This window comes from Podarcis vaucheri, assembly GCF_965113315.1.
Source record: "Podarcis vaucheri genome assembly, chromosome: 5".
In the NCBI taxonomy this organism is placed as follows: Eukaryota; Metazoa; Chordata; class Lepidosauria; order Squamata; family Lacertidae; genus Podarcis; species Podarcis vaucheri.
Genome location: NC_138763.1, coordinates 16,156,640 through 16,573,696, shown reverse-complemented (window position 1 = coordinate 16,573,696; position 417,057 = coordinate 16,156,640). Strand labels below are relative to the sequence as shown.

General features: G+C 44.7%; 4 protein-coding genes and 2 long non-coding RNA genes across 17 annotated transcripts; 1 reads left to right on the top strand and 5 right to left on the bottom strand.

Annotated features, from left to right (window-relative positions):
• Positions 1-21,825: 21,825 nt before the first annotated feature.
• LOC309533667 lies at positions 21,826-22,538 on the bottom strand. The gene is made up of 2 exons (XR_014220397.1): positions 22,494-22,538; positions 21,826-22,451 (listed from the first exon to the last, which is right to left on the bottom strand). It is a non-coding gene; the product is annotated as an uncharacterized lncRNA (long non-coding RNA).
• A 3,022-nt stretch (positions 22,539-25,560) lies between these two features.
• Positions 25,561-30,156, bottom strand: RPL22L1 (ribosomal protein L22 like 1). Its single transcript, XM_082225178.1, has 4 exons — positions 30,037-30,156; positions 28,284-28,376; positions 27,159-27,280; positions 25,561-25,896 (listed from the first exon to the last, which is right to left on the bottom strand). The coding sequence occupies exons 1-4, from the start codon at positions 30,043-30,045 to the stop codon at positions 25,752-25,754; spliced, it is 369 nt and encodes a 122-aa protein (XP_082081304.1). The 5' UTR covers positions 30,046-30,156; the 3' UTR covers positions 25,561-25,751.
• A 1,040-nt stretch (positions 30,157-31,196) lies between these two features.
• On the bottom strand, positions 31,197-41,082 carry EIF5A2 (eukaryotic translation initiation factor 5A2). 2 transcript variants are annotated; one of them, XM_082223765.1, is made up of 5 exons: positions 40,893-41,082; positions 38,034-38,223; positions 36,603-36,707; positions 35,315-35,446; positions 31,197-34,250 (listed from the first exon to the last, which is right to left on the bottom strand). In XM_082223765.1, exons 2-5 carry the CDS (start codon positions 38,196-38,198, stop codon positions 34,191-34,193), a joined length of 462 nt encoding a protein of 153 aa, XP_082079891.1. In that variant the 5' UTR covers positions 38,199-38,223; positions 40,893-41,082; the 3' UTR covers positions 31,197-34,190. The 2 variants fall into 2 exon arrangements, with proteins under 2 accessions (XP_082079891.1, XP_082079892.1); XM_082223766.1 differs by lacking the exon at positions 40,893-41,082 and adding an exon at positions 40,383-40,764.
• Positions 41,083-59,409: 18,327 nt separating this feature from the next.
• Positions 59,410-85,553, bottom strand: SLC2A2 (solute carrier family 2 member 2). Of its 3 annotated transcripts, none has more exons than XM_082224309.1 (11): positions 85,448-85,553; positions 73,481-73,576; positions 72,454-72,629; positions 70,626-70,750; positions 69,280-69,395; positions 67,923-68,085; positions 65,764-65,954; positions 65,390-65,494; positions 62,460-62,561; positions 61,193-61,396; positions 59,410-59,717 (listed from the first exon to the last, which is right to left on the bottom strand). In XM_082224309.1, exons 1-11 carry the CDS (start codon positions 85,478-85,480, stop codon positions 59,514-59,516), a joined length of 1,515 nt encoding a protein of 504 aa, XP_082080435.1. In that variant the 5' UTR covers positions 85,481-85,553; the 3' UTR covers positions 59,410-59,513. The 3 variants fall into 3 exon arrangements, with proteins under 3 accessions (XP_082080435.1, XP_082080434.1, XP_082080436.1); XM_082224308.1 differs by lacking the exon at positions 85,448-85,553 and adding an exon at positions 81,465-81,626; XM_082224310.1 differs by lacking the exon at positions 85,448-85,553 and adding an exon at positions 76,814-76,905.
• Positions 85,554-103,488: 17,935 nt separating this feature from the next.
• Positions 103,489-392,559, bottom strand: TNIK (TRAF2 and NCK interacting kinase). 7 transcript variants are annotated; one of them, XM_082223878.1, is made up of 32 exons: positions 391,891-392,556; positions 343,838-343,903; positions 237,514-237,570; positions 233,704-233,829; positions 222,576-222,686; positions 214,563-214,653; positions 213,142-213,272; positions 204,366-204,420; positions 202,972-203,050; positions 194,666-194,841; positions 191,199-191,265; positions 188,815-189,019; positions 169,249-169,359; positions 166,592-166,678; positions 164,016-164,219; positions 151,408-151,572; positions 148,049-148,288; positions 142,825-142,931; positions 139,364-139,527; positions 138,870-138,967; positions 131,510-131,694; positions 128,802-128,928; positions 124,839-125,003; positions 121,691-121,805; positions 119,950-120,120; positions 118,611-118,754; positions 117,487-117,621; positions 114,354-114,454; positions 111,073-111,222; positions 110,575-110,734; positions 110,174-110,313; positions 103,489-109,912 (listed from the first exon to the last, which is right to left on the bottom strand). In XM_082223878.1, the coding sequence occupies exons 1-32, from the start codon at positions 391,945-391,947 to the stop codon at positions 109,829-109,831; spliced, it is 4,074 nt and encodes a 1,357-aa protein (XP_082080004.1). In that variant the 5' UTR covers positions 391,948-392,556; the 3' UTR covers positions 103,489-109,828. The 7 variants fall into 7 exon arrangements, 6 of the variants coding, with proteins under 6 accessions (XP_082080004.1, XP_082080005.1, XP_082080008.1 ...); XM_082223879.1 differs by having other exon boundaries at positions 169,249-169,356; XM_082223882.1 differs by lacking the exon at positions 148,049-148,288.
• Positions 205,869-222,560, top strand: LOC309533339. 3 transcript variants are annotated; one of them, XR_014220136.1, is made up of 5 exons: positions 206,429-207,039; positions 212,595-212,739; positions 216,908-216,959; positions 217,992-218,130; positions 221,524-222,560. It is a non-coding gene; the product is annotated as an uncharacterized lncRNA (long non-coding RNA). The 3 variants fall into 3 exon arrangements; XR_014220138.1 differs by lacking the exons at positions 206,429-207,039; positions 221,524-222,560 and adding an exon at positions 205,869-205,969 and having other exon boundaries at positions 217,992-218,741; XR_014220137.1 differs by lacking the exon at positions 221,524-222,560 and having other exon boundaries at positions 217,992-218,752.
• Positions 392,560-417,057: the final 24,498 nt, after the last annotated feature.

The following is a 417,057-nucleotide window of genomic DNA, read 5'->3' as shown; positions in this document are numbered from 1 at the left end:
CCCCCTTAACTTACAGGACCCAGGGTTCTTTGGAGCATTGGGTGTGCTTTGAATGTGTTGATCTGCCCTAATTTTGTGTTCTGCCACATACCCCACGGCAGCCATTTTGTGACAGGTGCCTCCAGCACTTTCTCAAACGTCAACATGTGCCCACTGTTCCAAAAAGGTTCGCCATGCCTGAAACAGAGGAATGTCCTCAATAGAGCAGAACACAAGGCAATCCTAACTGATAGGCCTTGACCAAGACGCTTGGATAGGGGTCATCCTAGTGGCATAGGATGGGGGGCACAGGGGTGGTTGCGCCGGGCACAAAATTGTCAGGGGGTGCAAAATTTCAGCACCCAGTGCTGCCTCAACACAGCTGCATGCTTCCATCAATGGGCTCCAATGGAACAATGGAACGTATCTTTTTTTCTTATCTCTGTGGCTGCAATCTCCTGGGTGATGCAGATGCCAGTAGACAGTTGAATGTGCATGCATACTCTGTCCCGGGCACTGGCAACCCATGCTATGTCACTGGGTCATCCCCATTCCTGTTACCAGAAATCGACCGACTGGGAAAGGAACGGCACTTGAACGCAATCGCCACACATGGTGGTAATTGCCAAATTTGCAGTCATGCCATGTGCCCCCCCTATTTAATTATAGGCATGGTGGGCAGTGCTCAGTGGGAACAAGGAGTATGGGGAAGAGAGAGTTAACCCTTCCATTCACTTTGATCACAGCAAAAACCATCCTCCATGCGGCTGTTAGGCTTGGGGAGAGGCCCCATTGGCTCCTTTTGCTGCATGGGGGTGCAGGGAGGGTCAAACCTGTCCTCTCTTTGTGCTGCCCCCCACCCCCCAAAGACTCTCCATGTCTGTAATTAAATAAAGAGGGGAAATGTGAAGATTGCAAAAGTGAAATAATTAGCATCATGTGCAGCTGAGTTCTCTATAAGAAGAGGCATGCTTTGTGCATAGAAGCTTCCAATTTAACCCCTTGGCATCTTCAGTGAAGAAGATCATGTAGCAAATGATGGGAGAGAGGAACTCAGCCTTAGCTCCAGGAGAGCTGCAGCCCATCAGAGTAGACAATAATGGGCTGGTTCGATGGGAAAACAGTCTGGCTTGATATATTGCAGCTTCCTATGTACCAGAAGTGTTGGGACTTTATACGTGCAGAGCTTGTGTTCTGCCAGTGAGCTATGATTCTTCTCCAAAGCAGTATAAAGGTGCCTGCCAATAGATAGCTCTGCTGGCAGTGAATCAATATCAATCAGTTTTAATTGTATATAGCCAAAGGCCTTTACAAGGGGCGACAGAGAATAAAAGAAAACATCTAAAATCATACACGTAACCTGTAGCAGTTTACAACTTAAAAGAAATTTACAAAATTAAGACTTAAGACTGTAGTGCATTCACATAGCTGGAACGGAGCTTCTTGGCTGCCAGTGCGAATTTGGCTACCTGGTGTGTAATATACAGATGTTCATCTGCTAGGAGTTTCACTGTCACTTCCTGTGCGAATCAACCTGGAAGCCAATCAAGAATTGGCAATATAAATTTTCCTCTGGGCGTCGCATACAGGGGGGAAATCAGCAGGTAGTGTGTGAGGTCCTCTTACCTGATTGCATCCATGTCTACATTTGCGATCCGTATGGGCAATTCCCCAGTATCTCTCCTCTAAATATGCCAGGGGCATCTGTTGAAATCTTAGTTCTACAAAGGCCCTGCGTAGTGATGGGAAGGTCAGTGTCTCAAGGTAAGGGGGCCTTGAGTGATGGGTCTTAATTTGGGGGTACCAAGTAGAGTAGCAGGCACCAATGATGGATGCTCTGTCTTGGTTGGCATCCTGATCAAAAATCCAGTTTCTAACGTCATGTGGACTAAGGGCTATGTAGTTCTCCATTCGGAGATTATAAGACGTAATCTTATCTTGGCACTTTTGTGCCCAGCCCCCTGTCCTTAGTTTCTCTAACCAGCAGAGCTTAGTAAGAGTTTGATCCTCGAAGGCATTTAGCCTGCACCCATATCTCAGATAGGCTAGGTCCATTCTGGCTGCTAGCAAGGGAAGGCCCAACTCAGCTCTGGGGTGGGCTGCCAGCGTCCCACAGGGAAGCCCCAAAATCTGCCTCATAAATTTATTTCGTAGGACCTCTGTTTCAGATTTGACACTAGTTTCACATATCTCAGCCCCATAGAGCATTTGGGCAATGATTTCAGAGCTAAAGATCTTAATAGCTGAGTTGAATAACTGTCCACCCTTTGAATGGAAGAACCTATATAGCTGCCCAGTAGAACAGCCAGATATTAGCTCAGTTGCTTCCAGATGGGGTTTCCACAATGACTTCCCAATGATAAGTAATCCTAGATACTTGCTCAAGGTTGTGGCTGTCTAGAGTCCACCTGGACTTGGTAGTCCTCTTCTGAGTCAAGAAACCAGCTTTGCGTGCAGCAGAGACTTTTACCATTGGGATTGGAGAAAAGGCAGGGAGGGAGGCCAACACTAGGTGGAGCCAGAGCCAATGACAGAGTCAGCTGATTCTGGTTTCCCCCCCATCGTCCTACCTGCTGACTTTGACAAAGGCAATGCTCAGACTATTGTATGAGGATGTTGGCCGCTTTGAGACTCCTTCGGGTAGTGATAAAGCGGGATATCAAATCCAAACTCCTCCTCCACCACCACCTGGGTTCCTGGGATAAGGAAGCAATGGCTGAGTTCTGGAAAACTTGCCACTTGCCTTTTTGGCTTTGGTCCCATTAAAGCAATGGCACCACTGTGGGTTTTGGATTCTTCGCCCGCCCCCTTTTATGACCTAGCATAACTTCCTTTGCATCCTATAAAGCAATTGGTCTTTAACTTAGCATCCTTAGCTTCCCAAGTACTTCAGTGCCCAATCTGATTGGTCTCAAGGGAAGGCGAGGCGTGCTGGAAGAAGTGGGATATAACGTCGCTAAGCAACAACGAGCCACGCGGCTTCCGCCAACATGTTTTATTCCACAATCCCTTCCTTCTGTAGCCGCATCCTTTCCCTAGCAACATCTGAACACATATAGAATATCAATTGGAACAATCAGCTTTTGGGGAACATTACAAATAAACCGGGAGGTACTAGCAGCAATTACTTTCCGGTCTGGTTTTAGAGTCTTTTCATGCATACAGGGCTGCATTCTCAAAATCATTTAACACAGATTAGGTAAATTAGGTAATAATCTCAAGGTAAATTGTTCCATGTTAGTTTACCTGTTATACCAAGGATTCCAATGGGGCTTGATTTTGTATGTAGCATACTCATGCATAAGGAATGGGGGATGAATTTTATTTAGTTTGCATTTGAAAGGAGCAACTTACCTAATTTGCAATTTCTGAAGCAGCGAGCAAACCACAACACAGACATTCTTTGAAAGGATGGCCATTGAACCACTTCCAGATTCGGCGGCCCAAGTAATAAGTACGAAAATGCATATATTGGGATAAATTGTGCATAAGAATGCATATGGAGTACATATATAAAAACAGAAACAAGAAGTACATTAGAGGAAATTGCTTTGCAAAAAAAAGTGTATATTCAGCAAATTTGCATACAAAATTGTGAAAATTGTGAGAAATTAGTGCTAAAAGGGTAGAAGGAAAATGGAGATAATACAACAAACGATCAAACTTTTGCATTTGAAACTCCCTGGTGACAGACCTAAGACATTAAAACTTCCTCACCACTGCTAAAATGGCGTGCCAGCTTTTTTATGGAGCCTCATCCAGGATTAAGGGATTGGGAGGTGTTAGGGCCAATGGGGATGGCTGTGGTGTTCAAGAGTTTCAGCAGGAATCTTTTCTGGCCCTACCTGGAGATGCCAGGGATTGAACCTGGGACCTTGTAATACTTTCCATAGATGCAGTGGGAGGGTTTGCTGCCAAGACCGATCAGTGGGAAACTGAAATATACTCGGAGTCGAGTGTGGATTTCATGCTCTTTATTCAGCTCATAGTAGTGGGGAGGAGTGAAAGTCCCCCCCAAATATCTGCTTTATATACATTATTTACACAATAGGCCGCATGTGATTGGCTAATTCTGGGATTCTCCTGTAGGCCAATCAGGTGGAGGGAACCTGATTGGCCTCCTGCGGACCAATCATACTGCTGCATTGTTCTAGGACCAATCAGATTGCTGCATTCTGGACCCTATTGTTCTAGGACCAATCAGACTGCTGCCTTTTGGATCCTATTGTTCTAGGACCAATCAGACTGCTGCCTTTTGGATCCTGTTCAACTCAGTACATAACAGAAATGTTAATGTGGATTTGTAAAAATGTTACAACTGCATGAACTTGCATGTGGGTGTGAGTGTCACTCAGTCACACACACTTGCATACACACAAACAGACACCCCTTCCCTATCACTCTCCCTCTCCCCCCTGAGCTCAGCTGCAGCTAACAGGGAAAATATATCTTAGTTTGTGGGAAATGTGCTAAGCTAAAGAGCTGTATTGTTCACATCTGGAATGCACCTGCACAATTAACTTTCCCTCATAATTTTATGCTTCTTTCTGATTTAATTATTGCTAAATTAGGCCGTGGATTTATTTTTATTTCTTTGGTGTGGCAAAACAGAAGATGTAGGTTTACCCAGCTGCCTGCAGGAAACTTTAATGATCCCTTCTAGGAATATTCCAATTACAGGCTTGAACGTGCAAATGTTACTCGAGGGAAAGTGCTAAGTTTCCTTCAGCTGGTAAAACTACACGAAAGAAGAAGAAGCTAAAAAGGAGTATTGGGACGAAACCTCTGCAAGGAATGATGCATAGAATCATAGAATCATAGAATCATAGAGTTGGAAGAGACCACAAGGGCCACCGAGTCCAACCCCCTGCCAAGCAGGAAACACCATCAGAGCACTCCTGACATATGGTTGTCAAGCCTCTGCTTAAAGACCTCCAAAGTAGGAGACTCCACCACACTCCTTGGCAGCAAATTCCACTGTCGAACAGCTCTTACTGTCAGGAAGTTCTTCCTAATGTTTAGGTGGAATCTTCTTTCTTGTAGTTTGGATCCATTGCTCCGTGTCCGCTTCTCTGGAGCAGCAGAAAACAACCTTTCTCCCTCCTCTATGTGACATCCTTTTATATATTTGAACATGGCTATCATATCACCCCTTAACCTCCTCTTCTCCAGGCTAAACATGCCCAGCTCCCTTAGCCGTTCCTCATAAGGCATCGTTTACAGGCCTTTGACCATTTTGGTTGCCCTCCTCTGGACACGTTCCAGTTTGTCAGTGTCCTTCTTGAACTGTGGTGCCCAGAACTGGACACAGTACTCCAGGTGAGGTCTGACCAGAGCAGAATACAGTGGCACTATTACTTCCCTTGATCTAGATGCTATACTCCTATTGATGCAGCCCAGAATTGCATTGGCTTTTTTAGCTGCCGCGTCACACTGTTGGCTCATGTCAAGTTTGTGGTCAACCAAAACTCCTAGATCCTTTTCACATGTACTGCTCTCAAGCCAGGTGTCACCCATCTTGTATTTGTGCCTCTCATTTTTTTTGCCCAAGTGCAATACTTTACATTTCTCCCTGTTAAAATTCATCTTGTTTGTTTTTGCCCAGTTCTCTAATCTGTCAAGGTCGTTTTGAAGTGTGATCCTGTCCTCTGGGGTGTTAGCCACCCCTCCCAGTTTGGTGTCATCTGCAAATTTGATCAGGATGCCCTTGAGTCCATCATCCAAGTCGTTGATAAAGATGTTGAATAAGACCGGGCCCAAGACAGAACCCTGTGGCACCCCACTAGTCACTCTTCTCCAGGATGAAGAGGAACCATTGATGAGCACCCTTTGGGTTCGGTCAGTCAGCCAGTTACAAATCCACTGAGTGGTAGCATAGTCAAGACCGCATTTTACCAGCTTCTTTACAAGAATATCATGGGGCACCTTGTCAAATGCCTTGCTGAAATCAAGGTAGGCTACATCCACTGCGTTCCCTTCATCTACCAGGCTTGTAATTCTGTCAAAAAATGAGATCAGGTTAGTCTGATGTGACTTATTTTTCAGAAATCCATGCTGACTATTGGTGATCACAGCATTCCTTTCTAGGTGCTCACAGACTGCTTAATGATCTGCTCCAGAATCTTCCCTGGTATTGATGTCAGACTGACTGGGCGGTAATTATTTGGGTCCTCTCTTTCCCCCTTTTTGAAAATAGGGACAACATTTGCCCTCCTCCAGTCTGCCGGGACTTCGCCTGTTCTCCAGGAATTCTCAAAGATGACTGCCAGTGGTTCTGAGATCACATCTGCCAGTTCTTTTAATACTCTTGGATGCAGTTCATCTGGCCCTGGAGACTTGAATACATCTAAACTAGCCAAGTATTCTTGTACTATCTCCTTAGTTATTCTGGGCTGTGTTTCCTTTGCTGAATCATTTGCTCCAAATTCTTCAGGTCGGGCATTGTTTTCTTTATCGGAGAAGACTGAGGCAAAGAAGGCATTGAGGAGTTCAGCCCTTTCTGTGTCCCCTGTTTGCATTTCACCATCTTCTCCTCTGAGTGACCCCACTGTTTCTTTGTTCTTCCTTTTGCTACGAACATACCCATAAAAGCCTTTTTTGTTGCTTTTAACCTCTCTAGCAAGCCTGAGTTCATTCTGTGCTTTAGCTTTTCTGACTTTGTGTCTACACGTGCTGGCTATTTGTTTGAATTCCTCTTTGGTGGTTTCCCCCCTTTTCCATTTTTTGTACACATCCTTTTTAAATCTTAACTCAGTTAAAAGTTCTTTAGATAGCCACCCTGGCTTCTTTAAGCACCTACCATGTTTCCGTCTCATTGGTATTGCCTGACGTTGTGCTTTTACTATCTCCCTCTTAACAAACTCCCAGCCATCATGAACTCCCTTTCCTTTTAGTATTACTGTCCATGGGATCTCACCCAGCACTTCCCTAAGTTTAATGAAGTCGGCTTTCTTAAAGTCAAGAAATTGAGTCCTAGTATGCTTGGCTGCTCCTTTCCGCTGTATAGTAAACTTCAGAAGAGCATGATCACTCGCGCCTAATGATCCTTCCACTTCTACCCCACTAACCAGGTCATCAACATTGGTTAGGACCAGATCTAAAATGGATGTTCCTCTTGTTGCTTCTCCCACTTTCTGGACAATGAAGTTGTCTGCAAGGCCAGTGAGGAATCTGTTTGACCTTATGCTCTTGGCTGAGTTGCTCTTGCAAAGGATATTGTTTTCTGGTTGTTTTCTGTATTATTATTATTCCAGTTACAGATAGGTAGCCGTGTTGGTCTGCCATAGTCAAAATAAAAAAATTCCTTCCAGTAGCACCTTAAAGACCAACTAAGTTAGTTCTTGGTATGAGCTTTCGTGTGCATGCACACTTCTTCAGATACACTGCAGTAGCTTGGAGCAACAGTTAAATAAAACTTAAGCTGATGAATTTGTACAGGGACTGTGACTTTAGGGGACACTGGTTCAATTTTGAAGCTGTGGTGTTACAGTGGTACCTCGGGTTAAGAACTTAATTCGTTCCGGAGGTCCATTCTTAACCTGAAACTGTTCTTAACCTGAGGTACCACTTTAGCTAATGGGACCTCCCGCTGCCGCTGCACGATTTCTGTTCTCATCCTGAGGTAAAGTTCTTAACCCGAGGTAATATTTCTGGGTTAGCGGCGTCTGTAACCTGAAGCATCTGTAACCTGAGGTACCACTGTATTAGGATTGGGAGAATCTGTCTATATTGGTTAATTTCAGTTTCTCATTTTTCCAGTGTTCAATTCTCCACATTTGCATGTCATAGAATCATAGAACTGTATAGTCAGAAGGGGAACCAAGGGTCATCTAGTTTAACCCCCTGCAGTGCAGTTATCTCTGCTAAAGCATCCATGGCCATTCAATCTCTGCTTAAAAACCTCCAAGGAAGGAGAGTCCACAACCTCCGGAGGGAGACCATTTCACTGTCGAACAGCTCCTACTGTCAGAAAGTTATTCCTGATGTTTAGTCAGAATCTCCTTTCTTGCAATTTGAAGCCATTAGTTCAGCTCCTACCCTCCAAAGCAGAAGCAAACAAGCTTATTCGCTCTTCCATGTGACAGCCATCAGTTTGTGATTTTATTTTTAAAAGTCGTCAATCCACCAGTATCTTAGTGAACTTTGCTCCTAATATTTTTGTAGGCAACTCTCCCTAATGTACACAGGGTTGCAAAGCAATTCACTCTAATATCATGCATTTTGGGGTGTTATTCTCACTAATATATGCACTATATACAGACCCTGCACTAGTATATGTATTTAATGTACAATTTATGTGGCTGGAAAACTGCATAGCAACATGGGGAGGACTGCGGATTTTGGAGAATGATTGTGTTTTGGTTTGGTTTGGAATATGCAGATTAGCTAGGTTTGCCTTTAAATATCAGCTGAATCAAATTTCTCTCATATCCCGAGTTTCTATATTTAGTGACAGTAATAAATAAATGCTTAAATATGTCCTTTTGGGTTCAATGTATTATACAAAGAACTAAGACTGCAATCTAATAGTGAACAGAAGATATTTTTGAAAAAAATGTAAGTTATCTTATGCTTCCTTAAAAACCTTGTTAGTGACTCTTCTGAGATGCTTGTAATATACCAAAAGATTTAAATTTGAACAATTGATTTAAAAATATGATTTAATAACTACAGGTGCTTAAATTAGTGATTTCCTGTCCCAACTAAAGAAGAATGGCAACTTAAACTGATAGAATATGTGCAACTTGTGGACCTAACACATAGAATAAAAGAACAAGAAGAACATAGGTTTAAAGAAGATTGGAAAATGTTTATTGAATATATGGAGGGAAATTGTGTTTATTTGAAAATGTGGGCAGCATTAAGATAAATTCAACAGTGTAAATAAGTTTTGGTGGGTGTAATAATGGAATACCGAATGGTTTAGTTTATACAAAATATGCAGGGATTTATGTTATGCAAAATGAACCATGGAAAGAGAAGAAGGGAAGTCATTGAAATTTTAAGGTTCTTTAAATGAATATACTAAAAAGTAAAACAGAAAATTCAATAGGAAATTATGGGGCAGGCGGAATTAAAATAGTGATTTCCAGGGCAGTAACTGTGTTAGTCTGCTGCAGCAAAAATAACAGAGTGCCTTGCACACCTTAAAGCCTGGACCTTAGTGGTGGCAGCCTCTTCCCCTCCTTGCCCGCTCTCCAGCAGCTGCTATAAGTTGCTCAAAGGAGGAGGCCAGCCATGGCAGCTGTAATAAATGAAAATCCACCCTTATTCCCTTATGGAGGACACAAGAGCCCTTATAGAGTCCTTTGTAGGTTCTCCATCGGTCAGAGAAAAGAACAGAGGCCAACCAGAGAATATTGAGAAGCAAAGCAGCTCGTAAGCCTGATCTTTATTAAACTGTTGCAACGGGGTGCTCCCCTCACACATAGGAGAGAGGAGGAGGACCCCGAGCCATGCGTGCAAGCCCTTACATATACATTTTAAATTACCCGCCCTGGAGTCCAAGATCACCCCCAGAAACATCATACATACATCACAGAAGGGGTGTAGCCGAAGACCACCCCTCAGATACATCGTACCTACATCACAGAAAGGACGGTCTACAGCAGAAATCTGAGTGCGTTGTTTATCTCCTGTCATTGTTTACCTCCTGTCTGGCAGATTACCTGTTAATGCTTACTTGATTGGATACCCTGGGGAGCCTGGCCAGTCTTTTGTAGTGACAAATACTTAGTTCCTGAGCCAGGTCACAGGCTCACCCTATTCATACACAGACATACCCTTAAGACAGGTTTTGTGAATGAAAAGACAATGGGGAGGCTTTTCCATTTTCCTTTGGCCTTGCAGAGAAAACATTTGGTCAGTTTGGGAGCCAAAATGGCTCCGGGACTGCCCTCCTGTGCTGCCTCAGACATGTGGCCCACACATTAATGCATGTTTTTGCCTAGCAAATCCATGAACATTTATTATATAAATATAAGACCTTATTTTTTTATTTCACAGCCATTGAGAGGCAATGGGGGGTTCCACTGCTGCTGTCACTGCCGCTGGGCAAGCGACAGCTCCCCCTCCCCCTAGGTTCAGCGCAGGCAGGAGAAATAGGGACATCCTGGGGTCAAATCAGAAACCGGGATGGCTTTTGTAATTCTGGGACTGTCCCTGGAAAACTGGAATACTTGGAGGGTATGAGACTTTAGTTTAGAAGGTGTTTGCCCCCAGGCTACTCAAAGTCACCAGCTGCCAAGAGTAGGTACAAAATTAAATCTCGGTTGGCAAGTCAAAGTTCCTCGTGCCCGGCACTGTTTTCAGCTGGTTTCAGGAAACGCCAAAGTACAGCCTGTGCTTGCCTGCTGGTGTTTATCTCTGAACTGCCCACAACTGCCATTGTGTATCATTTTCTTCCTCAGTTCTCAGAACATAATTACTGAGGCTATTTTGAAAGAGAGATACTGAAGGCAAGGAGGGCTCTTTTGGGGACGGGCCGTCCTTTGCAGAGCAAAGCTTTCATTAGCATCTTTGCTGCGGCCTGCTTTTTGTTTAAATGTTTACTTTTGTCATTTCTTAGGCCTTCGTCAACAGGTCTTCTCTATGACCCAGATCCAAAGTGTGCACCTGCACTCCACACAGATCTAGGGCGTGACTGACATTATCCAGAAAAAACTAGTTATTGGATCTCTGGTGTGGCGTTAAAGAGGTGCATCTTAGGCCATCAGCTTACACTTTTGGAATAATTTGTTCGAGAGAAACACTTATTTACTCTTTGAATGAGTGGGTGCCTTCCCTCCTCTCACAGAGCTCTTCCCTGCTGCTGTTTAATTAACTTTGTCATTTGTCGGTTTTGTGGGTTTTTTTCAGGCTGTGTTTTTAATACTCCTTTGTACTTGTGATAATTTTAATAAATAATAATATTTTTTTTTTATACCCCGCTCTTCCCGGTTCAAAAACTGGGCTCAGGGCGGCTAACAACAAATTTAAAACACTTAACTGTAAAAGCAGCATAAAAGACAGTATAAAAACACGAATAACAATAAAATTCAAAGTTCAGAAATCAATTTAGGGGAAATCTATCTAATAAGCATTAGATCATCACCAGGGCTAGCTGGCTGAATTAGTCCTACTTGGGCCAGCGAGGAGGCCAGGGGAGAATTAACTGTGGGGTCTCAGAGTGGGTAATCTTCATAAAAGGGGAGGGGGAGGAAAGAGAAGGAAAATAAAAGATCAGGCTGAATTAAAATTAAAGGCCAGGTGGAATAGCTCTGTCTTACAGGCCCGACGGAAGGAGGTTAAATCCTGAAGGGCCCTAGTCTCATGGGACAGAGCATTCCACCAGATCGGAGCCATCACCGAAAAGGCCCTGGCCCTGGTGGAGGATAATCTGACTTCCTTAGGGCCCAGGACCTCTAAACTATGGTTATTCATGGACTTTAAGGTCCTCTGCAGGGCATACCAGGAGAGGCGGTCCCATAAATATTGAAGGACCACACAAGCAGATATGTGTGCCCCCCTTCAATATGAGGGCCATTCGGTGAAGGGTAGATTACTATTACATATGAACCAAAGAGGACGCGGGTGGCGCTGTGGGTAAAAGACTCAGTGCCTAGGGCTTGCCGATCGAAAGGTCGGCGGTTCGAATCCCCGCGGCGGGGTGCGCTCCCGCTGCTCGGTCCCAGCGCCTGCCAACCTAGCAGTTCGAAAGCACCCCCGGGTGCAAGTAGATAAATAGGTACCGCTTACCAGCGGGAAGGTAAACGGCGTTCCGTGTGCTGCGCTGGCTCGCCAGATGCAGCGTTGTCACGCTGGCCACGTGACCCGGAAGTGTCTCCGGACAGCGCTGGCCCCCGGCCTATAGATGTGAGATGGGCGCACAAACCCCAGAGTCTGTCAAGACTGGCCCGTTCGGGCAGGGGTACCTTTACCTTTACCTTTATGAACCAAAGAAGAGTGGAGGATTCCATCTGGCTGAGGTCTCTCTTCCTACCGGACTCTCTTCTCCAACAGCTCTGGATCTTTTGAATGGCCTAATCTAGAGCAACCCAGGGCTGTCAACATCTGACTTGGCTGAAGCCCAGATCCCCACCCCCTCCTGCAAATCAACCAAATTCATGTTGGGAGTCAGACCTTGGCTGAATCCAGGGCACAGACTTAGACACCACTCATTGTGGAAGCACACAAGCCCTCAATCAAAATCTCCCTGCATGCAAGGGAGGACACATACACACAACCTCCCCTCCTCAGCTGATCTGTGGCCCTGGGTTATTAATCTGGAGCTGGAGATAGTTCTTTCCAAATCTGGGCTCAGACATGGCCACCCACAGCCTGTCCCCAGGCTGTCTGTCTTGAGTAAACAGGGATGGAGGTTTGTGATCCTGCTTTCCGCAGGCTTAAACCGCTCTCATGCCCAAACCATTTGCACTACAGTCGAGCGATTACGATCAACTGGCCAACGACAACAACTCTCTCTTCTGACCGCTGAGTTCACAAACTTTTGCTATGGACCCTCTCCCCGCCTGCCCCAACCCTATATATATTCGCAGGAGAAACCCAACCGCTTCCAAGCGCCGCCGTTTCCTTTCACAAGGCTAATTGCTGGCAACCTAATTGTATATATTATGTTGTCAATGGCGGGTGCTTGGATAAATAAAATAAACACTGTTTCCCTTGCCCCTGACTCATGCTGGAAAGGAGGGACTTTTAACGAATGTAAGCTGGGCTAATTGTGCTAATCAAGAGTGACTCATTTGATAAGCCTTGTTAATCTTCCAAAACCAACTCCAAGGGCTGTGTGTAGGGGTGAGCAAATAATGGTGTTGCATTAATGTTCTGTCTAGAGCTGCCCAGAGAAGAAACAGCCTCCTGACCCTCTGTACTGAAACCAAGCCCTGGTGCTCATCTGGTTCCAATTCTGCTATTTGTGCACCTTGTTGTATTTATTATTGGATTCCTGGCTTCTTCTCCTTGCTTTGTATATACCAGGCATTTATGAGAAATCACTGATCCACTTGTTATCATTGGCACCTGGCGCCTTTTAAGATCAGGCGGCGCTGCAGGAATACTGAGAAAGTCAATGCGATTTTGGAGATACACGCTGGCTAGGATTTGCATGTAGTGGTCCAGACCTAATTCCTCCCTCCCTCCCCGCAAGCCCTCCTGGAAAAAAAAACAAGTTCAATTTATTTATAAGATGCTGTATATTCCTTCTCGACTGAAAACTGATAGCAGAACTGGCTTGGGGAAGATCAACCGCCCTAAAGAATTCAATTTCACTTTTTTTTCACCATTCATCTCTGCCTATTAAATGAACTGCTGGTAATAAAATCTTTGACCTCTAGGCCTGCAGGTTGCATTTAGCCAGTAGAGATAGGCTGCTGCGAATAACATTCATCAATGCCTATTGGGCCTTCACATCAGTGTTGGGACTATAGCTGAGGGATAAAACATGCACTTTGCAAGCAGAAGGTCCCAGCTTCTAGGATTCTGGTCCCCTTCAACTCTACAATTCTATGCTTCTAGGTGAGTGGTCCAAACAGCAAAAGCTCACGAGTCAAGCCAAGCAGAAGGCAGATTTGCCCACTTTGGACCTGACCCTTCACCTTAATTTTGTTCCTGCTCTTCAGAGACACTGAAAAAGTCCACTCCACCTCATTGTGGGGAGGAGTTGTGGTGGACTGCGTGGCCACCCACTCACCTCCGGGGCGGGGGACGAAGTTCTGCGTTGCCCAGGGGATCCTGCCCACGTCAACGACCAGCCAGCCAATCCGCTGGCTGGTGGGGGCGTGGCCGGGACCATTTAAGCAGAGGCGTGAGCCGGAGGGCTTCCTCTTGGCTCGCTGCTTCTATCTCCCGCCCTCCCTCCCTATTTTGCAGGTTTTCTTCATTGGCTTTGCTATGGCCCTTGGTTGGCCACCACTGAGGGACCTGGTAGGAATTTTTCCACCTAGCAAAATTGGCATGGAGCCATTTGGTTTTTGCCTACCCTGAAGCAATCACCACAACTTTGTAAGGTTTTGCGATTAGGCATTGTTTGACCTTATGACGGGGGAGGTGAGGTGTGGCCATCACCTGCCCCTCCAAGCTTAAGGGTATTCCGTTAAAGGAATCTGGGGTGTGGGTGGATCTTGTCTGAAGCCCAGGGCGGGGCTAGGACCATGACATGACCCCATCGGGAACACCTGGGAGAGCTCGAGTTGGTCTTCATCGATGGGGCTCCCCCTTCTGGTGGTTTACCCTTACCAGACTCCCTGCGCAACGGGCAGGAGTCAGATATAGTCAGGTCCATTCAATGCCTAAGCCAATACTGCTCACATTCTGTAATCAATAAAGTTGTGGCCAAAATTTGCCCAATAACATTAAGCTAATATTTGTGTCCTGTGTGCTTATTCTTCAACGAGGGGTGTTGCGGGGTCTTGACACGCAAGAGACCCAAACCCTGAAATCAGTGAGATCTAGGAGCCTTATTCCTGAAGATGAGCCTCAACAGTCAGCCTGAATTGTCCTCCTTAGACAGGGGGTTAACTTGATTTCATTGGAATCATAGAATTGAAGAGTTTGAAGGGATGCTGAAAATCATCTAGTCCAACCCCCTGCAGTGCAGGAATATGCATCTGTCCTATGCAGGGATCGAACCTGCAACCTTGGCGTTATCAGCACCATGCTCTAACCAACGGAGCTACCCAGCGCATATTTTATCACACCAGGCTCATTCTCCTTGCGAACAAGAATTTGCATTGTGTTCCTTGCAGAATGGAAGTACACGTCCCCTGAGCCTCACAGACAACGATGACTCCGATAGCTTTTGCAAATGAAATCATTCGCATGCACAAAAAGTACGCCATGCCGAGCCGTCAAAATGCCAGGGGATAACAATACGGCATTTAAAAGAATGGGCTGTATTCAATATAGATGGTGGTCTTTCTTTTCCTTGCAAGGTATGTGTCAGACAACTGCAGTTGTATGCCAAAATAATCTTCAGTAATTTAAAGATACTGCTCCACCTACTGGAGGAAACACTTCTTTGCTCTTTGGTGGGATCCTCCAGACAGCCAATTTACTGAGCAGTCATCCAGATCTGCTTGCAGAACGTTTTGCCTGCAGAACGTTTAACTCGCTCTATGCGGGGCTGCCCTTGAAACTGTCCCAGAATCTCCAGCAGGTGCAGAATGCTGCAGCGAGGCTCCTCACGGGGTCCCTGCCATGGGAGTATATTCACCCTGTGCTTTACCAGCTGCACTGGCTCCCAGTGGAGTATAGGGTCAGGTTTAAGGTGCTGGTTTGGACCTTTAAAGCCCTCTGTGGCCTAGGACCCTCGTAAGACAGAGCTATTCCGCCTGGCCTTCAACTTGAATTAGCCTGATCCTCTATTCCCTTTTCCCCTTTCCTCCTCTATGAAGAAACCCTTTCTGGGCCCCCACATTTAAATTCTACCCTGGTCTCCTTGCTAGCCCTAGTAGGACCAACTTGGCCAGTTAGCCCTGGTGATCATATGATGTCTACTGACTGGGTCCCCCCCCCCACGCAAAAAAAAATGACCCCTGAATTTTAGAATTTTATCGATATTGATGCTGCATTTTATGTTGTGTTTTATGCTGTTTTTAAGTCGCATTTTAATCAATGCTTTATATTTGCTGTTAGCGCCCTGAGCCCGGTTTTTAAACCAGGAAGGGCAGGGTATAAATAATTATTATTATTATTATTATTATTATTATTATTATTATTATTATTATTATAGTGGTACCTTGGGTTAAGAACTTAATTTGTTCTGGAGGTCCATTCTTAACCTGAAACTGTTCTTAACCTGAAGCACCACTTTAGCTAATGGGGCCTCCTGCTGCCGCCGTGCCACCACCGCATGGTTTCTGTTCTCATCCTGAAGCAAAGTTCTTAACTCGAGGTACTATTTCTGGGTTAGTGGAGTCTGTAACCTGAAGCGTCTGTAACCCGAGGTACCACTGTATTATTATTATTATTATTATTATTATTATTATTATTATTATTCAGAGGTTTGATGTGAGCATTTGCAACTGATGGCGTTTGTAGGTTATATGGCAATGAGCATTCATCTAGAGGCAGCAAAATTTGCAACAGGAAGTGGAAGAATTCAGTGATGGAGACGGGGCTTGGGCACCCACAAGAGCTGCACAAAACACCTCTGAGGGCTGCATGTGTCCCATGGGTTGCAGTTGCATGTGTGTGGGCTGGGGAGTAAGCTCAGTGGGATTTACTTTGGAGCAAAGTCAGTGGGATTTACTTTGGAGCAAACATGCACATTGAGTCACGGCATCTTATTTTAGTCTGCATTAATTTTGTATCTTGAGAATGTTGAGCATTTGCTGGGGTGAATGTAACAGAAGAATGCAGAAAGAATAGTCTGGTAAGGCTGGTGGTAGAAAGATTACAGGAACTTTAGGGTTATTTACCCCTGGCAGACAAAGCTATTCTGTGTACAAAGCTGCATATTCTGACCAGCATCAGTTTACAAAGAAGTTGGTCGACAGTTACTGATCATTAGCATTTTCCTCCTGCTCTTCAGCCAGAACCCCCCCCCCCCCAGCACAGTGCACATGGATTCAGTAACTGTCTCTTACCTGCCATCCGGCAATCCTAAAAGACACAGCACAAAAGGAAAAGGGATTGGGAGGGAGAAGGAAAGGAGCAAAATTTTTCTTCGTCCATGTTAATGACCAACAAGAATGGAAAGATTTCAAGAAGAAGAAAAGTTACAGTATGACACACGGCTGCACCATAAATTAGCAAAAAGGCATTGTTGTTATATTAGGACAATAGCGATGGCCACCAACTAGGGTGGCTTCAGTAGAGGGTTAGTTAGACTAATTTATGGGGAATGTGGCTATCGGTGGCAGAATGCCTCTGAATGCCAGTTTCTGGGAATTGTAAGGGCAGAGAGTGCTCTTGTCCTGTCTTCGGGCTTCCCGTAGGCATGTGGTTGACTGCCGTGAGAACACAGTGCTGGACTAATTTTCCCACTGGCCTGATCCCAGTAACACACTACTTATGTTCTTATGATACTGTCATTTTTGTTTTAGATCCTTTTCCTGCTGGTCCTTCGTATGAAATCCACTGCCTTTTCACAGCTGTAAAATTCAGCAAGCAAGCAAACAAAAGGAACATTAATGCAGCGGGGAGGAAACCATTTGGTTAAACAACAGTCATTCCCCCCCCCTTTTGTTTCCATTACAATCCAGTTGTTGATTTTTAGTTTTCGTTTTAATCATCATCATTCACCTGCTGGCACTGACGTTTCGTTCAAGCATGTGAAAAGCTGAGGAAGCCACTGAACAAAGCAGGCTTAAAAAACACACACACACACACACACACACACACACACACACACACACACACACCAACAACGACCCCCCCCCCAAACCACTGCCTTATCAGTCAGCAAAAAAGAACAGGACTCAGGAAACAATCAAAGCTTCCTTTAAAAACTATCAGTTTGGAAACATCAAGGTCAACAAAGGAGGGCATTGGCCGTTTCGCAGCGAGTCCTATCAGCACAACGGCAACACTGTGTGTAGGCCTCTTGTTTTCGGAGCTTTTGAGTTACGATAAACTGTGTTACACGTGGGCTAAACAAACGTTGCCTGACTAGCAGGCCATACACTCTGGAGAACAAAGGGGGCATTGTCTGCCTTGCTCCAGGGGTGCCATGCTTAATCAGAGTCTTTGCCTTGTGTTGGCTTGGTTTCAAGCACATATTGTAGCTGAATATCCAAAAAGGAGTGAGGGGGAGAGATTAAAAATAATATCACTCATTTCTCAATATTGCATACAAAGGAAAATGAGCTGGATATTTCATCCACTAGCAGTGCCGTTTGCTTATTCTTCCCCAAGGGATGTAAAGGGCAACACAACTTCTTGGGGAGGGTCATAGCTCAGTGGTAAAGCATCCATCTTGTATGCAGAAGGTCTCGGGTTCATTCCCTGACATTTCCTGGTAGGGTTGGAAATGTAGCCAATTTGAAAGCCTAGAGAGCCTTTGCCAGTTAGAGTAAGAAATTAAGAACTAGATGGACCAATGGTTTGACTCAGTATATGGCAATTTCCTGTGTCCCCAGCCCTTGCCATTAGTCTCTGTCCCTAGTGTGAGAGTTGTTAGGTAAAGGGACCCCTGACTGTTAGGTCCAGTTGTGACCGACTCTGGGATTGCGGCGCTCATCTCGCTTTATTGGCCAAGGGAGCTGGCATATAGCTTCCAGGTCATGTGGCCAGCATGACTGGCGAACCAGAGCAGCGCACAGAAATGCCGTTTACCTTTCTGCCAGAGCAGTACCTATTTATCTACTTGCACTTTGACGTGCTTTCGAACTGCTAAATTGGCAGGAGCCGGGACCAAGCAACAGGAGCTCACCCCACTGCGGGGATTCGAACTGCCAACCTTCTGATTGGCAAGCCCTAGGCTCTGTGGTTTAACCCACAGCGCCACCCGCGTCCCTTGTGAGAGTTGTTAGGGGAACCCTATTCCCCTCACAGAGGGTTCCCTGAGAGAAAGGGATTGGTTGCGAAACCACTCTGAGAGTTGTACCCTCCAACATTTCTCCGATGAAAATAGGGACGTCCTATTCCATAATAATAATTATTTTATTATTTATACCCCTCCCATCTGACTGGGTTGCCCCAGCTACTCTGGGTGGCTTCCAATATATATAAAAACATAATAAAACATTAAACATTAAAAAAATCCACTTCCCTATAGTACACAGGGCTGCCTTCAGATGTCTTGGGTGCGATGGTGGCCTTAGAATTCTGAGTTCTTCTGAATGTGAGTCAGTTAGGAAATGGCATCTCAGTGGATTGGGAGCCAGATGCAAAAATTGGCACCGTGGCATAATGGATTCAGGGGGCAGAGGAAGGGATGTGTGGGCCGCCCCGAGTGTCACCACTGAGGGGGGTGACAAAATGCGGGGTGCCACTCACTGCAGGGCCTGCAGCGCCCCCGAGCCACACTTCTCTCCCGGGTGAGACATGGTGGCTTGGGGGCGTGCAGGCTCCGTGCTGCCCAAATAGTCTGCCCGCTGCCTCCCCTCCAGTTGGAGGGAGGAGAGGGAGGAGTCAGGCAGACTCTGGAGGCCCCACGGTGCACCCCACCTCTATGGTGGATGCTGGGATGCGCCCCACCCCGATCTGGATGCTGGGATGGCTCTACCATCAAGGCACAGCCCCACTTTGAAACCACAAAAAGCAAAACCTCTTTGAAACTACTTTAAGAGGTCTGGAAAAACACAAGAATAGACAAGTGCTGCTAGATAGGTCAAAGGCCCATGTAGTTCAGTATCCTGTTCTCACAGTGGCCTGCCAGATTGTCAAGCCAATATAGCCAGAATAAAAATCTCCCCTGCCCAGATCCTGCCTGCAGCCATGTGCAATTTCCAAAAACACCTCATCAGGAGGGAAACTGTCAACCAATCTGGCACCTGACTTTGCAAGCGCCTTCTGCCAGATTCTTTGTCACTGCAGCTGTCAATGCAGCCTGTTTTACACTGCAGGGAACGCATTTAATTTCATCTGCCTGACACCTCCCACGCTACTTCTTAAGACTGTTACAAACTGCACTTCTGGGCTCCAACATCACACCTGGTTTTCCTCCTCACACCTCCACCTGCCAGCCTGTTTTTTTAAATTAACAGGGTGGTGCTCTTATCTAACAATAGACCAGAGGTGGGGAATCTTTTACAGACCAAGGGCCACATCCTCTTCTGGTCAGCCTACAATTGGTCCCTTCCAATGTTATGATCCCATCCCATGCTATGTGAAAGTCATGGCTAAATTGTGTCCCATTGATTTCAGTGGGACCTAAGTTCAGCTGCTTAGTCCATATTCAATTCAATGTGCATAGCATCACTTAGTTCAGCTGGTCCTATGGGGTGGGGGCTGGCTCCCATTCTTTAGATGAGAATCTGTGATACATCATTTACTCCGGTTGGCGGGGGGCCCTCCTGCTAATTCTCAGTGGAGCCCCAAACATCTGCCCCAAAAGTCTTGCACTAGGTGCTCTTTTGGTTTAACATACTGCTGGATGATGGGGATCCAGAATAGCTGGAAGGAGGCCCTTTACACAGTGCACAGTTGAACTATGGAACTCACTGCCACAAGATGCAGTGGTGGATGCCAACTTGGATGGCTTTAGAAAGGGATGGGATAAATTCATGGCTACTAGTCATGATGTCCTATAGGACCAGAGGCAGTGTACCTGAATAGCAGTTGCTGAGGATCATGCTATAACACTCAAATCCTGCATGCAGACTTCCCATAGGCAACTGGTTAAACCCTCTATCCTGAGTAAGGTTACCAGATTTTTTCCAGTGAATCCGGGGACACATTTCAACTTCAATTGGTTTTGTATGGGGACTGATTTGTAAATCTGGGGACTGTCCCCAGCAAAGGGGATGTCTGGTAACCTTAGCCTAGAGAGCTCTGGATTAGATGGGGCTTTTGGTCTAACTAATCCAGCAGGGTCCTTCTTACATTCTTAACTGGAAGAAGAGCTTTGAAGAACTCAGAAGCTCACTTTCAACTTCTGTTTGCCCTTCAAAAGGCTATACGGTAGCTTTTGCAATGAATAATGAGCCGCCCATTAACCAAGTTGTGTGGGGCAATACTCAGACCCAGATGGCTCTTGGGGGGGGGGTGGCGGCACAAAAAGTGTTAAGACACCAGCTTGTTTGCCTGAGATGTTCATTTACATTCCCTTCTAAAGCTGCACGCTCTGCCGAATTATTATGATGGTGCAATACAGCCAGCTAGTGGCGAAGACTGTTAGCAGCCCATTGAACCGATATTTTAAACCGGCAATATAAATTCACTGGAGTGTACATAAAAACAGTGCTAAAGACTACGTGGATGTTCAGGTCTATTAAAGAGATTATTGGGAGAGGCGAGTTCCCGAACGGAACAGCCAGTCTTTTTATAATCACGGACTAGCCATACATTATATTTGAATAGTAAGTCAGTCACTGGAGACTTGAGAGCCATCTGGCGGATGAGGATCAAAAATCTGCCTGGGAGGTGGGGAACCTGTGGCCCTCCAGATGTTGTTGAACTACAATTCAGGATGTACCTTTGGGTAACGTAACTTTCGGGTTGCGAACACAGCAAACCTGGAAGTGTATACTTCCGGGTTTTGCTGTGTGTGCGTGCGCAGAAGCGCTCTGCACACATGCGCAGAAGCACTTGATTGTGCCATGCGTGTGCACAGAAGCAGCGCCTCTAGATGCGGACTTTCGGGGTATGTACGGACCCCCAAAATGAATTAAGTTCATATCCGGAGGGTCCACTGTATCTGACTTTTAGAAGACATCTGAAGGCAACCCTGTTTAGGCAAGTTTTTAATGTTTGATGTTTTATCGTGTTTTTAATAATCTGTTGAAAGCTGCCCAGAGTGACCGAGGAAACGCAGCCAGATGGGCGGTGTACAAGTAATACAGTGGTACCTCGGGTTACATACACTTCACGTTACAGACTCCGCTAACCCAGAAATAGTACCTCGGGTTAAGAACTTTGCTTCAGGATGAGAGCAGAAATTGTGCAGCAGCGGAAGGCCCCATTAGCTAAAGTGGTGCTTCAGGTTAAGAACAGTTTCAGGTTAAGAACGGACCTCCAGAACGAATTAAGTACGTAACTAGAGGTACCACTGTAAATTATTATTATTATTAGCCAACCTAGCACCATCTAGCTGCTTTGGACTACAACACCCATCAGCCCCAGAGAGCACTGGGGTGTCCACTACAGATGTGAGTTGTAGTCCAAAACATATTGAAGGCACCAGGTTGACAAGGTCAGGCAACTATTGTTTTATGTTCCTACAGCTTAAAAAAACACATCTTCTCATTTTTAACATTGTTGCTGGAATTGTATTATTATTATTGCTTTCTTTTGTTTGCAAATCATCTTTAAAGTTGAAACAGTAAGATCATCAGGGTTTGAAGGCATGCAACGCTGCAACCTTGCTGAAGTCACACAGGTCTGGTCAGTGCTGCGAAGGGAAGCCATCTGAGAGCAACACATATCTCACCTTGAGTTATTGAAGAAAGGCTGGATACAAGTAGAAAGGCTGACATCCACCTAGGTCATGCTTCAGCTTGACCCACATAAATCAATTGACTTAAAACTTGCCTATTGAATTCAATGGGTCTACTCATGAGTGTGATGAACGCTGATTATCACCCATAATGAATAATCACGAATGCAAACGGCCGTCTTGCAGATAGCCACTCACTTTTGAAAGTATGGTTACCAAAAATTACAAATAGGACTTGCATAAAATTATTCCATCAATGCTCTTGCTATATGCATGGTGCTCTCTGGAGGGAGGGGAAAGGCAGAATAAATCACTTGCATAACCATTGTAGGGAACTGACCTTTGGCCAAACATAATAGCAGAACTGAAAGACTAAGACTTTTCTTCTGAAATTAGTTTCTGATTTAACTGCCTTAACCAGATTATTCCAAACCAGCTATTATTGGCTGAAGTCATTCTACACAGGAGACTCTGCAACCACTAAATATATATAGAGAGCGCAATCTAGAAACTGCTTAAATAGCTTCAGGTTAAGAATAGCTTCAGGTTAAGAACGGGCCTCTGAGGTATCACTGTATAATGGACTGGTCAGTCACAGAGATTACAGGAATATGGCCATTAAGTATAAATATATGACTGTGTTATGTATTAATAATAATAATAAATTTTATTTATACCCCGCCCTCCCCAGCCGAAGCTGGGCTCAGGGCAGCTAACAACAATCAAAATAATCCAGCATTCTAAAAACCTTTCATTATAAAAATTAATTAAAATCAAATTTATGGCAACCCTTAAGCAAAATTCTGTGCAGATTGCCAGAGGAGGGGGTCAGGCTGCACACTGACCAAAGGCCTAGTGGAACAGCTCTGTCTTACAGGCCCTGCGGAAAGATGTCAGGTCCCGCAGGGCCCTAGTCTCTTGTGACAGTGTTCCACCAGATTGGAGCCGCGGCCGAGAAAGCCCTGGCTCTAGTTGAGGCCAGCCTAACCTCTCTGTGGCCTGGGATCTTCAGGATGTTTTTATTTGCAGACCGTAAGTTCTTCTGTGGGACATACCAGGAGAGGCGGTCCCGTAAGTACGAGGGTCCTAGGCCGTATAGGGCTTTAAAGGTTAAAACCAGCACCTTAAACCTGATCCTGTACGCCACCGGGAGCCAGTGCAGCTGGTATAATACCGGATGAATGTGATCTCGCAGCGAAGACCCCATAAGGAGTCTTGCTGCAGCATTCTGCACCCGCTGGAGTTTCTGGGTCAATCTCAAGGGCAGCCCCACGTAGAGCGAGTTACAATAATCCAGTCTGGAGGTGACCGTCGCATGGATCAGTGGCTAGGTCAGGGCGAAAGAGATAAGGAGCCAACTGCTTAGCTTGGCGGAGATGAAAAAATGCCGCCTTTGTTATAGCTGTAATCTGCGCCTCAATAGAGAGGGAGGTATCGAAGATTACACCCAAACTCTTAACAGACGATGCTGGCACTAATTGCACCCCCGCAAGAGATGGGAGTTGCCCCCTCAATCCCATATCGCCCCGTCCCAGCCAGAGGACCTCTGTCTTCGAAGGATTTAACTTCAACCGACTCCCACATCTGGTCAGTGTGTCTGGGGCCAGAGTCAGGATGGCCATCCATCATCAGATAGAGTTGGGTGTCATCGGCATACTGATGGCAACCCAGCCCAAAACTCTGGACAAGCTGGGCGAGGGGGCATATAAAGATGTTAAAAAGCATCGGGGAGAGAATCGCACCCTGAGGCACTCCACACACCAAGGAGTGGCGCGATGACAATTCCCCCCCAAGCGCCACCCCCTGTCCCGACCAGAGAGAAATGAGCGCAGCCATTGAAGGACTGTGCCCTGGATCCCCACATCGGCAAGGCGGTGGTCCAGGAGTTCGTGATCGACCATGTCGAAGGCTGTTGACAGGCCTAGAAGAATCAGCAGCCCCAACCCGCTGCCTGCGGAGACCATCTGTTAGGGCGACCAGAGCCGTCTCGGTCCCATGACCAGCGCGGAAGCCAGACTGGAATGGATCCAGAGCCGATGTTTCATCCAGAAACCTACCAAGCTGTTCAGCAACCGCTCTCTCAATCACCTTACCCAGGAACGGAAGATTCGAAACCGAGCAGTAATTAGATAGATCTAAGGGATCTAATGATGTTTTCTTTAAGAGCGGGCGCACCACTGCCTCCTTCAGTTCCCCTGGGAATATCCCGGTGCCAAGGGACAAATTGATATCACCCAGGGGGGCCCGCACCTCGTCTGGACACGCTCTACTCAGCCAAGACGGGCACGGGTCAAGAGGACAGGTGGTGGGCTTTCCAGCTCGGAGGAGTCTGTCCACATCAGCTGGGGATATCCGGTCAAAGTGGTCCAATACTGGACCCAAGGACAGTCGAGGGGCCTCCAGTTCCTTTATTGTATCCAAATTGGCAGGGAGGTCATGGCGGAGCAACAGGACCTTCTCCGCAAGAAAGCTCGCAAATGCCTCACAGCTGTGTGTCATATTCTTTAAATTTGGCTATCCTTCAAGGGACGCTAAAGACCTAATTATGCTAAATAATTGTGCTGGGCGAGAGCTAGCGGAGGCAATGGAGGCCGAGAAGTAGGACTTCTTAGCGGCCTTCACTGCCATCTCGTAGGTTTTCATAAAAACCCTATAAGATGTTCTTGAGGCTCCGTCACGGGCACCCCGCCATACTCGCACTAGCCGTCTGAGGTCCCACTTCATTTTCCAAAGCTCCTCGGTAAACCAGGGAGCCCGGGTTCTGCGAGGTCGCAGAGGGCGCCTAGGTGCAATCTCATTGATGGCTGCTAGGAGCTGGATATTCCAGCCCTCAACAAGCTCAGTCAATGAGTCAGCAGGGGGAGCAAGGTCCCACAAGGCCTGACGGAATCTATCAGGGTCCATCAGCCTCTGCAGGTGAGCCCAAATTGGCTTGCCACCTAAGCAGGGTGGGGGTGGAAAATCAATCCTGGCTTTCAGAGTGTAGTGATCAGACCATGGCACCTTCATTGAAGGAGACATGATCACATCTATACCGACACCAAAGATCAAATCCAGCGTGTGGCCTGCTTGATGTGTGGGGCCCGAAACAAACTGGGAGAGCCCTAGTGTCGCCATGGAAGACACCAGGTCCAGAGCCTGTGAGGAGGGAGTGGCATCAGCATGGATGTTGAAGTCCCCCAATACCAATAGGTTAGGGAACTCAAAGGCCCAGCCGGCCACCGCCTCCAATAGGCCTGACAGGGTGGCTGCTGGTGCGCTAGGTGGCCAGTACACCAGCCAGACAGCCAAGCTCACCTCGGAGCCCCACACTAGGCCAACCCATTCAATGCCGGGGATCGATGGCGATGGAAGAGCCCTGAAAGAACAATCTTCCCGGATTAATAATGCCACCCCCCCCCCCGGCCCACAGCCCGCAACTGGTGGAGGACGGAGAAACCCGGGGGTGCCATATCTCATAAGGTAACAGTTTCCCCTTCGCACACCCAGGTCAACCCCCATGAGGTAGGCAAAACCTCATGTCATGTCCACAAGAGAACTGCAGATTATAATTTATCAGGAGGCTCCTTTAATGAAACTTTTGAAACACAACAAATCCCAGGTGCCCACAGCAATCTATAAGTAAAGTCAGTGTACAATTTTTCTTTGGTAATAAATGATTTCATTCTCATAAATAGATGATTCATGTGTACACGCTGTGCAGCAGGGAAGACAATGCTCCACATAAAAGTTTATTCTACTCCTCGGCTTCAGACCCTTCGTCATCATGGCTGATCTGGAAATAACGCAGTTCGTAGGTCTCCTTGTCAGACGCAACCACGCGCAGCCAGTCACGGAGATTGTTCTTCTTGAGATACTTCTTTGTGAGATACTTAAGGTACCTTTAACACAAAAGGCCAAGTGATTTTAAGCGTATGATGTAATTTGATCACAAGCGTTTACAAAGACGTGATACATGACAGCAGTCGATGACTGCCAAAAGCAACAATGATTATTTGTTGAGCAGCTGACCCTCAAGACATAGCCCGTCTAGCAGAACACCTAAGTCTGCAATTCTATAGACAAGGGAGAATTTTTAATGGTGCCCAATGGGGATTACTTCTGAATAGACATGTATAGGGAACTGAACTCAGAACCAGAAAGTTCCCAGTTGAAATTTGTTGTTTGTTGTGAACTCACTGAATGGACTTAGGCAAGCCACTATTGTTATCTGCCCCATTTACAACCAGGAGGTCAAGCAGACTCACCTTACAAGATTGTTGAAAGGCTGAGAATTATATGAAAAAATCTGAATCTATGAGGTGCTATATAAATACTATTACATGTGATGAAATGAATCTCCGTATTAATGCAATCTATCTTAAAAGATGAACTTAATTCACCAAAGAATGAGGGCCATAGCTCAGAGAATCTGCCCCCTATACAGAAGGTCTTAAGTTCAACCCTCAGCATCTCTAGATAGGGCTGGGAGAGCTTCCATCTCTGAAACCCTGGAGTGCTGCTGCCATCAGCCTAGACCAGGCAAAGTCTGTTTGAGAGCCTAATTTGGCCCCTGTGGCAGCTTATTGCTTGGGGTTACATCCCAAAAAGCTCAACAACTTTGGTTGGTCCTCAAGCATCAAATCTGGCCCTCTTTGAAAAAAGGTAAATGGTCTGACTTGGTATGGGACAGTTTAATATGATCCTGAGTGACCAATTGAGTAGGCAAAAACTAGGCCACTCCAGGAATTGCCAAAATATTGCACTGCTCTCCCACAAAAAACAACAACCTAAGAACACATATTTGGAAATCAAGTGAAATCCATTAGCTTCCTTTCAAATATATACTAGTTAAGAAATCAACTGTAGGAAGATGGGGCAAATTAAACAGCCCAACTTCACCTTCCGGTTCTCTTTCAAAAGCTGATATTCCAGAACAGAACTGAGAATAGTCTTCAGGTGTCAAGTGTGCGTTTGGCACAGAAACACATGCTAAAGACACGAGATAATGAACAGCTTCAAATGCTACTACTTCAGGTTAGCTTAACTGGGGAATTTCAACTAAAGCCACATTTTAAATTGGTTTAAATTCTTGCTACGTGTCCTGAGGTTTGGAGCTAAAATCAGAAAGAAAAGCCCACCACACAAAATAAAGAACACCCACCTTTTTGAGAACTGCCTTTCAGATGTCACTGTGATTTTGTTTTTAAAGCGTTCAATATGAACTACATTTCCCAAGTTTCCAGTTTTTCCATTGACCTTAACTTTTTCCTTCAGGAACTGTTCCTAAAACAAAAAAATACAACACTAGGGAATGGTGCCCTAGATGTGGAACTAGGGAAGTGACCCTAGCCAGACAATCCATTATTACAGTCACAAAATACAAATAAATCATGCAAGAATCAAGAAAAATGAATAAAATATTCCTACTAATGTACCGTATTTTTCGCCCTATAGGACGCACTTTTTCCTCTCCAAAAATGAAGGGGAAATGTGTGTGCATCCTATGGGGAGAATGCAGGCTTTCGCTGAAGCCTGGAGAGCGAGAGGGGTCAGTGCGCACCAACCCCTCTCGCTCTCCAGGCTTCAGGAAGCTATCCACTGGCACCCAGAAGCTTGGGGCGCGCTGAGCTCAGCACGCCCCAAGCTTTGGGCTTCGCGCAGCGCTCCGCTAGCCATGGGAGAGCTGCGCGAAGTCACGCGGCTCTCCCACGGCTAGCAGCCTGTTCTGGGGAAGCTCAGGCTTCCCCCGCCCCAGCCCCGCACCTGGGGGGGAAATAATTCCCCCCCCCTTTATTTCCCCCCCAAAAAGCTAGGTGAGTCCTATGGGGCGAAAAATACGGTAATTCATAACATACAATATCTGTCTCTCTATATATATTTATTTTAAGATACCAAAACATTGGTACGATACATAGTCATTTAGTATGGAATCCATCTGGATTATGATTAAGATAGTCACTAAGCCAAGCTAAATAATTATCCCATCCAGGTCTGTAACTCCAAACCTCCCTGCACAAGCAAAGGTAATTGCAGGCAGTAAGAATTAAAACAGGATGTGATTAATTGGCTGGGAATGATTTACAGTTGTAGGAGTCAAGTTCTTACCCATAGGCTGATTTGACTAAAGGGCAACTATTTATCATGAATTTTATTACAAACACACATAGACTTAATTTCCTTTAAAAGAAACCTCAAGCATTTGAATTTTTTAGCTTCCTTCCTTAAGTTTCAATGTATGCTGCCATTTAAACATGACCAAAGAAGTGTGAACAGCAGCACTACTTACAAAATTTCCTGAATCAAATATTCCATCTTCTACAGGATGGGTGAGGTCAAGGCTATACTTGCAAGTTGATTTTTTCAGTTTCTTGTCCTTTTGCTAAAAGAAAACCAAACATGCCCCTGAAGTTAGTATTTATTTTATGATCCTTATCTTCGATCAGTATAGTCAAGAGGAAATATATACCTCATGTATCAGACATGCCTTAATATATTTATCTACTTAACCAATATTCTTTATCCAGTAACTTTCATTTAACACAGAAAATATATTAGCAATCAAAATTTCATCACCTACCCTCACGACGGTGCAAGCCAAGCACAAGAATTAACAGCTCTTTAATAGCTAACTTTGTTTTCCTCTCAAAGGGCTAGGGACAACTTTTTTTGTTACCCTATTTTAGACTAAATTAACGGAGGACCTTGCGCCAAACAAACAAGAGCAGTTTCTGCCACGAGCACCAACTAGAATCCAAAGGGCCCATATCCAGGACCTGTGAGGTGGCAGAATCTGTCCAATCAGGGCAGTCAAGTGGTTAGAATGCTAGACTAGAATATGGGAGATTAAGGTCAACCCCTCACTCAGCCATGAAGCTAACTAGGTGACCTTGGGCCAGTAACTACCTCTTCGCCTAACCTACCTTTGAGTGTTCTTGTGGGGATTCAATGAAAGGAAGAACGATGTACAGCACCTTGAATTTTTGCTAATTAAACACTGTGGTCTTTTAAATAGAGGAGGGGGGGGAATTTGGTTACGTTACTATGTATTTTTGTGTTTTCATATTGTAAACCACCTTGTGATCCTCCGATGAAAGGTTTATAGAAATTGAATAAATAATAATAACCCTGGGGGGGGGGTGGACTTAAGTGCTATGGAAGATTAAGTGTCATTCCTTCATTTGTGGCTATCATAGCATTGGGCTCCCCCTCCTTTCTTCTGATGTATACCTAATGTTAAGATGTACAGTGGGACCTCAGGTTACAGACGCTTCAGACTCCGCTAACCCAGAAATAGTACCTCAGGTTAAGAACTTTGCTTCAGGATGAGAACAGAAATTGCGCAGTGGCAGCTCCCATTAGCTAAAGTGGTACCTCAGGTAAAGAGCGGACCTCCAGAACAAGTTCTTACTGAGGTACCACGGTATACCTAAAGTTAAGTGGTGGTTATACACAAGATGCAGAACTGGGGACACTCATCATTTACTATTGCCAGTTGACATTTAATTTATCCACAGGGTTTTCAAGATTTCCCATGTCCCTTTATGTATGTCCTATGCATTTTTGCTGGAGCAGCAAACTTGAGTGACCTTCAGATGTTGCTGGACTCCCAGGCAGTGTGGCCAATCATCAAGAATGACCTCAAATTGCAATCTAGCAACATGTCCCTTTGCGTGAGAGCATTACGAAACCCATCCCCGAAAAGCACGACGTGAATGAGGTACTTTAGAAAATTGGCAATGAGCGAAGAGAGTTCTTCACAAGAGTCCTCCAGACCTTATTTCGCATTATGTACGTGATCTTGCAAAACGTGTGTGGCGCCCATGAACTCAGGGTGCCAAACACGACAGGCAATCCTACTGAATGCAACGGGCTTACTCCCAGGTAAGGGGGGGTTTCGGGTCACAGCTACACAGCAGCCTCCCAGCAGCCCTGCAAGGTTTACTAGCGTGTCGGAAAGGAGCAGGGAAGTCTTCCTGCCCTCCTTTAACCCACCCGCAGCGCGTGTCTCCCGCCACAGCCCGCCCGGCTCAGAAACTCACCGGCGCCATCTTGGCCAGGCAATGGAGAAAGGGAGGGCGGAAGCATCGCGGCCGCGCTTTTATAGATATCCGCGCCGTGACGCAATGACGTGAAGCGTGGACCACGCTCGAGGGATAAAGTAAGAGAGTTGACGCTCGGATCAGACATAATACTTCCGGGTGCCACGCGCCCGCTCGTTTCCGGTAACGTGCGCACACCGGAAGCTGGCTGGTACAGATTCCGGCCGGCAGGTCCTGGTGTCTCGGCGCTTCTTTATTTTGGGGTTTTTTCAAGTTTAATCAATAGAATTAAGAAACCCAAGGAGCGCGAGGAAGAACCGACCGGAAACAGCTTCCCAGGGCAATAGACAGGGGGCATACGCAGCCCCGGGTGGAGAGGCCTGGGACTGGAGTCCTTCTGAATGCCGAGCGAGGCTCTACCTCCGAGCGACACCTCTTCCCAAGGTTCCCTACAATCGCTGTAGGATTTTTGGAACCCGTAGTCTGTTATGAGTGTGGAAATGCCACAAGGCTCCACCACACACACACTGCATTTTTATGCAGACAAGCTATTCTTGGAAAAGCCCTTCCCAATTAGAGAAGTACTATTTAGGGTTGCCATATTTCAAACAATGAAAACCCGGATTTTTTTAATTTTTCAATTAACAAATCAAAACCAAATTAAATTAACACAATTATTTTAAAAAGGTTTCCTGCTTAGGATTCTCCTGGATATTTTGACTGATTTCCACCGTGAAACTATTCTGGATGTATAACGACCCCAAATACTAGCTGGCCAAAAATCTCTTTGCCCACCTTTGAAGTAACAGTGGACTACATTACAGGGGTTCAAGAAGCCCCTTCCAACCCCAAACCTCTCCCCTCTTCGCAATGCAGCAGATATTAACAATCAGTTCTAGCTTTTGGGTGTCAGGTCCTCCCCAAACCTTGTTTTACAATGGAAGAAATATTGGGCACCTTCGTGCTGTTCAAGCAAATGTATTTGCTCAGGTCAGTTTTTATTGGGCAATCTACAGCAGCCTTTTCAAGTGAGATTGTGATCAATGATGTATGCTTAATAAGGAAACTACAGTAGGGTCACGTCCTTATAGAATTCATAATCTGTGGAAGTGCATATACAAGGCATTTATTAGCAGTTGTAGGGAAAAAAGTCAAAAGAGTAGCACTTAGGTTCAAACTTTATTCTCATTGTGATCCAAATCATAATTCAAACTTTTCAATAAAACAGTCGTTAAAAGCCAAGAACTCTTAACACATGAATACGCTATTACAGAAATACAGAAAAAATACAAACCTTTCAAGTTTTGCTTTTAAAGTCAAAAGTCACTCCTGTACAATGAACACTGCATCCATTTGCTAGCCAGTAGGTATATTGCATACTTGTCTGAGCTACCGTATGTGGCAAATACAAAAACCCCTTCTCCCCACACGTTGTTTACAATTATATGTTAATGTAACAGTCACTGATCATGAGCATTCACTACAAGACCTAGATAAAACAATGTAAATAAAAGCCACAGAGATCATTGTCTGAGTTGTACTGTGGAAATGTGAGTATAATGTATGAGAGTCATATGCTTTACACAGAATAAAATGTTTAAGCACAGCTTGTTCTATGAAAGTTTCCAGACACAGCCAACATTTCCATACTTAAAGCTTACTGCAGTCAAACATGTCATCTAGTCACTAGAATAGCTTGGTCACAATGTTTGACTGTGTTAGACTAAGGTTCAATGTACTAGAACTCTACTTGCATCATAGGCATGCTATAAATTTATGGAATACAAAACCCTGTAAGACTTTCAAGCAGCTTTGTTAAAATAATCAACTTAAGCTCTTTCAATTCTTCACAAGAGCAGCCCTGAGAAGAGTATATTCAAGTCATGGCTCAACTAGCAGTGGTTTTGTTGAACAAAGACACAACAACACATCAAGAGGTAAAGTTGGGTTTTAAAAAAGAAGTTCCTAACATCTGAGGCAAGAGAACCTACAGCACACTGAACAAAACATCAATGGACCCAAACAAGAAAGCTTGCACCATTACAGAACAGCAGCAGGACTGAGTTGCTCATATCAACAGCCTTAATTTTGGCTTACAGCTTGTTAGAAGAGCTTCCACCTGCTCCAACTAAATACAGTTCCAACTATGAAGTAAAAACCATTTAAAAGTGAATTTAGAGAAACATGATTACCCTGAAATAGCTTAAAGAACCTGAAAGATACAGTATTAAGCTTTTATTAGCAAAGTTAGTTTATTGTAAACCTGGTGGGTTTGTAGAGACTGCTCTCTACTAATGAAATGGCTTTGCTATTGTCTTATTGTAAATACTGTAGTTTTTACTGGTGAAATGACATTGCAAAACCTGTATGCAAAAGAGTGCCATACAGATCTACTTAGCAGATTCCCCCCCATCTAGTCTAGATATTCTGTGGTTCCAGATTGCTAAAAGTCAAGTTGAAATTAAGACAGTATGTTTTCCGAAGTATAAGAGGGCACTTCAGTAACACATTTCCAAAAGCCACCTGCCTCTACACATTTTAGTTGCATACGTCCTTAAGATGATGCAAGCAGTTAAGATGTTAGTAGGACTCTTCAGATACTATGACACCAGTTTACTTCTCAAAACTGTTCACATTCATGACTAATGATACTAGCTGAGTCCATGTTTCAAACTGGGACTTCTCATTCAAACCATGACTATTGAGAATCAACTATCTAGGAACACTCACATGATTAGACTAAATATGCTAAAATCCTTCAGCTTTCCAGTAGCCCTAGATCTTGAAATATGTAGTTATTTACTACCACATCAAGACTGTGCTTGTTCGAGTGTTTATTGCCAAATCAATCTGTGTTGTGCCCCTTTTCTGCATAGATACTTATAATATAGAGCCTACCACTAGACCCTGATGCAGTTCATTTACACCTGTTGTCTAACTAACTTCACTGATTAAAGGGCAACCATATTCCTAATTGAAGCTCAAAATCCTGTTTCCTATGCACACAAAAAGCTGCCAGTAATGAACTAAGCACGTTTTAAGAACCCAGTCACTAGTTCAAGTTAGTCAGTTGCTACCAATATTTAAGGCAAATTTAAGTTAAGTTGGTGTCCCGCAAAATGCTAATGAAGCAGAAGCATGATCTTACAAAGTTGAAGGTCACGTAGACAAATTGTCTATTAGCGATTAGGCATTTGCCTGTTCAGTGTAATCAAGTCTTGTACAAGTAGATCGTGAGTCAGTGTGACCCTTTAACACAGCACTGAAGTTCTTGTACTTGATAGAGCACTCTGTCATAGTTCTTTTTGGGACTGTACAACCCATGACCTAATTTCAGTTGCGTGAAACCAGGCTCATATTAAGCCTTTATACAAGCTAGTATGTGCACTTTTGATCCATTAATAAAAAGTCAAAAAGTCTATTTGTGCTACAAAACTAAAGAGTTAAAATCAAAAACAAATATGCCTAATACTGAAACACTTGAGGCATTCCCTTCTTTTAAACTAGAAGAGTGGCTGAACTCCATGTTGAAATCAAAGGCCTCTAGTGAATCTCCTCTCCCTCCCTCCCACCCCAAGCTTTTGTGCACTATTAACCAGAGTATGAAAGCATCCAATATTCTGGATGTTTGCATCACAGGCAAATGGTGACATGTTAAGAGTGAGCCAGCCAGCAAGACTACAGATATAAGTTTGTTGTACATGGCCATCAGCACTGGCATTTTGATCACATGAGTTCCCTTGTCTCCAGCTCAATGACTATTCACAGTTCAGTGCAAGCCACATTTCACCATATTTTAAGATAAAAGTGGTTATTCGCATTTGTTTAAAATGTTGTATTTAAACACTATTCTTACTTAAACCCAAACTTAGTACTACCTTGGTATTGGCACTGCTATACAGTCTCATTCGAGCAAAGCATACTAGTTAATACCTCATGATCTAAAATGACAGTTTTGACTGCCTTGCCATTCCTGTAAGCACTTGAACTTCAGCAATTTTAATATTGCCAAATGGCTTGCAACATTAGCCAGCACTATTTTCAAACAAAGACACGAGGTTGCTAGTGAAGGTTATAGCTTTGGTGATAATTAGAACTAAAATAAGAAATCTGCAGTTGCTGAGATATGAGCAGCTGCTCAAATCCAGATGGTCCTATTTGCAAGGTTTTATGGCTACAGCACATTCTTCACTCATTGCACACATGACTGATACCTAAAGGAGAGAGAAAAAGCATTATTAGGATACACAAAACAGCTATTACATTTACAACAAGTGTTGTGATGGCAATAGTTCTAGCACCTGTATTCCAATTTTAGTCAACCTCCCAGCAAAAAGCTAATCAAAAAGCACATAATTAAGCTAATCTAACATAACAGTAGCTTGAGTTCAGCTGAAAAATAGGAAGGAGTATTTATAATAAAGACAAGCTGAGGAATGTAATATTAACTTATCCTGATCATCTAAGTTTAGGAGGACACTGATATCATTTCCATGTAATTATTTTGGCACTAGGTTTTTTACAAAATGAGACAGTGGTTCCCAATTGGAGGTCTGCATAACCTATCCAGGGGGGTCCATGGCTCATCAACTCCTCGGGACATCTCATTTTTTTTAGGGCTATGCTCTTGGTGTAGGAGTGTGGTCCAGAAGACGCACACCACAGTTGAGCTGGGACATTTTGGGGGGTATGGTGTCACCATTGACGTAACAAATATTACATTTTCAAAAGTAGGGGGACCATGGCTTGGCTTTTGAAAAACAGGCAGTCTACAGTACTTAGCTACTTAGGAACCACTAGATTTACATGTTGGTTTTTAATAAAAAAATTCCTTCCAGTAGCACCTTAAAGACCAACTAAGTTAGTTCTTGGTATGAGCTTTCGTGTGCATGCACACTTCTTCAGTATGTTGGTTTTTGTTACTAGTGTGATGCCAAAGCTTCCCATGGCCGATACGTTCTGCTTTTAAGGTATAATGTATTTCTATTTTAAATGTGTTGCAAGTTGCTTGGAGACCTTCAGTTAGTAAGCAATTAAAAAGTATAATAAATAATATGAACAAAGAAAAAAACAACTGCAATTACAAGAGATAAGCCACTTATTATTTCAGAATAGAAAACTAATTCCACTTTATCCCCCTTTCTTTTCTCCCCATTAAAATAAGGCCCAGGAAGTTATTTTAGATCAACCGTTAGCAGCAATAAAGTACTTTCAAGGTAACTTGGGTGTCAAAAGAAAAATAAAACCCCAGACTTTTTCAAACCTATGAGATTTTTACCTGGAAATCTTCGCCTGCATTATATTTCCCCTCTATTTCTTTGCCTAGTTCACCTTCTGGCACCTTCAGATCCTCACGAACCTCACCACTTTCTGTCAGCAAAGAGAGATATCCATCCTGTATACAGATCAGCTGCAAGAAATTAACAATCCCAATTCAATTTTATTCATAATTGAATGAAGTTCAGTCAAAAGTATTGGCATATGGGTGTTGCTTTCTGAACTTAGCATTTTGCTTCTGATTGCTATAGACCAGTGGTTTTCAAAACTTTTTTCTCTGGACCACACTTTCAGAATAAAAATGTATAAAACAATGTGAATGAGAATATGAATCGTTCACATATTATATTTATTGACTGTCCTGGAATCTTTCTGCCACACTTGCCATTGTCTCCTGCTATATCAATGTGGCACAACACACCATTTGAGAACCACTACTACAGAAGAACAACCTTGCACATTTCTAATACACAGAACTCAGTTTCAACCGTTTTTAGCTCAGGATCTATTCAGTGTGAATCATAGCTTTAGTCACTAAAGGGATAAAGCTAAAAATGCTGTATTCAGTAGCACTTTCTAGCAAAAGCAGCTTTGAAACTGAAAAATATAGTAAGATGATCTAAAACTGCCAAGTAATTTTATATGTGGCTCCTAATATTGCTATTGGCAGATGTTCTGCAAATGTAATTTGCTTCAAATATTCCTGAATATTTTATAGCAAAGCCTATTTAAGAAATTCCTACCATATTAACCCAGCATGAGATATTTCATAGTACTGCAAAGTACCTGAAGATAGTTCCTCTAACATACACTATGCTTTGTATTTAAACATATACATCAAAGCAAGGAACTGCACAACAAAATTGCACAAATTTTTTAGTCTGACAGAAACAATTCATCTTAGTCTGGACACAAGGGGAATATTTAGGGCCACTTGTTTTATTAAGTGTATGTGTATCCCATATTTTCTATTAGCATGTTCAAGGTGGCCCCCATCCTACAAAATCAATTCATAATGATGATTAGATGGCATTTGTAATAATCTCTCCACTCCCTCTAATAATGGCATTTTATGTTGTCCAGTGGTTGCACCAAGGGTTAAGTATTTGACTGGAAATGAAATGTCAGAGGCACGAGATTACTAAACCCAGCTCATTTTGATGGGTCCTTTGGAAGGCTAAGTAATTTAAGGCGTGGAATTTTAATTAAGTAAGCATAGTTTTATCATAGGACATCAGGCTATGCCCAGAAGGGACTTTCTATTTGTATAGATTAAAATGTAGACTTACTTGATAATCATTCCTCTTGATGTTAGGAACATCCATGTTGTGAGTGGAAGGACAAATATCTTCATATTTTTTGCCAGTGAACACATCAATGCCAACTAGGTGGACCTAGGAGAATGTTCATGCACATATATTTAGGCTACCAAGAACAGTATGTTCCAAGAACAAAGTTTGGGGTAGGTGGGGGGAGATAGAAAGCAGTGTGCATCACCCAGAGACTAAAGCTGGAACAGTTCTCTAAAGAAAAGCCACATATAATGATACTCAAATTTCAGTCTATCGTTGACTAGAACAAGACAGTGAAACACATGGCATGAATCCTGCATGCGACCCTCAAAGCCGTTTTTGGCAGCCCTCAGCAACATTTGACCCAAAACCAGTTAAGGAGGCACTGAGCTTTGGGAAGAGTTGTCTCCACATAACTACAACTCCCATCGTCCCAGGTAGCAGGACCAGTGGTCAGGTATGATGGGAGTTGTTGTCCAACAACATCTGGGGACCCAAGGTTGAGAAAGGCTGGGCTAGCCTATACAGTACAGCATCTTACTTCAGGAGAGAAAAGTCATGAATGATTTACCCATCTCCTCAAATAGCTTAGAATTCTGAGACATATAGTTTTCTGTAACCAAAAGTTAATGACTAAACAACAACAACAACAAACCAAAAGTTAGCATTTAAATTGATGTTTGGATGTAACTTCTATGCTAACTGCCTAGATTCAAGTCACCTATGCATGCCCATCACCTTTAAGAATCCTTCTACCAAGGAGATATCTTACTGAAGAACTATCAATATCATATTTGCTTATGGCGACAGTTCTGAACTTAATCATGTGCTTAGATACAAATTACACAAGCTCCAAAAGAGAGGCTTGAGTAACTCAAGCTACCTCAATTTTCTGACTTAAATTCACAAGCTTAATCCTGGCATGTTCCAAACCTGGGAGGACCATGTTGTGCTGCAGATCTGTACTGATTCCCTTCTCACCCTCACCATCGGATTCCCTCCATTTGTGATGCAAAACTAGAGAGGAGCATATGAGCTTCCAGGATGTTTGTAATCCTCCAAACCATGATTTGGAGAATAAGAATGCAATGTCTGAATTGAACCAGTGTACCACTTGGAATCAGATACACAATTCAGACAAGGGTATTTAGAGAGGTTGCAAATTTACTAAAAAACAGTCTGCACTATATTGGGGGACTCATTTTCCATGTTCTCCCCTAGCAGAGAATGCCACCCAAGTCAGAAACCTTATACTAGGACAGCCAGCTAGACTTGCATAACAAGAAAAGGACAGATAGTGGCAAATTAAGTAAGACTGGGCAAATCAGATGTTAATGTTTAATATCAGTAAAACTAATATTCATTGAAGAGCAATGTTGGCATACCAGAACAAAAGTAAAACTCAAGACAGCTCTACCAAGCAATTACCTTTGCATGACCATGCTTGCCAGTCTTTGAAGTTGACATTTCTACAATCTTGCAGGGACGTCCCTTCAGCACCACAAAGCCATTTTTGCGGAGTGCAGAACACTGCATAGGGTAGGTGGCAGAAGCACCAGCATCTCCAGTGGTAAAATCAACTTCATCAGCCATAGTATGTAGTGTGTTCTGGCAAATACTATAAAATTTAAAAATAAATCCCGTTATTTCATGCATCAGTTACATAATAAAGTATTTGTATCTTTAATAGAGTTATAAATAGATATGCAGATGAACACAAATCTCTCACTTATATACCATACTTCGAATATAATGAACCATGTTACATAAAGTACTATACTCAGTCCAGCACTGAACATATCAACAATCTCCACCTTCACTGCAAGTACGACAGCTTTGTGAAATGGAATAGCTGTCCCCTGTGGTCACTGAGTACACATCCTAAAAATGCTAGCTCAAGACTGCAATATGGGATGGGAAGGGCAATATTTTACTCTCAGGGGTCCCAACTGCCATGTTATGGCTCAGCCAGGGCACGGAGAGAGTAGGAAGAGAAAAGTTGCAAGAGAAAATGGTAGCAAGGAATGTAAAATTACAATTACAAGATTTATAAGAAATGCAAATTTTACAAGATTTATAAACTGGAACAATAGATTTATAAATTTGGTTTCTGAAGCTGTGGAATAGAATTTTGGGGGATTATAGAAGATTAAGTGCTACTGTCTCACACTTGACTCAAACATGAACAGTATTTTGCTGCCAAATGCCAGCTCCTATTTGGTGAGAGCTAAGGCTCTGTGGGTTAAACCAGAGAGCCTAGGGCTTGCCGATCAGAAGGTCGGCGGTTTGAATCCCCACGACGGTGAGCTCCTGTTGCTCAGTCCCTGCTCCTGCCAACCTAGCCGTTCGAAAGCATGAAGTGCAAGTAGGTAAATAGGAACCGCTCTGGCGGGAAGGTAAATGGTGTTTCTGTGCGCTGCTCTGGTTCACCAGAAGCGGCTTAAACATGCTGGCCACATGACCTGGAAGCTGTACGCCGGCTCCCTTGGCCAATAAAGCGAGATGAGCACCGCAACCCCAGAGTCATCCGCAACTGGACCTAATGGTCAGGGGTCCCTTTACCCTTACACACCACAGCAATTAAAACTGTAACATGTTTTCCAAACAGTCTGATTGTATGGTGAGGTATACAACTGAGCAATTACCAGCGAATGGGGCTTCTTATTACAGGATGGTTGCAGCAGCATGAAGAATCCCATCTCTCAGAAGTGCCTTTTTGGCAACAACTACAGCCATTTCATGATATTACAATCACAGCAGTTACCCTCAAGCCAGAAATGAAATGCATGAGGAGAGGTGATGTGAAAGAGCAAAGGGATAACTAATATAGGGTGCTTACAGTAGGCATTTTGTGGTGGTTCACAATTCTGGCAGCCAAAGCAAGTCTACTTATCATTTAGTGATCTCAGGAAGCTGTTTCATCACTGTCTAAAAGCTGTAAGGGTGTACCATGACTGGTAGGGAATGCAGCAGATAGGCGTTAAGCAGCTGAAGCAAAAGCAGCTGGGGCTGCTGCATCACTAAAACTCTCACAAGAGAATGGAATTTGAACAGATACAGAGCTTATTTTACCCTGCATGACAAACGGGATTGCTCTCAGGAAGAGTTTGTGAGCATCTTAAAGGTATCTGGGTACCCACTATTGCTCAACAGAGGGGGATGGTGTGCAAGGTATGGGAAGATTTGACTAGACGACCTTTGGACAGAGCCTACACATCAATTCTTAAGAGGAAAAAGGAAGCTTAGTAGGTGTGCACTCTCTTACTCTTTCACACACACATTGAGCACACAGGGCCACGTTTTGACCTACCCAGCCACCAAAAGCGGAAACCAATGTGGGAAACCAATGGCCAAATGAACTCCTCTACCTGTTAAACCCCCAAAACACATTCCAAAATCCGCAATAGGGCAGTATCTTTATTAGGGCGTTTTCTCATCTTGGTTAGACCTAATGGAGACGGCCCCAGACTTGGCATCCACAGTCACGTACGGACTCGCTGTTAAAACCGTGTTTATGGAAGACAATGTTACTCAGCTACGAGTGATCGCCAAAGACGACGACTACTATGAATTCTAGCCGTTTTCTTGGGGACCAACATGGCTGCCTTTCCTTCTTGGGTAATTCTAAACACTCGTGACCAAGAAGCGAAAAGGCCATCATGGGTGGAGAAGCTGCGACCCCCCCTCCCGATATTCTTTGGACTCAGAACAGCTCCTAACCAGGTTGGTCGGGGAGGGGTGTGTGATACGAGGTGGTGTGGGCCCAACGCTATCTACCTGGCTATCCTGCACGGCAAAGGGGTTGGGATGGATGACCCCTGGGGACCCCATCCGACTCTACAGAGGGCACCGCAGCTTCCCCGCGGCAATCACCGTTATTATGCGGGGCGGGGGGGGGCAGTCAGCAGGCAAATTTAAACATGGCTTTCCTCACAGAGCGGGTAATGAGAGAAACAGAGCTGAGGAAACGATCCGCTGGCCTGGGAAATTCAAGCCCCCGCCCCCCGGTTCCTCCATCTCCTCAGCCCCGAGTCCCCCCAGCTCCCGCGAAGGGAGGCGCCCCGCATGGCCGCCTCGTGGGAAGAGCAGGCGGCGCCGGGGAGAAGCCTGAGGGGAAGGCGCCGGCCGCCTCGGAGCCGGCTCTGCACCAGACCAGTCCGGCCCGGTTCGCCGTTGGCCTGAGAGGATTCCAAGCGGCCCGCCAACGGCTCCAACGGCTGAGCGGAGGGACTAAGCCGGGGGGGGGAGGGGGCGCCGCACGCACCCGCGTCAGGAGCCAGCACTTACCTCCCACGGCGCAGGGAAAGACTGGAAGAGCGTCGCAGCAACGCGCACGCGCAGAGCAGCCGTAAAGGGAGGCAGGGAGGCGTGGGGGTGGAGAAAAGGAGGGAGGGGGAGCGAGAGAGAGCGGGAAGGGGAGGGGGGAATCCCCCTAGGCGTGAAGGGAGCGCGCGCCGTACGTTCCAAATTTAAAGGAGGGGGGAAGAAAATCCTCTCAGCCCCGCCCACATCGGTACAGGTTATCCTCCTTCGCCATTGGCCGCTTTATCGCCCAACCCCCGCAAGGCGCGAGCGCGGACCTGCGCGCCGGTCTCTACGCCACGTGACAGCTTTTGCCTCCAGGCCGGCGCCGCCCCCGCCTCCCTCCACATCCTGGACGTCTACACTTTTACGGCGTCTGTGATCGTCATCTGCCTGCGCCAACTCGCGGCTGAGCCAGGACTTTTCGTACACGTGTGGGCGCTTCGTAGCATGTGCTCGGCTTTGCCCGGAAGCGGTACGGAAAGCGGCTTGGATCAGAAAGCCTGGGCTCTTGCCGGGCGCAGCATTGTGTTGAAGCGGGCTGGTAGTTAGTGGATTGGGAGAGCAGCAACACCCCATCTTTTTTTCATACGAAAATGGTTAGGGGGTGGTTAAGAAGCTTTGTGTAGTGTCAGTAGGTTGGCACAAACCATGACGTTTGGGGACATTAATCTAGCTCAGGGGTCTTAATAGTGTTAGAAAAACACTCCACTATGTTATGTAATTTTGTTACTATGTTATATATTTTTGTGTTTTTATATTCTAAACTGCTCTGTGATCCTCGGATGAAGAGCGGCAGAGAAATTTAATAATAGTTATCCACGCTGCACCAACTCTTGGGTCAGAGGTAGAGTGCCAACTTGAATAAAATAATGCATAATCGATCACAAGGCACCATTTGAATAGCAGTGCCCATAAACTTTGTGGGTGCCTGGCTAGAGGCCGCCTCTGCTTGAACGGATTCCACTAGGACAAGGACTTTGGCCGTTGATTCTGGGATTAACCAACTCCATTGTAAACCGTCGGCAGAAAGTGGGCTGGTGTTTCTTTTTCAATTAACTCTATAAAATTAGGCTAAAAGCGTTACAGAACATATCCACAAGTTAATCACTTATAAGAACTGGTGCCTAAGCTTGCTCCTTCCCCCCCTATCCTATTTTCCTTGTGTGCCATGCCTTTCATAAAACCTTTAGGGCAGGGACTCCCTTACTATTTATTGTTGCAAGCCATGCTTGGAGTGTGAGTCGACTAAAGAGCAGGCTAAACATGCTTTAAACAGATAAAACTTAACATCTCTCTATCTCAGTACTCAAAAGAAATATAGTGGTTACTTACAGTGGTACCCCGCAAGACGAATGCCTCGCAAGACGGAAAACCCGCAAGACGAAAGGGTTTTCTGTTTTGGAGGCACTTCGCAAGACGAATTTCCCTATGGGCTTGCTTCGCAAGACGAAAGCCCATAGGGAAATCTCCGGGGACCTGTTTTAAATGCTGCTGGTGGGGAGCAAAGCCTTTCCCCCCCTCCGGCCTTCAGAAGAGGTCCAGGAAGGCCGGCGGGGGCCAAAAGGCTTTGCTCCCCACCGCCAGCATTTTAAAAGCAGTCCGGCATAGCAGGGAAGCGCTTCCCGCTATCGCGGACGGCTTTTGAAGGCAGGCGGGGGGAGCAAAGACTTTCGCCCCCCGCCGGCCTTCAGAAGGCCAGCGGGGGGCGAAAGTCTTTGCTCCCCCCTGCCTGCCTTCCCGGGAGAGCGGAGAAAGGCAGCGCCTTTCTCCGCTGTCGCCGACGGCTTTTGAAGGCAGGCGGGGGGGGAGACCTCTTCTGAAGGCCGGCGGGGGGCGAAAGTCTTTGCTCCCCCCTGCCTGCCTTCCCGGGAGAGTGGAGAAAGGCAGCGCCTTTCTCCGCTGTCCCCGACGGCTTTTGAAGGCAGGCGGGGGGGCTGAGACTTTCGCCCCCCGCCCGCCTTCAGAAGAGGTCCTGGACCTCTTCTGAAGGCTGGCGGGGGGCAAAGTCTTTGTCCCCCCTGCCTGCCTTCCCAGGGGCTTTTAAATCGCCCCGGACAGCGGAGAAGTCCTCCGCTGTCCCGGGGTTTTTTAAAATGCTGGGGGTGGGAAGAAAAGCCCTTGTCCCCCCCCCCAGCCTTCAGAAGAGGTCGGGGACAGACTGTCCCCGGACCTGGTCTGAAGGCGGTTTCCCTAGGGATGCATTAATTGATTTTCAATGCATTCCTATGGGAAACCGTGCATCGCAAGACGAAAAACTCGCAAGACGAAGAGACTTGCGGAACGAATTAATTTCGTCTTGCGAGGCACCACTGTAATTTGCACAGGTGCTTAGCTTGCCTGTCTGCTTAAGTGTTTACCTCGCACAACAGGCTCCCTCAGAAGTCTGTCTTATACCCCTTGTTGGCTCCCCCAATTACTCCTGCAATCAGTTAGATTAGGAAGGTCTCCATTTAAAAAACCAAGGGGGTGTGAGTCAAGTGCTGGGCTGCACCAGGCTCCACTGAGTTGAAACTTAAAAGGGGAATTTAGGTCAGTGAAGCCCACTGGGAATGTTGATTGTCTTTTCTCCTCAGGGGGATGGCAGACAATGAGTGGTGAAGAAGAAGGTAATGTGGACAGTGAGCCCCTTGGGTAATGCAAGAGTCTGACTCACTGTACATTTGATGTTTTTATGGATCTTTTGTTGATTTTATTCTTGTAGCTATATCCTTGCTTATAGTTTTATGACAGTGCAGTTTATAAGTTCATGACAAATAAATAGTTGCTGAACTATAAGTTTTCTTGACCATTGGCTATCCTGTTTAGGGCTGGTGGGAACTGTGGTGCAAAACATCTGGAGAGCCACAGGTTCCCCAGCCCTGACTTCCAAGCCACATTTTAAGCCTGAAATAAGCCTAGGTCCTAGGATATGTGTGCAGAGGACTCCAGCTCCTTAAGGCACTCTTCCCCAACCTTGTGACCTCTAAGATGTCTTGGAGCTCAGCTTCATCATTTCAGAAGGAACACCAGGCTGGAAAAGGCTGCTATAGTTGCATCCTGCATTACAGATCCTGACATGAGCTAGTCCATAGAATAGATGATTTCCAAGTTCCTTCCTATGATTGTAGGGCTGCATACACACCATATATTAAAAGCAGGAATTCCCCCACCCCCCAGAGAGAGAATCCTGGGAAGTGCAATTTGTCAAGCTCTATTATAGGTAAAATACAGTTTTTTTGCTTCAAATGTGCTTGTAAGTGTGTGGTGTACAGTGATACCTCGGGTTAAGTACTTAATTCGTTCCAGAGGTCCATTCTTAACCTGAAACTGTTCTTAACCTGAAGCACCACTTTAGCTAATGGGGCCTTCCGCCGCCAGAGCACAATTTCTGTTCTCATCCTGAAGCAGAGTTCTTAACCCGAGGTACTATTTCTGGGTTAGCGGAGTCTGTAACCTGAAGCGTCTGTAACCTGAAGCGTATGTAACACGAGGTACCACTGTATATGCAGTCTCAATCTGTTTAGGACTGCAGGCGGATTTGCACAGCTGTGCTGGGACCCTAACAACTCTAGGGGTACTGTATTTCTAAAAGTATTGAAGCTTTCCATTGAGGAACATTACCTGAGAGCTTTTCCTATTACATGCATGTCACATTTATGAGTCCTCTTAAAAGAACCTTAATTCTTTTCAAAAGGGAAATTCATTAGTGATTAGAGCAAACAAAAAAAAGGTTTCCCAACTTCATAGTTTGCTCAAAACCTGCTGGAAACTGAAGTGAATTAAACCCCTCAGAGGAGCTGGTTTGCAGTTGCCAGAATTACAATCTTGTGGGTGGGGGCGTGTATTTCACGATTTCCTTCAGCAGATGGTGCTGGTGATTTTGAAACAACAGAGAAGGTCGTTTAGAACTGAAAATGCAAAGTAATTGAGGCAATAACCTTTTATTTCAGCCAACTAATGTTCAGCAGTGCTGGATGTAAGCAAGTAGTTTGTCCAGATGCTTAATTAGATTACAAAACAAGCCATTCAAACTTCACAAAAGCCTCAAAGGGACAGTGAAATGAAAAATGTCTGTTCCACTTCAAAATACAGAAATTAATGGTTGGAATCTTGGGTTTTCTGCCACTAGTTCAGCAGTTCAACACCCTGGGAAAAAGCAAAACAAAATCTAACCAAGGCTGCATAAAAATGACTTTTTATTCTAGAATCTGAATATTTTGAGAACTGAGTACTTGCTTTTTCTATGTAGCCCCTTTCACTAGTCTTAATACCTGGGAGGGCCTATTAAGAAGGAGACAGTGGGTTATTTAGGGCTTTAAAGACTAAAGTGTGTACCTTAAATTAGACCCAGAAACTAATTAGCAACCAGTGCAGCTGTTTTAAAATGGGTTATATGAGATCTGGAGGGAACCCCAGCCAGTACTCTGGCTGCTGCCATTTCCAAGTCATTTTCAAGGGCAGCCCCACAAAGAGCACATTGCAGTAATGCAATCTGGAAGTTGGAAATATGGAGCACAGCAGCCAAGTTGTCTCTGTCAGAAAGAGACCGTAGCTGGTGAACCAGCTAGAGCTGGAAAAAGGGCACTCTTAGCCTCTGAGACTGCCTGAGCCTTCCATGACAATGTTGAATCCAGGAGCAATCCCATGTATTAATCTGAGGAAGGACTACAGCTTAGTGGTACAGCATCTGCTTTCTATGTGGAAGGTCCCAGGTCCAATCAGCACCATCTCCAGGTAGAGATGGGAAAGACTGTCTGAAGCACTGGGAGATTGCTACCAGTCAGTGTAGACAACACTGAACTAGATGGACAAATGGTCTGACTAGGCAGAAGACAGCTTCTCATTGTTAAAAGTTTGCAGGGGGGACCCCTCCTAAACCCAAGAAATTAATGAATGTCAGGATCTAGCTAATATTGGAGGTAAGGAAGGGGAAATGCAAGCTACAGAACGGTGCCAGACAGAGAATCCCTGGGCTGGCTTATGCAAACCAGCCTGGCTGGTCTGGTTGAATGCAGTCCATTATAAAACAATGGCTGGGCATTTACACATTAGAGAAGGTCCTCAGGTCTGTGCAAAACGGGTTGCCAATGTGTCAGGGAGGGGTGTAAGGTGACAGGAAAAGGTGTTGTTTTTCAGGCAGCTGGGAAGAAGGAGGAGAACAAAGCCCATTCCTCAAAAATACTGTATTTTTTGCTCTATAAGACTCACTTTTTCCCTCCTAAAAAGTAAGGAGAACTGTGTGTGCGTCTTATGGAGCGAATGCAGGCTGCGCAGCTATCCCAGAAGCCAGAACAGCAAGAGGGATTGCTGTTTTCACTGCGCAGTAATCCCTCTTGCTGTTCTGGCTTCTGAGATTCAGAATATTTTTTTTCTTGTTTTCCTCCTCCAAAAACGAGGTGCGTCTTGTGGTCTGGTGCGTCTTATAGAGCGAAAAATACGGTAATAATAATAGTAATAATTATAATTTATTATTTATGCCCCACCCATCTGGCTGGGTTTCCCCAGTCACTCTGGGTGGCTTCCAACAGAATATTAAAATACAATAACCTATTAAACATTAAAAGCTTCCCTAAACAGGCCTGCCTTCAGATGTCTTCTAAAAGTCTGGTAGTTGTTGTTCTCTTTGACATCTGGTGGGAGGGCGTTCCACAGGGAGGGCGCCACTACCGAGAAGGCCCTCTGACTGGTTCCCTGTAACTTGGCTTCTCGCAGTGAGGGAACCACCAGAAGGCCCTCGGTGCTGGACCTCAGTATCCGGGCAGAACGATGGGGGTGGAGACGCTCCTTCAGGTATACTGGGCCGAGGCCATTTAGGGCTTTAAAGGTCAGCACCAACACTTTGAATTGTGCTCGGAAACGTACTGGGAGCCAATGTAGGTCTTTCAAGACCGTTGTTATATGGTCTCAGCGGCCGCTCCCAGTCACCAGTCTAGCTGCCACATTCTGGATTAGTTGTAACTTCCAGGTCACCTTCAAAGGTAGCCCCACATAGAGTGCATTGCAGTAGTCCAAGCGAGAGATAACTGGAGCATGCACCACTCTGGTGAGACAGTCTGCAGGCAGGTAGGGTCTCAGCCTGCGTACCAGATGGAGCTGATAAACAGCTGCCCTGGACACAGAATTGACGTGCGCCTCCATGGACAGCTGTGAGTCCAAAATGACTCCCAGGCTGTGCACCTGGTCCTTCAGGGGCACAGTTACCCCATTCAGGACCAGGGAGTCCTCCATACCCGCCCGTCTCCTGTCCCCCCAAAACAGTACTTCTGTCTTGTCAGGATTCAACATCAATCTGTTAGCCGCCATCCATCCTGCTGGAGGAGGCTGTGTTAAGATACTGGGGGCCGTGACTGACTGCTACATTGGACCCAAGCGTACAGAAGCTATGAGAGGAGTAATGGGAGGCACCCTTGGGGTATAATGTTCTACATCCCCTCCACTGCACACTTCCAGGTGTAAATAAGTGTTAATGAACCATATTTCTTAAGGACACCAGCCTCCGCCGCGCCTCAATCTTCCAGTGTGGTGTAGTGGTTAAGAGTGGTAGATTCGTAATCTGGGGAACCGGGTTCGTGTCTCCGCTTCTCCATATGCAGCTGCTGGGTGACCTTGGGCTAGTCACACTTCTTTGAAGCCTCTCAGCCCCACTCACCTCACAGAGTGTTTGTTGTGGGGGAGGAATGGAAAGGAGATTGTTAGCCGCTTTGAGACTCTTTTGGGTAGTGATAAAGTGGGATATCAAATCTAAACTCTTCTTCAAACAGAAACACAAGCCGGGAACCCCTGAATCTCCTCACACTGCTTGTGGAGATTGTTGTGGCGTGTAACACGTGTAGACAACATTGAATAAGATGGGCAACTGGTCCGGCTAGGCAGAAGGCAGCTTCCTCTGTTCCTAATGTGTCACAGTGGGGCCATGAAGCCTGCTAATTATTTGTTAAAATCTCACTATCGGCTGCCATGGTGCTTGCAGCAATACAAGCACATCCATTTAATGTATCCTGTGATAAAGACCCTGCCAGTTTAATCACCACTGGGCAACACAGATCAGAGCAGTGTATAGAAACAGCTCTAAACAATGGAGTATTGGTGAGTATTGTTGTGGGGAGAAAAAAAATCCATCCAAATAGCATCTGTGGGCAGACTTATTCACAGCCCTTCACAGCTGTGGATGGCTTGTTTTGCTAGGCTAAATTCCCCATTGTGAGTCAGAAGGCCCTTTCTTTGCTTCCTGCAGTTTATCTGCTGAGCATGATAAAGAAATCAATTTTACTTTAGCATTTTAAATGGTCCATTGCTGCTGTCTAAACCAGGTTTTCTTTAATGAGCATCTATCTGTCTTCTTAGGTCTCAGGCATGATGTGATTTAGATTCTCATTTGCACTTAAGTGCTTCTTTTTTGCTATTTGTAACTTAGAGCCAGCCTTATTATACTCCTCCTTTAACTAACAGCCTTCGCTCCACACCCAGACATTATGAAACACCATATTTATACCCAAACCAAGGGGTACAAACCTGTGGCTCTCCAAATGTTGCTGAACTTGTTGTTGAGTTGTGTCTGACTCTTTGTGACCCCATGGACCAGAGCATGCCAGGCACTCCTGTCTTCCACCGCCTCCCACCATAGCTGTCAACGTTTTCCTTTTTTTTAAGGGAAATCCCCTTATTCCGAATAGGAAAAGGGAAAAGTTGACAGCTATGCCTCACCTTTTAATGAGGGTGAAAGAGGAGAGCGCAAAATATGGTCTGAAAATCAACATCAAAAAAACGAAGATCATGGCCACTGGGCCCATCACCTCCTGGCAAATAGAAGGGGAAGAAATGGAGGCAGTGAGAGATTTTACTTTCTTGGGCTCCATGATCAGTGCAGATGGTGACAGCAGTCACGAAATTAAAAGACGCCTGCTCCTTGGGAGAAAGGCGATGGCAAACCTAGACAACATCTTAAAAAGCAGAGACATCACCTTGCCAACAAAGGTCCGTATAGTAAAAGCCATGGTTTTCCCAGTAGTGATGTATGGAAGTGAGAGCTGGACCATAAAGAAGGCTGATCGCCGAAGAATTGATGCTTTTGAATTATGGTGCTGGAGGAGACTCTTGAGAGTCCCATGGACTGCAAGAAGATCAAACCTCTCCATTCTGAAGGAAATCAGCCCTGAGCGCTCACTGGAAGGACAGATCGTGAAGCTGAGGCTCCAATACTTTGGCCACCTCATGAGAAGAGAAGACTCCCTGGAAAAGACCCTGATGTTGGGAAAGATGGAGGGCACAAGGAGAAGGGGACGACAGAGAATGAGATGGTTGGGTGGTGTTCTTGAAGCTACCAGCATGAGTTTGATCAAACTGCGGGAGGCAGTGGAGGACAGAAGTGCCTGGCGTGCTCTGGTCCATGGGGTCACGAAGAGTCGGACACGACTAAACGACTAAACAACAACAACAATGCCTCCCACACACCCTATAAGCCCCAGTCAGCATGCTCCGTGCTCAGGAAGATGGAAGAAACATCCAGAGAGTCATGGAACAATTTGAAATGTGTTTACCAGAGTAACTGAGGGGGCAGATGCCAGCCAGAAGTGTCTTCCAGTTCTTCCACAGCAACTTGGTTTACCTCTCCATTCAGTGGGGGGGGGGATTGAAACGGGTTCAGTTGTTCACATACAGAAAATAATTATGTAGGCTTTACATCCATATGTTCCCTCCATATGTTGTTGGGACTACAGTTTTCAGCATCCTTGACCACAATGGCTGGGTCTGAGGGAAACTGAGTTTTTGGAGGGTGTTGTGCTTGGGGGGGGGGGGAGTGCTCTGGCTTTTTGAGAAGGGAAGAGAGCTCAGAAGTGCCGTGACTTTTTGCCTTCTCTGCTTTGCTGCCCATGGTGGAGCTTTTTTGAAATGAGGGAGAAGAAGATGGAGCAAGCTTGTTTTCTCCTGCTGCAGAGGATAAGACATGAACCAATGGATTCAAGTTACCGTATTTTTTGCTCTATAAGACTCACTTTTTTCCTCCTAAAAAGTAAGGGGAAATGTGTGTGCGTCTTATGGAGTGAATGCAGGCTGCACAGCTATCCCAGAAGGCAGAACAGCAAGAGGGATTGCTGCTTTCACTGCTCAGCGATCCCTCTTGCTGTTCTGGCTTCTGAGATTCAGAATATTTTTTTTCTTGTTTTCCTCCTCCAAAAACTAGGTGCGTCTTGTGGTCTGGTGCGTCTTATAGAGCGGAAAATACGGTACAAGAAAGGAGATTCTGACTAAAAACCAAGAAGAACTTTCTGATAGTAAGAACTGTTCAACAGTAGAACGGTCTGTCTCGGATCCTTGGAGGATTTTAAGCAGAGGTTGGGTGGCCATCTTCTTTTTTTGTTTTTTTTTTGTTTTTAAATTTTTTAAAAGTTTTTATTGTTAAAATAATTCATACACATATAATACAAATATACAAGCATACAAACATACATTTCATACAATCCTTAAAAGTGTTCAAACATACTTACACTCAATCCCACAGATAATTCCTTTTCCCATCACCATCCACCACCCCTCACCCCACCTTTGTGTTAGACTTCCAATCTACTCAATTGCAATTTCTTTCCACTTCTATTACTTTCTTTTACACACCTTTAACCTAATTTCATACTTCTTTTTCTTTTACACATTGTTATCCATCTTATTTAGTATTTCAGTATTTGAAACGGAACTTGTTTATTCTAATAGGAGTTCTGATTTTTCAATATGATTTTGCAAGTATCTTTTAAACACCTTCCAGTCCCTATCTATCTTCTCTTTTGAGATCCTTCCAATTTCTCCCATTGTTTTGGATATATTGTAGTACTCCAATAATTTGGCAAGCCACTCTATTTTTGTCGGTACAATACCACTTTTCCAGTTTTTCGCAATCAATAGCCTTGCGGCTACTGTTGCGTATAAATATAAGGTCTTCTTCCTTTAGGCTTCCTGGTACTATTCCCAATAAAAAACCTTCTGGTGTTTTCCTAAATGAATAACTGAACATTTTTTTCATTTCATTATATATTGTTTCCCAAAATTGTTTGATGTTTGAACAATTCCACCATATATGTATCATAGTACCTTTTCCAGTGTTGCATCGTCAGCAGACATTGCTACAATTTTTATTTATTTTTGCTATTCTTTCAGGTGTTAAATACCATCTATGTTGTATTTTGAGGTAATTTTCTTTCAATATGTAACACATAGTGAATTTCATATCTTCTTTCCACAATTTTTCCCATTGTTCAAACATAATATTTTCCCCAATATCTTGCGCCCATTTAATCATTGATGATTTAATCAATTCATCCTTTTTATTTTTTGATTTTTCTTGTATTAAGTATTTATACAAGTATTTATGTATTTATTTTGATATTTCTTTTTCAAATCCTAACTTTTTGTCTTTCGCTAATCTATACTTAATTTGAATATATTGGAACCAATCACTAATATGAGCTTTAATTTCTGTATAATCCTTTAATTCCAATTCTCCGTTTTCTTCCTTTAATACAATTTTATAGGTAGCCCAATTTTCTTTCATATTTAATTTTTTCACTGCAACAATTTCTGCCGGCGATGCGGGTGGCCATCTTCTTTTTGAACGTAGGAGAAGTTCAAACTCCTTCAACCTATAGTAACTAGTAACGTGCATGAGGTTACTCAGGAAACTAGGAATGCCTCCCCCCCACAAAAAAATGAGGTCCCCAAATTATCACCTTAAGTGTTTCTGCTTCATTTTTGGTTCAGTTTCTCCCCCAGCTATTCTGTCACAAGACAGTTTCCAGGCTGAAAGGGATAATGAAAAACAGCATGTAGTGGGGCAGAAAAACCCCTAATGGAAAATGATAATGGGATCACATGGCCAGCGTTCCCTGCATTAGGACGCCGAGCTCATTTTGAAAAGGACAGAGCGCGTGTGAACTTGTCAACAATTCATCAGATGCAACGGGGGGGGGGGGAACCCTCCTGAGAGCTGTAATTTGGGCACTTTAGGAAAACACCATCAAAGCCATGCTGACAAGAGGCTTTTTAGTAAACTTGTTAATTATAATACATTATTAGCTAACCCTACTCCGGGAAAATTGTTTGAATGTTAAGCTAAAGTATTAGCCATTTAGCTAATATGTGCAGCTTGGTCTCTGGGACTGTCTTAGTGATTAGTAAGTTAGTCAAAGTATACCGTTGAGAGACCCAAAACGACGGTCATATCATCTGTATCCCAGGAACAAATTTTAGCTGGGAACTTCATTGAGCGGACAGAGATAAAGTCCAGGCGTTTTAATTGCCAGATGGGAGTGGTGGAAAGCTGTAGTTAACATGTTGCTTTGCTGAATCTGTGCAAACCTAGGGATTGGAGACTTTTAAACACTAAACTTAACAAAATTATGTCCACAGTAGCTTGGCCTAATGAACTCCATTCACCCTTGCAAAAACTCTTCTGAGCACGCAGAGGGTTAAAACAACAAAAAAGATAAGAGAGTGCCTATACCTTTGATCCTGCAACTCCAAATTAAGGGTAACCATATTCATTTATTCAGTTATAGCTTGCCCTTCCTTCGGGGAGCTTGGGACAACATGCGCGGTTCTCTTACCTGCTGCTTTATCTTTACAACAACTCTGTGAGGCAGGTTAGGTCAATTAGACAGTGACTGGCCAACATCCCTTCACCCACCCGAGAAAGCTGAGTGAGGATTTGAACCCAGTTCTCTTGATGCCAACGCTCTAACCACTACACCATGCTGGCACTCTTTGCAAGAGCCTTTGTCTCTGGAGCAAAATCCACCGTGTCTGGGAAGGGTTTGTATCTTATAACACGTTAGGGCTGCAATATTTGCTTCGTTAATCAGTTAATAAATCAAGAGCCTTTAGACTGATGGAAAAGCTATGCCTGATTAACCTGGCAATGCATGTTAAAAAATGTGTATACACTAACGGTTGGCTTCTTCTAAATCCTACATGTTTTCTCCAAGGAATTCAGAGCGAAATTCACAACAATCGGGGCTGGAGCCAGGTTTGATGGGGTCTTGGGGAAGATTCCTTCTGGTGGAACATCCTCCCCTCACACCCAGCACTTCCCTGATGGTCCATGGAAGCTTACCAAGCAGTGGCGTAGGGTGGGTTGCCAGTGCCCAGGGCTGTGCCGAGGGGGTTGGTGAGAGAAAAATAAACGAAGTACACATTCAACTGCCTAAGGGCGTCTTGTGTCACCCAGGAGATGACAGCCGCAGAGATAAGAAGAGTCATTCTGTTTTCTAGAGAGGTCACTTCCTGGTTTGCATGGGGAAGCCATTTTCAATGGAGCAGAAGCACACAGCTGTGCTGAGGCAACACTGGGTGCTATGCCTGGGGCAACTGCCCCTCTGCCTCCCATGCCAAGCCACCATTACCAAGGATGAGTGTTGAGCAGCAAGGGAAATGAGCTACAGCATTGAAAGCAGTGCAGCTCAAGCTGCCCAGTGAACCCAGTCCAGTGAAGCAGGGGGTGGAGACTGGATCTGGCTGGTGTGAACCCAAACCCCATCACACACACACACACACACACACACACACAGCTTTTGGCCAAGTCACATATTGACCTTACCCCACAACCTGGCAGCGCCAATGATTCTGTGCTGCACCCTCAAAGTTGGGTGGCCATGTGTCCTACTTTGCAGAGGACAGGCCTCTATATGAAGGGCTGCCCGGTCCAACGGTAACCCTAGGAAGGGAGAGCGGAAGTGCCTTCAGGTTAAGAACATAAAAGCCTGGCTGGATTAGGCCAAAGACTTATCTAGTCCAGCACCCTGTTTTCACAGTGGCTGGTCAGATAGCCATTTAAAGCTCCTAAGCAGGAGCTGAGCACAATTGTACTCTGCTCTCTTGAGGTTTCCAGCAACTGGCATTCAAAAGCATGTTGCCTCCGGCAGTGGAGGCCAAACATAGACGTTGTGGCTTGTAGCCATGGCTAGCCTCATTCTCCATGAAGCCCCCATCAACACTTAGTACTTGGACCTCAGACCAAGCAGGCACCCTTGTCACCTGGTCAGAATCTTTCCCAGTATGGCAAGATGTCTCCACCACACCACCCTGCAATCCTAGTCTGGATCTGTATTGGATTTGGAATTGTTTATATATGCAGTTGTTCCAGTTTGGTTTATATTAAATTGTTCCCATGTGAGCCGATTGGATCCATCACGGCTCATTTGATTAAACAACTATCAAGCGACAGCTCTGGTTTATTTTATGCATTAAAAAGAATAAATATTAGCCTATTGATTGCTGGTGCTTTTTGCTGCTGCTGCTGCTGTTTTCAGTTTGATAATTTGGGCTTTTATGGTTGGTTGCTTTTCTCTTTATAAGCTGCTTTGAACAACTCCTTTGCAGGTGGAAAAAGAGGAGTACAAATTTTTAAATTGGTAAGATGGAAAAAAAAATACAGGTTAAATAGATAAACACTGTTAAGGCTGAGGATGCTTTTTCTTATTTGGTCAATGAATATCTAATTTGTTGTGGGAGGCTCTGATTTTTCTTGAGGGGAATTGCCTTTTCCCAGACATCAAACCACAATGTAACAACAACAACAAGCCCCACACCACCTTGTTATAAGGATAAAGTGTATGCCATCTTGAACACCTTGGACAAATGATGGGATATAACAAATGAAATTAAATTATATATCCCCCCTCAGAGCCTTTCATCACTGCAAGTGATATGTGGAATATTTGTGTGCATGTCACACTTTGAGCAGTGAGCAGGACACTAGTTGGTTGAGGAGACATACCTGAAAGTCCCAGGAAGCTCTGAAGTCTAGTAACTTGGGCTGCAGAGGCACCACACTGGTCCAGAAACAGACATCAGTTCTGGACCTACTTGCCAAAGTTGACAGCATATCGGGGTAGACAATGTGTAGCTGAGGCTCAACGAAACAGAAAATTCCCGGCCATTTAGATACCTTCACTTAGATGTGGCAGAGCCTGTGAAAGTTGCTAGGTCAGGAGTGGCTATAAGTTTGGCTCCAGGCCTTGCGGGAGCAAGTTTTCTACTTCAGAGGTTCTACTGCTCCAGCCCAACCTTGCCTGCTCCTCACCTGCATCCTTGGTACCCCAAGAATTTCATCCTTCCTGTGTCGGACCCTCCCCTCTGCTCGGTGTTGGGACAAGACGGTGAAATATAGTGATTTTAGCATGTTGGTTTTATGAGGCGGCTTACATGGCATCTGGTCACAAACAGACTGCATGCTGCTGCTTATTTTTGCAAATGATAAAAACATCAGTTATCTACAATGAAGAGCCAAGATATATGTAAAAACACACATAAAAATACTTTAATGGTCAATAGTATTTAAACAGTTATTTTATTTACAAAGCACCTCAGTGTCTCTGGCTGCCTTGTCTCACTAACCTTTTAGCGTTCGGGAGTGTCAACAAGCATATTGATAGGGGTAATCCAGCTGACATTGTGTACTTAGATTTTCAAAAGGCTTTCAGTAAAATCCCTCACCAAAGATCCTGAGTAAGCGTAACAGTCCTGGGATAAGAGTCTGCTTATGGATTAGTAGCTGCTAAAAGCATAGGGAGCAGAGTGTACAGGCAGCAACTGTTTTAGGTGCATCTGATATGTGCACGACTGTGTAAGTGTGCATCGCGCTGAGCTCGGAAGTGACCCAAAAAGTCACAAAAAGCAGAGGAACGAGGCAGAACAGGGTGTTTGCAAGCTTTTAAAATGGTGTTTCAAATATACGCAGTTTCACTTAAACGTGTGGGGACTTGGAACGCAGCCGCCACATGAATTGGGAGTTGCCTGTCCCGACAAATGGGCAGTTCTCACTGTCCATTCGTTGGTCCAAGGCTTGCCATTGGGACCTGTTCTTTTTTAACTTGTTCATAAACGATCCAGAATTAGGAGTGATCAGAGAGCTTGTCAAGTTTGCTGAAGATAGCAAATTGTTCAGGGTGGTGAGAGAGAGGTTGCAAGGAGCTCTAAAAAGGGATTCCCTCCAAAGTGGGTAAGTTGGTGTTAATTAAAATGACAAATGTGATTCAGTGTAAGCAAGTGCAAAGTGATGCACACTAGGGGCAAAAAACCTCCCCAATAACTTCACATATATGGTAATGCAGACTGAATGGGTCATGTGACCTTGGTGTCATAAGTGTGTTGCTCAAGGAAGATGTTGACTCAGGCGAAGGACACACTACGGATCATTAGGAAAGGGATTGGAAATAGAACTGCCAGGATCATAATGCCTTTGTTCAAATCTGTGGTGCGATTGCACTTGGAATACCGTGTACACTTCTGGTCATCTTGCCTCAAAAAACGATATTGAAGAGGTTCTGAAAAGGGCAACTGGAATGATCAAGCAACTTCCTGCTGAGGAAAGGTTATAACATTCAGAGCTTTTGGGTTCAGGAAAAAAATGGCAAGGGAGGACACGGTGGAGGTATACATGGCGCGAAGAAAGTGGATAGAGGGATGTTTTTTGTCTTCCCCCATAATTCCCAAATCCATAATCATCCAATGGAGTTAAGCATTGGAAGATTCAGGACAGACAAAAGGAGTTGCGGCGCTCATCTTGCTCTATAGGCCGAGGGAGCCGGCATACAACTTCCGGGTCATGTGGCCAGATGACTAAACCGCTTCTGGCAAACCAGAGCAGCGCACGGAAACATTGTTTACCTTCTTGTCGGAGCGGTACCTATTTATCTACTTGCACTTTGAAGTGCTTTCGAACTGCTAGGTTGGCAGGAGCAAAGACCGAGCAACAGGAGCTCACCCCGTTGCGGGGGTTCGAACCGCCGACCTTCTGATCGGCAAGCCCTAGGCTCTGTGGTTTAACCCACAGTGCCAGGCTGTGGTAATATTGCATTTCAAGGTGCTAGTTTCAGCACTTAAGTAAGTTTTGAGTTGCCAACCTTTACAGTAGTGGTACATGGTTTAAACCAACGGTGCTAATGGAGCGTTGCTCTGAGGGTAGTATTGTGATTCAGATGAGCAACATATTTCACAAAACAAGTAGTTTCAGTAGCAGATGTGGAAAACAGTGCCCTCAACAATTTTGCAATGTGTCTAAAATTTGAGGACTTTCTAATTTTCATTTTCAAATGTAAAATTTCTTGACTTTCTGAAAATCTGATATCTGGGTTCCAAAAACTGTTGTTGCCCACATCTTGCTCTAAAGAAAATGGCAGTGATATTTTGAGCTTGCAAATTATCACAGTGTTACCTCCATATCCCTCTTTGTATTTTGCCATACTGTATATACAAACCCTTCCTTTTTGGTAGAATTAAAGGCTGCACCGGATGACCTGCTTATTGAGCATCCATCCTGATTCGTTTGCAAAAAGCGTTTGCAGAGGTTAGATTATATCCCATCTTTACTGAACATCTGTTCTGATTTCTTTACAAGATGGTTATACGATAATGAGCATTTGTCCTGCATGTATCCCAGTTGCTTGCGAAATGTTTGTACTTCTTCCCATTAGTCACCAGTTCACCTCCCAGTGCATTTCCCAGCCACTTTCCAAACCACAAATTGTCATACTGTCATTACACAGTAGAGCAACAGAGCACTTTAATATACTCGAATTGCACAAGCCTAAAGTTCTGGTATGTGCAATGAAGTGGCAGCTTGCTCCTCTTCAGACCCTGATATACAGGTTGTTCCCAGTTAACCTGTTTATTGAGCATTCAACCCAATTTGTCTGTGGAGAGATTAAATGAAGTTAGCTACTTAACGAGCATTCACCCTGATTTGTTTGAAGAAAGATTAGACTCTATTGCATCAAAGCAAGAGTTTCCCGTGCTTTCCCACTCGTTTTCCTGCCACTTTCCTTACTGCGAAATGTTCAATCTTTGGAGGAAGTGGTCTTATTGTATAACAGTTGCAAATCAACTTTTCATTGCACACCTTAAATTTGCTGAGATGTGATTGATTCAATTGCAAAAAAAAAAAAATCAACATTCTGGAAGCCCCCTCCCAGAGGCTGCTCATAGCTGCTCTCGGGTACCTTTCTGCCTGCTTATATCTGTGCATGGAAGGAGATCAGACCTCTGCTTTTAAAATTACTTGTTTTTTTTTAAAAAAAAACTTGTATATTTTAGATTTTTAAAATGTCAGATCCAATGAAAAGGTATCTTTCATTTGCTCAGGGCTGAGGTAGCCTTGATTTCCTAAACCAGGCACCCCCAAACTCGGCCTTCCAGATGTTTTGGGACTACAACTCCCATCATCCCTAGCTAACAGGACCAGTGGTCAGGGATGATGGGAATTGTAGTCCCAAACCAGCTGGAGGGCTGAGTTTGGGGGTGCCTGCCCTAAACTGAAGTAGAGAACCTTTGGTGCTCCAGATATTGCTGAACTACAACTCCAGTCAGTCCTAGCCAGCATGGCCAATGGTCAGGAATGTCTGTACACCAACATCACTGTCAGGAAACATGAGATTTTCCCCCATGGAGCTCTGTTGCTTTAGAAATCCAAAAAACAGCAAACAGGAGCTATTAATGTCAAAGGAGGCCAGTCAGAATCCTGGGTAATATGCTACCAAGCACCAATACTCTTCTGCCTTGCAGAAGGTAAGAAATACTAATAAAGAAAGACTGGCAGAAGTACTTTTAAGTCAGTCCTTCTATTACTGATTTCTTCATCTGGTCATAGGGACCAAGCCAACTTGTACTTGCTGCCAGTTAGTTTCCTGTTTCAGTTTAAAGTGATGATGGCTAACTTAAATTCCTAGCAAATGAGGAAACTAACCATGAGCTAAGTCAATAGTGGCTGTACTGCTGAACTGACCAAATGCCTTCCACCAGCAGTACGTTGGTGATCTTTGTAATGGCAAAATGTCCCATTTCTGAGAATGAATGGCCACACAGAAGCACACCTGTTGCATGTTCTGTGCTGCCTCACCACCTCTCTGCAAGGGATGGGCAAATCTGTCCATTTCAGTTTCTCATGTTTCCAGTCCTCAATTCAGTTCTCCACATTTCCACACCAGTTTGCGTTTAACAAAAGGAAAAGGTCCCGAAAATTCACCAGCGTTTTCATGCAAATTTCTCCTAATTATGTTTGTATGCCGTTTTGCCTAATCCCGCATTTTTGCAAAACAATTCCCCCTGCCAAGCCTTGCATTTTCAGTGTAAATTTCACCAATATTTACTTCTCTACACACATTTTACCCTAGTTAGATGCATTTTTGGTACGTGTTACTCGGCTGAAGAACAGCATTGCAAAATTCGGTGACGAGTGAATTTTGAGTTTCAGGTTGCACTTTGTTTTGCAAAGTGTGAATTGGGAAAATTCGTTTTTACGTGAGAAACGAATTGAGTTCCTCACCACCTTTACATTCTGGTTCTCCAGGGCAACCCAGCACCAACCACATAACAAATTGTCTGGGGCACAGATCCCTGCCTAGCTACCTCCTCCGCCTCTTTGGCACAACAGCTTTTGGACTTTGCAACTCTGCATTAGACGAACTCCTAAAGTAGTGGGAGAAAGAGACACAGCTCTGCAAAAGACATCCAGCCAAAGCCACAGAACAGACTCAACCTATCAAGATCACTTCCCATTTTTTTTAACGTTTTAAATAAATGCTTCCTCCAGAATGTATCCCGGCAGCATGTTCTTTCCATTCTTCCTTCTTGCAGGGATAGGCACTATGCCTCGGAGGTGCCTCCCAGACGCTCCATTTCGGTGGCTGTTCTGGGCCCTTGGCCCCCGCCTTTGCCTCGGCGACGGAACTCTTCTGCAATTTCCTCAAAGGACTTGCCTTTGGTTTCTGGCACTTTGTAATAAACGAACACAATGAAGAGGACGAGCAGGCCAGCAAAGATCAGAAACACATATGGTCCGCAGATGTTCTGTGACGGGCAAGAGAGAAAGAGAAGACCAGTTAGTAGCATTCTCTCACCCACGTTGCCAGCAACGTGGATCAGCCAAAACAACCTGCCATTCTTCAATTGTATTTCTCTAAGACTTGTCCCACAATGGACGTCATACATGACATCAGATGCAGGGTAGGTAAGGATGCATCTGTAAAGGAACAACTGAATGCCTTAAAAGCACTCCCAGTTGTTCTTTTACGAGGGCTTCTTGGGTTTGGCCCCTTTCAAATTAGGCACCGAATGCAAGCCCCACCGGATTGGCTTCACGTGGACACTCCCAACTGGTGCAAAATCCCTGCCCAAAGTGGACTTTGCATTTGGCTGTGATCAGCACTGCTAAGTGCAAACTCTGCTGGAATCAGAAGCTCTCTGGAGTTGGTTTCAAACCCCACTCAGATCAGCTACGTTTATTTCCTTCCACAGCTGCTGATCATGTTTATATTCTGTCTTTCCTCCCAGGTCGGCACACGTTATTCATTTCCTCCTTTTATACTCACTACAACCTTGTGAAGGAGGCTTTTCATAATAACTTTTTACACCATAGATGGAAGGTTATATATACCCTCGTCGCCTGTACTGGAAACACTTATCATCCTAGGACCCTGTACTTCCTTTGCAAGCGAGAATTGAACAACAGGGATGGAAACCCTCCAGTTTTGCCAGGCTTGAACTGTGAAGGGAGCTTGGGAGACGAACCCAAGTTAAGTGATCTCTTGAGTTCACCCAGTTAGGATGGGCAAAATCTACTTGAGCCAGCGCCTCTATCTGAGAACGATGAGGAGCAACGCCTGCATGCTGAACAAGCGAGTGCATGGCAAGCAAGCAAGCAGTGTAACTCTCTTCAGGGCTGGCTTGGGGCTTCTGTGGGGACCTGGGAGCCTGAAGACATTTAGACTGGGGGAGGAAGCCTCTTATGGTGGTCTTTTTCTAGCTTAAACCTACATAGGGGCCAAAGCAAGGAGAGGGCACTGGGGGCTGATTGGGAGGCCCCCAGGGGCCATATCTAGCTCATGGGCTGCCAGTTGCCCACCACACAGTGTCCAGCTGGGCCAGAATTAGTTCATACTTTGTCTGATCTGTCCAGGTCTTCCTGAAGACACGGGGAAGACAGTGGAACAGTGATGGGTCCCCAAGCCAGGTACTGGCCTGAGCCTTGTCATCCGCTAGCATTGGTCATGGCACCCCTCTTTATTAGCCTATGACATTTTTGTCAACATATTGGCCATTCTCTGTGTGCCCTTGCAGCATCAGTGCAGAAGGGATCCATGGGACATCGCTGCAAAGCCTGGAAATTTATTCCCAACCCCTCTCATTTGTCACTCTAGATTGGTAGCCTGTTCTGTTCCCTACTTTGAATTCTAAATGTATGGGACCCCCCCCCTTTTAAAAAAAGAAAAGAAAAGAAAGAAAAATCTTGTTCGGCTGTCTCCATCACAACGCAGTTTGCTTACAGCGACATATGGGAAGAACATTCCAATGCAGAAGTTAGTGAACCAGTTGCTGAAGCCGGCCATTGCGACGGCAGCTGGGCGGGGGCCTTGGCTGAATAGCTCGGCCACAATAAACCAGGGAATTGGTCCTGGCCCGATCTCAAAGAAACTGACAAAGAGGAAGACGGAAACCAGGCTGATGTAGCTCATCCATTCGATTTTGGGCTAAAAAGCAAAGCAAAGCAGAACCGTGTTAACAGCATTAGAAGATACATTCCCTGAGCGTCTGTCTTAATGCATCTGTCTTTAGTTGCTCTCAGTAGACAAGTCCCCTGACATTTTTTTTTAAATGTATTTTTATTAAAGATTTTCTTGGTTTACAAAAGTATGTGCAATGTCTCTCTCTCGTATTTTTTCCCCATGTAAAATTTTTTACAAATCAGTTTCATTTGTTGAGGCATTAGGAAGAAAAGGGGGGAAGAGGTGGAGGGGGGAAAGATGGGTGGGGGTGGGGTCGGGTGGCAATGTTTCTATTTTACTTAATATATGTGGGGTTTGGTGTCAGCGTCGCTTGTGCAGGTTCTCTGCTGTTTCTTTGGTGGTGAGAGAAGTTGGGGTTGGCCTAGGGTGTGGTTGTTCATTTGTGGTTGGCTGTAGTGGTCTTTGTTTTCATGTGTGAGTGGGGGTGTGTGTGTGTTTTGCATCAGGTTAGCCATATTTATTTGTATGCTGTTGGTGGATTTTTGTCATTGTCTTGTTGGGCTGTGTATGTGATAAAGGGGTGCCATACTGGGGTGAGGGCGTCTTCTTCTATTTGTCCCCATGTCAGTTTCAGTTTATTGGTTAAGTTTTCTAGTAAGGCGTCCCCTGACATTAATGGAGGGACAGACAACCAAAATACAGTAGGTATAGTCCTCAGGACATGGTGAAGCCTCACTGTGGGCTTCAGTCCCGACACCTACCTTTGGCTAATATTCTTATTGTTTGCTTTTTCCCCACCTAGAGAATGTCTAAAGCCTCAAACACCAAGAAGTGCAAATGCAACGATGGCTCCACCAACTGGCAGAAAACGGTATTACCCCCTCAAACAACAATTGAAAGTGGACCACAGGTGTGATTTATTGCAGGTGTGAGGCCAATGTGTGGCCAATGGCCAGGGATTATGGCAGTTGTAGTTGAGCAACATCCTTAGGCCCAAAGGCTTCCCACACCTGTGCTATTGGATGTTCAAACTCAGCTGGCAGTGGCATAAATCCCCTCTGAGGACCCTCGCAAAGGGGAGCCTTACCTGCAGGACAAGCCCAATAGTCATGGTTGTTGCGCACACCATCATGCCAGCGAGGCCAGCTATGAAGAGCGAACGCCTCCCTGCTTTCTCCACCAGGAAAACCTGTTGGGTGTAGAACGGCAAAAGTTCAGTTAGCCCATCATCGTTTTGACTTTAAATTGGCAACCAGACTCAGCTCCTCGCAGGCCTGTATCCACACTGTCCCCAAACAAAACCTGAATTTGCAGGTGGACAACCAGTCACCGGTGGGAAGAACCCTTTCCCCTTATCCAATCACATCGGTGGTGCTGGTGCATCTTAAGGGGGTTTGAGCAGAGTTTCATCTGAATGACCCGCTTGGTATATTTAACTCCTGCCTAGAGGCACCCGTAAGTCTCCCGTGATTGCTCTCATCCTAAAGATATGACCAGTTGCAGGATTGGGGAGCACGCGTAGGAATTATGGGAAGGTGATGTATACCGAAGTCTGACCATTGGTCCATATAGCTTGGGTGTGGGGAACCAACTAGCACGGTTTATGACCAGAGATTATGGGAGTCAGACTTCAAGAACACCTGGAGGGTCAAAGTTCCCCTAAACCTGATCTAGCACCTTATTTTATACAGTGACTGCCAACAGCTGCCCAGGGTAAAGGTGGCCGACTGTTGATTTTGATTCCTCAAATTTATCCCAATATACACATTTTTGTATGCAAATATTATGCATGTTAACATTTTAAGTAATATAGGCATTTCTACAAACATTTTGCCCTGGTACGTGCATTTTTGTACAAATTACTTGTCTGAAGAACAGCACTACTAAACTAAGAACTCGGCTACATTAGTCAAGAAACAGCGTTTTGAATGCATTATAAACATGCAACACCAGATGGTACCAAAGAGCAAAAAAATTCTAAGCAATTTTCCATAGTGTTTTTGTTTTTGTTTTTGTTGTTATAATGATTTAATCTCTCACTTATTTATAGTGTTGGTTTTTTTCCTCTGTGTGTAGATCCACCCTAAGAGAAATGCTGATTTCAAAGGATGGCTGCGTATTGTTTCAGAAAGTGTGAATTACATAGGTTCGCCCAAATGCAACCTGAAATGAATTCCTCCTGCATCTCTAGTCTACGGTTTCAGGCAGGGATCATTCCCAGCCCTACCTGAAGAAGCTGGGGATTGAATTTAGGACCTTCTGCAATTGCTCTGCCACTGAGCTGCATCCCTTTCTGACAACATGGGATGGTATATCTGTATGCATATCCCTTTTCTAGCCCTCCAACTGGCCTGGTGCCCCAGTACACTTTGTTCGGATTGCTCTTTCTGCTACTTTGGTGGACAAGGTCCAAGCAAGTGGTTATTATGTCTAGCAGGCCTGTTGATCTGGATCGCCCGCTGTTGACTTTTTGATAAATGTCAGGTAATATTTAAAGTATCACGGTCAAAAGAAGAAAAGAGCAAACACAAGCAGAGAGGGAAGCCGTGCAGGACATCTATCCCAGACGTCAAATGAAAGACAGGATTTAAAAAAATTTGCCATCGGCGAAAGACAGTTAAGGGTCTGAAAATAATGAACTTGTTTTTAAATGTTTTTTTTCTTTTTTAAAGTTTGGGATTTTTGCAATTTTGTCACTTTTTGTTTTTTTTATTTGGAATTTTCTTCTTTCTTCTTTTTTACATGGTGGGAAGGGGATTCTTTGTATTTTCTTTCGTTGCTATTTTCTCTGTTTTCTCTTTTTGTAACATTTTGAAAATTTTAATAAAAATATATATATATAAAATTGCCACCGGCACCATAGATTAATCGACCGCTGCCCAACTAACTGAACAGAATAGTTTTGTTTTTATACTACCTGAGGACCTTTCCATCAGTTTGGTTAAGAAGTTGGGTTTTTTCCTTGCTTCTCCTCATACCTACGGGACCGCCTCTTCTGGTATGTCCCGCAAAGGAACTTACGGTCTTCAGACAAAAACATCCTGAAGGTCCCAGGCCACAGAGAGGTTAGGCTGGCCTCAACTAGAGCCAGGGCTTTTTCGGCTGTGGCTCCAATCTGGTGGAACGCTCTGTCACAAGAGACTAGGGCCCTGCGGGACTTGACATCTTTCCGCAGGGCCTGCAAGACGGAGCTGTTCCGCCAGGCCTTTGGTCAGGGCACAGCCTGACTCCCTCCTTTGGCAATCTTCACAGAACTTTAGCCTAATGGTTACCATCAATTTGAGTTGAATTAATTTTAATGAAATGATTTTAGAATGTTGTATTATTTTATTGTTGTTAGCCGCCCTGAGCCCGGCTTCGGCTGGGGAGGGCGGGATATAAATAAGATGTATTATTAGTATTGTTATTGTTATTATTATTGCCCCATCCTAACCAGGTTAACGCAGACGCAATGCCTACTGATTTCAGCAAAGGTTGTGTAAGTGCTCAGGATTGCAGTCATTGTCCTGCCTAACTAGCTTCAAACACTTTGCATGCAGAACATTCTAGGTTTGATTTCTGGCATCGCCAGGTAAGCCTGGAAAAAACTGCTGCCGGAAGGTATGGAGAACTCCTGCCAGTCAGTGTAATATGGAGCCAGAGGGAAGGATGGTCTGCCTAAGGCAGCTAAGGCCAGCTGGACAATGTCCCATCTTCATATACTAAGGAAGTACTTCCTCCCAAACATTCCTTGCATGCTCTCAAATCTAGGCCTTCCTAGATATTTGCCAACGTTCTAGGTCTGAGCTGAGACCCTCACCCTCCCAACACTGTGCACTACATTTATTTATTTTTAAAAGCCAATAAGAGTTTCATTTTTGTTAGGCAAAAAGCAGCACACCACTGTTGCACTGACAAAATGGTGCCAGTTGTGCACTACAACCCCACCTAGTGACAGAATACGGTATTACCCCTCATGTAACTATTTGAAAAAGAACCACACAGGTAATTCAGTAATTACGGCTGGGCAAGACTTACGGCGACAACAGTGAAGACGGTGTTCACAAATCCCACGCCTATGGTCGCATAAACAGGCTGGCTGATGCGGGCAGTGTTAAAAATATCGGTGGAGTAGTAGAAAATCTAACAAAGCAGAAAGGAGAAAACGGTTTAGAGGCACCAATGGCTCTCCTCTCACTGCGCTAGACAAATCAACACGGAAAGCATTTCCCTAGCGTTCCAGGGTGTCAGCGGCACAAATTAGTTTTCTGCTGTATTTACAATAATGCATATTGACAATCTATTGAGACCAAGAGCAAGATCTTTCACAAACTTGCATCAAAGCTACAGCGCTGTTTGATTAGCTGCTTAAATATCTTTAGTTGCCAGGATCCATCACTAGGTGAACTCACAGCATTAATTCCCGAAAACTGCTGGGTGATATGGACCCCGATGGCCACCAGGAATGGCTGCCTGTAGAGAGGGGAGGTGATGAGCTGCCAAATGGAGACAGGCTTCTCTTTGGAGGCTTCTTCCTTCTCTTTCTCCATCTCCTCAAGCTCTTTGTCAGGGGAGTAGTTTTCTCCTCTCAGCCGTTGCAAGCCTAGGGAAGGAAAGGGATTGTGGGTTCCATCTTTGACAAGAAATGGCCCGTGGAAGTAAAATTACCAGTATGGTGCTGCAGGAGAGAAGTGTTGTCCACAACAGACCAACACAGCCACCCTTCTGGGAAATTATCTGAGAAAACATGTGACGTTCCATGAGCCTATTTGTAACAAATATTCAATAGGTTCTAAAGGTGAGGACTATGCAGACTTTGCAGCTGTTTGCGGCAGTTGGGGCTGATACCCGTTGGGAGTGGTAGGGTTGAAAGCAAAGCGTCTTATGTGTAGATGGAGCCAGAACCAATGACTGAACAACAAGAAGAAGAGTTTGGATTTGATATCCTGCTTTATCACTACCCTAAGGAGTCTCAAAGCGGCTGACATTCTCCTTTCCCTTCCTCCCCCACAACAAACACTCTGTGAGGTGAGTGGGGCTGAGAGACTTCAGAAAAGTGTGGCTAGCCCAAGGTCATCCAGCAGCTGCATGTGGAGGAGCGGGGAATCAAACCTGGTTCACCAGATTACGAGTCTACCACTCTTAACCACACCACACTGGAGCCAGCCAATTCTGGTTCTCTCCCCCATGCTCCCCCCTACTGAATTCTGCAGTGGCAGCACTGAGACACTAAGGGGGAGGAAGCTGGCAGCCCATGCCACCCTCTGGATGTAAGATAGAAGGCTGGCTGAGTGCAGACTGAGGGCAGCAGTGCCCCTAATGAGCCAGCTTCTACTGCATCCCTGTCTTCAAGAGAAGGCCTTCAATGCCTCAGCTGTCTCTTCCCCATTTAATCCATAGAAACATAGAAATGTCAGCATGGGGATATTGACAAGTCTGGAACAAATGACGTTTTGCACCTTCGTAATTACAGAAAGCAGGGAAGGGTTTGTCAGTTTGCATTTCTTAGTGCAGAAAGTACTGCTCTGATGTGTAGAGATCTTTCCTACTCTAATTAATTCACGAGGGTTCTGGAAGCTTCTCTGTGTGAAAGAAGCAAGCAGAAGGTTCATGATGTTTGGGTTATACCTTCAGAGAAGCTGAGTACAGCTGGCTTAAACTGGTTCTGTTATCTCTTCAGTGAAAGTCATGCTGACTATAATAATAGGCCAGAAGGAGCCAGGGTTTCACTTTCTCCTTCTATCTCTTTTCCTTCTGGTGTGGTGGTCTGCACATAGTGTTAAGGTTTAGACTTATTATAAGTTATTGTAAGTTCAAGTTAAGTCTGCTGCAACTGGATCTCTTACAGACAGATTTATGACCATTATGCTCATTTGCCTTCAGTAGCAGTAGCTCTGCTGGATGAAATATTAATTGCCTCTGGTCTATGTTTTGGGAATCCTGCAACGTGTTTAAGTTTTTACTCTGCTAACTATACATTGGAGTTTTGCTCTGGCTCAATATTGAGTAGAATTCAATGACAGGGCTGTAGTGCAGTGATAACAGTACTTGCTTAAATACAGAAGGTGCTCTCCTCACTTATTGTGAGGAGAGTGAAGCCTCAGAAAGTTAAGGACCATAATTCAGCTGTGGAACTTCTGCTTGGCATGTTGAAGGTCTCAGATTTGATACCCAACAAAGGAGTCAACTCCTAGGGGTTGAGGTCCCTTTGCCCTCCAATAAAATATTTGAGGGGGCCACCCCTCCGAGTTGATGGGCATTGCCATTCAAATGGTGTGTGCGCCCCACATCTTGTCACTGATGATGTGGGGCGAGGCTTATCTGCCCCCCCTATTTTATTCAAATTGGCAACCCTGATGCCCAACATTGCCACTTAGGGCTAGAGGAAACTCAGTAGACAGCAGCTTGCTCTCCCTCCCTTTCTCACCAAAGCCAGGCCCCATCTTAGAGGGGAAATAAATTGCCATCGCCACCCCATCCCTGAAATGGATCACAATGTGCCAGTGAGACGTGAGGACCAGGGGACTGATGTAGACTGGCAGAGAAAAGTATCCCCTGGAGATAACCTTACTTTTTTTGGCTTCTTCTTGTTTTGAAGCTTTAATGTACAAGTACCGGGGGCTCTCTGGGCAACCAAAGAGCAAGAAGATCTGGAGCACAGCAGCAATGCCAGAGAGAGCGAGGAGCAATGGCCAGGTGGAATCATTTCCTAGCAAGACATCCAGGCCAAGAACCTAAGGGAGGGGGGGGAAATGGACCAGTGTTTTTCATTGCTGCGTTTTTGAAATAAAGAAAAGAGTTATTTGTGTCCAATACTTACTTATGATGAATGTGTCATTTACTTAGAATTGTTTTGAGATATTCTTCAAATGGAAATCTTGGTGACATCACTGCTAGGCACCTCACCAGTCCCTCCCACAGTTCCCAGTGCTGATTTGAATGCCCAAGAGAGAGGGTGGGGCAGTCGGGCAGATATGTCTCTTGATTTCTAAAAAAATTACTGGAAGCTTTGTAGCCATTTGCCCCAGCGCATTTCTTTCTAAAGGGATAGACTTTGCTTTTCAGAGATGATGTCATTATTACAATGGAAAACACTGCATGTCCCAAATGGACTTTGGACCACCAAGCCCCAGAGCGCCCCCTCATGGACAAAATCAAATCAACAACCTTCTTGGTATTAAATCTTAGGCACCTATTTTGTCCTGTGAGCAAAATGGCTCTCTTAGAAAACCCTGCTGCATCATGGGAATGGTTCAGCAATACAGATTTGCCCTTGGCAGAGCTTTGTAAATTAAGCGTCAGTTCTGCACACCATACAAAGGGCTCCCATGCTGTCCTGCCGTGCAATCACGTGGAGAAAGATAATGTATGAACCATCTTATCACAGATCTAGCCGGCAGCAATTTCTGTGATCTCAGCAGCATTGCAAACAGGGAAGGGTTTCGTCCCTGAGTCTGGAAAAACCAATATAACCCCCCAACCCTAAGACCTGGTGACATAGGCAGCTGTTTGTGCTTTCAGGTTTGCTTTAAAACTGTGCTAGCCAGAAATTCTCTTGCACGTAATGGTAAGAGCTAGATCAGATCTGAAACATCAGATAAAACAAAGAACTAAAAGATGGAGAAAAGTTTGCTTTTGTTCTTATTATGTATTTTGTGTTTTTTTAATATTGTGTTTTTATGTTGGGAACCACCCTGAAAACTATTGTTGGGTCCTCTGAGACCCCACACTATGAATGAAATCTACAAATTCAACAAGGTTTTGTGAACCGCCCTGAGATCTATGGATATATGGCAGTATATAAATTTTAATCACCATCATCATCACCATCTCATTAAGGGGCTTATGGCTGTCCCATTTAGCACTTGACTTGCACAAACATAAATTTGTTCCATGATCAATTTGTCCTCTGTTCGTTTGGTACACACCTGGCTGATGAGGATGCCGATAACGACAGCAAGCTGGTTCATTGATCCCAGAGCCCCTCGAAGAGCGACAGGGGCAATCTCTCCAACATACAGTGGAACAAGTCCGGAGGAGAGCCCTGGGCAAAACATGGAGATGAATCAACCATCGAATCCATCCTGCTGCTGGTGCGCTCCAGATCTTCCAGTCTACAACTTCCATCAGGCCCAGCCAGCAAGGCTCATGGTCAAGGGATGACGGGAGCTGCTGCCCAAAATATCTAGAAGGCACCAGGTTGAGGAAGGCTAAATCATGCCAACTTTTTAAAATATATATTCTTTTATTGAAAGATAAAAAGTGACACACACACACCATTGTAAGTGCACCGAATAAAATAAGACATGAATAATTGTATGTGTGTGTGTGGGAGAGAGAGAGAGAGAGAGAGAGAGAGAGAGAGAGAGAGAGAGAGAGAAAGAAAGAAAGAAAGAAAGAAAGAAAGAAAGAAAGAAAGAAAGAACACCCATATACAATACAAAAAACAACTCCAGAACTTTTAAACATCACAAGATTGCTATTGTAGTTAACCTAATAAAGTGTTTATAAAAACAAATTTCAAATACCGTTTTAGAATGTTTGGAACAAATATTCCAATTTACTAACCAGATGAATAAGTTTCCCTGCTGTCTTAAGAAGGTCTTAAGGCAGAGGTTGTCAATGGCTCCCTTGAGCAACTACCTTCATTCTGTGGCACCCTTGTGGGGCCCAGGAGCCCAGTAATGTCACCCCTTGCCTGCAGAGCTGGCAGCCTCTCCCCCTTGTGGAGTGTGCCCTCAGCCTCCTCTCTTCTCCCCTCTCCTTGGCAGTCCTCTGGGCAGCCGCAGCTGCTGCCCCTGATCTCTGAGCTGCCCCCTCTGCCCCAAAAGAGAGGTCCGTCCTCACACGGCCCACAGGGGCCTAGGAAGCACCCCCTGGCCAGCTCAAGAGGCACCATTCTCTTGGTGAGCTGTGCATGCCTCCAGGAGGCAGTGACACAAGAGGGCATCAGAAGAGGGAGGAAAGGGAAGACGGACAGAGGCCGGTGTTGCCCATGGCAGCCCTGACCATCATTCAAGGCACCCCAGGGTCCCACAGCACACTGGTTAAAAACCACTGTCTTGATGAATTGAATTAGTGCTTGGATAACATGAATTGGTGGAGCCAACAGCAGACGGAGACCGTATTCCCAAAAGATCAGGGCTTCTTTCCCTTCACCCTTCCCTCTGATTCTCCATTTCCTGCCACTTTGCATGCTGACCCCGACTCCAAGCAAACCATCAGGGAAACTCAGAAAGAAGCAATCCCCTGTTTGGATCCCACCTTGACTTACCACCATGCAGCCCAGTCAGTACTCTTCCAATGATGATGAAAATGTGGGAGGGGCCAAATTTCGCAATGGCCAAAAAGAGATTCCCAGAGACTGCAAAAATGTTTACCAGCAGCATCGCTCTAACTCTGCAGTGAGGAAGGGAAGCAAGGAGTCAACGTTTGTGCAAAAGAAAGAGCCAAGTTCAGCTGCATTTGCCCACTGGTGATTCGAGAGTATCCACACAACGTGAGGTCTTTCCACAGCAGATCGAAAGCTAGAGGTCAGCTAAGGGCCCTGACTGTGAGACAATATGGACACTGGACATTTTAACCCCTGAACATAGGATGCTATTGAAACATGCCGTTCTAATGTTGAGAACTCCCGTTTCTTCTGTAAAGTGTACTGACATTAACCCCATAAAGGTAAAGGTAAAGGGACCCCTGACCATTAGGTCCAGTCGTGACCGACTCTGGGGTTGTGGCGCTCATCTCGCTTTATTGGCCGAGGGAGCCGGCGTACAGCTTCTGGGTCATGTGGCCAGCATGACTAAGCCACTTCTGGCGAACCAGAGCAGCGCACGGAAACGCCGTTTACCTTCTCGCCGGAGTGGTACCTATTCATCTACTTGCATTTTGAACTGCTAGGTTGGCAGAAGCAGGGACCGAGCAATGGTAGCTCACCCCGTCATGGGGATTCGAACCGCCAACCTTCTGATTGGCAAGTCCTAGGCTCTGTGGTTTAACCCACAGCGCCACCCTTGGGGCATTAACCCCATGCTATGGTGTTAAAATGTGCTGTGCTGTGCTGTGCCACTGATCTAGATTTCTGGCCAGGTGGTTGTCACTGGTGGAGGTAGAAGGAAAGACACAATGCATATATTGCCTTATTTTTATGATGGCGAGCTATGTCCCCAAAAGTTGTCCCAGGTCACTGCAATCTTCAGGGGAGGCCAGGCTGTACATGTGGACTCACTGCAGAGGAGTGTGTCCTCTCAACAGCTGCACCTACCCTGTGGAATAACCTCTCAGCATCTGCTTTACGTTCAGAAGTGTCCTTGGCTCAATTCCCACCATCTCCAGGTAGGGAACCTGGAGAGCAGCTGCCAGCCAGAGCAGACAGTACCGGAGCAATTAGTCTGACTCTGCAATAAGGCAACTTCCTGTGCTCCTTTGTGTGAAATTAAGTGCATACCACTGGACGTTTCTTTCTGACCATCTTTTGCTGGTTTCGGTGTTGATTTGGCCATCTTGTCTGTTTGGCTCTGGTTTCTAAATTTGGATTTGAATTACTTTATTTTTACCATTTGAGATTTCTCCCAGAAACTTCTAATAAGTGAATGGATAAATAGCTAATTATTCTGTAAATAAATAAAATATACATAAGACATCACTACAAGGAACACATGTTACTTCACATTATGGAGGGAGAGAATGAAAACCTGAAACCAGGATTCCATTCTCCCTTCCCATGTTGCTCATAGTGTGTTGTTTCACCCTATGTAAGTCTGTGGAACACAATTCTGTGTTATTCTGCTCTTAATAGAAGCATTTTCTTGATCCTGTGGGTTTTATTACCACAGTGCTATTTTTCTAGAAAAAGAGGTGCCAGAACTCACCATGAACACCTCCCTTGTTCTCTTAGAACGGCAAAGGCGCCCACCTGAAAGGTGCCAGAACTGAGTTCCGGAAAGTTCCAGCTGAAAAAAACCACTGCCTGCATGAGTACTTGGTTTTGATTTGTGTATCAATGATGTTCCCTCACATGCCAGTGAGAACCATCTCCACAGCCCATGTTGCGTAAGTTTTGTTTCCCCTTTTTCCTGGCCGCTTGTGAAACCAGAATTCCTCACCTTGGCATCTTTTCACCAATCCAGCCAACAGTGAAGGAGGAAATCATCCCACCCACAGCAAATACAGAAACAGAGGTGGACCAGAGCATCAGGACGGTGGGGTTTTTAAGGATGTCATCTGTCCCGTTTCCAGACGATGCAATATTCAGCACTTTACCATAGTGGAGCATGATGATCTATAATGATGATACAAGTGCAATATTTACTAAAGATCCAAAACTTCTTGCATGAAAAAGAACATGAGCTTACAATGTCTGGGTTCAAGAACTGAAGAAAATATTGGTTTACACAAAGTGGAATTGTTGGGTGTTAGTCTGGAGTGGATGTTTTGAACAACTTTCTACATATAGCTGACAGACAAAGACAGAAGTTCTCTCATTTTTTTTGTCTTTCCTTTTTCCTTCGTTCCTTTCTTTTCTTCTTCTTATCTTCTTCTTCCTTTTGGTTTGTGTTTTTATTTAGATTAGCTTTTTATATTGGATAAAAAGATATTGGACATTTGATACTAATCTTTGTATACCCCCCAACTTTATCTAATTAATAGATAAATGACAAAGTACCGTATTTTTTGCTCTATAAGACTCACTTTTTCCCTCCTAAAAAGTAAGGGGAAATGTGTGTGCGTCTTATGGAGTGAATGCAGGCTGCGCAGCTATCCCAGAAGCCAGAACAGCAAGAGGGATTGCTGCTTTCACTGCGCAGTGATCCCTCTTGCTGTTCTAGCTTCTGAGATTCAGAATATTTTTTTTCTTGTTTTCCTCCTCCAAAAACTAGGTGCGTCTTGTGGTCTGGTGCGTTTTATAGAGCGAAAAATACAGTATATTAGTAATTTCGTTGGCCCTACACTGCCCACAGATCGATCCTTTGGGATCCTAGGGGCTATTCATGTGATGTTAAAGCTGGATTTGGCTGGCACCAAGTGTAGACTCACCAGGAAACTGCAGTCAGTCCTGCCTCTCTGATACACACAGGACCAATGATCAAATATGGCAAACCAAATCAAAACAAAAGAATCACATTTACTCGCCTGTTGTGGAGCATTGATGACTCCAATGCAGTACCCATATTGGAAAAAGCCAAGGACTGCAGAGAAGACGGCTAAAAACAGGGTCCCTGTGACATCCTAGGAAAGGGGTAACAAACGAAGGCACAGAGTCACTTTTTATCCTTAAGTTTCTGGACTGAGGACTAGATCTGGCATGCATTATATTCCAACCTTTCATTTCAAGTCAATCCAAAAACCATAAAAGGCAGTACGAGGAAAGCAGAGCTGGGGGACCTGTGGCGCTGCATTGGACTACAACTCGCATCAGCCTCTTGCCAGCACAGTCATTGGTCAGGGATGATGGGGGCCATTGTCTAACGATTGGAGGACCACAGTTTTCCCAGCCCTGGAACAAAGCACCTGAAAACAGATTGTCTCCAACAATAAGGCAAGCACGAGGGTTAAGCATTGCCATGATGCTATTGGCATTAATGATATGTGGTGGTTCACAAATCCGAGTTTCCTGCTTGCTACAAACTGAGCATCACATTGACCTTTCACTGCTGTGAAACCTGATGCAATTCCTTCCCGTTCCAAATGTGTGGTTTGGCTAAAGGGAAAATTCACATGGCCGCAATAATATGCCAAATTGTGGGTTAATAAAACCAGATGCAGCAGCTGGCGGCATGCTAACGTGACGGTTTTGAGTCAGTATCCCACTGAAAGAGCACACCTTTTATTCTACTCCTCTGCATAGGCAGGGTGGGGGGCAAAACCAGGATTATGTTCTTAGGTCACCTCATAGTGGGGCAGATTTACTGACCATGGCAGGGCTGCGCCACTCCCCCCACTATGTTTAACTTCTCTACAAATGACCTGAATATCACTATATCGACACACCAGAATTGTTAGCTGAAAGGTAAATACAGTGGTACCTCGGGTTACATACGCTTCAGGTTACATACGCTTCAGGTTACAGACTCTGCTAACCCAAAAATAGTACCTCAGGTTAAGAACTTTGCTTCAGGATGAGAACAGAAATTGTGCTCCGGTGGTGCAGTGGCAGCAGGAGGCCCCATTAGCTAAAGTGGTGCTTCAGGTTAAGAACAGTTTCAGGTTAAGAACGGACTTCCGGAACAAATTAAGTACTTAACCTGAGGTACTTTTTAAAGTGGAGATTCTCCTATCCCAGTCTGCATTGGAATTGAAATTCTGTTTGTGTTATGTAATTGTTTTCATATATGTTTCTGTTGCTGATGCTTTCATAGCTAATTTGCTTTGATATGTTTCATGGGATGCAATTTGTAAATGAAAGGGAATGTACAAACAAATGATCCCATTTATAAAGCACATTTTTAAAATGTTCAAACCACCTCACATATATGATCTCAATAACCTGCACTTATTCCATAGCTGGACTTGACAGCTCTTTTGGCGTTTCATATATAATGAGCCTGAGAAATGGCAAGTCTTATGACTTCATAGGAGAGCCAGTGTGATGTAGTCATTGGATTGTTGGGAGTAGGACCCAAGAGACTTGGCCATGAAACTCACTGGGTAACCAGGCACTGCCTCTAAGCCTAGCCTACCTCACAGGGCTGTTGTGGGCAGTAAATGAGGCAGGGGAGAACCATGTATGCCATTTTGAGGAGGACCGGCCCACCCAGGAGGCAAAGTGAGCCATCCACCTCAGGCAGCAGGAGCCAGAGGGGTGGCAGATCCTGATGTAGATCTTTAGTCTCCCCTTGTTCCTGATGTTAATCTTCACTCACCCCTTCTTCCCTGGCAGGGAGGGGGCGCCATTTTGTAGTTTGGCCTCAAGTGCCAAAATATATTGGGCCGGCCCTGACTTTGAGCTACTCCTTCTTCCCTCTTCCTTCCTACTTCTGACACGTGTCATAGCCAGGGTTTCACCTCCTTTCATCCAAACTGAGAAACTGTGGTTTAATTTTGGGCCTGGATGTGAACCCAAAAGGGTAGTGGCAACCCGTACCCTGGAAACATTTCGCAAAACAATGAACAAGCTCTCAGATCTCCAGAACTCTTGCATCCTAAGTAGACTGCTGGAAAACTTGACATTTGCTCACTACTTTGTAACATTTGCTGCCCATGCATGGAACAAATGCCCCAGCAGAGCCAATCTGGCACTCCTGCTGATGTTTTTACACCACACTGGCCTCCCTGCTGAACAACAACAACAACAACAACAACAACTTATTATTTATACCCCGCAACAACAACAACAATTTATTATTTACACCCTGCCCATCTGGCTGGGTTTCCCCAGCCACTCTGGGAGGCTTCTAACAAAATATTAAAAATACAATAAAACATCAGACATTAAAAACTTCCCTAAAGAGGGCTGCCTTCTGATGTCTTCTAAAAGGCAGATAGTTTTTTATTTCCTTGACATCTGATGGGAGGGTGTTCCACAGGGCGGGCGCCGCTGCCAAGAAGGCCCTCTGCCAGGTTCCCTGTACCCTCACTTCTCGCAGCGAGGGAACCGCCAGAAGGCCCTCGGCGCTGGACCTCAGTGTCCCACCTGAACGATGGGGGTGGAGACGCTCCTTCAGGTATACTGGGCCGAGGCCATTTAGGGCTTTAAAGGTCAGCACCAACACTTTGAATTGTGCTCAGAATTGGGAGCCAATGTAGGTCTTTCAGGATCTGTGTTATATGGTCTTGGCGACCGCCCCCAGTCACCAGTCTAGCTGCCGCATTCTGGATTAGCTGTAGTTTCCAGGTCACCTTCAAAGGTAGCCCCATGTAGAGCGCATTGCAGTAGTCCAAGCGGCAGATAACCAGAGCATGCACTACTCTTGCGAGACAGTCCACAGACAGGTAGGGTCTCAGCCTGTGTACCAGGTGGAGCTGGTAGACAGCTGCCCTGGACACAGCATTGACCTGCGCCTCCATGGACAGCTGTGAGTCCAAAATGACTCCCAGGCTGCATACCTGGTCCTTCAGGGGCACAGTTACCCCATTCAGGACCAGGGAATCCCCCCCCACACACACACCCTGTCTTCCCAAAACAGTACTTCTGTCTTGTCAGGATTCAACCTCAATCTGTTAGCCGCCATCCATCCTCCAACCGCCTCCAGACACTCACACAGGACCTTCACCGCCTTCACTGCTACATTACCATCTCCCCCTTTTCTCCCTTCCAGTAAGTAGCAGCGAAGGACTCAGCTTTCAGGAGGCCAGGTGAGTGTCGCTGAAACTCATAACTCTACTGGCCATTATGGACAGAGTTCAGGCACACAAATATATTTTACTTAGCACAGGGGAAAAACCAATTTCCAGAAAGCATATATTACAAGAGATTAGCTTGAGAAGGCCCTAACTATACTACAAATCAATAATTTTTTTTTATACCTGTGAAACGGCCATCCTTCGACCGTTGGGAGGCCTCCCAACAGAAACATGGCAACTACGGACTGTTAAGGGCTGAGAATTCTCTGCTTCCTGCATCACAGAGCAATACTCTCCAAGGTTCCATGACATGAGGGAACAACTATGCATCTTCCCTCTGCCCTGATTACCAGGAACAGCCCCTAATCCATTTATTTCCAAGTGAGATTTGGGGTTTTATTTATTTTTTTGGTGTGAAATGTTTCCTCCAGATTTTGGTTCCCTCCTTGGGTCTCCAGAAGTGCCTTCCTCAAAAATGAAGGGAGAAGAACCCGGGTGTTTTTAAAGCTCCTTTCAAAACTATAGCCTTCCCAAGACAAATTAACAACAACAACAAGAAATTTTATTTACATCCCGCCCTCTCCGGCCAAAGCTGAGCTCAGAGCGGCTAACATCATACAAGTAAGACAATGTATAAAAACAAGCGACCAGTAAATTAAGATACACCCCACAATTAATTCAAACAAATTAAAATTAAAACTGGACAAGTGGCAATTTAATAACCAATATACTATTCCATTAAAAACAAAGGCTGAAACAGACAATTCCAATCGCAATAAAACAACCCGTTCATAAAATCCAACAAATCTCATGCACATTTACTCAGACATAACCCCGTTGTGCTCAGTGGAGCTTATTCTCAGAAACGTCTGTAGCCTTAGGGTGGGTATAGTAATCTTTGCTCACAAAGATGGCAGGTTGGGCACATTTTATTGAGGTGCAGAAACAAGCATATAGGGAGGTCCAGATTAAAAGCAACACCAGCCCCTGCAGTATTGTCCCCATCCCCAACCAGCTTCTGCCCAGAAAGCCTCGCAGCAACTCTGCAAAACATACAGTTCCAATCACAATAAAAAAACCAGGTCATAAAATTCAATTCACCGCATGTAGTGCAAGACTATGCACATTTACTAAAAGTAATCCCCACGTGTTCAACGGGGCTACTCCCAGACAAGTCTGATGAGGGCAGTTCACTTAGCCTGGGTATAGTGATTTCCGCTCACTTATGAAGATACAGGCTGCGCAGATATTACTGGGGTGCTGAAGCAAAGTACACAGGCAGGTCCAGATTAATGGCAACATCTGTCCCCAACCAGCATCTGCTAAGAAACCTTTACAGGAACTTTGCAAATCAAAATCAAACACCTTTGCCCCCTGCCCGCCACAACACACAGGTGCAATGTTCCAGGACTGCCAGCCCAACTTGTCAGAGGTAACATCCTGCACTGATCCCCCTCCATGACGCATGTGTCCTTGTGGATGACCAAACCACACCACCAGGGACTCAGGCTACATTAGTAAAGAAACAACAATTTGAATGCGCTATAAACATGTAACACCAGATGGCACCAGAGGGCAGGAAATTTTTATACACGGTTTCCCATAGGGTCCTCCCCCCTTTTTTGTAACGATCTAATTGCTAACTTATATATAGCATTTTTCCCCTGTGTGTAGATCCACCCCCAAACTAGCCCAAGACATTTTGTTGTCAGAGATAGAGGTACAACTTGTGACCCCATCTCACACAAATCAATGTCCGTAATGGGACCCAGTACCAGATCAGTTGTTTTAGCCCTTGAGGCAGAAATTTCCACAGTCAGCCATAATGCAATAGTAATAAATGGAAAGACAAAAACAAAAACAAAAATGCTATCCTTTAATGACATCTAAACATGGAGTGAAATCTGATTCAGTTGCATTTAAGGGTTACAGTTGTATCTTGGTTTAATCTGTTCCGGGAGTCTGTTTGACTACCGGAGCAGTTTGAAAACCAAGGCGTGGCTTCCAATTGGCTGAAGGGACGTCCTGCAGCGAATCAGAAGCCGGGGAAGCCGTGCCAGACATTCGACTTCCGAAAATTATTTGAAAACCAGAACAATCACTTCTGGTTTTCTATCATTTGGGAGCCGAAATGTTTGTGTTCAAAGGCATTCAGTTCCGAGGTTCCACTGTATTTTATCTGACACACCCTTTCTGAAATAAAATGCAAACTGAAACACAGCCCTCCTTCCAAAGAGTTATCCTGATTTTGCAATGCAGCTTTCTAATCAAGTAATGTGTACAAAAATACATATACTAGCGTTACATGTGCATGTAAGTGCATATATGAATTTAAATAACATGCAAACGGGTATTATGCTAGGAGGAAATTGCATTGCAAAAATGCGTAAATTACACTGAAATACTTTCTGCAAGGACTGAAAAACCAAATTCACAATCTGATGTGGAAGTGTGGTATTGGGTAGAAACTGAATCTGGACATCTTCGCCCAGTGAGAGAAAGGAAAACTGGCTGTAAAAAGAAGAGCACGTGGGAAGCCGCACAAAAGGAGGTAAGCAAGATTTTTGGCTCACATCTGTGTCAACGTTTATTTTCTTTTTTGCCTCCCTTTTGCTGACATGCCCCACAGCTCACGGATGCCCTCCTGTTCTACTACACATCAGTCCCCAACATACACCGTCATGTAGGTAGACACATCAGCCCAGACACTCAAAATAAGAAAACCAACCCTCTCTAAAACTCTGTGTATAGTGGCTGGGTGTCACAGGCCTGGTTTGAGGACAGTTTTCGTAACTGGAATGACAAATGATGATTGGCTGGAGTTGGGGAGAGGAAGGCTTCAAAACATTGAACAACAAAAGATTCTCTCTCTCTCCCTCATAACATTAGAACTCTTAGACATTCGAAGAAGCTGACTGTTGGAAGACTGGGGACAGATAAAATATTGTACTTCTTCACACAATGCGTAGTCAAACTATGGAACTCGCTCCTTCGCAGTCCAAATCCTCCACAAAGCGACTATTAGTTCCATGAGGAAAAAATATATTATCCCCTTTCCCCGTGATACTAATAGCAATTTAGAGGGGATTAAGATTGGACGCTGAGGAAAGCACAAAAGGCCCCACCTCCCATTGTTATTCACTGAGCCAGTCAAGTTCTGAGCACAGGACAGCTACAAAAATGTCTGGAGATCCAGCCACTGCTCCAACACAAAGCTGGGGAAGCTGCGTCCCTCCAGATGTTACAAGACTACAACTCCCATCAGCCTCAGCCAGCACAGCCAGTGGTCACGGATGAGGGGAGCTGTAATTCAACGACATCTGGAGGGTCACAGGCTCCCCATCTTACATCATGGCGTCTCTTCCCACAATAGTGACAATTACTGTCCAGTTTCCCAGCTCCATAATCCCAATATGATTATGTGTCCAAGTTTGCATGGAGCTTTTAAAGGGGGGGGGGATATACACAATCTGTACTGTTTTTGGGGAACAGGGGGTGGTTGGGTGTGGAGGACTCCCTGGTCCTGAATGGGGTAACTGTGCCCCTGAAGGACCAAGTGCGCAGCCTGGGAGTCATTTTGGACTCACAGCTGTCCATGGAGGTGCAGGTCAATTCTGTATCCAGGGCAGCTGTCTACCAACTCCATCTGGTACGCAGGCTGAGACCCTACCTGCCCACAGACTGTCCCGGCAGAGTGGTGCATGCTCTAGTTATCTGCCACTTCGACTACTGCAATGCGCTCTACGTGGGGCTACCTTTGAAGGTAACTTGGAAACTACAATTAATCCAGAATGGGGCAGCTAGACTGGTGACTGGGAGCGGCTGCCGAGACCATATAACACCGATCCTGAAAGACCTACACTGGCTCCCAGTACGTTCCTGAGCACAATTCAAAGGGTTGGTGCTGACCTTTAAAGCCCTAAACGGCCTTGGTCCTGTATACCTGGGGCTACCTTTGAAGGTAACTTGGAAACTACAATTAATCCAGAATGGGGCAGCTAGGCTGGTGACTGGGAGTGGCTGCCGAGACCATATAACACCGATCCTGAAAGACCTACACTGGCTCGCAGTACGTTCCTGAACACAATTCAAAGGGTTGGTGCTGACCTTTAAAGCCCTAAACGGCCTTGGTCCTGCATATCTGAAGGAGCGTCTCCACCCCCATCATTCAGCCGGTACACTGAGGTCCAGCGCCGAGGGCCTTCTGGCGGTTCCCTCACTGCGAGAAGCCAAGTTACAGAGAACCAGGCAGAGGGCCTTCTTGGTAGTGGTGCCCGCCTTGTGGAACGCCCTCCCATCAGTTGTCAAGGAAATAAACAACTATCTGACTTTTAGAAGACATCTGAAGGCAGCCCTGTTTAGGGAAGTTTTTAATGTTTGATGTTTTATCACTTTATTATTATTATGAATATTATTCCATTGCTAGCTAACCTGACCTCTCAACAGCTGAGCCACTGCTGCATACCAGAATGAAGACGGGGAGAGGTAAGATGGTGGGGACATTGGCATGGTGCAAACGCACCAGTGGACCCAGACAGGTGTGCACCATGCCAATTTGGGCTACCCTGGCCTTCCTACCACATTGTCCCTCCTCATTGTCCCTCCAGGTGAGGGCTGCCAACCCCACCTGCTGCTACTGCAGAATCTCATAACTCTACTGGCCATCACAAATAGAGTTCAGGCAGACAATTTGGCCTGAGAGGATGGGAGAGAGAGCTTGAATATCTTTTAGTTAGCACAGCAAAAATCCATTTCCAGAAAGCACATATCGCAAGAGATAAAAATGAGATTGAGAAGGTTCTAGCTATACTACAAATCAATTAAAGTTTTATACCTGTGAAACGGCCATCCTTCCACTGTTGGGAGGATTCCCAACGGAATCACCGCAGCTACAGGTTGGTAAGAGCTGAGAATTCTCTGCCTCTTTCATCACAAAATAATACTTCCCAAGGTTCCATAAGACAAAGGAACAGTTACCCATCTCCAACTGCCCTGCATACCAGGAACAGCCCCATATTGCCCTCAAATAATAATAATAATAATAATAGGTTGGTTTTTTTCCAGGGTGAAGAATTTTATTCTCCATTTTTTGGTTTCTGCTCTGGATTTCTAGAAGTACCCCCCCCCCAAAAAAAAAAACACCCCTCAGGTATTTCTAAGCTCTTTTCAGGACTATAACTTTCTCAAGCCACCTCATTTTAAGAACCAATATACAACTCCATTAAAAACAAACACTAAACATACAGTTCCAACCAGAGTAAAACAGTGAGTTCATAAAATTCAGTTAACGGAATGCACATTTACTCGGAAGCAACCTACAAGGTGTTCAATGGTGCTTACTCCAAGAAACGTCTGCATAGGACTGTAGCCTTAGCATGGATGTAGCCCTTTTCCTCACAGTGAAACAAGTGTGGCAGATATTACTGGGTTGCAAAACAAGTACACAGGGAGGTCCAGATTAAGAGCAGCACCAGATCCTGCGGTACCATCTACATCACAACATCATCATCATTTCTTCTTATTTTTTAAATTTGTATACCACCCTCCACCCAACGATCACAGGGTGGTTCATGGCATAAAATTACAAAATGAGAACACGAAATATGTCCCCTGCTCCCAACAAATGTCTTCCCAGAAATCCTTCATGTGCGTATGTGTGTGTGTGTGTACGCGCACACACACACACACAATGTCTTGAGGTGCATTTCATGACAACAGAGGATGAAAACTGCTGTAGACAACCTCCCGCACTGACTCTCAGGAGTTATGCATCCTTATGAATGACCAAGTCAGAGCAGAAAGGCACAATACAATTTGGGTCCAATTCAACTTGAGTTTATTCTTTATTTTATTGTTGTTAGCCGCCCTGAGCCCGGCTTCGGCTGGGGAGGGCGGGATATAAATAAAATTTATTATTACACCCAATGAAATTAATGAAGATTCCCAACTTCATTTCATTCATTACAATGGCTGTACTCTGAATTAAACTTACATGGCAGGTCACCACTTGTTCAAGATTGAGTTGAGACTTGTGAACTCGCCAGAAGCCTGGGAATCACTGCCCGTGATATCTTTATTGGCTCAAGTTTGTATGCGATGATTTGCGCTTTTTTAAAAAAACTTTTTATCTTGGAAATAGTAAAAACAGAAGAATCCTATCATGCGAACCAGCCCCAAGAGTCAAACTATATGTTACCTCCCACACCTACCCAGCAGACAGGTGGGTGGCGCCACCCCACCTATCAGTCACCTGATGTCATGACGGCACCAGCTGACTGACACCTGCCAAAGTTCACATTAGGTCACGGTAACTGTTGAGGTTTTGGCAATTTTCTTTGAAGGCACGCTTTGAAGGCCCTGGAAACGTGCCTTCAAAGGGCTTCCCTGTCACAAACAACCAGCTGATTGATTTTTCTGTGCAGGTGGAAATGCTCGTAAAAGTAGAGCATTTCCCTCTCTGCAGAGAAAGCAGCTTGTATCTAAAGTGCGAGAGGAAGCCCTTTGAGTACAAGCCATTGACCTCAGCTGATCCTCAGTCCTTGCAATGAGCCCTGTGCTGTGCTTTGAAGACCCAACAATCACCTGCCCCACCACTTAGGTCAGGCGTGCATAATGTCAGGTGTCAGGCAGGTGGGTTTAACTGAGCATATGGGCTGGAAGTCCCCCCCTTCCCCCAAGGAGGAGATCCATGACTGGATGCCCCCCACCGCAATAAAGAGTTGATCAAAGCAACAGCTCTGGGATAGAGGGTGTTTATCGCTTCATCACTGTACCGTTTCCCTGGTAGAGCAGTAGAGACTTAGGTCTCCAGCTGGACTACAGTTCCCATCATCCCTGACCACTGGTCCTGCTAGTTAAGGATGATGGGATTTGTAGTCCAAAAACAGCTGGAGACCAAAGTTTGGTAAACACTGCTGTAAAGCCAGCCCACAGAAGCTGCTATTAGTCACACAAGGAAAGAAATATATTGGGTTGTAGTCAACTAAGTTTTATTCAGAGTAGAACCATTAAAAGGAATGAGCACTGACCAAGTTAGGTCTATTAATTTCAGTGGCTCTACCCTAAGTACAACTTAATTGTATACCACCCATTATATCCCCCATTGTGGGACTAATATCAATTCGGAGGGGGTTAAGATTGAGAAAATCTGACAGCCAGTGTGGCATAGGGGTTAGCGTTCTGGGAGAGGACTTGAGAGACAGGAGTTCTAAACCCCTGCTCAGCCAGGAAACTCACTGAGTAATTTTGGGCCAGTCACAGTCTCTCAGCCTAACCTACCTCACAGAGCTGTTGTGAGGATAAAACAGGGAGGAAGTTAGGATCACATATGCCACCTTGAGCTCCTTTGCAGAAACATGGGGTGTAAATGTAAATAAATGAATAAATAAGACATTGAGGCAAGCAGAAAAGACACCCAGTCAAGTTCTGACCGACTGGCAACTACTTTGAAGTAAAAACAAAAAATGTCTGGGGGAACCAGTTATAGCTGTAACACAGAGCTGAGGAACATGTCATAGTTCGAGATGTCATAGGACTACAGCTCCTATCAGGCTCAGCCAGCACAGCCAGTGAGCAAGGCTGATGGGAGTTGTAGTCCAACAACATCTTGAGGGCTGGAAGTTCTCCAGCTCTGCCTCACACGTGGTTTGGGGTTGTTGTCTGAAATCTTTATCCTGGCCTTTGGCACCTAAGATGTGTTTTCAGGAAGAAGAAGAGTTTGGACTTGATATCCCGCCTTTCACTCCCTGTAAGGAGTCTCAAAGCGGCTAACATTCTCCTTTCCCTTCCTCCCCCACAACAAACACTCTGTGAGGTGAGTGGGGCTGAGAGACTTCAGAGAAGTGTGACCAGCCCATGGTCACCCAGCAGCTGCATGTGGAGGAGCGGAGACGCGAACCCGGTTCCCCAGATTACGAGTCTTAACCACTACACCACATTGGCTCTCTCAGGGTCTCTCAGGTTTTCAGGGTCCACCCTATTCTTGCAAATGTAATGTGTTTTAACTTCTGTAGTTTTGAAATTGTTGTGGCCTGCCATAGGACCTGTTGGAGAAAGGTGGGTCATAGTAATAACAACAATAATAAAAAATATTGACTCTCTTCCGCTACGCAATTCTAGGATCTAGGCTGAAGGCTGTTCATTGATAGGGAACATATTCAATCCAATTGAAGAAGCAAGAGGGCTGGTACAGTTTACTATTTCTCTACAAAATAGAAGTGTTTAGAATGTCGTTCACTGGCTCAACCAAACAAACATCACGTTTCATATTTGCTAAACAGAGGAAACGTGCAACGCAGAATGAAAAAAAGTTGTCATGAAAAGAGTATGCTTGATATGCATCAAATTCACCAGAGCAGCCCTTTGTGTAAAATCTATTGACAGCATGTTTTATCCGTGAGAGATTCAGAATAAGACACAATCCATGATTTCCTCTGTTTTGTAGCTTTCAATCTTAAGTGACGAAAATAAGAGATTCCTTGCTATTCTTGACATTTCCCCTTGCAGTTACAAAAACCACCTTTCCCCTCTTCTTCCCATTTCATTATTTGCCATTTCTTCCATAATAAAGGTGTCATTAGCTAATTCAGATACGGGGGACATGAATTCCCATTTCGAAGTCTGGGGAAGTATCATAGGGACATAGGGAGCCGTCTTACACCGAGTCAGAACATTGGTCCATGTTGCTAAGTCCTGTCTACACTGACTGACAGAGGCTCTCTAGGGTGCCAGGCAAGGATCTCGTAGGCACACCTGGAGATGCTGAGATGCTCTACCACTGAGCTACCAGCCCTTGCGCGATATTGAAATCAGTGTTACCTTCATTAGTCCGTCCTTCGGTTTCTTTCCCATCGCCTCCGTCTTCCTCGATTGATCCAGGTAACCCAAAAAAGCTTGGGCTGGTCACTTGCCAAAAGGAAGGCATGCAACAGAATGGCCCCCTCACCTCGACTTGAGCTTGTCACATAGAGAACTGTGTAAAGATAGCCATTCTTAGGACGTTTATAACCCCTCAGAGGGAGGAGGAGGAGGAGGGAAACTTGGAAAGAGGCGATGTGGGGAGGGCTGTGGGGAAAGCTTATTTGTGGCCAGGGAGGATAGAATTAATCAACTTGAATGTTAATGAAAAACCCAAGCACTCCTTAGTGTTTACCTTCTTTTCCCCGGCTGTTAAAATAGGAAAAGTGCAAAGGGCACGGGGACTGCACATCGATAAGCCCACCTAAGTGGGCTGGAATGCTCATTTGCGAGTGTGTCGCACTCTAGACATTCATTCAGAGACAAGGAATTAGAGAGACAAGACGGGTTCTTTATTTCAGAGCTATGCAGATTCTGTTTTTCTGTTCACAAGGAACACCCAAAGTGGCTCGTGACTGCCACAATTAACCAAGGTAAAGGTAAAGGGACCCCTGACCATTAGGTCCAGTCGTGACCGACTCTGGGGTTGTGGCACTCATCTCACTTTATTGGCTGAGGGAGCTGGTGTACAGCTTCCGGGTCATGTGGCCAGCATGACTAAGCCGCTTCTGGCGAACCAGAGCAGTGCACGGAAACGCTGTTTACCTTCCCGCTGGAGCAGTACCTATTTATCTACTTGCACTTTGATGTGCTTTTGAACTGCTAGGTTGGCAGGAGTAGGGACCGAGCAACGGGAGCTCACACCGTCGCAGGGATTCAAACCGCCGACCTTCTCATCAGCAAGCCCTAGGCTCTGTGGTTTAACCCACAGCGCCACCCGTGTCCCACAATTAACCAAAGGACACGTTAAATGCGGGGGTGCCAATCTGAATAAAATATGGGGTGGGGCACGTAAGCCCCACCTGCAAAATCACGCATATGATGCGGTGCATGCACATCATTTGAATGGCAATGCCAATCAACTGGCCCCCTCAAATATTTTATAGGGGGGGGGAATGAAAACCCCTCGGTCCCTAGGAGTGGGCTCCTATGGTTAAATGACAAGTCAACATAAGCTGGCAGGAACATACCAGGGGTCTCCACAACAGAAAAGGTTCTGCAGGGAGGGGGACATGCCAGGGAAGATGGTTCTATATTAATAAAATGATAATTTGTTATCCAGCCAGACTTTTGCGGTATGCAGGCATTCAGCTTATACAGAACTCCTAACCGGACTGAATGGAATACAACTGCATGTGTAGCTAAGAACTGGCTACCACAGCATTTTGCCTAACAAGTCAAAAAAGCGGGTATAATCTTACACAAAGAGATATCGATCCAATCAAAATAGCACTTTAATAACTCTGTATTCCAAAAACTGCTGGAGTGCAGAGTTAATAAGGTATTATGGCCAGGGTAATTAAGAATATGTCTCTCAAAATGCATCCTGTATAGAATCATGGTTTTGTAGAGCTAGAAGGGTCCCTGAGGATCATCTAGTCCAGCCCCTGTAAGGGGATCGAACCTGCTTGGCATTATCAGCACCACACTCTAACCAACTGAGCTAGCTAGAAATGCTACGAACCTCGGCTTGGGAAAACTGCTGCTATCTTACCTGAGGGTAGGTCCCACCGAACTCAGCAGAGCTTACATCTGAGTAGACATGCAGAGGCTTGCACTACCAGCGTCAAAAAATGTACCTGCTCCATGAGCCAAACCCATTTATTACGAAGTCCAGTCTCTGGCTAAGTCCATAGTGCACTCTAATAAATTTAATAGAAGATCAAATATTTATGGTTAACACCACCCGATGAAGATAATCTCTGCTTGATAACACTCTTCCCAAGTCAGGGAGCAATCCTACCCACAAGAAGCAGGCTTAAAGAAAGGCGGTGTAAATTACCATATTCTTTTCTCTATAAGACTCACTTTTTCCCTCCTAAAAAGTAAGGGGAAATGTGTGTGCGTCTTATGGAGCGAATGCAGGCTACGCAGCTATCCCAGAAGCCAGAACAGCAAGAGGGATTGCTCCTTTCACTGCGCAGCGATCCCTCTTGCTGTTCTGGCTTCTGAGATTCAGAATATTTTTTTTCTTGTTTTCCTCCTCCAAAAACTAGGTGCGTCTTGTGGTCTGGTGTGCCTTATAGAGTGAAAAATACGGTAACATGTATAAACATTACAGCAGACCCAAACCCCATTCCTCAGTGGGGTGGCTGCCATCTGCTCTGCCTAAGCCTGGCAGAGGGAAAACAAGCCTTTAAAACAGGGTTCTTTGGTCTTTGTGCCAGGTTTCCAGGTCACACGAATGAACTGAACGGGCTTAGGATTCAACCTGAGTCCCCCTTCTGTGGTCCTTCCCCTGCTGCCACCCCAGAGCATCTCCTCTGAATGAATCAAACTGGGCTTGGATTAGCCAGCTTTGGCTTGGCTATGGCTGAGCTCCAGCTGAGCTGGGAAGAGCATTCTACAAATGCTAAACTAGGTGAGGGTAGCCATTGGTTCTGAACCCTCGGTGAGTTAGGGACTTCTCCTGCATGTGAAGAATCCAGTGGATTGAGTGGATGAGACCAACAGTAGGTCCAACGGTCAAGAAGGCGATATCTGCATGTGCTGTAGAGAGAAGTGAGGGGCAGATGGGGCTCGTCCACCTGGGAAGCCCACCTAGGAGATGGAAAACTCTGGCTCTAAACCTCCGCTGCCATGTGGGGCATCTTCGGGAGAAGAAAAAGCTAAGGAGTAAAACTTACACAGATCCAGAGTGGAGTCCCTAAGATGGTTGGATGGAGCCTTGTATGCCTCCTTCCAGCGACACCTGCAGCCAAGCTGTTGCCAAACGTGCTGTTCCGCTTTCCGTGGCTCAGTCACCTCAATCCTGGCTGGGATGGAGGAAATATGCTGGTGTATCTTCAGCCAAGCCAAGGATGGGGAGTTACAGTGATGACGGGGGTGGCGCGGGGACGTGAGTGGCGCTGTGGGTTAAACCACAGAGCCTAGGACTTGCCAATCAGAAGGTCGGCGGTTCGATTCCCTGCAACGGGGTGAGCTCCCGTTGCTCGGTCCCTGCTCCTGCCAACCTAGCAGTTCGAAAGCACATTAAAGTGCAAGTAGATAAATAGGTACCACTCCGGTGGGAAGGTAAACGGCGTTTCCGTGCGCTGCTCTGGTTCGCCAGAAGTGGCTTAGTCATGCCGGCCACATGACCTGGAAGCTGTACGCCGGCTCCCTCGGCTAATAAAGCGAGATGAGCGCCGCAACCCCAGAGTTGGTCATGACTGGACCTAATGGGGTCCCTTTACCTTTACCTTAACCTGGTTGCACTGTGAGCCTTCCAGCTCAGCCGTAGATCTGTTGGATCCTAGCCCCACTCACCTTGCCGAATCTCAGTTTAGGATTGCGTCCTTAGTCATTTTCATTAATTCCAGTGGGTCTTCTCTGAGTAAAAGTTAGTAGAGGACCACATGTGGCTTGCAGAAACAGTTATCCTATTTTACAAATGTATTCGAGATGCGTAGAACTACGATGTCTAACTGCAGTGGCCGTATTAATACATATTAAATCTATATAACTCTATCACTGTGAACAGCATTCAGAATTCTTTTTAGTGCTTTCCCAGTGCACCTTCTTTTTACAGGAATCACAGGAAGACACTGTTTTCCTATCAGCTCATCCACTCTTGTTTTCTTGTCTGGGGACACGATTAATCTTTGCAGTACACAATTAGTTACAGGCAATGAGCTTGACTTGGCTCTTCTAGGTCATTAGCACTGATCTGGTCTGGTCTGGCTGGCAGCAGTTTCATTGGTCTCCACCGGCACGATCAAGAATTTTCCACTTTTTGTCTCAGTGACTGGTCATCATGATGAAACACGGCAAGCTTCAGAGAACGCTCCATCTTCCAACCACCTTTCTTAATGGGATATTGAATCTGTGTTGGCTCTGTCCTTTCGAGGAAGTCTCACATGAGTCAAAGATGATGGAGAAGATACAGGATGGATGCCCATACAATAAACATTTCTCTCTTTTTTGAATGGGACATCCACACTGTCCAACCAATGCTGCCTGTCAGGCACTTTCCGCATGGCAAAGAATGTGCTTGGCTAAAGACTAATCTTTGCTCTGGTTGCAAGTAAAACTTTAACCTGCAGAGAAAAATTCACTCCTCCAGTTATGCCAACTGATTTTCCTGGTGCAAAGGAGTTTTTGTCAAAGGGATTAGGATGTTCCATTGCAGGATAATCCTGGGAGGGCTCTCTCAACAGTGGCGTAGCGTGGGTTGTCAGCACCCGGGGCAAGGCAAGTAATTTGCGCCCCCTAACCCGTAGATTTGCGCCCCCTAACCCTAACCCCCAGATGTTGCGCCCGGTGCGGCCAGCCCCCCTGCACCCCCCACGCTACGCCACTGTCTCTCAAGGACTCTCGACACTGGGGTTTTTGGGGCTGTATATTCTGCAACCCGTCACCAGTGTCATAATAGCGCATTAGTGGCGGATTTATACTGTGCTGTCCACACGTTGTTCCACTTCACCCATTGTTCTCTGATGCCCCCCCCCCATGTTATTGCATTAATGCTGCCTGGAGGGGCACTCTTGCAACAAAAGCCAGAACAATAAAATAAAATAAACCGGAACATTTGGGATACAAGAGTTACAGGATTTCAAGCAGTAAAATGCATCGACTGGAAACAAAACAATATGTCCACCCTGAAACTTTTGCAGGCACAAATTGTATTGAAAGTGGAATCGTGTATAAGAACCACCATGATGGGCACAAATAATCGAGAAGAGGAATGTCTGGAGGTGCCCCCAGAACTATGTCCTACCAAGTTCAGTGGCACTTACTCCCAAGTAAGTTTACTTAAAACAGCAGCCTCAGGGCCAAACTGGATATTTTTGGGGAAATCATAAATAAAATAAGTTACCCATGAACGTAAACAAGTCAAACACAGCATGCATCAGAGGCTTGTGCAACAATAGATGCTGTTTTTGTTATTTTACCCACAAGAACATATAAGAAGAGGCTGTTAGATCTAGCCCAACATCCTGTTCTCATGCGGCAACCAGATGCCCATAGGAAGCACACAAACAGGACCCGAGTGCTAGAGCACCTTTCCTAAGGTCCAAGAAAAATATTATTATTATTATATATCTATTTATACACCAGTATGTTATAAATTCTTCTGCAAGGGCCAAACTATCCAAGAGAGCCAGGAAAGTGAATAGTGAGGATGTCTGTTGAACCTCTACTTCAAGAGTGTTCCAGAGCATACACAGGATCAGTGACACCAAATTCCCAACTTCTGGTTGAGGTCAGTTGGGCCTCTGTAAAATGGGGGACAACTTGCAGCACTCTTCCAGATAATCTCAGTGATTGGACTGGGATATAATGGATCCAGCAGTCCTTAAGGCATCCTTGCCCCACATTGTGGAGTTAGGAGTGTCCACTGCCATGCGTATCTGTGGGCAGGAGATCTTTGGTGGGGACCCAACTTGAAGCTGACATCTACTTGACCCAACTTGAAGCTATAACCTCATAGATTTAATTTTGAACGACAAATGACAGGAGACCCAACCTGGTGCCTTCCCAGTGTTTTGAACTATGACTCCCATCAACCCCATCCAGCATGGGACTTGGGAGTCCAAAACAGTGCTCCCCTGGATCACATGGTATGTAAGAAGATAGGCATTCCGACTCAGCCAGCTGAGATGCTCCTCCTCAAGATGATCCTTGAAAGAACCTGCGATCGCAACTCATTCAGCATCTGGTCTAAATCACTTTACTCCTAAAGAGATGTGGCCAACGTTCTGCAGATTGCTTCTTGTCTCCAGTTGACTAGTTTTAGTATTGGTTGGGCACATGCCAGGTCTTTGTGGTATTGACATTCAGTGTAAAGTCACATTCACATTCTGTACATTCTCAAATGCGTATCTTTGAGCCTCATCGGACAACCACCATTTGATTAGAGTGAACCATTGTTGGAGTTTGCTCCACATTAACCCGATAGCAGAAGGTATAATGGGGTGACTGTTTGCAGCTTTGATTAATCATTCATCTACAAAGACTTGCCTACAGAGTAGTGATAGAATTCAGGCTTCTTCCATCGGGAAATATTCATTACACATTGCAGGCTTTAACATATAGAAACCCGACCATCGCTTACAGACTTGGGCATTTCATTATTCAGCTGAGATGCCCTTGTCCAGCTGTTGGGAAGATGGACATTTGCTTGGAGTCTGTAGAACCTAAACAACACCCAGCTTTTCATCACTGGGGGTCTTTCATGGTTTGGCCTGGAAATGCCAGGAACTGAACTGAACCTGGGAGATTTCGCATGCCTGTTATGTGCTCACCCGCTGAGTTGAGGGAGAAGGTCCATGTTTTGATGGTGGTTCTCCATTCCAGCTTCTTTACTTCCCTTTTCAGAAATTAGTTGAAGCCGTTCACTTCTGCAAGAAGAGACCACATGTTGCCTGTAATATGTACTGACAGGTATTTAACTAGTTAATAATATTAGTTTAGGGACGCGGGTGGCGCTGTGGGTTAAAGCCTCAGCGCCTAGGGCTTGCCGATCGAAAGGTCGGTGGTTCGAATCCCCGCGGCGGGGTGCGCTCCCGCTGCTCGGTCCCAGCGCCTGCCAACCTAGCAGTTCGAAAGCACCCCCGGGTGCAAGTAGATAAATAGGTACCGCTTACCAGCGGGAAGGTAAACGGCGTTCCGTGTGCTGCGCTGGCTCGCCAGATGCAGCTTGTCACGCTGGCCACGTGACCCAGAAGTGTCTCCGGACAGCGCTGGCCCCCGGCCTATAGATGTGAGATGGGCGCACAAACCCCAGAGTCTGTCAAGACTGGCCCGTTCGGGCAGGGGTACCTTTACCTTTACCTAATATTAGTTTATTACTGTATTAGATGCTGCAGAGGAAAACTGAGATTGCACCCAGCCGCTACTGGATGTGGACTGCACAGCCAAAGTTTACAGCACAAAATCAAATTAATAGCTTTGATGGCCTTGAGGTGGACTTCATTATTAGCACAAATATTAACTTGGCACGAAAGCTTGTGATTCAATCTGTACTTGCGATTGGAATTTGATCGCCTTAAATGAGCTCTCTCATCTGCTGATTATTAATTCTTGCTACAGTCGGGAAACTACAAGCAATAAACTCGGCTGGATCTGCATGGCCAGGCAGGAGCAGTATTTTTTAACTGAGACATGCACTGGGCACAAAGCTCAGGAAGCGGCAATGTTAGAGGCTTCTTTTGACTATCGAGTTTTTAGCGCAGCCATCTTCCCTTGAAATTGCACTTTACACAAACTCCTCCTGCCATCATTGCTTACCTGGAACAGTCTATGTTTCCTAGGAACTGACTGCAGGAAGAGTGCCTTATTTTTTGGAGGTAGGGTTCTTGAAGGTGCATTTTTTTTGAAAAAAGTATTAGTTTACATGCACGGATAGAGACACTACAGTTCTTCAGGCTTCACATGCATGCCTCTAGATGTTCTCTAGATGTTAAAACTCTGACTGGGAAGGTGGCTGGATCCGGACTCTGGAGTGTAGATGAATGTCAATGCACACACAAAAACGCCACGTAATCAGAGTTGAATGGGAATCAGAAGTGGATTTAGGAGAGGGTGACAAGGTTTGTCTGCTCAGGGTCCTGAGCTGAGAGGGTACCTCAAGGAGCACTGCAATGATAATGTAGAATGGAAGGCAAGAATCCCCTGCCCAGAATTTTGGTGTTGCACAGAGTGCTGCTGAAATTTAAAAGCCCAAAGTACACCATGATGGGAATTTCATGGCCATGTCCTCCAGTTTCCTATTCAGGATCCATAATGCAGGATGGAACTATCACATTCCTGAGGCAGTCGGTGCCATTGTTGAACATCTCCGATTCTTTGGCTTAATGCCATGGCTCAGGCAGTGAGTGGTGCTCCTGATGGGGCTCAGATCATGGCAGTGCTGAGGTACCTGCACTGGCTGCTTATCAGCTACTGACCCGGTTTGAATGTTCTGCTACTTCCATAGGTAAAGGTAAAGGGACCCCTGACTATTTGGTCCAGTCGTGACTGACTTTGGGGTTGTGGCGCTCATTCGCTTTATTGGCCGAGGGAGCCGGCAAAGCCCTAAATAACTCTGGACAAGGTTACCATCTTTCTCTTCATTGCCCAATAAGGGCACTACGATCAGCTAATGGAACCTGGTTAGTTTCCTTGTGGCCTGATGATTACTTACTGTGGTAACGCAGAGTTGAGCTTTATCACTGGTGACACCAGTGCTGTTGTTGCTTAGGCCATCCTTCAGAAACACAAGAGATGCCATCAGCATTGGCGTTCTGTCGGCTCCTGCTTAGGCAAGCATTCCCCTGAACTGAATTCTGGTTTTAATGTTTTAACTTTGTTTCCACTGTTTTAATTGCATATTTCAATTAGATATGTTTTAATATTACTGTGCATTTTAATAATGGTTTGGTTTTATAGTTCTTAGAAGCAATCTTGACACGTAAGTGGTATACTCATTGGCTGGTGATACTGCAAGCCGATCTCTTCTAATTGCTACCCAAAATCTGAATCTGTGCAGTTCCCAGCCACTGGTTCTACTGCCCTCTGGAGCATGAGAGACCATATCTGCTGCATCTTTGGGATGGCAGCCCTCCAGTTATTTAATGGCTGCTATCCTGTCTCCCTTCTCTGCTCTGGGCTAAACATACCCAGCTCTATCCACCATTCCTCATAGGCAGGAATGACAAATGCGTCATTTTGGTTTCTCTTAGTTACTCATTTGCTTCAAGCTTATGTTCCGCCCTCCACATTTCCCCATCAGTTTGGAAGGGTCAAGCAGGAGATGATACAAAGCACTTCTGCCAGAGGCTCTTGAATAGGAATGGGGGGGTGCACCCCCTAAATAAGAGGGTTCACAAAGCCTCCAGAGCAGATGGGAGGAGGACATGGGGAGCACACTGGGAGGAGGGGGAGTAAAGGCAATGATCCTGGCACTGAAGTGATGCTTGCTTAGTGCTGTCTTGGCTACCCGCAGAAAGCTACAGCTGCATCTACTCAAAATAAATGTATTGATTAAAAGGCATCACTTATATTGGCTTATAATCACTTATATTGTGACACGGGTGGCGCCGTGGGTTAAACCACAGAGCCTAGGGCTTGCCGATCAGAAGGTTGGCTGTTTGAATCCCCGCAATGGGGTGAGCTCCCATTGCTCGGTCCCTGCTCCTGCCAACCTAGCAGTTCGAAAGCACATCAAATGCAAGTAGATCAATAGGTACCGCTCTGGCGGGAAGGTAAATGGTGTTTCCGTGCATTGCTCTGGTTCGCCAGAAGCGCCTTAGTCATGCTGGCCACATGACCCGGAAGCTGTACACTGGCTCCCTCGGCCAGTAAAGTGAGATGAGTGCCGCAACCCCAGAGTCGGTCACGACTGGACCTAATGGTCAGGGGTCCTTTTGCCTTTATAATGGCACCAGAGATGGTCTCACAAGGGTTTCCTGCCCACAGCAGTTGTTCAATGTCCTTTCCAAGAAACACCCTCCAGGGTGTCCTTTCCAGGAGATGTTGGGGGCACAGTTTTCAAACTGCAATTAGCCAAACAAATATCCTTAACTATTCTCCCAAGTCCCTGTTCATTATTCAGCTTGCATTGCTAATCCCCACTGTGCCAAAGGGATTGGGCCACCCCGGAATCAGACAATGCTGAGTGCCGGCTGTTCAATGTAGTGCTGTACTTTTCTTCCTCTCTTGCAAAAGATCTCTGTCAGATGGTTCTCTCCTATCCTTCACGTACCTGCCTATTGACTTTCTCTCCCCTCTCCTCCACTACCCACCATCTCCCTTGAGGAATTATGGCTTGGCTGCCAGAAGATTAATTTGCTGCAAGATTTTTGGACTTTGGGTCCCCTTTAAGCTGCACAACAGCATCCCAGAGCACGTCCCCAGATAAGGACTTTGAAATATTATCTGCCTTGTGCAAGATGTTGTCGGGAAGATTTTCGGCGAATGTCCCCCTTGTGACTCAGCGATGGCTTTCGTGTGGCTCCATCGGTGTTTCAAAAATGGCATGAATCAATAGTCATGTGCATTCAGCTGCCTTCATTCGTGGAGTTTCCCTCAGCGCATTAAGGACAGGCCATATTGTCAGATGTCATCGCCATGCTCTTATTTCAGCAGGGATTGGTATGCATGCACTCCTCTTCAGATAGGATTCATCCAGAGCAGCAGCAGGGAACCTCCAGGCCAAATTAGGTCTGGCAGGCTTCCCCATTTGGCCCATGAGGCTGATTCAGCCATGCCCACCCACCTTGCACCCGGTGATCCACTCTTAGATAATTGTCTGTGAATCGACCACACAATTTTGGCCAAGGCAGGTAGCATTTCATGTACATTTAAGCCACATTTTGATAGGCTGTCTTAAACCCCACATGGAGTGTGGAGAGGGACATGTTGCAAAGGCTCCACATGGGTAGCCAGATGTGGTCTTTGCAGTATCATTCAAGTCGTACCGCTTTGTCCCACCCTGAAATATGCTGGCATTTTGTTATACAGGCAGCTTGCGTTCCGAGGCATCATGCGCATGAGCTAGATGTGTATCAGCCCGTTGCGTTCTGGGCCCCGCCCCCTTCTGGTGCCGAAAACTGCGCATGTGTTAGTGGTTGCACACATGCCGAATGTGCGCAAATGGAGAGTTTCCTGTACTGGGGCAGCAAGGGGCAGTAAACTCCATGAAAAACTCTAAGAGGAAAAATATATAGCGGTCAGTGACCTCTGACTCTACTATACTTACGGAAATAACAAACAGACTGTACCGTAAGGCTTAAATGGAACCTTAGTAGAATCAGGGGCTGATTCCCCATAAAAGCAAATATTCTGTCCCTTTGTAGTATAGGTTGCCCATTGTTATTATCAGAACACGGGTTCAGGTCAACTGATAAAAGGGCCTTACGGAGTAAATCCAAACTCCCTACCCCCTTTTCTTTTTATTGATTCTTAGGATTGAAGCTTTTGTCATTTGCAGTAAACATTCTCAGTCCATTTACAAGGCTGGGATATTTCAGGACCAGTGTAATTAATTATTTCCCACCTTCTTATGGAGCAATGGTGGTGTTAGGCTGCTTCCCATTTGCTCCTAAGAGCAGGAAAACACCAGTCAGTCAAAATATTTCTTCACTGGGGTGTGCAGATCAGACACTGGGTCTTTTTTGGGACAGTTGTGCTGCACTTATTTACAATATTGGGCCAGGGAGCCTTTTTGGAACGCAGTCTCAAATAAGAGAAGTCCTTCTTGGAAATTGTTTTCTTCTGCAAAAGAGTTCTCAGCTCCCACTCCAAAGAAGGAGCTCAGACCCAGGACCGAACAGAGGGAGTCAGGCCTATGGCAGCCTATATAAGAAGTCGCCAAATGCAAAATATCCTATGACGGCATAAATTTCCTGCCCTCTTTTGCGTCTATCTCCCCATAGATGTAAGCTGAGGGCTTATTTGTGCTATGGTGATTGAGGGCTCACCCACATTTCCACTTGCTTGCCACTCTCCCCAAGGGAAACCTGATCTTTGGCACCGAATTGGAGTCGGCTGGTTTTTCCTTGGATTGATTGTGCTTGTTCTGATTTGGGGCTAGAGAGTGGGTTTTCCAGGAAGAAAGTGGCAGCAGGCCTAGTAAGCATGGGAGGAGCTGGCTCGGACCCTGTGAGAGGCTACAGCAATAACCAAGACAAAGGGTACTACTGATGGCAGCATATTTTGCCTCTGTTGCAGGAATTTATGTATAGGCTGGGGGGGTTGCCCCTCCAGCAGATATCATGCACGTGCAGCCCACTACCAAAACCAGCACAATCACTTTTGTGACTTGTGATTTGTCCCCACATAACACTTCATCGCAGTTTCTTCCTATCTATTCAAAGGGCCTTTGCTGCACGATACCAAATGTAAGAATTCACTGATAAATGTATCTAGGTACTGCCTCACTGGAAAACTTCAGAAATTCATATAGACATGTGAGCTCAGCTACTCAGCAGCTCCTCTGCCTAAGTGATAATCCCTGGCATCCTGATACCTGAGTGCCAGACAGGTAGCCATTCCAGAAATAACAAACCCAGATGAAGACAAAAGGGTGTGGTTAACTTGGCTGGGAAACAGGGAAATGTAAATATATATTTTTGTTACACTTGATGGGCGTCTGGTGGAGGGTAAGGGGAACTATGGGGCAGGGTCCAGGATGCTCAGATTACTGCCACCAGACCTCCCCTTTTATGATGTAACTGTGATGTATAAGTGATGTAGTTTGGGGGGGGTGTAACATGGGGATTAGCAGCTAATAAAAGTTTGGGTTCTCTTTTGTTTGGGGCTTCCATCTTGTTCCACCTTGTGGCAGGTGGGAGTCCTGTCGCGACAGTCTTCAATAAAGACCAAGCTGTTTTGCTCTGGTATTCCTGGCTGGTGTCCTTGTTTTTTTGTCCAAGGGAGCCCTCAGATTTCTCTGTTAACATCTCCCGCATGCTTCTAAGTTCCACAAGCAGGTCACAAGTGGGGTACATGACGGGTGTGTGGGTGTGTGTTGAATCCAGTCCTTCCCCATCCTAGCCTGACCTTAACCGCTTACACCACTGGCTTCAGAAGCTAAATACCTTCGAATCTGATACTACCAATTTTATTTTATTTTTTACATTTCAGATGCTAGAAGAGGGGAGAGGCGAAACAAATTCCCCAAATATAGCACCATTTAACAAAGCGAAAAGGGGGAAAGAAAGATAAAGAGCCCCTTCCCACTACTAAAGACGTTAATTGCATCTAGCGCTCTGCTTTGCAACCGGGAAACCTAAATTAACTGTGTGAAGCGTGGTATTTTTAGAGCATGTCCCCACTTGCTGTGAAGAAAACTGCTGCTATCAGGTGTTGCTTCATGCTGCAGAAGAGAAAATAGCATTGTCTTCTTCCACCGGAATATGTTCCACAACTGTAAGAGAAACCAAGCCCCCCCCCATTCCCCGCCCAGGGTTTGTATTTTGGGTATGTCACTAGGACAGGGGCCCTGCTTTTCATGATATCAGTGTGCAGTAGTGTCTCTCTCCTATTGGATTTCGGAGGCCTTCCATTGTTGCGTCTTCTTCCCATGCCTTCCTGGGAGTGATGGTGGCATGAGAAGTAACCACAGTGCAGCTTCTGCCCGTGTGGCATTTGAAGGGGCCTACAGTTTGCTCCGAGGGACACGGGTGGTTCAGTGGGTTAAACCAGAGCCTAGGACTTGCTGATCAGAAGGTCGGCGGTTCGAATCCCCGCGACAGGGTGAGCTCCCGTTGCTTGGTCCCTGCTCCTGCCAACCTAGCAGTTCGAAAGCACGTCGAAGTGCAAGTAGATAAATAGGTACCACTCTGGCAGGAAGGTAAATGGCGTTTCCATGCGCTGCTCTGGTTTGCCAGAAGCGGCTTACTCATGCTGGCCACATGACCCGGAAGCTGTATGCCGGCTCCCTCAGCCAATAATAATAAAAATAATTTTTATTTATACCCCGCCCTTCCCAGCCAAGGCCGGGCTCAGAGCGGCTTACAAGCAATAATAAAAACAAGTTAAATGATTACAAGTTAAAAACAAAATTAACTCTGTCTTACAGGCTCTGCGGAAAGAAATCAGATTCTGCAGGGCCCTGGTCTCATGAGGCAGAGCGTTCCACCAGACCGGAGCCAGAGTTGAAAAGGCCCTGGCTCTGGTTGAAGCCAATCTAACTTCCTTAGGGCCCAGGACCACTAGGGTGTTGCTATTTTTGGACCTTGAGGCTCTCCGTGGGGCATACCAGGAGAGGCGGTCCCGTAGGTACGAGGGTCCTAGGCCGTGAAGGGCTTTAAAGGTCAAAAGCAGCACCTTAAATCTGACCCTGTACTCCACCGGGAGCCAATGCAGCTTGAAAAGCACTGGGTGAATATGCTCCCATGGCAGAGACCCCATGAGGAGCCTCGCTGCAGCATTCTGCACCCGCTGGAGTTTCTGGGACAGCTTCAAGGGCAGCCCCACGTAGAACGAATTACAGTAGTCAAGCCTGGAGATGACCATCGCATGGATCACTGTGGTCAGGTCGGGGCGGGAAAGGTAAGGGACCAACTGCTTGATGCGGCGAAGGTGGAAAAATGTCGCCTTGGCTGTTGTTGTGACCTGCGCCTCCATGGAAAGGGAGGCATCAAGGATTACACCCAAACTCTTAACGGAAGGTAATGGCACTAATTGGGCCCCCACAAGAGAAGGGAGTTGGTCCCTCATCCCCATGCCATCCCGACCCAGCCATAGGACCTCTGTCATCGAAGGATTTAGTTTAAATCGGCTCCCACGAAACCATCCAGCCACAGCTTCCAAGCATCCGGTCAGTGTGTTCGGGGCCGAGTCGGTGTGGCCATCCATCAGCAGATAGAGCTGAGTGTCATCAGCATATTGGTGACAACCGAGCCCAAAGCTCTGGATAATCTGGGCAAGGGGGCGCATAAAGATGTTTAAAAGCATTGGGGAGAGGATTGCGCCCTGCGGCACTCCACACACCAAGGAGTGGCGCAACGACATTTCCCTCCCTAGTGCCACCCTCTGTCCCTGACCAGAGATAAAAGAGCACAGCCAGTTACGGGCTATGCCCTGTATCCCAACATCTGCGAGACGGTGGTCCAGAAGATCATGATCGACCATGTCAAAGGCTGCTGACAAATCTAAAAGGATCACCAGTCCTGACCCGCCTTGATCCAACTGTCTATGGAGATCGTTTGTTAGGGCAACCAGAGCCGTCTCAGTCCCAAAACCAGGATGGAAACCGGACTGAAATGGATCTAAAGCCGATGTTTCCTCTAGAAACCTACCAAGCTGTTCAGCAACCGCTCTCTCAATTACCTTACCCAGATATGGAAGATTTGAAACCGGGCAGTAATTGGATAGGTCTAAGGGATCTAATGAGTTTTCTTTAAGAGTGGATATACCACTGCTTCCTTCAGTTCCCCTGGGAATGTCCCCGTGTCAAGAGACAAATTGATAATTTCAACCAGGGGAGTCCGCGCAACATCTGGACACTCCCTAATCAGCCAAGACGGGCACGGATCAAGGAGGCAGGTGGTGGGCTTACCAACTTGGAGGAATCTATCCACATCAGCAGGGAGTATTCGATCGAAATGGTCCAGCACTGGACCTGAAGTCAGTCGAGGGGCCTCCAGTTCAGTCACTGTATTTAAATTGGCAGGGAGGTCAATGAAGTGAGATGAGCACCATAACCCCAGAGTCGGTCATGACTGGACCTAATGGTCAGGGGTCCCTTTACCTTTTTACAGCTTGCTCCAATGAACAGACGGGAACCTGTTAGTCCTGCATAGTTTATGATGGATCGAATTCACTTGCCTAGCCTAGGGTTAAAGCTTGCGAACTGTACCTGCGCCAACAAAGTTCTCCCCCACAATGTACAAACCACAGGCTAACGCCTGTGGATTACTATTGCTTTTATTTTGAATTACATATGGGGATCCACCATAATATTTCGGTGGTTAGCGCTGGATAGTTTCTCAGGAAAGCTCGTCTGTGCTCTCACTGATAAGCCCCTGATCAGCTTCTAAGCAAGCGAGGATGCTCAGAAACACAGCTTGAAAACCCTTTAATGGAAAGCATCTAAACAGCCACCTAAGCTCCTCAGCCCCTCAGCCTCCCCTTATGTTAGATAAGACAAGAGATGATTTGGGGGGCAATGAGATTACCGTCCGAATTGTGCAGACATTGCGTGCTTCCTATTTTTGTCGTACTCCCTCCGGTTTGCCATATAGCCGCAGTTCCATTATTCACATAATTGCAGATCATCTTGTCATTCCTAAAACCGTAATGGGAATAAGGACGTTATCATAACTCATGATAATCCAAAGGAAAAGCAAACCATGCGTATGGGTGCACGTGGGTGTATCTCTGTAAAATCTTGTCCTGTGAGCTACTCTTGTGGATCTTGCCGGAATCATAAAGCATGGTGTAAATTAAACGTTCCTTAAGGCAGGGGCAATGGAAAGCTGGCCTCTGCCCTTCCTTAAATGGCAGTGGTTGCCCCTCCCCCGCCGACGGCACCAGCAGCAATGGCTGACCCTTGGGAGAGGCATTTTGGGCTTTCCCTTAGCTGCTGAGAGTTGATGTTCCTGTGCAGCAACGGCGGTGCTGAAAGCAACAATGCAATTCCTGTTGTTTCAACTGGAAAAGGGCGATAGTTTTGTGGCCCAGCAGCTCCTTTGCACGCAGAAGGTTCCAGCTTCAGTCCCTGGCATCTTCAGGTAAGGTTGGGAGAGGCCGGTCTGAAATCTTGGAGCGCTGCTGCCAGTCAGGGTAGACAGCACTGCGCTAAATGGACTAATGGCCCGACTTTGTATAATGCATCTCCCTATGTAGCTTGCATGGCGAGTCGATCCCCAGTTGCCGCTGCCTTTGAGCCACATGCTCTGCTTGGTAAAACGACTGTCAACACCCCAAACTACATTACCTATGGTATGATGGGTGCTGCAATAGCCCCTACTCCTGCTCCACATTATTGGATTGTGGGGAAAGAGAAACTCCAACCCAACCCCATGTGCTCACTGCGTATGGCCATGTGGAAGTTCCTACCTGTGTATAGCAGTCCCCATCACGATTGCCCAGACTTCATAGAGGGCTCACCAGCGGGAATGTTGGAGACAGAGAGTTGCTTGAAGAGCCTGTTGGCACCTGTCCCCCCCTGGAGGGACACAGGTTCCCTTGCATGGCAAAGAGATAAAAGGGAAGATGGTACAGTTCTACTGAGGAGCTCCTAACAGGCAGTTCTAGTCTACTTTGTCATGCCAAGGAGAGAGAGAGGATGTTAACCCTGACTGCCCATTCTCTCAATTTAGCCTGTGAGATGATACAAGTGACTCATGTAATGGGCAAGTCTGAGTCTCCATTAGCGATGGTTTCTCTCGGGGCTCGTCTACTCTTCCACTGGTCTTATGCCTAGAAAGCATGGGTCCAGGGTTTCCTGCTTGCCTTGTGCTTCTTTCTAGGCATGGGTCTGAGCGGATTCCCCCTTGCTCCGCTTCTTTCCCAGGGAAAACCCACTCTTTAGGGATGAATCGGAGCAAATGTAAATCCAGAGAAAACCCAAATTGCTGTTTGCTCCAACTGAGTGCTAAAGAGCAGTTTTCCCGGGGGGAAGCAGCAGGAGGAGAGAAAGTGGATGAGCCACAGGTTTCTCATTTTTCCAATCTTATGTTCAGTTCTCCAGACTTCCACATCATTGTGGATCCCCCCCCAAAAAAAGTCCCCATGAAAATTTGTCAGCATTTGAGTGCAAATTAACTCCTAATACACTTCTTTCATATGCCAAACACATTTTTTGCCAATTCAATGCACCCTGTACGCTATTTTCACTAACCTATACATTTTTGTATACAGTGGTACCTCGGGTTACAAACACTTCAGGTTACAGACTCCGCTAACCTGGAAGTATTATCTCGGGTTAAGAACTTTACCTCAGGGTGAGAACAGAAATCATGTGGTGGCAGTGGGAGGCCCCATTAACTAAAGTGGTACCTCAGGTTAAGAACGGTTTCAGATTAAGAACGGACCTCTGGAACGAATTAAGTTTGTAACCAGGGGTACCACTGTACATTGCTTGAATGGAGAATTGCATTGAAAAAATTTAAAGAGTGAATTTTGAAGAACGACTGCTTTTAGTTTTGCGTGTTGTTTCCGGAAGACAGAATTAGAGAGGTTTGGCTTTTACGTGGAAACGGAATCGAGTTTCTCCCCATCCCTGCTCTCTGTATCACAAAGTTACGACTTTTGCAAGCGGAACACAGAAAAAGAACATTTAAGCTTCTGTTCTCCTCAGAGAAATTCTACAAATTGTATAAAAACAGATGGTTGCGAACAACCTAAAGGTTCCCATCAAAAGTTATTTAAAATGGTGTATTTGAAACTCACCAATTAAGGAAAGAAAGAAATATATAACAGGCAGGCGATTCAAGTTTTCAACATAATTTAATAAGAAGCTTCCGGTTTAAAAGGTAACCACAGCAAAGACATAAAAGAGCTGGTGGCAGCTGCCATTAGCCATGAAGCTTGTTCTTACTCATCCTACCAGTCCCCAGCAGTTACAAGTAGTGGCTTGACTGAGTTGGAAATGTTATTGCTCAATTTGATGTACTGAATAGATGTGGGTCCCCCCCCATGTGGTCCTCTCATTACAGCAGTAGGAAGAAACACAAGGAGCATATAGGGAACAGAAGAAGCCAGCTAAAGAGGCAGTAGTTTAAAACTGACCCAAGTCAAAGAGTTTTTGCCCAGGCGTTGTAGCTTCATTGGTTGGCCCTTATTTTGCATGGCAAGTTGTGAAAGGCCAATGGTGTTTTGGGGGAGAAAAAGAAGGGTTTCAAGCCTTAAGACATTCCCATAGGAGCGATCTATCCATGGCTCTTGGTGCTCAGAAAAAAGATATCCTCAAGTCTCAAAATGTCAAGGAACCTTGGACTGCTGTAAGTCAATATGCTACCAGGCCAAACCTAAGGTGTTGCTGTTTGCAGATAAAGCCCTAAAGAATTTGGGAATAGCCTACCTCGAAGATTGCCTTTCTCCATACACCCCAGACCATTCTTTGAAATCTGCTGGAGAAGCCTTGCTAACTGTCCGCCGTGGCAGCCACAAGGAGCAGTAAGGCCTATATTGTGGAATGCAGTGCTTTTTTCCAGGGGGTACTGAAAGGTACATTGTTTTTTGTTGTAAAAAAGTGTGACACTTACTGTTAACAACTTCCTGGTCAGTCCTGGCACCTATTTTTCTAGGAAAAACCCACTGGTGGAATGCATTGCATTTGTGTATTAGACAGCAATCCCGTGTTCAGCTTTAGATGCCAGCTTATTATAATTTTTTACACAAGCTTACCCGGACACGTGACCCAAATTTTATGTTCTTCTGATCTTTGCCTTTTTATGTTTTTAACATTCGATTTTATGTGCACAGCTTTGAAAAGATTTCTTTCCCTTTGGTGCTACAGAAATTTATGCATTAATAATTAAAATAAGTTAAGTTGATCATGAACAAGAAAAGGACAGATCACTCAGAGCACTTTCTCTGAAAGCATCTCATTTTGACCAGTAACTGCCATGTTGTTGTTGTTGCTGTTATTGTTGTTACCAAGATAGATGATGCATTGTTCTGGACTAGTAAGATGTGAGAGGCTTCTGATACTTCACTAGTAACTCTTGGTTTGAAATGTGCATAAAAGCTTGGGCATACTGCCAAACTCTGCTCTATCAGTTTAACTAAGGTATAGAATTGCCTCCAGAAAAAAAACAACAAATCAAAACTTGAAGGATCCCCTTACCCCATACATGCCCACTAGACAGCTTTGATCTGCACATCTGGTACTTTGATAAGTGTCACATAATGTTTGATTTGCACTTACAAGGGATCAATGTTTCTGATATGCTATGGAATTTCCTGTTCACTGATGTTATTAGGCAGGTGCCTGTTTCTGGCACCCCCTAAAAACATGTTTGTTAGGGCAAGCCTATCCAAACATGTGATTTTGACATGTTTTTTTATGTATTTATTTGCTTACTTACATTTTGAACAACTTGCTTTTAGCATCCGATTTAATAGGTATTTTAAATGCATATCTCATATTGTTTCATGTACACCACTTAAAAGGTTTTGATGACTAAGCGGCATACAAATCTTGAACTATATCACGCTGTAGTGGCAAATGTCTCTTGGGTTCCCACCACCACCACCTTTGCAGGTTTAAGTGTCTAGTTTATGGACACACCTGGCTTTTGTCAATTCCGAGGTTCTTGTGCTAAAACGTATCTAGAACTCTGTGTAGAGCACTGACGTGTGGAGGGAGATCAGGAGGCCTCTGACAATGCACGTTCCCACCATTTCAGTGGCCAGCTATGGCCCTCTGATCTCCAACCATCTTGCAAAGGTCTGAAAGGGAGCTTGGTCTACTTCATGCAACTCCTGCCCCAAGTGCAGGTGGTTCCCCCTTCAGACCTTGGTCTAGAGGGGCACAGTCAACACATGGCGCTGCTCCCCTTCTGTGCGTTCATGACTGCAGGGAAAATAAGGAGTGGATTGTTCAAGGGATTGTGAGGCACTCCAAAGTGAGTGAATGGGCAGTAAACTGGACAATATGATTCAGTGTCACCAAATGTAAAGGTAAAGGTAAAGGGACCCCTGAACATTAGGTCCAGTCGCCGACGACTCTGGGGTTTCGGCGCTCATCTCGCTTTATTGGCCGAGGGAGCCGGCGTACAGCTTCCAGGTCATGTGGCCAGCATGACTAAGCTGCTTCTGGCGAACCAGAGCAGTGCATGGAAACGCCATTTAACTTCCTGTCAGAGTGGTACCTATTTATCTACTTGCACTTTGACGTGCTTTCGAACTGCTAGGTTGGCAGGAGCAGGGACAGAGCAACGGGAGCTCACTCCGTCACGGGGATTCGAACCGCCGACCTTCTGATTGGCAAGCCCTAGGCTCTGTGGTTTAACCCACAGCGCCATCCGTGTCCCACACCAAATGTAGATCGGGGGCAAAACGAAGCCTAACTCCACACACACACTAATGGGGAAAAGAACTGAAAATTAAACTGACACTATCATAAGGCTGTGAAATAAATTGATTGTGTCAGCACAGCTGTGTACAGTTCTGCATGCCTAGCCTCTAAAAAGATACTGCACCTCCAACGGGGTTCAGAAAAGGGCAAGCCAAATGATCAAGGATTACATGATAAAAGACGCACAAAACATTGGTGAGAATATTCCAGTGGAAGTCTGGGAATACCTCTGGAAAACAATGGACTACGTGGAAATGGCAAAGGTGAGAGCAAGAGAAGAGATCAAGTGATGAATTTCACATGGAAGAATGAGACCCTTATTTGGACAATTTGGAAAATATCACGTTAAATGGAATTGCGGGCAGGACTGAAATATGAGCTGCGGAAGAAAAATAATTCTAATTGTAATGAAGGATTTGTGGAATAGATAAAAGCATAATGCAGCATAAAAGGTTGAGAATAAAAACACCATGGAAGAAGGGCGGGGAGTCAACTTTTAAAAGTGTATTAAATTTGATGCTAAGTTTGATGTCAGTTTGTTAAACAAAATGGTGAAATTCAATAAAAAATTTAATTGGCAAAAAACACACATAGATTTTCATTGTCAACGACAGTAAGAGAAAATTGTTATGAATTGATGGGCAGATGGTACATGACCTGTCAGAATACAAAGGATTAATACGAATTACTCACTGGGATACTAGAAATGTGGAAAGAACTAGAATATTTTCTTTCATATGTGCTGGGAGTAGGAACTGGAGAAAAAAGACTGGTCAAAGTTCAGAGCCCAAATAATTAAACTCTCAAATAATTAAACTGTCACCCGGTTGTGTTCTTGTTAATCTATGTAAAGGAGTCAGTAAGATGGCAACATAAACAATTATGTGCCCAGTGTTGCAATTCTCTGCACTAGCCTTCTGGTGGGGTCTACATAAATCCCAGTGTTGTGAACAGAATCAACTAATATTCAGCCATCAATTCATTTGGTAAAAGCTTTATCAGGAGGGAAGGTGCTGAAAATAGGCCACTTGCGTTGCAAGAGCAGCAAGCGAGACCACGGGATGAACGCTTGTCTGTGTTGGAAGGAAAGGCTTTGAAAAAACAATGGGGTCAAAGTGTATTGTTTGAGGTTACTCATTTTCATTATGCATAGATTACGCTTATTAAGTTAGCTAATGGAAATATTTACTTAGACTGTAAATCAGTAATTTGTTGTTTAGAGGTTAATGTAAGAGGGCTGCAGATTCCAAAGGCAAAAATAAAAATCCAGTTGGTTGCATCAAACTAGGTTTTACGCGGAGCAGACCCACTGAAATTAATGGACTGACGTTAGCCACGTCTATTAAATTTAATGGGTCTACTCTGTGTAGGAACAGTTTTGGAGACAACTCTTAATTATTACCCCTTTTGTGAATGTAGTGGGGAGCAAGTGGCTGGAACCAGCTTTGCGGCCTCACCCCTGGGCTTGAAACAAAAAACGACATCTTTCTACAAAGATGGATGCCAATGATTCTCCCTGCCCCATTTCTTTTTGGGGAGAGCCACCAAACACAAGGAGATCTTAAAGGGAAATTGGTGTAAGAAGCAAGATAAGGGTGCACTGTTCAAGCAGGCAGACTTGGATAGTTGCATCATAGCAAGACTCCAACTGGGCTCAACTCCTACAGAGAAGCAAACTTAGCCTGATACACCAGTGTATCATTAAGTAGTGAGGTAGGGCATGGGGTAGGGGACCAATGTGGGCTCCCTTCAGGTTGAACACACAAAGAAGGAAGATTGTGGCAAGCCAGCCGGGATCATGTCTCCATGTTGAGGCTGTACACACAGCCCCTGGGATTGGCACAGTTATAGCGACTCTTTCTGAGCCACTGTGATTGGGCGAATTATGGCGGCTTCCGTAACATGGCTCTAGTTCATGTCAGCCGTACATTGGCATGATTCTAACCCTATTACAAATCTGCTGGCAGCCAACGCATATTGTGGCCATTGGCGGTATCAATTGGCCTGTACAACAGGAACTGTGGAACCACTGAAGGAAAAACTGGAAGAAGGCAGCGTGAGAGTCCTTTTCTGCTTTTTTAAAGAGGCCTGAACTGGCCAAACACTGCTAATTACTTAAGACACTGTTCTTGTTTAATACTTTGAAGCTGGCCAGTCAAACTCCCTGGGTGTCTGCTGGAGCTAATGAGGAAAAGCTAATTGAAACAAAAATAAAATGAGGTAGGTTAAAAACAGCAACACAGATCCAATTATGTTACATCCATAGACTAATGGGGAATCCATGCTTGGCGATAGTAGAAATGTTGCACATAACTTCCTTAAAACTGGAAATAATTCAAACAAAGCATATAAGGACACAGGTTAACCCCAACTAAATACATACATCTGCACACATATTGGTGTTCACTATATAGGTGGGCAGCAAAGAGGGATGGGCAGAAATATGAATCTAAGTGTCAGGTTCTAGGCCAACAAAACTGTCCTTCCAATCTGCTATCTCTCACTTTTGCAATGTTCCTATTCTTTGCACCATGGGATGAAGATCTCATGAAGTTTTTTTCATATTTGGAAAACAGGACACCATCAGACAAGGAAGTGGGCGAATGTCCATCAACAATTGGGGCTTCCGTCTTCCAAAGGATTAAATGCTGTTGGCTCCTGGAGATTTTCATGAAGGGAAAAAACACACACCAGTATCTACAAGGATCATCCCCGCCCCTTCCCCGAAAAGCAAAGTACAACTGTACAGAGTAGGTTGGACCTAGGCTCAATGCATTCAAGTTGGATGCAGTTAGGTACACTTTCCAGTCAATCTTCAGAATCTTGCTCTAGTTCAATTCGTTTCTCAACCTGCAATTTTATTGTGAGACTTTCCATATTACAGCTTTAGAGGAAGGCAAGAAAATGCTAAGGCCAAAGTTGGGAATGATTGCCAAGGATGGCACTGCTTTTTCTCTCAATGAGCACCATTATATGAAGATCCATACTGAAGTATAGATTGACAGGTTGACAAGAAAAATATACTTGTACCTTGACTGTATAATAATCTAAGGCTAGTCGGTTAGCCATTTAGAATAGATTTCCCAAAAGGAAGGGTTCGGGGGGGGGGAGATCTAATTCATTCTCTCGTTTGAAATTTGTCGACCTGTTTGCAAAACTAACACAGAAATGTTGGAAAAGGCAAAAGGTTTTACAAAAGTTAACCATCTCTATGGTTAAAGCCTCCCAACACAAAGATAAAATGATACATTTATTGTGCTGTCTCTCACCAGTTTTAATTGGTAACCTTACAACATACTATATATTTGATGCTAGCAGGCAGACAAAATTAAAAACAGAGACTCCGCTTGACACTTAGATCTGTCCCCATTTGTACAAATAGAGGGACAAGGAAAATGTTTAAAAAACAAAATGAAATTGTGTGACCCACAGCTCTATCACAGTTTCAGCTGAAGACTTCCAAGAGATTTATTCTGCTAAACCTCTTGCGCATTTGTCCATCTCTGCCCAAATACAGTGTTGCATTCTTGTGACCTTGAGTAAACCTCCATTCCTAAACCACAACAAGAAAGGTGTGTCGTATTCTTGGAGCGTGTCTGCGTGAGTGCGAGTGTGTTCACAGAAGGAAGCAACGTGTTCCACAATTATCTTCTTCACCTGCCTCTACAGTGTTAGTCCACACGTTCCAATGCTCTTCAAACTTAAAAAAATCTTGGTGTCAAAGTCAGCACCCGAGGGCCCTTTTGTTACCAGTTCATCATGGAATTTCTGTTGAGTGTCATGAAAAAAACTTGACTACTTCCTCCAGATCTCACCGAGGCGAAAAATACCTGTTTGGGAAGGAAATATCCTCATCTATTAAACTGTAAAATCATCATACGAACTTGTAAATGGGGTGTATTTAATTTCCTCATTCAGTCACACATTTTGCTTATTTGTTATGTCATATCTTATCTTGGTTTTTTTGTCTCAGAGTAGGTGTTAAAAACATTATTAATGGCTTGACCACATTGCTTTTACAAGGGGCATCAAATGCTCTCCCATCAGTTGTTTCCAGATCATTCTCTGCGCAGCTCTGAGAGCAGACCTACCTTATCGTTTCTTTCACATAGAAATTTTAACCGCTGAGCACGCTTGTGCATGAATACTCCGTCCAAATGCCCAGTCTCCACCGATCGTATCTCAATCGCTTTCTCGCCCCAGCCCATTATTTGATTGGAGTGGATGTAGGCTGAAATAAAACAAAAAAATGGCAACCCATTCTTACTGAAAACATTTGGGCCAAGGCAGCTTTTACCATGTGCCACACCTGGCAGGAAGTTACCATGTCTAAAAGATTATGTCCTAAGGCTGGAGGTTCAAGCCACAGATGGTTTCATCACAGGAAACACAGAGGACTACATTATCTAGAAAAATAGCCAACTGCAGCTTAGGATTCTCACTTCACACTGAATTTATTGACAGCTAAGGAGAAGAGGAAGAACTGACATACCCACTGAAGTGGGCATTTCTCCCCACTGGAGTACCACGTCTTTCGTTATGCGTCCATAGGTATTAACGTACACTCCTTCGTCCTCATAGCACACAAGCATCTCCATTCCATCCGTTTTGGGCAAGATGACAATGGCGTGAGGTGTGATATTGCCCTGAATCTGCGTACAGAACAGAACCCCCCAAAATCAGCATTAAATCAAGTTTACAGGACAACAAAGAAAGACCAGCTCTCTTCAGCATTTGCCAACTTCTCCCAGAAAACTGTCAAACCAACGTTTGCTACCAACCCATAAACAGATTTAGCCCATACAACATGCGGGTTCCTGGACAACTCATGGCAAAGCAGCCTTCTCCTCAGCAATGTGAGAAACTCACCAAATTACGCATTACGGTGTGCCCACCAAAAAGGAAATTTAACAAGGAACCTATTTCAATAGACATTATACATACTGTATAATCAAGTTTGCAGAGCACCACCACGCTGCCTCAGACTCACATGAGATGGTATATAGATATCATATGAATTCCCCGAATCCACATCGATAACATGGAAACCAGTGTGCGATCCAAAGATGACTTTTAACCTCTGACCTTCTTCTACTGTGAGGTCAACAAGCAATGGTTTGTGCTGGAGATCTGCAAAAGACTTTTAAAAAACCCCCAGTCAATTTTGTGGTATGGGGGGGGGGGAATGAAATAAATGCACAGCATGCTATGGTAAGAACAAGAGTTTTTTATATTTGCTGTTTAAAAATGTGTCCTCGTTGCTTTTGCTGTCTATGTTATCTTTCACACATTTTGGGAATTTGATTTAGCTCTTCACCTGTTGGTATTTTACAAGAAGATGAAAAGTGTCAGTGGAATGTTTGGCTTTTTAATTTTTAAGCAGCAGGAACTACATTTCCCAAGTGCACCTGAGGGCTTTTGTCCTGGTACGCTCTTACGCAATGCACAAAGCACCAGGCGGGATTAGAAGTGAGAGACTTCCTTCTCCTTGTGGCTGTACCACTCCAATTGTTGGTGCTACCAGCCCAGCTTATGAATGGAATTTGAAAGGGGTGGCGGTGATTGCAAGGACGGCTAGGAGAGGGATAATCCAGGAATTGTTCCCTGATTTTGAATTTAATTCAAGTTTCAAAGAATTCAAGATTTGTAAAGCTCACCTCTTCTTTGAGATGGACATTAGAACCCCCTGAATCTTGCATCCAAACCCTGGATTAACCCTTTCTGTCAGCATGCCTATTTCAGTAGAATTATTTTTATATTTGCATTTAATTTTTTTTAAAAAAAGTTAGGAAGCATCAGGGCTGGAACCCAACACATAGTAAAACAGGGTTAAATCTGATTGCAATTGTGGTGAAGCTTGTGACCAGGAGCTTGCGACTGAGACTTGTAAACAGGGGCGACTGCGAATGACCAGTGGAGGAAACTGAAGAGTGAGGTTGTGTCTTTGGGATTAAGGCTGGTTGGTTGTCTGAGCTGTTGTGGTTTGTGGCTGTGTGCTCTGGTAGAGCACATGGTCTGAGGGGGAGGTACTACTGCTGAGAGGAAGGAAGGCTGAATGAGGAAGTGACTTGGGGGAGAAGTTAGCAGCCAGCGGCAATTCTATTTAGCTGACTGCAGCCTCTGGAAACTCATGACCAAGACTTGCAAACAGGGGCATTTGCGAGGACAATTTGAGAAGAAGGCCCGGAGTGCTATCTCACTGTGTACACAAAACCAAGAGACACTGAGGATGAGGGAGCTTCTTCAGGGAACTGTAACTCTGTGCCATGTTTATCTTCCTGCCTGAGAATGAACAAAACTACACCAGCAGGAAGTGCAAGCTGGCTGTCTTGCTGGAAGAGAAGGTACATCAATTTGAGGCACACCTATCCAAGCTATCAGGCAAGATGAGGAATTTCTCGCTAGAGCAGAATGGACTGTCCTGAACAGAGTGATGTAGGGAGGGGGGTGTCACTAGGGAGGAGGAGGAAGATCACCCATTGCAGGAGACGAACCCCTGGAAGAACGTGACACACAGAAGCAGGACTGTCAGGAGCCATGCTGTGTCACTGAAGCTGCAAAATTGATTCCATGCCCTCACCTTGGACACCGATTCTGGGCCAGAGGAACAAGGACAGCGGTTGCAAACCTCCGAACACACAGAGATGGCTGTGGGAGGTACAGCGTTCAGAACGATATCTGTCACTCCCGGAGGAGGAAGAGATATGTGGTGATGACAGCTGACAGAGGTAGCTGTGTGTGGAGGTAACAGGATGTCCCAGGAGGTATGCTGTCTCCCAGGTGTAAAATTTCACATTATGACACAGAAGTTGCCAAGTCTTATAAAACCCACTGACCACAACCCCTTCCTTCTGATTCATGTGGGTTGGGTGCAACAATACTGCCAGACACAGCATTCAACATATAGCAAGGGACTATGAGACTCTGTGTAGGAAGATGAAGGGCCTTGGGGCACAGGTGGCTTTTTCATCACTCGCTTCTGTTGAAGGTTGTGGCCCGGGAAGAGAGAGGAAAATACTGGAAGTAAACCACTGGCTGTGCATCAGGAAAGGTTTGGCTTCTTGGACCATGGTGTCCGTTTCCTTAAGGAAAGACTTTTGGTAAGAGATGGGTTGCATCTCACAGCGGCTGGCAAAAATGTGTTTGCTAAGTGTCTTACAAAGTTGATCTGGAGATTACACTAAATCATGAGGGCAGGGAGAAAACAATACTGATGACAAAAGAGCACGCAGCAGTGGGGCTTATAGCTTCATTGATGCACAGGAAACTGAGGTGGTGCTCCAGAAGCCTGCTAAAGGGCAGGAAACTACAAGAAGGAAGCAACTGGAGGGAACGATTTGTGGTTTCATTTCTCTCTGCACAAATGCAGAGTATGGGAAACAAGCAAGATGAGCTGGAGATTTTAGTACAGGATGGCAAATATGACCTGGTAGGCATTACTGAAACCTGGTGGGGTGAGACTCATGACTGGAATGTAGAAATTACATCTGGGTGCCACAATTTAAGAAGGATATTGACAAGATGGAACATGTGCAGAGGTGACCAAGATGATCAAGGGTCTGGAAACCAAGCCTTGACGATAGCCATCTTCAAATATCTAAAGGGCTGTCACATGGAAGATGGAACAAGCTTGTTTTCTCCTACTCCGGACAACAGGAACTGAACCAATGGCATTCAAGTTACAAGAAAGGAGATTCCGTCTAAATACCAGGAAGAACTTTCTGAGAGAAAGCTGTTTTGATAGTGGAATGGACTCCCTCTGAGGTTTTTAAGCAGAGGTTGGATGGCCATCTGTCATGGATGCTTTAGTTGAGATTCCTCATAGACTTGTAGGCCCATTGGCAGGACAGGCCCACCTGGTGGTCAGGGTAGATTGCATCACACAGTGGCTCTAGTCCAGCCTTCCCCAACCTGGAGCTTTCTAGATGTTTTCAACTGCAACTTTCATAAGCCCCAGCCCTCTATGCTGATAGGAGTTGTCGTCCCAAACTTCTAGCGGGCACCAGGATGTTGTTGTTCTATAAACACATCTGAACTGGTTCCTAACCATCTGTGGTCTTTGTGAATATGCTGGTATGTCTAACATGGGAATGAGAACCAGCTCTAATAATTTTGCAGAGGTTTGCCACACAGAGAGATATAGGTTAAGTTCCTTGTCATGCCACAGATGAATAGATAACAGAAGTGAATGACAGATTTTCTTATCTGTGATAAAAAACATGAACAAATGTATGAATAATGCTAATATTTTTGTAACAACACAAAACATACCTTAAATGCCATAAACTTGTGATATGGTTTAGGAGCCCAAGCATATATCTCTACAGCATTCTTTAAGGCAATCACCAAGAACTTGATTCTCTCATATTTCACTAAAATTGAAATAAAACTAAATTTTTAAAACATCCAATTCACTCAAGACAAAACCGAATGATTTAATCTTAAGGGAGAGCTGCTGAAACCATATTGTGAGTGGAAGTATTATTGTCTTTAAGAACAGGCCAAATGGCAAATTCCCCTGATAGTTTGGACTCATTTGAGGTTCTTCACAGTTCTGGATGGTGCTTTCTAGCTACAGGGGCAGCCATCTTGTGTTTGCTTGCATGTATGTGACACAGCATGGCTGCCACACCACCACTGCAGCAAATTAAAGATGGTGGCACTCATGCTTCCAATTACGACAGTAGTTCGGAAGAGACTCACCACCACCAACGCAAGTGCAGGTATTTTGGAAAGAGCATGCGTGTCTGGGAGGAAACTAACCTCACAGGATTTGAGATGAATAATATGGCAATGTGACCCTTCCCTACTATCCTTGTAATAAATAAATGAATAAATAAATATTTTAAGCTAGGACTGTGATACTTCAAAACTTTCTTTAAATGCCAAGTTGAAAATATAGTATTTGTTAAGTAAAATTTATTAATCATCTACATATAAAAGAGGACATTTGATTCAAATTTTGATCTACCAGATTTTAGCCAGCTAAGCCAAAAGGAAAATGATTGCATGGTATGTTTTTCTTTCTTAAGCATTAAAACTTTTGCAATGTTCCGTTTTCACAGCTATTCTCTAGCACTTTTCAACAAAGAACAATTAATCAAGAAGCATAACCTCAATAACTTAATTGTGTTGAGTGAATATACATAAAATTAAAGACTTCAAGTAATATTTTGAAATGTAATCATTTAGGACCGTGGCAATAAATACACCCTTATTTGCCATCCAATACCAGGAAAAATAATTTATTTCACTGCTGGATCACAGGGGGTTTCATACCGTTACTGGAGCACACTGGCTACTACCCAGCTTTTGATATGATATAGCTGACATTTGTGCAAATTCTTGTTCTGGTACTAAAAGCATATGGGAGTCTTATATTAGTTATGTCCACTGGGAAACATTAGGCACAAAACTGCCGCATATATAAGGTGAATATAGTAATTCATACATGAACACTTGGTGACTGGCTGCTGAATATACAAAGTGATTGGCTTGAAAAGCTTTGCCTTTCAGATGATGTGAAGCAATACAAAGCTCTAGCTGGTGGTTGACTTTCTTGGCTTATTCACACGTGCTAAGAGCCAGCTAGTGCTGGACTCAGCAAGTGAGAAATTTGTATGTGTGAGCCATTCAATTGAACTTCATTTAATTAGATGCTTTCCCTTCAATATACATTTTTTTCACTGCAGCTGGTTTAAGCCTGGAAAAACCTACTAGTTTTGAAACTAAAGTTCTTAGAAAACAACTGTTAGTGGAGTCACTCTTAATTTAAAAAGGTAAAGGGACCCCGGACCATTAGGTCCAGTCATGACCGACTCTGGGGTTGCGGCACTCATCTCGCTTTATTGGCTGAGGGAGCCGGCGTACAGCTTCCGGGTCATGTGGCCAGCATGACTAAGCCGCTTCTGGCGAACCAGAGCAGCGCACGGAAACGCCGTTTACCTTCCCGCTGGAGCAGTACCTATTTATCTACTTGCACTTTGACGTGCTTTTGAACTGCTAGGTTGGCAGGAGCAGGGACCAAGCAATGGGAGGTCACCCCGTCGTGGGGATTCGAACCGCCGACCTTCTGATCGGCAAGCCCTAGGCTCTGTGGTTTAACCCACAGTGCCACCTGCATCCCACTCTTGATTTTGGGCTCCCCCAAATCTAGTTGTGTTATACATGAGGGAGATGGTTTCTGAACATCTAGAAGAAAACGAACCACTGGTTTATTAGCTTTTTGAATGATATTGCACTTTAGTCCTATTCAGACATTAACTGTATACAGCCTAGGAGTAGCGGGAAAGATGGATGATCCCTGCTCATCCCATTGTTGGCCCCACTTCACATCTGTGTATCGGACGTCACACTGCAGCAAAAGTCCACGAATGACCACCAGTCCAATGCTCAGAGATTGAGGTGAGATATAATAACTATCTTCAAATATTTAATATTAATACAGCGGTACCTCGGGTTAAGTACTTAATTTGTTCCGGAGGTCCATACTTAATCTGAAACTGTTCTTAACCTAAAGCACCACTTTAGCTAATGGGGCCTCCTGCTGCCACCGCGCCACTGGAGCCCAATTTCTGTTCTTATCCTGAAGCAAAATTCTTAACCTGAAGCACTATTTGTGCGTTAGGGGAGTGTGTAACCTGAAGCGTATGTAACCTGAGGTACCACTGTAAAGGGCTGTCACATGGAGGATGGAGCAAGTTTGTTTTCTCCTGCTCCAAAGGCCAGGACCTGAACCAAAGGATTCAGGTTACAAGAAAGAAGATTCCGACTAAACACCAGGAAGAACTTTCTGACCATAAGAGCTGTTGAACATTGGAACAGACTCCCAGGAGAGGTGGACTCTCCTTCCATGGAGGGTTTTAAGCAGAGGTTGGATGGCCATCTGTCATGTATGATCTAGTTGAGATTCCTGCATTGAAGGGAACTGGACAAGATACTTACAGAGGTCCCTTCTAACTCTAAAATTCTGTGATTTTAGATGTATGCCCAATCCATGCAATATTCATAAAAAATCAGAGGGGGTGAACTTGTGGACCACATTAATATATGCTGGGGCCTGTTCCACTATCAAATAAGCCCAGGGATGGTTAGACAACACCATACCTCCCACTCCGAGCATAGTTAAAGTCATGCTTAGGCATAACTATTTTCTCCATGGTTGATTTAGTGCCACAGAAAGGTATCAAAGAAAAGAGGCATCAAGCATTTTATGCAATATTCACTGTTGTTGACTGTGCAACGAAGGCTGACTCTTTACACCTCACTCTGCCTGTGGGAATAGCAGGAATCAGCACAAGGATATTCAGAGTCCCCAAGCGCCTTTGACCAGCAGGCATGCCTAGCATTAAGAGAGCTTCCTGCTAGTGTGATACTGCACTTATGCATATGGTCTTGTTCTTACCAACTTTGTAATGTATGCAGCCTTCCAAATCTCCTACAGTGATCCAGCCTTGCTTCTTTTCTACTTCAGGATCATTGTGTAATATTCTGTTTCTCAACCATGAAAGATAATAAACTCGTAGCTTGTTCTTCTTTCCTGTTGAAACATGGAACCGATAAAGATACAATCCATCATTGGATCAACTTGGATGCTAATACACAGGGCTTTTATGCCATTTATCCTATCCATACATTGTCTGGTGCCAGCTTGTCTATTGCATTCTTTTCTGTTGAGGAAAGCTAATTTTGGAAATATTAATTGGAACTTTAATCTTGCACCTAAACCAAAGCCATATGAATGAAGCTAATTTCTGCATGCGTTCCTGTTGTCTTCCTATATGCTAAAATGTCTTATAATTGAGCTCATCGGTATTATTGTTAACTGTCTGTCTGGAGGTAAGGCCTTTCAGATGGAAAGATGGGTTTTAAAAAGAGAAATCTGTGTTAGGTGAAGCATGAAAACATATGTAAGCATGCCAACCTCTGTTGGCTGAAAATTACAGACAACTATAAAGAATAATATTGCTGTAAAAATATGTTTAAGTAATTGCCGTAACTGAGCACTAAAAGTCAGTGCGCTTAGGGTGTTAAAAAAAATAGGTTTAGATGACGACAAGGAAGAAGGCCTTTTCTGTTGTGGCTCCGTTTATGGAATACTCTTTTCACTGAGGTCTGCTGGGCACCAGGTTAAAAAAACCCAAACATTTCCCCCAGGCTTTGGGTGAACTATGAATATGTTGTTTTGCTATTAGCATGCTGCTAAAGCTTTCTGCTGCTGTTACTGGGGGTGGCGGTGTTTGTATATTTTTGTGGCTTGCAAGCGTTTTTGTGTGAATGTATCTATATTATGATGCATTTTTACATAACTTTGTTTTTAAACAAATAACTAACAAGTTTAATAAATAAAAAAATGAGGGTGGTATTCAACAAAATAATTGCATGAGCAGAACAAATTTCATTTGCACAGTGGGACCTTCCTTCTTCTCCTCCCCCTGTGTGTGCCCTGCACCATCCCCTGCACTTAGAGACTGGGCTGTCAGAAACCAATAGCAAAATGAAAACGCTGACGCAGGCTCACAGCTATACCTGAGATTGTTACAAGGACATTGAGTCCTTCTAGCACGTCCATCTGTTGGAACCGCCTCCTGTTGATCAGGTTGTACACCTTCCCTTGCCCGCTGCGGTCCAACAGCATGAGCCCGTTCTCTGTTCCCACCAGTAAGTTCACACCTGCACGATGAGCAAGCAGAGGAAGCGGATGAAATTAAGGAGAATGGAGAAATTGTTAGTTAACATTAAAAGGAATAAACCAAGGGCTCCCAATGAAGGTTGGAAACCTCCCACATGTTGAAGGGATGAGGGATTATGTGGGCTAGCCCTTTCTTTTGCCAATGACAAGCCCAGCAGCCATGCTCCCCCACTGTGTTTGTGCTCAGAGAGTTTTAGATGGTGATGGAACAGACCTCCTTCACGGGGTTGGGGCCTTGACAGGTTCACTGGTAGAGGAGATCTATTGGCACTTATGACACACTCTTAACATTCAGAAGGTGGGAGACATAGTCACCGAAGTGGGATAGGTCTTGCCTGCAAAGCCCTGTGAACCCCTCCCCACATGGGGCTATTTGAACCCCCTCCTTACCTCTGACTTCACTTACTCACAATGATTCCTTGCTATCCAGGGAATCAGGCTCCCATCTGCTCTTGCCAACACCATAAAAACACTGGTCCAAGGCACAGATTCCCATAGATCATAATTATTTCTGGACAGCAAAGCCACCAACAAATCACAGAGCACATCTGCATAGAAAGAGGTGACCTGTGACTTGATGGTGGTTTTGAGGGATCTCTTGTGGAAACTGTGAGGATCCATAAGAATCTGGGCCTCGGAGTCATGCTTCTGCACTATAGCAGTGCTGGAAAACACCCAATCTGAGTTTTTTTTAATGATTCAGTCAATGGAGCAGATGGTAGATGTGATTTGATTTGGGGGGGGGGATGTCCCCATTCTCATTCTCTCTCTCTTCTCCTGCAGTACCCCAGATGTCTCCCCTTTCCCTCCTATGCTCTCAGGTGCCTATCTGAGCCTTCAAAAGCACAGGGAGATAGAAAGGAGCTATACTTTTTCAGCTTCCTTCATCAGCTCTCTGTACTTTTCAAGTGGGCAGTAAGTGGGGGTGGTGTTGAGGCTTCAAGAACACCAAAGGAAGTCTTCAAGAGTGCCACTGAATCCACAGGTGCCATGATAGCAACCCCAGGGAAAAGGTGTCTAGAGTTGCTATTTAGCACCCTACCTTGAGTAGAGAATGTTTTGCTTCTACCCCCTCAGCTCCTGGTATTATGCCAAAGCCTTGCTTAAAAAACAACAAAATAAATCTTAACATGCAGGCGGCATTTCTGCTATTCAATGAGATAATTAACAGATTACCCCACAGAGCAGCACAAAGGATTTCAGAATTGAAGCGCTTCTTGTACTTTCGGATCTCTGGTGTGTCACTGTGAGGACGAATGTTGGTGGGATTCACATTTACTACAGAAATTTTCCTTGCTTCATTAAGTTTGGCCTGTTCTTGCCTCAGCAGCTCGCTGGTAAATAATGCTGGAAAGGAAAACATGCAGAAACAGCTTTACTGAATATATAATGGGGATTTTATCAGCTACTAAGGGCCAATACATGTGTTTCTTTAGCTCTGCGGGAGCTGCTTCCTGTGGCTTTCCCCCATATCTCTCTGATAACATATACAGATAGAGGAATTGTTACTGATAAACTCAGTTCAACTGGAATTCTGCACAGGCCTCAAGACTGTGTTGACTTTGGCTTCTGTCTGCACAATGAATGCAGCACCACTGCAAGGAGTCAAAGGAAACTACAGTACTTCGAACTAAGTATCCGCCCAGCAGAGAACTCAAGCTATGTATCACTGGTTCCTGCCAAATATCCTGTACAGAGCTGCTGCACAGCCTGTTGCAAAAGGTTTGTGAAACCTGCTCGGATCTGTGAACCTGATGCCACAGTTAGCACAGCCTTGGCAGGGGGGCTTGAGGAGCACCATAAAGTTTCAACCTCAAGACGTGAACAGGATACTCATGGTGGTGAGGCCAACTATGTGCCATCCTGATTTCTTCTTACCACTTCTCTCAGGGTAAAGGTAAAGGGACCCCTGACCGTTAGGTCCAGTAGTGACCGACTCTGGGGTTGCGGCGCTCATCTCGCTTTATTAGCCGAGGGAGACGGTGTACAGCTTCTGGGTCATGTGGCCAGCATGACTAAGCCGCTTCTGGCGAACCAGAGTAGCACACAGAAACACTGTTTACCTTCCCGCCAGAGTGGTACCTATTTATCTACTTGCACTTTGACGTGCTTTCGAACTGCTAGGTTGGCAGAAGCAGGGACCGAGCAACAGAAGTTCACCCCGTCACGGGGATTCAAACCTCTGACCTTCTGATTGGCAAGTCCTAGGCTCTGTGGTTTAACCCACAGTGCCACCTGCGTCCCTTCTCTCTCAGGGTACCTGTATGTTATTTCATGTTTTCAAATTTTAGACTGAAAACTCAAGTGAGATTGTGTGAATTCAAATGAGATTTGAGGTAATCTCGCAGAGTCTTGCACATATAGGGAGGAGGAGTTCAATGTAGGGTTAAGATTATGTTCTGCTACTGCAAGCATGACTACTTCACTGATGGAACCATCTCCCCTTTCCATCCCCACTGTTTTGGGGATGCCCTAATCCTTCAAGGTGGATTTGTGGGTGGTAGTGGGTATACAGGGTCGGAGAGGGGTAGCCTTTGAGCTGGGGGGGGGATACTTGTACTGCCCCCTCTAGTAGAATGGGGTAGTTGAATCTGGCCCACAGAGTCTCCATGCACTAAGGGTACTTTGGCTTGTAGCAGCCACAGTAAAATTCAGTGCATGCTGGCATGTTGCCCACAACTTTCCAGTGACTCATTCATGCTGGGAAAACACTGGAGATTTGAGCACGTCTCCTAAATACTCTCGAAGGGATGTTTTGCTATGGTGCTATAGAAGCTGTAAGCTGTTATGAACACTTGCCGGGCCAGCATGTGCAGGATTTTTCAAATGCTCTTTCCTAGAGCTGACACTTGCCTAAGTATATGCTAACAGGACCGAGTGTCTCACACCCCAAGCATTTCCCATTGCCTTTCCCTACCTGTGGCAGACGATTCCTCATCATCGTCCTCATCTTCATCTGTAGGGGAGGTCTGATATACTCTGGTATCCACAAATGGAGTGAAAGATGCTTTTGTGCTACTTCCCATTCCATACTATCCAGTGAGAAATAAATATATTATTTAACCAGAAGAAGGTAATAATAAGGTTTTAGTCTTCACACCAACACAAATAATACATTCAAAGCACAAGTGTTGTAGTCCAGTGGCAGAATGGGTGGCATCTGCATGTATGCAGGTATAAAAGACCAATTCTTTAGCTAGTACTCATGCCTTATCCCTAAAATGACTCCGCAGTAGGCAGAAACTGGCTTTAATGACTGGTGTAGATGCAAAGGTAACAATCAATTTAAATTAGCATAACTTTGTTGTGATACGGAACGGAAGGGGGGGGCTCCTTTCCCCCTTCCTTCTAGGAACATCCGAGGCCCCGCTTATTCCTATGGCCCCGCTTTAGCCAATCACAGCCATGCATTCGTCCTGCAGAAGCTAGCTCAGGGAGCTCCTGCACGCCTCATTTCACCCCTGACAAGCTGCTGACGGCCCCCCACGGCGAGAACAGTGGATCCGAAACCAGGGACCTCCTGTTACAATGTATCCATTCTGTTTCTGCTTTTGCCCTATAGTACAGAATGGGTTTGAAATCATTGAAATCTTTAGAAATTGATATAAAATCAACCGTAACTCCGATTTCTTCGCTCTCAGTGTCATTCAACTCAGTTCCCCGTGGACTCCATGATGCTATCCCTACTTCCATAATCCCCGAAGCGGCAGGTCACGTACGCAGGAACTTCTTAATTCGCCAAACCTTCCCTCTAGGCAATATTAGGTGGCAGACTATGCATATCTCTGACCCATTGTCTTGCCACCACCGGTACTCAATAAATGTGTATCTATGTATATTTCCCGCTCCGCATATCCCCCCTCCCTCATCCGAAAATGCTAATTAATGTAATCCCACCTTTTCATAATGTATTCATGACGTGTAAAGTATATTCATGATGTAACTTGTGAAACCCAACCTTCCCATAATGTATTCGTGACGTTTCATGCACTGTATTCTGGGATATGGAGGGAAATTTCGAAAGTTCATGTCACCCCTTTCTCTGGGTTCAATCTCGCCTTGAACCTGTTGCGCAATAAACTTGGATCTTCTGCAGTTTGCTCCTGCGTCCGGCTGAGCTCATTTTCTTCCGCAGGGACCCACGGACTTAGTCCGATGAGCTGGGTGGCAGAGTAACCCCGCACCCAGATTTTAGCCGTAACAGTTGCTAAGTACAACAGAGCTGGATTTGATTAGAAGGAAATCCAGAATAATGAACTACTAATATTTACATCTCCCCCCCCCCTTTGAGAATCTTCTGCTATGTTAGCATCCAAAAGCAAAGGCAAATCTTTACTTCTTGACAGCTGTAAGCCCTATGGTGTAAAAGAAGGATTTCCTCCACGACGTGGCACTTGTTTTTCTGCTGTGGTATTTACCCAAGCAATGTTATAGTTATGACTTCTGTTGTTTTTGTTTTAACTATTTATTAGTGCTTTTGCCTTGCATTTTTATCTTGTGATAAAAGGTCGGTATATAAATCTAATAAATCATCATCATCATCATAGAAAGAAGCCAGAAAAATGGGGAGGGGGAGCCCCACCTTCCATCATCACTATTCTATGCCTTTTCCTTTTATTTCAAAAGCCACCCAAGTCTGTGATCCAGGTTGAGTGCTGGAGCCAGGCAGCTGTCACCCTAGATAACTGCCTAGCCTCCCTGCTGTAAAGAGATAACCAGCCTCATGAAAGAACCTCCTTCTCTTTCAATGTACACATAAGGTAGAAGTTTTTTGAGGGCACCACTTGGGCTTCCAGGAAAAGCGAGCACTATCTCTTAACTGGGGAAGAAAAGGATTGCATTAATGAGTTCACGAGTGAACGTTTAGCAGAATATTTAGACCTCCTGAGGTTTTATTAACGAGATAGATGTGCTGACTTCCAAACTCTGGTGATGCAATGCCTCAATTGCCATCTCACAATCTGTAAACAGGCCTGCATAAATTACATGCAGATTTATTCTGCTGCTTTTAGCTACGGGGAAGGGCAACACAAGGAGTTATGTAGGTAAAGCTCACTGAGTTTGTCTTTGGGCTTCGGGGAGATTTAATAATAGGCATTGCCAACCCACTTTTTAGAATATATGTGCAACCATTTCTTCCCTTTTGTTAAGGGCCAGAAACCTGCTCTTTGAAAAATAAAACAAAAGTCATGATGTTCATGAAAAAGAATCCTGCTCTCCTATGGTTCTGCAACAACCCTGTGTGGCTTTAAGAAATTGAGAGGAATCACACTAATTCAGGATGCCTTCCAGATACTGATTTTCTCCAATTATTATTCTGCTTAATGCCGGCGTGCCAGACACCTGTCGGCTGTGCTGATCACCATATGGATAGAAGTCAGTCCAAACACACTAGCATGACCAGCACTGGAGGAGAAGAGCAGATTGTGCAAAGACAATAGAAACCCAGGAATCTGCCTCATACTGAATAAGACCTTTGGTCCATCTAGCTCTGTATTGTCTACACCAGGGGTTCCCAAACTTGGGTCTCCAGCTGTTTTTGGACTACAACTCCCATCATTCACGGCCACTGGTCCTGCTAGCTGGAGGTGATGGCAGTTGTAGTCCAAAAACAGCTGGAGTCCCAAGTTTGAGAAACCCTGGTCTACACTGGCTTGGGTTCTCCTGGATTTCAGACTGGGGGCATTCCCAGGTTTACCTGCAGATGCCACACATTGAGCCTGAACCTTCTGCATGCCAAGCAGTTGCTCTACTGCTGAGCCATGGTGCCTCCCTGACAACAGGTGCCTTTTGTATGCAAACTACTTCCTGTTTCGCTTCTGACTTTTGCAGCTAAGGGAAGCTTTTACCCAGAAATGCCCTTACTTGTTTGCCACCATTTTCAACAGCTGATGGATTACAACAGAAATTCAACATCATGTATATAATCATAAACACAGAATGATAGCCAAGAAGCGGAGAGGAGATCCAAGATAAATCTTGATAGCAAGATGTTAATATTTCTGCAAAGCAAAGTTGGAGAAAGGGAGCATGTCCTGAGCCCAGAGGACCCTGCTGCTACCTACTTCTGCCACCGAGTCCATCTCCTGACCATGGGTGGAGGCTCGGCCCAGACCCTCAGTCGGTGTGCCGGCAGGTGAGTGGCTCTGCTGCACCAAATCTGGAAGATTGACATGGCCGGCAAAGCCATTGCTGGCTGTGTGGCCAGAGCGCTTTTTGTCCCCAGAAGTCTGCAGAGACATAAGTTATAAAGAAGAGAGGAGAGTGTGTGAGAGAGAAACCCCAAGAGTAACATATTAACTCACGTAGCCAAGCAAGCACGGGCACAAGCCCTTGGCTTGGCTGTCCTCTTGACCCGCGGACTCAGCAAGCAGCTATGTATCTCCACTGAAGAAATTTAGAGAGAATGAAACACAGAGCACATTTGGAAGGAGAGGGCATCCTTGTTCATCAGCAGAAGAATGGTTATTGATAGTTAAGACCACAAGGCTAAACAGCACATCTGAGCCCCTTCTGTACTATTTATATGACAGGTGAATGCTATCAAAAGGGGGACAGAATGAAGATATTTTATTGCTTTTATATTTGAGCCAGATGCTTTGCAGCATCCACCTGCAGGAGTGCACAACATCTTGGTCTTTCATGAAGTTCTCACTTAAATGTTGTTTGCATTATCACAGATTTAACAGTTTTTAAAGGTATTTTAAAGACCCACAAACTAAATGGTGCGGAGATGGGATGACCTGCAACCTCTACACAAGTTGCTGTGCATGTAGTTGCTCTATCTGTACAATCACAGCAGCTTGAAAAAGGGCCATGCCGTATGGGGACTAACCACATGTTGCCACATGCAGAGCTTTCCATGTGATCTTCACTTACAGCCCTAAACTACATGCTCCCACAGGCAGCTGAAAGGGGGACTGCTGTATGCCTGAACTGGGCCACAGACCTTTTAAAGGAAAAGCTGGTCTATGTCTTGCTTGTGAAGAACGGCTTCCTGTTTCTGTAAAACGGTGCTCTACAGAATCATGGTAGAAGTACTGAATTTGGTATGTCACGGGAGGCATGAGTGCAAGAGCCCATGGCCTGTTCCTCAGATCATTAAGGCAGGATTTTCAATATGTGCAAACCAACCCAATGGCTGAATGTGCATTGTTAGCATGCTCTTGGCTGCAGGGACAGGGCCAATTAGAAGCTGGGTTTCCATCTACCACACTGAAAACATGTGTAATTATTGAGACAGGATTACATCAATTAGCATTATTTTAATAACTGCCATGGTGTTACGTGACCTTTGGTGGTTTCCATTTTGTGCCTGTATCTAGGTTATGCCTAAGCAGGTTGCCTGTGTCTCCCCACTGACACCTACTTTGAAGCAGAAACACAGATGTTACCTTCTGGCATGGCCATCGGGGGACAGATATGTGGCATGTGCCCACTTTGCAAGCCCCACATTGCAGTATTCTGACGTCACGAGAGCCAGGAGCCACTTTTCCACCTTGTGCCCTTTTCAAATGGGCTACAGTAAGTTTATGTCACTCAAGGCAGCAGCGAACAGCCTCGGCTTTTCCCCCTGCACGACTTAACAGATCTTTTTGTCCTGACAGGCACGCAAAGCTCGCATTAGCATCAGCGAGAGCTATGTGTCTCCACGGAGAACAGAAAATCCTCTTCCATCCGCAACTTGGGAAATGCTTTATAATCTAGCAAAAAACAACCAACCTCACTTTGTTCCCTCTTCTGGTCTCTGCCTTTGCAGGCAGCTGACAAAACAGACTGACTTGTCTCCATTGCAAAAGTCACCCCAGATGCTTCTTTTGCTGAATTACAAGCCTGGCAGAAATTGTCAGCAACCTGCTGTTTATGTCTAATGTGTCACCTATTAAGGGCAGGCCCAAGCAGGGTAATGTACCTGAAAGAGATTACCCCAGGCTCCACAAGCAGCATCTGCACAATTCTTGACACTCTCAACTTAATCAAGTGGCAAAGAATGATTTATATTCAAAAACTGCAAACACCTTGCATGGCACTCATCACAGCTTGTTTCTTAAGGTCTATCAGGTTTAAGGTCACTTACAGACTCTTTCACAAACAAGGAGTGCATTAATTAGGCATGAATCCACTTTTCCACACTCCAAACAATGGCTTAGGGTCATGTCCAGTGCAGTGCTAAATCAGGGGTCCGTCAGCTCAAGGATTTCTGCTACGGCAATAGAACTTTCTCCCCCTCTCCCCCTCTCCTCCTCCTGTGCACATCCTAAATCTGTTCTAGGGTGTCTGCTCTGGAGCCGGTTTGAGGAAGGTGCAGGGTGCTCACAGGGGAGGAGATAGGGTGGTATCTTGTTGCGCTAGCAGTAATTGAGTTACTGGAATGCCACCCTCAGATCCTAAGCAGGCTTTTGCTGGCAAGAGTATCCCAAGCAGAGTTCTGCAAATAGAATCATAGAGTTGCAGTGTCGAAAGGGACCTTGAGGAACCTGTAGTCCTACCCCCTGCAATCCAGTAACTGGATGAGGCAGAGGCAACTTCCAACAACCCCTTTGTGTCCTTGGAAAATCTGCTCCGAAGGGTTGGGACATGATACAAAAGATGTGCCTGGCTGAAAGGAAAGAACAGGGAGGGAAGCTGCAGGAAGGAGGAGGGCTCAATTCCCTTCCTCCATGCAGCCTATTTATTCCTTAAAACTGGACCTCCCCATCCCTTTTCCTACAGAACTACAGCAGATTCTCCTTTAAACACATGGATCTGCTGCTGTCACAAATACCTTGGCCCTTTGTCTATGACTGTGGCTAAAGACACATTTACACTTCAGGGAGAAAAACCAGCCACAGTTGTTTCGGTATCCTAGACAGGGTTCTGTCCCACCCCATCAAGTTCATGGGATCTGCCATTAATCTCCCAGCCTTTCAGGTCCTTGTGCATTGTACTTTTCTTCCTCCCCTTCTTGACCTCTGCAGGTCATGTGGCCTGACTGCTGTAGTGCTTCAGCCTCTGGACATCTCCTTAGCCTATTTTATGGAATGTATTACGCATTTCCTGGTCAGCTGTAATTGACTGGGGAGCAATATTAGCCATTATTACCTAAGCTCAGTGGGATCACACCCTGATAGCAATTGAACCCACTGTGGAAGAATCACAGCTAGCTGGCTATGAAATTACCAACCTATCCTTTCCAAAGACTTTTAGTGAATTTTCATCTTCTTTTGTTTTCTTACAGCGTGCCTCGTACAATCTAACCTCCTGTCATTCATAGCAAGGTTATTCTCCAGCAACAGGTTTACTTCACCCCACTCTGCAATGTGGCATTGCTATCAATGGCCAACACTGGTAAAGCACAGGAGACATGCTGTGCTACCTATTCAGGAGGAGGCTGAATAGGAAGGTTTATTTGCTCCTGGCAGATTTAGATTTGGGCTGTGACTCTCAACAAAATATTATGGGTTTTGCTCCCCACTGCCTTGCCCCATAACCACAAGATATTTCACTGGAATTCATCCATGTGCATAGGTGCAAATGTTTCCCGAAATAAAACAAAAGTCCCATTTATTGGCCTCTGGATTGACTTTATAAGAGTCTTTCTCCCCCCCCCCCCCGAATACAAGCCATGACATCACAATTAGGGTGTTCAGACAAAGAGCTACAATTAAACTAAAGCAATTGGAAATCTTCAGCAGATGGCTGAAGGGGGAATTATTATGGAAGTGAATGGGCTAGGTTTCAAACTCACTTCTACCGGTGTAAATCTTTGTGTAAATCCTTTGGTTTGGGAGTTTTTTCTTGCTTTAGGCCAGGATGGAAGAATATCAGAATCCAGACACAACCTGGCTGCATCCTACAGTATTCATTGCTGTTTGCAGTTTGGAGAAACATCTTTTGTTTAGGTGTTGTAATTATATTAATCAGCTGCTAACAGGCATTGTTTAATCAATCACTTTGTGCTTAGAATACACAGAGCAATGATTATTCATAGCTTATAAAGACAAAATCTCTCAAAGATGTTTCACAGGAAATAGTTGCCACCCACTTACCTCCCTTATCATTAAAGTCCCTTCTCTGGAAATGCTGCTAAACGTATCTGTATGGGGTGGTTCTAGAACGTGGCTTGACACCATTCCTAGGTTGTAGGCCTCGTTGTTTCCCGGCATTCCTGTTGGGCTGCAAAATATAAACAGTAGGTATTTGCAGGATTTTTTAATCTTAAGGCAATCATGAATCCAACATATATGAAAATCCAGAACAAGTTATAGGTTCCTTTATCAGAGGCCAGGTTTTTACAGTAATTCATACTCTAAGGCAGCAATTAAAAATGATTACTGAAAATGGCAAGGCAACATCCAGTTTTCCCCATTTTCTCCTTATAAATGGAGAAGGAAACACAGACAAGACTACCGTGCGTGTGGCCCCTGCACCTTCATGGCATGCACATGATATTGCCAAGTGGGAAGGGGCAAATGCAGAACCTCACAATGTCACCCTACAAATTTCCATTATGGGAAATGGAGGGAGGAAACTGGATGGGCGCTGGTTTTGATGGCATCCCTCTGATTTGTATCATGCCTTGTGCCAACCTAAAGGCTAGAGCACATGGGGTGATTGTGATAACAGAGAGAGGCTGCCGAAAACTACTGCCCTGTGTTGAAGCAATGTCTGCTTGGCTTGTACCATTTTCAAGGATTCACAGCGTCATTTACTCCACCATACTGTGGATTTCCTCTTGCAGACCATCAGTAGCTAGAAATATGGGGCAGGGGTTGGGAGACTCAGAGGATGTGCGAGACTCACAGGCAGATAGTACCTGACACAAGGAGGTAGTTTTCTCACGGCAACTAATCTTGTCCAGGGCATTTTTGTTTTTGATGGCCACCGAGGACAACAAGAGCAAGCCTCTCAGCAGTATCTGAAGATGTCAAGTTGTAGAGATGAGACTGAGTCCTTCTAGGACCACAGCTTCAGTGCACACAAGCCAGGGCACAATATGACATTACAACATGGCATATTTTAAACCACATTAAGCTAAACAAGACACAAAATATCTGCCCAAACATTACCCATATACATATGGATGGCCAACAAAAATAAGCAGCAGCTGCTTATTTATGCCTGAAGGCAGAGACTGACCTAGATAATATAGAAATATAGATCAGAGAATGTTCTAATAAAAGTCCAGATACGCAGCTGTTAGCACCGTTTAGTTTGTCAGTCTTTAAAATACTGGGAAACTGGGATAATGCAAAGAACATTTAAATGAGAACTTCATGAAAGACTAAGGTGTTGTCTGCAAAGTGACACCATTGTATATTTATGAGAACTTCAGAAAATCCCAGAGACTTTCCTAGCTCTCAGGGCTCTTTCACACATGAAGCTTCTGTCTTATCTGTACACTGAGATATGTGAAGAAGATAAACTGAGTCCCAGAGCTTTGTCTGCTTCCAAGTAATGAGTGTGGGATCCTCTAAGTGGTGGCTCCTATATGTGTGAGGAGCAGGTGTTGGACAAAACAATGTTGGCACCAGCTGAACCTTGGGGGAAACGACATCCCACAGCTGAGGAGCCACCACCAAGAAGGTTCCACCCTGAGCTAAAACACCAGGCTTCCCTGAGAGATCTTAAGGCCTGGGGAGGACAATGCTGAGAGGCACTCCTTCAGATAACTGAGTTCTGTTGTCCAGGTATTTGTATCTAAGCATCAAAACCTTAAATGTGGCTTCAGAGCATATAGACAGCCAGTCAGAAATAGTGTTATATGGCTCCAAACAGCCGAACCAGTCAACACTCTGGCCATTGCATTTTGTGTAAGCTGCAGCCTCCAAATCATCTTCAAGGGCAGCCCCACACAGAGCTTATTGCACTAATCTAACTCCATAACGCAGAGTCTGTAGAGCCTAGGCCAGTGTTTTCCCAACCTTGGGTCTCCAGCTGTTTTTGGACTACAACTCCCACCACCCCTAGCTAGCAAGACCAGTGGTGAGGGATGATGGGAAATGTAGTCCAAAAACAGCTGGAGACCCAAGGTTGGGATACACAGGCCTAGATTACTGTAGCCAGGCTGACACTATACAGGAATGCCTGTAGCTCATGAACCAGCCAAAGCTGAAAAATAGGTACCCTGTGTTACTGATGCCACAGGTCACCAGCGACAAAGCTGGATCTAGTAGTCTCTTCAAGCTACACACTTGGTTCTTTGGGGGAGTGCAACACCATCCAGAACCAGCCTCCTCTCTGTTCCCAGACACAAGAACCACTACCCAACACCACCTTTTGCCTATGTTTTTCATAGGTCTCTGACTCTATCAATGTGAACTCAGACTGTATTATCCTTCAACTGGAGTGAGCTGCTGGCAAGCCAGGATGGCTGGGGACTGTATCCAGCTGTTTCCCCAAGCACAAAAAGCTGCAATCACAATTAAGGACCACACATCATCTGCCAAAAATAGCATCCTCGCATCAAGGCTTCCTCTTCTTCCCAGCAATGCCCAGGATCAAGTCTCCTAATGTTGTGAGGTCATTACATTATACATTTCCTCTACCCTTCATCCAACTGATGTACAGCAGGAACAGACAATTGAAACATGACAGTGCGATGGCATGGGGTGAGTGATCCTACACATTATGGGGAGGGACCTGACCTGGGGGGGCAGCTGCTGTCAAAGATGCACAGTGTGTCGTTCCACCCACCCGCAGCTCCAAATAAACAGTGTTAATTATAATGGTGTTATCTTCACAAAATGTGCCTTACATAAGCCTTGGAATGTCACTGACAGGCACGGTCCCATCTTGCGTTTCACTCTCGCCATCCTCCTCTTCCTCTTCGCTGCTTTCAGACTCCTCGCTGGAGGAGGAATAGTCCGTAACTTTCTTCAAAGGCCGGTTGGTTTCTTCAATACGCAGCTCCCTCAGTTCTTTCGCTAAGGCCGTCAGATCCTACATGGAAAGGGGAACGAGGGGAACTTGAGGTGAGTTTCGTCAACAACTTATTGGGCTGCAGAAAAGCTGCACATATCTGACTGAAAGCTTTAACTACACAGAGCACAAGCAACCAAAAAACACTAATTTTTTATAGTAGTCTTCTTACAAACATAGACCAACATAAGACAACATAGCATGTAGCTTTTGTGAAAACAAATGCTGGCTCTATGCTTGTTGAAAACTCAACAGCAAACTTGCTGGTTTTATTTGACCACATAGGTGTGTGTACATATCTGTTTGTAGGCTTCTACGTACAGACACAGCACAGTTACATTTGTTGAAAACAAATGGAGTTCAGTCACGATCATAGTAAACTGGAAAACATGATCACCTTTGGAGGCCATTTATTGTCATGTACCTTAAGTCACGTGAACAGGAGCTTCACATTGTGTGTTTCCAGCTCACAATGCCCGACAGGGGAAGGGAAAACCATATGATAGCCTTGATTCACACAGAACGCTGCACTAACTGATACCGTTATGGGGGGGGCGGGGTGTACGTGTGTGAAATTTTGCCATTGGTTTGGCAAACTGTTTATTGCTGCTGCAGAATGGAGCACCCAAACCAATGGGTTCAAACTGCAATAAAGAGGACTTCAACTAATCTTTAGGAAGAACTTCTTGGGGATACAAGTTGTGATGGCCTTGGAAGGGGGTGGGCTTTCGTTCATTAGGGTGTAAGCTGGGCTACTGCAGTAGTGGATTTCCTTCATCTGTGGAGGATTGGAGTAGACAACCCTTTGAGATTCCTTTCAATTCTTGGGTTCTGATAAAGCAGGTGATATCAAAGAGAGGAGGAACTGGTGACAACGGCAGTGAAGAGGTGACGTTCCACTGGGGAAAGAGAGCTCACTAAGTATATCTCTTTATAGATTGGCATCATATCTACGCCATATTTTTCAAACACATGGTTTCTTCCAAAGAATCCTGGGAACTGCAGTTTACCCCTCCCAGAGCTAATTCCCATCACCCTTCAACTACAGTTCCCAGGATACTTTGGGAGAAGGCATGTTCTTTTAAAGGTTTGTTGTGGATGTGACTGTAAGATTGTGAGAAAATTTTAAGAGTTAACAATGGGGGGGGAGAGTAAATACAGAAGGCCTCCACTCCTGCTGTTTGCCTATATCAAAGTACTTTGAGTTATTGCTGACAGAGATGTAGAGACAGGTCAAACAAGATTGATGTATAACGTGATTTATGCACGGGACTTGAGTGAAACAATGCCACAAAAGACCTCCACAGCTCCAGGAGATAGAGAGCATGGATGAATTCACTAAGACCCGCACAAGTTGACACATACCCTGCACACACACACACACACACACACACATAGCAGCCACAGTAAATGTGGAAATACCACATTTGGAAAGTTACGGGTGGCAGCAGGGGAACAACCAGGAAACTTAAAAAACAAACACAAAGAGCTTTCAGTTTACTATGACACTGACAAAACCTTTGACAGTATTATCTCAAGACAAAGGGCACTGCAAGCACCATATAGAAGAAGGAGACTTCTTGTAATCTTACATGCTTTTATAGCAATGCAGGGGGAAGCAGTAGAGGCAAAAAATAAAAAGCATGAGAGCTCCAATTAGAATGGGTTAGAAGAGTTTATTGCATTAGGCATGCACATTATGAACAAAGCAACTGCAGTCGTTAGTCTTACCATTTCTCCCTATATTAGTGACCGAGGGAGCCATCAGCGCATTTGGTCAGAGATACAAGGGTTAGGGAGAAAGAAACTCATTGAAAAAAAAGGCTATTTCCACATTTTTTTTGCTGTTTTTGGTCTTATGGCCATATTCTCTCTTTGTCATACGTCCCAATTTCCCCAATTTTACCTCTGATTAAGGGATAATGAGCCCTGAAACATGCAGTAGATGCCTTCCTTCATCTTTTTTTTTAAGCATTGCTTCCATCATAAGAAGTGAAACTGAGGCAAGACTAACTTACCTTTCCTCTGCTCTTTCCAGGTATGGCCTGCACTTTAAACCTCTGTGTCCAAGTGCCCCCCCCCCCTTTAGCTCCAGAGCTTTCCTCGTGAAAATCCGCTCTTTAAAGTCAGAGCAAACAGCAATGCACGGAAAACCTGAATTGATGTTTGCTCCGACTGAATACTAAAGAGTGGGTTTAAAACGTGGACGTGTGCCTGGAAAGAGTGGGGCAAAAGATTAGTGTGGATAAGCCCTAAAATATCCCGTTCCAATGCAGCCGCAACTGGCTTTACTCAGAACTCAATGGCCACTTTGTAAATGACAGGCATATAGTACTTGTGCCATAAAGGCGCAGGGAGAGAGCAACATCTTTGTCTCTATTTGCAGAACGTCAAAGTCGATGGCATCTTTCAATTTAGTTGAGGGCGCATGTCACTCTACTTTCGGTAAAAGCTACGGAACATACTTTGATCAGTTGAATTTAACATACGGCTAGAAACTTAACATGTAGGAAACTTTATGAGTTACTAAAGGAAGGTTAAGATAACCTAAGATTCAATACAGCAAAATCAGCCCCTGGCTTGTTACAAAGAACAATCATTACAAATCTTACGGCATCTCCTTGAAAGCAAGGTATCTCAAAGAACGACAAGATGCATTCTTCATCCGAAACCCTAACCAATTAAAATCACTTTGTGCAGATGAATCAACGAAAGTTTCAATTGATGCATTTACTTATTAAAGCCTGTAGCCCTAAGTCAATATTCCACAGGAAGAGGTGTACTTTGCAGGCAATGGAAAGCTTGGGTAGACTGTCAAACTCGAAGCAACAGTGATATCGAAGGGAAAAGCAGGTCAATATATTTTTAATTCTGCACAGATTAAATCTTATCATCATTACAGTCATCCTAAAGTGGTGCTTAATTAAGGTTTATCCGCAGTATAATCTCATCACAGCTGATAAGCCAGTTTACCCTTTTCTTTAAAGGCATGTTTATTTTGTTCTGCAGAACAAGACCATGGGCTTATCCAAACTTACCTTCTGCCCCACTCTTTCTGGCACAGGTCTGAGCTCTGAAACTACATGACTGAGCACGTCCCCCCCCCCCCCCCGTTGCTTTCCTTGCAAAAACCCGCTCTTTAGCACTCAGTTGGAGCAAACAATTCAGGTTTTCCATGGATTGCTGTTTGCTCGGATTGAGCTTTAAAGAGTGAGTTTTCATGAGAAAAGCTTGGAGCAAAAAGAAAAAGAAAAAGAAAAAGGTGCTTAGACATGGAGCGTTAAAGCATGGAAAGAGTGGAGGAAAGGAAAATGTGGATAAGCCCCATGATTTACTGTGTCAGTGCAGAGATGTGGCACATGTCTTACTTACAAAGGAACCCCCTACACTGAAGAAGAAGAAGAAGAAGAAGAAGAGTTTGGATTTGATATCCCGCCTTTCACTCCCTTTAAGGAGTCTCAAAGCGGCTCACATTCTCCTTTCCCTTCCTCCCCCACAACAAACACTCTGTGAGGTGAGTGGGGCTGAGAGACTTCAGAGAAGTGTGACTGGCCCAAGGTCACCCAGCAGCTGCATGTGGAGGAGCGGAGACGCGAACCCGGTTCCTCAGATTACGAGACTACCACTCTTAACCACTACACCACACTGGAGGAGAGTTTGTGATGCTGAGAGGTGCCTGCTGAATCAGAAACTCTGAGACTGTTCTGGGTCTAAAGAATGAAGGTGTATCGTGGGACAATTTCCACTGCAACAAGAGAAATGGCCTTCACACTATTTGTATGGTGAGGATGTGAGGCCTGATGTTCAACGAACCCTATCAAGTTAACAGTATTGTAATGCTGTACTGTATGCTTACATGTCACCTTCAACCAAACATGAGTGACATGAATGAGGCTGAATCAGTGTCACTGTAGACATTAGCATATTATTCAAAGTGGCTTTTTTTTTTGTATCCCTGAGCAGCAAGAATGCCAGTGAAATGTTTCCATCAGGCTCCCTCAGTTGTTGCTTTGCCATTCTAAACTATTAATATTTTTTAATTAGGAGAAATTATTTATTATTTGTTGTGACAAATGGGGAATAAGATATTTACTACTAAAAAACTACTGGGAAAAGACTGAATGAACAAACTATCCCTGATCTAATCCAAACACTGCTGACTGACAGTTGTTCAAAGACTGTAATCACAGATAAGTGTCTAATAGATTTTGCTTCTACACTCCAAATGAAAAGCTTAGAATACCCCCCCCCCCCATTCCATTTTAAAGAGTAGAGAATGTGGGATTTTAAGAGCTTGTTTCCACTGCCAACGAACTCTGTGATTAAAACCTGGCCAAATCGAAGCAAATATTTTCATTACTGCCAGATCAATTTCTTTGGTTTTAATTGTTTTCAGTTTTTTTGTTCCTAAGATGAAAAGAAGGCCTAATTAAGATTCAGGCAGCAAGAACACATTTATAATATATAGTTCAATAATTAGTGACTCATTCATTTCAGCTGGATCATTTCCAATTACCTAAAGTAGTGCATTGTACTGCTTTTAAAACATTTATCTCCTCAACACCCCTAACTCCAAAACTAAGACTGGAAAATGGGCTTAGGTGTTTTCAAGCTATTATGGTTCAGCTGTAGAAAGAATGGCTTCGCTACAACTGCTCACAAATTATCAGAGAGAGAGAGAGAGAGAGAGAGAGAGAGAGAGAAAGAAAGAAAGAAAGAAAGAAAGAAAGAGACTCAAAGTGAAAATACCTAATTTCACCGGCTTCTAGACTTCCAGAGGTACATGAAAATAACTAGAATTATCTACAGTGTAAGGCAGGGCTTTCCAACCCAATGCCCCCAGGTGCAATGGTGTTTGGCTTTTCACTGGTGCTCCTGGGCAGGCACTCCAGATCCTGAGCTTTCTTTATCTATTTTGAAGGAAGACTCTAGCCCTCCTAGAAAGAAAGTTATGGGGCTAAACAGGCCTTCTAAGCGATTTCTGTGAAATGAGAGTGAGTGTGGTCTCTTGGTATATTTTTCCTGGTACTGAGGAATGCTCCTTCCTGGTATTAGACATCAACAACATCAGTGTAAAATCCATATTGTGTGATTTTCAAAATTAGGACCATCAGAACATAGGTGACTTTCCAAGGACAGATGGCAGTAGAAGTTCCCCTCATTTCAGCATGCGCTGCTAGGATGGACCTGAATATGAGTAGGTATTTTTCAGTGGCACCTGTTCCTGGAGTGTGTGTGTGTGTGTACACCACATGACTTGAAACTTCCTTTTACAACTACACTGCTTGGTACTAATGGATGAAACCAAAGCTGGGTAAATTGCCAGAGTTCATTATAGTTAATTACCATTACGAATCTGGCCCAGAATAACACATGAATAAAACTAACTAATGGTTACAGTCATGAAGAATTATTTCAAATTTATATGAAAAACAACTCACCCTGCATTATTGAATCAAAATTTGTGGGAGCACACATACAGTATTTGCAATCCCAAGGGGAAAGCAAGTGAGGGGGAAGGGGAACCCAGAGCAGAAAAAGTCCACCTGTTCCACGGCTCCATCCTCATTTTCAAAAGGGGCTGCCATAGTGGTGTCACATACCTCGCTATGTAACACTGAGTTACTTGGGGTGTGCCAGGGTCCAATATTTTAAGCTGTACCAACTTAAAATGTTGAGATTGCACCCTGAACATCTGGGGCACAGATCCCCTTTTCTTTGATTGCACACATGAATAGTGGTTTTGCAAAGATGGAGAGTTACTTTTCTGGTGAGAGAAAGGATTTCATAGAGCCCAACCCAAAGTAAAATAGAAGTTTTACACCTAGGCTACACCCCACCCTTCTTTTTCCTGAGCAGCTTTCTATTTCTATATAAAATCTTTCATCTGGAATCATGATTGCAGTATCACCTTTTTGAATGTCAGCAACCAAGAAAATATGGTTTGATGTTAAGCTCTAACTAGTCACCCCTGCAAAGGCATGACCAACTAAGAAAAGATATCACTAACCTCATCTATTGCTTTCTTATAGCTCTGGGAGTAAGGGAAGATTAATCAGCATCAGAGGAAACAGATCAGGACAGGAAAATGCCAGAGGAAAGGCAAGCAGGTTAGAAATAAAATCAAAATTGTTAGCTCAGTGCTGTGAAGTGTGAAAAGGAAAAAACACACATCAACAAAACAGCAGATACACGTTCATAAGAGGCTAAATGGAAATTCCTCCCATGCCCTCTGCCAGTATAGAAATACAAATAGTCGAACACAAAACTAAACCAGGGGCAAGCACTCTGGATAGGTTTGCTGTGTGCTTTTGTGAAGTTTGCAATAAAAATTATTGTAACTAGACACTACCAAGTTAGGGCCGGCATTCTTAGGGCATGTGAGGCAGCTAGGTGGACTTTGAAGAAAGACATCCTTGTGACACTTCCCCATGCCTGCCATTGGTCAGAAATTGGGATATTGATTTAACTATCTTGCCTGGCTGATGTGGACGAATGGCCTGGGATTGCCTGCCATTATGTGTTTCTGCCCCTTCTGCCCCTGAAACAACCCCATCACTATCTTGCCTAAAGTTTAGACCCTTGAATGGGAGCAGCTTCAGCCTTCTGCTTCTCCACACCGTTCCTTGAGAGTACATCTTTTTATCTTGCACTCTCTGAAATGGGCAGCATCATTTTGCACAGGTGAGCCCAGCAATGACCTGTCTGGATTTCTGGCTTTCCTTCTTTAAAACCAATGACCTTTTAACAGCATCATGCACCTTCCTTGGTCTTCTAAATACTAAATCAGTCTGGCTCTTGACAAACACAGGAACCATTAGCACGTGCTTGCAGACTGCACCATGTCATGTCTTCTCTATCAGATTAACCTTGAGACTAAAACGTCCTTCAAAGGTATTAACTCCACTAAGAAGTATGACTTCATACAAATAGCCCCAGCCACTGATATGCACCATGTTTTCAGTTATTCCTATGCTGAAGGTTTTTACCGAACTGGGGAAAACTCAAACCACCCTTTCTCTAAATAGTCCTGTCTTCTACAGTCTCTTCTTACACTCAAAACTGAACTGGGGTCAGTGGGGAGATGAGCAGCGGCATTTGACTCTTTTTTGACTCGTTCTCAAAAGATTGTGGCCTGAAGGAAAAACTCCACTTCCATTGGCAAAAGTCTATCACAAAACACATTTAAAACTCACAGCAGGTCGGCTTGGTCGCGTCATGTCCTTGCTGTCTTCCTGTTTTATCTTAGCTGGCTCGTGCGGGAGGATGGGGGAAACTTCAGGCTTGGCATTTCCTGGGCAAAGAGCAAAGAAGGCACAAATTGGATTAATGGCCTTCCTACCCCCATACCTCTCACCAATGAGAACAGCTTTACTTCCAGGTAGCTGATTCCTTCTCTATTTGCTTCAGGATCCACTGAAAAGCTCTCTCGGGAGGAACTGATCCTGCACCATGCAAATCACGAGACTTTCAAAGCAGGTCTATGCCAGTGCTAGGGACAGAGATGTTCACAGTTGAGACGGAAACATGGTTTTGTGTTGTTTTACAATGTTTGTTTCGTTTCACAAGATGCCAGTCCGATGGGTAGAGTGTTGGACTTGGCAGAATGCAAAAGGAAGGAAGGAAGGAAGGAAGGAAGGAAGGAAGGAAGGAAGGAAGGAAGGAAGGAAGGAAGGAAGACATGTCTTACCTCTGACTCTGTTACGTTCACTAGAACCAGCTTGGGACCCAGGTTGGGAGCCTGCTTGGGAACTGGGCTGTGAGCTGGGGGTGCTTGAGCTGGAAGAGCTGCCGCTGCTTGTCCTCTGTAAGGGGTTTTCTATTATAGGCTCTGTTCTCCGTAGGTCAGGGTTACTAGAGAGGAGAAGGATTGGGTGTCACTCTTCATGTGTCTTTTAGGAAGTGTTTTGTGAAGTGAAGCGAGTAGAAATTAGGTGCCGTGGCATCATTTTTGTTTAGGCAAGCCTATCCAGACATAGAGAAGCTACATGTTTTATTTCTTTTTAGCTAGTGTAGATTTTAATGTTTTAAAAAATAAACTTAATGACTTTTTCTAACATTTTTATGAACCACTTTTAGAGGGTTTTGGTTTTTTTAACCATCAAGTGGTGTACGTACACACACACACACACACACACACACACACCCTTCTCTAACTCATACATGGATGTCTCCTTTGTCCTCAATCAGGAGTATTTTCATACATCACTACAAATAACTTTTTGACCAGGTTTTGTAGACAAAATCTTGGGCACTCCTTATGCTAAACCTTGGAATCTCAGAGGCAGAGGACTGAGAGGGCCTGCACATGACACCGCGTTGATGTCCAGATGTTGTGCAGGGGACCTTCTGAACATTGAGGGGGCCTGGAACCTTAAAAAAAAAAGATGGGGGGCACAGTGCCTCGTCCCCCAGGAGCTGGCACCCTTGGGCACAGGTGATAAGCAAACCTGACACCTTCCTAACTCAAGAAAAAACCTCCTGCTCAGTTCAGATGTGAGATTAGAAGCTTTCTCTTCCGATTTTAAATCATTGCAGTTCCCTGTTGGATCGAAACTTGGATCATGATTTGTTCACTAAATACAGTTTAAACGCATCATATAGCACAGGGAAGCTTTTGATCTCCTCTTTGCAGGTGTGAATAAGGAAGAGAAGGGAGGGAACAAGCCTGAGGCATGTTGCAGCTTGCTCACATGGTTAGGAAACTACAGTTTTCTGTTTCATCTGAATCAGGCCTACAAATCTCTGCTGGTTAACCACTATGACTTCTAGCAAGGCATTCTGGGAATTATTGCTTTGTGAAGTTGCTGAGAATATTGCTAAGAAAGCCTTGAATATTCTTGTTGGGGGGGGGCTGCATATGTTAAATAAGCATAACAGCAACACAGACATGACCTTCCTATGACATGCAAGAGAGGATTAGCAAACGGCACATCATAATAAAGCATACATCACTGATAACCATTTGATTTACTTATATTATGGCGCAAACCATTGCATATGTACATGTCTCCTACAGTTACACACATCGCTTGGGGACAGGGAAGACAGATGGCATAATCCAAAATGACTTTCATTTACAGTACTGAAAACACAACAAAAAATTAAGTAAACCAGCTAGCTGCAGGTTAATTCTTTCATTCCAAAACATTTCTTCTTTAGCAGCTGCAAATACGACAGTGGATGATAGCTGCTGGACTCCTATTCCCTGATGTTAGTGGTTTTATATCTTAGCTTATTTCAAGCTGCAGGCAGGCTGATATTCAACACTTCATTTGCCAGCTATACAATAACTCTTGTTCTGGCTCCCTCCTGAAGAGAAACAGTGCTTTGGCACACATTACATTTCACGCCTTGGCAGCCGCACCAAGAGGTAACTGCTGGGTTTATCTTGAGATAGCTGCAAGCCTACAGGCACTTCCAGGTGGACTATTTTACAACTGTCAGAGGCACTGAATTGCAGGAGACTGTGCTAATACTCATTTTGATTTGCTGCTAGTCCAAACCTCCCTATCTGGGCTGGGATAGCCTAACTTCTTTTGTCTATTACAGATAGGTAGCCGTGTTGGTCTGCCATAGTCAAAATAAAAAAAATCCTTCCAGTAGCACCTTAAAGACCAACTAAGTTAGTTCTTGGTATGAGCTTTCGTGTGCATGCACACTTCTTCAGATACACTGAAACAGAACTTGCCAGATCCTTCTATATAGTGAGAAGGTGGGGAGGGGTATTACTCAGAAGGGTGGTGGGAATGGGAGATTGGCAGATAGCTGAGATGAGCCTGTTGATGACTCTTAACGACTGTAATAGGTCTTACAGGAAAAGGCAAGGGGTGAGAAGGTGAGAAATGGCTTAGTCATGTATAATGAGATAAGAATCCAATGTCTCTGTTCAGACCAGGTCTCTCCATGGTTTTAAGTTTGGTAATGAGTTGCAATTCAGCAGCTTCTCTTTCCAGTCTATTTCTGAAATTCCTTTGTAGTAAAACAGCTACTTTGAGATCTTGTATAGAATGTCCTGGGAGATTGAAGTGTTCTCCTACTGGTTTCTCTTTTGTCTATGCTATTGTAACATCTAGGTTAGATCACGTTTGTTATACATGGGGCTGCCTCTGGTTTAGAAAGTTCAGCTGGTGCAGAATTTAGCGTTTAGGGTGCTCTCTGGGGCAACACAGTTTGTGCATATATTGCCAATTTTGGCCTGACTGCACTGGCTGCCAATTAGTTTCTGGGCCCAATTCAAAGTGCTGCTTTTGACCTATAAACCCTTAAACGGCTCAAGAACTCAATACTTCAGGGACTGCCTCTCCCCATATGAACTCCCCCTGACCCACGGACATCATCTTAGGCCCTTCTTCATGTGCCTTCTCTGTGAGAAATCCAGAGGAAGGAAACACGAGAACGAGCCTTTTCTGTGGTGGCTCCACCTTTATGAAATACTCTTCCTTGGGAGGCTCTCATTACATGTCTTTAGGCACCAGACAAAAACATTCCTCTTCTCCCAGGCCTTTGGCTAATTAAACAATCAATGGCCTTTTAAACTTTGTGTGTGGGGGGCGATTGTTTTTGTTTGATGTCATGGTCTGCATTGTTGTGTGTTTTTATATTGTAAACCACCCTGTGATGTTCGGATGAAGGACAATAATAGAATTGTAAATAAATAAATAAATAAATAAATAAATAAATAAATCAGAATCAGTAGAGGAGACACAGGCTGAACCAGCAACTATAGCATTAATTAAGTCTTTGTGTACCTTTGTGTACCTTCAAACCTTGTCCTTGATACATCCTTCAGCCATCCCCCCAGTTTCTACTTTATCATTACAGTTGCTGGGGGAAGGTGCCTACCTCTCAACAACAGTTTGAGATAACTCATTTATTTGAGGTAATAGCACAGAAATGAGAAGAAAGTGGAAAGAAAAAGCACATAAGAGGTAAATGTGGGTACAAGACTATTGTTCCCTTCATTCTCTCTTTGTGTATGTGCATATGGATAGAAAAGGTGGTACTTATAAATACAAAATTTTAGATATGCAGATGCCTCTGTTATGCTATACATAATTCAGTAAACTTGGGAGATAGGGAGATTCCTCTGATTCTATGCTTGTGTTCTGAAGTCGACAGGGGGAGCTTTTCCTTCTTGGTTGGCATTACCTTGCCCTTATTGGCTGTGATCCTAGTCGAGGTCCTAGTGCATTACCATTCCCTGGAGAGTTCTTCCGAGCTAATGCAGGTGAGATGGAAGTAGTTCGCTGAGGCACCTATAAGATGACACAAACATAAATGCTATTGAGGCTGTGCTCTTACAATCAGGCCCACAGTTCACACCAGCAAACTGGGAAAGACCAGAGCTTTGGTAAAGTCTGCAAGCATGAAGGGTTGTTGTTGTTTTTTTTAAAAAATATCACCCCAAAATAGAAAATATTTTTAAATAAAGCAATTACAAACAACACCCAGCACTTTCAAAGGCTAAAATATGGGAGATATTTTAACTGAGTTGAGGACAGTTCATTCCCTGCAGCAGTAAACGCTGACTTTCTTTCTTCTGTGCATTGTTACGTTAGCTATTTACACATTAGAAAGGAAGCCTGGATTAGGGATATCTAGATTGGCCTTACCTGTTGCAGAAGTCAAGTGGAACAGTACTGGGCAGTGGAACAGCACCCCTTCGTAAAACTTGTTTGTTGCTGCTTTGCACACACACACACACACACACACACACACACACACACAGCAGCTATGAACAGAGGTGTGCACATGCGTGTATCTGTACTACAGGCATTTGGGGGGGAGGGGTTAATTGGGTTATTGCTTTTGGTTTGATATTATATGTTGTGGTCTTGTTGTGAACCACCCTGAGACTACCTCTGGGTATAAAGGTAAAGGGACCCCTGACCATTAGGTCCAGTCATGACCGACTCTGGGGTTGCAGCGCTCATCTCGCTTTATTGGCCAAGGGAGCTGGTGTACAGCTTCCGGTCATGTGGCCAGCATGACTAAGCCGCTTCTGGCAAACCAGAGCAGCACACGGAAATGCCGTTTACCTTCCCACCAGAGTGGTACCTATTTATCTACTTGAACTTTGACATGCTTTCGAACTGCTAGGTTGGCAGGAGCAGGGACTGAGCTCACCCCGTCGTGGGGATTCAAACCGCCAACCTTCCGATCGGCAAGTCCTAGGCTCTATGGTTTAACCCACAGCGCCACCCACGTCCTTCCTCCGGGTATAGGGTGGTGTATAATAATCATCATCACCATACCCCCCCAAAGAATAGGAAAAAATAGGAAGGAGTCAGACCATTTGTTTATCTAGCTTTGTACTGTCTGCAATGACTAACACTACCTGACACTACCTGGAGATGCCGGAGAACTATAATTCCCAGGATTATTTTTTTTTGGGGGGGGGGAGCCACATTGCAACTTGTGGCATGCCTCCATCTCCTTTGGCAAAGCACTTGTCTAGAGGGAAGATGGGAGTATACCGTACTTCAGGCAGCACAAAATTGTTTCCTTTGGTGTATGCCCGTTGGCCTTTATGTGGAAGCTTGCGGGTGAAGAACCGAACCCGACAAAAATTCAACACAGCATTCCTCAACGTGTAAGGAGCCATGGTGATGGGTGGGGCAATATTATTGTCTGCCCTTCCACAATTTCTAGCATCCATCCAAATGAATGAAAGCAGAGATTCTCAGAAATCCAGATCCTGCCTGGCAGCCCATATAGGTTGCTGACTTCTGGTAGTGAAAATAAAATTCAGGTATCCTCCTAGGTAAGTTAAATACCTGGGATTGGAGCATAGTCCAGATGATTTCCCAGCCTGCTATGGATCCTGGAAGTTTGCTGTCCAGGAGGAATTCAAAAACAGACCAACAGAAGCATAACTCGCCTTCTTAGGCTCGCAAGCGCTGCCCCCTACTGGTGCATGTTCGACTATTGGCAACACCTTGAAAATTATTTAATTGTCTTAAGGAAAAACAGTCTGAGGGAAACTCTTGTTCTTCTCGCTTTTCTGTTCATTCTGTTTTACATGGAAGATATTGCAATGCCCATTAAATGCTGCCCCACTGCATCAAGTTCATTTAGTTCATAGATTTATCCATGACCTTTTGCATGCAAAGCACTGAGCTTCCTCCTTTTCCAAGACAACCAGAAAGTGGTGACTTTAGCACTGCCCTTGGCGAAAAACCCCCATGTTTTTAGACCTTGGAGTTGACTGTATTAATTGCATGCTGTCGCATGGCAAATTTATATATATATATACATTTAATTTCTCTCTCTTGAAAACTTGTTATGTATTGCGGCTCAAACAAGAAATGCATCTGAACTGGACTCCATGAGGAATGACGACAGTATTGTTTTATGGTCAGCTCACCTCTGAGTTTACAGAAATTGCCTCGTCACATGTACCACTGCTTCAAATGCAATCAAACTACTTGATGCAAAGCACTTCTGTGTAGGAACAGCCATGTGTTCCAGATTCACATATACAACAACCGCTGCTAAAAAGCTATGACCGCTCTTCAAGTACCAAATGCCTGGGTGAACAAAAATGTTTTCACTATACCAGGTAAGGGAATTCAGTGCTGCTGTGGGTGACAGTTCCCACTGATAGCAGAGCCACCAGCAGGGCCTCCCCTGCCAAGCTTAAGGTCAGGTAAGTCGGCACAGGGATGGCAATTGTTTTAAGTCCCTGACCCCCAAGCCGTTGGTTGATTCATTAATTTCATGAAATTATAAACTGCTTCACAGTCTGAGACCATCAGCGTGTGTGAACGGAGTAAAAATATGGTAAATAAAAATAATGCAAATTCTAAAAAACCATTAAAACCATTTGTACAGATGCACAATTAATATTGTGGAAATGACAAAGTCACACATAAGCCTTCTTAAATATAATTCTGGCTGCTAAGTCATTCCAGAGGGCTGGAGCTGCAATACTAAAAGCCATTTCTAGTACAAGCTAAGAACACCTCTGGGGCATATGGTACTCTCAGCAGTGCCCCATGTGAGGAGGGCAGGGATATATGGGGCAAAGCAGTTCCTTAGGTAACCTGGCACTACTTTGTTTACACTAGTGCTAACAACTTGAATTGGGCCTGGTTGCTCACAGATAATTCAATGCTATTTATCCATATAGACTAACTAAGATGCAACATTTACATTTTAATAATTTGGGAAGAATTTTGTAATCAACCGCAGACTGAAATTCAAATCTACCAACTAAGGCATTATAGGCTGACATCATAAATCACTTTGTTGTCTACAAACTTTTCTTATCATCAGTGCAAATTGTTGCTTTGGTGCATTTACATCTTAGGGAAATTACAGCCAATGTCACCACATCACATGAATTAGCTAGATCTTTTCTTTTTCGTAACCACATGATCTGAGGCAAAGGGCTGAATCAGCACAGAAGAAGCTTTTAACAGCCATGTTGTAATACATCCAAAAAAACTGAAAGACGATTAGAAACAAGGTAAGTGCATTACTATATTGGAAAAGAGGCTGCAATCCTATACCCACTTACCTGAGAGAAAGCCTCACTGAACTCAATGGGACTTATACGTATGGGATTGCACTGTTAATTAAAGAGCTACTGCCATCACATCATTAAGGTATAAAACTTCTGGAACCCTTACAGAACACTCCACCGGGTATTGATTACATCTGGATACATGACGTCAACCTAGAAAGCCTAAAGATTTGATCCAGTATGGCAAGTTTTATGCTTCTAACAGAAGCCAAGATAGAGAGGCGATGATTTATTCTGATTTCAGTAAAGGACCTTTGTCATATTATTTAACAGTGTTTTCCATATATGCCAGAGAAGAGTGGCCAACACTTCTAATTTGTTGATGCAGTGCATATTCTCACATTTGTCTTGTTGGTTGATGCTATAGCCTGGGGCGCTACATCCAAGACTCACAAAATTAGTCCATAATACTGGGGGGTCTGGTGCAAGGGTATAAAATCTGCACCAGTGCCAAGACTTGGAATTATACCTCACTGATGTTTGCTTGTGCCCTGGCATGAAAGTGTATAAAAGGGCCCAAGTCATATAATCCCTGAGGGCCATTTCAACAATGCTAGGGGAGGTGGCACCATCAAAGGTCTCCACTCTTTCTACAGTTGCGAGAAGCCTCTTGTGTAACAACCTATTTTAGGCAGAGTATCACAGGATACTCTTTGTCTACCCAATGGCTAATATGTACTAGTAGATCTGACTAGTCTCCAACTTCTTCTCTGTGAAATTTTAAAGTCTCTGTAGAATTGTAGAGTTGGAAGGGACCACGAAGGGCTGTCTAGTCCAACCCCCCACAGTGCAGGAATCTTTTGCTCAATGTGGGGCTTGAACCCAGAGAGTCTCATGCTCTACTGACTGAGCTAACTTTCTGTTAAGTAGATTTTTTTGCAGGAGTACAGAACTTGCTTGGGACAATTACTAGGGGGAGGGGTAAAGGTAAAGGGACCCCTGACCATTAGGTCCAGTCGTGACCGACTCTGGGGTTGCAGCGCTCATCTCGCTTTATTGGCCGAGGGAGCTGGCGTACAGTTTCCGGGTCATGTGGCCAGCATGACTAAGCCACTTCTTGCAAACCAGAGCAGCACACGGAAACACCGTTTACTTTCCTGCCAGAGCGGTACCTATTTATCTACTTGCACTTTGACGTGCTTTCGAACTGCTAGCTTGGCAGGTGCTGGGACTTAGCAACGGGAGCTCACCCCATCACGAGGATTCGAACTGCCGACTTTCTGATCAGCAAGTCCTAGGCTCTGCGTCCCAGGGGGAGGGGGGGAGGGACCCAAATTCTTTACCTTTTGTGCTGGCTCACTTAGCTGCGATGGAGGCCATGGCAGGGATAATGTTAGGCCCACTCTGATCTATAAGTAAGGGCCAGTTAACATTTTACATGGCAGATGGATTTCTCTAAATGTGCAGTGGACCTGCACCAGGAAGATATGGCCTACCAGGGAATACAGTCAACTGTCGTATTCCAGGTCATGCTAATATCCACCCATTTGCTAGAGCACTGCCTGATCTGACTGACTGTAGGTTCCAAATGTTTCAGGCACAGGTCTTCTGCGCATCTGATATCTGACCCTTTTAAGTGGAGATGCCAACGACCGAGCCTAGAAACTTCTGCACTCAAAGCATGTGTTCAGTCAGAAAGCTACACTCCCTTCCCACCAGAGCCCCTGTTGCATGCTCTCTAGAATTTAGGGGACATGCCTGCCCAGATCCGTACACATTGTGGGAGGCACCAGTGCTGATGAACCCCCAATAAAGTGTGAAAAATAAGGCCTAATGCGCCATTGCAGAGGAACTGAGCTACACTCTACTCCACACCTTGCAAGTTAGCAGTGACCTCATTTTTACCTTTGGTGGAATGTCTTCCTCCTGTCGTAACCAAGAACTTCGGTCAAACTTTTCAACACGAGGGGGGAGAGGAGGGTTTTCGGAGGTGGGGTCCGAGTTCTGCCTTGGCATCTCAGTGCGGTGAGAGGTCACCGTCAGAGCCTCCTGAAACCCAGCCATTCCCTTTGTGGGCTGTTCATGCAGTGACTGAGAGGCTGGCAAGGAAGGTCCTTGGGATTTCACACTGACCAGATGTGGAATCTATGCACCAAGTTAAAACAAAACCATCAGTAGGGAAAAATAAATAAATGTAATTTTGTGTTTTTAAAAAATGACTAGTTGCAAAGCAATTTTTCTTTTTCTTTTTCTTTTAAAAAAACTTTGTTCCACATTTATTTTGGTTTGCTTTTCTTTTTTTTTTAAATTCCATTCAAAAATGTAATAAGAAGATTCAAAGTTTACAATATTAAGCAGAATGAGGTCAGGAAATGCCAAATATGAGATTCCTCATGTAGCCTTAATTCTACCCCTCTCTACATATAATTGTTATGATATAATTGTTAACTATATGATCATGTGTTATTTGTGAAATGGTTTAAGAAAATACATGAGATTTTTTTCAAAAAAAAGAGAAAGGTTTTTGCAGGCATATCCAAAAACATAATGGAGACCTGATTTTCCCCAGGCTTTTATGTATTGGTGCAGCAGTGCAGTGATTGGTTTGGTGTGACATTTTAGCTTCATGTTTCAAAGAAAAATGCAAAGAAGAAGTGGCTGTTTTCAGGAGTTTCAGGCTCTGATGAGCTGCCAAAAATTGTTAGCTTTTATTGCATTGCCACTGCTATGTGGTATATATCTATAAAGAATTGTTATAAACCATGTATAGAGACTTATTTGCAGGGCTGGTGCTCCTCTGTTTTTAGTTGCACTGAGTTGCCAAAAGAAAGGAAGAAAGACAGGGAAGAGAAGGAGAAGGAAGGAAGGAAGGAAGGAAGGAAGGAAGGAAGGAAGGAGCAAGCTACAAATGTGTATTTTTACGCTGTGGAAGTGAATTGGCTTCCAAAGCATAAGTAAAGTAGACTCTATGTTAAACCAAGTACAATCTGCTTCTCTGGAAGATTGAGGGCTCTGCATTTAGAAATACTTTAGGATGGATCCAGATTTAGTGATGCATACAGTAGACCAGTAGGTCAAACACCTTTTCACCCCAGGGAATACTTGAAAATTGTTGAGAGCCTTGAAGGACCACTTAATGATTTTTGTGCCTGCTGTTAGTAGTTGTAATGTATAGTGCCAATGCTGTATGATTTTGAATTACATTTCTATCACCATGCAATGGATCAACTGAACGAAGCTTGTGTATCACTTGCAGCCTACGAAACACAGGTAATTCTACTCATTTCAGTGGTCTCTTCTGAACATGATGGCATCTACCCACTTTACTAATCCAACCCATGTTATATGCCTCCTCTAAGATGTGCATAAATATACTACATTTACAGAAGCATAGGGGTTTATTTAGGGCAAGAGGGCTAGAGTACTGGGGTGGGGGTCCCTCAGCATTACCTCATCAGCTTTTAAAAGGGAACTTGACTCCTGCAAAATTATTGTTAAGATGGATGGTTTTAAATGACATGCATGAATGAAAAGAAAGCTGGAGGTGGGGGAGAGAAGCAATTATGGTAAAATTTTGCTCGCTACCAGATACTTTTTGTTTCAGCATAGTTGGAGGAAAAGGTCCCAACTGAGACAGAAAGGTTGCCATACTGGAGCAGACCAATGTTTCATATACAATCTTTCACTTTTCTCTCATGGAAGATGCCACCTGATAACTCCAAAATGAAGAAAAATGTTTTATCATGTGTATCGTACTTTTCTTTGGAGAATTGAGAGAAATTTACATGGTAGGTTTGGCAGGCAGGTGCCCGTCCAGATTGAAACCTGCTTTGACAACGTAACAGTGCAATGTTTGTTATCAATGGAACAAAGGAGGAAGAGGGATGATCTGGAACGGAACTGGTGATCAGGTTATGAATGGAACCATGAGAATGCAAATATTCTACTTCTTTACTCCCAAGTTCAGATATTCGGCTACTGTTAATTTAGCATACTCTGAAAGCTGAGTTGCTACATTTGACAGGGACTTGTTGCAGATCTTGTCCCTCTGATGAGTGTTTCCTAAGACGCACGTCTCATTCATTGGGAAAGGTACATTAGAAGCAACTTAGCTATGCACCTAAATATATATAACATGCAAACACGTCCTTGATTGATAGTTCTATGAGGTTTGGAGAAAGCAACATAAACAATACAGGGCTTGCTTACCCTAGAACCACTCAGCAGTGGCTGTTTGTTTTTCATCAGGCAATTTGCAGATAGGCAGTAGAGTCTCTATTAATAAAATCATCTGATCCGAATACATCATGCACCTCCCCCATGGACCACATATATAGCACTACTGCCCCACATCAGTGTAAGACTATTAAAATAGCCCTCTTAAAATAGTGCAAGACAATTAAAATAGCCTTTCTGAGGTGCGTTTATTCGTTACTTGACCAATGGTCCCATCCAAGGCAAGATCTGGAGCAGGCTTGACACTTACATTCTCCCCATCCTACCCTATATTTCCTTAAGGTGGTAATAAATGTACTGCTTGTTTGAATGTATGTATGTGTGATCACCCTAACCTTGGAAGACAGAGTCTGCTCCTCCCACATCCCAACCCAAATGGTTAACACAATGGCCTGGCTCATAAGTCAAAGGAAGCCAAATTACGGCTCACTGGGATCACACAAACATGCTGGTTTGTTCTTGGCTTCAGAACACGGTTAAGGAGGAGAGCACTTGACCATGACCCCACATTTGCATGACATACCAAGCCTAACACTGGTTTAGCTGCCATGCTGCACTGGGCTAAAAGGACCAGGTAGGAAGAAAACAGCTGTGATCTGCTCCCTGGGAGGCAGCACTTTTGCATGTTCAGGCTAAGTCATGGTTAAGCATTATGCGCAAACGAGGCCAATGTGTGTTGGCCCTCAAAATAATTTGGGCATTCTAAACTACATGCATGCATGCTAGTATTGCATCTCACCATGTGCAAGGAAGTATTTTCAAAAGTGGGGCTGAAATAGGATGTGTTGACTGGGACGTGTCTCTGCATTTACAAGATTAGTTCAGCCTGCCCAAATAAACTGAACTAAGGCTGTGATACTGTCATCACAGCGTTGCCACAGTCAGCATATTGAATATGATTGCATGAAACACATATTTGGCAGATGAAACACATTTAGGCAGTACATTACCTTGAATGAGGACCATGTGTCGTATGTTATTTGCATATGACCAGAAGAAGAAAATGAGACTCCACTGAGTCACTGTACCTGTGGATCCACTGGTCTGAGCATGGGCGGCGTCCGAGCAGGCTGCACCCCACTAATACTAAAGGACTCTGATCGAGGAGGCAGGTTTGGATCTGATATCCTGTTGGCCACCTTGTGAGGCATTGCTGGAGAACTCTGCCGGTTGAGCCTGGAACGTTCCTCCACCTAAAGCAAGGGGGGAAAGGAGCTGTGATCTCAAGTTACCTGAATGCACGGCCTATAATACACCTAGAGCCTGTACAGCCATTTTGTCAGCTCAAATTTCCAACCAGCCATTCTGAAACATCAGGGATACCCCAACAATTAATGTTTGAACACAGATTCTTTGCTACTGCAGAGGACTTTCATATCAGTAAAAAGAACATGCTACAACAAGCTTTGTTCAGCTAATACATTTCACTTAGCGGTCAGACAGTGAAGTGGTGTTTGCAGATGTCTAGATCTACCTGCTGCATTCAAAGAACTCACTGAATTGAGGAAAGGGTAGTTTTCAAATGGGCAGCACTGGGTGGGAATCAGCAGGGAGAGCTAAGCAAAATTCAAAAACAAAAACTCAAGCCATTGAACAAAATAGAAATCAGATGAAGGAGAGAAAAGGGAAGACATGTGAAATGAAAGAATGGTAATGTACAAGAACAGATTAGGCGAGAGGTTCTAAAACACAGAAGATGAAATGGCTGGATGTGGGAAAGATGCCAATGGAAGGCAGGCCTAGAGACAGGGCCTCCTAGGGGGTGGGCCTGATGGACCAGGCAGGCTCAATCAGTCGGTCAGGTGGGGGAGTACAGAGCCTGGGCATGCAACAGATCTCCCGTGCTGTTGCCCCCCGTGACTAATGTTCAGTGTCAAACTCATTCTTGCACAGCTCATCTCACTCATGGTAAAAGAAGTCAACTGAGTATAAAACAAAAGCCAGGCATCACGATTGATCAGTGCGGAATTATTCCTTTAAAACAGACAACCGACACCTTGTATACCGTTACAATTTAAAATATGCTTCTTTATGACAAGCAACATTGCACTCTTAACTCTGTACTGTGACACAAGGCAGTAAAAAGAAACCAATCTCCCACTAAAAAGCTGAAAGAATAGACATCTAACAACTATGAGGAAAATGTGTAAAGATTGTGGGTGTGTAGATGCGATGGGAAAGGAAGGTGTGTGAAGAATACTGTGTACTTTATCTAACAATTTGTAAACATGGATTTTGGTGTATAAGTAATGAATGGCTTGCAGCTCATTACTTGGACACCACAATCAAGGCTTACAAATGATCAACAAACCATAAATTTTGCCTAATGAAATGTGAGGTTACTACTTCAAGTTTATCAAGCAATGGTATCATATCTCACATATGCAATCAAGAAAAGTATGGTTAATAGAAATAGCATAATTGCTCTTACTTCCAAGCTATTTCCCCGGGCATCAGTTGTCCTAGTAAACAACTGTTTTCATTTTTCTTTATGGAAAGTATTTTTAGATGTTTGAAAACTGGCACCCTATTCATTTCTCCTCAATCTTGTTTTTGCTTACCACAAAAACATATCTCATGTACATTTCTGCTTTTCCAAATATGAAAGTCCTTTTTTTCCATTTCACAATGAACACAAAGAAAGGTAATAGCTACAGCATGTAGGTTCCCCAGAGCCTACAATGAATGGGATCAGTTTTCATCCATTTACTCCAAAATGAATGCAGTTTTGATCCAAATTGACTTTTGGGATATATATATATATATATATATATGCTTTCGTAGATTTTCACGGGTACAGGAATGCAGGTTTTGGTGTCTTCGGGTGTCTTCCCGTGTAAGAGTCGGGGTGTCTGGGCGACGTTTCGACGAGGTCTCACTCGTCATCTTCAGGCTGGAGCTTTCGGCTTCTTGTTACTGTAACAAGTAACAAGAAGCCGAAAGCTCCAGCCTGAAGATGACGAGTGAGACCTCGTCGAAACGTCGCCCAGACACCCCGACTCTTACACGGGAAGACACCCGAAGACACCAAAACCTATATATATATATATATATATATATATATATATATATATATCTACGAAAGCATATATATATATATATATATATATGGAATGTTGTGATACCAATTTATATTCTACTCACATATTCTTAAAAAAATGGCTGTACAGGCTTCATACAGATTCCAACTCGCCTCCAGAAAGCAGCCCATCAAACCCTGCCCAAGCAGACTGCTGACATTTCTACAGCTCCAGGAGATTATAAATCAGAGGCAGGAAAATGCATTTTTACGCCATATTACAATAGCAGTGATCACGGATTGCGGTCATTTGCAAAATCTGAACCGTAGTGTTCAAAAAATCTCCTAGTGTGGCTCCGGCCATAGCAAAATGAGCAAGCCCCACAGAAACAGGAGCAGGTTGTTGACAGGGAGGGCATGCAAAGGGCGGAGAATACCAGGCTCCTCCCAGGGATGAGCTCTTTGGTTTTGGCGATTCCAAAGACTGTACAGAGAGGGTACAGCATAGGCAGCATAATGAAACCAACAGACAACGTACAGGTCACTGCTATGACCTCTGCTTTTGGTTTCGGAAAGGCAAGGGCAGCGGTAAGAGTGCATAGCCAGAAGGTAACGTTGGCAAATGAAAGCTTAGAGCCAAAATTTCCAAACTGTGTGCCAGGGTGTACTAGAAAACTGCTGGTGGGCCAAGAGAATCAGAATTAAAAGACTCAAGCTTTTATGAGCCTGAAGCACCTGCCTGCAAAAGGAGGCTGCCTAATGAATCTCTGTATGAATTGCTGCTCTGGCTTTGCCTCCTACCATCCAGCTCCGGCTGATCAGACAATTGCTTCAATACAGGTATCTGGGAACTTCTGGTGAAAGGTTCCGATAACTGCTCATGCAGGCCAAATAATGTATGGTAGGGTAGGAGCACCAGAAGCTGCCTTATACCCAGTCAAACCATTGGTCCATCTGGCTCACTGGTATACAGTGATAGGCCGAGGCTCTTCAGGATTTCAGGAGTGAGTCTTTGCCTACCTGGAAATACCAGGGATTGAATCTGGAACCTTCTGCATGCAAAATGAGCTCTGGGCCTTTTCCAACATGTAAAGATGCAGCAGAATGATTTGACCTCAGAGGAGGCAGGTCCTGAACAGAGACTCACACAGAAGCACAAGGTGGTAGGCGCTCCAGAGGACAAGGAGTTCTTACATCGTAAAAGTAAGACTTCAGTTTTATGTCAGAAAATAAGTGGGATTCTGTTTGGGAAATGCTGGCTTAGAGGCGATAGAACCCAGTGACCACAACCTGCATTCCGAGAGCAGTCTTACCTCTCCTGATACCACAAATGACAAAACAAATGCTTTAAGTGAGATTTCAAAAAGTGACACAATATGGCAGCAAGAGAAGGCAATGTGCTTGTCTGCAAAATCCAGTGATGACGCTTGATTAAAAGATATTATGTTGACATAGAAACCTCAAGAAAGCGAATCATTTCAGACAAAATCTAATTCCAGATCTGAGTCAAACGCAAACAATCACATCAAGTGTTTAATTTCAAGAAGGCTCGTATCTTTATATGCAAATTTACACCATCACCAAGCGGATGCTTACCAAGCTTCTTCGGTTTTCTTATTACAGTTGTGCTACAAAGAGATTCTCAAAATAGCAAAAACAAACACTAGATAAACTTTAGGTGGAATGACTGTTAGTTGGCTATATTTAAACAACCTGACTACATTCAAGAGAGAGAATAGTTTCTGAACAGAGTTCTGTTGATTCTTTGGCTGCCCCCAAGATACTGAGATGACTTCTCAAAAAAAAAAAAAAGGGGGGGGAAGGGGGAGGGGACACCTGAGCGGGGAAGATTCTCTTACAAAAAATCCTCTTACACAACACAAAACCTGGAGCAGCAGTTAAAAGAAGGGACTGACAAGCTGATCAGAAAGGGATTGGTTGCTTGTTTCAGAGTTGTGATGAAAAGAAGTCTAAAGGTAATTTGACAAGGAATAAAAAGATCCCCCACTGTCTCCTCTGAAAGGACCTCTCCCCTCCACAGAAGGCTAAGCCACTACAGTGACGTGTGTACCCCCCCTTGCTAAATTAAGCCTGCAGTCTTCGATACTGGCTGCCTCTCATTGACCCAGCAGGGAGAATTAAATTATCCAATTATAAAAAGCACTTTCACACATTTTACGTACAAACTACCATGCCAATATATTACATCAGGGCATAATTTTAGTGGTTTTACAAAGCAATAAATGCCCCGGGTAAATATTTTATTTGGCCCTCTGTAGTTCTGTTCTTTACGATGCTTCTTGCTTGCCGTCCTCCGAATGACCGTGAAGTAGTCGATAGAGTTGGCCAAATATTTGGGAACTTCTGGTTTGTCCTCTGCTCCCAGAGTAAGTGTAGAGTGCATTCTGGGACAGGCTCCAATAACTCCACATGGGGGCCAAATCATCTTTGGCAGCAAACTACCACAGGACAACAGGATTAAAATAACCTTTGCTTTGGATGTCATCATTGAATGCTCACGACCACTTTGTTGTGAAATGAGCTTGATCTGGAAGAGCAGTCTACGTAACTGAATCAGTTGTGGCTTTCAAGAAGATCAGCTTAATGTTAAGAAGCTAGGTATGGAGTAGTTCCTCCCCCCAAAAGGTTTAACAAGGGCATCTGGGGGTAGGAATTGTCACCTACAGCATTTGGCAATCCAAAAAAGATACAGTACTGCATTGTAAATCAGCTATGATGGGTTATCTAGGGTTAGTCTGTCAGCATTTTAAGGCTACTCAGCAGCAGCACATGGAAATGAGGCAAGTTGGGAGACAGAATAAGAAACGGTATGTTTTCAGAACAAAGATGCATCTGCATAAATATTGGGATGACGTCTAGCGGGTGACAGCATTATTTCAATAGGTCTCCAAGGAATTTCAGGAAACATGCCTACATTCAAGTCTAGACCATAGATGACCAGACTAAAACCTGTCTCCTGAAGGAATGTGCGGGATGTGCAGCGGACTAAGGAGGCAATGCAAATAATCCAAAAAGTGGAGTATGAGATGCACTTGTATTACCCTTCAACTATTTTAACCGATAGTATTTCCACAACCTGGCAAGTGAACAGACACCTGAGTCTTCTGCTTAGTAGATCTGTTTCACAAGAAAGTTATTGATGTGTCTTCAAGTCTAAAGTTCAGATTCCATCAATGGAATGCTTCCCTGATAGTTTCATATGGTCCTGAATGCACTTAGAAGTAACTGAAATCAATGGGAGTTATTTCCATGTAAATGGATTTAAGATCAGGTGGTATTAAGAGTAAACAGATAAAGGTAAAAAGGTAAAGGACCCCTGGACGGTTAAGTCCAGTAAAAGGTGACTATGGGGTGTGACGCTCATCTCGCTTCAGGCTGAGGGGGCCGGCGTTTGTCCACAGACAGCTTTCCGGGTCATGTGGCCAGCATGACTAAACCGCTTCTGGGGCAACGGAATATTGTGACAGAAGCCAAAGCGCACGGAAACGCCGTTTGCCGTATTAAAAGATTACCGCTGCCCCAGCAGCTTATATGCTTTGCAAAGTTTTCCACGTTTATAAAAATAACTCTTAGGCAAACAGCTGAACAAACCACACTTTGCAGTAAGATGAGTTTAGCCTTTATTTATGCTCTAATCAGTCTCAGGTGCAGTGGTAATACAGGAAGAGGCTTCTCAAGTCCACCACTCTCACGAACTGGTGGAAACCATTTCACAATCACAATAAAAAGTTCAAAAGTGTAAAAGGCAACCACATTTTGAAAGTAATTTTAAAACATATTTGATTCTCCTTCTCAATCAGTATTTCATCACAATTTGAGCACGCAGGTAATATTAAGCAATCCCCACTCCTTAGCCATGGATTCCTGCAACATTATGTTCCCTGAATCACATGCCATCACTCCAAAAGGGGCATTTTGGATGCTGGACTTTTTTCCGTGACACCTGATATCGCAGCCTGCCACAAGCACCCAGATCAGGAGGTAGCGATTAGCTTTGGATAGTGAGAGAGATGCACTGTGCCTCTCTCATTTTTCGAGACTTCAGCCATCTGCTATCTTGGCCAGGAAGATGGAGCTTTTCCCCCTTGGAGGAGGGAGTAGCAGGCAGTGTAGCTGAGGGAGGGAAACTGCCTCCTTGCAAGTGCTTCTCTCAAATGCTTGAAAAGTCCCTCAAAGGTTTTTCAGCATTCGAAAGGAATGGTCACTGATTTTCAAGTGAGCACCCATCACTATTTTCAAATTTTATAATTATACTTTTTTATTTTATTTTAGATATTGTACTTAAACCAAGTGAGCAAAAATAAGCAAGGGATCCTTTGGATCCTGATCTAGGCCAGGATCAAAAGAACTCTACAATAAGTTCTGAATATCCAGAAGTGGTTTTGTGTATTGCTAGATACATTGCATAGCAAACTACTTTTGAAACTCAAAACTCTTTTAAAAAAATATTGTGCATGTAACACTAAGCCATGGTTTACTTGATTGTTCACCTTAAGTGCAGTTTACAAACCAGAACAAACCAAACTCATAAGCCATGGTTTGTTGGCAGTTTTAAAACCTTGGTTTACATTAACTACAGCTGAGCATTAGAGAGAGAGAAGGGCTTTGTGTTTGTGTCTGTTTCTCTACTGTTCCAAGAAAAAAAAGGGGGGGCAATTACTATGTTAAAAAAGCAAATAGGAAAAGATATGTGGATTTATATGTGGAAAACTGGATTGAAACAATCACCTAAAATGATAGCATATAATCATATGGTAGTTATACTGAGGTATAATATCATACAGAAAATTTAAAATATTATTATTATTATTATTATTAATTGAATTTATATACCGCCCTATACCCGGAGGTCTCATGGCAGTTCACAAAAAAGATATGAGCATACAGACAGTAAGGGTGTGGCAGGATGCCAAAGATGAACTTAATTTTGGAAATAAGTTCTTGAGATTATTAGAAATACACCACTTACTCAATTACAGTTATAGAAAAGAAGAGGTTAGTATTCCCCATGATAAAGATGGAAGATCTCCTAGTGGCTTGTAATACATGCACATGATTAAGGCACTGCCACATAATTTGTGTCCTTTAATCAGTTTGGGAAGAAGCCATAGCATAGGTAAAATGTTTCAAAGGTAGAAACATCCAGGTTCAATTCCTGGCATGTTGAAGCGAATCAGCAAGCAGGTAATAGGGAAGATCTGTACCAGAGATCCTGGGGGGCTGCTGCCAGATAGAAAATATAATACTGGGATAAATGGACATACTGTCTGATCAGGCAACTTCTGGTATGCCTTATTTCTACTAGACTCATTTATGGCCTGGATACCTAAAAGAACTATAAGGTCCCAAATAGAAGCTATATTTCATTTATTTATTTCCAACAGCTAAATTCTGAGTAGCAAGGAAACGAGCCTATCAAGAACACGTTTCAGTCAATTAAACTGGCCTCCATGTTTTTTGTCAGTATATGTATTAAAAATCTTTTTTAAAAGAATCAGCTACAGATATTCAAAGGGAGGAGCTTTTTAATCAAACAAAATGCTTTTAATTGATTTACCTAACCCATTAATTGACTTGACTTTGCAGCTGTCAGTTTCGCAAAATAATTCCAAAGACTTATGAGGCCCAGGGAGTCACCAGAAGTTGTATAAACAAAGCAAAGCAACACCCAGTTCCCTGGCTCGATACAATTTGCTTCCACCACGGCACCAGCCCCTGAGCAAGCCCCAGCTTATATAATGGCAAGAGCCTATTGGCAATGGTGAGAGAAATCACTCACCAGCTCATTTTAGTGACGCTGCCTAGCATATCTCAAGTCAGGTGTGCTCGAAGACAGAGATATGTAGTTATGAACATGCACACCCAGAGTCTGCTTTGCATGAGATACCCGAGAAGGAGGTTTGGAAGACCAACAGGAGGAATTAGAAGATGAACCCAGAGGCATCTGCAAAGTGATGCCAGAAGAAGAATTACCCTGGCAAGATTTAGAAGACTGAATCAGATCCGAGTTGGAAGAAAATGAAAGGGAATTTAAAGATGCTGAGCGAGAGCTAGAAGACAAAGATGCCAAGTTGGGTACATTCAGATGAGAAGTTTGTGGACAAAGATCCAGAGAGGGAGCAAGAAGCTCTTCCATGCTTCGCCCTATTCTTTCCCTCTGCATCTGCACATGATGGACCCCAGTGGGAAGCTGGCGATGTTCTAAGAGGCTCTCCAAAGATGCATGGTGTTTCTTCTTCTCATCAGCTTGTATCTTCATCCTTCTCAAGAGGCATGCCGGGCTAGAAGCACTCAGATCTAGGTTATCACGTGTTGCCGAGATATTGCATAATGATGGAACACTCCTCGAAGAGGTAATGACACTTGGGTGTAGATGAGAATGGAGTTGCTTCCTCTCCTTGTCCACATTGTGTTCTTGGAAATTCATTCTGATTTTATAGGGAGGCAGTGGTGGCTTACCTCCTTCTTGAAGGTGGGGAGAAGACACACTCTTGACCTCCAATCTCATTTGCCTCTCAGGACTGCACCCATGCGACCGAGACCCTTTGGGGGATTTCATGCCATTTTCCCCCAACTGCTCATGAAAACCAAGACTTGTTTTGGGGTTTATAAAGGTGGGTCTATTCTTTAGCTCTTCTTGTGGACTTGGCATGGAGATCTTAATAACAGGCACCCAGAGTGTTTGCTTAGCAGAGTCCGGAAAGTCCTTTCTGTGAGGATCTAATGCTCGTTGGTTTTGTCTACCACGAGGTTTAACAGTAAGGGGCTTAGAGTTGGATTGTGAAGCAACACCTCTGTCAGTAATGTAAGTCACCCATTGTTGGGGCACGAAACTGTGGTTCTGCTTAGCTGGAATAACTGGTGGGTTATTAAAAGCTCGCTGATGTACCTGGGAAAGCAGGATTACAGAAATATTAAAACACATATTTTTGGTTAATCGCACGAGCATATAATTATTGGCAAATGTCCTTCACCATGATTGGCTTCTAACAAAAGAAGTACCAGGGCCCCTGCCTGCTTGGAAAGTTCAGCTCCAATCCAGGGTTGCATGGAAGCTAGTTGCTCTAACTCACAGATGAGAGAAGGTCACTCAGAACATGCCCAGCATTCTTCAGCAAGGCTGATTTTGCAGAGAATGCATAATAACTACCTGAATGGAACACATCAAGGGGCCGTCTTGTTCAGCATCCCATTTCTAACAGTGGGCAGTCAAATGCTTTTGGGAACTTCTCAAGGAGAGCATGAAGGCACCAGCTCTCTCCCATTGGCCCCCTCCACCTAGCAACCAGAATTCAGTGGGACCTTCACTCTGAATGTGGAAGTGCCATTAAGCTAGTATGGACCTGTCTTCCATAAATTGCTCTAATCCCATTTTAAAAGCTAGCTATGCCAATGGCCATCACACTGTCTCATGCAGCAGTGAACCTGCCTAGTTAGTTAAGTATTTTCTTTTGTCTGCCCAATCAATTCCATTGCATGATGCTGAACTCCAGAGTTAAGAGAGAGTGAAAACAGTCTCTCTATCCAATCCCTCTAAGCATTCATAATTGTATAAAGCTCCATCACACCCTGCTTAGTCCCCTTTTCCCCCTCAACTAAAAAGCCTCCAAAGTAGCTAACATAGTGCCCGCTGGATTTTGTTGGGCTCCAACTCTCATTAGCCCCAGGCAGCGAGGCCAGTAGTCAGGGATGCTAGAACATGTAATCCATGTTGGCTACTGCTGAGATATTCTCACCCCCCATAAGCAAATTGCTCTAACATTTCAGTCATTGTGGTTGCCCTTTCTATACCTTTTACAGTTATCTGTCTGACTATCGTCAGTTGCTATGAGGGCCATGCGGGTGCAAAAATGCTGCAAGCATTTCACAAGTCATTTCATTAAAAATCAATTAAATTCAACAGTATGCTCTGCTTCCTGCTCAGGATTTCCAGGAACCCTCCTTCTTCTCTTCCCTTCCTCTAGGTATGAAAATGACTAGTATAGAAGCTGTTGTCACTTGGTCTAGTCAATTTCAGTGCTCCTTGACTGACAGAGGAGAAAGAGAAACACCCCCCCCCATTAGAAATGACAAAAAAGGCATTTGGATTTTGAGTCTCCTTCCCTCAACACTCCTCCATTACATCTGCAGGGCAATCAAATGCAGCTGCTAGGTGAGGGCTACTTCCACGAGGAAGTTGCTCCCATTGCACACAAAACTATGCAATGCGGGTGTTTCCACCCGTGAACAAAGCTCCCCACTCCTAGTCCCATTTAGCACACATTCCCACAGCCACAAGGGCAAGAAATCTGCTTTTCAGATAAGAAGAAATGAAAATGATCATGGCGATTTTCAGGAATCTAAATTCTACATCATAAAACAGAGCTGTGTATAGGACACTCCTGCAAATGGAGAGTCTGCAACAGACAAGAAGCTTTTGAAGTGATAGCAATTACCATACTCTAGTGATACCCGAGATCTCCTTTTGAACGGGCAATACCTTCTTTCAGGGCAACCGTGTTGTGTGGGGGGATGCTAGTTTCTTATTCAGCAGCTGGCACAGTTACGGCAGAGATAAGAGCAGGCTGTTCATGACCTTGACCCATCAGCAGGCATCATCAGTAATAAGCCACAAAAACAAACTGGGGCCGGTGTTCAGAGCTTTGTCCTCTTTTTTCAAGTCCCCCTCCCCCCGCTTCTCGCCTTAGCAAGTTAACAAATAAGCAGCCGTCAAGACAAATTACATGCAACAGGGTCACAGGAGAAGATGAACCGGCTCGTGAAGCACGACGTGCAGAGAAAGACTTTCATACAGAACTGTGGCCAATCAGGCAATAAATAGAAATGGATGGCACCCATAGCATGATGAAAGAGCTGCTGATATGCTAGGCCAGAAGGCAGCTTCCTAACATGGTCTAGGCCGGTGGTTTTCAAACTGTGTTCTGGGGGATCCTGAGCTCTTCAACATGAAGATCGGTAACAGAGAGCAGCTTCCTAGAAAGACTGTTTGCCCGCCATGGACTTGAATTATCCAGCAACATCCTGCCACAAGGACGCAGAGTGCGTTCAACAGCACCCTCTCTCTGTTCATGTCAGGCAGTGGTTGAGATCCATCAGACATGGACAATATCCATGCACATGAACTGAGCATGCACCTTGGAACGAAACTAAGAGATTTCTGCAATGTGCTGAGGTTTTTGCGGCAGATGTGGAAATGTTGCTCAGAGCGTGAATATATGTGGAAAGGGCTCCCTAACGTACAAAGTTTGAAAGCCACTGATCTAGGTTCAGTTCCTGTGCATTACAGCAGAAACCACCCCACCCCCACCCCGTAAGTACCTTTTGGGGTGGGTCTCAAAACACAATACCTACAGTACCACCTGTGGGGGATCAGCCAGGATGACACTGTGGGACCTATAGACAATGGTGTTGGACAGGCAAATTGGATGCCCAATACACACACACACACACACACACACACACACACACACACTTCTTTTTTCTCCCCCCTCCCCGCTCAAGGCTAAGATCTATTTTATTTTTCTATGGCGTCTATAGATTATGTGAGGGTGTACCTGGGGAATCTTTGGAATGCTGTGGGTAGAAAATGGGAGCAACTGTGCACTTCTTAAAACAAAATGAGAGGCTGATGGCAAACTCATCCCGAATTAACTTCATCAGAGAACTGACGCTGGTCACCATTAATACCGGAGATAGGCCAAAAGGACCCTCCGGACTACTTCCTCTGAGAAATGGATTTGCACAACGGTGGCATTCAGAGAGGTGTTCATGAGGGTTGCTGCACAGTTGCGCAGTTTCGCTCCTCACACAATTCATTATAGCACAAGCCTGAGGCCTCATTCATCTGACATGAGAATCTCAAATCCACTTAGTGGAGTCATTTTTTCTACCATAAGCTGATGTCAGTGTGTCTTCTGTGGGCTCCATTCATGAACGCTAGACTTATGTACTAAAGCCCCTTCAAGCTGTATGTAACAAGGCTTTTATCTAAGCACTCTTGAGTAACGATAGCAAAGTAGAGGGGAGAATGGTGGAACCATTCCTCAGAACGGATTCCAAGCAAATCTCCACAACTAGGACTTTACCTCATGCTGAATATGCAACTGTCTAACACAGGTATTAAAAGGGTTGCATATATATATTTTTTACAGTATTTATTATATAGTATTTCTACTACAGCTATACCAAACATTGTCCAGTTTTAATTTTCAAATAAAAACCAGCAATTTCAATAGGGCAGATATTTACTTGAAACAATAGTGCAAACAGTCTCCTTTCATTTCTCCTCACTGCTGATGCTTCTTGCTCCCTAGATTAGTCATATGGATGAATCAGGGATCATGCCATCATATAACAACACCATGTGGCCAATCAGATTTGGGTCTGTGATGACATCAGAGGGCAAATGAATGCAATGCAGGTGAAGTAGCAGTTTTGAATAATCAGCTTTAAAAGGGGGGAAGGGGTTTTTTTGTTGTTTGTTTGTTTGGCAGCACTGAAAATATTTGCAAAACACTGTAAATGTCTTTGGCTCCGCTGATTTTTTTCTTCCTACCCCAGGGAAAGGTGCAAAACAGAAAACACGGCCATTCCTACCTCCTTTGCCCACGCTGGCTTCTCACTGGCATTTAGCCCTTCCTTGTAATGGTAAAGGGGCTTCTTCTCTGCTGGTCTCTGGTCCTGCCTCTGCTGTTGCTGCTGCTGTTGTTGCAGGGAGACCAGGTAATCCCGCTCCTGTTGCAACTGCCGCTGTAGCCTCTCTGCCTGCCGCTGCTCTTCCAATTGCTTGCGCTTATATTCCTACCAAGACATGTGAGCCAAACAAATATTTAGAAGCAGCATGGCAGCTTGAAAAGTACACAGCCAGTATGGTGTTGAGGGAAATAACAAAAGGCAGACACAGATACATATCAAGTGGAAACTTAAGCCCAAATAGCAAGGATGTAGTAATCCTAAGAGACCAAATGGACCCTGGGTCTTGCAGATGTTGAAGCAGGGTTCTCCATCAAATGTGACAACTTTGGGGGAAGCGGGGTATACTCACAAAACCATCACATTTTGTTGGGAAATTATGACACTCTGAAACAAGTGTGGAAGTGGTTTAAGCTTGTAGTCTAAGCATGCCTCCTAAATCATGCATATTTGGTATCTGGATGGTACCACTGGGTTATCTGAAAATTAGCTTGCATGCTCGCACTGCATGCCCAGAGAAAAGTCTGGAAAACCCGTTACTGAGGCAGTGTATTTCTTTCTAAATAGTTTATTTTAAACTTGCTGCTTTGCTCAGTTAGTGGTCCAATTTGTAATTTTATAGCCTGGAAGTTCTGTCCCTCCTGTGGTTATGAAACTGATGGAGGGAAACATTATTTATGCAATGAAGGGTTTGCATATGCCAGTCTTTCCCAACCTATTGCCTTGCAGATGTTGAACTCAAACTCCCATCAGTCCCTGCTAAATGGCCTATGGTTTGAGATGATGCGAGCTGTGGACCAACACATCTGGCGAGCTCTAGGTTGGGGAATGTCTAGCATATGTTGTCCAGTCGTATAAATTAATGGATCTATTGGGAAGAGGGAAACAAGCCATGACCTCTCCAACAGCACTGATAAATATAATACTGTTTTTTAAAAGAAAAATGAAAAGAATAACAATTCACATCCAAAATAAAGACAAGATATAAATTTAGCTTAAGTGGCAGGGTGCGGAGAGTAAAGGGAAGAGTATATATGCAGGAAATTCAGCAAATAAACCATGTCAAAACTGTAAACAGCATGAAAAAGCAGTGCAAAAATGTTTCTGTCAGGAATGTAAAGCTAAGCAGCCTGCAACTGAAATATGCCGTCGAATCCTATAAAACCAAGAAGAGATTACAGGGAGCAAGTACGTTTCAGTTAGATTGTATTCCAGCACACAGTGCCAGTAGCTTTCAATTAATAGCTTTGCAATAAACACAGCAGAGGCCTGTTCCTTCCATGAAAATGAAGGATGTTCTAGAAGCGGACTGAGCAGAGGAAAAGACGTGCACAGCAATGGCTGCTCCATTTATTGGCGGAAAGGCAACGAAAACATTCAGAGCGTGGCAGTGCTTGCATTCAAAGAAGAAACCATTGCCGCACGCTATCCTTAGCACAGCAGAGAGTTGGACAATTCTCTTGCCAGGTGATGGGAGTGAACCTGGGTAGGAGTTGGCAAAATAATTCTTGAACGACACTCTCCACACTCACATTGGCCTAGACGTTTAGGACTGCCACCTAAAATTGTTCTTTTAATCAAGAACTACTTTGATTCTGGGCCTTTTGGTTTTGTAACTTCAAGCCTGGTCACTGGTAGTCCACCTGCCCTTCAATACTGCAACTCAGGGAGAAGACACATGCTTTCCTATGAACAAGGGTGTCCTAGAAGCAGTAGATGGAATACTGCATTTCAGACTATATGTGCTTAATCCTCATTTCAGACTATATATGTTTAATCCTTAATCTGGCCAGCTCTAGATAGCAGGTGACTATTACTATAAAAAATTAAACAGTCCGTTGGTTATTAAACGGTATGTTGGTGCAAATATCAAGGAAAAAATTTCCTTTCCCTCCTTGCTGTGGGTGTAATCAATCTAAATTAACTCCCCTAGAGATGCTAGTAGCTGCAGATCCTTGCCTGTTTATTTTCTTTTCTGTAGCTACCAGCAGCCAGGAGTGGATTTGGATTGGGGCTGTGGCATGGAGAGGGGAAGGGGCTAACCTCTCCCAATGTCATGCCTCTGATCCAAATGGTTCCTGCCCTAGAAGCTGCTTTTAAGAAGAAGTAAAATACACTAATAGAGCTGAGCATGAAGCTCTGAAGTAACATCTAGTTAGGGCTTAGGATATTTATCTCTTTTTAACAAGAAAAGCCAAATAAAATGGCTTCCTGGGCTAGAGCCAACCCTCGGACTACCAGCTGGCCATTCCATTACTGTATGCTCCCCAAAACATTTGAATGTGTTGGGAATTTAATAAATATTACAAATGCCAATGCTTGAACAAATTAAGGTACTCAGATTTATAATGTACAGGAGAAGAGATGGCAACCCTATAAGTCTGAAGGCCCAGTTACACATTTGGCTAATAACATGCAGTCTCATTATACACAGAAAGGGCTGGCCAAAGGATGCGACAGGGATCCTGACTCCCCATTACCAGAAGTAGAGCTTGCTCCTGCAGTAATTGCTGCTGCAGGATCTCTAACTGCCTCTGTTCTTCCTCTAACTGTCGCCTGATGTATTCCTGGGTGCGCAGCAGGGAGCAGAAAAAAAGGAGAGAAAAAGAAAGAGCCGTAATTTCAAAGAGAAAGAAGTGGCCACATGTTGAAATTTGAAGAAAGAACCGCAGAAACATTAAGGAGAGGAACCAAAGGGAATGCAGTGTTATTGTGATGTAAAGCATTTGGATGAGCACCATACAACTTTGAAAAAACTGCTGCTGAGATACCACAAAGTAGACGGCATAGTAACATTCAGGGCTGCCTGTATGTTATGTATAAAATAAGGAAGGCAATTTCTGTGCCACAGTTACCCAAATTCTGTAAAAAGAGGTAGGGATAAATCATCTGATAAACTGAACAGAAATGCAAACCACCACTGGTGAAAAGCTCTTTAAACAAATCTGATCAGATGTTGTTCAACCAATTTGAGAACAAGCATTCTACTCAGACTTGCTATTTTTTAAAAGCAGGGATGGCGCATGGACCACCAGCTGATGCTGAACTAAAACTCCCATCATCCCTGATCATAGGCCAGGCTGGCTGTGACTGATGGACGTGCAGTTCAGCAACATCTGGAGGGTCACAGGTTAGCTGACTTGGCTACCTCCAAGCTTGATTCAAGTACCCAATTCCTGCACCAAGAAAAGCTGAAATATGTCTATAAAGGTGCAACTTTTCATTTTGTGTTGTTTATCTGGGTGCTGCTCGTCATCATGGCGTTGTGGGTAGGAAAATGATGGCTGTAAGATTTTTCCTTAAAGAGACCATACAGCCTCTGGTCTTGAAATTTTGTTTAGAAGGCACTTCAACCCCGTCTTCATGCCAGATGGGCTGAAAACATACTTCTCTTTTTGAAAACGAAGTTGAAAGCTGAGATTTAATATAATCATCAGTTTCAATATTAATAAATTCCTTCTTTATTTTCTGTATTTTGTTTACTTAATATGTTTAAATAAATAAATAAATAAATAAATATCGTTATCCTCCAAAGAGCATAATGTGTTCTACAACACACAGTAAAACAAATATAAACAAAATCTTAACATCATAAAATTCAAATCATCTTACATTAACTCATTCTGAATGTTGCAGCTCTCCCTAAATTCTGACACTGGCCAAAAAATGCAGGATGCAGACCACCTTGCCCGTTTACTAACAGACTGTACTCACAGATAATGATAAACCATGGTTTATCTTGATGAGCATGAGCTGGAGCAATTCCTGGGCTGGCACACACCAGCAGCAGTTGGTGTGGTGGGCAAGAGCCATGGTGCTGCCCTCCCAATATCACCATCATGGCAGCTTGCCAGGGCAGCACTTGGGTAGGACAAAGTAGCAGTGAGGTCAGAGCTGTGTGAATGCACTGATGGAGTCCATCTTCTACTGCCATTAGTACACCTGTACACTCCTAACTTTGCTACCACCTTGCCCAACACCAGCTGCAGGTAAGCTGCAGTGATGTCTGTATCAGGAAAGAGGTTCCACGCCTGGCACACTCCCCACTATCTATCATGACCACAAAGAGTTTGGCACCTTTTGCTTCCATTTTGGAGTAAGCACAGCTTGCCATTTTATCCAAATTAACTGTGGTACATCTTAATTGTGTTTTGTTTGAAACAAGCCAGCTGCAAACCATGGGTTGTGAAGGTGGCTCGTTTCAAACGAACCATAGTTAAGATTAACAAGTTTAGCTCAGGGTGTAACACTAAACAGTAGTTAATCAAACATGAAAGCAAAATCTGGCGTTCTCCTCTCTGTGGTCATGCTGGAAGAGGAGAGTGTGTGAGCCTGAGACTCACTGTAGCACATTCCAGTAATGATAAACTGAAGAGTCCATTATAGCTACCTGAGTCAATTCTAAACATATTCCCCACTGAAAGCTAAAAGCATCCAGAGACAAATCACCAACTTTTTTTTTCTTTTTTTTTTGCAGAGAGGAAGTGGTTGTGAGAAGAAGATATCCAGCCTTATTGCATTAGTTAGTGAGCTGGCGAGTCACATAATGGACAGGAATCAACATAGAACAAGTGACTGAGAGTTTGGCAGTGAAAGCAACAGAGCACACAAGTGTAATGAATGAAACACGGTTTCTCAAATTTCCAAGGGCAGAGTCACTAAGCCACTTTAATGCTTATTTTGAATCAGCGGTGACTCTGCAATGCCAGCTGGAAGTGAAAGTGAAGACGTTGGAAACGAATGTCTGAGCAAGCCATCACATGTACAGATCCCAGCAGACTGTGCAGGTGCTGGTAATGTTTTTTTACAAAGCACCTGCAAGGGTTCACTCAGGTGAGATTGGCACTGGAGGTGAAGCACTCAAATGGCAACTCCATCATTTACACCTTTATTTGAACCATATCAAAGAACAACATTAGATTCGTAGGGGGATGCAGGCATGGTGTTTTAAGGGTACACCTAAAAATGCAATGATGATCAGAAGAATGTGCTCGATGACAACACATATGCCAGGGAACTGCATGTAACAGCAGCTTGATATTGGGCGAATGCACAGGGACAAAACTGGGTTCCAACCTTGGAAATCAGCAGGCTCATCCATTAAAAGCAGATTCATCCTGGACAAGATGCGGGTTACCTGCTCATGCTCAGCACGCCTCCTCTCCTCTTCTCGGCGCATTTGCTCCTCATAATGCCGTCGCTGCTCCCTCTCTTGCTGTTTCCTTAATTCCTTCTCCCTCCTTTGCTGCTGTAGAAATGTGGGAGGGGGCGGAGGCAGGGGAGGAACAAAACAAAAAGAAAAAAGGAGGAAAAAGGGCAAAAGCTTAAATTGTTTGCCGGTACAAATATAAGATCTCAGGGGAACAAGCAGCACACCAGATCAGGAAGCGGTCTCACAAGGTAATTTGGCCCATGGCTATACAATGTCAGAGGCACCAACATGCCACGATTTCCCCAGCAAACCCACCTATTCTGTCTAATGCGGTGAAAAGATACATCATGCCACCCTGTTGCAGAGAACCAGAGGGACTAAACCACACCAGCTGCTGAACAGATGTAAAGGTAATGAAACAGTCCTGTATGCCATTAAGCCTAGACACAGAGCAAATTCAGTAAGCGTGGAACAATTTGGGTGCAGATGTCACCGCTGGGCCACCCACTGTCAGAAGACCCTTATGACACAACTTGCTTTTTAGTAATTATTATTATGTATTTATTTATACCCCACCTTTCCCCCCATATGGGACTCAAACTACAGTCAAACCTTGGCTCCTGAACTGCTTAGTTGCCAAACAGATCAGCTCCCGAACACTGCAAACCTGGATGTAAATGTTCCGGTTTCCAAACCTTTTTTGAAAGCTGAACGACCAACGCAGCTTCTGCTTGAGTGTAGGAAGCTCCTGCAGCCAATCAGAAGCCGTGCCTTGGTTTTTGAACCATTTCAGGAATCGAACAGACTCCCGAAACAGATTAAGTTCAAGAACCATGGCACCACTGTATATGCATATATAACATCTGTTTCAAACATACAAGTTTGTTAAGTGTGACTGAAACAGATTTGCTCTGTGTTGGGTGTCACCCAGTACTACTTGGACCAAAGCTAACAACATCTTTGCTGAATTATACTGAAAGTCGTGTTTAATTCCGCATCTTGTTTCCCAAACTGGCCAACGAGATGCTTTTCGGAAACTCACAGGCAGGACACAAAGGCATTCTCACCAGCATCTGGTATCTGAACCAGCATGCTGACTCTGAACCTGGAGATTCCATCACAGCTCATAGACATAGATAGATTTTAAATAGCATGAAAGGGGCATTGGAGCAAGTATAACCCTGTTTTCTGTGGTTGTAAGTTTTTAAAATGGTTTTAAACTGCTTTTTAAATTGTTGGGCCCTGGGACCCATAGGTGGAGGGCATGTAAAAAATAAAATAAACAACAACAACGCCCTCTGAAAAGAATAATACTGTACACAGAACAAAGAATCCATTTTTTAAAAAATTCTTTCATCATTTTTTCAACATAAACATCAACTGCAAAAGACACAAACAACAAAAACCATAATAACAATAGTAACACAATTTGACAATTCAGATTTGAATACATTGATATACCTATGACTACACCTTTTTTAACAATAGTTTCCCACCTCTCTCTCCTCCCCCTACTTCCCACCACTATCCGCCTTATCGCTTAAATATTTGTTCCAGATTTCTTCATATTTATCCATTCTTATTTTGCATTGACATGCAATTCGTTCATATGTAGCTAATCTGTCCATATTATCAATCCATGTGCTCAATGGAATCTTTTTGCGGCTCTTCCAATTCATCAAAACAAGTTTTTTTTTGCTTCTAATATAGCACAGTACATCCAATCTTTTTGACCCCTTGATATTTCCCACGTTTCCGGAATATAATTTAGAATTAAATTCAGTTCCCCTAAATAACAATTTCTTTTTATTACTCTTGCTATAAATATCCTCACCAATTTCAAGGAACATTTCTTGACCATTTCTATCAAATTCCAATGAGCATACATATACAGGTAAAACTATCTGACTTTGAGAAGACATTGGAAGGCAGCCCTGTTTAGGGAAGTTTTTAAGGATTGATGATGTTTTTATTATATTTTTAGATATCTTGTAACCCACCCAGAGTGGCTGGGGAAACCCAGCCAGATGGGCAGGGTATAAATAACATAAATGTTGTTGTTGTTGTTGTTGTTGTTGTTGTTAAAACAGGTCGCATAGCTCAGCTCTTTGAGGAAAAGTGACTGGGTTATAGCACATAATTTTGCACCATCACATGGCCTGAGAGAAAGCTAACATATTGGAGTGATAAAAAGCTGAAGAATTGTGTTTACATCGAACGCAGGGAATCAGGACTCGCTTGGTAGAGAGATGCCTGGGTTCAGCACAAAAGGAGACTTTTGCACAAGAAACTCTTTGCAGCCAACTTCCACACTAGACATTTACTGTGGAATAGCCATACTTTGACAACTCATTTTTTAATAGGACATATGCATAACATTGGTAATTATTATTCTCCTAATGCGGATGGAGGGTCTAGGGCTACTGAATTCGTGACGGAAGAGGACAGGTTCAAACTAGGGAGTTCAGTCTCTTAGCTACACCACGTCAGCTCTTTAAAGCCGCCAATACTTTTTTAAAAGTAAGCCATACTAATTCCAATACTGATTTACGTTGTTAAATGCATAGATGGCTGTATTCTAACATATGCATGCGAGGGACCAAAGGCAGACATATGGTATCTCCAATTTCCCTTTCAGCAGCAGGAAGGGGCACTGAGGCCCAGCTGGGCAGAGCCTATTCCCCATGCAGCTGTCTGGATTGGGTCCCAAATATTTTTCCCGGGCAGCCAAATGGGCTGCACATAAAATAATCAGGAGTGGTGAAGATTTACCGTATTTTTTGCTCTATAAGACTCACCTTTTCCCTCCTAAAAAGTAAGGGGAAATGTGTGTGCGTCTTATGGAGCGAATGCAGGCTGCGCAGCTATCCCAGAAGCCAGAACAGCAAGAGGGATCTCTGCTTTCACTGCGCAGCAATCCCTCTTGCTGTTCTGGTTTCTGAGATTCAGAATATTTTTTTTCTTGTTTTCCTCCTCCAAAAACTAGGTGCGTCTTGTGGTCTGGTGCGTCTTATAGAGCGAAAAATACGGTATAACAGGGGAGAGTGACCCATTTCTTATAGTGTTGCTACAATGCGATTTCAAGACCCTGCACAGAATTCGGAGCTTTCACCAAACCATGTTCATTTTCTCAGGGAAAGAAAAGGCGGCTGGTCCAGTCATTTGAAAGTCAAGCTGCTATTTTGTACGCTAGCAACCTCTTTGCGGGGAAATCAATACAGTCTCATAATTACATGCCACTTGGGTCCACGGTGCAAAGCATACTCAGTATTGATTGCAGCCATGGATGAGATGTGTCTACAATTGGGCCTGTGTGTCTTGAAAGAGAAATGAAGATGTGCAAAATCCTTCATTAGTAGTGGCATTAAGCAGTCTGGCAAACATCAGAAACACAGAGCTGGCTGGCTGGCTTTCACTGCATGCCATTTTACCTAAAAATGTATTACGCCAACCATATTTTGATCGTGTTTTCACCGCTCCGCTGTTGAGCATTTCACTGGTTTTCTATTGCGATGCTCACCCTTCACTTTGAAGAATTTACTGCCCTTCTAGCAAAATCTGCACCATTACTACATGGTTTTGCTGGGGTTCGCACAAAGCTACACTTTTGTTGTGAAGATAGCGCTGCAACATTCTGACCTTCAGTGTGGCACTTCATGAGCCCACAGTTCATGTCATTTTTAAAGAAAACTAAACGTTGCAAAGAGGAGCAAGCTATCTGTTCCATCCCTTTCTTACTGTCCTGCTATTTCGTTAACCTTTCAGTTTATTGATTTACTATTTGCTCAGCAGCTATATACTTCATCCACTGTGCAAAGCCAGGCTCTTGCCTTATATTTTGAGTGCTGAAGATTAAACAAGGTTACCCCAGTTTGATCCATGAAGGAAGAGCATGGTGTGCCACTACAGGTAAGCATTTTAAGGGAATTACCCCAGTTTTCTCATCATGCAGAAAAGCCCTAAAATGTAAGGCGTCTCTTTGCAGGGACAGTGCCCAGGAGAAGCTCAATTCTTGCCCAGACTCTGCCCACACTATCCTGATTAAAAGCAAGAGAAACTGGTAAGAATAGCAAGAAGCCCATCTAGTCCAGCGTCCTTGTCTCACAGTGGGACAGCCAGATGCTTATGAGAAGCTATCAAGCAGCAGTATGAGTGCAACAGCATTCTAGCCTCCTACAATCTCCATGCTGCCTCAGACAATGGAGGTAAGAACTTGAAGATTGCCAGACTTCCACAACACTGCAGTACAGGTATCTCAGCCAGGTAGTATTCACAATCTCTGCTCATTCTCATTTAGCTCTTTGCCACCGCCTAATAGGCTATAGTTCAGTGGCAGAGCACAAGGTCTATGAACAGAAGGTCTCAGGTCCTGGTATTCCCACTTAAAAAAGGTCTGGTAGCAGATGATCTTAGAGACCCAGGGTAGGGAACTTCTGGCTACAACTACGGGGACAGGGTGGGGTGGGGAAGGTGGGTCTCTGGAGAGCTGCTGCCAGTCAGAACAGGCAATTCTGGGCTACACAGACAAATAATCTGACCTGGCCTTTCTACCTTTGGGCCCTGCTTACCTTTTGTGCAGTTTATCTAATTATGATGAGAAAGAGAAAAGAACCCGCAGGAGTATTTAGGTACATATCCCAAGAGAGCAAATGTTTTTTCTGACTCTATGGAAGGGAGCCATATTGCAATAGTGTTCTATTATTATTATTATTATTATTATTATTATTATTATTATTATTCACATGGACCAAATGTGATCCCATGTGCAATTAATATAGATATGTCATTTTATCTGCTTTTATATATTTATAAAAAACTTTCAACCCCACCATCACCACAGCCTCTGTATAAACAAGCTATGTTCTGCAGGCACTATGACACACTGGCCACCAGACAGCAGTAGTTGTGGAAACACAGAAGCAGAGAGACAGATGCCAGGGCTTTACAGGGTTATCTCTGCCAATGAGTCTCTGGGATCATCCACACTTGCATTTGTCCAGCGATTTCTAGGCATGGGTCCGAGAGGTTTTTCTTTTGCCCTGCTGCTTTCGCTGGGAAAACCTGTGGTTTACTGCTGAATCAGAACAAATGTCCATCTGGTTTTCTGGTTATTAATGGTGCAAGTGCAGAGGGTAGTCGACTATTAAGGTGTATGCTATTAAATGAGAATTGCTCAATTTTTTTGCTCATCTTTTATTATGTTTTTAGATATGCTGTAAGCCACCCAGAGTGGCTGGGAAGCCCAGCCAGATGGGCAGGGTATGAATAAAATCTTCTTCTTCTTCTTCTTCTTCTTCTTCTTCTTCTTCTTCTTCTTCAACATCCTTGAATTGCAGTATTTCCCCGCTTTTGCTCTGCCTGTCCTCTTTCTGCATTGCTACCTTCAACCCTCTATTGTAATTGCTGCTGTAATTTCCTTGCAAAGGGAAATTCCTTCTGGATGCAACCCTTCCTTATCGGTAACAATTCCACTGTCACATTGACAATGGTTGTATCCCCCTTCCCTAACTAAACACCATGCTGACGGTTCAAGAAACACGATTTCCAGAGGGACTTATCTGAGGCCTTCGTCAGTCAGTGATAACATAGGAATTTGCCTTATACTGAGTTAGATCACTGGTCCTCTGGTGTTGTCTATAATGTCTGTCATTAGGTTTCCAGGGTTTCACAGGACAACTTTTTTCCATCCCTACCTGGAGCTGGCAGGAATGAATCCTTCTTTCTCCCCCTCCCCCATCCAAAAAAAATACAAAATCAAACAACAACAAAGAGTTACATCGTAATTACTGTCAGAAGGTAAAATGCTCTAAACACTTTTTCCTTTTTTTACATATAGGTAGGTAAGCGTATATTTAAGATCCATTAGCATCCTGGAAATTTCCATTATACTTCATCAACTTAATCTCTTTTCTATAATCTGATGAAAAGCTTTGATAGTGTTAAATACGTCCCTGATTTGTATATGAGATAAAATCTTGCCACGCTTTAAGAAAAATCAAATATATTGGCTTTACTTTTAACTAACTTAAGTTAGTATGTCAATTTTTCTGCCATGCCGATTTGCCACAGCTCATTGTTCCAAGAACTCAGTGTCTCAAGGACTCTGCAGTTTTTCCATTTTTATTACCCTGCAACCATCAACATAGTATTATTAGTTCCTGAGATGTCGCTTTCCCATTTTGCCCCTCCCAAATTGTAAAAGAGCTTATAACGGTGTAACATAATATAGTGTGGTGATATGTAATGTTTGCTATTTTTACAAATATTGTATTCCAAGACTGCAATGCAGATGGTTGTAGCGACTCTCCAGGGTTTCAGACAGGTGTCCCTCTCAGCCCTACCTGGAAATGCCATAAAGTGAACGTGGGATCTCCTGAATAAAACACACATGCTCTAGCACTGACCTATGACTCTTGCCCTAAAGAGCAAGTATCTCTTTGGAACACAAGGGTTTCCTGTTTCATGGGAACTTGAGTAAGCAGCCCTGCCTGAGCTTTGGCCTGTCTTCCAATTCTGGTCTTCCTCTTCTTTTCAGATTTGTGGCTTATTTTACAGTCCTGCCCCCTGATATGCCTTCTGATCCCTGACTCTAGGTTCCCAGCTCCTGAATCACTCTAGAATGCTGCCCATGGCCTAGCTTTGACACCAAACCTCCGTGACATGTCTGGCTGTGCTCCCAGAGGCCGAGGGCACATATAAATTCAAAACAGTATCATGCCACTTCAAACAGTCATGGCTTATCCCAAAGAATCCTGGGAATGGCAGTTTATTATGGGTGCTGAGAACTGTTTGCACACCTCCTATGCCCCTCACAGAGCTGCAATTCCCAGAGCTACATAAAACGGGGGATTACAATCCACTGTGGGAATTGTAGCACTACCTGCCAGTGTTTACTGGTTTATTTATAAAGTGGTATCAGCAGAAAAGCACAGCAAAGCCAGCGATCAGGTTTCCAGCTCTCTACCATCTGTTCAGGTCACAGGGTGATCTGAAAAGCTTTAGAAACTCAAGAATATTCCGAAATCGCTGTCCTTAGCTGTTCGGCAAACTGCAGATGCATTTCCAGAGGGTTCCACGCACAGTGTTTATCCTTTCCTGCTTAATAGCACATCTGCAGCATAAAATATAAATAAAGTCTTTGGCCTTTTCAAAATGCTAAAGCCAATTTCGATATGCTCGTCTAGCGTGAAAGATCAGGACCAAACACTTCCCTCCCAAGCTAGTACGGCAGTCACGCGTCAGGTCACATCAGACTGACTGTTAACCAAAGTAATGGCTAATTTTTTTCCAGGACTTAAAAAAGAATTAGCTCTGTGGCTTCACTGGCTGCTTGGGTTCTGCAACTGGCAAGGGATGACCCCTGAAGATTACGGCTGTTGTGTAAACTGGATTACAAGCAGAAAAGAATCGGCGTAAACATGAAATACTACTGCAACCAAAACTGGGGGTAGAAATTGGAAATTCGTGGCTAAATTCACGTTCCGTGGATGACTATCATATGTAACTGATCAAAAGGCTGATCCACTTGCTAGTTTCATACACACAACCCTACCTCCCCTTTATTTCTGAGCTTGTTGATTTGTGGTTACAGTTGTATTGCATGTCTATGGCCATTTCTATGAGAGGGAATAGACATATAAACACAGGCACACTGTAAACATACACATGCATGCAAATACATACAAATGCATACACTTCTCCTTTCACATTCATCAGTGATAGCCATTTCCATTGAGATGGAATTATTTTATCTTCCCGAGATAACTGAGAAGTGCTTGTCCTCTCCCACCACAATTTCCGAGTTAAAACTCGTGACACAGAAGACAGATCTGCACCAAACATTTCAAACACATCCACTGCACATTTAAAGCAGATGCCCCCCCCTCAAAAAATCGTGGGAACTGTAGCTCTCTGAGGGTGAAACTACCATTCTTCCTGAACTTTCTAGCATCTCCTGTCTCAATTTTTCTCCTTTGTGTCTCTGTGAAAACAATGTCCTGATTTCCCTTGGTTTTCCTGGGCCTACCGGGTTATGTTCACAGAACACAGCTCTATTATACATTGGAAGCAAGACCACCAATTCATTATCAGGTTTGTTTATCCAACTTCACAGGTGATGCTTCAGGACAAGGTCTCTTTACCCCTCCAAAACCATTTCACTTTCTTCTCCAAGCCACAAAGTGAGCTTCTTTCTACCACGTTTGCAATGACAGGCCTTAAATATTGATGAGGGATGCCATTTGAAGCCACAAGCCTCCAGGGCGCTGCTAAAAAGGAATTCTAATGAGCAGCAGTTCAGTGGTAAGCTAGACTCCCTTGGGAACTGTAAAATTAACCGAGCCATACAAGTTAGAATTACTAAGGGAGACTTAGTAGCCCTCAGTAGCCGCGGTTTGGAAAAATTAATCCAATGGCTCCCAACACATGCTGTCCTCAAACCATCCCCATCAAAATTCTCTCGCTGAGGTTACTGGATCTTTCTCCACCATCAGCTGCTTGGAGATCATGCTTGGGTTGGTGTAGCACCATCATTATGGAACTCCTTGTGCCAGATGCCACTCCACATCCCTCTTGCCTTTAGGAAACTGGTTGGGGAAAAACAATTTTATCCTAGAGAGTTTTTAAGGGGATGGACTCAGCACTGTTCAATTATTTACTAAAATACTCTAGCCCACCTTTCCATTTCTATAGGTCCCTCAAGGCTGCTAACAATCATGCCATCAATTATAATAGAATAAAACACAGATTAAATATGAGTTATTACCATGAACTACACAAAAGTCAGAAAAAAATTATAGTGCAATTCAACAGGAGCAACAGCAAAACCAAACAAGACCACATCGTAAGATCTCATCAATAACCAGGTTCCACCTAGGTCAAAAGCGCAATGTAAAAAGATCATCTTCTTCTGCCATTGAAAGAGAGGGAGCCAATGCGATTCTCCATGGCAAAGAACTTACATTGTGCCCCCACCATTACAACTCAGGAGCTGGTGAGGAACCAAGCATGATCTCCACTGGAGAGACAAGCTTGCCTGTGGGTTGTTCTGATCACAGTTTTGACAATGATTTAATTTTTTTGTTTGACAGTGTAACACAACAACTTTTAAACTTTTTGAAGAACTTGTCCACCATTCCATTCATTTTATACTAGTAATCCTGTGTTGATTTGGGAACCACACCTGAGCAAGGATATGCTGCAATCTGCTGTAACAATGCGTTGAAGGTAGATTTATACACTGCTTTTCCAAGAAGCAACATCACAGTCAGCCTATTTTAGCATACCAGGCTCAAGTTGCTATGTCATCTTGGACTATTAATACATCTTTTCAAATCTTCCCATTTCGAGACGACCCACTTCTATCTAGACCACAAGTATAGTGCAAACTCCCTAGGACTCACTCTGGAGAAAATGGAAAAACTGGGTTGTGTAAATTCACTAAAGCGACTCCATCTGAATTTAACCCTGCTCATAGGTTAATTATCCCCCTGCAAAGAGAACCCCTCCAATTAAGATTGAGCATTTTGTTTCCCAACAGAATTGCTTTTTAAACTTTAATTAAGGCTTTGGCTTTAGCAAGAGCTAAATCCTTTTAAAAATTAATAATCTAGAATTGTATATCTGTTTGACACCAAGGGATTGATCCTGTCATTAAGAAATACTCATTATGCAAGTTCCAGAAGGTGCATTCTAATCAGGCTGCTGTGAAATTTGCATCTGAACACATATTTACATATGAATACATGTGCGACCCAATTCCATTTTGGGCTCTGAACAGTTCCCTGTCCCCAAGAGAAATGTATTTGATGTCAAGCAGTGTGCCCTCACCAATATTATTCAGGCAACTTCCAGGGATCCCAGTTATTTCACCCCCTGGGCCAACAGCACAAGCTTTACGATTCTAGTTACATAAAAGCACACCACAGTGTGCTCTTCACCTCTCTTAAGAGAGGCACTGCTGTGTAATAGTCTGAGCAGGGATAGCCAACTTAAGTGTCCCCCAGCCAGCATGGCCAATGGCCAGAGATGAAGGGAGCTGTAGCCCAACAACACCTGGAGGGCCTATCCCTGGGTTAGAGGGCTGAGCTTACAGCAGCGCGACTCAGATTCAAACTTCCCACCAGACACAAAGTTTTCTGGGTGACCAGAGCACAATCTCTGGACATAGCCCACATACAAGGCTGATGGGAGGATAAAGAGAGGACACCCACACTATGTGTGCATCCTGAACTCCTGGATTTGAAGAGTTTGCATTTGATATCCCGCTTTATCACTACCCTAAGGAGTCTCCAAGCGGTTAACAATCCCCTTTCCCCTTCCTCCCTCATAACAAACACTCTGTGAGGTGAGTGAGGCTGAGAGACTTCAGAGAAGTGTGACTAGCCCAAGGTCACCCAGCAGCTGCATGTGGAGGAGCAGGGAATCAAACCCAGTTCACCAGATTACGAGTCCACTGCTGTTAACCACTATACCACACTGGCTCCCTCTTGGAAGGAATAGCAGAATAAAAATGTGATAAGTAAATAAAGCCGGTAATGAATGCAGAGTCTTGGATGGTTTATATGGGGAGAGGGGGTCCTTGAGGTAAAGGAATCGTCTGCTGAAATCATCTGTCCTTTACTGCTGCCACATAGAGCAGAATACCACCACAAAAAAGATCCAGAAGCTGTTTACAGCATCCTTCAAAAGTGAGTTGCAATGTGGAGGGCTCTGTTCAAAACAAAATCTCATGGAATCTGCTTTGGCCATTCTTGTGTCTGGGCTTAAACTAGACACAGTATAAATGAAGATCAGAGTAGACATAGAGAAAGCTCTGTAAAACAGCAGAAAGGCAAGATCGGGGAGACAACCTGATAGTAAGGAGGGCTTTATCAATCTGTCTACCAAGAAAAGCAGCAGACAATGGCAACAAGCAGCAGCAGCAAGAAGGAACTGCAATCTGGTGAACTGGGAATCTTCTTATGGGGTCAGATGGTGGGGCTTGCACAATATGGCGCCCTCATGAAAATACTACCTCTCGCCAAGGCTACCCTGGGCATAGCTCTGCTGAGATCTTCATGGGCGTATGTAATGGCCTGAGAGCAGACTCTAGCAAAGCCTGCGTATCCTATCCATCATTGCTCAGGCTGCCAGCTTTAATTAGTCTGTTAGATTAATTGTGTGGAAGAAGCAATTTCAGTCTTGGAGTCTGAGAGTTAAAGGCACATTTGACTGTTTGGAGAATATTCTGGTTTCAATGTGTTACTGTAATGGAAAGGAACGCATTACTGATTTGCCTTATCTTGCAACAGTGAGAGGCTGCTTTTGTTTCTTAAACTGTAAGCTTGCTAAAAATAAAAAAGATACCTGATGAGGTATCTTTTGGTAATATTCAAATATCTTCAAATTAAGCAGATTAATTGACTAAGAGGCAGATGATTACGCAACCAATTGCTTAATAATTCAATGTATAAATCTGATCAGTATTCTTGAAGGGTTAAGGAAGGGTCATAGTTGAGTAGCAGAGCCTATACAGTGGTACCTTGGTTTGCAACCGTTTTGGATTACAACAGTTTTGAACTACAACCACATCAAACCCGGAAGTGCATGCCCCTTTTTTTGGGATTACAACCCATTTTTTAGGGGGGGGGGAGGCCCCATTGGCCAAAGTGTGCCTTAGGTTACAACCTGTTTTGGTTTACAACCAGACCTCCGGAACGGATTATGGTTGTAAACCAAGGTACCACTGTAATCTGCATGTGCAGAAGCACTGTTTGCCCACATCTCCATGTAGGGAGAGACTCCTATCTGAAACCCTGGAGGTCTTGCCAGCCAGTGTACATGACACTGAGTTATGTGGCCCAAGGATGCTCCTTCCTGTATGCTTTCCAAATGGGACTGAAGTCACTTTTGCACTACTTGAGTGCAAAGAAGCATATATTGCTTCCCTGCTCCCATCATGGAGAGATGATCTCAGGCACCAAAGGCTGATGTTCTCAGCAGGGCCAGCTCAACACATTTTGGCACCTGAGGCAAGCCACAAGATGGTGCTCCCCACCCCGCCCCCACCAGGGAAGAAGAGCTGAGTGAAGCTATCCACATCAGGAACAAGCAGAGAATAAAGATCTACATCAGGAGCAAGGGTAGGAAGAGACCAGCAGCTCCTCCTGTTTGCAAAGAGGCCACTGGGGGTGGGGGCTGCCAAGGAGGTGGCAGATTCGCCTTCCAAGGAGCTTGTGGCTCCCAGTACGTTTCCGAACACAATTCAAAGTGCTGGTGTTGACCTTTAAAGCCCTAAACGGCCTTGGTCCAGTATACCTGAAGGAGCGTCTCCACCCCCATTGTTCAGCCCAGACACTGAGGTCCAGCTCTGAAGGCCTTCTGGCGGTTCCCTCACTGCGAGAAGCCAAGTTACAGGGAACCAGGCAGAGGGCCTTCTCGGTAGTGGCGCCTGCCCTGTGGAACGCCCTCCCAGCAGATGTCAAAGAGAACAACAACTACCAGACTTTTAGAAGACATCTGAAGGCAGCCCTGTTTAGGGAAGCTTTTAATGTTTGATGTATCATAGTATTTTAATATTCTTTTGGAAGCCACCCAGAGTGGCTGGGGAAACCCAGCCAGATGGGCGGGGTATAAATAATAAATTATTATTATTATTATTATTATTATTATTATTATTATTACTTGTCGCAGCTGTCACTGGCACCACAGCAGTGGCCAATACATTCCTTGGAGGCTGGATCTGCTGCCCATGTGGATCCGGCTGCCTGAGGCAGTCAACTCACTTTGCGTAAAGGGTCGCCGGCGCTGACTCTCACAAACAATAAAACAGAGAAAGAACTGAATAGGCAACAGCTTCAATCATTCACTGCAGAAGTTCATGGAAACAACGGAGCTGTTTCCAGCTCCTCCCCTGCTAGCACTGGGACGTCTCCTGCCTCTCTGGAACCATGTTTGCCGTTTTAATGCACCTTTCATTATAGAACTAATGGGGTATGGGCTGCCTGTACATCAGTGATATGCAATTCCCCACTGAGATGTTAACTAATGCAGTAAATCATACCAATGGAGAGGAGTAAGTGTTTATAGCAACATAAGGCTGCAGCATTAGGAAACGGAATATGGCAATGAGCAAAAGAAAATATAATCTGACTTTTTAAAAACAAAATCACTAAATCACTAAACAATCACTAAAAAAATCAGTGCATGGATACTCAATTCCTTGCATAGAACTATATAGATAGTTGAACCCAAGAAATTTAAGTCAGTTTCCATAAATCTTATTTCCACATATTCTTAGTACGATTTTCAAAACTATTTGGGGGGGACCAAGCTAAAAAACTGGGAACAAGCATTTCCAAACCTTTTGGTAAAAGACCTCAAAACTATTACATTTTTTTGGTACTGGTTTGCTGCTGTTTTCCTAAAATACCTTCCTTTTTTGTACTAAGTTGAGTTCTGCAGTCACTATCTGTTTAAAAATAGCACTCCTTCCTAGTAACAATGAGGCAGAGACAGTAAATTTGGTTCCATGGGAGACAATGAAGCCAAACACATCTAATTCAGAAGGAGGGCAGTGTTGAGTTAGGTGTGTTTGTCCTCAGAGACACCAAATCTGTTCAACTACATGGACACATCATGGGAGTTAAAATAAGATAGAGGTGGCACCATCACTAAGTAGGCCCTGTTTTTCCTTACTGTGCAAATGAAGCAGGACTTCAGATGTGGAAGGGTGTGTGTGTGTGTGTGTGTGTGTGTGTGTGTGTAGGATAGCATTTAGTCATAGGAAAGAAATAGTCCACTAAATGGGCTAGCCAGTTTTAGCTCAACCTAATTTACTTTATACTGCATAGATTGTTAAACTGTGACCTGAGGATTATCAGTGGTCTCTTGAGTACTTCCAGAGAGTTGCCAAGATCAATGTAGAAATAACATTTGAGGAGGGGTGTGGGGGTTGGAAACCTTGAATGCTGACCTTTTCTTTGAGATAGTCATCATATGCTGAAAAAGCAACCCATTTTACAATTAATATATTAAAATGTAAGCATAAAGAGGTTTTTCCTTCAGAAATGGAGGGGAAATCCTCAAAGGAATTCTCTGCTGTGTGCATCCTTCCTTCACGCACACATATTAGATTTGTTGGAACGTAGCCATAGACCAGTGCATAGTTTTCTATTTCAAAAGTCTTTCCACTAGGAAATAACTTCTCTTCCTTCAGGCTTCCCTTTTTTCAGTCCTCTACAATTCTCTCTGCACTTGCTCAGTTCCAGTCCTTCCTATCTTGCACGCTACAAACGTGAAATCTGCAAGCACTCCTTCATCATCCACCCTGGAAGAGCTGCTCTTGTGAAAATTATTTACTACTTACAGAGCTTTCAGACAACTGCAACCAGACTGTCAAATTATTCATCTGACTATGACCCTTTCACTGTCATGCTCAAATTCAGCCTCTTTAGAAAACCACCAGCTTCCTGGAGGAGTCATTTGCTGATGCTAAAAACACCAGCTGAAAGGGCAAGATATACTACCGGATGCTAAGCCAGCAACTTTGGGTCTGGATGGCTTTTTGCTTCTCTACAACAAATTCATGGGAGCTGGGGAATATATATGAGCAAGACACATGATAATGTTGCTTAGAGACCTTAAGCCACGAAGATGTACCAGTGGCCCTTCAGATATTGCTGGACTACAACTCCTATCAGTCCCATCCATTGGTCATGCTGGCTGTGGCTGATGTGAGTTCAGAGGCTAACAACACCTGAGGGCCACGGACCACTTTTCCATGGATGATGCCTCAAGTGAAGCACTCTTATGCATTGCCAGCTTAGCATGGAACCAATCCACCCCATTCTTCTGCTGACTGCACTGCCTGCTGGAAGACGACAACAGGTTTTATCACCAGCTGTGAGCATCAGGATATTGGCTCCCTCCATGACTTTATTAAGGGGTAACTTATCACATTAGGAAGCAGCCTGCACTCTTTGGAAGCAGAGTTTGAGACAGCTCTCTCAGGCTTTCTAGAAGCATGGAGCCAGATGATATAAAGCACGGGGGTGGGAGATAACTAGTTTTAAAAAATGCTGTAATCAAGCTTTTCCAGGCACACCAAACTCTTTATCAGTTTTAAGTCATCAGAGGTTTCCTATTATATGTAAACAACGAGCACCTGAAAGCTGGTGACCAGAAGCTTTATATTTATTCCCTAACAAATTTTATTTATTTAGACACTCACAGATCCTTGGTGAAGTCACCTGACTGTGACGGTCAGCATCCAGTTCCACCTGTTCAAAAAGCAGGGGAATGTTTTTGCTCTATCCAGCCTGGTAGTAAACTTGTATGGGAATTGAAGACGACTAGTTCATAAGGTATAGTCTTGAGAAGCATTTTGGTCAGCTAAAGCTTGGCAGCCAGCCCACCTAAGCCTCAAGACAAAGCAGAGGAGAAGGTGATAGGGAAGAAATGGCACCAAATGGTAAATCCAGATTTTGCCTTGAGCATAGTCAGTTCCAGTTCTCCTGAGAGTCCACTCTTTGCAGCCCAGATGCTTGATATGGTGCTATGGCCAAACTCAAGGAATTCTCCTTGTAGGACAACCTGCAAATGTCACAGAGCAACAGCCTGTTTTGAGGGACAAGGAGGAAGGCCAGGGGGTTCCATGAGCCTCGGGCAAAATAGAATTGCAGTCTTCCCTTCCTAACCCAGGTAGCCCCTTTCTGGAATCAGAAGCGGCCACTGAGACCAAGCAAGCACAGGTGCCTAAAGGTGCAGCCTCAGTCAGCTGCTAGAAGCCAAACAGCTCACCTGAGAAACAAGGATTCCTTGCAAGTAGAGCAAATACGCAAGCAGCATGGATGGCTTGCAGCTGTGCTGTGGGTGGGGCTTTGAAAACTCAGGTTTAAAAGCCTTGCTTCTCAGGTTGCCCCTGTGTTTAGACTTCTTGAAGTCCTCGACTTGGACTTCAATCCTCTGTAATGATGTGATTCTGGAACTGCCCCTGTTAAGTCTCCGCAGTTGACCTCCGCCTGAATACCACCTGAAGCCGGACATGGCTTGCCTGTCACCAGCCACCAAGTGATGCATGGACAGTAGGCAACAGGTATTCGTGACCCTCAGCAAGAAAGCGTCTAGACAGTGCTCCCATTCACTAGTTGGGGAAAGAATAATACTTACACAACAATATGTTGTGGCATGATTGCATAAAAGCTGCCATATACCATAAAAGGGCTTCCTTGAGGAAAGCAATCTGAATTCTTTGTAAGGAATGAGCAATGGCTGTGCATTTATCGCAATATAAACAGCTTTAAGGTGCTATGGTTCTGGGCTAGGTAACAATTTGATTTGCTAAAATTCAGCATGAATCGTTTTTAGGGTGTCTGCAACAATTTTCAATACCGAGAAGGCATAAGCCAGGGTGTCCATCCAGAAATGATTATTGTGATCTACCGGGCTGGTCTGAACTAGAAAGCCCTCATTTAAAGCACACCTGAAACTCACAAAGCCCTCTATCTGCTGTCTCCCTACTTGAAGCTTGGATTAATCTGGTGCTGTTTGACATTTAGAATTCAAAAGCGGTGCATTGCCTGAGAAGGAAGCTGTGAAAGCAGCCGCTTTGGGTGACTTTTCCAATCATCTGGAGCATAAGCATTAATTTCCCAGCATCATGCACAGACCACATTGTTTTGGATTTTTTCTTTCAGTGCCGCAGGCAAAGACGCTCACGCCAGCTGCTTCCAGCTTGGAGGTAAAGGAAGCAAAGGAAAGCTACAGAAACCCAGGACAGTGGTGGAATGTAGTCTGCAGACTGCCAGTTGCCAACCCTACTTTAAGCCATGGGTGGGGAGAATATGAGGGTAAGATGTGTGGCGCTCTCAGGGGTATAAGGAGCCTCAGGCCCCATCAAGCAAGCTAGAGTGCCCACAGCTCCATAAGTCCCCTATAATGACCAAGAAATTGTTAAGCAGAAGGCCATGAAGCTCACAAATGAAAACCTCTTGGGGGAAGACAGGCAGAGAAAGGCTATTATTATTTGCTTCAGCATAAAAGAGCATTTGACTACGTGAGAGCCAGCCAGCGCTGTGTTACTACAAGACGGCAGCTAATCCCATCTCCTCTTCCATCCCCTGGTTGTTCCGGATCGCCTGCTCTTTTTTTGGAGGCAGAATCATCCAATTGCAATGACAGGACCAGATTCCTTGTAGAAGATCAGAGCTGCATAAACCCTATCATCCCGAGGCCCACTTTTACATATATTTTTCCTCACTCCAGAAGGCCATATCACTACATTTGCTATGGGAAAGCGTTTCTCCATTTTAACTCGCTGTTTTCTTCTTACCCCATTTGCTGTGCGGCCTGCAACACATTATCTCTTTTCTCTTTGCACTACTGTGGGTCAATATTTGAAAGTATTAATTTTAAAAATTTATATCCTGCCTATTTGCTGAGGAACTCAAGGCAGCTAGCACAATGCAAGTCACAATACAGCACAACCCCCCCCCCAACATTTTAAACTATAAAAACAATCCTCAGATTAAACCCCATAACAAAGAGTGATAGAAAAAACCTGTGACATCGCAGGTTCAGGTTCATATTTTAAATGCTGTGTCAAACACTTCCTGCATCCAGAAGGCCAGTATAGCTGGCAAAGGAGGTCTTATAAAATTTATTGCCAACTGCGACCTCCTTGATCTTAACCCTGAAGGCCTTGTAACCCTGTAAGCAAGTACATTTGGGGTTTCTGACTCCTTAGTGGCTAGGCAATATTACACTAAACTGTAGAGTTTCAAAACTGGCCAGAACATCACATTCTTTTTTTTAAAAAAAAGGCGTTGTAAAACATTTGTTTTTACACAAGCATTTATCAATATTTCCCAAATACATCCTGTGGGAAAGTGGTCCTGTGTGCGATTTTTATTTTTATTTTTTTTAAAAAAAACACCACTGTATTGTATACGACTTTTTAATTGGTGGTTCTGGCTGATCACGGTTCATGTTTTAAAGAATGGTAAGAAACAATACCAAGTTTCAAGGATCTTTAAGCAAGGCTTTTCTGAATTAGCAAATTGTTTTGTGTTTCTCAAGACAACTGATTTTAACTCTTTCATTGCATGGATGATGGTTTTATTTTTATTGCAGGGATTGTTGCTTTCTGTGGTTGTTTGTAAGCTGGTCTGAGAGACTTGGATAAAAAACAGATTTATTTATTTTTTAAATGAACCGCATCCAAGTTCTCCTGAGTTTCAAAATGGAATATGGGGTCCTGCACCAAGGGGCTACCTACTGTGAACAGAAAGCTGAAGACCCATGAGTGAATGGGAAATGTTGTGTATTATTGTAGGTCATGGTCAACATCATGGCAATACAAAGTAGTATGTGAAACAGCCCTCATATATTTACCAGGCTGAACAGTGCTGCTGTCTTGAGATATGCTTTGCCTTCTCTTTTTAGCCCTGAATAATAGCAGCCACGGAAAAGAACTATTCACTTTTCCTCAAGTAGCACAAAATCAGCTGCTTGAAATTCTTTCACGTTTAAATTACTCGCCTCAGGCTCCATTGTTCATTGCCTAGAAACCCAGAGAACAAAAGGCGACTTTGACCGAATATAATGGGCGAAATGACTGGTTCCATGAAACAGGAAAGCCCATTTGTTCGAAGTCTTTGTCCAGTGACCTCTTGGCACAGATAGCTAATTGTCTTTTTTTTTAATGGGATGGGATGACTTCAATATGAGTGGCTATGAGGACATCACAAAGGTAACCACAAATGGGCCACTCTTTGTCAGAATGTCCTTCACTCAAGAGAACAAAGAGCTCACTTGATTCAGTTAAAGAGGCCTAATTTACAAGCAAGTGGGACAGACAGTATTCTCTGTGCAGGCTTTATTAGACTGGGAATGATATGGAAATAAAGAGTACTGTGGCTAGATAGTAATGGGATGGACTGAAACATGGTCCATGTTAAATACTTAGAATTCATGGATGGTGTTCAATTTATGTGTGGTATTTACTCAGAGTAGAGCCATTGAAATGAATGGACCTGACTTAGTCATGTCCATTCATTTCAGTGTGTCTACGCTGAGTAATACTTGGATGGATATTGGGGCCACTGCTGCTGTGTCTCTGCTTCAGTCTTCCTGCATTGCCAAAAGCACTGGGCTTGAGCAGCTGAATTTGTGGCTATGGCAGCCATATTAATTTTTCCCTGATGCCTGTGAATTGTTTATGAACCTTATAAATTACAGCCCAGATAGTTACAGTACGGCTGCCACAGCTTAAAATATAAACTTCTAGAGCCATCATGAAGATAAATACAAGCTCTTGCCCTTTATTAAATTGCATCCAACTTGTGGCATGCCTGCTACTTCCTCACCATCTGCTGCAGCACCTATGCATCTATATGGTCCTTCCTTTGCTATTCTAAGCTCAGAACTTAGCTTGTTTGTTTGTGCGGATACATAAAATTTACTAGCATCCAACAGCTGAGAACACATATTTGTCGACTTCCCTGCCATTACCCAAAAAGAAAGCCTTTGAGGCCTTTTAGAAAGCCCTACATGCAAAGGCGCGTTTAGTACCTCTTCCAACCTCCGCCTCTGTTCTTTCTGTTCCTCGATCCTCTTCTGCCGCTCTGCCAACAACTGCCGCTTGTGTTCCTCGTTCTCACGTTGCTGCTGCTCCAGCTGTTGCCGACGAAGGGCTTCTGAGCGCTCCTTGTTTGCGAGCTGAAGCCTCAGAAAGTCCCGTCTTAATGTTGACTCTCCAGGAAGGTTTAGGATAGAGCTTCACAGGGAAAGACAAAGGCATGTCATTCCAGGGGCACATCAGCATTCAACAACACTGGTGGTTCTTGAACTGTTTGAATCAACTACTAACAGAGGTTCTTGAATGGCAGAAATCCGCCTCCCGCCATCTCTAGGACTCAACCCCACAATATAAAATCAATCTACTGTGAATGACCATCTTGGCTTTAAGTAAGCAAAGGGGAAATAACCCCTTCTTCTCTAAGGGAACAGCCGCAGGCTCTGCTCAGCAGTAAATCACTAAACCAACTTTACCAAAACAACCATCCTGATGTTTCATTTCCACCATTTTATTCCCCAAGGAAATTTTGTGTCTGAAATACAAAACACGGAGAGTCAGGCCCAGGACCGGTATGAGGAGCAGACCGCGATGTCGGCTTCACTCACTGGTATATCGCTGGTGAAACTGCCACCGCTCCTGAGTCCCTCTGCTAGCAGCATCCGCTGGAGGGAGTAAAGAGTTCCTTCCTCCAGCAGCGCTGCTAGCAGAGGGACTCAGGAGCAGTGGCAGTTTCACCAGTGATATACCAGTGAGTGAAACCGCCATCGCACTCTCCCCTCATATGATGCAGAGGGAGGAACAAGCTCCCGGTACAGTTTGTTCCTCCCTCTGCATCTTTAAACTGCTCAGATGAGGAGTGTGCAACTGCCCTTACCTAAGCTGAGTAGTTAAAGGAGCCGCACTGCCTCCCATGAGCCATGGGGGGGGGCCTCAGTGAAACTGCTCAGCTGAGGGGAGTGCGAAGGAGCCCCGATGCTCTGCCTAGTCACCTGTGAGCAGGAGGAACACTGGGGCTGTCTCAGCTAGGGAGGGGGAACCTTCCCCCTCCCCAGCTGAGCTGCACAAGCAAGCTGTGTTGTCCCAGCCTGCGAACATCTGGGTGAAACTGCCTCAGTTCCTGAGGTGAGAGCTGGGGCAGTTCCCCCAGGTGCTGCCTCGTGGGCAGAGGCCATTGCAGCTTGTTTTTTCAACATTGCGGTATATCACCAAGCCGCGATGTTTGGCTGGTGATACATCAGGCTGTTGGAAAGCTGGTATCGCCCAGCCCTACCAAGCACAGTATCATGTAGCGGAAGCAGGAGTGTGAGAAACAGGGGCAAATTTAAGTCTGCCAGGGCAGTAGTAACTGGCTCCTGTGAGGTGTTCAGTAGCTCACTTTTAAACACAAACTCCTAAAACACTGTCAGTTAATTTGGAGAATATTCTGAGAACCCTGTACTTCCACAGCTGTGTCACACACTTTACAGAGACTGACATCCTCTTATTTATATCTGTATAGCCACAACTGCAGTTCAGATGGTCAAGGCTCCCTACCCTATGCGCAGTCCTAAGCCCAGGTTCTGTAAGTGGTGGAATCAAGCGATAACACTTTTCCTGGAATGTACCGCTTTAGACAGTAATTCGCATAGTTGAGTGCTTCCATGCAAAAATCTTTCTCACAAGTAGAAAGCTAGCGTATCAGACAGTAAAGGATTCAGACCAGTCTTTCATGGCATGAAGTTTGTATGAAACTTTTCCAGGGAGCAACACTGGAATTCACAAGCCTCCACACGTAGGCTTAAGTGGTACAGTCCAGAAATTGCTTTACTGCTTAACTTCTAAATGGGACCAGACAGATGTGCTCCAGTATCCTCTGTAGATTATTTTCAGGGAGGTTACATCGCACTGGATGTTTATGGAGCATTCGTTCTGATTTGTTTGCGCGGTGGTTATGCATGCCACCATGTAGAGCAATTGCTATCTAGTACTTTTCCCAATCATTTTTCTTACAACAAAAGTCCATTTTTTTCAGGGGGAGGGAGCAGGTTTGCTGTGCAAGAGTGCCAAATCCACTTTAACCGCACAACCTGAACGTGCTTGTATGCGACTGAATCCCACCCTCAAACTGGCAGCAATCTTGAAGCACCTCTAGGTTCTTAGCATGCCCAGATGTTTGTTGGTATAGCAGACCTGAGTCAGGAATAGGAGGAATGAGAGTCAAGAGGAAGGAATCGCTTTCAAGCAGTAATCTAATTTTAGGGAGAGCTGCCCACTCTGCCACAATTTTTGAGGGCAATGTATCTTCTCTGTCTCTTCCCACTCTAGCCCTACACAACTTTCTATTAAACTCCACTGGTCTTAAGCACACAGAGTCAGAAAAGAACAATTTATTCATTACCTGGGTTCTCCAGAGTCGTTTTCTTCCTCTTCCTCTTCACTTCCACTATATTCGTATTCAGTCTCATCTAGGAACATAATTGAATGTCAGCATCCTTTACAGAAATCATTCATTTTTTTTCCTGCTAGATGAAGGCCCCTGGGCTCTGGTGTGAGAACAGAAAACTTTTTCATTTTAACTTGTGGCACTGAGGGGCGGGGAATCAATATGGTTTAAAAAATTGGCTTCACACCTCACAACCTACCCACAAGTTTGTATTTTACCAAAGATAAAAAAAAACCTTGCTAAGAAGATTGCATTCAAAACATTCCACCTTCCATGATCATACTCAACCTGTTCAGTTGAGTATGCAGACCAAAGGAATATACTGAATTCAAACTCTTGAGGCAAGTTAAGGGCTGAGATCCTTCTTACGTTTTTCATGCTGACCCCTGACTATGTATTGAAATGACCAGCTGCATAAAGTTAATGGGAAACCCCATCATTTGGGCCTGAAATACACACAAAATCCATCCTGCTATAACTAGGAATCATGGGAAAACCCCAACTATATGTATACTGACTATACCTATGACATCTTAATAGCCTATAAGGAACAGGACTGAAATAAGATGTAATGTGACTTGAAACTTCGTTATGGATGCAAAGGGTTCTGGGTTCAATCACCAATAAATAATAATACTTTACATTTATTATTATTTATTACACATCACATATATTATCTTACTGATATCTTCACAGCAATCCTGTTAAGGAAAGATGTCTGGTAGTGGGGCTGGTAAAGGGATTCGTGCAATATGCTGAATACTTGTAGCTAACTGAAGGAGTCAGTAATATGGGGCTTGCCGGATTAACACAGTATAAAGCAGTTTCTTATGACCATAATACAGTAGCACCTTGGCTTACGTTACCATTGGGCAACGTTAATTTCGAGTTGCGAAAGTGGCAAACCCAGAAGTGTTTCGCCGCACGCACATACACAGAAGAAGAAGAAGAAGAAGAAGAAGAAGAAGAAGAAGGAGGGGAGGAGGAGGAGGAGGAGGAGGAGGAAGAGTTTGGACTTGATATCCCACCTTACACTCCCTTTAAGGAGTCTCAAAGCGGCTAACGATCTCCTTTCCCTTCCTCCCCCACAACAAACACTCTGTAAGGTGAGTGAGGCTGAGAGACTTCAGAGAAGTATGACTAGCCCAAGGTCACTCACCAGCTGCATGTGGAGGAGCAGGGAAGCGAACCTGGTTCACCAGATTACAAGTCCACCGCTCTGAACCACTACATCTTGCGCAGAAGTAGTCCCTCCGGTTGCGGAAACCTTGGGATCCGACCAGAGCTCTGGAATGGATTCTGTCCGCAACCGGAGGTACCACTCTTTAACACTGACATTTCCTTCTAGCCAGTCTACATAAAAGGTCTGTTAAGATGTTATCCTGCATTTCCTATGACACTGGAAAGGAAGCCAAATGCAGAATATAATGGCAAACAAAATCAATGGGGGAATGAGCTGCATTTATTAAATTACTTGTCATTCTAGGGTATAACCTCCATTTTCAAGACAAAACACATCCTAACACTATACTAGAATCTGCTTTTAATTGAGTTGATAAAATGACCTACAACAGGTATACAGGGGCTGGGGGCAGCCTGCTTTTCTTCACTGCCCCCCAGCAGCTTTTGTTTTTAGAATACTACAGGAGGAGGGGATGCTATGATTTGACAAAAGCTGGAGTAAGTCAGGGGTTGAGGCTTGTGAATTTCTTTAAGGACCCCTATCCTTTCCCCCATAACTTCAGCCCTAATATGCTTGCACCTAAAAAATTAATAATGATGAAATGGCAAAGCCAAAGAAATATTGCCCCAGTTCACAGTTTAAAACAAGCCATGGTTTAATGTGAAAGAACAGCATGTCAGAGCACAACGCTCATATATTGCTAGGCCAATCCTCCCTGCTTCTGCTGTGCCACAGACAAAGCAAATCAGTGTTTGGCTCGTTCAGACCACATGACAAGCCAGATTGTTGCTTGCTCTGTCTGCAGTGCAGCAGGACCAGGGAAGGAGCATGCTTCTTGTTCACATTAATCCATAGTTTGTTTTAAGCTGTGGTTTAATATGACATGTGAACCAGGCCAGTGATGTGTTAATTCAAAATATTTTATAGAACTTCTTACTGGCATCATAGAAAATCAATAAATTCACATTTTGAAGTTAGTAGGTTGGAAATGCATTAATTGAGCAAGTTTCTTCTGCAAATAGCTCCTCATTTTATGAGCCCATTCAATCAGCATTCAATCAGTATCAAATCTATTCTTTGAGAAAGCCCAAGCCATTAATAAATATTATTGCATTAAACAGTACGGCGTAACAAATCTGGCAGCTCGTTCTGTTTCTGTTTGCTTCTCTGAAATATTCAGAGTGCTTTTGCAATGCAATATAACATAACAAATTACCAGATAATTTCATGGCTTGTCCACATGAACTTAAAAAGATAGCCTACATTTTAGCATGTGTCTCCATTGCTGTTTAAATATACTGTTGTGTTTAAATCCCTACTGCCTTAAACATGAAGTAGAAAATACCCTGGCCTGGTTGAAACCCCAAAAAAATCAATGCAGTTGTGTCCGCTTAAACCTGGACAGGTGGCAGCCCAAGCTGTATCTCCCTAGGTAAAGGTAAAGGTAAAGGTACCCCTGCCCGAACGGGCCAGTCTTGACAGACTCTGGGGTTTGTGCGCCCATCTCACATCTATAGGCCGGGGGCCAGCGCTGTCCGGAGACACTTCCGGGTCACGTGGCCAGCGTGACAAAGCTGCATCTGGCGAGCCAGCGCAGCACACGGAACGCCGTTTACCTTCCCGCTGGTAAGCGGTCCCTATTTATCTACTTGCACCCGGGGGTGCTTTCGAACTGCTAGGTTGGCAGGCGCTGGGACCGGGTAGCGGGAGCGCACCCCGCCGCGGGGATTCGAACCGCCGACCTTTCGATCGGCAAGCCCTAGGCGCTGAGGCTTTTACCCACAGCGCCACCCGCGTCCCACTGTTCCTCAATGACCACAGAGTATTTATTTGCTGCTGAGGAAATGTGTAGGTGCCTTTTTCATCTCTCATTGGTCCTAGGGGAGTATGCATCTTCTCTTATCTTCTATTACATTTGGGAATCCCTCCATTCTCTCTTCCATTAATGTATCTCCGAACTCTTTATTTTTGTTAATTCCATGGAAGGGCTCATTTTCATCTGAAATACCAAATTTCAGCGGTAACATCTGTTAAGGATGACCCTGAAGAAAACAAACTGAACATGGTCGGAGTGCCCAGAGTGCTGGGATACACCTCATTTTCTCATGTTTCTTCGTCTTCCATATGGGAAATGTGAAAAATCTGTTATCAACAGAAATAGGCAACCACTTTTATGGACCAACACAATGATCTTCTCATTTCCAAAAGCTTAGGTTCTGGAATAACCTTCTCTGCTTACCTTTCTCTCCACGTTTTTTCTTAGTCCTGTCAATATGGTCCTTGAGCTGGATGCGAACCTGCCTTTCATTAGGCTGGTCTCGAATGAATGGATGCTTCATCAACTGTTCGGTGGTTGGCCTCTGGCCATGATTCTTTACCAGGCAGCTTTCAATGAAGGACTGGAACTTTTTTGACCTACCCAAATTGGATAATTTGGGGGGAGGGAAGAAAACATGCAGATAAAGGTATAGGTAACAAGATAAAGGCAAGGTTTGTGATGACCGCAGACAGTGGTATAGCTACGTAAGCTTAGACCCTGGATTTAACAGTCTTATCAAGGGTCCCCTTTAGATGTTTTACTTCAGGGCACATAAATGGTTCAGAGGACACATTGGAATCATTAAGAATAGAAATCACGGTGAATTTAGATAATCTAATTGCACATAACTGCATACTAAAGATTCAGGGCAAATCTCTTGCCATCTACACTTTCAAGTTTTATCGTTTCCCACAGAAGCTAGTATTCACACAGGCATACTGCCTCTGGATTGGGGGTTGCATGGAACTATTGTGACCAGAAACCATATCAACCATCTCAAGCCCTGCAATTGGCAGGTGAGGCCTTGTCAGCAGCTCCCAGCTGCTGCACTACCTGGTTGCCATTGACCTATGATTGGGCCTTCTCAGTGGTGGGTCCTCACTTGTGGTAATGCCCTCCCTGGTGGGGTTCATCTGTCTCCTTCATTATTGGCTTTCAAGAGGTATTTTAAAACTTTCCAATTAACCCAGGTATTTGATGGTAGGAAGATACTGTTCCTGAAATAATTGTGCAAAAGAATATGATTGTTTTAAACTGTTTATAGATTTTTTCTGATGACATTGCTTTAAGTTTGTGTTTATTGCCCTGGGTTCCTTGGAGAGGGAAAGGGGATATAAACTGAATTATTATAAATAATACTAATACTGCTAATAACAATAATGAATATACTTGTCTTCCACAAATAAAATTTCAGATCTCTCTCTCAGTAAAATCAGTTACTTTTTGGAAATGTTATTTCTTAGAATACTTTTAGGCTGTTGTTCTCATTCTTTCCCCTGAAATCATGCAAATTCTACCCAACCAAATCTTACGAAATTCTTAGAATTCATTGCTCAGCATCTTATTCTTTTATCAAACATTCCGAGAATCAATTTTACCCTGTTATAAAACATAAATGACTACTGGGGATTCACAATAAAGGAAGATTCTGATGGACTACGATGCAGCATGCAGTTTTGGTAAACAAGAATATTAGCTTAAATTAATGCTTCAAACTGGCAGATATGACCGAAACTGTACTGCAGGATGAAACAATAAGTGTTATCTTCTAAAGCTGTCAGGTTTACAGTTCCTGCTTATCTAAATACGCTCATTAGGATAAGAAAGAAAGTACTTCTGAATTCAGGAACAGATTAAACAAGCAATGAGGAGGTGCCCACTCCTCACTGAAAAGACCAGTTTTGCTGGCACACTCCTCAGGTGGAAAAGAACAGACAGATTTTAATCAACAGGTTGGTACACATGTGTGTTGGATGCCTGCACTAATGAGCATCTACCTGCATGTGTGAATGTACACACCAAAGAGCAGAGCTTACTCCTCACATTACCTGAAGGCAGTTGACAAATTACCATATTTTTCCATGTATACAATGATGCAAAAAATTGGGTGTCATCTTATACACGGATATTGAATGCAGAGGGATATTGAGTGCAGTTAATAGCAGCAGCAAGCAGGAGATTGACAGCGGCGATTGGGCGGGTGATTGGTGGTTGCAGCAAGGCCTGCTGGCGATTGGCTATGGCAGGCGATTGGCGGCTGCGGCAAGTGGGCTGTTGGTGGCGGCGAGTGGGCAGACAATTGGTGGCTGCGGCAAGGTGTGCGATCGGCAGTGGCTGTGGCAAGCTATCGGCAGTGGTGGGCAGGCAGGTGAGCGATTGGCAGAAGTGACCTCTCCCACCCTCCCAAAAGCTAAACAACTTAATTTCAGGTTAAAAAAAATAGGGGTCATCTTATACATGACGTCTTATACATGGAAAAATATGGTAAGCTCTACATATTCATGTAGAGAAATGGAGATGCTCATGTATTTGAGAAACAAATGAAAGCTTAAATTCTCTAGTCAGTCACCTGCATTGGCTGCCATATATGGGTACAACTGGGTGAAAGGACGGGGTACTAATGTAATGATGTCATATCTCAGGCATTTAAAAAATAAGTAGTATATTATAGCATTTCCTGTCCCCCCCAAACAATACAAAAATATTCCAACAGCCTCTTTCTTCAGCACTATATTACAAGGGAGATGTTGGTGTGGCATGCATGGGTGGAGAGAGACGCAATTCAATGGTACTCAAGGATGTTCACTCAATACATGGTTAGGGCTTTAAATGAACTGACCAGGGCAACTGTAATGTTTTCCACTGTAATGTGTTATGTGTTAAATCCTGCTTCAATCTATGGAAGTCAGGCAGGATTTATGAGCAGGTTCTGGCCTTTCTCCAAGGCCTATGCTTAAACTGAATTGCAAAAGTCTATAAATTTTGGGTGGTGATCACCTCCCAACTTTTCATCTACCGCTACATTTTGGAAGTAGGAGGCTGACCTTAATCCCTAACACTGTTTCCTCAACAGGAAGTAACCCTGCACTAAACGTAAGGATTGCCTGTCACTTTTTTTACTGCATTTCTCTAAGCAGTATTTAAAGATAATGTTAAAAAGGTTTAAAGGCGCCTCAATGACCACTGTGTTTTTCAACTTCCTGGACGTAGGGCAGCCAAACTCCTCTGTAGTCAAGCTACTTTTCTCACAATGTCTATATCATTAGTACCTAATGCTCCATTAAACTTTATGACAACTGAGAACCTACAATATTTCTCCCTTAATTTGTCTGTGCACACACCATATATTTAAAGCGCATTTAAAGGGCATGACTTCCTCCAAGGAATTCTGGGAACTATAGGTTGTTGAGGGTCCAGGGAACTGTAGCGATAAACAACAGTTCCCAGGATTTTGGGGGCGAAGTCATCTACTTTAAATGTATGGTATGCAGACAGCCCTAAATTACCAAGATGGTAAACCTGTGATTTATAGGTGGCAAACAGATATTCACACACAAATGAGCAAGAAAATCCTTTGATCAAACGATCTGGACCTCCTAAGAAAGAAAGAGAGAAGATCTGACCAATGTTTAAGTCACAATGTTTGTTTCTGTAATTATACATAGTGCTCACTCTTTCCTTTGTGCTAGATGTCTGGGTTTAAACAATATTGCTGTATTTCACAATGGGAGTTTTACCAGACCTATATGATCATCCCCTTTTAGTCAGTAGATGGCTCTCTTTATCCTAAAAACTTTAGGTACCCCTGTGGCCAGAGGCATTCTTTACCCTGAGGGATTCTTTACAACTTTCTTGCCATGCCTCCCCCAATACCCTGTGAGCTACATTTTTTTGGCCTTACTTGTAGGCCTCTTAATCTATGCAAATCATTCAGACAGAAGTTAATGGAGTTTGGAAACTTCAGGCTAAGTGAAACTACTAACCCCTTTGGGTTTGTAAACATAACACTTTTCAGTTCCTATTTTTAAAAATATATAATTCTAAAGGCTAACAAAAACATCCAGGAGATGAAATATATGTCTACTGCATGGCCAACATTTGATGATTCCTGCCTTGCTAACCCTTATCAAAATATTTATACAGGGGGATGTTTGGGTTTATTGTGTCCTCCCTAAAAGAGGGCACGTGTTGCGGTGAGACCTGGAAACTGACCTCCTGTGTTGTGGGTGGGTTGGCTTGGTTGGTCAAAACCCCCGATTGGTAGGTCCCTCAATGTTGGGTTCAATCTGGCCAATGAGGCACAGTTTAAACAAATCAAGGGACCTATCTATACCCATCTTCCTCTTTCGGCTTGTGCATTCAGAACAAGCTAATAGCATGTCCTCTGTGCAGCCGAGAGACTTACCTTTGACGGATCGTCTTGGTGATATCCTTCCATTATTCTTCCCCTTTTTATTAATGCTTTCTTTATTGTTTCCATTTTGAGTTGTCCTCCCCCCACCCTTCTTTCTACTTCCCTTCTTTCTAGCTCTCCAGCCCCTGAAAGCTCCTGGTTGCGGAGCTTGCTGCTGCCCATTGATCTCTGCCCACTCGGCTCCCCTTGCAGTGGCTGGTGTCCCTGTAATTTGGCTGCAGCTGCAGCTTTGCAGTTTTTTAGCTAACGTGACTTTGGACAATTTGCGATTGTCGCTCTCTGGGCGCTTTCGTTCAGTGCTTTGAGTAGTTTTGCTGCATTGAGAGTTCCCTCTCAGTTTCAATACTGATTTCTGTGTGCTCCTTTTGAGTAAAGGCTGGTTGGGTATTGTCTAAGGGCAGTCAAGCGATCCAGCGTAAGTTGAGGGGTCGGTCCTGAACGCAGTGACTGAGACGGACCTCTAATCACCCTCTTAGAAGGGAGAGCAGGACTGGGATTCCTTTTAATAGGCATCTTGATCCCTTCCTTACCGGGTGGGGGGGTATTAAATAAACGTTCGCACAATACCAATGGGACCCAGGCCGACTAAGATGGCGCTACCACCAAAACAAAATGGCGCTCCTGCCAAAACTAGGAAGCAACGAAACTTCCCTTGCAAAACTTTTATTCCGCAAGTACAAATCTGCTGCACAAATGGGATGGCAGTGCTGGAGACAAACAGGAGGACTAAGACTTTGAAGCCCTACTTACTATCTGAACAATTAAAGAGCATATCAGAAAGAAGAAGAGAGGGTATGTCTTAAACTCAAAGGGCACTGTGGGAGAAACAGGGAAAAGATTTGCTTGCACTCTGGGGGGAAACAACCATAATGATAAACAGTTCCAAATTATTCAAAAATGTAGATACCATCAGAACATCAAGAGACGATCTATTGCTATTTGACTACAAACATGACAGGCAAAAGCTGTCCAAGAGGCACAATTTTAGCTTGTATAATCTGCTTGCATAAAACAAACATTTTGTGCAAAATCTGCAGGGCCCAAGCATGCACAGCTCAGTCTGTTTTAATCACCAATTTTACAAGATACTTTTATAAGGTATTTATTTTTCAGTAAATACCAATTGGTTATGAACTGACTGCTTGTTAATGTTTAAGGGATGTAAAAATTGTATGGATATAGCTGTGCAGTAGCTGATGGTGAACCCCAGCTGCCACCAAGTTGGATTTTAAACATTCTTGTGTATTGCATGTGATTAATAGCTTCTGCTTTACTCATGCTTTCCTATCTATAATAGATATATTCCTGAGTGCACAGAGGAAAAAATTAACTACAGACACCAATTTGCCAAACGTTCAGCTGCAAAATTATAATGCGACAGACAAATTATTGTTATAGACTCAAATAAAGGGAAGAAATTCAATACTTCATAGGACAGTAGGTATATATATCTGTTACAAAACCAGGCTGATCCTAGCCCATTGTGTTAGCAAAAAACAACAACACTGGGTCACAGAGCTCACTCATGGCATATATATATATATACACACATATATATATGGAACTGTAGTTTATTAATGGTGCTGGGAATTGTAGCTCTGTGAGGCATAAACTACAGCCCCAGGATTATTTGTGTGTGTGTGTGTGTGTGTGTGTGTGTGTGTGTATGCTTTAAATGGACTGTGTTCATGCAGCCATCATCATAGGGTGGCTGTTAAGATTTTAAAGAAGAGGAAATGATGAAAGCTACCTTGGGCTTCTTGGAATAAAGGTGGAACGATGATGTTGATGACATGTGCATGCATGGAAGAATAGGGAATGGAGAGTCTGCATACTGCAAGGACCCTGGGGAGCACTGTGGATTGTGCATGGATACATGCTGCATCTCCCCACCCAAACAATTACAGACTCCCTGAGCAACAATGTACTACAAAGAGTGAAACTAGGCTTTATTTCATGTGGGATAATGACCCAGTTTGGCATCCCCCATGTCTGTTGGTGTACACACAGATACAAACTGGGAGCATCAATAGTGCCCTTCTGGAGGTTTCACCCGGGATAGAAACCCTGGCTAGCTGCCTGCCCCCCACCCCAGTAGCTACAACTCTGCCTTAATAGACCCTTAGTCACAGTTCCATCATTTGATTTCCTTCTGATTTCACCGCACCCTGTCAACCATGTATCTGCAATTCGGGATGACAGCTGGTGCATCTGATGATCAGAACTTAAGCCACAATAAATGTGTTAAGAGTTGTATCAGATGAAGTCTTCTCATTCGCACCAGGGCTTTCACTTGTGCAATGGCATTTCCCATCCATCGTCCCACCCTGTGAACTCCATCCCCAAATCTTTTATGGGGAATGCCCCAAGCCTCTGGAGCAGGTTTTGGGGTACAGGTGGTAATAGCAGGGGGAGGTGAAATTCCATTGCACAAGCAGAAATCCTTGCACTAACAGGATTACGTCACTGGATACAACCCTTGGTCTTTAAGATGCCATAAAACACTGTCGTTTTTACTACAAAAGAGACTAACAAGGCTTTCCCCCTGGAGATCAAGGAGTGCAGGGCTTGATTAAATCATGTATTGACAGCTGATAGTAAAAATGGGAAAGAGCCCAGATTCAAGGGGGGAAATGCCTGCAAAGCGTTACGAGATCCTTGAACGAAAGCCACCCCTAATAGCATGCAACCCACTTGCTGGGGCTTACTAAGAACTGATTCACAAGAAAACAACTACGGCGAGAATAAAGGAATAAAAATTGTTCCACAGCACACTGAGGAAATGCTAGCACTTAATGAAACGAAATCACTGTTTCGCCCTGATTATAGGCTGACTGCGAGTTATAAAACAATCTGCTGCTTTTAAGCAAATGAAAGCCATTTGAAAGCAGGTGCAGAGATGCAAAGACAAGAACTGAGCGGAGCGTTTTTCTCCTTGGCGTTCCCTCTGCTCCCACCTCCCGTTTGCAGCAGCAGGTGAGACTCCAAATCCTCCACTACTTATCAGTGGATTTCACTGGCTTAACTTCTTCATCTTCAGCCCCCAAGGGGTTTTGCGGCCAACATATCATTTTTCTCCATATTTAACAAGATATCTCCATCTACAGTGCTTTAGAGTCAGACACCCTCACATGCTATAGGCAGGCTGGTCTAAACCCACTTAAGACCACTTCTCCTTGGACTCTGGAACCACAGAGTCCAGAAGGGAACTGCTGATCTCTCGGACTCTGAACAAACAGAGTTTAAACACTGCTTTCCTCTGTGAATGTAAGCCTTGCTAAAAACCAGAAGGCTGACAGATGGCAGGATCCTCAGCATGCTCTGCTTTCATTGATGTAGAAGGGGAGGCTCACCACCCAACACTTAATCACACGGTTCCCATTGTTCTTCCATCCCAGAGCTCTCTCTCAGAGCCAAAATAGACATGACACTGAGCATATGATTGGCCATGAGTACTTTGCTTTTGTCTACTAAAATAGCAGTTGGAGTGGGGTGGGATGCTCATCTAGACTGGGATCAAGGGGGGGGATGGGGGGGAGGAAAAGGAGGTCTCTTTGGTCTTACTAAAGTTTTTTGTTTAGTTCTTTCTGAGGAGTATTTGTATATTTTAATATATGCACAAGGATTCCAAATGTTTTTGAAGATAATGTGATGACCTTTTCCCTTTCTGCTGATGTTCTAATGCTATTAGTTTTGCCTTTATTATATTGTATAAATTGTTTCAATAGCATTACACTATCTAAAACTTCATTGCTGTTATCTGTAGTGTCCTTGAAGATGGAATCTGATGTAAAACTTATTGAATTAATACAGTCTTTGTTGTTCTGTACCCTTAGGATTTCATCTTCCGCAGTCTTTTTTCTTCTGAAAAAGTACTGGCCTAGCTCAGGGACAGGGAACCTTTGACCTTTCCAGATGATGCTGCCCTCCAACACCCATCAGCACCGGCCAATGGGCAAGGATGATGGGATTTGTAGTCATTTGTAGACTGCAAATCCCATAATCCCTGACCTGTTGGCTGGTGCTGATGGGCTATAGATTTCCCACCCCTAACATATAGAATTCAGCCCATACCTTTGACAAGCAAATGATTGCAATTTGAAAAACCTGTCATCCCCACCGAAGTTGTCCAATTTCTGCACACACATTTTACCATCCGTTTTTAATAAGGACCAAATCAATCACACCTCATTTCTTGCAGAGGTGGATTTTGTCTTGTTTTTGCAGTGCCTGGAACATAAATAAAATACAATGGCCCCTTACAGCATGCAAATCAAGCTCATATGTGGAGAGCGGTAGGCGGCACACTCACCATTTCTTTGATTTCAACCTGGGGGCTGGGTTCCGAGGAATGAGGAATAAAGCTCTCATGGGATGCATGTCACAAAGGGCTGGGGAAAAAACCCCAAAATAGAAGGCATCAGGTACAGTACAAAACATAATGGAATACAGTACATAGAACATTCTACCGAAGACATTCAGTGCCTTATTGAAATCCTTTTGGTGTTCTCTCTACAACCACATGAGGCACAGGAAGCTGAACCTGTTGAGTTTGTCAATGGGCTTGAACGCCTGCTCTGCTCTCCCAGGGAGAACACACTGCTATGCGTGACTCCTAGCCAAACTATAGTGGCACCTCCGGATGCTGCACCCCCCTGCAATCCCTACACAGATCTGGCTGGCACAAGGCACAAAATCACAGCTCGCCCCTATACACGAAGCCAAGCCAGAGCACAACTAAATGCAGCACAGCCATCTTCTCAGAAAAACTCTTCACAAGTTCAAGAGGTCAAGACACGAAAGCTTTAGCAACTAATCTACACTTAATGACCCACCCAGTGATATTCAGAATATCACTCATGAAATCACCCAAGATATCCCTCAAGTAATTAAGGAACAAAAGAAGAAAAGGCACACTAATCTAGGAACTTCCTCTCTGCCCAGAACGTTGGAGGCTATACACCACACCCCTCCACAGTATTTATAGGAACTCAAACACCAGACTCTGCTCTGTTCCAGTAACAAGAAGCCGAAAGCACCAGCCTGAAGATGACGAGTGAGACCTCGTCGAAACGTCGCCCAGACACCCCGACTCTTACACGGGAAGACACCCGAAGACACCAAAACCTGCATATATATATATATATATATATATGCGCCTGCCTTTCTCCCAAAGGAGCTCAGGATGGCAAACAGTTCTGTGATTAAGTAAAATAAAACATTTAAAATAGGTTAGAAACATCTAAAAACAAAAAAGCATTTTAAACAAATTTAAAGCCATATTAAATAAATAAATAAAGCGAATACTTTGAAAAATACTTAGAATCATAGAGTTGGAAGGGACCCTGAAGGGAATATGTAACTGTCCCATACGGGGATCAAACAATTTTTTTATTTTTTATTTTGACTGCGTCAGACCAACACAGCTACCTACCTGAATCTAGAATCAAGTTACGACACACCTTTGTGTTGTAGGCTAAGCCTCCTTCCCACTACGGTGGCCAGCGGCACTGATTCCAATCCCTGTCTTAGATAAATATAGAATCCAGTCCTATGAATCCCATATCTATCTCATTTCAACACTCTACTTGGTGATCGCCTATATACAACTTATCAACGCAGGACTGGACATGCTGATAGCGCATAATGAACCTTAACAAGCAGCAATCCAAGTTATGATAAAGTGTGAAATTGGGTTGTACTCACGAGGAGCTCCTTCTGCCATCTCGATGGCTGTTATCCCCAAAGACCACAAATCACTCTGAAAGAAACAATCACAAAAACACCCTTTAAGAAATGCACATTAGCTGAACCTGTAGCAAATTGGAAATTGTCTGATGGAGCTACTGCTAGGCCAGAACAAGTTCTTGGCTAACTTAATGCTCAAAGTTTGATCTGCACTGTCTAAATTAAGTACCTGATCTCCTAAGCTTAGAAGATTTAGGCCTTTCAGACACCAATTTTTATGTTCCTCCCACTGTTAGAGCTGAAGAGTTATGGGGAGGGCGCCACAGACTGGGAAGGGGGGGGTCACAATTGCTATGAAGCTATGTAATCCAATGTGATCCTCTTTCAATAACAAAGGAATAACTCTTTGAAATGTAAAAACCCAAACAGGCTGTCAGTTAATCTTCCTGCAAAGGCAAGAGGCAATTACGAGCAGGAAAGGGTTCAGAAAAGAGCAGCCAAAATTATTTACGGATTGGAGCACCTGCCCCATGAGAAAGGCTAATGAATCTGGGGTTCTATTTTATTTCAAAAAAGTATATTCCACTTTTTAAAAATAATAACAATCCCAAAGCAGGGCATGTGAAACACACACACACGTTCAGATGCATATTTTACTTCAGATATACAGAAAGGCAGAGAAAATTGATGTCGAGGAATCTGTAAGCAATTTATTGAAGAACTGGCCACTAAACAGATGTTGGCCCAGTCCAGACATAATGTTCTTGGTCTAATAAAGCCTGTTTTTATTATACTGAGAATGCATGTTTGGGGCTACACCCCAACTCCTCTGCTCCTTCCTCCCCTCTCTCTTGCACCATAATTTAATATTTCCAGGGCTTCTTAAACCACACTGTCCCATTAATCCCAACCAGGAAACTATGCTTTAAATCTTGAACTATAAACCGGGATACGAATCCTCCTGGCTTCATAATAGTTTCACCGTCTGGATGTAAATGGAAAGTTTGGTTTAAGAAACCCCAGAACTGTTGAACTGTAAGCGCACAAGAGAAGGAAAGAGGAAATGTGTGGGACGCATTCTAACAAATCATGGCAGAAAGGTTAGCAATGTGGCACCCGCCAGAACCGCCTAAGGTGCTCACAAAATATCTCAGTATATGTCTCCTCAAAAATCCACAATGCACTAAAGACTGTTTGTGCTTCCTGCTCAGTTCCTGACTGGTTTGGCTTATCCTACATTGAACATGCCCCCTCAGACATGCCCACATTTCAATGGATGCCAGGAATAGACACCCAACCTCCTTTATGTTCTGAACAGAGGAGAGATGATGAGAGCTTCTCTCTGTGAGCAATGGGGTGAATGATGTTAAGTGGCTTTTTTCCTACTGATTTTTTTTTTTTTGGGGGGGTGGATGACTGCCTACACCTTTTTCGTGGTCCTGTCTCTTTTTCTGCTCTTCCGGACGTGGCAGCCATTTTGTGTTACACCGTGGCCCTCAGAGCGGCCCTTTCGTGACGGACAAACTGCATCACACCCTCAAAATTCTGTATGTGTCCGCTGGCCCCCTGAAATATACTCGGAGTCAAGAGTGGATTGCATGCTCTTTATTCAGCTCATAGTGGTGAGGAGGAATGGAAGTTCCCCCAGAATGTCTGCTTTATATACATTATTTACATAACGGGTCCCACATGATTGGCTAATTCTGGGATTCTCCTGTAGGCCAACCAGGTTGCGGATTCACCTCCACCTAGAGCTGGATTGGGTGGCTCCTGTGGACCAATCAGACTGCTGCATTTTGGATCCTATTCAACTCAGTACATAACACCCCAAAAAAAGTTGCAGATCCCTGGATTATTACTTCTGAACTGGTTAACATAATCTCTAAGAAAATGAGAATTAAAAACTAATGCTAAATGTATCGAGACTATAAGCAACCGAAAAAATATCCCTTTTGGCGTAGTTCTTTTCTCTTTATTCCTTTTCTGGCTAATCTGTCATAGGAACATAGGAAGCTCCTTTATGGTGCCAGACCATTGGGCCATTAGCTCCGTGTTGTTGACATTGATTGGCAGCGGCTCACCAGGATTTCGCAGGGGTCTTTCCCAGCCCTACCTAGAGATGCCAGGGATTGACAGCGAACGCTCTCTTTTGTAACTGGCTTTTCTAACTGCTCTTAACAGACTTTAACTGCCTTGGAATGCTCCTGTCAATCGCAAGCAGTTCACTGCCAATGCTAGGGCATTACACATCCACCCCAAGTCATTTTTCGATGAGAAATTAAACGACTGACGTTTTTAAGATAACTGCAGTCAAGGATGGCGTGGTGCAAAAAACGAAATATCAAGAATTGGAATTTCTTAGTATTTAAAGAATTGCCATAAGCTAGGCAGTTTGCTAGACTACAAAATGAGAGGGCAGAACTCTTATTTAGATAAATAAGCCCGAAGTGTAGGCATTTAAAAGAATAGAAGATAGTCCAACATTTCTAGATAATCAGTTGAAGAAAAGTCTCAGCTGAAAGTGTAAAAATGTATTTTTTTAAGTACTTCCAACTGTGGTCAGATATACTTTTTCTTTCCCTTTCATCTATCCCCCTTTTAAATTATTTCACTTCTCCCACACGCCTTTGCTGGCCTTTTTACACCAATGAATCTCCTTCCCGAACCTTGTTAGCACTACGTTTACACAGAGGTAATACCGTAAAATGTCCCACAGACCAGCTGTAAATTCGTTTTGCCTGTGTGGCAAGAGACATGCATATCGGATAAAATCAAATGCAGAATTACAATAATGTTTCCATCAGTGCAAGGATTTCTGATTGTGCAACAGAACACCTCTCCTTCCCCCACATCTGTTCTAAGGGTTCCTCCAATTCCCAGAGCCTAATTCGGGAGGGTACAGGGCATATGTGGGGGGAAAGTCCCACTGCACAAGTGGAAATCCTTGCACGGATGGGACTCCTTAGTAGGATATGTCCTACAGAATCTACTTTTTACTAGATGTTGACAAAATTCCACCAGGTGCCAATCATAAATCCTGAAATGGGATGGTAGTCACCAAATCGTTTCCACTGACCTTTGCAATCCATGGAACAGGTTTGGTTGTTGTTGTTTAGTCATTTAGTTGTGTCCGACTCTTCGTGACCCCATGGACCAGAGCACGCCAGGCACTCCTGCCTTCCACTGCCTCCCGCACTTTGGTCAAACTCATGCTGGTAGCTTCGAGAACACTGTCCAACCATCTCGTTCTCTGTCGTCCCTTTCTCCTTGTGCCCTCCATCTTTCCCAACATCAGGGTCTTTTCCAGGGAGTCTTCTCTTCTCATGAGGTGGCCAAAGTCTTGGAGCCTCAGCTTCAGGATCTGTCCTTCCAGTGAGCACTCAGGGCTGATTTCCTTCAGAATGGAGAGGTTTGATCTTCTTGCAGTCCATGGGACTCTCAAGAGTCTCCTCCAGCACCATAATTCAAAAGCATCCATTCTTCGGCGATCAGCCTTCTTTATGGTCCAGCTCTCACTTCCATACATCACTACTGGGAAAACCATGGCTTTTACTATACGGACCTTTGTTGGCAAGGTGATGTCTCTGCTTTTTAAGATGCTGTCTAGGTTTTTGACTACAGGTTTGGTAGTCACCCTAAAAGCAGGGAATGGCTGGAACTCAGTGGTAGAGCACCTGCTTTGCATGGAGAAGGTCACCGGTTCAATCCGTAGCATCTCCAGGTAAGAGAGGGAATATCCTCTGTCTGAAACTGTGGAGAACTCTGCTGCCAGTCAGTGTAGACAATACCAAGCTAAATGGCCCAACAGTCTGACACTTCCCTATGTTCCTAAGTCACACTACGCGGATCAGTAATCACGTCCCGCATTTGACAAAACAACACAAGAAACAATTAGGTTTCCAGTTGGCTTTTAACAGTTAGGATTACGTGGTAATTAAGGTTTAAATAAAACGAGGCAGAAGTTTTCTCTTAAAAAGGGGCTAACACATCTGTATTATCTTTTTTCCCTGCCAAGAAGAAATGAACTGCTATCTTCTTCTGCTTCTGAATAAATTTAGAAGCTTTCTGAAAAGATAAGTAAGTAATGGCAGACAGAAGAGAAAAACAAAACTATTACAAAGCGGCTTTTGTATATCTCCTCCATCACATGAAGTGTTTTCGCGTGGTATTAACTGTATTATTCGGCAGATTATGAAGCCAGCTCTGTTTGGCTAAAGAAACCAGAGGCATTTCTGTCCAGTATATGTAGACTTTGGAATTTCCTCTTTGTAGCCAGTCACCAGAGGTTTTGTGTTTATTATCTTAAGCCAAAGTATGACAGGATCCAATCTGTATGCCTTTTTTGATGACAATTTACTTTGTTTGAAAAAGAAGGATGGCAGCTGCATTAATATGAAGCAGTTGCATTAATCGTATTGGACTATTTTTTTTTATTCAAAGTTATAACAAAACATATTTTCCAAAAACATATCCTTATTCCCCATTTTTCCTCCCCCACCTCCCACAAAACCCATCCCCCCACCCCCGACTTCCCTCAGTTCCAGTCTTTGGTTTCTCCAATAATGCTATTTTCTGCATGTTACAGAGTTGTATAGATCCTCGAACTGTTTAGCTAATTATTATCAGTAAAAAATTGTGGATGTTTATTCAAAACCTGCCAAGGAGTCCAGTTCACTTTGTTGCATCTTCAAATACTTTGTGAAAGGTTCCCATTCATCCTTAAAGTCACAGTTATCCTTGTCCCGTAGCTTATGTGTCAATTTTGCCAGTTCTGAATAATCCATCAATTTTTCTTGCCATGATTCTTTAGTTGGGATTTCTTCAGTCTTCCATCCTTGTGCTACCAGAACTCTCTCGGCCGTTGTCGCATACATGGAGATGTTTTTCAATTGGATTATTATGCCCAATAAGTTATATCTCAAGTGTATCCTATGACAACAAATTATGAAAACTACCTAAAATTAAACATCTACGTATATGAAGCTTATTTGAACGTTAGGGACAAAAGGACCATACTGACCTCATCCTGTGTTAACAAATTCTAACATATATCAAGTGCCATATTTCCACCAAGAAAGAAATGATAGGTTTCTCAAATCCAGCCACAGACTTAATAGAACTTTGGCTGGCATCAAGTGAAGACCCACAATTGATACCCAATGAAGTAAGTCTCCCCACAATTCCCATACTATGGTTTATTTTCCCAATATGAAAATCATAACTATGGGAATCATGCGCACCTTCCGATGACATGCCCATGGAGCTGGGTGGACACTGCCTCAACTATTATTCCCCAAACTAGCAAAGCTGAAACAGTCCTATAATTGTTACGGTCTTCTGGATCCAAGGAAGTGCTTTGTTTCCAAGCAAGGGTCAGAACACTTCGTCTTTCAACCAGGGAGGCATCAGCACTTCCTGCTTTGATGCACTGGTGCATTTACAGCATCTTGTTAATCAAATTAGCTGGGCTACATATGTTAATATAAGGCAAAAGGGACAGGAGTTTAATGTCAACCCTGCTCCAGCCAAGATGAGGTCTAAAATGAGCTTCTCCAAGCTGTGCTTGATCATATTCAGCCTGAGTTTCTCTCTATCTGCATGCAAGTCATTTTTCTTGCAGCTTATCTCATGGGAAACTTGTTCAACTGCTTGGCGAGAGGGCACCTAGAGGGAGGGATGGGTGAATCTATCAGTCTCAGGGTGTCTCTGTTTCTCATTTTTCCAATCCGAAGTTCAGTTCTGCACATTACCATGTCAGCTTGCAATTTTTTTTAGAAAAGTCCTCCTAAATATCCATCAGTATTCTTGTGCTTGTCTTTCATAATATACACATCTGTATGCAATTTTGCATAAAATACCGGTACTCATTTTTTGCAAAGTGATTTCCCTTAATGTAATGCCTTTTATTGTATGTTATTTTTCACTTACATATGCATTTTTATGAACACTTTAACCAAGTACATGCATTTTTGTGCATGTTCATTGGCTGGAAAACTACACTGCAAAATTCAGAGAAGTGTAAATGTAAAAGGACGGCTGTGCTGCAGTCAAAGTATTGTTTCAGGAAGTGCAAATTATGTGGGTTTGCCTTTAAATGTGAACTGCAACAAATTTCTACTGTCCTTACCTGGGAGCAACAGTGTCAAGAAATTGGGACAGGGCTCTTCATCCCACTGGTTAAGTGGCAAAGTGACCAGAAAACCTGTAAACACAGTCAACTCTACTGATTCTAGGATGGGATGTTGAAGCTCTTGGTGATGTCAAGTGCTTCCAGTTCCCTCCTTCTCAAACACTGGCAAGGCAGGCAAAAGTACACTGCTGTGCTTGAGAAAAGAGGAAATTATTAAACTCACGCTTCTTCTTTTGCTCTCTTCCTCTGTTTCAGCAGTATTGTTGCTTTCCATGAGCCTAAAATTCACACTGTCCATTCCCTATCTATGTATAACCTTTCTCCCTTGCTTCTCCCTATCATTGAAGCTCTGCCTTCTGGTACCCATCTGGCTCCTTCTGTTGGTCTATTTTAAATGTCTGATAAAAAACCTCAGCTCAGCCTGGTATTCTGAAACAGAACTCCTGGCTGGTGATTTTCCTCCATTCCTCTTCCCTTCTTTATCTAGCTACTTACATAGATCGTAAGCCTAAAGGCAAGGCCTGCATCTCCTGCCCCTCCCCTTCTTCTTCTTCTTCTTCTTCTTCTTCTTCTTCTTCTTCTTCTTCTTCTTCTTTAAACACTGTGCTCACACCCTATTCTGGAAGTAATAATTATTTTTAAAAGGACCTGAGAAAAGGTGTCTAGCCCTGCACTGCTGGCTTGGGTCCAGAAGGATCTGGCACGAAGCCTGAAATCCAGAATTTTAATGACAAATCCCTAATGAATATCAAGTTCACTTTCCAGTGACTGACTGCCTTATGGATTGCTCATCTCTCCAGATTTTTTTCAGAATAGAAAATTTAACAAGGAATCAATCTGGCGCTGGCAAAGCAGTCTGCCTTCACTGACAAGCTTTTGACAGGCTTCACTCACTCAGAAAACTGCCTCTGTTGTCTGCCTGTAAGTGAACAAGTTTATGAGAGGGTGATTTCAACCAGAGATTTTAGACACCAGCTGCTTAGGAAAAGTGGGTGGCCTCTGGCCCTCTTCAAAACAGCAGAACCATGGAAATCAGCATTCAATGCATCTGCATATTTTCAATGCATTTTAGCTGCTGATTAAATAATTGTGCATCCTAACATTACCTTTCCTCCAAACAGCTTGGGGGGGGCATGCATGCCCCTCCTTTTTTATTCTCACAACAAGCCTGAAAAGTACCGTATTTTTCGCCCTATAGGACGCACCGGCCCATAGGATGCACCTAACTTTTTTGGGGGGGGAAATAAAGGGGGGAAAATTATTTCTGCCCCAGCCCGAGCTTCCCCCGACCCCAGCCCCCAGAACATGCAGCTCTCCGCAAGCGTGGGAGCCCAGCGCCGGGCTCCCACAGCTTGCGGAGAGCTGCGCGAAGCTAAGCCTGGGCACGCTGCGCCTCCGCGCTGTCCCCCGAGCTTGCAGGGCTGGCGGCAGGGAGAAGCAGGCTTCTCCCCGCCGCCAGCCTCCAAACCATGTCAGGAGACAGTGGCATGGCGCGTTGCGCCTCCCTGCTGTCCCCCGAGCTTGCGGGGCTGGCGGAAGGGAGAAGCATGCTTCTCCCCGCCGCCAGCCTCCAAACCAGGTAGGGGGACAGTGGGATGGCGGCGTTCCGCCTCCCCGCTGTCCCCCAAGCTTGAGGGGCTGGCGGTGGGGCTCTCCTGAAGCCTGGAGAGCGAGAGGGGTCGGTGCGCACCGACCCCTCTTGCTCTCCAGGCTTCAGGGAAAGCCTGCATTCGCCCCATAGGACGCACACACATTTCCCCTTCATTTTTGGAGGGGAATAAGTGCGTCCTATAGGGCGAAAAATACGGCAGATGGTGACATTTAAGATCTGCTTTTCTCCCCCCACTCCCACCCCCAAAATAAAAGCAGCCAGGCTTCCTTCACAAGCCAAGAGACTAAGGGCTGTGTGTGCATGCACATTAGTTTTAGGGTTTCACGTCTGCCATTTGAAACCTACCTTGGGAATCATTTGATCAAAAAGAGGGGTGTAAATCTTCAAATTAAATACATACAATATTGTTTAAATGCATGGATAATGTCACACGTAGTCTGGCCCTGAAATGTTGCACTTCTCTGAACTGACCATTAATTTAATTTGCACACCGTGTTTTCATTAGGAACGTTTTCTCAGGATTGGCTGGGTGAGATTCAAACCAGGATTCCTTGGCTTGTGCAGTGATGCCCTTCGGGGCGAGCCATGGATGCAGGAGCAAGAATGGGCAGCATAGCCTTTTGAGTCCAAGTATGCTGCATCCCACCCAGGTAGGTCATGTGTTAGACCTAGGTTTTTATAAATGCTTCTGGGTTAAGCCTGGGGCTTTGCTCGGATCAACAACCAGGTTCTAGCCTTGCTTACACAGCTCTGTCATCTTGCTCCAGGTACCTGCCTGCCACCTAGGTCTGCTCTCTTGCCTATCTTCTCTGCTTTCCAGTCTGCCAACTTCCTTAACAGCTTTCCTGCCTTCATTCTGGTTTTAACTTCCCTTCAGATAGTCTTCCCTATAATAGCTTCTAGGCTGATCCACCTGTGGAACTTCCTCAGAACATCATTCAACTCCAGTCTCAATCCTGCAGGACTGGAACTTCCTCTCCCCCTGCGCAAAACGACTACGATTCAGCATTAGCAACCAAGGATATATTAGGCAACATCATCTTTTAAGATACCTTGAAGTCGTAAGTGGCATCAGGGTTTTCGTCACAGGCTATAACCTCGGGGGCCATCCAGTATGGAGTTCCGATGAACGTATTTCTTCTGCCAACTGTTCTGTCAAGCTGAGCACTGACTCCGAAATCCACTGGGAATCAAAGCAACGACAACAGGAGAGCTTTAATGAGGCATAAACATGGCTTGATTTGTGAGAGGCAATGAAAGGACATACAAGTCATGTTAAATGACAAGAGGATGGTGCCCCCTGCCATGAACTAGGCAAAGTTCATGGGGAGCGCCATTCATTTTGAAGATCAGAGCATTCCCTTCCTTTAAAAAGGACTGGAGCCCAAGGAAAGTTCAACCCACAGAATGTTCTCCCCTGTATTCAGTGGGTTTTGGACTCAAGTCATTGCGGGCCACTTGCTTGAGAGTTGATCTTCAAGCTGAGATTTCTGAGAACAAGGCGCTACCTTTGTTGTGGGCTCATAAGGGCTCCACATCTATCTTCAGAAGAGCTCATATCTAGAGCTAAGGCTTGGCCCAACACAATCAGGAAAAATGTCCACTCAGACACTGCTTAGTCCCCAGTGCTGCTCTGAGTGTTCCAGTGTTCCTAAACCAGCAACCTACAGGCACTAATCACCTTTTAGCCAAATATCTAAACGGTGTCACTTTACTTTTAAGTGATTTTCATGGTGAGCTCTTTCAGCTGTACAGCACAAGTGAGTTGGACTAGACCGGCAAAAGGAATGCCGCTAGCCTCTCCCAATTATTTCCCACTCCTGCTTCTCCCTAGCCACATCCCCTCAAGGACCAGCTGAAACCGAGGTCTCGAGCTCGTTAAACAAGCGGATCTTTGTAGCCAGAGTTGTTTACATGCTGATCCCCTGCCCAAGTCCACATAGTTCCTCGGGGACTTGAAAAGAAGGACAGTTGATTTGCATGGAAATGATTTGCAGGGCTGGAGAGTAGGAAAGTGTTTCTAAGAGAGACAGGGACAGCTGCGAGGGATTAATAGCCATCTTGAGTGGGGTTTTAAAAAAAGAAAAAGCTAAACCTTGACCACTGATATCCCTAGCCAGAATCTCTTCATTTTACAAATTCTTAGCAGAAGCTGCCAATTATTTTTTTCCAGGGTTTACTCTGTGACCGTTAAGAAACTTATAATAAGGGAAGTCACAGTTTTTAGCTCTCATCGCCTGCTTATGGTTCCACATGGTTCTGCATTCCAAAATGCGATCATGGCATGCAGATTCCTGGACCTTCTTTTCAAATTCCTTACAGGCCAGTCCTTAGCTCTACTTAGAGGAGCTCTTGACTTTGGTATTAACAACCGAGTCCTGCTAAGGTGAGGACCAGCTAAGTCTTTTCAGAAAAGCCTGATTCCACGCTTCCCTGCAATTTCCCACTGGTTGGGAGGTGTGGGAATTCTCACCTAGTTTAACTTCTGCGTTTTCTGTCAGCAAAACGTTTTGTCCTTTAATATCTCGATGGATTACTTTATGTTGGTGGAGATGGCTTAAACCCTAGAGGAGTCAAAAAAAGAGAAAGTCATCATTACGTTTCAACTTTCTTTTAGCCATCCATCGACAGCTGGGGTCAAACGCAACCCTACAAGACAAGGGGGTGGGGAAATATCACATTAGGGGATGGAGTTGAAGTGGTCCCCCAAAATGCCATTTAGTTATTTGTTACTTTTCATGTCTACAGGTGCTTTGCCATTAACCTTACCTTCTCTCTCTCTCTCTCTCTCTCTCTCTCTCTCTCCAGAGATTTTTAAGCTCCCTTGAATTGTCTGGGAGCAGCTTCAGTCAGCTATCAGTCAGACCACCCTATTTTCCCAGAGTGCATCAGCTGGAATAATGTTGCATCATGACATACCATTAGTTCCAGACAGTGCTTTTTTCCTTAAAAAATGTTCAGGGGTACTCCCATTTTCCTACTCATATTGAAATACTGCCCCTCAATGAGGCCAAACTTATTAACGAAATGCTTAGGGGTATGCGTACCCCTGTGTCCCTCCTCCCAAAAGTACTGGTTCCAGATACAGTGGTACCTCGGGTTAAGTACTTAATTCGTTCCGGAGGTGCATTCTTAACCTGAAACTGTTCTTAACCTGAAGCACCACTTTAGCTAATGGGGCCTCCTACTGCCGCCACACGAACCGGAGCCCGATTTCTGTTCTTATCCTGAAGCAAAGTTCTTAACCTGAAGCACTATTTCTGGGTTAGCAGAGTCTGTAACCTGAAGCGTATGTAACCTGAAGCGTATGTAACCCGAGGTACCACTGTACACTGCTTGCAGGGGAGGCAAAATGGGGTGGGAGATGGGTAACTGTTTCTAGCCACACACCAAATCATTTTAAACTTCCATTGTTTCTATGGGGGGAAATGCAACCAAATTTTAGCTATTTTTCAAGGAAGCCACTCGTGATCCTAACAACAAACACTTGCTTCTTCTTGCTAGTTTCAGTATCAATAAACTGCAATTCCAGATTCTATGATGTATCGATGAAATAAACGCTCAGGGAAGTGAGGAGAAACCTGCCACAGCCACACAAATTACTACGTAGCTTGAACGCGACCCTAATCTAATCATAGCTCATATTAAAAGCTTGTCTTGAGAGCTAGAAGTTACTAGCTTGCCTTTGTACCTTTTTATTAGGTCATTAATTCTTCTCATTTTTCGTAGGCTCCATTTTTATTTCACACATCCACGTTGGAGGGTTTAAAAAATAATATCCACCTAAATTGCAATTCTAGTAAAGTATGGTTTGCTTTCATGGCTATATACATATCTACTTTAGATTTCACATTGGCATTCATATGTTCAAAATGAAAAAATATTTTCACTGTCTACTTGCAGCATTTATGAGTCGTTTTATTCGTATTTCACCAGGGCTGCATTTTTGAAAAATAGGGATGCAGAAATCTGGCTGTGCTGGTACCTAAGAGGTTTCCCTGTAATTTATTCTCTGGATTCTAGGGTTAAATTTGTGCTCTTTAACAGCATGTAAGCCTACGAGGACACCTTATAAAAAAATCAGAACACTGGTCTGTCTAAGCCAGGGGTCAGCAAACTTTTCCAGTAGGGGGCCGGTCCACTGTCCTTCACACCTTGTGGGGGGCCGGACTATATTTTGAAAAAAAAGAAATGAATGAATTCCTATGCCCCACAAATAACCCAGAGATGCATTTTAAATAAAAGCACACATTCTACACATGTAAAAACACGCTGATTCCCAGACTGTTCACAGGCAGGATTTAGAAGGCAATTGGGCCGCATCTGACCCCCGGGCCTTAGGTTGCCTAACCATGGACTAGAGAACCCTTGTGGTCCCTTCCAACTCAATGATTCTGTGATTCTCCAGGTCTACCTCTGCCTGTTCTGGCTTACAGCAGCTTTGCAAGGTTTCAGTCCGAGACCTTTGCTATTCCCACTTGGGACCTCATATAGCCATACATACATGCCCCTTGAACACGCAACAAATGGCAATTTGGGTTTTCTGCAAAATGTAGTTTGCTCCGATTCAGCAGTAAAGAGCGGGTTTTCATGGGGAAAGATCTGGAGCAAAAAAAAAGAGTGTGTGCTTGGACACAGGGCTTTAAAACACTGACCGTGCCTGGAAAGTGAGTAGGAAAAGGGGGATAAGCCCTAAGCTTTTCAGTCTTGGCTCCTTATGAAGTACATATATGGTATGAGCTGATTCAAGGTATAGGTACGTTGCATGGGTTGTTTGCTGTTTTGCAAACCATTTCTTTTTAAGGTTTTGTTTTGAAGAGGCCTGTAAAGGCTCTGCATTTTCTTCAGGGACAATTACAAATAGAACAAGGTAAGAAGGCCCCAAATTCTCCTTATTAGTATATAAGATTTAACTGCACTGCCTCTTAACTCTGAAGAATGCTGGTTGGGAATATTTACTGTATTCCTAGATTGCACGACGCTATTTGTACAAGCCTTCTGCTGATTTGGAGTGAGGAGGGGATGAAAACTTTTTTTCTACACAAATGTTCTCAAATTAACTTCTCTTGGGATCCAAGCCTCACTGGGGGATTCCTCCTCCCCCCAAGCAGTCCCCACACCCCAGCTGACATTGTTCACAAGCTCTCTGCAACCTCTGAGAGAGGCTTTTCGGGCTACAGGTGGTGACAAGGAGAAGATGCGAGAAGAAAACTCTGTCAGCTTCCTTGAGCTTCCTTGGTTCTTAGGATCCAAGTCACTTGTGCTTAAATTGAGGCCAGAACTGATAAATATACAAAGGAGAGGTAGAGTACACACTCTCGCAAACACAAAGTGTCCTGGGTGGGGAGATAAGGCACAAAGCTGTGAAAAGAATGAATTTAATCAACAATATTGATTAAGCGAGCCAGTCTCTTAAAGAGAATTCAGGGTCCCTAAACTGCTGGAAGCTGGCAATAAATACAGCATTTAATGTTTTGTGGTGTCAGAGGGTGAAAGGTGTGAAATTCGTTGTAAGGTGCCAAGGGTAATTCTTTTGGAGGGAAACAGTTAATTGTTTGTTATTTTATTTTATTTTATTTATTTATATTACATATTATTATATTATATTATATTATATTATATTATATTATATTATAACAACAATATTACCCACAAGGGAAAAACAACCACCTCCCTTTTTAAGAAGATTTGTCTTTTTGTTCACTTTGTTTATAGCAGCGGTCATTACATGTTGCACCAAAGAGCTGCACCTTTCGGTTTGATATCCAGGAGGCAGCGGAGGCTAGGTTTTCATGCCACTCATTCCTTGGTAACCTCCTGTTTCAATTACTGCAATGCATACATCTGTAAAGATGGCCAAGAGGCATTTAATTCTCCCATATATTTCTCCCCGTTTCCTCAGATCCAAGAAAGATGCCATAGACCATCATTCAAATCAGATGAGATTTGCTAGGGTGAGGGACAGGACCTTCTTCGTGAAGGCCCAACCCGCACTGTGGAACTCTTTGCCAAGGGATGCTCCTCACATCATCTCCCTAAAAGTATTTGGCCAGACATCATTTAAATTCTTTTGGCAAGAGGCGTTCACCACTGCTCTTCTCTTTTGATTATTTAATTTGACTGTCTGTTTTAATGCTGAATCATGTAAATGAGATGAATGTAACACCCGGTTTTTGCATCATGCCCTGTCCTGTTTTAGGTCAGAGTTTGTGCTGCCGCTGTTTACCTATTTGGGTTTTATATCCATTGTTGTAGCGGAGCATTATGCCATGCCTTAGTTGCCATGCATCATTTTGACCAAGAGGAGGTTCAAAAATATTATAGATTTAAGGAATAATAAATAATAGACAGAATCACTTGTGATTTTCCCTCAGGAAAACCATCTCTATGGTCCATTCAAGATGGAGTCTCCTGAAGCACTATCACTGGTGGTCATAAACAAACAGGAAGGAGAGATATCAATCTCTCACCCAACCTCTTTCTCTCTCTGTGGCACTCTTGGTTTATGAACAGACTGTAATTTATATCCTCAGAGTCCTGCGCGGTCAGAAACCTGATCCTGTCCTGCTGATTTCAGTTATCTAAATCTGTGTAAGACAAGAGTGACTGTTATCTGAGAGCAGCTTTGTTCCTTTTGCCCAGGGATCGCATCCACAAGGGGGGATACCCTTCACACTGACTGCATAATCTTAATCTGCATAATCTGCATAATCTTAATCTGCATAATCTGCATAATCTTAATCTGCATAATAATCTTAATCTGCATAATAATATACCCCTCCCCACCTTCTCACTATATAGAAGGATCTGGCAACTTCTGTTTCAGTGTATCTGAAGAAGTGTGCATGCACACGAAAGCTCATACCAAGAACTAACTTAGTTGGTCTTTAAGGTGCTACTGCCATTTTGACTATGGCAAACCAACACGGCTACCTATCTGTAACTGCATAATCTTCTGACGGCCTTCACAACTTGAAACCCAGCTTCCGGCTTCTGTTACAGGCTTTCTGACATGCCTGGCGGGTCGCAGTCTGTGCAGGCCTAGCCTAGCTGAGCCCCCTGCATAACCCGGGACCACCATGGGTTGAAAGAACGTAGTACATTCTATTAAATGGTGGGATTTTTGCCAACAGAATCCCAGGCCCTATGGTAAAAGTAACACATGCACTGGGTTTGGAACACATGCAAAGCTAAGATTCAATGGCTTGGCCTCAACTAAAAAAGGTAAAGGTAAAGGTACCCCTGCCCATACGGGCCAGTCGTGTCCGACTCTGGGGTTGCGTGCTCATCTCGCTCAAGAGGCCGGGAGCCAGCGCCGTCCGAAGACACTTCCGGGTCACGTGGCCAGCGTGACGAAGCTGCTCTGGCGAGGCGGCACCAGCATAGCACACGGAAACGCCGTTACCTTCCCGCTATAAAGCGGTACCTATTTATCCACTTGCACTTGGGGGTGCTTTCGAACTGCTAGGTGGGCAGGAGCTGGGACTGAACAACGGGAGCTCACCCTGCTGTGGGGATTCGAACCGCCGACCATGCGATCGGCAAGTCCTAGGCACTGAGGTTTTACCCACAGCGCCACCCGCGTCCCTTTGGCCTCAACTACCCAATTATAATAATAATTTATTATTTATACCCCGCCCATCTGGCTGGGTTTCCCCAGCCACTCCAGGCGGCTCCCAACAGAATAATAATAATAATAATAATAATAATAATAATAATAATGTGATAAAACATCAAAAATTTAAAACTTCACTAATCAGGGTGTCTTCTAAAAGTCAGATAGTTGATTCATTTCCTTGACATCTGATGGAAGGGGGTTCCACAGGGCGGGCACCACCATCGAGAAGGCCCTCTGCCCGGTTCCCTGTAACCTCACTTCTCTCAAGGAGGGAACCGCCAGAAGGCCCTTGGAGCTAGACCTCAGTGGCTGGGCTGAATGATAGGAGTGGAGACGCTCCTTCAGGTATACTGGGCTGAGTCTGTTTAGAATGTCAGCACCAACATGTTGAATTGTGCTTGGAAATGTACTGGGAGCCAATGTAGGTCTTTCAGTACCGGTGTTATATGGTCTCGGCAGCCCACTCCCGGTTACCAGTCTAGCTGCCGCATTTTGGATTAGTTGTAGTTTCCAGGTCACCTTCAAAGGTATGGTGAGAATGTCAAGAAGCACCCTTTGGGTTTATATGCTCCTCTCTTTGATCCCCTTTTCGATGAGCATTCCACATTCCCTCTCTGTTCCGGAGAGAGCTATGGCTTAGAATAACCTTGCATCACATTTTCACTTAACTGTAATTAGCAAACAAACCCACTTCTGATCATGGCTTTAAATTGTTTCTTGGTGCTAATTACCGTTTAGCGAATATGTTGGTGCAGATGCAAACCTAACTGTAGTCACAATCAGAACAGAAAAAGGAATGAGGGATGTTACTGTGATACTTCATGTATAGGGGGAAGAAAGTCCACATGGGGCTTCCCAAACTTTGGTTCAGAGGCAGAATATAGTTATGTAATAAGTCATAAGATCAGGTAATTTCCCTGTGCATCACACTGAGGCTTTGCAAACTGTGGGAGCTGCTGATTCAAAACAGAAGTCACTTTACACATTATTATGGTGACACACATCCCCAGATGCCTGCATTATCAGCCGACTGAAAAGATGGAGTTAGCTCATCTTTCGACATCCAAAAGATGAGGCACTGGTGGAATGGTCCAACAGTCAGAACATGACTCACTGCTTGCGGACTATTTTAGGAAACTGACTTTCCAAGCTTGTAAATTTAAATCCTAGCCTGGGTAACTGTGGCTTCCTGAGACAGAAATGAGAAAAGTCAGTACAATAGCTGATTAGCCGCAACGTCACTTGCCTTTCCTATCAAGTTGCTAAAGGACTGCAGCTGGGGGTGTTTACTGTAAATGAGCAAGTGCTTTGTCACCACCAGATACCAAGTGCCATTTGGGGAGTGTTTAGATCCCATTTTCATTTTCAGGGTGAACATTTCACTGCTTCCTCTTTCGTACTACTGACTTAACCCTCTATGGAGCTAAAAGCATATTAGAAGCATCCACATTTGAGTCACGCGGATCACTCATGCACTCACGTGAAGCATTTTAGTGTTTTGCTAGCTTGAGACTGCTAAGCATCTTTGACTGTGTTTTCATTATTGCTGATCTCACATGATGTTGTCCTTGCAGAGTTGGGGCATTACCTGATTGATCTAACTGCAATGTGAAAACACTATGTAGATTAGGTGGATAAGGACTAAGTAACCTTTGGGCGGCAGCTGCTGTCTTCAAGGGTAAAGGAGTCCCAAGCTCTAGAAGGAATTATTACAGTGAAGAGTTTCAACTTGCTATTTTAATAGCACAACTCTCCCCATGCTGGTGTTTATCTGCTTAACATGAATTGTGCCTTGGTTTGATTTGACTTTAAACAGGTTTGCTCCTTGGAGAGGGTTCCACCGCAAGACCTAGCCTGAGGACCACTTCAACCCATAGGTTATGTTCACACATAATGCTAATGGACCTAGGAATGTGGTGATGAAGGCAAATCACCCCAAACATCACCACACATGACCAAGTGCAACTGTGATTGACTAGGGATGTATAATGCAGTATTTTTATTTAACAGATTTCCCACAGGAAGAGGAAAGCTGGATTATAAATGTAATTTTGATGACTCCATTGTCACACTGATGGTATGAAAAACCCACATATATGAACAGCACAACTTCCACAATAAACTGCCATTTGAAATGCCCTAAAAATGCATTTTCTCTTTCCCCACATTTTTCTAAAAAGAAATTGAATATAATTTAGACACACCTTTGTTCCTATTAATGTTAAAAAGGGATTTTTTTCCCTATGAAAGAAAGAACAGGCTTAAAAGTTGAGGGAGAAAGAAAGGCAATTGACCCTCACTCATTCATTATACATCATATCTAAGTGACTATGAATTATTTATACCTACAGGCACCTACAAACTTCTCTTATGACTATCCACAAAACCTCAGGAGCCATCTTCCAGATTATGTCTCTTTTCTAAGCATTAAAAACCAGAGCAGAGACTTGGCACAGGCAGAATGTTGGTTCCATGCAAACTATGGTTTGCAAATCAGGAACTAGCTTTGGGATTCTGTGCTCTCCCTGTTCCTCGTTCGCTTTTCCAGGGCAGGTTCCCACTCCTTGCTGGAACCATAGCTTAGTGTTACATCCTCACAGAAACCTTGCTTAACACTAACCAAGACTGCTGTCTTAAACCAAATATGAAATTATCAGTACAGAGGTGACGCTAAACAACGGTTAAGTCTGTGAGTGAAAAGGGAAGAGCGGTAATTTGCTAGAGAGAGTCAGCAAGCATTCCCAATCCTGGCTCATGGTTTGCAAACCACTGCTTGATCGGAAGTAGCATTGCATTCACACTGGATCTAGGCAACATTTGCTGTCAATGACAGGCTGAAAGGCGGTTAAGCCCATTTTGGTCACGTACCCGTAAAATCTCCCTGCAGATGTAGGCAATCCACTCCTCCTTCAAAGTGTTCCCTTTTGTGTTCTTGATCAGATCAGTGACAGAGCCAGCACCACAAAACTCCATCACCAGCTGGCAAAGGAAACAAAAGTGCAATTATTATAATTAAACAGAAAGCATCCTCCGGGTTGCAATAACCCAGTGGAACACACTGCAGTTGGCAACAGGCAACACTGCTGAAAGAGAAAAGCAATCATTAAGTAATGGCAATCTTTCCACTTTCAAGTTTCCCTTGGCCTGGGAGGTTTGAAAATCTGGAAGAATACAAACAGGGTGTCAGAACCGCCTTCTTGAGAAAAAGGGTATCTTTACTGGTTATATAATTTCTGCAACATTTTGGAGCACGCTGCACACTATACAATGCCAGTCTCATCCATCCCCCGCAACTTCAGGAGGTAGCAGATAATACATATCCCCATTTAACAGATCAGGAACTGAAGCTGAAAGATAGGAACACTCAGCTCTCCCGTAGAGTTAATGATTCACAATGGATTTGAATACAGATCTCTGAGATCTAATAGTTTCTATAAAAGCTTTAGAAACCAGCAGGGGTCAATGTCATTCCTTCCTTCTGTGTACATGTGAGAGCGCGAAGGAAGGTTGAGTTTTCTCTAAGGAAGAAAGAAGAATGATGTGTGGAGTATGAACAATCACATCAAGATCTAGAAGTAAGTTCCTGTTTCAGATTCATTCTTATGCAAAAACTAAATTTAGTCTCCATTAGGAAGCCATGGGGTCACGAAGAGTTGAACACGACTAAACAACAACAACAACAACAGAAGCACCTGTGGCTCCTTGCAAAACACCTCCTAAGAAGAAGGATAATTGGCCCCTTCCTTCCTGTATTTTCACTGATAGGCCAAGGATATGTTTGTTTGAACTGACTTTGGGCTGCAATTTTGTCTGGCCTTGGATTCTGATTTTCAACAACGGGTTTTGACTTAAACGTTGTTGTAGGTCACTTTGAGACACCTTTCTTGAAAACTGGCATACTTCTTTTAAAAGACATAGCTGTATAAATCTATGCTTTCCCACCAGCCAGTCGGAAAACAGGAATTTCTGAAACTTTGCTCCAGATGCACAAGACAATCCTTTATCGAACATTCCGACTGCAAAGACACAAGTATGCAACTCCTAGGCTATGCAAAATAAGGGGCCACAGTATATTCAAGTGGCAGGCTGTGTGCATACACCTAATGATGTAATCCGACCCACAGTTACGTGGGAGCAAGTCTCATTGAACTCCGTGGGGCTTACTTCTGAATAGATATGTATAGGATTGCACCGTAAATGAATGCCCTATTTCACTTTTTAAGAAGGCCAACAGTTATCATACATACACGACTCTCATCTTATGCTGAAGCTATGTTCCAGGGATAGAGTGTAAAGCTGAAATAGTGTATAGTCAAAACAACCCTTTAAAAACTGGGAAATGACCTGTAAAAAATCACACAGGCTCTCCCAAGGCTACTCACACTCTCTCCCTGCACCCCTGAGCACTCTCCAGGGCCGGATTTCGATGAAGAGAGGCCCTCGGCTACTCCACTTGTGGGCCCCTCCCAATCCCCCACCCTCACAACTAGGAAAAAATGGAAGAGTGCTAGAAACAAAATTGAGTGAAGCCAAGGGTGACAATGGGTATTAAAAATTTTGAAATTCACCATTTTCTCCTCTAAAGGACTTAAGATGTTATTGTTAAATACCATGGTGATTTTAAAAAAAATGCATAAATGTTAAAATTAACGCTAAAAAACTTCTGCAATAACTGAACTTTGTAAACCTTTTGTGGAATAAGCATTACTTTTTAGGAAAATGAAATTGTTCTTTAAAAAACACCCTTGAATTTACAAATTATATTGCCTGGGAAGTGTAAACAATATGATCATGATTACCTGACAGTGTGGCACTTTTAGAATCTACTTTATGTTCTCATTAAACAGTCAGTTTTAAAATACGTACTAAGAAGTAAACTACAACCATCAAATAAAGGCTACAATTTTTTCCCCTAGCCTTCCTCATAGCAAAAAGAATCCAAAACGTCGTCAAAATTTGTCTAAGTTTGTCACTTTCAAAAGGCAATTGGAGCAATTGGGCCAAACTGGACCCTGCAGGCCGCTTCTAAGGGGGCCCCTGCAGCAAGGCAATCTAGATGGATTTTATTTATATCTCCAAGATTTGCAAAATTTCAAAAAATAAAAAATAAAAAATAAATCAAGCATTGCAGAAAAATTTCAAGTTGTGCCCCAGAGTTTAAAACTGGGCCCCACTGGCTGGCCCTGAGTCTCACAGTTGCTGGGCCCGAGTTGCCCTGCCCTCACATGATCTTGGGTTTGCAATTTGGGGAGAGGGGAGACTGCAAGCTGGGGGTGGGTGGGCTGGGGAGGCCCCCTAGATTTAGAGGCCCTAGGCTTCAGTCTACTTAGCCTATACAGGAATCTGGCCCTGGCACTCCCCCAAGGTGAGCGCAATGGCAGGTGAGATTGCTGGTGTTTGACTTGCAGACACACGCACACACACACACACACACCGCTGCAGCCAAGCAAGTTAAATGTGTGTAAGTTGCAAGCCAACAGTATGTGTCCATGTCTATGTCTATATCCCTTCACAATTACAGAAGTAGCCTTACCTTTACCTAAACGCAATGATGAATGAAACTGCCAGCCCTGGACAAATTGCTCAGGTGATTTAGTTAACAGACTGTCCTTTCAGAACATAATACAGGCTTAATGTGGTATCACACCTAACTTGAATAATATAATTTAATAGAATAAAGGCAATACGATCTGTAAGAGCAAGACAGAACTGTTTAATCTTGTAGAACTCCCTCCAGCAATATTTCTGACCGTTCTCAAATTCCCATTTTGCTTCCAACCTGCTCCAAACAGAAGAGCTACTTTTACACATTTCTTGTAGGTGCCGATGCTGTGGTTGCTGCCAAAGCACAGCAGAAAGGTGTGCAAATTCTGCCCACAGGGTTTGGGAATACTGTTTGTTTACAAGAGCATGGAAGCGATGTTCCTTGGGAACGGGCTTGCAGCCAGAATGCTGAACTTTGAATAACTGGGATGCATAGCTCCACCTCATGCTAGTTTGTATTTGTAAATGTAAAATTAAATTAATGTTAACTCACTCCAATTATAGATGTTTTAAGTGCTAGCATGAACATCACTTTTTCTGTTTTAAATTAAAGTGCTTTTTCATGTATAGAGATGGTCCTACAGATTCTGATGCACAGCTGGGGCACAAATTATTCATTATCCATGTGGCTCCAGAATGTCATCAGTAACATATAGCTACAATACTTCCATTGATCAGCTGGAGAACACAGCAATTTCATTAGGGCCACTGACATTGGATAGAACCCATGCGTCCATTGGGGTAGAGCACATGTTTGACCCAGCCTGTATACTAATAACAAACTCATTCTGCAAGTGTAGACCCTTACATAGCCAAAATGGAGCGACCACTCACAAGGAGGAGGAGTCAACAGGCTCAAAGGAACTCAAAATTTGCAGAAGTACCAAAAAACATTGGGTTATATTCAACTGAGTCGTATTCAGAGTAGACCCACTGGAATTAATAAACTCAAATTAGTCATGTCATGTCTATTAACTTCAGTGGATCTACTCTGCATAGGATTAGCAGGGAATACTACCCTGTTATTTTATTCACTGTATTTTATTACCGTGCATTAGCAATAATCTTTGTGTACAATTTTTAATTTTCTTTTTAAAAAAACTTTTGGGGGAGGGGGAAACCTAAGCATGGGGGGGGGAGGGGAAACCCAAAATCAGACAACTGAGGAATAACTAAGATCAGTAGCTATGGAATTCTGGCTGACTCTTGGGTGGGTGAAACAGCGAAAAGAAGTACAGACGGTGACCTTTCTGTACGCAAGCAACTGACACACAACCGCCGATGCCTGGGTCCTTTTTTACCCGGAAAAGCAGAACGGGGCAGGCCTATGCATGTTCCACCAACATGTGGGGGGCCAAGAATGGAACTCCCATGCAAAATGGTCAACGCCTGTATCATGGCAGAGGATATGAACAGGAGAAGTCTATCACGCAGCATTCTGTTGCAGTTCTATTGATATGCTACAACGTGATGGAAAGCAATGTGATAACAAGCATGGAAAACAATGCCGTGTTAGTCACAAATGGACCGCACTTACAAATCACAACCTGGTATGTCCAGCTCTAATGATCCCCCAAAGATTTTTCTAAAGTATGGGCAAGTTCAGGCAAATGCTGAACCACATGCAGGAATAGCTGCCCTCATTCAAAGCCCCTGAGAAATGGCTCATGAGGACTTCAAGGGAATAGAAAATTGCCCTGTGATTATGAACTTGCCTTATGTAAACTGCTGGTAATCTGTTTTATTGAGCCAACAAACCCAAACAGCCTGCAACACCAAGTGATGAAAACTTTGAAAGAAAAAACAAACCAACTCAGGTTTTTGTGTGTGCCCATGTATAACAATACACAAGCTTATCTGTCTGGAGCACCCCAGCATGGAAAGAATTTTAAATACTGACCATTTGTCTTTAAAGGAAATTTGTCTTCTTATTTCAGGCCAAAAGAGACAGGGAGCATGTCCCTTTATGTACACACGGTTCATAATTAAAAACTGATGAAAAATGAAGATCACATTCCATGACACATTGCAATCATGAAATATTAAAGAGACAGGACCAAACAATATTAGCGAGATCCAGTTCATCCATTAATTTGAAGGATTGTCTCAATGGTAGTGCCAGCTCACTTCTCTCAAGCCTCCATAACTGCCTGCCCTTGATTTTTCTCTCCTCAAGATTAAATTTTTAACAATATGCACCTGAAGCAACCTGTTGGCTTGGTGTATTGGAAGCTTCTAAATATATAACAGAAGCATCCCAGAAATTAAAAGTAGTCAGTTAAACATACAAGGGTTTCTCGTCACTCTGTTTTTTGGTGCTCCTCTAAAGATCCAGAACATACAGAAGGGGATTATTATTTTCATTATTATATCTGTTTATGTCCCTGTTATCTCAAAACAGTTTACATAAAAAATAAATCACAGAACACAACAAAAATAGCAGCAGTAAAACATCAATAATGAAGCCATAAAAATTGGTACCATAATACAATGTGCACTCAAGGTTTAAAAAACATAGCCGTCAAAAGCTAGGGGGGAAATCCACAAAAATATTCTGTTGAAGCATGAATTTTCTCAACTATTATTATTAAATATCCAGCCCTAGCAGGTTTTGTCACTGACAGAGATGGTGGAATATTGATTCAAAGAGGCTGCCATCTCAATAGGACACTACTGTAAGCACTTGTTGCTAAAAAAGAGGCATTTCCAGTTAGCAGTGTCATGAATGTATTAAATAAAAGAAGTGTCAATAATAATGGCAAATGTGACCAAGTGTTCTTGACTATTCGCAAAGACACCAACACTTCAACGTTCTACCTTTGGAACAGTTGTACTTTCTTGCACTCATGGCTGAGAGGGAGAAGTACAAAAATGGAGGAAGGACTTTGCAAAGGTAAAGTAGGCTATTCCCCCTACCCTCCAGAGCTGTGCTGCTGAGGAAAACAAAACAAAATGGGCTCAGCCCAATACTGTTCACCATCTGCAGACATCTACTAGTCCTTTCATTCCCACCAGAAGATGCAAGGAAGCCATGTGTCCTGCTTTACAGAACAAAGTCCTGTTTTTAAAGGTCTGTCCAGCCCAAGTCCACCTGGTCAGTGTGGAGTGAGCAAGTTCCAGCAGATAGGCCCCACTCCCTTGCCTCGGAGGTCCTCAATGGCAGCAGTTGACTGGCAACTGGCAACCAGCAGTCTGGGATATTTTAATGGCTCCTGTTTAGAAGGAGCCATCGCTAGATGGGTGAAACAAGGGCCCAGGGTCGTATGAGAGCTTGCTGATCGGTTAGCTTCAGATTTGTCCACTGGATGTTGAAAAATAATAATGCAGAAACTGGTGCCATTTTAGCCTCTGACGGATTGCATAATATACTCCCTTATCAACCACACAGCTTGGGGAAATTACTAGCCATGGTAATCTCAGTTCCATGCTGGAAGAAGGGCAGGAACCTGGCAAATCCACCCCACCCTACCAAGAATATATCTACAGTGGTACCTCGGGTTAAGTACTTAATTCGTTCTGGAGGTCCGTACTTAACCTGAAACTGTTCTTAACCTGAAGCACCACTTTAGCTAATGGGGCCTCCTGCTGCTGCCACGCCGCCAGAGCACGATTTCTGTTCTCATCCTGAAGCAAAGTTCTTAACTTGAAGTACTATTTCTGGGTTAGCAGAGTCTGTAACCTGAAGCATATGTAACCTGAGGTACCACTGTATGTTGCATATGCATTTCTTCCCTCTCAGCCCCCACCCAGCTCCTCATTACGAATCTACCAACCATTCTAAATCTAAACTCTGAGGGTTGCCATGGAAGCAATCCATCCTTAGACAGGAAGGAATGAGCCTCATCCCCTCTGGGGAGCGGCTCTGTCACCAGCGTTCTGCCCCCAGCTTCCACCGGCCTGGAGCTCTCTGCCTGCCTGAACACTGCAACTCTGCAAACAGCAGACGAGCAGCGAAAAAGCCAACGCCATTGTACATGCATGGCAGTGCTTTTCGGTTAATCACTTCAATCCACCCTAAACAGCAAGGACAGATGACAAACATAAAGCAGAATGGCACCTATATTACCTTGCGGATGTATGCTTTTGTGTTAACATATTGAAATTAAAGAAGGGCTCCACAGCTTGCAATAACATTTCTAGAAGAGGCTCCGGAATACCAATGCGAATGGAATGTATTTTTAATTTTGTACCCCTTACTCTGTTTGGTAACCCTTATAGCATTAATTTCCCCCATTGTTCCTACAAAGGTATTACTTAAGACAAGGTCCCAGAATGTTAGATGCCTGCTGCTATGATCTCATTAAATCTAACAAGGCAAGTCCTGGTAGGGCAAAGGAGAGCGATCATGTGGGATGGAGATCACTAAAAATGAGGATAGGGGACCAGGATGGAGCCCTCTCGACCACCCCTTCCAATAAGACAAAAGCCAAAGGGGTGAAAGGAGAACAATATGGTGAGCTATTGAGTCTGATTTAATAAACTGAGCATGTGGTCGTTGGACGCTGTACAGCTAATTGGATGTTAAAGAGTGAGGGATATATATTTGCAGGGCAGTATTTGGGAGAGAAATTTTATTTCATGTCCACAATGCGCTCTGTGCTCTCGAGAAGCGATAGAGTGTAAGCATACCTGAGTGAATGGCTCTAATTAATGCACTAATAAATGTACAATGATACACCCATCTACATTTATTCTCTCCCCCTCTTTTTTTTTTTTACATTCCAGGCTCTGAATAAATGACCCAAATTCTACAGTTTTCACCTCTTCCAGGTTCTGTGAAATAATATAAAAAGGATGGTGCTTCCCCTCTGCCAAAGTTAGTATCTCCCATGGTTGCTGGTGGGATTTATTCAAGCAAGGCAATATGGAGAGATGGAAGGTGAGGCAAAGCAAGGCAAAACAGAGTTGAAGTGAGGCAAGGCAGGGGTAAAGAAGAATGGAGGCAGGTCTGTGGTGGGGGAACAGAGAGTCCCACTATTGTTGTGATCTCGATGCCTGAAAGTGTTCATAGGGGATAGGCCAGGAGTGGTCAGTCAGGGATGGCCCTGAAGGCATTGCTGGACTCCAGCTCCCATCAGTCCCAGCCTGCATGGTCAGTGATGCTGGGCACTGTACTCCAAATAACCTCTGGATGACCATAGTTTAGCTACCCTGGTCTAGGCCCAGGCCTGTGCAGAGGTAGGGGGCAGCCGAGTACACTTGCTCTAGGCCTTGGAGGTCTAAGCAGGCCAGGGAGTCCCGTCACAGCCCTGCCGGATTGACACTGTCAAGTCAAGAACACCCTGTGCCTCCCAGCCGAACAGGGACAAGCTCTGCACGGGCCTTGGCTAGCCCTTAAAATGGATCCTGGCAACCCTGTTCTCCTGATTCTTATGTTCACACAACAGGCCAGGGATCAAGGGAAGTAATAGTGCCACTGTATTCTGCTCTGGTCAGACCACACCTGGAGTACTGTGTCCAGTTCTGGGCACCACAATTCAAGAAGGACACTGACAAACTGGAACGTGTCCAGAGGAGGGCAACCAAAATGGTCAAGGGCCTGGAAACGATGCCTTATGAGGAACGGCTAAGGGAGCTGGGCATGTTTAGCCTGGAGAAGAGGAGGTTAAGGGGTGATATGATAGCCATGTTCAAATATATAAAAGGATGTCACATAGAGGAGGGAGAAAGGTTGTTTTCTGCTGCTCCGGAGAAGCGGACACGGAGCAATGGATCCAAACTACAAGAAAGAAGATTCCACCTAAACATTAGGAAGAACTTCCTGACAGTAAGAGCTGTTCGACAGTGGAATTTGCTGCCAAGGAGTGTGGTGGAGTCTCCTACTTTGGAGGTCTTTAAGCAGAGGCTTGACAACCATATGTCAGGAGTGCTCTGATGGTGTTTCCTGCTTGGCAGGGGGTTGGACTCGATGGCCCTTGTGGTCTCTTCCAACTCTATGATTCTATGACTTTATGAATCCAACCCTTGTAGCAATTTTGCCTGTCCCCTGGCGATCTTACTAAATTTTAACCAAGGTGTAATTTGTGTCCATGGAGTCCAAGATGTCCATGGAATTTTGAATTATGGTGCTGGTGGAGACTCTTGAGAGTCCCATGGACTGCAAGAAGATCAAACCTCTCCATTCTGAAGGAAATCAGCCCTGAGTGCTCACTGGAAGGACAGATCCTGAAGCTGAGGCTCCAATACTTTGGCCACCTCATAAGAAGAGAAGACTCCCTGGAAAAGACCCTGATGTTGGGAAAGATGGAGGGCACAAGAAGAAGGGGATGACATAGGACAAGATGGTTGGATAGTGTTCTTGAAGCTACCAACATGAGTTTGACCAAACTGTGGGAGGCAGTGGAAGACAGGAGTGCCTGGCGTGCTCTGGTCCATGGGGTCACGAAGAGTCGGACACGCCTAAACAACAACAATTTGTTTATTTTTAATCCTCACAATTTCTCTCTTAAAAGAAAATGAAAGCAGTGTTTTCTAAGAACAATAAAGTGAGATGTTCCATGCGCTGATGTTACTTCCCTCTTTTGGATTTTGTACGTAACACCCTGGCTATGCCCGAGTGCACACAGGCTCTATACCCGTGAAGACTTCACTGTCAAAGAGTACCAACTCTATTAAGGAACTTGTTGTGGGGGTTGGCTTGACAGCAAACTACACCCACTGGGCCTCTCTATCCCTGGAGCCTGACAAGGGGTTGTGTTGTCCTGCACTTTAATGCTTATTCAGAACACCTGTACCTGCCTTTCCGCCGCTCAGGGCAGCTTATGGCAAGCTAAAAGCAATTACAGAACATTTTCATGAAAATTACAAATATTATAAAATGTGTGCAGCGAAAATAGAAAGATGCACTTCAAGGATGGTGGAAATAAAATATGTCGGAAACCTGCTCTTTCGGAGAGATCCTAATCTGCACTGAAAGAACTCTGCCTTTTCACTATTATTATTTCTTGTACCACTTCATCCGAGTGTTGATAAAGAGAATAACTCTGGCGTTATCGGCAAAGATTTTTATTCTGACAAAGGCAAGAGGGGGAAATAAACAAGCATTTTTATCTCCAGAGCAGGAAGAGCAGAATTCTCACGAGTTCTAATTCAATCAGGCAACAAAAAACGTGGCGGTTTAGTGAATCACGTGGGTCAAAATACACAGCACTGCTTTCAACTATGGGCCCATAGGATGCCTTCTTACTGTCATCTGATTCACACACAAGCCCCATGTTTGCAAAACCTGCGTCAGGCTACCACTGTTAACCTTCAACCCAGGGTTCACACTGATGCCAACACAGGTGACAAATCGTGCTAGATATTATGGAGTGCAAGGGGGCACAGGGCAGACATGACCCAGGTGGCAAACCTGTTCCCTATAGCATTTAACACCCTACAGGTTTTATTTAGCATGGAATACTATATATAACTGCAGTTGCTGAACCTCAAAGAAGAATATTGTAGAGCTGGAGAAGAATTCAGAAAAGGGCAGCCAAATGGGACTAGAGCAACTCCCCTACAAGGAAAGGTTAGAATATAGCTCAGTTGGTTAGAGCGTGGTGCTGGCAACAGCAAGGTTGCAGGTTCGATCCCCTGTAAGGGACAGCTGCATATTCCTGCATCACAGGGGGTTGGACTACATGATCCTCAGGGTCCCTTCCAACTCTATGATTTGCGACTTTTGAGTTTAGGGAAAGGGTGAGTAAAGGAGGCGTGTGAGAACTAGTGTGTAAAATTGTCTGCGATGTGGATAAAGAGAATTGGGAGAATTCCCACCACCACCCAAATAATATAACAATTTGGAGGCATCCAATGAAGCTGACTGGTGAAAGATTCAGGATAAAAAGAAGTAGCTATTCTCACGGTGCATAATCAAACTATGGTATTGGCTGTAAGAGGATGCAGTGATGGCAACTGACAGGGAAGGCTTTAAATGGCTTTTCGGCAAATTCATGGAGAAGGTTAAATAGCCACAATGGCCGTGTACTAACCCCAGAATCTGATGTAATATACCTCTGAATACCAGTTGCTGGGGACCACAATTGAACACAGCACTGTTAAACACAAGTTCTGCTTGCAGGTTTCGTATAGACATCTGGTTGGCTACTGTGAGAATAGGATGTTGTAGTACAAGATAGGTCTTTGGTCTGATCCAGTAGCTTCTTCTTCTGCAGAATTCTTAATGCACAATATTTTTTATGGAGACAGTGTCTGCTTCAAATCTGAGCTTAAGCTATGCTAGAAGAAAGGGAAGTGTTGTTTCTTTATGGCAATATGCAGGTGATCTAGACCATCTGAGAAACACAGCCCTTAAAAAGGAAGCACACAGATTCCAGAGGCAAGGAAACAATAAATCCTTCACGGTTTTCTGCGAAATGTCACAGGGATTTTGAATGTCCCATGTAGATAAGCCAAAGAAAATAAACGCTGTTTGCAAAAAGAAGAGGAGGAGGAAGGAAACATTGCATACCCAAAGCTGATCATCCATTCCTGGGGGGTTCTTCTTAATGAAAGCACCATAGTAAGTAGCAATATTTCGGTGATGCGAATATTTCTTTAGCATGTTAATTTCTTGCTTAATCTCTTCCTCTTCATCCTGGATAAAAAAGAAATATAATCAGTGTCACCAAATCAACAACAGGCTTATTTCCAGGCATTATTTCTCTTCGTCTTAATCATAATTGGTTCATTTTTATCTTCATCCCTCCCCAACCCTTCTCCCTTTCTTTATAATGAAAAATCCTCATTCACAATCTCAGTACATAAAGTTGAGCGCCAATGAAATGCCACGGAAAGCTAAGGGCACTGGGTTGATTGTATCCAAAGGCTCCCATCTGTGAATGGACAAGGTTTCCACCAATGAAAAAGACTCCTTCCACCAGCGGAAGCAACCTCTAGATACAAGACACTCAACGTTCAAAACTCCAGTTGTTCTAGGCATTTTTGTGACAGGGAATTTCATTAATGCAAGCAGTTTCTGAGCCCTGGGCGCAGTACTGAGCCTAAGATTTCAGATTAAAAGCTGCCACTGCTGGAAAAAAAGAAGGACCCCTTTCTGCCTCCACACTTCCAGCCACTCTCTGAAGACTGAAGAAGGGACCCTCATAAGAATATTAGGGGGGCGGACAGGGAAAGTATGGCTTTGTTTTTGGTTTTTTGCATTCTTCAGATGAGGACTAGACCATGTGAAAAATGAACATAAGATCTTAGCTGCAGTTCATTCACTTTCAGCTTTGTATTCTTGTTATTAAAAAAGCCCGCCCAGACACTCCATTGTGGTACCCATAACCTAGGGTTTAAATTGCCATTTAGCTCCTAACTTTCATATCTCAGTTTCTAACACTGAATTCAGTTTATTAAAGCATGCTATGCCTAGGACTGCAGCCTGGATGTTTAAACTGAGAGCAATTAAAGTTCAATATGGATAGTGTGTTAGTTGCATCAATGTATAATTTATTTTACAGTCGTACCTTGGTTCTCGAATGGAATTCATTCCGGAAGTCTGCTTGACTTCCGAAAACGTTGGAAAACCAAGGTGTGGCTTCCAATTGGCTGCAGGAGCTTCCTGCACTCAATCGGAAGCCGCGTTGGACGTTCAGCTTCCAAAAAACGTTCGCAAACCGGAACACTCAATTCTAGGTTTGCAGCGTTCCGGAGTCAAAACGTTGGAGAACTAGGCTGTTTGAAAGCCAAGGTACGACTGTATTTTATTCACATATTAACAAACCTTTATAGAAAATATAGCAAGGTGGCTCGCAACATAAAAACGTACTACTACAGTATGTTTTTTCTCAATTCTGTGAGAACATCAACATCATGTCAATAAATACTTGTTGGTTAAAAAAAGCATCGATTTCCAAAGGCCTTAGTTTTTAGAAGACAGCTAGAAGAAAGCTGGGATGATTCAGGCTCCAATTTCTATTGGCAAGAGGTTTCCTGGTCAGGGTGTGCCAGACTAAAGGCTCAGTCCTTGCTGAAAGCAAACTGAACCCTGGGTGGGGGCATGAAAAGAGCCCCATTCCAAAAATCCCAGTAATCAAGGTGGAACATAAGTAATGAGGCAGTCCTTAATGTACTTTGGGCCTAAGGAGTTTAGGGCTTTGTGAATTAACAGAAGAAGCTTGAACCTTGTCTGGTAGGAAATAGGCATTCAGGAAATTAGCAATTCTCGCAGCAACCTGTTCCTTTGATCAATGGGTGCCTTTCTCCACGGACCCCCCTCAAACTGAGGCTAGCCCTGCTTCCCAGTGATTGGCAGGCCCCTTTCAATCATTATACTTGTAGACTCTTGGAGATTTCTTAAAGGGTATTCACAATACTATTGACTATGGTATCCTTCCAAGCTGGCTGGCTGGGATGTGACTTGAGGGAAGTGAGCACCATTTTGACATCCACTTGGAACCACTGGTTGATGTCATCTGAAAATTTGGAGTGAAGTGACATGCGGTTATACCTATCCCGACGAAAATCTGCTGTTTATTCTAAAAGCTGTCAGGCTTAAAGCTCCCGTTCCAATGTATCGTTGAACCAGGAGCCAGATATGAGCACCTGTATATAGTGGTACCTTGGCTTCTGAACAGCATAGTTCTTAACCGTTTTGGCTCCCAGATGCCGCAAACCCAGAAGTGACAGTTCTGGTTTGCGCACTGTTTTTGGAAGCCGAACGTCCGACCGGGATTCTGATCGGCTGCAGGAGCTTCCTGCAGCCAATCAGAAGCCACGCTTTGGTTTGACTTCCGGAACGGATTCTGTTCCACTTCCAAGGTGCGACTGTAGTCAGCAAATTGAGACTTCTCTGTCTGAGCCAAAAGAAAAATGGCTGCCAGAAGACAAAGCAAGTGTGAGCCAGAAGAACCCACAACGTTCAGAGAAGGGAGTATGAGTGTGTAAGTGACAGAGGAGTGGATGGATGTGCTGCTGAAGCAGCAGCATGTGTGAGAGAAAGTGGGGGTGGGGAGAGAAGGGGACTGGCTTAAATCCTGTATTTAATTGTGTTCTTTTTAATACAAGCTCTCCCTGAAATCTCACGCTGCATTTTCAGGCACAAAATTTGAGAATGAGGCTTAAAAACATGGTGTGTGATTTTTCGTGAATTAAGACTCTTATTAAGTAAACCCCGAAGTGCTTATGCTTCTGAAAGCTTTAGCGATTCTACACTTTCTTCCCCTGCGGCCTTTTGGCAAGCACGTAGTTTATTTTCCTCCTATTAAAGGAATAACAAGCTTAATACCTTGAAAATCCCTGTTCCTTTTTTGTCATGCAAATTCCTCAGTGACCATATTTATGCATTTTCTGCAATGCATCTTCTAGCCACACAACAGCTCAATGCTCCCAACTCTGGGTTCTTGCAAGGTGAAACAATCCGGGGCTCAGAATACCAAAGGCTTCCACACACCGAGTTGTGGCATACATATTTCTATTTCTATTGGTAAAAAATAACTCATTCTGAGCAGTGTTTCTTGATCCAGTGAGTTCCACCTCAATCCTGGGTGGAAGAATGCCATCTAGTAAGGTGAGACCCTGAGGACTAGTACCAGGGGAGGGGTGAAGGAATAGAAGAGATTCATTTATTTTCTCAAGCTATGCATTTGAACAGATTCTGTAGAATCATCCCTCGAAACATCTGGGGAAGGAGCAGAGCAAAGACAAAACAAGCCTGCCAGCTTAGGACAGCCACTCATACCTCTCAGCTAGACTAATGGGGCAGCAACAGCCAATCAAAGCAGGCATGGTTGATTGATGCTGGAAAACGAGGGTAGCCAAGCAAGTGGGAGTGTCTGCGCCTCCTTGTTGACGTCCTGCTTGCTCATCAAACTGGGCGCAGAAGGACCACAGCTCATAAGCAGAGCATCTGTTTTGAATGTATAAGGTCCCAGGTTCAGTCCCCAGCATCTCCAGGTAGGCCTAGGATTCTCCCCTGCCTGAAAAACTGGAAAGGTACTGCCAGGTCAGTGCCGACAAAACTGAGCTAGATGGGCAAAGTGTCTGACACAGAATAAGGCATCTTCCTATCCAAGCTAGATTCACAATGAGCTGCAGCACAGCAACTTGAGGGTCAACTATAGGTTCTTGCATGACGGTGAGCCTGCTGCTGACTGAGGATGATAATCACTGCTTTTTAAACGAAAAAGGGTCCACTTCCCTTCCCATCCAAGTCCACGGGTGTTCTCTTGCTATGCAAACCAATGGACGGCAAAATTGAGGTTTCAATATTTGACGGAGCTGCACATTGTTCAGTAGATTGCACGATCATAAAGTCAAGAAAAGAATAATACATTACCCCGGTGACATCCATGACTTTAATAGCTGCAAGCTGTCCTGTTTTGACATGGCGACCCTAGGAAAGAAGAAATAAAGGAATCACTTAGCTGTCCCAGTTATGCAACGGTGGAAGGATTCGGCCACAAACTCCCACTCCACCAGCCCTGGTGTACTCAGTGCGTGCTTCTCCTGGGAATACGGCAGTTAATAGCTCCATTCCCACTAGAAACTCCCTAAAAATTCAGGAAGCAATAGCATTCTCATTGCCCATCGGTGTGCATGCCAACACAGTACATTGCCGTTCATTCTGCTATGAGTCATTCTGCTATTTCACCATACAATCTGCTTCACACCTCCACTGGATTCCCTCTATCACTTGGGAAGGTGAAACAGATGCAGCACAGTCGAGCCAGGATCAGTGCAATATGCTCAAACGGTCTTGCCCCAGTGAGCAACCTGGCTGCCAAATTCTGAAGTTTTTGAACCGTCTTCAGAGAAAGTCCTATGCCAAAGCTGATTGATGGGATTCTATGCCACTGAGGCCACCTGAGCCTCAAGTGACAGCTAAGGACCCAGAAGTACCTCCAAGCTGTGTACCTGCTCCTTCAGAGGCTGTGCAACCCCAGCAAGAACAGGCAACCTCCCATCCAAGGGGACGGCAACCAGGATCACACCCACCCACCATACACAACTGCTATGTTCAGAATGAAGGAAGAGTCCACTGGTGCTAATGGGAGTTGCCCTAGCGGCCTGGGGGAACAGCTTCAGTGGAGAGGGCAATTTTAATTAGGAATACAGTGCAGGAAGTAAGGGTTAACACCCCCTCCAGCTGCCTTTTTCTTACACACACACACACACATATGAGAAATGCAGCGACACATTTCATGTATCATCTAGCTGGGCCCGAAGCCTTCAGGTTCCTTTTCATCTTCTATATAATGGCAAATACACAGGAGGAGACTTAAGGATTTAGAGACTATTGTTCTTTCATACTAGATTTTTTTCTTCCTAGCCTGAAGCAGATTTACTTTGTGGCTGAACACACAAGCAACTAATAATACACCTCACAGCCGGCACTTTGATGTTAAATAAGGTCCTGGATATGGAAAAATTAGTAGATTAGCCTCATTCCACATGGAACGAAATGACATAACTGTCAACCTTTGACAGGATGAGCCCTTACAATTTGAGGGAGTCTGCAAATGAGAGTCGCATTCCTATTCTGAGAAGGAAACGCCAAACCTTGTTACAATTCAAATTACTTGCCCCCAAACCTGGGAAACTGGGAAGAGGAATCCCAACAGATTTATCAGGTAATTACCACCGCCCATTACCAATGTAATTTTGTGATTCACATTTAAGGCAGACATATTGGATTTTTTCCAACATTGTTGTTACCTTCGCAGACTGCCCCTTGCACAATGGAACTTCTCCCTCCTCACCTCTTCCCTGAACGCCCCCCTCAAATCTGCCCTAGAGGTTTGGGGGACCCCCAGAGCAGATTTTGGAGGGGGTGGGAGAGAAGAAGAGAAAAATCCCATTGTGTAAATGGAACATCTGCAGTGTTGCAGACAACCCATTGCATTTTTAGGCACAAGGGTATTTTCTGATGTAATGAGATCTTCCTCATATTGAAGAGAAGTAAAGTATGCAAACAGTGCAGTGAAAAAGGAAACAGCTGGGCAGAACAGTGTTCTTATTTTAACAGTGGTAGCTTTCTTTCTTTGCAGAGTATGGATATCGTATGTTAAATATATGCTTATATCCTTGTATATTTGCATTTCAGTTCTATCCCTTCCTCCTTTTCTTCGATCAGAAATAAACCCTGTTATTATTATAACAAGCATTTCCAAGTCACCTTTAAAGACTGCAACACTCCTAAGACGGCTTACACAAATAACAACTTTGCAATAAAACACTCGGCTTAAATTGGTTTCTTCTTCTCGTCGCGTTTCGCAAACTTGGGTCCCCAACTGTTGTTGGACTGCAATTCCCATCATCTCTAGCTAGCGGGACCAGCGGTCAGGGACGATGGGAGTTGTAGTCCAACAACAGCTGGAGACCTGGAGATAGAGAACTGGCAGCTTTATCATTTAATTCGTTTATTTTGTTGTTTCGTGAAATTGTGAGGTGCCTCGCACCCTCAAAAGAGCAGTACAAGGCACCTCGCAATACTACAAATAGTTTTGTAAATAAATAGTCGAATTGGCAAGGGAAGCCAAGTGTAAGTAGTTTCATGAGGAAAAAGCTAGGTGATTGATTCGCGGAGAGGCCTACTGCCCAGCAGCAGCAGCAGCAGCAGCCCTCCTCACAACACGAGAGCGGCAGTGACTCTGCTGAGGCCACGGATTATTGGCTTTCTCCTTCCAGGAGACCATGCGGTAAAATCCCAGGCTGGGCCTGGCGCTGAACTCTTCATCACTGTATGGAACAAAACTAGGTCACTGCAGAGGATCCCAGAGTCCTGAGGGAACGTTCAGTGTGCCAGGGCGCGCACACACACGCACACACACACACACACACACACTTCCACACAGGCAACAGAAGGGGACGCGAGGACAATCAGAGCTTGGATGGTGCAGATCTGAAGCTTTTCAAGCAAGCACCTTTTGTAAAGGTGCAACAGAGCACACCCACCCACACGACACGCACGGTACCGAGATTTTCTCTCTCTTCCAGGAAAGCAGTACAAAATAACTGTTGGTGGCTGGCATGCTCATGCATTTTGCATCGGCTCTTAAAAGCTTTTACTGGATCACATTGCAGTCAGTTCTGCCCACCGCCTCCCAAATGCTGCTCAAAAATTGTGGTAAGTTTGCGACGCTCTGAGGTATTTCAAAGGATGCCCAATATAGAACACAGGTTCCTACCCTCAAGGCTGTGTGCTGCGATTCCACAGGAATGCCGGGAAGGGAGAAACGAAGGACATGGTATGGGCCGGATTCAGTTTCTTGGAAATCTCGGCTTCCATTAGAAAAGTGTATGTTTCAAACCTTTATGTTTGAAAGTGCATGGTGGGGGCAATGCCTGCTGAAATTCTCAGAAGCCAGAAGTAGACAGGAACATGACAGCATACATATATGTGTGTGTGTGCGTGTGTATAATATTATACACAGAGAGAGAGAGAGAGAGAGAGAGAGAGAGAGAGAGAGTAATACCTCGGGTTGAATGTGCTTCGGGATGAGCGCATTCAAGTTGCGCTCCGCGGCAACCCGGAAGTAACGGAGCGCGTTACTTCCGGGTTTCGCCGCTTGCACATGCGCAGATGGTCAAAGTGACGTCACGCGCATGCGCAGAAGCGGCGAAAAGCGATGTGCACATGCGCAGATGTGCTGCCACTGATTACGTTTGCTTCTAGATGCGAATAGGGCTCCAGAACGGATCCCGTTCGCATCTAGAGGTACCAGTGTGTGTGTGTGTGTGTGTGTGTGTGTGTGTGTATATATATATATATCCTTCATCAAGGATGAACACGGTTCTTCCCCCACCCCCCACATTCTTATCCTATCCTCACAACAATCCTGTTATGTAGGTTAGGATAAGAAAGAGTGACTAGCTTGTAGTCCCTCCAGGAACTACACAACTGAATGGGGATTTGAACCCAAGTCTCTGTAGTCCTAACGCAACTTTCGGAGCCCTGTGCCACACTTGTCTCTCAGAGGTCTGTAGTGCTTTTTGCCACTATCAGTTAACTAGCAAAACCAGCGTGAAATTATACAACTTTTTTCAAACTGGGAAAACGTCATCAAATTTGCTCAATTGCAAAATGTACACAGGTTGTAGAATACAGCTTCTCCAACCCCACAAATACAGAGAATTTAAATTTATGTATTAATGCATTCCTAATATCAAGGCTGCACATCCATGACCTTCAAAAGAAAAACATGGAGCCATCCCAAAAGTTCATAAAAGAAGCAAGATGTGATGGCTTTTAAAAAAATGTAGTGTGTCTAATTCTCTATTATGAAGAGAACTGAATTTTCACTCAACAGCGACGTATACCTGTGAAAAACAAACCTAGCTTAACTTAAGCTTCAGCAAACCCTTCACACTGTTCTCTGGGTGCAAATAACGGTATACCATGAATGGGATTTGGGCTGATGAGAGTCCAAAGAATCTTGAAGGAACCAGGCTGGCAACGGCTCAGTTGTAGATGACCTAAAAAACCAGTTAGCATTCCAGCAGAGTGGCACTGTCTGCTTTAGGCAGGCGCCCTTCTCATGGAACTGCCTAATGCGCTGGCTTCTCCTCAAACGACTGTGTGAAGCATGCCAATGCGCTTCTCCTGGCAAGAAAATGTTTTGCCTCCTAATGAGAGCCAGCCTGAAACCAGGGTGAACTGAGGTCATCTGGATGAATTTTCATAGCCTGAGCTGAGTAGCGCACAATTTTTTTAAAAAAATAAATGAATGAGAAGCTGTTCCCAAAACAGATATTAAGAGTAGGATACAGACAAGGCACATGGACTATACTGGAGTTGTGCCTTTCAGCCCTATTCATTAATTATTTTTTATCATTTATTAATTCCTGTATCGCTCTTCATCTGAGGATCACAGGGCAGTTTATAATTGAGAAACACAAAAATACGTAACACAGTTACAAACGAAAACAATACTCTCCCCCCCCTCCAGTTTAAAAGGACACGAGATTGTTTAATTAGTCACAGATATGCAACGATGGCAAAAAGCCTCAGCGCCTAGGGCTTGCCGATCAAAAGGTCGGCGGTTCGAATCCCCGCGGCGGGGTGCGCTCCCGTTGTTCGGTCCCAGCGCCTGCCAACCTAGCAGTTCGAAAGCACCCTCGGGTGCAAGTAGATAAATAGGTACCGCTTACTAGCGGGAAGGTAAACGGCGTTTCCATGTGCGGCTCTGGCTCGCCAGAGCAGCGATGTCACGCTGGCCACGTGACCCGGAAGTGTCTCCGGACAGCGCTGGCCCCCGGCCTCTTGAGTGAGATGGGCGCACAACCCTAGAGTCTGTCAAGACTGGCCCGTACGGGCAGGGGTACCTTTACCTTTACCTTTATGCAATGATGGCACCAGGCGAGCATCCCTGGGGAGAGAATTCCACAAGCAGGGAGCCACCACAGAAAAGTGAGAGCTGGACCATCAAGAAGGTTGATCGCCGAAGAATTAATGCTTTTGACTTATGGTGCTGGTGGAGACTCTTGAGAGTCCCATGGACTGCAAGAAGATCAAACCTATCCATTCTGAAGGAAATCAGCCCTGAGTGCTCACTGGAAGGACAGATCGTGAAGCTGAGGCTCCAATACTCTGGCCACCTCATGAAAAGACAAGACTCCCTGGAAAAGACCCTGATGTTGGGAAAGATTGATGGCACAAGGAGAAGGGGACAACAGAGGACAGGATGGTTGGACGGTGTTTTCGAAGCTACCAGCATGAGTTTGACCAAACTGTGGGAGGCAGTGGAAGACAGGAGTGCCTGGCGTGCTCTGGTCCATGGGGTCACAAAGAGTCGGACACAACTAAACAACACCCCTGCTCCACTGCATGCAGCCATTCTAGGTAATAGCCATTGCTGAAGGCTACTCTATAAGAAAAAAACCTAGTTCAAGGAACTAATTCCTTCCCACAGCAAAAACACTTAATTTGATGTGTGCCCAATCCTTACCTGGAAGCGTTGCAAGACACTTCTAGTTGTGCTGGTTCATCACAAATATGGTTCAGCAAGAGGCTGAAGTGGTTTTAATTTAGTTGCATTCCATCAAACTTATGCTTAACTTACAATGCGCTTCTAGGTTTGCAATCTTAGACATGCTGTGATTCTCCTAGAGAAGGCATCCCCAAACTCGGCCCTCCAGAGGTTTTGGGACTATAATTCCCATCATCCCTGACCACTGGTCCTGTTAGCTAGGGATGATGGGAGTTGTGGTCCCACTGGAGGGCCAAGTTTGGGGATGCCTGTCCTAGAGGCTTCAAGAGAGGACAGGTGAAAAAATCCAGCTAAATCATGGGTGACGGACAGGTGCCACAAGCAGAACAGCAAGCATCAGTTTGTGGCAGTCTAGGGACATTTCTGCAGCATGCCTCTTCCCAGTAGGTGGTTCATCAGCAGGCAATGCAGTAAACCATTCCAAGACCCAGGAGTCTGTATATGTATTGTAGTATGCCCTAGGAGTTATGCCTCTCACATATTTTGGACAAAACGGCTGACAAATTTGGCCAGAAAGGCTGGCCACTGCTCAAAGAGTCAGTGCATTTTCACAGCTGACCCTACCATTGGGCAGGATGAGGTGGTCCAGCTCAGGCAGCAGATTTGGGGTGTTGTGCACCACTATGAATGAACAGTCATTTATTTAGTTAGTTACACTTGCTAGGAGCCTCATCCAACGAGGTCTTCCATTGTTTGGGTTTTCTGACATATTCATCACCCTGGGAGAAACCGCTCGGATTTTCTGCCTCAGGCACCAGATGTCTTCAACCATCTCTGCTTTAGCCAAATACTATCTTCCAACTCAAATCTATTCATTATCTCAGCCCACTGAGCTCATCAAACATGCACCTTTGTCAATATATGTATTCTTCTTTATCAATATCAAGGTTTCTGCTTTACATTGTTGTGTGTGCGCATGATGTTGTTGGCATAGCTTTCCTCCCCAGATATGCTGTCAAAGCTTATTTGGGTACAAACCCAAACTCAACTCGAAGCTTATCCAAGTGAGAATGTCAAAGCTGTTGTTGTTTTCGATTGAGCACTCATCTGAGCATGAAGCGATCCCTCTAATTACCTTTAAAACATTACCTAGCTATCGCTAACTCAAGAATGTCCTGAGTGTTATGTGGACGTTACTCAGATTCCCACAAAACGAGGGCAGTGACAGAGAAAGTTTAGAGTGGCAGATCTGTGCATAATCTGCAGAGTTTTTCAAGACAAAGGAATTTTGAAGGTTATGTATACACCTTATAAATATTCATCAGCGCTGCATATAATCTCAGAGTGGCCCTCGGCGTTCCCAAGCTGTACATTTTAAATGTAGCTGTTTCAATCAGTAGAAATTCTTAGGGTAAAATTGACACTGTAGAGACAGCTGGAAAAGGTTCTAAGATTAAGTGACATTGAAATGGAACATAGTTTGCATCTGTTATGTTCAGCTTGATTAAGCTAGGTGCAGTTTTTACATTGCTTTTTTAAAATTAAACAGGTTGTAGTCAAGTATATGAATATGGTGTGCTGCTTTAAACCACCCTGGGCATCTTTCATCTATTCTGGAGAGTTAGTTCTGTGTGATTAGGTAACATAAAGGCCCAGTTAAGGCATGATGCTAAACAAAGAGGTTCCAACATTGCAAGAATGAGCCATAGTGAGCCTTAAGCTCACACACTTTCCCCTCTTCCTCTTTCTTGTGTGAGAGAGCAAGACTGAAAGCTGATCGTTTCAATTTTGCTGCCTTCCATTACCTCCAATCTCAGGACACTCGTTTAGTTTACCTATGGTTAGTTTTAAAAAAACCAACAGGATGTGAAACCACAGTTTGGTTCTGGTGTGTTTTAACTAACCATAGTTTAGGCTAAGCCAGTTTCCCAAATTCAGAAGCAATAGGAAACTGCAGTTTCTTCCAAACCAGAAGTGGAAGAGTCACATCACCTGCCATCCTGCATGAAGGAGAGAGGAGAGAGAAGGAACCCAAGAGCCCAAGGCTTGCCATAGTTCATTCTCAGGATGCTAAACTATGCATGTCTGAACAGAGCCAAACCATCCCCCATTAGCAACACTCCACAGAATTTTACCGAAAAAGAGTTTATGTGAGATCATTGTCTGACATCCCTATGAAAAAATTATGAGACAACCACTAACTTTTTCTATTGGAAACTGTCTCAGTCGTTTTGTTTTGAATTTTCTGTATTTGATTGGTAGTGACTTTTTATGCCAATAGGCGACTTTGATGCCTCACAGAGGTGTCTTGGAGTGATACTGATAGTTTTAAATAAACAAATAAATAGAATTATAAACAAAAACAAGACAGTCATAACCTAATTTGCACAAACACTCAGTTTTGATTTAGGTTTCTAAGCATTAGCTTACATACACAGATAATATATTCAATTTCACACCTATATTTCAACTACACTGCCTCACTAGGCTGTAAGCCCATTCTATTATTATTATTATTATTATTATTATTATTATTATTATTATTATTATTTAAATTGTCAGGATTCTACAAGAGGCAAAAGACTCCATTTGCCATCAACACAGGGTGGTTCATGATGCAATTGTTGCCATGAAGATTTTCAAACTCTCTGCCTTCTGCTGATATTTTTCTAATTTTGGCTACAGAGCAAAATAGCACAGCTAAATAAGATAGCTGCTTGGAGGAACAGTATTTTTTTATTTCAAAGTAGCTGGCAGAAAATGGAGAAGAGCTTCCCTCATACCCAATCAGATGGAACTCCTGCTTCCTCAAGAGCTTCCATGGCTTCATTATGGGAAAGAAAAAGGGCTGATCTGAGTGAGCATCTGGCAACACTAACTTTGATTGATCAAATCTCAGTGCATTATGGGAAAGAGAGCTTCCCTCTCTCTCTCCCTCTCCCTCTCACGCTCACACACCCCTGACAGCTTCCCCAGGCATTCTGTTCGACCTAGTCACATAAAATGACCAGAATGCACTTGCAAAATAGTCTGCTTGCATAAATATTTGATATTCTGCCACTTTCGGGGAAGAGAGAGGGAGGGAAATACCTCAGCCCTCCTATCCACCAGGGCAGAGCTGACAAATCGCTATTAGCTTTTTCTAAACAACAACCACACAGACACGTTCAGCAGACCAAGTGAAACTAGCTTAGCAAATGGCGAGACGCACACCCAAAGAATCCTGTCTTCTTATACTTTAAAGGTACAGGGGGGAATAAGCAGCAAAAATAAATAAACAATCCAGCAGAGTCATATTATCGTCATCCTTCCCATTCATGCTCCAAGATGCTGCTTATAAAAAGAAGGGCTTTTCATTGGGGGGGGGGGATGTAGATACCCAGGTGACAGGTCTACCCAGGTCTCAACACCCCAATCAGTAAGCATATTGGTCAATCCAAAATGGTACACCTGTTCTCCAAGACCATGTGTGTGTGTGTGTGTGTGTGTGTGTGTGTGTGTGTGTTTCTAGTATTTATTTTGCTCTCCACTTTGGCAAAAAGTCTGTGGACTTTCATATGAACTGGCCTTGGCTCAGATGTAACACTAAGTGAAGTTTAGTCTTACACCCATGAGCCCCATCTGGTGTTGCATGTGTGAGCCTCAGGCCTGTACATTCTTCTCTTCCCTCTTCTAGCTAAACTGTTTTGGTGCCCTCCAGATGTTGACAGATTGCAAGTCCCAAGTTCCCTGACCATTGCCTATGCGGCTGAGGCAGATGGGAGTTTTAGTCTACACTTGGGTTTACTGTTACCAGGCAGGAACCTCTGTCTCCCTCTCTCCTCTCCTGAAGCACAAGTGAGTAAGGATGTGGAGACCATCTTTCATATATTTGGGGCCTGGGTCATTTCAGATTTTGAATGTTAACTGACCCTCGAAGTGTCCCTATTTTCCAGAAGTCATCACGGTTTCTGATTTGATCCTGGAATGTCCCACTTTTCCTTAGGATGTCCCTATTTTCATCAAAGAAATGTTGGAGGGTATGGAGTTATGCGACTCTCGGGCCAAGGAGATAAAGTAACTCTGCAACCTTGAGAAGACATCTGAAGGAAGCCCTGTATAGGGACGTTTTTAAATGATCGGTGTTTTATTATGTTTTTATATATATTGGGAGCTGCCCAGAGTGGCTGGGGCAACCCAGTCAGACGGGCGGGGTGATAATCATAATCATAGTAGAATTTGTTGTTGTTGTTTAGTCGTTTAGTCGTGTCCGACTCTTCATGACCCCATGGACCAGAGTACGCCAGGCACTCCTGTCTTCCACCGCCTCCCGCAGTTTGGTCAAACTAATGCTAGTAGCTTCGAGAACACTGTCCAACCATCTCGTCCTCTGTCGTCCCCTTCTCCTTGTGCCCTCCATCTTTCCCAACATCAGGGTCTTTTCCAGGGAGTCTTCTCTTCTCATGAGGTAGCCAAAGTATTGGAGCCTCATCTTCAGGATCTGTCCTTCCAGTGAGCACTCAGGGCTGATTTCCTTCAGAATGGATAGGTTTGATCTTCTTGCAGTCCATGGGACTCTCAAGAGTAGAATAGAATGTCCCTATTTTCATTGGAGAAATGTTGGAAGGTATGTGTTAATGTGAGTGCCTTGAACTGGGCCTTGAAACAAACTGTCAACCATTACAGCTGTTTTTAAACGGGTTATGTGAGTGCTAAATGGAACCTCGGCCAGCAATCTGGCTCCTGTATTTGGGACTTGTGATCGATGCCTGGGGGCAGGGGAGCGAGAGTTGCTGATTCTCGATCATGAATATTAGCATACAAGTATTGATAAACAGTGTGCATTCAGAATGCAGCTCTTTCTCTGCGGAAAGTCGATAGGCAGACAGGAAAGCATGGCAACCAGGAGAGACTCAGGCCGGGAAATAATAGGTCACATCTGAAGTACGGTACCTTAATGGTTTGTACAAAATTATACAGTAAAAATTCATTTGTGCTCCTATTGCCATTAAATAAGCCACCACTGTTGGCAAACCAAATTTCTCACTCCACTATGCAATTATAAAAGTGGCAGTGAATGCATCTCTGCTGTCACATAGCATTAAATTGGAGGAATATGTTACAGCGGCCAAAACAAAAAACGTGTTCTTGGCTTTTAAAACGTAAATATCATTGCATTCAAGTACCAGCCCCCGGAGGAGCATAACTCAAGAAATATCCATGCTTAAGACAGTGAAAATGCTAAGCAAAATAAAGGAGATATGTAGGCGCCTTTCAAGATATTTCTACATCATGACGTGCTTCCAATCTACATCCGGCTACTATTTCCCCCACAAAGTTGCTGTTTGCCGAAAACACAATGCTTGGGGGCCTAAAGCAGGCAAGATGGAACTGTTTTCAGGTGTCAATCCAAACCGGGAGTCTGTTTCAGATAGGGGGACAGGCACCGGTGGCTACTCTTCCCTCGAAATAAAAGCAGCCAGGTTAATCACACTTGCTGTATTTATGCAAATCTAATGCACCATCAAGGACGCGGGCGGGGCTGTGGGTTAAACCACAGAGCCTAGGACTTGCTGATCAGAAGGTCAGCGGTTCGAATCCCCGCGACGGGGTGAGCTCCCGTTGCTCGGTCCCAGCTCCTGCCAACCTAGCAGTTCAAAAGCACATCGAAGTGCAAGTAGATAAATAGGTACCGCTCCGGCAGGAAAGTAAACGGTGTTTCTGTGCACTGCTCTGGTTCGCCAGAAGCGTCTTAGTCATGCTGGCCACATGACCCGGAAGCTGTACGCCGGCTCCTTCGGCCAATAAAGCGAGATGAGCGCCGCAACCCCAGAGTCGGTCATGACTGGACCTAATGGTCAGGGGCCCCTTTACCTTTAATGCGCCATCAAATCTAATGCACACCCTAATTTTCGCAACGTAGTTTGGCAAAAAAAAGGTGTGCAGTACATTTGAGTCGATACTATTTTTAAAAATGTGACAAGCATTGTGTGCAGTTTGGTCCTAAACTGCTACACATCCCACATTCTGCGAAAGTGTAAAAAGTTATTACTTATGTGCTGAATGAAGTATTATTTCATTGACCTATCTTAAAACGGTAGCAAAACTATTTCATTGGGCGACCCCAAGTTCTACTGCAATTATTTTCATTGTTGATACTATTAGTCACACCTCGGGTTGAAGTAGCTTCGGGATAAGTATTTTTGGGTTGCGCGCTGCGGCGACCCGGAAGTAACGGAGCCGTTACTTCCGGGTTTTGCCACTCGCGCATGCGCAGACGGTCAAAATAACGTCACGCGCATGCGCAGAAGCGGTGAATCGCGACCCACGGACGAGGGTTGTGTTCGCATCCAGAGGTACCACTGTACTAAAAGGTAAAGGTAAAGGTACCCCTGCCCGAGCGGGCCAGTCTTGACAGACTCTGGGGTTTGTGCGCCCATCTCACATCTATAGGCCGGGGGCCAGCGCTGTCCGGAGACACTTCCGGGTCACGTGGCCAGCGTGACAAAGCTGCATCTGGCGAGCCAGAGCCGCACACGGAACGCCGTTTACCTTCCCGCTGGTAAGCGGTACCTATTTATCTACTTGCACCCGGGGGTGCTTTCGAACTGCTAGGTTGGCAGGCGCTGGGACCGAGCAGCGGGAGCGCACCCCACCGCGGGGATTCGAACCGCCGACCTTTCGATCGGCAAGCCCTAGGCGCTGAGGCTTTTACCCACAGCGCCACCCGCGTCCCTCCACCACTGTACTAGAAGATACCTAATGCCAAGTCACGTTGCCCACTCTGACAGGCCATGGCTCTCCGGGTTTCAGACCGAAGTGTTTCCCAGCCTTACCTGGAGACGCCAAGGGGTGAATCTGTGACCTTCTGCATGCCAAGCAGATATCCTACCAATGAGCTACAACCCTTCCCTGCTTTAGACGGGGGTCTCTCTTTCTTTCAAAATAACACAACCACACACCTCTCTCCTGGCAGGAAAATAAAACCCGAGGAGAGACAGAAGCAGGAGGAGGAGGATTGCTGCCCTGAGCCTTACTTGCCAGAAGATCTGAAATATATTTCCTCTCTCGTTCCTCTCCTTCCTCGAGAAGCAGTAAATTGGTTGGCTGCTTTCTGACATCATTCTGACAGTGTCCCTTAGGGGCATTTAAACGGAGAAAGAGCGAAAGGGTCTTTATCAAATCAGACAAGTGCAGATTTTATTCATACTTGCACATTCAGCACATTTTCAAAACCCTCCTACTTCTTCTTTAAGAAAAATCCCCAGAGTGAGTTTCTAAAGAGACTCCAGGTGGGATGACAATTTAATTTTCAGATGAATGTTGTTGCATTTTTGGGGTTTTTTACATTAACTTTCAGACCCAAACAAAGCCTGTTTCGGGATGTCAAGAGACCACGTGACCCCAAGAAGCTGGCAGATAGTGAAGCAGGCCATTGGTCTAATTCAGTACTGTTTACACTGACTGATGGTGGCTCCCCAGCAGGAGTGGGCAACCTTGCTGCCACCAGGGGCCAGATCTTTAAATAGCTCGGCCCCTGTGGGTCAACACTGCAGATGGATGGGACAACCCACCTGCCAACCACATGTCATTATGACCACATTGCGTAATTGGCTGGGGGGTTGTCAACATCCCTCGCACAGGCTTCCGAAGTGTACGGTGGCAAGCTGGGCGTCGGGCACTTAGGAACGGCAGCCCAAGGGGTGTTGCCAGACCTATGCTTGGTGCGTTTTAGCAGCAGTTTCAAAGGTTTCAGTTGTGAATGGGCGGTCGGAGCACACCTCACTCATTGTTAGAAAGTCAGGTTCATAAGCTAGGTGCCAGATGGCACTGTGAATCTAGGTTGCAGTCGCCACAATGGAACGTCCATTCACTAAGTCCGAGGCTTATAAACTGTGATCACAAACCATCTACAATAGTACCTTGGTTTGCAAACAGTCTGGTTTGCATACGTTTTGGATTACAAACGTCAAACCCAGAAGTGTGTGTCCCGGTTTGCAAACTTTTTTTGGATTACAACCCATTTTTTGGGATTACGAACAAATTGTTTTTGGAGGCCCCTCCGAAACAGATTATGGTTGTAACCAAGGTACCACTTTGACTGTGTCGACCACAGCAAACTATGGCAAGATCTTAAAGAAATGGGAGTGCCTGATCACCTCAACTGTCTCCTGAGAAATCTCTATGTGGGACAAGAAGGTACAGTTAGAACTGGATATGGAACAACTGATTGGTTCAAAATTGGGAAAGGAGTACGGCAAGGCTGTATATTGTCCCCCTGCTTATTTAACTTATCTGCAGAATTCATCATGCGAAAGGCTGGGCTGGATGAATCCCAAGCCGGAAATAAGATTGCCGGAAGAAATATAAACAACCTCAGATATGCAGATGACACAACCTTGATGGCAGAAAGTGAGGAGGAATTAAAGAACCTTTTAATGAGGGTGAAAGAGGAGAGCGCAAAATATGGTCTGAAGCTCAACATCAAAAAAAAAACCAAGATCATGGCCACTGGTCCCATCACCTCCTGGCAAATAGAAGGGGAAGAAATGGAGGCAGTGAGAGATTTTACTTTCTTGGCTCCATGATCACTGCAGATGGTGACAGCAGCCACGAAATTAAAAGACGCCTGCTCCTTGGGAGAAAGGCGATGGCAAACCTAGACAGCATCTTAAAAAGCAGAGACATCACCCTGCCAACAAAGGTCCATATAGTTAAAGCCATGGTTTTAACTATACCATGGACCATAAAGAAGGCTGGTCGCCGAAGAATTGATGCTTTTGAATTATGGTGCTGGAGGAGACTCTTGAGAGTCCCATGGACTGCAAGAAGATCAAATCTATCCATTCCTAAGGAAATCAGCCCTGAGTGCTCACTGGAAGGGCAGATCCTGAAGCTGAGGCTCCAAGACTTTGGCCACCTCATGAGAAGAGAAGACTCCCTGGAAAAGACCCTGATGCTGGGAAAGATGGAGGGCACAAGGAGAAGGGGACGACAGAGGACGAGATGGTTGGACAGTGTTCTCGAAGCTACAAACATGAGTCTGATCAAGCTGCGGGAGGCAGTGGAAGACAGGAGTGCCTGGCGTGCTCTGGTCCATGGGGTCACGAAGAGTCGGACACGACTAAATGACTAAACAACAACAATAAGGTACCACTGTAGTTGCAATTTCGCCCGGCTAATTTCAGACACTGACCTCACTTCAGGAAAAGGAATGAATGGGAGCTCACTTTAAGCTCCTGATCGCTCGTTTGGAGCCACATCTGTACCTGCGGCACACCTGTTATCACACTTGATGTCTGGCACGGAATGGGTGGCTGTGGTTTTGGGGATCCCTGGTGGGCCAGGTTTATCCTGTGGGCCAGAGGCTCCCCACCACTGCTCTCCAGGATACGTAACAGCAGTCCTGCCAGGCAAGTTGAAACCCTATCTAGTCCAGCATCCCGTTCTCACTGGTCTACCTGTTCCTATGGGAAGACTGCAGGCAGGACATGAGTCGAACGGCACTATCCCTTCTCATGTTCCTCTGTGTCTGATATTCAGAGGAATACACTTCTGATGCTGCAGATAGCACAGACAAGTAGCCCCTTGTAGCCCTTTCCTCCATTAACTTGGCCAATCCCCCTTTAAAGCAGTCCAAGTCTGCGGCCATCACAACATACCATGGACCATAAAGAAGGCTGATCGCCGAAGAATTGATGCTTTTGAATTATGGTGCTGGAGGAGACTCTTGAGAGTCCCATGGACTGCAAGAAGATCAAATCTATCCATTCTTAAGGAAATCAGCCCTGAGTGCTCAGCAGGCATAGGCAAACTCATCCCTCCAGATGTTTTGGGACTATAACTCCCATCATCCCTGACCACTGGTCCTGTTAGATAGGGGTGATGGGAGTTGTAGTCCCAAAACATCTGGAGGGCTGAGTTTGCCTCTGCCTGATCTACAGGGTTTCTTGTGCTACCTGGAGATTTCAGGGGTTTCAACTTGGAATCTTCTGCATTCGAAGCATGTGCTCTACCACTAATCTACAGTCTGCAAGAAGTTGCCTTATACTGATTCAGACCACTGGTCCACTGAGCCCAGTACAGTCTTATCCGACTGCCAAGGTCTCAGGCAAGATGTCTTTCCCAGTCCCGTTATCTAAGCTCCCTTAACTGGAGATGTCAGGGATTAAACCTAGGACCTTTTGCATGCAACGCACGTGCTCTGCTGTTGAGCTAGTGGCTCAACGATGGACGCGAGCCAACAAGAACTGCTGCATAAATATTAAGACTCAATATGCAGGGAGTGTTCAAAGGGACTTTTCTTTTCTGAAAGCTATTCAAAGCAGACAAACGATTTAAAAGCCCCTTTCAACTCTACAGGAGATTCACCCATTGCCATAGCTAATAATTTCTACATCTGTGTTTTGCTTTTAATTTTCCCAGTGGTGGTGATTATATCCTGCCTTCCACAGAAGGCGGCTTACCTAAAATAAATATTAATGCAAAAACCAATAGAAAGAGCCTAAAAATCAGCTTCACACACGCACAGAGGAAAAAAATCAATGATAGTTAAAAAGAGCAGTGGGTGCATATTATGTTTCTTAATCAAATACAGTGGTACCTTGGTTCTCAAACTTAATCTGTTCTGGAAGTCTGTTCCAAAACCAAGGCGTGCTCTCCCATAGAAAGTAATGCAAAATGGATTAATCCATTCCAGACTTTAAAAAACAACCCCTAAAACAGCAATTTGGCATGGATTTTACTATATAACGAGTCCATTGATTCATAAAATGTAAGCAATAATCAATGTACTGTACTATAAAATAAATAAGACAGTATTGTAGTTGATAAAAATTAAAATGAATGTTTTTTTCTTGCCTGCACTGATGATAGCCATTGTGGGGGGGGGGGGGCTTTTATCTATTTCTGCACTCAATCAATCAATCAATCAATCAGTAGCTCAACTGGGTTCCACACAGTCACAAAACAAATTAATCAAAAAACCCTCAAAGACAAAAATGCAAAATGAATAGCAAAAACAAAAACGCCAAAATTAATCTGTTTTGGAAGTCTGTTTGACTTCTGGAATGTTTGAAAACCAAGGTGCAGCTTCTGATTGGTGCAGGCGCCCCAGAAACAATAGCCGACAACCGCACTGGACGTCCAGCTTCCGAAAAATGTTTGAAAACCGGAACACTTCCGGGTTGTCAACGTTTGAGAACCAAGGCATTTGAGTACCAAGGCGTTTGAGAACCAAGGTTCCACTGTAAAGCAATTTTGCAAAGAAAGAGTAAATTAAAAGAAAACAACTTTGTTGACGTAAGGCCTATCTGCTTTCATTTAATCAATCTATGTTCCAGGAAAGCGAACAAACTGCAAACCAGGTAAACTGCTGTGGGCACAAGACACAAGCCTGAGCTAAGCACACTGTGACCTGCTGCAGGGCAGAATGCTTCTTCCAAGCCTAATTTCGGGGGGGGGGATGCGCCCGGAAGGGTCTCTGAGGGTGTACATGCCAACCCCTAACCAGGGTCGGATTAAGACTTTTAGAGGCCCTAAACACTGAAAAGATTACGCTCCCCACCATACGCAATTCAACATAAAAAGATACTAAACCAAAAAATAACATTTTATTTTTCAAAATGTCTCAAAACTTTCATATCCACGGAAATAAAAATATTTTCTTTCTAGATTTTCTAATTGCGAACTTCTTTCAAAAAGAAATTTATCTCTATCGCTTTTTCTGGTGCCCTAAGCAAGCACTTGAAAGGGAAGCGGGTGGCGCTGTGGGTTAAACCACAGAGCCTAGGACTTGCCGAGCAGAAGGTTGGCGGTTCGAATCCCTGTGACGGGGTGAGCTCCTGTTTCTTGCTCCCTGCTCCTGCCAACCTAGCAGTTCAAAAGCACGTCCAAAGTGAAAGTAGATAAATCGATACTGTTCCGGCGGGAAGGTAAACGGCGTTTCTGTGCGCTGCTCTGGTTTGCCAGAAGCAGCTTGGTCATGCTGGCCACATGACCCGGAAGCTGTACGCCGGCTCCCTTGGCCAATAAAGCGAGATGAGCGCTACAACCCCAGAGGTTGGTCTGCCTATAGTGTATTCCATCACTGTACCCCAACTTAGACAGAATGCCCATAGTTAATCTGTAAACATTCAATATGGCCTTGTAAGGCGTGTCCAGTTTCCTCCCGGGGCTGATACCCCTATCTAGGTTATGCTGCTGTGTGTACCCTAAACGTTCATTCTGAAATTTCAGTCTGAATGCTTACTCTTGTGCCTCGGAGCCAGAGTTCCTGATTTAAAAGCTACACATCTCAACAAGCAGCAGCCTAAAGAAGCCAAACCATGTGTATTACCCATCACAATCAAAACTGTTATCTAATCATGTTAAATCAATGTTGTTGCTCTTCCCATTTTGAAAGGGGTGGGGGAAGGATATTCTTTCAGCCAATATTGCCTTCAAGGGTTTTATAGGCTTCGGGCAAACTTGCAATTGTACTGTACTCTGTTCCCAATGTCTAACAGTAAACAGTCAATAAACAATTTGCAATTGCCCAGATTCCATTCTTCTAGCAGAGCAGAGTATCTCTTCGCTAATGATATATGGCATTAGTACTGATACGAACATACACAGCTATGTCAAGACAAACACTTTTCTAGAATGCCTTTTAATGCCAGCATTTCCTTCTTGTGTGCTGCGGTCTTTGTTTTGCTGCAAATATTGTTGAGCTACCAGAGAAGAGAGGGTACCAATTTCCCCCTCCCCTCTCATTTTGTCTTGGAACATTTGTGTCACACGTGCACAGATTTCCATGGATGCAATGAAATGGAAATTCTGTACTCTCAAGGAGCCGCCAAGCTCTATCGGGTGCTGTTAATCTTCTCAGAATGGTCCGCACACTTTTTTTTTAATCAAAAAATTAGAATAGGTTTGCTTTTCCAAGCATCCTCTCTCAAGAAGGAATCTTCTGTTTGTATGGATGGCAATTCACCAAACCCGGTCCGGGATGTTGGCTAAAGCAAGGGAAGAACATCTTAGGTTACAGAAATCCCTTGGGCATTCAATGGGCATGCAAGGAGTTCCTCACTGACTTCAGTTCTAGCAGGTGAGCAGAACACGGAAGAAGGATGTGCTCTGGGGGCTCCAGCAGGTTAATGGAAACCCTGAATCAGGCCGATAGCACTTGGACAGATTATTTTTATGTTTATTATGCATTCTGTGTTTTTGTATTGTGTTATTATGTTGTGAGACCTGTGGGTATAGGGAGATGTACAAATTTAATAAATAATAATAAATAACAACACACAACTCTGCTGATAACACCCTGAACATCTTTTGCTTTTGTGGAGTCCTCCATCCCAGGTATATGTCAGGAGTAGGTAACACTGTGCAACGCCCTACAGGCAAAGCTCCAAGAAGGGTACATTGCCTACTCTCTCATCGACCCAAAATACTGGCCGCGACCTTCTAGGCTCAGGGTTGGAGGCCAGCTGGCTGTGTCTATCCCCCCTGCCCCATTTTTAATTCCCCTACAATATCTCTGGGGCCCTGACATAATGACCCAAGGTGATTGTCACGCTGGGGCTCCAGAGGCACTGTGATGGAAGTTTAGCAAAGCCCAAAACAGCATCAGCCCTGTATAATTCAAGGAGCATCTCCAACCCCATTGTTCAGCCTGGACACTGAGGTCCAGCACCCAGGGCCTTCTGGCAGTTCCCTCACTGCGAGAAGCAAAGTTACAGGCAGAGGGCCTTCTCGGTAGTGGCACCCACCCTGTGGAACGAATGCCTCGCAAGACAAAAAACTCGCTAGACGAAAGAGTTTTCCGTTTTTTGAGTCGTTCCGCAAGACGAATTTCCCTATGGGCTTGCTTCGCAAGACAAAACGTCTTGCGAGTTCTTGCAAGTTTGTTTCCTTTTTCTTAAAGCCGCGAAGCCGTTAATAGCCGTTAAGCCGCTAATAAGCTGCTAAGCCGCTAATAGCCGTGCTTTGCAAGACGAAAAAACTGCAAGACGAAGAGACTCGCAGAACGGATTAATTTCGTCTTGCGAGGCACCACTGTACCTGACTTTTAGAAGACAACTGAAGGCAGCCCTGTTCAGAGAAGTTTTAAAGTGTATGATATTGTATTGATATTGTATTGTGTTTTTACTATTTTTTGTTGGGAGCTGCACAAAGTGCCTGGGGCAACCCAGTCAGATGGGCAGCATATAAATAAATTATTATTATTATTATTATTATTATTATTATTATTATTAATGGCGGGCAACACCAACCATAAATCCTGGCACCAGCCCTTATATCGAGGAAAGGCAAGTCTAGTTGATCAAAAATGGCTTCCCAGATGCATTAGCCTATTTGCAGGCAGTGAGAGAGAGACGGTTTTGGCCATGTTGACAGGTTAACTGTCAAAACAGCAGGAACTACGTTTTAGTAGACTTCTAAAAATTGGCTTTTATATCCAGGCATACCTCTCAAGCATACCCTTTGTATCATGGACACCACAAGGAAAGAAAGTTCACAACTCCTGCTTCACAAAGCAAGTGGGAGATTGCTTGCCTTTCTTCACCGGTTAGTTTTTCCGTATTTCTGAATGGAACCTGTACAACTTTCAAAGCCCAAACAACTAGAAACACCACCAAATTAACTGAAAGTCAATAAAAGCATCTCTTTAAAGAGCCTTACTGCTGTAGGTATTATTAAATTACATGCGTCAAAAAATAAAAAGGTTAATAATTACTCCCAAGGTGTGCTTAACGTCATCCCCCCCCCCCAAGGTTTTATGCTGCAATTGCAAAATTATCTACAGGGCTAATTATGGTACCTGAATATTTGTATTAGAGAGCAAAAAATCATCAGGTTTTGAACAAATGAGGAACATGAGGTTTTTTTAATTAGGAAAAAGGCAAAACAAACAAAATACGCTGCAATTAAGCAGCACCTTAGTACAGCGGAGTTCATAAATAAGCACTAACCAAATAGAAATGAAAAGTGTGGTTGGGGAGGGAAGGCCGAAGAATCTCCTCACAATTATGAGGAGACAAATAGCTGGCTCTCCATTTCTACATAATGAATACAGCCTTTGAGGAACGTTTACTTAGCATCTACTGTACCATGAGTACTTTATAGTGCTCTTTCTTTCTTTCTTTCTTTCTTTCTTTCCTAGAAGCCGCAGTGTCAACCAATGTGTTTTAAATATACAAAACAAGAAGGCCTATTGAGATTACACCTAATAAGCAATCCTAAGTATGCACATTCTTGCTTAAGGACACAAAGAGTGAAGGATCTGAGCAGGGTCCAATCCAGTCCAGCAATCTTTGGAAAGAGGGCATTGGGTTCCTATATTGTTCACAACATGGAGGCCCCTTCCCAGAACTTATGATCAAAGACTTTCCTATACATGCTTTTGTGAAAGGAAGCTCCCCAGATGGATGGACAATATGGAAATATGTGGTAGAGGCAGGGTGAGTTTCAGTTTTGAGGGGGTCCTTTGCCTTCTGATGGATGTTCCCAAAGGTCAGTGAGCCCTAGGGTGCTTAGCTGGCAGCAGGCAGCAGCGATGCACTGATATGATGTTAAATTTTCCAGCAATGCTCTTGTGCAATGCTATATCAGGGGTATTTTGAGACTATCCAAATCCTCCCACCCAGAGTGATTAGGGCAGGCATAAGGTGCCTAGGGCTTGCCTATCAGAAGGTCGGCGGTTCGAATCCCCATGACAGGGTGAACTCCCATTGTTCAGTCCCAGCTCCTGCCCACCTAGCAGTTCAAAAGCATGTCAAAGTGCAAGTAGATAAATAGGTACGGTCTGGCGGGAAGGTAAACGGTGTTTCCGTGCGCTGCTCTGGTTTGCCAGAAGCGGCTTCGTCATGCTGGCCACATGACCTGGAAGCTGTATGCCGGCTCCCTCGGCCAGTAAAGCGAGATGAGCGCTGCAACCCCAGAGTCGTCCACGACTAGACCCAGCGGTCAGGTGTCCCTTTACCTTTTAAGTAACTCTAGGCCCTGGTGGGAAGTTGGGACCCAACAGCTACCATAGGATGTCAAACAGTTGGCCTGGTGAGAGATTAAGTTGTGGGTGAAATTGTGCTTTGCACGCATGGGTTCGTATCCCATCCTCGTCGCCAGTGTTAAGTTGTGGGTGAACATATCAGACGACACAGCGATTCTTCAAACAGCTCTTGTTTATTCACAGGCCAGAACAGAACTGAACTGAAGGGTTCAGCCAGCCTGCTTATATAGAGCTCCAGTACAACACAACAGTAACCATTTTCTGTAACTATCCAATCACTGAACGTCACTTTCAATCCCTTATTTGCATATGTGGACCTGAGTGAAAACTCTCTACAGTATTCCCCTGCTGGCCCAGGGTGAGAACTTCAGTACATAACACCTGTTAAATCAACTAAGACTGCCATCTTAAGCACACTTACTAGGGTAGGGAGTAAGCTCCTATTTAGTTCAGTTGAACTTTCTCCTACGTAAACATGTTAGGGTTGTACTATACATTGTTTCCTGAACTCTACTAACAAATGCCATGTTTTTATGGTGGCCAACAAGCTAGTATTTCTTGGTCCTGCAGGAAATTCGAGCTATGTAAAGAAGCCACAAGACCAGATTTTGCCAAGCTGCCAGATTCTGTCTCCAAACCTGTAGGATTCCATGCAGACTATCCACCCCAATCTGAAAGATGTATTCAGGTTCCACTCTGGATCCGTCCCCAGGACATGGCTGGGATGAACAATTTTTGAAATCAAAAGATGCACCTCTAATGTTTCCATGGAATGGGAAATCGCCCTAAAGCAGAGCTCTGAAGACAAGAAAAAAGCAGCGAAACACAGAAATCCATTTAAGTGGATCAATTGCAGTTTGAAAACCCAATAATATAGTGGAGCACTGTGGACCCTCCAAGTACCAAATTGAATCATTTGCATTCATTTGTTGGGCTGACACTCCTGTATTTTGCTGCTTTGAAAATCCATATTTACACAGTTTGCTGTAAACACTTGTAATAAAGGACCAAGTAAATTGCTTACAGCTATTTAAAGAAAGAATTAAAGCTGTGGAAGATATATGACCTCTCCCTCTGCCATATTGCTCATCCTATGGAATCAATACAGCAAAGATGCTCAAGTATTCAGCTACTCTTAACATGCATTGGAAAGCCAGCTTACTCTGGTGAGATGAACACTACTGAACACTAACCAAAGAGGTCTGGATTTTCTGAGTGGCTTTTGCTAAGTCTCTATTCCCTATCTGGGACTGGCTTTCACAATTTAGATGTTGTTTGCATTGAAGTACTGGAGCGACTGCAGGTGCCATCAATATTACAAGTCGTTGCAAATTACTCTGGGTCCCACACAGGTCACAAGCCCACAGAACAGAGATCTGCCCTTCAACTTTTTAGCATGGTGTGCCTCTCCTGGGATTTTAACAAAGAGTCAAGCCAAGAACTTGGAGGAAACAACTTAACTCAAACTCAGATTCATTCCCTGATCGGTACTAGATTAGGGGAGGGGGTAAAAATCTTCATGGGCACCCTATTCAAGTGGCAACAAATGTTGATGCGGGCATTGGAGAAATAGCAACAGCCCTCTTCCCCCAAACACACACCCAGCCACCGCATAGGTGCCATAGGGCCCTGGGTGCCCAAGCACCCACAAAATTCGCCATGAAGGGGCCGGGCGCCCACAAATTTCAGTGCCAGGGCCATGGACACTGCATGGCACCCATGGCCCCGGGCATCCATGGCCGTGGGGCCAAGCTGGCACTCCTGCCCAGCAGAATGCCTTCATGGTTCACAACCCACATTTATTAATGGGTATGAGGATCAATTTGAGAAAGGCAGGCAGAAATGGTACCAGAAAGTTTAACAGCTGCTCCAAATGTACAAAACACTGGAAACAGGAAGAAACTGCAGGCAGATCTGCACTGCACATTAAAAGCACACTGTCAGGGAACTGACATCGGAGCAGAGGGGAGAGGCTAGGCTCCCAGATTCTGCAGGAGAGGGAACTAGTAAGGGAAGAGAGAGAACGTCCTCTGGGGAAGGAAGTCCAGGTGACACCAGGAAGAAGGGAGAGGCAGAGAGCACTTCGGAGGGGAGGCTCCGAGACTCTTCTAGTGAAGTCAGTGAGGAGAGTGGAGGACCACCGCTTGGCACGCCCACTCTGCGCAGAAGGCTTCCGCGCTGAGAGGCGAGGCGAAGGTTGTCCGTTAAGGAATTCTTATGCTGGAGGAAATTTAGGAGACACCCACTGACGGATTCTGCCAGCGACTGAGCAGCAGCGCAAAAGGGCTGCTCAGCCGGGGAAAGACGCAACCACCCCAAGCAGTTGGGAACGGCTGGAGGTTTACACACAAGCAACCCCAATTCCCATGATACACGCCCAGTACACATTTAAAACACATTACGTCCCCTGAAATATAGTACTAGGAACTGTGGCCTTGTGAGATGAAACTACAGTTCCCAGGATTCCTGTATTTGAGATGTGCATTGGACATGCTTTAATTTTATGGTGTGAATCTGCACAAAGTCTTTGTGCTGGAAAAATACCTCAAAGGACTCTTTCGTCATGGTCATTCTGACTTATCTTAGAAGGTAAGTTTGGAAAAGAAAATGAAACACCAAATGTAGTGAAAATTCTTTTTTATTGTTGCTGTAAATGAACCTTATTCTTATTATTATTATTACTACAGTGGTACCTCGGGTTACATACGCTTCAGGTTACAGACTCCACTAACCCAGAAATAATGCTTCAGGTTAAGAACTTTGCTTCAGGATGAGAACAGAAATTGTGCTCCAGCGGCGCGGCAGCAGCAGGAGGCCCCATTAGCTAAAGTGGTGCTTCAGGTTAAGAACAGTTTCAGGTTAAGAACGGACCTCCGGAACAAATTAAGTACTTAACCCGAGGTAACACTGTAGTAGTAGTAGTAGTAGTAGTAGTAGTAGTATCTATACAGCTTTATAGTCAAGTTTTATTTTGTGGTATATGTATGAATTTAATTGCATAATGAAAACCAATATTACTTGAATGAGGAGTAATAATCATGTTCTGTTTCCTGGTCACAAGAAAAAAAAAAGTAGACAAACCCTTAACCATGTAGAAAACAAAAATCCCATAGTGTAAGAGGCTCTCCAAATAACTTATTTTAAAGTTGTGGTAGTCTATTATTACACGCATTTAATTATGAACTGAAAATGATCTTATAGAAGAATTGGATGTGCTTGCATTAAGCTACAAGCCACAAATAATTTGATTAGCTCTGTTGAGCTCAGAATGCGTCATTAGCTCAGTGAGCTAAGGAAACGGTTGCAATGAGGCAAGTGTGAGCGTCAGTTTCAACCAATTCTCTATTCCCATCTCAGTTTCACATTTGTGTACCAACAAAAAAATATGGCTACTAGAAACCAGGCTCCCTCGTTACCATGGACTATAAACCCACAGAGAAAAGAAAACAAAATAACAGATGCAAGGATGAGGACTTTGATTCCCAATCAAGGGAATATTTTCATGAAAAGAGCTTTTTTATAACGCTACATGCTGCAGTTACATGAAGAAGATCCATTTCAAACCATGGTTTCTATCTCTGGCTTGCAAGGGAACCATGGTTTGCACCAGTGGACACGGAATGCAAAATCACAGTTAACGCAAGGAAGAATAAATTGTTGTGATTATTTATTACATTTATTCATCACTTTCAATAAGTCGATGTCTCAAAGCAACTTTAAAACCCCTAAGAAAGAACTGGATGATCAAATTTTGAAAACTGAAATGAAATAATCACCCTTTAAAGGGGAGGGGGAGGGGAGGGATGCTGGCTCTCAAATGGCAAAACATGGAACACAAGCAGTTAGTATTACTCCTCCCCTAACAGTAAGGGTGGGGTATTAGGGCATAAAGTATTAATATGAGGTGTAAAAGCACTGAGGGAGGGAGAAGGGCAGGGCAAGACTGCCTTGGGGACAGAAAGCCCAGCAATTCAAAGAAATCTATTTCCATTCTGACTCTCTTATTGTTCAGAGCAATGAGCTACGACTAAACAGCCCAAGGGTTATTGATAACAGGTTGATAGAGCAGACATTCAAGGTTTCCGAAGACGGATTTTTATCGGTTGCGAGAAGCAAGCAGAAATTTAATTGAATGAAATGTCAGAGAAATGTAAGCTGCTGGCATTTCAAAGGAAAAAGGAAAACACAAATCAAGTTGCGTTTCTCTTTTCCAGCAGTGAAAGGGAGGACTGCGTACCTGGGCTGTGGTCCTTTGCTTGATTACTACTCATTCCTAAGTCCCGCCGAAGTCTAGAAATCTTGCATTTCCATCAAAGGACCCCCTGGGGGTCCCTGGCCCTACCCCGTCTAGTGTGGCACAAATTAACCATCTCTACTGGGTTCTCTCCCCACTTTCCCCAAGATCTCAAAATATTTTTCCATTTTTTTAACTGTAACATCTGAGTTCACACACCAATTGTAATCAATTTAAGGAGAAGGAAAAAAAGAAGCAAGAGGAAATTCAAGGGTATGACTCATTTTATGTTAGTTCTTATGGGCTGCAGAACAAATTGATTTCTCATCAAAACTCATGAGCTGCGTGTTATTAGTTATTCGACTTTCCTAGAGTCTAATTGCTTTCATGAAAATAGTCAGCTTTCTTTTTAAAAATTTACATTTGCTAGTTCAAATGGAAAAGAGACAGGAGTGAGAAGTGTGAGAGCTACAGAACGTGAATGCAGCCCATAATTATTACGGATTGCTCATATTTCAGGATCTCTAGCTATAATAAGCAGCAAACCTATTTCAGACACTTCCCCCTCCCTTTTTTTAATGAAAGCAGAATTACATACTTTCTCTTCAATGGCAAAAGGGTGGGTTTGAGACCTAAGAGCTTCTACTGCTTTTGAGTGTCCCTTTAAAAAGTCTTGACAGTACACCAATAAAACTAAGTTGTTTTAGAGCAACAACGTGGAAGCCCTCATCAAGATTTCTTACTTTACATTTATTTATTTACTTTACCACTGATTTATATGCCACTTGATTGTAAAACAAACAAACAAACCTCAAAGCGGTTTATAAATGGTAAAACAGGAAAATCAGGAAAAAATTACAACCCTTCCTTAAAACATACAAAAGTTAAAATACTAAAACCAGTGCTATTTTTCCAGGAAAAGATGTGCCAGAACTTGCCATGAACACCCCCCTTGTTCTCCTAGAATGGCAATGGCACCCACCTGAGAGGCGAGTTCCGGCTGAAAAAAAGCCCTGACTAAAACATTAAAATTGCCTCAACTTTCTAAGTATCTGGGCAGGTTTGTCCAATCAGGAATGTTTTTAGCAGGTGCCAAAAAGAGTACAGCGATAGGCAGGGAGTTCTGAAGTTGTAGGGGCTGCCATACTAAACGACCAAGTTCTTACAAATGTGCAACAGGTATTATGTGGCACCTGCGGTGTAAGGCAATCCCAGAGGTAAATCTCAGAGCTGTGGGCCCCTCCATCCAGAACGCCCTGCAACAAGCAGCTTCCTGATCACAAGGAGGATTGTAAACAGCTTACACTAAGTCTACTGACAACCTCCCACAAAACCCCGAACTTTTCACTCAGTGCAGGAAGGTTAGAGGTGGGAGTTGTAGGGCAGCACGCACAGCCCCATACCACCACCACCCCCCATGGATACTTTGCATGAATCCCTGGAGAGACCTAGTGTTGTTTTATGGTTGTCACACCAAGGCTGAAAGAACATTTTGTATGTTAGGTGGTGGCATCTTGAACATGTTTGTATGTTAGGTGGTGGCATCTTGAACATGCATGCGACACCTCTTGCTGAAATGTCCTGCTTGGACTCCGACCACTCGGAAGCTCTGAAAAGCTGAAGCAAGCTTATATATTATATACATATATATATCAGAACATCCAAGCTTGTTTCAATCTCCCTGGCTGAATAGAAGTCGCCATTTCTCCTCCTCATTCTCCCTAGGGATGGAACATGGTAGCAACAGAGGCTGCACTCCCTTACTCACTTATTAGGCCTATCTATCTATCTATCTATCTATCTATCTATCTATCTATGGGACCGCGGGTGGCGCTGTGGGTTAAACCGCAATGCCTAAGACTTGCTGATCGATCGGACTTGGTGGTTCGAATCCCCACGCGACGGGGTGAGCTCCCGTCGTTCGGTCCCAGCTCCTGCCCACCTAGCAGTTCGAAAGCACCCCTAAGTGCAAGTAGATAAATAGGGACCGCTTTCTAGCGGGAAGGTAAACGACGTTTCCGTGTGCGGCGCTGGTGCTGGCTCGCCAGATGCAGCTTCGTCACGCTGGCCACGTGACCCGGAAGTGTCTTCGGACAGTGGCGGCTCCCGGCCTCTTGAGCGAGATGAGCGTGCAACCCTAGAGTCGTTCACGAATGGCCCTGACGGGCAGGGGTACCTTTACCTTTACCTATCTATCTATCTATCTATCTATCTATCATCTATCTATCTACCTATCCGGATGCGGGTGGCGCTGTGGGTTATACCACAGAGCCTAAGGGCTTGCCAATCAGGAGGTCGGCAGTTCGAATCCCCGTGACGGGTGAGCTCCCATTGCTTGGTCCCTGCTCCTGCCAACCTAGCAGTTCAAAAGCATGTCAAAGTGCAAGTAGATAAATAGGCACCGCTCCAGCAGGAAGGTAAACGGCGTTTCTGTGCACTGCTCTGGTTTCGCCAGAAGCGGCTTAGTCATGCTGGCCACATGACCCAGAAGCTTTACGCTGGCTCCCTCGGCCAATAAAGCGAGATGAGCGCCACAACCCCAGAGTCGGTCACGACGGGACCTAAATGGTCAGATGTCCCTTTACCTTTATCTATCTATCTATCTATCTATCTATCTATCTATCTATCTATCATCTATCTATCTATCTCTTATAATAGACACCAATGTTGTTTTCACATGAGGCAGTTCATCACAGGACTCCACACCACAACAAAATGGTCTTTTATTGAGTTGTTACATCGCTTGAAGATACTGGACACTTTCAGCTTCATGATACTGTACACTCAAGCAGCAGGTTGTGCAAAAAGGGGAGAAAGGACATAAAATCCATTACATTTGTCACACAGGAAGATTAACTCCTCCAGGAAACGTGTGAAGCTCTCTTCGAAGAGCAATACGACGCTCCTTTTCACCACAATGCATGCGCTGGATCCATTAAATTAAACCCAAAACCCTCTGAGGGCCGCGCGATAGAGAGAGAAGAGCCAACCTAGGGTACCTGCTGGCTATTATAAACACTTTAAACATTTATTGTAACTTTTATCATTTTAGGTCTAAAAATACATGGGGGGTGTTGGGTTTATCTCCCACCCAGATGTGGGACTTAAAACCCCCCACTAAAAAAATCCACAACATCACTCTGCTATTCTCATCTTGGCCATAAGAAACATTTGGACCCACGACAACGGCAAACTCTCTTGCTGCTCTCTGGACTGTGGGCCCAACAAGGCCCAACATTTTCCCCAGGCCATACACCTGACAGCATACTATATGACATCAGGTATTGGAGGCAAAGGCACAGCTCCCTGCTGAAAGGGGACTTAGCAGGCCAGCTGATCAGTGGCACCTGCAAAGCGCCTTTGCTCATGTGGCCATGTTGTGTTATGCCACATCCCTTCCATGGCAGCCATGTTGTGACTGGCACCCCCAGCACTCTTACAAAAGTCAAAATGGGCCCACTAGTCCTGAAAGGTTGGAGACCCCTGGTGTAGTGGGTCAGAGCGTCAGACTAGAATGTGGGAGACCAAGGTTAAAATCCCTACTCAGCTGTAAGGCTCACCGATTGAACTTGGGCCAGTCACTATCTCACAGGCTGGTTCTAAGAATGAAATGAGAATGGAGAAAACTATGTATGCCATGTTGAACAAAGGGCAGATGGGGAAGGGTTCCCATCCTAAACCTCCACTGCCTTGAAGGATATATTCAGGAGAAGAAAAGGGTAAGGAGTAAACCCTACACAAATCCAGAGTGAGGTCCCTAAGAAAGTTGGATGGAGACTTGTACGCCTCCTTCAGGAAACTCCTGCAGCCAAACTGATGCCAAACATATTGCTCTGCTTTCCTTTGGACCACACCAGTGAGGTTGAGAGGAGGGTCATCTGGGCAGCCCAGGACCTCCATAAACACTGCCCTGGCTTTGGGGAGGTCACTTGGGTGCTGTTAATTCAACCATTTGTCTTCACCCTCAGAGGCAAACTCCATTGTCTCTCGAGACAGACGTTATGCCAGTGTTCAGCCTTGAACACTCAACAAGATGAGAAACATCCACATAGAAATTTCCACATGTAGGTAGGGTTCCCATATTTCAAAAAGTGAAAATCTGGAGGGGGGGCAAAGTTGTTGAGCCTTTTTTCTCTCTTTTTCCTCTCTTTTGAGGTGAGGGGGGGGGACAAAGTTATTGACCCAAGTAAGTTTGTGAGCTAATGAATGTTAGAATGATGTTGGAATGAAGCTAGGTGGTTTAAGCAGTAATGCTATAAAGGTGTATGTAAAAAAGGATTGATAACAGATGAAAATTTAAAGTTACAGTATATTAAGTTAAAGGATCATGAGAAAACAAAGAGGGAAAGAAATTGCTGACTTAAATAATTGAACTGGAATACAAAAAAGGGAGGTATGAGGAGGTCAGGGAAACAAGGATATGATTGTAAGCTTTAGAAAGATTGATTCATTTTCCTTTTCTTCTTTTTAAGTGTTTTTTATTTCTTTTTTCTGTATTTTGTATTTTGTGTTTTCCTTGTATTTTTATTTTTTGTTTTTGTGTAATTCTTTTTCTCTCTGAAATTTTTATAAATATCATTTTTTTAAAAAAGTAAGTTTGTGAGCTATATTAAATTCACCAAATCAACACTGCCAACACGGCACACGTCCGGATTTGCCTGGACATTTAAGCCACTCCTACCCGGACACTGTTTCGGATGGCCAATTCCTGGCTATGTCCAGGAAATTCCGGACGTATGTTGTATTACTAAATTCAATAACATCAACCATTTCTCATATCGTTTTCAAGTCTCATTGACTCTGTATGTGGCTTCTGGGCATACTCACTTACCACTTTCAAGCGTAAAGTACGCCTGCAGTCATCAAATATGAAGGGCAAATGAATGCATTTTATTCATCACATTCCACTTTAAAATACAAGCAACAATCAGGCCGAGATCAAACCGCCACCCCATCGCATACTGAAGGCACAGAAAAATATGTTTGTTTTAAAAGGTATATATATCACTCTTCAACCAAATGGTTCCCAGGGCAGTTTACATCAAAATAAACAATAAAATCAACATAAAACCACAAGTCAAACAAACATAAACACAACAGCAGTTAAAAGCAGCTGATTCTAGAACAAAATCAAGACTTGAATACATAATATGTGTGATTTAGATATACAGGTAGGTGTTATCTGGGAACACAGAAATAAAGTGAGACTTGTGAGACACAACAGAAGAATGGAGGTGCTGAATTGGAGATAAGAATAATGTTATAAAATAAATTATATATATATATATATATATATATCTGCATACAGAAGTAAAATAATTCACACACAAGGAGCCCCTTGTGACACACACCACCATTTAATATCTGTTGGAGGCAGTGCTATTTTTCTAGAAAAAGAGGTGCTGGAGCTCACCATGAATTTCTACCTTGTTCTCTTAGAATGGCACCCACCTGAGAGGTGCCCACCTTAGAGCTGAGCTCCGGTGAGCCCGGTAGAGGGGGAAAAACCTGGTTGGAGGAACTCTTTCATGAGTATAAATCATCCCAGGGATGAGCTACGCAAACAGATGCACGGTCAAGTGCCGACTAACTGATTAAGGTATGTCAGTTTGTTAGCCTGTCGTCTTGTCTGGAGTCAGTGAGTGAGTCCATCTCTTGAGTCAGAGTATGTGTTATGTTTTGAATTGCTGGGGCAAGAGAGATATTTTGTACTTGTATATATCTGTATGTATATATCTGGGGAAAGCTATGGTTTTCCCAGTAGTGATGTATGGAAGTGAAAGCTGAACCATAAAGAAGGATGATCGCCAAAGAATTGATGCTTTTGAATTATGGTGCTGGAGGAGACTCTTGAGAGTCCCATGGACTGCAAGAAGATCAAACCTATCCATTCTTAAGGAAATTAGCCCTGAGTGCTCACTGGAAGGACAGATCCTGAAGCTGAAGCTCCAATACTTTGGCCACCTCATGAGAAGAGAAGACTCCCTGGAAAAGACCCTGATGTTGGGAAAGATAGAGGGCACAAGGAGAAGGGGACGACAGAGGACGAGATGGTTGGATAGTGTTCTCGAAGCTACCAGCATGAGTTTGACCAAACTGCGGGAGGCAGTGGAAGACAGAAGTGCCTGGCGTGCTCTGGTCCATGGGGTCACAAAGAGTCAGACACAACTAAACGACTAAACAACAACATATATCTGTATCCGCAAAAGTCTACAAGCTGTATGTACATGTCTATGCCTGGAACAATTTTATTGAAGCCTTATCTTCTGCAACACCTTATTCTGCCTCCATGTGGTGAATGGAACTGGGGACAACTTCCACTGCATGGGTATCTCATCTGATATACTTTTCCAGCTGACAAAATAAGCATATACAATCTTGTGTTTTTATTATACACTGATGGAAAGATCCTGTCATCGCATCATGATTCTCTTGACCTTTCCAGCCATCAGCAAACATGCAGCACACTCCTAGATGGAGGTATTTTTATTGCTGTGGGCTGCAGATTACAGAGTCAAAACACTGCGGATTTGACACATGCATACAACACACATATCCATGAAAATGCTGAGGCAGTAGAAGGGAAATCAATACGAAACTTGAAGGCTGCTTAAAACTCAGGAAGCAAAACCGTTTGTTTAACTTTCCAAAACTGAATGCAAAAAAGAAAAGAGAAAATAATCACCCTTCCGACATGACACTGTTTTCTTCCTTTTCTTTTTTTATGAGAGGGCAAAAAATGGATCTGTCACCTTTGCCTTGGAGTGCAAGAAGACAACTTGGAGCCCTGAGCAGTCTTTTGCGTAGGCCCCAAATACAGCAACTGATATATTTGTTGTGAGCTGCCATGAGGAGCTCAACTTTGTGCGAAATGTTCAGATTGTACAAACAAGCTAAGGGAGAAATCCTATGCACAAGAAGCTGGCGCAAAGCAATCTGGTTTAAGTTAAGCTGGCATAACGTTACACCAGATCCAAACCCCGTTCAGTAGAAGGGCTGCAGCTGCTTTGCCTGAGCCTAGCAGAGAGAAAACAAGCCTTTAAGACAGGGTCCCCCCTGCTTTTCAAAAGCCAAGCCATGGACCCCGTACTTTTGAAAACCCTGGGTGGGTTATGTGGATGCTCTGGGGTGTGCAAACCACCAAATTGGGAACTGCTGCTGTAAAATACTGTTCTACACCAGTGTTTTTCAACCACTGAAAGAGAGCCAGTGTGGTGTAGTGGTTAAGAACAGTGGACTCGTAATCTGGGGAACCGGGTTCGTGTCTCTGCTCCTCCACATGCAGCTGCTGGGTGACCTTGGGCCAGTTACACTTCTCTGAAGTCTCTCAGCCCCACTCACCTCACAGAGTGTTTGTTGTGGGGGAGGAAGGGAAAGGAGAATGTTAGCCGCTTTGAGACTCCTTAAAGGGAGTGAAAGGCGGGATATCAAATCCAAAATCCAAACTGTTCCGCGGCACACTAGTGTGCCGCGAGATGTTGCCTGGTGTGCCATGGGGAAAATTGAAAAATTCGAAAGATTTTTTAAAAAGTCAATTTTTCGCCCACTAGGCGGGCGCCGGACTGTGTCCACCCTATTTTCCATCCGTCCTGGGTGGGGATCAGATCGGATGGGATCGGATGAGAGCAGACAGGCGGTCCGCTCTCATCCGATTCCCCATAGAGAGCAGCGGGGCTCTGACATCTCCCTCTCCGCACACAGTGGTGGTGTGCCTCGTGATTTTTTTCATGAAACAAGTGTGCCTTTGCCCAAAAAAGGTTGAAAAACACTGTTCTACACCAAATTGCCATGTCATGTGACTGAGGTGAACAGGCTTAGGATCCAGCCTGATTCCCACCCCCCTCTGGTCCTGTGACACACACACACCCACACACACACACACACACGGACACCCAGTTTTAGGGGCTTACACTAGCCTTGGCTTATGTGGCTGTGTCCTGGTTGTTTCAGGATGAGCAGGTTTCACTGCCATATCCTCTACTGAGCTGGTTTGGGGATTCAATGCCAGCTGAGCTCGGATGAGTCAGAGGTCTGCTGCATTCCATGCTGCTCATCCAGGTCAATGACCTTCGACTACCTCCCTGCCTAGCCCCACCACACAAGGTTGCCCCCAGAATGATCACAGGAGTGGGGAGAATGACATGAAACACTTCTGAGGTCCTCGGACGAAAGGAGGATGTAGATGCCATGACGCTCGGACAAAAGGTATGAGAGCCTGACATTTATCCATCACAGATCCATCACCACAAATAAAAGCAGCCCTATGAGTAAGGCAATCGAGTGTGTGAATCCACCTACATGCTTATCGTTCTTATCAGCTCCCTGTTTCTGCAGAAGCTGAGGTCTGCATAAAGGAATACTGCAACTACCTCTCTCGTATCTTGGCCTCTTTGAGTGGCAAATGCCTTTAAAAAACGAGTAAAAGACCTGAAAATTAAGAGCCATAATAGGACCAACAAAGACCACAGTAGAGCCAAAAGTGTGAAGGAGTACTGCCGGGCTTCATGGCAGGACCTTTGGTAGAAGATTAAGAGATATTTTAATCCACCTAGCCTAGCCCCCAAGAAAGTAAAATCTCTCACTGCCTCCATTTCTTCCCCTTCTATTTGCCAGGAGGTGATGGGACCAGTGGCCATGATCTTCGTTTTTTTGATGTTGAGCTTCAGACCATATTTTGCACTCGTGATGTATGGAAGTGAGAGCTGGACCCTAAAGAAGGCTGATCACCAAAGAATTGATGCTTTTGAATTCTGGTGCTGGAGGAGACTCTTGAGAGTCCCATGGACTGCAAGAAGATCAAACCTATCCATTCTGAAGGAAATCAGCCCTGAGTGCTCACTGGAAGGACAGATCCTGAAGCTGAGGCTCCAAGACTTTGGACCCCTCATGAGAGGAGAAGACTCCCTGGAAAAGACCCTGATGTTGGGAAAGATGGAGGGCACAAGGAGAAGGGGACGACAGAGGACAAGATGGTTGGATAGTGTTCTCGAAGCTACCAGCATGAGTTTGACCAAACTGCGGGAGGCAGTAGAGGACAGAAGTGCCTGGCATGCTCTGGTCCAGGGGGTCACGAAGAGTCGGACACGACTAAACGACTAAACAACAACAACAACAAAAAGTCTAGCCCTCTGTTCTCACAGTGGCCAACCAGATGCCTGTGGGAAACTTTTCAAACGTTTGAACTATAGTTTTGGGAGAAGAAGTGACTCATTATCAACACTGGATCTTCCCCAAAACATCATCAAACAGCAAAGCCGCTGCTGTTCATGCTGGCTTCCGGTGGTTGAAGACAAACTTTCAGCTCCGGCTGTCGGTGTTGGTGCCTTAAACGCCAATCGTAATGGTGGAGAATTTTCCCTGAAGAAAGCAGGACAGTGTATAGGGAGTTCTATGGTGGTCAAGGTTCACAGGAGACCACAGGGCAACAATTGGCCATAACAGACCTTGTGGTGAACGGTTCATGCACGAAGCAAGGTACACACCCTGGAAAATGTCCAAGAGTCCTCTGCAAAGCTTGTCAATGTGGAAAGCATTCCTTTGAAGTTTCAGATCCATGGCTGCAGAGGGCTAAGTAGATCGAAGGTAAGTCCATATTGCAGTTCTCAAGGATCAAGGCTTATAGGCCCTTTCTGCTCAATCATAACTTGCCTTTCTCAGTTGGGAAGTCAACTTATAGCTTACCTGGGGGTCACAAAGAGGGGGGGATTGGGAAATAAAGCCAGGTGAGGCTACCATAGAATTCCTGGTGTGAATAACCCTATTCCTCCATGGATTGGCTTTAGGAAGGTTACTAAGGAAAATAAGGAGGTGCTGTTGTTCTAGCAAACGAGCTGCAAAGAATGAATAAAGGATTCTAAGGATATTTGAAAGCTGGAGAGAAATCTGCTTACGCATAAAGAGAGGCTCACCACCTGCAACTTGTTCTAAAAAGGACAGCCCCCCTTCTATCTTCAGTAGGGAAGGGATAAAAGCAAATCTTCAGCTGGATATTCATTTTCTCACCTTCTGGCAAAACCTGGGATGGTGTACATTTTTTCTCCTCTGTTTTTAAAAAACGTAAACCCTTTTGCCAAAGCCTTGCAATTTCTATATATACAACCATAGTAAATCTCAACATAGGAGGGGTTTTTTAGGTGCACTGCTGTTCATTTAAAAGCAACCCTGAACTCAGGAAGATAAAAATTGGGTGTCAAGGAAATAGATTTCTATTTATTTATGGCTGAAAATACCCAAGACCTTCCCCCTGCTTGCTGCACTCCAGCCGCCTCTCTATTTAGCATGAGCACAAAGATGTTCAAGACTAACCTTTTCCAGGAACGATGCACACAGCCTCTGTAAGAACCATTCTTATCCTCAACAAGAGAGCTAGTCATTTCGCTTTCTTTCTTCCTGCACTAAGAGCTGGCATATTCTCCAAGTGAAGCTATGTACCAACAAAAAGCACTTCAGCTTTTTGGCATCGTTAACCTCAAAAGAATTGTAAAAGTAGTTATTACTTCAAGTATCCAGTTTCCATGAGCACTGCTGGCTGCAAGAGCCTCCGCTCAAAGGAAAGCAACACAGTACAACTGGATGAATATCCAAAACCAGAGATAGAAAAAGAAATTATCTTCTCTTTTGGGGGGCACAATAGGTCAGTGTGTCTGGCTGTTAACCAGAAGAAGAAGAAGAAGAAGAAGAAGAAGAAGAAGAAGAAGAAGAAGAAGAAGAAGAAGAAGAAGAGTTTGGATTTGATATCCTGCCTTTCACTCCCCTTCAGGAGTCTCAAAGCGGCTAACAATCTCCTTTCCCTTCCTCCCCCACAACAAACACTCTGTGAGGTGAGTGGGGCTGAGAGACTTCAAAGAAGTGTGACTGGCCCAAGGTCACCCAGCAGCTGCATGTGGAGGAGCGGAGACACGAACCCGGTTCCCCAGATTACGTGACTACTGCTCTTAACCACTACACCACACTGGCTGGTTGGTGGTTGGTGGTTCAAACCCACCCAGGGACGGCTGTGGACAGGATTGTGGCTGTGGACAGGATTGCATTGCAGGGGTTGTGCTAGATGATCATCAGGAATCCCTTCCAACTCTACAGCTCTGTGATTCTATACCTGGATGGCTTAAAAATGCAATTCTACACCTGGATGGCTTAAAAATGCAAGAAGGGCTTTTACACTTGCCAGAAGCTCGGCTCTGCCCTTGCCAGTCCTGGAAGGAGCCTTTTAAAAAGTCTCATATGCTCAGATACTTTGCGCCTGTTCATTGGGAGAGATAGGAAGCCCATGACACTTGTTCTTTAGATGTCCCTTTTATGAAGAGGCGCGTAGTAAGACCATTGATCCCCTACTGGTGAGGCTCGCTGACCTCCAGAAAAAGCAAAAATTTGACCTTTTCCTGTTAGGCAAAAATCAGAAGACAACCCAGATGGTTGCCAGATTCTGTGGACAGATCTGTAGGCACAGACCATCTCCCAACTCAAACTAGTTCTTCAAGAAAAGCCCCAAACTTGGTTCCACGGGTGACTCTGGGTCAACTCCCTGCAGAAGTTTATTGTTGTACATTGTTTTTAAATTTATTGTTGTACATGGTTTAAATTGTTTGTTTTACTTCTGTGACTGTACCCCTAAGTGTGTTTTATAAGCTGGTCTCCGACCGTAATAAATTATCTATCTATCTATCTAGCTGGATGGCCAGTGGCTGTCCTCAGCAGAGTGGGCTCTGCTTTCCGAGGACGCTAGAAATATGTCTCAGCATCTATAGCCATTCCTGGCTCCAGACTGCCCAACTCTCAGTTTAATTCCTTGTACAGGTCACCAACTTTTGGAGGCCCATGGCCACAATTGCAACCTGGAGAATTTGTGATAGGCACCACACACAAATACATAGGAATCAAGCCCACACTGCAACCTATTCTAGTGGCTACAACAGAATGTTTCTTCAACAGGTGAGGGGACTCTGTGGGTGCTACAGAAAGCTTCTGGGGGCAGATGTGGGCATACAGGGCATACAGTGTTGTGAATCCCTGTTCCTGGCTTTGTCTTCTGGCTTGACCCTCCAAGCCCTCGTCAGATTTTCACCTGGCACAATTCCTAACTCCCACTGAATCGCTTCCCAGAGCTCAAGTCCTGACAGTGGACTTCAAAATGGGCTAATTCTGGGACCAGAATAAGGTCCCAACTAAAGAAGAACGGCAACTTAAACTGCACAGCTTGTGGATCTGACGTACAGAATAAGAGAACAAGAAGAACATACGTTTAAAGAAGATTGGAAAATGTTTGTTGAATATATGGGGGGCATTGTGTACACTTGAATTTATCTTAATGCTGCCAACGTAAATACGTTTAGATGGATATAATAATGGAATACTGAATGGTTTGGTTTATGTAAATTATGGAGGGATTTATGTTTTGCAAAAAGAACCATGGAAAAAGAAGAATGGAAGTCACTGATATTTCAAGGTTGTTTAAATTATATATAATTAAATATTATATATATATATATATATATAGAAGAAAACAAAACAAAATGGGCTAATTCTGCCTATAACAAATTATCAAGAAACAACATTTCTCTGCAAGTTGCTGGGGGTGCAAGCCTGTCATATTAATTCGCCCTCTGCAGAACTCTCTTCTACAAGGGCAAAATCACAGCAATATTCCTATGTGTTCAAAATGCATTATCTGCCAGACACAGGGATACTCTCAGGGTTGTTGTTTTTTTATTTTAAAAATCTGCTTCCTCGCCCCAATTCCTTTCCTCTCCCCCTGCTCTTCAGCAAGTGAATCAAATATTGTGGGCGAGGCAATGATGTCAGAAGCAGCGCTCATCCCCTTTGAAATCAGATGTGGTCAGTCAGCATGAAGAGGCAAAGTGAGGTCAGATAAGAGCTGAATAGAAGCACAGCTTCCTGCTTCTTGCCACAGAATGCCTTCATTATCACAAACTGAATCTCTGGTGACAGAGTCACTTCAACAGAATAGGTGAATTGGCACGACCTTACGATATGAGGCCTGACAACTTTCTCACGTCAACTTTTCCCCGAATGTAGGCAAAAAAAATCTATTTTAAGAGTGGCCTCTTCTAATGCTTGCTGAGGTGTGCTTGATTTCACATTTTTAAAAACTGTATAGCTTGTTAACATAATTCCCTATATTCTTAGTCCTGCCCATTGCAGCCCAGCTCACACAAGGGAGGAAGCTTCTCTCTATTGAGGGCCACATTCCACCAGACGTAATATACCAGGGGCCGCAGACCAGTCAGTGGGCAGCACTGTAAACAGCTGGTAGGATCAAAACCAAACGTGATTAGAGTGACCCCCTTTCTCTGTCTTTCTGCCGCCCCCTTTTCCCTCGTTCTTTCTGCCACGTTGAGTTTAAATTCAATGAAACTGGTGGCTCTGAACGAGTTCAAAAAATGCCAATGGAGTCAACAGCCACAGTTGGAACCCAAATAATGTTGATTACAGTGGTTAAATATTGTATTGTAATAAGATATTTATCATTTCCTGTAGGGAGGGAAATGTTACCTCATTATTTGTTGTATTTTCAGCATATTAAGTTTAAAAAAAATATGCTAGGCACTCTGAAGTGTGTTAGGCACACCGAGAGCCTTAGCAGTGTTGAACTTTCTTTGTTATCTATGTTATATTTAGTGACTGGAACATGTATCTTTAGAAAGAAAAAGAGAGAATTCAGTGTGTGCAATTTCCTCTTAGAAGTCTCATCCATCAGCCACTTTCCTCACCTGTTTAGCCCGTTCTCCCAGTTGTACAAGTGCCTCCATTAGCTTATAAATGTCACTGTCAATCAAACTTACAACAGAGGGCAACCAGTTTATAAAAATGCTGTTCTGGATTCCCACTGATTCAGCTGTGTTTTCAGTGGTTTCCTTTACCTATCATAGCACTCATTCTTTAGCACAGGTTTGGGTGAAAACACAGTGATCATGAACAAGCCAGGTAAGAAATTAAAGGTTGTGAACCTTGTGCCCATTTAAAAACAGTGACCAAGAGTAGCTTGAAAGCATGTTTACTTTTGATACAGTACAGTGGTGCCTCGCAAGACGCAAAGAATCCGTTCTGTGATTCTCTTCGTCTAGCGGTTTTTTCGTCTTGCGAAGCAAGCCCATTGACGGATTAGCGGATTAGCGCTATTAGCGGCTTTTAGCGGCTTATCTGCTGATCGGATCAGCTGATAAGCGGCTTAGCGGCTTAGAAAAAGGGGGGAGGGGAAAAAAACCCGCAGGAATTCGCAAGACATTTTCGTCTTGCGAAGCAAGCCCATAGGAGATTCGTTTTGCGAAGCACCTCCAAAACGGAAAACCCTTTCGTCTAGCGGGTTTTCCGTCTTGCGAGGCATTCGTCTTGCAGGGCACCACTGTATGCTTGCTTAAATCACCTTGTAGGACATTCTTACTCATCACAAGTGATCAGGAAACTGGTTATTTACTACCTGCATGGCTAAGAATTGACAGTCTCGTACTTAAATATCTGGCATTGGTTCATTATTTTCAATAGAACTCTTCCACAAGTACCCAGATGCAGCTGTTTACAGATGCCAAAAGCCTAGCCAATACAATGTATATAAAATTATACAAAAGCCCAGCTGGGGATTTTTTTAAATAAAAAAAATCCCCCACGGGCTTTTGTTTTGGTGTTCCTACAGAAAATCACATTCAACAGTGATTAAGCGAGAGAGAAATCCTATCAAATAGTGATGCCTCTCACTATGATGAGTAATGCAGTAATGTATGAGACGAGAGCGGCTAGTGAACACCCAAGTTAGATTCTGTTTTGAAAAACGAGTCTGCAAAAATGAAATATATATTTGCTGAGTTTGCAAGTCTCTCCCTCCCCCCCACTTTTTAATAAAAAGGTACCCCCCTCCTGTCATCTGAAACCAGCTGAGACTTTCAAGTCAAGCTACAATATGATCTGCAGAAAATAATAATAATAATGACAATAATCTCTTGGTACTGGTCCAAATACAGCCCAAAGCGGTGAAGAAGAAGAAGAAGAAGAAGAAGAAGAAGAAGAAGAAGAAGAAGAAGAAGAAGAATTTATTATTTATACCTCGCCCATCTGGCTGTGTTTCCCCAGCCAACTCTGGGCGACTTTCAACAAAATATTAAAATACAATAGTCTATTAAACATTAAAAGCTTCCCTAAACAGGGCTGCCTTCAGATGTCTTCTAAAAGTCTGGTAGCTGTTTTTCACTTTGACATCTGGAGGGAGGGTGTTCCACAGGGTATGCGCCACTACCGAGAAGGCCCTCTGCCTGGTTCCCTGTAGCTTGGCTTCTCGCAGCGAGGGAACCGCCAGAAGGCCCTTGGCACTGGACCTCAGTGTCTGGGCAGAACGATGGGGATGGAGACGCTCCTTTAGGTATACTGGACCGAGGCCTTTAGGGCTTTAAAAGTCAGCACCAACCCTTTGAATTGTGCTCGGAAACGTACTGGGAGCCAGTGTAGGTCTTTCAACACAGGTGTTATGTGGTCTCGGCGGCCGCTCCCAGTCACCAGTCTAGCTGCCGCATTCTGGATTAGTTGTAGTTTCCAGATCACCTTCAAAGGTAGCCCCACATAGAGCGCATTGCAGTAGTCCAAGCGAGAGATAACCAGAGCATGCACCACTCTGGCGAGACAGTCCGCGGGCAGGTAGGGTCTCAGCCTGCGTACCAGGTGGAGCTGGTAGACAACTGCCCTGGACACAGAAGTGGCCTGTGCCTCAATAGACAGCTGTGAGTCCAAAATGACTCCCAGGCTGCTCCCATTCAGGACCAGGGAGTCCTCCACACCTGCCCGTCTCCTGTCCCCCAAAAACAGTACTTCTGCCTTGTCAGGATTCAACCTCAATCTGTTAGCCACCATCCGTCCTCCAACCGCTGAGAGTTGGAGGATGGCAGGAGAGTCCGCATCAATATCCTGTTATCTAATTCCACATTTTCTGTATGCAATTTCTGATGGGATTTCAGTGGGGAAATTGTGTGCTGTGGCTACCTCTGAACACAGGGCTGTTTTGATTGTATGTATCTGGGCAGGCAGCTTAGGGGGCTTTACCTTTACTTAAGATTCATCTTGGAAACCCAAGGAAGTGACATGGTACTTGGCTGACAGTTTCTGAAATAGCTCCTTATTTATAGAAGTGCAATGTGCCCCTCCCGCAAAGTGTGTAACAATGGTTGCAGGACGAAGATAGCATCAGTGGGGAGGAGGAAATGAAGATGAGAAGAGAAGGTGCAGGAGGTTAACGTGAGGGTGGTCTGCATGCAAGAGGGAGTGCAGAAATGGGGTGGGGAGAAGAAGGAATGGATACGAAGGTGAAAACAGAGGTGAAAAGCAGGGCGGCAGAATAGAAGAGAGGTGATTATTGATTGAGCAGACAAATTCAGAAAATAAAGTGGAAGGTGTTGGGCAAAGGGTTCACAAACAGAGTGAGCCACGGGGCAGAGAAAACGTGTGTGTAAATATGCATATTTTTTAGAAAAGAAATATGCAAAGCACAAAAAAATCACAAATGTACAATGCGGATGTACACAATTAAGCATACTATGTAATGGTCTTAATTAAGAAAAAATTATAATCAGCGGGCATTCTACCTACTTAATTTGCATTTACATGACTTTATTTTGTTTTGTTTTGTTTGTCATTAATATTGATTGCACAATCTCTGATTGGCAAGGCTTCTGCTTCAAGAGTTGCAGCACCTGACAGAGGCTGAGCAGCAGAACAAGCTGACAGCTACTATCAGTATCTCCGGGAAAGCTTCATTACTAAGGAGACGAATGACTGAATACAATTTCGAATACATACAGCCAGTAGATTAAATAATGAAATTTGGGACCTATCTACCTATCTGCATATATATCTCGCAAAATAAAATTCTATGTGCAAAAATAGATGATAGATAGATACACACAGAGACATAATTTTATTTTGCAGTCAAATTAAAAATGCAAAAAGGAAGAACACTGTTTAATAACATAGGTAAACGGTAAAAGTAAAGGACCCCTGGACGGTTAAGTCCAGTGAAAGGCCACTATGGGGTGCGGCGCTCATCTTGCTTTTAGGCTGAGGGAGCCGGCGTTTGTCCACAGATAACTTTCTGGGACATGTGGCCAACATGAATAAACCACTTCTGGCGCAATGGAAGACCGTGACGGAAACCAGAGCGTATGGAAATGCTGTTTACCTTCCTGCCGCAGTGGTACCTATTTATCTACTTACACTGGTGTGCTCACCCCAACATGTGGATTCAACTGCCGACCTTCCGATCGGCAAGCCCAATAGGCTCAGTACATTAGACCACAGCACCACCCGTGTCTCTATGTTTAATAATATAAAGTGGTAACTTTTAAGAGAAGGGGGGGGGGGAGAGAAAAGAAAGCAGAAGCTCACAAACTATTGAGTGTGTCTGGAGGCATAACTTATGCAGCCAAATCATAGTCAGAAAACACACACACATCTGCATTTGATTGGGATGTGATCAGAAGCCTGGAAGAGCTTCCACACGTTAAAGATTAAGCCCTTCCAAACACTTGATGCCACACAAGAAGACAGAGGTGGTTCCTCATGAAAAATGTGTTCTTAAAATTAAGAGGGGGGTGCCTTTTGATTTTATTTTATTTTTTTTACTCATTCTAGTCACACTTGCAAGTGTAGATAGAACAGGTTTTTATTAGATGGAGATCCTTGGCAGACGGCATGTAATGATAGACTCTGAGCTGAGCTGTACATGGTTTCAACAGAAGCTTAGGGAGTCCTTAATCTGAGAGGGACTGGACTTGCTAGACCTTGAATGACCCGGCACGACTCCTGAGGTCCTTGTGGTGCACTATGTCAGCACTCACTTAGGAAGACTCTAAAGCTGAGGACAGAGCCAGCTGCCTCTCAGCAAGATGAGAAATAGCCACTTGGATATTTCCACATGTAGGAGAAATCAGAAGTCGCTCCCAGCAGAAATGTCCTATGCAGCAATTGCCTTACTTACTTTCTTTCACAGGTAATTCAGAGATCAAGCAGTACCACACTCTTTGTCTCTTTAACCACAAACCCACTCCTCTAATTTCCAAGAGTGATTGGGTTAGATAGCTTTGAGTTGAGTGTGGCATCAATCTATTTCAACGACCAGCTATTGGAATGTCCTGGCATTTAGAAAGAAGTTAGGTGGAAACCTTAATATTGCACTGTTAAAACCTTTGATTGACAGGTTCCCCCCCCCAAAAAAAAAGGGAAAGAAAAAGGAAAAATTGATCCAGAGTATTGGGATAGCATTTAGTTGTTCTTTTCTGCACATCGTAAATTACCGTATTTTTTGCTCTATAAGAATCACTTTTTCCCTCCTAAAAAGTAAGGGGAAATGTGTGCGCGTCTTATGGAGCAAATGCAGGCTGCGCAGCTATCCCAGAAGCCAGAACAGCAAGAGGGATTGCTGCTTTCGCTGTGCAGCGATCCCTCTTGTTGTTCTGGCTTCTGAGATTCAGAATATGTTTTTTCTTGTTTTCCTCCTCCAAAAACGAGGTGCGTCTTATGGTCTGGTGCATCTTATAGAGCAGAAAATACGGTATGCTCTCTTTGCCTGACCTTCATGCATTGGTTGAAATATACACATTGTAGAGAATGTACAAAGGAGAAAATTGTCAGTCTACCTGAGGTGACTGACAAGATGCCCCCTGCCCACATATAGAAGCAACCAAACTGGGAGCTGGCTCTTATTTCAACACAAGTAATAGGGCAGCCCTCCACTGTGTTTGAGGGCAGCAGGCCAGCTGGAAGGAAGAGCCCAGGGCAGGCTTTGTGGCACACAGAGCTCTATCTTCCAACCCCTTGAAACTGCTCTCTGTCCCCAATCAAAGCAGCCTCCTCATTTGCCTAGATGCCCAAGAGGGGCAAATTCACCCCTCCTCTAAGCAAGGAGATGAAGAGGAAGAGAAAAACATATCCCATACATATCCCAGACTGGCTCCATATACAGTGGTACCTTGGACTACAGACGCTTCAGGTTACAGACTCCGCTAACCCAGAAACAGTACCTCGGGTTAAGAACTTTGCTTCAGGATGAGAACAGAAATCGCGCAGCAGCAGCGAGAGGCCCCATTAGCTAAAGTGATACCTCAGGTTAAGAACAGTTTCAGGTTAAGAATGGACCTCCAGAACAAATTAAGTTCTTAACCCGAGGTTAAGAACCTGTAATCTATGGAATCTCTGGGTTATTTGTGGTGCATAGGGATTTGTTCATTTATTTTTTATTTTTCCAAAATACAGTCTAGACCACAAGGTCTGAGGGACAGTGGACCAGCCCCCTGCTGAAAAAGTTTGCTGACCCCTGCTCTATGGCTCTGGTTGCAAGGTTCCCTCCGCTGCTTCCAAAGTGTTCTTGGTTTGAGATGCAAGAAAAAATGAAATTCAGGTCACATTTAAAGTTGAACCTATCAAATTCACACTTTCTTGAGGGAAAGACATGAATCCAAACACAGCACTCCATGATTCTAACCACTATGAATTTTGCAGTGCAGTTCTCCAGTCAAGTATTGCCTGCAAAAATGCATAGAGGTAAAGGTAAAGGGACCCCTGACCATTAGGACCAGTCGTGGACAACTCTGGGGTTGTGGCGCTCATCTCGCTTTATTGGCCGAGGGAGCCAGCATTCAGCTTCCAGATCATGTGGCCAGCATGACTAAGCCGCTTCTGGCAAAGCAGAGCAGCGCATGGAAACGCTGTTTACCTTCCCACCGGAACAGTACCTATTCATCTACTTGCATTTTCACGTGCTTTTGAACTGCTAGGTGGGCAGGGGCAGGGACAGAGCAACGGGAGCTCACCCCATCGTGGGGATTCGAACCGCCAACCTTCTGATCGGCAAGCCCTAGGCTCTGTGGTTTAGACCACAGCACCACCCGCGTCCCAGTTCTCCAGTCAAGTATTGCCTGCAAAAATGCATACGCTGGGGTCAATCGCGCATTAGAATGCATATATTATTATTGTATATATTAGGATATATATTCGTATATGACCATTCCCATGGTTCTCCCACCACTACCTGCCACATCACCAAGTTTCTGAAACCCGCCGCCGCCGAGTCCTCATGGGGCCTCAACTTGTACATCCTTATTTTACTGTGTTAACAGCAAATTAAATTCAGCTGAAATATATAAGTGCCCATGCAGCACAGTTTATAAATAGACTTCAAGTCAGCTAATGTCACTGCCAGATTAAAAGGAAAGGACACTTTGGCAGTTCTATTACATTATTTTGTGTTGTGCTTACGAGAAGCAGTAATTAAAGTCTCCGTTCAGGCTTACGGGGGTAGAAAGAGTTTTGCACCTGCAAGTTGCTTACTGAAGCAAGAGATCTCGAGCTCCTTTCCAGGTCATGCTTTCAAATACAAATATTTTTCAGCAGAAAAGACCTACCTTGGCATTCGGTCATAAGCAACGTTGGATTCAACATTGTCTCATGATATACCACCCTATAAACAACAACCCTTTACTTAACTTCAATCTGTGTTAATCTGTGTTTCACCTCTTAAACTTGCAGACATATCAGAGGTCACAGCAAAGACCTACGTCCAAACTGTGGAGCAAGGTGTGTGGCTGCTGTCACATGCTGACAGCTTCTAGGAGCCAAAGGTGAGAGCTGTGTGTCAGGTGGGGACCAAAGGTGGACAAACTACCCCAGAAGAGCATGATGTGTCCACTACCTCTCCCCTAACACCCCATACACCCTGACCAGCTAAGCCAGATAAGGGCAGCTGATGAGTCTCAAATCCTTGGTGAGTTAGGAACGTCCCCTACATGCAAAGACAGGCTCTGGCAGAATGAGCAGACAAGACCCATACTGGGTCCAACAGTCAAGAAGGCAGTCTCTGCATGTGCTGTAGAGGACTTAAATGCAAGCAGCCTGGCTAGCGTTTCTCATGAGCTGAGAGTGCAACCTATAGCATTCCCCAGAAGGCTTTGCAATACACAGGTTATCAGTGGCAGGCAAGGTGAAAGCCTGAGAACCATGTCTGGCAGAATGGGAGTCAGTAGCCAAACGATTTTCCTTAGCAACAGGAAACTCAGAACAGCAGCTGCAAGCCCAGATGTGTATGGTGCAGGCCAGGATAATAATAATAATAATAATAATAATAATAATAATAATAATAATAATAATAATAATAATAATAATAATAATTTTTATTATTTATACCCTGCCCACTCTGAGCGGCTTCCAACAAAACATTAAAATATAATAGTCTATTAAACATTAAAAGCTTCCCTAAACAGGGCTGCCTTCAGATGTCTTCTAAAAGTCTGGTAGTTGTTCTTCTCTTTGACATCTGGTGGGAGGGCGTTCCACAGGGTGGGTGCCACTACCGAGAAGGCCCTCTGCCTGGTTCCCTGTAACTTGGCTTCTCACAGCAAGGGAACCGCCAGAAGGCCCTCGGCGCTGAATCTCAGTGTCCCGGCTGACCGATGGGGATGGAGACGCTCCTTCAGGTATACTGTACCGAGGCCGTTTAGGGCTTTAAAGGTCAGCACCAGCACTTTGAATTGTGCTTGGAAACATACTGGGAGCCAATGTAGGTCTTTCAAGACCGGTGTTATGTGGTCTCGGCTGCTCCCACTCACCAGGAAAGGTCCTTGTGTGCTTAGCAATCGCCTGACTCCTTCCATTCTGGAGAATTATACCCAGGAGAGAGTCCCCAGGGCCTGCTTTTCATTCCCATGGTCCCATGAGGGATCATAGCCACTGGGAACACCTAGTTCGATTCCTGCAGCACGAGACACCCCAGCCACGACCCCAGTGGCTCCAGCTCCTATACCGCAGCATGACCACCTAAAGGCTGATCCAGTCCAGGGAATGGTGGGTGGGCAATAAGTGATCACCAGTCGTTTTCAAAACGTGAGCTGCTCTAAGGAAGAGCATGCAGCCCTATCTAGAGAGCAAAGCCTTGGAGACCAGGAGAATGCCAGTTACTCTCAGCCACTTCCAGCAAAGCTAAAAATAGCCTTGGCTGCTCTGTTATGAAACTCAACGTTCCTGGTTTGAGAGGATGGTGCAAGGGCTGAACCCTTAGATAGCATGGCCAGCACCGCTGCATTTTAAAAATAGCCAGCCAAGCTTTTTAAAAATAGACTATGCAAAAAGAAAAAGAAGATGATGAAGAATCGTAGGCCATGCCAAGGCTTCTGTAGTATACAGTGTGCAGAATCACCCCCCAGCCAAATTCACTCTGTTCCTGCTCTCTAATCATCCTTCTGTACTCGTTTTCTGTTTCCTATCCCCTGGGGGAAATCGAGTGTAATACGCAGTAATGTGGCTTGTAACAGATTATTACATACTGTAATTAGTTATAACACAAGTAGCAATATCAAAAGGTTCTCAATGCAAGAAACCTAACCTTTTGAATGCATAAAAACTCACATTTTTTTAGCCTAAGACAGAGATGAAGCCTGGGTGCAACCTTGATCCCGTCAACAGTGAACGAAACCGGTCCGAAAACCAATTCATAGGGCATCTAGCAAAAAGATCTGGAAGACTGGGGACCATGTCATGGCCAGTAATGAAAGCAAGGGATAAAAAAGGCTGCCAACCAATAACCCAAAGAGGGTTCCTCTGCTTTTATTATTTGTGTGGCATGGAGAAGATATCGGGTACAGTCTATTTCCTTATGTGGCTACAACAAATGCCCCATCTGCAGTATATATTCAGGGGAATTTTTAAGGGTTGATGTTTCACTGTGTTTTTAATATTTTGTTCGAAGCCGCCCAGAGTGGCTGGGGAAACTCAGCCAGATGGGTGGCATATAAAACAGCAGCAGCAGCAGTACCATACTACTTTGAATGATCATGCCTTCACCCCAAAGAATCCTGGGAAAGATAGTTTGTCACGAGTGTTGAGGGTTATTAGGAGACCTCTATTCCCCTCGTTTAGGGACACGGGTGGCGCTGTGGTCTAAACCACTGAGCCTAGAGCTTGTCGATCAGAAGGTTGGCAGTTCGAATCCCTGCAACGGGGTGAGCTCCTGTTGCTCGGTCCCTGCTCCTGCCAACCTAGCAGTTCGAAAGCACATCAAAGTGCAAGTAGATAAATAGGTACCGCTCTGACGGGAAGGTAAAAGGCATTTCTGTGCGCTGCTCTGGTTTTGCCAGAAGTGGCTTAGTCATGCTGGCCACATGACCGGAAGCTGTCTGCAGACAAACGCCGGATCCCCCGGCCTATAGAGCAAGATGAGCGTCGCAACCCCAGAGTCGTCCACGAATAGACCTAATGGTCAGGGGTACCTTTACCTTTTATTCCCCTTGCTAAGCTACAATTTCCAGTGCTCTCACACTCAATCCCTCTTCCCAGGGAACTTTGGGAACCGTAGCTCTCTGAGGTGAAAACCTCAGTGCTCTTAACTGACTACAGTTCCCAGAATTCTTTGGGGGAAGCCATGGCATGGTACTGCTTTAAATGTGTAGTGCATTATGGGGCTATGCTGTACCTACCACCAAGTCACTGTCACAATGGAAGCATTAACCAGAAGTCTGAATGCACTATTTAGAGGTCACTGCTAAGTGTTGATGGCAGAGCTACCGAGGAGGCCATGTTGTGAGATGGAGACAGACGCCACAGCTGGAGAATGGTTTGCAGAATCCAACCTGGGCACAAGCCAGTGGCATCACCAGGCCACAATGGATTCTGGCAACCCTTCTCCAGGTGCAACGGCAGCACCATGCAGCTAAGGATGGGGAGAGAAACTCTGCTGGATTTAAATTCTAATACAAGCCAACCTAATGTTCATGCTTCCCCAAACAATGCATGAGCAAAAGTACATGTACGTCACACAAGGTTGCATACAAAAATGTGTGTCTTATGAGAAAGGCTCGTTAAAATGATGGTGAATTTTTGTGAGGGCTTTCTTTAAGGGGGGGGGAGTACCAACTGGTGTGAAAACTGGAAAAATAAGAAAGTGAACAAAACAGTCCATTGCTACACACAGCTGCTGTGCGTCCTCTGCGCCCGCCATCACTGCATGCTGACAATCCAGTAATTATTAAAGGGCTTCTCTCCCCTCAGCTGCAGCAGCTGAGCGATATCACAAACCCACACCTACCACGACTATTCGATACTGCGTAGCTAGTGGATGCAAATGAGCACTCCTTAAGGCTAGGCACGAACTCTAGACATGGGCTTTAGTGACACACACAGAGAACAACAGTAATAAATTTTAGCACTGGCTCCACAAAGCAATCCTTTTTCTTCCACCTTCTTCTTGGAAGTCAGGTGGTGGGAGGGACAACCCTGGTCTTCAGCCTGGACAACTCATTCCTAGGGAAAGCCACCCACCCCTACCCTCTGAACCTCTGGTCTAGAGTCCTGGTGCTCAACCAGTTAGTTGGAGGTCCCTAGCCCACCTACTTTCGAATTATTGCTCTTGGTTCTGTCCAATCAGGTAAACTGAATGCAGGCACAGAACTCTGCCTTCTCCAGCTCAGTTGGTTAGAGCGTGGTGCTGATAAGGCCAAGGGTCGCAGGTTCGATCCCTGTATGGGACCAACTGCATGTTCCTGCATTGCAATCCTCAGGTTCCCTTCCAGCTCTGCAGTTCTATTATTTCTATGAACTCGATTTTTCAAGGCTCTCAAGAAAAGTCTATCGATGGCTAGCAGTCACAATGGCTTTGCGCAATCTCCAGCTTCCAAAGATAGTATGTTTTTGGGCACCAGTTGCTCAGGAGCAACAATGGGAGCGAGCAACTGCCTTTGTGTCCTATTTGTAGGTGTCTTACAAGCATCAAGAATCAGCAGTAGCTTCGAGAACATGCTTTGCATGCCCAAGGTCCCAGGTTCAATCCTCATGGCACATCCAGGTAGACCTGTCAGTATCAACAATACTGAGCTGGGCAGACTAATGGCTTGACTTGGCTTAAAGCAGCTTTCTTACATTTTCTCTTTTGCTCTCAACTGTGGGAAACGGGAACATCCAAGAGGGCTCTTCTTATATTCTCAACTGTTGCATGTTTCCCATCCTCCTTCTTTTAAAAGCAAGCTTTTTAAAATAGCCTTGAAAAATCTGTGAGGAATGTCTGATGAAATCCCATAATCCAAAAAGGGGCTGGGGTTGTACGGGACTCAAATTTCCAAAAAAAGAGTAGGGTTCCAGAGCTTCTCACTGCTCTTTGCCCATATCCTTCGGCAGAAGAAGCCGAACTAGGTCAACATGTGTTAATTTTTTTACTTAGAGTTTGCATGATTTATTCAGGCAGAGGAATTTGGTTTACAGAAGCACGGAGTATGGATTGCGGGCATGTACCTGAACACACACACACACAACTTGCACATCAAATGGAAAGGCCATCTGCCCAGAAACCCAGGAACCAGCAGAAAGACCAATAAAGTAAATTTTGGACCAGAATGAATATCCTTGCTAAAATGGGGCAAAGAGGGGCCTAAGACTAACAGTGGAAGACCACAAGCAGAATCTCCCAGGCTCAGTTTCTCTAGCTAAATGAGCATGAGGACTGGGAAAGAACCCTGGCTGAGACTATAGTGAGTTGCTTCTCACCTGACCAGACAACACTGAGTTGGATAAACCAAGGGTCTGACTCAGTGCATGCATCAACTTCCTATACTAAGGGCAAGGTGCAAGATGAGGATGGGGGGAGATAAAACAAAAGGTCAGTGGTCAATACAAATTATGCCTGAGGCACAGATGGGAAACCTATGGCCCTCTATATGTTGCTGGAGAAGGAGGAGAGAGGGAGGAAAGGAGGCAAAGACAACAGAGCCGGTTCCAGTTGAACTGTGCTCCCCTGACAAATTTACATTGTATATCGTTTACTTGCTTCAGTGTTTTAAGAATTGTAAACCACTTTGGACAGAAAGGCAATACAGTGGTACCTCGAGTTACAAACGCCTCAGGTTACAAATGCTTCAGGTTACAAACTCCACTAACCTGGAAGAGTTACCTTGAGTTAAGAACTTTTCCTCAGTATGAGAATGGAAATCGTATGCCGCTGGTGCAGTAGCAGCAAGAGGCCCCATTAGCGAAAGCACGCCTCTAGTTAAGAACAGTTTCAGGTTAAGAACGGACCTCCGGAAAGAATTAAGTCCGTAACCAGAGGTACCACTGTACTGTGGTACCTCTGGATACGAACGGGATCCGTTCCGGAGCCCCATTCGCATCCTGAAGTAAACGTAACACGCGTCTGTGCGTGCAAGGGTCACGTTTCGCACATGCACGGAATGTCATTTTGAGCATCTGAGCATGCGCAAGCGGCAAAACCCGGAAGTAACGCGCTCTGTTACTTCTGGGTCGCCGCGGAGCGCAACCTGAAAATATTTCACTTGAAGCTACTTTAACCTGAGGTGTGTCTGTATATAAACGCAGTAAACAAACAATGGCACTCTCCTCATCCCTGACTAGGGGTCATGCTGACCAGAGCAGATGAGAGTCCAACAACATCTGGAAACCTAGGCCTACGGCTTATGGGAAGCTAGGATGAAAAGCCTTCCAGGAGCTCCACCACTACATAGCAATGGGTTGCAGCCAATTAACTTTTATTCAGAGTAGACCCCTGGAAAATAATAGGTCCAAGCTCACCACGTCCATTAATTTCAATGGGTCTAACCAGAGTAAAAGTGAGCTGAAGGCAACGTAATGCCCATGCTCAACCACATCACTCAACCCCATGTGCAAATACACAGCTTCCCACAACTGTGAGGTTTGCTCCATTCACTTTGATCCTAATAAACTATCCATGCAGTGGTTCTGCCGACCCATTTTTTTATCAGCTAAGGACAAAGATTCACACTGGGCTTTTGTCAAAGTGAAAAACACCCTAGGCACATCTTCCTTTGACCCTTTCTTAAGTGCCATGTTATATGCTTCAAGCTTGCGACACTTGGAACATTTCCCCATCTCCAAAAATAAGAAAGAAAAGAAAAGCTATGTGCCCATATAGCCAGGGGTTCTTTTCCTCAGCTTCAGAGGCATACCAATGGGAGGCCGATAACATAGCTGACACACTGGCTCCAATAATCGCTGACCTGTATATATCAAATGCTAATCACTGACCCAGTTCCACTTCACAGACCTGGATTACAGCTCCAGTTGATCTATGCAGTGTTTCTCATTTACATCCAGGCAGGAGAGCAATCAGCGAAAGGGGCTATTACTGTAAGGGATTATGCAACTCCGCCGAAGAGTAGCATCCGTATAATTGGCTATAAGTGATGAAATTTCAGGAGCCAATAAGGTATTTCGAAGCCCTTCATTGCAATGGCAAATAAAAGATTACAGACACAGAGGGCATGGTTTCACCTGCACCCATGTAGGAAAGCAAGGCAGTGATTTATTTTGAATAATGGTCCCTTTGGGTCGTCAATGGTATGAAGCGCAATGGGCTGCATGCACACGCGCAAGCACATACGCACAACTTCAGTTTATGCAGTCCCCAATGCCTCCTGACGTTGCTTCATTCTACCATCAGACCTGAGTTCTGCCCTTTATGTTAACTCCCTCCTTATTTTTCCTGGCTTAAAAAATAATAATCCCATCTTTCTTGCTAGTTAAAGAACACCTGGAAGGGTGTTTTCATTTGACGGAAAAACACCCCCCCCCATCTTGACATGGGAGAAACATCTGCACTATACATTTAAAGCAGTATCACACCACTTTAAACAGGCATGGCTCCCTCCAAAGAAATTCGGAGAGGGTAGTTTGCTCAGGATGCTGAGAGTTGCTAGGAGACTCCCCATTCCCCTTACGGAGCTAACAAAATCTCAAAAGCGGTTTAGCACTCAATCTATTTTCCTAGGAGCTTTGTGAGAGGAGCTGGGGTCTCCTGACCACTCTCAGCACCATAACCATGTGAAGTAGTATGCTACTGCTGTAAATGTGTAGTGTAGTGTAGTTTTTTTCTCCTGCTCTGGAGGGTAGGACCCGAACCATTGGCTTCAGGTTACAAGGAAGGAGGTGCCAACTAAACACCACGAAGAACTGTCTGACATTAAGTGGAACAGGCTCCCACGAGAAGTGGTGGACACTCCTTCCTTGGAGACTTTCAAGAAAAGGTTGGGTGGGTGGCCGTCTGTTATGGATGCTTTAGTTGAGATTCCTGCAGTGCATGGGGTTGGACATTGGGGTCCCTTCTGTTGGGATGCGTCCGGGGAGACAGGGGCAATTGGCAGGCCCCCAGCTGGCTCCAGCCCACCGGCCCCCAGCTGGACAAACTCCGGTTCTCAGAACAGGATCAAAACTGCGACTCCAGCCTCAGAGACCTTAGAGACTGAGCGTGCAAGCCAGCAGAGATAAGAACTCTTTGCAACAGAAGGGCGGACAGAGGCATATGTAAGCGTATTTACAAGCATTTTATTCAGCATCAGGACAAAGGCAAAACATGTCTGCTTCCCTTCGTGTCCAAGCAAACAGCATAGGTTCCCAGCAGACTGTGCTAGAAGTAAACAGGCATGTGACATACAACAACTCCACATGCCTGGTCTAAAGGTGGAACGGAACAATATCCTAACACCTTCCAGCTCTATAATTCTATGATATCCATGTGATTGGCCTCAGTCAGACTGCTAAAATATCCACATACCACTGCCAATGCGGAGCCTGGCAGCACAGGGAAATAGTTCCCATGCTAATAAGGCAGGGTGGCTGTTTTCCATAGGTCTGCAGTGCTCGATTTGGGTGTGAGGGGTCTGGAATAAATAACCTGCTTATCCCAAAGTTACCATAACTGGGACACTTGGGGCTAGTCAAATCTTTCTCAGCCTCCTCCCCATATACAGGGTCAGACACACAAACCACTTTGTGCACAGGATGAAGGGAGATGTAGTTTAGCAACCTGTGCATAGCTGTCAACCGTCCCTTATTTGGCAGGAAAGTCCCTTATCCCAGCGCCGTGTCCTACTGCTGTCCCTTATTGATGATGTCCCTTAAATTTCCCGGGTTTCAAAGGAAGCAGCTCCTCTCCCTCCCTCCCTCCCTGCCAGCCAGGGAGGAGGGGGGCTCCAACTGTGTTGCTTGGCTGCGTTGCTCACCCAATAATGAGTCTAAGAACGACTGGTGGGGTGGAGCTTGCATGCCTTGTGCCGATCAAATCAGCTGCATTGCTTCGGGACTCGCCTTTGCTCAGCGCTTCCCAGCGGAGAGGAGACAGTGGTTTTCCTTGGTGCATCCCCTTTGCCGGGTTGCTGCGCTGTGGGAACTACCACTTGAGGCTTCGTTTGGCTGCTGGCTGGGCTTTCTGCCTTTGGATTGTAGGGGCTCAGAAGTCTAACATACCTGTGCTGGGAAAATCCCTTATTTTGGCTGCTGATCCCTTATTTTCAAGGCTGCTGGTCCCTTATTTTCAAATCTGTAAGTTGACAGCTATGAACCTGTGCCCCCCACCCACCCATGCTACAGAGGTGTAACAGAATGGCATGTGACACTTTCGAAGGATGATATTGTGAATTAAACATAAAGGACCTGATAGCCAACCAATACAATACAAACCAGATTTGAATGCTAACACCTGTACACATATTCAAAAGCCTCTGCATATTCCATGGCGTTATATAGATTGTCTGATTGCCATTATTGAGCCTCTTAACATGAGCATACACACAGGCAAAAACCATAATACTCAAGCTTACTATCACCTACCTGTTAGAACAGGATAATGAATCAACATATATTTCAATAATTTCAAGGCAGATTTAAAATATATATGTGCCTGATCAGCCCTGATCAGCCCCAAAAGAGGCTAATCAACCCCCGCAAAGAATAATCTCAAATGTGCTTCAGATGCTGAACATGCGTATTCCTTTTCTTTCCACGGGTCCACCTGGCGAAGCTCTCTCAGATAATGGCTTTGATTTATTGCATCCCGTCTTGAATGCAGGCAATTTCATTCCGAGAATTATTTATCATTCTGCACATTCCATTCTCCCTGGGATGACACCCTCTAACACAGGGCTGCATTTAACAGTCGTTGAGTGAAGAACCTTAAAAAAAAAAAAACCTCTTTCTTTCTGTGCGGAGTTCTACAGGCACACAGATTTATGTCTGAATATTGTTTGATTTATTAGGGGAGGCAAAATGGAAGAGTTTGCCTCTCTGATGCCCGGGGATATATTTAGCCTACTAATTTAAAATATGCTTAATACTACAAGCAGGTTTTGATCCTTAATAGACTCAAACCAGACTGGATGTGGTGCTTTACCTGACCTTTTTAAAAGCCCTTTGAGTCCCAGATTCAAAACACTTTACCCAAATAATAATAATAATAATGATTTATTATTTATACCACGCCCATCTGGCTGGGTTTCCCCAGCCACTCTGGGCGGCTTCCAACAAAGATTAAAAATACATGAAAATGTCACACATTAAAAACGTCCCTGAACAGGGCTGCCTTCAGATGTCTTCTAAAAGTCTGGTAGTTGTTTTTCTCTTTGACATCTGTACGGAGGGCGTTCCACAGGGCAGGTGCCACTACCGAGAAGGCCCTCTGCCTGGTTCCCTGTAACTTGGCTTCTCACAGCGAGGGAACTGCCAGAAGGCCCTAGGCGCTGGACCTCAGTGTCCGGGCAGAACGATGGGGGTGGAGACGCTCCTTCAGGTATACTGGACCGAGGCCGTTTAGGGCTTTAAAGGTCAGCACCAACACTTTGAATTGTGCTCGGAAACGTACTGGGAGCCAATGTTGGTCTTTCAAGACCGGCGTTATGTGGTCTCGGCGGCCGCTCCCAGTCACCAGTCTAGCTGCCGCATTCTGAATTAGTTGTAGTTTCCGGGTCACCTTCAAAGGTAGCCCCACATAGAGCGCATTGCAGTAGTCCAAGCGACATATAACCAGAGCATGCACCACTCTGGTGAGACAGTCCGCAGCCAGGTAGGGTCTCAGCCTGCGTACCAGATGGAGCTGTCAGACAGCTGCCCTGGACACAGAATTGACCTGCACCTCCATGGACAGCTTTGAGTCCAGAGTGATTCCCAGGCTGCGCACCTGGTCCTTCAGGGGCACAGTTTACCCCTTTTACATTTTCTCCAGGCTGTGATCTTCTGATGAATGAAGTGGACAAATTCTACCTTCCATCTGTTCCATCCCAACCACCTCTCCAAAAGGAACGGGCTCGCTCAAATCTTGATTTATACCAGGGCAGACTATTTTGCTAATCTAGCTCTTGTTGGAAGTACATCTCCAGCCTCTCAGGCAGAGAAAGTCTTTCCCCCATCACCTTGTACCTGGTCTTTTTAACTGGAGACGACAAGGACTGAATCTGGGAACTTCTTATTTATAAAGCAGGCACCCAGCACTGGGCAAAAATGGCTGAATCTAATGGTGTGCTGTAAAGTGAAGAGGATTCTGGCATTAGAGGAAAAAGAAGTGTGATATACCTTGGAACTCTATGATAACAAATCCTAAGGATTCTGGGATATTGATGGTGTATCTGATCACATGTTATTATTTCCATATGTGCCTATATTTGGCATGTTTTACGAATGCATACGATCCCTTAATGGAAAGACAAAATGACATTCTTACTGGTTCCATAAACTTCATTCTTCTTTTTACACATTCAGTTCTCTGCATTTTTATTTTCTCTTTCTAATGGAGGGGCGGGAACTTTAAAAGAGGGGAAAGTTCTGATTTAGTCTTCTCCGTCATCCCTCCAAGAGCAGCAACTAATTCAGGATTCCTTTTCCTCCCGAACTACTTGCAGTTCCATTTTCGCTTCTAAGAGTATGTATGAGAAGCTGGATACAATCCTGACACATACAGAGCGCAAGACAGTCCGTGCCTATCGAACAACCTCCTTCCATCATTTTGCTTTGTCTGTTTATACCATTTTCCAGAATTACCTTTTAAAATTAAGTGCATAATTTAAATGAATCGTACTACTGCAGCCACATAAAGACCACTTAAATAAAAGGAACTGTTAAATAAAAGGAACAGTTTTTCATTTACAGTGGTACCTCGCAAGACAAATGCCTCGCAAGACGAAAAACGCGCAAGACGAAAGAGTTTTCCGTTTTTTGAGTCGTTCCGCAAGACGAATTTCCCTATGGGCTTGCTTCGCAAGACGAAACGTCTTGCGAGTTCTTGCGAGTTTGTTTCCTTTTTCTTAAAGCCACTAAGCCGCTAATAGCCGCTAAGCCGCTAAGCCGCTAATAGCCGTGCTTCGCAAGACGAAAAAACCGCAAGACGAAGAGACTCGCGGAACGGATTAATTTCGTCTTGCGAGGCACCACTGTATTTTCTTTCTTATTCGTCAGCTAAATCTATACACCATCTTTCTGTCATATAGACTCCGCCATTAGTATTGAACTGAAGTCCAGCTTGCAATGTGTGTGTGAGAGAGAGAAAAGTAGGGAGAGGAGGGAAGGAGAATGGTTTGATCATGTCAAGACTGAAACACAGTGGATGGCGGCGAATTTTATCATAGGGGAAAAGTTGGAGCCAGAGGTGACAGCTTGCAATGGTGATTTGGGGGGGGGAGATTGCACGTGTCATGGCGTGCTTGTGAGTAATCGCACCTCCTTCCCTAAGCCAGGAAGATCAACTCCCGCCCAGAAACCTATGCCCCTACTGTGGAAGGATATGTGGATCCAGAATAGGCCTCCACAGTCACTTACAGACTCATTGTTAAAACCGTGTTTATGGAAGACAGTCTTACTTGGCTACAAGTGATCATAGAAGAAGAAGAAGAAGAAGAAGAAGAAGAAGAAGAAGAAGAAGAAGAAGAAGGAGAAGTAGTTGTCACCAGGGACAACATGTTGTTGTTGTTTAGTTGTTTAGTCGTGTCCGACTCTTCATGACCCCATGGACCAGAGCACACCAGGCACTCCTGTCTTCCACTGCCTCCCGCAGTTTGGTCAAACTCATGCTGGTACCTTCAAGAACACTATCCAACCATCTCGTCCTCTGTCGTCCCCTTCTCCTTGTGCCCTCCATCTTTCCCAACATCAGGGTCTTTTCTAGGCAGTCTTCTCTTGTCATGAAGTGGCCAAAGTATTGGAGCCTCAGCTTCAGGATCTGTCCTTCCAGTGAGCACTCAGAGCTGATTTCCTTCAGAATGGATCGGTTTGATCTTCTTACAGTCCATGGGACTCTCAAGAGTCTCCTCCAGCACCATATGGAGTTTTCTTGGCAGGGATACTGGAGTGGCTTGCCGGTTCCTGCTCCAGGTGGATCACGTTTGGTCAAAACTCTCCACTATAACCTGTCCATCTTGGGTGGCCCTGCACAGCATAGCTCATAGCTTCTGAGTTATTCATGCCCCTTCACCACAGCAAGGCAGTGATCCATGAAGGGGATATTTCAGTTAATGATAATATAAGACATCATATGGTAGGTATCTTTTGGCAGGGCAGGAGAAAGAGCTGCAGTACCCATAATGCTCATGGGCACATGGCTGTCCAAGGCTTGGTCACAATACCTTTGTGTATGTGGCACAGCAAAGTACCACAAATGAGAACAGAAAGAGCAACAACAATGGAGATGCTCTTCATGAAGACGAGGACAAAGTCAGAGGGGAGAGTGGGGCAACGGACATGGAAAATAAAAGTTGATTAGGGCTTCCATACACCTGGAATTTCCCAGACCTATTCATGATTCGACAGTGTTTTGGGAGATTTTGCAAGGAAAAAACTTTTGTGTCTGGATTTTCACTTTGTCAGTCAGTCAAAATCTGCGATTCCCTGATAATATGTACAGCATTTTAACTTTTAACATCTATATTAGCTGCAGCTGCTACTAGGCCAAAGACCCAACTTACACATGCATTCTGTGGAACACTATCACTGACTTGCAGTGGATCATGTGCCTTTCAGAAGATAAAGCAAAAATGTACAACTGTTCTATGCAGTGTGTAATAGGAGTTAGGCATTCTTTGAAAACTCTGCATCATTCTTAAGCACATGGCTAGGAGCCAGAAACATTTAATCCATAGGAATCAATCAGTTTCCCCTTAGCTTTATCAGATTTTCCATTTACAGCGTGTTGTTTTATTCTCTTATTTTGATTTATACAGCTTGTCCACCGCCCTCACCAAGGATTAATAAAATAAATTTTATATTCCAAAAATAAAAAAGAGAAGGGAGAACTCTTGTCCTTGTTATGATTTCTCAACTGATCTTTCATCAATCATATTATGTAATGATCTTTCTAGGGCCAAATAACTTTGGCTAAGGCTCAAGCACACAAATACACAGAGTTTTCAAAAATTGAACTGGATAATGGCCAGAAACTCAATGCTTTCCTCTTGCCTGTTTACTACAGACAGGTAAGTTATGCACATAACCTCACACGCCACTGGATAAAAACTTCCACACATGATGCCGTTCCAAGATATGCATGTCTAGGTAGTTTGTTCCAGCTAATGGTCACAGCTCAAAATCTTTCCTTTTGCTCTTTATGATTCACGCAATGTTCTTCCATTACTCCTACCTTTATAGCAAAGTTCTCTTGAGGTACTATATATCTTATATTCAAAACCCTCTAATAGTAATTTGTTCCTATTCCAAACATATTATATATTGGTGGTTAATGGCTAAACTTCACTCCTTTGAAGCAACAGTCTTCAAGAGCACTCTCTCAAAGACAGCCGCTATCAGATATCCTTTGTTCTGGTCATTATATACCACATTTTTCTGTGTATAAGACTAGTTTTTTTCCTTAAAAATAATGTCAAAAATTTGGGGGCGTCTTATACACGGATAGTAAAATACACGATTTTTGCTTAAGCTGGAGTCCCCCCAAATAGGGGAGCATCTTATTGACAGAAAAATACGGTACTTCTTGTGCAGAAATGCAAAAATTCATTAGAAATGTCCATTCTGGTCTTACTCTGAGGATACGTTTGCCACACAATTGGCTCTCCAGTTAGTTTAAGTTACTGACACGCTCAAACGACGAGAGAAAATGGTTTGGCAATGGGACCTTCATCAATTATGGGTTGGCATAAATTCTCTGATCAGTCCTTATCTGGCAACTAAGAATGACAAGTCAGTTTATGCTGACTATTAACTAAACCTCTTGGGCATCATCATCACCCCTTATAAACCTCACAGGTGAACATATTCAATGCTCTCACGCACCTGCATAATGCACAAGTCGACTGATAGTGTTGAGCAAGTGGTGTCTTTCATGGAGTTAGTGCATCATTACTAATCTTTCCATTGAGGAAGTGTTGAGAACTTGTAAGGAACCGCAGAGTTCCCCAGAACAGAAGATGAAACCTATAAATTAATATAGCATTCTGAGAGCACTTACAAATAGTCCAAATATCATCGACTACCAGCAAGTGCTTTCAGGATTTATAGTTTGAGGATTCTGTGTTGTTCACAATCCACATGTGCAACCCTAAGAGCGAATTTTGCCCTTCGCAGAATATATTTGAGGCTCACGGCTGCAGTTCAAGCAGTATTTATAATGAATGGTGGAAAAATCCCAAACTGAAAGAAAGTGAAAAAGAAAAATGGTATCCATTACAACTCCGATTACTCGAAATAGGAAACTCTAACTAGAGCAAATAAAAAGGGGCTTCTTTTCCAACCCACCTTTTATTTAAACCAACCACTAAAAAAAAACAAAACACTCTTTTGCTAACTATAAGCCAATCTGGATGAAAAACCAGTAGAGAGTCAATAAAATGTGAAGCAAGGCCTAACACATTTTTACAATGTGACCTACTTTCCAAGAGGGGTTTTCCCCCTATTTTTCGTACGAGCAGCAGGCATTCCAATTCTGCAATGCCTGTTCATCAAAAGCACTTATTTCCTCTTTATCCCGTTTTGACTTCAAATTATATGAACACACTTTCCCAGATATAGGCACCCACTAAAAAGGCCCCCTGCTACCAATTACCATATTTTTCACCCTATAGGACGCACTTTTTGCCCTCCAAAAATGAAGGGCAAATGTGTGTGCATCCTATGGGGTGAATGCAGGCTTTCACTGAAGCCTGGAGAGTGAGAGGCGTCAGTGCGCACTGACCCCTCTCGCTCTCCAGGCTTCAGGAAGCTATCCGCAAGCCCTGGGAGCCCAGCGGGAGTTCCTGCGGGCTCCCCAGGCTTGCGGATAGCAGCCTGTTCTGGGGGCTCAGGCTTCCCCCACCCCAGCCCCACGCCTGGGGGAGAAATAACATTTTCCTCTTTATTCCCCCCCCAAAAAAACTAGGTGCGCCCTATGGGCCGGTGCACCCTATAGGGCGGAAAATACGGTACATACCAGGGTTCAAACAAATGGCATTAATACAGGGGAGCAGGGCAGTTTTTAGCCCAAGGGCCACATTCCCTTCGAGGCAACCTTCCAGAAGCCACAACCCAGTGGTGGGCAGGGTCAAGACCAAAAGTGGGTGGAGCCATGTATGTGCATTTTACCGTTGTACAAATAGGTTTTCCTGCTTGGGTTTCACTTCAGTTCCAGTTTCAAACTTTCCTTTTATACTTCATGGAACTGTAGCTTTTACCTCCATGTCATGCTGAATTTCATTCACACAAGCGGGCATGATGTGATGCAACCATGCATATGTCACCACCCCTTATGCTCATGTGTGCTTCTGTTTTCTCCATTATTTGCCCATGGCACCAGCAGGAAAGTATGTCAGAATACCGCCCCAAATTCTGTCGCACAGAAAGGGGCACTACACTTCTGCTAGGTTTCCAGAAGAGGCTTTTAGAAAGGTTGCGTAAAACACAGAAAATATAGTGGGTAAGAAAATATCTGGACACAGGGCAGTGTTTGAAATTAGCCAGGTGCCAGGAGCATATTGTACCTGGCTTTTGACCACTTGCGACCAAGTGAAGACGCCTGGGTGCCAACTTGGCGCCTGATGTCTCCACCGTCTGGGGATCATTGAATCTGAACTATTTTCACACACTAATACCCCATCTTGTAGAATTCTATCCGTTATATTTTATTTGCAGAATAGGAATGCATTTCTGGAACCAAATTGCTTTTTCTGTGCAGCCTGAGAAGGCACAGTCACCATTAAGAAAAAGAGGTCAGAATAGGCCAATGTGGACAGTCTCTGGATCAAGCGACTTTTCTTCTTTCAGTTCTAAGAGTTCTTAACTTAGCTCACGGTTATCATCTGAACTAGCCAGACATTTAACTGAGAAGCAATCACAGCCAGTCCATCATTTGAAAAATAAGACTTTGGAGCGGTATTGCCCCAAAATGGCAACTAGACATTCAGTTTTGGTGACTGCAACCTTGGTTTAAGGAGCAATATGGCGCCTAGCTTATATATCTGAGTTTCTAAAAATGGAAATGGGACAATGCATTGCCTAAATACAGTCTATGTCACAGGCTCCCTCAAACTTACAGCCCTGGATCCTGCAAGTCTGACGTCTGTCTCGCAAGATGTCTTGGTGGACAAACAGGAGCTCCTCAGCCAATAACCTGTGTGGTGAGTGTCTCCCTCATGGACAGAAACTTTGAAAACCACTCTGTTAGCCCATGTGGTTAGCCTGCAATGATGGTCCCCTCACCAGGGCCAGGGCTGTCTTCAGAATATGCGGCGCTGGGGTGCAAAGATCCAGGCGCGCAGGAGGGCGGAACCGGCCAGCTGCCTCAGCATCTCGCTGTCTCAGTCACCCCCGAACTCGCGGCGCAGAGTCACCCACAGCAGAAGAGCCCACCAGAGCGCTCCAACCGAGGGGCAGGCTCTTCCCCAGACTCAACTCTTGGGCCCCGGACTCTCGGCCCAGCACCCCTGAGAGACCGGCGCCCGGGTGCCCCTGACCAGGACCACAATCCTACGGACCCACTTCCTGGGAGTAAGCCCCACTGAACCTAACGGGCCTTGCTTCTGAGAAGAAATGGTAGGCTTGCCTTGCGAAACAGGTGCTGAATCCAGGCACGTACGCCAGCTCCCCCTGCCTCTGCAAACTCGGACGGCTCACAATAACAGCTTAGAAAACAGCAACTTTCATATGCAGTGGGGGAAAGATGATTTTTAAATAATCCATTCGATAGAGTTCTTAGTCACACTGCATGGGTCCTAGATCAGCGAGTACGGCTGAACCTTAGGCAAACGTAATTGGAGAAACTAATTTCCAATTTTCATTTCTACAGCCTCTCTTTTCCCACACACTTACTCCCTTCAGTGACATGCAGCCGAGTGCCAGCTGTTTCCCCATTCAGCCATGCTCCATAACCTAGCGCTGTGTAACACGCCTGCCTGCCAGGATGGGAGCTGGAGGGAGAGAGCCATGCAAAAAGCGATGAAATGTTTATGTTGCAGCCAGATACTGCCGTTCCCAAAGAAGGGATAAGCAACCTGTTTGGGCGAGAGGCCCGCGTCGGAAATATATTATTGGGTAGGGAGCTGCGGCTGCCGCCACCAATTTGCCTGGGCTTAGCATATGCATTTCATCTTTATGGGTGCTGTAAATGCCAAGCTTTGGCTGGTGGGCGCACTGTGCTTATTCTAAAATGGTTTCCTTCTGAAATGTAACCTCCATCTCCGCCGCCGCCACCATTGCAATGAGAAGTTAGCTCCAAAAAGACTCATGTGATTTAAGAGCATGGGTAGGCAAACTGGGTAGGCAAAGGCCTGGGGGCCGGATCCGGCCCAATCGCCTTCTCAATTTGGCTCGCGGACAGTCCAGGAATCAGCGTGTTTTTACATGAGTAGAATGTGTGCTTTTATTTAAAATGTATCTCTGGGTTATTTGTGGGGCCTGCCTGGTGTTTTTACATGAGCAGAATGTGTGCTTTTATTTAAAACACATCTCTGGGTTATTTGTGGGGCATGGGAATTCGTTCATTTATTTATTTTTTCAAAATATAGTCCAGCCCCGCACAAGGTCTGAGGGACAGTGGACCGGCCCCCTGCTGAAAATGTTTGCTGACCCCTGATTTAGAGGGACAGAGATGCATTTTCACCTGATAAATTCCTGTCCTCTCCCAATTTTTCTGAAGCAAGGAAACACTCTTCAAAAAGGCAGGGGGGGAATAAGGAGGGAACAAAGAAGAAGGCAAGCCCTACGCTGGAAGTGGAATCGAGTGCTTTAGTTTTTAAATCCCACCTTTTTATCCAAGGAGCTTAAGGGGGTGTACTTGGCTCTCCCCTCCTATTTTAATCCCAACAACAACTCTGTGAAGTAGGTTAGGCTGAGAGGTCAGGACGGGCCCAAGGTCACCGAGTGAGCTTTCTGGCCAAGTGGGGATTCGAACCCTGCAAGTTCAAGAGGCAGCAGGGGCAACATAAAATGTGGTTGGGCTGCATGTGGTCCCAGGGTCACTGATTGCCCATCTGCAAGGCAGAAGGCCCCAGGTTAAATTTTTAAGCATCTCCTGTTGAAAGGACTGCGTAGCAGCCAATGGGAAAGACCCCGCTAATTGAGAGCACACAAATAATCCGACCTAGTTTAAGACAGCTCCATGGGCGCCTTCCTGCCGCTTGGGGCCCTATCCCAAGTGACTCCTGGTCTGTCGAAGCAAACCAGGAAGTAACGAGTGTTCTCTTTGGGGACCAAATCTATTCGCTTATACACGTTTTCCAGTCGTACAAATGTCTTAAGATTTAGACATGATCCCATAAAAGGTATCCATCATGATCAAGAATCTCCAATGCAAGGCTGCCACATCAAACATTTCTTCTTCTAAAGAACAGGGAGATATTCCAATTAACACTCTCTCTCTCTCTCTCTCTCTCTCTCTCTTTTACAAATCCAGTGTCCATGCACTGTGTCAGCACATCAATCAATCTCTCAGAAATGCTGCATTATCAAAACAATTGCCTGGTCTACCAACGATTTAGCAGAAGAATTGTAAAATGACCAGATAAATAAAAAAGCAGCAACACAAATATTACAAGAAACGCTTTAGCCCCCCGCCCCCTTTAAATATAAAATCCCCCTTGGATTGTTAGACAAAAGGCATAGTCCTCTTTTTGGTTGCATCTGCCAATTAAATCCTCTTGCAAAGGGCAGCTGTTCTTGCTCAAGGAAGACAAGTGTTTGATGTAAGATTCCACAGCAGGGTGCCATAAGGAAAGTGCAGAAGAGCTATTTTATTTTATTTTTAATAGGGAAACTTTGCCCTCGAGATGTTCAGCATTTAAAAAAACCCAAAACCCTTACGTGTGAAGACTGCAACGAAATGTTGCTGTGTAGTCTCACTTTCTAACAGAAATGTTTCTATTGCGAAGCTGTGCTCTCATCCGGGATATTCCACTGCAGTCCTACCATTTGTGACTTTGCAAATGTTGAGTTTTCCCCAAGCATAAGGAAACGTCTCTCTTGTTTCTCAGTTTAACTAATTAAATCTTATTTGTATAGCACTAATTCATAAGGAAAATACAGTTGGCTCACAACTGTACCTAAAACAATACAATAAAAGCCATATAAAAAGGTTAAAACAAAAAATCAGGTAATTATTGTAGATTAGCTCTGGAGAAGATTTAGGCACCATCTCTCACACCACCTGAGTTCACTGTCAAAGTGATGTTTATGGAAAGCCCTGAGTCTCAAACTGCTCCAGACCTGGCTACTGCTTTTGAAGCCACCTAATGGTTTTTAAATGTGTACAAGCTGCTTGGAAAGATCCTACAATTCAATTTTGAAAAATTAAATTTCTTTCTGCATCTGCAACAGAAGACCTGACACCCCGGTGGCAATTCCCGTCAAACAAGCAGACAGGTTGCATCCCCGGGGTTCTGACATTTATCTCCCGGCATTGCTTTGAGCAGAGCCAGATCATGACAAGCATCCATTTCTATCCTCATGTTCCTCCTAATGAAGAAAGCAAGGCAACAGGACTGCCAAATGACCAGCAATAGATATATATTAGACAGGCTGGGCGCTGAGCAACATGAGAGCAGCAAAATCCAGCAGGTAACAATCTCCACCCACCCATAAGAGCAGAGGGGTGGATCCAGACCTCTCTATCTGGCCCCCCTGGGCTCTTCTCAGACTCCCGCAGCCCCCCGGCCCTACTCAGCGTTAGTGTAGGGCTCTGAATGCGCTCATGTGCGCTCATGTGTCTTGAATGTATCACTGACCTGAGACAATGCCCCTTCCTTCATTGGATGAACCACAGTTACAGTCCAACAACATCTGGAAGGCCACATGTTCCCAGACCTCTGTTTACATAGTTTTACACACTTTGTTGTGTCCTGAACACACTAAACAGAAAACGAACATGTACTTTTAAGAAAAGCATATCTCCACTGGAGAAAGAGCAGAGAAACAACTGAATTACAGAAGTGTTCTTCAGCCTTGGGTCCCCAGATGCTGTTGGGACTACAATGACCATCATCCTTGACCCTTTATTGGGGATGATGAGTATTGGAGTCCAACAACATACTGGGGACTGAAGGTTGAAGAACAGCTATCTAGATGTTGCAGAGTTTTGTAATGGAAACAATAAGATTAGTTATGTGTTAATCTGAAAGAAAGGCGGAAAAGAACCTATGTTGAGCAGGTGATGGTTGAAAAATATGGATCTTATACATTCGACTTCTGCAATGTACAGTAGTACCTCTGGTTACATATGCTTCAGGTTACAGACGCTTCAGGTTACAGACTCCAGTAACCCAGAAATAGTACCTCGGGTTAAGAACTTTGCTTCAGGATGAGAACAGAAATTGTGGCGTGGCGGCAGCAGGAGGCCTCATTAGCTAAAGTGGTGCTTCAGGTTAAGAAAGTTTCAGGTTAAGAACAGACGTCCGGAACGAATGAAGTTCTTAACCCGAGGTACCACTGTATTTGAATCTATTTAAACCACACCCTGTGACAGTGATGTTCACACAAACACAAACTCCAAGTCCTCCCTTCCAGTTATGCTGAGCAAGTCTTCACAGCACAAAGAGAGAAGACCACTTGAAAAATACTTGAAATCCATGGAACACTTCCTCAGCAAAATGAAGGAAGGAGCCACCAGTCTGATTAATATTCTAATTCTATGCGCTATTTAGAAAGAGCAGGAGCTGCTTATAAACATGAACACACATCCTCAATACTGAGCATTTCAAATGAATTTGTACACACACATTAACCAGCAGGGAGTTGTGTGTAGCTCTAATGATCCCAGAAGCCCAAAATCTCTATTAAAGTTATAATTCATTATATTTTAACGAGGCCATAAATTTCAATTCCCAGGAACGTCTTTTCAAAATCTGCTGTTTTAGGGCATGGGCTGAGAAAGCAGAAAATACATGGTCAGGGTGAAAAAGAAGATGCAAGAGCCATAGCTCAGTTGGATAGAACACATGCTTTGCACAGAAAGGTCCCGGGTCCAATCCCTGATAGCTCCAGGTAGGGCAAGAGAAAGCAAGAACCCTGCCTGAAATGTGGGACAGCCACTACCAATCAGTGTCAACCATCCTGAGCTAGAAGGACCAATGGTCCGTATAAGGGAGCTTCCTGTGGTCTTAAGGGCAGGGGAAAAACCTGAACACATCCCTTGTGCACCTTTGATATGGAAGCACTGCATCTCATTGCCTTGGTTCCCAGAGGCACAGTCCACCTGCAGCGAGGTAACAGTGTGTAATTGATTGCTGGAATTTACTGCAGTGACAGCGATGCCCGCAAAGTTCCATGGCTTTAAAGGAGGAAGAGAGAAGTGCATGAAGGATAAAGATATCAACGGTTGCAAGCCATGACGGCTTATTGGGACCTCCAGATTCGGAAGCAATGTGCCTCAGAACAAAGCTAGGAGAAGGTTACTGCTTGCGGAATCTGGTTGCTTGCTATGGGGAAGGATGCTTGACTAGATGGACCACAGGCTGATCCATCAGATCTCTTCCTAACATAGCATGTGCAGAACCCACTGCAATGTCCTCCTGCACAATTCCAATACATTTCCATGCATTTTCAGCGTTTAGACTTATGCTGCTGTATCTAATATACTGCATCAGGTATGTCGAACACATGTTGGGCTTGATTGTCATAATAATAATAATAATAATAATAATAATAATAATAATAATACTTTTTTATTTATACCCTGCCCTTCCCAGTTCAAAAAACCAGGCTCAGGGTGGCTAACAACAAATTTAAAACACTTCATTGTAAAAGCAACATAAAATACAGTGTAAAAACATGAATAACAATAACATTCAAAGTTCAGAAATCAATTCAGGGGAAATCCACCTAATAACCATTAGATAATCCCCAGGGCTAGCTGGCTGAATTGGTCCTACTTGGGCCAGCGAGGAGGCCAGCGAGGAGGCCAGGGGAGAATTAACTGTGGGGTCTCAGAGTGGGTAATCTTCATAAAAGGGGAGGGGGAGGAAAGAGAAGGGAAATAAAAGATCAGGCTGAATTCAAATTAAAGGCCAGGCGGAATAGCTGTGTCTTACAGGCCTGACAGAAGGAGGTTAAATCCTGTAGAGCCCTAGTCTCATGGGACAGAGCATTCCACCAGGTCGGACCTTAAGGTCCTCTGCGGGGCATACCAGGAGAGGCGGTCCCATAAATATGAGGGCCCTAAGCCACAAAGTATTTGCGGTACTTGTGGTGAGGTGAGGTCTTGCGTTTAGTTTTCAGGTAGGGCTAGGGCTAGTTTAAACCAATTGAGGCAAACTGGGCAAAGCACATTCCCGTCTTGTGGTTTAGATTATTTCTCACTGTCATTAAAAACCCAACACACACACACACACACACACACACACACACCCTACTTGGAATCTCACTGAATGTCAGGTTATGTCAGGTTGACCTGACAAAAATGCCTTCCAAGTTGCTGGAACTCTTGCTGCAAGAGCGTCACTAGAACCGAACGCCATCAGAATGAAATTAATCCATACGAAGAGCCTGAACTTTACGGGTGGAATTCAGAGAGCCATATACATAAATGGAACACCCTTTCACTCATGCAAAGGGAAGGAACTCCGATAGCTGTTCCACCAATACAGAGCCGGAGTCCCGAAGACACATGCCACCCCATGCTGGACACCCCTCTGAACCTGAGGAGCAGCTGGGGAGAAGGGCAGAAGGGAGTCCAGTGAGAAAAGAGCACCTCTGGGTGCTCTGCTTCCACTTCTTCTTTTTAGAAGCTGCATCTCACACAGATGTCCTACAGAACCTGACCCCACACATCTCTTGATTGTCACAATTTCCAATGGCTGGAAACCACAGGAGGGGAGCGCACTCTTGCGCTCAGGTCCTGTTCACAGGTCTCCCACAGGCATCTATCTAGCTGGCCCCTGCAAGAGCAGGGTGAAGGATTAGATGGGCCATCTGCTTGACCCAGCAGGCTCTTCTTATGTTCTCGATTTGCAGCTTATGTACTCTCCAATCTGTGAATTTCCACCAAGTGAAATTATGAGCAAATTCCAAGTGCCCTCGCTTGCTCTAAATCAAGACTTGGACCTGAGAGGTGTTTGCTCAGCCAAACGAAAATGTTAAATCTTCCCAGACACAAAAAGGAGGATTTCATAGATTGTGTTTACAAGGGGACACTATATTAATGACAAGCTTCTCCCGCAACCTCGAGAAGATTCCCTTTGGTTTCACATGGCAGCTAACTCACCCAGCCCTCTCGCATTTCCAGGGCTTTCTGGCAGCCTCCACACATTCTCAGTCTCTCCAGTAATACGCAGCCAAGGACAGTCTCGTGTAATATCCTCTTTGCTACCACTAAGGCTTCCTCATGACCCTGTCTCTCAGGGTCTTACAAAAGCCGGCAATTCACAGAAGGAAGTCCCAGTGTCTGCACTGTTGCTTCTCCCCCCGCCAGCCCCACAAGCTCGGGGGATAACAGGGAGGCGGAGTGCCGCCACCCCGCTATTCCCCGACCTGATCTGGAGGCTGGCGGGGGGAGAAGCAAGTTGAGTTTTTCCAGGTCACTGGTAACAGGAATGAACAGAAGATCAAGCACACACCTGATCCTACTGGCAAACTCCCCCAACTTTCCTCTGACTGAGGTGGAAGCTCAGCTACCTTATGGGTTTCCTGGACTCACCCAACACATGCATTAAAGGAACAGGCTGTTCATTATAAAAGCTTGTGTTATACAGTGGTACCTCAGGTAAAGTACTTAATTCGTTCCGGAGGTACGTACTTAACTTGAAACTGTTCTTAACCTGAAGCATCACTTTAGCTAATGGGGCCTCCTGCTGCTGCCCGCACCGCCAGAGCCCGATTTCTGTTCTCATCCTGAAGCAAAGTTCTTAACCTGAAGCACTATTTCTGGGTTAGCGGAGTTTGTAACCTGAAGTGTATGTAACCTGAAGCATATGTAACCTGAACTACCACTGTAGTTAGCAATTTACGTATCACTGCACACAAAGGCACCTCGAAGCGGTTTACCAGGGACAATACACAATAAAAAATTACTAAAAAGGGGGGAAAACAAAAAAGTATTTTTGAAAGTGCTGCTCCACAAACATCACCCAACAACAACAAAAATATCCACCCCACCCATGTACGGTTTTATAATAAAGCTGGAATTTTGGTGACTAGCTTGTAATTCGGCTTGGGAGATCAGGGGATCAAGGTTTGGGGATCAAGAAACTGCTCTGTCGTGAACATTCATTATTTGGGGACAGACATCGGTGGCTTTTGGTTTGGGACCAGATAACGGTTCTCAAAGTGCTTGTAATGCAGTTCCCCCTCTAAAGCTCTGCAGATCTCATCATAAACACACACAAACTTTTATTAGATCAAAACAGCATTACACCACATAGGAACTTCTTCCCAGTTGCCCAGGCACTTCAGCATTCTTCTCCCAACTGTGGCCAGATGTCGTTGGGTATGAAGGCAATGCTCCCCCCCCAAGCCCGACACACACAAAACTGCTTATCCCCAGGCACTGTCGCTGAACAAAGAGGTTCCATTTAGCATTCATACCATATTGCCATTCATAGACCTGTCATCCAGCAGCATTAGTCCCTTACAGAAAAAACACAAAACAGAGCACAGTGGAGCACAGTGACTGATACAGCATCGTTCTTCCTTGAGAGATCTTTTCGTTTTAAAGAAGCACAGCACCTGGCAGACATGTTTCCACTTCGTTTCCTGAATTTTGATTTGGGCAATGTTGCCAAATGAAACTGTGGTCTTCTCCTAGTTGCCCTTATCTCAATACAAAAAACAGGGGGAGGTGACCCAACATTCAAGGATGTATGGAATACGTGTACAGTGGTACCTCGGGTTACAAACGCTTTGGGTTACAAACGCTTCAGGTTACAGACTCCACTAACCCAGAAATAGTACCTCAGGTTAAGAACTTTGCTTCAGGATGAGAACAGAAGTCGTGCGCGGCAACACGGTGGCAGCGGGAGGCCCCATTAGCTAAAGTGGTGCTTCAGGTTAAGAACAGTTTCAGGTTAAGAACAGACCTCCAGAACAAATTAAGTTCTTAACCAGAGGTACCACTGTATATGGTTTTGTGCCCTTCTGCTCTATATTCGGAGTTGGCTTCTGCCCAATGGCAGTGCTGTGCTAGTGGAAAGCTATTCTGCTAGTGCAAGTGGGGACACCCAATTTTTGCTGACCCACCCTCCCCTCTTAACCCCCAACCCACAAAGCTGCAATTTAGGATTGTGGGGCCATCTACAATGGGATCCAGCACAGAGAGCTATAGTGGGAGAGGGAGGAAGAGGGGGTCAGCGAAAATCAAGTGTCCTACATACTGACGGGCAACTCTATTAATTTTGTTTTCTCTCGTTTTCTCATTTTTCCACTCTTAGGTTTAGGTCTCTACATTTCCACATAATTTCGTGGGTGTTTTTCTTAATATCCTCATGACATTTCATCAAAATCTTAGTACTAATTTCGCCGATAAATGCACATTTCTGCATGAAATATTACCTAACACCCGTATTTTTGCAAAAGCCATCCAAGTCATGATTAGCTGGTTTGTAGTGGGAAGGAATGGGCTGCAGTGTTAAAAACGCGGATATATATATAAGCCTAAGTTACGGTCGCAACAACGGAACCTGTGGGTGACATTTCCCCCCCCCCAGTGAAATTTATTGTTCTTATTAATTTCATTTCTATACTGCCTCATATTTTAAAGAAAAAAACCTCCATGTGGTTTAATACAATGGTACTAAAACATCAAACAAAACAATACGGTATAAAACAAATGCAAGCTTCAAGGAAAATATTTCAGATCCTTCTCTAAGGCACATTTGGCTTTCCCAATATTCATTCACCTACTTAACTGATGCTTTTGAATTATGGTGCTGGAGGAGACTCTTGAGAGTCCCATGGACTGCAAGAAGATCAAACCAATCGATTCTTAAGGAAATCAGCCCTGAGTGCTCACTGAAAGGACAGATCGTGAAGCTGAGGCTCCAATACTTTGGCTACCTCATGAGAAGAGAGGACTCCCTGGAAAAGACTCTGATGTTGGGAAAGATGGAGGGCACAAGGAGAAGGGGACGACAGAGGACAAGATGGTTGGACATTGTTGTCGAAGCTACCAGCATGAGTTTCACCAAACTGTGGGAGGCGGTGGAAGACAGCAGTGCCTTTCGTGCTCTGGTCCATGGGGTCACGAAGAGTCGGACACAACTAAACGACTAAACAACAACAACAAACTTAATTTATAGAGCTGCCCCACAGCAGAAGTACTTTAGGAAGCCAGTGTGGTGTAGTGGTTAGAGCATTGGGCTAAGACCTGGGAGATCAAGGTTCAAATCCCTACTCTGCCATGAAGCTCACTGGGTGACCTTGGAGTCAATCACAGCCTCTTAACCTACCACACAGGGTCATTTTAGGGATTAACTGAGGAGGGGGTGAAACATGTACTCCCTCGATTAAAAGTTGGGGTGTAAATGCAGTAAATCATAGAATCATAGAGTTGGAATAGACCACAAGGGCCATCGAGTCCAACCCCCTGCCAAGCAGGAAACACCATCAGAGCACTCCTGACATATGGTTGTCAATCCTCTGCTTAAAGACCTCCAAAGTCGGAGACTCCACCACACTCCTTGGCAGCAAATTCCACTGTCGAACAGCTCTTACTGTCAGGAAGTTCTTCCTAATGTTTAGGTGGAATCTTCTTTCTTGTAGTTTGGATCCATTGCTCCGTGTCCGCTTCTCTGGAGCAGCAGAAAAACAACCTTTCTCCCTCCTCTATGTGACATCCTTTTATATATAAATAAGCTCTTCTGCTTACCTGCTTAAGAAAGCTGGAGGGGCCAGACAGAGAGAGATGGCTTCCAGAGATACTGGCTTCCAGAGATACTGATGAGTTGTCCTTCTCCCCTATGACAGTCTTTCTCAACCTGTGGGTCCCCAGATGGTTGTTGAACTACAACTCCCATCACCCCTAGCTAGCAAGGCCAGAGCTCAGGGATGATGGGAGTAGTAGTCCAACAACATCTGGGAACCCACACGTTGAGAACCGCTGCCCTATGATAAGATGGGGCTCTTAGATCCAAGAGCAGCTCTAAGGATCATCCTCTAACATGAGGGGGCTGAGAGTAGGGGGTCGTGGTCATGTGGAGACCACCACAAAGTGTCATTAGATAGTCAGGATTCAGCTTTAAGAGGACTGGGTGGGTGGGTGACTGTGCCTCAGCTGGGTGTTCAGCTGCACTTAAACCACTCTCGACTGCAATTTGGATTTTGCTTTTGGATCACTTTAGAAAAGCAATGTGCTCCATTCCCACCCTGCACTATAAGTGTATTGTCAGATAGTCTGCCCACCTTCTTCAAATCCCCTTTTTGAAAGCATTTCAGTTTATCTTTCACCTAGTCCTAATCCTCCTCCTACCTCACAGATTTTGTCTCCCTTTCCTTTTCTTTTTTCTCCGCATGGCTTACAAGGTACCTTTAAATCTTCATTTCACGTGTAATTTTCTTGAAGGTGCAGATGTATTATCTACGGCGGATGGCATTAGTCTCCGAATTCTCGTTGTCAAAGGATGCAATTTGACCTTGTAATTGCTTCCAGTGCCTCTGCCTTGAGACCCAGATTGTGGGATATATATACCAGTGAGACGAAGGGATCACTTTACTGTATCAACACCCACCAGTACCCACCATTGCACAAACGCAGCAATGTTTTCAGGCAGAGATGTATTATTGCAACGGAGATACAGACAACTGTGTAAATCACACCCAGGCAAGAGTTATTGATGACCTCATTCAGGTGAGGTATTATGTGATCAAGCTGCCCTACGGTATTTTGATCATCTCAGAACCCTGAAATTGAAAGTCGCCGGCTTGATTTTCCTTGGGAAAATATAACAAAAGCCATTATCTGTGGCAAAAGCTATTTAGAGCATTTCTCTTAAAATTATCCCATTTCACACCAGCAATTGCAAATACTTATTCTCTTTGTTAAATAGAATTCTTCTCCTCCCTCTTGCCTTAAAATGCTTCCTATCTCATTTGGAATTTAAACGCTTGTGGATTATCAACTCTCTTAGCTGGGACACTTTTGCACGGGTATTATTGACTTGCATATAGCATCTAATTTTAATGCAGCAAGAATGAATCCAATATAGCTTCTTCTGGAGCCTTATGCATCTTTTCCCATTTGCCAAGATTAATGTCTTCTATGCAACACAAATCACCTCTTTTAGACTTCGATGCTACTATTTTGCCAGTTTCCATAAACTGGCGCTTCTATTCCCTCCAATAATGAGATAATTTGTTTCAGAGCTGGCAGTGTCAGGTGGTTGTGTTTTTAAAAAAACCTCTCTGAACTGTCCCCTGTACAATAAAAAGAGAACACAATTACACACATAAATTATTATAACATTCATGTGTGATCTCATGTGATGTAGAACCAGAGCTGTCTTATTTGTTTTACAGCGGCTTGCCTTGGAGAAGGGGTTCAAGTAAAGTTAATTTGTTATGGAAGCTGCGAGGCCAGATATCCATTTAAGATACGGTATGTATCACACATATCTTTTGTGGACTAGCAATCGCAGAACATACAATAAATGTTGGTGTACAAGTTGTACTGGTCTTTAGCAGCAGTGTAGTGTACCAAAGAGCAGAAAATTGACTTTCCTGGAATGTTAGAATTAGATTATTCCTAAATGCATTCAAATTGCAACAGCTTCGAGCACATGTTGATCTGAGTTAATTAAGGATCCACAGGAGATCTTATCGCTAACCTACAAGGCCATTTGCTCCACAACTATTACAGGAGCACGTGCAGATAGTAAATTGAGCACCCATTTATTATGCAATTAATAGGATGTTGTTTCTGCAAAGGAAAATCAAGCATTTAGCTTCTTTCTCTTGCCTGTTCACTTACAATCAACTACCACAAGCAGTGCCTATACAGTGGTACCTCGGGTTAAGTACTTAATTCGTTCTGGAGGTCTGTTCTTAACCTGAAACTGTTCTTAACCTGAAGCACCACTTTAGCTAATGGGGCCTCCTGCTGCCGCCGCGCCGCCAGAGCACGATTTCTGTTCTCATCCTGAAGCAAAGTTCTCAACCCAATGTACTATTTCTGGATTAGCGGAGTCTGTAACCTGAAGCATATGTAACCTGAAGCGTATGTAACCCGAGGTACCACTGTATATCTGTAGAATAGAGCTTTGCAAATGTTAGCGTGTCAGCTGCACTGTGTAGTTATGTCACTCGAACAATCTCTGGGGCTGGAAAGGGGTTAGTTTAACCTCCGGTTTTCCAGTAAAACTGAACTGTTGTGTTGCAAAACGATGCATGTCTAAAAAGTGTGTCACCAACATGAAAATGTTTGGAAAGCTCTGCTGTACAGCTTGCAATTCCCCACGACAGTTCAGGGTTCATTTCTACTTAGTTAACATTAGAAGACTGGGCAGTATTTATCTAGAGTGCGTCTTAGTACAAGGCAAAGTTTAGTTACCAAGTTGGGTCATCCCAATGACCTACCACTCAACCATTCAATTTTCCAGCAAGATAATTTTTAAAAGAGGTATCAGGAACCTTTGGCCCTCCAGATGTTGCTGAACTATAACTCCCATCATCCTTGGTCATTGGCCATGTTTGCTAGGGCTGACGGGAGTTGTAGCTCAGGGCAAAAGATTTCCCACACCTGTTTTAGAACCTAGAAAGAGTATGGGCTGTGCTTTCCAATAGCAAATGATACATTCTGTAGGAGAGGCAAGGCTAAAAGTAAAGGCTAGCTGTTAGTTGGCCATTGTTTCGTTGGATTTTTGTGGTTTAAAATTATTTCAACTGCTTGTGATACAGCAACTAAAGACAAGATAACTATGCTGGACTGAAAAGAGGGTCTGACTATTCCAGTACAGTGGTACCTCGGGTTAAGTACTTAATTTGTTCCGGAGGTCCATACTTAACCTGAAACTGTTCTTAACCTGAAGCACCACTTTAGCTAATGGGGCCTCCTGCTACTGCTGCGCCGCCAGAGCACGATTTCTGTTCTCAACCTGAAGCCAAGTTCTTAACCTGAAGCACTATTTCTGGGTTAGCGGAGTATGTAACCTGTAGCGTATGTAACCTGAAGCGTATGTAACCTGAGGTTGAAAGGCCCACCTAAATAAGAGGGGCACACCAGAGGGCATCTCACGAAGGACCTGGAGCCACGAAACTCAGGAAGAATTTTTCAAGACTGGCAGAAAAGGAAGAGGGGCAGAGGGGAAAGAAAGGGCCACACAAATAGCTTCTGTCAGTTCTGCTTCTGTTTTCTTGCTCAGGGCATGAGAATTGCCACACTCTGACAATCAGGGTTGCGCCACCTTTTCACCAAATTTCTCCACTCCGATGACAAACAGCCGAAGTTGTTCGCTGAGCAATAGGCTGCAGCGATGGTCCTGTCAAATGGGGAGGTGCGGCGTTTTATTTCTTTAACAAAGAAGTGCATGCGGGGGGAGACAATAAGATGGCTGCTCTAAAAAAAAAGAAAGACGAAGAAGCGGGGGGAGATGCGAGCAAAGCAAAACACGAAACAAAAAGGCCTTTACAACATTCCAGCAATGATGAATTGAACCTGACAGTCTGGAAGAGCAACGAAGGGCACGTTTCGGTGCCAAAGCACCAGGAGAGAGAAAGGGAAATGCAAATTCACTGAGCGCACAGTGGAGATCAAAGCTGGCAAAGTGTTGGCGAGGAGTCCTGGCAGTTCCTGCAGATGCACAGATGTCAGACCCTGGAGAACAGCAGCCATGCTCCAAACGGATCTTTCCCCTTGGAAACAACACGGCAGAAGACAGAAGATAGAATTGACTTGTGATTTATTTATTATAAAAAAGGAATCTTGCATTCCAATTCTAGACTATATATTAATTCTTATTTAAGCATTTTACATATTTTAATACATTGATTACCGGTATACAGTTGTTGTTCTTTATCTTACATTCTTTGACTTCCACATACATCCCTTTGTGGGGTCTTATTTAATCCTTATTGTGCTGCATCTCCTTAATTACCACCTATTTTCTGATGATTTTTAGCTGCTGCTCATATATCTAACCCTACTTGGAAATTTATCTGGTTATTAATAAAGGTAAAGGGGATCATTAGGTCCAGTCATGACCAACTCTGGGGTTGCAGCGCTCATCTCGCTTTACAGGCCGAGGGAGCCGGCGTACAGCTTCCGGGTCATGTGGCCAGCATGACTAAGCCTCTTCTGGCGAACCAGAGCAGGACATGGAAACACCGTTTACCTTCCTGCTGGAGCGGTACCTATTTATCTACTTGCACTTTGACATGCTTTCGAACTGCTAGGTTGGCAGGAGCAGGGACCGAGCAACAGGAGCTCACCCCATCGCGGGGATTCGAACCGCCGACCTTCTGATCGGCAAGTCCTAGGCTCTGTAGTTTAACCCACAGCAGCACCCGTGTCCCTTGGTTATTACATTTCTTTTAAATATTCGCCAAACAATTCCCTCTCCTTTTTTGTATCCCACCCATTCCTGATAATTCTAATGCTAGGTAATATGCTAGGTAATAACCTTGTCATAGAACTATATTATACACATCACCACACAACATGTACGGTAAAGAAAATGGAAGGGATGTGCTTCCCAAGAGGACGGACAGCTGGTGTCTTCTACAACATCATCGGCACATATAGTGTTTACAAAATAACAGGAATAATGGAGGTAGATCCCTGTCCCAAGGAGCTTACAATCTGATGTTTGACATTAGGGGGATAACACAGGGGAAGGAGAAAAGTGGCAAGGCTAACTAACAAAGAACAAAATTTTAGCAAAATATACTACCTTTACACAAAGTATACTCCTCATAGACCTACAATTCCTAGAGTTCCCTGGGAAGAGTTGTTAAAGCATTCTAGGAATTGCAGGTCCGTAAAGGGAATGGGGCCTCCTAACAACTTTCAGCACCCGTAACCAAACTACAGTTCACAAGATTCTTTAGCGGAAGACATGAATGTTTAGTTGTACGGTGCATATGGGGCCACCGAGAGAGGATGAGTTACGCCCCCACCAACTTTTCCCACTGGCAGACGGCTAGGCTTGGGACAATGCCCATTAGATGGACAAAAATAAAATTAAAGAACAACTCTGGAATTAGGAAATGGGCCAGGAAGCAGTGGAAATACTGGTTGGCAGGTTTGGAAAAGCTAGCTAATTTTCTCTCTCTTCCAACGACGCAAAAAATGAGTGCGGGGAAGCCTGATGAATAGCAGAGAGACCTATTTATTTAGAAGGCAGTCCCGGCGGTTCAAGTAAGTGTGCTTTTGGATTTACACTAGACCCTAATTCACAGCCATCTCAATGCTAAACATTTGCGCTCTTGTATCTTTGGGGCTTTTGAAGAGGCAGGCTATAAATACAAGGAATAAATAAAAGGAATTATCTACCTCCAGGCTACAGTTAATATTGCAGCTACACCAGCAGGCGGCCTGATGCTTCTGACATTTTGCTTGCTTAGCTCTTTGCTAACCCAAATTCTAAGAGCGGGAGAAGAGATCTGCGGAACTGGGCCCACAGTTCATCTAGTCTAGCATCCTGTTCTCACTGTGGCCAGCCAGATACTTATGGGAAGCTGATAATCAGGATCTGCGTTCAGGAGCGCTCTCCAGTCATGGAGGTTGCCTTCTTTCCTAAGCTGAGAGTCCCAAAGTGCTGTAAACCTTCCTTCATAGGAGCTGCTCCAATCCTAAACCCACTAGTAGAATTTTGACGAGAAAACTAAATCGCTGCAAACTACCTCTCAACTCCAACTGAAAAAATCCAACTCTCATATAATAAAAATAATAATAATTTATTATTTATACCCAACCCATCTGGCTGGGCTTCCCCAGCCACTCTGGGTGGCTTCCAACAAAATACTGAAATACAGTAATGCATCAAACATTAAAAGCTTCCCTGAACAGGGCTGCCTTCAAATGTCTTCTAAAAGCCTGGTAGTTGTTGTTCTCTTTGACATCTGATGGGAGGGCATTCCACAGGGCGGGTGCCACTACCGAGAAGGCCCTCTGCCTGGTTCCCTGTAACTTGGCTTCTCACAGTGAGGGAACTGCCAGAAGGCCCTTGGAGCTGGACCTCAGTATCCGGGCAGAACGATGGGGGTGGAGACGCTCCTTCAGGTATACTGGGCTGAGGCCGTTTAGGGCTTTAAAGGTCAGCACCAACATTTTGAATTGTGCTCGGAAACGTACTGGGAGCCAATGAAGGTCTTTCAACACAGGTGTTATATGGTCTTGGCAGCCACTCCCAGTCACCAGTCTAGCTGCCGCATTCTGGATTAGTTGTATTTTCCGGGTCACTTTCAAAGGTAGCCCCACATAGAGCGCGTTGCAGTAGTCCAAGCGAGAGATAACCAGGGCATGCACCACTCTGGCGAGACAGTCCATGGGCAGGTAGGGTCTCAGCCTGCGTACCAGGTGGAGCTGGTAAACAGCTGCCCTGGACACAGAATTGACCTGTGCCTCCATGGACAGCTGTGAGGCCAAAATGACTCCCAGGCTGCACACCTTGTGGGGCACAGTTACCCCATTCAGGACCAGGGAGTCCTCCACACCAGCCCGCCTCCTGTAACCCAAAAACAGCACTTCTGCCTTGTCAGGATTCAACCTCAATCTGTTAGCCGCCATCCATCCTCCAAACGCCTCCAGACACTCACACAGGACCTTCACCGCCTTCACTGGTTCTGATTTGAAAGAGAGGTAGAGCTGGGTATCATCTGCATATTGATGGACACCCAGCCCAAACCCCCTGATGATCTCTCCCAGCGGCTGCACAACACAACACAGATGCTCAAGCCTAACTGTAAAAAAACCATGAAGGTCCTAAGTAGGATGCTCATACAAATCCATCCCCCACAATCAAGTGTATTGACACCCATGGTTTTCACATTGTCGATGGAATCTTGGCGTTCCTTGTAAGCTTATCATGGAAGGTTCATTGATAAGTTTGGTAGACGGGAAGTCAACTTCCATCATAATACAGCATCTCATTGCTATCAGTCTTTTACTCTAATGGGCAGCTGAAGAACATGTGAATATGCCCTCTCAATTGCACAGGGCAGCAGTGAGGTCCAATAGGCCTGTGACCAGCACGCATTTGCACATTGGAATATAAACCAAGAATCTGAGACATGCATAGGCTCAACGGACAAGCTGGTACAGAAGGAGATCCATGAATGACGAAAGCTTCTTTAGGGCAGGGATGGGAAAACCTGTGTCTCTCCAGATGGGGATGGACTACAACTTCCATCTTCCCCGACTATCAGCTATGCCAGATGGAGCTGAAAGGCTCCCCACCCCTGTTTTTTGGAAGAAAGCTAGTGCATCACAGTGTGTAAGGTAAAGGTAAAGGTACCCCTGCCTGTACGGGCCAGTCGTGTCCGACTCTAGGGTTGTGCGCCCATCTTACTTAAGAGGCCGGGGGCCAGCGCTGCCCAGAGACACTTCCAGGTCACGTGGCCAGCGTGCCGAAGCTGCTCTGGCGAGCCAGCACCAGCACAGCACACGGAAATGCCGTTTACCTTCCCGCTACAAAGTGGTACCTATTTATCTACTTGCGCTTAGGGGTGCTTTCGAACTGCTAGGTGGGCAGGAGCTGGGACCGAAAGACGGGAGCTCACCCCGCCACGGGGATTTGAACCGCCGACCATACGATCGGCAAGTCCTAGGCACTGAGGTTTCACCCACAGCGCCACCCGCGTCCCATCACAGTGTGTACCTTCTATGAAAGAAACAAAAGGGAGATTGTATTTCATAAAGAGTTGTGAATTTCATTGATGCGGCTTTGCAGGTGCAAAGGATTCTTGTGCTTTTGGAGGGAATGTCAGAGGGTAACCTGTGCCCTGGGTGATGTCTCTGAATTATGCCCAGATCTTCTACCAGGGCATTGGGCTCATCCACCGCACCAACCCCAGCCCTTAACTCAAGCAAAGCTCCTCCGCAGTGGGCTTTAAGCCTGCAAGGGAACAGCCTGTAGGTCAAATCAATGCAATCAGTCTGAAGAGCTGCAGAGTGGACCTCAATAGCTGTGGCTGGAGAAACCCAAGCTGTTTGGCTATTCGAGCATTGCAAAGTTAAATTCTGCCATATAGGATGGCTCAATAATAACAGCAATCATCAGAATAATCATCAGAATACTTTCTAACACACACAAACACACTACATTAAAAAATATGCATGTCCTCCATATTTGTTTTGGGTAAGGGTCACAGCCCAGTGGTAGAGCATCTCCTTTCCCAAGTTCAATCCCCAGCATCTTCAGGTAGGGTTGGGAATTTCCTCCATTTGAAAGCCTGGAAACGCACTGCCGGTCAGTGTAAACAATACTGAGCTAGATGGACCAAGGGTCTGACTTCCTATGTTTTATCCAAGGGGAGAAAAAGTTGAGACTGGTCGCTTTAAAGCACCAACAGATAGCTCAGCTGGTTGGAGCATGGTGCTGGTAACGCCAAGGTTGCAGGTTCAATCCCTGTAAGGCACAGCAGAATATTCCGACACTGCAGGTCATTGGACTAGATGATCCTCAGGGTACCTTCCAACTCCATGATTCTATGAGAAACCCGTAGCCCTTCAGATATTGCTGGACTCCAGCTCCCATCAGCCCCAAACAGCATGGTCTATGTTCAGGGATGGTCAACATGTAGAGGTCCGCAGCTTCTCCACCAGTGTTTCAAATGTAGGTGTGCCAAACTGGCACAGCAGATTTATTTAAAAGAAGGATGCTGGGTTTTCAGCCTGTCTCCCCCATCTTCTCCCCCCACCCCCAAATAAACTAGCCCAATCTTTAAAACTGAGGTTCATGTTTACACACATCTATAGAGATATTTGAGCAGAAAGGGAAGGTGTGTTTTAATATAGCGTCATTGCTGTTTTGATCTCCCCCCCCCCAATTAATATTTATCTTATGGAAGGGACTATAATCAGGATTGTTATCTTGCTAATGCCCATGACTGCATGCATGCATGCATTAGTTTAGTGTGTACAGGATCGTAACTTCAGCTTTTCAGTGGTCAGGGGATCTGTGCCCTGTGCAGCTCTTTGCTTTTCTGTGTAGGAATAAATTCTGCCTGCAGTTTTTGCTAGCTTGCATAATTATTAGTCCTAATGTTTGTAATATATACAAGCCACAGAATTCAGCTGGAGGGGAAATCTGGACACAGTATTTCAGGGCAGTAGAGGAATGCAGAATTCTATTCTTAAGCATATGGTACACAAAGGTCAATCAGCAATAATTACAGTGGCTCCAGATCTCTCAAACACTACAAGTTGAAATTCAGCATCCTCCTGTTGTCAACTAATTCAGAAACTCCATCTCCAAGCTCTCAAAACTATGCCCGATGCAAGAGAGAAAGCAATTGTATCGAGTTTTTTGGAAAGTGCCTGTTACATCACACTCACAGATGTGTTTGCAACTGTGGCTTCCCACTTCCCCACTTCACATGAAATGTATGCTTAAAGTGAAAGTGTCTTAGGTGTACTCCTAAAGAATGAAATGTGTCCAGAGGCCTTTAGCAGACTGGGTCTGAAAGATACAGGGGAAATTCTTTTAGAACAGGCTTCCTCAACCTCGGCCCTCCAGATGTTTTGAGAGTACCATTCCCATCATCCCTGACCACTGGTCCTGCTAGCTACGGATCATGGGAGTTGTAGTCCCAAAACATCTGGAGGGCCGAGGTTGAGGAAGCCTGTTTTAGAATCATAAAATCATAGAACTGTAGAGTCGGGAGAGACCACGAAGGTCACTGAGCCCAAACCCGGCTCTGCAATGGAGGAATCTTTTGCCCCACGTTCATTCTGCTTTGTTTTATTTACCGTGCATTGCATGTAGTTGACGTCATTAAGTCTTGCTCTTAAGTGTTATCTGCACAGAGGCCTGGAGGTCAGGTGAAAGAGTTAATACATTTGATATCTTTCAGCAGTGAATGAGGAAAAAAGATGAAATCCATCTTTTGAGCTCCGCTTCCAGTGACCTCCCTGCAAAGTAAACCTCTTGTATCCGTAAGAAAACATATTTCCCCCCCCTCCCCTGAAATAAATTTGTTGTTTTTCAACAGGGTCATTCCAAGCTTCTCTCTCTCTGGGCTTGACACATAATTCCATTGAAAGAAAGAGGTCATACACAGAAAAGTATGCACATCTACATTTCGGTTAATAGTACTAAATCTACACCATTACCTGTGCGGATCATTGGATTTTCCTTTTGGCACAAATGAGATAAATAAAACCCTGGATGCCATATCCCCCAGAGAAATTAGAGAATACGGTATATACATATATTTATACGGTATGTAAATCTTTACATTTCTATGTGGAGACCTGGAGATTTTAAAAACAGTGCTCCCGTTCTTTCACACAGGTACACACTTCCCCCTACCTGAAGTGAATAATTCCTGGTGTTTCTTTTTTTGAAAGCACTAGATCACAGACACAAAGGAACAGAAAAGAAAAAAATCCTTATTATTTCTCAGCTTGGAATAACAGCAGCGCTGCTTCACCTCCGTGGCTTCTGCCAATGGATAAAAGGCTTTCCTTTTCAAATGTTTTCCCTAATCACAGATGATTTACAGCTGACTACTGAGTGCTGCTGATAGGCTGTCAGTTTTTCTGGGTGCTGATAATGTTCACGGTAGGATTTTTTCTTTTTTCTCTTTTTTACCGACGGTATATTTTAATCAATTTGATCTTAGCTGCATTTCCAAAGAAAATGTGCTGAAAGCAAGTTGCAAATATAAAAGTGAAGCGAAAAGAGAATCAGTTACATTTCCAAGGAAGGTCTTCGCCTCCTTTATTGCAACAGCGCTTCAAAGGTTTTCACAGAAAGATCTCTATCTTCCTACGTAGGATTATTGATCATGCACGGTTATATTACAAATGAACGTTTTCAAACGACGTTCGTTAGTCTATTGCTTTGCTTCTCTTGTCTCGTTTCCCACATCTTCAGTCTTAAAAAGCCCTGTCGTAAATGTCCAAGAATTACTGGAGATGGATTTCTGGCTAAAGACGTGACAGAGAACTTCAGACAAAGGCACCTATTTCTAGTTCATGGGACACACACACACCCCAGCTACACCCTCACTGGTCTTGAATCACACTCTCTTTGCTTGGATGTTCTCCTGGCTTGCCTGGGTGAAAGACAGATGTTTGTGTAGAAATGAGCCTACAATAGGCAAAAAACGACAACAGCTCTACCTTCATCGCTCTGCCCCTTTTGACTCTAAGCCTGAAGGAGCATCTCCACCTCCATCCTTCTACCTGGACACTGAGGTCCAGCTCCGAGGGCCTTCTGGCAGTTCCCTCACTGTGAGAAGCCAAGTTACAGGGAACCAGGTAGAGGCCTTCTCGGTAGTTGCACCCTCCCTGTGCAATGCCCTCCCACCAGATGTCAAAGAGAAAAATAACTACCAAACTTTTAGAAGACATCTGAAGGCAGCCCTGTTTAGGGAAGTTTTTAATGTTTAATAGGTTATTGTATTTTAGTGTTCTGTTGCAAGCCGCCCAGAGTGGCTGGGGAAACCCAGCCAGATGGGTGGGGTATAAATAAATTATTATTATTATTATTATTATTATTATTATTATTATTAGCCCTGCGCACCAGTGGTCTGTGGCCACCAGAAGTTCTGCTCAGCAGGAAATGCAGCCACTGGACTGAAAAGGATTCCCCACCCCTGGGCTAAAGCATGGGTGGAGGATCTCTGGAACACCCTATCTTGCTGGACTAAGATTTGTATCTGGGCTGGAACACTCAGGGAGTGTGAAAGATCGTGGGCATCTAAGTTTTGATGTGTGCATTAGCCCGCGAAGTGTGGGTTGATCCAGTCCCTATCAGAATTCACAAAGATGCAATTCATCCACCATCCCTAGCTCAAACCACAGTCCTCCCCCAGTTGTTGGGATTCCAATTCCCATCAGCCCCAGCAGTCAGCATGGCCAATGACCAGAGATGATGGGAGGTCCAACAACATCTGCAGGGCCATGAGTTATGCACCGGTACTATATGCTAACTCCTTCTCCGAGGGCCCATCTTCATGTTGCCAAAACAGCACCACCCACACACAAGTGGAAGATATAGAGAAGGTTGGAGATGTCGGAAGTGCAACAGCATGAGTCATTTAGTTTGCAGCTTAAGGGTTAACGCTGTTACCAGTGAGTCAACTAGCCAAGAGGGGCTAGCTGATATACAGTGGTACCTCTGGTTACGTACTTAATTCGTTCCGGAGGTCCATTCTTAACCTGAAACTGTTCTTAACCTGAAGAACCACTTTAGCTAATGGGGCCTCCCACTGCTGCTGCTGCACCGCTGGAGCATGATTTCTGTTCTCATCCTGAAGCAAAGTTCTTAACCCGAGGTACTATTTCTGGGTTAGCAGAGTCTGTAACCTGAAGCGTATGTAAACTGAAGTGTATGTAACCCGAGGTACCACTGTACTGATGGCAGAGATGGAGGAACTGCTTAGAAACCGGTGGAGGTGGGATTATCTTTAGTGAGATAGCGTATGCTGCCTCCGTAGCTGCGAGGAAATATTTTGGCGAATGTTAAGCTTTTTACAAGGTTTGCCATTTATTGCTGTTTATTGCTCCTCAAGTTATATATTGTGCTTTTCTGTTCAGTAAAGTGTTATTGAGATTTCTTTACTCTCTGGACACAGTTTGCTCCCCCCCCCCTTTTTTTTAAGTGGCATTTCACACAAGAGGACAACCCCAAGGTTCGCAGAAAGGGGCAGGGAAGCTTTCAAGGGGAAATGCTGAAAAGTAATGGCAGAGAGAGAAAAACAATACACCGGACTGAGCATGCTCAATGGCTGACTGGTGGAGGAGGAAACAGAATTCCAAGAAGGAGGGAGAACAGAATGAGGAATCCTGGAAGGGGCTGTTGCCGCCTGGCTAGCATAATGGGCAAGAAAACTCTGCATACTTCATCGCTGGCCTCACTCGTAAGAACTAACTTGCATGTTTGCAAAGGCACTAAGAAAATCAGGTACCTACATGTTGGAGAAGTGTGCAATTCCCAGTAGTTTCGGTTCACATAAGTGGCCTCCAATAGCTATCTTTGCTGGTGCCTATCTCCCCCATATGTGGAAATATTTGGCAGGCACTGCAAAACCGTTGGCACACAGCTGGCGTCAATGCCTGCCAAGAGGCGATTGTAGAACCATTTCGTACAGCTGTTGTTTGCACTCTGAAGTGGCTGGACTAAGGAATTCCTTCAGCAAACGTGCTCATCCCATGCCATGCAGGCAATAGATAGATAGATATACTGGGACGCGGGTGGCGCTGTGGGTTAGACCACAGAGCCTAGGACTTGCCAATCAGAAGATCAGCGGTTTGAAACCCTGCGATGGGGTGAGCTCCCGTTGCTCGGTCCCTGCTCCTGCAACCTAGCAGTTCGAAAGCACGTCAAAGTGCAAGTAGATAAATAGGTACCGCTCCGGCGGGAAGGTAAACAGCGTTTCCGTGCGCTGCTCTGGTTCGCCAGAAGCGGCTTAGTCATGCTGGCCACATGCCCCAGAAGTTGTACACCGGCTCCCTTGGCCAATAAAGCGAGATGAATGCTGCAACCCCAGAGTCTGTCACGACTGGACCTAATGGTCAGGGGTCCCTTTACCTTTTATACACACACAACAACAACAACAACAACAACAACAACAACACACTAGTTTTTGTTGCACTAACGCTGTCCGCTCCCTAGGCTCCAACAGTATCTGCAGCATCAATAAATATCCATTTTTCTTCCCACAGCAGTAATGGGTAGTTGCCCTTCCTCTCGAAACAAACCAGAGCAGCATTTGATGACTTTGGGAGATCCCACAGCCCCCATATCTGCTAGTGCTCAAGCATTAACCCCCCTGCAAACCTCTGAGGAACACGAGTCACAGATAAGACTCTGAACCTGGCTGTGACAATCCAGAGCCACTGAGCGAGGAGGCGAACCAAATTAAGAGGCAACTCTGCCCAGCATGTGAGCTATAAAGCCAGCCCCAGTCATTCACTGCAGCCAGTCAGGTGTCTGACACCCATGCTCCCACTAACACCCATTTGTCACAGGAAGACAGCAAAACTATGTTAGTTTATTGAGTCCTTAATAGGCAACCAGAAACAGCTCAAAAACTGCATTTGGTTCAGTGTAGAAAAAAAGTCGTGCAGGCATAACAAAGAGATCTGGACCTTCCAACTTTAGAAGGTAGTCTAAAAGAAGACCCTCAGGGCCAACATGCTGCTATTCAAAAGTTTTGGATCACAAGTCCCATCATCCTGACTATTGGCCATGCTGGTTGGGGATGGGAGTTGTAGTCCTTAGCATCTGCACAGTACTGGAGTGAGATAAGCTACGCAGAAAGGCACTATAAGGTAATTCTGAACAGTAGGAATGATCATGTGGTGTGTTTTTTCTCAGATTAAGGACCCCCACATTTTGATTCGTAACCGATATATTTCTACCTGTGCATAGTATTGGTGTTGGTCGCATTGTATTTAACTTACTGGGTGGAATGTAAAGGTAAAGGACCCCTGACAGTTAAGTCCAGTCGTGAATGACTCTGGGGTTGCGACGCTCATCTCACTTTACTGGCCGAGGGAGCCGACGTTTGTCCGCAGACAGTTTTTCCAGGTCATGTGGCCAGCATGACTAAGCCGCTTCTGGTGAAATCAGTGCAGAGCACGGAAATGTCGTTTACCTTCCTGTCGGAGCGGTACCTGTTTATCTACTTGCACTTTGACATGCTTTTGAACTGCTAGGTTGGCAGGAGCTGGGACCGAGCAACAGGAGCTCACCCCGTCACGGGGATTTGATCCGCCGACCTTCCGATTGGCAAGCTCTAGGCTCAGTGGTTTACACCACAGCACCGCCTGCGTCCCTTTTGGGTGGAATATACACCCCTCTAAATAAATGGATCAATAATGTGCCACCCTCAGCATTCTAAAGCTCTCTAGAAATACAAAGTAATACTAGATTTTTATGCAAAGCGTACTAAAAGTGTGAGGAAATGAATGTTCTCAATCATTTTGACATTAAAAAGCAAGTGGTTCTGGATCACTTTTGACAGGTCAATTGAATCAAATGGTATCCCCTTGAGGAGACACTCAGTGTAGCTTTAAGGAGATTTGCTGCTTGCCAGACAAAACCGTCTCCCTTCTCCTCCTCCCCCTGAGCACTGTTCTCCAGGCCACTCAGTTGATTTCAGGGATGCAGAAAGAGAAGAGGAGGCAAAAAGGTCCATTGTACTAGCAGGACTTATGCAGGGGTAGTTTCAGATAAGTGCAAATCAAACTGTCCAAATTCAATGTACGAATGAAATCCAGATCAAATCTTCCTGAACCTAGCCTCTGCAAACAACAGTGATTAGAGGTGGTAAAAAAAAGAACTTACATTTCCCCCCCCCCCAATTTTTTAAATTGATTTTCCATTTTTTATAAACACACAAACAGGCATAAATCCTAACTATACTTAGTCCACCCTTAGTAACATTGTTAAGTGACTTCCTCATATCCCCCTGGCTGAATTTCAGTATATATCATTGTAACAGTTTTCCAAAACAAGTTTCTCATAAAACTTACTTACTTAACATCTTTCTTCCTTTTCATCTTTACTTTAAACGTATTATTCTATAACATCACATATTTAAATCCTAAGCCTATCTGTTATTTGCAAGTATTTCTATTTAAATTATCTTAGCATATTTAAGTAAATAGTCTTTGAATTTCATCCATTCCTCCTGGTACTCCTCCTCCTTCTGGTCACGGAACTTATAAATCAACAAGGAAAGCATTGGTTCTGCAATGCTGTAATCTGTCCCTTATTCTAAATAAATAATTATTACTGTTATTTTTAAAAAAATAAAAAAGACATGGGAAATAAGATCCTGTCTGTTGGAACAAACGTTTTTCCACCCTCTGGCAAAAGTAAAAATTTGATTAAAATATTAAGCGTTATCATTTGTCTATGTCAGAATATTATGCAAGCTTTGAAAAACGACTGTGGTTTTAAGATTACTTTGGTGCGATGTCACACTGGGAAGACTACCTGAAGTTGTTTTGAAAGATTCTGTGCAAAAGGCATCCCAGACAAGCGCGTCTCTTACGCAACTTTGGCTTTCTCAGAAAGATGTTAAGCAAACAGATTGCTTAATCTGCAATTTAGATGGGTGCCACTTTCTGCAGAATATTTATTGCAGGGCCCTTTCAAGGAGGAGGTTTAGACACTTGCCTCACTTTCATTTGAAAAACATTTCAACACTTTAAAACACGGCAAAAGATGGATGACACCAGACTTAGTGGTTCCAGAAGAACCACTTTGACCCAGGACCACAGACAAAGGACTAGCAGATAACTGTCCTCTCTCCCCCACCCCATAAACACCATTTACGATGCTGAATTTTGAATGATTTGCAGCTACTTTGTTGTGAAAATGTCGCTGTTCGCTATTCTTCACTTACAGGGTTAAGTAAGCAACGGGATGTCTTCCGCCCTGATCACCTCAGGTTCTGCAAAGCTTATTTTGTTAATCCTTAACTTGCAAAGGAAGCTCCTGTCTTGCACTGCACTTTGCGCTGGTCAACAAAGCACCCCTTACCATTAACTGACAGCAGCCTTCCTTGGACGCAGTAAACAGGTGCAACTCTATAAAACGAAGTTCGAAAGATTGTGTATGAGATTCAAAGTCTCATACCGCTAGCCAGAAGAAAGCAAGTTTCGTAGGCTGCAAGAACACTCCTGTTGCTTTTGGAAATTGATATTTCTTTAGGATCAGCAATGCCTACATGTGTCCGAACTTGGCTCCCACCTGCTCAACCTGTATATATGTGAATCAGTGTTAGAAACTCATCTATATAAGCTAATCGCCAAATGGCACCTTAAACCTAGGTTGCGGTCACGCCAACGGAATGTCTAGGGGCCTTTTTTTAATTCAACGAAAATTGTTGTGGTTGTTCATTTTATTTCTATACCGCTCTATATTTTAAATAAAAAAATATCGAAGTGGTTTGCAGCACATTAAAACATCAGATGTAACAATCCACAATAAAACAAATTCAAGCTTCAAAGGAAAAGTTCTAGATCCTACCCTCAAAGTGATATTTTGCTTTCCTCATATTTATTTACCAGTTTAATTTATAGAGCTGCCCCGTGGCAGAAGGACTCTAGGAAGCCAGTGTGCTGTAGCGGTTTGAGTGTCGAAATAGGACCTGGGAGATCAGGGTTCAAATCCCCGCTCCGTCACGAAGCTCGCTGGGTGACCTTGGGCCAGTCACAGCCACTTTACCTAGCTCACAGGGTCATTGTAGAGATTAACTGAGGAGTGAGGTGAACCATGGAACACCATGGAGAAAAAGGTGGGATGTCATGCAATAAACAGGGTATTCTGCTTACCTGCTTAAGAAAGCCAGAGGGACCAGCCAGAGGTGCCAACTTAGCACCCAGAGTTCTCCACGTGGTCACAATTGGACCCGCAGCAGTCGCAAAATGTGTCTGGCACCTGGGGGGTTTCTAACACTGCTGTGAATATGCACATCCTCAAAAGGATCAGTCATCTCCCTCTACAGAAAATTCAGATAAAACTCTCCTGGAACTTCCCAGGACACCATGAAAGCTGGGAGCAGGAAACAGTACTCTCAAGATCAAGTCGAAAGGAGATAGCTGCTTTCACAGAGACAGGCATGTTTGTTCCGCCTGAAAAGTTATTTCCCAAATACCCCATGTTAGGGCCAGCGATGGTGACTGACCAGAAGAGCACCCAGGGGGGCTGACTTGGTTGGAAGCCATGGAAGTGCTGGTTCAGCCAGTCTCTGCAGACCCCACTAAGATCACATTGCTAAAACCGAACGGTACAGAAACGTCCATTCCCCTTTATGGAACCCAGGCAGCTCCAGAGGGCAGAAGGGAGAAAGCACCTTTCCCCTGGAAACTCTTCACAGCGCCCAAGCGTTAGCATGACATATCGGTGTGCAGGTGTGTGTGGGTTGGGTTCTTTGTTTTGCTTCCCAGTCTCCCCTTCCAGAGTTGTGCTCTATCTTTCGCACAAATCAAGAAGCACAAGATGTACCAGTTGCTCTGGCAACAAGGCTTCTTCTCTCCCCAACCCCCTTTTCTCGCAAAGAAGCATCCATTTGAAGAGTTTGCCCAGGGAAAATATAGCTGCCTAAGAGACCAACATTTTATGGGGCACAGGAACAACTTTACTTCCACTATGCAAGCATGGTGTGCTACGGAAGTCTTGATGATGGAGCAAAGCCACCAGCTAACTGCTTCCAAGTACAAGTTGCTTACAACACGGGAGGGGAGAGACATTTCACACATTAAAAAGGTAAAGGGACCCCCGACCATTAGGTCCAGTCACGGACGACTCTGGGGTTGCGGCGCTCATCTTGCTTTATTGGCCAAGGGAGCCGGTGTACAGCTTCTGGGTCATGTGGCCAGCATGACTAAGCCACTTCTGGCGAACCAGAGCAGCGCACGGAAACGCCGTTTACCTTCCCGCCAGAGCTGTACCTATTTATCTACTTGCACTTTGATGTGCTTTCGAACTGCTAGGTTGGCAGGAGTAGGGACTGAGCAACGGGAGCTCACCCCGTCGCGGGGATTCGAACCGCCGACCTTCTGATCGGCAAGTCCTAGGCTCTGTGGTTTAACCCACAGCGCGACGCGCGAGCAAACCTGAGCCTGTCACTGAGTGGACCTCCCCTAAACTAAAGGGTGGGATTCAAGTAGAGAAGGCTATATGTTTCATGAGCTCTGGCCATCTGACAGATATTAAATCCCTATACATTTCTCATTTGTTTGTATTAAAGGTGTGTGCATCTACATCTATAAGTATGTCAACGCTCTCTATGTAACTATAAGTAGATATTAGTGAGCCAAGTCTAAAAGAGTTGTGGTTTTTTTTGTCTGGATTATGGTCAAGTTATTTATGGCGGCAGTTTTTAATTGGTTAATGTTAATTTTAATGGCTTAATGCCAGTATGTGCTGGGTTACACATTTCTTTGAAGTCCTTAAAATGTTGGTAAAAGCAGACTGAGGAATTTCTGTATTCGTTTTATATTATCTTTAATGGTTTTCCTATTTGCCACATTTATACTGTTTGTGTGTGCGTGTGTGTCTGTGTGTTTGTGAATGCTCTCACCTTCTTTTCTAGTTAACAACCTGGCTGCCCCATTTTGCACCAGACGTAGTCTTCAAAGGCAGCCCTGCATACAATGCATTGCACATCTAACCTGATTACGACCTCTATGACAACACCTGGGTTACAGGAACAAGGGATTTGCCATCTTAGGAGAGACACCTTCCCATCTGGCTGCTCAGGTTGCTGAGAGTTATTTGCTCTGACAAAGGTCTGTATAGTTAAAGCCATGGTTTTCCCAGTAGTGATGTATGGAAGTGAGAGCTGGACCATAAAGAAGGCTGATCGCCGAAGAACTGATGCTTTTGAATTATGGTGCTGGAGGAGACTCTTGAGAGTCCCATGGACTGCAAGAAGATCAAACCAATCCATTCTTAAGGAAATCAGCCCTGAGTGCTCACTGGAAGGACAGATCCTGAAGCTGAGGCTCCAATACTTTGGCCACCTCATGAGAAGAGAAGACTCCCTGGAAAAGACCCTGATGCTGGGAAAGATGGAGGGCACAAGGAGAAGGGGACGACAGAGGACGAGATGGTTGGACAGTGTTCAGTGGAAGACAGGAGTGCCTGGCGTGTTCTGGTCCATGGGGTCAGGAAGAGTCAGACACAACTAAATGACTAAATAACAACAAAGGAAGTACTTTGGTTTTGAAGATTTGCTTATAGAATAGGTAACACACATGGCTTGCAGGGCACAGTCCATCACCCGCCCCCCCTCAGGAAACTACCGCAGTACAGTGGTACCTCAGGTTAAGTACTTAATTCATTCCGGAGGTCCGTACTTAACCTGAAACTGTTCTTAACCTGAAGCACCACTTTAGCTAATAGGGCCTCCTGCTGCTGCCGTGCCGCTGGAGCCCGATTTCTGTTCTTATCCTGAAGCAAAGTTCTTAACCTGAAGCACTATTTCTGGGTTAGCGGAGTGTGTAACCTGAAGCGTATGTAACTTGAAGCGTATGTAACCCGAGGTACCACTGTATATTTTGGGATACTGAAGCTCGATATAGAAAGCTAAACTTGATTCTTTTCAGCAACAATCCCCCAGGAAACAATTATGTTGTGCTTTATGGCAACAATTTCCCCTACTCAGCTAAAGAGCATGTGATTAATTAAACTGCTCCCTATCACTCTTTCAGATAGAGAGATAATAAAACAGCAGATTATTCAAACAATTAATGCCATCATTGTCTTGGCATTAGCTCATCAAACTCCCCAGGGTCCTACTAATAAGTGTTGAGAATCCGCAATGACTGTTCTCCAAATGGGAAGCACCTTTTGTGACACAGAAGGACTTCCTTGAAATGATAATCTAGCCTTTCAGCGCCAGCTCTGGATAAAACAGGCACATCTAATACGACAGCTCACCCTCACAAACTTACTGCTCGAATTCTCTGCCTGCCAACTCTCTGAATGGATCCCACTGGACAGCAGTACATTTCAGATGAGGTGAGGTGAGACAACAGCAGTCGCTTTGCCGTTCAGTCTATGGGACCCATTCACACATGCAGGTCATCACCAAAGCTGCAGACATCAATTGATGACCAAGGATTGCGAACTTCTCCTGCGTCAAACCAGCCTTAGAAGACTAATGCTTGTTCTAACAGAATGTAAACAAAATGTGCACGCGTTTGTTTTAAATCTCATCTATTCAACGTGACTTGCAAGTCCGTAGTTAGAATACAGCCAAGAGCTGCCAGACATTCTAGATATTGATATGGCTAGGAGAACCCCAACAATGAGATTTGAGATCTGCAAGACCTTGCTTCCAACGGACATCATCTGGTCAGGATAAATGGGTGGCCATCAACTCGATCCCCTATCAATTTTAAATTGTGTTAATAACTAGCTAGATACAAGATTAATCAGACACCCCAAGTCTCCTGGCTAATAGAGGCAGAAACACAAAGACATTCATGAAATTTACATAAAGGTGTGCCCCTGGTCAATCAAACACAGAATCATAGAATCATAGAGTTGGAATAGACCACAAGGGCCATCGAGTCCAACCCCCTGACAAGCAGGAAACACCACCAGAGCACTCCTGACATATGGTTGTCAAGCCTCTGCTTAAAGACCTCCAAAGTAGGAGACTCCACCACACTCCTTGGCAGCAAATTCCACTGTCAAACAGCTCTTACTGTCAGGAAGTTCTTCCTAATGCTTAGGTGGAATCTTCTTTCTTGTAGTTTGGATCCATTGCTCCGTGTCCGCTTCTCTGGAGCAGCAGAAAACAACCTTTCTCCCTCCTTTATGTGACATCCTTTTATATATTTGAACATGGCTATCATATCACCCCTTAACCTCCTCTTCTCCAGGCTAAACATGCCCAGCTCCCTTAGCCATTCCTCATAAGGCATCGTTTCCAGGCCTTTGAGCATTTTGGTTGCCCTCCTCTGGACACGTTCCAGTTTGTCAGTGTCCTTCTTGAACTGTGGTGCCCAGAACTGGACACAGTACTCCAGGTGAGGTCTGACCAGAGCAGAATACAGTGGCACTATTACTTCCCTTGATCTAGATGCTATACTCCTATTGATGCGGCCCAGAATTGCATTGGCTTTTTTAGCTGCCGCGTCACACTGTTGGCTCATGTCAAGTTTGTGGTCAACCAAGACTCCTAGATCCTTTTCACATGTACTGCTTTCAAGCCAGGTGTCACCCATGTCACATGACTTGGCAAACTAGCTGACCACCCCCACGTCACAGGAAACACTCTCTGCCTTTCCCAAAAAGAGAAAGACTGCAGTGGTACCTTAGTACTTGAAGGCTTGGCTCCCAAACAAATCGGTTCCCAAACGCCGCAAACCCAGAAGTAAGTGTTCCAGTTTGCAAATGTTTTTCGGAAGCCGAATGTCCGCCATGGCTTCCACGGCTTCCGATTGAGTGCAGGAAGCTCCTGCAGCCAATCGGAAGCCGTGCCTTGGTTTTAGAACAGTTCCGGGAGTCGAACAGATTAAGTTTGAGAACCAAGGTACCACTGGAACTTCTTTTAAAAGGATGTCATGTGTCAACTGCAGAAGCTCTGCCTGTCTGACCAGAGAGAGGAAGTCATGGATGTTGATCTTGGAATTCAGTTTTTGAGTTATGGCTGCCTGGTTTTGGTACTAGCAATGGTCCAAAGGCTTTAAAACATGCTGCTGGGGTGCTGAAGACTGAGGCATATGCTCTTCCTATCTCCCACTACCCATCTTCACAGTAAGTGTCACCTATCTGCCCTTGCCCTCTGTGCCACCCTCCTAAAAAAAATTATTCTACACACACCACTAATTCATTCATTCTCCCTCAAAGCAGATTTCAGGATGATATATATATGACAAACGAAAATCACGGTATATGAAGACAACAATACCATAACTTAATAATAAACTGCCAATAAGACCAAGCTGCGCACTGAAGCACTATATATTTATTTTATCTTATTTATTTATTTATTAGATTTAAATATCACCCTTCATCACAAGATCTCAGGACGGTTCGCAAGATAAAAAATACAATATAAAAGCACAAATATATATATATATGGCGCCAGGCAAAAACATTCCTTCGGCTGCTTAACATTCTACAGCCTTTTAAATGTGCCTCTGGAAAGGGTGTGTGTGTGTTGTTTTGTCGTTTTGTTTTTAATTATTTACTTGTTTTTATTCTGTATCTTATTCTGCCCTGAGATCTTATGATGGAAGGGTGGTATATAAATCTAATTAAAAAAATTAAAAAATAGTTAAAACAAAAACAACGAAACAATAACCGCCCACCCCAAACACATTTAAAAGGCTGTAGAATATTATTCAGCCAAAGGCCTGGTTAAAGAGTCATTTGCGAATGGACTTAACTGTCAGGGTTCCTTTACCTTTACCTTTTTTAAAGACACATAATGCAAGCGCTAGACAAACCTCCCTAGGGAGAGCATACACAATATATGTGTAATACATTTAAGTACCTAGAGAAATACAGATGTAAACTATGTAAGATGTAATGGATGGCAGAACCATGATGTATCAAATGAAGCCTCTTGGGTTACATGGTAGTAAAATTATGGACAACAGAGACGAGCAGTGCATAACTATTGCATTACACTGAGACCTCCAGCTATGGGGCGGTATATAAATTCAATAAATAATCATCGACATCACCATGTGTCTCTGTGAGCTTCCCATGGAACGTGGCTGGCTGCCTATAGAGGAACATAAGGTAAAAGTAAAGGGACCCCTGACCATTAGGTCCAGTTGTGGCCGACTCTGGGGTTGCGGCACTCATCTCGCTTTACCGGCCGAGGGAGCTGGCGTACAGCTTCCAGGTCATGTGGCCAGCATGCCTAAGCCGCTTCTGGCAAACCAGAGCAGCGCACGGAAACGCCGTTTACCTTCCCGCCGGAGCGGTACCTATTTATCTACTTGCACTTCATGCTTTCGAACTGCTAGGTGGGCAGGAGCAGGGACCGAGCAATGGGAGCTCACCCCGTCGCGGGGATTCGAACTGCCAACCTTCCGATCGGCAAGCCCTAGGCTCTGTGGTTTAACCCACAGTCCCAACCACATCCCTATAGAGGGACATGGTTGCATGCAATATTGTACTAAGTTGAATGTTCTGCTGCGCAATACAACTCCCTCCCTCTCCCCTCCTCCTCTGCGCCTCCTAAATCTATTCTGGTTGGCTCCCTCAACCCTCCAGTGCAGATTTGAGGACAGAGTGCAGGATATGTGAGGAGGGGAGAGGAGAGATGGGGGAATCCCTGTTGCACTAGCACTAATCCTTGCACCACCCCAGCTACTGAGCTGCACACTGCCCTTAGTGCTTAACCAGGTGGGCTATTTTGTTCTGATGCAACAAGGAAGTTATTGCGTGTTTTGAAAGCAGCTGGTAAAAAGGTGAGAGTCAAAACACAGAGATTTAAAACGGGAGTCAGCAAACTTTTTCAGCGGGGGGCCGGTCCACTGTCCCTCAGACCTTGTTGGGGGGCTGGACTATATGAGGGGCGGTGAACGAATTCCTATGCCCCCAAATAACCCAGAGATGCATTTTAAATAAAAGGACACATTCTACTCATGTAAAAACACACTGATTCCCGGACCGTCTGAGGGCCGGATTTAGAAGCCAACTGGGCCGGATCCGGCCCCCGGGTCTTAATTTGCCTACCCATGATTTAAAGTCGGCACTCCCACCCTCCCAAAAACCCTTGAGGATAACTAGAAAGTTTTTCTGACACAATGGGAGGGGGGTGGGAAGAGGGGAGGGAGGAAAGTGTGAGCTAGAACCAAATTATGAACATGTGGGTGGCAGAAAAAGAACAAAACGTTTCAAAACAAACCACCACCACCTCTTATGCAAAATAACAACAAAAACAGGAGGGGGAGAACTCTCCCTAAGGAGGCCCCTCCTTCCCCAGAAATTTCCCAGGCCTTACGGAGAGGCTTTGTCCATTATTTGACAAGCCTTGATCTAAGATCAGAAGCATGGTTACAGTCGAAGAAGAAACAAAGAACACACACACACACAGACATACACACACACATAAATGCACACACCCTGAGTGAACTCGCTTCAAGGTTAAATAATTCCTCCCACTTGCCACAGATGAGAAGCAAAAATTATTGCCTATAGCATATCTCACTACAATTAATGTGCTTGCTACCCTAAAATCATTCCTTGGAGGAGCAAAAGAGGTCAAATACGGTTCAGTAAATCCAGATATATTTTTTAAAGAAGGTGAAACAGATCAGTAAGATTTCTACAACTGCCACGTTATCACTGGCAAGGAAGGATTTCTGTTTGCAAAAAAATAGACCAGGCCTAGTGATTTATTGTCAGCCACCCAAGCCATTTCATTAATTTTAAGAAGCTAGAAAATTAACACGACAGCATCATAAATAGATCAGAGGCACAACCAAAGCTTGTTTGTTATTGTTAAATAATGAAACAACCTGCTCGATTCAATAAAAAAGAGAGAGAGAGAGATAAGCCGCCACCGAGGTCTACTCTCATTCAAGCAAAAATTATTCCGATTAAGCTGTGATGCTGGAAGGAATGAGGATTCATTCATCCGCTCTGGAATGACCAACCTGTGGTTAAGCCACACACTTACAGGATTATTTCCAGCCAAGAGAGAGATTTTTCCACTATTTGTCCACAGTCCCCCTCCACCATCCGAGGCCTGACCTCTAAACCCTCATCTGCTAATGCATGGATAGGCAAACTAAGGCCCAGGGGCCGGATCCGGCCCAATCACCTTCTCATGGACAGTCCAGGAATCAGTGTGTTTTTACATGAGTAGAATGTGTCCTTTTAATTAAAATGCATCCCTGGGTTATTTGTGGGGCATAAGAATTTGTTCATTTATTATTATTATTTTCAAAATATAGTCCGGACCCCCACACCGTCTGAGGGACACTGGACCGGCCCCCTGCTGAAAAAGTCTGCTGACCCCTGTGCTAATGGAAACTTAGGAAGGGAAGGGAATGCAGGTCACAGTCAAGAGGAGCTGTCCTCCCTGGTCATTGAGGGATCCAGGGAGCCAAAGCAATCCCGTAAATGTACACTGAACAAGAAATAAATAGATTTGGTGGCTTAAGTCTTTGCTGGACAGATTAATAGCACTGAAATTTAAAGAAAGATGCACTTATTTAGTTCTCATATGGTATACAAGGTGCTGGACAGAAAACCAATACAACACGCCCTGTTTTCAAGACCTGGTGGTGATGTCACCATGATTATGGGCTGGTAGGTATGAACTTCAGGGGGCTGATATACTACTCAGTTCAAGAACCAGACAAGCACTGCAGAGCCTATTTGTTTCCTCAGGTTTTAATTGAGCAGCTTCCAACCTGCCCAGCAAACCCTGCAAACTCTTCCCTCCAACTCTACTTATCGGTGGGGTCCCAATGACAAGCAAGGGAGGTCTGCCCCAGCGTAAGTTGCTCACCCATTAATGCAGAAGTTTTTGCTGTTGTCCTGCAGAAGGAACGGTGTCATCTATCAGCTTCTTGAAAAGGGGAGGTGTGTGGAAAGGAACAAATACGGGATGCAACACCTTTGACAACCTTCTTTTCAGTTGCTGCTAAAGAAGATATGGTTTTCCCAGTAGTGATGTATGGAAGTGGGAGCTGGACCATCAAGAAGGCTGATCGCCAAAGAACTGAGATGCTTTTGAATTATGGTGCTGGGGGAGACTCCTGAGAGTCCCATGGACTGCTAGAAGATCAAACCAATCCATTCTGAAGGAAATCAGCCCTGGAAGGACAGATCATGAAGCTGAGGCTCCAATACTTTGGCCACCTCATGAGAAGAGAAGACTCCCTGGAAAAGACCCTGATGTTGGGAAAGATTGAGGGCACAAGGAGAAGGGGACGACAGAGGACGAGATGGTTGGACAGTGTTCTTGAAGCTACCAACATGAGCTTGACCAAACCACAGGAGGCAGTGGAAAACAGGAGTGCCTAGCGTGCTCTGGTCCATGGGGTCACGAAGAGTCAGACACGACTAAACGACTAAGCAACAACAAAATTTCTTCTTTATAATCTCAATTCTGAGACAGCTGACCCTTCTCAGAAATATTTTATAACTTGATCAGAAAGATATGGCAAGTAAATAGCAAAAGGAAACAGAAGCAGAGATCCCCTGTCACAATACCGGCCCTATCAGGCCTTATCTATTCATCATGATATAGATGCAACTGCTGTCCACATTTTAAAACCACAGATAAGAGACTGGGAGCGGACTCTCTCACCTTCTCCTCCTCCCTACCTTTGTCAGTATTTAATGACAGTGCAGCATTATTTCTCCATCGCTAAAGATGACTAAAACTAACCAGAGCTAGCTTTCAACTAGAAATCAAGGCGGGGCTGGGAGGGGGGGAGAGAGATTTGAAGCTGATCTGCAAGTCTGAATCCAGGTTCAAAGGTACGCTACACAGAGCTCCTTGAAAGAAGATAGGGATAAAAGTATAATTAACTAGGTACAAACGGTAATCCCTGACGTTACAAATGAACAAACAATGAAGCTGGTCTACCCCTCCAAAGCTCCAAGGGGAAATTTCATCCAAATTCTGAAAGACCTTTGGGGGATGAAAGGGCCCACATCTATTGCAGCTTTTGCCGCCATCTTTCCCTCTCCCGCTTCAACTGTGGTGGTTATCCTGGCAGCCACTATCCTTCCCCCAAAATGACGCTACATCAGGGATGGGGAGCGTTTGCCGCCCCCCCCCCCCCGAGGTTGCTAGACTACAACTCCCATCATTTCCTGACCACTTGCCATGCTGGATAGAGCTGATGCAAACTGGAGTCCAACGACATTTAGAGGGACACAAGTTCTCCATCCCCAGGCTATGTGATGGCATAACAATGGGTTGCTCTGAGCCAGGCATAGGCAAACTCGGCCCTCCAGATGTTTTGGGACTACAACTCCCATCATCCCTGACCACTGGTCCTGTTAGCTAGGGATGATGGGAGTTGTGGTCCCAAAACATCTGGAGGGCTGAGTTTGCCTATGCCTGCTCTAAACATCTTCGGAACAAAAATACCACAGCCACTGCCACTATCAATAAGGATCCCTGTCTTTCTCCTCATGTCACCCCCTCAAGACGAATTGCTGAAATAGCCTGAAAATTCAGGAGCCCTTTGGGGAGGGTCCAGGTTTTAACGATCTTGTGCTTTTTTGTTGTTATTGGTGGTGGTTAACAAGAATCCAATGAGACTCCCACATACAAATTCATTCAGGCATCTAAGCAAAGAATTTCCCAACCTGGTGTCTTGGACTACAGCTCCCATGAGCCCCTGTCAGCATTGCTAATTATCAGGGATGATGGGCGCTGTAGTCCAAAATATCTGGAGGGCACCAGCTTGGGGAAGGCTGATCTGAAACCCCTCTTTCATTTTCCCTCCCTTCCTGCATTGTACAGATGAAGCATGATCATTCTTGTAAACACACCAATGGCATCTGCATGTTCCCTTTCCTGCAGTCCGACATTGCTGAAGCTTCTTCTCTCTGCCTGCTATACTACAGTCTTGTCCTTCGCCAATTTAAAAGCAAACTTAGCCAAAAGAACGAAGATATTCTATCCCTAAGGATTATCAACAGTTCAAAATAAACCTAACCAGTGCCAGCCCTGAAAACAGCAGGCTGTGCACTACATGTGCATGGATGTGCTTATGTGCATATTCTGGTACTGCTGTCAGTGTGTTTGCACTGTAACAACCTTCCCACTATCTCACGCCTCCCAGTAAGCACCAATGTGACCAGTCGGAGGTCAGATGAGCGATGGTGCCTTACCACATTTTCCTCTACTGACCTCTTTAGAAATAATATTCCACACTCAAACCCAGTGCAACATTTAGCCGTGTGTTGACCACACCAAGTGCTTCTACGGGGCCGGTCCTAACATTAGGCAGACTGAGGCAGCCACTTAGAACCACAGAATTGTAGAGTTGTAAGGGACCCCAAGAGACTCATTGCAGGGGGGGTGTCATGAAAGAGCCATAAATTTGTTGTTGTTGTTGTTTAGTTGTTTAGTCGTGTCTGACTCTTCGTGACCCCATGGACCAGAATGTGCCAGGCACTCCTGTCTTCCCCTTCATGGATCACTGCCTTGCCACGGTGAAGGGGCTTGAATAACTCAGAGAAGCTATGAGCTACGCCGTGCAGGGCCATCCAAGATGGAGAGGTCATAGTGGAGAGTTTTGACTAAACGTGATCCACCTGGAGAAGGAACCAGCAAGCCACTCCAGTATCCCTGCCAAGAAAACTCCATGGACAAAGACAACAGGCATAAATTTACAGTTACTTAATTTATTGTTTGGAGAAGGAACTGGCAACCCACTCCAGTATTCTGCCATGAACACTCCATGGACAAAAGGAGAAGCTATGAGAAGAAATTCTGGTTCATGGGGTCACGGAGAGTCAAGCACGATTAAGATGACTGAACGCCGAACAACGAATTTATTGTTATTGGTATTTGTACTGCTGAGGAGGTGGAAAATTTTCTGCCTTGGGTGTCAAAATGACTTGATGAGCACTGAGTACTAAGCACCTTGGCTTGGGAAAGGTGCCAGTTCCTGTCCCACCTTAGAAGCATAGAACTGCAGAGTTGGAATGGACCCTTAGGGTCATCTAGCAACTGTCCCATATAGGATCGAACCTGTAACCTTGGGGTTATCAGCCTCACACTCTAACCAACTGAGCTATCCAACCTCTGCCAGCAAAATGTTGTGGTCCAGCCCTGGTGCCTTGAATAATTTTTAAATAGGTGTAGGTGCTCTTGCTGATTTCTTCACAAAAATAACCTAATGAAATAGCTAGAATCTGGAGAGAGGTGACAGAAATCTCTGTGCAACACCCCCCACCACCACTCTTAAGTATTTACTTTTTGGTGAAATAATGGATGCTAAAGGTTGCAATCAAAGTCTAAAGCGTAAACAGTAAAACTCCAATAAAATGGGGAAAGCAAAACAAGCTTTGCATGATAACATTTCCCATTCTGCTTTTCCGTTGAAACATTAAGCTTTCAAAAGGATGTTGTAGTCACATTTTCCAGCAGCAGTTATTAGAAATATGCACATGTTTAGAACTAGGTCAACCTCTACAGTTATTTTACCAGCAGAGAGAAACTGTTTAGACATCACTCTAATGCTCTTAGCTTCAGCAAACCGGGGCAGGGCAGTTTTGAAATTAAACAATATAGGGGGAGAAAAAAAATAGCAACTCAGTAGAAATGTCTCCTGCACTGAGATATAAAAGAGGAGGGTTTAACGCTATTTTAGAAATTCACACTTCTGAAGAACTCCAGAAGTTTCTGTTCAGTCTTGGTTCACTTTCCCTCTCCTATCATCTTTGTTGAAGGGATTAGCCTACAGCAATCGGAGGATGCAGAAACCAGAATTCAGAATAAATATTTGCTGACAGATCAGCAGCACACTCCACTTGCCTCTTTTATTTTGAGGGGGCACAAAGGGAAGGGGGGCAGGAGTATTGTCACATATTAAAACAGAAATGCCAAAAAGATCGCCTTCACAAGCATTGGTTTAGAGGGGAAATCCAAAAAAAACCCTGTACAAATGACTGGTTAATCTTGCCTCCAGCTTAAGGCTCAGGGAGAGTTACCATTTTATAAAACCATATCCAGGTTTTTTATATTAAAAAAACATTGCAAAATATGCACTCAAATCCAACAGCTTTAAAATCTTAACCCCAAGACCTAATGAGAATTAGCCTTCCATCAAATGATCATGCAACATCTTATGAAACTCTGCTTGGGATTAAGACTTCCACAGGCCACCCAGAACCTCTGTCTGCATGCCTTCCCTCTCTGAACACAGCAAAGGGAATAGTCGAGAACAACTACTCTGCTCTTTTAAGAGATTAGGAGGGGCAGCAATGGGAGATTTTATTTATTTAAAGCATTATTTTACTCCACTCTTTGCCCAAAAAAGTCTCTCAGAGAGGATTACAAGTCAATTTATTTTAAATTCCCACCTTCAGGTTTGGAATTCAAAGGACACAACACAAAAGGAAAGGGGGTGGGGAGGGAAGAGGAAAACAGTGAAACTCAGCCACCAATTCTTAAAGTTACGGTTCTTATCGCGACCAGCTAGGGTGCAAACCGTTCCGAGAGTGAAGGAGTCTAACAGAGCTCCTGCTTCCTATTATCTTCCTTTGCTGCAGCCTGATTGAATGGCTGCTGCCAGGTGACAGCTAGGGAAGGAGAAGGCTGGTGGAGATGGTTATTCAGTAGAGCCAATGGAATAGCCCTGCATCCCTTCTCTCCCTCTGCTGCAGCATTTGGGGCCCTGGTCTTGAGGGACCACAAGTGTCATCTAGTCCAACCCCCTGCAATACAGGAGTCTTTCTGACCAACATGGGGCTTGAACCCACAACCTTGAGATTAAGAGTCTTACGCTCTACTGACTGAGCTAAAGCCAGTCTGGGTCTGGTTAGTGCTTGGGAATCCCATGTATGCTGCCTTGGGTCCCATTATGGAAGTAAGGTGTGACAGGAGAGTAAGGAAACAAAAAGGAGTAACTATATAAAGTGCAGGTAGCCAGGGAAATATATGTATTTGCTACCTGAACTTTAAGGAGATCAGAATCACAAAGGGAGGTAGACAGCCTGAGGGAGACACACCCCATGGCCGTAAACAGAAAACCCATCAACTTATAATGGTGTCATATGTTGCATGAGACAGGCAACATCATCATCATCATCATCATCATTATTATTATTATTATTATTAATCAGCTGCCCTTCGACCTAAGGTCCCACAGAGTATCACAACAATTTAAAACACATTAAAACAGAGTGATTATTATTACTTGAAAACACAAGGTCTTAATTGCATGCATCTAAAACGTCAAAGACCAGAGTAAAGAGACATGTCTTCGGCAGTCAAGGAAATCCGAACAATGAAAGTGACAGGCAAACGTCTGTGAGGAGGGAGCTTCGCAACCCTGAATTGTAGATACTCAGACACTGGAACGAATGTCGTCCTCACAACACACCACTAGGAATTTATCGAGCCATGCCCATCTCTAATAAGTGGACAACAGGGGAAAGGACTTAGGCTGCTCCGTTGCTTCCAATCAGGGTCCCTTCACTGGCCCTCATCTCCCACTTACCGCACCAAAGAGGACTCATTTTGCTTTTCTAGAAATAGGAGGGTGAGGTGGGTGATGAAAAGACAGAAGAGGAGAATCCCTCCTGAACTAGCTTTGGCACCTGAAAAACTGTTGAGGTCCCAGGTTGCGATTAATATACAATTTATTCATATGCAATTTATTAATATACAATTTGTGTGTTGATAATCGCCCTGGGATCTTCAGATGAAGGGCAGTGTACCAATTCAATGAATAATATCAATAGTGATTCGGCAACCTGTAGCTCTCACCTGGAAGAAGCCACACATGTTCTCCATCAGCTTGGGAAGACTTCTCTTCAGTTTGAAAGATGTTTACGCATAGGTACAATCTCCCAGAGATATTTATAGAAACACAAGACTGGCACACAATGTTCTCTTTCACAATCGTACATTTTTGGACCTGGTACTAGGAAGGCGGGGAGCAGGAAACTGTAAACACCTTGAAGTTAATTCTTCCTTTACAATCAGAGCCCAGTAAAAATTAGAGACAGATACACAAGGAATGCTTAGCATGTGATCTCATGCTCCGGGAAAACACAGAAGGCCTTACCTTATAGACTTGCCCATAGGTGCCATTGCCAACGAGTTCAACGAGTTCAAAGATGCCTGCAGGATCCTAAAGAGAAAGAAACAAAGGCATTTCAGACGGTCAGTAGCAAATACTTAAAAGTGGCTGCAAATAAAAACTTTGTTAAATTCGGCTAGTCTGCATTTTGCAGGGGCGCTTTTACAGAGTGCTGGGAGACATGGGACACAGAATGAGTTCAGAAGGGTGGGGGGCAAGCGCCGTAGTAATGGTCAAAACCCCTTCTCTTGCGTATCTTTCAAAAGTGCAAAAAACAAAGCATAAAGCATCTTAAGAACATACGTTGATTCTTGAGTTATATGCCATAACAAACCAAAATGAGGTGCTCTAGAAGAAGCCATGTACAACTAAACTACTAGCAAGGTTGCTTCACTTTCTAACTTGCACCATAAGTGCTGGGGAAATGTTCAGTTTCTCATTTTTTCCAATCTTAAATTCAGTTCTCCACATTTCCACAGCAGTTAGCAAATTTTATTTTTAAGAAGTTCTTACGAAAATTCATTCGCACATTGGAGCTCATGAAACACAGATTTGCTGAATATTCACATTTTTGCAAACCAATTTCCCCTAATTAATGAATTTTCACACACTCTTTATTCCAGCACATACTCTTTTTTTACACACTATTACTTCGCACAGCGAAATTTGGAAAAGTGCAGATTTTGAAGGACGGCTCTTCTTTCATCCACGTGTTGTTTTGAAAACTGCAAATTAGCATCCCTAGGCATCACTGAAATTTCACTCATAAACTCTTAGGCAGGGTCATATCGGTGCCCGCAAAGCACTACTGCCATGTGACACTATCAAAAACATACATCAAGAATGCCACCCACATTAAGCTCACCCCAAATAGTGAGCCCATTGGAGAAATGATAGGTGAGAGCTTAAATCAGATTAGGTTTTGCTCGTGTTGAGGGTCACTGTCCGGCAAACATCTTTTGAGTGTGGAACTGGGGTGGGGTGGGCCTGGTCATTCTGGCCTTGTGATATTATGAGCTTTTCCCCAATGTAGATACAATCAGCATAGCTTGTTTCAAACTATTTGCTTCCTAAGTTAACTCCACTCAGCTCTGTTTGAAGCCCAGCCTTGTCAGAATTGCATCTGTGGGCGGAATTTTTTGCCTCGCAGCTATGGGAGAACAGATGACCTTTCGTGGCTACCACAACTGCAGTTCTATCTTGATACACTTCTCATGGCCTTGCCACCCACTAACCACATCTCCCAAGCATTTGTGACCTCAGGTAGGATCTACCTGGAAGGGAGATACGCAACCTTCAGCCCTAAGGCCTAATTTTATGCAAGCAGTTTGGGGCAAACAGTCAAGAACAGGAGAAGGGGTATGGGGGCCTATGTTCGAACAGAGGCAAGAAATGGCCAGGTCACTAAGTATGGGGGGGTGCAGTTGGTAAAGCTGCCATATCCTCGGTCTATAATCCTGGTTCAATGTTCACTGGCTGACGTCTGCAAGCTCCAAGGATTGATTTCTACCTAAAAAACAAGAACCCCCAACTCACTGGCAGTGGAACTACGTGAGCTGTGAAAGATTAGGAGACATGTTTTGCTGGGACACAAACTCAGTTTACATGGAGCATTGGCTGAGACTCATGACTGCGCCCCACATAAATTAGGAAACTTATAAAAGGAGCGAAAATAACGCAAATCAGGATCTACAGGTAAATCTGTAGGTGATTTGTAGCACACCAGCAAGACTGCCAGACTCCCATTTAATAATAGCAACTCCAAAAAGCCCTCCCCTCAAAAAGCAGTGCTCCATTAGAGCAGAAGACAGTGCGTTTCTCTCTCTCTCTCTCTCTCTCTCTCTCTCTGTGTGTGTGTGTGTGTGCATGCTTTGTGTGTTCTTGGATTCTTGTAAAGTCCTGCAAGCTCAGTCCAGAACAAGGCAGACTATGCTGAATAATTTTTTCTTCTGTTATGAAGCGAAGACTTCAGAGCTTCCGGCGCAATAAAATAAAATAAAATAAAAGGTAGCTCTTGACATCTGCTCACCCCTTCCTTAGGATGCAGCCAACATCCCCTTGGGCTTGGGCACTGCGGAGGTAGTTCGGTCATAAGTGGAGATGTCATTTCGCAGGGGAGCTACACTTTCTTTATTGAGATCACCAATAAATCCCTGCTAAGCTTCTCAGGAACCCCAACGCTTCTCCAGAGCACACTTTCAAAGTCATTTTGCTTAGGGGGTGGGGGGGGGACAAAGGAGAGCCTTTTTTCGTCTTAATGTTCAAGGGGAGAATGGAAGGCTTCATTCTTATGTTGCACAAGATCAGAAATGTTTTATGCGCGGGGCTATGCCAAGGCAAACCTGGATGCCAGCTGCCGCCGCCACCAGCACCACATCGCAGCAAGGGGCACCAGAACCGATTTTTTTAATGGTGCCTTTCGCGTCGCTGTAGGCTACAGAGAGAGCTTCCCAGGATGCGATTGGGCTGAAATGCCCAGCCATGAAGCCATTAAAGGCCTCTCAGCTGGGGAGATGCCACAGGGCGAGGGGAATGCGGAGCACAGCTGGGCCAGCAACATTCAAACAGAAGCACACAGCTCAAAATGGACAAAGACGTGGGATGTTTCTATAACCTGAAAGGCATTTTGTGCCATTAGAGCAGCAGGCTCCTATTGGCAGAGAGAAGGAACAGGGAACAAAGTGGAAAAGAAAAGGGAAAGGGGGGAAACCAGGAGCTATTGTCAAGCTGCGGCTCATGCAGTTGCATGAAACAAAGTTTTGTTTTTTTGGGGGGGGATATACCGTACATGTGCGTGTTTTTGAAAAGAACATTGGTGCCAAACAAATGTGTTTTGTTTTTTTTTAGTTGCTGATCATTAAAACTCAAGAGCGGGAAAATAGCTTGCCGTAAGCAACAAGCCTTGCAGAAACGAGGCTGAAACTACGCTGGTTCAAGTACCACTGGGAAGGATATGGGAACTATAATGACTCTCATTCTAAATAGGAATCAGCAATAGGATGCTGTTGCTAAGAGTCAATCCACACTGCTCTGGTGTAGCAGCCCTGAAGGAGGGCTTTGCTGGTTTAATTAGGGCAGATTAGCACATAGGGGAGAGAGGTAGGTGTGCACTTGTGTGCATGGTGTGCATTGCACACTGCGGGCATGGAAGCATCCGGGCACGGAGGCACTAAATCAGTATGCATTCCATTTTTTCACGCGGAATATGCATGGAGTTGGGGCGCTGGACTCAAGAGTTCAGTATCTCGCGTTCAAGCAAGTACATGTCAAAGCATCTGTCTTAAGGGCATGCCCAGACAAACTGCTACATGCATCCACCACACACAGCGAGGTGCACAATCCATACCACAGATATCGATCTGTGTCCTCCCCACCTCCTGCTCCCCAACCCTTCTCCATTGAAAGAAGAAGAAGATTGCAACATTCCCAAGCCCTCCCAGGCAACTTCATACCTGAGCACAGATCTGAACCTAAGGACGCTGATCAAAACCTGATAACACTGATCACTGCTGCACATGCACCCTTTTAAAAACAATACACTCTGCCTCACACCTGCATTTCATCATTTTGGCACACCAGCTGCCCAATGGAGGGAAGAAGCAGTGGTGGACCCCCCCCCCAAGCACTGCAGAGCTCAGCTATCCCTATGTCCAGTCATTTTTGTTTGGTCAGTGTCCAAGACGCACGCACGCACACACACACACACACACACACACACACTGTTACACAAATTCTTGTGGACAAGTCTTTTTGTCTTTTGCTACGCAATAAAAATTGCCAGTTCTTCTGCATCAGATGCATGTTCTGCTGCATGTTCCGGTGCATTTCATTCTGCAGCAAGACCGCTGCCATCTAGGCGCTTAGGACAGGTAGCTCCATCCCCAGAGGCAGTGCATATGGGATCTGATTTAATGAATTCTCACAACCTGTGAGTCGGTAGCCATTTTTAAATATACCGCATCTGATCACTGGTGCAGTGAGTCTGCATTTTCACTCACAGGCAGTAGCTCCCTATCGTCTCCGGTTCTCTTTGATCCTAAAACAGCCACGGGTTGGACCTAGGATGTTCAGCATGCAAGAGCCTGTGTTCCAACAAGGACCTAAGGCTGCCTTCTTTAGAGTCCACCTGTGCACCCATTTTCTAGAAACAAAAAGCAAGGTCTTTAAAAAGCATTTTTGTGTTGCATGCTCTCCCTCTGTGTGTGTGAATATTTTATTCCTGTTTTGCATAACCACAGTCAGTCAAAGAAGCCTAGCAGCTTATGTCAAGTCAATGAATGGCATCTCTTTTTGCAGCTGGCACTAGCAGTTGCAATTTCACCAAAGCCATGGCAACTGGAGCAGAATGCTAGTTATTAGCAAATGCAGAAAGAAAAAGGGGAAAAAACACACGTTTAGTCTTCGTTCACGCTAACAACGGGCTGGTCCTTGATTCTGCTTTTACCCACACAGCTTTCAATGGAATAATGATTCTTCATTATTCTTGACACCTTCCCCCTACCATCAGACCATCTTTGTATAAAAATATTGCTAGCCTGAGCTTCAGATAAATACAGCAAGTTACAGGACATGAAAGCGTGTCGGCACTTCTCGCACATCCATTAAGTCCTTTCGCAAGATCACACACCCCTGTACCACACCAAGTAAGCGCCAGTTGAGAACTCACAATCAGTGATACATATCAGGATTCTATCTTCTCCTGTAAGCATTAAAAGTGTGTGCCAGGAAGGGAGAATCCATTTCAACTTGCTGCAACAGAGCTGTTAAAAAAATATTTAGAGTTGTTGGACTACAATTCCCATCAGCCCCTGCTGGATGCCCAGCAGGGCTCAGTCAGTAAAGCATGACACTCTTGAACCTCAGAGTTGAGGGTTCAAGCAAAAGCTTCCTGCATTACACAGAGTTGGACTAGATGACCATCGTGTTCCCTTCCAACACTACAATTCTAGGATCACCTGCAGGTCATCAATGAGGGACAGACTGGTCTATAATAATGGCCAGGAAGCATGGGAGCTGGAGGGGGCAGATCTGGATGGAAGTGCCAAGACAGGAGCAGGACCCAACCAGGTCAACAGAGGGGGCTGCAGAAGAGCACCCCAAGTTCCAACTCTGTGAAATAGCCTCTTAAGGAGACCAGTCTCGAACTGGCCTTGGCTATACTTGCTTTGTCTGGATGGGGTGAGGGGAGAAATTGCAAATTGCTTAGTACTACAAACTAGAACCACAGAGACCTGGGAGCTGGAGAGAGCAGCACTGTGCCAGGGAATACAGGGAGCTGAAATAGCTCAGGAAATGTTCTCTGGCATTTAGGAATCAAAATATGAAAGCGTTTAATGGAGCTCTGTAAATTATTCAGAAAAGCTTAAATGGAGACCGGCGCAGCATAAGCAGAGCATAATCTCGGACCAAATATAGTCACTTTTTTATATAGATTATGGAACTTGGGATTTTGCTGCTTATAGCGATGTGCTACATTCCGTTTAGCAAATCTCAACCTTTCCCCCCCCCCAGCTCATTTCACAGACAAACACCAGGGGGCTTGCTATTACCTTTCCCCACCCAAATACCTTTATTTGTCTTTCCACCACCAAAAGGCTATGGGAACCGAGATATCAGAACCGAGCAGACACTAGCGCAAGCAAAAACCACAAACCACACAGCAGACATGTGGCTGGCCATCTAAAATGCAACCATGTGGGGGCCAGACACCACACGACAAGCCCCTTGTGATCATAGGTCCTTCCTCCCACATAGCTCTGGTGCTTTTCCAACACAACTCCTTCCTCAAAACCAACCCTTCCCCACATGATCGTTAGTTTTTCTTCTTACTACCAACAGTAACAAATGTCAAATATGGGCAACAGTATTAGTCTCCATCCTTCCCTTTCTGCCTCTGTCTGCCTCTCCCCTTCGACTATTTGTTACAGGCCGGGGTGGGGGACCTCAGCCCTGGCCTGGGGGCCAAATGTGGCCTTCTGGACACCTCTATCTGGCCCTTGGAATTTTTTTTTGGCAACAACCACTCTCTTCTACATCCCTCGCGAGCTCTGCTTGACTTTATGTCTGTTTGCAGAAAGGACTTCCATATAAGGGCTCTTTGGCATGGGTCTCACTTGGGAAAATATTGGTGGGTGGATGGATGGATGGATGGATGGATGGATGGATGGATTGAATTTATATACCTCTCTATACCCACAGGTCTCAGGGCGGTTCACAGAATAAAATCAGGATATAAAACCACAAAATACACAATCAAAATAGCAGCAACAACCCAATAACCCATATTTCCTCCTTCCTTCTTGCCCAGAGATCTTTCAGGGGGTCCCAATGTTCTCCTGAGGCTTCCCTTGGGTGCTGCCAAGGCCCTCCTTCTGTGGCTGGATCTCCCCTTTGCTCCTCCTCCCCCTGCTCGCCCACCACATCCCCTCCACCCCCAACCAGGGACATTATATTAGCATCTTCAATACCCACAAAACCAGTCTACAGCCCAATAAATTGCTGTGTCCCGGTTCTGTACTTTGCCCCCAAAATGGCACCAGGCACATTGAAACTGAATATACTGTAAAGGCTGAGAGATCGATTAACTAGCTAAAATTTTGAGTTCTCGTTGCCCACATTGGTTTTAGAACAGATGCCATCTTTTGACTCAGGCTTGCTGGGGCGAAAATCTTGTTGGATGCTAGTGCCAATATTTTCCCTCTGCCACAACCAGTAGACAATGCCTGAAAGTGCATTGCTTTGCTAGCCTGCAGGCAAAGAATCAATGAGAAGGTGCAACAGGGTATACCTTACCTGGTCTACTGTTCTCACAAAGCCTCTTAAGCAAGGAGGTATGTACTACCTTGACAACATGTATAATCTTTCTAAGATTAACACTGTTATGGGTTTGGGCGAATGGTCTGTGTGATACCATAGGTCCCTTCCAAACCTGTAAGTCTGTGTACAGAAGACTAGAAACTATAGAAGGAAGATTGTTGAACCAGTCATAGGCCAGTTCCTTGGTCAAGCTCAGCTAAGGACCTGCCATTTGCATCTTGAAAGAGTGAGCTCTGTTGCCATAGAGGCGTATGGGTGGGCCTGTCCCCATCTCACCTGACTGGATGCCACACAATAGGACAAAGGGGAGAATTCTTTGTGTGGCTTGGACTGATGATGGAAGCTGGAGACACAGAGACATGTCTGTTCTGCGCTGAACCTGAGCCACAGCTGGTGGCTCCCTTGGAAACTGAATGGGAAAGCAAGATCTTGCAGAGTGTCAATGCTGTGAGCCTATGCTCAGGTTATGAATAAAACCATATAACCTAACAACACCACAGTTTCCACTGGCTTTCATGCCAAAAGAAACCTAAGCCTAGCTAAACACAGGCGCCCCTGCTATCTCTCACCACTCCAAGATTGGGATGATTCACCGGAATATTATGACAATATATTACATCATATTTCAGGCTATGTACCCCCGTTTAGACTGGGGCAAGTAGCCCTTTAATGCTACCCTACTTACACCATGTCAATCCACACTGCTGAGCTAACCAGTACAAACCACAGGACACTTGTATAAAACCAGTGGGGGGGGGGAGAGAAACGCCAGCAACGCGCAGAAAACCAATGGAAATTCCTCAAATTAAAAAAAAGGAAAGGAACACTTCTTCCTGCGACCTTTTTTAATTTTTTGCAAAAATAAATAAATAAACCAGCACATTTCTCATTATATCAGGCTGCCCGATTGCAATGTTTCTGCTCCAGAGCACCAGCCTGGAAAGCCATTTTCTGAGCAAGGCTCCATCTCTGCTGTTACCAGCAACCGCCGCGTCTGCCATCCCACTAATCCAGAAATATTAATTAAGATGACCTTTTAGGCTTGAATTGTCAAGGGTGCAGCCATGCTTAAAAGGAAAAAGCCAAACAGACGCAGATATGCAAAACGACAAAAAATAAAATGGGAGCGCGAGGTCAGGGCTCCGCCAGTTTCTTCACACCCTTTAGGGTGTCGAGAGACTATGTTGTGGCACCTCAATAGAGTTTACAGACCCACTTTCCCCAGGCAGGCAGCTGCCTTGGGCGACACAAATTCAAGGGACACCCACTCTGCCGGAAGCAGGCTGCTCATTCGCAATTGCAAACCGCTTTTGGCATGGCTTGCTCTCTGCTGGGAACCAGAAGAGGGAGGGTGTGTGGGTGTGTGGGTGCAATAGGACTGCAGCTTACTCTAAGTATGCACACGGAGGTCTAGGCTTCTATCATCACTTCTGGCTTCCTGCATCTACTCTCCATAAGCCACTATAATGGCAGGTCTGTGGCATTTGGGTCTGGTGCGCACACACTATCTGATTGTTATTCTGTATGTCGTTCTCGGGCAGACACTCCCACCATTCCTATTTCTCCATTTTCCCATTTGTCCCAGATAAATCACAATCCTTATTTTGTCCCTGTTTTGCCCACAGGGTAATACATTGTTAAAAGTTTCCTTTTCCCTGTAGTGCAGAGCTTTCCAAACTGTGTGTCGTGGCATGTTAGTGTGTCGGTGTGTTGCGCAAACGCTCCCATGCTCCTCCCAGGGCTGGAAAGGGGTTAATTTGACCTCTGGTTTGCTAGTAAAACTGAATTACTGTGTCGCGAAATGATGCATGTCTGAAAAGTATGTCACCAACTAACTTTATTTGCCGCCCATTTGACTGGGTTGCCCCAGCCACTCTGGGCGGTTCCCAGCAAAACGTAAGACATCAAACACTAAAAGCTTCCCTTTACAGGGCTGCCTTGAGATGTCTTCTAAAAGACAGGTAGTTGTTTATTTCCTTGCAATCTGAAGGGAGGGCGTTCCACAGGGTGGGTGCAAATACTGAGAAAGCCCTCTGCCTGGTTCTCTCATTGTGAGGGAGTTCAGTGTCCGGGCTGAACGATGGGGGTGGAAAGGCTCCTTAGGTATACTGGGCTGAAGAAGTTTAAGGCTTTAGAGGTCAGCACCAACACTCAGAAACATACTGGGAGCCAATGCAGTTTTGTTTATGGTCCCGGCGGCCGCTGCCAGTCACCAGTCTAGCTGCCGCACTCTGGATTAGTTGCCAGACATATCATTCTTCAGCATTCAGGTCCCGCTCCAGGGTCTCAAGGGGGAAGTTCACACAATCCTTCCTCCGCCATGTGGAAAGACTGCATGAGGGGGATTATAGCACCATGTGGGATAGATGTAGCCCCCCTACCACACTCAAATGATATATACCACAGCCATACCCCTATACTGGAGCCACTTACATCAGAAACAATTGGGGCAGAGTCCCTCCTTACATGGAAGAACTCTACAGTACCTTCCATGGTGGCGAACAAACAGCGGAGAACAGCTTCCATAGTGGATGGCCTGGCTGCAGCGGGGAATGTTTTCTTCAATACATTTGGGGGTGGGGAGAGGTAGCATGGAGCTCCCGAAGTAGTTGCACCTCAAAACAGGACACACTGCTTTTACCACTAATGCACATCAACACTACAGTTCCATGCACAGTCTATGCACATGTCCACTATTGCACACAGTGGAGCGGCTGATCCATAGTCCTATTATGCCTTTATCCCAAAACAGCCATACTCCTGGGATGACAAGACAATGGCAGGCCAAATGAACAGAGCATTCAAAAGCCTGAGGAGTACATTCTCCTAAGGATGAGAATGGGGTGTTACAAATCCCTATTTCTTTTGTCTGTGAAATTCTCAGGACTATTGCTCAGCTTCTGATATTCAGAATTCTGATGGGACGCCTCTACCGGTCTCGTGTGGGTGGCAGGTTTGATTCTCCCACTTTTCAGCACAGTAATTCCATAATAGCTCAGTGTGGCATCCTACACGCGTCTGGGAATTATAACATTTACATTAAGCTCATGAGGAATGTCACTGGGGAAGTTATGTGCCCAATAGAGAGGAGTCTGTGTTGTGTCCACAGCAACCAATATCATGTGGACAATCTAGCCCCTCTTTCCCCCCCCCCCTCTTCTAGGAGCACTGACTCAAAGAGAACAACCCCTTAGTCTGCACAAGCAAAGCACCCATATCAGCGAAGAGCAAATTCTGAGGGAAAGAAGGCAAAAGCTTCTGTTTCAATATTACCTCTGCTTAATGGGGTATGTTTCCACAACGCAAAGTCACATTAGAGCATGGGTAGGCAAACTAAGGCCTGGGGGCCGGATCCGGCCCAATTGCCTTCTAAATCTGGCCCGCAGACAGTCTGGGAATCAGCATATTTTTACATGAGTAGAATGTGTGCTTTTATTTAAAATGCATCTCTGGGTTATTTGTGGGGCATAGGAATTTGTTCATTTCCGCCCCCCAAAAAAATAGTCCGGCCCCCCACAAGGTCTGAGGGACGATGGACCAGTCCCCTGCTGAAAAAGTGTGCTGACCCCTGCATTGCGAGTGGGAAGGAGAATGGCATGTTCTACACAGCTAGAGCAAACACCACAACGTAAGAATGTCGCACCTCACTTCCCCCGCCAGCTCCCAAAAATGTGGCAAGTCTGACTTGGCATCCACTGGATGAAATATGATAGCCATGTTCAAATATATAAAAGGATGTCACATAGAGGAGGGAGAAAGGTTGCTTTCTGCTGCTCCAGAGAAGCGGACACGGAGCAATGGATCCAAACTACAAGAAAGAAGATTCCACCTAAACATTAGGCAGAACTTCCTGACAGTAACAGCTGTTCGACAGTGGTCTCTTCCAACTCTATGATTCTATGATTCTATGAAATGTGATAGGGCCAACTGCTTTGTTATTATTACATGTATTTATTTAACATTTATATACTACTTGATTTTTTAAACAAACAAACCTCAAATCGGTTTGCAAAAAAAGAGTCTATCAATCAAATGACATGTATATGCCACCTTGCCTCCAAACAGTTCAAGGTGGCTCCCCCTCCCCATTTTATCCTCACAACAACCCTGAAACTGGTTCTGGACTGGCTGAAAACCAGTGGCGTAGGCGGCAATGAGCTAGATGAAGCAAGAGCTGAGATATACCAGGGATATACTTGGTACAAGGCAGTTTCTTACGTTCTTATTATTAATGCAACCTGCCATCTCTTTAAGCAAATAAATAAATAAATAAATAAAGTCCTATCCCAAATAAACACATTTGACTGAATACAACAAATACGCAAATTTTAGTTAAGATAAGCCGTGCACACTTTTCCTCAGAGACTATTTCAGTCAGAAGCGAGCAGCAAATGCAATTTTCCCGGGGCGACTTTAGGAGAAAGACTACCATTAATATGGTTTTGCCCTCTTCATTAGGGACCTCTCAGTGGAACTAAAGAACAGGCACCTGTGACAAGGAAGCAAGATTTCATTAAGAGACTTGAAAAAGCCAATTTACTCACCTACTGGTTTGTTAAATGATAATTCAAAGATGCTCCCAGTATACCAGAGAACGGCTGTATCCTGAACTAAATAAATTCAGTGCCAAAGGCTGCAGGTGTTTATCCAGAAGAGGTCTTGTTATTAAATTAGAGCCTGAAATTCTGCCCTATTGAAAACCTCTTCTGCAGCCCTGAACACATTCCAGTAACTTAATACAGCCAGTGTTTTGTGGACACACAACCACAGATAAACTACGCAAACTAAAAACACACGTACAGCAAAGATTCTCTCTCTTCGGCATCCAACAGCATCCATCTCTGCAGCACACAAAGCCCCAAACACTTTGGGTGTTCCATCCTTAGAGCTGGCTTTCGCTCCAAAAAGGGTTCTCTCAAATGTGCCCATTCCTAAAGCAGTAGTTCTCAAACTGGCCTCTCTCCTTAGGTTCTGAAAGCCTTTCTTTCATGACCAACCATCCCTTACAATATGCAGAGGAAAGTTGAGTGCCATCCTAGGCTATCATCTCAATAGGCCTAGGCTACCTGTTAAGTCTTCCATAACCTGGTTCCCCTCTAGATGTTCTTGAAGGTCATCTCTCATCAGCCAATAGCCAGGGATGAAGAGAGTTACGAGTCCAACAATTTCTGGAGGGCACCAGGTTAGAGGAGACTGACATACATACTGTTCCCCCAATAGTGTGCTCCAAAACCTGCTACAGAAGACTTTATTTGCATAGTAGATAGGTAGAGGTTCCTTAACAGGTGTGGACAATGAATGAAAGATGACACAGTTCAACAGAGCTGTGCATATGAAGTTGTCTCAACCCGCTGGTCTATTCTTGCCCAATTCTGTCTACTCAGGTAGGCGCTGACTCTCCAGATACCAGAGATCAGCTTGGAGGAGATGATGGTGATTGAACCTGAGATCTTCTACATGCAAAGCATGAATAGATGCATGAACTTGTCTTGGATTTGGATCCAGCCCTCTTGCACCTGGCTCAAGAACTATGCATCTACACCGGAGGCAATGCATCTTCAGGTGTTTTGAACGACAGCTCCCTGTCAAGCCAACTCGAGGATGATGAAATTTTGAATCCATCAACATTTGTAGAGCCACAGTAGAGAAGCAGGTGAGGATGCAGCTTGAAGAAGCCCTACAGATATGCTGATCCACCGAGTGAAATGAAAGCCACCTGCAATGCGTGCTAGCCTGCCATTCAATCAATGCACACATGTGTGTTGGTGATGCAGATGGATGGGAAGGGCCTTGGACTCCTGTGATCACTTGTTAAAATAAAATGGTCATCCCACAGTCAGGAGAAAGGAATGGGCCTGTCTGTAGCCAACTGTGGCAGTAGCAGCCCAAGAAGTAGTGCTAGTTTTCTCCATGCCTGGGCAAAATGACTTCTGCTTGCAAATTGGACTTTCCCCTACTCTGCTCCCCTGCACGCCCCCTAAATCTGTTCTGTGGGGTTCCTCCAACCCTCTGGAGCAAATTTGGGGCTGTGTGGGGCATGCACAGGGGGAAGAAAGGAGGTGAGAATTCCCATTGTGCAAGTGAAAGTCATTCCACTCACACAATTATTTAGTTGGGTGTGCCCAAAGTAATTTGGCACATGAAAAATCCCAAGAACACTGTAAAGGTACAACAATGATCAGAGAATAATAGAATTATGGAATTGCAGAGTTGGGAGGGGTCTCGAGGGTCATCTAGTCCAATCCTCTGCAATGCAGGAATCTTGACACATGGTCCTTCATCCAATTTGAAACCATACCAGACCCTGCTTAGCTTTGCAATAAATTGAGTAAGTTTTTTTTTTAAAAAAACAACTACTGCCCTTTCATGATAGCCAAAATTAGCCACTTGAGGTGGTCACCTCATTCTGCCTAACTGTAGCGGCAGCCCAGCTTAAAATCCTACCAATGGGGGAGAGACATAAGCACATTTCCTCTCTACTGTTTTGTGCAAAAATATAAAGAAATAAAACAGCATTTCTGCTTGTCAAGATAAAGTCTTGATAAGTCTGTTAACTGCAGTTATGTATAACAATGTTCCGATGTGGAAGGCATAGATGCAAGCCAGGTCATTTTACACAACAGTTGCCCATTATAAATTAATGGTAATCTGACACATCTATGGGCAATTCGCATGCAAGGGAGAGATGTAATCCCCAAGAAAGGTTAGCAGAAAGCAGTTCATGTTGTTCGTGAGAATTTTCTGGATGGTGAACCACTGCACATTGAAGAGCATAGGGGAGGTGTAGGTCTTCTGAGGGCATATCTAGAAAATTCGTAACATGAACCCTGACCAAAACAATGTAATGGCGGTGCCATACACAACAAGAATCTTATGTATATGCAGGCTCCACATAGCGGTATAAAACCTGTTCGAAAAACTCATAAAATGGCAGGACCACATGGAGTTTGGGGCATGATGGCTGGTGAGAGGGAGGAGATGGGACCACCACCACCACCACCACAACAACAACAACAACAACAACAACAAGAAGCTTGGAACTAGTCAGATAAAAAATTGCAAGCTAGCCTTCTTTTCCTAGGAGGAATGAAAAAAACATAAAAACCTCCGAAATTTTCTCAGATATAATGAGTTGTGCTCAATGAAGTCGCCCCAACCATTAGGCACAAGGACTTCTGCTTGCGCAAGAATGCTTCCTTTCCCTCTCCTTGTTAGCAAAGTCACTCAAATGACACAGACGAAGACCAGAGAGAAAGGAAATCCTGCGAACACTTTACTGAGGAAAATGAACAAAACACAGACTACTTCAGACCTCTACACAGAAGGGAGACATTCACTTAAACAAACAGAGGGAAAACTACCTCAGAGCTATACAGCCAATCAGGGCGCTTGCTATCTCAGTGGACACCTTGCCAGTCTGTGGCTGCTAAGCAACACCTCCACCCATCCTGCTCTTGGCTAGGTAACTTTAACACAAGGGCTGCATTTATTGCATTAGTTTTACTGGTTATAATGTTGGTACTTTGGTCCTGGTTTCTAATGTGTCTTTTACACCTTTTGTGTTACAGAACCGTCGCTTTCTGATCAATACACTGCCATGTTTCACTAAGTTTTAAAGGGCAGGAAAGAACTGCATGCCAGGATATTGCCCCGAATGTCATCAAATGTGCAGTGCAAAACTCCTGCGATTTTCTGAGTAAACGGGGCTGGAAAATGGATTCTTTTTCTTGGAAACAATAAACATGCAAACAAGCATTAAACTTCCTCCAGATTTCCAGACGTGTCTTTTGCAGTGTGTGAAAGATCACATAAAATAAGGAAATCATCAAGTAAGGAAACACTCGGAAAACAGAATAGGGTGCTGTCTGAATGCAGACTATAAAAATGTACCCTTCAGTTAATGAACGATCCCTGCTGTTGCAGTTCCAACACTTCTTCCGCGTCATCCCTCAAATCTGCTTTGGGGGTTCCCCCCAAGTCTCTGGAGCACTTTTTGGGGGGGGTGAAGGGGCAGATAAGGAAAAGGAGAGGAAGTCTCATTGTGCAGGTTTAAGTTCTTGAGCTAACAGGACGATTTTCTTGGATACAACCCAACCTCTTTTCAAAAAGTCTGGCCAAGCACTACTTCAGATTCAAAATGAAAAGCATTTGCTCCCTCCTCTAGGTGTTCCTGGACTACAATGCCCATCCTCCACAGCCAACATGGCCAATGGTAAAGGACGATGGGAGCTGTAGTTTAACAGCATAGGCAACACATTGGCGATCGCCGGTATAAAGCATTTTCCTAACTAGCATGCAGATAACCATTAAGAGGAGCGGAAGAATATGGCCCAAGTCTGAAATTTCGTCCGTGTGGCATCCCATAATGATGCAACACCCGAGGCCAAAGAGATCAGAGGCTTTTTAAAAATGCACAGAGAGGAGGGGAAAAAATTCTAGGTCAGTTCAGGGCCAGCTGACTGCCTCTAATTTATTCCTAGATAACATCCCTTTTGTGTAATAGTCAGACTGGGTCTGGAAACAGACAAGAGACATTCTCTTAACACACACAGCTGCAGAGAGCTACCAGCAATGGGGCCCGTGTTGTTAAGGTTAGACATTTTAAGAAATAGAGTGCTTTAAGATTTTCTTCTTGACAGCTCTTCACAAAGTCTTGCCACTAATATAAACCCTTCTGTGTGAACAGCCAGCTTTACGGAAGGCCTCCTGGGGCATCTAAAAGATGCCTGGATCCGTGCTATTTTTTGGTATGTTGCTTTGGTTATAAGCTGAATAATGAAGCAGAAACACACTGAGTACGAAACAAACCTTTACAGGTGTCTTATTATGTCTCCCTCGTTTTTATTCCTCTCAGGCAAAATATTTTCCTCCTTCCTTCCGCCTCCCCACCAGTCCTTTCCATAAGAGTCTCACAAGGCGAGTATTCACAGATGCAAAGCATTTCCTGGCATTCTCCTAGATCAAGGTGCATTACACGGAGACTGTAAACAAGACATTTAATTTTTGCCTTTGCAATAAACTGCTGTTTTCCCCCTTCTCTAGCTTCCCAACTACTAGTCAAGAAACAGCATCTTACTGGCATTTGTCAATTGTGCCAAATTGCAGTTTTTAAAAGATAACAAACGTTCTATTTGACAGATGCTGGAAGAGTTTATTTACACATTTATCTCCATCTTTTTATCCCAGTACTGCAGTGTGATTTATCCCCCCTAAGCAATAACATCTCATATTACAACGATGATTTAAATATATATATATATATATCTCCTGCTTTGCTTATCAGCTACTCTCAAGTCACATACTGGATGTGTTATTTATATGCTATCCAAATGGGAACAGAAGCCAAAGCAATTATGACGCTGCCTGGCCAAGCACAAACACCTCTCCAAAATCAAGCCAATATTTTTATTGGGGACAAACAAGGCTCTTTGTATGAGAGAGATGGTTCTTACGGGATATTCCAGCATTGCAGGAGGTTGGATTAGATTACCCTTGGTGCCCCTTCTGACTATGACTCTATATATTACACAAACATTTTCCGTGTACCTGTGCAAGTGAACAGTCCATTGAAACATATTGTATTGCTATTGACAAATACAGTCGTACCTTGGTTTTCGAACAGCTTAGTTCACGAACAACTCAGAACTCGGATGTCGCAAACCTGGAAGTAGGTGTTCCGGTTTGTGAATTTTGCCTCAGAAGCTGAACATCCGGCGCGGCTTCCAACTGGCTGCAGGATGCTCCTGCAGCCAATCGGAAGCTGTGCTTTGGTTTCCAAACGTTTCGGAAGTCGAACGGACTTCCAGAACGCATTCTGTTTGAAAACCAAGATACGACTCTATGTAAGTTTTCTGGTGGCGATAAATCTGCAATTCTTGGGACAGTTCATACATGAAATCAGCCCCCACTTCAGAAAAGGATGATCAAAATTACCCAGGGGGTGGAGCAAATCCCCTATTAGTTACAACATTGGGGGCTTTTTAGTTTGGGGGGGGGAGAGAGACCAGCAAGGGAAAGCAGATAAGGAGAAGATATCCAACAAAACAGAACACTAGAAGATCCAGGATGGACAAATTAAAGCACTTGGGCCCAGAGTACATACTTAAACGATAGAATTCACTCCCACAAAAGGCAGTGATGTCCACCATCTTTGATGGATTTGTATGAAAAAAGGATTAAAGAAATTCATAGGCCCAGCCTTGGGAGATAACAATCAAGTAATACAACCACATACAACTGCTAACAGGACTAATAGCCTTCTGCTGAAGTCGCAGAGCAGATACAAATTGTATGCAGAAATCATATCATGTTACAGTCTTTCCTGGACTTCAGACAGGCAGTGTGGGATGTAGTGTAGTGTGGCGTGTAGTTTTGAGTGATCTGTGTTAAAATACTCACACCTCCCTGCACATGACAGCCAGTATGGTTTGGTGATTAAGAATGTTGGACTAGGACCCGGGATATAGCACAGTTCAACTCCCCACTCCACCATGACATTCACCAGGTGACCTTGGGGTAGCCACTGTCTCTCACAAGGTAGTTGCGAGGAAGAAAAAAAGAGGGGGGCGATCCCATGTATGCCACCTTGAACAACTTGGAGCAGGAATGGGGTTTAAACATAGCAAATCAGTTTAGAAGCACACAAGGAGAAAGTTCAAGAGCCAAGGACAGCTGAAACCATCCCTCAAGCCAGGAAACTACCCGATAACCACGGGTTTACTAAACACACGCAAGCAAAAACCAGTATGCAAAATGGCACCATGTCAGGCTTATCCAAAGTTTGTCTACAACAATTTGGTCCAATGCTCCTATCCACTGGGTTCAAGGATCGCTTTGCCCAACCAGTAGAGAGATGAACACTAGAGATCCACCATTCCTCTGGACGCAAGACCGTAAATAAGATGCTAAATTTGCTCCTTTAAGCACGCGAGTGGCACCATTAAAGTCAGTGCTCTTTGGTTCCTTTGCAAAATTCCCACGGTTTCACAAAACTACTTGCGCCGTATGGTCAGAATTAACTATTGTATCTGCAACCCTGAAACAAAATGAACAGTAGTATCATGGCGTGTTAACTGAAGATGTCAGGCACAGGAAGCACAGAGAGGCTTTTGTTTTGTAATAATAATAATAATAATAATAATAATAATAATAATAATAATAATAATAATAATAATTTTTTATTTATACCCCGCCCTCCCCAGCCAAGGCCGGGCTCAGAGCGGCTTACAAGCAATAATAAAAACAAGATGAATGATTACAACTTAAAAACAAAAATAAAATACAACATTAAAATAATGGAACATTAAAATATTAAAATGTAGCCTCATTGCAGGAGAAGGAAAAGAAAAAAGAAAATGGGGGGAGGGAATCAAATTGGCTCCAAGCCAAAGGCCAGGCGGAACAACTCTGTCTTACAGGCCCTGCGGAAAGAAATCAGATCCTGCAGGGCCCTGGTCTCATGAGACAGAGCGTTCCACCAAGTTGGGGCCAGTGCTGAAAAGGCCCTGGCTCTGGTTGAAGCCAATCTAACTTCCTTAGGGCCTGGGACCACTAGGGTGTTGTTATTTATGGACCTTGAGGCTCTCCGTGGGGCATACCAGGCGAGGCGGTCCCGTAGGTACGAGGGTCCTAGGTAAAAAGGTCAAAAGCAGCACCTTAAATCTGACCCTGTACCCCACCGGGAGCCAGTGCAGCTTGTAAAGCACTGGGTGAATATGCTCCCATGGCAGAGACCCCGTGAGGAGCCTCGCTGCAGCATTCTGTACCCGCTGGAGTTTCTGTAAGAAGTCTCAGCAGCCTCACGTTGATAAGATTGCATTCATAAAAGTTGCCCAGGCATGGGAGAAAGCAACATTTTCCCCACAAAAACAAATGTCATCAAGTGATAAGGAAAATCAAATTGTGGGTCTACCAAGCCAGAAGGCAACACGGAGCTGCAAGACAAAACCATAGCATATTTTATTTGCTGACAGATAAAACTCACAGAGTTCACAGAGAGCCTTTAAACAAGCTGCATGAAATACACAGTACTTCGGTTTACGAACTTAATCTGTTCCGGAAGTCCGTTCTCAAACCAAAATCATTCTTAAACCGAAGCACACTTTCGCTAATGAGGCCTCCCGCCTCTCAAACCAAGACACTATTTCCGGCTATGCGGAGTTTGTAAACCAAATCATTCTTAAACCGGACTGTTCTTAAACCAAGGTACCACTGTACTGAATTCAATGGAAAATGTTCACAGGTATGTGAGTATTTTGACAACATTAACAGAGCACAAGATTTGCACGCGGAAGTTCCTGATTCAATACCAGTATTTCCAGATAGCCCTGGTACAGACTCCTGTGGGACAGAGGGACAAAACAAAGGCAGCTTCCTGCATTTTAACACAGGCTTTATGTAAGACAGCTTCCTACGAAGCCCAGTACAGTATAGCTCACATGAACTGGCAGCAGTTCTTCAGGGTCTCGAGCAGAGATACCTGCTACCTAATCCTTTTGACTGAAGATGCCAGGGATGGAACCAGGTGCCTCATGGCCACGAAGTGGTTTTGAAACCCTCCCTCCTCTCTCATGCTCAAGTCACCATTCATATCTATATTACAGTCCAGGTTAATTTATATGTGGTAAGTACACAACTTTTCCCAGTAGTGATGCATGGAAGTGAGAGCTGGACCATAAAGAAGGCTGATCGCCGAAGAATTGATGCTTTTGAATTATGGTGCTGGAGGAGACTCTTGAGAGTCCCATGGACTGCAAGAAGATCAAAGCGATCCATTCTTAAGGAAATCAGCCCTGAGTGCTCACTGGAAGGACAGATCCCGAAGCTGAGACTCCAATACTTTGGCCACCTCATGAGAAGAGAAGACTCCCTGGAAAAGACCCTGATGTTGGGAAAGATGGAGGACACAAGGAGAAGGGGACGACAGAGGACGAGATGGTTGGATGGAGTTCTCGAAGCTACAAACATGAGTCTGACCAAACTGCGGGAGGCAGTGGAAGACAGGAGTGCCTGGTGTGCTCTGGTCCATGGGGTCACGAAGAGTCAGACACGACTAAACGACTAAACAACAACAAGTACAGAACTGGATTGTGACTCACAGTTGAGCGCATGAACCAAATCCACAGGAAAGCTCAACATGTGAGATGGTGAAAGGTGTTTCACCTGGGTAAGTAATCCAGTTGTGAGCATGTATGTGCCCCTCAGGGCTCTGACTTTTCCATGTGCGATCAGTGACTGCTTCCCTTTAGTAACTTACAGACACTAGAGGCCACCCATAATGATCCGACTTTGCCCATGAGTTGTGGTCGACGATTGCCACACACACACACACACACACACACACACACCAGAATAGAGGACAAGTCTAGTTTGTTCAGTACGCAAAAGCAGCGATACATTCTGAAATGCTCTGCTTTATGCATTATAAATTTTAAAATGTCAGGATTTGATGCAGAAGTCTGCAGGACGTGCGAGCTGAGAAGGCTCAGTAGCTCAACTGATGACGTCCATGCTGAATTCAAAAAGCTTTTAACACATTAGTTACATTCTGACACATTGCCTGCAGGTGGAAACTGCGCTTCGTAGATGGGCCCTTGATATTCTCCCCCCTCCCCATGTTTCATTAGTTCCTTGTAACAACAGCTGGTTCACGACAGGTTTCACAATAGCCAGCTACAAGGAAGGGATCACATAACCTTCCAGTGGGAAGCTTTCCATTAAAGGTCAAGTATGGAAAGGCAACAGTAGACTTTCATACTTTCACTTCTGGAGTCGGGGAATTGCCATTGCTATGAATCCCCAAACCACGCTGCTGTTTTGCATTAATGTGGTTAAAAATTCAGGTTAAATGTCAGGATTCCAAAAAGCTGCAAGATCAATTTTTTAAAAATAAAATAAAAATCAAATCTGCACACCTAGTACATTTAGCTCTCCAGGGCTGAAAGTGGATGTCAAAGAATCATAAAATTGTAGAGTGGCACCCCCAAAAATCATCTGGTCCAACCTCCTAAAATGCAGGAATTGCAACTAAGGCATCCATGACAGATAGCCATCCAACCTCTGCTTTAAAACAGCCTTTCTCAACCTGTGTTGTTGAACTACAACTCCCATCACCCCTAGCAAGCAAGGCCAGAGCTCAGGGATGATGGGAGTAGTAGTCCAACAACATCTGGGGACCCACAGGTTGACAACCTCTGCTTTAAAACCTCCAAGGATGGAGAACGCACCACCTCCCAACAGTTCCACTTCTTCCTGATGTTTAGCCAGAATCTCCTTCCTTGCAACTTGCATCCATTTGGTTGAGTCCTGCCCTCCATATCAGGCGAAAACAAGCTTGCTCCATCTTCCATGTGACAACCCTTCAGATATCTGAAGATGGCTATCATATCTCCTCTTGTTGCAGGCACAATTTCCACTCTTCACATTTCAATGGCCTTCCTAGTGGCAATGTTCACCAGTGGAGCTGCATAAAGTTTTGCCTTAGTGCCCCTTCTTATTACAAAAAGAGAAAAGGAAACAAAATCTTTCATGGAGATGCTTTGTTGGTGTGCAGTACAATTTATATAAAACTACCATCGGACATGGGTCATTTTTTTCAGTGTTCGTAAGGAAAAACCAGACAAGAAGTGAGCTCATGGCTGTCTGAAGACTTGCATCTCCCCGCGCCCAGCAATAGTGCTACCCTTAAGACTCTTACAAGACAATGGCGAGTCTAACTTCACTGCCTGGAACGCGCCAGCAGGGAGCTTCTTGCGCCAGTTCCTCTCTTGTCATGAAGCTCCCTGCAGTAGCTATTAAGACTTCATAACTTTATCAATGCTTGCTGGGCAAATCGCTGTGAAAGAAGAACTCCAAATTGCATTAATCAAGTGAGACAAGCTGAAGGGATTAATTAACAAAGTAGAAAGAAAAAGAGAATTTGGTTTTGGTGTCTTCGGGTGTCTTCCCGTGTAAGAGTCGGGGTGTCTGTGCGACGTTTCGACGAGGTCTCACTCGTCATCTTCAGGCTGGTGCTTTCGGCTTCTTGTTACTGGAACAGAGCAGAGTCTGGTGTTTGAGTTCCTATAAATACTGTTGAGGGGTGTGGTGTATAGCCTCCAACGTTCTGGGCAGAGAGGAAGTTCCTAGATTAGTGTGCCTTTTCTTCTTTTGTTCCTTAATTACTTGAGGGATATCTTGGGTGATTTCATGAGTGATATTCTGAATACCACTGGGTGGGTCATTAAGTGTAGATTAGTTGCTAAAGCTTTCGTGTCTTGACCTCTTGAGCTTGTGAAGAGTTTTTCTGAGAAGATGGCTGTGCTGCATTTAGTTGTGCTCTGGCTTGGCTTCGTGTATAGGGGCGAGCTGTGGTTTTGTGCCTTGTGCCAGCCAGATCTGTGTAGGGATTGCAGGGGGGTGCAGCATCCGGAGGTGCCACTATAGTTTGGCTACTGGATGGAGTCTGTAATATGTCTGTGGAGAGGGTCTGGGTTTGGGTCTGGTGTGGTTGATTGGTGACGGCGTTCTGTGTGCCTCTGGTTCTGGTGTCGGTTTTTGTGGGGAGGGCTAATTTCCAGATGTCTGGCAGGCGGGACGTGTCGTCACGCTTGTTCATGTTGTGAGGGTGTTTCTCTATCTCGATGGCTTCCATGATTATTCTCTTGTGGTGATGTTCCATGTTAAAGAGCAATTTGGAATCTGCAAAATTAATTTCGTGTCCTGTTTCTTTCATGTGTTGGAAAAGAGAGGAAGTTTTTTCTTCTTTTTTGACGGCATTCTTGTGTTCTGCGATACGTGCATTTATTCGTCTGTTTGTTTGTCCAATGTACGTGGCTGGGCAGACTTTGCAGGGTATTTCATAGACCCCTTGGTTTTCCAGCTGGATTTTGTCTTTTGGGTTTCTGAGGATATTGGCTATTTTTTGGTTGGTGCAGAAGGCTGTTTTGATATTGTGTTTATGGAGGATTTTGCTGATTTTGTCTGTAGTGCCCTTGATATAAGGAAGGAGGGCCATGCCATTGTTTTCTTCTGTGTCTTGGTTTTTGGGGGGTGTTTCTTTTTGGATTAGCTTCGTAACCCTGTTTTTCTGGTATCCATTGGCGATTAACACATTTGAGAGATTCTGTAACTCAGTTGTCAAGTGGTCTTTGTCAGCCAGGCGTTTGGTTCTGGAGATGAGAGTCTTGGCTACGGAGTTTATTTGTGCAGGGTGGTGGTGTGATTGTGCATGTAAGTAGCGGTTGGTGTGTGTTTTTTTCCGGTAGATAGTGTGTCCTAGGGAGCCATCAGGTTTTTTGTAGATTAGGACGTCAAGAAAGGGGAGTTGGTTGTTGTCTTCTATTTCCATAGTGAATTGTATTTTGGGGTGTAGGCTGTTGAGATGTGTGAGGAAGCTATCTAGTTTTTCTTTCCCGTGTGGCCAAATTACAAAGGTGTCGTCAACATATCTGAGCCAAAGTTTGGGTTTGTGTTCTGACTTGTCTAAAGCATTGGTTTCAAAGTGTTCCATGTACAAATTTGCGATGACCGGTGAGAGGGTCATCAAAAGAGAATTTGAATCCACACATGGGCCAGGTTGGTACAAGCAACACAGTGTGCTCATTTGACACAAGAGTGGCTGGTGGTGTTCCCTTGAAAGCCCTACTTAGCTACTGGACCCGCCAGAGAATTACCCAGAAGGCACCTTTTTCATGCCTCAGGGTCCCTCCCCTTCCCTCAGGTGAATGCACTTCCATTTCCACTTCAGAGTAACCTTGTTTAGTGTGATGTTCCTACCAGACAAACTGTAGCTGATCTCAGCCACAGTTTGTTGAAGCAAGGCAGCTCCAGCAACTATGGTCAACACAAGCAGCAGAAAGGAAAGTTTTCAATTCTGCCTCGCAGTCGCATCCAGAAAGAGGGCACAATCCCAAGGCTTGCTGTGGCTTGTCCTCATGACATTAAACCAAGGCTTGCTATTGCATCGGAATGTGGCTGAAAAACTTTTGATAGCCAAAATTATTTTTGCCTCAAGCTCCTGCGCTAACTTACTCCCAAGCATTCGCGGAGAGAATTGCAGCCCTAAAGCACTTAACCGAGGCTGAATCACGTCCCTAGTTAGCATGAAACTGCATCATGACTTACTTTTGCCTCAAAATACCTCACCGGAGAGGCACCAACTCCCACTTCCAGCATTTAAAACATTAGTTGTTCCAATAAAAGGTGTCGCCTTGCTTGCCCTGGGTATCAGAACTCAACATAATATTATTAGCCAAACTGTTGGATACGGTAATGAAGCAAAAAAGAAGTATTGCTGTTTTACTAACCGAACGGGTACAGATCATATTACTCAGATCTTGCTCCACCTACACAGACTTTCTTTTTGTTCCCAGGCTCAATTAGAAGACCTGGTGTTGGCCTTTAAAGCCTTAAACAGTCTGGGACCATGTTTGTGTCAGAATCTCCTACTCTAGCATCCCCCAACCTGCCTCCCCCACCCCCCGGCCAATGTTTCGGATAGGGATTGTAATCCAAAACATTATGGAGGGCACCAGGTTAGGAAAGGGTGATCCACTCTCATATGGACCTGCCTGACAATTAAGATCTCGTTCAAAGACTCTGATCACCATCCAGTTAAGAGGGGCAAATGGGTAAGACAAGGCCTTCTGGACAGGTGTGCCAAAGCTACAGAAGGAGACCCCTTTCAAAGTCCACTAGGCTCCCTCATCGTTGGTCCTTGGGTGTCTTCAAAGACCTTTCTGTTCTTAGAGGCTTTTCGTGGGCAATTTAAAATTCTGAAGCTTTAACATTTGGTTAATTTTTCATTAATGAGACTCTTATATTTTGAGATGGTTGCAATTGGCATCTTACTGATTTTGGTTTTTAATTTGGTGCATTGCTTGTAAGATTTTTCCAGGAAACCTATACTGTATATTTTTAACTGTTCAATGTCAGTTCTGAAAAGGCATTTCTATTAGCCAATAAATTAACTGCAGTGCTGGCAATCAAGTTTCTAAAACCCTTCCTAAGGGTTGGTGGTTTGTTTTTTCTTTAAAAAACGCAACAGAACACCACCCACTAAATCAAGAGCAAACTAGTGATTGATTTATTGATTCCTGCTGCACCTTGCCTCAGATTGGGACCAGCATATTGACACTGTGTGGAAAAGGAAAATAAGTTGAGAATAATTGCTGTCCTCACAGCGGGGTTGTGGATTTATGCTTGTGGCAAAGGTGCTTCTGGGGATGAAAAGCACACAGCACAAACTACAGGTGCAGGATTGGACGTGGTTTCATATTTCACAGTTGGCTGCCATCACACTTGACCTTTTGAAGAGGCCACAGAGGTGGGCAGGCTGGCATAAATCACTGCTTCTTTAAAATGGGACAAGCTGCATCCACATCGGGGGTGGGGAACTCCACTACTAGACAGGAATATCACTTAAAATTAATCACCACCATCTTCCAGGAGATGACAACGTAGTACGTGCCTTTTTTGCAGTGGTTGTTTCTTTTGTTTTTTGTTTATTTTCAAGGCAGGAGTTCCACCCATTTATTTCCAAAGCAATGTTTTTCAGGGGGATTTGCAGTGAAAACAGTTACTTGCAAGTTTCACACAGACAAGCGTCTTCTTCCTCTGGGCTGCTTCTCACATTAATGTCTTCCCAAACAGGGAAAACGAAAGCATCTCTGATGCATATTGCTGCCTCTGCTTATATAGCCCAGGGCAATGCCCAGATGCTGCCAGTCTTATCAGAACCAGGTTCTGCCTTGGCCCAGGATCATCTAGCACAGTGTTTCCCAACCTTTTTTGGGCAAAGGCACACTTGTTTCATGAAAAAAATCTCAAGGCACACCACCATTACAGCCCCGTGACGTCAGCGCGCAGCGTCACGCCGGGAGGGACGCACGAAAGTGTAAGTTTCAATTTTTCCCCCTCCCCCTTGCCTTCCTTCTGTGCCAACTGCCAAAAAGCCAAGAAAAAAGCCAAGACTTTAGGGCAGCAGGTCGACACGGAAGAAGCTCCTACCTAAGGACAGGTGCGACGGCCGTGTCCTCTTCTGCCACACTTGGCAGCCCTGCCTCACGGTCGTGACTCCCACCCTGATTTCTCCCCGCAGGTCGAGCAGCACAGGCAGCCCAATGTGTCCAGCCCAGACACAAGCCCCGCTTCCCCACTCTAGATCCTGAATGCGACCAAGTGCTCTGGACTCCCGAGCAGGGTAGCAGGCATCTGGTAGCCTCTGGGCTCCTCGCCTGCTTGAGGGATGGCATTGCAGGCAAGCTGCCGGCCATCGCCATCGCCGCCCCCTCATGCGAGTGGACCTGCCCAGAGTGGTGGGCCGGGGGAGGCTCGCTCTCTGTGGGGATGTGGCCTGCACGCGCGGCCCCGCTTCCTCCTGCCCAGGGCTGAGCTCCTTACCCGCGATCTCGGTCTCGCGCACGCGGATCCCACTTATTCCGAAGCTCGCGCCACTAGCCGGGGCTCTCACACCGTGCCAGGGCGAGGCGGCGCGGCCCACTGACGTCATCGCGGCTCGCCGCCGCCCTCGACTTCCCTGTTCCCTCCCCTCCCTCGGGTCGCCGTGGTTACCGAGGACTGCAAGCTGCTCGGGCAAGCGTGGGGCATTAAGTGGGAGAAGGAAAATTAAAATTAAAACTCGCCTGAAGGCCGCCTCTCCGGATATGAAGCTATCTTTCGAATTTTTTAATTTTTCCCGCGGCACACCAGGCAACATCTCGCGGCACACTAGTGTGCCGCGGAACAGTGGTTGAAAAACACTGATCTAGCACCTGAAGTTCTCCCTGCTCCTGGCCCTATTGCTCTCCCTCACCCCCTAATTACTGTAACCACTTGTTCACCTCCCCTCTCTGAGCATGCAAAGAGTGAGAAGTGTCAAGAGACTTAAGAGGCACCCCTGACTTGCCTTGGGGTCTCCCTCTGGGAAATGGTATTCACTGGGCCAGGTAGGAGACAGTTTGCTGCAACTGTCTTGCAACCCTCTTTTTCAGAAAGCTGAAAAAAGGGGAGCCATCTTGAGGACAGATTGCCCCCACAAAAACCTCCTGCAGCCAGCACTATTGCCACCTCTTCACAAAGTTGTTCCAAGGGACCATTATCCCATAATAATGAAAAAACTGATCATCCGGATCCATTTCAGGTAAACTCTACTTCCTGATTAACTGAAGAATCCTTTGGAAAAAAATCTTTTTAATTGCCTATGTCAACTTCATGTGACAACTCCACCCACCAGTCTGAGTATAAATGGTTAGAATGGATGACCTCTGATCTATTTCGGTTAAACGAAATATGTAAATAATCCACCCCCCGACGGGCAAAAAGAAGAAGTGGCTTTATTTATGCCGTTGCATTTAAATCACTCCAGACGATAAGAGAATTTAAATCGAGACTCCCGAATTTCAAGGTCCGAGGCTGTTCCTCATTTACTGCTGTGGTTCTGGGTCAATATGTTATCACAAAGAGAGGGAGAAAAACGCCACAGCTAATTTGGTCAAGCATCGTCTGATAAAAAGCAACATAGGCAATCTTCCCACCCTGTGCTGAGGAAGAGAGAAGTAAACAATCACAGCAGCCAGATAACTGTGCTTTAATCTTTATCTTTAAACTGGACTTGGGAGCAGGCAACCTTTCAAATACAGAACACTGAATTGTAGTTAAATGTTGCCCAGTCACCAAAATAATAGTAGAATTGAATTCCTCACACCCAAAACCACATTTTAAGACTGAATAAATTTGCAACAATTACGTTTCACCCCCTACAGTGGCACGCCCCTAATGCCACAGCAGTTATATAGGCCAAGTTATGCCAGGTATGGGGTGAAACTGGAAGAACAGGAAGCAAACCTGTGTGAGAAAATTTAATATCCCAGGGAATAAATATGCACATCACTCTGTTGCGTTGCCTCTGATGGGAATCTCAAACCTGCTTGCTTAGCCTGCCAGGAATTCAAATCCATGTGTTATATCTATCCTCCCTTGTCCCAAGCAGGAATTTCCAACCCATAATGCATTTCCCCATTCTTATTTCAAGGCTTTCTTCATGCATGTCTTGGCAAACGTACAGAACATGCATTTGTTTAATGGAGTGTACCCATCAACACTAAGACAATCAGAGCACCTGACGCCATACAAATACATGGTTGCTGCTGATTTTTTGTCCTTTCAGAATTAGTGACTTTGATTATCCTGGCCAATCAGGGATCATGCGGTCAACATGATGACATCACAGAACAAGAAAGCAACTCCAAAGGGGGAAAAACGCACACAAATGTATCTTACATCACAGACATGGCTGCCAAACACCAAAAGGAGAGACACGATAATGTCAGAAAATAGCAAAAATACAACAACATGCAGAAGCTGTGTACAGGATTAGTTCCTGCAATATATAAATACAATTCACACCATGTTATTTTTAGCACCAAACATTCAGAATAATAAAGTTTAGTTGCAGACATATGGTTTGTTATTTGGATGTGAACGCTCATGGGAATAAGCTCCTATAGCAAACATGTGTACCAGCTAGTTATCGAAGAAAATAATTCAACCATTTAATATACTTATAACTGAATATACTGTTGTAACCAAGCAAATTCCAAAAATGTGCAAGTCTCTTAAAAGGAGTTCACAGCATAAACAGTGTAATGAGAGCGATTGGAAGTTTTATATCCAAAATCTTTATTTGATTGTGATTTGAGAAGATGCAGTTTCTTTTTGTAAACAGTTTTTTTCTTTTCTTTCTTTCGACTCTTTTTTCTTGTCTTTTCTTCTTCTTGTTCCTGCTGTAAATGATCTTTTAAGTCTGTATTTTAAACTAATAAAGGCTATTTTTTTTAAAAAAGGAACTCACGGCCGCCTTGCTCTGCTCGTGTCTATTTAGTCCCCACGCCGCAATGACCTAAGCAATGGCTGGTGGCGAGAGAGCTTAACCACAAGCCCAAGGTCAGACTTGTGACAATACTCTGAGTATGCACAGCACTGGATACAGACCTTGGATGGCTTTAAAGGGGGGTTAGAAAAATTGAGACGGCTACCTCCACAGTCAAAAGAAGTAATGCTTCTGAAAATTAGCTGTTGGAAAATGCAGGAAGGGAGAGTGCTATTGTGCTTAGGTCCTGTCTATGGGTTTCTTAAACCTGAGATTGGTAGGGGAAACAAGAAGAGCAATTATATTTTCCCCCAATGAATGTGCCAGGTTTTCTCGTGTCATGGAATTACATTCTAAAATATTAGGGCAGTCAAATGGAACATGCACCATTCAGCACCTTTGATAAACAAAACAGCTACAGTGGTACCTCAGGTTACAAACACTTCAGGTTACAGACTCCGCTAACCCAGAAGTAGTACCTCGGGTTAAGAACTTTACCTCAGGATAAGAACAGAAATCGTGCGGTGGCAGCAGGAGGCTCCATTCGCTAAAGTGGTACCCCGGGTTAAGAACGGTTTCAGGTTAAGAACGGACCTCCGGAATGAATTAAGTACATAACCAGAGGTACCACTGTACTTGGGGAAGGGGGAGACAAAATAATGAGATAAATGGACTACTAGCTGACAACTGGGACACTAGTTGATTAACTGGTGATATAGAGTTGAATATCTGATAGCACCAAGAACCTGCTTTTTGTTTTTACTCAATCTACCATTTGATCTAACAGCACAAATAGCAGTGCTTATTTGGCAATACTTGGGTGGTAAAATGGCCAGCCATGTCTTGGTGGACTTCAGCACAACAGTTTTCATACTCCTATAGGCTGGTGTCCTCTTTCCCAAGGTGTTTCCAGAGGAATGTGTCAGCCGCACACACAAACACACACACACACACACACACACACACACACACACACACACAGAGTTATTTGGTGCCAGACAGCAACAGATTCTACTGCCCCTGAAGCCTTCAGAAATGGCATGCAGCTTAGATCAAACCGATATGAGTCACAGCCAGAGATACAGATTGCTTACCCAATACTCTACTTCCCACACTCAATGACTGCAACTGATCCAGGTTCTCGTGGTCAACACAGATCACAATAAGTGAGGCTCTTTAATAACCTGTAGAGCACTTCAATTCTGAAAATGTTATGAACTGAGGCTGGATGGTTGTACTCTGTTTTGTATGGAAGGTTTAAATTGCAGCTCTCAAGAATCATGCACCTGGTTCCAGGAGGTAACTGTCGAAATGTAGGCATGCCAAGAGGTACACACATAAAGCGGGGTTCTTTGCAGGCTACAGGAGCTAAAGTGAGCCTTTAAGACGGAACGGCAGGGTGTTTCGCAACCACAGCATTTCCTACTTGCACAATCACGAAGACGGCACGAAGCATGCACTGCCATTACCAGGAAGCGCAATGCAACTGGGGCTTTCCTGGCGGCCACAAATTGCACAGCATATGCCGTCAAAGGCATTTCGCACACACGTGCTGCTTCATTTAGAGTCCACACTGCACCCAGCATTTTGCAGATCCTTAGCAGCAGCAGCTCTTCCCAAAAAGCTACATCAGGAGTGCAAAGAGCTCCTCTGCTTCCTTTTTTAAAAAAATTACAAGTCAAGAGACAGAAACATCTGTCTTATCTGTGAATGTTGGACAGGAAGTACTGTCTTCCCAGGCCCCAGCTTGGTCCCAGCCCCAGGCATCCCATTTGGGTCTCCCTGACTCAGCCTGGCCATAAAAATGTCCAGATTCTGGCCTCATCAACATCATGACTTCCAAGTTTCCCTCTAGTTTCCTCTGCTTGTGAGTCTGCCCATCGAACCCCTGGGCTTTCTGTCTGCTTGTTTCCTTCCCTTGCATCTATCCCTGCCTCCTTCAGGCAGACAGCTTGGCTCTGTCCTGGTCAGCAACTGACAAGATAAGCATGCACAATATGCTACTCTCTATATCTTACTGGAGGGACACGGGTGGTGCTGTGGGTTAAACCACAGAGCCTAGGGCTTACCAATCAGAAGGTCAGCAGTTCGAATCCCCGCAACGGGGTGAGCTCCCGTTGCTCGGTCCCAGCTCCTGCCAACCTAGCAGTTCGAAAGCATGTCAAGTGCAAGCAGATAAATAGATACCGCTCCAGCAGGAAGCTAAACGGCGTTTGCGTGTGCTGCTCTGGTTCGCCAAAAGCGGCTTAGTCATGCTGGCCACATGACCCGGAAGCTGTACGCCGGCTCCCTCGGCCAATAAAGCAAGATGTGTGCCGCAACCCCAGAGTCGCTCACGACTGGACCTAATGGTCAGGGGTCCCTTTACCTTTACCTATATCTTACTGGAGTACTGCTCTCATAATCCCTAGCTGGCTGGGGCTGATGCGAGTTGTAGTCCAACATTGCAGGGGACTAATGACCCCTGAGGTCCCTTCCAACTACAGTCCTGTGAATCTATGATCTGGAGGCCTACAGGTCCATTCTAGGTTCTAGGTTATTCTTCTGTGCTGCAGATGTAGAACCTCATTTTCTAGTCTCAGCCCTCTGAGGAAATCATCCCCAGGGCTCCAACTTGGGAGAAGCCACTTTGCACATTTTAAAATAGAAAAGGAGCATGTGAAAAGTGCAAAATGTCCGCCTCAACCCTGCCTGAGCACTCCATGTGCCTTGCTACCTATGGCTTAGCACTGGCCATGACAAACAGCTGTTTCCTGTGGTCAAATGTGCACAGTGGGACCATAGCAGGAGGTGCCTAGTTGAATTCCTGGAACCTGCAGTCAAAAGATCAGGCAGCAGGTAATGAGAAAGACGACCCTGGAGAGCTGTTGACCAAGCATAGTATTGGGCTAAATGCATAAATACTCCGAACCTTTGGCTTTCTGTCCATGCCAAGGTGTTGACCAGCAAAGATCTAACATTTATTATTTGAACTAGCCTGTTTCCTAGTTACAAGCTCTAGCAGAGATCTCCAAATAACCCGCACATCCAAAGATGACCAGAACGCACGTAATACCAGCAATACAGCTTCTTTGTTCCATATAGCAAAAAAAAAAACCCATCTTTTTCGACAGAATAGGCTGTTACCTAAAAGTGAATGAAATCTTTTGTGAATGCAAAGTGTTGGCTATTGTCACATCAGAGGAAAAAGCAGAACGCAGAGCTGGGCAGGTAAGGGAGGGTTGAGAACAGAAGCAAGAACAGAAAGTAACTAGGGCATGAGGATAGCAGAGAAAGGAAATGGAACAGAACAGGCAAAGATTAAGTCAAGTGATAGGTCATGTGAAAAAATAAGAAGGGAGACAGAAAAGACGGAGCCAAGGGAATTTTCCTTGCTTTATCTGCTAGAATTGTGCAATGATGTCCTAACTGAGTGCACAAGAGAAGCAGGCACGAGCGAGACAGGGTCTTTTAGCCAGGCCCTATTCCCACCCCATTAATATGGGATGTGGCTTTATGGTTATTTCAAGGAACAGAAGGATGTTGCTTCATTAAGGCTGTTCCAGGAGAGGGATTTACCCATCTCTCACAACCTTGGGGTCAAAATAGCCAGGAGAGATATTTACTAAGCACAGCTTATCAATGCCAGAGCAAAGAGCACTTTGGAAGAGCAGTGTCTCATGAGGCTGGGTTTTCTTTGGGGGTAGAGGAAGGGGGAGGAAAGAGAAACTGAGATAAAGTTTGGCAGCTGAAATAAAGGCCAACAGATTATAGCCAAAGTTGCTAACTTCATGATGACTTGCTTTTGGAAGCAAGCTTCGTAGACCAGGATATAAGCCAGCAGTCCAGCACCCCATCTCTGTATGGAGAGATGTAATGGTTAGAGAGTCAAGCTGAGGTACGGCAACTGCTTTGAACGCAGAAGGTCTCTTGTTCAATCCCCAGCATGCCCAGTTTCCTAGGGTTTCCCTAGATGCTACCAGCTACTAGCAGACTCCAGCTGCTAGATGGACCAATGGTCTGTCTCAGTTTATACTACAGAGCTCACCTTTGGCCTGTCATTTTTCTCTCAGCCTAACCCTACCTCCCAGATTTCCTGAGAGGATATTTTGGTGCGTGGGGAGAACCATGATGTACTGAACTCCTTCAAAGAAAGGTGAAGTATAAACCCAACAAAGAAAACTGGAAAAGAACAATATTATTGCAACAATGCTTTTACAGCATATTGCTCCTGAAGAAGACAACTTGTATGAATGCACTGGACAAATAAATACCACTATAAACTTCTGAGCCCGAATTTGAAGGCTGACCTCTTGTTTTGAGTTCCACCACCCCCCCCAAAAAAAAAAAACTTCCAACACCTTAAAAAAAAGCAAACCAGTGGAGTCTTTTGCACATGCAGTCCATTTGTTTCCACACTTAGTCACTCCAACCACTGGAACACATTTTCCTCCCCTAAAGAAAGGAATGACTATCCCTCCTAAATATTTCTGCATGGGCCTATTCACATTCGGAAGTCTTTAAGAGACATCTGAAAGTCAAAAGTGAGGGTGGTTGTCAAATCTCTGCCAGAAGATTGTTCCACTGCATGGGAATGGCAACACCAAAAGCCCGACTTCTGGTTTACATTTTTTAAAATACTTTTGTTTTCTTTGCAGCTCTCTTTTTTCCCCTTAATAAAATCAATAATATAGTAATTTTTTAAAAAATAAAAGCAAGTCTGACATCTGGCAGAGGCCAGTCAAACCTTAGGCGCTACCTTGAGAAGCAGCCTGCCCTTGTATCTCCAGTTGTTAACACGGCACTCCATGGGGAACGAGATGCAACTGTTAGAAAAGGATCACAGCTACAAACACACAATGCTAAGGATGGCAGCCACCTTAGAGAAGACAAATAATTCACAAGTGGTGGAAAATGAAACTCAGAGCAGGGAACAGCCCGACCGGTTTGCTGTACCATTGACTGTGGGAAACCGGGGGAGCAGAATACGAGCACACGAACACTCTCCTCTTCCACCCTTTTCTGGCTTACCAGATCTCTGGGGCTGCTGAAGGTCCCCCAAACCTCTGCAGCCGCGATGACGTGCTGCTGGATTCAGGAAAGAGGTCCTCCTGCCCAGGCAGCCTGAGTTCCTTATCACCCTTCCAACAAGACTGCAGAGATCCATCTCCAAAAACAGCTCTGCTTTCCGAAAAGAGGCCCTTTCCACCTTGTTGAAGTCCTTTCCAAAGTGCTCACCCGACCCTTAGAACATCCAAAAGGCTACAGGCCCACCCCAAATGGCCCAAAACTAAAGGCCAAGAAATAAAAATGGGCGCCAAGAGGAAGGAAGGGGACATCTACGGAGCCAGGACAGAGCGAAAACCCAGCAGGAGTAGAGGAAGGGAAGCCAGGAATAAACAGACAAGGAGCAACAAAGGAAATATCTATCTATCTATCTATCTATCTATCTATCTATCTATCTTCCAATATGGTGTTCCCACCTCTTCTCTTTTGCCGTACCTGGGGCAGCCAGCAATACAACCTACAGTGGAGCTGGAAGGAAACAGGACTGGAGGGGGTTGTCTCAGCCCCCCAGGTGTTATCTCTTAAAGAAATAAGGCTGGTTTCCCCATGACATGATGATCTCCACCCCCACCCCCAAGAAACACAAGGTACAATCTCCCAGTGGTCCTTGGTCTGAGCATGCCACCCTTAGCTCCACTGTGCCACAGAACAACTGTATTTATGAAGGACAATGCTCATATCAAACAACAAATGTTGTTTGACTAAAAGGGACTACTTGTTTTCTGAATTGCTGGGATGTTTTCAACCCTATGCACCTCAAATTCTATGCACCCTTGCACGCACAGTCCCCAGAAATCTGCCCATTGCAGAAATTTGGCCATTAGAGAAAGCGAAATGAAAGAATCGTCTTAAATGTGCCATACACACACACACACACACACACACACCCCTCGACAAAGACCGGGGAAGAGGTACCATCAGGTTTCCTGGGGTGTGGAGCTTCACCATCGTGGTACCACCGTGAAAGAGGTCCTCTCAAACCACAACCGGACTTCTAATGAACACTGGGTCACAAAGCTCTGTGAGCGGACAATATCAAGTGAGGAAACAAAGGGTGTGTGGTAATAATGTCTGCAGATTATGTTAAAGCAGGACTGGATAAGCAGCTGGCAATCATGCAGGTAAAATACAGTGGTATCTCATCCCATGGTACAAGCAAGGGTAGGCAATGCGGTGCCCTCTAGACATTGTGGACTACAACTCCCATCATCTGTGACCACTGGCCATGCTTGCTGGAGCAGGTGGGAACTGCAGTTCAAAATATCTGGAGGGCACCCTAATGCAAACTGAGGATCTGTTCTGAGGTGGTGATGAAAAGAAGTCATAAAAGTTTTCTTCTTTTTACAGTTTAGGGCCAGTTTCCACCTTCACAGCTTCATTTTCGTCCTTGCCAACCGCTCCGTCTTTTACAGCACTACCGGCACCCATAAAAGCTCACAAAATATTAGTTCCGACTTTATGGCTGTGAATTCTGCCCATTATGACAAGAGAAAAGAGCACTGGATTCAATGTGCCCGGCATGGGAGATTTGCTTTTGTCCATTATCTCCTTGTCAGTCAGCAAAGCAGAGTGTCCTGAGCTGCATTTGTATTGAGTTAAGCAGCAGGTAAACCTGGTTCGGGGGACAACAGACAGAGAAAAGAGAGGGAAAGGGTAGCAATCATCAGCCACCAAGCATCCCTTCGGAGAACTCTCTGCGTTCCTGGAATCCCATCTGCCCATTACGGCCTGCTTGAACATACCAACGCAGAACGTGGTGGAGGCAGCAGAGATGCAGGAAGAGGAGCCTTGGGACCGGCTAATCGTTATTAATTACCGAAAGAGTTGCCCTGGAGAAAATGGCCAAAAAGCCAGAAGCACTAAGAGCAGGGGGAAGGGGTGATCGTGATGCCATTTCAAACATGCTGCTCAAAAATAAATAAATGAAACAAACAATACGAGGCAGCTCTCTGCTCAAAGCCCCCCCCCCACACACACACACACTCCCCGAGCTGGGTAAAAGGTAAAACTCACAATCAACCATTTGGATAACAACACAGCATAGTAGCGAGAACAAAAAAGAAATGGGTGGATGCTAAGGTGACAATTGAATCCAGCCAAAAGCTGATTAAATAGTACGGTAGTGGCAGCCCCATTAAAGGCCTGTAGTTTGGGGGACAGATGAAGCTCTGGGAGGGGGGATTCTAAACTGGGGGGCTACTATAGAAATGACTTGTCCTGGTTTACTACCAACCGCACCTCATAAAGCAGGATTCCTCAACCTTGGCCCTCCAGATGTTTTTGGCCTACAACTCGCATGATCCCTAGCTAGCAGTACCTGTGGTCAGGGATGATGGGAATTGTAGTCTCAAAACATCTGGAGGGCCGAGGTTGAGGAAGCCTGTCATAAAGCTACATGTGGGCCCAAACCACACAGCAGTGGTGGAGAAGCTCAGCCTCAAGGTCTGAATACGGCCCCCAGGCCTCTCTAAACGGCCCTTGGAATTCTCCTCAGGCCACAATCCTCACTGAACCTGCTTCAGGCCTTCCGCGAGGGGTTTTGCCTGGCTGGAATGTGTCCTTGAACTCCAATAGTTGCTTGTCTGGGTGCAGGATAACAAGCCTGTTGTGCAAAGACAAAACTGACATGAATTCCTCCAAAATAAAAAAATTCCTTCCAGTAGCACCTTAAAGACCAACTAAGTTAGTTCTTGGTATGAGCTTTCGTGTGCATGCACACGTCTTCAGATACACAGTGTATCTAAAGAAGTGTGCATGCACACGAAAGCTCATACCAAGAACTAACTTAGTTGGTCTTTAAGGTGCTACTGGAAGGAATTTTTTTATTTTGACTATGGCAGACCAACACGGCTACCTATCTGTAAATGAATTCCTCCACCCGCTTTTGCCTCTGGCACAGACAGGTGGCCCTGGGAAGACTGCCCACAAGGGGGTTCAAGCCCTCCAGCTGTGAAACAACAACAACAATTTATTATTTGTACCCCGCCCATCTGGCTGAGTTTCCCCAGCCACTCTGGGCGGCTTACAACAAAGATTAAAAATACATTAAAATATCACATATTAAAAACTTCCCTGAACAGGTCTGCCTTCAGATGTCTGGTAGTTGTTGTTCTCTTTGACATCTGATGGGAGGGCGTTCCACAGGGCAGGTGCCACTACCGAGAAGGCCCTCTGCCTGGTTCCCTGTAACCTTACTTCTCGCAATGAGGGAACCGCCAGAAGGCCCTCGGAGCTGGACCTCAGCGTCCGGGCAGAACGATGGGGGTGGAGACGCTCCTTCAGGTATACAGGGCCGAGGCCGTTTAGGGCTTTAAAGGTCAACACCAACAGTACCTCCAATGATTAAAATATGGCAATTAATAACTGCCCAGTTTTTTTCTGCAAGGTGCCCAATGACAATTTCCTTACCCAGCACCAAATAGAATCACAGGAAGCAGCCTTATCAATATAGGCCATTTGTTCATCTAGCTCAGTGGTGTTGACAATGGCAGCAACAATGGAGTTTCAGAGTGGAGACTCCTGGAGGCCTACCTAGATATGCCAGGGATTGAACCTTGAACCTTCTGTATTAAAAACAGATGGTTTTCTAGACTGGAGATTGCTTTGGAACCCTACATAAACTATTCTGAAAAAGAGAGAGGAAGAACCAGGCAACAAATTCATGAGAACAAAACCCTCCCTGCTGTTTTCATGCGCTGAGAACACCGCCACGCTAAGTTGAAGTGGTGCGCAGTTGTGCTCTGAACATGAGTTTGCACATTGCTTTGCAAAGGCAAGGGAGCAGCAGTTTAAGACCTGAATCGTGTATTGCTTACGATACTGATAGCAAATAATCAGGCTGTTAGGGCAGTCTTTGGTCTACACTGCTAATAAGAGCGCTTTGCCACGTCACATGAAAGAAAATTCTAAAAATATCTATATTTGACTCACCCAACGTGGAAGAATGAAGAGTATTATTATTATTTTTAGGTACGGTATATGAGATTCTTCCAGCTGCTGTAGCTACGGCCACCTCATGTATTTATTTATTTTATTTTAACTGCCCAACTCTCCAAATTGCTATTAGTAATACAGAACCTACAGGTTTGGCAAAACAAGCTTGAATGTGGCACAGTGTGAGTAATACAGGAAAGTAATGCTCAGGTTCTGGATTGGAGGAAAAGGGAATCAGAAAAAGGAGCATTTAAATGGCAACTGCTTTCGGAACATTTTTAATTAAATAGAGCCAAGGCACAAAGGATGGACAGAATTATGATTCGCTCTCTTTGTCAAATGGCTTTCGCCTGCAAACCCAACTAGCTTTCTTGTCCCTTTAGAGGAAGTAATAATTAGGTTAATTATCCAAGCTCCAAATAATGAGGAACCACTTCTAAAAACTGCAGAGACCTTTGGCTCAAATTCCTGCTTCGCTCCTCCATTCTGTCCAGAGCTGACCATGTTGTTTCACAAATGGAAAAAAAAACCTTCCCAGGCAACACATTTTAGGCCAGCAGTTTTGGTACCTGGTTCAGCCATCGGGTATTTCCCCAAGACCCAGAAGAAAAGAAGTAAAGGAAATGCCAGAGGGTGCTTTGAGGTGCAGGCCACATGCCAAAGAGGCTATCCGCTTTTCCTGTTTGAAAAGCAGCTTGCCTCATCCACAGAATAAACAGCTACAACAGAATCCTCAAAGGGACTGTCTACACATTTCTCCCTATAATGGGAGGAAGGAAAAGCAAGGGCAAGAACTCTCAGCAAGCAAAAAAAAAAATGTCACTAAAAACACATTGCTAGTACTGTGAGCTGCTTTGAGTTCAACACTGCTGTTGTTGGGAAAGCAGCATATAAATATTAAATCAATTCAAGTGTACAAAATGTACATTATGTACAATTCAAATGTACATTTTGTACAATTCAGATGTACAATTCAAATGTACAAAATACAAAGCTGTCTTGTACACAGAGTCTGGCTACTGGTCCAATTAGTTTTGTAAGTGACTGGCACTCCCAGAATTCCAGGCAGGGGCGTTTCCCCCAATGATTATTTAACCCAAGATGGCAGAGACTAACCCTTAAACCTTTTCTATGCAAATGTTGTGTTCTAAAATTTGCACAATGTTGCGACATTTGATCACAGGGTTTTTCCCTTCCTGAGGACATTAGGTAGATTCGTATTTATTAAATTACTACCCTCCCTCCAAAGAAGCCCAGAGCAGCAAAGCAAAACAATTTCTTTTTAATCTAAAAAGCCATCTCACGCCCTTGCAATTAATTATTTCAAGCTTTCCAGGTCGAGTATCTTTCAGACATCAAATACACGGGTAAACAACATGCATTGCCCCTCAGCAGTGGCTGAATGTTCTTTTTAAATTCCTCCAGAACGTTAATAGCGAGAGAGGCAAAAGCACCTCAACTGGGAGGGCATTCCATAAACGGGGAGCCACCACTAAGAAGGCCCCAACAGCAACACAGAGGCAGCACTACCAACAGAGAAAAGGGACAGGTTAGTTCTGGATAGTGCAGAAATGCCCAACAATGCCTAGGTACACAATCACTGTGGGGGAGGATAACCATATTAGGCTTTAATCCCCAAGCCGCCTATTCTGAAGTTGCACCCTTTGCCAGCTTTGCCAGCCTTCAGCGATACAGGCTAATCTTAAGTGGTCTGTAGATCTTCTGCATGCATAAACATTTATTTTGTGTTGCTATTTATAAACCATTTAAAAGGAAAAAACACCCAAGTTAGCACCACAGTGAAAAGACAATTTTTCATGAAAAGCCTCTAATGACCGGTTCAGCATTCTTGCAAGGTAACATAACATCAGCAGAAAGCAGAACAGGGGCCCTAATTAAAATTACAGCCAGCGACTACTGACAGTCAAGGCCCAGTTGTCACACCCCCTGGCCTTGGCTGCCCACATTGGCCTGCGATTTGGCACCTCTAAACACAGCCTGGAGTTCATTCCTTGCAAACTAGGGGCTCTGCGTTAAGGTGTGCCCGCCTTTAATCTCCCTCAGCGTAATAGGGGAACAGACGGCATCGACCCCAGAGTAAACGCTGCAAGAACTTAGCATGCGTGCAATGCCTTGGTTAATTCTGCATCTTCTCCATCTTGAACGCATTTGCCATTCAAATGGAACCGGTGGAGCACTGGCAGCGGCGCAACAGCGACACTCTGCTTTGCTCACAAGCGCCTTATCTTAATTGGAAGGGATTAGCTATAATATAAACAAATGGCCTTTGAAAAATTTACTGTTTTTATAGACGCAGGGCTAGGGGAATACACATTTGCAGTGTTGGGTGCCATCCAGTTTCGGCACATGAGAAACCCACAGCACTGCACAAGTTGCCTGCGGTGTTCATTGCCAAACGGCACCTTAAACCTAGGTTACAGCCGCCACAACCAGGGTTTTGTTTTTCAGCCAAAACTCACCCAAACTCCGTTCCAGCATCTCTCAGGTTGGGGAAACACAGTAGATGTCTCAACATTAGCGATCTACAAAATTGTGAACGGCAACTGAATGGCAGGATAAATCAAGGCATAGTGGTGCAATGGGTTAGTGAATCTGGCTTTTAACCAGAAGGTTGGTGGTTTGAGCCCACCCAGGGATGGCTCTGGGCAGGTTTCCTGAATTGCAGGGGGTTGGATTATATGACCCCAGGGTCCCTTCCAATGCTACAATTCTACAACTCTATATCACGAGTCAGGCCAAGCTCAGGCATAAGGGGTCCCTCCCTATGCTTGAGAGATGCTGGCAGCCACTGAATGAATTTTAAAAATACAGGCATATTCTTCGTTTAAACAGGTACATCTCTCGTCTCAGTTTTGTCAAACAACACCTGAGAAATTTATATAATGATATTCAACAAGATTCATATTTTTTAATCAACTGAAAGCCTCTTAAGCTTTAATCAACAAAAACCTCTTAAGTAGTTTACATAAAACAATATGAAATATTCATTTTTTAAAAAAAATTACCAATAAAATTACGGCGTGGGTCTTTTCTGGTTTTATGTGTGAATGAGAATGAGTCAGTTTTTACATGCATGGATGGATTTAAAAAAGTATTATTATTTTTTTGGGGGGGTGGCGGGGTGAGAACTGCCTCACAGGTTATCACACCGAACAGTCTATTCTGACTGGCAGGAGCTCCCAGAAGTCTTTCCCAGCCTCAAAATCCTTATGACTGGAAATACTAGGGCAGATTAAATCCGGCGTCTCAGTCCAGGGACAGAACGAGATACTGTGCTGTGGGTGTCACGCTCCACTACCACCTCCTATGGCCCCCCTCTCTTTGTTTTGTCACTGCATTAGGCCCCACCTCAACAATACAATTCATTTCATTTATTTGTTTATTAAATGTATATACCCCCCACCCTTCGTGTGAAGATCATCAAAGACAGTTTTGCAGCATAAAAACACAAAATGCAAACGCAAAATGCGTAGCATAATAACAGAAGGAAACCCAGCAACCAATGATTCCTCTCCCACAAAAACATTTAAAAGGCCACAGATTGAACCATCAGCCCAAGGCTTGGTTACGGGGAACGTTTTCACCTGGTGCCTAAAGATACGTAATTAAGGCGCCAGGAAAGCCTGCTTTCCCATCCCCACCCCCAAAGAATCCTGGGAAGTGTAGTTTGCTAAGGGTGCCAAGAGTTGGTCGGAGAACCCTATTCCTCCTCACAGAACTACAATTCCCAGAGCGGATTATCCATCAATCCCTTTTCCCAGGGAACTCTGGGAGATTACTCTCATCGGGTGACGTACCTGCTCTTAAGCAGTAAAACCTGGTGGAAAAATCTCACCCTTCAAATTCCTGTCAGGGTTTCCTGTTGGGCTTCATGACACGATGCACTGGATTTTGCATCTTTCTTCAAAATACATTTGAAGACGTACGTCGCTTCCCTGTTTCCCCACACCTAATGTGCAGTCATATGGACGGGTCTTGATTTTCTAATAACCCAAAAAAAATCTGTGTGACTTACAAAACTCCTCCTGGCTATAGGCTTTTGTGCTCAGGCAGCAAATGTGCTATTGATTTCTGATTGCAAGGCTCTGCAAAATGATTGGATTGCTTCACAATACGCATGCAGCACCTTTTAACAATTATTGTTAAGTGCTAAGTGCATTTAGTTGAGCTGATCTATACACTCTAACAGATTAGAGGCCTATTCTTCCCTTACTTTAAAGGGAAATAATAATAAAAGATTTTGCAATGTATAAATACAGAACCATAGTCAGTACCCTGCCTCCTTCCAGGAAAAGTGTGACGTTGTTAAGCAAGTGTGAATTGACCATGGTTTTTTCCCTTGAAATGAGTCACAGGGTTCCATTTATTTATTTCCAGGCTGTCCTCCATCATTTAAGAAGATTTTGTTCTCCCCACCAAGGGAGTGACTGGTCCTGGCCCTACCTCTCCATCTCTAAGAACCTTCATAAGGGAAATGCTACCAGAAGAATTATGAGGGGGGTTCTTGGCCTCGCTGGGTCCAGGTACAAAAGACAGGGAGGAAGAATAGCTGCAGCTCAGTGGCAAGGCATCTGCTTTGATCACAGAATGTCCCAGGTTCGATCCCCAACATCTCCAAATGCAGCTGAGAGAGACCCCTGTCTGAAACCCTGTAGAGGGTCAGTCTAGGCTAGGCAATGTTGGTCAAGGAGGACCATTGGTCTTACTCAGTAGAAGGCAGCTTCCTTCCTATGTTGCGTACTAATGTCATCAGCTTTGGGACTGCTTCCCGAGAGACAATGGAGTGTGCCCCCAGGGGTGAAGTCTAACTTCTGCGTTAGCAGCACTGAAGTGACCTCCCTGGGGAGCAAGCCTGGACAGTGTATATGGAAGTCCTGGGCTACCCAGACGACAAGACACCCACCCACACCCCAGCCGTTCTGATGTGGTCCAAAGGAAAGCAGATCAATAGGTCTGGCACCAGCTTGGCTGCAGGAGTTGCCGGAAGGAAGTGCACAAGACACCATCCAGCCATATTTAGGACTCCACTCCAGATTAGTTTGGCCTTTTTTTCTCCCGCAATGTGTCCCGCAAGGTTTAGGATCAGAGATCAATGTAGAGTGACTGAATAAAAGGTAAAGGGACCCCTGACCATTAGGTCCAGTCGTGGGGGACTCTGGGGGTGCGGCGCTCATCTCGCTTTATTGGCCGAGGGAGCCTGCATACAGCTTCCGGGTCACGTGGCCAGCATGACTAAGCCGCTTCTGGCGAACCAGAGCAGCGCACGGAAATGCCATTTACCTTCCCGCCAGAGTGGTACCTATTTATCTACTTGCACTTTGACGTGCTTTCGAACTGCTAGGTTGGCAGGAGCAGGGACCAAGCAACCCCGTCACGGGGATTCGAACCACCGACTTTCTGATCAGCAAGTCCTAGGCTCTGTGGTTTAACCCACAGCGCCACCCGCATCCCTAGAGTGACTGCATAGTTTCACTTAAATGTTGCTGTATGTCGAAGAAACTGTTCATTGTCAATTCACTTACTTTTATATTGTTTTAGCAATAGTACATAATGCATAGCTGTCATAGAATCATAGAGTTGGAAGAGACCACAAGGGCCATCGAGTCCAACCCCCTGCCAAGCAGGAAACTGTCAATTGTTCCCTTTTCTTGCGAGGAATCCTATTTGGAATAGGGGAATTTCCCTTTAAAAAAGGGAAACGTTGACAGCTATGCATGATGAAAAGTATACTATGTACACCACTTTGAGCACAGATGTATTTGTGGGAAATGCAGTATACAGATAAACTTGGCTATGACTAATATAGCACATACCTTTTTTAAAAAAAACCCACACAAATTGAACTACCAAATAAAAATCACTTATGCAAATATAGCAGTACAGCAGCAAAATATGCAACAGCAGCTGACTTCATTATATTCATGTTCAAAACCTGCGATGTGCCATGCTACAGAGCAGCCATACCCAATATGGCACCCTCAAGCAGTGTTGGCTGACGAACTCCCATCAGCCGTCATGGCCACACTAACTGGATCTCGTGGTAGTTGTAGTCCAAAACATCTGGTGAGCAGCAGACTGAAGATGGCTGCTCTGGAGGACAAGCTAAAGTTCAATGGGACAGCCCATGTTTTACGAAGGCCTCTTTCTGAAGGCATTCAATTCAGTAGTTCGGCAGGACTGGTCATACCGGTCCCGGATTTATTTGTTTGTAAAAACTGCATTTTCATCCAAAAAATTAGGGTTGGAGCACTGTGGTTCAAATAAATAAGTTCCCAGGTTTAGTCTACAGCACTTTCAATTAAAAATATTTTATAAACAGGACTAGGAGATTTACTGGCAGTGAGAGGACATAGGAATGTATTTTTTATGCCAGGTTAGGGTATTTGCTCACCTGCAGCTCTCTGGGGTCTCAGAAAAAGGATCAACACCTGTAACTGGAGATGCCATTCAAAAAGTTCCAGGTTCAAAGGGTGTGCTCTACCACTGGGTTATTTCCTCCAGCAGAGAGAGGAAAAAAGATGTACCACTTGGCCAACTCTGCCTAAGGTGGCTTAATCTACACATTGTGAACAATTCATCATAACGCCCAGAATGTTTTGCACACACTGAGTAATTAAGAGAAGAAGGAAGGCTGTATATCTGCTTGCACAAATGAAAGTCAGACACATCACACCTTCAGGTAAACATAGCCAAGCATCTTGTCATTCAGTGTGCCAAAGACCAGTCTTGTCTTGTTGACCTTCAAGGATTGCACAGTCAGACAGTTGCACGTCTTCTTGAAGAGTTATCTGCTTAATGAAGTGCAAATAGTCACTTACCAACTTGATGCACACCCTTTAGTGTCAAAAGCTCTGGGCACATTCCCATCAAATTGACGCGGGACATGTACAATCCTAATGCCTTAAAATCAGTGGGAGAACTGCCATTGGTTTCACTGATTACACCAAGAGCAGATAATACTGAGCTAGGTGTACAGATGGACTACCAAGTTATAAAGCAGTTTCCTATTTGTCTAAGGAATGAGCTTGCTTCCAAGGGATGCTTCAAATATCACTGAAGGAAGGAAATGTCATCCACAGAAGCACAGTATCCAAATCAAGAAGTAATGGCACCACTCTATTCTGTTTTGGTCAGACCACATCTGGAATAATGTGTCCAATTCTGGGCACCACCATTTAAGGAGGATATCCATAAACTGGAATGTGTCTGGACTCTGGAGGGGAACAAAGATGGCGAGGAGTCTGGAGTCCATTAGGAAAGAATGAAGGAGCTGGACATGTTTAGCCTGAAGAAGAGACGACTAACAGGCAATAAGACAGCCATCTTTAAATATGTAAATAACTATTATATAGATGAAGGAGCTAATTGGTTTTGCTGTTGCTCTAGATGGTTGAACCCAAACCAAAAGGCCTTTGGAAGGTGGTGGACTCTCTCCCACTCCAAGTTTTTAATCAGAGGCCGGGGGGCCGCCTCTTAGGGAATGTGCAGCAGTGGGTTTCCCACATGGGGAGGGAATGACTTTTGAGGCCCCTTCTAAGTTATGATCTACTTTGAGACTTAAACAATAGGGTGGGTGCAGGGTGCAGTGCTTCACAAACATACAAAGCATGAGGCGCACATTTTTTCTTAAAGTAACTGGGAAAAATAGGAAGAAAATTACATAGCAAACAAATATCTTTTGATATGGCCTACAAAAGTGCAAGGCCGCACAAACCTCTCATTTATTCCTTTTACAACACTCCATGGAAATGAATGGAAGTACAAGGGAGTTTGGGTAAGTTGGAAAGGGAAACATTTAGTTCTATTGAGATTTGGTTGCATCCCAGATTCCAATGTGGTCCTATGTCATGGAGCCATAAGGGCAACATCAAGGAGCACGGGAGGAAAATGAACAATGTGTGCTCTTTTTCTCTCACAACACTCATCTCACACCATAACCACAATTTACTCTGAATCTACAGCAAATACTGTAATCATCATCCCAGGATTAAAATCAGTTCACACACACAAACACAACTTTTTATCAGGGGTCAAAAGCCAGGTTCAAGAAGCGTGTCTTCAGCACACAACAAAAACTACACAAACGTTCATCGCACATTACCAGAGCCAGACTGCATTGTAGAATTCCACTAGTCCTTTCTATTATAAATTCCAGTGACCAGACTGGGGTAACAAATATGGTGCCCTCCAGATGATGTTGACTGTCCACTGGCCATGCTATCTTGGGATGGTGAAAGTTGTGGTTCCACAACATCTACCAAATTGGCTGCCCCTGGACTAGACCCATTAGCAAGCATCAGACACGCAAAGACATGGAGTAATGAAAGGACTGTTTTAAAACTTGGTCCATTCACTTAATTGATGGAGAGAGAGAGAGAGAGAGAGAGAGAGAGAGACTCAAATCTGAAGCCTTCTTGGCATCACAAGGTCTAATTCCAGATGTGAAGAAGATGCCATGAAGGAAACGCATCCTTGGCACATGCCAGGGGGTAGCATTTTCATTCCTCCTCCTCCACATATTCCCAGGGATGAAACCAGACAAAGCCTGCCTCACACCAAGGCCCCCTAACAGGCTCTTGCCAGTGAAAACGAACACCAAACCGGAGGGCCAAAGAACTGATCCAATGAATCAAGATCAGGAATCCAGAGAGAACAGGAAGTCCTCCTCTCGACTCCTCGCTCACACACACGCAAAAATGTTGCAGGCAAAGAAGAATCAAGATAAAAAATGTATTTCTTTGAAGGGAAAGTAAGGACAAATAGCACATCTGCCTGATTGTACAACAGCACACTATCTGCATGCACAAGGTCCCAGGGTTCAGTTTCTGGGGTCTCCAGGCACCGCTGGCAAAGACCCCTGCCTGAAACCCTACTGTCCATCAGCATAGAGTACACAGTAGACAAGCAGGCAATACTGAGCAGGGTGATCAAATGGTCTGACTTCGCATAAGGCAGCTTCCTATGTCCTTCTGAAGTTCTTTTTTTTTGGGGGGGGTGATAGGAGATGAATGCTATACCTAGCATATAAGTGCAACAGAGGATCACACATCTATGGCTCCCCCCCCACTCCATTTATAGAATGAGCCAAGAAGCCATTGCTCGTGCAGTGACCTCTCTCTCCAATGGGTGAAAGCTCGTGTGCACGTGCATCTATGATATATTCAGAGAGAGGGAGAGGGAGGGGGAGGGAGAGAATGAATGCATGCAAGCTGATTCCTCTGTGACAGAAAATGCATTTAATCAATTCTCCCCACCCCATAATAACGTGATGCATGTAGCCTGTCGTGGCTACAACAGACAGGAGGTGCACTTGCTTCCCTCAAGAGGACTGGAAGAGATCACTAAAAGGTTCATGTGATTCCATTTCACATCATCATCAAAATGGACACTAGGAACAGTCTTTTAACATTCACACCAGAGGAGCAGTCGCTAATCCAGTTTGTTCTACCATCGCTGCATGCACATAGCAATATGGTTACGTGCGGCTTATTAGGAAAGCACCCCCCCCCAAGGTTCCTTAGTAGACATGCACAAAACGACATGTTCTATCCCCTCATATCAGCTCTTCTTTCTGTTATGCAGAGAGAGAGAGAGAGAGAGAGAGAGAGAGAGAGAGAGAGAGAGAGAGAGGTGTGCTCTTTTGTTGTATGCAAACAAGCTTAACATTAAGGGTCAGGAAAGTGGCGCTGGACTCTGGAACAGGCAAGGCTGCATTTCAAGAGAAACAGAGAATGTTGCGGCGCTGCGAGCTAAGGTCTCTCAACAAATGTATGCCTGGAAAGAGCCTTCACGTGTGAGCCTCCGCCCCAAATACAGGAGGCTGTGTAGATTCTACAGGGGGAGAAGTGAAAGGGAGGAACACAATCGATTTGCAAGTGTCAAATTGGCAGCCTTCAAATTTGCAAAAGGTGACGACACCTTGCCATTTAAATCACCCTTCCATCGCCTCCACCCGAGAGAGGGAGAGCCATGGATTGGGGATGGAAGGAGGAAATGCACCATTAAAACAGATAACAAGAGGCTAGCTGGAAACAGCTGTGCGCGGCTCGTTCCTCTTTCTCCAGAAACCCCAGCGCCTCATGCATCTCCTCTGAGCAGGGAGACGCGCCTACATCAGTACGCATTCCGGAAAGGGAGAAAAAATGACTATGGGCAACCCATATCCGCTGCTTATCATTAATAACAACCTCTAGCAGCAAAGTTGTCGCGTGCTCAAATAGTAAAAGGGAGAGAAGAGGGGGAGGCGAGGAGGCAAGGTGGAAGCAGTGAAAAGGGGGCGCAGAGAGGGAGGGATCGGAAAGGGGGAAAGGTTGACCGGGTGGCCTTCTGCCCCCCACATTTCCCCTGCCTGCCTCCCTTCCCGGTTCCTCCTTACCCTTAAGGCTGATAGATCTATCTCGTCCAGGCTCCGAGCTGGAGAATCGCTCGCCATGTTTAGGGGGATTTCTCAGCCGGTTGCAAATGGACCGAGCCAAAAATATTTGGAAAAAAGCACAAGGCGGTTTTGGAGACGGCGGCGGCTGCAACCTTGCAAAGTCGTCCGTCTCGGGCTCGGAGCGGAGGGGTTAAAAGAGAGCGAGCGAGAGCGCGTCTCCTCCACCTTGTCTCTATTGCACTTCTGTCTCTTCGTGCGCTGGTGTCAATGGAGGGGAGGCAAGTCCCGCCGTCCTCCTCTTCCTCCTCCTCCTCCTCCTCCTCCTCTTCCTCCCTCTCTCCAACACCTAATGCGCTCCCCGCACCAACAGCACGGAAAGCAAGCGAGCTTCTCTTCTCCCGGAGAGCTGCTTGCAGGCGGCCCGGCGTGCGGTGCCGCTTCCTCTCGCAAGGAGCCCGGCAGCTCCTCCTGCCTCGGCTGAGCTCGCGATCTCGGGACGGTGGCGGCAGCAGCAGTAGCAGCAGCAGCAGCGCCGGCTAAAGGGCACGGCGAGGCGGCCGGGGCGCGGGCGCCTGGGCGCAAGGCATGCTTTCTCTGCGTCGCCGTCGGCTCCCCGGGTGGCTGCTGCTCTCGCTTGCCGCGTCCTGCCGAGGCACCTCGATCCGAGGGAGACGCGAGAGCCGCGCACGCCGCCTCCTCCTCTCGCGGCGGCCTTCCTGGGAGGAGGGAGAACAGCAGCTCCAGGGGCGGCGCCTGCGCTCCGCTGCGCGCCCAGGACTAGAAGCAGCAGCCGAGCGGCGGCGGCGCTAGCAGCTTGGGCGCGCCGCTAATGCGCGCCGTGCTTTCCCTTTAATTTCAAAGACGAACGGCCGGCCAGGGGAGGAGGAAAGAGAAGATGTTGCAAAGAAATAAGCGCCGCTCGGCCCCTCTTTGCTCTGTTTACTGGCGGCGGCTGCTGCTGCACGATGTCGCTCCAGTTGCGCCACTGGGAGCAACCTGCTCCTCCTGTTATTTTGGAAAAAGCCGGTGCAACAGGCTCCAAACCCCGGGTTGCTTCAATATATCACGCCTTCCCCGCAAGGGGGGGGGGGCGATGCCCATATTTTAGTGGGGAATTGCAACAGCTCGGATCGTGGTACTCCAAACCGTCTTAATTCCAAGGCGCAGTGCCAAGGGAAAGAGTTCCGTTTGCCCGGGATTGAATCGGGGAAACGCTGTCCCTGATTGTCCGGCGAGGTCCTTTGCTCCGAAGTTGGCATTTACTCCCAAGTAAACCCGCACAGGTTTGCTAGTCGAATCCTAATCATGGCCAGGGAGAAGTAAGTCCTGTTGAATTCAGTGGGGTTACTCCAAGGTAAGGGGTTCGGATTGCAGCAAGCCCCATTGAATTCAGTAGGACTTCTGAGTAGATCTGGTTAGGGCTGAGCTACTTCCGAGAAAATCTGCCTAAACTTCAGGCTTGGAAGAAAGCTCCGCCGAACCTGTTTACCTTCGAGTAAACGCATTGGATCGGGCTGTTGAGTGCACTAGAGATTTGTGCATTACTAGCAATCGTATTTTCTCCCTACAGTTCTCTGAGCCTGAATAAGAGGCATCGGTCCTAAATTGAGAGCAGCGAGGGGAGGGCTGGATCCGTATGATTCCAAATCAACCGCTGTGAGCGAGAGGAGGGAGCAAGTAACAGTTTTATTAATTGCAACCATATAGGGTTTTTTCCGAATTTATCCAACAGCAAACCGTTAGAAACCGACCTTTCCCAATTTGAGTAGTGAGTGGACCACGCCTGTGCTCCAGCTGTTTCGTTAATATTATTTTATAACTTTCGTTGGAGAGATGCTTAACCGTATGAATTCAAATCAACCACCCAGGAAGCAAGCCGGGGATGCTAAAGTCCCAGCTTCCGTATAATTGCAGCTGGAGAAAGACAGAGGGACGTTTCTGGGTTTTATCTGACAGAGGCCATTAAAAACAAACAACGCCATCACTTGTGTTTTACCAGGAACATAAAATACAGGCTGCTGGATTTACTCTTGCTTGGTGCAATTTATTCAGACAGCAGTTTTCCTTTAGGCAGACAGTCCTTCCAGGAAGCCAACCCCCTTAAACCTGTGTACTTTGCTAGTAATCTGAAGAGGCTGTTTGTGTTTACCACTGAGGTGTACATGATCCACATGCGGAAAGACACTCTTGATTATTATTAATTCCCAAGGTCCAGGGAGAGGAGACACCCAGGCTTAAGGTCACCCAACCCTGAGTTTGTGGTTATGCATTTTTCAGGCTGCATTTATTAAAGCATCATTGGGCAAAAGTCCCAGTGAGTTCAATTATGGTGGACCACAGGCTTAAAATGGGTCAACAATGTGATGCAGCAGCAAAAAAAGCTAACACTATTCTTAGCTGCATCAACAGATGTATAGTGTCCCAATGAAGGGAAGTAATATTACCACTCTATTGTGCCTTAGTTGTACCACACCTGTCCAGGTTATTCATCACAAGTTAAGAAGGATGTTGACAAGCTGGAATGTGTGCAGAGTAGGGCGACCAGGATGATCAAGAGCCTGGAAACCAAGCCTTATGGAGAACAGTTGAAGGAGCTGGGTATGTTTAGCCTGGAAAAGAGGAGACTGGGAGGAAATATGATAGTCATCTTCAAATATCTTAAGGGCTGTAACATGGAGGAGGGATCATGCTTGTTTTCTCCTGCTCTGGAGGGTAGGACTCAAAGCAATGGCTTCACGTTACAAGTAAGGAGGTTCCAACTAAACAATCGAAAAACTTTCTGACAGCAAGAGCTGTTGACAGTAGAACAGCCTTCCTCAGAAGGTGGTGGAAGACTAGATGACACTTAGGTACCTTCCAACTCTAATATTCTATATTTCTGTATTCTATGGTTAAAGGTAAAGGGACCTCTGACCATTAGGTCCAGTCGTGACCGACTCTGGGGTTGCGGCACTCATCCCACTTTATTGGCCAAGGGAGCCGGCGTACAGCTTCCAGGTCATGTGGCCAGCATGACTAAGCTGCTTCTGGCGAACCAGAGCAGCACACAGAAAAGCCGTTTACCTTCCCGCTGGAGCGGTACCTATTTATCTACTTGCACTTTGACGTGCTTTCGAACTGCTAGTTTGGCAAGAGCAGGGACTGAGCAACGGGAGCTCACCCCATCACGGGGATTCGAACCGCCGACCTTTCTGATTGGCAAGACCTAGACTCAGTGGTTTAGACCACAGCGCCAACATACTGGGATTTATTTCCGAGTAAGCGTGCACTTGGCTGTCAATCATTTTTATTGGATTGTTAATCAGCTGAACCCAGGATCCACAAGGCTTACGTTATTACTAATTGTGTTGTTTTTATGAAGTGCAAGAGGGCAGCCACACACACTCACCAGGACCTTGCACTTTTGACTCAGGTATACCCAGAAGAGTTGCTATTCTCCTCCCGTCCCATCCCCCCACCCTCTCTCTTTGGGTGGCAAAACCGCCTCAATTTCAAGAGCCAGTTACCATGTGGCATATGGGAATCTCATTAACTTTTAAGCCACATTTTCATGGGGTTGTTTACATCTAGTGATAGCGAGGATGTGTTTGCATGACTTTCTGGGTTTTCATTCCTGGGAACTCCACGAAGTGGTCATCTGCACATGTGTGCTCATCTGCGCATACGCAATGGACGTTAGGGTATTTTCACATTACCGCTTACTGGGCATCCAGTTTTCTGGTTGGATTGAAGGCAATTTTGAGGTGGGGGTGGGGAGAGAGAATGCATCAAACAGCAGCATTTGACAAGAAACTACAGGATCAATATTGATTGTGGCTAACATCACGTGAGTGCAGCTTCAAAAATGAGCAAAGGGAGCGCACTGGATGTGGAGTGAGAGGCAATGTAAGCACACCCTCAGACACAGGTCTGTCTCGTCACTTGCTGATTGATTTCCTCCCACCCTTAACTTGGGTTGAATTTGGAGCTGTCCACAAGACTCTACATACAAAGGAGGTGGTCTGAAAGATCTCACAGGGGCCTACACCTTGATCAATGTGGCTGTGTGTGAAGGGTGCTCTTTCTGACACTCTTCTGGTGCATTATTGCAATTGTACAGTATTTTTTATTTGTATTTTTTCAATACCCTTGCTTTCCAAGAATGTGTGGTAGCTTCCACTTACTAAATTGCAGGTTATCTCCTTTATGTTAGCATCTCAAATGCATCTTTTGTTGACGTTTCTGTAATTTGCAATTTTATATCAGCATATCCCGTTACTTAATCAATGACTAAGTGAACGGCAAAATGATTAATCAATGCGCGATTATTTTCATTGGTTGATAGGCCCATGTTTTTCTCTCTGTTCCCAAACGTGGACTTCGGGTGTCAATATTGTCCCTATTTGCTTATTATTTTTTCAAAATAGCTTTTTAGTGAGCAATCCTAAACTCCTCCGAGGAAGGAAGAGACGTGAGGCTGTTGGGTAGTGTGGAGCCCCCTCCCTGTGGTTTGAAATGGAGGTTTGTGCTCAGAGTGAATGCTCAGAGGTCTTTCTGGGAGGGTGCCAGCCTGTCTCGCAATTATTGTGCAGTTTCCTCCATGTTCCAGTGCCTGTAACGTAAAAAACAGGGAGGTTCAAATATCCCTGCATTCACTGGACATAATTAGAAGCCTTTTCTGGCTTATGGATTGTGGTGTATGGTAATTTGGCCCAGCAGCTGTGGCTCAAGGAGTTTGCTTCCCAGTAAAGGGACCCCTGACCATTAGGTCAAGTCGTGGCCGACTCTGGGGTAGTGGCGCTCATCTCACTTTACTGGCCGATGGAGCCAGCGTACAGCTTCCGGGAGGTCATATGGCCAGCATGACAAAGCCGCTTCTGGCGAACCAGAGCAGTGCACAGAAATGTTGTTTACCTTCCCACCGGAGTGGTACCTATTTATCTACTTGCACTTTTGGGCTTGCTTTCGAACTGCTAGGTTGGCAGGAGCTGGGACCGAGCAACGGGAGCTCACTCCGTTGCAGGGATTCGAACCACCAACCTTCCGATCGGCAAGCCCTAGGCTCAGTCGTTTATACCACAGCGCCACCCGCATCCCTTTTGCTTCCTGGTAGCCGTCCCATAAGCAGACGCTAGGGACACTATGCGGAGTAGGTGGGGCAGCACAAGATTCATCACACAACAGATTGCCTTTGGGATGCAAAGAACAGAAGCCTGTTCCACCTCTTTCCCTCTCCTCTGCTCCCTTTTCATGGCAACTCTACCGGCTGACTGCGTTTGCTTCCCGGGCTGACTCTTGCAAGCCATGGGACTGAATCAATGTCTTATTATGATCATTAGTGCTGATCACAAAGTCATCGAAGAGAAGCAACAGAATGGAGAACCGCGGCATCGTCCTGCAGTGATTGAGTAGTTCTCTGGGACCGCCTGCCCAGCACCTTGAAGAAGACATCTTTCGGCAGGGGACCTTGTGACTCTGACGCACGGGAAGGGCGTCCTTCGTAAACATCCTGAGGGGAGCTGGGTGGGAGTGTGCAGACTTGCGGCCTGTTTGCTTGAGCAAAGAAGAGGCCTGCTGTTTGTTTTCATCAGGGCCTACAGAGAGCCTGATAGCAGGACCTGAGTGCCACGTTGCACTTGCAGACACAGAGTAAAGTCAGTACTTCTTCAGCCGGAGCACGCGGGAGCACAGTTTTAGCAACTCTCAGGTGGGCACCATTGGGCGAGCACCCCTTCTGCCCACTTTGAAGCCCAAAACAAACATTTCAAGTCAAAACGAAAGCTGGCCAACATGTGCAAGTCTATAGGGTTTTTTTAGATCTATGACTTTACCTAGCTCCTAGTCCAGCCATGGCCAAACTTGGCCCTCCAGCTGTTTTGGGACTACAGTTCCCATCCAATCTTGACCACTGGTCCTGTTAACTAGGGATGATGGGAGCTGTAGTCCCAAAACAGCTGGAGGGCCAAGTTTGGCCATGCCCTAGCCGCTCCTAGCAGCAATTAATCAGGGTGGGGTCAATTGGTATTTCTTCTTCTTCAATCCATCTCTTGTGTAGTGGCAGCGGGCTTTAAGCTTTCTAGTCAGGCCTCTACCATTACACACACACGCACACATACACATACACACCACTTGTGTGAAGGTCTTTTCAAGCTGCCCCAGCCATCTGCCTGACTCTAAGAGAACAAGGGTGCTGGGCTGCATATTTATTTGACCTGCACCAGAATCAAGGGCAACCCCCAAACCAGCTGGGGAGCACTGGTGGAGGAAGAGGAGTGGGAAGGGAGTGCACTGCCCCTGGCAGCGCAATCCTGGTGGGGTGCCATTGCAGCTGCTCCCCCGCCCACACTGGGTGACATGCCTCCGCAGGCAGCATGCCACGCCCTCGGGATGTGCGCCAGCCCTGCCCCGCCTGCTGGGGAGACAGCTTGCCCTAGTTTTTAGCACCTTTGTTGGTGGTGAACATGGCTGTTTTCAAACCGGCATCTGTTCAGGGCTGACCCAAGTTGCTGGGAGACTTGGTGCAACAACTTCAAGGTGGGTTCCGGCACCTATTTCTCTTGGAGGGAAAAGCACTGAGTAAAGCTACAGTGTCCTACCAGAAGCTGGGAGAAACAGGCACCATAACACACAGGCATGCAGCGGGCAAATGTTCTCCTGGCATGGAGCAAGAGTTTTGGCAACATGATTTTTTTTCTAAGAGCAGGGGTCAGCAACCTTTTTCAGCCGTGGGCAGGTCTGGCGTCCCTCAGACCTTGTGGTGGGTCGGACTATATTTTGGAAAAAAATAAGGAACAAATTCCTATGCCCCACAAATAACCCAGAGATGCATTTTAAATAAAAGGACACATTCTACTCATATTAAAAACATGCTGATTCCCGGACCGTCCGCGGGCTGGATTGAGAAGGCGATTGGGCTGCACCCGGCCCCCAGGCCTTAGGTTGCCTACCCCTGGCTAAGAGCATAGGTGCAGCGCCACTTAAAAACAAAAAAGTGGCAACCTTATCTGGTGTGTGGAACAAACTGACCAGTGGCTGAAGTGAAGTGGGTTCATGAATTATCAAGAGATTCAGAAAATGTGCTTATACGTAGGAAGCTGTCTTCTACCAAGTAAGACAGTTGGTCTAACCCAGGGCCATCTGCTCTGACTGGCAGCAGCTGTCTGGGGCATGTGGCAGAGGTCCTTCCCCTTACCTCCTACCTGATCCCTTTTTAAAACTGGAGAGCCTGGCTGAACGTGGGACTTCCAGGGTGCAAGGCATATGCGCTGTTCCTGAGTTGTGATGCCGCCGCCAACAACTTGAACTGACAGCTATAAACCAGGACTGGAGGGATTTTTTTCAGCCAGAAAGCCACATTGCTTCATGGACAACCTAATAATAATAATAATAATAATAATAATAATAATAATAATAATAATAAAAATAATTTATACCCCGCCCATCTGACTGGGTTTCCCCAGCCACTCTGGGCAGCTTCCAACAAAGTATTAAAATACAGTGGTCTGTTAAACATTAAAAGCTTCCCTAAACAGGGCTGCCTTCAGATGTCTTCTAAAACTTTGGTAGTTATTTTTCTCTTTGACATCTGATGGGAGGGCGTTCCACAGGGCAGGTGCCACTACCGAGAAGGCCCTCTGCCTGGTTCCCTGTAACTTGGCCTCTTGCCGCGAGGGAACCGCCAGAAGGCCCTCAGGGCTGGACCTCAGTGTCCGGGTAGAATGATGGGGGTGGAGACGCTCCTTCAGGTATACTGGACCAAGGCTGTTTAAGGCTTTAAAGGTCAGCACCAACACTTTGAAATGTGGGGTGGGGTGGGGGGGTAGGCAGGGCCAGATTGAAAAGTGGGAGGAGCCACAGAGAAGCCAGAGGCACTGACACACATCTCTCTGCATCCAGGCAAAGCAGAGACCTTTCCACCATTCAAGGATACTTCTAGCAAGAGGAATTAAAGCATTCAAGGAAAGTGTGGAGCAGGGCTAGAGAAGGGGCTGGGAAGAAGGGGTGTCACCTGGAGAGAAAGTGTTGTTTAGGGAAACCTTCCAGAAGAGAGAGACCTGGAAGGCCACATTTGGACCCCAGGTCTGACGCGGGTTGCGCTGTGGGTTAAACCACAGAGCCCAGGACTTGTCAATCAGAAGGTCGGTGGTTCGAATCCCCACGACAGGGTGAGCTCCTGTTGCTCGATCCCTGCTCCTGCCAACCTAGCAGTTCGAAAGCACGTCAAAGAGCACGTAGATAAATAGGAACTGCTCCGGCGGGAAGGTAAACGGCATTTCCATGCGCTGCTCTGGTTCGCCAAAAGCGGCTTAGTCATGCTGGCCACATGACCCGGAAGCTGTACGCTGGCTCCCTCGGCCAATAAAGCGAGATGAGTGCCGCAACCCCAGAGTCGGCCATGACTGGACCTAATGGTCAAGGGTCCCTTTACCTTTATCTGAGGTTCCCTACTCATACTGTGAAATTGCTCAGATGTTTGACATGTTACACAGTTAACAATCCATATGTATATACGACCTTTCCAACAAATACATTGTGCTCAGAGCAGGTACTTGTTTGTCAGTAACACACCCACCACAGCTTTAAAGGGAGATGCATTCAGCTGTCTACAAATAATTTTCTTTTAATTTACACCCCATCAGGAATGTCCACTTGGCAGACCACAGAACACATTTATCTGGTCTTGAGGGGATCTGTAGTATTTTAATCAAGGTGAGGTGACTATCTCTGCTCTTAGGGAAATTAGAATGGCTTGCAAAAAAGAAGAAGAAGGATAAATAAATCTAATCTGCAGTTTCATGGTGCATCTGTATTTTGACTTGGGAGGTATTGCCCTGCCTTGACTGAATGCTTTCCGTACGCCCAACCACACAAAATTCCTCACTTGTTTTCCTTTCGTAATGTTGGCAGTAGGTTTCTCAATCTGCATGCCATGCTTACCAGCACCCCGGGTTTCTCCTGGCCTGGCACATGTCTTCAGCTCATCTGTCCTCTTGTGATGAATCGCTTCCCACCCTGTTCTGAGCTGGAGGCCATTTCAAAAGATGCAAGAAGCTGGAAGAGGCACTGTCCATATGGGGAAATTCCCAGATAATTATTCCACCACAGAGACTTTAATTGCTTCCTTCTATAGCTTGATGAATATAATCCTGGGAACTTGATGACCATCACAACTGTTGCAGAGCTGTTGTAGGGCTAGGGAATCTTTTTCTGGCCAAGGGCCACATTCCGTTCTTTACAGCTTTCCAAGGGCCAGTGATAGGCGGGGCCAGGGACAAAAGTGGGTGGAGCAACCAATGGATTATACCTTTGCACACCAGGCTAGTTGCCTCACACACCTGCTCTATTTAGGCAACATTTCAGAGTTCCATAGCCTCCAACGTTTCTCCAATGAAAATAGGGATGTCCTGTTCCATCATCATCATTTTATTATTATTATTATTTAATGTTTACAACTTTTATTTTTTACCAACAACCAAAACACAAACAGTGAAACCCCCCAGGCGACTGATACATTGGGTATACATAATCAATAATAACATATTCAAATCAACCATATGCACAATTTTATATACGTTAACACTCCTCCATCATTTTATTATTTATACCCCGCCCATCTGACTGGCTTGCCCCAACCGCTCTGGGCAGCTTCCAGCATATATAAAAACACAATAAAACATTAAACATTTTAAAAAAAACCACAGGTGTTTTCTAAAGGCTGTATAGTTACGTACCTCCTTGGCTCGGGGGTTGCATAACTCCATACCCTCCAACATTTTTCCGATGAAAATAAAGATGTCCTAAGGGAAAGCGGGGCATCCGGGGATCAAATCAGAAACTGGGACAGCTTCTGTAAATCTGGGGCTGTCCCTGGAAAATAAGGATACTTGGAGGGTCTGGAGTTCAAGGACATATTCCAACCAGAGAAAAACTCTCAAGGAGGGTGCAAAGCAGAGACAATAAGGGGTGTGTGGCCTGGGAAGAGGAGGAGGTGTGTTTTAGGAAGTCCCAAAGGCCCAAGACAGAGGCCTGGAAAGAAAGTGTAGTCCAGAACATCTGGGGGCAGGGCTGTCTTTAGCATATGCACTGCTGGGGTGCAAAGATCCACCCAGTGCCCCAAATTAACTTTTATTGAGTTTTTTTGGGGAGGGGGGAAGCCAAAGTTGTTGATCTTTTGGGGGTGGAGACGCTCCTTCAGGTATACAGGACCAAAGCTGTTTAGGACTTTAAAGGTCAGCACCAACACTTTGAATTGTGCTTGGAAACGTACTGGGAGCTAATGCAGATCTCTCAGTGTTATGCGGTCCCGGCGGCCGCTCCCAGTCACCAGTCTAGCTGCCGCATTCTGGATTAATTGCAGTTTCCGGGTCACCTTCAAAGGTAGCCCCACGTAGAGCGCAATTGCAGTAGTCCAAGCGGGAGATAACTAGAGCATGCACCACTCTGGCAAGACAGTCCGCAAGCAGGTAGGGTCTCACCCTGCGTACCAAGTGGAGCTGGTAGACAGCTGCCCTAACACTACTGCGTAACAGAGTGATGGAGGAAGGGGGTGGGGACTTTTGCTCCATTGCTTTTCACTGCCTCCGATCAAGAGGGACCGGTATACAGTAGGTATACATTTGGCACCCCCCTGAATTCGGCACCCGGGTGCCCTGCACCCCTTGCACCCCTGGATAAAGATGGCCCTCTCTGGGGGTGGGCACGTTGGGGAAGGTTGTTTCTGCAGCATATATACACCAGGACCCGGTTAAATGTTGTTTGCTCAGAGCCAGGGGAGAACAGGAGTGGCTCTGGCAGTGGAACTGGATGGACTGACTGGGAAAGAGAGCGAAAAAGGAACATGGAGGGAACTGCCTTGATCCCCATCTGCGTTGCTGCCCTGCTTTGGTTACCATGAGACGGAAGGCTGACATTTGTGTTGTCTTTGATAGCGTCCGACTCCATTGCACCTTGCATGGGAAGGCCTAATGCATTATTTATCGGATAACACATTTCCATGCTTCATTTTTAGAACAAGCTGCAGTAGCAATACAGGAATTGGCTCAGTCAATTAACCTCCCCGCTGTGATGCCTCTTCTCCAGAGGGAGAGGGAGAGAGAGACAGGGACCATTAAAGACCACATCTGCTGATGGAAGGGGAATAGATTGGAACCTGCCCCTAGACCTCAGCTGAATCCCCTCACCCCCTCTCCGGTGTGCAATATTTTGACACCTACTACTTGCAAATAATGCTGTGCTATTTCATCCCTTGAATGCCTCTATTCTTCAGGACTTACTAGGACTATTTAAATCGTTTGGATTTTTCTGAGGAAGCTACCATAGAAATATAGGATTGTAAAATTGGAAGGGATCCCAGGGTCATCTAGTCCAACCCCCTGGAATGCAGGAATCACAACTGAACAACCCCTGACAGATGGCCATCCAGTGAGTAAGAGTCCACCACCTTCTGATCTGAGGTAATCCATTCCACTGTCAAACAGCTCTTACTGTCAGAAAGTTCTTCCCGATTATTTTATTTTGTATAAATATACACGTATTTATTAAATTTGTATACCGTCCTTCATCCATAGATCTCAGAGCGGTTTAGCCAGAACCGCCTTTCTTGTAACGTGAATCCATTGGTTCGGGTCCTACCCTCTGGAGCAGCAGAAAGCTACTGAACCATTTTTTTAAAAATAAATATTTTATTAAGTTTTCACAATAAAAAAGCATACAAAGACAAAGAAAATACAAAATCACAAAAAACAATACAATACAAAAATACAAACATTAAACACATCAAAAGAAAAAGAAAAAGAGATAAAAACACATATAGTAACAAAAAACAAAAATTCCCTCTTTCTTAATTTCTCATCTTTAATTAACTTATTTTCCCGACTTCCTCACGTCTCCCGTTCTTGTATCCCTTTTTAGAAATTAATTCAGCAAATTCATATCCTATTAATTTATCTGTTGTTAATCCAATCTTACATTTTACTTTGTTGCTAAAGCCCCTGCGATTCATTTCAATGTCCTTAAAAGAAAGCTACTGAACCAGTAACTCCACGGACTTTAATCAGGAAGTAGTGGAAACAATGAAACTCAAATATTAGAATTCAGTGATGGCAATTCACTGTTTGTATCCATGTTTCAAAGGTATCCTCTCAGGGCTTTCCCCCTGGGGGAAACTGTTCTTTAGAGCTCAACTGGAACAAATGGCAATCTGGGTTTTCTCCAGACTGCCGTCTGCTGTGATTTAAAGCTAAAGAGAGGGTTTTCCCTGGGAAAGGGGAAAACCACCCAGACAAGTGGAAGTGTGGATGAGCCCAAAGCTGACAAAGTATACCCCTCAGTGGTCCTAATTCTGTGCATATGTCACAAACCTATAAATCCACCACTGGTCAGTCAGTCTGTCAGTCACTGAGATATCCTACACCCAAGTTGTGAAGGGCCTTGTGCAAGAACTTCGAAGCAAGCTAATGGTGTATGGGCAGTCATTTCTGAGTACAGTCATACCTCGGGTTACAGACGCTTCAGGTTGCGTTTTTTTGGGTTACGGACCTGCCGAAACCCGGAAGTACCGGAACGGGTTACTTCCGGGTTTCGGCGGTCATACATGCGCAGAAGCGCCGAATCGCAACCCACGCATGCACAGATGCAGCACTGTGGGTTGCGAATGTGCCTCCCGCACGGATCACGTTCACAACCCGCGTGTCCACTGTACAGTGGTACCTCTGGATATGAACGGGATCCGTTCCCGAGCCCCGATCGCATCCTGAAGTAAATGCAATCCGCGTCTGCGCGTGCGCGGGTCCTGATTCGTCGCTTCCGCGCATGCGCGTGATGTCATTTTGACCGTCTGCACATGCATGAGCGGCGAGACCCGGAAGTAACATGTTCCATTACTTCCGGGTCGCTGTGGAGCGCAACCCGAAAGCGCTCAACCTGAAGCAACTTCAACCCGAGGTATGACTGTAGTGGAATTCTTCCCAGGCGATCGTCCAGTCATGTTGCATCATTTTGCACAAGCTGGAGCCTCCAGATGGCGCTCATTGCTGTAACTGACATGGGGCTGGGAAACTTCAGTCAGTTGAGCATGAGACTCTTAATCACAGGGTCATGGGTTTGAAGCCCACCTCGGGCAAAAGATCCCTGCATTGCAGGGGGTTGGACTAGATGACCCGTGTGGTCCCTTGCGACTGTCCAATTCTGTGATTCTATGCTCAGAGGAACCCCAAGGTTTGCAGAAGTACAAAATATATCTAAGGGAAGACGATTGTAAGGCGGGACAAAGCCCAATGCTGAATAAGCACAGTCAGTGACTGGAGCCCTAAGCAGGCGCGTGCTGTAGCATTTTGCTGGAAAGCCGACTTGTGGTTTTCAGATGGGCTGTTAGCTGCTGTGGGAGTGATTGCAGCTGCTCGATGTGTCAGATTTTTAAATTATCAGCTTTTATGGTTTTAACTGTACATTGCAAGCCATCTCGATTATATTTCAATGAAAGATATGAGATAAATATTTTGAGAAATAAATGACAGCAAATGTTTGGGGGGGGGAGGTGACACAAGAGCAGCAGAATTGATGTGGTTGACCTAGAGCATCAACTCCAGGAATTATGTGTGGAAAGACAGAAGCACCAGTCACAAAATCTCTCTCTGTGTGTACACACACACACACATGAATTATATACGTATGTGTAAAATTGCAACACTGTAAAGAGCATAGCTGATAGATTTAGATCACAAAATACTGAGAAATGGGTGCTATGATTTAGTCAGGGGTTCTTCTTCTTCTTCTGTTTATCTCTGTTGCTTTAAAACAAATTCTTATGCGAGGAATGGGCTTGTGCAAATACATCTCCAGCCTCATCCCACCCCAGACCCTTCAGCTGCCAGAAAACGATGGAGCGGCGCCTTCCATTTATCTGGATTTCAGGAAAGCGTTTTATACCGTGCCATGCGCCAGTCTGATTTACAAGGCCGCAAACAATGATGGAAAGTGCGGAGAGCTCTCTTGACATTGATTGAGAACCATCTCAAGGAAGTGGGAAGGGAGCAGTAGCTGACCTGAAATGATGGGTTGCTTCATGCCACGCGGCAGCCGCTAAGACCCCCTCCCCGCTCGAATTTCTCCCAGAGAAAGGTCAAGCAGGACTTTCTCCTCACCTTCCCACTACCATGGCCCTTTCAAAATGTAGCCTGTTTTTAGCTTCTCTGTACGTGGGGAAAGGACACAGCCAACCAGTAGTGGCTGGTGCTTGGTTGGTAGAGAAGAAGAAGAGGAGTTTGGATTTGATATCCCACTTTATCACTACCTGAAGGAGTCTCAAAGCGGCTAATATTCTCCTTTCTCTTCCTCCCCTACAACAAACACTCTGTGAGGTGAGTGGGGCTGAGAGACTTCAGAGAAGGGTGGCTAGCCCAAGGTCACCCAGCAGCTGCATGTGGAGGAGCAGGGAAGCAAACCCGGTTCACCAGATTAGGAGTCCACCGCTCTTAACCACTACACCACACTGGCTTGAAACTCTTGATCTCAGGGTTGTGGGTTTAAGCTCCACGTTGGGCAAAAGATTCCTTGCATCACAGGGGGTTGGACTAGATCAGGGGTCAGCAAGGTATACCTTGCCAGGGCCGGTTCACTCCAGGAGAGATCCCTCCATGGACTGGATCGCACGCGCACCTGCGATTTCTGGCGTCTGCACCTGCATCTGTGCAGATGTGATTTCTGATGTCTGCGTCTGTAAAGACGCGATTTTCGGTGCCGCAGAAGTGAGTCCCTGCACTACGCTACACTGGTTTAGCGCAGCACACGGGGACTCGCCGAGCGGGGGGCGGCTCATGGGCTGGTTAATAATAATAATATTATAATAATTTATTATTTATATCCCGCCCATCTGGCTGAGTTTCCCCAGCCACTCTGGGCAGCTCCCAATCAAGTGTTAAAAACAGTACAGCATTGAATATTAAAAAACTTCCCTGAACAGGGCTGCCTTCAGATGTCTTTTAAAGATAGGATAGCTGCTTATTTCCTTCACATCTGAAGGGAGGGTGTTCCACAGGGTGGGTGCCACTACCGAGAAGGCCCTCTGTCTGGTTAAATGACCCCCTGTGGGCTGCTTATGGCCCATGGACTAGATGACACTTGTGGTCAATTCCAATTCTAAGATTCTATTCTAGGCTTCTAGGACTGGGTGGGTGGTTGGCAAGGAGGCTAACAGTAGGTGGAGCCAGAATGAATGACAGGCAGAGCCAACCAATTCTGGCTCGCCCTCTCCGCCACCCCAACACCGCCTCCTCCCTATTGAGTTCTTTGATGACAACACTTAGACCGACAGCCAGTGCAACCCCCTGAATTCAATGTGGACTGGCTTCAAAGCAAGCTGAAGTTGATCACAGTTTAATTCCAGAACATCTGAAAGGCACTTGGCTGGGGAAAGGCTGCATCAGCCTGACGGATCCCACGCTTGCACATCATGGTCTGCAGATCAAGGCTAGAATGTATCTCATTTCATTTCATTTATTAGACTTATTATTCACTTGTCACCCGAAGCGCTCCATGCGACTTACAGCAAACAAGCAAACAAAAAGATTATACAGTACATATTACCAGAGGGGGAAAGCGAAGGAAATAATAAATAGATTAATATTTCACATAACATAACATCCATTTGAAAAAGAAAACCCACACATAACAGACCCTCCATGCTTCCCATTTTTCCAGGGATAGTCCCAGATTTACAGAAGCTGTCCCGATTTCTGATTTGATCCCAGAATGTCCCGCTTTTCCTTAGAAAGTCCCTATTTTCATCAGAGAAATGTTGGAGGGTATGGAGTTATGCGATCCACCCACCCCAGACAAGGAGACAACCTTTGGAAGACATCTGGGAAGTTTTTTCATGTTTAATGTTTTTTATACATGTTGGGCGCCACCCAGAGTGGCTGGAGCATGTTGTTGTTGTTCCTATTTCATCAGAGAAATATCAGAGGGCGTGTACTCAAATACTCAACAAAGCAATACTCAGACCCTCTAATTAACAAATAAACAGAACCTCAACATCCCCCTAGTCCAAAAATTATTCACATCAAGCCAGCAATTTTTACCTATTAACCTCTGCACCCCACCCAGAAGTTGGGTATCAAGGCCAGTTGTTGCAAATCAGTGGCTGGTGGGTCTAGTGCAGGCATAGGCAAACTCGGCCCTCCATATGTTTTGGGACTACAACTCCCATCATCCCTAGCTAACAGGACCAGTGGTCAGGGATGGTGGGAATTGTAGTCTCAAAACATCTGGAGGGCTGAGCTTGCCTATGCCTGGTCAAGTGTCCCCTAGGGATGGTCTAGCATTTCTCCTTTCCCTTCAAGGGTGAGCAATAGCAAAGCAGGAAGATAGCAACAAAAGTTTTACCTGCTTTGCAGTTGACCCAGCTGCTCCTCCTCTCCTGCTGCTGCTGCTGCTGCTGGCATTCTCCTCCTTGGAATTTATTTTTTTAATCCAGTTTTTCAAAATTGTTCAAACTCCTGAAATGGAGGAGGGAAGCAATAATGATTTAGATGATTCAGGTTTCTAGACAGAGAATAAGCAGCTTATTACGCTGTTGACATGAGCTTCATTGCAGAAAGTCAAGTTTGCTGACTGGGGGCCTTTCGGGATTTTTTTAAAAGCAACAACAGGAACTGATCTTTGAATTTGCACAATGCCGAAGCTGCTTGCAACCCAGCGGAAAATCCCATCCCCACTTAATGGAGGAAATAAGGAGGAGGAGCCTTGTGTTCAAAACTTTTAAAATAAAGGATAATTGGCCCTAGAGAAAAGGACCTGCACGTCATCAAACAAGCAAAACAGAAAACAAAACCAACCCCAGCAGCAGTGTAAGAAACTGAGATATGAAAGCCAGGAGCTAAATGGCACCTTAAACCTATGGGCGCCACAACGGAATGTCTAGGCATGCTCTTTTTATAACAAGAATGCAAAGCTGAAAATGAATGAACTGCAGCTAAAACATTATGTTCATTTTTCACACGGTATAGTCCTTCCCCTGCCCACCCCTCTAATGTTCCACTCTGCAGTTTTAATGTGCAGTACTGCACCCAGCTCAGAAACTGCTCGCACTGATGAAATCCCCTGTCACAAAATGCGCCTAGAACAATGGGAGTTTCGAACACTGCCCAGCAAACTGGTTCTTCCTGCCTAAGTGCAGAACCTTATATTAGCCCCTATTGAAATTCATTTTGTTAGCTTGGGCCGAGTTTTCCAATTGTTCAGGTCATTCTGAATTCTGATTCCGTGTTCTACAACATTAGCTACCCCTCCCAGTTTGGTGCCCTCTGCAAATTTGAATAATAATAATAATAATAATAATAATAATAATAATAATAATACTATTGAATCATTTGGGATTTCATAACCTAATACATTTGATATTAAATCTATAATCTCTTGAATTTATATTCCCTTAAATTTATAAACAGAAGTTTATAAATTTATAAGACGGGAGTGCCTGGCATGCTCTGGTCCATGGGGTCACGACTTGGACATAACTAAACAACTAAAGAACAACAACAACAACAACAAAATTTATAAACAATACTTGTAAGAGTTGACAAAATGGTGTAGTTGTCCCTTGATCTCCGGTAATATCATGAACATTTCCCAGGAGGTATCTATGACAATTGCACATTCTCATTCCACACAGTGTTGGGGAAATTTCCCGACCTTAGCAATTCTTTTCAATTAATGACTTTGCTTAGTAAACTAGGTGCCAGTGCAAATGTAATGGAGATTGGAAATCTTACCCTAGAGGCAGAAGCCTGTTTATTTTGTTTTACTTGTTCCTAATTCCATCGCTTGGCCTCATTCAGGTGTGGCCTCATTCACCTTGGGATTCACCAGCGAATCACAGCCATCCTTGCACCATGTCCCTTTGCCTTAGGAGGCAAGGATTGTGGAGATAAAGGACAAGGCTCCACCCCCATCCTTCTACCTGGACACTGAGGTCCAGCACTGAGAACCTTCTGGCGGTTCCCTCGCTGTGAGAAGCCAGGTTACAGGGAACCAGGCAGAGGGCCTTCTCAGTAGTGGCACCCGCTTGTGGAACGCCCTCCCAACAGATGTCAAAGAGAAAAATAACTACCAGACTTTTAAAAGACATCTGAAGGCAGCCCTGTTTAGGGAAGCCTTTAATGTTTAATAGGTTATTGTATTTTAGTGTTCTGTTGGAAGCTGCCCAGAATGGCTGGGGAAACCCAGCCAGATGGGCGGGGTATAAATAAATTATTATTATTATTATTATTATTATTATTATTATTAGGCCTTTTCCATAGTGATGCCAAGACCATGGAATTCCCTTCCTCGGGAAGCTTCAGTTTGGCTTCATAATTTGCTGACCAAGGATACAAGGAGTTGGGAACTGGCTTTCTAGGTCACAAGTTTTGCAGGTGTGTCCTCTTGCACACCTGCGATTAGACTGGTGAAATCACCTAGACTGTTTGCCAGGAGCTCCTCCTGATCTAATCAGTTTCAGGTTAAACATTACTTTGCATGATCAAAAGACACACACACAGAGAGAGAGAGACATTACCTCTCGTGCTAAGAGTTGGGAGTGTGTGTATTAATAATAATAATAATTTATTATTTATACCCCACCCATTTGGCTAGGTTTCCCCAGTCACTCTGGGTGGCTGAGTGATGTTAACGGAGAAATCTGAGGGCTCCCTTGGACAAAAAACAAGGACACCGGCCAGGAATACCAGAGCAAAACAGAAGCCGGTAGGCTTGGTCTTTATTGAAGACTATCACGACAGGACTCCCACCTGCCACAAGGTGGAACAAGATGGAAGCCCCGAACAAAAGAGAACCCAAACTTTTATTAGCTGCTAATCCCCATGTTACACCCCCCTCCCAAACTACATCACTCATACATCCCGGTTACATCATGAAAGGGGAGGTCTGGTGGCAGTAATCTGAGCATCCTGGACCCTGCCCCATGGTTCCCCTTACCCTCCACCAAACACCCATCAAGTGTAACAAAAGAGATATTTAAATTTCCCTGTTTCCCAACCAAGTTAACCACACCCTTTTGTCTTCATCTGGATTTGTTATTTCTGGAATGGCTACCTGTCTGGCACTCAGGTATCAGGATGCCAGGAATTATCACTCAGGCAGAGGGGCTGTTGAGTAGCTGAGCTCATGTCTATATTAATATCTGAAGTTTACCCAGTGAGCCAGTACATAGATACATTCATCAGTGAATTGTTACATTTGGTATTGTGTAGCAGAGGCCGTTTGAATAGATAGGAAGAAACTGTGATGAAGTGTTTTGTGGGGACAAATCACAAAAGTCACAAAAGTGATTGTGCTGATTTTGGTAGTGGGCTGCATGTGCATGATATCTGCTGGAGGGGCAACCCCCCCCCCAATCTATACATAAATTGCTGCAACAGTGAGAGCAACCATTCATAAGCCTTGGCTTACTGTGACATCTGAACAGCAGCTCATGGCTTGTTTATCTCCAAACAAACTACAGTACAACTACAAAAGCTAAGGTTTGTTCTTGGCTTGCCAATTGTGGTTTGTTTAGGGAAAATATTCGTCATGGGTACTACCCAATAAGTGATAGTGATACCAACATACGCACATATCTGCTACAGCAAATCAATACCAGATTTGGTATTTCTCCTGGTCGTTCATTTCTTTCTTTGTCCCCCCCCCCCAGTGCATCTCAAAGGGCAGCGTGCATTTGCAAAACTGGTTTGATCAGCGAGGAGAGGAAACTAAAAATAAACGAAAGCAGCACAGACAGTGAAGGTTTAACTATGTTACTACCTTGAGGAAAGACACCTGGGTCTATGCAAGACATCTGTTGAACCACAGCTGCCCAGTCAGAGTGTGGAAACTCAAAGTTGGCTGCTGACTGAAACAGCTTTGGCAAATAAGTGGTTAGTCATTCTAGATCAGGGGTCAGCAAACTTTTTCAGCAGGGGGCCGGTCCACTGTCCCTTGTGGGGGGCCGGACTATATTTTGGAAGAAAAAAGAAAAAGAATGAATTCCTATGCCCTGCAAATAACCCAGAGATGCATTTTAAATAAAAGCACACATTCTACTCATGTAAAAACACCAGGCAGGCCCCACAAATAACCCAGAGATGCATATTAAATAAAAACATGTAAAAACATGCTGATTCCCGGACCGTCCGTGGGCCAGATTTAGAAGGCGATTGGGTTGGATCCAGCCCCCGGGTCTTAGTTTGCCTACCCATGTTCTAGATCCACCATCTAGGTTCTCATCCAAATATCTCAGAAGGTATTCCGTGTGTGTGTGTTGAGATGATGCCACTGCAGGAAAAAGGTTTGTGAGACTAGTTTTAAACAAAATTGATGACATAATATTATAGGCCACAAGGACCTTTTCTTGGGGGGGGGGAATGATTATGCATTTCAGTGACTCATAATTTGAGAGTAAATCCAACCTTCTGGGAAGAACATTTAACTACGGCATTTAAGGGCAAGCAAGCAAGTTATACGATGTATTTCATCATAAATAATTATACTTACTTATACAAGGAAGTATAATGAAAAGTAGCATTGTAACAGCTTGTTCACACTTTATGTCCTCGAAAGAGATAATTACAATTCCCTTTGGAGATAGTAATGGCTTCCCAGTAGCATTCCGATGCTACAGTCAAAACCCAGTTGCAACTATACCCCAAGAAGCAAATAAAATATCTGCAAACCGAGTCCTAAATCCATTTATCTGGAAACAGACAGATGTCAAGTCCAAGAAAGGAAAAATGCTCAACATCCCAACATGCGCCACCCTGAGTCCTTGGTGGAAGAAAGGCAGGATATAAACCTGTTAAATCAAGTGTGGAGAACCTTTGGCCCTCCAGATGTTGTTGAACTACAGCTCCCATTTTCCCTGGCCATTGTTCATGCTGTCTGGGAGTGGTGGGCATTGCAGTTCAGCAACATCTAGAGGGCCAAAGGCATATCCCTCAGCTGTCCCGATAAAACCGGGACATCCCATTTATTTTTGCATGAGAGCACGGCGGCCATTTTGGTTTTTCGCCTGGACGCGTCGGAGGTCCCCCACATCTGTATTAGATAAATTAACACTACTTAATTTGTGTGTGATGCTCAGAATGGTGTAAAAGGATAATATTGCTCTTTCACCAGAGTGCAGGTGGCGAGGGAGAAGGCTTTATCATGTTAAAATATTCCCTTGTGTAAAAACAAAAAGCAAACAAACAAAAACTCACACGCCAGCCAAAATCAGCATAGCAGGAATGAGGTCACCTGGATGAAGATGCTTCACTGGCTTGCTCACCCTTCGCCAGCAGGTCCCAGAACAGGTTATGACAATTTAAAACTCAGTTGTACAGCACACTACATTTCAGCCACGCAAAAGCCAGAGGTTTTGACACCTGCCCTGACTCCATTTCTCCATCCTCAGCCCTGACAAGCAAGAGGTTCTAGATTCAGGTAGGTAGCCGTGTTGGTCTGACACAGTAGAAATATATATATATAATAAAAAAAACCTGTCCAGTAGCACATTAAGAGACCAACTACCGTATTTTTTGCTCTATAAGACTCACTTTTTCCCTCCTAAAAAGTAAGGGAAAATGTGTGTGCGTCTTATGGAGCGAATGCAGGCTGCACAGCTATCCCAGAAGCCAGAACAGTAAGAGGGATTGCTGCTTTCACTGCACAGCGATCCTTCTTGCTGTTCTGGCTTCTGAGATTCAGAATATTTTTTTCCTTGTTTTCCTCCTCCAAAAACTAGGTGCGTCTTGGGTAAGTTTGTTCTTGGTATAATGAGATAAGAATCCAATGTCTTTATTCAGACCAGGTCTCTCCATAGTTTTAAGTTTGATAATAAGTTGTAATTCAGCAACTTCTCTTTTCAGTCTATTTCTGAAATTCTTTTGTAATATGACAGCTACTTTGAGATCTTGTATAGACTGTCCTGGGAGATTGAAGTGTTCTCCTACTTTATCATTATACACGATAAAGTTATTTTTGGCCATCTCACCCCTTGCTTTTTCCTGTAAGACCAACTGCAGTCATTAACAGTCGTCAACAGGTCTACCACACGTATGCCGCCTTTCCCCAGTTAAAACCATCCTCAAGGCGACTTACAGCATGAAAACCCCCCAAATCATTACAAAAATAACAAAAGTAGTCAGAAGCAATAAATGAAATGTCAAAAAGTACACAACCAAACTGAAAGAAATTCCGCACAAATCATAATAACATCTAGAACAAAGGTAGAAAAAATAATAATATCAACAACAGCGACAATCCGCCCAGTCAATCCGCCCAAGAGTCTGTTCAGCAGCCTCAGTTTTTGTAGCTGGAGTCAGTCCTGGCCACACACCAACCCCCGGCCAGGTGGAAAAAGGCACACTTCATTGTCTCTTGAGACAGGTGGGTGCCAACAACAACTATTATTATTTCCCCACTCCCAGCAGCTCCCAGTTCCTGCCTGGCTTCTTATCTCTCTGCTCCCTCTGGCAGTGGAGGTTGTTCCATTGGGGCAAATGGGGCACTGCCCCATCTGTGCTTAGCCAGCCTCCACCTGCCTGCCTGGTTTCTTGCAACCAATCCAGGAGGGCCTGTCATCTCCCTCCTCCTTATTCTCTGTGCCACCCTTGCAGGGAGAAGGATGGGGATGAAGCTAGAGTTAGCTGGCTCCGTCAATCGTTGGCACTGACTCCAACTGCCATTGGTCTCCTTGTCTTCGGTCCCACCAGTCCCACTGGACACTAGGCACCACTGGGTGTCAAATGTCATAGGAAGATGCCTTATGCCAAGTCAGGCCATTGGTTGATCTAGTTCGGTACTGTTCACAATGAGCGCATAGCTGTCAACTGTCCATTATTTGGCAGGAAAGTCCCTTATCCCAGTGCCGTGTCCCACTGTTGTCCCTTATTGATGATGTCCCTTAAATTTCCCGGGTTTCAAAGGAAGCAGCTCCTCTCCCTCCCTCCCTCCCTGCTGGCCAGGGAGGAGGGGGGCTCCAACTGTGTTGCTTGGCTGCGTTGCTCACCCAATAATGAGTCTAAGAACGACTGGTGGGGTGGAGCTTGCATGCCTTGTGCCAATCAAATCGGCCGCGTTGCCTGGGGACTCACCTTTGCTCAGTGCTTCCCAGCAGAGAGGTGACGGTGGTTTTCCTTGCTGCATCCCCTTTGCTGGGTTGCTGCACTGTGGGAACCGCCGCTTGAGGCTTCGTTTGGCTGCTGGCTGGGCTTTCTGCCTTTGGCTTGGAGGGGCTCAGAAGTTGAACATACCTGTGTTTGGAAATCCCTTATTTGGGCTGCTGATCCCTTATTTTTGAGGCTGCTGGTCCGTTATTTTCAAATCTGTAAGTTGACAGCTATGAATGAGCAGCAGAGACTCTCCAGGGATTTAAGCAACCCTACCTGGAGTCTCGTCTTTTAATTGAAAATCAAAACATCCTCTGCCCCCTGCCGTATCTCTCTAGCCTGTTAAGCGGGCCTGGCCTAAAAAAAAAAAAAAAAAAAGGAACAATCCATATTTAAACTTCCATTAAATCAGGGACATTTTCATTCAATGGAATGGCACCTCCTCCTCTTCTCTACAGTAACTTAATCATGTTTTGTTTGCATCTGCCATCTAGAGGACAGGAAGAAGATGGCTCCTGGTTTCTGAGTCATTTCAAATCCATTTCCCGAGATTTGGGAATTGGTAGGGTTGGCATATTTCAAAAAGTAAAAACCAGGAGACCCCAAAATTGCTGATCTTTTTCTTTAAGGAAACCACTGCCTTTCAGAAATTCTATCAATTTGAAATCCTGGACGTATGGCAGCCTTAGGAACTGGATACCTTGGTTTTCTTTGAAAGAAAAAAAACGGTCTTTATTCTGCAACGGGAACATTCACATTTCAGGAAAGGAATAAACTACGAAACCGTAAACCATCAGAGCAGAATTTGCTGGGAATATTTTTATTTTTATTTATTTACAAGAAGGCTTACCCGCCCTTTCCCGTGAAGGTCCCAGAGTGGCTAAAACAATATAACCATAGGATATATTTTTTAAAAAGTAAATAAGTAAAGCAGTTACAATTATATAAAAATGTAAAAACAACCCTGTGGTGCAGGTTAGGCCGAGAGGCCATGAATGGCCCAGAGTCACCCAAGTGAGTTTCATGGCCGAGTGGACATTTGAACCCTGGTCCAATACTCTAACCACGACAACACACAAAATATTCATGGGCTCTTAACAGAAGGGCTAAAATGAACAGAGCCAGCTAAAAAAGCCAATGCAATTCTGGGCTGCATCAATAGGAGTATAGCATCTATATCAAGGGAAGTAATAGTGCCACTGTATTCTGCTCTGGTCAGACCTCACCTGGAGTACTGTGTCCAGTTCTGGGCACCACAGTTCAAGAAGGACGCTGACAAACTGGAACGTGTCCAGAGGAGGGCAACCAAAATGGTCAAAGGCCTGGAAACGATGCCTTATGAGGAACGGCTAAGGGAGCTGAGCATGTTTAGCCTGGAGAAGAGGAGGTTAAGGGGTGATATGATAGCCATGTTCAAATATCTAAAAGGATGTCACATAGAGGAGGGAGAAAGGTTGTTTTCTGCTGCTCCAGAGAAGCGGACACGGAGCAATGGATCCAAACTACAAGAAAGAAGATTCCACCTAAACATTAGGAAGAACTTCCTGACAGTAAGAGCTGTTCGACAGTGGAATCTGCTGCCAAGGAGTGTGGTGGAGTCTCCTACTTTGGAGGTCTTTAAGCAGAGGCTTGACAACCATATGTCAGGAGTGCTCTGATGGTGTTTCCTGCTTGGCAGGGGGTTGGACTCGATGGCCCTTGTGGTCTCTTCCAATTCTATGATTCTATGATTCTATGATTCTATGAAAGGTGAGAGATAAGAAGATGAAGAAAAAGCAACATGAAATATTAAACATTAGGAGAAATATTGCAAGCTGTGAGTGCCAACTCACTAGATTTCTTGGGAACTACAGGGGTCAGCAAGCTTTTTCAGCAGGGGGCTGCTCCACTGTCCCTCAGACCTTGGGGGGGGGGCTGGACTATATTTTGGAAAAAAATGAATGAATTCCTATGCCCCACAAATAACCCAGAGATGCATTTTAAATAAAAGGACACATTCTACTCATGTAAAAACACGCTGATTCCTGGACTGTCCGCGGGCCGGATTTAGAAGGCGATTGGGCCGGAT

Bases quoted from the DNA above. Each gene is read 5' to 3' on its own strand.
- RPL22L1 (XM_082225178.1), bottom strand. The intron at 27,281-28,283 runs GTAAGTAGTGCT...TTTTTGTTTTAG, and splicing joins TATTTGATTCAGGAAATTTT to GAACAGTTCCTGAAGGAAAA. The intron at 25,897-27,158 runs GTGGGTGTTCTT...TTTGTGTTAAAG, and splicing joins GAAAGGCAGTTCTCAAAAAG to GTACCTTAAGTATCTCACAA.
- TNIK (XM_082223878.1), bottom strand. From the start codon at position 391,947: ATGGCGAGCGATTCTCCAGCTCGGAGCCTGGACGAGATAGATCTATCA. The intron at 148,289-151,407 runs GTACAGTGACTC...CTTGGTGCATAG, and splicing joins TCAGACCAGTGGATCCACAG to ATTCCACATCTGGTCAGTGT. The intron at 139,528-142,824 runs GTAATGCCAACC...TCTCCTCTCTAG, and splicing joins TCACAGCCAATAAGGGCAAG to TAACCCTGACCTACGGAGAA.
- EIF5A2 (XM_082223765.1), bottom strand. From the start codon at position 38,198: ATGGCTGATGAAGTTGATTTTACCACTGGAGATGCTGGTGCTTCTGCC. The intron at 36,708-38,033 runs GTAATTGCTTGG...ACATTCTCCTAG, and splicing joins GCAAGCATGGTCATGCAAAG to GTCCACCTAGTTGGCATTGA. The intron at 34,251-35,314 runs GTAAAAATCTCA...TCTCTCCTTTAG, and splicing joins ATGCAGGCGAAGATTTCCAG to GTATCAGTCATGTGTGCAAT.
- SLC2A2 (XM_082224308.1), bottom strand. From the start codon at position 81,611: ATGGGTAACTGTTCCTTTGTCTTATGGAACCTTGGGAAGTATTATTTT. The intron at 70,751-72,453 runs GTGAGGAATTCT...TCCTCACTGCAG, and splicing joins ATTGGTGAAAAGATGCCAAG to AGTTAGAGCGATGCTGCTGG. The intron at 65,495-65,763 runs GTGAGTTCACCT...CTGCTTTGTTAG, and splicing joins AGTTTTCGGGAATTAATGCT to ATTTTCTACTACTCCACCGA.